This window comes from Dendropsophus ebraccatus, chromosome 5 (assembly GCF_027789765.1).
Source record: "Dendropsophus ebraccatus isolate aDenEbr1 chromosome 5, aDenEbr1.pat, whole genome shotgun sequence".
NCBI classification, from domain to species: Eukaryota; Metazoa; Chordata; class Amphibia; order Anura; family Hylidae; genus Dendropsophus; species Dendropsophus ebraccatus.
In genome coordinates this window covers 50,604,580-51,181,295 of record NC_091458.1, presented here as the reverse complement: position 1 = coordinate 51,181,295, position 576,716 = coordinate 50,604,580, and the positions used below count along the sequence as shown (strand labels likewise).

Here is a 576,716-nt window from a genome sequence, read left to right as displayed (position 1 = left end):
ATAGATGGTCCCCTCTCCCTTATAGATGGTCCCCCTCTCCCCCCTCCCTTATAGATGGTCCCCCTCTCCCCCCTCCCTTATAGATGGTCCCCCTCTTTCCCCTCCCTTATAGATGGTCCCCCTCTTCCCCCCTTATAGATGGTCCCCCTCTTCCCCCCCCTTATAGTTGGTCCCCCTCTTCCCTCTCTCCCCCCCCCCTTATAGATGGTCCCCCTCTCCCCCCCCCTTATAGATGGTCCCCCTCTTCCCCCCCCTACCTTATAGATGGTCCCCCTCTTCCCTCTCCCCCCCTTATAGATGGTCCCCCTCTTTCCCCCCTCCCTTATAGATGGTCCCCTTCCCCCCCTATAGATGGTCCCCCTCTTCCCTCTCTTCCTCCCTTATAGATGGCCCCCCCCTTATAGATCGTCCCCCTCTTTCCCCCCTCCCTTATAGATCGTCCCCTCTTTCCCCCCTCCCTTATAGATCGTCCCCCTCTTTCCCCCCTCCCTTATAGATGGTCCCCCTCTTTCCCCCCTCCCTTATAGATGGTCCCCTTCCCCCCCTACCTTATAGATGGTCCCCCTCTTTCCCCCCTCCCTTATAGATGGTCCCCTTCCCCCCTACCTTATAGATGGTCCCCCTCTTTCCCCCCTCCCTTATAGATGGTCCCCTTCCCCCCCCTATAGATAGTCCCCCTCTTCCCTCTCCCCCTCCCTTATAGATGGTCCCCCCCCTTATAGATGGTCCCCCCTTATAGATCGTCCCCCTCTTTCCCCCTTCCCTTATAGATCGTCCCCCTCTTTCCACCCTACCTTATAGATGGTCCCCCTCTCCCCCCCCCCTGCACAGCAGATAAAACAAAAACAAAAAACAGCACACAACTCACCTACCCTCCGTTCCCCCGTCGAGCCTCTCTGGTCTGATCCCGGCTGATGTGCGGCTGCCCGGGGTGTCCCGTCCTGTCCCCGGCAGCGCGCGCATCACAAAGCTCCCCGTGCGCCTGTGACTTCCGGCGCACAGGGAGCTCTCTGATGCGTGCGCTGCCGGGGACAGGACGGGACACCCCCGGCAGCCGCACATCACCCGGGGGACTAAGGCTGCATTCCCACGTTCCGTGATCCTGACGGATCACGGACGTGGAATGCATGTACTGGAGCCCCCCCCGCGCCCGGGCAGTATCTGTAATGAGATGCTGTGAGCGGGGGGGACTGTATTCATAAGCGCCGCGCTGTAGTATCAGCACGGCGCGGCTGATTTAGTACAGCGCGGCGCTTATGAATACAGTCTCCCCCGCTCACAGCATCTCATTACAGATACTGCCCGGGCGCGGGGGGACTCCAGTACATGGTACAATCAGTGGCGGATTATAATGTGGGCGGCCGCCCGAACCGCTCATATTATAATCTGCCACTGAATGCCGCCAGAGCCGTTTTAATACATTGGTGGGCCCAGTGCACAGCCCTCAAGAGTGGGCCCCCCCTTCCCTTTCGCACATTGTATAATGTACTGAATTTGCCCCCACACTGTATCAAGAGCCCCAATACATACAGTAGTTACCTTATAACACTATTTCCACAATACAGTGATTACATATTACATAAAAACTGCACTAAACAAAACAGAAAGATATCACCAATGATACCATTACATAATACCGCCACATCATGACCCCTAACACTAAAATCCTATAACAGAGTGCAGTTACATCCAGTGACTCACCGGGGGCGTCTTCTCTGATCAGAGTCTGTCACCTTTTCTTTTTCTCTCCATCCAGCCTGGGCCACCTTGAAGTCTTCTCCTGGCTGTGAATCTTCTCTCCAGAATCTGCCAGACAAATATTTTAGGCTCCAACACATACAGTAGTTAGGTCCCTTGTACCCCTATACAGTAGTTACACCCCTCTGTACTCCTACATAGTTACACCCCTCTGTGCCTCCATAGTTTTAAGGTGTCCCTGTAGTATATAGACCCTCATGTGCTCCTCCAGTTATATACAGCCCTCCTGTGCGCTCCCCCATTAGTATATAGCCCCCCTGTGCACTCTCCCCAGTAGTATATAGCCCCCCTGTGCTCTCCCACAATAGTATATAGCCCCCCTGTGCTCTCCCACAATAGTATATAGCCCCCCTGTGCTCTCCCCCAATAGTATATAGTCCCCCTGTGCTCTCCAATAGTATATAGACCCCTATGCTCTCCCACAATAGTATATAGCCCCCCTGTGCTCTCCCCCAATAGTATATAGCCCCCCTGTGCTCTCCCCCAATAGTATATAGCCCCCTGTGCTTCCCAATAGTATATAGCTCCCCTGTGCTCCCCAATAGTATATAGCTCCCCTGTGCTCCCCCATAGTATATAGCTCCCCTGTGCTCCCCCATAGTGTATAGCCCCCTGTGCTTCCCAATAGTATATAGCTCCCCTGTGCTCCCCCATAGTATATAGCCCCCTGTGCTCCCCCATAGTATATAGCTCCCCAGTGCTCCCCCATAGTATATAGCTCCCTGTGCTCCCCCACAGTATATAGCTCCCCTGTGCTCCCCCATAGTATATAGCCCCCTGTGCTCCCCCATAGTATATAGCCCCCTGTCCTCCCCTATAGTATATAGCCCCGTCCTCCCCCATAGTATATAGCCCCCTGTGCCCCCCCATAGTATATAGCCCCCTGTGCCCCCCCCCCCCCCCCGTAGTATATAGCTCCCCCTCCCATATAACATTGAAAAAAACAAACACTGTTACTCACCTGGGTCCACGCGTTCCTCTTCTCTTCCCTCTTGTGGCCACACTTCCTGCGGCCACAAGAGGCTGCACTCCCCTTACCCTCGCGCCGACGCTCCAGTGACGTCGGGCGCTAGAGGGAGAGTGCGGCCTCTTGTGACCGCAGGAAGTGCGGCCACAAGAGTGACTGACAGGGAGGGAGCCAATGGCTCTCTCTCTGTCAGTGTCGCTGCTGCTGCAGCGCTGAAGAGCCGCAGCAGCAGCGGGCGGGGGCAGCGGTGATCGCCGGGGGGGCCCTGCAGGGGGCGCCATGGAGGGGTAAGTAGATTACCCATCCATGGCGCTCCCCCCTGACAGGCTGGTGGCCGGAGCCCTGTGCGACCGCATTGGTCGCACATAGCAACGGCCGGCCTGCTCGGGGGGGCCCCTTTAACCAGTGGGCCCGGTGCACGTGCACCATGTGCCCTCTGGTTAAAGCGGCCCTGAATGCCGCCCACATTAAGATAGCTGGTGGCGCCGCCTGAGGCAGACGACTCAGGTCGCCTCATCATTGCGGCGCCCCTGAGTGCAGGGATACAAGCTTTTGCTGCATTGACCAAGTGGCGAAGTACGCACCGCCAGTATATCAGATAGATGGAGCAGAAAGAAGGCTGGAGTGTTCAGGAGATAATAATTAGTAACTGAGGACATGATTCTCCCGAATTCTTTCCAACAATTGCAGAGCTTTGGGCAACTTTAAAAGGTGTGAAGGAGGATTCCCCCTTGCACCACAGCCCCTCCAACAAGTTTAAGGAATTTCAGGGAAGATCCTGTGGAGTCAGTATGTGACCTGGTACCATCACAATTAAAATTTAAAACTCGCTTTGTGGTAACAGTTGGATATCAAAGCTAGATTCACACGTAAAGTATCTGCAGCGGATTTCTCTCTGCAAATTCACAGAGAAATCCGCTGCGACAACTTGTCCATTCACTTCAATGGGCTCATATAGTCACAGTGGGATTGTTATCCCGCTTTGAGTATTTCAAACTCAGCATCATTAACCCCCGCGGCCCAGGAACATACCATACCGGGTCCCCACCCTGCCGCAGCGTACTGATTGGCTGATTGCCGGGAGCCCCCCGAAACAAGCAGGAGCAGCGACCCAGTACAGTATATTCCCGGGCCGAGAGCCAAGATCCATTGGTGAGAAACAATCTGACTCTTCTGTTGTTTGCCATGTGCCATTTACCAAAGATCTGATCCTATATCCTATATCGGGGGATGGGGGGGGGGGGTGTCATGTGACTTTTAATCAATTAACGACTTGTTTTTAGGATCCCAAACTGTATTCTCTCGCTTTGAAATCTGCTATCAATTCTATGGTGCATAAAAAGAACATTATTACTTGGGCAGCTAGAGCCAGTACCATTTCTGCCTGCTGAGAAGATAGTGCAGTAATCCTCATCTCTATATATCTCCAAATTAGCTAAGAGACAATAAGTTTACAGTCATTGAAGCTTAATTGTCATCAAATCCAATTATAACTGTGTGACAGGAGCTGTATAATCATCATTGGGCTATCCCTGTGAAGAGTGCTTGTGTGGAAAAGTCCATGCAGTTTCGTCATAGAGCTAGTTCTGCTGGCTGGGAAGTTGACCCCATTTAAAGAGCAGGATAACATGTCATTTCCAGGGGGTCACCCTGAGCTGGCGTCGATTTCTGACATACCTTATGCCAATTTAGAAGTGACTTTGGTGGCATAAAACGGCAAAAAGTCACTAGTGCTTGTGTAAACCATGGCTTGTGTATGCCAGCAAACTGGTAAACAGCAATAATGAATTTCTCCTTAGTATTTTATATCCACGGCCTCAGGAAATTATTTGTTGTCACTCTTATTAGAACCCTTATTTTTGTTTCAATAGTTTTTATTGACATTTTTAAGACATTTTTATAATAACAAATACAAAGCACATTAAATCCGAATGCAAAAAAACAACCGAATGTCAGTAATAACAATACCAAAATAAGACAATCACAAATATAGACATAGGATCAAAAGAACAAAATAAGTCAGGTGTCCTAATTGTTTATGTAAGACCTACTAGATATAGATAACCAACCTGCTGTGAAAGAATAGTTCAAATTATTTTGATAATGGATGAATAAGTGGAAGGGCTCATCACTTACGGTAGAGGTTAAGGATCATTATATCCTAGGAGGAAATTAGAAAGATACACAATATGTAGATTTCGCCCATGGTTCCCATATGTTGTTATAGAGGAAATATTTTTGTTTACTTAATGCTATTATTCTTTTATAAATGTAAGTAGTATTAATTGCAGTAATTACTTCTTGTATAGGTGGAATTTTATCAGATTTACAATATCTCGAAAATAAGATTTTAAATGTAATAAACATTTTACATGCCAAAGTATGCATTGAAGAGTGAATTTTGCGTATGACTAAAAACAATAGGGTTCATTGTGGGTTCCATATTCTAATACAGGGGTCCTCAACTGTCAGACCGCAGACCTCAGTATACCTGTATACTGAGCTGCGCTCTGCACAGTAACTATGAGCACTCGTAATAAGCGCTCATAGTTACTGTGCGGCAGCACTGACAGAGAGGGAGACATTGGCTCCCTCCCTGTCAGTCAGTCTAGTGGCCACAGCAGTCACAAGAGGCCGCACTCTGCTTCTAGTTTCAGTGCTCAAGTGACATCACTGGAGTGCCGACGACAGGACAAGGGGAGAGCGGTCTCTTGTGATCACTGCAGTGCAGCCACAAGAGTGAAGAGAAGAGGAGACGCCGGACCGAGGTGAGTATAAATGTTTTGTTATACTATATGGGAGGAAGAGCACACGGGGGGGGGGGGGGCTATATGGCAGGGGGAGCTATATGGGAGGGGGAGCGCACACACAGGTGGGCTATATGGGAGAGGGAGGCCATGGGGGATATATACTACTGGGGGAGCGCTCAGGGGGGCTATATACTAATGGTGGTATATACTACTGGGGGGGAGCGCACAGGGGGTCTTTATACTACTGGGGTTGCATTCTGCCCAGTCGGTTGCATTCTGCCCAGTATGAATTGATACATGAGCATTGCCATAATAAGTGAAGATTGGATCCCACTTGGCCACAACCTCTCCAACAAAGGTTAGAGGTAGTATGGTATATAATGGCCAGATGTTCTGGTGTGTAATACCAACATAATAATGTTTTTAGGCCTGACTCAATATGTGCGCTACAGGACAGTGTTTTGTGGATTGTCTTAAAGGAGTAAGACCAATCCTCTATAGAGAATTGCTGATTGAGATCCCTTTCCCACATTTTTAGCGGGTGCGTTTCAGTGCATATATAAAATGAGCCTAGAGATTCATAAAAAGGTTTAAAGGGAACCAATCACCCAGAAAATCAATGTAAAGACAAGGATATGTGCTGATAGATCGCCCAGCACACTTCCCAAATATGCCCCTGTAACCTCTGTGCCCCCCTCAATTAGACAGTAATCTTACTTTGTTCAGGTCACGCGCTGTATGTAAATTTTTGCTAAGTAGTCCTGGTGGGCGTATGTAGTCCTGGTGGGCGTATGTAGTCACGGTCCGGGGGCGTATCTAGTCACGGTCCGGGGGCGTATGTAGTCACGGTCTGGGGCTGTAATCACGCCCAGAGGGGCGTGATTCGGAGGCTTGCGGTCCAGTGACGTCATCCGGCGGCTTGCGTTCTGCGTCGCGGCCGCGCCGACGTGTTCGGGAACCCGCGCATGCGCAGTACGGCGGGAGACGACGCTGACGTACTGCGCATGCGTGGGTTCCCGAACACGTCGGCGCGGCCGCGACGCGGAAGGCAAGCCGCCGGATGACGTCACTGGACCGCAAGCCTCCGAATCACGCCCCTCTGGGCGTGATTACAGCCCCAGACCGTGACTACATACGCCCCCGGACCGTGACTAGATACGCCCCCGGACCGTGACTACATACGCCCACCAGGACTACATACGCCCACCAGGACTACTTAGCAAAAATTTACATACAGCGCGTGACCTGAACAAAGTAAGATTACTGTCTAATTGAGGGGGGCACAGAGGTTACAGGGGCATATTTGGGAAGTGTGCTGGGCGATCTATCAGCACATATCCTTGTCTTTACATTGATTTTCTGGGTGATTGGTTCCCTTTAAGACCTAATCTTTTGTTACTAAGTATGTGTAACACAGAACGAGACAGACAAACAAACACAAAGGAGAGTGAACAAGCCAAAGTCTGAACCAAACGGGCAACGCAGTACAAAATCAGTAAACAGTCGAATAGTCAAAGGTCAGGCAGCAGGTCAGATAACAGGTAAATCAAGCAGAGGAATTAGGTACGGGGATCGCAGGAATAGACAGGGAGAGCTGGGATCAGTGTATGAACCTTAATAGCCAGCGATGAGAGACTGGCTCAATTTTCTTTTATGTGGATCAAGAGCCCTGTCCGGATCCCCATTGGACCGGCGGTTTGATCCTCAAGGTTCCGGATAGGCAGAGGAAAAAGTCAATCAAAAGCCTTGCTCAGCTGCAGCAATCAAGTCTAGAAGTGCTCTGTGTAACTCCTGCATTGCTGGAAGCTGAGAAGCAAGCAGGTATGTCACACAAAAGCAAAAACCAGGCCTAGTTCACACTGAGAGATGAGTCCAACGCTCATAGAGAATGACGGAGAGTCCAGCGCTCCGTCATTCTCTTGAGCTGGACTCATTTCTCAACGCGTGCGCCGGGCTGCAGCGGCTGATATCTCTGTGACCCGACCGGATCCAGAAGCGGGACCCGGCGGGATCAGGTGAGTATAGGGGGCTGTAGCGGGGGTCGGGAGCCTGTCATCCCGGCACGGGGCGTGACAGGTTCCCTTTAAACAAAGAAAAAATATAAAACGTAGAAAAAACAGAGTATAATTTAATGATATACATATGGCCAATGGGTGATCACTATGCATGTGGACAGCTGCTGTGTATCCACACTCAGTAGCAGAGAATTCTAAGGGTGCTCGCATTGTATGGTCAGCTCTCCTGTCACACAGAACCAACATCTCTGTAACTACACAGTGACATTATAATGACTGGTATGCTTTAAGAGACTCCAACAGGAAATACTTTGTGTCTTTTCAAATAAAAATTACATCATCAATAGACCATTCTCACAGGAGCGGGTCCCTGTTACTAGCCATATGTAAGTTAGCATAACTTGGGGCAAATCCTGGCCCAATAGCAGTGCCTCCTATTTGCAAGTAAAAATCTTCCTCATTATTAAAAGTTATTTGTTAAAATAAACGTAAGAATCAAATGAATTTGTTCCGCAGCATAACTATTCACATACAAATAAAAGGTTAACTGTTCCACAAGTGTTGTTTGCTCAATGAGGGTATGTGCACACTACTTAAAACAGACGGAAACTCTTTCGCGTAATCCGTCAAGTTCATTCTTTGGACGGAGGAAGGAATCTGCCTGTGCATAGAATGAAGTCTATGACACGGGCAGAGACGCGCGGCGGATTACGCAACGGAGTTTGCGTCTGTTTTAAGCAGTGTGCACATACCCTGACAGTGTATAGTGATGTTACATCAAGAGAAACCTAGAGATAATTCTCATACCATTCATTTTTCTGTAACACTTGTAAAATATGAATCGTATGCCAGTATGTAGTAGGTACACCAGTACTTATTTTATGCAACTTTGTGTCCTGCTGTGGGGGCACATCACCCAGTCTCTGACTAGCTGCATTTACTGCTTCTTTGGAACCACAAGAAGTCACTGCTCTGTATGTTTCTCTATGAGAATCCACAGTGGGGACAATGGATTGTTGTGAGTGATCACAGCATCCTGGTGCCATTCACCTAAGAAAGAGTGTTTATTCAACATTCCATTTCCCCCGCCATGCTTGTCTCTAAATTTTTTCCCAAATTGCCCAGTATGGTGTTCCTTCATCCTTCTGTATATGTGTATCACCCAGGAGTCTTGTGGATTTCTCATTTTCTGAGGATTTGACTATTACCCTCCAAAAAAACTTGCAAAGCAAGAGTATATAAAAAGGTCAGTCTCCTGGCAAATGTTTCTTAGATATTCTATATTACACATTTTAGAAATCACATGTAATTTGGGCCTATCAAAAATTTATTTTAAGAAATTAACTTTTATCCCTTTTTTCCCTTTATCCAATGTCTCATTTTCTTTCATCCACTGCAGTATGTGTTGATTTTTATTAATACCATTCATAATCCAGCGTCGTGTCATGTAATAATGGCTTTTATGTCTGCAGAGATCTGACTCAGACAGATTTGAAGTGGTACATGGAGCGTACAGAAATTAATCACACAGGGCAAATAACAATAAACAGTGGACACAATTTAATGTTACTGCGGTAGGAGACTGCCACACATTAACTCATTACTTTTAACTGATTTGTACATGAAATTTCTTGGAATAAAATATTTTAAAGGATTTCTCAGCAGAACTTAACTTTTAAAGAGTACCTGTCATAAAAAATTACTTTTAACATATCATTAGACATGTCAGAAGTTATTGATCACAGCAGGTCTCACTGCTGATACCTGCTGTTATCAGGAGATATGGCCATGATGTCTCATAACATGTCAAAGGTTAGTTTTATGACAAACTCTTTAACTGCAGTCTTTCATTTTGTAACAATCTGACTCTGTAAACTTCCATGCAATATAAACACCTTTACACATACAGATATCAGTCTGATTGGAGAAAAAACTTTCTGTGTAAACCTAGCTCCCATCTTACCCATGGAGACAGAAAACATTAAGTCTATAGTGCGTGCGTCCCCTATTCTGATCTAGTTGAGGTTGCTCGCCTTACTGTCTTGACATTTAAGCTCAACTCAGAAATGCATGCTCAGCCGATCAGTGAGAGAGGACACCTCCATAGTCACTGATTTGCTGATTGGTTAGTTCCTGTGGTGTCATGATGAGATACAGGAAAACAGCAGGTGATAGTGAGTAGAGGTACTAAAGGGGCACCAGGATAAGTAAGTATAACTTGATTGGTATGTTCTCACCACCTCCTGCCCTCCCTCTTTGTCCAGATCAACCTTTACTACTAATCTTTCTCTTACTAGTTTAATAGTTTATTTTATAATAATTCTGCCATTGCTGTAATAGAAATCTCCTCTCCGTGCACTGACTTCTTGATAAGCTTGTTATGTACTTGTGTGTATACAAAGTAACAAATTAGAGGAGGCAGAACTGCAGTGTAAAGCATGGGGGAAAAGGCAAATAGCTACATGAGCCACTAATGAGGCAAGTTGTGTGTTTTAGGATACCTTACATCACTTGTAGGCCCTGAAGCTGTCGTAATCGAATTAGGAGGGGATATATCTCTCAGAAGCACTGACATATACAGTATATTCCATAAAGTCGTGGCAACACTATTAATACTATCAGGAGTTAGTTACAATTTGGTCCATACACCACTTCACAGTTTCTGATTTGCTTAGGTTCCTAACCTAAATGGTGCAGGGCCACATGGCGACCATCACTGCCAGAATAATAGTTCCTGACGATGGAGTGACCCAGTGGTGATCCCGGGGCTTCACTACCCCACAGACACCGTGCTGCAGTAAAAAAGGCCACCACATGGCACCACACCAAAGACAAGCAGATGGAATAGCTCACCATGTGCTCTCAAAAGACTAGAAAGAGAGAGCTAGGTACAGACCCTATATAGATGTTCTCATTAAAAAAATCTAGGTGTAGGAAGAGTGCTCGACCTAGGCAAAAAAAAACAAGGTGGTAAGGGGGTCAGAATATACTACGTAGTTCCATAAAGAGAAAAAACAGACGTTGCCGCACATACTGAGATATACAGTATATACTGGATATGTTTGAGCTCCTGACTGGATACCTGCTTTAAAAATTAAGTGCATTTATGACCATTGCTCAGTGACCTAGTCCTTATATACTCTATGGGGGAGATTTATCAAACATTGTGTAAAGTGAAACTGGCTCAGTTGCCCCTAGTAACCAATCAGATTCCACCTTACATTTGCCAAAGAGTCTATTTGAAATGAAAAGTGGAATCTGATTGGTTGCTAGGGGCAACTAAGCCAGTTTCACTTTACACCATGTTGATAAATCTCCCCCTATGTATCTGCACAAACAGATTACACTCTGAACATAAGGCTGGCACGACGCATCAATGACAATCTCTTCCACCATCGCCACCAGGTGGCACAAGAGCAAACCAAACTTATTAAAAAGTAAAAAAAAGAAAGGACTTTTTGAGGTTAAAAGGGTTGCCGGAGAAATTATTTTTATATGTAAAAGTACTCAGGGTGGGAGAATAAAATAAAAACATCTGATGCCGATTTCCCGCTGTTGTCTTTCCGATGGTGCCCTCCCACTGCGTGGAGGATTAAATCTACATCTTGATTTTGACATTGATCTGTATGCCCTCATGTGTTAAGGATAAGAACATGTATGTACATATCTATTTGTCTGTTTCTTTTTAACCAGACACTCCCACCTTTTCTTATAAAGTACTTAGTCATAAACTTTTAATCATGTGGCACATTACCCATATGTGTAGTAGTTATTTAAAAGCAGGGTTAGCACGGGGGTGGCATACTGGTGTACAAGGCTTCTATAGCTAAAACGCCTTTGTCTGCTGTCCTAGTCATTTGGATTTTGAATGCTGTTACAAAAAAAAAAAAAGCTACAGAAGTTTTACCCATCCATTGTGCTGAATCATCTTTTCTGTTGTTGTTAATAACAGGTAATAAATGTCCGCTCAGTCAGGCGCCGCGGTCGTTCCTGCGTGTCAGGATAGAACAGGAAGCTCTGAGCAGCAGGCTGGCACCATTGCAATGGCAGCAGGTGAGTACGTGTTATAATATAATTGTATTATAATATAATTTTGTCTCCCTAAAACCCAGACAACACCTTTATAATCTTGTAATCTCTGCTGCAAGTTACATCACAATATACTCTATAGTTTAAAAATATCATAATTCCAGGTCTGCAATTGATGGGGAAAATTAACATAAATCAAGTTCAATCACTTTGCTTGTACTAAATGTCATGCTTGGCAACAGAGAGAGAGACCGCGAGAGAGAGAGAGAGAGAGAGAGAGAGAGGTGCTTAACAACAGTCACTTTACAAGAGGCTTTCAATGCTGATGGCGGCTCTTCACCATTATATTTTGAAGTAAGGGCATATGTAATGTAAGGACTTTGATTCTAGGTTATTTATTGTTTATATGTGTGTATTATTATCTGTGAGGGCCCAGAAACAATGAAAAGTATAGGTGAGTATCCATGCTGTACTAGAAGGCCAATTAAACTGCATGGCTACACGTCAAGTGGTTAGGTAGCTGCCTCTCTGTAGAGTCGTGAAGCATAGAAGCTTGTGCGACATCAATTATTAAAAGTGTGTGCCCAACACCTTATTATGGGACTACAAATCATATCACTAACACAGTACGGATGCAGAAAATAAATCAGTGTGATAGGTATACAGAATCGGCCACGACCTTCTTTATTGACCATAACTATTCATAAATTATTAATAAACAGGTGAAACCAAGCTTCATTTCAGCTGAAGTATAAAAATATAAGCTGAGTCACGAGCTCATCCAAATAGCATTAGAGAATTCCCTCAAAGAACTGTTTTGCCCCTAGTCTAAAGGCACTTTATACTAAAGTCGTCCCCACCTCCCCACTTGATGAAGTCTAAAAGAAGATGTCGGTGGAGAAAGGGGTTCGATTTTTATTGTCCAACCCTTTGTTGTCGAAGAGATAAGCAGTCTGACCTTTTACCCCTCCCTTCCGAACGTTCATGTGTGTGGGGAGAGATAGCGATCGAATAGTTACTGAAGGTGTATAGACACCTTAAAGGACAACTCCGGCGAAATTTTTTTTTGGCTTATTTAACACACATTACAAAGTTATATAACTTTGTAATGTGGTTAAATACCCGGTCTGGCCCCCTTCCCCCACTTTCCGACCCCCGACCCCACACCCCGGAAGTTAAAGAATGTATACATTACCTATTACGGTCGTCACGGTCCTCTTCTCTGGTGTCGGGTGACGTCAGAGCTGGGGGGCGGTCCGGGTCTTCTTCCTCTTCGGCGTCTTCATTGAGAGTGAATGGGAGAGAAAAGGCTGCTGGTGCACATGCGCACCAGCAGCCTTTTCATTGGCTGGAGCGCATCACATGGCTTCCAGCTTGCTCAGCCCTGATTGGCTGAGCTTGCTGGAAGCCATGTGATGCGCTCCAGCCAATGAAAAGGCTACCGGTGCGCAAGCGCACTGGTAGCCTTTTCTCTCTCATGGATCCGGAAGCAAGAGACATCGCTGGACGGCAGACGCAGGTGACGGTGAGGCGGACGGCGGGCGAATGGAGTGGCGATCGTCACCGGAGGGATGGTGAGTATGGTGTCTGTGTGTGTCTGTGTTTTTTTTTTTTGGGGGGGGGGTCCCGCTGGAGTTGTCCTTTAAAGAGGACCTTTCAGTCAGCAATGCGTGGAACCCGCCCGACTCCCCGGTGGAGCCCGGCATATTTAACCCTCCCTAGAAGTCCCGCTCCTGGACCTGGTCCCTGGGCGGAGAAATCACGGCCCGAAGCTGAGCGCGCACGTTATGCAAAGCAGTAGAGGTGAGTCCGACGTCCATAGAAAATGACTGCTCCAGCCATTTTCTATGGTCGTCGGATCTCTACTGTTTTGACACCCCGGCTGACAGGTTCCCTTTAAGAGACAGTCAAGACACACAACAATGTTGAAATACAGTACAAGACACATAAATAACAATGCAAAACAAAATAACCTGCAACTATTTTTATAGTGCAGCTAACACTTGTGATGTACTGTGCATTACCTGTAGCTGGTAGAACTGCTTGTAAGGGCACCTTAAAGGGGTACTCCAGCAAAAATCTTTTTCTTTCAAATCAACAGATTTTAGAAAGTGACAGAGATTTGTAATGTACTTCTATTAAAAAAATCTCAAGTCTTCCAGTACTTATCAGCTGCTGTATGTCCTACAGTAAGTGTTTTTTTCTTTCCAGTCTGACACTGCTCTCTGCTGCCACCTCTGTCCATGTCAGGAGCTGTCCTGAGCAGTAGCAAATCCCCATAGAAAACCTCTTCTGCTCTGGACAGTTCCTGACATGGACAGAGGTCGCAGCAGAAAGCACTGTGTCTGACTGGAAAGAAAACACCACTTCCTGCAGGACATACAGCAGCTGATAAATACTGGAATACTTGAGATTTTTAAACAGAAGAAAATTGCAAATTTATAAAACTTTCTGAAACCAATTGATTTAAAAGAAAATAGATTTTGCCAGAGTACCCCTTTTAACCAACAGAATCAGGTCAAATGGGAAAATAATTCCCCAAAATCACCCTCTTATTGGAATTCAGGGAAGGGATATACTTTATACCAGGGATAAAGCATATACTTCACCTGGTCCCCGCTCCGGCTTGCTGAAGACACCGGGAACCGTCGAAGGATCAGGCAAAGTATCAGTTCCGGCGGCCGGGGGGTTAACGGGGCGGGCTGCGGACAAAGTGTGTTCGCAGCAGGAATGTACATCCCTGCTGCGTGTTTGTCTGCCATTGAAAGTATAGGGCCGGGATCTGCAGCAAGACTCGCTGCAAATACGCCGCGAGGGGACTCGCTGCGGATCCGGCAAGTTGGTTTCTACCCTTTTAAAGTGACACTGTCTCCCCCTTTTTGCATTCTGACATCTCTACACAGGTGTAATGGGTAAATTTAGCATTTTTTTTATACCTTATTTTAAATCACAAGGCTATGTTCACACAACGTCTTTTGAGCTCTGTTTGAAATAACGTCTGTTATTTTGAGGCTAAAATAACGGATTTTATTTAGCTGCCTACATTATTCTAGTTTGGGGTTACTAATTGGCCTTTGGGTGTGGCTTAATTGAAAAGCGCATTGAATTTAATAGTAAAAATGGAGAAAGAACAGTGGAAAAAGAAAAACTGTGTGAACAACTAATAAAAAAAGTCCGCTGTTTGCAAAAGACATCCGAAAATAATGATCATGTTCATTATTTTGACGTCCGCGGTAAAAACGTCCATTATTCAATGCATTGTGTGCATTGGACCTCCGTATTCCCATTGACTTTAATGCATTGCCATTGCAGTCAATTAAATCGCGGCAAAAACGGACGTTATTTTAACCCCTTAGCGACCCATGACGTATCTGATACGTCATGGTGCTGCTCGAAGTGTTCAGAGAGGGGTCCCGCCGGGACCCCGCTCTGAACGGCGCTGATCCCGGCTGACACGTGCAGCCGGGAAGTGCCTCTATTAGCCGGCGCGGGTCCCGTTGCCGCGCCGGCTAATTAAGCCTCTAAGTGCAGCTGTCAAACCTGACAGCTGCACTTAGATGCTGTGCTCTCCGTGTCCCTGGTGCCCGTGCCGGGCCTCAGCGTCGGAATGACGCTGATCCTGGCTCGGCAATAGATTGCTATGGCCTGCAGCAGGCCATAGCAATCTATGACCGATCTGATCGATCTTTGCTGTGTATATACACAGCATTGATCTCTATGAGAGATCAATACTGTTTATATACAAGTCCCCCAGGGGGGCTTCTAGTTAAAGTAAAAAAAAAGTAAAAAAGTGTTTTTATTAATAAAAAATCCCCTCCCCTAATAAAAGTCCAAATCACCCCCCTTTTCCCATTTTATAAATATAAATTAATAAATAAATAAACATATTTAGTATCGCCGCGCGCGTAATCGGCCGAACTATTAATTAATCACATTCCTGATCTCGCACGGTAAACGGCGTCAGCGCAAAAAAATTCCAAATTGCAAAATTGCGCATTTTTGGTCGCATCAAATCCAGAAAAAATTTAATAAAAAACGATCAAAAAGTCGTATATGCGCAATCAAGGTACCGATTGAAAGAACGCATCATGGCGCAAAAAATGACACCTCACACAGCCCCATAGACCAAAGGATAAAAGCGCTATAAGCCTGGGAATGGAGCGATTTTAAGGAACGTATATTTGTTAACAACGGTTTGAATTTTTTACAGGCCATCCGATACAATATAAGTTATACATGTTATATATCATAGTAATCGTAACGACTTGAGGAACATGCATAACAAGTCAGTTTTACCATAGGACGAACGGCGTAAATGCAAAACTCCCCGAAATCAAAACAAATTAGTTTTTTTTTCAATTTGACAGCGCAAATGATTTTTTTCCGGTTTCGCAGCATATGTTATGGAAAAATAATGCCTGTCATTGCAAAGTACAATTGGTTTCGCAAAAAATAAGCGCTCATATACGTCTCTAGGTGAAAAAATGCAAGCGCTGTTGACTTTTAAACTTAAAATGGAATAAGCAAAAGCGCAAAAACGAAAATTGGCTTTGACCTTAAGGGGTTAAATATCAAAATCGGCCGCCTTTTCTTTATTTTTGATGTTGTGTGAACATAGCCTATGTCATGGTGCTTGTTCAAGTAAAAAGTGATCTTTTATCAACTGCAGATTGTGCTAAGTGGGCGGGGCTTTACAGCAACAGCACCACTTAGACCCGCCTACATAACCGCCATTGGCCCCACCCCTCCGCAACGTCACTGGCACATAGGCCCCACCCCCTCAAAGCCCATTGGTATAGGCCGACCTAGAGGGGGTGTGGCCTAGACCTTTTGGCCAACCTGTTTCAATGGTCAGCGAGGGGGCGGGGCCAATGATGGTGATGTGGGCGGACTTAAGTGGCATTGTTGCCATGAAGCCCCACCCACTTATCACAATCTGCAGTTGATAAAAGATCAGTTTTTACTTGAACAAGCACCATGACGTATGATATAAAATAAGGTCTGAAAACTGCTAAATTAACCTTTTACACCTGTGTAGAGAAGTCATAATGCAAAAAAAGGGGTGACAGTGTCACTTTAATAATGTAATGTAATAATGTAATGTTTAAAAAATTACTGTCAGAAAATAGAAACAGAATCGAAAAATATATCTCCACCTGCTTTGTTAAAACAACAGTTTAGACAACTAAATAGGACTTTTAAAAGGAGAATCATGACTAATAATTATTGACAGACTTTTATCCAATGTCTATGACCCAATGTCACCTGTAGAGTTGTGCAATCCTTGAGCACGCTCGCGTTTCTCCAATCCCAAGCATGTGGCATTTGACTATTGGCAGATGCATCAGTTGGATGTAGCCGTAAGGCTGCCTGGAAAATGTGGATACAGCAATAGGCCATAGGCTGTATCCATATTTTCCAGGACTCCCTAGGGCTGCATCCAACTTCTTCAGCAACCAGTATGTCAATGATGATGTTGTCTTATCTCTAGACACCTGAGAAAATAGCACACCAAAGTATACCCGTGCAAGTAAGTGTCAACCACAAATTGTAAGCATGACTCCCCTCTAATAAGGTGATATAATATTACATGATGCACAAAAGAATAATATGCCCTGTCCTCCATTACTATTGGCTTCAGTGATTTAAGCGTTCTCCATGTATAAGTCATGCACCTTAGCTATTTTTTCAGAAGCACTCTATTTTGGCAGGAACAAGGGAAGCTGTAAGATGCTGGAAGATTTAGCTCTCTTGCCTGGAAGTGAGGAACTCAACGGTAGGACTGATCAATGCTGCTGTGAGTCAGCAAATTTATAGAAATGATTTATTATGTGGATCATCATTACTTAGCCTTTGGTAGCGCAGGAGCTATAGTGTTGTGACTGGAAGTATAGTCATGACTAGCGATGTATTTACAGCTCCGGCTGCTTCAGGCCAATCTTAATAAATTGTATTTCAAGACATATTTTTTGACCAATATAATAAATAATATAATAAAAACTTCCAAGCACACAAAGTGACATATGTTTTAAACATCACCTGGATGTCCCATCATGCCGATGATTAGTATTAGAATGAAATAGTAATAAACTGACCTGAATACATGAGAAACTGACCTGGAATACAACCAAAACGTTATATTATTTACCCAGTTATTCACATGACACGGTGTATCATTTTCTCAATGTATCTACTTTAACATATGGGGATCAACTTTACATTGGTTGGTGGCCTTTATGATAAATAGATACCACAAAATCCCAGCAAAAAAGAGCTGCACACCTGCACACCACAGCTCCATTCTTTCTCTATGGAGCTGCCGAAGAGAGCCCAATGCAAGTTTTGGCTCACTTTGGTGGCTCCATAGAGAATTAATGGAGCTGTGGTGTGCACGCACAACCGCAGCTCTATTCTGAAGGATTTTTGGGGTCCCCATTTTCGAAATCAAAGATTCCCTGCGATCCCTATCAGTTGCGCCCTATCCCGTGCATACTGTGGATAGGGTGTAACTTTCACAGGTAGGAGTACCCCCTTAAGCCAATAGCTGACTCATGTTTATCCAGACCTAAAATGTATATTCTGAGAAGTCATGCTGCTGTTACATTTTGTGATTTTTGTGATGCTCATTCTAAAAATAATTGATAATTATATATTCACTATGATACCTTCAAAGTCAATGAAAAAATAAATAAACAGAACAGCATCATATTGCAATCTTTTTTTCTGAACAAGAATTATTAAATCAAGAATACATGTATTAAAAAAAATAGACAAGTCAGCAGAAATGTAACACAGGTCATACGCATTAGGTGAATATTGACCTTGAATATTGAGTCATCAATTTCAGCTGGACATTCAACAATTCAATATGTGTCAGGTTGAAAGAAGAGATGTGTGTTGGAATTCAGCATGCCAGAGCTGTTGTTTGTAATGGATATACACTACCGTTCAAAAGTTTGGGGTCACATTGAAATGTCCTTATTTTTTAAGGAAAAGCTCTGTACTTTTCAATGAAGATAACTTTAAACAAATACACTCTATACATTGCTAATGTGGTAAATGACTATTCTAGCTGCAAATGTCTGGTTTTTGGTGCAATATCTACATAGGTGTATAGAGGCCCATTTCCAGCAACTATCACTCCAGTGTTCTAATGGTACAATGTGTTTCCTCATTGGCTCAGAAGGCTAATTGATGATTAGAAAACCCTTGCCCAATCATGTGCACACATCTGAAAACAGTCTAGCTCGTTAAAGAAGCTACAAAACTGACCTTCCTTTGAGCAGATTGTGTTTCTGGAGCATCACATTTGTGGAGTCAATTAAACGCTCAAAATGGCGAGAAAAAGAGAACTTTCATCTGAAACTCAACAGTCTATTTTTGTTCTTAGAAATGAAGGCTATTCCATGTGAGAAATTGCTAAGAAATTGAAGATTTCCTACAACGGTGTGTACTACTCCCTTCAGAGGACAGCACAAACAGGCTTTAACCAGAGTAGAAAAAGAAGTGAGAGGCCGCGTTACACAACTAAGCAAGAAGATAAGCACATTAGAGTCTCTAGTTTGAGAAACAGACGCCTCACAGGTCCCCAACCGTCATCTTCATTAAATAGTACCCGCAAAACACCAGTGTCAACATCTACAGTGAAGAGGTGGCTGCAGGATTTTGGGCTTCAGGGCAGAGTGACAAAAGAAAAAGCCATATCCGAGACTGGCCAATAAAAGAAAAAGATTAAGATAGGCAAAAGAACACAGACATTGGACAGAGGAAGACTGGAAAAAAGTGTTGTGGACGGATGAATCCAAGTTTGAGGTGTTTGGATCACAAAGAAGAACGTTTGTGAGACGCAGAACAAATGAAAAGATGCTGGAAGAATGCCTGATGCCATCTGTTAAGCATGGTCGAGGTAATGTGATGGTCTGGGGTTGCTTTGGTGCTGGTAAGGTGGGAGATTTGTACAGGGTAATAGGGATTCTGAATAAGGAAGGCTATCACTCAATTTTGCAACGCCATGCCATACCCAGTGGACAGCGCTTGATTGGAGCCAATTTCATCCTACAACAGGACAATGACCCTAAACACACCTCCAAATTGTGCAAGAACTTTTTACAGCAGAAGCAGGCAGCTGGTATTCTATCATAGGTAATGGAGTGGCCAGCGCAGTCACCAGATCTGAACCCCATTGAGCTGTTGTGGGAGCAGCTTGACCGTATGGTACGCCAGAAGTGCTCATCCAACCAATCCAACTTGTGGGAGCTGCTTCTAGAAGCGTGGGGGGCAATTTCTCCAGCTTACCTCAACAGATTAATAGCTAGAATGCCAAAGGTGTGCAATGCTGTAATTGCTGCAAAAGGTGGATTCTTTGACGAAAGCAAAGTTTGATGTAAAAACAATGTTATTTCAAATACAAATCATTATTTCTAACCTTGTCAATGTCTTCATTTCACAACATATGGTGGTGAATAAGTGTGACTTTTCATGGAAAACACAAAAATTATTGGGTGACCCCAAACTTTTGAACGGTAGTGTATGCCACAGCCAGAGGTGCCTGGTAGTGGCTTTTTCTCTTCTCGCCATGGAGAAAATGCATATATCCAGTATGGCCACCTTTAGGACCCTCTCAGATTGGCTGACGGGTTTGCTAACTTATTTAAAAATCCTATTACATGGCGTGATTATTGTGTGAGCTGGGACATGCAAGTGATCATTGGATTGTTCATGTGCATTGTTCATGTTCATAGGCGACTGATCAATGAGGATTTTTTTTTAACATGCTTTAAGTCTGCCATTAGCTGACAAATGAGCACTTGCTTGTTCATTGGCTGATCACCGGGCCTGTTACTTAGGACAGTATCAGCCTGTTTGGCTGATATTCACCTCTTGTAAGAGTTTGTACACATTAAGGAATTCTTGCGGATAATGCCGTGGTTTCAGCTGCTCTTCCCCGCATGCTCCCTCTCCCTCCCCACATTCTATGGTATGGCAGATTCCACAGTTCGCCCAAAGAATGGACAAGTTCATTCTTTGAGCAGACGGCGGAATGTGCCATACCATAGAATAAAGTCTATGGGACAGGCAGACAGTGAAGTGGGAGTGCGCGGGAACGAGCGACAGAATCCTGGGCAAGTTATCGGTGAAAATTAGTCTGCCCTTTCCCCTAATAACGTCATTACTCTCAGGTTTCCCTTTGGCTATGTTCCCACAATGCTTTTTTGAGACATTGTGGAAAGCATAGCCTTTAGATTTGGCCATAGGCCAAAGATTTTTAAACATGTTGAAATACAACAATCAACTGATGATTGCCTCCTTGACTGATCATTTTCTTTATTACACAGAGCAATATTTCCACCTGTAATAGGGCCCATAATCTTTATAAGTTTTTTGCAAATTAAGAGCTAAAGCCCTTCTTTCCTAATGCCCCTATGTCTGCATATAAACACCCTTTTTATGAATGTTGCTGGGCTTTTGAAGCCTAGGACATCACCCTGTGGGGTTTATCTCTCAATTTGCATAAAATATCTCAGTGCTGGAGCAGTGGATTGAAATAAGAGTGAATTTCTTAAATCATGGTTAGAAGCCCCATTGTACACTGCTTTAAGGGCCCTATTACACCAAAAGATGTCTGACAGATTATCTTACAGATTTTTTCAGCCAAAGCCAGGAATGGATTTGAAAAGAGGAGAAGTCTTATCTTTATGACCTGTTCTCTGTTTATAGTCCGTTCCTGACTTTGGGTGGTATTACACGGGCCGATGGGGGCCCAATAATACCTGTAAACGAGCAGCGATCTGCTAGATCGTCGCTCGTTTACTGAACCTATTACACGGCCCGATAATCATCAAACAAGGGCTGCAGGGACATCGTTACCGTTAAAGAAGCAGTTCACCCCAAAAAATTTTTGGCCCCCCCGGGTAGCCACTTGCATGTATACTCATGGAAGATGATTGATGTCCAGCGGCGTAGCTCCGTTCAGGTCCCGCGTTGCTGTTTAAATCCGGCAGACGCTGACTTCCTCTGGCGCTGTGAGTCCTCTTCTCTGAGCTGTCATTATAGGCCGGAAGTCACTCGCTTCCATGCATTCTCTATGGAAGCGTGTGACTTCCGGCGTTCAAATTACAAGGGAGAGAAGAGGAGTCACAGCGCCAGCGGAAGTGAGCGGTCTGTGATTGGCCGGGCGGCCTGTCAGCTGATAGGCCACTCTGAAGTTAGAGCGCGTGGGACCCGTGGAAAAGGAGACCGCAGCAGCAGCCCTGGAATGTGAATAGGTAATGTATATCGTCAGTTGCCGGCCGCGCACCGCTATTACACGTAGCGATGCGCGGTCGGCGCCCGACGAAAATAGGTCCAAACCTATATCAATGATCAGCTGATGATCGTTGTCATCGGCTGATTGTTGTATTTATTACATGGAGCAATAATTGGCCGATTCGGCCAATTATAGCTCCAAGTAATAGTACCCTTTGGGTGAAAAAAATCTGTCAGATAACCTGTCAGACCTCTTTTGGTGTAATAGGACCCTTACTTAAGTCAGCAAAAAGCTGCTCACAGGTCTGATGTAATAAATAACCATCTTCTTAGAATTCTTTTAACCTATTAAATTTGTTCCTATTCTGTCAATAGATATAACAAGCAACTAATGTATGTCTCTAAATGGGACCAAATCATATCTACACTAATATTGCGCTATATCCAAGGGCAATACAAGTAAAAAAAAGTCACCCTAACAATAGATAAAAGTAAACTTGCACTTTCATTTTTGCCATATTAGACTCCTCTTCGTGTACTGTGTTATTTCAGAATGTACAAAATAGCACATCCGATGGCCCAGATCTTTTCTGTAAGCTAAAGCTCCATTAGAATAAAGTAATTATCTCTCCTTTGTTCGCGAGTCACCAGCTGCTTCTCAGAGGTAATAGAATTTATGCAAATCTGCTTGTTAAGGTAGCAGGAGGATCTATCCAATTCTATATTCCAAGCAGGGAGCTTTGTGTGTGTGAGGGGAGGTCATTGATAGACCTAGAGGAGCAGTGCTGAGTGCAGGACCCGTCCTCTGCATGCCATCCAATATTGCTATCTATTTGCAGAAACATGACTTTAATAACATGAAATAAAAAAATGCATTCTTACAAAGAGTCACACCAGGCTCTTGATACATACTCAAATACTTCACCACCCTCCCAGCTCCCCGTATATCACTAAACAGTCAGGAGGTAAAAGAGACAAGTGGTTTTTCCAATATCTCTAAATGGCCCTGACAGGAATTGAACCCACAAGATTACATACTAAAAACCAACATATTGACCTCCATAAGCACATCTCTTCATATCATGCAATTACGGTCTGTTACTTCTGTCTACCACCAGCTGCAAAGCTCTAGTGTTTTCTGCATGACAGCAGTGAAATGAATAAGCTCTGTGCATCTCTATGTAATATACACAGCATGATGTGCACTGCCGACAGGCTGATTCTCACCTTATTACAGGTGCAGGGTAGACTGATAGCCATGTGAAGTGGGGGGCATTAGTATGTTAGACTCTCACCAGAGGGGGGCGCTAATACTCTTCAGCTAGACCTTCTGTACTATACCCGGATTATTGCACCAAAGCTTTACTAACGTGTCACTTTCATGTTTGGGCTGTCCACTTCTCTAAATCTACTATCAGATGATGCCACCTCCATTCAAAATGCATTGAAAATTGGTTTAAACTGTGATACAACTTATTATACTGACAGCTTAGAATGAGTGTGGTGTGCAATAGAGCACTGCACCCGTGATAAGCCAATTCAGGAGAAAAGATGGCGAATTTTTGCAGTATTTTACTCACTGTATTCCTGCAAAATGACAAATTTAGTATTATCCTACGGCTCAATATGAAAAAAAATGTTGTTCCACGGTATGTTTGGAATTATATTTCATGCCCGTAGCTATAGCTCTTAAGAGGTAGGGATACAGTAAAATAGACTCATCTGTTTCTGCCCTGATTTTGTGACTATACGAGAAAATGCTGAGAGACTTTGAAATGTCAAAGTGCTAAAAAAACACAAGGTTTAATCTCGCTGTGATGCACATAATGTTCTTTATTCATGCACTTTCACGCACATTAAATGGTAACACTCAAAGCGATTTCTTAAGATGGATTTTAGCCGTGCTGTACGTTCATTGCTCAGTGCTGAAATCTGTTATCGGAGAAGCCCTGAACTTGCAGATGGCTGCTTATTTCAAGATTGTTTTGCCCCCTTTTCATGGTCTGAGTAATCCTGAATTTAGTACAGATGAGGCCAATGATTGGATGTGACACAGATCTGATAGGCTCTGCTAGAAGGCAGAATGAGCGGGTGCTAGTGAGGAAATGAGGGCGAGCGAGATGTGAGGTCATAGATAAGAAAATTGAAGCCAAATGACAGGGCTGTTGACTTGTAGGGCAAGATAAGAACCATGTCTTGAGTGGCACATACCAAGGGTTGCCTACATAAAGAGGCATCATATAGCAGAACACAGCAAACATGCTGCTCCATAGTGCTGAGCCAGTAGAACTCCATGAATCTCTGTACAGATTAAGGCCCATTTACACGGGGCAATAACCAGTTCAATGAACGTCCTCCAGAATGCTCATTTCCTATAATCGGCTGTGTAAAAGGCAATCGATCAGCCGATTAAAGAGCAAACGCTCATCCGTTGGCTGATTCGATCTTTGGTTTGGCCAATAAATTCATTGTTTTCATTGCCCTGTGTAAAGCGTTGATGTTAGACTGATAATGAATTTAAAGGACCATGTCAACGATCTAGCGATTGGTGCTTGTTCTAAGTCGTAAAAGGTTCAGGAGTCTTTGCACTCTAGATACAGAATAAGGGTAGCTTCACACGTACCGGATCCGCAGCAGATTTCACGCTGCGAGTTTGCAGCGAAATCCGCTGCGGATCCTGTAGTGTGAAGCTGCATGGGTCCCATACGGACCCACTGCATGTATGGGACCCGGACCCTTTAACCCCCCCACCGCCGGCCACCGGCGCAGGCACTGATTGGCTGATGGGGAGCGAGGGGAGCCGGGAGCGTTGCACACAGACGCGGCGCTGAGCAAGTAACGTATGCTCGGGGCTGCGGGCGGGCAGGCAGCAGTGGAGGGGTAAAAGGGGCCGGGTCCCATACACGCTGAGTGTATGGGACCCATTCAGCTTTACACTACAGGATCCGCAGCGGAATTCGCTGCAAACTCAAAGCGTGAAATCCGATGCGGATCTGGTACGTGTGAAGCTACCCTAAAAATGTTTACATAGTATATTGCAAAGGGCCATGTTCACACATTGTGGTTTCATTGCATTTCTGCCAGATTTTAAAGTGTCTCTGTACCCACAATCTGCCTCTCCAAACAACTTGTACCCAGGGCCGCTTCTGCCATGAGGCAGAATGAGCTTTCTGCCTCAGGCGGCAGATTCTCTGCTCCACTGGGGGGCGGCATAATCCCTTACTTTCACTTTTCCTGCATGGTGAACGCCGTAAAAACAATATATCTGTGCAATATATTGACTGTTGGTATATATGTGCTGTATATTACTGCTAGTAAATATCTATGTATGTAGATATCTGTTTATGCAGTGGGCTACATAGATTTCTTAACTGCTAATTTTTAATTGGCGGGGGGCGCCATTTCAATTCTCGCCTCAGGCAGCAGAAAACCTAGAATCAGCCCTGCTTGTACCGTCAGATAGCTGCTTTTAATCCAAGATCTGTCCTTGGGTCCTTTCAGCAAGTGATGCAGTTATTTTCCCAAAGAAACAACTTTTAAAATTGCAGCGCTGTGTCATATTGGCGTCGCCTGGAGTGTCTATGCCCTAGGCCTGCGCTGCCCCTCTGTCCCTCTTCCCCGCCCTCTTCATCATTAGGGATGGCCCTGTGCAGGATTTCTCCTATTCATTACTTCTCTGAACACTGTGGGAGAAATCCTACTCAGGGGCATTCCTAATAATGAGGTGGATGGTGAGGAGGAACAGAGAAGCGGTGCAAGTCTAGGGCACAGATACTCTAGGCCACGCCAATTTGACACAGGGTTGCAAGTTTAAAAGTTGTTTTTTAGGACAATAACTGCATCACCTACCGAACGGACCCCAGGACAGAGCTTGAATTAAAAGCAGCTATCCGAAGGTACAAGCGGTTTGGGGGGGACAGATTGTGGGTGCAGAGTCGCTTTATTTGCTTTGAAACTGCATTCTACCGCGGATGTGGAACCCACAGTACTACAGCAGTGTTTTTGCTATGATCTCAGCAAATTACTGCAAAACCGAGATATGACAGAGCTACAACAAAATCGCGATGTGTGAACAGCCTGAAGGCCTTTTTTCTATGAAAAGGGAATTTCTGCTGATTTCATATTTCATAAATATAACCCCCCGCAGCCATTAGGTTTTACCAGACAGAGCTTTTAATGGAAAGAGAGCGTGTTATGAAGGAAATGGGATCACTCACGTAATAACAGAACATTATATCAGATAAATAATACCCAAACCAAATAATGATAGATGATCTATCACATAGGACATTGCTTTTATGGTTGATTTGTTCTGTTTTCAGTTCTAGGTCTTGAACAAAGACATGATATGGGTGAAGGAAAGGATGATGGTTTTATAGCATCATATACGTGATGAGTCACCCTAATAAGTGATAACACTTGGATTTAGACATCATGAAAAAAAACTTAGGAGCTAGCATATCTTCATTTGGTAAAGCTCAGTACAATCTAGATGTGTTATAGCATCACATCTCCGTTAGGCTAGGTTCACACTGCGTTTTCAGCATCCGTTTAACGCATCCGTTTTTTGCAAAAAACGCATGAAAAACGGATTGCAAAAAACGGATTCATTTGTGTGCATCCGTTTTTCCATTGACTTCCATTATAAAAAAAAACGGATCCGTTTTTTTTGGCGGACCAAAACGGACCAAAAAACGTTGCTGACCCTATTTTTCTGGACGTTAAAAAAAACGGATCCGTTAAACGGATGCTAAAAACGCAGTGTGAACCTAGCCTTAGCTTTGTATAAATCAATGAAGTGTTAGTGCTTATGTAGCATGCACAATGTTATCATCAATGCTGTTGATCTCGGGGCTAGGCATAGGGCTCTGAATCCAGTTCTTACTATTAATATGTACTAGCAATGTAATATGAATATTGTGCAGGAGAAATAAAACTCAATATGGTAGTACTGGAGCACATCCCAGAAGAGCCACAGGCCTCTCTTGCCTCAGCTAAGGTCATTGCTCATGGCTTTACAATGAGAAAGTAAAAGCACAAAAAAGCAAATGTAGAATATTACAAATCACTTATAATGGCAAGCAGGGCTGGAATATAGGGTGCAATTGAGCCAAGATCTCCACCAAATATACACCATAGTGCTTGTTTTACTAATATATCTGAGCTGAATAATGTTTGGCATCCTCATAACACTCTTATTGCCACTTTGCAGCAGTTTTACGTGTTTATTGTATGGTACAGTTGCTTGTTAGCTATTGTATATGACACAGTAAAACTAGCAGAGAACCCCCATGTATTTGTCCAAGGTCCTCAACAGATTTGTATGTCACCCAGACATTAAGAAACTTATATTACAACAGAAGCACCTGGATGACTCTATGGTGCTTTGGATAATGCTCAATGGACAGATTGTTCAACATTACACAGATCCCATTCTGTATGGCATAAATAAGCATTTCCCAGTGTGAACATTATACCAAGCATGGTGGTAGTGTCTATAATGATAAGGGGGTCTGAGAATAGGGGAGTAAAAGTAATTAGAAACGTTATTATTTTTCACGTAAAAAGCAAGGGCTGCATGGTCATCGCTAGTGATATTTATACAGCCCTTGCTGTGCGATAATCGAGCCATGTATGGGCAGATCGGTGCTCGCTTATAGTGCGGGTTCGGGACGTGTAATACGGCCCCAAGGCTGCCCCTGTGACTTGGCTGCCAGGGATTCAGGCTTTGTCTGCAGAGCACTGGGATGGAGCATTGACACTAGTTAACAGGTTGCAAACTATTACAGAGAATACAGAAGAGGTTAAGAAAGTTGTGTAACCAAGTCAGTACCAAAAGGGTTGTATAACTTGTATTATTAAAGAATTATTAACATAGTCATATATCCTTCTAGAGATATCTGAGTCAGCAGTGTAAGGTACCCTATTCAGTATCATCTCTTGGCCAGTGTGTCTCCCTCTGTTTCTGACTTTAATCCTGTTCCACTTGCAACTATTTAAACGCTGACCGGGTAATTTAGGGGGAAAAAAAGGGATGTACCTGATGGTACATTAGCGCCTCTTTTTTCCTCTTTTACTGAGCATTGTTGGATTCTAGTGTTCCTAACAAAGTGTGTTCTTCTATTTGCAATTCCTCTGATATTCCATGTATCCTGATCCTGAATCCTTGAATTACACCTTGCTGTCTCAGATTGTCTGATCCGCCTTTGGAAGCTGCCTGCCCTGATCCTACACCTGATTGACTACACTCGGTCTGTTCTCTGGTACCTCACACTAGGACTCTCACTATTCTCTCTCACACTATTGTCTCTGGACAATCTGTGCTGTCCTGCATTACACAGAAAACCACATGATATGACTGTGTACCATGTGTTTCTTTATCTCCCCTGTGGAGGCGCTGTAGGGATATTGAGCATCCATTACCCAGTTTTCCCACTAATTGCAGCCATTTTCCAGGGGATACAGCAGAGCGACACTTGTCCAGCTTATTGTCAAGAGACCTTTCTAATAAAAGTGTATTTTTCAAACTGGAGACCACTTTTAGAGCCTATAATAAGGTGGTTTTAAAGGGGTTAAACAAAATGGGCAACTCCTATAAAATGTTGCCTCAAATGGTGCTGAATTTTTTATGTTACTTTACCAAGAAAAACGGGAACTGAGTGTTTTGCTTGAACTCTCGCAGCAGCTTCACCTAAAACATTTGATGATGAGAGCCTTTCAGCTATGCAGTTCATCCTTGATTCATCCTTGGACGTGTTTCCATCTGGGAATATCTATCAAATATTGGAAAAACAACAGAAAGAAACATAAAACAAAGAATAGAGCGTTGTTTGAAGTTGTCTAGTGGAAATGAAGTACTGTGTGAGCAATGATGTGGGGAAAGAAAACATACTGGACTGTGGGCGAGCTATGCTAGTGTATGGAAAGTCTTTTCTAGGTTATCATGGCTGGGTACAAAACATAAATATAAATTATAGTTTACTGCTATAATACCTTGTCACCTTGACCTTTGATGTTTGGTAGGCTGCATTTCTAGTTTTTTAGCTGTGTTTTTGAGCCTCAATAAAACAACACAAAAAATAGCTAAAAAATGGGCAAAAAAAGGGATGAAAATGGTTTTATCTGGTGTTTTTTCTTGCTGTTGCTCCATTTTTGAGCTGTAAAATAACTGTTTTAGGGACTTAAAAAATGGCCCAAAATACTGTGTGTTTACAGCCTAAGAAAAAAGGGGCCATATCACTAAATGGTTGGTTTCTTTTTCCCTGGACAGCAACACGTCCTTATTCACACGTCCTGTAAAGTTGTCTGTAATTGGGGATCCATAATCATGCTTCAACTTTAAGCACATTGATTTATATTTGGCTATTCACATGTTTTAATTTTGATCTGTAATTGGGTCACAGAACGGCCCGGTGTTAGTGAAGATCATCCTGGTCAATACTGCAGTACCGGGGCGGAAGATCTCAATTTTTGCTGAATTCAGGTGCGCCCACTTCATAATTCATCGCTGCACTCAATGGGGCATGAGGCCGGAGCCTCACGCTCCATTGTGTGAACCGATATGTCAGTTTTTAGTCCCGACCAGAGCGTATACTATGGGGGACATTTACGAAGCGTCCACCTGAGGCGTATGCCAGGGAGAAGGTGCAGATTTGCGGGCTGGGGGAGCTGGGGGGGGGAGGGCTGGGGCGTAAATCATGATCCAAATCTACACCTGCTGGAAGCAGGAGTAGGTTCGGGCGCCCGGTCGGCTGGATTCACTAAGCGGCGTGCGCCTCTTAGGGAATCCTGCGGGGGAAAGGGGGCGGGGCCTAATATAAGACCCCCCATGTGTATACGCTCCGGCTGGGATTCTATTCATTCACATACTACGTATGTGTTGCATAAATCACGGCTGTTGATGCAATTTGCAACAACGGACGTGATTTATGCAACACATACGTTGTGTGAACATGGCCTTACACTGTATCCTGATTTACAATAGACACTGAATATCACCAACTACAGTGCAATAGAATAAACATGTTCTCCTGTATATCTAGTGCCATTAGGATACTGAAGTGTCATTGTATGAATTCATTTGTAGGAACTCTTCAGAATTAGTGAAATGACTCTTATACCAATCCTAAATTTCCCTGCTGAGTTTTCTCTTGTTATGCATTTGACATTTGGTATTTTATAATACCGCTCATCAGTTTTACAATCTTAATTCTGTCCAGTTGGAGCAGCCATGAGTCTGTTCTGGCCTTTTAAACAAACAATATTCTTGTGAATTCTAAGCTTTTTAATGAGCGAGGAGCAAAGACAATTATTAGAAACTCTGGACTGTTAAAGGATATTTTAGCAGAGAAAAATATCTACATCTAAAATGAGTTTTTATAGAGATCAGACTAAATGCAGGTTCCTATAGGGGATGGCGCAGAGCGACTGTTTTGCTTTCCCTGTTGTCAAAAATGTGTTCCCCTGTCCAATAGATTTAAATGGGGTTTGCAAAATTACACATACATTTTGCAGAAACAATTCTGTTTGTGTGTATTGAACTGAATAATTTCGGCAACACATCTGCGACATATAAACATTGCCTTAAGCCAAACAACTGAATCATTCCAGATTGATTGGATGCTATAGATATACTAAAAGACCAGTTTCAGAAGAGTGTAATACATAACGTGTTTGTGTCTGTATTAAAGGGAACCAATTACCGGTATGGCACTTTAGCATAGCCCAGTAATCTTTCCTCTTATATCTTCCTCCTGCAATCCAGTAATTTTATATTGCAGGAAAGGCATTGGGGCAGAGATCGGTCTGTGACAAGTCTTGGCTCTTTGCCTGTAAACACGCTCTGCAGGGGTAAATGACAAAGAGGCTTCCATATCCATGTCTCTTTGCTTGTCAATCTGCTTACCCCGTGCCAGAATGAAAAAAATCTTTCCTGCATATAAAGTTACCAGATTGCAGGAGGAAGATATAGTAGGAAAGGTCACGACCACATCTGTGTCATGTGTCTTACCTTCCTCCTCAGCACTGTTCCGATGCAGTTAGTATTTTGCTCCATGGTGCGGTAAGACCGCTAGGAGCACTGGGGTGTCTGTTAGGAGCAGTGCCCTCCCCCATAACACTGATCTGGCCTGTTCTATTAATTATAATTAAAGAGGACCAGGCTGGCTAGGGGCAGATAAGTGCTATGGGGGCGGGGAGTGCTCCCATAAGTCATATGTTTCTTGTCATCTAGGATTTCTATTAAAGAATTGGGAAAAAACTCCAATGTGCATATAGACATGGGCCCAGATTTATCATGGCTGCGCCAGTACTTAAAAATAATGACAAATTTCTGCGCAAAGGACTCACCTGGTGCAGCGTCATTCACCTAAAGGGTGGATAGGGGGCGTGACAAGGCGGGAAGGGTGTGGCCTTCCTCGTGCCTGATTTATCATCATATACGCAAACCATGGTGAAAATCTACACCATCTTCAGAGATTTTAGCACCCGTCTCAGGTTAGCCACATTTACTAAGAGCCTTAGTAAATCCATCACAACGTTGGGGGCAAGATTTTATTAATTTTTTATAAGACCGACGTATTTGTATTGTGTTCAAATTGGGGAGGAATGGGGGTGTGGTTTCCACCACGGTCAAAATGCATATGTAAAAACACAGTCTGAGGTTACACTCACATGAACCAAAATTTTTTAGGACCGTATCGATTGTGTCTACAATCCGCCAAAAATACATCCATAATGCTTGTTAGAATGGCTGCCAGGATAAGCTAAACCTGTGACATCAGAAGTAGATATCCTATATTTTGCGTACGTTCCGGACGATACTCCCATAACGTCTGCAAATTACAGATGCTCCCATAGACTATGGGGCAATTGTGCCGTAATTACAATCTGCACTAGGGCTTGTCAGTAGTTTTCTGTGGCACGGATTACGGACTATTTATGGATTTGTGAAATTACAGAAACGTTATTTGCCCAACAGGAATAAATAGGTCCTTACTTTTGTCTGTAATTGTGGATCCACAATTACAGACAGAGTAAGGACCTATTTATTCCGATTGGGAACGTGTGAATGTAGCCTTAGAGAGAACTTTTATATAACCAAAGAAATTCTGATTAATACAAGAAATCACTATGACTGCTGCCCAGATGCTTTTCCGTTGCTGTCAGCACAGCGCTGGTGTATATACTATTCGATCAGCTGAGTCATGTCAGACAGAATGGTTGCTCAAGTTAAAATACCTTAAAATCAAAGTCTTAAGCTGACTATATCCATTAGATTAAAGGGAACCTGTCACATGGAGAAATGCAGTCCAAACTGCAGCCAAAATGTTGCAGAGCACTAGGAGCTGAGTAGTTTGATATGTAGTTTGGTGGGAAAGGTTCCAGGATAGCTTATCCATATAACCTCTGTTCATTCTGGGCTAAGCAGTCATAGACGTGGCCCTGCTCTTTGAATGAGTATACATATAAATAGAACTGTTATTAAATAGCACCGCCCACTTGACTACTTTGCCCAGATTCATCAGAGGTTTACATGAATAAATCCTGGAATTTCTCCCATAAAACTAAATATGAAGCAGATCAGCTCCTCCTGCATAGTCTTGTTATGTTAACCCTTCAGCATGGAGCCCCTGAGAGCCCCTTCATGATGCACAGCTGTCTCTCATTCCTTCCATTTCAAGGGGCAGGAGCAGAGCTGGGCTGTTTGCCAGTAGTACAAACATAGAGCTTCCTTTCCCTTACTTCTCTGGCCAGACCCAGCGCAGCACATACAGTTTGTCAGGGATGTACAAATCTCTGAATTGTAGCAGACAACTTGCTCTATGACTCTTGCTCTGATACTAAAATGCTTTTGAATTACTAGATTATTAAATATTAAATAGTTATGAAAATTTTACAGTATTTTTCTCCAGTCAGTTCCATATATGTAAATGGTCTTGGGTTTTACAATCCTCATTTTACTGCTTAAAACAGTCACACACATTACTACAACAAAGTTTCAGGATTTAAAAGGGTTATCTCTGGTGACCTCTTGCAGTGTTATGGAGGAGGTACGGCCGGTCACTTGCCAGATGGTTAGACGTGATGCCACTCCCGTGGTGGTTGGATGTTGTGTTGTGACGCCAGTGCCGGTTGGGCACATAGATATGGTGGAACACCTGCTTTTATTTTAGAGGGCCAGTTATACCTTGTTCCCCTGTGGTCAGTGACCTGCCATGCTGTTGCGGGTCTCTTGGGTTGTAACCACGGTGGTCCGGAGTGGAGCAATGACCTACCCGGACTATTGGCACTGCCACCCACAGAAAGGGGAGATGACCCAAGGAATGTTCGTATACTGTGTTGGTGCGGGGTGAAAAATTACAGAGTCTCTTTATAATAAACATGATCACCTTGCGCACCCCTGATGACTTGCCGGAATTTCTTCAGGACCTAGACTTGCCCCAAGTGACTCTACCGGAGTGGCCCACCCTCACCCCACTATCGGGGAAACGCCCCAGAACAAACCCCCAACTAGCTCGGACCCGGTCACCAACCGCTGAGACGGGACTGTCCCCCAGATCGTCTCGGAGAGGAACCGCGCGACCGTCGGCACCCTCCCAGCGTACTCCCCTGCACGGGAGGCTCTCTCCCCCTCCCGGGAACTGACGGTCCCGCCTCTGAAGTTGTTGTTTCCACATTGTTTACATCTTATGGCATGATCCAACGGTTAGCCGTTTTTCTTTTTTTTCCCCTTGCCAGAATTTCCCATTTAGGAATTGGACCCTCTTGCTGGCCCTCTTCTACATGACTGTCCGATGTACTCAATTATCAGTTATATGTTTCATTGGGAGCAGATCCCGGAGTATTCATTGTTAAATTACTTCCCTCCTACCACAATCCCCCCAATAGGTGGGAGTTAGTCTGGATTCTCTTGAATATCTAGACACTCTGAGTTCTAGTTTTACCTCTAGATACAGCTGCAGTCGCTCTACTACTGCTTGTTTTGTTTTATTTTTCTTCTCTTTGTGTTGTCTCACGTGTACGTTTTCTTCCCCTCTTTATAGGACTGATCTTTCCTCTCCTTCAGCATCTAGGTCTCTGAGTGCTCTGGTCGTTCCTCTCCTCCCGTCCCCTCCAACATATGGCAGACCTCAACATCGCCTCTTTCAACGCCAAGGGCCTGAACACCCCTGAGAAACGTGCCCAGGTATTACACCATTTACATCGCAAAAAGACACACATAGCTTGTTTCCAAGAAACCCACTTTAAAACCGGTCATGCCCCTCATATCAAACACAAGCACTACACCACATGGGTTTTTGCTAACAACCCTGATTCCAGATCTAAAGGGGTTGCTATCGCAATCCATAAATCCCTACCCCACCAAGTCCTGCATACGATAATTGATCCCTCAGCCCGCTACATCATCCTGGGTCTCTCTGTTGGCGGTCAGGAGTTCACCCTCCTCAACGTTTACGCCCCGAACGTTGGTCAGGCTGAATTCCTCACACGCCTCATAGACATGTCCCTCCCACACCTGAAGGGGACTGTACTGCTGTGCGGGGATTTTAATCTCACCCTCGACCCCACCCTGGACAATTCGTCGAGCACCGCCTATTCCTCAATCAAGAAGGTGAAACGGGGCCTCTCTCAAATACAATTATGCGACTCCTGGAGGCTGCTTCACCCTTCGGATCGCGACTATAGCTTCTATTCCCCCCCGCACGGCACCTACAGTCGTATAGATTATATTCTCTTGCAACATAGCGCGCTCCCCTGGCTGGTTTCCGCACACATCGGCAACATCTTATGGTCGGATCACGCCCCCATATTTTGCTCACTTCGCCTACCCCACCTCACTAGACCAACGTGGTCCTGGAGACTAAATGAATCCCTGTTGCAGGACACGGTCTGCATGGCTGACCTAAAACAATCCATCACGAACTTTGCTCAGGACCATGCCAACGATCCCACTGCCCCCTTCTTGAAATGGGAGGCGTTGAAATGCACTTTACGGGGGGTATTGATTAAACACGGTTCCCGGCTTAAGCAAGCGAAAGCCCATTCCCTTTCTAAGGCCCTCCAAAAAGTAACCAGACTCGAGCTAGCCCACAAGCAAGCTCTCTCGGTTTCAGTACTGAGAGACCTCCAACAGGCCAGATTAGAGGTAAAACGCCTCCTAGAATCATCTTGGGGCCGCATACTCCAGGTCTGTCGGAGCCAATTTTATGAATACGGCAATAAAAGCGGCCGTATGTTAGCCAGGGCTCTTAGAGCTCGCATAGCTCACTCCCATATACCCTGCATTATGACGCGAGGAGGGTCTAAGGCCCACACCACACAGGACATCTCAGCGCAATTCCACTCCTTTTACTCTGCGCTATATAATTTACCCCCCCCCCCCCCCCACGAACTTGACACCCCCGCCCTCCCCCTTCCAGCCCCTACCTGATGACATTCTAACTTCCCTAGAGGAACCATTCTCCTCAGTGGAGTTGGCCTCGGCAATTGGGGACCTCCCGGGGGGGAAAAGTCCAGGGCCCGACGGGTTCACGGCGAAGTTTTACAAAGAGCTCTCAACACTTCTCCTCCCTATTATGCTTGCTGCTTTCAATGACGTCTCCCCTGACTCCCCCTTACCGAGGCACACTACCACCGCCCATGTTGTCGTCATTCCAAAGCCCGGAAAAGACCCCCAGCAATGTGGTAGTTATAGACCCATCTCCCTCCTAAACGTTGATTTAAAATTGTACTCCAAATTATTGGCCAACAGATTGAACACCATTTTACCCTCCCTTATACACCCTGATCAAGTGGGGTTTGTGCCGGGGAGAGAAGCCAGGGACAACACTATTAAGACCTTAGACGACCGGAGCGTCATGATGTAGGACGCATCTGCTCTCCTCCCCCCTCCTCCTCCCACCCCCTTGATGGATCCCTCTCCACGCCGCGGGTCCCGGTTACCCGGGACGCTGAAGTGAAGTAGCCCGATGGCTGTGAGCCGAAAGCTGGGATATGGAGAACTCGCTTGGCAACTATGTACCTGCGGGGACCCTGGCTGCAGGAACAGGGCTGGTGGTTCCCCTCTGGGCGGGATGCGAGGAGTTTGGTGGCTGTCGGCGGCTGACAGGACATTCCGTCCAGGACCTTCGGTCAGGTGATAAGGAGCTCCTCCTCTTCCTTCTACGTCCTTCGTGCTGCGGTACGCTGGCGGGGTCTCGGCCGGACGCAAGGACAACGCTCAGGAGGTAACGGGGAAAATCCCCTTGCCGTACTCGGACTGACTGGGGCTGGAGTGCTTGCCGCCCCCCTTGTGTATGACTGAGGAGATGCGGGTGCGGGGGTCGGGTGCGTGGCAGGGGGTCTGGGGGGGGGTGGTTGGGGGTGTCCTCGGGGTGGCGGTGGGCTGGTTGGCCTGCTCGCCGCTGCTCCCTGGCTCCCTCTCCTTCCCCCTGGCCCCCCCCCCTCCCGCCCGCCCGTGGCCCACTTGATGGATCCTGCAGCGCCGTCTATGGCGCCCCGTGCCATATTATTTGGCTAGGCATGGACTTATTCAGGGGCCTTCTTGTGTTTGCCACTGGGACATCCATAAGAGTGGTGGCAGAACTCTGGGTGACTGCTACTGGCACTGGAGGCCCTCTGCGACGCGTGGATGGACCACTCTTTTTTTTTTTTTTTTTTAGGGTGAAAGGCGAAAAGGATGTATTGGAAATTAATGTGTTTTGCTATCTTCTGATGCAGGAGGACAAGGAGGCTGTGTTCAGGTGTACGCAGAGAGCTTTACTTTGACTGATTCCAGAGGTGTAGTGAGTACCCTGTAAGGGATGGCACACTTTATTGTATTGGCCCAATGCTCTCGGACTCCCAGTGGGGCCCCAACCCCTCATTCTTTTTTTCTTCCCAACAGGGGAGACGCTGTTCAAATGCCTTGTAAAGCTGCTAAAAAGACTCCAGCAGTAGCCTCCCCTAGAGAGAAAGCGGCAAACTTGGAGAAATATCTTAAATCCCCTTCAGCAGGGGTCAACCAGCAGGGAAACCGTCTCTCTGAGGGGGGCTCCAGATTTGCAGCACTACAGGAGGAGGGGGAGGAGCCAGCACTGGGGCCTACGAATTTGGAATCTACAGTTACCTTGGATAGTATTATGCAAGAGATCAAATCATGTAATAAGTTGGTCTCGGACTTGGCTCAGACGGTTGGGGCTCTGTCATCAGACATAAGTTTTGTGAGAGGGGATCTGGACAAGATAAGGGACAAAATAGACACGTATGATAGAGCCATCCCCACAATAGAGAAAGAGGTCGGAGAATTGAAGCGTGTAACTAAGGATCACGCACGACAGCTATCTGCAGCACAAGCAAAAATTACGGACCTGGAGGACCGCTCCAGGAGGTCGAATGTTAGGATCCTTGGTCTGCCAGAGAACGTCGAAGGGGGTGACACTATAAAATTCTGTCAAAATTGGCTGCTGGAGATTTTTGGGCAGGAGGCGTTTTCCAGCATGTTTGGTCTGGAACGTGCTCATAGAGTTCCGATAAAACCAGTGTCTCCGGGCAGCCCCCCACGAACTTTGCTTATCAAAACCATCTGCTCAGGGGACAGAGACACTATTCTTAAACTAGCGAGACAGAAATCCCCCGTGATGTATAATGGGGGCAAGATCTCCTTTTTTCCTGATTTCTCCAGGGCTACACAACTTAAGAGGATGAGTTTTAGGGAAGTTAAGAAGAGACTGCAGCAGGCGGAGATCTCATTCTCTCTTATCTTTCCGTCCAGGCTCAGAGTTATCTATAAAGATGTGACATATTTTTTTGCTAACCCTCAGGATGCCTCGGCCTGGATGGATAGAGAGGGGATGTGACTAATTCTACATGAGAGGGCGGTTGGCTGTTGATATATCTATCCTTTTTGTTCTATTTGTATGATATGTGGGGATTAGGGTTCTAGCTTATAAGTGTAGATTTATGTTGGAGGGGTGGGGGGGGGATTAGGGGGGGGTACAGACGGTTAGATTAGAGGCTGTCCACATGTTGGGGCGGCTATGGTGTGGGGTGGTTGGGGGGGGGGAGGGGGGAGGGAGGGATGGGGGGGGATGGGGGGGGATGGGGGGGGGAAGGGAGGGGGGAGGGGTTGAGAGAGCCGGGGGGGTCTTTTTTTTTTTTTTTTTTTTTTTTTTTTCTCCTTTCTCTGTATAAATGGGAGAAGAACTTAAGGTTTTATTTTGGAATGTGAGGGGAACGGGGGAACGGAATAAAAGATGCGCCATATTTGATCTTATAAACAGGCACCTGCCAGCAGTGATCTGCTTGGCGGAAACTCACTGCTTGGCAGAAACTGTAAGTAGACTGTCGCGGCGCTGGGCCAACTGGACATACCACTCTGTATTTTCTTCATACTCATCAGGAGTCACCATCTTTGTTCATAACAGAATAACATTTTCTTTGCTGGCCAAAAAAATAGATGATAGAGGAAGATATATCTTTTTACATTGTAATATCTTTGGTACCGAGATGGTATTGGCATCTGTTTATATCCCTCCCCCGTTCTCTCCACAGGTGTTATATGATCTGTTTAGGTTTTTAGTGGAGAGGGGTGACCCTCCGTTTATGCTGTGGGGTGATCTAAATTCGGTGGTAGATAACAACTTAGATAGAAGGGGGGGTTTGCAATCTGCATCCCCTCACACTACGCCTTTGGCTAGATTTATCCGGGAGACGGGGTGGAAGGATATCTGGCGCTCTCTTTACGGGGAGCGGCAGGTCTTCTCATGTTTCAGTGCAACTCATATGACTGCCTCACGAATAGATTTGGTCTTATGCAACGACCATTTTTTAAAATGGGTTCACAATGTCTCATATGAAGCAAGAACTGTGTCGGACCATTCCCCATTGGTGGTAAGAATTAGAGGCCCTTGGTACGGGGGTAGAGGTCAACAGGTGTTTAGATTTAACCCATACTGGCTGTCTATTATTAAGGATAAAGAGAAGATTAGGGAAGAGTTGAGGGCTTTTTGGGACAGCAGTAAAGGCTCAACTGACCTCTTGATAGTGTGGGACACAATGAAGGCGTATCTGAGGGGGATCCTCTATCGAGAAGTATGCCGTAAAAAGAGAGAATTTAGGGCTCAGGAAGAGGAGCTTAAAGAAAAGGTCTGTAAGGCAGAAGAGAAATTTGTAGAGATGCCTTCTAGGGACAATGGGGAAGCACTGAGGAGAGCGCAGGCACAGTATTCATCTTTTTTGGTCACTAAAGCCCAACACGCAATTTTCTTTAAGGGACGCAGATACTTTACTGAGGCAGGCAGACCGGGCAAATTTCTGGCAAAAATAATTGAGAGCTATGAACCAAGAACTTCCATTACAGCTTTATATGATAAAAATGATAAATTGATTAACTCCAGGGAGGGGATCGATCGGGTTGTCCATGATTTCTACTCGGAGCTTTATAGCTCAGAAATGGAAGGAAATGACCTAGAGATGGGGGACTGGCTGGGCCAATTGGAGATAACAAGATTGGAGGACAATAAAAGGCAGGTTTTGAATTCCCCAGTTACACTGGGCGATCTTAGCAATGCGTTGGGGAATTGTAAGGGTCAATCGGTCCCAGGTACAGACGGGATACCGTTTGCTGTGTATAGGGAATTTTCTGATATCCTGTTGCCCTGGTTGCTTGAGACCTTCAATGAATCCTGTTCGAGGGGCGTCCTCCCTCCCTCTATGAGGGAAGCAAGCATTATCCTAATAGGGAAAAAACAAAAGGATCCGCTTTATATAGAATCTTACAGACCTATCTCACTTATCAATTGCGACTGTAAAATAATCGCCAAGGTATTGGCAATTAGACTGGGCAAGGTTACCCCGGAGCTGATCGGGGCTGAGCAGACAGGCTTTGTTCCAGGCAGGGTTATTTTTGAAAACATCTCGAGGGCTTTTGCTAATGTGCAGCTGGGGTCGGGGGCCCCCCATTCCATCCTGTCCCTGGATGCCATGAAGGCGTTTGACAGGGTGGAATGGGGGTTCCTGTGGAAGGTATTGGAGGCATTCGGCCTTGGCAATCAGTTTATTGCATGGGTTAGACTTTTGTATGCTTTTCCCATAGCTAAGGTTGTTGATAGCGGTAGGGCCACAAATTGGTTTAGTCTGGGGAGGGGGACAAGACAGGGGTGCCCTCTGTCCCCCTTGTTGTTTATTTTCTTTATAGAGCCCTTGGCTATAAAAATGAAAATGTCCAACGAAGTGAGAGGATTTGGTCTGCAGGGCGGGAATGAGAAACTCCTGTTATATGCGGACGATATCCTTCTTTTCTTGGAGGGAGGGGAGGACGCGGTTCGGAAAGTAATAGATATTGTGTCAGAATATGGTAAGGTCTCTGGACTAAAGGTTAACTGGACAAAGTCCTCCCTATTGCCAATTGGTGAGGAGTTCCATATGTCCAGTCCAGTTGTGAAGGTGGTGGACATGGATGACTCGATCGATTACCTTGGTATAAAGCTATCAGCTAAAGTAGATAGGTATATAACGCTTAACATGCAACCATTATATTTGAAGACCAAAAAGAAAATTGAATTTTGGGGACGGCTTCCACTGTCAATGGCCGACCGCATGGGAATAATCAAGATGGTTATTTTGCCTCAATTTTTATTTATTTTATTTTCTGCGCCAGTATGGATCCCGGATGCCTGGTTCAATAAGATTGAAATTATGCTGAACTCTTTTATCTGGGGGAAAACAAGACCTAGGATAAGATATCACAACTGGACTCAGAGAGGTAGGGACGGGGGTATGGCTTTGCCCGACCTCCGATTGTATTTCCTTGCTATGGGGGCCCAGATATTCAGGAAATGGGAAGTCTCGCCAATTACTCAGTATATATTGGGGAACTCTAGATATGCTTATGAGGATTTTTTTGTAGGTTTAGAGGGGGGGTTTGGAGGAGTTAGAATTATTTCACAGGTGGATCTATATGTTAAGATATGGAACGCACTTAAAAAACTATGTAGGGTCACTGGGAGTTTTCAGTTTTCTCCTTTATGGGGGAATAGTCACTTAAAGGAATTTGACTCACTTCAGGACCCTTTTGGAAGGGAGCTGAGAGAGATCAAATATATATCACAAATAATAGTACAAGGGACTCTAATATCTTTTGAGGAGTTTAAACTTAAATTTACACGGTTTAATATACACTGGTTTAAGTATACACAGTTAGGTCACGCATTTAGGAATACTTCCAATAAAGGGGTATGGGAAATTCAGAGGCATGAATTTTTTGAGTATCTGAGGTCTCCCATGTCCGGGAAAAAATGTCTCACTGAGATATATAGGCGATTGTTGAAAACTAGAGGTAGGGGTCATTTGAGTAGGGCTAGGGAGAAGTGGGAATTAAGAATTGGGATTCTAACGGATGACGTTTGGGGGAATATAGTGGAGGGAATACAGTATGTGTCTGTTAACCCCTCCCATAGGTTAATACAGTTTAAAATCCTTTATGGTCTATATTTATCCCCTAAGGATTTATTTAGGAGAGGGCACAGAGGCAATTCTTGCTGTCCCAAATGCTCTGTGGAAGAAGCGGATCTCTGGCACCTTCTATGGGATTGCCCTAAGATGCGGGACTTTTGGTCTGGAATAAAGAATTATATAGAGGGTGTGATTGGCCCTCGTGTGGGAGCAGAGGTCCCTAAATTTCTGTTGGGCGGATACAGTAATGATGGGGCGATGGGATCGCTGCTGAATAAACTAAGTTCCCTGGTAAAAGTTGTAATTTCAAGGAGGTGGTTTGGGGATAACCCCCCTTCTTTGGAAGAATGGAAATTATTGGTGGGTAGGGTGAGGCAATATGAGTTGTACTGGGCAGGAGGGTGCTCCCTGAAGGCTACACAAAGGTATAATAAGCTTTGGGCTCCCTGGACTGATGGTGGGGGTGCCTAATTTTGCTACACAGAGGTTTTTTTTTTTTTTTTTTTTTTTCTCTTCTCCCCTTGCTCTTGCCTTTCTCTCTCTTTTCATCTTTTGGGGGTGGGGGGTGGGGGTGGGGGGGGATGGGGGGGGGAATTTAGTATGAGTTGTATTTTTGTATGTTGATGGATAGGCGGGGCTCAGATGTGTCCGGCTTCACCTGAGTATGTAATGCTTTTATGAAGAAAATAAAAATTTATAAAAACAAAAAAAAAAAAAAAAAAGACCTTAGACATCATACATTATGCCAAATCCCAGAAGCTACCGCTTATGATCCTTTCACTTGATGCCGAGAAGGCCTTTGACAGGATCTCCTGGCCCTCCCTGGCACAAACCCTACGCCATGTTGGACTTGGCCCCATATTCACATCTAAAATTCTTGCCCTATACTCCTCCCCTACCGCGCACTTAAAGATCAATGGTGCCCTTTCACACCCTTTCCCAATTTTAAACGGTACTAGACAGGGATGCCCCCTGTCCCCACTCTTATATGTCCTCGTTATGGAGCACTTATTAGCGGCGATCCGCAGGGATCCGGACATACAGGGTATCTCTATTAAGGGCAAGGAGTACAAGTGTTCTGCATTCGCAGACGACCTGCTGGTTTACCTAACCAACCCCCAGATATCACTCCCCTCTCTGATGGCTCGCTTATCTGAGTTTGGCTCATGGTCGAACTTCAAAATCAACTTGTCAAAATCCGAGGCGCTTGGCGTCTCTCTGCCCACACGGACTGTCCACACTCTGCAGGCTTCCTTCCCGTTCTCCTGGCCCTCGCAGGGCATCACCTACCTGGGCGTTAAGATCCCCCCCGACCTATCTTCCCTGTTTGCTGCTAACTTTTCCCCTCTATTAACTAGGTTCCAAAAGGATTTGGAGAGCTGGGACCGCGCTGACTTCTCCTGGTTCGGGAGGATCAGCATTGTAAAAATGACCCTTATGCCTCGCCTGCTATATCTCCTACAAACCATTCCCATATCTATCCCCTCCCACTACTTCCGGCAGGTTCAGAGGTGCTTTGGGACCTTCGTGTGGGCATCGAGACGCCCCCGCCTCAACAGACAGACCCTAACTCGTCCTAAGTTGTTGGGGGGCGCAGGGCTACCCGACTGCAGGCTATATTACCTTTCCTGCGCCCATGCCCGGATCCTGGACATGTTCCATAACGAACACAACAAACTATGGGTCCGTATCGCCCAAGACCTATGCTCCAAAGCCCTGACGTCTATGCCCTGGGTCTGGACCCCCTCTCTCTCTGACACCTCTGCCATGTCATTCTCCACGCGACACACAGTGGCTAGCCTCCACCTCATCCGTGCCGGAGACTCGTTGGTCGACCGCGCAGGCCCTTTGCTCCCAGTCACGGACCACCCGGATTTTCCACCAGGAGCCTCCACTTCCCCCTTTTTAGGCTACACTAAATCCCGCCCTCTGCGCTTCCATCACGCCCTGTCTGCCACCGCACTTCGACCTCTTTCCGACATTGTGCCTGCAGACAAACCCATCCCTCGGGCTCCCTTTGCTTACCTCCAGCTTCGTCATTTCTACGCCACGGTCCACAGGGGTAAACATTTACACCGCCCTCTCACAGATTTTGAGCACCTCTGCCTGTCCCCCTCCTGTCCCCCCCACTCTATCTCCACCATCTATGGACTGTTATTGGCCTCCGGGTCCCAGCCTCTTCCTACTTATTGCAATAAGTGGGAACGGGAACTAAACTTGAAATTCACGGCAGAACAATGGGCTAAGTGTTTTTTCTTGACCCATAAGGCTGTCATTGCCACCAGATCCCAGGAGACCTGCTATAAGATCCTGACTAGATGGTATAGGGTCCCTCAGGCCCTTCATAGATGGTATCCAGAGGTTTCAGAAGAGTGCTGGAGATGTGGCACCGATGTAGGTTCTATGACGCACATCTGGTGGTCTTGCCCTAGAGTGCAACCGTTCTGGCAGTTAGTGCTTCAACTCATATCGGAAATAACAGGTGCCTGCGTCCCCAGCACTCCAGAAGCCGTCCTTCTTTTCATGTTCCCCATACCCCAACAAAAATTCAAAAGATCCTTGCTGCGACACCTTCTGCAGGCTGCAAAAACAGTAATCCCGCGACACTGGCGATCTCCAGATCCACCGTCCCTAGAGGAGTGGTTTACAGAGGTTTCCCATATTTATCATATGGAAGAACTGCTGGCTTCCACCCCACAAACATCCACGAAATGTTCTAAATCCTGGTTTCCCTGGCTGGAATTCCTGTCTTCCCCTAGATACCGCTCGATTACTGCCCCGGCCTTGCCGTCGGGACCTGCGACTCCCCCGGGCGCCTCTTCGGGGAATTAATGTACACCAAAACACGACACTCCCCCCCCCCCCCCGAACCCCCAACTTTCACGGAGTCTCCGGAGCACTCGGATTCCTTCCCCCTCTCTTTTTGTTCTCTCTTGTTCTTCTCACTCCCACCCTTCTTACTTTTGTCTCCCTTCGTTTCTTTCTCTTGTTTGGTTAAATGTATTCTCTTTTCTAATATGATTGATCTACGGATTGTTCTCTACACACGCTATTTATACTTGTGTTGAGCCTGTTGGCTTTATCCCTACTGCCTATGCAATTAGGACTATGCTTCTCAGCCGATACGTTAATATTTTTGATTGAAGTTGTCGTTTCCTGTTTAGTTGTGCAGGCCCTTAGTTCACCACGAGCTCCGTTCCCCCTGTAGGAACGGGACCAACCCCTTGGGCATTGTTTATGACATGGATGTACCTCCTGCTTTGATTCTTTGTATTTGTACTCCTTTTGTTAAATTTACAATAAAAATAAAATGTGTATAATAAACATGATCTGCTTTACTGAGGAAACACTTGTGTGCAGAAGGTCATAAAGCTTTGCCTTGAAACAATACTTCACACTTAATAAGACACTTGATAAATTAGGATCCAGATCTGTAGTGAGCTGAGAAGTAGTACAGTCGTGTGGACTGAGTTGCGTGCTGAGAGTATAGAGTCAGAGGTGTAGAGAGGAGGATGTTGTGATAGTACTGTGCTCTGCCAGGATGTTGGAGGATGAGGTAGAAGAATACTTGAAAAGAAGAGAATACTTGTGCCTGTGTATTGACCTTTGGGTCTTCACACCAGCTAGTGCCCTACCAGTGTCGGGGGACCCATCCTAGTAGGTGACACAAGCCCCAGACCTTGTTACCTGGGATAAGCGGAATGCTGAGGATTCCCTGCTGACACCCGCGTTGCGAGATAGAGTTCATAGGCTTCTAGCAATGGCGTTGGTTGACATGATCTCTGACTTGTCCTCTCTAAGGAAGGGTTTAACACTGCATAGTGTTGAGTGGCGTTACTTGAGGAGTAAAGGTTAACTGCATCTGCCTGTGTCTGCTTCTGGACTGCACACTGAGACTGGCGACCTGGCAGAGGGACAGGGCCCACCTAGACTGCTGTAGAGAGCGTTCTGGCTTGTGTCCTTCCTCTACAGAACCCAGTGACAAAAGACCTTTACACTTCCTCTACCCATGTGACTTCCTATCTATAGCCCCCTATATGGTGCACTATGAATGGATGGAGAGTGCATACAGAAGAAGTAAAGAGAGAATTGATAGGACAGAAGAGAACACGCTCATTGGTCTACAGATCCATGTGACATACCAATAAGCAATAACCCTTACAGTTCTACAGCTGTGCATCAACTAAGTATATACACTTACAATAGCGACATCTTGTGGCAAAACTTTATCACTAATTCATCACCACTGACACACAAAAAGTACAGCTTTCACGAAGGGTGTAACTGCAAACAACACCCGTGGTGGGACACCACGTATCCAGTCAATGGTCGTATTTAAAGATGCTGCCAGGTGGGGAACAGATATGTATTCTAACCTGTACTGCTCTGCCAGTGTGTCTACTGGCATCCTCTTGTCCACTGACGTGCTATGTAGACAGGAAGTTACTGCATGGCATAGACAGCATAGACCTTTGTGTTGCCCATGTTTAGTGGTTATTTCCTGTCAGTCTGGTATCATCCACACACATTTCTTTGCAAGCTTGCATACAACTATTAGGGTGACACAATCTGGTTGTGTTGCAGTTGCATTGTAGTTTCCTGTCATGCTGAAGCCAGTACCATTAGTCATAACTATATTAGTAAGTTATATATCTTTGGGTTATAAAACCAGTTATCTGGTACCGGACTATCTTCTTATACATTAGTGTAAGGCCACATAGGATAGAACACAACCTCTACAAATCAGATCCACTTCTACATCTGCACCTGTATGTGTACCCAATGGGTATATATTTTAATAGTGCAGCTAAACAGTTAACAGTGTAATTAAACATGAAAATATGTATCATATAAATGTGCCTGGATGAATGTATAATGAGACTATTAGGCCACATTTAGACAGCAGTAACACTGTTCCATATGGAAGCTGTAAATTTGTTGACAGGAACGGGATCTGATCTGGTGAGGACAAAAAACAAATCCTCTAGGACAGATTTCAGTGTTGTATTGCAATAAATAGACGACTTCTGCTCAGAACTGTATCACTGCCATTAGACTGCAGCTGTAATACACTCTATGGCCATGATCCTGAGCTGTAAGACGGATGATGGTGATGCCAGAAGGTTTTGAAAATGGTACAAACTACTTCTTATGAAAGTGTTGCCGCATGGGGGACCTTCTCATCTGACAAAAAGTAAAAAAATGTCACGATTTTTTTTATATATCGCCATCATATTCTTAGCACGGTACAGACATAGTCACTATCTACATCAAATAATAATACAAATCATAATAATAATGTGCAATGATTAATAATAATTATTAATTGATTATAATTTTTATTATTAAGCCTGTTTCGCACTAACATAATAGGGATACATTTTTGTGACCATATTGGAACTTGAGTCCATAATATAGTTTATAGTGATTGCAATTTTTTTTTTTCACCTAAAATCGGAGATTCTAGCTTCACAAATTCCTCCCATAGAGAACATGCAAAATTTATACAGTATAAAGTTTGTATGTATCCCTATTATGTTAGTGCGAAATAATAAAAATTATATTCAATTAATAATAATTATTATTAATCATTACACGTTGTTATTATTATTTACTTATATTAATTATAAAATAATATAATTAATATTAACCGGATTTATAGGATTGATGTAGATAGTGACTATGTCTGTACCGTGCTAAGAATATGATGGCGCTATTTAAAAAAAATCATGACATTTTTTAACTCCGAATGCCAGGCTTCAAGGAATCCATATAATGTGTCTAACTGGCTATTAATTACATAAGAAGCTAGTAATATAATAGCTAGTAATAAGTCATGTATGCAGTACTATATATATATAATATAATTTAAAAATGCTTTATTTTACAAAATACACATCTGCTTGTCTTCAACAGAAAGTTACAACAAACAAAAAAAAACTGCACGGTGCACAGTGAGTGACATAGAAAATGTGTTTTGGGGGCACTGAAGAAATTAGAATTGAGTTCCTCAAGACCACAGCAATTTAATGCACCAAGTATCTTGCGTCTGCAGAGAGGATCAGTAAAAGCTGTCTGAGCCTCATCTAGTGTGCAGGGAAGCCATGAATACCCTGCAAATTGAGTTCTTAGTTTTGAAGTCCCTGTGGGTATTAGAACATCTCAGCATTACACAAACCTGGCCTGTGGTGCAGGTCCTTACTTTTTCTTTTCCTAAAAGATGGTTAGTCTTGTTAAATGTATAGTTTTGTTATATATATATATATATATATATATATATATATATATATATATATATATACAGTGGTGCCTTGGATTACGAGCATAATTGGTTCCGAGAATGAGCTTGTAATCCAAATCCACTCTTAAACCAAAGCAAAACTTCCCATAAGAAATCACTGAAATGCAGACAATTGGTTCCACACCCCAAAAATAATTATTTTTTTAAATTCTGAATAACATGTAAAGCTAATAAAACAAAGATTTAGAAATAGGTGAATGTCATATTATAAGTAACTGTACAGTAAAGCAATCAGCATGTGGAATATAATGTACAGTAAGAGCATAAGCCTGATAACACAGCAGCAATTTGTAGATACAGGATGGAACTGCAGATCCTCATAATGGCGAGGATGGGAAACACAAGGGCTGACAGAGACTGTAGGAAATATGAAGGAATGAGCAGGGCAGATGTGGGCACACATGCATCTCTCTCTCTCTGTCCGGGGGGAGAGGGGGCTTGGTTAGAGCTATGAAGACATTACCTCCACAGTCCTATCCCCTGATGTAAGCCCCAGCCTGAAGTGAATCTGCTCTGATTTGGAAGGTGAGGGAGACTTCCTGGGTCAGAGTACAGGGCTGTAGATCCCACTATGCAGACCATTCCCCTACCCAGCTCCGCCTCCCACCCAGTACAGGGAGCTCTTAAACCAAAGCAATGCTCTTAAACCAAGTCACAATTTTGAAAAACTGTGAGCTCTTCTTGCAAAACGCTCTTAATCCAAGTTACTCTTAAACCAAGGTACCACTGTGTGTGTGTATATATATATATATATATATATATATATATATATCAGGTGTCTTGCAGGAAGATACAGTAAGCGGCATAGAGAAAGTAACAGAGCACAGAGCTGATACAAATAGAAAATCAAACTTACTGGTTGGGTGCACTAATTCAGCCCCCCCCCCCCATGTGCCAGATCTACCGACATAAGTCCATTATAGCGGAGACTGAAACAGGCTGATAATGTACTCTTCTGCACTGTATCAACAGTAGCCTTCCCAGCATAGTACAGGTCTTCCTTTTGCATGGCCAGTCCCTCTCTAGCCCCAGGATAGTAGAACGAGGCACTTTACCAGTAGAAATGAGCGAACCGGCCGAAGTTCGGGTTCATATGAACCTGAACTCTCGGTGTCTGATTCGCGCTGTCTGGCCGCTCCGTGGAGAGGGTGGATACAGCCTGAGGACCGCCTAGAAAACTGGGATACAGCCTATGGCTATGGCTGTATCCCAGTTTTCCAGGCGGTCCTCAGGCTGTATCTACCCTCTCCATGGAGCAGGCAGACAGCGCAAATCAGACGCAGAGAGTTCAGGTTCATACGAACCCGAACCTCGGCAGGTTCGCTCATCTCTATTTACCAGATCTCCACCTGCTGCTGTTCTTTGTCCTGATCTTGCTTGTCTTCCTACTAAGTATTGCAATTTTATTTTGTCCCTTCAGCCATTTTGCACCCTGTTTGAAATGTCTATGGGCTAAATGTGCCCAAAAGTGTGCCTAAAAACATAATTTATCAACGTCATTTCACTTTATTAAAAACTTGAAAAAAACAAGGTTGCTTTCTACTAGAAACAGCACCTCTCCTGTCCACAGTTTGGGTGTGGTACAGCTGAGTTCCTGTAAAGTGAATAGAGCCGAATTGTAATACCACACACAACCTGGGGACAGGTATAGTGCTGTTTTTTCAAGAAGGTAGCTGTGTTTTAACCCCTTAAGGACAGAGCCAATTTCGATTTTTGAGTTTTAGTTTTTTCCTCCTTGTGCTTAAAAGGCCATAGCAGTTGCATTTTTTCACCTAGAAACCCACATAAGCCCTTATTTTTTGCGTCACTAATTGTACTTTGCAATGACAGGCTGAATTTTTGCATAAAGTACACTGCGAAACCAGAAAAAAATTCAAAGTGTGGTGAAATTGAAAAAAAAAAAGCATTTTGTTTATTTGGGGGAAATGTGTTTTTACGCCATTCGCCCTGGGGTAAAACTGACTTGTTATATATGTTCCTCAAGTCGTTACGATTAAAACGATATGTAACATGTATAACTTATATTGTATCTGATGGCCTGTAAAAAATTTAAACCATTGTCAACAAATATACGTCACTTAAAATCGCTCCATTCCCAGGCTTATAGCGATTATATCCTTTGGTCTATGGGGCTGTATGAGGTGTCATTTTTTGCGCCATGATGTGTTCTTTCTATCGGTACCTTGATTGCGCATGTATGACTTTTTGATCGCTTTTTATTACAATTTTTCTGGATTTGATGCGACCAAAAATGCGCAATTTTGCACTTTGGGATTTTTTTGCGCTGACGCCATTTACCGTGCAAGATCAGGAACGTGATTAATTAATAGTTCGGGCGATTACGCACGCGGCGATAGCAAACATGTTTGTTTATTTATTTATTTATTTACTTTTATTTATAACCTGGGAAAAGGGGGGTGATTCAGACTTTTATTAGGGGAGGGGGCTTTTTACTATTAACAACACTTTTTTTTTACTTTAACACTTATACTAGAAGCCCCCCTGGGGGACTTCTAGTATATACACTCTGATCTCTCATTGAGATCTCTGCAGCATAGATATGCTGAGATATGCAGAGATCCATGAGATAGGCACTCGTTTACTTCCGGCTGCTGCAGCCGGAAGTAAACGAGTGCCGAGTCGGGGACGGCGCCATCTTGGAGTGGTCCCGCGGCCGGCTTCAGAAACGGAGATCGCTCCTCCGGGATAACATCCCGGGGGAGCGATCTCCGCCACTAGACACCAGGGAACAGCTGAATCCGGTTCCCGCTAGATAAAAATGACATCTGTTTTTATGGGACGGCTGTCATTTATTGACAAATAACATCCGTTATTTCACAACGGCTGTGGTTTTGAAGTAGCGGCTGTCCAATAAAAATGGCCATCATTTTGACAGTGTGTGAACATAGCCCTAAGGAGCTTGGCTTTGGTGCTGATCCTGGCTATTGCAGCAGGAGCCTTGTGGTATATTACAACCAGCTCCTACTATGGATAGTATGGGCACAGGATATATATATACAGGGCCATCTACACAGCACTATGGGGGGAATTTATGAAGCGTACGCCAGGGAGAAGGTGCAGATTCGCCCCTTCTCCCTGGCGTACGCCTCCCGCACGCCCTGCTCGCCAAATGGGCAGCCTGGCGGAGCTTGCGGAGGCGTGATAGGGCGGGGAGGAGGCGTGGCCTTATTTATCATGATTTACGCCTGCTGGAAGTGCCTTAGTGTTTCCTGCCGGGGAAAAGGGGGTGGGGCCTAATTTAAGACCGGCTTACTTGTTCACCGGTCTTCGTAAATCTCCCCTATGTGTATAAATTATACACATATATTTTGGGTTAAACCTTTTTTTTTTAGATGAAATACAATTCCCTTTGGTACATATACACTTGAAGCCAGTGGTGGCAAACACAGCTATAGGAAAGAAAATAATAATAAAGTGGAAATATAAAGTTGTGTTGATGCAGTTATATATTTTTTAGTGCTGCCGTCTCATCCTTGGAGTGCTATTGTTCTGGCTTTCATTTTAACATAATTGACTTATGACTTCCTGTCTGGGTAAACCTGTAGTTCTATGCTGACGGCATACTGTATATTCTACACTTATCTATTAAGACTATGGCAACATTAATAATATTTACCACTTTCCACTCATCTTCTGGACGATTTGTTATCTCCTGTGATGTACCCTTGCAGATTGCTTTTCTGACACTAAATTAAATAACATTTATGATAGATAACGGATAACACTCGGCTTTAATACAAAAACACAACAGAGAGCTCCTTGGAGAACGCGGTCTTCATATCCTATAATGCTCGAATGCTAGCACAGTGCGTTCACAGGATGAAACCTATATCAAAAGGAAATGTGGCGGCTGAGGCTTTTCAGCTACAAATTTAGTACAGTTTAATGGGAAATGCATTGGACTTTCAGTAGGCCATATTTATATACTGCAGGCAATATGCATGTATGACAGGAAAGACCACCCAATATCACAGTGATGAAGTACTGTATAACAAGTGTCTCATTTTTTTCTGCATGACTAAAGCATTGCTTCTAGGGCACATAGGAGGAGATAATAAAATTCTGTTTATTTCTTAGACTAGACAGTCCAAAGATCCCCATAGACTTTATACTTCTCTCAGCAATATATGATCTATGGGGCTCTCCCAAGAGTCCACTGATAGATGATGTTTGTGGTGATAGGGGGTCCGGCATAATAGAAAATCCCTACCAGACACTGCCCCCAGTGTGGTTTACCCCTTTCCTCTCCATAGAGAACACAGGAATGCTTGGCCGTGCTAAACATTTCTCTATATGGTAGGACGGGGAGGACAGAAAAAATAAGTGGCGGGCAAATGATTGTTGGGCCGAGTGTTATTGAAGGTGTAATATAAAGATAAACAGCGCTCCATAGTGTAGAAATCAGGCAAAAGGGCATCAGGAAAATAGAAAATGGAGATTCTCACCTGATGGTGTTGTGACACTCCCAAGCAACCAAAACGGGATAGTAACAGCAACAGAATCCTCCACTCCACAACTGGGTGGAAAAATCCACTTGGCATGAGAAATCAGGTGGCTGAGCTGCATGAACAATCCATGCATCGTTTGTGCAACCATTGAAACTGACAGCACAAATATACATTTATCCATGCTGTCAGTTTGCCAAAAACATCGCAGTTGCATACTTACCTAGTGCTCAGCTGCATGTGATCCGGCATCCTCTTCTCTGACTCCTCCCAAATGATTGCCAGTCTGAGGAGGCGGAGCCTAAAGATTGCAGCTGAATGGGAGAGCTGGAGAAGAGGATGCCAGATCACAAGCAGCTGTGCACTAGGTAAGTATGCAACTGCTGTGTTATTTGCAGACTGACAACACAGATATAGATTGCCTTTATCAGCCTTACACAGGAAGATCTCTGGCCGATGATGCGAAATTTTGAAGCCTACTTTAAATCAATCATCAGCCAAGGATCAGCATTTTCCCTATTCTCAGCTGATAGATTTTCCTTTTACATTGGACGCTCATCGCAGGAGTGTTTTTAAGAACATTCTTCTCCGATAATGACCCATGTAAAAGACCCTTAACATAAACACCATTCCTGAGTGTGGGTCAGGGCCAAATTGGTTGAGTGGCACAGCAAGTCCACACCTATTGCCCATTACAAAATGATTATCTATTAATACAATTGACCTAAAATGTGATCCATCTGGGTTCTTCTGAGGTTTTCATTGCCTTTTCTTCTTGACTCTGCCTTACCCCTGTGTACTGTACTAGCTATCCAATACTTGACCGGCATTTTTGCATAGAGCTCCATGGAAAGCATGCACTGAACAGCTATTATTATTTATTTTAGGTGTCCTTGAACTGGTTATCCAGCGTTAGAAAAACATAGCCAATTTCTGCAGAGACAGCAGCACTCTTGTCTCCAGTTTGGGTGCAGGTTTTGCAACTAAAGGTGAGTTTACGCTGAGAGATTTATCTGACAGATATTTGAAGCCAAAGCCAAGAACAGACTATAAACAGAGAAAAGGTCATAAAGGAAAGACTGAGATTTCTCCTCTTTTCATATATGTCAGCTAAATCTCTCTGTGTAAACGCACCCTAACTCAGTTCCATTGAAGTTAATGGAGCTTAAAGGAGAAGTCCGGCCAAAACTACTTTTTAATATGTTATTACTTATGGAAAGTTAGACAAATTTCTAATGTACATTAATTATGGGAAATGCACATATAGGGCTATTTCCCTTAATTTAGTAGATCAGAGAGACTTCAGACTCTCTGAAATACTGTGACGTCACGAATCGGGGGTGTAATTACAATGGAGTGTCCAGCAGGGAGCGCACTATATATAGAAGTCAATGAGTACCATTGACTTCTATATATAGTGCACCCCTGCTGGAAACTCCATTGGAATTACAATGGATGTGTATGTAAATGTAATATACAGTATGTTTTTGATTGAATACATTTATGGAATACTTTGGGGAGCAAGTGTCCTTGCTCCCCAAAGTATTCCATAAATGTAATCAATCAGTACATTTGGAGGGCACTGAGCAGGGAGGGAGAGAAGTGCCATCTACCTCCCCCCTCCCTCAATGCTCGGTGCTGCTGCTATAGATACACACTGTACTACTGACCCATCATTTGCTCATAGTAGGAGCAGATAATGGGGGAGTAGTACCAGGGACGATCTCCATGGTAAGCCTGCCGAACCGCCGCCGCCGCCCGCCTGCCGCCGCACTGGACTACTACTCCCATCAACTGCTCATAGTGTGAGCAGGTGATGGGAGTAGTAGCTGGGTTATCGCTATCACATCGCTGCCGCCGCTGATGACGCCGGGCGCCGGGGGAGCCTCTCATCACACAGAAGCCATCATGCCCCCCTCCGCTCCCCCTCCTCCTTCTTCCAGGATCCGGCAAACTTTCCCCTATCCCGGCTGACTCCCCCCGCCTGGCCGCCGCTCTCCGATCACACATACCGGCTCCTGGTGTCCCCGGCCGGCACGTGTGGGAGAGGGGAAGCACCGGGAGCCGGTATGTGTGATCGGAGAGTGGCGGCCAGGAGGGGGGAGTCAGCCGTGGGATAGGGGGAAGTTTGCCGGATCCCGGAAGAAGGAGGAGGGGGAGCGGAGGGGGCATTGTGGCTCCTGTGTGATGAGCGGTTCCCCCTGCGCCCGGCGGCATCAGCGGCGGCGGTAATGTGATAGCGATAACCCAGATACTACTCTCATGACCAGCTCACACTCTGAGCAGTTGATGGGAGTAGTAGTTCTGTGCAGTCCAGTGCGGAAAACAGTACAGGAAAACAACACGAAGAAAGTAAGTGACACACTGGTACATAGGAAGAAAGGATCCTGCCCGTGAGGGCTTACAATCTACAAGGTGGAGAGAGAGCTATACACATTCACTGGACCAGGTGCAGAGAAACTTAGGGTATGTTTACACAACAAGGGCCCGTTCACACTAAAGGAAATATGGTGCAATTCCAAATCCCGCCACGCTCAGTGTCCTGCTTTGATTGAATGGGAGAGCGTGCACCTGTCTGCTGCCGCTGCTCTCCGCTCAAAGAACTAACATTTTTATCCATTGAGCGGAAAGCGGCCTCAGTGTCTCTATAGGATGGCTTGTGCGGCTTTACTGCCGCCGCTCACCACTCAAAGAATTGACATGTCAATTCTTTGAGCGGAGATCGATGGAAGCGGAGGCGCGCGAACCATCCCATAGAGACACTCTGTGACACTGAGGCAGGTGGGATTCCGCCATGGAAATCCACCTGATTTACTCAGTGTGAACATACAACCCATCAAATCTAAAGTATTTGGCGGCAATGCATGTACTATGCATCACCGCTCACCTCCAGGCCTGTCACAACATTCGCTGTGCCAATATTTTGGTGCACACACTTGTATTTATCTCCGAAATTCCTATTGATGATAATTTTCCTCATTGTAACAAAACATTTGGATTCTCTTTTGCCTCAGCTGTGATTACTGAAGCTTATAATTACTATTAATGAAGACTACGTATCTGAACACTATTATTTGTAGAAATTAATACCAACATACGCAGCAGAACATTGCTAGAGATCATCATGGCGTCTGATCACAGCTCTTGTATTGTTTCAACTGGCATCCACTGACAAGGTGTTTTATACTGTTACACTAGAGAAGGAATGAGTTAATATTTGAGTGTTCTTTACCTTCTTGAGCTGACCATACACTACTGATTTCAGAGAGATGTTTTCTAACGCCATTCATGCATGGTCGACAACCCCATAACTTAAAATGACAAACTGCTGATCGATTTGTGCCTTGATCTGTGACCTGCGCTTGGTTTCTATTGATGGGGTGTACGCTGTCGTTAAGCACATATTTACTAGTATTGCTAGTGATAGTGTACAACCGTGGGCAGCAAAACATAACACAGCGGATCAACTTTTCTACAGATATCTTTTTTAGTTTGCCCCTTCATCCTTGTTCTTGTTTGAAATGGCACCAACAGTGAATGGTCTTACGGTGTCTTTACACAGAGAGATTTATCTGACAGATTTTTGAAGCCAAAGCCAGGGACAGACTATAAACAGAGAACAGGTCATAAAGGAAAGACTGAGATTTCACCTCTTTTCAAATCCATTCCTGGCTTTGGCTTCAATAATCTGTCAGATAACTCTCTCTGTGTAAACACGCTATTAGTCATTTCTTTAAGCCATCCAAAACTCAGGGGTTGATCAAGGTTTGCAGGCTCATTTGTGCAAAAATCTGCAACTTTTGCACAAAAAATTACAAATTTGTATGCCGGGTTTCTGGTGTAAGCGTTAATACATTTCCCCTAGTGTAGCATAGTGGTTCAGTGTTAAGCACTGTTTCTCTGCAGCGCTGGGTTCACATGCCATCACGGACACATCTGCAAGGAGTTTTTATATTCTCCCTGTGTTTCTGTCTACTTCCTGTGGGTTCTCTGTTTCCCCTCTACCTCCAAAACATACAGCTTGAGGAATTTAGATTTTGAGCCCCAATGGGGGCTGAGACAGTTTTGAGTAATGTAAAGAGCTGCAGATTAAGTTAGTTCTGTATAAATAAAGGAATAATTATTAGTGTATCATGAGTTTTGAGTAGACAGTTCTTTGGTGGGGATCACTTTTCCTCTCCTCCAACTTAAAGTGACACTGTCACCCCCTTTTTGCATTATGACTTCTCTACACAGGTGTAAAGGGTAAATTTAGCAGTTTTTATACCTTATTTTTTATCATATGTCATAGTGCTTACTCCAGTAAATAAAAAGTGATCTTTTATCATCTGCGGATTGTGCTACCTGGGAAGGGCTTCACGACCGTGGCGCCTTTTAGCCCGCGCCCACATCCTTGCCGTAGGCTCCGGCCTCTGTGACGTTATCGGGGTCTAGACTTTTAGGCCAGCCCATTCCAATGGCCATAGAGGCAATGGGGCCTAGACGGCTATGACATAACAGAGGGCGGGTCTGTTGTGCCAATGTGGGTGGGACTAAGTGGCACTTTGGACTAGAAGCCCCGCCCAGGTGGCACAATCCACAGATGATAAAAGATCACTTTTAACTGGAACAAGCACCATTATGTATGATATAAAATAAGGTATGAAAACTGCTAAATTTACCCTTTACACCTGGGTAGAGAAGTCAGAATGCAAAAATGGGGGGGCTAGTATCATTTTAATCAGATAGGTGGTGCAGTGGTAATCATGGCCATATCAAAAGAAAGTCACTTTTTTAACATATTATATTGACTTATTTAGTTTTCAATTAGTCCTATATACGTTACAATGTACCGCATGATTTTTGGGGGAATTGTCACATTGGTCAAAAACTGCACTGGCTATGGGCAGCAGGATTAGAAGGCAAAACCACTATGTATGAAGAAGGATGAAATTAACCTTTGACTCTTTCAATGACATGTTATATAGGTGTGCATTTGAATAAAATATAATTTGTACAAGGACACTACATATATGAATGGTACAGTACAGAGCTTTTACTTATATCCAAGCCAGGTTCTGCATTCCAGGAAATGAATGGATTTCCATTTTGTTTGTGCTCGGCAATAAACAGTCATCTTCCGATTCAGATCCAAGGTCAATTATTTTCCTTTCAATGTTCACATAGATTACAAGAGTATACATGTATTTTAGTCAATACAGCACAAAAGGTGTAAATGCATCTCACACAATAGCATGGATGGCAAAGAGAAGAATGACCTGGAATTAGTCTCCGAGACTACGCTAGCTTTCATTTCCCTGCAGAACACCGAGGTATAGGGGAAATGTTTCACAATGATTTTTTCTTTATGTTTGATTTTCTTGGGATCAATATAACTATTAAAACAACAATAGCAGCTAGTAGCTAAAACTCTCAAATCATTTTCATTGTCAGGAAATGGGTGGCTAGAAGTGTCAATGTGTACTGTCAGTGTCAAGACTGCAGCACCTACAGCCCACCAGTGGAATTGATCCTGGGGGCTTCCGATGAAGACCCAATGAGAAATGGCATGCATTGTGTATTTAACTGTATCTGTGATCTCGACTCCAAATTACAACTCTCAGGATACCCAAAACATATGAAGCTCCCCATGAATGCTGGGAGTTTTACTTTCTGAGAGGACAGCCTTTTACTAAATGTCAATAACATAAATAGGTGAACTGATAAGTGTGTAGAGGCTCCTAGTGGCTGCAATCTGTGAATCACAACCATCAGCCCCAAAGGTCCATTAATAAATCTCTTTAGAGCACCAGAGGTTATCAGAGGATTGTCTGTTCATTGTTTGTACCATAAACATCACATACCATAATACCACTACTAAATAAAATCCACTATGCAAAGACCAATATTCCCACCCATACACTCACCAATGGTACACAGGCTCTTCACACCATGTAAGTGATTACAGTGCAGTAACTTCCAGTGACTCACAGGTGACATCTTCTCTCATCAGAGTTGTTCACATTTCCTTTACTAAACAATGAATTCCAGCACTCCATCAGAATTCCAATCCACAATGTCTTTATTTGTTAAAAAAAAAACACTCCATAGTCCACATCTGTGTGGATGTGGACTATGGAGTGCCCTTTTAACAAATAAAAACAAATTTTTCTGGAGTGCTGAACATTCATCTTTTATTGCACCTAGTATGGGCTGCCTTGCCATGCAGTGGTCTCATGCACATGTGGAAAACCCACAGGAGAAGCAATGAGCGGCTATGTCCTCTTTAGCATTTCCTTTCCTAGACCCCTTTAGTAGTTAGGTCCACTATGTGCTGCCTAATAGGCCTCCCACTAGGTAGTATCTGCCATGTAGAGATTCGTCCTATAAGACCATTGCTTCTCAATTCCAGTCCTCATGGCCCACCAACAGGTCATGTTTTGAAGATCTCCCATACAAAGAACACCTGTGATAATACCTGAGCATAATTATATCACCTGTGAAATACTAAGGAAATCCGCAAAACATGACCTGTTGGCGGCCATGAGGACTGGAATTGAGAAGCACTGCTATAGGCAGTATTGCCCATCTATTCATTCTTTTGTAGTTAATTCCCCACCCGCACCCACTGGCCGCCTTTTTTGACTTGTTATATAAGAAATTAATTCTGCACATGTGGGTTTCTTCCCATATTAGGTTTCTTGTATTATTTTAATAAAAAGATTTCTAAAAATACTATAATATTTCTCTAGTGCCATTCACATATGAATGGAATTACACAGTCACAAGGCTGTCTGTAATTTTTCAGGATAAAACTTTGCAGAACTTAATTGGAAGCAGATAACTTTTTTTTAAGAAGCTTATGGGTTTAAACTGACAGAAAACAAATGATTTCCTTCCAAAATAATACGCTTTACTTTTTATCTTCACAAGTAAATTAGCCAAATCTTTATTAAAAGCTCCACTTTTCAGATGAAGACTTCAATAACTGCACATCGCTGTCAAAGCTGCTTGATATTTACTGCATTGACCACATCTGTCCCAGCTAAATGACCTAGTTCTGCGTTTATAGCGGTAGTCGGAGACATTTATGGAACACGGGAGGTCACTTTTATGTTTTACGCTGCAATGTAGAGAAAATCGTTGGGACCAAATAAAACAAGACTTTTTTTTTTCCTTTGCTACAATTTTTATAACTGTCTAAACTTAATCATAGTCAATTGTCCATAGCCGGGCTATCAATAACTTGGACATTTAAGCTGCTATTGTTGATCCAGGACATTCATTGGAAAGTTGCTACTTCATAATTTTTTAGAGAAATAAAAATGACAAAAATGTTAACTACTTCCTAGAAGTGATACTAGTTGTATGTGAAGTCAGGTTCTGTTCCTGCAGGTATTTCTACAAGTGGAAAAAGAGACATGGCCGTACATCCACAATGCTAAACACTGACCACTGCTTCTCAGTACAACTAACATAATTAAGGCCCTATTCCACTGAACTTTTTCGAACGATTATTGTTCATAATTCAAACGACCGCTCGTTAACGATATTCGTTCTGTGGAATAGCTGTAAACGAGCGAACGACAACAGCGAAATCGCCGTTGAGTCGTTCACTATTTTTTTTCAACATGTCGAAAAAAAATCATTGGTCTTTCAACAATAATTCGCTAATCTTTTCGTTGAATAAAAAATCTTTCAGTCGTTCTTGAAATGTCTACCTACATTTCTCCACGTTTTAAATGACCATGTAACGACCGCAAAAAAATCATTACACTACAGATATTGTTCACGTTCCCACACGTATTATGTGTTATCGTTCGCTTAAAAAAATCGTTAAGTGCTCGTTAACGAGCGGTCGTTGGGGCGAGTCTATGAACGATAGCTCTGGGCCACCCCACAGACACTACGTTGCAGCAACAATGGCCACCGCATTGTACCACACCAAGATGAGAGCATAAGGTGAGCTTATCTACCTATTCACACTAGTGTGATGCTGTGTGCAGGGCCGTATTTGCCACTAGGCACCCGTGGTCCGGTGCCTAGGGCGGCGCCCTTCGGGGGGCGGCACCCGCAGGAAACAAAAAAATTTTTTTATAAAAAAAAAAAAAAAAAATCTCCCCTGCTGCCGTAGGCACCGGACCACGGGTGCCTAGTCCGCCGCCCGGGGGGGGGGGGGGGGGGGGAGAGGGGATGTTGCTGTGCAGCTTCCAGTGAGCTTCCGGTGGGCACACACTGCCTCTATCACAGGCCGGAAGCTCACAGCTGCAGCCCCGCAGTCCTTCTCTCCCGCTCGGCAGCGACGCACGTGACGTCATCGCGCCGAACAGGAGAGAAGTTGTCTCCCCTAGCAACCCCCAGCACCCCCACAGCCTCTCCCCCAGCACCCCCCCGCCCTTCCTCCAGCACCCCCCAGCCTGTCCTTCTGCACCCCCTAGCTTCTCCTCCTGCACCCCCCAGCCTCTCCCTCTGCACCCCCATCTCCTCTCCCTGCCCCCCCAGCTTCTCCCCCTGCCCCCATCTGCTCCTCCGCCTGTTCCACTGCTGCTCCCCCTGCTACCCCAGCTTCTCCCTTGCCCCCCAGCTGCTCTCCCTTCCCCCCAGCTTCTTGCCCTGCCTATCACCCCATCTTCTCCTGCCCCCTTCTCCTCCGCCTGTCCCCACTTCTTCTCCCCCTGCCACCCCAGCTGCCCCATCTTCTCCCAGCCACCCTAGCTTCTCCCTCTGCCTCCCTAGACTCTCCCCCTGCCACCCCTAGCTGCTCCCCCTCACCGTCACCCCAGCTGCCCGCCTGCAGACGAGTTTTGGTCGGAGAAGTCTTCATGATGCTGCGCCAGATGGAGAAGAAAGCAAAAAAGTGAGCGACGCCAATCGGAGAAGACGTCACCTGTGAGTCATTAGTAACTGCACTGTAATCACTTCTATCGTGTGCAGAGCCTGTGTACCATTGGGTCAGTGTATTGTTTGCGGTAGTGTACTGACACAGCCCTGCAGTCACTACAGTACACTAGCGCAAACTTTTAAGCTAGGACCCAACTACAACAGCTGCAGGCACTACAACTCCCAGCATATGCTGAGGGCTGCAGACTGTCAGTACATGCTGGGAGTTGTAGTGCCTGCAGCTGTTGTAGTTGGATCCTAGGTGAATTATACACTGGATGCTTTGTGGGAGATCAGAATACATAGATCTGTGGGGGCTCAGTGCAGGGACGTGACCCCAGAACATTCACTAATAGGGGATAGAACAAAAAGTGCTGTTCTGGGGTCACTTCCCTGCACTGAGCCCCCACAGATCTATGTATTCTTATATGCCACAAAGCATCCAGTGTATAGGACCCAACTACAACTACTGCAGACACTACAACTCCCAGCATGTACTGACAGTCTGCAGCCCTCAGGATATGCTGGGAGTTGTAGTACAGTGTAGACAGATGTATTACTGGACCTTCAGGGCTGATGGTTGTCACCCACAGATTGCAGCCACCAGAAGACTCTGCACACAGTGATTTATTACAGGGTTGTCTTCTCAGAGACTAAAACTCCCAGCATACCCTGAGAGCTGTATAAGTGTAGGGGGTTCTGAGAGTTTTAGTTCGACTGAAAAAGGTATATGTCACAGATACAGATGAATCCAGGAAAGGACGGGGTCAGCGTGTCGTGTCTCACTGGTTCTATATTGATGGGCCCCAAGGATTATTTCCTCTGGTGGGCCCCAGGTACCCCAGTCCCAAACTGGACAGAAGCGGTCCACAAACTAAGACGTCCCCAGCCTCCTTCCTTCCTCCATCACGTCTGTTTGATGAGAATAGCGGGCATCAAGCAGAGCGGCAAAGGGTATATATCATGCATGTAACCAGCCAGTGCCGGGGGGGGGGCGCCTCGGCGTGCAAAGTGCCTAGGGCAGCATGAACTCTAAATACAGGCCTGGCTGTGTGGCAACCATTGTTGCTGCACCACAGTGTCTGTGGGGTAGAGATTCGCCTGCCATATCGCCCGCCTGCCCGATGGGCGGGTAGGGGGTATGCGGTAAGGTGGGCTTCACTTATCATGATTTATGCCTACTCGCAGGCATAAATCCTGATCCAAATCAAGATTTGGTATGCCGGATGGAGGTTCAGCTGCCCAGCCAGGTTCACTTAGAGGTGCGCACCTCTTAGTGAATTTGGCCCGGGGTGAAAGGGGGTGGGGCCTAATAAGAGTACGCCAGTTTTGATAAATCCACTGTATGTCACTGTAGCCATTCAGTGACAAGGATGCTATTGGATGTAATGTAATGACGTATGTGTAGGACACCACAGGCTGCTTCACTTTCCTATCCAATAAATAAAATGTATGCTGGCACAAAGCACCTGACACAGTGACACTCTTAGGTAAGTCTATGACTATGTATGCTCCAGCCACATATGTATAGCCCCTCTATTCCTTACCTATTGGGTGAAGAGGAGAACCCCTTTAAATGTTATTTTGATATAAACACAAAATAAGATTTAAAAGCAATGTGAAAATGGCTCATTTGTATGCCAGCCCGTTACTTAAATAAAATCTCATTTGTGTGCTGGATAATTAGGTTCACTAGGTGACAAACTGGGGCTAATGAATTCACCAGTAGAGTCCCAGTGTGCAAGGTTAATATGACATTCCAGAGCATCTTTCCGAATCCAGGCACATATGTATATCACGTGGTATATGCTGACTGTGTATCTGCCAGCTGCACACACTAATCCGTTATAGTCTACAATCTCAGTTTAATTGGGTAAGGCCTATTTTATTTCCACAATTTTCATCACAGACACTGCGTAAATCAATCATACTTGTTTGATGTCTCTTAGGATGTCATCATTTAGAATACACTGATCACTGATTTTATTTATGTGATATCTATTTTAGCAGATAAACATATGTTGACATGGAATGCCATTCAAAAGTAGCTTTCACTGTGTATGAGTTTATAGTAAAGCTGTAAAGCTGTATCCCATAGTTTACACAATACTGAATTTTATTATATTATAGACAGAAGGGGAGCTCATATAATTGTTTATAAGGGTTCCTGGACCAGGGTACCACATATCACTCAAAGTGGGAGATAAAGCAAATATATGCAATTAAGCTACCGTGTTTCCCTGAAAATAAGACAGTGCCTGGTATTAAGTAGAACTGGCTCAGTTGCCCCTAGCAACCAATCAGATTCCACTTTTCATTCCTCACAGAGTCTTTGAAAAATGAAAGGTGGAATCTGATTGGTTGCTAGGGGCAATTTGGACAATTCTACTTTACACCAGTCTGATAAATCTCCCCCTATGTCTTATTTTCGGGGAATGTTTTCTGCCCGCAGCTCTCCCCCTGCCCCCCTCCTCCCGGCTCTCCCCTCCGGCTCACTCACCAACCTAGGAGAGGATCAGGAGCGTACAGTGGGACATGCGGTGGAGCGGGTGGCATGCTGCAGGCCAGCGTTGCTGTTGAGGGTCCATGAGGTAATTAGGTGACTAGCATGGGGGAGGGGGGGGGGGCGCTTTCGGCTCTGCAGCAGGTCGTGGCTAACTTTCAGAGGATGCATTATTTTGAGGGGGTGTGCCTCATTTTCAGGGGTTGTGTTACTTCAGCCTAGTTGGTGGGATAGCGGGGGGTCTTATTTTAGGAGGATGTCGTATTTTAGTGAAAACACAGTATATACCATATTATTTACATCAGGGGCATTGCTAGGATCTTAAAGTATCAGAGCACAAGGCATCCTTCATCACAGAATATATAGTGATATAGGAAATATTACCACCATTCAGTAATGAAATTTACATCGTTACTGCTACTGAACAAAACGCATAATATATTAGCAATGATACCACTACATAATACCTAACTAATACTGCCACACCATGACCGCAGTCATTTACTACTATAGAGTATAAATGAGTGCAGTTACATCCACTGACTCACAGATGGCGTTCTCTGATTGGAGCTGTTCACTTTCCCTTTTCTTCTCTATCCAGCGCAGGCCACCATGATGACTTCTTCCAGCCAAAGATCATTGCATCAGAACTTGCTGGACAGACATCTTATGCTGTCAGTGGAGACTCTTGATTGAGTACTTCATTGGAATTTTTTTCGCTGTTCTCCTTGAGTTCAGTGATTACTGTGTTTTGTTGGCAGACATCTTATGCTACTCACTTTACTAGATACACCTTTACCTGTTCTCTACCTTTACTGCCCCAAATGACACGGTGTCTCGCACAGTAAAGTAAGTGGGTAGGAAGCTTGCCTACCAGGACAGGACCCCTAGTAGTTAGTTGCCCCCATTAGTTAGACTGGTCCCCCTACTAGGTAGTTTTCCACATGAACTATCTTAAACAATCTAAAGAATAATAATTATATATATAAAGTACTACAGACCGCTAGGGATGTAACATATTGACCCATAACAAGAACATACTGTATAATGTTTATAACCTATTTTTATCAGAGACCACCAGAGGTATTAGGTAGAGATGAGTAAAGCAGGCCTTGTTAATTTACATACAAAGCCAAACCATCAGCTTTTGAATCCCACTGTCTGACCATTCCGTAGAGAAGAGGCATACATCGCGAGGACGGCCTGGAAAACATGGATACAGCCTATGGCATTTGGCTGCATCCATCTTCTCAAGGCGGATCTCAGCTCAATGGCTTGGGTTTATACGAACCTAAAGGAAGCCCACTTTGCTTATCTCTAGTAATAGGTATAAGAAAAACATGGCCACTTTCTTACATAAACAACATGACTCTTGTCTCCAGTTCAGGTGCGGTTTGCAATTATGCTCCATTCACTTCAATGAAACTGAGTTCCAAAACCTGCACCCAACCTGGAAACAAGAGTGGTGCTGTCTCTGGAAGAAAGTGGCCATGTTCGTCTAATGCTGGATAACCCCTTTAACCAATCTAGACCACCATAAGAATGTCTGGAATACTGTCACTGACCACAAACTTACTACACATAAAAGTGTAAGGTTTTGTATAATCACTTTGCTGTGTCTGTTCTTGCCACCAGCAGCAAATATTTATGTCTCTAGTTTCATATAGTTTCTTATGTCAGTTTCGATATATATCTGAAATAAAATGAATGATGGGGTATGCTATTGGATTAGATGCCACTTTATAGATGTATTCTCCCCTAGAACCATTGGTTCTCTAGAGGAGAAGACATCTGTATAATATGTCAACCATCTAAGCGCTATACATCTGCACAGAGAGTACTTATGGTTCTTTAGTGTGGAGCTGTAGGGACTCTGGTGTCTTCCTGCAGGCACATGATTCAATATCCTCCTGCTTTACGCTTATTAAATGGCCTTCATGATGGGGCTAATAAGGTCAGTGCGATATTGTGGCTGGTGTAATAAATGGTGGCATATGTACAATAATTCTACTGATTTCCATTATTTCCATTAGATATGAATTCATCAAATGTGTAAATGCAGCTTAACATCCACTCTTCTCTATGATATTAAGTGAGTGGAATTGTGCAGCATTTGTTATTGTCCCTTCTATTGCTGAATATGAGAATATCTTCTTCTAATCTGATTTGGTCAATTTATGTGAGAGGTCAGTGAAAAAGGAAATGAAAGCGAGTGATTTAGCAGAAGCATTGTAATCCCAATGACTGCGCAGTACGCCTGGAAAAAGACGTAAAACACAACAATATGGGTGACAGGATAAATGATAAAACACATATGCCACAAAGACTATGCCGCACAGATTGTTTCCCTCAACTGTCTGCGTTCTCGAAATAAAGACTTCATTATATTAGCTCTTAAAAAGACTAATTAAACTCATATAGCACTGCAGTGCAGCAGAGACCAGTACTGATGGAATAGTGTGCGGTGCAGCAGAGACCAGCGCTGATGGAATAGTGTGCAGTGCAGCAGAGATCGGTACTGATGGAATAGTGTGCGGTGCAGCAGACACCAGCGCTGATGGAATAGTGTGCAGTGCCGAGGAGACCAGCGCTGATGGAATAGTGTGCAGTGCAGCAGAGACCAGCGCTGATGGAATAGTGTGCAGTGCCGAGGAGACCAGTGCTGATGGAATAGTGTGCAGTGCAGCAGAGACCAGCGCTGATGGAATAGTGTGCGGTGCAGCAGACACCAGCGCTGATGGAATAGTGTGCAGTGCCGAGGAGACCAGCGCTGATGGAATAGTGTGCAGTGCAGCAGAGACCAGCGCTGATGGAATAGTGTGCAGTGCAGCAGAGACCAGCGCTGATGGAATAGTGTGCAGTGCAGCAGAGACCAGCGCTGATGGAATAGTGTGCAGTGCCGAGGAGACCAGCGCTGATGGAATAGTGTGCAGTGCAGCAGAGACCAGCGCTGATGGAATAGTGTGCAGTGCCGAGGAGACCAGCGCTGATGGAATAGTGTGCAGTGCAGCAGAGACCAGTACTGATGGAATAGTGTGCAGTGCAGCAGAGACCAGCGCTGATGGAATAGTGTGCAGTGCAGCAGAGACCAGCGCTGATGGAATAGTGTGCAGTGCCGAGGAGACCAGTGCTGATGGAATAGTGTGCAGTGCAGCAGAGACCAGCGCTGATGGAATAGTGTGCAGTACAGCAGAGACCAGCGCTGATGGAATAGTGTGCGGTGCAGCAGAGACCAGCACCGATGGAATAGTGTGCAGTGCAGCAGAGACCAGCGCTGATGGAATAGTGTGCAGTGCAGCAGAGACCAGCGCCTATGGAATAGTGTGCAGTGCAGCAGAGACCAGCGCTGATGGAATAGTGTGCAGTGCAGAAGAGACCAGCGCTGATGGAATAGTGTGCAGTGCAGCAGAGACCAGCGCTGATGGAATAGTGTGCAGTGCAGCAGAGACCAGCGCTGATGGAATAGTGTGCGGTGCCACAAAGACTATGCCGCACAGATTGTTTCCCTCAACTGTCTGCGTTCTCGAAATAAAGACTTCATTATATTAGCTCTTAAAAAGACTAATTAAACTCATATAGCACTGCAGTGCAGCAGAGACCAGCACTGATGGAATAGTATGCAGTGCAGCAGAGACCAGCGCTGATGGAATAGTGTGCGGTGCAGCGGAGACCAGCGCTGATGGAATAGTGTGCGGTGCAGCAGAGACCAGCGCTGATGGAATAGTGTGCAGCAGAGACCAGCACCGATGGAATAGTGTGCAGTGCAGCAGCGCTGATGGAATAGTGTGCAGCGCTGATGGAATAGTGTGCAGTGCAGCAGAGACCAGTGCTGATGGAATAGTGTGCGGTGCAGCAGAGACCAGCACTGATGGAATAGTGTGCAGTGCAGCAGAGACCAGCACCGATGGAATAGTGTGCAGTGCAGCAGAGACCAGTACTGATGGAATAGTGTGCAGTGCAGCAGAGACCAGCACCGATGGAATAGTGTGCGGTGCAGCAGAGACCAGTACTGATGGAATAGTGTGCAGTGCAGCAGAGACCAGTGCTGATGGAATAGTGTGCGGTGCAGCAGAGACCAGCACCGATGGAATAGTGTGCAGTGCAGCAGAGACCAGCACCGATGGAATAGTGTGCAGTACATCATAGACCAGAACCAATGGAATAGTGTGCAGTACAGCAGAGACCAGCACCGATGGAATAGTGTGCAGTACATCAGAGACCAGCACCGATGGAATAGTGTGCAGTGCAGCAGAGACATGGGCCGATTGAATAGTGTGCAGTGCAGCAGAGACATGGGCCGATGGAATAGTGTGCAGTGCAGCAGAGACCAGTACTGATGGAATAGTGTGCAGTGCAGCAGAGACCAGTGCTGATGGAATAGTGTGCAGTGCAGCAGAGACCAGCGCTGATGGAATAGTGTGCGGTGCAGCAGAGACCAGTACTGATGGAATAGTGTGCAGTGCAGCAGAGACCAGTACTGATGGAATAGTGTGCAGTGCAGCAGAGACCAGCGCTGATGGAATAGTGTGCAGTGCAGCAGAGACCAGCGCCTATGGAATAGTGTGCAGTGCAGTAGAGACATGGGCCGATGGAATAGTGTGCAGTGCAGAAGAGGCATGACACTGTTTTTGGGAGAAAGCAACCATGTTTTTCTAATCTCAAACCCCCTTCTTTTCTAACCCATTACTGACAGCTTTGAGATGGATGGTGTAGTCAGTAGCCGATTATAATAGGCCCTTTTCAGGCGGCATCCCAGGGTTCTGAGCTGGCCACCCAAAAAGACATACTTTCAGTGGTGATTTGAAATAAATTGCTGCTTTTTTACCGCAATTTTGCACAAAAATGATCATAGTTACAGTGGGGTGGGGGGGGCCCAGGCTTGGTGAATAGCCCGGGGGCTATGGTAAAGTTAATCCGCCCCTGGGTGTGGTCATTAGTGATGGTGGCATCTAGGCGGTTAAATAAAATAATGGGCTGCCAATCAGTTGTTGCTGTTTGTAAAGAACTTCTGAAGAAATAGTGGAAATGTAAAATCTGAGCAATTGTGTTTTGTCTCCATTTTTACCAAAATGTATAAGTGAGGGTGCATGTATTTATGTTTTGGTTTGTTTTGTTTTTTTTTTTGGGGGGGGGGGCACCAGCGAGTTGCCTTCTTTGCCTAGGGCACCAGAACTCCTTGTCCCAGCCCTGGACACATTTTACTATATATTGTATAGTAAAAGGAAGAGTGGCATCACAAAGTACAAGAAAATAAGCCATCATATATATATAGGGCTTTGTCATTGGAAAATAAAGGAATGTAAAAGCTATTTATAGAAAAAAAGACACCTATAAGACAATTCACCAAAAAGCATAAACATTTCAATTTTGTCAAAGGAGAAATGCTTCTTACCTAACATTAACTCCGGCTCCTCAGTGTTTAGGCCCAGTCTAAGTGTCAGAGATAATTGCAGCTTGCCAGAGTTATGTATATATTCTAATATCTGTCTGAAGAATTACGTTTAAGAATTTAAGGGGAGCAGAGAATTAATTTCCACCATCAATTGTATTGAATCAGATATCCCAATGGCTTTTGCAGACATGCAGCCTTTCCTGTTACATCCTAATAAAATCTATAGCCAATTGTTGTTTAACCTTGATTTACAGATATTTTGTCACATTTTTACTTTTTTATAAATCCTGTATACACTGCTGTTAAAATGTCCTGTTTTTTTTAAAGGACTAAAAGCTTGAGCATAGCCCTGTAAGTAAAAGTTATATCATTATTTATTTTGTCCACAGAACCAACTTAGGATTTACTATTACATTTTACAATCTGGATATTTTTTCCCAAATTTAAAATATGTACCAAGTATGTCTTGTTAGTTTTTTTTCTCAACCATGAGGGAGGCAGTAGGGAGAGTTAAAGGGAATCTGTCAGAGTCAGAGTCGCTTTAAATGAGGGCAGCATAAACTAGTAACAGAAATGCTGAACAGATTGGTGTATTTCTTACATCATTTTGTTCAGCGGTTCTCCTAATATGCAGGAGAATAGGATTCTTGCCGCACCTGTTCCTTGCTCTCCAGCTGCTGACTGACAGCTGACTGCCGGTACACAGCATGGATAGAAAACTGCCAATAAGCAGCTGGTGGGCGGAGTTTTCTGCTTCTCATGAATAATGAGGACTACTGGGCTCACGCACATAATGGAAAGGACTACTTATTGTCCAGGTTATTCAGGAGGATATCTCTGGATCAGCTGCACAGAACAATGTAAGTGATACATCATTCTGTTCAGCTTCTCTCATTCTGTTACTAGCTTATGCTACTTTTAGATAGTACAGCATAAACCTACTGACAGAGTCTTTATAAAGATTTCCCTGGACAGCCTCTTTAATTTTTATTGTGATAGTATCACTAATGTAAAAATGTAATCTGATCAGTGTGTACAGTGTCATCACCGTTTTAGGACACCTGGGGTTTACCATTTACCTTGTCAGTAGCATGTGTCAATTTATTCTTATATTTATTCTTATATTTCTAGGATAATAACAGTGGAACAGCACGACATAGAAGTCTAAGAATATATATATATATATATATATATATATATATATACATATATATATATATTATATATGGAATTAAAGGAAAACTGTGGCACTCAAAAGTAGTGAAAAAAACTAGTGGTTTATTCCCCCAAACCGCAACGTTTCACCCTCGCAGTGAGGTCTTTTTCAAGCAGTGTCAAAGATACATATAGCATAGTGGTGTGTTATATACACAGCAAACGCAATCAACAACAGTGGTTACAAATCATTAATTAGTGTAGCATAGCAACACAAGGTAAACAACACAATTGACATAATAACAAAGCATATATCCTATGTTCATTCTATGTGTATCGTACAAAATATTAACAATGTTTATATAGTCCACCCACACTCGTGTTAAGTGTGCAACAATATAGTAATGTCCATAAAAGTCCATCAAAGTCCTATTTACACAAACAAAAAAAAAAGAATCGCGAGGATCATCAATTACCATGATAACTGCGTAGGCCCGACCCCAAGGATCAGGATGTTAGCGTTCAGAAAGACCTAGGGCGCAAGTTCAAAGGTGAACCAATGCAAAATGGTGTCTGTCAGTGACGAATAAACCACTAGTTTTTTTTCACTACTTTTGAGTGCGACGGTTTCTCTTTGGCTGTATACTCTAACACCTGTGGTCACACTACATACTTATATTGTGTGTGTATATATATATATATATATATATATATATATATATATACATATACATATATATGGAATTAATACAGGTCAGTACTGTGAGATGTTTCTTAGTTCATCTATTAGGGTTCTATTCTGCATTGGCAATGCTTGGCCAAACCGACTGATCCAAAAGGGCATCTCTGACTCTGGAGGGCCTAGCACATGTCTGCATTACAAATACAATCCCACGGTTTCAAAGGGCACTGTGTAATATTAAATTTCTTGAGTAGGGGTGCTATGATCAGATTATTATATTCAGGTTAATATAGACCCGTACTATAGGCCAATAACTGTACAGAGTGGACATCCCATTTAACAATTGTATAGTATAGAACAGAATTGTTGGTAATCCAGGCAATGAGACAACAGAATGCTTTGTAGATCTTAGTGATTTTCTAGATACGTTGCTTGATTCCTTTTATGTAACTGGGCCAGGCCAGACACAAATGGCAAATCCACTATAATTTTGCCTCTTTTCCATTTGGTGATGATGACCCCCACTGTGGTTAAAGGGCATCCTACAGTTTCTGACAATGTAATATTCAGTCTGAAGCCATTCATCCTTATAAGTATGTCAGCCCCTGATAATTGGTGATAAGCTGCCCCCCTCTGTGTTACAATGTGATGAGACTGAAGAGACGTCAAGTCGCTCCTTGGTATTGCTGAACCTTAATCTGTCTGACAGTCTTATAGAAAACACTATAAATGCTTATCTGATATACTGATGTAATTCTACTCAGCATATCTTTATTTGTAATAATGTAAATCTATTACGCAAGCTGGGTAAAATGATGGCGCTCTATGTATAACAGAATATGCCTTTCCTTTAGTAAAATTGTATTACAAACATATTATTATGCTTATATATCACAGGTTAGCAGTCAGGGAATGTGTAAATTGTTTTTAGGCAGCGGAGCTTGTGATATAGTGGGTGAATAGGGGAACTGACATAGAGTTTGTGGCAGAAAAATGGTTTACACAAATACAAACCGATATGTAATTCCTGTTTATATTAAGATCTTTACAGAGTTAACCGTGAATATATTTTTTGTTCATTGCTTGCGCATATTTTTAGCTTGTATGTCTAAAATTATTCTTACAAAAAAAAGATAGGCGGTAATAAGGTATACAGTATTAATAGGGTTTTCACAACAAGAATTTTTTTTAAAAAAACATGGTACTATAACCTTTTTTTAAATAAAGATGGTTCAGCAATCAGTTGATCACTTTAGGTCTGGCTTCTGGACCCACCAGCTGATATCAAGGGAGTGGGAAGTTGCAGCAAGGTCTTTGTTTCTCCAGTAGTAAAGGCCTACCATTAGAGATGAGCGAACCGGGTTCGGATCGACTCGAATGGTCGGCATTTGATTAGCGGTGGCTGCTGAACTTGGATAACGCTCAAAGGTTGTCTGGAAAACATGGATACAGCCAATGACTATATCCATGTTTTCCACATAGCCTTAGGGGTTTATCCAACTTCAGCAGCCACCGCTAATCAAATGCCGAAAGTTCGGGTTCGGATCGACTCGAGCATGCTCCAGGTTCGCTCATCTCTACCTACTATGTAATAAATGACTGGGTTAATCCACTACCAATAGTCCACTGACAATTTTATTGGTTTTCTTTAACCAATGTTACCTTAGCAGAAAGAGCACTGCAATTCATGACACTCATCACAAGCCATGTCCAGTAAACAACAAACATAATGCATAATTGGCCTCAAAATTAAGCCAAAGTATACCATCTAAATTAAATAGCTAATAGTTGTTATTGTTGTTGTTGTTATTATTAATATTAGTAATATTATTATTTAAAGGGGTTATCTAAGTTGTAAATAAAATTTCTAATGAAACAAGATAAAATAACAAACCAACAGTTACTCACTGCTGTGGTTATGTGCTGATGCTCAGTTCAGTTTCTGCTTGGCGCTCAGGTCTCCTTTTTGTGGATCGGACAACACATGACCACCACAGCCAATCAGTGGCCTCAGCAATCATGTACAGTACTCCTGGCATCCTGAAGCCATAAAGTGAGAATTATGGCACTTTTACTCTCGTGTGACTGCTGAGGCCACTGGCTATGGTGGTCACATGTTGTCTAATCCAAAAGGATAATCTCTTCAAAATGTTCGAGTGCATGCTCCAAGGGCATGGGTTCCCAAAACGCATAAAATGTATATGCAGCTTAGACAACACAGTGTTAGGAACGTGACTTTGCGCTCCTCGGTCTGTGCCGGGCGGCCGAGGAAGCGCTGAATTTCTGTCTGTGTTTGCATAATGAATTGTGTCTGAACTGTGTTTTACTTTTCAGCCACACCTGCCTTGCCTGTCAGACTTCTGGCAGTGCAAGGGTTACTGCACTGCTAGGTCTGTTCAGCTGAGCTTGGTGCTGGGATCAGGGCTGCTCCAATCAGCTGCTGGACCTATGCTCTGATCCTGGATTAAAAGCAGTCAGCTCCTCATTTCCCTGCTGGCTATTAGTTGTTACTAGTCCCAGCTCCCTGCACCTTTCCCAGCGTTCCCTGTCCTAATCCCCTTGCTATTGCTGTGCCCGTTGTAGGGATCTTCCCGGGGAATGGTGTGTTTGGACACAGTTCACATCAGGCTTGGACTTATAAAAGATCAACTTGGCGTTTATTTGCAGCATAAACAGTCCAGTAAACAGAAATACAGCAACACCGTGCTTTTTAAGAACAAAACAAAACAAAAAGGTCTTGCCCGTCTAGGCACTTACTAACAAGCAGGTCACCTGTCTGACACTTCAATCAGCGGTATCGCACGGTGTGAATAAGCTTCAGCGGCGGCTGTATTCCCAAGCTCCCACCAAACACAGCATGCAGGCTGTTCACTCCTGGCTGAGAGCCATCACCTGCAGCTGTGTGGAGCTCTTACCTTCTCAGGCTCATCAGAGCACACCTGATGGCAAAACCCAAACTGGATCAGGGGGAGGGAATGGCAAGTCCCACTACCAACCTACCTGCCATTCCAGTAAATCCAGGCCCGGAAACAGTAAATAATAGCTCAGCAGCATAACACTGCTGAACACAGATCTCTCCTGGACTTACCATCTCACGCTATGAAGCAACCTAGGTGAGATGTACATCCCCTCGAAGACTTTACCAGTGACATGTCTACACCGTGTTCTGACCTCTTGCTTGACATTTGACTATCCGCTCTCCTTCTGATTTTGTTCTGCGTTGTCAGTTTGGTTTTGACTCTGTTAGCTGACTATCCTCCATTGTGTTTTGTTTGTCTGTCTACGTTTTGTGTATTCACCTACGCAGTGTAGGGACCGACTCCGTGATTGTCCGCGACCGTTTAGGGTCGACCGAGGCAAGTAGGCAGGTGACAGTGGGTGGGTTCAGATCTAGGGCCCACTGTCTCTTGTCTTGTCTACGCCTGCCAGTCCTGACAGAATAGCCAGCCGGGAAAAAAGGAGCTGACTGCTTTTTATCCAGGATCAGAGCTTAGGTCCAGCAGCTGAATGGAGCAGCCCTGATCCCAGCACCAAGCTCAGCTGAACAGACCTAGCAGTGCAGTAACCCCTGCACTGCCAGAAGTCTGACAGGCAAGGCAGGTGTGGCTGAAAAGTAAAACACAGTTCAGACACAATTCATTATGCAAACACAGACAGAAATTCAGCGCTTCCTCGGCCGCCCAGCACAGACCGAGGAGCGCAAAGTCACGTTCCTAACACACAGCTTTTAGAACTGGACTGAGTGGCTTAAGGGTATATTCACACAAATCTCGCTGCGAGCCCGGCAGGTCCTGGCAGTTCCCATACACTACATACTTGCTGCGGTCTAAACGACTGCAGCGAGTATGTAATTATACCGCCCTTAACCCCTTCTGCTCCCGGACGGCTCCCCCGCTGTAAGCATACTTTACCTGTCCTTGCTGCACGGGTCCGGCGTCCTGCTCTCCCACCCGGCCAATCAGTGACTGCAGCTGGGCAACACACTAATTGGCCGGACAGGAGAGCAGGACGCCGGACCCGTGCAGCAAGGACAGGTAAAGTATGCTTACAGCGGGGGAGCCGGGCGGGAGCAGAAGGGGTTAAGGGCGGTATAATTACATACTCGCTGCGGTCATTTAGACCGCAGCAAGTATGTAGTGTATGGGAACTGCCAGGACCTGCCGGGCTCGCAGCGAGAATCTCGCTGCGAGCCAGTTCGTGTGAATATACCCTAAAAGGGGTTTTTGAACTAGCAAAGGTTCCTCAGAAGTATCTTTTTTCATGATTTTGCCAAGCTCTATATAGCACATTTCTTTTGGTGCTACCAGCGATTGCTGTGGGTGGAATTATCAATGTGAAGAACTACAGTTTTCTGGAGTTTTCTTTTTCTTCACAGAGATTGCCTCTAGATTGCCAAAGTTCAATTCGGCAGGATTCAGTCAGAGCAGCCATTAGATTTGATTAAAATTCTATGGCCAGTTTGTGGTCATATAGCAATGGATGTCAAAAGGCAGAAGTCTGCGCTCCTATAAACTAAGCGGCAAGGTATACAGTATTAAAGGGGTAGTGCGGCGTTTAACATTTATTCACTAAATAACACACATTACAAAGTTAACTTTGTATTGTGTGTTATTTAAGTGAATGGCCCCCTTCCCCCGTGTTCCCCCCCACCCTGGAAGTGTGGTGCATTATACTCACCGACCCCGGCCGCCATCTTGAATTAATTACGTCATCTTCGGGAGGCCGGCCGGACCGCTCCAGCTGTCCCTCATGTCGGCTCCCCTCTGTGGCGTCAGCTGCTCAGCCGCCATTGTCTGAGAATAACTGTGCTCAGCCAATCGCGGCTGAACAGCTGATGACGCGGCAGAGGGGGGCCAGCATGAGGGACGGCTGGAGCGGTTCGGCCGGCCTCCCGAAGATGACGTCATCAACCCAAAATGGCAGCCGGGGTCAACAGCAATTGAGTATAATGCAAGTATAATGCACCACACTTCCGGGATGGGGGGAACATGGCGAAGGGGGCTATTAACTTAAATAACACACATTACAAAGTTGTATAACTTTGTAATGTGTGTTATTTAGTGAATAAATGTTAAACGCCGCACTGTGAATGTACAGCATGCTTAACTCCGGACGGTCAAACACATTCATTGGGCCAGGTGCAGAACACCCAACCCAGCAAATATATTTATTGTTAGCAGCAATACATATAACTCTGGGTGCTGTAGACATTCTCAGGGCCAGACACTCTTTTATGATAGAGGGCACCATGGAAAGTACGCCAAGGAGCAGGGACTTGGGTCAATAGACCAGATTAATCAGTTAGTAGTGAAGCATACAGCATGTGGTTCACTGCTCAGTTATCATACACCAGCAGGGCGCAGGGCAACCGACACAACAAGTGTGAGTAAGCTTTGATGTATACAGCATTGGCAGGGTCGTTTCTAGGTCATTTGGACTACAGGGCGAATTTTGCTAAAAGAAAAAAAAGTAATTCAGTGACTCACAGGTGAGGTGACGTCTTCTTTGATCTAAAGCGTCAATTTCCTTTTCCTCTCCTTCTGGCCCAGGCCTCCATGATGATTTCTTCCAGGTACAATTCATCTCCTCAGAACCTGCCAGACAAACATCTTAGGCTCCGAACTTCCCCTTTTTTGAGTCATGTGCAGTGAAGTCAGTAGGTATGTGGGTTACCCCCTGTGTATAGGATCCCCTGCTGTGCCCCCATATAGTAATAATCCCTCTGTGCTCTGTCCCCATAGTAATATCCCCCCATGTGCTCCCTCCCATAGTAATAATCCCTCCTGTGCTTTGGCCCCATAGTAATAATCCTCCCTGTACAGTCCTCACAGTAATAATCCCCCTGTGCTGTCCCCATAGTAATAATCCCCCTGTGCTCATCCCCACAGTAATAATCCCCCTGTGCTGTCCCCATAGTAATAATCCCCCTGTGCTCATCCCCACAGTAATAAACCCCCTGTGCTCCCTCCCATAGTAATAATCCCCCTGTGCTCTGTCCCCATAGTAATAATCCCCCTGTACTCCACTCTATAGTGATAATCCCCCTATGCTCTGTCCCCATAGTAATTTTCCCCCTGTACTCCACTCTATAGTAATAATCCCCCTGTGCTCCCCCCATATTAATAATCCCCCTGTGCTCCCCCCATAGTAATAATCCCCCTGTGCTTGTCCCCATAGTAATATCCCCCCCGTGCTCCCCCCATAGTAATAATCCCCCTGTACTCCACTCCATAATAACCTCACCTGTGCTCCCTCCCATAGTAATAATCCCCCTGTGATTTGTCCCCATAGTAATAATCCTCCCTGTACAGTCCCCACAGTAATAATCCCCCTGTGCTGTCCCCATAGTAATAATCCCCCTGTGCTCGTCCCCACAGTAATAAACCCCCTGTGCTGTCCCCATAGTAATAATCCCCCTGTGCTGTCTCCATAGTAATAATCCCCCTGTGCTCTGTCCCCATAGTAATAATCCCCCCTGTGCTCTGTCCCCATAGTAATAACCCCCCTGTGCTCTGTCCCCACAGTAATTATCCCTCATTTGCTCCCCCATAGTTATAATCCCTGTTGCAGTCTCAATAGTAATAATCTCCCTGTGCTCCCCCCCTAGTATTAGTCCAGATAGTAATAGCCCCATATAGGATAGCCCTCCCCCCGTGTAACCCCCATAGTATAGACCCCCTGTGTATCCTCCCCATAGTAATTTCCTCCCCCGGTGTAGACCCCCAAAGTATAGCCTAGCCCTCCATAGTGTAGCCCTCCCCATGTAGCCCCCCATAGTATAGACCCCCTGTGTAGCCCCCCATAGTAATGCCCTCCCCTGTGTAGACCCCCAAAGTATAGCCTAGCCCCCCATAGTATAGCCCTCCCCCCATGTAGCCTTCCATAGTATGGTCCCCTTTGTAGCCCCCACATTATGCAGCGATTATGAGGAAAATAAAAAAACTAAACAAAAATACACTCACCTCTCCTGGATCCTGCAGCAGCGTCTCCCTCTAGCAGTTGATCTTGCAAGTACAGTGAGCTTCCGGCACAGGCAGTCAGCCACACACTGGCCCGGAAGCTCACCGCTGTAGCCCTGCGGCGCCCCGGACTTCTCTCCTCACCTCGGCGGCGGTCAAGTGGCGTCCTCAAGTCACATGTCCACCGCCAAGCAGGAGGGAGGAGAAGTCCGTGCACCGCGGGGCTACAGCGGTGAGCTTCCGGGCCGGTGTGTGGCAGACTGCCTGTGCCGGAAGCTCACTGTACTTGTCAGAGATCCGGCGGCCGCTTAACGCCCCTGGAGGGACCGGCCGGGGGCGCACGCCCCCTGGCCCAGCCCGACCCTGCCGGGTGTAGGGGTGGCGATCTGGGCAGGTGATGGGGCAGGCGGCCGGGCGGGGGAGCGCGCCGTTAGGTGAGGTCCAGGGAGCTGGATGTGCCACCAGCGCCCCTTAGCTGTCGGCGCCCCATGCGGTCGCCTGCCCAGCCCGCCACTAGAAACGGCCCTGAGCATTGGCACTTACTTTCAGGTGGCCTAACACAGTTGCTGACTCTAGTCCTCTGCTCCCCACCCAGAATATGTAAATGAGTAGCTCCTGAACTTAATACTTCCAGATCAAAGCCTAACAAATTAAGAAAGAGTGGCTAAAAATTGGGATAGTTTTGGTGTTTGCCTTTATATTGCATATACTTGGGTAATGCTTTTTGCTGTTTTGGGGACTTTTGCTTTGCGCACTGTATATTTATGAAGCCACAATTGCTTTCTTCTTGTTGATTTTGGTATCTAACCTCTTGTCGTTTTGTAGCAGTCAACTACTTGAAAACGACTAGATGAGACTGTTGAAACGTTGCTCTGTCTGTATCCTGTCACTGATGGAATAAATCACTAATTTCTTCCCTTTACTGGAGGAGTGCTATGGCTATCTTTGTTTACTGGAGGAGTGCTATGGCTATCTTTGTGTACTGGAGGAGTGCTATGGCTATCTTTGTGTACTGGAGGAGTGCTATGGCTATCTTTGTGTATTGGAGGAGTGCTATGGCTATCTTTGTGTACTGGAGGAGTGCTATGGCTATCTTTGTTTACTGGAGGAGTGCTATGGCTATCTTTGTTTACTGGAGGAGTGCTATGGCTATCTTTGTTTACTGGAGGAGTGCTATGGCTATCTTTGTTTACTGGAGGAGTGCTATGGCTATCTTTGTTTACTGGAGGAGTGCTATGGCTATCTTTGTTTTAGGGTATGTTTACACTGAGGAATCCAGGCGGATTACCCGCTGTGGATTCCACCATTCACCCCCGCTCACGGCCGCGCACATCTCCCCAAGTGCCATAGACTCCATTCTATGGTAGGGTGAATTCTGCCATCCATCCAAAGAACGAACGGGTTTATTCTTTGGACAGGCGGCAAATCTGCCTGACCATGGATTCTAGAATATAATCTATGGCACAGACAGAGAGTGGAGTGGGAGCGGGTGGGGACGAGCGGCGAAATACGACGCAAGTCCTCCGCGTGTTTTCCTCAGTGTGCACATACCCTTACATAGAGATGGGTTAAAGGTGGCCTGTGTAAAGGTCAGATCATGTTGGGGAAACCAGCATAGAAGGATATATAGGGGCATTGTTAAGCTGTTGTCATACACAGCAGTGTTTTCCCACCACTGCAGTTTTTGAACCAAAACTAAGGGTATGTAAATTAGTCAAAATTCCGCGGCAGAACTTTCTGCTGCGGAATCTCGCCTGTCTCAGTGTGTCATTGCCCGTCTATGGGAGAGTGTGCCGTCTATGGGAGAGCGTGCTCCTCCACTGCGCCTATGGGAGAAGCGAGCGCTCTCCCATAGACAGGCAAAGACATGGCGGAAAGTTCCGCCATGGAATTCTGCCTAATTTACTCAGTGTGAACAAACCCCAAGAGTGGATTCCATATATACAGGAAGGACTTATACTTCTCCTACCTGCTGGATCCACATCTGGCTTTGGCTCAAAAACTGCAGTGTGTGACGGCAGCCTTATTGGGGTTATCTAAGTAGTAAGTCCAGGCTTTTACACTTGTGGAGGTACTAAGATCCCAGCTCTTTATAAGTAAGGGCTCCTTTATACATAAATTTCAAGTATTATAATCATGCTATTTTTCACACTAATATCTCAGTTATTTTCTTGTACTTTGTAGCCTGTATAATAGAGAAGCGTGACAGCTCTGCACATAGTCTGGATGAATGTACCGCTGAACACTTCATAACCAACCAGTCAGCAGGAAGCTTATTCTATACTTTCATTATAGTGAAACTTACAGGGTTATATTGACTTTCAGGTTCACATTTGATGTGTTTTCTTCTCTCTATTCAGGTTTTATCCTGATGTCTTTACTTGGTCTTCCTGACAATGCTTTGCTAATTGCTTTCTTCTTCTCTTTGATTTAGTACAATAAGCGAGTTGCATTGAATTTATGTTTGGTTAATCTGTCCTCTCTTCTTTTATCAGGACGGTGCATGTTTCAGCATTTTATTGTCATTTACTCCTGATCTGCATCCCAGAATTTCTGTATCTTCTTATGTCTATAGTCCCTAATGCCCATGAGTAATGGAGACATTTGTATCAAGATTACATTCTCTATTTATTGCAGTGAGGCACATCCAGCTGTGATGCCACAGATCTGTCCGACAGGTGACTACAGATGCATTATTTGATAGAAATTAGTAAGAATCAAGGCTTTATAGAGATGACCACTGTGAGAATTGATGAAAGGGATGATGCACACAGAGTCCAATGGCTTATACAACTTTCCCTTGTCAAATGTTCATTTCCTCAGATATTAAGTTCTAGTTAGAGTATTGTGGCCCTCTGACATAGTTTTTTTTAAGTTAATATAATGTAAAAAGAATGCTGGGACGCCGGAAGCAAAATTAGGAGGGGCACAAGGGCAGCCATTCCCAGGCCCACACAGGCAGGGGACCCCCGGACTGCAAAGCTCCCTGCTCCTGGGAGACCCATTTAGCCACTGGGTGCCTGCCCATTTAGCTGTATGCACTCCTGAGAAGCACATACAGTTGAATACAGTGCTGTACTGATGTTGGCTGCCCACCCTGCTGATCACTCTTATTGTTGCAAGAAGCATTCTGCTTCCCACCTCTCTCCCCCAGCAGTGACTTCCCTAGTGTGCTTCCAGAGCGAGAGGGAGAAAACATGCTGGAAGACTGCAGTGCTGCAGCAGTGCAGCAGGTAAGTATAGTTGTTTTGTTTTTTTTTGTTTCCAACTACAGAGAGGGATGTCTATATGTGGAAGGGGGGCAAACAACTGATTACCTACAGAGGGTGCCTAATTTGCGGATACAGTCCACTGATTGGGTGGTGCTTACTACCGGAGTGATGCCTACATGGGGAATACTACATACTGGGAGGATTACCTACAGGGGGATGCATAGGGGGGAGGAGCTAACTGCTGGAGAGGAGATGCCTAATGGAAGATGCTGTCTACTGAAGTGGGGGTGCTGGCTAAATGATGGGAGATTGCCTACAAGGTGTTGCTTAATCTGGGGGATACTGTCTACTGGGGGGTTGCACTAATTACCAGGGGGATGCCTACATGGGGAATACTACATATTGGAGTGGGATTACCTACATACTAGGGGGCTACTTGCACAATGAGACCTAAATACTATATAGATTAAATTAAAGAATGTATAAATTGGGGGCCTAACCTCTATATTGGGAAACAGAAGGCCCTAACTACTATATAAAGACAGAAGGACATAACTACTATATTGGGGCACAGAAGTCGTAACTACTGTATAGATATACAGAGCGGGCTTAAAGAGAACCAATCACGGAAGATTTTTTTTTTTTTTTATTCCTTAATTCTATTTAAATTACTTTTTTATTAATATTTGTAAATAGAATTAAGGAATTTTCTGTCCGCGTTTTTAATTTATTCATGTCTCTCTTCACTGTCACGCGCCGGCTCTTTTCAAAAGAGCCGGCGCGTGACAGGAAGCTCCCGGCATGCAGAGCGGCAGGAAGAGCTCCCATGAGCCTTTGCCCGCCGCTCTGTAAATACACAGCGATCTCGCGCTATACAGCGCGAGATCGCTGTGTATATCTGTCCTAATTAAACCTATTAGTTTTCTCATGAAGATACAGACTGCATTTGCAGTCTGTATCTTATACTTTACCTAATCCTATGTAGCAGTGTAGTAAGCCGGGCGCCATCTTGATGACTGGAACGCACCGCTGGAACGCAAATGACGTCATCAAGATGGCGCCCGGCATTACTGCACCGCTACATAGGAGTAGGTAAAGTATAAGATACAGACTGCAAAGGCAGTCTGTATCTCCATAAGGTCTACTTATAAAGATACAGACTGCCTTTGCAGTCTGTATCTTATACTTTACCTACTCCTTTGTAGCGGTGCAGTAATGCCGGGCGCCATCTTGATGACGTCATTTGCGTTCCAGCGGTGCGTTCCAGTCATCAAGATGGCGCCCGGCTCACTACACTGCTACATAGGATTAGGTAAAGTATAAGATACAGACTGCACAGGCAGTCTGTATCTTTATAAGTAGACCTTATGGAGATACAGACTGCCTTTGCAGTCTGTATCTTATACTTTACCTAATCCTGTATAGCGGTGCAGTATTCCCGGGCACCGCCATCTTCATGACGTCAGTTGCGTTCCACTGCTGGAACGCACCGCTGGAACGCAAGTGACGTCATCAAGATGGCGGCGCCCAGCAATACTTTTACTACTATACAGGATTGGGTACAGTATAAGATACAGACTGTAAATGCAGTCTGTATCTTCAGGAATAGACTTAGGGAGAGAGAAACTTTTATTATAGGGACAGTTAATTTTAGGTGATTGGTTCTCTTTAACCACTAAATGAAGACCTAGAGGGAGGCACAGAGAGGATCTACCCCCTCTATGGAGGCATGGGAATGGGTCATTATCTACTATATGAGGGTAAAGATGGGAGCCTTTTTAGTATGTAAGAGCATAGAGGGGGCCTAAAATTCTGCATTGGAGCACTTTTACAGTGTGGAGCAATGGAGAAGTAGACTGTATAGATGTGAGGATGATGCTGGAGCCAAGAGCCTAAATTGTTTGTCTGGCAGATTCTGCAGAGACGAGGCATCACCAGGAGAAGACTTCATGATGGACAGGATTCATGTAGAAGAAAAGGAAAAGTGAACGAATTCAGAGAAGACTCTCCCTGTGAGTCACTGGATGTAACTGCACTGTAATTAGTCATTAGTTTTCTCATCTCAGCGAATTAGCCTGGCATTGTTGGAGTGAAAGTGGGATGCAGTGATTTTTTTTTTTTTTTTTCCGAGAGTCCGAGGAGCGTGCTCTCACCCAAGTGCACAAAAAGGTGCAGACGTGCCACACAAAAAAGTGCAACAAGGATGCGGTCTATCGCAAGCCCACTCTAAAAAGAGATGGGCCCCCAACCAACCACATTCCCTCCCCTTCCGGGCCAGAAGGCACCTGCAAAGGTTCGGGACAAATATCCCCTCACTGCCGAAGCAGAGAGAGGACCAATGCCGCTCACAGCAACCACCCTAGCGTTAGCTAAGGCGTTCGCCGATGAGCAGCCATACCAAACGGTTTGGCTATCTCCCGAAGGAGACCCAGGGGTGCAGGGAGGCAAGGAACCTGATGGCCACACATGCCTCCCCTAGACCTCTAGGGGGACACCCAAAAGGGCGACCGCAACCTAGAAAATCCTTGTGACAAAACACACGTGAAAAGTGAACACACAGTGACAAAAATTAAATTAAATAAATAAAGATGTGTGCTGTGTGATACAGCCCGGACATCCGGCCGGATCTATAAAAATTACCCATAGCTCTCAACAGCCGGAGACCGGAAAGCTAAAGGTGAGTGTGCTCAAGGGGTGATAGTGAAGTACCGTGCTAAGTGCTTTCACTCAGTGGGATCCCATCTCCAGTGAGTTACGGCACCCTGGGGTCACCACTCCCAGGGCACTTCTGGCACCTCGGCTCTCAGCCCCCTCGAGCCCCTGGCACAGATCCGGAGGGTCATGGCATCTTGCACCGGCTGACTTGCCGCGCCAGCCACCTGCTCAACCCTTATTCCCTCCGTGTGTTTCCCTGCTCTCTCACGAGCGGTACTACACTTGATCTTAGCCAAAAGGCAGAGAAGTGGGATGCAGTGATGCTGCACTGAATCGGCTCTGCATCTGTCTCCCACTGAGATCACAGACATCTCCAGGAACAATCCACTAACCCTAGAGCCATCTGTGATCTCAGAGAGAGACACATAAGCTATAGATTATATTCATCAACTCCTGAGGACCGACCACCAAGGATGTCAGCAGCCCAGTCAGAGCTCACATAGTAGAGTGAGGTGGTTGGTAACCTAGGGAATGAGGTCAACAATAGAGGAGAGGGCCAAAATGCAAAAATAAGCAATTTTGCTAATGAATGGCATTTGCAAAATTTCTCACTTTTACCTTATCTAACAAATAAAAACATTTTTTAGATGGGAATATCCCTTTAACCCCTTTCCTCTGCAGCCTGTTTTGGCCTTAAAGGGGTAGTGCAACGTTTAAAAATAATTCACTAAATAACACACATTACAAAGTTACACAACAACCATACATGTAAGTGAATGGCCCCCTTCCCCGTGTCCCCCCACCCCCGGAAGTGTGGTGCAGTATACTCACCAGGTTACTGCCGCATCATCAGCTGCTCAGCTGCGATTGGCTGAGCACAGTTATGCTTAGCAAATCGCGGCTGAGCAGCTGATGGTGTGGCAGAGGGGGGCCTGCATGAGGGACGGCTGGATTGGTCCGGTCAGCCTCCCGAAGATGACGTTGTCGGGGTCGACAGTAATCTGGTGAGTGCTGCACCACACTTCCGGGGGGGTGGGGGGGTGGACACAGGGAAGGGGGCTATTCATTTACATAGCACACATTACAAAGTTGTATAACTTTGTAATGTGTATTATTTAGTGAATCATTTTTAAATGCCGCACTACCCCTTTAATGCCCGGGCTCATTTTTAAAATCTGACCTGTCTCTCTTTATGTAGTGATAACTCTGCGATGCTTTTAATTATCACTGAGATAGTTTTTTCGTGACATATTCCTATTTATGTTTGTGGTTTACTTTGGTTCATACACTCAGTTTTTTGTAAAAAAAAACACATTTGCGCAAAAACGTGAAAAATTTATGTTTCTTTATATTCAAAATTTGCTTGTTCTAAGAAAGATAGTCCTGTCACATAAACTAATTATTACTGCAACATCTACAAATGTCTACTTTATGGTGACATCATTTGGTGAATGTCCTTTTACTTGTTAGAATGTTAGAGGGCTTCGAAATTTTGCAGCAATTTTTCAAATTTTCAGGAAAATGTAAAATTCGGATTTTATTAGGGACCAGTTCAGTTCTGAAGTGGATTTGTGGGGCCTGTATGTTAGTTTCTTTTTTTCTGTACGCCGTTTACTAGACGTTACAAATGTTATCGTTATTCGTCAGGTCAGTACGATTACAGTGATATCCATTTTGTATAGCATTTGTTATAGTTTATGGCATTTATACTATTTGCAATACCAAATATTTGTATCTCATTTATAGGGGATCATTTATAACAGGGGATGGGGAATGTGTATATTTATTTAATTAATTAATTTATTTGTGTGTGTTTGAACTTTTACTTTTGCAGGTGTCCACAAATATATAATACATTACAGCACATGATGTGTGCTATAAAGTATTATATAGTGAATGAGCTGTCAGCATCACACTTGCAGCTCATTCAAACGATCAGATCCCTGCCTCAGTGCAGGGGCCTGATCGAATCCATAGCAGCCCAGACGCACTGGGCACAGATGCACAGAATTTTAACAAAATTAATGGCTAGTTGCCAATTTATGTATACGTTTTCTTGAATGACTAAAGGCCCTATTACACTAAACGATTATTAGTCATACTTAGCCAATTTGTTTGGTGTAATAGCTCCTGTTAAAATAACTACGATCAGCTGACATATTTTGGTCTTTAAACAAGTTGAAAAATCCTGATCACAATAGCGACGGTTTGGAGTGGAGGCAGCATACCGCTGCTCTCTTTAATGGGCTACCCAAACAATCTATGAATTGTTCGTGCAGCCCCTTCCACAGCTCCCTGTGCTCCCCCTCCCCTGCTCCCCCCTATCCCTGTCTGTGCATTTAATAGTACAGACAGCAATCAAGGAATCAAGAGGAAGCGAACGCTGATCTGACAAATCAGCGCTCGCTTCCTCCTCTAGATTGCGCCATGTAATACGTCCTTAAGGCACTATGTTTTGAATCGCTGCTTTTCAGATCCTTTAAAGTAAGTTACAAGAATTCTTAACACTGTTGTTTTTAAACCGTTTGACTCACAGATAAAATGAGTGAGATAAGGGGATCACAGACAAAAGGAAAAAGGAATACAGACAAGAGGAAAGCACAGCCAAAAACAAATTTAGACACTGATGTTTATCCTTGTTACTGACATTCCTGACACTCCTTACTAGATGACAAGTGAGAGAGTGTTAAATGAAATTCTCCTTTTGCAATGCTATGAAGCTAAATTAAATTTCCTTCACATTTGTAACAATAAAATATGAATCCTTATATAAGCTTTTTACTATTATGTAAAAATATGATAGCTATAAAAGGCACCCTAACTCGAATATCTTCTGTTTGTGAAGATTATGTAATTATTGTGTAAATATGCCCATTGACACTATTTTATTTCATATGAGACCTAATGGAGATGGCCTAGTACAGCAAAAGGCAAATAATAATGGCTATAAAAGTGAGCGTATACTTTAGATTTCTAATGGCTCCCAGCAGAATTTCTAAATCTAACATAGTTTTTAAATTGCAATTGTCATCAAAATATTGGCTGGATCTGCCAACAAATGCTATTTGCTAAGTGTTGGCCTAAAGTTGACCTGTTAGCCTAAACCAAAGACGCTGTGCAATGACCTGAATTCATAGATGCCACTCTTGCTTCCAGTGCTTCAAACCAAGATATAAGCATTATAAATAATATGCAAAATAGAGGATAAAGCCCACAGGGCCTTCCCCTGGGCTGCAAAAGCCTAGCAATGTTCAGCCCGTTCACTCTAAACTAATGCCCCAGGCCCACCAGTATATGCCCACAGACTTCAGAGTGACAGGTAGAAGCCAGGACTTTCAGCCTGGCCCAACTTAGAGAAAAGGATCTAAACTGTGCTGGGCTTTTGCAGCCCATAGCAACGCCCTGTTGGTGTTATCTTCTAATAAGCATTGGAGCATTGGATTACAATAAGAGTGATATCTATGCATTCAGGATAAGAAACCCTATTCTACGCTGCCTTTAGTTAGGGCATTGGTGGTTCAAGGGATAATGGCAGTGGTTAAAATCTAACAGTCCTCTTTCCTGCTGAGAGTTCCTCGCATCCAGTAATCATAGATACAATTTGAGTGGATTTGGTGATAGCTGAAAACTCACCCTAAAGTTTTAGGGCCCCATTACACGTAGCAATAATCAGCCGAATCAGGTCGATTAAGCTGATCACCGCTCCATGTAATAGAGATAATAATCAGCCGATGACAGCGATCATCAGCTGATTGTGTTTTTTTGTCTTGATTCAAAATCATCTGCCGCCGACCGTCCATCACTACATGTAATAGCGAGGCACGGCTGATGATTGTGTAAAAGAAAATATCTGTATACATATCTCTTCACCCCCCCCCCCCCGGTGTTCTTCTACCCACTGCTTGCTTTCCAGAGCTGCTGCTGTAGCTTCAGAGTGGGTCTCTGAACTGACAGGCCGCCCAGCCCATTACTGGCCGCAGGACGGGGGTACGGGGCGCCGCGATCCGGGACCCGGCGCTGGAACCGGGGAGGTAAGTGACCTCCGCCATCCATAACCGCCCCCTCCCCGGCCATATCTGAAAAATATGGCCAGGACGGAGTCCCCCTTTAAAGTAATATACCATTCAAAATTGAGGAGGTGTCCACTTGCACTAGGCATAAGACTATAACTAACTAGTTTTTGTGTTGGGTGTCCCTTTCAAGCATAAAGCATACAAAAATAAACTACAATGCATAAAAAGAAGAAGAGTATTCTAATATAATGGAGTATACATTTAATCCTCAAGCACTGTTCACAATGGAAATCATTTCAGATGTTCCCGGCGGTTGCACCAATAGAGTAACCAAGGTGATATTTGGATCTAACAGTTTCAAATGTATTGCACTTAGTGTTACTGGAGACAGTACAGAGATCCATATAAATCTTGCTGCTGCTTAAAAGGTCAAAATTGATCATGGCTCCCACAGTCTGATTTCATAAACTTAGGACTCTGCGCCTATTTACTCTGAAGGCTACAGGTAAATCCTGGAAATCCTCAAAAAAGTTTACCAGCTACTTTGAACTGTATGAAAGAAGTGACTCACATATTGTATAATCTCTATATTGTATTGTTACCATATGTGAGTTCCATATGGCAACAGCGTGGAATCATATAATAGTGTGGAAAATACTTACACCGGGGTTGGTTGTGTTGAGATATAAAACGCCTAATTGTTTGTTTCATAATATGATTTCTTGGCTGGACAGTCTCATTCCTGCTGAATAATTGATTGCTAAACCGTGGCAAGCACGGATGGAGCACAGTGAGTTTTCTTCTACTTGTTCATCTAGAGTTTTTAACCCCTTAAGGATGCAGCCTATTTTTGTTCCTTATAAAGGTACTCTGGGATTTATTTATTTTTTTGCTTATATAGTGCAGCATAAGCTTTTATTACATAATATAGTAGATGCATTAGTTGTCCTATCTCTTCCCTGGCATGGTTCTTATAGCCTATATTTCCCACAATGCTTCAGGCTTTCCAGAGGCGGCAGGGTGGAGACTAATCACAGCACATGGTATGAGCCAATCTAAGTGCAACAAATGATAGATCAGTGACATAGATCATAGAGATATTTCCTATTAATCTTAAACTATGTAAAACAGCCTGGCTGTTTTCGGGTCCCCAACTTGTTTGCAGGGGACCAGGGGTCTGTAATGTGCAGATGGAGATGGGAACCACATCTATCAGACAAGCTTTCTATGGGGATCCCCATAGAAAACCTCTCCTGCTCTAGACAGTTCCTGTGTCGGCCAGAGATGGCAGCAGAGAGCACTGTGTCAGACTGAAAACCAAACAACATTTCCTGTATGATATACAGCAGCTAATAAGTATAGGAAAACTTAAGATTTTTTGATAGAAGTAAATTACAAATTTGTATAACTTTCTGACACCAGTTGATTTGAAAGACATTTTTTTTTGCTGGACAACCCCTTTAACACCCACTCTGTGTATATGCGATCTCTTGTCAGTATGGGAATGTCCCTGAAACTCAACAATCCTTTGATCACTTATACACTGCAGAACTTGTGGATCCGTTGCACAGAAGATTGCCATCAATCGGTGAGCTGATACTTCTTTCCTTTACTGGAGTACTTCTGTATTACATTGTACAGTACTCTGCCTGTCAGTGCTCACTTATGGTGCGTTTACACAGAGAGAGATTTATCTGACAGATTTTTTTAAGCCAAAGCCAGGAATGGATTTGAAAAGAGAATAGATCTGAGTCTTTCCTTTATTACCTGTTCTCTGTTTATAGCCTGTTCCTGGCTTTGGCTTCAAAGATCATACCAAAGATAGACCATAAGGTTTCATTTACACAGAAAGATTATCTGACAGATTATGTGCCAAAGATTCAAAGCCAAAGCCAAAAACAGACTAAAAACAGAGATCAGGTCATAAAGGAAAGCCTGAGATTTCTCCTCTTTTCAAATCCATTCCTGGCTTTGGCTTCAAATAATTGGCAGACAATCTGTCAGATAATCTTTCTGTGTAAATGGACCCTAACCCTATACACACATACATATTTGGGTGTTGATATACAGGTTCAATTTTCCTCAATATTCTGCTTACTGGGTCTGTTTTTTCACGCAAGCAGAAACCTGTATATGAACCAGAAATTGATAAGATAACCACTAAATTACATTAAAGTTCACTAATACTCTGCCATCACAAACTCTCCAATTTCACTTGCGTTTCCAGATTAAATAAGATTTTTTTTCTTCCTTGTTTATCAGTATTTGGTAGAACATTGGTTTCTATTCTAATTCCGAGCTACAGATGCTTATGAAAAAGAGGAATTACGTGCTTTCCACTACACCCAAAGGGTGCCCAGCACTCCTACAAGCACAATAATCTCGTTCTCGAGAAAATAAGATAAAGTGGAATGTCATCGAGTTTCCAGTGTTGTTAGAGTACACACCAAAAAAAAAGACATTTTCCCATGGTGAATCTTCCAAGGAAGGAGTCAAGCTATTAAGATTGAAGACTTTAGATTACAGGAGAGCAGCGCCTATTGCATGAAAAAAATACATGATTCATGCATTAGGGTGAGCGCGAGGAAATTAATTAACGGGAAGCAGAAAGTTACAAGGCTTATCTTACAGTGCACATTACTATAAAGTAACTATTATATTTATAACTATTATATAGGGTTTATTTCAAAATTAATTCCTATTCACATTGAGCTGCACCTCATTATGTCCCTTGTCATGGAATTGATGGAAGAACAAAATTGCTATTTGACTGCTTTGTCATCTTACATTACTTGCTCCTGTAGCAATAAACTGTAGGAGTCTCCTAAATTGTGGGAGACTATTTTAAGCTCTGTGATATCCATTCAGTTTTACATGACGAATATGACAGGTCTCTTTGACTGATACATAGCAGATGTCACTATTCTGCTAGATTCTGTAAGGCTTGTGGCCCAATCCAAGCCCCTCCTGATCAGTCAATGTCTCCCATATTCCTTGCCAGGGGCCACTATTCAACCATTTTAACCAGAAGATCTCATTTCTTTACCAAATTAATACTAAGTATTTCTTAAAAGGGTTTTTCCCGCAACCAATGCCTGGTTTTAAAGGCTGGGGTGGTGGGGGAGATTATTTTATCCAATTACTCCCAGTGCAGTTAACAAAAAAAAGAATCTATGCTCTCCTGCCCTGATCCCCCTGCCATGGCTGCTCTCTTGCCAACAGGTCCCTGCTGCTTTCTTATCATTTCTGTTTTTCATGTCATTTCATATCAAGAATTGCCTGCTCAGCCAATCACAATTAATCCCATGATATAATGAAGAAGACTACCTAGACTTCTGAGTTTGCAGGATTACAGTGGGGGAACGCAAAAGAATAGGAATTAAAAAAATACATTGCATTACATTTTTTAGAGGTGTCAGAATCTCAATTTCAACGTTGCTATTTTCCTTCTCTCTCTCTCTTTCTCTCTCTCTCCCTCACTCTCTCTCTCTCTTTGGGTCCTATTCCACGGGCCGAGCAGGGCCCAATCAACTATGTAAACGAGCGTCGATCTGTTAGATCGCTGCTTGTTTACTGGGCCTATTCCACGGCCCGATGATCGTTGAGCGAGGGCTGCAAGGACATCGCTACCGATGTCCTTGCAGCCCTTGCAGCATCATACATTACCTGTCAGGTCTTCTCCGCGCTGTCTTCATCACCGGGTCCCGCGCGCTCTATCTTCAGAATGGCCGGTCAGCTAACCAGCCAAACTCAGCCAATCAGATGCCGCGGCGGTCCCGGCCTGTGATTGGCTGAGCGCTCCGTCAGCTGACCGGCCATTCTGAAGATAGAGCGCGCAGGAGCCGGGGATGAAGACAGCGCGGAGAAGACCTGATAGGTAATGTATGCTGCTGCTGCTGCTTGTAATCGTCGGTCGCCCGCCGCGCACCGCTATTCAATCGTAGCGATGCGTGCGGGGGGGGGGGGGAGCGATGATTTTAGGTCTAGCCCTTATGAACAATCAGCCGATGAAACGATCATCGGCTGATCGTTCTCTCTATTTCACTGAACGATAATCGGCGGAATCGGGCCAAATGAGGCCGATCCGGCCGATTAGCGTTACTGTGGAATAGGGCCCTTTCTCTCTCTCTCTCTTTCTCTCTCTCTCTCTCTCTCTCTCTCTCTTTCTTTCTCCCTCTCTCTTTCTCTCTCTCTTTCTCTCTCATTTCTTGTATTTCGAATATCAGTACTTTCCTTATGAGTCTGGTCACCAAACTGCTGTGTGTGAGCTCATAATCTTAGATTTCCACTTTCAGCAAAACTATCAGCACTCATCAGACATTGGTTAATATTTATTATAATGAGATTGTGTGTTCCTTGGTGCGTCTTGCAACACAATTTTGGTGCACGTCTCTGTTTCAACACCTTTATTACTTGTTGAGATAAAAGGGCAGAATGAGTCCGACTTGTTACATTGAAAACCTGACAATTGGGCGGGTTTGATGGAAATGTATGTATATTGCCTAATTTATCATTCTGAGAGGTATAAATCTGACTCCCATATTTGGTGCACATAACACCAAAACTAAAGGGTGGAAACTCGTATTCTGCACATCCTTCTAGTGAAAATACAGATTTCTTTCATGCTTAGATCCTCTTGTAACTTTCTGCTATTTTTCGTTTTTTTAAACGTTCTATTAACATTCTAAAATCTTATATATGTGTATAGTAACCAGCATCCTATATATATATATATATATATATATATATATATATATATATATATATAGCTTTTACCATATTTCAACTGAGACAATTGCTATAATTCTACTTTGTCCCTATAATACAGTCTGTGCTAAGTGGCTTGGTTAAACCACATATATATATACAGTATGACATTAAAAAGATCCTAATATGTAGATGAAAGGAAAGTGAACATCAGAGAGCTCCGTTTAAGTCGTCCTGAGGAGCTCCTTTAAGATAAATGAAAGAATAAGAATAAAAAATTCATAAGGAGGTTAGCATCTCTTTAAATAGTGATGTTGTGGATTTCAATGGTTTGTGTATGTCCTTGAATAAATGATCACTGCAGCATAGTGGGCAGATGGGGGAGAATTACTATAGATCACAATTAAAATGTAAGAAGATACCGGCTCATTAAGGGGAAATGGCACTAACAATAGTCAGATATTTTTTTCTAATGTTCATAAATGAAAATAGTTTGGAACCCCTATACAAGTGACATCAATACAGGTGATAATCACCACATATATAGCAGCTATAAACTGTAGAGCATGTATTTGCATTTGCTTATATTAAAAACATTTTTTTTTTAAATAAAACATTTTGATTTTATAAAATCTTAGAAACATTCAGCAGAACCGTGCAATTACAAGATTCATTGCATTACTGCTTTAAACAAAGCCCTAAGTTATTGGTTTTATATTGTCAGAATACCAATTCTTGTGTTGCTTATCATGTAAATGCTGTTCCGCTTGCTAGGTTCATTACTATTCGTTGTAGTAAAATATATAAAACTCAGCGGCAGTGTAAAAATGAAAAGCAGCCTGAAGTGGAACATTAATTGATTTTTCCATATTGTTTAAATAATGTTTAAACAACTTTCTGGCATCTTTCCTCAAACAGGAAAGGAGTGTTTTAGCAAGAAGGCACAATTACCCAGGTAATAGCATTGAAAAGGTCATAAATCCTTAAAGGGAATTTGCCTCTATCTCAGAGCAGCAAGAAGCAGTGGCAGACACGCTGATATCAACAGTGTGTCTCATATGTGAATATGCTGGAGTATTGCTCAACTCTCAATTTAATAGCTGCAACATATATGAGATGCAGAATTATCTCACAGTGACTGGCTGCTTTCTCCCTAGGCATAGTAATAGAGAGAAAGTGTCAATCAACAGCATATACGTCTTGGGCTTTCCATTGGGTTCTACCACTGCAGAATCGCTGCGAGTTATACATGCACTTCAGACATACCTACATAGCATTTCGTGCCACTGCACTGGCCCTTTGCTCTGGGCTTGACCTACTTGACTTTTCTGGTGTAATACACCCCCCATCTTGACATTTTCGGTTACTGCACCCCAGTAATATTGGCATCTCTATTCTAATATCGCCATCTCTCTTTTGAGCATTTACATATGACTGACTATAATATCACTCTATGCTGAAGGTGCGGATTGATTGGTTCTTTCTTCTCCCCTAATGACAACATGCTTCTGTGGCAGAAACACGTTGGGAGTATTCCCATAGAGTGTCAGGTCACTCCTGATACCCTTTTGACTATCATTTAACTATTGGCAGTAACGACAGCGCAGACACATTATTTGTGTCGTGATGTATTTTAGGTTAGTTTGTTTTATAACTATAGCCTAACCAGGTGATGGATTCAGATATTGGGTGGATTTTATCTTAATAAGGGTTATGTTTTAAGTCATCACCCTCTTTTGATATTGTTAGCCTTCCATACAGAAAGCAGTGGTGAAATGTAGGTCAGTGAAGGCAAGGGATTGTTGAAGGACCAAGTAGATTGCCCATGGAAGGAAAGGTGGTGGGTAGGAGGGTTATTAGTAAAGGACATGCCATAAATGTTAGATAGATGGAACAAAGATGGGGAGAGAGCATGGCGGCTGTGCAATTCACTGCTCATCTGTATCTTCTTATCAGAAAATTTTGACAATGTAAAGGCCCTATTACACAAACTATTATTGGCTGCATTTGGTGTAATAGAAGACAACAATCAGCCGACATGAACGATGTTGGCTGATTGTTGTCTGTCGTTGTCTTTCAACATGTTGAAAGACAAACGACTAAGGGCCCTATTCCACAGTAGCGATAATCGGCCGGATCGGCCCCATTTGGCCCGATTCGGACGATTATCGTTCGGTGAAATAGAGAGAACGATCAGCTGTTGATCGTGTCATCGGCTGATCGTTCATTTAGGGCCAGACCAAAAATCATCGTTCCCCCACCGCACATTGCTACGGTTGAATAGCGGTGCACGGCGGGCGACCGACGATTTGACAGCAGCAGCATCATCATACATTACCTGCAGGTCTTCTCTGCGCTGTCTTCATCCCAGGGTCCCGCGCTCTTTATCTTCTGAATGGCCAGTCAGAAGATAGAGCGCGCGGGACCCTGGGATGAAGACAGCGCGGAGAAGAAGCCTGGACAGGTAATGTAATACTGTTGCTGCAAGGGCTGCAAGGACATCGGTAACGATGTCCTTGCAGCCCTCGCTCAACGATCATCGGGCCGTGAAATAGGCCCAGTAAACGAGCGGCGATCTAGCAGATTGCCGCTCGTTTACATTGTTGATCGGGCCCTCCTCGGCCCGTGGAATAGGACCCTAAGATAGTAATGATCTGCTGCCGTTACTCCAAGGAGCCAAAGGAGGTGAGCATATTAACCTCAATAACGGGTCTGGATACATTTCTGGGGTGTAATAAAATTTCAGGTTATAGTTACTAAATGATAGACAAGGGTCACTGATTATGGATTTATTCTGAATTCCAGATTTGAAGTCTGGAGGTGTTTCTCACTAAAATGATGAAAATTGGCTTCTACCTCATGGAGTTTTTCCCTTCCTCTGGATCAACACTATAGGGTAAAAGGCTGAACTAGACTGGTAACTGTGTAACTATCATAATGATGTTTACCCTGATACACAGAAATATATCGCTTCTTATTACCTTCTGACTGTAGGATAGAAGGTAAAAGGAAGAATAGGAGAATTACTGTATATGATGTCAGCATCTATGGCAGGAAAACACAAAATACATGAGACAATCTGAGGAGAGTTTATGGTAAAGAGAAGAAAGATATAAAGAATGTAAATTGAACTGTGAGGAGATTTCTATAGATCGGAGAGTGGAGAATATCACTATGAGCTCGGGTTTCTTAGCTTTTTATAGGGGATGAATTTTTATTCATTTCTAAAGAATTTTAAATAAAGGCAGCTCCAGACGATTCCTGACTAAATGAAACAACTCTAAAAGGGGAATGAAGTAATAGAGATGTCTGGCGAATACGTACTATATTACACTATGAGGAGAAAAGAAGATGCTAGACATCTTTGAACTGAATTTTGTATGACACGCACAAGGTAATGTACCGATCACCCTAGAGAAGGAAATACTATAGTAGATAACCATATTATTTGAAAGGCATACACATGTTGTCTGATATCAGTCTTGTATGGTCAGTGGTCAATAGACATGAGCCCAACTTGTTCGGCATTTGAATACCAGTGGCTGAAGAAGTCATATGCAGCCCTAGGGATCCGGGAAAACATTAGATGATCGGACCTAGTGGTTAACATGGAGTCAATAATCCAATATTTCCCATGGGTGATTACAGGAAGGCTGATCATAGCCATATATAAGCAGGTTCACACAGGGCAGTTTGTAGGTGTAGGTATAGGCAGTTTGTAGCACATTATGGCATGTGCATGCTATTCCATGATATATGTTACATCCTAACATCACCATATTGTTAATGCACTAATAACTTAGAATTGACCTCAAGCAAATGTGAACTGTAGGAAGAGGCGGGATATTACTGGCACTTGTTTGTCATAAAACCACATATAGTTATTTTATTGCATCTTAAGATTCCAGACAGGTTTTATCATAAAATCAGCAAACAACAAGTACTTCACTAAGGCATTGCTGACATGACTGGGACTGTAATATAAATATGAATTTATGGAACTGCTGGTCATTTCACGCTTTTGTACAGCTGAAGTGTTCTGGCCGCTAGGCAGTTACTGTATGTTCATACTCCGAAAAATAAAATAAAAATATGTACATAATTTTAAGATTAAAATACAGACATATTTTTAAAATAATAATGCACTCCATTGGATTCAAGGGGAAGTTGGCCGACACCGTATAGAATAACGTCCGTAATTGACTACAACCGTCCAAAGAATGAACATGCTCATTATTTACCACCTGCTTTTGCAAAATTCTGCCACTTTCCCCACCTTTTTACACATTGTTTTATGTTCACTCAAAATCAGTTCCATAGTTATATGTTTTTACTGTGTGAACATAACCTTGAGGGATGAGATGATCACATATCTTGCTTCTGTCTTTGTTTTCCTTATAAATATTGTAATACTATGGTCAGTATAAGCTTCTAATTGTATGGAGAAAACATAGAATGCACATAGACTTCTATGGGGCCCTGTAGTTAGTGAACAGAAAATAATTTTTGCATCTTCTATTGGATGCTGTATATACTGCGCTTTTTTGGTCCCTATAAGTGTTCATTATAGAAAGTACCTGAGGCACCTGGTATCACAGCACACAGTGTCCACTATGGTTCAGTGTCTACCAGTTAGACCACAGGTGGCAAACTGTGTCCCTCCAGCTGTTGCAAAACTACAATTCCCATCATACCTGGACAGTCATAGCCAAAGCTTTGGCTGTCCGAGATGATGGGAGTTGTAGTTTTGCAACACCTAGAGAATCACGAGTTTGACATCCCTGATTTAGACTGAATATGGAGCTGACAGATTCCCTTTAAGGACAACATTATCCTGAATGTATAATATTCTTTATATATTGAAAAGTAGACAACGGCAGACATGTCATCTATATAGCTGCGTAGGTACAAATGTTTAAAGGGGACCTGTTATTGTCAATCACTATGACTGAAACACAATAAATATTGGACTATTATAGACGCTTCAGACTGTAGAAGTAACTGGGAAGTGATCTGCTTACTGCATAGTCTAAAACACTGTCCTTGCACAGGGTCTTCATGTTTGTCTCTTAAGCACACAATGAAACAGTAAGCACAATTTGGTGTCCATTAAACAGCGGAAAACATTGATTCAGAGTTTTGAAAAACTATTTTCTGTAATGTGCGTCACCGATGCCAGTGACTGTGTGCAAAAGGGTTTTTGTTGTTGCAGAAAAGGTCATTGTTGCCTTGAATGTGTCGCCTAGATGTTATTCTACTGAGTAGATACAGGTACTGAAACATGCTCTTGTATCTCATCTGTTTCTGTACTCTGTATTTGTATTTAGTATTTCTTATGATACTATGGGAGTGGGGGAGGCAGACAAACACATATATACATATTGTATGTTTCTGTAAATCTATTACCTTTTTATTGTTATAAAATGCTACTTTTGCATTTCTATTAAATATATAAAATATTAAGTAAAGGGGTTGTCCGTAATACGTAGCTGTCAAACTGTGTTTTTGTGTGTGTTTTGATGTTAAGCAGAGAATACCTGCTTAGCCAATCCGTGGCAGCAGGGGTGAGCCAGTGAATGTCTGGTTCTAAGCGCTGTAAAGAGGTAGTTTGATCTGGGCTCTATAAATGGGCCAGGGTCAGTCTGTGATCTATAAATGGGGGGGATAGAGGTCTGTAAATGGGGGTGACCATTGTGAGGTCTCTAAACAAGAACTTTTTTCTATATTCACATTATACTTGATGTCCTTTCTCAAAAATTGGCAACTTTGCAAGTACAGTATGTCATCCTAAAATTAAATAAATGTATGAGCAGAATGCTGAGAGATCAAAACTAAAAATAATCTTTTGGTCCACAAATGGCCTGGTGTTAAAGGGTTACACCTGTGCTATAGTAAATAAATGGCTGAATACGTTTCCTTTTTTATATATTGTTACTACTCGTCACTAATTAAGTGTGGTACACTGTATATAGTATATTGGTGTCTGTGGTTGCCAGGACATTGATTTAACCCCTTCCCACACGAGGACAGAACTGTATGTCTTCGCACGGGTGGGGGAGTTCAGAGCAGGGCCGCGTGGCGACCCCGCTCTAAACTGCCGTGGTCCCAGGTACAGCATGTAGCCCGGGACCGCGGCTATTAGCGGGCACAGTCCGAACGCCGTGCCCACTAATTAACTCTTCAGATGCAGCTGTCAAAGCTTACGCTGTTCCCTGGTGGTCTAGTGGGGAGATGCCCCCCCCCCCCCCCCCGTGACCTTCTCATGGAGGAGCGATCTCCGCGTCTGGTGCCGGACGGGGTCTGCGCTGTAATGGCGCTGATCCCGGCTCGGCATTCTATTGCTTTTGGTTGCAGCAGCCAAAAGCAATAGAACACTGATCTCATCGATCTATGCTGTATATCCTCCCCCAGTGGGGCTTCTAGTATATGTATATAAAAAAAAAGTGTTATTATTAAGAAAAAGCCCCCCCCCCCCCTTTCCCATGTTATAAATAAAAATAAATAAATAAACATGTTTGGTATCGCAGCGTGCGTAATCACCTGAACTATTAATTTATCACATTCCTGATCTCGCACTGTAAACGGCATAAGCGTAAAAAAAATCCCAAAGTGCAAAATTGCGCATTTTTGGTTGCATCAAATCCAGAAAAATTGTAATAAAAAGCGATCAAAAAGTCACATGTGCGCAATCAAGGTATTGATAGAAAGAACACATCATGGCACAAAAAATGACACCTAACACAGCCCCATAGATCAAAGGATAAAAGCGCTATTAGCCTGGGAATGGAGCGATTTTAAGGAACATATACAGTATTTGTTAACAATGGTTTGAATTTTTTTACAAGCCATCAAATAAAATAAAAGTTATACACGTTATATATTGTTTTAATTGTACTGACTTGAGGAACGTCAGTTTTTCCATAGGAAACACAGCGAAAAAAACGAATCCCCTCCTAAGAAAAAGAACTGAATTTTTTTTTCAATTTCACAGCGCATATCATTTTTTTCTAGTTTTGCAGCATATTTAATGCAGAAATTCAACCTGTCATTGCAAAGTACAATTAGTGACGCAAAAAATAAGGGCTCATGTGGGTCTGTAGGTGTAAAAATGCAAGTGCTATGGCCTTTTAAGCACAAGGAGGAAAAAACGAAAACGCAAACGAAAATTGGCCTGATCCAGAAAGGGTTAAGTGGGAAGTTACTGATTAGACTTAGCCTACTCCCCAACAGCGAGAATCCAGGGGTACGGGGGGCGGCATGACCCCATACAGTATTGACTAACAATTAATGATGGGTTGCTAGAGAGACATAAAGGAGTGCCTCAATGATTACTGACAAACAAGGAGCCCAGTCAATGTTCTTACGATCCCAGTATCAAGTTAAGTTCAGCCATTTATTTCATGTTTATTTGCTTCATATTAACAAAGATTCCTGGACAAATAGTGTTCATGATTCCTTTTTGTTGTACTGGAGTGAACAAGGGAATTGCATAAAGAAGGGAATCTGGAGGGCATGGATTTTTAAGTAGTAGTAGTAGTAGTAGTTTTGTTTATATTCAATTTTTAAGAATTGATCACATGGGAGTGAAATCTTTTTGTTCCAGCATGGAATATATATGAGGTATAGGCATTGATATTTATGGCAATGTACCTTTATGGCTTTAAGGTAAAATATATATGTTTATCGTTATTCACAGAATTGCTCTGCCAGAGGATCATTGATTGTCTCATCTGCAGGGGGGGGGAATTATTGTTAACCCCTTCATGACCGAGGTTATTGGTACAAGGATGTCCGGGTAAAATTGAAGCAATGTTCCCCCCTGCCTTCTAAGAGCCATAGCACTTTTATTTTTCCACCTACAGGGCTGGTTGGGTTGTCATTTTTTGCACCATGATCTTTTTATTAGTATTACCGTGCGGGAATAATATTGTTATATTTTATTAGGTCTGACAATTCTGCATGCTACAATATATTATATGTAATATGTCCTGGCTACCTAATTCCGATAATGTATGAGGCTGCATTAACGGAATTATAGAGTAGCTGGTGAGTAGATGGCAAAGCCGCGGTGCACTCTCCCTGGCTATAACTCCTGATCACAGAAGGTATCAGTAGTGAGACCCGCTGCAATCAATGACTTTTAATATACCAGATGATGTGTCAAAAGTTATTTTTAATGACAGGTGGATTTTTAACCCTTTAAGGACATGGCCCATTTTCGTTTTTACGTTTTCGGTTTTTCCTCCTTGTGTTTAAAAGGTCATAGCACTTGCATTTTTCCACCTAGAAACCCACATGACCCCTTATTTCTTGCGTCACTAATTGTACTTTGCAATTACAGGCTGAATTTTTGCATAAAGTACACTGCGAAACCAGAAAAAAATTCAAAGTGTGGTGAAATTGAAAAAAAAAAAACGCATTTCTTTTATTTGGGGGAAATGTGTTTTTACGCCATTCGCCCTGGGGTAAAACTGACTTGTTATGCATGTTCCTCAAGTCGTTACGATTAAAACGATATATGACATGTATAACTTATATTGTATCTGATGGCCTGTAAAAAATTCAAACCGTTGTTAACCAATATACATTCCTTAAAATCGCTCCATTCCCAGGCTTATAGCGCTTTTATCCTTTGGTCTATGGGGCTGTGCGAGGTGTCATTTTTTGCGCCATGATGTGATCTTTCTATCGGTACCTTGATTGCGCATATACGACTTTTTGATCGCTTTTTATTACATTTTTTCTGGATTTGATGTGACCAAAAATGCGCAATTTTGCACTTTGGGATTTTTTTGCGCTGACGCCGTTTACCGTACGAGATCAGGAATGTGATTAATTAATAGTTCGGGCGATTACGCACGCGGCGATACCAAACATGTTTATTTATTTATTTATTTGTTTACTTTTATTTAAAACCTGGGAAAAGGGGGGTGATTCAGACTTTTATTAGGGGAGGGGGATTTTTACTATTAACAACACGTTTTTTTTTTTTTTTACACATATACTAGAAGCCCCCCTGGGGGACTTCTAGTATATACACTTTGATCTCTCATAGAGATCTCTGCAGCATAGATATGCTGCAGAGATCCATGAGATCGGCACTCGTTTGCTTTCGGCTGCTGCAGCCGGAAACAAACGAGTGCCGAGCCGAGGACGGCGCCATCTTGGATGCGTCCCCGGCCGGCATCAGTAACGGAGATCGCTCCTCCGGGACAAGGTCCCGGAGGAGCGATCTCCCCCACTAGACACCAGGGAAACGTTGCCTCCGGTAATCGGAGGCAGCTGTCAACTTTGACAGCTGCCTCCGATTAGCTAATTAGCGGGCACGGCGATCGGACCGTGCCCGCTAATAGCGGCGGTCCCGGGCTACACGCGGCACCCGGGATCGCGGCACTTCAAAGCGGGGCCGCCGCGCGGCCCCGCTTTGAAGTGCTAATGAGGACATAGGACGTACCGGTACGTCCTATGTCCTTAAGAGGTTAATAAATATATAAAATATTAAGTAAAGGGGTTGTCGCCCTCTTATGTCCCCCCCGTGTTATCCCCCTTATAGATGGCCCCCCTGTTATCCCCCTTATAGATTCCCCTCTAATACCACTCTTATAGATGCCCCCCTAATATCCCCCTTATAGATGCCCCCCTGTTATCCCCCTTTTAGGTGGTCCCCCTAATAATCCCCCTTATACATGCCCCCCCCGTTATCCCCTTTATACATGCCCCCCCTGTTATCGTTTTTATAGATGGTCCCCTGTCATCCTCCTTAAACATGCCCCTTGTTATACGCCTTATAGATGCCCCCCTCCTGTTATCCCCCTTATAGATGGTCCCCCTAATAATCCCCCTTACACATGTCCCCCCTGAGCATTTCATCTTGGGCTATTGAGCTATGCATACGCGGTGGGAGGGCCTCATGGACATTATCCAGCTACTGGTTTTTGGCACGGATTTCTAGAACTCGCGCTGGACTTGGTGCTCGTGCTATTGTAAAAGGCTCTCCGTTGAACTTTTGGGCCCTTAATGTCATTGTACACTTTCAGCACTATGATAATGTTTCTGTTGATATGTTTGTAACCCCAATTTAAAAATTCTTTAATAAAATAAGAGTTAAAATAAAATACATGTCCCCCTGTTATCCCCCTTATAGATGGTCCCCCTAATAATCCCCCGTATAGATGGTCCCCCTAATAATCCCCCTTATACATGTCCTTCCTGTTATACCCCTTATCGATGCCCCCCTCCTGTTATACCCCTTATAGATGGTCCTCCTTATAATCCCCCTTATACATGCCCCCTGTATCCCCCTTATAGATGGCCCCCGTGCAGATAAAAAAAAAAAAAACCTCACCTAACAAATCATTCCCCCGTCGCTGCTCTCTTCTCCTCTTCTCCCCCGGCTGCTGCTCCTCTCCCTGGGGGTGTCCCGGGGTTTCCCAGGCGGCACACACATCAGGAAGCTCAGTGTGCGTCGTGGCCGGTACTTCCGGTACAGAGAGCGTCTCTAACACGTGCTCCCTGTACCGGAAGTCCCAGCCGACGCACACTGAGCTTTCTGATGTGTGCGGCGGCTGGTACACTCCCGGGGAGAGGAGCAGCAGCTGGGGGCCAGATCGCCTCTTGTGACCGCAAGCAGAAAGCGGGCGGCCGGCAGCAGTGAGCGGGGCCTCACAGCTTACAGGGAATGTTGGTCCTCTGGGCATTGTCCTCTATCCCTATGTTCTGTACTTTAACCCTTATGGATTGTATAGCTGTCAGGAATTAAGGGCACTTTAAATATAAATTACTAGAAGATGTCTGGACTATACAGTTTACAGTTTGTCCTAGAACATGGTCATGTAAGCAATACGTGTATTTTTCTTGTTTACACTGTACCTTTTTAGCCAAACTGCTTTGATATTTAATAGAGGGAAATTCAGCATTAAAAAGTTCCAGCTCTGCCCTATGATATTTGTATTTTATATCTGCCATCCTCCGAAATCCTGACTATGTTTCCAGTTACTGAACTAGTCTCCAGTGCGGAATTGGTTACAGAATAAGGTTAAAGATGTTTTATCAGACTGACATTTATTAGAAGAAGCTTCACATTCTGTCCTCTGATTCCTACATTAATAATGTTGAAAGGACAACTAAAAGCCTTAATCGGGTTTCATACACTTAAGGTTTGACATTAAAATATTTTGTTCATTTAAACATTTCTACACTTAGTAACCCCCCCCCCCTCCTAATATTGTATCCAGTAATTTAACCAATGCCTCATTTGTTTTACTGCTGCTAGCAATTCCTTTTTTTTTTGGCCTATGCCCAAGGCTGCAGCGACGTTAATCTACAGTGCAGCGACGGGAGGGGTTAAGCGATAATCTTTCCATGTGTTTGCAAGCAAAGATCAAATGACTAACGAAAATTCGTTCACATGTCATTGAGCGCATTTTTTGACCTGACCATAAAATCATTGTTAATCATTTTTTAATCATTTGCAAATTTAAGTGTATTTTTACATTGTTCATTTGTAATTACAATCATTTGCATTTTAGAGTGTATGAACAATCGGAATTATGATCAGAATTGCTATCATAACTAGTGACCATTGTTCCTTGTATTATAGTGAATGATTTCAGGTCATTCCCAAAAAGACTTGTTGGCAATCGCTTATCGTTAATCGATAAAAATGAAAAGTAAGGGAATGTTCTCTCTTATTCACAGCCAATACACAACAGTGTAAAACATATTAACATCATAAAACATTACAGCGCAACATCATTAATGTACATCAGAATAACAGGTAAATGTCTGGCAACCAATTGACACATTCAACAAGGACACTATAATAAAGAATCTATACTTACCCATCCCGGTGCTCCTGCAGTGCCACAACACCTCTCACAGACTGCCGTCTGCCTCATGGATCTCCTGCTCCTGCTCCTCCAACGCCACGATCCAGCTCAGAAATTTCCGCTCAGCCAGTCAGTGCTCAGAGAGCTTGTGATGCACTGAGAAGCACGGAGACAGGTAAGTATAGATATTTTATTATATTCCCGCACAGCCCCTACCTGCAGACATTTTTCATTTTGGCTGGACTTCTCATTTAACTTAGAAATTAAGCTTCATTGTTGATGTAGGTTCAAGAAACTCCTACCTTATTTCAAGAAAAGGCCCTTATGTCCATGTATATAGACCCTCTCTTTTTTATGGGTAGTACCTATGATGAAACCCTGTGGTAATGGTGAAACATAGCTTGCCTGAGCCTCTATGAGATGTATACCCATATTTTCATTACATTAAAATATCTGTTTAGTTGCTTAAGTAATAATTTAGTTAGGAAAGCTATAGTCCTTGTTGAGAACTTTGGAGTCTTGCTGAGAAAAGAGTCACAATGGGGGACATTTACTAAGGAGTCTAATTTGTGCGACTATTCTAATGCTGTTTAATTAGTGCCAAAATGTGTGTTATTTATTATAAAATCACATTTTCTTTGTAAATAAGTCTAAGTGCAAAGTATCAAAAAAATGACCAGATGACCAGACTTCGGCCTGCACCATTTTGTGCAATTTTTTGAAAAGTTGCAAATTCCGGATTATGCTAATTCTTGGGTAGAACTAGATACTGAAAAAGGCAGATTTTTTTTTTAAGTTCCATCTAAAAAATATCTGCCCATCATATACTGATTCATACATGGAACTTAGGCCAAAAATGGTCAAAGTATCCAATTATTCACCTAAAAATAGGTGCAAATCCTTTGATAAATTTCCTTCAATGATTTTAGTGGTAACATTTGCATCTAAGCCCTAAGTAACCCTGGATTTGTTGACCCTGGATGATAACTACCACAATACATGCAACAGAAGCATGCAGAGAGAAGCAGCTCAGGCCTTGGAAAAGTCATGGGGGACACCCAATATTAGTGGATACAGGGGTGACCAGCAGTAGGTTTTAACTTATGTTTGTATTGGTGTGTTGACTGTTATAAGGTTGTGGGACCAATCCGAATACCGTGGTGTCAAGCAGAAAATGCTAGGCACATAGGGTATACGTCTCATAGAACAGACTGAGTTGCGCTACGGTCTGTTCATTTTACTGATCAGTAGGGGTCTCAGCACCTAGATCCCTGCCAACCAAAACTTCTGATATGCTGCTATGACATGTCAAAAGTTAGGAAACCTTTAATAATGAATTTTATCATTGTATTGTACAAGTTTCCAGACTCCCCCCCCCCCCCCCAAAAAAAAAAAAAATAACTGGACTTTCCAGACTTGCCATGTGAATCTATGCTCTGCACAGCTACAAATACCATTTGCAATAATCTCTTTGTATTCTGCTCAGCACAGAAGAGTTGTGGGAGTTGACTACAATAAAATGCCAAAGCCTCCAATGGCTGCTGATGAAATTCTGTGATCATTGTAAACAGCATATTGTAGGTACATCCCAAACCCCCAATAACATCATGATAAAAACTATTGTCTGCCAAAGTAAAGGAGCTGGAGAATGTGTTCACAAATATACTGCAGGTGGGTGCACTGTAATAGCAGGCAGGCAGTATGTTATATATGTGTATAGGGACATCTTAAAGGGGTTATCCAGCGTGGGGGCACTTTTGGGGGGGGGGGGGGGGGACCGGGAGGAGGTGGCTGAAATAAAAGACGTCCACTCACCTCCCCGGTTCCAGCGGCGGGTCGCTCATCGCGGCGCTCCGGTCCCTGGTTCCCAGCCGCTCCCTGGTGTCTGATGCCGCCCGAGACGCTACGTTTCAGGGCCGCTCAGCCACTCAGTAAAGGAGGTGGGATCTGAGCAGACTTCAAACGGATCCCGCCTCCTTCACTGAGTGGCTGAGCGGCCCTGAGACGTAGCGTCTCGGGCGGCGTCAGACACCAGGAAGCGGCCGGGAACCGGGGACCGAAGCGCCGTGATGAGTGACCCGCCGCTGGAACCGGGGAGGGGAGTGGACGTCTTTTATTTCAGCCTCCTCCTCCCCGGTCCCCCCCAAAAAGTGCCCCCACGCTGGATAACCCCTTTAATTATTCCGCAGCAATTGTACTTGACAGAAAAAGTTATGTTAACTTTTGAATGTCTCAGTCCTACGGCCTGCTGCAGAATCTGTCTGTCTGCTGCCGTGCACAAGTAGCATTTCCATGGAGTATTATGGCACATACTGTAATTTTATGCACAAAGAGTACAGGACATGGTTGAGCGCATTTTCGTGTACACTAAAAAAAAAAGATGCGTCTTCATCCGTTTTTTAAATTATTTTTTTTTTTTATAATGGAAGTCAATGGAAAAACAAAACAGAACGGATGCACACAAATACATGTTGTTGTTTTTTTGGCAAAAAACAGGTCTGCATCCATCTCCTCTCTCCTGCAGAATTCAAATGCTGTGGGCTTGGGTTCACATAAACTTAAACTTACTGTGAATTCATTTATCTCTAATGCCCAGGTCCACTTTGATGACTTTAAAGCCCCAGTCCTAAGTTTTCCCTGGGACTGGTACGCCTCTTAGTAAATCCAGCCAGGGAAAAGGGGTCAGGCTTTATTTGACGTGTTACTGTCATTTCACAAAACTTTTGGCATGTCATAGCGACATGTCAAAAGTTTTGATTAGTCAGGGTCTGAAGATGGCGCTAAAGCTGGGTTCACACTACGTTTTTGCAATCTGTTTTTTTCATGTGCTTTTCAAAAAAGCGGATAAAAAACGGATGGAAAAAAACAGAGTGTGGACCCAGCCTAAGCGCGGTCCTCTCCGGGCTCTGTGTCACTTGATCAGTCGGACTTATAATGGAGCTCTATGGAGCCCAACTGATAAGTCTGACTGTTCACGTGACACAGAGCCGGGAGAGGACCACGCTTAGCGCAGTCTTCTCCCGGCTCTATCTCCCGATCGGTAGGACTCTGAACACTCAGACCCGGACAGATACAAACTTTTGACATGTCTCCAGCACCATACAGAGCTTGTCATCACTCAAATCAGTCCCTGTCCTCCTTAAAATCTAAATTCACCTATTGGTATGTTTTGTGTATGGGACTAAACTGGAGGAAACCCACGCAAACACAGAGAACATACAAACTCCTTGCAGACATCCTTGGTCGGATTTGAACCCAAGACCCCAGACGACAGTACCAACATTCAGTTCAGACAGTAGATACCATTGATACTACAAAATTCTGATAAACTTTAAAAACAAGGTTACATACAAAGCACAGGGACATTTTATTAAGAATAAAAGTTTTTTACATTGTGAGTAAACATTGTTTATTAACTTTTTTCTTATCTCTTCCAATCTCAATAAATCAGATTACTTCAGAAGTATTGTTTTATTTCAAGCGCCATAATATGCATAAAATCCAGATTGTTTCTTATGTTGTAGTCTTTCATCAGGATATGGTTATGTTTTGTCATTCAGACACTGCTGATCACACCATTTTCAAGCAAACGTTCTTAATAAACATGAATAATTTATTGAATTGCAAACTGGGCCTTGTCAAACAGACGGAGTGTTCTGAAAATGGAGCGAGACGGAGGCTCGGCACTGAAAAGTGAGCTGGAAATTGAAGCTTTTGTCTGTGCAGTTTATGAGAATGTCAGGTATATTGTGTCATTTTCAGGAAATCACAAATTCTTTCATAATAAAAAAAAAAACCTTCATTTCTTTTTACTGTAAGTGTGTTATTTGCTATACCGTACATTGCACTACGGAGACAGTCCTGTTCACGGGATGATTCCTGTGATTCCTGACACAAAGTGTATTCTTCTAGTAGAAATAAAGGGGTATTCTACCCGATGGCTAAAAAAAATAAATGCTTCCAAACCTAGCTGGTCTTACTCAACAAGTCCTCTTGAGTATTTTTAGCCGTCTCCCATATTTCTAGCTGCTCATGCTCCTAAGTTCCAAGTTTTTCTAAAAGCCAGTCTAAATCCAAGATGGCGCTGGATGGGAAACTACATCTCCCAGCATCCATTGCATCTCAGAGACAACTGGCTAGTATCCACCCCACCTTGTAGTATCAGTTTTCCTGACAACAGAAGGGAAAGATCATGTGACTTTGGTCAGAAGGGAGGGGGAGGACAGAGTATTGGAGACTAGGAAGTAAACCAGTTGAATCAGAAAGTGAGGATCTTTTGCAGCTTCAGGCTATGTTCACACAACGTATGTCTTCGTAAAAGTATGGCCATTGTTGCAATTGGCAATAACGGCTGTACTTTGTATGAAAACATACGTTGCCTTGCCTTCTATGGGATCCCGGCCGGAGCATATATACATTGTGTACACTCCGGCTGGGATCCCTCGCGGGGTCACAAAGAACTGACATGTGAATAGCGGCCGTAGAAAACCATGTGCTGTGGGGAGTTCTGATGCGGGCGCTCACGGATGCGCCCACATCAGATCCCTGCGACCAAAAAGATCATCTGGCCGGTACTGCAGTACCGGCCAGGATGATCTTTTCAGAGACCGGCTGCTCCATGACGGCCGGTCTCTTGCAACATGTGAATATGGCCTTAGTGGACCCCCCCCCCCCCCCCCGCATGGCATCATCTTCAATATGATGCTGTAAGCGGGGAAAGTGAAATGACACTTTAATAACGCAGCTGTGTCATTACAGTGCCATGCATATTCATAAAGTTTCCCCGCTCCCAGCATCATATTGGGGATGCTGCTGTGCAGGAGCGTGTGTGTGTGTGTGTGTGGGGGGGGGGCGTTGGGTGTAATTCACTTCAGGTCATCCACGTCCGTGCCATCTGTGAAAAACGGGCTAGAAACAGAATAATACCGAGGACCTTCCCTCTATGCAAAACATGTTTAACAACATTGTATCATTTTTGCATTAAAAAAATAAATTGACCTGTATCGGAATATCTCATTTTGTGGTCAGAAAGGGAAATTAAATTACTTCAAATTATGTAATTGAAATAACCCTTTAAGCCAAAGCTATTAAGCTTTCAGTAGCTAACAGCCCATGTCAGTAGCCAGCATGGAGAGATCTCTGTTGCCGGTTATATAACTGTTCAAATGCCACTGTCAATGCCAACAGCTGCATTTAAACAGTGTTTAGCACCTCATTGGTAGGTTGGTTTTTAAAGTTTGAAATATTTTAAACACTGTAAAGCATAAAAAATACAAATGGCGTAGCGTTGTAATTGTACAAATATGTAGAGTACAGATAACATGTCAGATGTACCACATCTCACACTTCCTCTGCTCCAGCACTGGTGGCCGCATACCTCCACTCAGGTCCCCAGTCGCTTCCTGGTCTGAGCGGGAACCCAGGTCGTGAAATTTGAGGTCCACTCAGCTAGTCAGTGGCCATAGCGGACCTCACACATCATGACCCGAGTCCCCACTCAGACAAGGAAGCGGCGGGGACCGGAGCCGGGGTATATGGCCACCAGTGCTGGAGCCTGGGAGGTAAGAGCACTTTGTTTCTTTTATCCTCATCCTCCCCAGCGATGAGTCTGGCCGGACTCCTCCCTTAATTCGGAAGTTTGGGTGTCCATGACAATGAACCACGCTTTGACAGAAATGCAAGCAATCTCTAATCTGATCCAATGGAGGTAGTGTGCATTTCCTCCACCGCGTGAAGGTAAAAACTTTCAGCTGATCTGGCAGTAGCTGTAGTGACAGGTACTGTACTTACTGTAGATTTGCCCTGCCCCATTTTCCCTGAAGTTTATTCCAAGCATCTCCTACTCTTTCAGTAAAGTAAGACCATTAGAAATGAGCGAGCATGCTCGTCCGAGCTTGGTACTCGTTCGAGTATTAGGGTACTTGATGCTACTTGTTACTCGGTCGAGCATCTCGCGATACTTGAGAGAATCTCATCATCCGTTTCCTGTAAGTTTGGGCACTATTTCTCAGCCAATGAACATGCAGGAGACTCTTTGGTACATCCTGTGATCACATGGGACCCATACATGTCGATAGCAGCGATTGGTTGGCCAAATCATATGACCCTGCCATATAAAAAGGGCGTCCGGCAAGGCTCGGCTCACATGCATGCTGGAAGAGATCAGGGACAGAGCTGCTGCTGGTCAGGGAGAGCGTTAGGGAGGGATTTAGCGTTCCAGTAGGCAGGGAATACAACCACGGAACAACGGAACAACCAAACAGCACTTGTAAGGGCTTCAAATCGTTTTTGAAACTGTATTACTACAGACTGCTGGCTGGGACTTGCAGTGCAGCTACTGCGATTTCAGCAGCACACTGTGATGATCGGCTGCTGGCAGAAAGGGGACATTAGGCGTTGCATATAGACCCCTAAGAAGTGCTCAGTACTATTTTATTGGGCCCTCTACTATATTTTCTGATTTCTGTATTTCTTACACAAGGCATATCTAAGTTCACTACTGCTTGCACAGAGTAAAGGGGGTGTCACAGAGTGTATATAGGTGTAGCCATCAACAGATTGTATCCCACAGCCCCCTACAAACTAGTGGGCCCTGTGCTATATTACCTGATTTCTGTATTTCTTACACAAGGCATATCTAAGTTCACTACTGCTTGCACAGTGTAAAGGGGGTGTCACAGAGTGTATATAGGTGCAGCCACCAACAGATTGTATCCCACAGCTGTTGCCCAGAATTTGGCATAATGGTGCGATAAGGCAGCCTCAAAAGCATCCATACATGCCGCCCCTGCTCTTTCCTGTCCATTTTCGGGGTGTTTCCATCATTTTCTGACAGGTTTTACAGGTTTCCATCATTTTTTGACAGGTTTTCACACGACCTTCCCTCTACCGAACTTGGGTCCCCTGCAAAAATGCTCAAGTTTCCCATTGACTTCAATGGGGTTCGTTACTTGAAACAAGCACCGGTATCGGGAAATATTTGTCTCGAGTAACAAGCACTCGAGCATTTTAGTCCTCATCACTAAAGACCATCTTTTTCATATTACTTATTTAGTTACATAAATTTGATTTAAAGAAAGTAATTATGGTAAAATGAAGGATGTCATGGCAAATTACAGTTGGTCCAGTCAAATATAAGCCCCCAGATGGCAGTGTAGATGAAAGCCAGAGGTATGGCTTTTAGGATGTGAAGAAAACAAAAATCCCAAAATGAAAATGAGCTGTAACCTTAATGGGTTAAATTAAAAATATATATGACTTTGCATGCTTCGCAACCTTTAAATTGGATCTGGGAGAATCTTAGGCCTGCACACTCAGTATTTTTTTCAAGTTTTTCCCGCTATACACCCGCACAATCCGCTACAAATTACGGATTGGGCATATGCAATGCATCATTATTTCTGTAAATCCTTTTTTTTTTTTTTAACATGTCACTTATAACTCATCTGTATTTTTTTTTACGGAAATATGGATGCCAAACAGGATACAATCCGTAAAAAATAGTTGATCCCATTGATTTCTATGAGATAATCCGTAAAAAAATCTAGGTCCGCACTAGGACATATCCTTTTTTTTCACCATTGGTTTGCGTCCTTGTAATCTACTGATGTGAATAGCCCAATAGACAACAATGTGCACTAACTCAAATACGGAAATACGAATCCATAGATTACAGGACGTTTAGCTGTAGACCCTGCACGTGTGACTGTAAAGTTCCTGTGTACAGCACTGTCTTACTCTGATATGAAGAACTGTTTCTAGGAGACAATACCCCCATGGAATGACATCTGCATATCATATTTTTTTCATTCTGTCAGAATAACACAGAATCTGAGAGTAAAAACATTGTTAAATTGGTATTGGGAGTTGCGTTCAAACCCCAGTGGTAGTATCATTAAATCAACAGATGGGTGTAATGCAATGTTAAAGGAATCCTGTGAAAATTAATAATTGATACCGTATTGCTAAGAAGCAACATACCATAAAAACAATCTGTGTAGCTGCACAGGGGCCTACTGACTTTTAGATTTCATGTAGGGGAATAAGCTCTAGCTTAGCAGCATGCACTCTGCCCCTTCATCTCTGCTGTACCTGCTAAATAGGAGCAGTCTACGAATTTATAATGGGGGCCTATGGAACTTACGGCAATTCCTTATACAGGAAGTTCCATTGGCTTCCATGTTGCTATTACATATCAGAAGTTTTTTTTAATAATTGATAGTTACACTTTAAGGCTAGGTTCACACTATGTATCTGTGCGGCTGTATTGCGGGTGGTAAATCATCGTCCGGATTTTTCCGGTTCATGCGTACGCTGGAAAGTATACGATATACGGCTGCACAGTGCACACTATGTATGAATCTACGGCCCTATCGTAAACGGACCCGTAAAAAATGAACAAGACCATTGTTTGCGGCTAGAAATGTGCAAATTCACGGCCGTGGATTGACAGGCGGTCAGTACGGAGTACTTCAAAAATAGCCGGCAATGATGCCGAATGCCGATGCCTCTAATAGTTAATATATTAAATTATTAAAACACATTTTCTTTGTAATAAAGTCCCTTTCGTTGTTCAATAATTTAATTCTAACGAATCCATCATTGTGCAATTAAATATACTGTTAAAATAAATATATATAAATAAATGTATATTTATATATATATATATATATATATATATATATTTATTTTTTGACAGTATATTTAATTGCACAATGATGGATTCGTTTGAATTAAATTATTAAACAACAAAACTGATTTAAATTATTAAACAACAAAACTGATTTTATTACAACGAAAATGTGTTTTATTAATTAAATATTAATTACTACAGGAAGCTCCAGAAAGCCGTTAATTCATATTGCCGGCAATAGAGCATTCTGTACTAATCATCACTTTACTTTAATTAAAACATCAAATGTTTCTTCTAATTATGTTATCACAATAGCATTATTAGAAGAAACATTTAGAATTATATGTGCGCTCAGCTGATTGGCTGATCGTCTCAGCGCACATATAAAGAGCTGGTCCGCAGCACAGTGACTTCATTGTGCTGCGGCCAGCGAAGAGGACACATCGGGGTGAGTATAAAGCTCTCCCCACCCCCTCCCCAGCACTGCACCCCTCCCAGTAAGGAAGGGTGCTCACTTAACCCCTTCCTTGCTGGGATGGGTGCAGTCTGACATCAGTCTGGCCCCCAAGGGGTTAAGGGGGATGCAATACATCCTCCCTTAACCCCTTGGGGGTCAGACTGTAAGCAGCGATCTGTAAAGATGCTGCATACTGTAAGGTGCACAACACCGCTCACAATGATGGGTGTTGTGCTCCTGTTTGTGTGTTTTTTGTGTGTTTCTCCCTTTTTGTTTTTCAGATATCGGTATCCTGTGGATTCCGTCGGATTCGGTGGACTACGTCGATGACCAGCGGTTGTTTGGTGTTTTTTTTTTATAAAATGGTCAATGAGGGGTGTAGGGGTGTTTTTATTTGAATAAAAAAAAATTTCACTTGTGTGTTGTCTTTATTTCTTTACTTTATAGACTTAGTAGTGGAAGCCGTCTAATAGACGTAATCCATTACTAAGTCGGGGCCTAGTGTTAGCCGGTATAACACTAACCCCCCATTATTACCCCAGTACTCAATGACACCAGGGGTACTGTAGAAAAAACAAAGGGCGACAGCGCTCCATGGCGAGGATCAGAAGGGCAAGGTGAAAAAGGGATAGGGGTGCACGGCAACCCTCACCTGATGTGGTTGTGCAAAGGGAGGCACAACACTCTGCAGCGTATATATCAAGGACCGCAGCCACTCCCGATATCCAACAGGAAACAATGATGCAAACAACCTCCAACTCCAGACTACACGGATTATGGGGCGCAGGTCCAACTTGAGATCGAGGCACAGTGAGTAATAAAAATATATATTTTATTGTGGAGACTCAACGCGTTTCGGAACCGCACCGGTTCCTTTCTCAAGAGTCATGATACTGATAAAACAGAACAGCACTATATATCACAAACCAAGATGACATTAAAAGGGGAGGAGGACTCAGACCCTCCCACTTCAATCAACACAGACACCTGTAACACCAATAAAGAAAGGCATATGGCTATATACTACATTGCATTAAAATACAATAATATATAAGAAGAGTATATAAAACGAATATGTATATAAATAAAAATAATAATATGTGTAGAAAATGTATAAAAAAAAAAAAAAAAAAACTTTAAAAAAAAAAAAACTTAAAAAAAAAAAAAAAAAAATTTTTTTATATATTTATATATATATATTTAAAAATAAATATATAAAGTTAAAAAATTATACCTTCGTATTTTCTAGTGTCTCATTTAAGCCATCTGGTGACAAAGAGCAAAGTTTAAAAATCCAGTATGATTCCCTATTAGTGAGCTGCTTGTATCTATTGGGAACATTCTCTCCTATACGTTCCAAAATAGTGAGTCTCAAACTACTAGGGTCAGAATTATGCTTAAGAAAAAAGTGTCGAGAGACACTATGCAATAAAAATGAATTTTTAATATTAGCTCGATGCTTGTTCATGCGGCACCGCACCGTCTGAATGGTGCGTCCCACATACTGCAGGTGACATGGGCATTCTAGGAGATAAATAACATACTGTGATGAACAAGAATACATTTCACGGACAAAAAATATCTCATTGGTGACTATAGAGGTAAATGTTGATGCTGGGGTCTCTGTTATCCAATTGCAGCATAAGCACCTCGCTACATTGCAGCGTACGGTGCCCACAGATCTAGTTTTCGTATTAGTACGCTGCAATGTAGCGCGCTGCAATGTAGCGAGGTGCTTATGCTGCAATTGGATAACAGAGACCCCAGCATCAACATTTACCTCTATAGTCACCAATGAGATATTTTTTGTCCGTGAAATGTATTCTTGTTCATCACAGTATGTTATTTATCTCCTAGAATGCCCATGTCACCTGCAGTATGTGGGACGCACCATTCAGACGGTGCGGTGCCGCATGAACAAGCATCGAGCTAATATTAAAAATTCATTTTTATTGCATAGTGTCTCTCGACACTTTTTTCTTAAGCATAATTCTGACCCTAGTAGTTTGAGACTCACTATTTTGGAACGTATAGGAGAGAATGTTCCCAATAGATACAAGCAGCTCACTAATAGGGAATCATACTGGATTTTTAAACTTTGCTCTTTGTCACCAGATGGCTTAAATGAGACACTAGAAAATACGAAGGTATAATTTTTTAACTTTATATATTTATTTTTAAATATATATATATAAATATATAAAAAAAAAATTTTTTTTAAAGTTTTTTTATTTTTTATTTTTTTAAAAAAGGGTTTTTTTTTGTTTTTTTTATACATTTTCTACACATATTATTATTTTTATTTATATACATATTCGTTTTATATACTCTTCTTATATATTATTGTATTTTAATGCAATGTAGTATATAGCCATATGCCTTTCTTTATTGGTGTTACAGGTGTCTGTGTTGATTGAAGTGGGAGGGTCTGAGTCCTCCTCCCCTTTTAATGTCATCTTGGTTTGTGATATATAGTGCTGTTCTGTTTTATCAGTATCATGACTCTTGAGAAAGGAACCGGTGCGGTTCCGAAACGCGTTGAGTCTCCACAATAAAATATATATTTTTATTACTCACTGTGCCTCGATCTCAAGTTGGACCTGCGCCCCATAATCCGTGTAGTCTGGAGTTGGAGGTTGTTTGCACCAGGGGTACTGGGAAGAGCCGGGTGCCAGTGGTCCCGGAGCATCAAAATTGGCGCTCCTGGACCAGGCGGCAGCAGGCTGGTAATATTTAGGCTGGGGAGGGCCTAAAACAATGGCTCTTCCCACCCTGGTGTTACCAGGCTGCTGTCGCTTGGTTTTTAACCCGGCTGGTTATAAAAATAGGGGGGATCCTATGCGTTTTTTTTTAATTATTTATTTTAAAAAAAATGCATAGGGTCCCCCCTATTTTTATAACCAGCCGGGTTAAAAACCAAACGACAGCAGCCTGGTAACAACAGGGTGGAAAGAGCCATTGGTTTAGGCCCTCCCCAGCCTAAATATTACCAGCCTGCTGCCGCCCGGTCAAGGAGCGCCAATTTTGACGCTCCGGGACCACTGGCACCCGGCTCTTCCAAGTACCCCTGGTGGCATTGAGTACTGGGGTAATAATGGGGGGGTAAGTGTTAGCCATTTTATACCGGCTAACACTAGGCCCCGACTTAGTAATGGATTACGTCTATTAGACGGCTTCCACTACTAAGTCTATAAAGTAAAGAAATAAAGACAACACACAAGTGAAAAAAAATTTTTTTTCAAATAAAAACACCCCTACACCCCTCATTCACCATTTTATAAAAAAAAACACCAAACAACCGATGGTCTTCGACATAGTCCACGGAATCCGACGTAATCCACAGGATACCGATATCTGAAAAACAAAAAGGGAGAAACACACAAAAAACACACAAACAGGAGCACAACACCCATCATTGTGAGCAGTGTTGTGCTCCTTACAGTATGCAGCATCTTTACAGATCGCTGCTTACAGTCTGGCCCCCAAGGGGTTAAGGGAGGATGTATTGCATCCCCCTTAACCCCTTGGGGGCCAGACTGATGTCAGACTGCACCCATCCCAGCAAGGAAGGGGTTAAGTGACCCCCCTTCCTTGCTGGGAGGGGTGCAGTGCAGGGGAGGGGGTGGGGAGAGCTTTATACTCACCCCGATGTGTTCTCTTCGCTGGTCCGCAGCACAATGAAGTCACTGTACTGCGGACTTTATATGTGCGTTCAGCCGATCAGCCAATCAGCTGAGCGCACATATAATTCTAAATGTTTCTTCTAATAATGTTATTGTGATAACATAATTAGAAGAAACATTTAATCTTTTAATTAAAGTAAAGTGATGATTAGTACAGAATGCTCTATTGCCGGCAATATGAATTACCGGCTTATAGAGCTTCCTGTACTAATTAAAATTTAATTAATAAAACACATTTTCGTTGTAATAAAATCAGTTTCGTTGTTCAATAATTTAATTTAAACAAATCCATTATTGTGCAATTAAATATACTGTCAAAAAATAAATATATATATAAATATACATTTATTTATATATATTTATTTTAACAGTATATTTAATTGCAAAATGATGGATTCGTTTAAATTTAATTATTGAACAATGAAAGGGACTTTATTAGACAGAAAATGTGTTTTATTAATTAAATATATTAACCATGAGAGGCATCGGCATTACTGCAGAGGATCGCAAACCCCGGTAATAGCGATTCCTGTAAACTGTTTCCCTGCTTTCCCACATGCATTCCAGAGGTGTTTGCATCACTTTATAAAGATTTTATTTGTTATTTTTAGTTGAACCAGATTTCCAAGTAAATGACCGTATGTTTTCAGCCGCATGTCTATTTTTTCCCACAGCCGTAGTTTCAGCCGCACATTTCCAGCCGCATAAAAAATACAGCCACACACATACATAGTGTGAACATAGCCTAAGGCTAAGTTTACACAACGTAAAACTTCTATGATTAATAGAAATTTCACGTTGCACTCCAGTCAGAGGGAATCCCGTCTGGAGTGTATACACGTAGTTTACACTCCGGCCAAGATCCCCAGCTACCACAGTGAAAACTGACATGTCAGTATTGTGCGGCCACTATTCATTGAATAGCAGCAACACACCACTGGCTGTTCACACAATGGAAAGTGCGGCTCCAGATGCACTTTCCATTGTGTGCTATGGTGAATTGAGATGCAGGCGCACATGGATGCGCCCACTTCCCAATTCAATAGAACTTAAGTTTATCTGGCCGGTACTGCAGTACCCGCTGGGATGATCTTGACAGACACGGGCCATTCTGTGACAAGGCCCGGTCACAGAGAGGCCGGTGTCTTACAGTGTGTGAACCTGGCCTAAAGAGACAGATGAGTGATCTATCTAGGATACTATTCTTGCATAGAGGTCCATTACTATTTGTGTCCATCCTTGATACAGGTAGGATGTGCTTTCGATATATATGATTGGTGGCCAACTTCAAGTATCCCCAGTGACCATAATATAGTGTTTTACCCCTTTTGGCTTCTATACATAATTGCAATACAGAAGAATTACTACTGACCAGTAGACAGCATTGCATTAACATATCATTATGCCATTTGGCAATGGATTGTTGGCCTGTGGCCATGTTGTTCACTATTCCCGATCTGTTTCAATCAGTGATATGACAGTAATATGTATATTTCATTAAAACAATATATAGCAGGTGTTAGATATCTGCATAAGCTCTAGTTTCTTTGCTCACAGGTAGAGATTTATTGACTGGATTTATCTATGCAGAATAGGACACCAGTCCTCTGAGGACAGGCTTTCTTCTATTTTTGCTATTAGATTTTTTTTCATGGCACCCACAGGGCAATACATACTCAGTCTAATTAAAATGGCCATAAACTAGTCCGGTGTGTATGCAATGTTTGACTAGTTATATTTCTACACTTCCCTATTAATGAAGATCAGGACATTCATTGTGTTTCATTGTCAAATGAATAATGAGCCACAGGTTAAACATTTCACAAGTATTTATTTGCTGTGAAAGGAAGAATTGAATGTGTTATTATGTCCAGAAGAAAAGAAAATCCTAAATCAAGTTATATTCTCATGTCATCTGCAAGAATAAACTCTTTATTCTTCCGCCTTGTTCATTTATTATTGAACTATACAAAATTATTGTACTCCTATAATCAAGTGTCATCATGTCTCCCTCTTCTGTCTTCAGAGTGTGTCTGTAAGCCTTGCGGAAACTGTATCCTTTGTAGATTTTAGCCTGTCGCTTTAAATAGAGAGTTTACATCCAAGAGACTGCTCATTGATATTTTTATTTTGTTTTTTTGTTTGCATTGATGTTTTTATGAATTTATTTGGGGAACCCACTATGTACAGTATATTCTACATATGTCATTGTAGGAAGTTAAAGTGTCCCTGTCGTTACAACTTTCAAAATCTAAATCAACAGTAGATGTGATATAAAGCAAATTTGCAATATACATTCACTATTTTTTTTTTTTATCATGCTGTAAAACAAAGCTGAACTTACAAGAAATTTAGGTCCAGTTTCCTGTAGGCAGATTTTCTGACTTGGGCTGATTGAAAAAAACTGTCTAAACACAGGAATTCTGCCGAGTACAGAGAGTCACGTCTCAATGTGTCCATCAGTCACATGACTGCCTTCTCTCTGTGAGCGCTCAGATGGCCTGGCAAACACTGGACTTCCTGTTTTCTAACTGTTTCCTGTTTTTTGAGAAAAAAAAGAGTCAGAAAACAGGAAGTGCTGTGTTTTCCATAATAACTAAAAAAATAAATAATGAATGTATATTGTAAACTTGCTTTATATCACATCTACTGTTGATTTATATTTTTAAAGGTCTAACGACAGTGACACTTTATGGACAGTGGACAGCACCATCACTGGTTGCTCTGGAGAGGTGCAAAAATTGGCACAGGCCCAGGAAGAGCCTAGCACTGGTGGGAGGATGTGCACAGCATTGTGATGCGTTACACTACCATATTGACATCTATAGAGAGGAGTTATGGTGTCTACATGTCTCCTGGTACTGAGCGATGGGTCTTCTCCATTCAACTTCTGGGTTGGACACCTGGCCAGATCTTGCCCTTTATGCCTTGGAGGTGCTGGCCAGCCCTGCAGCAAGTTTGCTTTCTGAACAGGTGTTTAGCACCACAGGGGGTGTCATTACTGACAAGCAGATCCGCCTGTCCGAAGCCAACGTGGACAAGCTCATGTTCATAAAAATGAACCGGGTGTGGTCCCACAGGACTTGTCAGCCCTGGTGCCTTATTAAGGAGACAGCATACAAATCTCAAATCTACAGTGTTGGCTACCTTCTCCTCTACCTCTTCCACCTCCATTGCCACCCCAATCTAAGTCTCCTTTCAAATTATTATTTAATTTATTTTTATTTTATTTCATTTTTATCTTTATGTTTTTTTTAAGTACCTTCCCTACCCCTTTTATTGCAGGGGCAACTGTCCTGTTTTTATCTTAATTTTTCTTTTTCAGCCCTCTACCCCTTCCTATACCCATTTTACAGAAATTTCGGGCCCATAAATTCAGGTCCACATTGATTTCAATGGGATTCTGATTCGGGTCCCCTCATTCCTACCGACTGCCAATTTGGAACACTCCTAAGAACAGGTGCATGGTAGATAGATGGTGCTGCCAGATAGATGGCTAGAAGTGTGGAACTATTGGAGACGTGTGAAGAGAACAGGAGCCTGAAACAAATCCCATACTGTTAAATATTATTGTACTCCTGCCAATGTTTTATTTCCTATAATCTTCAAGCAGTAGTCTTGATAGACCACTTTATGACACAAATACAGATTTTTCTGAAGCTAGTTTCTCAATGTGTTGCCATGGGCAGGGATTTGTCCACTTTTTTTGTGCATTTACTTGCATTCCCCAGACATGACAGGATTGACCTTTGTTATAACAAACCAAGTTCATATCTTCCTACATAAAATCTGTTCAGATGTGCAATGTGATAAAGGAGGTGGAGGTTAACTTCATTAAATTCTGGAGCCATAAATATAATAATAATACTTAGTATAATTTATGTAATTTAAATAAATGTTTTATAGTTGATTACATTTGGAAAAGGCACAAAAAACACTAAACTGTTGCTGAGTAAAGTAACAAATAAAGTAAAAATACATGTAAAAGCTAAAGGTTCTTGAGTAGTGATGATCGAGTACTAAAATGCTCGTGTGCTCGTTACTCGAGACGAATATTTCCCGATACTTGAGTGCTCGTTTCGAGTAATGAACCCCATTGAAGTCAATGGGAAACGCGAGCATTTTTGCAGGGGACCCAAGCTCTGCCCAGGGAAGGTTGGGTAAAAACCTGTCAACCTCAGAAAATGATGGAAACTCCACAGAAATGGACAGGAAACAGCAGGGGCAACAGGCATGGAGGCCTCTGAAGCTGCCTAATCACACCATTACGCCAAGTTCTGAGCAACAGCATGCAGTGATCACACAGTGAAGGATTAAAACAGAGGTAGCATATGAACCACACCAAAATTCAGCCTGACAGCATGGCAGTGAGAACACAGGGAACCATTAAAACAGAGGTAGCATATGAACCAGCCCAAAATTTAGCTTGACACAGTGAGAACACAGGGAACTGACTGGCTGCAGATGACAAAAGATACTGGTCACACTAGTTTTTGGAGGTTGTCGTATAGAATCTGTGGGGAAGTGCTGCTATATGGTGTATGCCACCCTCTTACACAGGACAATCAGCAGTGAGCTTGAATATGGCTGCACTAAGAAATATAGCAACCCTGCTGACTGGTTGCAGATGAGAAAAGATACTGGTCACACTAGTTTTTGGAGGTTGTCGTATAGAATCTGTATGTAAGTGCTGCTGTATGGTGTATACCAACCTCTTACACAGGACAATCAGCAGTGAGCTTGGATATGGCTGCACTAAGAAATAAAGCAACCCTTTATACTGGCTGCAGATGAGAAAATATACTGGTTACACTAGTTTTTGGAGGTTCTCGTATAGTCTGTGTGAAAGTGGTGGTATATGGTGTATGCCACCTGTTAAACAGGACAATGAGCAGTGAAGTTCTGTGCAGCTGTACTACAAATCACAGCAATACAATTTACAGCAGCAGCAGCAGCACCAGCCACAAAAATATAATAGTACTGAGGACTTCTTTGGGGTCTGTATGCAACACCTGCTGTCCATTTTCTGCCAGCAGCCGATCACCACAGTGTGCAGCTAAAATCGTGGTAGCTGCACTGCAAGTCACAGCCAGCAGTCTGGAGTAATAAAAAAAATTTATAAAGATTTTAAGCCCTACAAGGGCTGTTGGGTTCTTTTTCTAGTATCCCTGCCTACAGGAACACTAATTCCCTCCCTAACACAGATACTTATAGGCCCAGGTCATCTGATCTGGCCAGCCAATCTCTGCTATCGACATGTAGGGTTCCCACGTGATGCTACGAGCTTTAAAAGACTCTCCTCTGGCTGAGAAAAAGCCGCCAAACATGCAGGAAGAGGAAGATGCCATTGTCTCGAGTATTGCGAGATGCTCGTCCGAGTAACGAGCACCATTGAGTACCCTAATACTCGAACGAGTACCAAGCTTGGACGAGCATGCGCGTTCATCACTATTTTTGACCTAAGGATGAGAACAAAACTTTCATTAATTTCGGGGGTATGCACTATTTATTTTATTTATATAGCACTGACATATTCCACAGCACTGTACAGAGATTCTCGTCACTCACCTTATCCTCAGGGCTTCCAATCTAAATTCCAAATAAGTTGTGGGAGTGTGGAAAGAAACCAGAGTACCACAAAGAAACCTATACAATCTAGGAGAGAACCTACAAACCCAATGCAAATAATGCCCTTTGTTTCAAAAAGGACTTGAGTCAAAACCAAATGTTAGAATTAGGCTATGCTTAGACATTGTATAAGTTTTATGCACTGATCTTCTACAGCATATCCACTGTACTTCTTTGGACTAAGTTGGAGGGGGAGGGGGAGTTATTTTTATTCACTTTATTTGGAACAGACAGGAACTTTGACTCCAGATGTGGGACAAAAGGAGGTTGGATACTAGGGATGGTACAACATGAACTCCAGGGTAGGCTCAGGCTGAACAACGGAGATGGCCTAGCAGGAACACAGAATACCTTGGATAAGATAAAAGGAACACATAATGCGGCTGGATGCAGTAGGGACTCTGAATGTGGCACAGGAGGAAAAGATAGGAGTTTGACCTCAAATGTGGCACAACATGAGCTTGGATACCAGCGATGGCCCAACAGGAAAACCAGGGGAGGTTCAGCCATAACAGAGAAAACCATGGATGATCCAGTAGGAGCACAAAAAAACAGGGTGGCGTAACAGGAACATAAAACACGTAGGAATGCAGAGCAGGAAGCACCTGGCTACACACAGCGGGACACATCGGACTTGGTACAGCATTACTGGAAACAGATATGAGACTTGGTACAGCAGGAGACACTGGACTTGGCACAGCATATACATGGGATCCAGAGGGAAAGGCAGAATCTGAATCATGAAATAGTTCAGTCCAGGAGGAGTCAAGTGGCCAAGATGGATTACTATTGCCGTACTCGAACATGTTAAAAATCAGGACAGGTACTACTACTTAGTGATGAGCGAACATGTTCGTATGTTTGTATGAACATGACGCTAATTGTTCATGTTCCCCGACCACTAACAATTTGTTTGATGTTCAGAATGGTTGTAACGATCATTTTCGAACATATTCGAACTTGCGAACATACTGTACGCCACTATGTAATTCATGCTTTGCGCTTGATAATCTGTACACGTGTATAATTGTAGACCAAAATGTACGCAAGCTCTATGTAAATTAATACATTACTGTGTAGATCAAAACGTACGCTTCTACTGTATGTTCAGTCTTTGTAAATGTTCGGTGAACACGAACCGATCACAATCTTTCTTTTTTATGTTCGTGTTCGGGATCCGAACCGAATATCGGGATGTTCGCTCATCACTACTACTACTTACTTGGCATAGGGAGGGCATCTGCTTTAGGCGCAAGACTGGGGACGAAATATAACAGCCACTATATAGCGGCTTGTTACTTTAATTGATTTGAGTGTGGAGATCACAGGGCATTCACATGGCCAATGTCTTAAATTGGCTCACTAAGAGCATTGTTTGGTAAGTTTTATAACCAATTCTATTAAAGGGGTTGTCCGGCGATAAAAAATTATTCACAGAATAACACACATTACAAAGTTATACAACTTTGTAATGTATGTTATGTCTGTGAATGGCCCCCTTCCCCGTGTCCCACCACCCCCACCCGTGTACCCGGAAGTGTGGTGCGCTATACATTACCTGTCACGTGCCGACCACGGTCTCCGATCCTCAGCAGTGACGTCTTCTTCGGGAGGCCGGCGGATCTTCCCGAGTGCCGGCCGCCCTCTGCAGCTTCATCCGAAGCTCAGCCGCGATTGGCTGAGCATAACTGTGCTCAGCCAATCGCGGCTGAGCGGCTGATGACGCTCCCGAAGAAGACGTCACTGCTGAGGATCGGAGACCGTGGACGACACGAGATGCGGTGAGTATAATGCACCACACTTCCGGGTCTAGCGTGGGTGGGGGGAAACACGGGGAAGGGGGCCATTCACAGACATAACATACATTACAAAGTTGTATAACTTTGTAATGTGTGTTATTCTGTGAATAATTTTTTATCGCCGGACAACCCCTTTAATAAGTGCTAAAATATTAAGTAAAAAGGGAAGGGCTAGTTTTATGAAGTAAATCAGGTCGGTACAGAGCCATACCATCGGCTATCAGCTGCAATCTGAATGGCACTGCGATGAGACAATATCCATTTTAATTGAATTCTCTATCTTTGTTCCTGCTTTATTCATATGTGTTATATGCTGTAAGAACATATTAATCATATGATATTATGAAAATGAGATGTAGGAGAGGGTCGTTGAATGAGACTGTCTGGACCCAGTCCTTTGTAATGATCTGTCCCATCTGTCCTTGTTTAACAACAAAAAGAATATTTTATAGTTAGTTTAATAAAATATCAAACATAGATGCTCCTCATACTCCCAACTATCCTCCAGATGTTGTTAGCTTTTCTAAATCATCTCTCATCATATTAATGTCACCTTTACAATGGTTTAAAAAGCTCTTTCACCATTTTGTAATATTTTTTACTTCATGATCAGCACCAAACGTTAGTATAATTCATGCAGTCTAAGGTTCACACTACGTGAACACCCGGCCATTCTGTGACCGCGGCCGGGTCACGGAACGGCTGGTCTCAGCCCGGATCATACCGCACGCCCGCATCAGTTAGTGGGGGCGACCGGGAACCACACACCAGTGCAGAGGAATGGGACTGGAAGGCACACCTGAAAGCCCTACCAACTAAGTCAGCCTTGGACACCTTGTTCATTAAGCTGGAGTCCTCCCATTAGCAGGACATTGCTGCCCTCCATAAAGATCTGCAGACTGTAGGGCAGAGGATAGTGGAGGTGGATCTGCATAGACAAGCTATACAGGCAAAGTCACACCAGATCTCTGAGCTACTTGCCCATGTAGACGACTTAGAAAATCATCACCGCCACAATAACCTGTGTATAAGGGGCCTCACTGAGGAGATTAGCCCTAATCAACTGGAGGCTTGGGCCATGGACTTTTTCCTAGATCTCCTGCAAAGACCTCCAGATCAGACCATTGAAATTGACCATATACACATATAATGTCCTATGCGTGATGCCAAGAAAAATTATCATGTCCCTTTGGTGGTATTATGGTAATATGCTGTGGGTATTGTGTTGCTGGGTTGTAGTGCAACCTTAGAGCTCACCTTCTGAAACCTTCCTGTCACGGTGGGGTCCGAGGGTGCTGGGGCCCTTGTCTTCTTCAGCATACACGCAGGGACATATAATTTTTAATAAAAGTCTTAACACAATAGCGGTGAAAGTATATCAAGACTTTACTTGAAGGATAACTATATACAATCCAATACAGGGGCATCTGATGATAGGAAACTGTTGGCTTGATCAGAGTCCTTTGCTTCAGGGGGAGGGTTACCTTGGTTACTATAGCTTAGACTTGGTGGATAAATAGGATTTTAAAGAGACAGACCTATTCCAGAGACTTTATAGCTTCTGGGTAAAAGGTGGGTGGAGCTAACTTTCCCCTGGCCAATCACTAGAGTGTGATAGGTTGCAGGGGAGGAGCACTAATCAAGCTCAACACTTGTATTATTAGAGCTTAATACATATCAACATATTAAATAAATACATAGCAGAAAACAATACCACTACAAGAGAGCTAAGGAAGAGCAGCAAATACATAGGCCCTAATACAGACTGTCTAAGGTTTCCAATATCAACAATACATTTCCAGATGCCTGACAATAAATACCATTCTGGGCCATTACACAGAGATCTCTGGGCCCGAAGCCGACTGATCCCGCACGCCCCAGAGACATAGTGTGCCGAATCCATTTCTTTAAAGATAAAGAGGCCATACTAAAGAAAGCGAGGGAGTCTAAAGACTTATCATTCCAGGGCAACAAGCTGTTGGTGCTCCCGGACTTAGCCCGCCACACTGTACAACTGCGCAAAGCGCTGAGGCCTGTTCTGGATGCCTTGCGGGAACGTGATATCCCTTACCGCTGTGGGTACCCTTTCCAACTATTCGCCAAGAAGGATGGTAAATCATCTACATTCAGATCCCTGGGCGACCTTCCGAAATTCTTAGGAACTTTCGAGATGCCATTATTGTCTCTACCGGACTGACCGGCGGTTTTCAGTCTCCCGATACCGCCACCAGGGGAAAGATGGCAGCAAGTTACACCCAAGCCGCAGAGGAAGACTAGCATGAGAAAGGATCCCCCAACCTGAAGTGAATGGTTACTAGTATTGCCGGGTCTCTTCTTGATAGACTCATTACTGCATAATCCTGTTTTGTTTTTTTCCACATATGTTTTATGCTGAGGTTCATTTCAGTGTTCCCGTTATGGGTTAGTCATTAAGGCTGGGGTAGGCCTAATTGCTACCCGTCTGGTCTCCTACTCTCCCACCTAGGGACGACAGCTTTTAGCTGTTACTGTCAGTTGACGATTAGTGATGTCCTTAGAGGTTGGTTTTGCCTCTATTTCTATGTTTGTCTATGTCTTATGTGTCTTGATTGTCTGTGTTCCCCTCCCCTGTTCTTCCGCCCCTATCTTTCTTTCCCCCTCTTACCTTCTCCTCTTAGTGGGCGCCCATCCTCGCATAGCCTGGCTTCATCCTCTTGGCCTCCGCATCCTGTTAAATGGGTATTATGGCAGACTTGACGTTTTGCTCGTACAATGTACGAGGCCTGAATAATCCTTTAAAGCGGAGTCAGATTTTATATCACTTACACAAAAATAGCAATGATACAGGAGACCCACAGTCTTCTCAGTACGCCTAAAAGCACTTCTAGATATTAGCCCTCATGGTATTACAGCTGCCACCCTGAAAAGAAAAAATGTGGTGTCTCTAAAGCCATACACAGGTCGCTTCAACATGAGTTGGTCGGGACTCTGCATGATAATGAAGGGCGTTATATGTTTGTGAAAATTAAACTTGCAAATACTGTACTTACCTTAGATAACCTATATCTTCCCAACCAGGGCCAAATAGAATTCGGAATCTGGGATCTTCAGGAATTATCCTCATTCGCAGAAGGCTCCTTTATTTTGCTATATGGTGATTTCAATCTTTGCATGGACCCAGGTATGGACTCCTCAACAGGTAGGTCATTGGTCCCTCTCAGAGCCATTCGCAAGCTGAAAAAGAGTCTGTCAGCTCTGAGGTTGGTCGATTTGTGGCGGGTACTCCACCCTGGCATCAGGGACTATAGTCACTACTCTCAGGCCCACAATAGCTATGGTAGGCTAGATCATCTGTTTTTCTCGCATGCGCTGTTAGACTTACACCCGAAGGCCTCCATTGATGTCTTTCTCTGGTCGGATCATGCGCCTGTACTGGGCTCCCTCAAGATAGCTCCTCATTTAAACAAAAGTTTTAACTGGTGCCTCAATGACAATTTGTTAAATGACGAGCTATGCCTTGCGGACATCAAAAAGACCATAATGGACTTTAAGTCCACTCATGCAGAGGACCCATCCAGTCACCCAATAAAATGGTAGGCCTTAAAGTGCGTCCTCCACGGAGTTTTCGTCTCCCACAGGGCTAAGATCAAAAAGGCAATTGCCACCAAACTGAAGAAATTGTTAGTGGATTTGGGCCAGAGAGAGGCATCTAATAAGGCATCCCCAACACCTGCTTTGGAGGCGGAACTCTTGACTCTCAGGCAGAGTATCCTAAATATCCTAGATAAGAGGTGGCTATGCATGCGGGACAAAATGAAATACAATTACTTTGAATACGGGGACAAATGTGGCAAACTGTTGGCCAGAACAATCCACCCCAGACTACAGCAGTCATACTTGTTCTCCATGAACTCCCCTACCAAGGGTGTCGTGTTCTTCACGGCAAATATCCTGGAGGAATTTAGATCTTATTACTCCGAACTCTACAACAAAAACACAAGTGTGCCTGCTGACTCTGTGGTAGAGGAGGATACGAAGTCCTACCTGTCAGAGTTTGCACCCACGAGGGTTCCTGCGGATAAAGTGGAGGAACTTGATGCAGACTTTAGTCCTGATGAGGTGTTAGGGGTCATCAAGAACCTGAAAACGGGTAAGATCCCGGGCCCTGGCGGGTTCACTCCCCGTTTTTACAAGGTTTTGGGAGACTTGATCACCCCCTTTTTGGTACGATCTTTCAATGCCATCTCCGCGGGCAGCTCATTCCCACCACAGGCTCTAAGAGCCCATATAACAGTCATTCCGAAGCCTGGGAAGGACACAAAAGTATGTGGAAATTTCCGCTAAATTTCAATATCTCTGATCAACATTGATTTCAAGATTTACTCCAAGATCTTGGCTCTCCGCCTCCAGCCCTGGATTCCCAGTATGATTCACCTAGAGCAGGTTGGTTTTGTCCCTGGTCGAGAGGACAGGGACAACACAATTAAAGCTGTGTCCTTGATTTCGAGGGCTCGTCGTTCTGGGAACACCCTGTGCCTCCTGACAGTTGATGCTGAGAAAGCTTTTGATAGGGTGCACTGGGGGTTCCTGGAGAAGACCCTCCGAGCGGTGGGGCTGGCCCATAAAATGGTGGAAAGGATCCTCGCCCTGTACTCGTGCCCTACAGCCCAGGTGCACATAAATGGCACCCTATCTAGTTCCTTTAGGGTTTCTAACGGCACCCTTCAGGGAAAATGCCGGGAAAATGCTCTTAGAAGTAATGCGGCCATTAAGGGTGTGTGCATGGGGCAAAGGGAACATAAATTTTCGTTATTTGCGGATGACCTTATGATATACATGTCCTCCCCCAGGGTGGGCCTCCCCAATATTATGTCTGAGTTCAGAAGATTTGGTTCTCTCAGCAATTTCAAAGTAAACTTGCAGAAATCAGAGATCCTGAACATTACCATACCGACCGACCCTATGGCAGCAACGGCCGTACTTTTGGCGCGGTGAAACAATGCCTTACTTTCAATGGGATCCCGGCCGAAGCGTATACACATCGTATATGGTTCGGCTGGGATCCCATACGGGGCTGCAATTCACTGAATTCCGGACGCAGAAAGCCCTGTCAGTTCACACAGTGAAGCGAGCGGCTCTGGCACCTTGCTTTACTGTGTGCTATGGGAAGCTCTGCAGCCGGACCGATCATCTGGCCGGGGTCACGGAACGGCCGGTCTCTTATGTAGTGTGAACATAGCCTAACTTTGTACAGTTTATGGGTGAGCAACAATGTGCCAGCTGTGCAAAAGTCACAATAGAATGCACCATCGTGGAGCATACTGTCCCCTTATTGTAAAGCAGATTTGTCATGGTGAACACTTTGGTCTACTTGCAGACAGCAGAAACGGAAGATTGAGGAATAGTTTGTCTGGCCTACTGGGGTTTTGTCTTGTACAGCCGATGTTTAATCTATCCCTGCTCGTAGACCTAGACATCATTACTATAAAGGAGTAGTATGGAGCAGTATTACTTTGTGGGAAACTCAAAGCGGGGGGAGGGGGGGTATGCGAGGATTGTTACTGTGTGGGTTGCAAAGCAAGTCATATTATTGGGCATCTTGCACTACAATGGGTAATTTTATCTGTAAAAGGGTTAGTGTTCATATGACCTTCAGTCAGATAGGCTTCTTGAAGCCACTAGATGGTTCGGTGGAAGGATTCCCCAAGTCCAAATTTCTCTCCCCTAAGGGCTGGGTCAAACCAGTTCAGTCATCTCTGGCCTATATAGACAAGTATGAGGTTGTATATGAGTAGGCTTTAGTTAGTCCTGTCCCGACCAAAGAAGGAGAAGGAGGTCTAGGCTAGTCAGTGTATTACAGTAAGCTTAGTTTAACTCCAAGAGGGAAAATTGTCTTGACTCCCCCCTGCATCTAATGGAATCCTAGTGGGCCTGAGCTACATCTATGTGTCTTACAAGTCATGACCTTTACCGCCTTACACCCTGTGATAGGGTATTGTAACACAACTAACCCTGCAAAATGTATTCCCTCTCTCAATAAATAGCTGTTCACTATATTTTATGAACTGCTATCTCCTACAGAGGGGCTAATTTTTGGGGCTAATATGCACTTATAGGTAGCTGTCATATTACTAATATATTGTATGGCCTCCATCTGATATAGGTGTCAGGCATTGTAAATAAGTGGGAAGATAACTCAAGCTTTTACTAAACATTTTACTGGTAACAGCTGCTTGGTGGCAAGAGATTAAAAGACTGTATCCATCATGCTATTACAATATGTATACATTTACAACGTAACACATCTAAAGTGCTCCAACAGCTCAGGCGTGCTAACTCCCATGGCACTTCCATTTCCCAGATAGATACGTCATGTGACATACGATACCTCTGCATTAAAGAACTATAAGTAAGGAAATCAGAAGAGATCTGCACCATAGGGACACATAATGCAATCTTAACTAAATAGTGTTGCTCAAAGGAGAACATGGATGACAGGATGCAACACTTTCCTGCTGACATTCTGAAATCCTCCATGCTTCTCTGCCTGAAGAATTTATAAGGATTTGTAATTTTTCTCATTAGACTGATTCACCTGGTTACACAGGAGATGTCACCTGCAGCCTGGAAGCGATGGCTAAGAAATTCATAATTGGAGAAAAGAGGAACGCTTATAAGTAGAGGGGATTTAAAGAGAGGTGTCCAGAATCCATAATTTCCCACAGAACTTGGTAGAAATGCTATTTTAGCCGTGAGAGTAGCACTTTTTCATCACTGGGTGTCTAGGTCTGAAAGTTTTTTAAAATTTTCCGTCAATATTGCTGCAGTAGGGCTTGGGTTTTTTTGTTAAACCACACAATTTTGGGGTATAGATAATGTATAGAAAGATTTCAATACTTTTTTCTAGGGGAGAAAATGTTTTTTAAAAATCCAATTTTTTTCTGCATTTAGGATATTGTATATAATGCAAACTGGCTTTAAAATAAATGCATTTAAAATTGTTGTGGCCATATTCTATTCTATTCTATTCTATTTCTATTCTATTTTATTTCTTTTCTATTCTATTCTATTTTATTTCTATTCTATTGAAATGAGTGGAGCTGAATTGTAATGCCACACACAACCTGATGACAGGGTTGGTGCTGTTTTTGTAAGTAGCTGTCTTTTTTTCTGATCCTGGATAATCCCTTTAAGCTATAATAGGGCTGATATTTTCATTGGACCGGAGGGTGACAGTGAGCTGAAGGCGCTGCAGCTGTGGGGGCACTGGTACAGGTATCATTTCATTATTATGATGTTCCCACCACCCACTGCCCTCCCTAGTTTTTTTACTTTAGCTTGGAGTAGCTGACTAGTAGATGCATTTTCTATTACAGTCACCCCCCAGGTGATCACCTAGCATGTTAACATATATGATAATTTGTGATTGCAAACAACTAAAAATGGGTAAAGGCAGCAGGGCACTAGATCTTATGAGAGTTGTCATATTTTGTAAGACCGGACAAAAATTGTAAGGTGGCCATACTCTTTCAATAGCTGTCTTGACTGACGACTAATGTTTGGCACAGGTGGACATTCATGTATTCTCAGTGTGCCAGACTGCTGTGGCAGAAGCCTATCTCTTTGAGAGCAAAAGAGTCAGACACGAAATACAACATGCCCAACCGTTCTCAAATGATGTCAGAGATGAGTCAGGAGAACCCTAGAAGTCAGTGGGTTTGGTTGATTTTTATCTAAAGCTTATGGGGACCTTTATAGTCACAAATGACGAGGTGTGGCTAACTGGTGACCCCAAACTTTTGAAGGGTAGTGTATATATGGTAAAACCTTGGATTATGAGCAAAATACATTCCTGCAACGTGTTTATAATCCAAATCACTAATGAAAGCAAAATTTCCCATAACTGGGAAATAACCGTAACGCAGACAATTAGTTCCACAATCCACATAAAGTAGGTGAGGTGTCTTGTATCAATAAAGGACGCTGTATCAGTAAAGAAGGGGTTAATCAGTTAACTCTCCTTCCACAACTTCCCAGGTACTGGGGCCTAATGTTACTAGTGCTGGCTGCCTGGAGCAACTATTGGTGAAGGGGCTAATTCAGGGATCAGTCGTAAGTGGTAGTGATGCGGACAGGCACCTGAGGAGAGCCGGAAGGCAGAGCTGATTAGGTAGCAGTGGGTTAAAACGAATTGTGGGTTTAAAAAAAATTGTTAGCTTGTTATGCAAAACGCTATATATATATATATATATATATATATATATATATATATATATATGTATATATATACTGTATATATATATATATCTATATATATCTATTACTAATTTACTATATATATTTATATTTATATATATATTGCTATTTACTATTTAAATAAAGGGGAATAAAGCATTAAACACTCACACACAGGAGGCTTATTTCTTTGCCAGTGAAAGTCGAGAAATGACTTGTCACAGATGCTGGCTGATGGCATTTTGAGCCTGTTTCTCCTCGGGCATCAGTGCGCTTTATTAATCCGTTTGTAATCTATGCTCCCACCTGTGCTTCAGTGACCACTGGTGACCTATTTGCCTAGCTGCCTACACACTCTCACTTTGCTGATCTTATTTCACACGCACAAATTATAGCTGCGAGCACTTGCACGAGGCTAAACTAGCAGAGTATAATGTCTTATCTCTAGTGGCTGACCTGCTGGCACCAATCTTTACTGGATACACAAGGTTCTAACATAAATGCTGTAGACGATAACTCTTGTTTCCAGTGTATAAATAAGAATCAGTTCATTAGCCAGGCACCATTTATAGGCTATATTTATGCTGCCGAATGGTTTGTTTCTTAAGAATATATGACACGGTAGTATGAGTTCTGTAACCTTTTGTCAGAAAATAAATGTATCTCATTCTTTATTTATTCTCCCTAAGGAGAAGTGCCTCCCCATTTACCAATTACTTAAAGATGAATTTTAAATGTACCCGCATGTTATCTGCACATTGTTTTATATCCAGTTTTTTTTTAGTTTGTTATTAAACCCATTCAACCCTTTGAAGTTTTTTTTCCAATTAATATAAGGGGAATTTAGAAGCTTAGATAAAAGGGTCCACTTCTTTCCTTAACAAATTCTCTGATACTAAAGCTTAGCACGATAAGTCTGAATGATGGTAAAATGCAATAGCAGTATTGGACTCTGGACAAGAGAAGCACTGTTTTTGGGAAAGAAAAAAACAGTTTTCTTGAAAAAGAAAAAAAAAAAACTGCTTTTTCCTAACCCCAGATAGATGGAGGCAGCTAATCTCTCAGAGAACAAAGGGGTTGGGCACTGAAACTCCATCATGCCCAACCTCTATCTCCACCGCCATGATCTGTTGGTAGAGAGTCGGCAAGTTCCAATTCACTTTATATTGACAGCTAAACCTGCCACCAGCAGCAGGCTCAGCTGACATTAGTGTAATGTGTATGGGATCTTTACTCTTGTATCACCAGTGCACTGCCATTCATTGCACTTTGATAATATAGCTGTATTTAACACACAAATTGTTAAAGGGGTTATCCAGTGCTACAAAAACATGGCCACTTTCTTTCAGAGACAGCATCACTCTTGTCTCCAGTTCAGGTGCGGTTTGCAATTAAGCTCCATTTACTTCAATGGAACTGAGCAGCAAAACCCCGCCCAAGCTGGAGACAAGAGTGGTGCTGTCTCTGGAAGAAAGTGGCCATGTTATTGTAGCGCTGGATAACCCCTTTAAAAAACTCAGATTACTTATGGTTGTACCAAACTAAATCCTGCTGTGCCTCTAGCCTGCAACATCATGACTGGCCATACCGGCTGTGGAGCAGGAAGGGAGGTGAGTATATGTTTTTGTTTTTAATCACACCTCCCTGGGATTATAACTGAAAACTCCCCTGCCTGGACAACCCCTTTAAATAAGATAAGTAAGGCAATCAACAGCTATAAAAAAAAGCCATTTTGAACATTAAAGGGGTTGTCTTGGGAACAGAAAACTTTTCCTTTCATAATTTGCTCTGTATAGTAGCTCAGTCCAATTCGCTTAAACTAGGAAGAGCTGCAATACCAGATACAGCCTATAGACAAGATTAGCACTGTTTCGGGTGGAAAAAATACTGACAAACCCTTTTAAAAGCTTGTAGACCCCCCCATAGCTCACAACCACACATCCTATATTATTGAATCTATTAGTACATATTATATAATGTATTATATTAGTAACTGAACTATTCAATTCATTTCTGTTTAATAGGAATGAAAACAATTAGCTAAATAGAAAATGGAAATGATCCCTAATACTTCTCTATCATATGGATAGGTCTATAATTGCATTCATGTCTATACCGGGATGCACTGACAGGCTTTGCATTGAATGATATAGTGTATAAAGTAGACAAACACAATTACGGCAATGTATACACTCACACGCATACTCCCTCCTCTCTCCCCCCCCCTGCCATGCAAATCTTCACAAATTAATCTTCGAGACTCCTCTGATATTTGGTCTGAATTACAAGCTGTGAAGGGAGATAAAGAGAGAGAGTGAGACAGCAGAGCTCGCAGCTCCCCGAGCGCTGTGCACTGTCAGACACCCATCGCAGCTGCATGAATAATACATCAGCTTCTCTTTATCCTCACAAAATGTTGTCTTTTTCTGTGCTGGGAGAAGAGCCTGTCCTGATTCACTCCCCTCTCCCCTGCGATTTCTAGTCCTTGTATTCCTTATTGGCTCCATGTTACTTTGTTCTTAGTGGTACTATAGCTATTAGCCTGCAACTGGATAATATTATAGGGATTATTCTCCATCTATAAAGATGCGCCCGACTTTTTAACAATGTTCTAAATTCCCTTTCTATGTGTTTATTGTGTTTTCTTACCAGATTTGTCACAATAATAAGAGAAAAAACACCTTTTTTCTCAGTTTTTCTATCTTTTTGGGCCTGGCTACTGTTCCCTCTCAAAGTTCTTCATTGTTTTATGCTGGGAAGGACTTTGGTCTCTGATGCAGATGGATGATGTTTGGCTTATAAGCAAGAAAATGTTATTGGAAGTATACAGAATGGCTCTATTGCCAGTAGGCACTGTGATGTTGGCAAGCTGTGTTGCCCCAGGACATCAGAGACTGGACAACCAAAGCAATGGCAGCAGGGTTCCTGCATTTGTTTTTAATGCCAGTTCTCGATTTGGGCAAATGTGCTTGGTTGGTAGATGTATGGGTTTATGTTATACAATTATGGATGGGTGTATCTATAATGTATTGTGAAACTAGGACAAACATTTCACCATAAAATAACATGTTAACTCTATTCTGGGGGTCAGTACAATTATAATATTGCCAATTTTATATACCCTGTGCTTTGTTTTAATACCAAAAAGAAAAAAAAACTGTTTGGCTTTGCCTCACCATATTCTGACCCCTATAACTTTTATTTTTGTATTTACAGAGTTGTGTGAGGGCTTTTTTGTCTGTAGTAAGTTGAAATTTTTATTGGTACATATTTAGGCTATGTTGACACTACGTATATTTTCGTAAAACTACAGACGTTGTTGCCAACTGCAACAACAGCCGTGATTAATACGAAAATATATGTGCCGTTCCAGCCTATGGAATCCCGGCCGGAGTGTATACACATAGGGGGAGATTTATCAAAAGGTGTAATATTTAGACTGGTGCAAACTTCCCACAGCAACCAATCACAGCTCAGCTTCCGGCTCTGGTGAAAGGAAAGAGGAGCTGGGATTGGTTGCTGGGGGAAGTTTGCACTAGTCTAAATTTTACACCTTTTGATAAATCTCCCCCACAGTATACACTCCGGCCGGGATCCCTAGCGGCGCTGCGAGGAACTGGCATGTCCAGTGCACACTGTGGAGTGAGCGGCTCTGGACGCACACTCCATAGTGTGCAGTGGAGAGTTCTGATGCGGGCGCGCACGGATGCGCCCGCATTAGAACTAAGCGCTGCTAATGATCATCCGGGATGATCTTTTCTGAGGCCGCCTGTTCCGGAACGGACGGTCTCATAAAGAATGTGAACATAGCCTTAGGGTACATGCCACTTTACGATCATGTTTTCTGTGCTTTGTGACAAGACAGAAAAAATTATTCTTGGACTGGGGTTTTTTTTTTTTTTTTTTTACAGTGTTCACCAAGCAAGACAAGTAGTGACATAGCTGCACATGGTGATACCAAACATGTTCACTTAGTAGTTTACATTAAAGTAGTTAAAAAAAAAAATAGGGAAATTGAGTTTTTTTTATATTTTAAAAACTTTTTTCACCTTTACACTTTTTCAGTCTTATGGGGAAATGTACAAGCGATCGTTTGGCTGCATATACAGTAAACTACGCTGCAATATTATTGTACAAAAGTGTACTGTTTAAGAAGAGGCCTGGCTGCAGTAAGGGTAAGACTGAGATTTCTCCTCTTTTTAGATCCATTCCTGGCTTTGGCTTCAAAAATCTGTCAGATCAATCTGTCTGTGTAAAGGAACCCTAACAACAGATCGAAACAAAGACAGGACAGACAATGTCAAATATCTCCCTAGATGCTATGACTGCTGTTGACCACGGCATCTGATCTCCAGTGCTGGTCTCAGACAGTTGCAGATAGCACTTTCCGGGGATGGAGCTGGCTCATTATCTAAGCCCGCTCAGTATCCAAGCCCACATCATACCCCCTTTAAATAGTATACAGAATGGAGTAATTCAGCTTTCTTTGTAGCAATAAGTTGTGACACAGCGATCATTCATAGAAGGGGGCTCGGGCATCCAGTTTGTGCAAAAATAAGCAAGGAATCTGGCACTTCGAGACCTGGATTTCTTCTAAACCATAATTTTTATTTGTCCATATTAAAACTCATCATCAACGCATTTAAAACCCATCCATGGATTCCATTAAAGTAAATGTGGCACCCATGAGTGACGATGAGAGCTATTCTGTGCGCTAACTGGGGCTTGTGTTGTGTCCTGTGGCACCTAAACCCCGGTGTCTTGTAAGTCCAACAATGTTTTGGTCAATGTAGTTACTTCAGTGATGCAAAATGCAGAAAAAAACCCTTATGGAAAGTATGATTCTGGAGAACAAAAATGATTCCGGCACAAACTGATTTGGAGTCCCAATACTTAGTGTAGACAATAAAGATTCAGTCACAGTTCCCTTTAGCAGTTGCTCTTTAAAGAGAATGTACCATCAGGTACACTCTCTTTAAAATTGCACATGAGTCGAACAGTGCCGGCACGGGCAAGCCGTTGCCGCTGTCCTTTTTTTGAACTGCGGCCCAATTCCCCCCATACAGCACCGTTCAATTCATGGTTACCGGGACGGGGGTGAAGCACAGGAGGCGGGCTGGCCCACACCCAGTGGGAGGAAACCCCCCCCTCCATGACGTGGCACGATCCGCCTCCTGTGCTTCACCCCCATCCTAGTAACCATGGATTGAACAGTGCCGTGCGGGGGAACCAGGCCGTGGTTCAAAAAAAGGACAGCGGCACTGGCTTCCCCGTGTCGGCGCCGTTCGACTCATGTGCGATTTTAAAGAGAGTGTACCTGATGGTACATTCACTTTAAGCAGTTTTACTCTAATGAAGTATCTGAAAACTTCTGAGCACTTTAAGCACTTAAGGGTTGCTAACTCTAGTGTGTTTGCAGATTAGTGTTGCTGACAGAAATGTTAATATATAGTTCTATTAGTTTACACTTTACTGCAGAGTATTCCCACAAATGTGGCAAATTACAGTGTATTGTACTGAAGAAGACTTAAATCAAGTTGCTGTACAACACACCAGCAGAAAGAAACTTTTGTGTTGTGTGAGGAATGCTGTACTTACCCCGGCATAAGCTTTTATGGTTAAGTGTCCTTATTGGTAGGTAACTTTGTAGCATACAAGTGTTAGTGTCTTACTTTTAGCAGGTTACTTTTACAGGGCACTGGAAACTGCCCTCCTGTTTTACAGTACACTTCAGGTTGAAGCTGTCTTTGAGAAGGTCATGTAGCCAAACTTTTTACTTCTTAAACTTTTGACCACAAGGTGTGGCAAATGTAAAGCAGGTTTAACCCTTGCACTTCTATACTACTATAGTATATGCCATTTTTTTTGTGGCAAAAATTTGTGTGCGTTTATTAGCGCCACAATCAAAATGACAAGTGCCAAATGGAAGTCTATACAATAAACTTATGATACCAGATTGTTTAAAGTGTCACTGTTGTTATAACTTTCAAACTCTAAATTAACAGTAGATGTGATATAAAGCAAGTTTGCAATTTACATTCATTCTTTTTTTTTTTTAGTTATCATGAAAAACACAGCACTTCCTGTTTTTTTCCCTCAGAAAACAGGAAACAGTCAGAAAACAGGAAGTCCTGCGTATCCCAGGCAATCTGAGCGCTCACAGAGAGAAGGCAGTCATGTGATTGACAGACATATTGAGCTGTTACTCTCTGTACTGGCCGGAATTCAGCTTCAAATTTCAGCTTTATTTTACATGATAACAACAACAAAAATAATGAATGTAAATTGCAAACTTGCTTTGTTTCACACCTACTGTCAGTTTAGATTTTGAAAGTTATAACGGCAGTGACTCTTTAAGATTTATTGAAAAAGCAAGATATTTTTCAGCTACTCAACATGCTTGAATTCAGGTACCAGGACACTGCAGAAAAAAACAATTGGGCTTCCTGGTGACTTTTCAAGATGCAGGAAATACCTGCTCAGCCAATCACTGATCTCTATTTTTTGTGCATCAAAACGTGACCAGGAAGCAGAGAGCAGCAGCTACTCCGGCAGCATATGACCGGCACCATGCGATCCGGGAGGTAATTATCCTGACCTGTTAAAAAAATCTTTAAGCCAGTTCCCTGCCTTTAAATATTCTTTCATGTGGCTTTCTTGCTCATCCAACCTGGCGCTCTGTTATCTTACTAATTTCCCCTCTTAATCTTTGATCCTCTCTCTATGCCTTTATCATTGCACTTTCCTGTGTCTGGCTTAGTAGCTTTCATTCCCCACCACAATGATAAGCATGTAACTCATGACAATCTTGTTTATCTCCTATCTGAAATTAGATCTGGTGTTTTAAATAAAAAGCTCAGCAAATCAAAGATAATTGCTTCGGAACATGGAACTTCCCACTCCATCAAAAACCTTTCAAACCTCATCCCATTATACACCTTGCCTCCCAAATCTTCCTCACTTTCTGTGTCACCCACTGGCACCTTCCTCCACTATCACTATTCATCACTTATTATGCATCTGAATACTCTCCAGAATAGATAGTACTGAGGCAGATGAAAGTCAATAACATACACATAAAATATCAGTATTTATAGAAAGTGATTACCATATGCTGGTTTTGAAGATGAAAAGGTGTCTGCTGGAGGGATAGACATCAAAGTTTTTATAGTTGTGTGGAATGTGAATTCGTTTTACCTGTTAGGGAATCGATCCTAATAGGTTTTGCTGGTAGCTAAATGATATCATAGAGAGTGTCTACACATTTAAAGAGGTATTCCTATTCCATTACGCGTTGGCATATCTCTGAGGTATGGCATTGTTTTATGATTGGTGGGGTTCTCCCCGCTGATAAAGTCAATGGAGCTGGCTGCAGTTCTCTGTACCGCCTATTGGAGTGCTGCTGTATAAGGTAAAGCAGAATCAGCACTGCAGACCCCTCTTTCTCTGGATCATGTATAAAGTAATTGTGTGTCCTAGTGATATACCATCGCTTTATAATATGGGAATCCTTCAAATTGACTCTCCAACTTTTATTAGTCTATACCGATTTATTTATTAAAGGGGTTGGCCACCTAATAACAACTTTGAAATAAATTATAGTAATGACAATATGGATTAATACTTAGTTAATACTTATACACCGAGGCTTTACTGCGAGCCTTTCTCTGTAAGCATTCAGCTGCACTCCCCCTGCTCCCCTACCCTACAGGGGCCGGACAGGGGTTGGACAGCTCATCCGTCTATAACATGGCTGTCTAATAAGGAGCTGGTAAAAACACACATGACTGTCTTCTCCTTGTTTGAACGTAGTGTATTGTTATTAAGGAAGCTCAGTGACTTGTATATCACATGCTTCCCTATTAGCAGCCATAATATGGATAGATGGGCATTGGTGTATGAGTAATTTAAAGTGAATGTATCTCCAGAAAATGATATATAGTTTAAACTAAGTTTTGTGTTAAATATATTTTTTTAAGAATTTGTGGTAAGACTCCCTCTAAGTTTTCAGGAGTAAGCTGCTGGAAAGTGATCTGTACAGGATTACAGTATAGGTTTACACCAGTTGATAGAAAGACAATGTTGGGAATGTACCCAAGCTGCTGCTCCTTACTACATCGGGCTGCCGGCTTCTCCTCTTTCCCCCCTGCCTTCTCCAGGTCCTTTTTGGGCAGGTGTGCGCATCTCCGTCTCCTAGGGAGTGCACGTGCCAGCTCTGCTTAAATTTAAAGGGCCAGTGTGCCCCTAGATGGCTACTGCACAGCAGCTTTGCATTATAAATTGCATTTCTGCCCTGGCTCTCATTTTGGAGCCACTTCATGCTTTCTAGCATGTGGTCCCAGCTCGCCCGTGGTTCCTGCAGTCAGTGTTCCTGCACTGTGATTGCTGCTCGTGGTACCAGCCCTGCTGCCAGCCATGAGTCCTGCTCCGGTCCTGCCTGCTGCCTGACCTGGGGTCATCTGAAGAAGCAAGTCTAACCCGCCTTGTAGTGGGCACTGATGAAAACCAGTGGCCCCTTAGACACCGTTTCCTGGTGCAGCTTACGCCATCGCTAGTGGTGGTTCAGTCCTGCCATAAAAAAAACAATAGTTTGGCCGGAGTGTATACACAGGGTATACACTTGGGCTGGGATCCCTAGCAGCACCGTGGAAAACTGACCCTGTCAGTGCACACTATGAAGCCAGCGGCTCTGACCGCATGCTCCATAGTGTGTAGTGGGGAGTTCTGACACGGGCGCACATGTATGCGCCTACATTAGAACTCAGTGGTACTAGAGATCATCCGTCCGTTACTGCAGTACCGGCCGGGATGATCTTTTCTGAGACTTTGAGTCTCTTACAGCTTATGAACATAGCCTAATGGTTCAAGTCCTGTCCATTGTTATCTATGTCCCCAGTGCTTGCTGTAAAGCATATCTCTAAATGCTGTAAAAATTTTGCATTGCGTTTTTGGGTCTGACAAAACACCACCAACAATGTCAAAAAACTACCATTTGGCACTTTTTATGTTATTTTCTCATTTTTATCTCTGTTTTATCCCCTGCATTTTTTCATTTAAAGTCAATGATTCTTTTATCATGTGATTCCAAGATTTCTATCAAGGAACTGGGGAAAAAATGGCAGAAAAATGCTGATAATACCCACCCTTCCCCCGCCACAGAGGTATATAAGGGAAAGTGCCAACTTTTTTTGGAATAAATGCCCTTACTCATTCTGCTGCAATTTAACAAAACTGCAAATGACCTGGATAACGCTAAAATGAAAAACCAATAAAAGCGATGTGGGTATTGTGCTTCTTTCTGCCCATTGAATTTCAGCTAACATCTGGCTGCAGTGTACTTGAGATAAAGAACGTCATGCACCAATTTTACGTTGTTTTTTTAAAGTCTAGTCCAGCCGTCATCTGCAGCAGAGTTAACAGCATTAAATCTGCAGGGTGAAATCTGCAGCACATTAAGTACCTGTGAACATATTTTTATATCTCCCTTTCTGATCTCCCTTATAGTGATTTCAATACATGTAATAAAATAGATTTTTAGGAAGGCCGAGGGAACCTTCATATAAATGGAGAGGATGTCACAGCCTCAACCTTGTTACATTGAAGAACAGATTAGAGCCATGATCTGTGATGGTATGTGGGTCATTCAGTGATAATCCTACCTGAAATGTTGCTTACCATTTCCTGAGATACAATTGAATGGATATCAGGGATATATTTTTTTTAGTACATTCCCAACATTTTCTATGAATTTGAGTAGAGAAAGCCTTACCACTAAGGAATGATGCTACATTTTTAATACTTTGTTGACAGTTTTCCTAAGCACCTGAATTCGCGCCTAAGGTGTGTTGTTAAATGACTGAACTGATCAGTTATCATTTTATGAATGCTGTATTGTACAAAAGGTCTCCCAATATTAGCATTCTTTGATCTGTATGCAGAAGTAAATGGCTATTCAGGACTTAAAGTGATACTGTCACCCCCCATACTCTATGTGCAGTTCTCTGCACCATCCACAAGCTTAGATGCTGCACATTGAAGCGTATACCTGTATAACCTGCACTTGGGCCCTCTCCCCAGCCAGGAGATGGGGCTTAAGTGCCATGAAGCCCCGCCTAGGTGACACTGTCCACCCATAAAATTAGAGAAAAGGGGGGGGGGTGACAGTATCTAACATGTAACTGTCATTTCAAACAAATTTTGAAAGCCGATAGTACAAGCCGATAGTACAAGCGAATATAAGAAACCCTGTCATAGATTTTGCTAGGGAAACAAGCTTTCTTCTGTAGTCACATGGCTGTTTTGTTTCCCCTCCTTCCCCCTCACTTCTTATATGATTATTATCAAGGGACAACAGTCTACACCAGATGAAAGTAGAGTGAAGATGAGTTTACACTGCCCATTATAGTCTATGGATGGGGGGGTGCAGGGAGAGCTGAGAAACAGCCTGTGCAGTTTGCAGACTTTCTGGCCAGGGAAAACACTGGATGTTAGACTGTGGTGTGCTGGTCTTTGAACTGCTGAAGGTTTGCAATAGTGAGGTAGGATTGAAGGATCTTGTTTTAGGCTGGGTTCACACTATATATATTTCAGTCAGTATTGTGGTCCTCATATTGCAACCAAAACCAGGAGTGGATTAAAAACACAGAAAGGCTCTGTTCACACAATGTTGTAATTGAGTGGATGGCCGCCATTTAATGGCAAATATTTGCTGTTATTTTAAAACAATGGCTGTTATATTGAAATAATGGCAGTTAATTACTGTTATATGGCGGCCATCCACTCAATTTCAACATTGTGTGGACAGAGCCTTTCTGTGTTTTTAATCCACTCCTGGTTTTGGTTGCAATATGAGGACCATAATACTGACTGAAATATACGTAGTGTGAACCCAGCCCTAATGTGTATATAGTGTATAGGAGACTAGTCTGCTAGAAGCTAGTCTGCATCCCCACTGCAGCTGAGCATAGGAAGAGCATGCACAGGGATGAAGTTTGCAGGGTGGTAACTAAGGATATTAGTGATTGAACAGGTTGATAAAGTCCTACTCCTTTTATACATACACAGAACAGTGCATCCTGAAAAGTCACCTGAAATGACAGTTATGCTCCGAAGGTTATTCTGGGATCAAACATTTTATAAGGTAAGTTCCTAAGTTAATAAAAGTTTATAAGTTAAGGGGCTGGTTCCCTGCAGCTCCCGTTCCAGTGACTGCTGGTCTCCCTGCTTCTGAGATGTCAAATTAGGACCCATTTATTTAGCCAATCATTGGCCACAGCAGGGTCCTGTCTTGTCTACTGATTGGCTGAGCAGGCAGGTCCTGGTACTGAGTCGTGGAAGCAGGAGGAAGAGGTGAGAAGCAAGGGACTGAAAAATGCCAGAACAGAGCTGTGGGGAACCAACGGAGGTAAGTATCCTTTATGTTTTATTTTCCCCTGTGCCTATATATTCAGTACAGTATTTTTATTTACAATGCCCCTTTAAGACATACAGCAGGTGCAGTATTAAATTACATCATTTTTATGTGGCATTTTAAAATTCAAGAGTCAATGGCCATTCATTTATGTCATTCTTTATGTGAAAATATGATTTGAGGCAATAAATAGGTTCTCACAGACATTTTAATAGGCTCTAGCTCTGCTGAGACACAAAACTATTTTTCTCCCCCAAAGAGTTTCAGGCACATCCCACATATTCATTTACTTTTATGAGTATTGATTGTTTTCTGGAGGTTTTGTGTGCCAGAGTCTACATTACAGTATCTAATTTTGTTGCTATGCAAACTGAAATTTATAGAAAAAAATAAATCTATTTCTTTACTAAAAATAAACCGTGAACAGGCAGAGACTGTGTCTGGGATACAGTGAGGAATAGCAAGCATTCATGCCAGCCTAACTAATCACTCCTAATGTTCACATTCTGATCTGAAATAAATGACAAAGCTGAGACCTGTTTTATAGTCACTTTATATGACCAGATTGCCCACAATGGAGCAAATGTCTGAACACATTTAAACATGTCCAGATGCTACTCCTGGACTAAAACACTAAACCTACAATAGTGACCGTCCATATGAAACTGGCCAAGAGCTGTCAGAGCAGACAGATCATTGTACTCTCCATTGCTCCATCCTCTATCCTCTCCTTTCGGAACACCAGATGCTAGCTATTCCAGTAATCTCCTATAATAGTTCCTTTGGAGGATATAAGAGATAAATGATTCGTGAAGTGCAATAGCCATTTGTTAGGTCTAAAATAGACTTCATCTTTCTAAAAATACTATTAGAATTAGAGGCCTTTTCACACTTGTCCATCACACGCAGAGGTGCCCAACGGGGTTCTCCAACATATACCTTCAATGTGTGCCTTTTATAGATGCCCCTGTATAGGCAAAGGGTCATGGTAGTTGGAGTGGGACAGCTGGATCACCTTCCTTGTGCCTATAACTCACAGGCACCCCAATGGGTGTAGTTGATAGGGTACCCATGGTTTTAGTGCAGACAATGATATCCAGACATGAACTTGTAAAATCTTCCTGAGAGAAAAAGAGAATTTTTGAACCATTGGATAACAGTCTTATAGTCTTTCTTAAAGGGGTTGGCCACTTTGCTATGAAAGCTATATAATGCTTGTAAATGGGTAGCTAATGTTATCTATCCTTTATGGATAAAAGGAAACGTATTCCAGCAGTCCAATAAAATCCGGTATTTATTGTGTTAATTCCATAAAATCGTTACATACAAAAAACGTAGAAAAATGCTATCCTTAATCCTTTACTTGCTTCCTGATGAGTCCAGCGCTGAATTATCACCCCTTGCTCCCCCCATCCTTTCAGTGCAGCTCAGATGGTAATTCTATCCATAAGATGGCTGCACACTAAGGAAAACGGGCCATAAACGTCACTATTAAAGATGAGCGAATCTAAACAAAGCAAAGTGCTTTTTTTGATCTGCACTCCACTCATGAAGCCACTGGCCTTTCAGCGCTGCTCCGCTGCCCTCACTTCTCTCAGGATGCCAGGAAAAGCTGGATCCAATCCTGGGAAACTTCTGTCAGTTTGCCAGGGTTGGATCCAGCTTTTCCCCCGCACCCGGGTGGAGCGGCAGGGAGCAGAGCAGTGCTAAAAGGCCGACGGCCTCATGGGTGGAGCGCTTTGTTTAGATGAGTGATTTGCTCATCTCTAGTCACTATGCATACTCCACAGGAATACACTGAGCACCAATGCGCAGGCACAGTAAAAGTGGCTACATTTCAAGGGACTGTGCCCATTCTGAAGCCTGAATTGAGAGACTCTTATTATACAAACTATCCACAGTGCATTAAGAGGTTCTTATTTTGCATGAATTATTCCCTTTAATTCTGATTATAGAGCATTTGGGATAGATGGAACAGCAGCAGGCTACTTCATCCCGGTGGGAGACTTTGGACTCCGCTCTTAAAGGAAACCTGTCACCCCCTGCCGGGTCCCGCTTCCTGAGCCGGTCGGGTGACTAAGATTTCAGCGCCCGAAGCCCGGCGCGCGCGCTCACAGGAGAGTCCGATGCCCATAGAGAATGACGGAGCATCGGACTCCCCGTTCATTCTCTATGAGCATCTGACTCTGCCGTGAGCCCGTGTGCTGGGCGCTGAAATCTCAGTCACCCGACCGGCTCAGGAAGTGGGACCCGGCGCGATGAGGGGATATGTGTAGGGGATCTAACGGGGGTTGGGAGCCTGTCACCCCGGCACGGGTGGTGAGAGGTCCTCTTTAAGGTTGCCAGCAGTTGGAACCCTAACCATCATAAGTGTTAAGGGGATAAGTGTTAAAGGGGTTATCCAGCGCTACAAAAACATGGCCACTTTTGCACCACTCTTGTCTCCAGATTGAGTGGGGTTTTGAAACTCAGTTCCATTGAAGTTAATGGAGCTTAATTGCAAACCACACCTTAACGGAGACAAGAGAGGGGGGAAAGTGGCCATGTTTTTGTAGTGCTGGATAACCCCTTTAAGGGAAAACTAACAGCAGCTTTATGACCAGAATATCCCTTTCATGAAAAGGAAATCAGTGGATTTGGAGTTTTGCTACAGAAAATTGAAATGCCCCAGTGACTGCTATACCATTCATAACACAAGGCTCGCTAATGCATTTTAGCTATTGTGCCTTGTTCTGTTCTCAGTGCACTTCAGTTTTCTTACACACTTTTAGACATGTTTATATCTCAAGCACATTTATTCAAGCTTGTAATATAGCCATAAATAATACATGTTAACCAATAGACATATCTTACAAGCCCTGCAAAGGAGTGTTAACTGTATAATAGCTACCGCAAACAAAATGTATCATTAACATCATTTCATCATGCACAACATGAAACATACATGGTCTGATGGCTCCCATGGTATTCTGGTAAGCTCTTTGTTGCAGCTTCTGGACGATCATGTGTCTGTCTTCATATTCATTGACGTTCACTTAAATAGGACATTTAAAAGTTTTTAGCCTCTGACATGTCAGTTATATGAATATATTGTTGACATATGTACAGTTAGAGCTCTATGGCCTCGAAGCAGATCAGCTCTGGAGGACTAAACCCTATATGAGAAATACATCCACTAATGGGTTCTTTTCTTGGTGCTCTTGTCTTTCTGTCTCTCTCCATTCTGTCCAGGCCAAACTTACCCTCCTTTTAAAACATCCATAATATTATATATACAACCTCAAGGTTTTACAGAACCATAGTATGGAACCCATTGTAGCTAATGGGGCTATACCAAACTTCTAAATGCCTCTGATTTTAGACTGTGACTCATTGAGGGTTCAATCTGTGTGGAGCACCACCGGACAGATAATTGAACATATTAAATGGAGGGAATATCTTCAAGTAAGATTTTCTTTGTTGCTCATGGAAACCCAATCACAGCTCAGCTTTCATTTCTCATATTGTTTTGGTTAAATAAAAGCCGAGTTCTGATTGGCGGCTATGTCCAACAACGATTAGATCCAGCACCTTCAGCTCTGTGTTCAGCACCATGGACAGCTTTTATGGGCAAGAGGGGAATGAGAGGTCGGCGCTTGCTTCCCACTGGCAAATTGTGCCTTTTAATATACCTTTTAGACTTTTATAAGCTAAAGGTGTATAATAATAATTTTGTTGGATTACATTTGGTCACCTTAAATCAATCACAAACCAGAACCCTATGTGAACAGATCCTGAAAATTTTTTCAGCATAAACATTTTAACAGCTAAACCACACAGAAACCAATACGGTGTTTAATGTCCATTACTCAATATTTCATTTGACCCCGATCGAAAAACAATTCACAATTAATGTTAGCCTTTTGAAATGTTATTTCCAGAAGTTGAGCATACATACTATGAATTAACAAATAAATAATAATCAAATTGAAGAGTGCATAATATGATGGAGATTGCCAGACAAAGAATAATTGGCAGCTTCAATAGCTGAGAGAAGAATACATACTAGAAAACATACTAGATTCAAAACTTAATTACCTAAAAATCTCAGGGTCAGATGATGAAGCTGTGCTCTAGACCATTTGGAATCACTGGAAATGCAGCTAATTTATAAAAAGTAACATGAGATGCATGCCAATGGGTGATAATTACTCTCCATTACCCAGACATTAATTAGTATCCAGCTGTAATGCTGGCTATGAGATCCTAATACCGCCACTAGCAGGCTATCAAACCTGACCAACAACCTACATTTCTCTATTGTCTTTAAAGTCAAAACATTTATTTATTCTTTTGGCAAATTATAATTAAAGGGGTTGGCCACTTTATAGTAAAATTTCTCAGTGTACAGTAATAGTAAGTGTACTCACTGTATATAGTGACAGCAGCTCCCTGTGTACCTCATACAGCTAAAATCAGGCTCCCTGCTCCAGACTGTGCTGCCCTGCTCTGTGGTGTTTCTTTCCATGAGATCGTTGACATGGAGGAGCATGTGACCATGCCCCACCCCCCAGTGTCCACCACTGAGCCTGTATATGCCTATGGTGGACACTGGAGGGCGGGGCATAGTCACATGCTCCTACATGTCGGCCATTTTATGGACAGAGACAAAGCAGAGCAGGGCAGCCCAGCCTGGATGAGGGGAGTCTGAGTTTAGCTCTATGAGGTACACAGGGAGCTGCTGTCACTACATACAGTGAGTACACTTACTAATACTGTACACTGAGCAATTTTACTACAAAGTTGCCAATCTCTTTAAAGGTACCAGATTCACTGAAAAAAGTTCTTTCCATTATTTTTAATGAATTATTGTGATATGGAAATTGTATATGTATACACTACTCACAGAGAAGGGGTTTTGCTATGTTTTTAAAAACTTTTTTGTTTGCATTTTATAAGCCCCTTATATATGCTTATAGATTGCATATAACGATCAATACTATGTCATTGCAGAGCATTGATCACTAAGGGCAAACTCTATGAGAAGATCGCCGATCTGATAGGACAGAGATTAGTAATATACCCCCGCTTGTCAGAGCAAATGATTAGGGTTACCATCAGTCATTTACAGGTACTTCTCCTGTCACTCACTCCCTAAAGGGGTTATCCAGTGCTACAAAAACATGGCCACTTTCTTCCAGAGACAGCACCACTCCTGTTTCCAGTTCAGGTGTGGTTTGCAATTAAGCTCCATTGACTTTAATGGAACCAAGTTACAAAACCTACACCCAAACTGGAGACAGGATTGGTGCTGTCTCTGGAATCAAGTGAATATGTTTTTGTAGTGCTGGATAACCCCTTTAAATGCAGCAATTGCTATAGATTGGGTTAATGACAGGCAGCTGAACGAACACTGCTTCCTGTCATAATGCACAGCTCCTGGCACACTAATGGTGTGTTTACACAGACAGATTATTGAAGCCAAAGCCAGGAATGGATTTGAAAAGAGGAGAGATCCCAGTCTTTTCCTTTATGACTTGTTCTCTGTTTATAGTCTGTACCTGTCTTTGGCTTCAAAAATCACCCTTATGCCCTGCACACATTACAACCCATTGGCAGTAGGAATATATATATATATGAATATATAAATATATATATATATATATATATATATATATATATTGGACAGGAATGAGGTAGCTCTCTGCATTAAAGCACTCATCTGTTAATTTTCCTAATTTTCCGTCCTTGTGAGTGAGGTGTATCTGTGCACACTATGCCACTTTCCAACCATGTCACACTGTGAAGGAATTGACAGAGGAAATGGTAACACCCAATTGTCAATTCATTTACGCATTTCCAGAAGGAATAACAGAGGAACAACACACGGCAGAGTTCTAAGAAAAAAAATGTCTGGAGGGCTGACAGTCCCCCTTTAAGTGGCTTTCTTCTTGCAGCTAAGTAATATTAATGCATCTGAAATGGTATGATAATTCTGAGAAAACATCGTTGCAGCCTGCAGGCAACACATTTTATAGGGTTTTGTTTAATAAGCGTTCTTTTGATCCTTCTTACAGAGAGTTATGTAGCATAACTATTTCACTATGCTTCAATTTTCCAGAGTCCCTTATTTTACACTCCTTTATGCTTAATGCCTTTTACACTTCCTATGATTGCAGAACCCTATTATGTTTGCTCAATATTAAGCAGAACTTGTTAACGCTCCTTCTCGTACACTCACAAAGGAGGACCCAGGTGAGGCTTCATGTCTTCAGTCCACAGATCAGTGCACAGCTAAGAAAGGAAATCAGACTTACGTCTTATTGTCTGGACGTTATAAATTGAGGTTGGCAGAAAGTTGGCCTCTTGGAAAATAATTGAGTGTCCTTGCTCCAGGTTCTTCTTACTTGCGATGCAGGTTGTTAAACCTGTTTATGCCAAGTCACAGTTGGCTGGTTTTCTTCTGCTGCGTGGAAAATTGAAAAAAAAAAAAAGTACAGTGTAAGAATGCAGATCCCGATACATGCTTTTGCCGGGACTGTCTACTTTCCTATAATGTCTTCTGCTATAATCCTGGAGTCCTTGACATTATACCACATTATGAAAGGGTATTCTCAGCACATTTTATTTATTGCAGATATTTCCTATCGCCCTCTGGTGAAGGAATGGTCAGCTACAATAACTTCATCCAAAGGAAAATTGATGTCCGGGACATTTCCTGTAAATAAAAAAAGGAAAGGTGATCTTTGTTCTTTGTCCTGGTCGGACAAATAATGTAGAAGATAGAATAAATGGACATGAGGACAATGGGGATTTGCCTATATTTAGGTGAACAATTAGATTTTTCACTCATTTTTGGTGTAAGTTCTATTTATGAACCAGTATTTGATGGGCAAATATTTTTTACATGCAACTCTTTTTAATCTGCCTTATATTTATATGGTGGGGCACTCCAACTTGGGAGCAAGTGGGATTGTAAGCACTATTGTTGCACTTTACTCCAGTGCACGTTATGGTTATGCATTTGTAGGTGATATATTTATTCATTTATTTGTGGTATCTTTTTTAATTCTTGATTACACTTTAGCAAATCCTGTATATTTTCCAATACACGCAGACTGTAAATATATTTATTGTGCTATGTATTGGTTTTTTATGCACGGATCATGGTCTCAATATTTCTTGTATGCAGCCCCCTGTAGGTTTTATACCCATTAATGTTTCTTTGGTTAACCGTTGATTTTTTGTCCCTTATTGGGAATGTTTTAAGTGATTTTAACTTTGTCCCTCAGTGTTTTTTGCTTTTTTTGTCTATTGTAATTATGTAATTAAATAAAATTATTATGTCTTGGTAATTTATAATTGTTTGTGGAGTGCACTCTATTTTTTTGTCTTGTCTTTCTTTTTTGTTCTCATTTGTAGTTACTATTAGACATAGAGTGGCACCTCTTGTTAGTTTGTTTGATTATTGAGGTAGAGCCCCTTTAAACTATCATAGCTCAGTTTATCATTTGCGACTTTTTATAAAGTCACACAAATTGGTGCAGGCTTATGTCTGGTCAGTACCAGGTTTGCACAATTTTTAACTTTTTGCAAAAAATTTTGCTACTTTTTTACTTAGATACATTCACTACGGCAGTTCTACATTTTAATAAATCAATCATAAGATATTGGAGCAAAATATTCCATTAGAATAGTCGCACACATTAGACTCCCCCATTGTTCCTTCTCACATTTCTAATCTAATTTAATACAGAACTTATTAGTATGCCATTGCTGTATAAGTTTTAAGATTTTTCCTCCATATACAGTTAATACCCCATTGTAGGTGCTGGGTGGATTAAGGTTTGTCAAATTCTTACATTGTTTTTGAATATGTTTATACAGACTAATAGATTCACCTCTAAGTCTAGCTACATGTCGACTTTGGCCATGACTCAGGTCACACAGCCAAAGACCATCGTCATCTCACTACATCACAGCTAATAAAGGTCAAAGGGGTTGTATTGTAACCAGCAAGACGCTGCAACTAGAAATCCATTTTAAATGCATTTCTGGCAACTGCTGGGTCACATCAGTTTACATGCCACAAGGCAACCACATTCACTTACATTAGCTGTGATGCAGAGCAATGAAGACAGTGTGACATGGCACAACTAAAGTCACCAAGGAGCTCCAGCTTGAAGTATAATGAGCCATACTGAACAAGCTTAATATTTATTGAATAATCTAAAATTCTGGTATCAGAATGTTATATAGATTTGTAATTTACTTCTATTTAAACATCTCAAGTCTTCCAGTAGCCTAGAAGCTAGAAGTGATTTATTGCATTGTGCATCCAAACTAACATACTGCAACGTTTCAATCCCCTTACAGGATCTTTTTTAACCTGGGTTGGTTGTATTCTTAGTGTGAATGCATGGTAAGAACCACTAAAGAATTTACATATCCATAGGCCCTATAACTCTAGTAAATAATGGCATGGGGAATTAACCCAGGGTTAGTAGAAATGACCTTGTGGGCAGACAAGCGACTCGTCTATCAGGTGGTTAAATTGTAGAATCAATTGTTTACTCTCCAACATTGTACAGTACATTTCTCTTTGTGAATGTATAACCATCAGTACAATAATCTGTTTCTAGCTTCCATGTAGGTTGGAAAATACATCATTATAACAACGAGACTGTTGCCATGTCTGTGTCATCAGCTGCAAAGTGTTATATGATATATATGTCAATTGCTGTCTCCAAATAGCATGAAATCTGAGAGATGTCTGGCGGGATTACATTGGCTGTCCACTGATGACAAAGAAATCAGAGAAATCAATGCAGTTCATAGTTCATCCATTAATACCAACCGGAAACCAGAATTCTCCATTAACCTGTCACTGTTTGCGTAGTATTATCCTATTAACTGTTTCCATGACTGATACTATCAGATTATGCACAAATTGCAATAATAACCATCTACAAGAAACTATGTAATGGTAAATAGGTATAGCATGATTCTCTAGTGGGGATACGTTGACGTTTTCTTTTATGGCAGAGAAAAACAAGTAAAAACTGCAATAAAGGTAACAAAAGCACAACTGAATGAGCTAAGGTGATTTCAGGTCTGCATGGGAAAAAATGGAATAATTCTTACATGTCATCAATTCTGTGCACTCTAAGCACAAATTCGGGCATCTGGAACTTATCTAGACGAATGTGTTTCTCTAGCATTTCCAACAATTAATCTCAGAGCTGTATATTGACTTGTTTATTTTTAGCCTTCGCTGCTATATAATACACTAAAAGCTTTTTTGTGTACAAAAGAATACAATACAACATCAAGTCTCATGTGGCTTAAAGCACAGAGATTCCTGGCTGGATACCCTGAAGAAGGCGCAGTAAGCCACTAGAGTGATGAAGGATCCAGATCAGCACTTTATAAAGACTTCCACAAGATGGAAGAGTTTGCTCTGTTGGAATTGGCAGCCTGTACATGAAACTCAATTGTTTGATAGGGCAGAGAGAGGGGACAGGAAGTGTTTGTCTTCTCTCTATTAAAGGGGTTATCTGATGAGGGAAAACTATACAGTAGATTATTGCAAGTATACAGAAAATAATAAAGAAGCCATGCTCACTTCTCCACACTACCCTGGTGCCCTCTTACAGGTCTCTGAGTCCCCTACTGAATAATACCACCACTTCCAAGATGGACATATCTCGGTGGTGACAGCCCACCGACGGGACAGTGTCACAGCCAGAGATTGTTTGAGTGGGCCGTCACTGCCGAGACAAGTCCATCTAAGAAGTGGAGGCAGGATCAATCGGCAAAGCAACCGGAGACCAGTAGAAGGAGACCTAGAGATTGCAGAGAGATGAGCATAGCTTTTTTTTTTAATTTCTATAGGCCCATTTTATCAATGTTTACTGCAAATAATAATAATAATAACAATAATAAATATTTACTTGAATAGCACCAATAGATTCTGCAGAATAGCAGGAAAATCAAAGTGAAAAACACATTAAATATACTACAAAAATGTCATGTGTGAACATAAAAGCCCCAAACTAGAGATGAGCGAAGCTCGAGCATGCTCAAGTCCATCCGAACCCGATTGTTCGGCATTTGATTAGTGGTGGCTGCTGAAGTTGGATAAAGCCCTAAGGCTATGGGGAAAACATGGATATAGTCATTGGCTGTATCCATGTATTTCAGACAACCTTAGAGCTTTATCCAACTTCAGCAGCCCCAGCTAATCAAATGCCAAACGATTGGGTTCAGATGGACTCGAGCATGCTCGAGGTTCGCTCAACTCTAGCCCAACAAAGATACATACAGTAGGTATCTGTGTCTATGACAGGGAGATGGCGATGTAGGCTGGAGGGGCTCGTCAGAGATGGCGACATCACTTTGGGGGCATAGACAGAGCTCAGAGATCCAGCCAAGCCTCCTGTGATATCAGAGAATGATGTGTTGTTTATGGAAAGGGGTGGAGCTGGGGAGCTAGAGACAATACACATTTTGTAGTTCAGCTGTTTTCCATTTTCTGTTGTGAATCATACAAAAGCTGAAGCCAGTATTACATAGTTACATAGTTACATAGTTACATAGTTAATACGGTTGAAAAAAGACACATGTCCATCAAGTTCAACCAAGGAGGGGATGGATACAGGGAAGGGGGAGGGGTGATAGGTTCTATACATATGCATTTATATTATTTTGCTCTAAGAACTTGTCTAGGCCGGTTTTGAAGCCCTCTACTGTTTCTGCTGCGACCAGATCCTGTGGTAGACTGTTCCACAGATTCACAGTTCTCATGGTAAAGAAGGCTTGTCGCCTCCGGAGATTGAACCTTTTTTTCTCCAGGCGGAGGCAGTGCCCTCTTGTCCTTTGAGGGGGTTTTACCTGGAACATCTTTTCCCCATATCTCTTGTAGGGGCCATTTATATATTTAAATAAATTAATCATATCTCCCCTTAAACGTCTCTTCTCCAGACTAAACAAATGTAATTCTTTTAATCTCTCCTCATAACTAAGATGCTCCATTCTGTAACGCCTGGAGTAGTGGATCCACTGGACCGTCACCAGCGATGGCACTAACCTCACCAGGGAGCGGAGTCTAAGGGGCCGCTGGTTTTCACCAGAGCCCGCCGCAAGGCGGGATGGACTTGCTGCGGCAGGCGACCCCCAGGTTGCTACCCCTGGCTTGGTTGCTGGTGATGGCAGGCGAGGCGTGGCAGGAGCAGTAGGCAGGAGATGGTAGTGGCAGAGGTCTGTAGTCGTGACCGCAGGAGACAGGCTGAAGACAGGAGCAATAGAGTAACGGGGAGCAGGAACCAGGGACAAGGACTAGGGACCAGGTAGCGGGCAGGAATCAGGAACAAGGACTGGGGACCAGGTAGCGGACAGGAATCAGGAACAACAGGGAGCTGGGCCAAACGCTATGGGAAGCATGTAGAGGCTCCAACACAGGGGACAGGGCATGCTGGGATTTATAGGGGAGTGATTGGGTGCAACTACCAATTAGGAGCGCACTGCCCCTTTAAATCTGAGACAGCCGGCGCGCGCGCGCCCTAGGAGGCGGGGACGCGCGCGCCGGCCGGCACAGCGAGAGACAGGAGCGTGGAGAGGTGAGGCGCCCCCCGGGGCCGAACGTGTAGCAGCGCCGGGTCCCTGCACAGGGACCCCGGCAGCTGCATGAGATGGAGGGAGGTCGCGGCGGCGGCCCGGAGCACGGGACGCCGCCGCGGCCGTGACAGTACCCCCCCCCTTTGGCCTCCCCCTCTTTCTAACCTGCAGGAACCTCTTGATGAGATCTTGGTCCAGGATGTTAGCCTCGGGTTCCCAGGACCTCTCCTCAGGACCAAATCCTTTCCAATCCACCAGGAAGAACCTTCTCCCTCTGACAGTCTTCATGGCCAGAATGTCTTTAACAGCGTAGACGTCGTCAGAGACGGCTTGAGGAGCAGAGAACGAAGACTTATCTGAGAACCGGTTCAGAACCACTGGTTTTAAGAGGGAAACATGGAAGGAGTTCGGAATCCGCATAGTGGGGGGTAGGCGGAGCTTGTAGGTGACAGGGTTGATGCGTCTTAGCACCGAGAAAGGACCGAGGAATCGAGGACCCAACTTGTAGCTGGGAATCTTGAGTCGGACATATTTGGCCGAGAGCCAGACTTTGTCACCTGGGAGAAAATTTGTGGCAGGTCTCCTCCTCTTATCAGCCTGATCCTTCATGCGTTTAGAGGCTTTGAGTAATGACTGTCGAGTTTGTTCCCAGATCGATTGCAGGTCAGATAACAACTCCTCCACGGCTGGGACTTCGGAGGATGAAGAGAGAGGCAGAGGAGGACGAGGATGATGCCCGTAGACCACATAGAAAGGAGACTTGCCTGTGGAAGTCGAGTCCAGATGGTTATATGAGAATTCTGCCCATGGGAGTAGATCGGCCCAGTTGTCTTGGCGGCTGGAAACAAAATGGCGTAGGTAGTTACCCAGAATCTGATTGACTCTCTCCACTTGCCCGTTAGTCTGAGGATGATAGGCCGATGAGAAGTCCAGCTTCACTTGGAGTTGCGAGCAGAGGGCACGCCAAAACTTAGAGACAAATTGAGAGCCTCGGTCGGACACAATGTGAAGAGGAAGTCCATGCAGGCGGAAGATGTGTCGGAAGAACAACTGAGCCAGACGAGGAGCAGAGGGCAGACCAGGAAGGGCCACGAAGTGAGCCATTTTGGAGAAGCGGTCCGTCACCACCCAAATGACTGTATTGCCCGCAGATGGAGGTAGGTCTGTGATAAAATCCATCCCAATGTGGTGCCAGGGATGGTCCGGGACTGGCAAGGGCAAAAGTAGGCCGGCAGGTCTTTGACGGGGAGACTTATTCCTGGCACAAACTGCACAGGAAGCCACAAAATCCTTGACATCCTGGAGGAGATTGGGCCACCAGTAGTGACGGGAGATCAATTGCCCGGTCTTTTGGGTTCCTGGATGCCCGGCTACCAAGGAGGAATGCCCCCACCTCAAGATGCGTTTACGGAGTGCGGGGCGCACATAAGTCTTCCCGGGAGGCAGTCTCTGCAGAGCAGAAGTGGCAACTGGTACTAGGCGGTCGGGAGGTATTATGTGACGAGGAGATTCCTCTTGCCCCATGACATCGGATGCTCGGGATAATGCATCGGCCTTTAGGTTCTTCTCGGCTGGACGGAAGTGGATGGTATAGTTGAACCGAGAAAAGAAGAGGGACCACCGAGCCTGCCTGGGATTGAGGCGTTGAGCCGATTGGAGGTAGAGGAGGTTCTTGTGGTCCGTGTAAATGTTAACAGGGTGTTTAGCCCCCTCTAGTAGATGACGCCACTCCTCCAGTGCCAACTTAATGGCCAGGAGTTCGCGGTCCCCAATGGTATAGTTCCTCTCGGCAGGGGAGAAAGTCTTGGAAAAGAACCCGCAGGTTCTGGTCTTGCCTGATGTGTCCCTTTGCGAGAGAATGGCTCCTGCGCCCACAGAAGAAGCATCGACCTCGAGAGAAAACGGCCTGGAGACATCCGGGCGGACTAGAGCAGGAGCAGAGGCAAAGGCAGACTTGAGGCTATTGAAGGCTTGTTCGGCCTCTGGAGGCCAACGTCTGGGGTCCGCCTTCTTTTTAGTGAGAGCCACAATGGGTGCGACCAGGGTAGAGAAGTGAGGGATGAATTGCCGGTAATAGTTGGCGAAGCCCAGGAAACGTTGGATAGCTCTAAGTCCCACAGGGCGTGGCCATTGAAGGACAGCTGCGAGCTTGGCTGGATCCATTTGTAGGCCCTGATCGGAGACGATATAGCCAAGAAATGGAAGACTGCGCTGATGGAAAACACACTTCTCAAGCTTGGCGTATAGATGATTGGCCCGTAGTCTTCGTAGAACCTGACGCACTTGTGCCACATGAGTCTGCTGGTCCGGGGAGAAGACCAAAATGTCATCCAAATAGACAATGACGCAGACATAGAGGAGGTCTCGGAAGATATCGTTCACGAATTGCTGGAAGACCACTGGGGCATTGCATAGGCCGAATGGCATGACCAGATATTCGTAGTGCCCATCCCTGGTGTTGAAAGCGGTCTTCCATTCGTCTCCTTTACGAATTCGGACCAAGTTATACGCTCCCCTGAGATCCAGCTTGGAGAAGATCTTAGCTCCACGAAGACGGTCGAATAGTTCCGGAATAAGCGGAAGGGGATAGCGGTTCTTAACAGTCACCTTATTTAAGCCCCGATAGTCTATGCATGGGCGGAGGGAACCGTCCTTCTTCTGAACAAAGAAAAATCCGGCGCCAGCTGGAGACGTGGATTTACGGATGAAGCCCTTTTGTAAGTTCTCCTGGATGTAGGAGGACATGGCTTCAGTCTCGGGCACAGAGAGAGGGTATACTCGACCACGTGGAGGAGAAGCCCCTGGAAGGAGGTCTATAGGGCAATCATAGGCCCGATGGGGTGGTAGTGAGTCCGCCTCCTTGGCCGAGAAAACATCGACAAAGTCTTGGTAGTCCTCCGGTAGCCCGGATAGAGGCTTGACATAAGCAGGTGACCTTGTAGAGCACTTGGGTTGAGGAGATCTCAGACACCGGTTATGACAGTCCTGACCCCAGCTGAGAACCTCCCCAGTTCTCCAGTCCAGCTTAGGGGTATGGAATTGCAGCCAAGGAAGACCCAGCAGGAGGTTGGAAGAGGAATGGCGCAAGACATAGAAGGAGATCTTCTCCTGATGTAAGGCGCCCACCTGGAGGACTAGGGGTGCCGTCTGGCTGTACACAGCTTCGGAAAGAATCTCCCCCGTAACCGAAGAGATAGACCGGGGTTGGGCAAGCTGGATAACGGGTAGCCGCCATCTTTGGACCAACGAAGCAGAGATGAAACTGCCAGCAGAGCCAGAGTCGATGAGGGCAGTAGACTGAAAAACTTGCCCTGAGGGTGTCTGGATGGAGACGGGCATAGTCAACCTTGGAGAGGTGGCATTCACACCTAGGGAGGCCTCTCCCACCGGACCTAGGTGCGAGCGTTTCCCGGACGCTGAGGGCGTTGGGGACATCTCTGCCGATAGTGATCCGCGCCACCGCAATAGAGGCAGAGATGTTGGGCCAGTCGACGGTTCCTCTCATCAGTCGTCAGGCGAGCACGTTCCACCTGCATAGGAACCTCTGGAGGCGACTGGGACATGGGAGCCACGGGATTCTGGAACACCGGTGCCAGCCGAGGATGGCGACGGGGCAGAGTCAGACGCTGTCCCTGCCGGACCTCCTCCTCTCTCTCGGCGAACCTGGTGTAGACTCTGGTAGCCAGTAGGATAAGTTCGTTCAGGGAGGTAGGCAGGTCCCGGGCAGCGAGCACATCCTTCACTTGACTGGACAGGCCCTTTTTAAAGGTGGCAATCAGAGCGGCCTCATTCCAGTCTAGCTCCGCAGCCAGGGTGCGGAACTGGATGGCGTAGTCACCAACGGAGGAAGTACCTTGGGATAGATTGAGAAGAGCAGTCTCAGCTGAAGACGCACGGGCAGGTTCCTCAAAGACAGAGCGGAACTCGTCCAAGAAGATTCGGAAATTGGCAGCAACCGGATCATTACGGTCCCATAGTGGTGTGGCCCAGGCCAGAGCTCGACCTTCCAATAGGCTGATAATGAAAGCCACTTTAGAGCGCTCGGTGGCAAACTGACTGCTTAAAAGTTCGATATACATAGTGCACTGGGTCAGGAATCCTCTGCACAACTTGGGGTCACCTCCATATTTACTTGGGAGAGCCAGTCGTAGTTTTGAAGAGGTTGCCGGGGGTGATGACTGCTGAGCTGTGGTATGCTGCTGTACGGCTGCAGTCAGTTGTTGGATCAGCTGTGACTGTTGCTGGATCTGTTGAGCCTGTAGGGCGACCACTCGGGCTACCTCACGGATATCAGGCACCTCGCCGGGATCCATGGTTGGAGCCTACTGTAACGCCTGGAGTAGTGGATCCACTGGACCGTCACCAGCGATGGCACTAACCTCACCAGGGAGCGGAGTCTAAGGGGCCGCTGGTTTTCACCAGAGCCCGCCGCAAGGCGGGATGGACTTGCTGCGGCAGGCGACCCCCAGGTCGCTACCCCTGGCTTGGTTGCTGGTGATGGCAGGCGAGGCGTGGCAGGAGCAGTAGGCAGGAGATGGTAGTGGCAGAGGTCTGTAGTCGTGACCGCAGGAGACAGGCTGAAGACAGGAGCAATAGAGTAACGGGGAGCAGGAACCAGGGACAAGGACTAGGGACCAGGTAGCGGGCAGGAATCAGGAACAAGGACTGGGGACCAGGTAGCGGACAGGAATCAGGAACAACAGGGAGCTGGGCCAAACGCTATGGGAAGCATGTAGAGGCTCCAACACAGGGGACAGGGCATGCTGGGATTTATAGGGGAGTGATTGGGTGCAACTACCAATTAGGAGCGCACTGCCCCTTTAAATCTGAGACAGCCAGCGCGCGCGCGCCCTAGGAGGCGGGGACGCGCGCGCCGGCCGGCACAGCGAGACACAGGAGCGTGGAGAGGTGAGGCGCCCCCCGGGGCCGAACGTGTAGCAGCGCCGGGTCCCTGCACAGGGACCCCGGCAGCTGCATGAGATGGAGGGAGGTCGCGGCGGCGGCCCGGAGCACGGGACGCCGCCGCGGCCGTGACACATTCCCCTTATTAGTTTAGTTGCCCGTCTTTGAACCCTCTCCAGCTCTAGAACATTCTTTTTATGAATCGGGTTTCAAAACTGGACGGCATACTCCAGATGAGGCGGCACCAAAGCTTTATAAAGCGGTAATATTATATCCCTGTCCCGAGAGTCCATGCCTGTTTAAATGCATGAAAATATCCTGCTGGCTTTAGAAGCCGCTGACTGACATTGTGTACTGTTCTGTAGTCTATTATCTACAAGTACACCCAGATCCTTCTCCATCAGCGACTTTCCCAGAGTAACTCCCCCCAGGACATATGATGCATGTGGGTTATTAGTACCCAGGTGCATAACTTTACATTTATCCACATTGAACCTCATTTGCCAAGTGGATGCCCAAACACTCAGTGTGTCTAAGTCATCCTGTAACATCTGCACATCCTCCATAGACTGTACTGTACTACAAAGCTTGGTGTCATCTGCAAAGATAGAAACATTGCTGTTAATTCCATTCTCAATATCATTAATAAACAAGTTAAACAGAAGAGGGCCCAGTACTGACCCTTGGGGTAAACCACTTATTACCGGGGACCATTCGGAGTAGGAATCATTGACCACCACTCTCTGGGTATGATTATTAGGCCAGTTTTCAATCCAGTGACACATTAAACTTTCACAACCGATAGACTTTAACTTACCCATCAGACGTCCATGAGGAACTGTGTCAAACGCTTTTGCAAAATCCAGGTACACGATATCCACAGCCGCGCCGCCGTCCAGGCTTCTACTTACCTCTTCATAGAAACATATTAGGTTGGTTTGACAGCTTCTGTCCTTAGTAAAACCATTCTGGTTATCACTTATAATACTATTAGCCACTACATATTCCTGGATGTAGTCCCTTATAAGCCCCTCAAATAGTTTCCCCACAATGGACGTTAAGCTTACAGGTCTGTAGTTACCTGGGATGTTCGAGAGCCCTTTTTGAAGATCGGCACTACATTTGCCTAACGCCAGTCCTTCGGCACCATACCAGTAAGCAAAGAATCACTGAATATTTCATACAAGGGTAGAAAAATTACAGAACTGAGCTCCCTAAGAACTCTGGGGTGTAATCCATCAGGCCCTGGAGCTTTGGTTTCATTGAGTTTATTTAATTTATCTTGGACCATATCTATAGTAAACCAGTTCAGTACATTACATGTGTTAGCAGCACTTGCCCCACCCACCTCAGTACTGGCCCCACTCACAACAGCTCCATCCTCTTCTTTTGTATATACAGAACTGAAGAAGCCATTAAGTAACTCAGCTTTCTCCTGATCCCCAGTTATTAACTCCCCGTCGCCATTATTTAGGGGTCCTATATGCTCTGACCTTGTTTTTTTTTGCATTAATATATTTGAAGAATTGTTTTGGGTTTCTTTTGCTTTCTATAGCTACCTGCCTTTCATTGTGAATTTTTGCAGCTTTTATTACATTTTTACAGGTTTTGTTGACTTCTTTGTAATGTTTAAAGGCTACAGCTGACCCCTCTGATTTGTATTTTTTGAATGCCCCTTTTTTCTCATTTATAGCCCTTCTAACCTCGGTTGTAAGCCATGTGGGATTTGATTTTAACCGTTTATATTTGTTACCCATAGGAATATATTTGGCAGTACAGTTATTTAATGTGGATTTGAAGATTTCCCATTTATTAGCGGTATCAGTATGTGACAGCAGCCACTCCCAGTCTATGCCCTGAAGTTCAGCCCTTAACCCAGGAAAATTGGCCCTTTTAAAATTGAGTTTTTGCCCTACAAACATTTTTCTTTTCTACACTTTAAGCTAAAAGTCACTATATTGTGGTCACTATTACCCAGGTGTTCATGGACAGTGACATCCCCAACCAGCTCAGCGTTGTTAGAAATAACCAGATCCAACAAGGCATCACTTCTAGTTGGCTCCTCCACAAACTGGCCCAGAAAATTATCCTGCAGGAGGTTAAGAAATTCCCTCCCCTTTGTGGTTTTAGCTGAACCGTGACCCCAATCTATATCTGGGTAGTTGAGGTCCCCCATTACCACTACTGTCCCCTCCCGGGCAGCCCGCTCTATTTGTCTATTCAACTGACCATCTACCTCCTCAGTAATGTTGGGGGGTCTATAGATTACACCAAGAATAATTTTTTCACTCTTTACCTCCTTCTGTAGTTCTACACACAATGCTTCCACATCATCACAGTCATCTCCCACTATTGCATCTTTTACACTCACTTTAATATCACTTCTGACATACAGACATACTCCTCCTCCCCTTCTGCCCACCCGGTCCCTTCTGAACAACGTAAATCCCTGAATATTGACAGCCCAGTCATGTGAGGAGTCCAGCCATGTCTCAGTCACACCAACCACATCAATGGACTCCTCCAGAACCAAGGCCTCTAGCTCCTCCATCTTGCTGGCTAGACTTCTGGCATTAGTAACCATACACTTTATATTAACATCGAGTATTAGTATTGATAACAATATATTAGAAAGGTATACTGTATGTATTTGGGTGATAGTTTTATTTAACTAAAATCTACATTAGATAACCTATTTAAGACTCAACTGCACTAGAAACCCGCTGCAAGATATCTAAGGTTTGCTTGCACCAAAGGATCCAAGTCCAGTTCTGTAGTCAGTTCTGGGTTGGAAAGTGGGGATCACGGCACTGTTCAGGATGTGTTACCCGAGATGGTCTCCAGTCCACACTGAGAGACTAAACATCTCTAAAATCCTGTTTCTGCTCTAAGAGAGAGAGAATTATTAAGGGAATTTATCAGTGCAAGGCCTTAGCTTATTTGTAGGCTTTAATGTACAGTTAGTCCTATGTGACTTACAAGTCTTTAGCATAAGCCTCATGATAGGGAATTGTGCTACACCTAACCATGTGTAAAATATTCTCAAGTATCTACACCATAGTTAGCCAACCTGTGAAGGCCCTCTACAGTTGAGTATAACCTAAATAGACTGTGTATATACATTACCACTAGTGGCTTAAAGTGTGTAAAGCATATTCAGAGACCTTCCTTCAATTAAAAGCAACTACCAAGGGAACTGTGGCCAAATTCTATTTGTCCGTTCTAAAGTGCTGTAACCTTACCAGCCTGTGGCCAATTTATTGTCTGGATTTGCAGCAACTCTTTGTAGCTAACCCATGTTTGCAAGTTACCATTGTGTCTGGCACACAGTATCACAGCTACTTCCTCAGACACCTTACTCAAGTGTACCCCACGGTCAATGATCTTTTATATTGCGCATACATTCTTAACAAAAGTATCTTGGGTCCACAGAGGGATGTGCAGGGTTGACCAGCCACAAATCACGACAATCACTGAGCTCAGGGAGATCAGCGAAAAAAATTCAATGGACTTCTCACTGAAGATTCTCCATTCATACATTGCCCCCTATAAGAATTGAATATGCAAAAAGGGATCCATGGATCCTCAGTTTCGAGTCTCAAAACCAGATATCCCTCCAGGAAAGGAAACCTGTTACCCTCATACATAGCTCCTTAAAGTGACACTGTCACCCCCTTTTTGCATTCTGACTTTTTTACACAGTGTATGGCTCCGTTCACACTGAGCAAATTCGGTGGAATTCCGCCGCAGAATCCCGCCGTGCTCAGTGTCCTGCTGTGAGTGAATGAGAGGGCGTGCGCTCCTCCGCTCTTCTAGCAGAGAGCAGCGGCTGCGGAGGAGTTCTCCCATTGAGATGATATGACACAGCGGGGATTCCCGGCAACTGTGCCACTTATCCCCGCCCAAAGCACCACCATAGGCCCCAACCCTCTGTGACATTATCGGCACATATGCCCCGTCCCCTCGACGCCCATTGGTATGGGCCAACCTAGAGGGGGTGGGGCCAAGTCCTTTAGGCCAGCCTGTTCCAATGGTCAGCGAGGGGGCCGGGCCTAGGTTCCAATGATTCAAATCACCATTTTGTGCAGACAATTCGCTGTAAACGAGGAAGCATGTAAAGTCCAAGGCTCAACTAGAGCTCTATCAGTCCAAACGGATCAGATTCTTGATGAAGCGTCCACGTTCACATGCCGTGCGACGTTTCGAGAGAAGACTCTCTTTCTCAAGCATAATTAGTGAAGTCCCACCACCACCTAAGTATCTGGGAAGTCTCGCGAGATTACTTCCCCCACTACAATAAAAACATAGACATATAGGAGTAAATAGTCTTATACAATCACATAGTGATACATCTTATTAACCCTCCTTATTTGCTATGTAACCGTCTGTAGAACATCTTAACAGAAATCATATCACAAAAATACATTAAAATTACATTGTTCGTTTAGTCCAAATGGACTTAATGTTTCCAGTTTTTGTATCCAATAGACCTCTTTTCGCAACAGTCTCAGTTTTACCTCCTCTATGTTGTTCCCCTGGATCTCCTCCAAGATCGTCCATTTAAGTTCGCTAACGCTATGTCTGAATTGGGCAAAGTGTTTAGCTACCCCTGTTTCACCGTATTTACTAGGAGCGGCATCACCCGATGATAGTGCTCTCCTAATCGTGGCACGATGTTCATTAAGCCTGATTTTAATGGCCCTATGTAGTTTGACCTACATATGCCATCCCACATGGGCATTTTAAAAAATACACAACATTTTTACTGTCACAAGAGTGTCTACCATTAAGGGCTACTGGGGTACATTTCGTCGGGTGTAATAGATCATGGCCCCTAATGATCGATCCACATTTCTGGCAGCTACTACAAGGGAATGTTCCTTGTTTTACACTCCGTAGAAACGTCTGTCTAGACATCTTGCGTTTTTTCATATCAGCAGGAACCAGATGATTAGCCAATGTTTTTCCCCTCCTGTATACAAACCTAGGTGGTTTGTCAAATACTTTACTGAATTTGGGGTCATGTTTCATCATTTTCCAATGACGGCGGATGACATTTTCCACCATTTTAGAATGGCTATCATAGGCGGTGATAAACATTGGGCAATGATCTTTTTTATCCTTAGTGTTCCCCTGAAATAAACTTTTTCTCTCGATTCTTCCCACTTCTTCTCCTGTCTGTAAAAGTTCTTCTCTACTGTACCCTCTAGCTGCATATTTCTCAATCAGTTTCTCTTTATGAATTGCAAACTCAGTATCATTATTACATATGCGTCGGGCTCTGATGAATTGGCCACGGGGAATACCATTAAATGTTTGTGGAACATGGGCACTATCACGCAACAACGCATTATTCTTATCCGTGGGCTTAGAATAAAGCGTGGTGACGATCTCATTCTCAGTCCCTTTTCTGACTTCCACATCAAGGTAATGGATACAATCGGGATTAGCCTCTAATGAGAACTCGATAAGAGGATGACATTGGTTAAGGTAAGTAACAAACGATTCAAGGGACTCCTTGTCGCCTGACCAAAGCAGGCAGACGTCATCCACATATCTTGTCCAGAGTCTAATGTGGGAGCTTAGTTCATGTGTCCAAACATATCTCTGCTTAAATTGAGACATAAATATGTTTGCGACACTTGGTGCTACAGGGGACCCCATCGAAGTCCTCTGTAGCTGTAGGTAGTGGATACTTAGGTGGTGGTGGGACTTCACTTAGGTGGTGGTGGGACTTCACTAATTATGCTTGAGAAAGAGAATCTTCTCTCGAAACGTCGCACGACATGTGAACGTGGACGCTCCATCAAGAATCTGATCCGTTTGGACTGATAGAGCTCTAGTTGAGCCTTGGACTTTACATGCTTCCTCGTTTACAGCGAATTGTCTGCACAAAATGGTGATTTGAATTGTAATACTAAATTCTTTATAAAATATCGCAACTGAACCCTGTGTGTGTTGTACATTGGACTGAGACGTTGGGGTGGCAGGCCCCTTAAGTATACACATGGAAAATCTACCGAGGAAGAGGCAGTGATATAGTTTATTATTGCACTAGGTTCCAATGATGTCACAGAGGGACGGACCTATGGTTGGGCTGTGGGAGGGGCTAAGTGACGCTGTTGCTGTGAAGCCCCACCCACTTAGCACAATCTGCAGATGATAAAAGATCACTTTTTACTTGAACAAGCACCATGCTGTATAATAAGGTATGAAAACGGCAAAATTTAACCTTTACAACGTTAAAACAAAGTCTAACTCAGTTGCGAGTATTGCGACATGACAAGGGATTATCAAAATTTGGTTTGGTGATCTCCCCATTGGGAGGCACACCTTGGCAACAGGTTTCCCCTGGCTATTCCCCTGTTTTGAGACTTGCAACCGAGGCTCCACTGACCCCTTTTTTGCATATTAAATTTTTATAGGGGGCAATGTACAATTGGAGACTTTTGAGTGAGTACTCCATTGGATTTTTTTCACTGATCTCCCTGAGCTGTGCTTTGTTGGTCTACTTTTCATTGCCCCCATTAGCCAGAATCCTGCACCACACAAGGTTCTATATAAATTAATTCCACAGAAATTAGCGAACCATCTTGTACCACTGCCTGCTACCAGATACCATATTTCTGAGGTATACTCCTCCAAACTATTGCTTCTATGGGAAAATACCCCATAGATCTAGCTCTATGTGCTACCCTACAAGTTAGGTGCTCAGGGTTTTGCTGTGTGCACAAGGTCTTATTCTGGCATGATTGCATATTATAAACATTATTTTACAGTTTATTAAAATGAATACTTACAAGATGTTTTGCATTCTTGGTATTATTAGGGCTAGTACATTTTCTTCTTTAGCATTCACCTCTGATACTATCTGCAGTTTGTTAGTATTGCGCTCGCTATCTGTATATTCTTGTTTATTTGAAGTACAATTTTTCTGTCTAGCAACAAATGTAAAAAAAAAATTAAAGTTTTCATCCTGCAGTCTTTCAGCAATCTCACAGCTGATAGAATATGCCCTAAGTAGCTGCCCATGGATCTTTTGATGTTTGCTGGCTAGGTTTTTATTATATCCATTTCATTTCTCTTTCATCTGCCTCTTGGCGAATTTTGTCTCCCTTGCAGTAACTCTGTGTCTTTTCTGTCGTTTTCCCCCGGTTCATGATTCCCATATTGCCTGCTAGGCACTAAGTGACCTGCTTGTTTCCCAAGTTTTAGTACAGACTGCTTGCAATGCATAGAGGCCTCTGGTGATAATACGCTAAATAAAGGAACTGGCAAACAGCCACCAGCTTTAATGTTGGATTTCAGTGAATCTTTATTTGATACATTTCTAAATGAATTGAAAAATATTAACTATTTTTCTTTTGAGTTTTATAGTTACAGTCAATGACAATGATGTTAATGTCAAATCTGAGCCTACTGCAATAGTACAATCAACTGTAGGGGAGCAAAGGGTTAATTTGTGAAATTCTTCCATATCATTATATTATAAAGACACAACTATGCTTTTTTGAGTGAATGGCTACTCTATGGGCATACACTTGGTTATAATATGTATCCAACTGAACTGGATTTTTCCAAGTTATGTTGTGTTACAGCATTGTATGACAAGGATTAATTTGAAAGGTTTTATGTGTTATTCATTGTATAATAAAATTTTACAACTTTCTAATATAGATCTGTCATTTCCTATAAGATAAAATCTGTCTATGGTCATGTGCAGCGTCCCAGTACCTGTATCCTATCCTAAAGTTGTCATGTGGCTGAGGAATGACCCAGAGTCTAAAACTGTGTTTGGGTATTGTATGTTTCTTATATGTATTGCTTTTTTTCTTGTCTCACTACCAAACTCAGCTAAACAATATATTGCAGTGTAAGGTTTGGTCACATGCTTCTTTCAACCAATGCAGCCCTAGTTCAGCCCATCATTAACCTGGAAGGGGTGTACCAAAAATAGTGCAGAGCCTTGCTTTGCCTACAGTAGGGGCGTAGCTAGGATTCATGGGGCCCCATAGCAAAAAAAAACTGTACGGGGACTCCCCTCCCCTACGAACAACACAAAGTACAAATGATAACCGCTGACCTATGGCACATTCTCCTTCAAGGGGTTATCAGAGCAGTGAAGCAGACATCTCCTTGTCCTCTGCATATTAACCTTTTTTATGTTGCAGCATGTAAGTGAACACTGAGTCACTTACACACTGCAGTCCATAAGGGGTTAAGCAAGCAGAAGGACACAGGAGACTCTTATCTTCCCTGTGCATCCCCACCCCCACCCCTCCTGCAGGGGCCCGATAGCAACTGTCTACCCTGCCTCTATGGTAGCTACACCACTTGACCAGAGCACATGTCTGCTAGCTGACCGCTTGCTAATCAGTCAGCTGTTTAGCTACATTTTATCAGCATCCTGTGTACAGTATTATTACAGCACAGTCACTGAAAGACAAGCAAAGTTTGCAATAGTTTCAGAATTATGTGTTCATTCTGATTAGTGTTGCCTTTGAGCTCAAACTAACAGTAAAGTTTCTCAACTGGAAAGGTCAAGACAGAGGAGAATATTCTACCTCCCAGGCCCATGGCTGAAATTGCAGACACACAAAAACACAAAAATTCAACAATAATAGCTGTTGAATTCTTGGTGTTTTTGTGTGTCTGCAATTTCAGTCACAGCAATTTGCACCTGCCTAGTGTGATTGGTGTTGTAGAAGAGCTGACCATTTTTTGCCTGTGTTCCAGATAGGTGAGGGGCTGCCTCGACTTGATTTAACGATAATCTGAACGATAATCGTCCGGTGGAATAGGGCCCTTAGTGTAGTGTTCCTCCCGGGCATGAGGCCACCTTACCATGGTGGGATGGTACACACTATTTGCAAATAATATGTCAAGAGGCTCAATATTTTCATTGAGATTTTCTTTAGTAGTTGGGGGGGGGCTGATTTTAGTGATTTTCATATCTGTATTGGGTTTATGTGAACTGTTGCATTATATTTAAGGCATAATACAGATGAACAGTTTTGTTTTGTGATATGAATGTATTGGTGATTTCAGGTTAGTTACTTTTGGTCAAATTTTTTAAATATATTTGGTATCATATTTTTTTATATGATTTTTTTTACATTAAAAAATCCTTCCTGAATTATTACTGTGAAATTTAGTTTTTATGTGGAAACTTACATTGAAGTAGAAGCCATTAACTGTATTCATCAGTCTTTTGAGACTGACATTAAGTGCCTCTAAGAAAAATATAGAGAAAGTAACTTCTGGTCTGTGCTATAAGATTCAGCGAGTCTGACTGGCAGTCATGTGGATAGATGGCTAAATCATGGAGTAAGTTTATCCTCATGCTCCTTTTTACTAAACTACTTACAAATGTGGATGATTCTGGGAGCCCTTTAAAGGGATTATCCAGGCTTAGAAAAACATGGCCGCTTTCCTCCAGAAAGACCAGCACTCTTGTCTCCATTTCGTCTGTGGTTTTGCAACTCAGTTCCAAGTGTATGCAGCTGAATTTCAATACCACGCACAACCTGAGGACATTGGTGGTGCTGTTTTTGCAATAAAGTAGCTGTGCTTTTCTAACCCTGGATAACCCCTTTAATTTTTATAAACCACCAGCAGTGTATAAGGGCCTAGGGCTCTATAGCTCAGGCATTAGATATCCTTACAGTGTTATGGTATCCGAGTTATCCAAGGCTAGATCTGTAGGCTAAACTACATGCACCCTCATCTATTATAATGTTATAAGAAGTCCTTTTTGTAACCTGACATCTGATCCAGATACTAATAATACCTGTTCTTATCTTTAGATTGTGTGAGCCATTGACCCTTGGCTACTTTGCCTCAAGCTTTTAGAAAACATATAATAAAATCCCTGATGTAGAAGACTTTTATACTTACTTGTTCTGTAAGGAGGGCAGTTATGTCTGCCTAGCCCTGCCCTTGCAGTAATGATGTGTACACACCAGTAATCCTTCACATCCTGAAGCTCTCATGAGAATTCTCCCCTTCTCTACCAAGTCAATCAGCTTTTCCGCTTGAGAGCCCTGCATAGTAATGCGGGAAGCGGCACCCACTACAAGACAGGCATCAGCAGATCTACTGGGCATAGTGGAATGGAAGAAAGAAAATGCAGTCATCCATATTCATATAATTACACATTCCTCAGCTTCAGCTTTTTTTTTTCTCTTTCAAGAAGTTCCAATTCCTGAAGTGAGATTTTATCTATTTTAGGTAATGTACAGTAGGTGAAATGTTTTATTACCATAATAGTGGTTGTTTCAGGAGCTGGGACTAATCATTTATTGCGTTGGTCTGGTTATTGGGTCCTGATGTTCAATATTTTATGTATTACCAGTTTTTAACACCACTCAGTAACCTAAAAATCCGGCGTTACTGCAGTAAAGCCCAATATGTCACAGTCATAGGTTTCAGTAATCTCAGATATGAAAAGCTATTTCTTACTGTGGAAAGGGATGGCTAAAGCAGTTTAACAGGGGACTTAGAGTTTCTGGGGTTTACTTATTTCTAGATTTAGAGGGGGAGTGTTTATTGTCCCATCACCTACGGCTTGGTTTCATTCCCCACCTAATTTTACACTACATTTAGCAGTACAATTGACATACACACCCCAACTTATTTGAAATGTATATGACTTCTCCTATCCTTTACTATCCCTTATACCCTGGTGTGTGGTTGTCAAGTATACTTTTATTAAAACTGAATTAGCCTGGGGGCTGTGGGCTACTGTTTCTCAATGAAGATACCTTGTTGATGTATGGAGACTTAGGGTCCTTACACAGCCCAAGCAGGGGCCATGCAAAGGCGCATGCAAGCACTGATCAGCAAGATCAGCGCTTGTTTGTAGTGCCTTCAGAAGGCACCAACAATCCAGCGACCGCACATGATCACCCACTTAAACATAATGGCTATTGGCCGCAAATCTCCCTGTGTAAAGCAATATGTTTAAATAGGCTATATAGTTTACCGGCCACACAAAAGATGCATTCAGCCATGGAGTAGGTGTTTTCCCGTTCTTCGGCTAATCACTGACACTTTCACATGGACAAATTATCGACCAAAGGAGCATTTCTAGCAAAAGGGCCTTTGAAGGGGTTATTCAGGATTAGAAAAACGTCCACTTCCTTTCACAATAGCACCAGTTCAGGAGTCATTTGCAGTTAAGCTTCATTAACTTTAATGGAATTGGGTTGCAAAACCTACACCCAAACTGGAGATAAGAAAAGTGGTTATTCAGGCTTAGAAAAACATGGCCGCTTTCTTCCAGAAACAGGCCATGTTTTTCTAAGCCTGGATAACCTCTTTATTTCAGTCACCTCCATAAGGGCCGTATTACACAGAACGATTATCGTTCAAAAAATCGTTAGATCATTCGGATTTGAACGATAATCGTTTAGTGTAATAGTAGACAATGATTAAACGACCAACTAGAAATCGCTAGTTGTTTGATAGAGTTTGGACCTATTTTTATCGCCGATTGTTCGCATGGAATAAGACGTTGTTTGGTCGTTCGCAGTAGCTGCGAACGCAATAGCGACAACAAGACGACCGCAAGAACGATCATAAGTAATGATCATCGTTCCATCGTTCCATCGTTCAGGTGAATGATTTCAGGTCATTCGCAATAGCGGTCGTTTGAGATCGTTAATAATTGAAAAATCGCTTTGTGTAATAGTACCCCACTATCCCATAGCCAAACTGGAGCCTCCTCTAAGGGGAGTAGACACCCATGTTTAGACAGCATTTTGCGACGTTTTGTCCCTTTCCTTACTGGTATTGGTACAGAGATGCCTTTGATGCAGCTTGGGAGACAGTATTGTTTTTCGTTACCTGAAAATATTTGCTCCTACACCAACTGAATCCCTTTAATGAGAAACAGTGCCTCCCTTTTAACTTGAGACGTATCTACGGCTAACTATCTAAAGGCAGGCCCGGATTGCTAATCTGGCAAACCGGGCAAGTGCCTGCTGGGCTGGCTGGATTACCAGTCCGTGGGCCGCCCGGACTGCAAGAAAAAAAAAAGACATTATAAATAAACAGCACCGCCACGGCCCTCTGCCGCTGTACTGCTTTATCAGCAGCATAGGGCCGCTGCCGGGCTGAAGACTGCGTGGTGGGCCCGGAGGGGAAAAAAACAAACAACAACTCACCTGTCAACCATTCCGGCATATCCTCTCCTGGCAGCAGCGCGCGTCTTCTCGCTCATCTTCCTGCGCAGGCAGCATAGTACAGGAGACTCTGCCTGGGCCGGACGTCAACGCAGCCTCTATCAGATTTTTTTTGACTAAGTTATGGTGAATTTGTTGTTCAGCATGAGGCTAAGACAAAACAGCAAAAAGGTTACGAAATATCACCTAAACTATATGAACCCTAGTATATCAAGTGCTTCACAATTATAGAAATATGCTTGGTTATGTTCACACCCTGTTCAGCCTGTTTCAAACATTTAATGTATATATAGTGATCACCCCAAATTGCCTAGAAAAGTGGACTTTTAGGGGATGGGCTTCTCAAAGAACATGGCCAGTATACATAACATATAGTGAGATAGAAAATGTATCATATGAAATCTGGTCTTGATAAAGGAGTGGGCACCTGATAGATGCTTTATCTATGTCTGAATATATGAAGACAAGGGGTGTGTACCTGTTTATCAGTATTTTCCACCTGTGCAACATCCCACATAAAAAAAATTGTCTGCCTCCTTCTAGGAAACTTTCTTTCGCTTTGCTGTTATACCAGTAAGACTGGGTTAATTTCATGTTTATGGTGTACATTGGCCATATGCATATGTTGTAAATGTATCCATAGACTGCCATCACCCACTGCAGGCTAAAGGCATATGAATTTGGCCTCCATTCAGGAAGTTTCCATTTATTTATGTTGGTAGTAGGTTTTCCCTTCCATAGGCTATGTTCACACAATGTAAGAGACCGGCCGTTCCGTGACCCCGGCCGGGTCACGGAACGGCCAGTCTCTGCCCGGATCATCCCGGCCGGTACTTAACTACAGGCCGGATGATCTTTCCCGCCTCACAGCTCTGATGCGGATGCATCAGCGCGCTCCCGCATCAGAGCTTCCAATAGCACATAATGAAGCGAGTGGCCGGAGACGCTCGCTTCACTGTGTGAACTGACAGGGTTTCCTACGGCCGCAATTCATTGAATTGCGCCCGCAGAAAACTGACATGTCAGTTATTTGCGGTGGCGCACGGGATCCCGGCCGGAGCGTGTACGATGTGTATACTCTCCGGCTGGGATCCCATTGAAAATAAGGCATTGTTCCACCCTGCAAAAAGTACGGCCGTTGTTGCCGATGGCAACAACGGCCATACTTTTACGTAGTGTGAACATAGCCATATACCATTAATATGAGCCTCAAACATGAGGGCAAATTTAATCATTTGATTTGCCCTTGTTGTTTTTTTTTTTTATGTGTTTGTGTACTTACAACTGTGGCTCGTGACCCTTAGCAATTGTTGTGCATGTTGGTTAGGTTGGTCTGCTTTTTGTATTGTCATGCACCACTCTACATACATTTTAAGTACATTTTCCTTTTAAACTAGTTTAACATGCACCAAATGTGGGCATCTAAAACATCACAAAATAGTTAGTAAGTGTGATTTCCAACTTGTCTGAGCCTTAAGGCCCTATTACATGGGCCAATGTTTGGGAGCAGGCAAGCGCTAATCTGCCAGATCAGCGCTTGCTTGCTCCTCATTCCCTGCTCGCTACTGCTCGCAATTAAAGATTCCGACAGCGAGCGGGTAAGAGCGCAGGGAGGGTGCGGGGGGAGCCCACAGAAGATAGCAACGATCTGCTGCCATCGCTCCTATTACACGCCATGGGGAGGTATGGCCGGCAGAATTTTTTTTTTTAACATGCTGAAAGACAAGGTTTAGCGGACATCATGCATGTCGGCTGATTGTTGCTTTTTAACAGAAGCTATTTCACCAAGCAATTATCGTCTGTAATGGCCAATCGGCCAAATACTGTCAATAATCGCTTGGCCTTTAAACACACCGACCTTGGTTGGAAAAATTGATTATTGTGGTGAGCAAGTCTTATATCACTCTTCTTTCATCTATGTATGCTTTGCTAATCTGTTTGCTTTTCTATGTGCCAAACTGTGTCTACGAGATGCACCAAAAATGAGGCATAGAACTACATCATAGTAACGTAGTCTGTGCTATTAAAGTCTGCAGTGACGCACCCATAGCACTTCTCATGTTGTCCTCTCCATGTCTTTTATTTCTATTCCCAGAACTTTCATACACAAGTCTCTTTTAAAACTTTAATCCAAATTAATCGTCTCCCCAGCCCCCTAGAGAATTATTGTGCCGTTCCTTCAGGGGATAAGTTCCCCAGTTGGAATGCATTTCTACTTGCATATATTAATGGCTGCTTTGCATATGCAATACAAATTAGCTTGAATATATTTGAGCAATGAACCTGTACATGCCAATTTGGTAATTTATTCTGCTACGGGTGAAGAAACCGAGCGCCGCAAACCTCTCATGTATCTAGATCTTTCTTTTGCCTGACATTGATGTTGCGTGTTCTATCAGTTCATCAGAGGCGGGAGATGGTGTTGGGTGATAGGAGTAGCTGGTCGAAAAGGAAAAAGAATTGTTTGCACAGTGGAATAAGTAAAATCGAGGCATTTATTCGCTAAAGATCGCAAAACGATTTTTCTGTACGATATATCGTACCGTCTAAACGCTGATCGTTATAAAAAAAAAATCGGTACTTCGAAATTGTTAATCGTGCGATCGGGCCAATTATCGCTCCGTTTAAACTTAGCATAAGGGTCCATTTACACAGAAAGATTATCTAACAGATTTTCTGTCAAAGATTTGAAGCCAAAGCCAGAAGCAGCCTATAAACAGAGATCAGGTCATAAAGGAAAGCCTGAGATTTCTACCCCTTTCAAATCCATTCCTGGCTTTGGCTTCAATCTTTGGCAGATTATCTGTCAGATAATATTTCTGTGTAAATGGACTCTGAGTCTGTTCATCTCTCAATATGCCTATATACTATAAGCCTTTACAAAGAGAAGTTTATCTGACAGATTTTTGAAGCCAAAGCCTGGACTATAAGAAGGGAATAGGTCATTAAGGGTGGATAAGTTCCGTCGCTCATACCGACTCATGGCTGTCCACTGAAAGAATTGATATGTCAGTTCTTTCGGTGTACAGCGGAATCCGCCTGGCCCAGTGGCGAAATTTGGTGGGGGCAAAGGGGGCGGTCGCCCCCGGGCCCACTCAGGCAGGGGCCCACTGAGGTCTCAGACTGCTAATGCTGTCTGCAAAAGCTATTGCTTTTGCAGACAGCCTTAACACATGTCTGTAGTGGCCGGGGCCCCCAAGAAGGCAACAGCACCTGACAATAGCGGGCCCCCTGCTCCTGAGGGGCCCGCTCAGCTGTCGGATGCCGAGCCCGGCCAGGGCTGGATCTTCTCCCTGCATCTTCCTGCTTCTTCCTCACACGCTGCTTCTGGCCCCTCCCCCTCACTGTCCTACAGAGCTGGTATGAGGGGGAGGGGAGGGACCAGCAGCTGGAGGGATCCTCACCGTCTATGGCTGCCAGGGAGAGACTGAAGACGTCCAGCAGCAGCTCTGACAGGGAGTGAGGCTGCCGAGTGCTGGAAGATGTCAGGTACTGAGTGAGGACTGTGAGAGGAGTGACAACACACAGACAGACAGACACAACCCACCCACCCACACCACTGACCAAATGATCAGGAGGAGATATATTATATATACATATACACACACACACACAGTATATGTCTCCTGCTGCTCACTTGGTCACTGCTGTTTATATACGGTATGTGTATATATATATATATATATATATATATATATATATATATATATATATATGACCAAGTGAGCAGCAGGATTTATAATTGATAAGTGACCGGCAGGATATATATATATATATATATATATATATATATATATATACAGCTCTGACTTGCAACAGCTGGAGGGACTGAGTGTGACATCCTTGCTGTAGTCAGTGTGTAATGGAGGTCACCCAGCTTTCCCAGTGTCCTGTAGTCAGCATAATGGAGGTCACCCAGCTTTCCCAGTGTCCTGTAGTCAGCATAATGGAGGTCACCAAGCTTTCCCAGTATCCTGTCGTCAGTGTCATGGAGGCCACCCAGCTTTCCCAGCATCCTGTATGTCAGTGTGTAATGGAGGTCACCCAGCTTTCCAGCATCTTGTACTTAGTATGATGGAGGTCACCCAGCTTTCCCATCATTTTATAATGGAAGTCACACAGCTTTCCCAGTATCCTGTAGTCAGTATGATGGAGGTCACCCAGCTTTTCCAGCAATAGTACTCAGTATGATGGAGACTGCACAAGGGTCTGTACTAGTATGGTCCGAACCCGCCGAGGTTCGGGTTCGGCTGAACCCGAACGCTCGGCATCGGATTCCCGCTGTCTGCCCGCTCCGTGCAGCAGGAGGACCGCCTGGAAAACTGGGATACAGCCTATGGCTATGGCTGTATCCCAGTTTTCCAGGTGTTCCTCCCGCTGGATCCGCCCGCTGCACGGAGCGGGAAGACATCGGTAATCATTGCGGATGGTTCGGGTTCGTACGAACTCTGTTCGGACCATCCGTAGTCTGTACTAAACAGAGGAGGAGAGGAGTGTACTACACACGGGGGCATTACTATAGAGAAGCCTACACCCCAGAGAGGGGGGGCAATACCACAGAGAGGCCTATACTACACAGAGGCTGCATAGAGGGGGCTACACTACAGGGGAGTTTGTATAGAGATGAGGATAATGCTGGAGCGAGGAGCCTAAAATGTCTCTCTAGCAGATCCTGTGGAGACAAGTCATGGTCGGAAAAGTCTTCATGATGGCCGGGGCCAGATGGAGACCAAAGGAAAAGTGAACAACCTTGAATATAAAAAAAAAAAAAAAAAAAAAAAAAAAAATCGCAATCCATGCAGAGAAGCCGCCTTCTGTGAGTGACTGAATGATGTTTTTGTATTTGGTAGAACACCGCTCTATGCCGTAATTAACACACTGCTTCTTCCAAGTAACCCCAATCTTCATGAAAGCCCCCTTCCTTCCCCAGTGCTGAACTGAGTAAGGTCCGGGGGCCAAAGGCCCCCCACATCGACTCTGATCGCTAGCCTTCCTCGTCATGCAGCACCCACACTCTCTCAGAGGCCATGCTAACTTGTGTCCCTTTTTTAGAGCTCTTACCATGGTGAACGCTCTCCCTCCCTCTACTGCTTAGCCCTTACCACATTTTCACAAGCGCCCCCAACACATTTGACCCCCTTGCTATACCTGCTCCATCATGTAGTTGCAAATGCAGGTATCTATACACCTTATGCTAAAGTAAGTTAAAGGGGTACTCCAGCAATTTTTATTTTTTAAAATTAACTGGTTTCAGAAACTTATATAGATTTGTAAATTACTTCTGTTTCAAAATCTCAAGTCTTCCAGTACTTATCAGATAGATAGATAGATAGATAGATAGATAGATAGATAGTGAGATAGATAGATAGGAGATAGATAGGAGATAGATAGATAGATAGATAGATAGATAGATAGATAGATAGATAGGAGATAGATAGATAGATAGATAGTGAGATAGATAGATAGGAGAGATAGATAGATAGATAGATAGATAGATAGATAGATAGATAGATATGAGATAGATAGATAGGAGATAGATAGATAGATAGGAGATAGATAGATAGGAGATAGATAGGAGATGATAGATAGATAGATAGATAGATAGATAGATAGATAGATAGATAGATAGGAGATAGATAGATAGATAGATAGATAGGAGATAGATAGGAGATAGATAGATAGGAGATAGATAGATAGATAGGAGATAGATAGATAGATAGATAGATAGATAGATAGATAGATAGATAGATAGATAGATAGGAGATAGATAGATAGGAGATAGATAGATAGATAGGAGATAGATAGGAGATAGATAGGAGATAGATAGATAGATAGATAGATAGATAGATAGATAGATAGATAGATAGTGAGATAGATAGATAGGAGAGATAGATAGATAGATAGATAGATAGATAGATAGATAGATAGATAGATAGATAGGAGATAGATAGATAGGAGATAGATAGATAGATAGATAGATAGATAGATAGATAGATAGATAGGAGATGATAGATAGATAGATAGATAGATAGATAGATAGATAGATAGATAGATAGATAGTGAGATAGATAGGAGATAGGAGATAGATAGATAGATAGATAGATAGATAGATAGATAGATAGATAGATAGATAGTCCAGAGGAAAGCCGCACATCCGGAGGTAAAGGCGTGGGTGCCAGCGAAGAAAGTCCCTTGGCTAGGGATCCCAAATACAGTCCACAGAAATCCGCAGCACTCCAACATGTGGTAAGAAAAGTTTTATTCCATCAGCATAGGTACAAAAATGGCGACGTTTCGACCCTCTCACAGGGTCATTCTCAGAATGACCTGAGAATGACCCTGTGAGAGGGTCGAAACTTCGCCATTTTTGTACCTATGCTGATGGAATAAAACTTTTCTTACCACATGTTGGAGTGCTGCGGATTTCTGTGGACTAGATAGATAGATAGATAGATAGATAGGAGATAGGAGATAGATAGATAGATAGATAGATAGATAGATAGATAGATAGGAGATAGATAGATAGATAGATAGATAGATAGATAGATAGATAGATAGATAGATAGATAGATAGTGAGATAGATAGATTGGAGATAGATAGATAGTGAGATAGATAGATAGATAGATAGATAGATAGGAGATAGATAGATAGATAGATAGATAGTGAGATAGATAGATAGATAAATAGGAGATAGATAGGATAGAAGTGGATATCTAGCAGCTCATCATATATCTTTGATTGTACATACATGTATAATCACAACCAACTCACCCCTTTTAATGTCTAAAAGCATATTACCTATACCACTATTATTTTTAGGCAAAGATAATCTGGTTAAAAGGGTTCTCTAGAATTAAAAGAAAAACAGCATATTTGTTTTCTTCCAAAAACAGCGCCACCCCTGCTCTTAGGTTGTGTGCGGTATCACAACTTGGCTCCATACACTTTAGTCGAATACCACACACAAACTGAGGACAAGAGTGGTGCTGTCTGTGGAAGAAGGCAGCTATATTTTTCTAATCTTAAGCCCTTTTACTTTTTTTGTGGTTCTATTTTTCAGATGTAGAAACCTCTTACACTGCTCTTTATCCTTATTCACTATAAGAAATGTAGAAGAATATTCCCTTTATTATTCAGAAATCCGTGTCACCTGCTGAGATTTCCTATGGGTAACAATGGTTGGGGGCCCACTTAGACTCACTCGCCCCCCCTAGGCTGAACCCCTAGCTACGCCCCTGGCCTGGCCATAGAATGGTGTCTATGGCACGGGCAGATATGTGCGCTGCCGTGAGTGGGTACGAGCGACGGAATCCGCCTGAACTTATCCAAGCAGACTCCATAGTATGAACCTGCCCTAACTCCCTAAGGAAAAATGAGCAGACCAATAAGTAATTAAGCATTTCTACCCATTTCTTTTAGGGATCGGTGGAGGTCTCAGCACTTGGACTGCCAGTGATAACAACTTGATATGTCACTATGTTCACACAACGTTTTTTCAGCTCTGTTTAAAATAACATTATTCTAGATTAGGTGGATTAATTGGCCTTTGGGCGTGTCTTTAATTGAAAGGTCCATTGAATTTACAACAAAAAAGTAACATCCGTTGTTTGCAATAGACGTCTGAAAATAATTGTCATCATCATTATTTTGACGTCCACGCAGAGAATGTCCGTTATTTTATACATTGTGTGCATTGTGCATCCGTCACCCCATTGACTTCAATGCATTGTATGGAAGTGTATTAAATTATGGCAATAACGGATGTCTTTTTAAATAGAATAGGCGGACGCCTTTTCTCTTTTTTTTAACGTTGCGTGAACATAGCCTTAGTTCAGTTGAAAAGAGGCATACATTCTTCAGATATATAAAAGAGGCATATATCCATCAAGATCCACCAAGGGCTGGAGGAACTTGTGGATGGGGGCTGGAAGGCATGAGTAACATTAGAGCAGCGTTTCCCAACCGGGGTGCCGCAGCACACTGGTGTACCGGGAGAACCCGCCAGGAGTGCCGCGGGATCCCGGTGGGAAATGTATGCTGTCTCTTTAAGCATGCCGAGAAGCTGCGGCCGCGCAGCTTCTCGGGATGCACGGATCACTTTCATGTTACGACCGCACTTTGAGCAGGCGGAACATTAAAGTAAGCAGAATATAGGAGCAGGAAGTGTCAGCGTCCTGCTCCTATATTCGCTCCCATAGACCGCCGGCACTTCATGTCAGCAGCCTATGGGAGGCCGGGACGTGACCTCTCCGGCAGGCGTGATGATGTGAGTCCCATCCCCGCGGCTCGCAAGATGGAGCCCAAAGAGGAGGAGAGCTGCTTCCTGCAGCCACAGCGCGGATTAGGTGAGTAGGATGTTGTTGTTTTTTTAAGGGGCAGAGCAGGGGGGATTATTAGTTCATGGGGGCACCTCTGGGGGCATTATTAGTATATGGGGGCACCTCTGGGGGCATTATTAGTATATGGGGGCACCTCTGGGGGCATTATTAGCTCATGGGGGGCACCTCTGGGGGCATTATTAGTATATGGGGGCACCTCTGGGGGCATTATTAGTATATGGGGGCACCTCTGGGGGCATTATTAGTTCATGTGGGCACCTCTGGGGGCAATATTAGTTCATGGGGGCACCTCTGGGGGCATTATTAGTATATGGGGGCACCTCTGGAGGCATTATTAGTATATGGGGGCACCTCTGGGGGCATTATTAGTTCATGTGGGCACCTCTGGGGGCATTATTAGTTCATGGGGGCACCTCTGGGGGCATTATTAGTATATGGGGGCACCTCTGGAGGCATTATTAGCTCATGGGGGCACCTCTGGGGGCATTATTAGTATATGGGGGCACCTCTGGGGGCATTATTAGCTCATGGGGGCCACCTCTGGGGGCATTATTAGCTCATGGGGGCACCTCTGGGGGCATTATTAGTTCATGGGGGCATTATTAGTTCATGGGGGCACCTCTGGGGGCATTATTAGTTAATGGGGGGCACCTCTAAGGGCATTATTAGTTCATGGGGGCACCTCTGGGGGCAATATTAGCTCATGGGGGCACCTCTGGGGGCATTATTAGTATATGGAGGCCACCCCTGGGGCATTATTAGTATATGGGGCACCTCTGGGGGCATTATTAGTTCATGGGAGCACCTCTGGGGGCATTATTAGTTCATGGGGGCACCTCTGGGGGCATTATTAGCTCATGGGGCACCTCTAAGGCAATATTAGTATATGGAGGCCACCCCTGGGGCATTATTAGTATATGGGGGCACCTCTGGGGGCATTATTAGTTCATGGGAGCACCTCTGGGGGCATTATTAGTTCATGGGGGCACAGCAGGGGATCCTACATACAGCGGGCATCCCACATTCCTACTCGCTTTACTGCACATGACACCAAACAGTGCAGTTACTATGGGAGCCTACAGGGGGGAGAAAGGAAAGGAAGTTGCTAGAAATGTGCGGAGCCTGAATTGTTTGTCTTGCAGGTTCTGAAGAGATGAAAAGTAGCTGGAAGAAATCATCATGGCGAATGGAGAGGAAAAGGGAAAGTGACTCCTCAGATCAAAGAAGATGTCACCTGTGAGTCACTGTATGATGGTTTTCTTATTTTGTAGAACATTATTTAGTAGGGGTGCCCCGAGGAAATTATTTTTTCCAAGGTTAGCCCGAGGGGGAAAAGGTTGGGAAGCACTGCGTTAGAGCTTTGGTTACCCATTGATCCAGAGTAAGGGTATGTGCACTATATGGAATCCCGACAAAACACCTGCCGCGGATTCCGCAGCTAGCACCCGCCTATGGCGGCCGCACGCATTTCCGCTGCTCCCATAGGCTTCATTCTATGGTTTGCCAGATTCCGCCATCCGTCCGAAGAATGAACCCGGCCAATCTTAGGGTGGACAACGGAATCTGGCAAACCATAAAATCTATGGTAGCAGCAGATATGCGCGGCCGCCAGCAGATGCGAGCTGCGGAATTCCGCTACGGGTGTCCCATCGGGATTCCATAGCGTGCACATACCCTAAGGTAAAAGCCATTATGTGTCAAAGGTTCTAATGGATATCCTCTAAGGCAGTGATTTTCAACCAGTGTGCCGTGGCACACATGGTCGGGTGTGCAGTGGGGAAAGTTCCCCAAACTATGGTGCCCCTGCAGATCGCCCCGCTGCTGCTGTCCGCCTCACCTACTGGCCGCCTGTAGCACCCGGACGTGCTCCTCCTATCCAAACAGCGGAGACCAGGAGCGCGGTGTGCTGCGGCGGGCCGTGATGCACGCATCCAATCAACGTGTGCGCTACGGCCCCCCTGTCTCCGCTAATTGGAGGAGCACGTCTGGGCCCTACGGGCGGCCAGTAGGTGAGGCGGACAGCAGCGGCGACCATCTCTGAGGAGGTGAGGAGGAGGGGGGGGGGGGAGAAACCTGTGGATGGGGGAGAGAAACAGGAGAAAACAATGGGGGAGAGAAACCTTGGGATGGGTGAGAGAAACCTGGGGATGGGGGAGAGAAACAGGAGAAAACAATGGGGGAGAGAAACCTGGGGATGGGGGAGAGAAGCATGGGGGAGAAACAGGGAAAGAGAGACAGGGAGAGAAGCATGGGGGAGAGAAACCTGGGGATGGGGGAGAGAAACATGGAGATGGGGGAGAAACAGGGGAGAGAAGCAGGGGGGAGAGAAACATGGGGATGGGGGAGAGAAACAGCGGAGAGAAGCAGGGGGGGAGAGAAGTTTGGTGGAGAGAAGCAGGGGGGAGAGAAGTATGGTGGAGAGAAGCATGGGGGAGAGAAGCACAGGAAAGAAGCATGGGGGAGAGAAGCACAGGAGAGAAGCACAGGAGAGAAGCAGGGGGGAGAAGTATGGTGGAGAGAAGCAAAGGAGAGAAGCACAGGGGGAAGAAGAAAACAGGCCCACGTTTCACACTGAGTGAGTATAAATACATTTAGAATCTATATTATTAACTATATGTATAATATGTACTGTTTTAGTGTCATTTTGTGCCATTTTGGTTGGTGGTGTGCCCCGGGATTTTTTAAGTATAAAAAGTGTGCTGCAGCTCAAAAAAGGTTGAAAATCACTGCTCTAAGGCGGCACATAGTAACCTGAAGTGTTTCTTTTTATATTTTTCGATAATTTCTAACTACAACAAATCTTATAACAAGTGCAAAAAGTGATACATGATAAAATAGTTATGACCTGTGGAACGGTGACTATTCATTTTTTTTATTGTAATGAAGTATCTGCAATAGGAAACTAAGACTTTCTTTGTATTGACCGAAATAGCTGCTGTAATTATTGACCCTGAGTTAAGGATAGACAATGCCGTCTATATGCCGTTCTGTTAAGAGGGCAGATCAATACGTGTTCCCAGAGGGAATAGATTAAGGAAGTAAATGGTCATGAACCAATGGGAGATAATACTATTTGTCCCCAAGCTCAAGATTCATTATCATGTGCTGTTCATGTTAGTTATATGGCTATTATACTTTTACCTCCTTTTTTTCCTTGGATGTCTCATCCAGGTCTTTACCATAAGATTATCAGTACATAACTAACAGCATGCAATTGCAGAATGCTAGTACTGCACAGACAGCAGGGTGGCTGATCACTAGGTGGGGTGAATAACTATACAGATGTTGAAGTCCAGCAGGGGAGTAAAAAATCATTATGGGCAGGGGGTGGGGGAATAAAAAGAACAAGGGGGGAAATTTATCAAGGAATTTGCGCCTAGGTGAATAATTGGGTTTTTCGCCCATTTTTGGTCAAAGTTCTATTTATGAACCAGTATTTGACGGGCGAAGATTTTTTAGATTCGACTTTCTTTTAATCTGCCTGCTTTGACTATTCACCCAAAAGTTCGGATAATCCAGGATTTTTCCTAAATTTTTCATTTGCGACTTTTAAAAAAGTTGCACAAACAGATGCAAGCCTACGTCTAGGCTGTATCAGGTGAATATGCACAATTTTTGCACTTTTTGTGCCTTTTTCTGCACCTTTTTTGCGACTTTTTACTTAGATATATTCACTAAGGCAGTACAACATTTAAATAAATCAATCACAAAATATTGAACCAAAATATACACCAATCCCCATTAGAATAGTCCAACAAATTCGACTCATTAGTAAATGTCCCCCAATATGATTACTGCTCCCAGAGCCTGAGCTGCGCCGCATCACCTAGCTCTTGGACGCCGTCGGCTGTCATCTTCTCCCCCGGTATGTTATGACCTGGGTTCGATGTCACAGACGGGTGGGATTTAGCTCACTCAGCCAATCAGTTACTGCAGTGGTGTCCTGGCTCAGTCAGCAAATTGCTGAGCGGGGCATCTGTCAGCCAGGTCATGACACAGCCGGAGGGGAGCTCAGAAGACAGCTGGTGGGATCCAGGAGCGGGACATGGCCCTGCGCGGGCATCGGTACTGGTGACTATAACTTCTTTTTACATTCCCCCACACACACACACACACACACACACACACACACCAGCAGACTTTCCTTTAAAGGGGTAATCCCATCAGAAAATGAAGGCTTCTCCTCCCTCCGGCCTGCTTGTGGTGCTACACAGTTTACGCCACGCCCAACAATTTCAGGACGCCATCTGCAGTGGGCACGTTGACCCAGGGACCATTAATGCTTTGTGACTTTGTGCAGGTGAATGGAAAAAAACAACATAAACAAAACAGGAATCCCACGATTCTTTTTTTCCGCTTTTAAATTCTGCTTGATGAGGTGCTCATGATTGGCTGATTGTTGTCTTTCAGCATGGTTACAAATCATTGGCTGCTGTCTATGCATTGCTCCGTCCAATAGGAGATGTGAGGTCGGCGGTTGACCTCATACTTCTCATGCTTTTCATGCTTCTTATCATCTTTGAGCTCCTATACCCTATGGCGTGTACTAATCCATCAGATACCTTATTATGGAGCTATTCTAAAAGCATTGTGCCAGCTCAAGGTAATGTGTTTATCGTAAAGGGAGAGTGGTGTCATTTGAAATTCACACAAGCTGGCACTACTATAGAACAGCATCTCTCAAGGAGGCAAATAGGATCATGACATCTTAAACGACAGATTCCCTTTAAGTGCATTGATTAAAGTGAACATGAAAGTAAGCAACGGCTTTATTATGTAATAATCGTTTAGCATTGTATTAGGCTTCATTAAACAGGTGAGTTTCCTGAGTGGTACCATGTCCTATGGGAATGAGTGGCTGGCAAACAACAAAACCAGTGCTAAGGATTGAAGTATTTAGAGAGCTAAGGACACCGCCGCAACACACTGGTTATAGCAGTATACTATGTTTTGTTACCAGAACAAGAACCTACAATGTGGTTCACACTATATTTGAATCATAAAACCAGGAAATAAAATCAGGAAATACTTACCTGGTTATGACATATAAACCCCCCCCCACACACACACAAAAATATATATATATATATATATTAAAAAAAACAGCAAATATACAGTTAATGCTTGCCTTATGTATGCTTTCTATTTTTATTTAAATATTACAGCTCCATTGGCCTCTTTAGTGCCCCATTGTGCTTCTCATGCTTCTGCATTTAACTCTTAGCTGGTGGGCGGCCTATTTTATCATTTAGTTTACTTATCTGCAGCAGAGCACGGCCGCTGGCCAATCAGCATTCGTCTTCACTGGGCCGACAAACATCACTTCCTGCATTTGGTCTTTTTTTTGCTGTTACTAAAGACCAAATGGCCTTAGTAATGGAGCCTCAACTGCAGTTTACCAGTAAGTGAGACACCTAGTGGCTGAATGTATAGCACTGTATTTCATATGGAAAACAGACAAAAAGTTAAATAAATTGCAAAGATGTAGTATATTACCTCCACTGCTGATTTATAATTATTTATTGGTAATGAGAGTGCCCATTTAAGGAAATAAATCTGTATAGTCTGTAGGAAAGAAGACAAAGGGGGGCATGATTAAAGCCTTTAAATATGTTAAAGGACTAAATAGAGTTTAGGGGGGAAGTGTTTTAAAAGGGAAACTATCAGCAGATTAGATTAATCCAACCTGCTGATATGTCCTTGTAGCACATAGGGCGCTGAGGATGAGGTAAGAAACTTACCTTGTGCAATTTGGGGCATATCAGCAGGTTAGATTTGTCTAACAAGTAGACACAATCTTAGGTTAGTTGGGGGAAAAATCTGAATCAATATGTTGAATCAATATGGGAAAATATTCTAGGACTGCATCCAACTTCTTTAGCCGCTGGTATTCAAATGCCAAACAATCGGACTCGCACACGATCACACTTATCTCTAGTAAAAAAAAAAAAACATTTCTGCCTCCTGTAGAGGATATCTCTGACAGCCAAGATGCTTTAAAAAAAAAAAAACACAGGCAAACAGGTGGGAGATTGTAGACAGCTATGTTACATTCTGCTGTATGCTGCTATGTGTCAGGGAAGCAAAGAATTTGTGAATTCTTGCATCTGGCTTTTCTGGAAGCATAAAATATAGGAATTTATACATATAAAAGTAAAATAAAATAATTCTGATTGCATTTTAGTCACCTGCTGTCTTGTGTGTCCCCCACCACTCCTGTGTCACCATGTATGAAGGCCCCGCAGGAGCAGTGGAGGACACATGAGACTGGCAGTGGGGGACTGTAGTGAATTGCAGATATGTTAAATGTATAAACAGGTTGTTATTTTTCCATATGCAGAGATTTTAGAATCCTGTCAAAAAACCCTTTAAGCCATTCCCTGATATACCCATGGAAGCATGCGTTAATGGAAATTGCTTTTAAGTAAATTTGTAAGGAATTAAGACATATTCTGTTATTAATTCTGACAAAGTCATGAAACTGTCACAACAGATTTACAAAATCGTTACGTTTTACGGAATCAAATCAGTCACAAGCAGAAACAAGATGCAGACTTCATTAAAAGGTTAGTTCCACAATTAAATATTCATTTACTCTGCTAGATGACCCAAAACGGAAGATTTTATTTAGATTAATTAAAAATAAAATGCCCTCATATCTAGGTAATACTGTTAGATACATGGTATGGAGACCCATGGTTTTCCCAAATCTTCCAAATGTGTCCAGTGCTGGTGAGAAGAATATGCTTTTAGTGCAATAATTCTTAATGCTGGCCTACACAAATGTAGAAAATCCTCATTCTGATGATTGTGTACAATGGGATCAAGGAGGTGACGCTGGGCTATTGGGCATGTGTGACCACCAGCTCTGATACATTAGATGGACGTTCTGAAGGGGCAGGGGCACCATGACAAGTACTGTATTTAACTGTAAATAAAAAAGCACTGTGTCACCGGGATCCCTGCGCCGGCACCGATAAGGTACTGGAAAAAAAAATTAATCTCATGATTGTACATTTGCTTCACGTAAAAAAAAAAGACATTTGTGTTTCTTACGTGAACAGACTGGCGCCGGTGTGGTGATGCCAGTGCCGCAGTACTTTTTTTTAACCGCTGTCCTGTTCCCGCACACGCCACAGGCATGAAGCACTTGGGAGGACCGTATCAATCATCTCGCCGAGCGCGCTGTCAGGCAGAGAGTGATGACTAGACATGGGCAGACATGGCTACCTCTCTGTCTCTGCCGGTCGCTCAGGTAATAACACTTGTTTTTCTCCGATATAAGGCTTCTGCAGCAGCCACGGCCGATACTTGCCGCTGGCTGCTCAGGAGCTTTGTATAGCGCTCCAGGGAACCATATCAGCCCAATTGGACTGACTGGTTCCCTTTAAGCTAGTTTCACACCATGTAAATATGATGGTCGTCTTTCATAACAACCACCATAATTGCACAAATAACTTCCATTATTATAAATAACGGGTGTTATTTGCACAGTGCGGACCAATTTTATGACGGCTGTCATTTTTATATAGTGGGAACACAGTAAATGGGAATAATAAAAAGCAGGGAATTAAAAGAAAAGCACACTTTATACGTCATTTTCTAAAGCTGTGGGTGTTACATACATATGGAATCACTGGTACATATGTGCTGCATGGCAGCTTTGTAATTCTAAATAGATCCCCTTATTATTTTTGCATTTTTGTTCCCTGTAGTAATGGTGCAGATTCACAATCTGATGTGTAGTCTATCCTTGGATGAACTTCCACAATGCTGTTACTGCAGTTATATAGACAGAAAATATATTTATCATAGGAGGATAATAAGATTGCTATAGTTACCTATAGAAATGTATTGTATTACCTTGTTTCGAAGCTCTAATGCACATCAGCCGCAAACAAGGCTAGCTACCCAGCAGTTTGACTAGGGAGTGATCATTACTTAACTATATATTATTCAGCGGGTTCTTTTAATGCTTTTGAGCATTATTTATTGTGCATTATTTATACACATTATATACTGTCAATAGATAGACAGATAGATAGATAGACAGACAGACAGATAAAATACATACAAATCGCAGCACTCGGTATGATCAGGTGGGTGCCAGCAAAAGTACCAGGATCCCGTGGTGCTTGGCTGAATATATGACAAATAGTAGCGGCACTCCAGTTGCTTCAGTGAAGATAAAGGTTATTTATTTCATGAACAAAACAACACAGCAGCGACGTTTCAGTCCTATCAGTAAGGACTTTTTTCAAGCTAGTGAGCACACGCCCCTCTCGGGGTTATATAACACACAACACAGGTAAAATCAATTAAATACATCACATGATCGGCAAAACTTTTCAAAAAATTGGTTTCAGTGTAATACATATCAAATGTATAGGATATTACAAAAGTAGAAAATGTATATGAATCTTCTTCGTGTAGATACAGTGTCCTTATGGGGACCACTTTGTGTCCCAAATTCGTGCCAAAGTCCATAAGTGCAAAGTACTCATTTGTGCAAAAAAATATCCTGGAATATCCAGAAAATAATTACATAAAGAGATGGGCAACAGTGTTCACTCCATTCGCGCATTTTTCTCTGCCAAAAAGAGAATCAGTTATTATAGTGTCACTCAAAAAAAACGCAACTAGGTGCGTGTCTGTCTGAATGACGTTCTAAATTGCAAAATAGCTGCATGCTGATATTTTTCAGCTCAGACCCATTTGTAGATAAAATGACTCATGACCACTGTGGAGGGCTCACCTATTAACACAGCTGCGTACAGTAAGGATCTCTCCCACCATGCGCAAAACGGAGATCATGTTCCCCACCTCATCCAAGCGTGGAGTCGGTAAATTTCACTCCGAACCTACGCTTGGACTTTTCAATTAAAGACATACCCAAAGGCCACCTAAACTAGAATAATGTTCAAACAGCCATCATTGCACTGACGAGCGACCAAACAGTGAAATGACGGACTTCATTTTTTCTTTCTTTATCAAAAACGGAGAGGAAAAAACGTTGTGTGTAGTACTAGAACACACATACAGTAAAAATTATTTCATAAACTGTGATAGTCAGTACATTGTATGTCATGCACAATAATATATGTGGGTTACACTATTAGGAAACTAAAAACCTGCAGGGAACAATTGGTGGAAGCAACCAAAACGGGATTTGGTAAGTTATCTGGAGCAGCCAAGCATTTTGCTGAAGTCTACAACAGTAGTACAACCTCCTTTCGGTGTTATGGAATGAGAAAATTAAAAAACTAGAACAGGGAGGCAATTGGACTAATAGACTATTACATGCAGAAGCGATAAGTGGATACTCACTTTCCAAAAGGACTTAATTTAAAAAATGACCTGCTGCGTCATAAGTGTGCTCAGCCGCCATTGGCTGAGAGCAGTTATGCTCAGCCAATCGCGGCTGAGCTGCTGATGACGCGGCAGAGGGGGCCAGCATGAGGGACGGATGGAGCTGTTCGGCCGGCCTCCCGAAGACTACGTCATTGTCCCAAGATGGGGGACGGGGGTCGACACGAGATGCGGTGAGTATAATGCACCACACTTCCAGATCTAGCGTGGGTGGGGGTGAACACCGGGAAGGGGGCCATTCACATACATAACACACATTACAAAGTTGTATAACTTTGTTATGTGTGTTATTTTGTGAATAATTGTTTAGCGCCGCACTACCCCTTTAAGTTGAGCCTGCCGGTGGGTTGTGGTGTTTTGGGGGCTACTTGTCATGGTGGCAAGCAGTATTGACACCCCCCCCCCCAGACTTCGGCTTGTCTCCAGCTTCCCTTTGGTTTAGCAACCCAATAAGATTGGCTTACTAGCTGGAGAACAGGTATAGCACATCCAGCCTGGCCTGAAGCCAGGCAGTAACTAACTAGAACTAAAGGAAATCCATACTATAGAGGGAAAGTGGTGTGTGTAACTAAACCTGTGGTAACTGCAGCTGTGTTGTGAAACAGTGTGACACCTAGTGGTTGGCGTTAGGTGCAGCAGTTTACTGTCCTAAGGGTGCGTTCACACGTAACGGATCCCTGCCCTGTATACTTATGGGCAGAATAACTCACAGCGGGATGCAAATCCCGCTGTGAGTATGTTCGCAGCCCGCCCCGTTAACCCCCCCCCCGGCTACCGGAGCGTATACTTCACCTTCTCCCTGCTCCGGCTTGCTTCGGGGCTCCCTGCGTCTTCACATTCTTCTAAGCCAATCAGTGCACTGCAGTGGAGCCAAAGCAAGCCGAAGCGGGACCAGGTGAAGTATATGTTCCGGCGGTGGGGGGTTAAAGGGGCAGACTGCGGACGTACAACAGGATGTGCATCCTGCAGCAAGTTTGTCTACCCATAAGTGTATAGGGCAGGGATCCGCAGCGGATCCATTACGTGTGAACGCACCCTATCTGTGACTGTAGAGAAAGACCTTTGCCTAGGTGTAAGAAAGAAGAAAAGAAACTCATAGTGGGACACTACATGTTTAGAATACAGTTGTATTAGCTGCCCAATGCCATAGGTTCCTGTATGTAATATTTCTGCAGTCTTTATTGCTTTTGATGCATATTGGGACTTAACAGGTTGCAGATTCATTTATAAATAAGGATTAAAAAAAGAGTGTATAAAAAAGGAATGTATGCCTCCCTTTTTTATGGTTACTTCCATTGACACATACTTTAAGCCTACCAACACTAAGAAAATAAAAAAAAGTGTAGTGATTACCTCTGCTGCGACTCAGTCAGGCATGTATCTGTACAGCGAGAGGGACAGCTGATTGGCAGGAAGAGTGTGGAGTTCACAGAATTGACAGCATGCAATTACAACACATACATATTAAGGAACACAGTCAAGTTAGAGGTATTCTTCAAAGTGTATTTGCATAAATACAGTGATAAGAATGCAAGAACTTAACATGCATCCCTGGATAGAAGGGTTGTAGTTTGTAAAGACGCTATTTCTTACACTAGGGGCTTGGCCTGAGACTATAAAAAAAGTTGTCATTCTTCCCAACTTTTTGCTAGTAGGTCATGTGACCTTCAGCCTAGACACAGGTAATTAATAAGAATAAATCAAACACGTTGCAGTCATGTACAATGATTAAGAAATAAGATACAGTATACAGACAATGACTAGAGGCAGGCACATGTTTTCTTTACGTAATACCGAACCTACTCTGGCTAATAGATAGAGTGACGCATATAAAATTCAATAGTGTAGTCATATCGTGCAGCATGATAAACAAGGGACGGTAAGTAGCACCATTTAACCTGTGTTCATTTACCATATGTGAATGTGAGTGCAACTTAAACTCAAATGGAACTTTCTTGAGGCTTTCTGCTGTTGCCTAGGAAATATTTATGAGCTAGATAATAGATAACAGAAGGTACCAATTAAATCCGTGATTGCGCTTGTTGTTACAGGGAATGTGTCATCAGAAAGTGACCTATTTTTTTTAAATAAAGTTTTTATGTTAAACATAATTGTTGAGAAATGTTTGTAATACTTTTTCTAATTTTACTATTTAAAATAATCCTGGAATCTTGCAGTTTCCATTGTGACCACTAGGCCTAAAACTAAGATGAAACTTCCTGTTCGGTAGAGATAATTTCCTAGCAGTGCCCTCCTTATCAACACAGATAGGAGTTTAAGGACAGAAGGGTCACTGAACTTACAACTTAGCCCCCCCCCCCATAAAATGACCTCTATAAAGGTCACTGAGCATGCCTTTCTTCAGAATAAGACAGGTCAGGTCTATTGTTACTTATGAACCATGGGTCTTACTGTAACGCATATCTATAAATACTGTTGAAGTAGATCAGGCAAGGCAGCAGAAAATAGAAAAAAATCAAGAACTAACCAAATCGTTTTTACATCTCCAACAATTTGAAAAGTGTTCCGTACTATAGAAAGACGTAATGTCCAGTGTTTTGTACCATCTTGATAATTCTTTGTATCTATTTTTCTCAATACGCACACATCTGGAGGATACTACAAACTTCTAATGAAAAGAAAGGTATACTGTATATCTTCTACTATCTTTAAAAAGGCACTGCACTTTTACATGAATCAATTAGACAAAAATGCTGTAATATATCTTATTAGAGAAACATGCCTCTTTGTCCCATTCCACTCCCCCTTTACCCCCACACTGATAATTCAATTTTATAATGTCACTGTTGTTTGTAAAAACCATTGACATGTCATAGGGACATGAAAAGCAAAAAGATAGCCAGCACTCCACTAACACTTGTTCACACTGTGTATTTTGCACGCTACCAAGGCTAACCTCATTTCTTCTTAAAAAAAAAAAACACACTCTTTAGAACAGGTTTTTATTGAGTGTATGACAGAGGGAGTATATGCGGTGAGTCTTGACGCTTGAGTTTAGTTGGATCCTGTATGCCCAGTTTTGTAGACTTATATCCGAGCTATATAATGGCCTGAAATAGCGTTACTCTCAATCTGCATGTATAACACATTTAACCCCTTCCCTCCTGGGCATGTTTTTGTGTTTTCGGTTTTTTCCTCCTCGGGTTTAGAAGGCCATAGCACTTGCAATTTTTCACCTACAGACCCACATGAGCCCTTATTTTTTGTGCAACTAATCGTACTTTGCAATTGCAGACTTAATTTATGCATAAAATATATTGCGAAACCAGAAAAAAATTATATGGACAGTGAAATTGAAAATAAAACGCAATATTTTTTATTTGGGGTGGTTTTGTGTTTACGACATGCGCCATATGGTAAAACTGACTTGTTATGCATATTCCTCAAGTTGTTACGGTTACATTGATATGTATTATGTATAACTTTTATATTTGATGGTTTATAAAAAATCAAAACCTTTCATAAAAACTAAATGTTTCTTAAAATCGCTCTATTCCCATGCTTATAGCGCTTTTATCCTTTGGTCTATGGGGCTGCGGGAGAAGTCATTTTTTGCGCCATGATGTGTTCTTTCTATTTGTACCTTACTTGCGTATATGCGACTTTTTGATCGCTTTTTATCACAATTTTTCAGAATTTGATGCAACCAAAAATGCGCAATTTTGCACTTTGGGAATTTTTTGCGCTTACACCGTGTACCGTGCGAGATCGGGAATGTGATAAATTAATAGTTCTGGCGATTACACACACGGCGATGGCAAATATGTTTGTTTATTTATTTATTTTTATTGATAAAATGGGAAAAGGGGGTCGATTTAAACTTTTTTTAGGGGAGGGGATTTTTTATTATTATAAACACTTTTTTTATTTTCACTTACAGTAATTAGAAGCCCCCTGGGGGACTTCTATATACACAGCACTGATCTCCCATTGAGATCAATGCTGTGTATATAATAGAGCAGATCAGTGCTCTATTATAATGGTCTGCAGCAGACCACATACATTGATTGCCGAGCCGGCATCAGCGTCAGTACAGCGGATTTTCCCCCCGCGATCGCATCGCAGGGGGGGAGATCCAACCACTAGACACCAGGGAGAGGGGGGCACAAGACAGTTAGAGGCAGCTGTCATGTTTGACAGCTGCCTCTAACTGTCCTAATTAGCAGGCGCGGCCGATCGGCGGCACCCGCTAATAGCCGTGGTCCCGTGCTGCAGTAGGCAGCCGGGATCGCGGCGGTTTAGAGCGGCCGGTACGTCCTGCGGAGGGAAGGAGTTAAAAAAAATCACTTGAAAGTAGAGGTATGTTTTAAATACCACAAAAATGCGCAAAACATTAAACGTAAATGAAGAAGGAACATATATTTTAGTCAACGCGCATACACACATATATATTTTAATGCATGGATGCAAAACCAGATTTTTCAAATTGTGAGGGCATCAATACTTTTGTTTTATGAATAGTATTGGAGACCTCTAGGGTGATCATGCCAAGAAGACTCAAGGTGGCCCTAATATAATTATCATGCCATCTAGCTAACTTCTATGCAGTAACTTGGGGTTGCTAGGTGTTGTTAGCAGTGGGCTAGGTGTTGGGGGTGCACTGACTAGGCACTTGTCATGGTGGCTAGGAGTGGTATGCACACTCCCGAGTATACTAACACTGGCTTTGTAAAAGTAGAACAAGGTTTGTAGGTGCAGGTGCAAAATGACCACAGAGTCCAGGACTTAAATGGGAATTACTTAGAAAACTTTTCAGGTCAATACAACTTATGCTTTGGAAAATAGGATGCAACATGTAATCACAAAAATAGAACAGTCCTTTCTGTAAATCAGGGGTGTCTCATAGTCTCATATAATAGCCAGCCCACCCCAATAGTCTAATATAGTAGCCAGCCCTCCCCATAGTCTCTTATATAGTAGCCAGCCCTCCCCCATAGTCTCTTATATAGTAGCCAGCCCTCCCCAGTAATCTCATATAGTAGCCAGCCCTCCCCAATAGTCTCATATATAAGCCAGCCCTCGCCTATAGTCTCTTACATAGTAACCATGGCGGGCCAGATGTAATTAAAACTCTGAATTGTCTTGCGGGCCAGAAATAATGACATGACTGCTCTAAGTAGACAACACAGAACAGTTAGCTTGGGTGCTTGAGTTATCTGTAGTAAGTGTTACTTGTGTAGGATAAGACTAAGGGACAGTCTTTGGGCCTTGTCTAATAGTACAGAACTCTGCTGGGGCAACGTGTACTGTAAGTTAGTGACTTGCTTGAAGACTCTCATACTCAAGGTTTAGAACAAAGATATACCACCTTCTTTCAGAAGAGCCCATGGAGTGTCAGGTCTGGTAGTACGAGTACTGGGCTTTAACAACTGGGGGAAGCTAACCTCTTAAGGTTCCCTGAGAAGTTTTAGCAGGAATCAATGGAATTCGTCAGCTTGCTTGCACTTTGCTCCACTGCAGACAAATCCCTACCTTGTATTGTCCTGACTTTGGTTAGAATGATGTTACCCTAGGCATAGACAAGATATACCAGGTGACATTTATCAGCTATGCAGGAGAATAGGAGAGAGTGACACCAAGTGGTGAAAGTGCAAAATAGCAGCTTTCATCCCAGAGTGTGACACCTTACATAAGTACCATGCGACAGGTGACATAGAAACGTAGTTTCTGGGACACTATAACTAGCCTCTACCAGTTTATTTAAAAAAAATGTGTGCGCCCTATCATTTTGAGCAGTTCTTAGTTTCACTGAATATAATATCACATCCTGTGACTGCAAACTCTGCAATCTTTTTTAATAGCAGCATAGCTCTCTTGCTTTTTCCTAGTTTATAATCATTAAAGCAAAGCTTCATCTATCACTTTTTTTCTGCTGGCATTTCTGTCATGGAACAAAAACAGTTTGATTAGAATAGGTCTGAGAGCAGCTCCAGGGGATGCCGGACTAGACGACACCCTGTGAGCTCTTTCTATATTTAACAGGAGAAGAAATTGCATGAAAGCTATGGTCACACACAGTAAAATAATACCAAAATGGGGCTGTAATTTTGAGTGTAAATTAAACCATGTGAGGTGCAAGAAAACATCTGTTTTTGCAAAAATAGGTTGTATAAAATGAAAATGTTCATTATTTATACACCCATTGGCTATGTACACGTGCTGTTTTTTCCTTTCCGTTTATTTTTTTAAAAGACATCTATCATTCTGAGTTCAAAATGGCGTCAGCCATTTCGCGTTTTGGATGCCCGTCATTACAATGACAGCCTCTTGAACAGGATTCTAGTTTGGGTGGACTGATTACCCTTTGGGTGTGTCTTTAATTGAGAAGTCCATTGAATTTTATAGTAAAGATGGTGAAAGGACGGTGAAAAAAAAGGACAGTTATCTGTTAGCTGTTCGTTATTTAATACACTTTTTAAAGAACGAGTGTGAACTTAGCCATATTCAGTTACAGCCATTTTTCTCTACTGTGTTTGCTCTGATGATCGATTCTTCATAGACTTCAATAGACCTTATTTTTACAGGGAAACTGTAAACTGTATCCCCGCCTATTAGTGGTATTAGATGGGCAGAGTGCTTCCTGATTCAAGCATTCAAGCAACTAGATCGTCCTTGGTAAATGAGGCTATTACATGGCTCAGTTATGGTGCGGGTAGAGACACATAAACGATTGCTGGATCGAACATGTGGCCCTTAACTTGTATAATTTGTATAATTTACATAACTTGTATAACATATAAATGTTACCCAGGGCAACGCACCCCACAAGCTAGGATTTTTTTTACCATGTTAAAACAATGGGATCAGTCACTAAACAAGTGCCTTCTTGTTCACTGACTGACCACTGGGTGCTTATCAGCCTGTTCATCCAATTATTGCCCTTTGTAATAGGGTCTTAACTGTAGAATCATAAATTTCATCTAAATAAAGACTTACAGACCTTATCAACTCCTAATGTTTTCCAACAGCCTCCCGTCCCGTCTTGGCCAGTGATTGGCTCAGCGGCCTGTCACTTCAAAGACCATTTCAAAAGTTCCAGTGGCGGCTGCGGGCAGAGGGTATGTATAATGTTTTTTTGTTTTTTATTGCACATTCATCAACCGTTGGCCGCCCATCACTATTACATGTACCTGATTTTTAGACAGGATTAAGTGACACGATCAGCCAATGATTGTTTTTATTAGATGATTGTTGTCGCTATCTCTCAGATAGCCCTCAGAGAAGAGCAAAGCTAAACAATTCATTCCTCGCCCCCTGCAGGAAATGGGCTCCTTTGTGAGTCTATGGAGACTGTCTTCTGTAGTGAGATCACAATGAACCAGAGAGTTAATTGCTTACCTAAATGCTTCTCTTGGTTCTTTCTAATGATTGGTGGGGTTCTAAACACTCAGACCAACCAATCCAAAGTTCTTTTCAAAGTGACAGGGACCCTTTAATTTTAAAGTAAAGTAAAAGAATATCTACTAGCCAAATGATATACGTAATGTACTTTTTTCAAATTAGATCCCACTTGGCAGACTGGGAAGGTGGCCAGAGAGGCCATGTTTATTTTGAGTACTCTGAGACAATGAGGTAAATAAAAGAACAAAGTACAAAGCTGAACTGAAAGCAACATCACCACAGCCGCATTATGACTCTGGTTTTTAAGCTATAAACGATTTCAGAAAATCTATAAAATCTTATGACCTAACCATATAAAAATAATTCCATTAGCCAAATAATGTATATAGTAGGGCTCAGTATTGCAGTTATAATTAATTTAGGATCTGTGTAAATTCCCTAGCAGGAACAAAGAGGTGGTGTATCCCTCGCCTGTTTCTATTTCCCATAATGTAGATGCTACTGGGAATTGAATGTGAGCTGACGGTGAAGAGTACAATCCTGTCCTGCAGACAAAGCATTCTCACATGTACACTAATTGCCCATTAAAGCATCAACACTGCTTCAATAATGACAACAGCTTTAACAGTGTTAAATGAAGGATGAGAAAGTGATAAAAATGTTAAGGAATTAAGTAATGCAAGACTGACTCACGTGGGCTCCTTAGGACATAAAATGCATTTCCATCTTGCAGGTCCAGATGGCTACAGGGACCCATGTCAATTAATTGAGTTATCTTCAACTTTCTATATATATCTCCAGTATTATCATGGATATAAGTTATGGATCTAAATCTATATAGGATACTGTAATTGGAAAATTACCATGGAGGACTAGAGGAGAATGTGTTCACAAGGATTAACTCGAAATACTAGTTAACTTCTTTGGATATCACCGCTCTGAATGCCCGACAACTGGTGTAATCTCGACCCAGTTGGGGAAAAGATTTAGTATAATCGGTAATTTTTTTCTTTTAAACCTTTACTCATTTTGGGCTAAGGAGTCCAGTGGGCAGTCCGACTCCATTAGTAAATGTTCATACAGAGATGTCAGATGGCTGTCAATTCTGTTGACTTATTTCCCACAAAACTTTACATAAATTGGCTTAGCATCTTCTGCTGTATGACTTTCAGGTGTTTATAACAGTTAATATTAAAGGGGAACTACGGGAAGGAGTTTAAATATATGCCCAGGATAGGTCATTTAAATAAAGTGCACTTACCTCCTCGGCTCCCACAGCGCCAGCGGTATCTTACCGATCTGTCCCTCTGTTCGGATGCTTCCGGGACCTTGTATTGTGATGTTGCATTGTGTTATGATGTTGTAGGCCTGCTCAGCCAATCAGCATCTGCACTGCAGCAGGTTCCCACTCCAGTTGCTGAACGGCTGGGTGCACCTGAAACATCACGGCCCCAAGAAGCAGCCAAACTGTTGGAGGAATCTGTAAGATACCCATTTAATGTCCATGCTTAAAGAAGCAGTTCACTTTTTTTTTTTTTCGGCCCCCCCGGGTAGCCGCTGACATGTATACTTACAGAAGATGATCGGTGTCCCGTTCCCGTCGGTCAGTTCCCGTCCCGCGATGCCGTTCAAATTGGGCGCTCTCACTTCCGCCGGCGCTGTGACTCCTCTTCTCGGCCTTGTAATTTGAATGCCGGAAGTCACGCGCTTCCATAGCGAATACATGGAAGCGAGTGACTTCCGGCGTATAATCACTGGTCAGAGAAGAGGACTCGTAGCAGCCGGCGGACGTGGGCGCGCCCGATTTGAACGGCACCGCAGGACGGGAACTGACCGACGGGAACGGGACACCGATCATCTTCTGTAAGTATATATGACAGCGGCTACCCGGGGGGGCGAAAAAAAAAAAAAGTGAACTGCTTCTTTAAGATAGGTTATCATTGTGTGATCAGAAGACCACTGCTGCTTCCACCCATGAGCAGAGCAAAAGAGATGCTCACTGCAGGATCCAACATAGTGTCTGTGCTGCAGCCATGTAGGAAAGGGGCATGTTATTGAAGGGGAGGGCTATGGGCAACTTTGCAATTTTGTTTTCTATCTAATGATTAACAGTCAGATAAAGAACACATAAAGCATAAATCTGTCTGGCCTAAATAGCTACATTTTCCTTTTGATCTTGAGCGGCTATGAGAATAGATCAGCATTTGCCAGATAGGAAAAAAGGAAAAGTGCATTGCCATCATTTGTAGGGACTGCAGAGCCTGTCCAGCACTGGTATCTACCAATATATGGATACTATATAGGAGCCTATTGGTCTTAGTATAGTATAGTATATGATTTTATTCAGTAACAATATGATGATAATTGCAGTGGTAATGGTGTAATAATATTATTTGTCCACTGTATACTAGTATTACATTCATTGTCTGTAGCTTGAACTCCACCAATTCACAGTCAGGCGGATTGTGAAGACCATTATTACCCCTCCCAGGGGTGGTTGACTAATAATGATCGTGCCAAGAGCAAGGCATATAGTAGTGCACTAAGTAGCAAAGAAACCCAAGATAGCCTCTAAGCAAACGAGTCTCTCACGAGCTAATGTGAATGTTCATGAGTCCATCTTCAGGAGAACACTGGACAACATTGCTTTGTATAACAGGATTGCAAGGGGAAAATCGCTGCTTACCCCCCAAAAAAAACAGTGCTACCATCTGCACTTTGCTAAAGATCACCTGAACAAGCCAAAATATTGAAGCTATGGAACCAAAATAGATCTTTTTAGGTTGAAATAAGTTGTGTTATGTTTATAAGAAATGAAAACTCTGCATTCTAGCATAAATATCATCTGTGAAGCATGCTGCATCTGGACCAGGACGGCCTGTTATCATTGATGGATGGATGAACTTTCATACCAGCAAATTCTAAAGGAAAATGTTAGGACATCTGTCCGTGAGCTGAATCTCAAGAGAACATGGGTCATGCAGCAAGACAACTACCTTACAGGGGTATTCTGGGAAAAATTAACTTTTCCCCTATCCACAGGATAGGGAAAATGTAGGAGATCACGAGGGGTCTGACCACTGAACCCCCTGGCGATCTCCATATCGGAATGAATAGAGCCGCAGGTCACGTGCCGACCCAGGGCTCTGTTCATAACAGAGGCGGCAGGATCTGATACTGAGATTCCCGGGGGGTGGGGGGGATTCAGGGGTTGGACCCCCCGTGGTCTCCTACTTTTCCCCCATACTGTGGATAGGAGAAAAATTAATTTTTCCTTGAATACCCCTTTAAGCACACAAGTCATTCTAAGTTTGGTTAAAGAAGCATGAAATTAAAGTTTTGGAATGGCCAAGTAAAAGACCTGCCCTTAATGAAATCGAGGAGTTGTAGAAGGGCCTGAAGTAAGCAGTTCATGGGGGTAAACCAATCTACATAAAGTTGAAGCTGTTTTACATGAGGGAATGGGGTAAAATCCCTCCAAGTTGACAGTTACTAAAAATGTTTAGGTGTAGTGATTCTGTGAAGGGTTGTCATACCAGATACTGAAAGCAAAGGTTAAATACTTTTGCCATTTGAAGACATGGGGTAAGATTTTTATTTTTTTCCCCTTTCAATAAATAAATGATCAAGTCCACTATTTTCTATTCATTTGATTGATTTGTTTCCCTTTCTGCACTTTTATGACTTCTGGAGAAAATCTAGTTTCAGGTCATATTCATGCAGAAATATAGAAATAGAGGTCACAAACTTTCAAGCACCATGGTAACTCCATTTACTGGACTAGTCATCATACAGACTACCATATGAATTGGTTGCTAAGCAGCCCTGGAGAACATGGGGATGTGAGCCGTTAGAATAGAAAGATTCTGTAAGGACTTATTAATTCATTACTTATGGATTGGTTCTTGGGATATATGGGATATTGTACACACTACTGTAAGAGGGCATTCACACTTTCCATAATTATAGTCTGTGCGTGGACCTGACTTTGGAACGCATTGCATCCTTCATCATCAATGATGACAATGCCGTGACACAGCTGTGTAAATGCCACCTAAATCAGAGTGACTATTAGACTCCTACATACCTCCATTGCTAGGAGGAAGAACTCAACATTTTAATATTCATCAAGTCCTTTATATTATAGTTCTAAAGCCCAGCTGGAAATTAACTCTCAAAATGATACCCTGATAAATACAGCAGTATGGAACTTTGATAAAGTATCTCCCTTAGTTGTCAATGTATAAATTCTTGACGCTAAAGTTTTCAATGTTGCTAAGCAGCCAAATCAGTTTCTCAAATGCACTTCATCAAGAAGCTCTGACTCCTAACAATAAGCTCTGAGTCACTTCTCTATGAAATTAATTGATGAAAGCATTTTACTGTGAGTCAGGCAAAGTGCTGAATTCCTCAAGCACACCAACATTTCCAAATTCATATTTCTCATAGTGCTGTGGAAGCTGACCCAGTGTATGCTATGGCGGAATATGAAAAACCAGTGGGGGAGATGGATTTCAAAGATTTTATGGTGTAAAATGTTTGGTAATCTAGTTCCTGGTAGGCGTAGTAGTCAGGACAGTTGACTATCATAGTCCCTTTGGTAGAGTTATGGCCCTATTACATGGGCCGATTATCGTGCGAAAAATCGTTATATCGTTCGAATTTAAACAATAACCGTTCTGTGTAATTGCAGGCAACGATCGAAAAATCGTTCGTGTGCCGTTGATCGTTCATTTAGATCTGAACCTTAAATTATTGTTTATCGTTCGCTAATCGTTCACTGTAATTCCACATTCGTTCGCTCAAGTTCCGCATTTGGTCACTAATCGTTCAGTGAAATTGCACATTGTCCATTGTTTGGCTGGGATCAGAAGGAATAACGATCACAATAACGATCGTAGTAACGACTATTGTTCTGTGTAATATGGTGAACAATTTCAGTTTAACAATAAACAATCTTGTTTGCGATCGTTTATCGTTAGTAATTAATCATTAAAAATCGCTCCATGTAATAGGACCCTTAATTAGGATGTCACTTGTGACTCTATAGGTGACTGGCCGTGTATGCCCCTTGTGAAACCACAGAGCGTTTGTCAAATAAGTTGTCCCCATAGTGTGACATGCAGGAATTAGACATCTGGACTACTTTACATAAAACAACTTGAACCTTTGCAGACAGTTTCTATTGTTAAAATCCAGGGAATTACTTCTATTTTCTATTACAGAACAGGGTTTTGAATTTACAATTATTGAAACAAATGATAGGAGCTTCCCTTTATTGGTCAAACTATAAAGGGAACCCTGACTCCTTGATGGAGTGTGACTTGGCCCTAGTGCCATACAGCTGCTTGGCACAGCTCTTCAACACTGTGCCTGGCAGACTCAGGTGGGGCGGCAAGTTAAAAATATTGTTAATCGTACATCCTGACACTTGGTAACTAGGCATGGGGGCAAAGCTGTAGGGGCATGTAGTCATGCTTTATTGGCAACTTAAGGGCTGGGAACTTAATGCAAAGCCCAGTGCTCAGGCTGCCAATCAAGAGTGAGTGGCTGGGAAAAGGGTGGAGGCTGTGTGACTACATGCCCCTACGGCTTTGCCCCCATGCTTAACTACCAAGCGCTGAACGGACACTGGTGAAATTAATTGGATAGCCGCCATTTAATGGCAAATAATTGCTGTTATTTTAAAACAGCCACTATTGTTTCAAAATAACAGCCATTATTTACCGTTAAATGGCATCCATCCACTCAATTTCACCAGTGTGTGAACATAGCCTTTCTGTGTTTTCAGTACACTCCTGTTTTGGTTGCAAAATACTGACCAAAAATATTGTGTGGGAACATAGCCTTAACTTGCTTTTGTAGATTGCACAGTGAAGTGGAAATGTTCCTAGGAAATGATATACAGTGTCTGACTTTATTGCATAGACCACAATCATCCAAAATTTACCTTTGGCCCTGTCCCTAGTGCACATAAATTTCTCCAGATTTTCTGAATCATTCAATGATATTATGTGCTGCAGATTAATGGATAGTCAAAGTCTTCACAGTTTTATGCTGAGGAACATTTTTCTGAAATTGTCCCACAATTTAGATGCATTTTTTGCATTCACCCATCTTTTCTTCTAAGAGACTATACCTCTCTAGCATGATTTGTCATATCCAGTCATGTGACTTAGTTACAAATTACTCCTACTTTACTTACTTTTCTAGCCTTTGGTTGCTTCTGCCCCATTTTTTTGAGATGCATTGCTTTCAAGTTCATTTCATTTCATTTTTTATGACATGGTAAATTTTCATACTTTCAACATCTGATATCCGTTCTATGTTCTGTTGTTAATACAATATGGGTCTATGAGATTTCCCAACTTCAGTGTCCCAACTTTTTTGGAATTGGGGTTGTAGAAACCCTCTATGACACAGCAATCCCAAAGATGTGCTCGTCATGGATGTCTATTAGTCCTTTTGCTTTACCATAAAATGCACAACAATGTTTAATGGGAATCTGTTATGTTCAAGAAGCAGTCTTACCTGCCTGCATTTTACAGAGTGGAAGTAGCTGAGTAGATTAATACAGTATATAGCATTACGAGAAACAATTCTGCATAATTTGTATTTCATTCATTGAAATCTTTGTTGTTGCCAGGCTTAGAAGTCCAATGGGCAGTCTTATCAGTGATGGACAGCTATCGTTGTATGCATATACTTATACAGGGGAAGAACTTGGTAATAAATCATGATGACAACAGAAGGTATTTATACAGACAGCATAGCAATACCAATTAATCCCAAGGAGTGAAATTACTATTGATTTCAGAAAAGCAGCACGTAAACCAATAAGAGATTACAAAATCTGGACTTTTGCCCTGTGTGGACTTTTACCAGCCCAGGCACCTTCACTTTGGAATAAATACCAAATACTAGATATAACTATCCTGAAAGCTACTTTGAAGAGAAGTCCCCAGCAGAAAATCTACCCCTAGAAATGGACCAATGTCATTGTACCCTGAAGCCTCTGGAACACACGGAACCATGAAAGTGCATGTGAGGTTAGCAGCACATACTGTATGATGGCAATTATACAGGTATATTGAATGCAATTGATGACACAGGTACTCATCTGTTATCAGTGGCCCCAAAACCATTATTCCACATTTGTTTTAGATATACTTTTGGTGTAAGGGGTATAAACACCTTTGCACTTTTCATTGTTGGTTTGCAACTTTCAAAACTGTCTTCAATACAAATGTCATATTACTTAGCTGCTACTCAAAAAAAAAAACAAGATAAAATGTAAAGGCTAAATTCCTGAATTTATAATGTTAGACATAGTAAAAAGGATAGTTACACTTTAGCTCATAAAGTAGACAGGGGGAGAGAAACCTTGGAGGACAGCTCACACAGGCTAGAGAAAGGAGGAGGGCACACATAAGGTAGTTTGCCATGGAGAATCATATAGGCTATGTCTAAGTATAGAAAACAGACCTCACACAGCAGCCCCAAACACAAGAAGTTCTGTGCAACGGGACTGGCTCTTTTTATATGTTTTCTGCCAGGCTGAGCACATTAAAAATGCCCCTTTAAGTGAGATTACCACTCTCAGGACTCCTTAGCGCAGAATGAGCCAGGATTTCCATTAAGTTACACAAATTTTGTACAAAACACTCAAAACATGTTAATTTGCATGATGATGGTAGCTCGGTCAGGATTGTAATTGTGACTGTTCCCCTTGAAGCCCATATAGATGTCCTTCTTTAGGCTAATTGGTATGTTAAGAAGTTATTTATGAAGCCTTATTAGCTCTGTATTGAGTCATCTTGTGTATCAGTTTGTAGTGATTTGTTTTTACTTTGACACTTTTTTTTAGTTTTCTGTTGATCAGTGTCGAAAATCCTAATTAACTCCACTCCACAGTTGTTACACAGTAAAACATGAAAGCATCCACTTATGCTTAGTTTACAAATACTGCAGTGTTGTGTTCAGAAATTTGGAGCTATATAGTAACCACTGTGTCTTCTTTTATCCCTGTCTTCTTTTATCCTAACATGTCTTTTTTTTAATCCTAATTTTAATTTTGCTTTAATTCCTCCAAAGTCAGCAAGACACACCATGACTGGGCTCTCGGGAGCAATTTCACAAATCTTGGCATATGGTGAAAGCATTTTATGGCCTCTCATTTCTCGGCATGTCCGTCCACTTACCCATTTTCTTGAGCACTGCTTGAACTTTTTTGATGACAAGGATATGCTTGAATTTCAATTTTGTTTGAAGTTGGTCATGGAGATGAACACACAGTTATTGTGCGGCTTTAACAGTCAATGTGCCCTATGGAAGAAACCTAAATTATAAAATGAGTTAATTGGCTCATTATTTAGACTTTTGTTGGTATTGATTAGGTGCAGGGTTTTACTACAAATGGAATAAGTTTACAATATGGTTGCCTTGTATTATTTGTTTTTACTGCATTTTCAATGGAAAATTAAAAGTGTTGAAAAGAGTTGTATCATGAAGAAAATAAGTGTTCTGGTTAAAAGACAAAAAGGTATCAGTGTACAATACAAATTATACGGGTACCCCAACAGGCTCATCTCTGGGATGCTCATGACTAGAGTTGATCGATCCTCGGGAAATCCTAGGTTCGATCAAACTTGAACATTCACGAACCTGTCGCATTTGATTGCTGATGGTTTCCGGGTCCATGGGGAAGGAGGAGACTGCCCGGGTACCGCCTGGAATTCCAAGATTCAGCCTATTACCTAGGCTCAATCCCAAAATTCCAGGCGGTACCCGGGCAGTCTCCTCCTTCCCCACGGACCGGTAAGGCATCAGCAATCAAATGCAACAGGTTCATGAATGTTCAAGTTCGATCGAACCTTGGATTTCCCAAGGTTCGATCAACTCTACTCATGACCACCACAGATTTCATTACTAACCACTTAAAGAAGAACTATGGTCAACATAAAATATCTAGTTTTCTTATAACCTTGTAACCCTGATTCCAATGTTGTTTTTAATTTACCATACCCCTCCATTCCTGATATATAGGGATTTGACTATTTGGTTGACTGTATGCCCTTTTCTATGAGTTACTGGGAACTTTCAAACATACTAGACACATAGGGCCACATGTATCATCCTGCGAACGGATGATTTTCCGCGGAAAGTGCCGATTTGCGTATTTTTTTATACGCAAATGGCCGATTTGCGAATAAAATATTCGCAAATCGCCACTTTCCGCCGAGTACGCAAGGGGGGCGGAAAGGGGGCGTGTAGTGGGCAGAACGGAGGGTGCGGACTCAGAGTCTGCGCGATTTACCATCCGTTCTGCCCAAATATACGCCGAAAACCTACTCCAGTCCTCAGCTGGCGTAGGTTTTCGGCGGTGCGCACCGGCGCGCACGGGATTTATGTAGAGGCAGTCCGCCTCTACATAATTCTCCGTAGAGCCGGAGCTGCGGGGGCATTTTTAAGTCCGGCGTAAAAAACGACGGACTTAATAAATGCCCCCCATAGGGTGTGAATATGATACTGAGGGGAAGTTATTCAATTTAGGACTGTAATTATAAGGCTAAAGGGTTATGAATCAGGGTCACACTCCCATAGGCTTAGAATTCACCCCCTTTTTGGAATAAAGTTCCCAACAATCTGGAAATTCAATGAATAGTACAGATAGTCAATCAAAAAGTAAAATCCAAATATCTCTGTAAGGCTATGTTCACACTACGTAATTTTTATGTAAAGAACAGACGCCAATTCAATTGCAGTCAGCGTCCATTCTTTACTGCAGGGTAGCATAGCATTGCATTGCTGCCCTCTGTGTTCACACAGCGTTATGTTAATACAGTGTGCTGTGTGGTGTTACAGGTAGAGAATGCAGTGCGCTGTGTGGTGTTACAGGTAGAGAATACAGCGCGCTGTGTGGTGTTACAGGTAGAGAATACAGCGCTGTGTGGTGTTACAGGTAGAGAATACAGCGCGCTGTGTGGGGTTACAGGTAGAGAATACAGCGTGCTGTGTGGTGTTACAGGTAGAGAATGCAGTGCGCTGTGTGGTGTTACAGGTAGAGAATACAGTGTGCTGTGTGGTGTTACAGGTAGAGAATACAGCTAGCTGTGTGGTGTTACTGGTAGTAACTGTGTGCTGTGTGATGTTACAGGTAGAGAATACAGTGTGCTGTGTGGTGTTACAGGTAGAGAATACAGCGCTGTGTGGTGTTACAGGTAGAGAATACAGTGTGCTGTGTGATGTTACAGGTAGAGAATACAGCGTGCTGTGTGATGTTACAGGTAGAGAATACAGCGCGCGGTGTGGTGTTAAAGGTAGAGAATACACTATGCTGTGTGGTGTTACAGGTAGAGAATACAGCGTGCTCTGCAGTGTTACGGGTAGAGAATACAGTGTGCTGTGTGGTCATTGTGTGTGTCATTGCAGTACTGCAGCGTATTCACAAAAATGATGCAGTAACACAAGTAAATGATGCTAAATGGCAGAGAGGATCAGAGCCTTATTGTGGGGCTCAACTTCAAAGATAAAAGATGCTTGATCATAATATGTGGTTGGAAATGAAAAGAAAAAAATAATCAAAAAGTTCTTTACTGTATTCCAAAATCAGTGTTACAGATAGAGAATACAGTGTGCTGTGTGGTGTTACAGGTAGAGAATACAGCGTGCTGTGTTGTATTACAGGTAGAGAATACAGTGTGCTGTGTGGTGTTACAGGTAGAGAATACAGTGCGCTGTCTGGTGTTACAGGTAGAGAATACAGTGTGCTGTGTGGTGTTACAGGTAGAGAATACAGTGTGCTGTGTGGTGTTACAGGTAGAGAATACAGTGTGCTGTGTGGTATTACAGGTAGAGAATACAGTGCGCTGTGTGGTGTTACAGGTAGAGAATGCAGTGTACTGTGTGGTGTTACAGGTAGAGAATACAGCGCTGTGTGGTGTTACAGGTAGAGAATACAGTATGCTGTGTGGTGTTACAGGTAGAGAATACAGCGTGCTGTGTGGTGTTACAGGTAGAGAATACAGCGTGCTGTCTGGTGTTACAGGTAGAGAATACAGCGTGCTGTGTGGTGTTACAGGTAGAGAATACAGTGTGCTGTGTGGTTTTACAGGTAGAGAATACAGCGTGCTATGTGGTGTTACAGGTAGAGAATACAGTGTGCTGTGTGGTTTTACAGGTAGAGAATACAGCGTGCTGTGTGGTGTTATGGGTAGAGAATACAGCGCGCTGTGTGGTGTTACAGGTAGAGAATACAGTGTGCTGTGTGGTGTTACAGGTAGAGAATACAGTGTGCTGTGTGGTGTTACAGGTAGAGAATACAGCGTGCTGTGTGGTGTTACAGGTAGAGAATACAGCATGCTGTGTGGTGTTACAGGTAGAGAATACAGTGTGCTGTGTGGTGTTACAGGTAGAGAATACAGCGTGCTGTGTGGTGTTACAGGTAGAGAATACAGTGTGCTGTGTGGTGTTACAGGTAGAGAATACAGTGCTGTGTGGTGTTACAGGTAAAGAATACAGTGCTGTGTGGTGTTACAGGTAGAGAATACAGCGTGCTGTGTGGTGTTACAGGTAGAGAATACAGCGCGCGGTGTGGTGTTACAGGTAGAGAATACAGTGTGCTGTGTGGTGTTACAGGTAGAGAATACAGCGTGCTCTGTAGTGTTACGGGTAGAGAATACAGTGTGCTGTGTGGTCATTGTGTGTGTCATTGCAGTACTGCAGCGTATTCACAAAAATGATGCAGTAACACAAGTAAATGATGCTAAAAGGCAGAGAGGATCAGAGCCTTATTGTGGGGCTCAACTTCAAAGATAAAAGATGCTTGATCATAATATGTGGTTGGAAATGAAAAGAAAAAAAAATCTAAAAGTTCTTTACTTTATTCCAAAATCAGTGTTACAGATAGATAATACAGTATGCTGTGTGGTGTTGCAGGTAGAGAATACAGTGTGCTGTGTGGTGTTACAGGTAGAGAATACAGCGTGCTGTGTGGTGTTACAGGTAGAGAATACAGTGTGCTGTGTGGTGTTACAGGTAGAGAATACAGTGTGCTGTGTGGTGTTACAGGTATAGAATACAGCGTGCTGTGTGGTGTTACAGGTAGTAACTGTGTGCTGTGTGGTGTTACAGGTAGAGAATACAGCGTGCTGTGTGGTGTTACAGGTAGAGAATACAGTGTGCTGTGTGGTGTTAAAGGTAGAGAATACAGTGTGCTGTGTGGTGTTACAGGTAGAGAATACAGTGCTGTGTGGTGTTACAGGTAGAGAATACAGTGTGCTGTGTGGTGTTACAGGTAGAGAATACAGTGTGCTGTGTGGTGTCATCATTATACAGTACTACCCACTCTTAATGTACTGTCCAGACCCTGGTGAACAGTATACAAAGAGAGGGAGGGGGAATCCTGTATGATACAGTACCCCCCCCCCCCCATACACTCCATGTACTGTTCAGGGCTTGGTGCCCATATATGCAGATGGGTGGGGGTTCTTTATGGGCACCAGGCTCTGAACAGTACATGAAGAAGGGGGTACTGTATCATACAGGATCCCCTCTCCCCTCTCTGTATACTGTTCACTAGGGCCTCAAGGTTACATTGGGGAAGGGTTTGGCGATCACCCAGCTTTCCCAGCATCTTGCAGGCAGTATAATAGGGTCATCCAGCTTGCCCAGCATCTTGTAGGCAGTATAATGGGGTCCAGCTTACCCAGCCCATACTTAGTATGATTTTGTTCACCCAGCTTTCCCAGGATCCTGTACTCAGTATGATGGAGGTCACCCAGCTTTCCCAGGATCCTGTACTCAGTATGATGGAGGTCACCCAGCTTTCCAAGGATCGTGTATGGGTTGGGGAGCTGAAAAGCAGGTACAGTTAGGAACCTGGGAAAGCTGGATAACACTTTCTGATGCAAGGGTAATATGCTGGGGGCCAAATACTGGGTCTATAATATGCGAGGACCCTGATACTGGGGTCTGTAGTGCTCACTCTGTATTGTCCCAATTTTAAAGTCTGTAAAATGAGAACAATATAAAAAAAATTTTGCCCCTCCCCCCCAAAAAGCCACAAACCACACCCCTAATAGGCCACACCCACAAACCACACCTGGAAAAAGTGTGTGTGTGTGTGTGTGTGTGTGGGGAGGGGGGGGGGGTCCAACATTCAATGTGCCTAGGGCAGCATAAACTACAAATACAGGCCTGTGTGCTGTGTGGTGTTACAGGTAGAGAATACAGTGCTGTGTGGTGTTACAGGTAGAGAATACAGTGTGCTGTGGTGTTACAGGTAGAGAATACAGTGCTGTGTGGTGTTACAGGTAGAGAATACAGCGTGCTGTGTGGTGTTACAGGTAGAGAATACAGTGTGCTGTTTGGTGTTACAGGTAGAGAATACAGCGTGCTCTGTAGTGTTACGGGTAGAAAATACAGTATGCTGTATGGTGTTACAGGTAGAGAATACAGCGTGCTGTGCGGTGTTACAGGTAGAGAATACAGCGTGCTGTGTGGTGTTACAGGTAAAGAATACAGTGTGCTGTGCGGTGTTACAGGTAGAGAATACAGCATGCTGTGTTGTGTTACAGGTAGAGAATACAGTATGCTGTGTGGTGTTACAGGTAGAGAATACAGTGCTGTGTGGTGTTACAGGTAGAGAATACAGCCTGCTGTGTGGTGTTACAGGTAGAGAATACAGCCTGCTGTGTGGTTTTACAGGTAGAGAATACAGTGTGCTATGTGGTGTTACAGGTAGAGAATACAGCTTGCTGTGTGGTGTTACAGGTAGAGAATACAGTGTGCTGTGTGGTGTTACAGGTAGAGAATACAGTGTGCTGTGTGGTGTTACAGGTAGAGAATACAGTGTGCTGTGTGGTGTTACAGGTAGAGAATACAGTGTGCTGTGTGGTGTTACAGGTAGAGAATACAGTGCTGTGTGGTGTTACAGGTAGAGAATACAGTGTGCTGTGTGGTGTTACAGGTAGAGAATACAGTGCTGTGTGGTGTTACAGGTAGAGAATACAGCGTGCTGTGTGGTGTTACAGGTAGAGAATACAGTGTGCTGTTTGGTGTTACAGGTAGAGAATACAGCGTGCTCTGTAGTGTTACGGGTAGAAAATACAGTATGCTGTATGGTGTTACAGGTAGAGAATACAGCGTGCTGTGCGGTGTTACAGGTAGAGAATACAGCGTGCTGTGTGGTGTTACAGGTAAAGAATACAGTGTGCTGTGCGGTGTAACAGGTAGAGAATACAGTGTGCTGTGTGGTGTTACAGGTAGAGAATACAGTGTGCTGTGTGGTGTTACAGGTAGAGAATACAGTGTGCTGTGTGGTGTTACAGGTAGAGAATACAGTGCTGTGTGGTGTTACAGGTAGAGAATACAGTGTGCTGTGTGGTGTTACAGGTAGAGAATACAGTGCTGTGTGGTGTTACAGATAGAGAATACAGTGTGCTGTGTGGTGTTACAGGTAGAGAATACAGTGTGCTGTGTGGTGTTACAGGTAGAGAATACAGTATGCTGTGTGGTGTTACAGGTAGAGAATACAGCGTGCTGTGTGGTGTTACAGGTAGAGAATACAGTGCTCTGTGTGGTGTTACAGGTAGAGAATAAAGCGTGCTGTGTGGTGTTACAGGTGGAGAATACAGCGTGCTGTGCGGTGTTACAGGTAGAGAATACAAAGCTGTGTGGGGTTACAGGTAGTAACAGTGTGCTGTGTGGGTGGAACAATATTGAAATGATAAAGTACTGCAAGTAATTCAGTAACACAATGAATGTAATGTGTGAACACAGCCTACATGTTCTGCAATAGATTTGGGTGGGGAATGTGCAGGGTGGGGGACTGTGATGAACAGGTGAGGGAAAGCATTGCATTCTGGAACCTGTACTGCATTCTGGAAACTGATCAACCAGGAAGTACAGAAACACAAAACAGAACAAAAAACCCCAATACAAATTTTTGGAAGTTTCAAATGCTATATACTTCTGCAGAAGTTTCATTTTTTTAACCTCTACCTGGAGTTCCCCTTTAATGGCAAATAATTGCTGTTATTTTAAAACAATGGCCGTTGTTTTGAAATAACAGCCGGTATTTGCCATTAAATGGCGGCCATCCACTCAATTTAACAGTGTGTGAACATAGCCTTTCTGATCAAAATACGGAGCAAAAATACTGTGTGGGAACATAGCCTATTACTGGATAGGCCTTTTAATACTTTTTTCACATTTCCCTCCGTTATATTTTGATATAATACTTTTATATATTATTTTTTTTAAAGTGTGAAAAATGCACATTTATCTCTTCCTTTGTCCCTTCATTTTATCCAGCTACATGGAATTATCTCATACAGTACATTAACAGAATGGGATTATAAGAAATTAGAAAGATACATCTTTAGGTCATGTTCACACATGTCAAGAACATTGGCTGTTGTTTGACACAGCCGTCTCAAACAATGGCCAATGTCTGAGATGTGCACCCAGCTCATACTGCAGTATCAGCCGCATGAACATCACTTTATTTGAATTGGAATGGGGGCACATTCGGTTGTGTCCACCCTCCAATTTGCCTTAGCCCACAATGTAAAGTAAGTCCGGGAGCCATACTTTACACTGTGAGTACAGGTTATCTTGTAGAGCCACTGTTTAATGAATAGTGGCCGCACAAAATAGACCAGTTATTTTATGCGGCTGCTGAGAACACTGGCCATAGTGCATACACTACGGTCGTTGTTCAATACACTCTTATGTAATGGCACACCGTCAATAAACAGCGGCCGTTGTTGCAACTTGCAATAAAAGCCGTTGTTTATTGTAAAAATACAATGTGTTAACATGGCCTTAGTTTTTTTTTTTTTAAAAAGGTGCCAATCTTGATTAGTTTGTTTGCGAGCCTGTTCCACTTTATTCAGACAAAACACAAGGGAGTAGAATTTGGAATTTGAGGAAGAAAAAGGAGATAATAACCTTGAGTTCGTTCACAGCTACAGGACTACATCCCCCATAATGCCATCTGTCTCGCTATCATGACTGGCGCTGAAACTTGCAATTCAGGATAGTCTATGCAATGATCTTATTACAGACACTCCAGAAGAAATGTGTGCACATGTATACTAGTAATAATAAAAGCACATAGCTTACAATGGCTAAGGGAGTTTTAGATAGCAGCTTAGTATCATTGCCCTGCAGTTATAATGCACAGTTGTACAATATGATTGCTCCTTTTTCTTCATCAAATTCCGAATTGAGACATTTATACTTCCTTGTGTTTTGTGTGAATAAAATGGAAAATCAGTGGAACATGGTTGTAAACAAGCTAATCTGGCTCCAATTGTTATTGAAAGATTATGAATAAAAAATCCTCAATAAAATGCCGACTAGAAAAAATATCTATGTACCAGTAAGTGACCTTGCTATCTTTCTATGGCATCCCCAGAGGATAGGAACAGTGCATCAAAGAAGTGATTGTATTTCATGGCCTTTCTGTCATAAAGCTTCATTTGTGTTATGGAGTTAGAGAGGCAAAGCTTTACTCCATCCAATAAACACCCTTCCTTTACATGTTTCATGCCATCTGTTATGCCCATGATATAGTGTATTTAGCCTATAAAGGACCTAGAACAAATGGAAGAAACCAACAACCTCTACACCTTTTATAGCAAACCTTATAGTGTATATTAATACTGCTGTTCTCTTTATAGTGCTAATAGATTTATTAGGAGTGTGCAGATATATAGGGACATAATGATAACATTGGTGACCACCAGCTGACCAGAAGTAATGGCTTCACTTACAATGTGATTGTTTGTTCTTCCAATGTTAATGCTATAAGGGTGCCCTTATATTGGTCATTCATGCCAAGAACAGTCCAGGGCACCTTAAGTTATCATAACAATATGAACAGTTTCAGTGGAGGTTTGGTTAGCTGTTGGGGACAGTTCACATGGAGTAAAACTGGCAGAATTCCGCAACGAAACTCTCCGCCACAGAATCCCGCCAGCCTCCGTGTCAAATTGGCAGTCTAAGGGAGGGCTCGTGCCTCCTCTCTACGTATGGAAGAATTGACATGTCAATTCTTTTGAGCACAGAGGCACGGAGAGAGGAGCCGCGCAAGCCCTCCCATAGACTGCCAGTATGACACAGAGGCTGGCGGGATTCTGCGACGGAGAGTTTCGGTGCGCAATTCCTGCAGTGTGAATTAGCCCTTATAAAGAAAAGCCCAGCCTTTAAATCCCATTGCTTGGGTCCTTGTTCTGTGAGCCGGAGCTGGGAGTCATAAAATAAGAGCAATGTCTTTTCTGTTGGACCCAGCAGAGTTTGCATTTCTAATGTGTATGGCCAATGTAAGTAAACTGTATGAATACTAAATTGTAGTTTTATCATTTCACCATTATATTAAGTGTTTACACCCATGGCGGTGTATTTAGCACTGCCAAAGGATTAGCATAATCCTCCGTACATGTATGGTGCTGTGATGCCGCAGGCTTTGGAACTGAGCCTGAACATGCAGCAATGGATGTCAACTGTATATCACAGCCAGAAGTGGATCCAGGATTAAAACCTGGAGGTGGCGGAAAACATCATTGTACGATGTGAGCTGAATCCATGTCCAATGTCGGGATCCAGGACCTACAGCATTGCACAATGCATACTGAACAATGTCGGGATCCAGGACTTACAGCATTGCACAATGCACACTGAACAGTGTCGGGATTCAGGACCTACAGCTAAAGAGAAGCCATGTAGTGAGGAAGTATAAAATTTACCTCTGAAATTTGTATTTCCTGGAGTCCGTAGGCAGCACACGAATGGGTTAATGGATTCCTGTTGACCCAGACACAGAAGGGTTAATCTAGCAATAAACACATCAATAGATTAATAAGCTGGACCTGGTGATCCCCCTATAAGAGCGTGAAAGAACACACCAACACTTGTATTGTATGCAGCAATAATATTTTAATGGGGCGGGGGGTATATTGTGCTGCCTACGGACTCCAGGAAATACAAATTTCAGAGGTAAATTTTATACTTCCTGGTCGTCCTCGGCAGCACACGAATGGGACATTCAAAGCAATATAGAAAAGAAGGGTTGGGAATTACGAATTAATTGCTCTTTGGAAAACGCTCCTGCCAAAGGCTGACCCTTCTGATGCTGAGAAGTCTAAGTGGTAGTGCTTGAAAAACGTGGAAGCAGATGTCCAGGTCGCAGCTTTACAGATTTGTTCCAAGGGAACATGGCATTTTTCGGCCCAGGAAGTTGCAGTCGATCTTGTGGAGTGCACTCTGATGGTAAGTGGTGACTGTAGGCCTTCTGAAGAGTAACAAAATTTAATCAGGTCTTTAATCCACCGAGCTAGAGATGGCTTGCTAACTTTACTGCCTTTGTGTTCCCCTTGGAATAGAATGAATAAGGCTTCATATTTCCTGAAAGAAGCGGTTCTTTCCAGGTAAGTAGAAAGCGATCTCTTGATGTCCAATAGACTGAGGGATGCATCTTGACCTTCTTCTACCACTGGTAGGATTATTTCCTGGTTGATATTTGTAGTAGATGGAACCTTCGGGAGAAATCCTGGCATTGTTCTTAAGACTACTCTGTCCGGAAGCAATCTCAGGTAAGGTTCTTTGCAGGACAGTGCATGCAGTTCGCTTATTCTTTTAGCGGACGTGATAGCGATCAAGAATGACGTTTTCAGAGACAGCCACTTTAGATCACAAGTATCAAGGGGTTCAAAAGGTTCTTTCACCAGACTCTTTAAGACTATTGAGAGATCCCAGGATGAAACTGGATTATGGAAGTTATGAAATCCCTCCTGCAGAAACTGTAGAACCGATGGAACATCTCTGATGTTCTTACGATTGTCTTCACACCAAGTTGTATATAGGCGCCACACCCTAGAATACACTTTAAGAGTACTTGGTTTGCGAGATGCCATTAGAGTTTGGATGACCTCCTTAGAAAGACCTTTATTTTCTAGAGATAGTCTGTCAAATTCCAGGGTGTGCCAGGGGAACAGCAATATGGGTAAGACATGACAACTTATGTTATCTGTTTATGATACATGACTTTATGGGGCTGGCGGCAATCTTATGTGTGATGTTTACAGGTTCCATTGGTGTCCAGTGACTTGTTAGTATATGCACTTATGCACTTATAACATATAGACTTACTGGGACCTCTGTTTTCTGAATTTGTAGTTATCCGATGCCCTTTTAGTGTCACAATACATTTATGTTTGCAATACATTTTTCAAATAGTCTTATGACCCATATTTATTCTGATCCCCTGGACCTATGTACTGTTATCATTTTTTCCCCTCATTTTTTATGTATGATATTTCTGCTTTACATGATTTTATTAATAAAGTAATTTTTTGGAATTAAGGAAAGTAAGCTCAAGTGGCGTTTTTTGGTAAATTATGGTAGTTTTGAGTTTTTCCAGTTACATTTGGGATAATTGATATGTGGGATAGATTGTTTGGCACATGCAATTTATATGGTATTTTACCGCAATCTGGAACTATATTTGTATTAACAAATTCCATGCTGTCAGATGGAGGCTGGAAAGATTGGGATGGTACGACCCTCCTTGTTGCAAGAGATCTGGTTGTTGAGGCAGTTTCCAACACTCTCCTCTCGATAAACTCCACACGAGTGGAAACCAAGCCCTTCGAGACCAGTAGCGGATGATCACTATTGCTCTCACTTTCTCGTCCCGTATTTTCCTTAGGACTCTTGGAATTAATGGGATTGGGGGAAAGGCATACACAAACATCCCCTTCCAAGGGATCGAGAGTCCGTCCACCGCAAAGGGCTGATATGTTCTGGAGAGGGAGCAGAACTTTTGCAGCTTCGTGTTGTCTCGGTTGGCCATCACATCCAGATCCGGTTGTCCCCATCTGACTACTAACTGATGGAAGATTGAGGGCTTCAACTCCCACTTCACTGGGAGAATTGACTTCCTGCTGAGCCAGTCTGCCTGTGTGTTCAGGGCTCCTTTGATATGTACGGCTGATAATGAGAGGAGATTGTCCTCGGCCCACCTCATCAGGCGACTGCATTCCTTCTGCAAGGTGATGGATCTTGTTCCTTCCTGTTTGTTAGGTAAAAAACACAAGTTAGATTGTCCGTTTGAACCTGCACTGCTTTGTGGCGGAGAACTTGGGCGAAGTGCATGAGAGCCAGCCTGATAGCCCTCAGTTCTTTTATGTTGGAGGAGAAATGAAGCTCTGTCTTGGACCATTTCTTCTGAACCCATTGGTTTCCTACATGGGCACCCCAACCTGAGCCAGAGGCATCCGTGGTGAGTAGTGTTAGAGGTGGTAGTTTCAGATTCTTCCCCTGATGAAGTCGAGATGGAATAAGCCACCATCTTAGATCTTGCTTGACCCGTGGTGTGACTGGCATCTTGGAATCCAGGTGACTTGATGACTTCCAAGATTTGAGAATTTGTGCCTGGAGAATGCGAATATGAGCTTTCACTCATTGGACTGCCGAATAGAGCACTGATGTTTGGAGATGAGGGTGAGAATTGCTTTCCTGATCCTGGAGACTCTGTCTTCTTTTAGGAACAGTTTAATTTTTTGAGAATCTATGACAAACCCTAAGTATGTTATGGTCGTGGTAGGTTGGAGGTTGGATTTTTTAAAATTTATTAGAAAGCCATGTTCCTGTATTGTTGTCATTGTGATGTTGAGATGATGGCGCAGGAGACCTTCTGAGGGTGCAGACACCAGCCAGTCGTCCAAGTATGGGGTGACACAAATTCTCTAAAGTCTTAGATGAGCTGTTAGGACAACAGCAATTTTTGTGAACACCCGAGGGGCGGAGGTTATGCCAAAAGGTAGACATGTGAACTGTAGATGAGTCACTGTGTGGTGATGAAGATAGGCGACTCTGAGAAATTTGTGATGTTTCTTCAGAATTGGGACGTGCAGGTAGGCGTCCTGTAGATCAATAGTAGTCATGTAATCCCCCTCCTGGATATTCAAAGCCGCTGACTGGATAGTTTACATTTTGAATTTTTTTTTCAGAAAAAACTTGTTGAGGAAAGTTAAATCTATGACAAGTTTCCAACCTCCTCCGGCTTTTGACACTGGAAAAATCGAAGAATATACTCCTGAGCCTCTTTCTTTTTCTGGAACGACTTCTAATGCTTTCTTATGGATGAATTCTTGAAGCAGTTGATGAACCACTTGATTTTTCGCTCTGTTCAGAATAAATCTGTCTGGGGGTTGATTCCTTAGTTCCAGAGAATATCCTCTTGCAATCGTGGATGTGACCCAGGCGTCTGAAGATGTTCTTGACCAGACCCTCTCGAAATTTAGCAGTCTTGCACCAACCGGAGGAGGAGGAGGCCTGACGTCATGCATGGTCATCCTTGGTGGAGTCTGACTTCTTTTTGGGGGCATGTCTTGACTGCTTGATGTTTCCTCTGTATTGTCCCTTTCCACTTGAAGGACGAAAATTATGGCGACCCGGAAAAACAGTTTTTAAAAGACCTATAAGGCTTCTTCTTTTGTGGGAAGTCTGGTCCTTTATTTTCTGTTAGTTTGTTCAAAATTCCTTCCAGCTGAGGACCAAACAGAGAGGATGGATGAAATGGTAAGGACACAAAATGGTTTTTGGATGAGATATCCCCGGAACATTGCTTCATCCAGAGCGCCCGTCTAGTGGCATTGGATAAGGCTAGTGCTTTGGAGTTGTATTTTAGACTATCCAATGGACTATCGCATAAAAATTCTACTGCAGACTTCATGACTGATAGGCTATTAACCAATTCTTCTCTGGGTATGCCATCTTCAATATCGCTATGCAGTTGGCTTAAAGGACAACTCCGGCGGGACCCCCCCCCCCCCAAAAAAAAAAAACACAGACACACACAGACACCATACTCACCATCCCTCCGGTGACGATTGCCACTCCATTCGCCCGCCGTCCGCCTCACCATCACCGCCGTCCGCCGTCCAGCGATGTCTCTGACTTCCGGGTCCTGGGGATGGAAAAGGCTGCCAGTGCGTTTGCGCACCGGCAGCCTTTTCATTGGCTGGAGCGCATCACATGGCTTCCAGCAACCTCAGCCAATCAGGGCTGAGCAAGCTGGAAGCCATGTGATGCGCTCCAGCCAATGAAAAGGCATCTGGTGCGCATGTGCACCAGCAGCCTTTTCCGTCCCATTCACTCTCTATGAAGAAGCCGAGGAGGAAGAAGACCCGGACCGCCCCCCGGCTCTGACATCGTCGTCACCAGATGCCGCCCGGGAGAGGAGGACCGTGACGATCGTAATAGGTAATGTATACATTCTTTAACTTCCGGGCGGGGGGGTCGGGGGTCCGAAAGTGGGGGAAGGGGGCCAGACCAGGTATTTAACCACATTACAAAGTTATATAACTTTGTAATGTGTGTTAAATAAGCTAAAAAAAAAATTTGGCGGAGTTGTCCTTAAACCAAAGACGCAGAGCTCTGGCCATTGGTATGGAGGTCATAGCCACTCTTGATGATGATGCTATAGCCCCGTAATTTTTCTTAGATAACGCGTCTGCTTTCCTCTCCATCGGATCGGTCAGCAAGGATGACTCTTCCATTGGAAAAACCGATTTCTTTGACAACCGTGCGGCAGGTAAACCCACTTTAGGTGGGAACACCCATTCCTCCGTCACCTCTTACTCTAGTCTATAGGTGGACTTGAATTTAGAACCTGATTCACACTGCTTTTGGCCAGTTTTTCTGGAACCAGTCTTTTACTATGGGATGGAAAGGAAAAACTTTATTCTTTGTAGAAGGAAAATAATATAACTGGTCTTTCAGAGGTTTTTGAGAAACATCTCTGTCACACCCAAGCGTTTTCTTAACCGCATGCAATAATTTTGGAACAGAGTCCTTGCGCAGCAAAAATATGTTTTTATCGGCTCAAGATCTGACTCCCTAGATGAGGTAGTAGATTCCGAGTCCTCAGCAGATTCAGGTGAGGATGCTGGATCGTGTCTGGTTTTGTGACGTTTACTTTTTGCCCCCTGTGATACAAATGCTGATTTCACCTCTTGGAAGGTGTCTGATAATTGAGTTTTGAACCAGTGCAGGAACTCATTGGGGCGCATCAGAGCGCACTCCACAAGATCGACTGCAACTTCCTGGGCCGAAAGATGCCATGTTCCCTTGGAACAAATCTGTATAGCTGCGACCTGGACATCTGCTTCCACGTTTGTCAAGCACTACCGCTTAGACTTCTCAGCATCAGAAGGGTCAGCCTTTGGCAGGAGCGTTCTCCAAGGAGCAATTAATTCGTAATTCCCAACCCTTCTTTTCTATTTTGCTTTGAATGTCCCATTCGTGTGCTGCCGAGGACGACCAGGAAGTATAAAATTTACCTCTGAAATTTGTATTTCCTGGAGTCCGTAGGCAGCACAATATACCCCCCCCCCCCATTAAAATATTGCTGCATACAATACAAGTGTTGGTGTGTTCTTTCACGCTCTTATAGGGGGATCACCAGGTCCAGCTTATTAATCTATTTATGTGTTTATTGCTAGATTAACCCTTCTGTGTCCGGGTCAACGGGAATCCATTAACCCATTCGTGTGCTGCCGAGGACGACCAGGAAGATAAGCACTATTAGGCTATGTTCACACAAAGTAAATTTTCAATTAATCATGTTCACTGTTTCAAATTGCAATTAATTGCGATTAATTCAAAATTTACATTGCATTGAAGTCAATGGAATTCTGGCTGGATTGTGTACACATAGGGGGACATGTATCAAGCAGTGTACCTTGTGCTCCTTAGTATTTTTTGGCGTAAGTGTGATGTGCACAGCCCTTCGTCAGATTTACTAAACAGTGTAGCTCGGTGTATATGTGAATATGACAGCTTACTCCAGTTTTTTGCCTTCTTGACATTTGTGGGCGTGGTTATCCGTAAGAATATTCTCAGCCGGGATTTATCATGTGAGAATTTTGAAATTTTCGCATTTTCGTTCGCATCTGTACTCCAGTCCCAGGGTAGCGGAACTTTTTTAACCAGGGTCAATTCATGAATACCTGCAGTAAAATGCACAGCGCCAGGGAAGCTATAGCAGGTGATTTATGAACCAACATGTGAATGTTCATAAATACCTTACTAGGCTGCAAACATATAAGCCAGTGCACAGTGCTAAAAATATTCGCAAAAAAAGGTGCAAATGATAAATGTCACCCATAGTATACACTCTGGCCGGGATTCCAAGTGGTTGCAGCAAAAACTGACATGTCAGTTGTGTGCGGCCGCTATTCATTAAATAGCGGCCGCACAACGCTTACAGTTCACACAATGTAGAGTGCGGCTCCAGCCACACTTTACATTATGGGCAATGGGTAATTGGGATGCAGGCGCACCCGAATGTGCCCACATCCCAGTTCTTAAATAATGAAGTTCATCCAGCCAGTACTTCACTGACATCACTCGTTCTGTGACACTATATATATATATATATATATATATATATATATATATATATATATATATGAAAAAAGTGATCAAGAAGTTGTCCCCCAAAATGTTACCAATGTAAAGGATAACCGTAAAAACAGGCCCCCATACAGGACAGTCAGCAGAAGAATTAAATAGCTATGGCTCAGAGTATAAGGGGAATAAAACAAATAAATATTTTTTATAATATTGCTGGGATACACAAGGTAGCCAAAATGCGTCTGGCAAACTGGCAAGTACGCCCTATGTATGTATTTGTTTTTTTAATGTAAAGAATTCCCATAGAATAAAGATGAAGGGGGAGATTTATCAAACTGGTGTAAAGTAGAATTGTCTTAGTTGCCCCAGCAATCAGATTCCACATTTCCTTCCTCCCAGACTCTTTGGAAAATGAAAGGTGGAATCTGATTGGTTGCTAGGGGCAACTAAGACAATTCTACTTTACACCAGTTTGATAAATCTCCCCCATAGTTTTTTTGAAAAGTGCTGGATAAGTGCTGGATAAACCTTTTCTTCTTGAAGTCCATTTTCCTGGTTGTCCTAAAGTAAAGTTGCTTGTACATCCAATCGAACTACATAAAGTTAAGGTACAGAGACCACAACATGAATTTCAAAATGGTTGCTGTGGTTACATATATTTTTTTAATATTTTTTTATACAAATGTAGTAGAACCCAAGAGCTACGGTACTGTATATAAATTTGGTATTACTGTGATCATACTGACCCACAGAATAACGCTACCATGTCATGCATACTACATGCTAAACATTGTAAAAACTAATTGCAGAGTCACTGTTTTTTTCGAGTCCCCCCATCCCCAAGGCTTCATATGTCCCCATGTGTTACATTGGTGTAAAATTAACAAGCATATGTTTCTCAAAAGGAGAAGATGAAAAACTGACATGTTTATTTTTACACGTCATGAACAATCTTTTTGCTCATTTACAGGAGCAAAATTTTATTAACAAAATCAACGGCCCAAATTTATTATACATTTTATACTAGGTTTTGGCATAAGCTTTGCACTGCACTGAGTGGATGGCCACCATTTAATGACAGGATTTATTCTCTTCATATTTCATACAGACATATATTTTTTTAATCCTCTATGAATAATAATTTTTAATATTATAGTGCCAACATATCCTATTGTACTTTACAATACAGAGGAAGGGATTTATCCATAGTGTAGTGGTGGGTTTTTGTGTCATAAAAATGCAAATTTTTGCTCAATTACTTTATTGTTTGAAGTTAATGACATTGATGAAGGCTGCTTGGCCGAAGCGTATCCTTGTTTGCTGTTGATGACGTTCTTCCCTGAATAAATAGCAATTTTCCTATTTGGTGAGTGCCGGGATTCTTTACTGCATATCTCTGCTCTGGATTTTACTGCTAAGAGCCTCACTGACAGCAGAGTGCCATCACTTTACTATACTAGGATGCTACAAAGTGGCATGTGTCATAGCTATATAGAAAAGGTATACAGTGTATACCTCTGCTGGAAACCATAAAAACTTGGTGTGAAAAGAATCATAGACTACACAACACAGAGCCTGATTAGGGTGGTTGATGAGTCTAGCATGACCTAAAGATTGGTATATGCTACCTAGGAGTTACGGTGGAACCACACAATTAAGGGGGGTATTTCAGCAAGGAAGTTTTTCTTTCAAATTAACTGGTGCCAGAAAGTGCCAGAGATTTGTAATTTACTCCTATTAAAAAATCTAAAGTCTTCCAGTACTTATAAGCTGCTGTATGTCCTGCAGGAAGTGATGTATTCTTGCCAGTCTGACACAGTGCTCTTTGCTGCCATCTCTGTCCATGACAGGAACTGTCCAGAACAGCAGCAAATCCCTATAGAAAACCTTTTCTGCAAAACTAGCATTTGCAAATATATGTACGTGCATTGGGCCCATCTGCGCCATAAAAAGACATTTTAGCCTTATAATAAATGTCCCCCCAAGGGGACGTTTACTAGCCGGGTTGGAAGTACACAGTACCAAATGGATCCAGAGATGTTTTTCAACAGTGGGAATAAGGCAGATGCAGAAGAAAGAAAGGTTAAAATTTTCACGTTAGGTACAGTAAGTTAGTTGAGGAGAGAGACTGGATGAAAAGTGTGAAAAATGTGAAAAATAATCATTTCTATAAGGCTAGGTTCACACTGCGTTTTTGCAATCCATTTTTTTCATCCGCTTTTTGCAAAAAAAAAACAGATGAAAAACGGATGAAAAAAACGGATGCATTTCTGTGCATCCGTTTTGATCCGTTTTTCCATTGACTTCCATTGTAAAAAAAAAAACAACAGATCAAAACGGATTCGTTTTTTTTAGCGGACACAAAAGTAGTTTCAGCTACGTTTTTGTCCGTCAAAAAAACTGATCCGTTTTGATCCGTTTTTTTTTTTCAATGGGAGTCAATGGAAAAACAGATCAAAACGGATGCACACAAATGCATCCGTTTTTTTTCAAAAACGGATTGGGAACCCAGCCTAACTGGAAAACATGGGAAACACAAATAATAATATCTATGCAATGTTATGCGCTAATTCAGAAGCTAAATGTGCTCAAAACATCAAAAAGAAAATCACCACAAAAAAGCATAAGAACAGCTGAAAATACATAAATAACAGAAATGCATTCAAATCACTGGAAATCAATTGCAACAAACCTCATGATGAAGCTGATGGTAGGAAACATGGTAATCAGACCATTTGTCACCATAAAGTAAAAGTACACACAGGAGAGCAATGCATAGTATACCTATTGTCTATTCCCATGTATTATACATGAAGACATAGATGAAGTCTAAAGTGTAGTCCTGGAATGTACAACTAATGCTGAAAAATATCATAGGGTAAAGAAAATATTAGTCTTTTTTCCAGCAAAATGAGACATTAATATTGTAAAACTGTGAGACTAGACCACTATTCCACTCTGCAGCAGCATAGGAGGCCCCATGAGTATTGCCGCTCTACAGTGTGGTTTCCTCAGGGGTCACCTTACTGTAATACATTGGCTGGTTCCTATACCGCCAGCCTTATCATGGGCTTTGCTGCAGATTATTTTTATTCATCTAATTTAGTGGAACATATTTATGTTATTTATAGGGTTTTAAATGTTTTTTTCATCTTTTTAAATGGTGCTTAATACCATTATCATAGTTTGTGGGTGTATGTGCTTTCTTGGTAAAAATAAACCTTTAGACTTCCATTATGTTGTGTAGCCACAGGAAAACACCTTATATACCAATCAGACAGGGGTTTTATAAGATTAGAGATATATATATATTTATATATAATTTTTCCAAACAGAGTGCCAAGCTTTTTTATGCACGGTACGTAGTACTGTAGCTTAGCCATGTTCTTTTTTATCTCATACAACCCTATTCAGTAACACTGAAATGCACGCCACATTAGTTTGCTTACAAGGCTGTTCTAATGATTTTCCCATTTCATTCATACACAGAAAACACAAGGGAGGACAGATGTCTAAATTTGGAATTTGATGAAGAAAGGGGGCAGACAATGATAACCTTGAGTTTGTTTGCAGCTAAAGGACTACATCCCCCATGATGCCATCTGTCTAAGCATCATGACTGGCGCTGAAGGTTGACCACTAAGTATGTAGGGCATATGGTCTATGCAATGTTCTTAATACAGAGGCTCTTGAGGAGATTTGGGCACATGTATAATAGTGTAACGCCTGGAGTCGTAGATCCACTGAACTGTCACTAGCGATGGTGGTAACCGCACCAGGGAGCGGAGTCTAAGGGGCCACTGGTTTTCACCAGAGCCCGCCGCAAGGCGGGATGGGCTTGCTGCGGCAGGCGACCCCCAGGTCGCTACCCCTGGCTTGGTTGCTAGTGACAGCAGGCGAGGCGTGGCAGGAGCAGTAGGCAGATGGTAACGCAGGCAGAGGTCTGTAGGCTTAACCGTAGGTGGCAGGCAGAGCACAGGAACAATGGTTAAGCAGCGGACAGGGACCGGGACAGAGGACAGGGACTGGGAACAAGGACTGAGGTCAGAAACAACAGGGAGCTGGGCCAAACGCTATGGGAAGCATGTAGAGGCTCCAACACCTGGGAGGGGCAGGGCTGGAACTTATAGGGGAGTGATAGACACTAAACCAATTAGGAGTGCACTGCCCCTTTAAATCTGAGACAGCCGGGATGCGCGCGCCATAGGAGGCGGGGACGCGCGCGCCGGCCGGCACAGTGACGGGAAGAACGAGGCAAGGTGAGGCGCCCCCCTGGGCTGAAGTAGCCGCAGCGCCGGGTCCCTGCCTGTGGACCCCGGCTGCGGAACTGGGTGAGGAGTCACGGCGATGGTCCGGAGCGCGGGATGCCGCCGTGGCCCTAACAGTACCCCCCCCTTTGGCCTCCCCCTCTTTCTAGTCTGCAAGAATGCCTTGATGAGATCCCGATCCAAGATATTAGATTCGGGTTCCCAGGATCTCTCTTCAGGACCAAAACCTCTCCAGTCCACTAGGAAGAAACGTCTTCCTCTGACAGTTTTCATCGCTAAGATGTCTTCAACAATGTATACGTCGTCAGAGACAGCTTGTGGAGTGGAGGACTAAGCTTTACTGGAGAATCGGTTGAGGAACACCGGCTTCAAGAGGGAGACATGGAAGGAGTTCGGGATACGCATAGTAGGGGGTAGACGGAGTTTGTAGGTGACTGGGTTAATGCGTTTTAGCACTGAGAAAGGACCAAGAAATCGAGGACCCAACTTGTAGCTGGGAATCTTGAGACGGACATACTTGGCCGAGAGCCAGACTTTGTTCAAAGAAAATAGATATTCTCAGCTCCATAAAAAGTGATACTTTATTTCAAATGCATCTTAAAAATGGTGAACATTAAAAACACAGCTGCGCCGACGCATTGCGAGGCATAGCCTCTTAATCATGGCAAATTGTGTTAGATACTAGTACATTTTTATATTGGTAAGATGCCGGTATCCACATACACACCTCCCATAAGGGCGTAACTAGACTGACGTGGAGGTCACATGACTCACTAACATACTCAGGTGCACAGAAAAAGGCAGGTGACAAAGTATAAATACAGATACAAAAACAAAAATATACAAAAAGTGAATATATGCTAGTAAATGTAATATAGATCGTTTTTTAGGTTCATACCTTTAGGATAACGAGTGTCTAAGACCAGGATCCAGAAAGCTTCTCGCTTTCTCAAAAGGTGAACCCAGTCTCCTCCCCGTGTGGGTTTATTAACTCTTTCCAGAGCACATACTGAGAGGCTACTGGTGTCTCCTCCGTGGCAATCAATAAAGTGTCTTGAGAAACCAGAGACAGCTTTTCTACAAAACGCATCATGTGAACGGATATCTAACAAGTGTTCACTAATACGTAATTTTAACATGCGTTTTGTAGAACCTACGTATTGCAAATTGCAAGAATTGCAGTTTGCTACGTAAATAATATATGTGGATTTGCAATTAATGAAGGATTTAATGGGAAAGGTCCGTCCAGTATTGCAGGATGTAATGGATGTCTGTTTGGTGGCATATCTGCACAAAATACATCTAGACATTCCACATTTAAAAAAACCTGTGGTTTTGAGCCAATTGGCGCTGTTTTTGTTTTTGTGGACACGGGTGTTGATGTTACTAGGGGAAAGAATATTACCTAAAGTTTGGCCCCTTCTCGCTACACACCGTATACCAGATGTTAAAATTTTTTCGCATTTAGAGTCTTGTAGTAGTATAGGAACATATTTTTTAATGATGTTAGTAATTTCTGTATATTGAGGGCTATAAACAGTAGAAAAGGTAAGTTGGTTATCTTTTTTGTTTTTATTAGATTTTAAAGGCTCCACGCTACAGGACCCACCATCAGGGGGCCGCCTATCCAATAGATGGTAAGTTCTATCATGAGATTCTGCTTTTATACGTGCTCTCTCTATCAATGTAGCACTATAGCCTCTTAATTTCAATCTCCCTGTGAGTTCCTCGGCCTCTGTTAAATAAGAGGAATCTTTGGAGCAATTTCTGCGAGTGCGAATGAACTCACCCACAGGGAGGTTTCTGGTGACATGATTTGGGTGACTACTACTAGCCTGTAAGACGCCATTACCGGCGGTAGGTTTTCTATACAGGCTAGTAGTAATATAACCATCTTCCAAAGAGAGTTTTAGGTCCAAAAATGGAATAGATTCTGTCTCAAAATGATAAGTAAATTTTAGATTTAGTGTGTTTCCATTTATATACTTTACAAAATTTTCTGCATCAGACCTGTTACCTCTCCATACCAGGAGGAGGTCGTCAATATACCTCCCATACCAGAGAATAAATTCCCTGTATGGGTTATGAATATTAAATAAGACGACCTCCTCCCAGTAAGCCATAAATAAATTGGCTAATGAGGGGGAGAAACAAGCGCCCATCGGGCATCCATTAGTCTGGAGAAAGAATTGGTCCCCAAAAGAAAAAAAATTGTTAGTAAGTAAAAAGTCTACTACCAAGCACAAATAATCACAGAGAACATTGTCATAATTACTGTACTTATGGAGATGGTATCTCAAAGCAACTAAAGCTGTTTCATGAGGTATACTCGGGTATAGAGCAGCAACGTCGCATGAGAGCCATGCCCCACCTTCAAAACAAGGAAGGTGTTGCATGGCCGCCAGGAGACTCTTGCTGTCTCTAATATAGCCAACAGTGCGTTTGGCTAAAGGCTGCAGATATCTGTCTACCCATTTACACAATCTTTCTGAAAGGGAGCCTATTCCTGCTACAATAGGACGGAAAGGCGGAGGAAAAACATCTTTATGCGTTTTAGGTAGCGCATGGAAAATTGCCATCACCGGAAAATCAGGGATGAGATATAGTGCTACATTGATAGAGAGAGCACGTATAAAAGCAGAATCTCATGATAGAACTTACCATCTATTGGATAGGCGGCCCCCTGATGGTGGGTCCTGTAGCGTGGAGCCTTTAAAATGTAATAAAAACAAAAAAGATAACCAACTTACCTTTTCTACTGTTTATAGCCCTCAATATACAGAAATTACTAACATCATTAAAAAATATGTTCCTATACTACTACAAGACTCTAAATGCGAAAAAATTTTAACATCTGGTATACGGTGTGTAGCGAGAAGGGGCCAAACTTTAGGTAATATTCTTTCCCCTAGTAACATCAACACCCGTGTCCACAAAAACAAAAACAGCGCCAATTGGCTCAAAACCACAGGTTTTTTTAAATGTGGAATGTCTAGATGTATTTTGTGCAGATATGCCACCAAACAGACATCCATTACATCCTGCAATACTGGACGGACCTTTCCCATTAAATCCTTCATTAATTGCAAATCCACATATATTATTTACGTAGCAAACTGCAATTCTTGCAATTTGCAATACGTAGGTTCTACAAAACGCATGTTAAAATTACGTATTAGTGAACACTTGTTAGATATCCGTTCACATGATGCGTTTTGTAGAAAAGCTGTCTCTGGTTTCTCAAGGCACTTTATTGATTGCCACGGAGGAGACACCAGTAGCCTCTCAGTATGTGCTCTGGAAAGAGTTAATAAACCCACACGGGGAGGAGACTGGGTTCACCTTTTGAGAAAGCGAGAAGCTTTCTGGATCCTGGTCTTAGACACTCGTTATCCTAAAGGTATGAACCTAAAAAACGATCTATATTACATTTACTAGCATATATTCACTTTTTGTATATTTTTGTTTTTGTATCTGTATTTATACTTTGTCACCTGCCTTTTTCTGTGCACCTGAGTATGTTAGTGAGTCATGTGACCTCCACGTCAGTCTAGTTACGCCCTTATGGGAGGTGTGTATGTGGATACCGGCATCTTACCAATATAAAAATGTACTAGTATCTAACACAATTTGCCATGATTAAGAGGCTATGCCTCGCAACGCGTCGGCGCAGCTGTGTTTTTAATGTTCACCATTTTTAAGATGCATTTGAAATAAAGTATCACTTTTTATGGAGCTGAGAATATCTATTTTCTTTGGAATTTGAAACGGGTGACGACCCGCTATACTACTCATCGCGCTCCACACCTGGAGGAAGTTTTGGCACAAGCATCAAGCCGAGAGGGTGAGCTGAATCCTTTGGTTTTTTCTAGCCAGACTTTGTCACCTGGGAGAAAGTTTGTGGCAGGTCTCCTCTTCTTATCTGCCTGATCCTTCATGCGGTCAGAGGCTTTGAGTAAGGACTGTCGAGTCTGTTCCCAGATCGACTGAAGGTCAGAGATCAATTCTTCCACGGCAGGAACCTCAGATGATGGAGAGAGAGGCAGAGGAGGACGAGGGTGATGCCCGTAGACCACATAGAAAGGAGACTTGCCCGTGGAACTCGAGTCCAGATGGTTATAAGAGAACTTTGCCCATGGAAGTAGATTGGACCAGTTGTCTTGGCGGCTGGAAACAAAATGACGTAGGTAGTTGCCCAGGATCTGATTGACTCTCTCCACTTGCCCGTTGGTCTGGGGATGATAGGCAGATGAGAAGTCCAGCTTCACTTGGAGCTGCGAGCAGAGGGCACGCCAAAACTTGGAGACAAATTGAGAGCCTCGGTCAGACACAATGTGAAGAGGAAGTCCATGTAGGCGGAAGATATGTTGGAAGAACAACTGGCCCAGACGGGGAGCAGAGGGTAGTCAAGGAAGAGCCACGAAGTGAGACATTTTAGAGAAGCGGTCAGTCACCACCCAAATGACTGTATTGCCCGCGGATGGAGGTAGGTCTGTGATGAAGTCCATCCCTATGTGGTGCCAGGGACGGTCCGGGACTGGCAAGGGCAAAAGTAGGCCGGCAGGTCTTTGACGGGGTGACTTGTTCTTGGCACAGACTGCGCAGGAAGCCACAAAGTCCTTGACATCCTGAAGGAGATTGGGCCACCAATAGTGACGGGAGATCAATTGCCCGGTCTTTTGAGCTCCCGGATGCCCGGCCACCAAAGAGGAATGACCCCACTTCAAGATGCGTTTTCGGAGTGCGGGGCGCACATAAGTCTTACCGGGAGGCAGTCTCTGCAGAGTAGAAGTGGCAACTGGTACTAGGCGATCGGGAGGTATTATGTGACGGGGGGATTCCTCTTGCCCCATGACATCGGATGCTCGGGATAATGCATCGGCTTTTACATTCTTCTCGGCTGGACGGAAATGAATAGTAAAGTTGAAACGTGAGAAGAAGAGAGACCACCTGGCCTGCTGGGGATTGAGGCATTGAGCCGATTGGAGGTAGAGGAGGTTCTTGTGGTCCGTGTAGATGTTAACAGGATGTCTAGCCCCCTCTAGGAGATGACGCCACTCCTCTAGTGCCAACTTAATTGCCAGGAGTTCACGGTCTCCAATCGTATAGTTCCTCTCAGCCGGGGAGAAAGTCTTAGAAAAGAACCCGCAGGTTCTGGTCTTGCCTGATGTGTCCCTTTGCGAGAGGATGGCTCCTGCGCCCACAGAAGATGCATCGACTTCAAGAGAAAACGGCTTGGTGACATCTGGACGGACTAGAGCAGGAGCAGAGGCAAAGGCAGACTTTAGGCTATTGAAGGCTTGTTCGGCCTCTGGAGGCCAACATCTGGGATCCGCCTTCTTCTTGGTGAGAGCCACTATGGGTGCGACCAGGGTAGAGAAGTGAGGGATGAATTGCCGATAGTAGTTGGCAAATCCAAGGAAACGTTGGATAGCTCTAAGTCCCACAGGACGTGGCCACTGGAGAACAGCTGAGAGCTTGGCTTGATCCATCTGTAGGCCCTGGTCGGAGACAATGTATCCAAGAAACGGCAGGCTGCGCTGATGGAAAACGCACTTCTCCAGCTTGGCATACAAATGGTTGGCCCGTAGTCTTCGTAGAACCTGCCATACATGGGACACGTGGGTCTGCTGGTCGTGGGAGAAGACCAGGATGTCGTCAAGATAGACCATGACGCAGACATAGAGGAGGTCGCGGAATATATCATTCACGAATTCCTGGAAGACCGCTGGGGCGTTGCATAGGCCGAATGGCATGACCAGATATTCGTAGTGCCCATCTCTGGTGTTGAAAGCGGTCTTCCATTCGTCTCCTTCACGAATACGGATCAAATTATACGCTCCCCTGAGATCCAGCTTGAATAGTTCGGGGATTAGCGGAAGAGGATAGCGGTTCTTGACAGTCACCTTATTTAAGCCCCGGTAGTCTATGCATGGGCGGAGGGAACCGTCCTTCTTCTGCACAAAGAAAAATCCTGCGCCAGCGGAAGACGTGGATTTACGGATGAAGCCCTTCTGTAAATTCTCCCGGATGTAGGAGGACATGGCTTCAGTCTCGGGCACAGAGAGAGGGTATACTCGACCACATGGAGGAGAAGTTCCTGGAAGAAGGTCTATAGGGCAATCATAGGGCCGATGAGGTAGTAGAGAGTCTGCCTCCCTGGCCGAGAAGACATCAACGAAGTCTTGGTATTCCGCCGGTAGGCCGAATAGAGGCTTGGCGCAAGCAGGTGACCTCGTAGAGCGCTTGGGTTGAGGAGACTTCAGACACCGATTTGGACAGTCCGAACCCCAACTGAGAACCTCCCCAGTTCTCCAGTCTAGCCTAGGGGTATGTAATTGCAGCCAAGGTAGACCCAGCAAGATGTCGGAAGAAGAATGGCGCAAGACATAGAAAGAGATCTTCTCCTGATGCAAGGTGCCTACCTGGAGGACTAGTGGTGCCGTCTGGTAGTGTACAGCTTCAGTAAGAGTCTCGCCCGTGACCGAGGAGATGGTCAGGGGTTGGGCTAGCTGGATTACGGGTAGCCGCCATCTTTGGACCAATGTGGCTGCAATGAAACTGCCTGCAAACCCAGAGTCGATGAAGGCAGTAGTCTGGTGTGTTTGTCCTGAGGGTGTCGGGATGGAGACTGGCAGAGACAACCTTGGAGAGGTAGCATTCACACCTAGGGAGGCCTCTCTTACCGCACCTAGGTGCGAGCGTTTCCCGGACGCTGAGGACGTTGGGGACATCTTTGCCGGAAGTGATCAGAGCCACCGCAATAGAGACAGAGATTAAGCTCTAGTCGGCGAGCTCTCTCATCAGAGGTCAGGCGAGCTCGTTCTACCTGCATCGGAACTTCAGGAGTTAACTGGGGTACTGGCGTGACTGGATTCTGGAAAACAGGTGCCAGCCGGTGATGGCGATGAGGCAGGCTTAGTCGCCGTTCTTGCCGGACCTCCTCCTCTCTCTCGGTAAACCGGTTGTCGACTCTGGTAGCCAGTAGGATAAGATCGTTCAAGGAGGTAGGAAGATCTCGGGCGGAGAGCACGTCTTTTACCCGACTGGACAGGCCCTTCTTGAAGGTGGCTATTAGAGCAGCCTCATTCCAGTCCAATTCTGCTGCCAGGGTGCGGAACTGGATGGCGTAGTCGCCAAAAGTGGAACTCCCCTGAGAGAGATTGAGGAGAGCTGTCTCAGCCGAAGACGCACGGGCAGGTTCCTCAAAGACGGAGCGGAACTCGGCCAGAAAGATTCGGAGATTAGCAGCAGCAGGGTCATCTCGGTCCCAGAGAGGCGTGGCCCAAGCCAGAGCTCTACCTTCCAGAAGGCTGATGATGAAAGCCACTTTAGAGCGCTCGGTGGAAAACTGACTACTTAAAAGTTCAATGTGCATGGTGCATTGAGTCAGGAATCCTCTGCACAACTTGGGATCACCTCCGTATTTACTCGGGAGAGCCAGTCGAAGTCTCGAAGGAGCTGCAGGAGGTGGAGAGCTCTGGGCTGTAGTATGCTGCTGTAAGGCGGCGGTCAGTTGCTGAATCTGCTGCGACTGTTGCTGGGTCTGTTGCGCCTGTTGGGCGACCACTTGGGCTACGTCACGGATATGGTTGGAGCCTACTGTAACGCCTGGAGCCGTGGATCCACTGAACTGTCACTAGCGATGGTGGTAACCGCACCAGGGAGCGGAGTCTAAGGGGCCGCTGGTTTTCACCAGAGCCCGCCGCAAGGCGGGATGGGCTTGCTGCGGCAGGCGACCCCCAGGTCGCTACCCCTGGCTTGGTTGCTAGTGACAGCAGGCGAGGCGAGGCGTGGCAGGAGCAGTAGGCAGATGGTAACGCAGGCACAGGTCTGTAGGCTTAACCGCAGGTGGCAGGCAGAGCACAGGAACAATGGTTAAGCAGCGGACAGGGACCAGGGACCGGGACAGAGGACAGGGACTGGGAACAAGGACTGAGGTCAGGAACAACAGGGAGCTGGGCCAAACGCTTTGGGAAGCATGTAGAGGCTCAAACACCTGGGAGGGGGCAGGGCTGGAACTTATAGGGGAGTGATAGACACTAAACCAATTAGGAGCGCACTGCCCCTTTAAATCTGAGACAGCCGGTGCGCGCGCCCTAGGAGGCGGGGACGCGTGCGCCGGCCGGCACAGTGACAGGCAGGAACGAGGCAAGGTGAGGCGCCCCCCTGGGCTGAAGTAGACGCAGCGCCGGGTCCCTGCCTGTGGACCCCGGCTGCTGCGGAACTGGGTAAGAAGTCACGGCGCGGGACAGCGCGGGACGGGACGGGCCGCAGCGCGGGACGCCGCCGTGGCCCTAACAAATAGTAGAAGAAAGCACATTGTTAAATTAGCCTAATACTACCCAACGGTGGAAATTTGTATAAAGTGTAGCTAGTTGTAGTTCTTGCTAGTAATAGTTTCTGTCAGTGATAGCTAATGGCTGGGGGGGTTCAGGAATACTACTGCTATTTTTTCAAGAAAGTGTTGTCAACCCCTTTAAAACTGGCCAAGCACAAGAGATGTACCAAGATCAAAAGACTATATCTTGTGTATGGGTGTAACCTATGTGAGTGTGCATGGCTACAGGGAAGCTAGGACAGCTATATTAAGTGGATTACCAATTTACACAGAATGGTAAATGAAAAATGAAAAATTAGAGATACCAGAATTTTTCATGGCCTAGACTACATCTAGTCATTCTGTAGGAATATTGACCCATGCAGACAGAACAGCTTCTCACAGTTGTAGCAAATTAAATGGAAGTATTGACAGGCTCTGAACATCACGTCTAGAGATGCTTTATAGGGTTAAAATCTGGGAACTGTAAAAGTAAAGAGAAATGGCTGTTCCTGAAGCCATGCATAACTATATGATCTTAGTGGCGTGGTGAATTGTCCTTCTGCCATAGGGTAACCAGCTGCCATGAAGGGATGAACTTGCTTGGCCATAATGTTTAGGTAAACCCTACTGTCCAAACGTCGATACATAGATACTATACTCATTATTCCGTACACCATAATGACTCCAAAACAGATAAAACAAAACAAGGTGCTGTAGGGATGACAGATAAGTGGGCTAGGTGTGATAGAAAAAAAAATGTCCTGAACGTCAAAATAATCCATATCTTTAAACATTATTAAACGCTAACTGATTAGATAACAATAAGGAATATTTTTGTATGTCGTGTCTTTCCACCTCATTCACAGTAGACAGCTATGATTATGACGTTTGGATAAGAGAAACAGATCGCTGATCTCAGGGAGACCAGCCAAACGACAACACTGTTGGCAGCTAGTGAAAGCACTCAATGCAGTGAAGTCCTAGGTGCATTGCCCCCTGGGAAACATGAATATGCAAAAGAAGAGCCCATGGAGCCTCATCAAAGAGTCTCAAAGCACAGGACTAGCCAGATATCCCTCTGGGAAGGACCCAGCCAAGGGGTGGCTCCTATAAGGAAACCACCAAAACCACCATATTAAGTGGCCCTATAAGTCAATGTAATGACAAGGGAAAAACCAAGGCCAGGTATTTATCCACATACAGCTGTTTTGGGGTGTTGCCCCTCATCAGTGTGGAGCAGGATTCTGGCTAGGTGGGAGCAATGCCTAGTAGAGCCATAAGAGAAACAGATTGCTGATCTCAGGGAGACCAGCCAAACGACAACACTCCCGGCTGCTAGTGAAAGTGCTCAATGCAATGAATTCCTAGGTGCATTGTCCCCTGGGAAACATAAGTATGCAAAAGAAGAGCCCATGAAGCCTCATCAAAGAGTCTCAAAACACAGGACTAGCCAGATATCCCTCTGGGAAGGACCCAACCAAGGGGTGGTTTTTCCCTTGTCATTACATTGACTTATAGGGCCAGTTAATATGGTGGTTTTGGTGGTTTCCTTACAGGAGCCACCCCTTGGCTGGGTCCTTCCTGGGGGCTAGTCCTGTGTTTTGAGACTCTTTGATGATGTTCCACAAGCTCTTCTTTTGCATATGACGTCTGGATAACAGTCATATGGAATGGTTATTATTATTTACTCTCTTTGTGATTTTTCTGAACAAACCCAATGTCCCGCATTTATTTATGCTAACAAAGAGTGAGAATGGTCAGCAGTATACCTAGTACATCCCAGATACCTTATGTGGAATTGGAGGAAATGATGTAAATTTAGTCTGGTAACTATGTCTATTAATAGTAGGTGTTTATCTCATTTCCCTACGGTCAGACAGCTCAAACCATGGATAAGAAAAAGCATATTACAAAAGGGGAGGGGGGATCAACTTGTATTATTGTTGAAATAAGTGTGTATTAAAAATAATCTGCTGCCTTAAAGGGAACCAAATAGCACAATTGGGATGATAAAGTTTCCAGCAGTGCCTAATAGTCTGGGGTTTCTTCTTCGATATCTCCAAATCCCAGCAAAACATCTTTTAATGCGACGTACGGAACGGGGACAGAGGTGGGAGCTAGTCATCTGGATGGTGTCCGTCCCGTAACTAGTCACAGCTCTCTGCCTCTCTGTCAATCACTATCGCAGAGCATGTTGTCAAGCAGAGAGCCATGACTAGTTAAAGGCTGGGCTTGTACACCATGTTAAAATATGTTTTGCTTGGATTTGAAATTACCGATCGACAGTTGACTGCCTATATACAGCATAGATAAATAACTACTATTCAGCAGCTGGTGGGTTTGCTGGAGCTCATGAATATCCTGGACTATTGCCCTCACACACATAATGGAAAGGACTACTTATTGTCCATGTTATTCAGGAGGATATCTCCATATCGGCTACACAGAACAATGTAAGGGATTTCTCATTCTTTTCAGCTTCTCTGTCACTAGTTTATGTTACCCTGAGATAGGACAGCCTAAACCTACAGAGTCTCTTTCTATTTGCACATAGAATAATAACACTGCAAGTTGTTTCACTCATCTAATTTTGCATAACAAATCACATGAAGAATCTATTAAATTATTCTCGAAGCTGCAGCACAGCAATATGATACAGAGTCTCTACTTATTAGACTGCTCAGAAGTCACAATCTTTCTACTGGTTATACCTCTAGCTATACAGCCCAGCATACAATTTTCTTCTCCTACTGCCTGGTTGCACTTGTGACTCATTTTAAGACGGTAAGACATCGCTACCCCTAAATCCTTCATTTCTGAAGTCTTTGCCAACACAGAACTGCCGATATGATAAAGGATTACTTCTCCCCAAAGCTAAATCATTTTCCCTAGTACTGACAACTCCAGGAATATCACCCTTATTGCACACTTTTCTGTCATCAGCAAACAAATCTTACCTACCAACCCTTCTCCTTTGTCACTTACAAACATAATAAAAATAACAGGACCTGGAACAGACCCTTGTGGCACACCACTTGTAACCAGTCTCTGCTTGGAATATTCACCATTAACAACAACCCTCTGATATCTATCCTTAGTCTATCTTCTCTATCTAATGTTACTTTCTCAGCAACTTATTCACTGATGTTTTGATTGTTTTTTTTACTTATTTTGCTCATACAATGATATTTATTATTTTCACGCTCTGTGAATCACTGAAAAATTTACCAGTCAATCCTTAAACACAGCCAAGGGCGCCTAATGAAATGTCTTACCCTTGACTCATTACATTCTGTTCTCTTCAATAGGTATTATGAAATCAGACTAGATAATTCTACATTCATAAGCTATCCTGGCCCATCACATAGCTGAACATTACAGACCAGGAGATATCTACTTGTGTTATATCAGGCAGAAAAAAAATGGCAGAAAAGTGAAAGACACTAAAATAATTGACACGATTTACTAATGTCTTTACATCTTGACTATTATTGGGACATGGCAACTTGCATGTCACAACATTGACAAGATTCCCTTATTTCTAATTTTATTGCAATGATGCAGAAAGTGCAACCCTGCAGTCTATGACTATGCAGTATGAGTTTCCATGCAGTCCTAGCCCAATGTCATGGCTTCTATATTTCCATTTGCTAACATCAAGCTAACACAAACCTCCTTGATAAATTCAGCCACAATATATTAAGTAGGGATGCAACTGAACATTCTCATTTTACAGCCTTTTTTATTATTTTTAAGAATCTGTAAAAAGTAGATTTGAAAATGATTCTGGTGCAGAAAGAGCTCTGTAGCTTCTTGTAACATTTCCCTTTCTATGATTCTACTTAGCAGGACTGAGAACAATATTCATTACATTTTCCTCCTACGTGTGTCAGTGGCTTTACAATAGGATTCTAGGTCTGTAGAAAGCCCATTGTGCAATTAAAGCTTCCATGAAGCATGCACCGCTGTACGTCAAGTGTTCAGGGTGGTCTGTTATCACACGTGCAAGGAATTTATAAATAGACAATAATGGAAGAGGCAGTGCCACTATAGGTATGTGTCAGGTAAAAAAAAAACCTTTATATTTTCTTTAAATAAACTAATCTTGTACAAGTAAACCTCTTTTTCTTTTCTTCCAGTGTTCAGCTTCTACTATTTAAATGTTGTTGTTTTATTTGACCAAAAACCATTGGACAGCAGTGTTGGGTAGTTTGTAAATGATTAGTTTAAAATGAACTAATCCTCAAAGTGAACTCTCCTATCCAAAGTTATCCTATTAGCCCAGAGCTCCAGTCTTGTTGCCAGCACTGGCTCTTGTACTCTCACTCTGTGCTAAATATGGTACTTGCAGCTTTACTGCTTTTCAGCTTCTTCATACATTGGCCATAAGTCAGTACCTGTAACTACGATAGCTGTCCCTGATGACATGTGCATGTAATTGAACTAAACAGTCCTGATTCGTTCTCCTTGTACATTTAGTTCAATCGCTCATTTAGTTCACAAATCACAAGATGATCCATCACCAATGAGCCTCCTCAGGACATAGAGCAAAAAAATGGCAAAAATAAAAATACCATTTGGATAGGACATCTCATATTACTCTGCTGACTCTGAACTATATTATAGCTGCAGTGTTTTTAAACAAAACATGCCATAAAAGTTTAAAAGCAGAAAAAATGTTGCAATCTCATACTAGTACAAGTGAATACAAGTATTTTAAAATTGAAAAATCCCTTTAAGACAGTTTGAGACAAGGGTATTAAGCTTATAAATCCAATAGACTTCTCTAGTTTTCAGCATTTCAATTTGAATATAATGCACCTCAGGGATATAAACTATTAGCATGATAGACATACCTCGCAAGTAGTGTACAGCGGCTGTGTACAGTTTTGGGATGCACCTTGCTAACATCCTCTCTATGTTACTACAATGAATATTTAACAGACAATGCACGCCCATATACTGTAATTTACAACTGTATTCAGCTAGATAGATTGTCAGTCAAGATGGTACTGGTACTCTCTGCTTCTGTCTCTCTCCTATTCCTTCTACTGCCTCTTGCCTCTCCATCCACTTCTATGGGAAGCATATCATATTAATCCTCAGGGAGCATAGAATTCATCTCTTCTCTCAAGACAAACTTGATTTGTTTAGAGTAGGGCAGTCTGATGTGTGGGGAAAAAGGGTAATTTTTATCTGATAAGATAAATTACAGTTTCTTATTTTCTCTTGTACTGTTGGTATATGAAATGATATTGGCTATTTAAGTTTGATACACCCTTATTTTTTTCAATTGAGGACTTTGAATTTCCACTCCAAATCTGCCACATTCCAGGACAAATTCTGCACCGATTAAGCACCAATTCTCCTTCGTCTCTATCGCTTATTTTTAGCACTGAGCAGAAATGGGATATTTAAACAGAACTTTGAAGAGGAAATTTTCTTCCTCATTTTCCTGTGTGCATGCAGCCATAGGCTATATTTAAACTACATATTTTTTCTTTCCTATTTTGCTTTCTCAAAATGATGTCCGTCATTTTGAGTTTCAAATGATGTCAGTCATTTCGCGTTTTGGACACCTGTCATTACAATGACGGCTGTTCGAACATTATTCTAAGGCCCTATTACATGTGCCGATGAGGAGGAGCCAGCGAGTGCTGACCTTGCTCCTTGTTGCCTGCTCGCTGACGGCGCTATTACAAGCGCTGACAGCGAGCAGGTAAGAGCAGGGGAAAAGTGGCCACGGAGAACTGCGGGAGGGGCCTAATGGCAGCAGACCGCTGTTATTGCTGAAGTTTTTTCCAACATCTTGAAAGACAAGGATCAGCTGACATTGTGCTTGTCTGCTGATTGCTGCCTTTTAACACTAGGTATTACGCGAAATATGGGCAATAATTGCTAGGTGTAATAGGACCTTTAGTTTAGGTGGACTGATGTGTCTTTAATTGAAAACTCCATTAAATTTAAGAGTAAAAAATGTGAAAGGACGGTGAAAAAAGAAAAACTGTGTGTAAACAAAAAATTAATGTCCACTTTTTGCAAAAGATGTCCAAAAATAATTGACATGAACCTCATTTTTGCATCCACGCAGATAACGTCCGTCATTTTATAAACTGTGTGCATTGGACGTCCGTCATCCCATTGACTTCAGAGCATCGTATTTAAGTCAATTAAATCACAGCAATTACGGACGTCTTTTTAAAAAGAAAAAGCGGGCGCCTTTTCTATTTTTTTTTACATTGTGTGAACATAGCCTAAGAATGACATTTTAGCATTGGGGCCCAAGAACTTCGAGTTACACCTCTGGGATGCAGATTTTCACAACTATTTTTACATAATGAAAGTCAAAAGTAACAATTCTTTATTTTATTTTATTTTTTTCATTTTTTTTCTCTTTCTTTCTATTCATTTCTCTATTTGAGAATATTTTCAACTTTTAGAACAAAGACAATTAGGTACATTGTTAATACTACCTGAATGAAGTCCTCAAAATAAAGGCTCTATCTCAGCCCCCAATTTTCCCATATATTCCTTATTCCTCACATTAAAAAGCTTTAGATGTCTTTGTGTACTCAGCTTATCCGTCAGTCAAACTGTAGTACAGTTAGCAAAAAAGAAAAAGAGTAAATCAGGACATGACACAGCAAACAGGAAAGGAAAAAGACAAAAACCCATGCGATCAATAAAATGACATATAACAAATAACCAACAAACAAGCATACAAAACAAAACATACAAACAAAACAACAACAGAACAAAACAACAAAACAAAGGCACTCACTTTTAATTAAGTAACCTAAATACAAGGGAAGAAATAATACGAAAGATCCATAAGAGTCCACCTTGTAGCAGTGACTCAGTATATTGTGACTTAACTGATTATATAATAAATATAAAGCTGTTATTGAACTGCAAATTGCGAAGAGTTTCGATAATCTTTCCACTTTTCCCAATATTTGGAAACCTTATTTAGCTTACCCAGTTACCCAAGTAACAATACTTTAAATCAATTCTTCCCTTTGTCATCTTCCTTGTTCATTCCTCACTTCACTGACAATACTCAGGGCTGACAAGAAACCTGAATTAGACCCTGGCTTAGCGCTGTTGAATGGGTTTTACTGTTATACTATTATCACCCCTCCTTTCCTTTTCACTTTTACACATCTCTTTTGTGTGAGCTTTACCGTCAGTCTACTTTGATACTGGCTTCATTACATCCTATTCTCCCTGCCCTTTGTTGTCAAAGCGTCTGTCATACCCTGCAAACATGTTATAAATATGTAGATAAAGATGTTCCTTTGGGCCATGCCTCACTGCTTGATAAATGCTGTGTGCTAGATTACTCTGCAAGACCTTAACTTTCCTCTCCCTGTCTTTAGGTCAAGGATATGTGAACACATCAATGATTTCATTGTATTTCATCTGAAAAACAGCAATGCAGGTTGATTTTCTTATACTGCAATTGCTTTCCTCTGTATTTTTTACACTTTCCTAAGGGAGCGCTGCACTATTTTAGCCAGCTGTCTCATGCAGTAACGGTCCAGGTCATAGGGATTCCTGCTCCATGCCATTTGATTCATCACTATTTAAGTATAACTATCATTAAACATTCAGTGGGTTCAGATAAGTGGTAATTGTACCATTTTCATTATATTCTTACTGGAAAAATGCAATTGGATTTTCCAGCATATGCCTCAACATATTGTAATTCTGTGATGGCAATAGTTCAGCATTGACATAGACAGTTAGACATAACTGTGCATAACATTGAAATTCACAATGGTCTATAAACCCCTTCTCATACGTCTGGCTGCAAATCCAATGATATATCCTGATATGCTCTCTTCCAGTCTTGCGGTTTACATTTTACCTTGTGCTTCCAGTAGAGTTTGGCAACTGTTACAGTCATTTGTATCATTACAGTTATTGCTGACCAATGGCATTGAGACAAAACAAAAGACTCCACTATTATCTGACATACAGTAAAGTCTATGCAGCTCTTGGCCAAGAGTTAGGTGCAGTAAATGAATGGGGCAGGTGCCAGCTATTTAAATGGTTATTGTTGTTTACTACAACTCCTCCCCATCTTATAGCCAATGTGTTTCCTAACATATTTGTAACTAATTTAATTTACTGAAAATGACCGCTTACCCTAGAAACATGGCTCTAAAGTCGTGACCACAAGAGATTATAAAATACTTAAAGTGTCACTGTCGTTATACCTTTCAAAATCGAAATCGACAGTAGATGTGATATAAAGTACGTTTGCAATTTAAATTCATAATTTTTTTTTAGTTATCATGGAAAACACAGAACTTCCTGTTTTCTGACTTTTTTTGTTATCAAGAAACAGAAAACAGGAAGTTCGGTGTATCCCAGGCCATCTGAGCGCTCACAGAGAGAAGGCAGTCATGTGATTGATGAACACATTGAGCCGTGACTCTCTGTACTGGCCGGAATTCCTGTGTTTAGTTTTTTTTTTTCAACCAGCACAAGTCAGAAAATTTGCCTTCAGGATATTGGACCTGGATTTCTGGTAAGTTCAGCTTTGTTTTACAGCATGATAACAAACAAAAAAATAATGAATGTAAATTATACACTTGCTTTATTTCACATCTACTGTTGATTTAGATTTTAAAAGTTATAATGACAGTGACACTTTAAATTTGAAGTACCAGCAATAGCACAGCATGTGCGGACTGCAGTCATATCACACAATATCAAGGACCCCTGGATATAATCTAATCATAATCACATTAATTTATGTGGAATGATCAACAGTAAGTCATGTCTGGATACTCTCAATCAATATTTCCACTGGTTCGGATGTCTCATAATACATGTATATATACAGCCACCGTTGTCACTACAACTATAGGACATCAACAGTCATCAACCACAATGCTAAATTAGCAATTCACTATGGAGGACTTACCCATAGCAACCAGATAGCGTGTTTCCCATGTCCCATCTAATACAATTATCATATCTATCCATGCAGTACGTTTGGCTGTGTCTAGTTGTTTAGAGTAGGATATCTAAATCATTTTCTGGATATTTATAGACATAGCCCTGTTGTGTTTAATTATGAATGCAGTCCTTCTTGGGTTAATTTTTGAAGTATTATGTTATAAAAGACAATTTTATGTAATATGCTTAACCCCTTCGCGTCAGCAATCCGTATATATACGTTCCTACTGCACATACCCCGTGCAGTAGGAATGTTTATATATAGATGGATAGAAATATGGATAGAAAAGATGAGGGCATCAAACCACTGGTCACTGAAGTGACAGGTGTAACAAGCCTCCAGATACCAGAAGATGGGGGACCAAAAACATGACTCCACAGGAAACCATGCACCTACCCAAGACATAAGACACTGAGACATCAAAGACAGACAATAGTAGAGGTACTGCAATGTTCATTGTTTATTTCATACATCTTGGCAAGATTTCGGCTGCGTTATCCAGCGAAAATCTTTTTCTTTCAAATTAACTGGTACCACAAAGTTATATAGATTTGTAATTTACTTCTATTTAAAAATCTCATATATCCCTATACTTATCAGCTGCCATATGTCCTGCAGGAAGTGGTGTATTCTTTCCAGTCTGACACAGTGCTCTCTGCTGCCACCTCTGTCCATGTCAGGAACTATCCATATATCCAAATTTCCATAGAAAACCTTTCCTCCTCTGGACAGTCCCTGACATGAACAGAGGTGGCAGCAGAGAACACTGTGTCAGAAAACACCACTTCCTGCAGGACATAAAGCAACTGACAAGTAACGGAAGACTGGAAGATTTTTTAAAAGAAGTAAATTACAATTCTACATAACATTTTGAAACCAGTTGATTTGAAAGAAAAAAGAATTTTGCTAGTACCCCTTTAAGATATATTTCCAATTTTACTTTCAGTAGCTTTATTTCTGGTTAGTAGCCTAACCTCAGTCAAATATTTCCAATGATCAGTACCTAGGATATAGCAAGTTTTATATAGTCAGTTATAATATAGTTCTGAAAGTGTTAATGTGGCAACAATAGAAAGAATCCTCCCTGTGCATCAGTATGTGTCAGGAGCCATGAAGGGGTTAAAGAACCATGGCAGTGTCATTTACATACCATTTTCAGTGATGACATTTAATTATAATGCTGATTAGTCTCACTGCTGTTTTTTCCACAGGACTATCTGCTGCATTGCTGATAACTTAGCAGTACTTGAAGTGAATGTTTTGTTCCTCCTTTTTTCTCCTCTTTGTTTAATTGTAGGAGCCATATGAGCAATGAAACGCAAAATTTTGCATTATCCAATTATTCCTTTGTGCGCAATTATCCAAGATTATTGCATTTTATGGAAAAAACAGTATCATAAAAATCATTTGAGCAAAATTGGTTCTCAATATACTGTATCCACTGACCTCTACAATGCTGCTAGAAATGACGCCAAGTCTCAGAGCACTTTATACTTGTGCCTGATAAATCTAGCTCGGCCCTACCATTCTGTAAGTTATTTGCAAAGCTGACTGTGATTAAGTCGATCGTGCAGATCATCCTTCACAATGTGTTGCCAAAAAACAGCTAGCACAGCATGTTGGGGAAAAAAACACTTGGAACTTGTCATTTCTAAGGTAAAGGGATTGTCCAAGGATAATTTTTTATGAGGGGTGTAAAAAAAAATCTAATACTCACCAACCCTAATCCCCCACATTTGCCTTTTAGATGGCTCCTTGTCACTGCTCATCACTTCCTGGTTCCAGTGACATGTCATCCCTGCAAGAAATACCTCCTTAGCCCATCAGTTACTGGGGGCACCACTCAGGTGCAATTCCCACAGAGACAGTGTATCACAGGAATCAGGAAAAAGATCTGTCCTACTTACAGTTGAGTGAACTTTGAGCACTCTTGAAGTTCACTCAACTCAAGTCCTACCTAATCAGGCCACAGAGAAAAAAATCCAGATACTGTTAACTTTTCCGTAGCCACAGTGTGGGGTCATCCATTGGGGATACACCTGGGTGTATCAGTATTTCCACCATCACCTTTCGCATTCCTACCTCCACTTAGCCAAATATTAACCCGTTCCCTACAGGGGCACTTTTCATTTTTGTACTTTTACTTTTTTTCCTCCTTGTGTTTAAAAGGTTATGGCATTTGCATTTTCTCACCTACAGACCCACAGGAGCCCTTATTGTTTGCGACACCAACTGTACTTTGTAATGACTGACTTTATTTTTCTATAAAATATGCTGTGTAACCAGAAAAAAATGATTTGCACAGTTAAATTGAAAAGGAAAAAGCAATTTGTCATGATCGTGCCTGAAAAGGCATCAGTGCCACCCTCTGCGGCAAAGATTCGACCTCTGCGCCAAAGACTGTGCTTTTAAACTCAAGTCCATTTCTGGTTTTATTATGTTCTTTGCTGTTGTCTTCTGTGATCCGTTCCATGTTTCTTAGGTCTCCCTGCTCTTTCCTTTGCTGTGGTCTTCTCACTGATTGTCTCTGCTGTGTTCTGATGGACAGGTCTCTTTACCTCTGGCTTTCTGTGTTTGGGTGGTTTCACACTACAGAATGCAACGCTCGTACCCGCTCATAGCCATACGCGTCTTCACCCATGCCATAGACACCATTCTATGGCCGGGCGGATTTCACATTCCGCTGAAAGAAGTGACGTGCACAGCCGTGAGCGGGTATGATCAGCGGAATCTGCCGGAATTTATCGATGCGGATTCCGTAGTGTGAACCCACCCTTTCTCTTTTTTGTTTCTCTTGCTTAACCTATTAGCTTTGTGTCCAGGACTTGGTCTCCCTTATAGGCATCTCTCTCCTCTCTGGGCTCTTGATAGTCTTGTGCAGCTTGTCTGTTCAGCTAGATTCCGCTCTTTTGCCTTACAGTCTGTATTCCTGGTTTCCTGACCCCTGTGCTTGTTTCTTACCATTCTTTGTTCTTTGGTTCTGTGCCTCGCTTAGTCCACAGTGTGCCTTGCTTAGTCCTCAGTTCATCTTGCTACTTTCCCTTGCTTTTGGTTCACCGTTTACCTTGTTGCATCTCTGGCTTTCGTCCTCCATTTGTTTGGTCCTCCGTTCCTTCTTGGTTCTTACCTTTGCTTCTTTTGTTACTTTGCCTTGTCTACTGTCATTGTACCTTGTTCGCCCTCTCTGTTACTATCTCTGGCCTTCGTACTTTGCTTGTCTGGTACTTTGCTTGTGCTATCTTTTTTGTGTCCTGTATTTTGTCTGTCTATGTTTTGCACTTGTTTGAGAGCAGGGATTGCCACCCAGTTGCGCACAGTCAGTTAGGAACTGCTCGGCAAGTAGGTAGTGACAGCGTGGGGGGTGCTAGCCATAGGGCCCACTTGTCTTGTCGTCTATTATCAATGCTCCCAGAGAGGCTGGAATACAGCCAACTCAAGTGTGAATAGTTCGGCGCTGAGGAACACCGACATGACTAGTTGGGGGTAATTTGCATACAGCGCATACAACATTTACAAACTTTATTTTTGGGGGGGAATGTGCAAAGCTCATAGGTGTCACCAAAGGCCCTATTACACGGGATGATAACTGTGCGAATTATCATTATATCCTTCAAATTTAAACAATAATTGTTTCATGTAAATACAGGCAATGATCAAAGGCCAACGAGAAATCATTCATCATTTTTTTGGTGCTGGCACCGAAATCATTGTTAACCATTTGCTTATCTTTCGCTGTAATTCCACATACATTCACTGCAGACACGGCAAGCAGAGGCAATGGCCACCAGGCAAAACCTAGTTGAACAGATCTAAAAGCCCACTCCATGTGCTCCCAGCTAGACTGAGAAAGAGGAGGTATTTACCATGCACATCACTTCCCGCTAATTGGTCACATATGGGTCTTACTGGGAGAAATGCAAAACCACTTTAAGTCTTAAAGAACGACTTACTCATCTGTACCCAAAGGAGCAAGCACTATGCATGATAGTCATTATTCTAATATACATCAGTTTGGAATTTGGTGCTGGAGATTGTTTCAGAGCATCCATTCATTAGGAGACAGGAGCCATGAAGATTTCCTTTTTGCACCATAAAGTGTCTGCAGAAGTTACAAAAGATTTTAAAGAATCCAGAAGTCCTTTAACTGCATGAATTGTTTTAATCATTCATTGTTTGAACAGATGCAGTGGCCTCTATCAGTGATAATAGGTGCACTTAAATAATATTGAATAGTTACATTTTATTCAGATCAGCATTTTATTAATTCAGGAAGAGACAAACCGCAAGGCTTTGATTGTAGCTATCTGCAATTGCTCCATCCTTATTAGGGTGCAAAGCAAGATTTAAATTTCAATTGTGATTCAAAGCACTTGGAAGAACATTTGTAGGTCCAACAGTTTGCCCAGTTTTTAAAAAAAGTCACTTTTTGTCGCAGTTTTGCCTCAAAAGTGCAAGCAGAAACGATCCGAAGAGCCACTTCTTCCATTGAAATTAATGGTACAAAAAAGAAAAACATGCATTTTTACATTGGCTTTTGCAGCAAAAGAGGCTGTATAGTCCCACTATAGTAGCTGCAACCATTTAGCTGTTTTAGTGTGGTTTGTGTATCCCTTGCTATCAGCAGCCGGGTCATCACCATTAATGCTGGCCTGCAGCAATCTCACTGCCACCAGCCATTAACCACTTAAACGCTGCGCTCCCGCCACTGTCTGATCGGGACCCCCATAGCGTCTGTCTGCTGGAGGTCTAATACTTACTTTGTGTAGGCAGTTCGATGATCTTCTCATAGGGTCTGCCTCAGTCATACTCTATGGGAAGATCGGATTATACTGATCAATGCTATGCAATGGCAGGCAGGCACAGAGTAGAAAGCTCCGGCAGGACTCAAGGGCAGGAATCACGGTCAGGAATCATGGTCAGGAGAACTGGGACTGCAATGCACAGACTCTAATAGGAGAGCAAGGTGAGGCCAGGATTGAAATAATGGAAGGCTGCAGGCTGCAGCCAATTGAGGGCGCACTGACCCTTTAAATCTAGAGAAGCTGGCGCGCACACACCCTATGAGGCGGGGACACTTGCGCCAGGCAGGAGAGCTGGAGACAAAAACGGGGAGAGGTGAGGCTCCCCAAAGGGGCCAAAGAAATATTGACGTTGGGCCTTGGCACATGGGCTCCGGCATCTGGCAAGAGAGCAGAGAAGAAGGAGCGGATGCATCAGCAAGATGTAAAAGAGCTCAGCATTATTTTATTATCAAAAACTGTGGAATCTTCAATACAGATGTTACAAAACCTTAATCTTATAGGGCTCACATTTTAGAACTGTATCACCCACCTGCCACTGTCACCTATACAAGGTCAACTATCCTCAAACTTTGGCTGTCCAGGCATCATGGGAATTGTGGTATCACAACAGCTGGAAGGCTGAAGGTTCCCCAGAGGGACTAGCTTACTATCTCTGTTTTGCAGCCCAGCCACAGGAGTCCAACACCTTCCGTGGCTTACCACGCTGTGTCTAACTGGAGCCAGACCTCCACCTTATCTAGTCATTTATTGCCCATACCTCACAGTGCGGAGGCATAGTGTTAGTGTATCTATATCACCTTGAGCCTAGCTTCACCACCAGGGCACTGCAGCCCACTGCCCGTCAGCCTGTAAAAAAGCACAACCAATAAACATTAGCAATGTTCCATCCATATCTATTTCAAGAACATGGCAGCAATAACAGGATACAGGTGCAGACTATAAGTTTCAAGAGGCAATGTCCATATTTTACCCTTTTACATGCCTGGTTGAGGTTTCAGTTTTTTAACATTCTATGTTACACTTCTTCTGGTATCGTAGCACAATTTTACATAAGGCATTGCAGGTAACACAAGTGGACATCCTGAACACTCAGCTCCGTAGCAGTATTTTGGCGGAGAAGATCTTAAGAAGAGAGTTAAACTTAAACTTCAGCTAATCTCCCGGATGACTGCACTCTGGTAAATTACCTGTGTCCTACAGGCAGAGAGCTTGGGAAGGTTTATCCTGGATGGCTTCCAGTACTGCTGTCACACAGCAATATTCAGTGGGCGTTGGAAAGCACAGGGCAAGTGTATAATGACAGTTTCTTATGCTGTGTGACTGGAAGAAAATCTGCACAGATGTAGAATCCTGAAGGCTTCAGAGGGTATTGTACCAAGCTTGCTTGAAGATTCCATATAGGAGCTATATTCTATAAGTAATTTACAAGTGCCTAAAAGAATCGGCTGCAGACCATAAATTGATGAAGAAATCTATGGAACATTTCTTAAGTGTATCTGCTATTGTTACTACACCTACAAAACGTTACTAGCCCATAAGAATTCACCAATATTTTGGCAAAATTCATATACATTATTTGGCAATGCCGGTATTAAAAACATATAAAAACAACTAAGCGTCGAGGATAGAGGCAACAGAGTAGTGTACACACATATAAATTATAAACAGTAATACATGTAATATGATACAGCTTACAAGGAAATGTATACTTGTATATCCACATCACCCCAATGCACATTTCGTCCTCCTGAATTATTCCCTGAAGAAGGAGGGTGAGGTGGAGGCACAGGTGGTGTGGCCAGACGGGTGAGACCAGAACCAAGGCACTTTACAGAAGTGGTGATTATTGTGTATAAACCTGTGTATATGGCACAACTGAGGCAACAACCCATACCATGGGCCACCGCCGTGTCTGTGCCTCAAGCTTGCCGGACACTACGTCCCCAATGTTGGGACTCCAGGTCCCTTACCCATCCTTGCTCCTGGCTCCATCTCCCTTCTATGAAGACAGAAGATAGTCGGCACTCAAACCGAAGGTCCCTTCGCATGAAGTGCGGTGTTCTCCCTAGGCTGTATACCTCTCTAGGAGCACGTGAGATTGATCCCCAGACCACAGAGTGTCCAAATGAAGAGGAAACAGCACAGTTCTCTCCAGCTCACTTAAAATGCAATCTTTATTTCTTATGCAATTAAAAGGCTGACGCGTTTCGGGCTGGCTTGCCCTTAATCATGGCTCTGTATGCTAGGGTCAGAAGACGACTCGCAAATACGGAGGCCGCCACCCAGGATAAGTAATCAAAGGGGACTATCATAGTCCATTCCCCATAGTGTTAAATCTAAAGCGGCGTGTATACATGCTCTGCGTGATTTAAAGGGCCACTGCACCCATAATAGCAGCTCTCATATATAAAATTGTTCTTGCCCTGTCTTCTCTGTTGGAGCAACTGACTCCTTACCCTAATAAAGTGGTCCCACTTTATTATTATCCTTGTTCCTCCCGTTCCTAGCTTGTGTTTTTGTTCACTGTCTCCGTTCCCTGCTGCCAATCCTGGTTGCATCCTGTCTACATTGCCACACCTTGCCCACTACCATACGCTAGCCAAACATGGGGTAGAAATCTTGGGTTCCCATGCCGCAGCAAGCCCTACCTGCCTTGTAGCATGCTCTGGTGAAGACCAGCGACTCCTTAGACTCCGCTCCTTGGTGCAGCTTAGTCCAACGTTTGCCATGGTCCAGCAGATCCATACCTTTAACCCATCAGCTAACAGGTCCCTATAGCGTTCAACATTCAAGGCCCTGGCCTTGCTAGTCTTTTACTATTGATCCCCAGTTATACTGCTGAGGTATTTGGTCCACGGTGGCATGTAGTTGCCCACATACCAAACATGTCACCTCACATCTGCCTCTTAGATCTGCCACACGTGGCCGATCATTGTATAATCTGCTATCCATGGTTCATCTTGCCTTGGTACACTGATGCGGCCACCATGACATTATTGATCACATTGATCACAACGTAAAGTGCCAGCTGTTCCTAATGCAGTGATCATTCAGTGTAGAAGCTATGAGGGAAATTTATCAAACCTTGTGCAAAGGAACCTGAGTTAACAACTTATTGGGGTGTTTACACAACAACACCCATGGTTGGACACAACACTGTCTATCCAACATATCAGTAGAAGCTATTTTCTCTTGTTGCTTACAATTACTTAATATACAAGTTTACTGTGATTTTTAATCTTCCCTCAGTTTGCCACTGTTGTTTAATGATATCTTGCACCTAGCCAGAGCACTTAAGCCTGCCATAAACACAGATAATTCAGCTAATAATGAGTGTCTGTGCCAATAATCAGGCCGGCTAATAGAGGGAAGTAGTCATTTCCGGGCCAAGGAGATCTCTGCCACTAGTGGGAAAACTTATCAGACAAGTCAGAAAGTTTTCCCTCTAGGTGGATAAAAGCTAATGTCTAGCAAGCAGTAATGTGTCTAACAACATCTTATGATAGGCAATTATAAAGCATTTACATAATATAGGATAAATGATTGGAGGAGCCCAGGGGAGGTACAATAGTGACCGAGGCCATGTGGGACATGTAGGTTATAAATAATTTGCACCTCCTAAGCTTATATATAAAATATAGGTACAGGTATATGTGCAGGTATAGCAATAAGAGATCTGTACTCCTCTAACAGGGCACATAATATTGGATTATCAACTTCCATAAAGCAGTAGTCACAAGAATAAAAAAAATGAATGTTAACTGTACAGAGTTATCCAACTATGCAATTTATCTTACAAAGTCAATTTTTTAAGTTTTCTGGTAGCTGTGTGCTACTCTGCTATCTCTGTTGCAGAAAGTCCCAACACAGTTATTACTGCCCTCTCTGGACCTACAGTAACCCACTGCTAGAGAATTGCTTAAAACAAGCTGCTATTATTCAGCATTGCCATGTGCTGATTTCCCTGCTACACAGATCTTCTCTGAGGAGGATTGCAGTGTATAGAAGGGAATTGTATGTAGCTGTATTAAAGCAGGGAATAGCCTTCAGCTCTGCTCCACACTAATCCACTGCTTTAAAGGGGTTATCCAGCACTAGAAAAACATGGCCACTTTCTTCCAGAGACAGCACCATTCTTGTCTCCAGTTTGGGTGTAGGTTTTGTAACTCATTTCCATTATAGTGAACAGAGCTTAATTTCTGCCATGTTTTTGTAGGACTGGATAACCCCTTTAACACTGCTGCATGCCAATCTTCCATTATACTCAGCTATCCCCAGCACACAAACTCACTATGTGTAGCATGGGAATTGGCATATAGCAAAGTTAAAGGGGTTATCCAGCGATACAAAACCATGGCCACTTTCTTCCAGAGACAGCAGCACTCTTGTGTTAAGTTTGGGTGCAGGCAGTGGCGCCGCAATGATGAGGCGACCTGAGTCGTCTGCCTCAGGCGGCGCCACCAGTGTCATATCATGGGGGCGGCATTCAGTGGAAGATTATAATATGGGCGGTTCGGGCGGCCGCACATTATAATCTGCCACTGATTGTACCATATACCGGAGCCCCCCCGCGCCAGGACAGCATCTGTAATTAGATGCTGGGAGCGGGGGAGACTGTATTCATAAGCGCCGCGCTGTACTGAATCAGCCGCGCGGTGCTGTTACTACAGCGCGGCGCTTATGAATACAGTCTCCCCTGCTCCCAGTATCTAATTACAGATGCTGTACGGGCGCAGGGGGTCTCCGGTACATGCATTCCACGTCCGTGATCCGTCAGGATCACCAAACGTGGGAATGCAGCCTTAGTCCCCCGGGTGATGCGCGGCTGCTGGGGGTGTCCCCTCCTATCCCCGGCAGCGCGCGCATCAGAGAGCTCCCCGTGCGCTGGAAGTCACAGACACAGGTACACGGGGAGCTCTCTGATGCGCGCGCTGCCGGGGACAGGATGGGACACCCCCAGCAGCCGCGCATCAGCCGGGGACCAGACCAGAGAGGCTCGACGGGGGAACGAATGGTAGGTGAGTTATGTGCTGTTTTTGTTTTGTCTGCTGTGCAGGGGGGGGGGGACCATCTATAAGGGAGAGGGGAGAGGGGGACCATCTATAAGGGGGGGGGGGGGGAGGAAAGAGGGGGACCATCTATAAGGGGGGCCATCTATAAGGGAGGGGGGAAAGAGGGGGACCATCTATAAGGGGGGGGAAGAGGGGGACCATCTATAAGGTAGGGGGGGGGAGGGGGACCATCTATAAGGGGGGGAGAGGGGGACCATCTATAAGGGAGGGGGGAAAGAGGGGTACCATCTATAAGGGAGAGGGGAGAGGGGGACCATCTATAAGGGGGGGGGAAAGAAGGGCCTTCTATAAGGGGGGGGGGAAGAGGGGGTCCATCTATAAGGGGGGGGGAGAGGGGCACCATCTATAAGGGAGGGGGGAAAGAGGGGGACCATCTATAAGGGAGGGGGAGAGGGGGACCATCTATAAGGGAGGGGGGAAAGAGGGGGACCATCTATAAGGGAGGGGGGAGAGGGGGACCATCTATAAGGGAGGGGGGAAAGAGGGGGACCATCTATAAGGGAGGGGGGGAGAGGGGGACCATCTATAAGGGAGGGGGGAGAGGGGGACCATCTATAAGGGAGGGGGGAAAGAGGGGGACCATCTATAAGGGGGGAAGAGGGGGACCATCTATAAGGGGGGGAGAGGGGGACCATCTATAAGGGGGTGGGAGAGGGAAGAGGGGGACCATCTATAAGGGGGGGGGGGAGGGGGACCATCTATAAGGGGGGGAGAGGGGAGAGGGGGACCATCTATAAGGGGGGGGAAGAGGGGGACCATCTATAAGGGAGAGGGGACCATCTATAAGGGGGGAGAGGGGGACCATCTATAAGGGAGAGGGGACCATCTATAAGGGGGGGAGGGGGACCATCTATAAGGGGGTGGGAGAGGGAAGAGGGGGACCATCTATAAGGGTGTGGGAGAGGGAAGAGGGGGACCATCTATAAGGGGGGGGGGAAGGGGGACCATCTATAAGGGGGTGGGAGAGGGAAGAGGGGGACCATCTATAAGGGGGTGGGAGAGGGAAGAGGGCGACCATCTATAAGGGGGGGGAGAGGGAAGAGAGGACCATCTATAAGGGAGGGGGAGAGGGGGGCCATCTATAAGGAAGGGGGGAGAGGGGGACCATCTATACGGGGGGGAGGGGACCATCTATAAGGGGGGGAAGAGGGGGACCATCTCTTTTAGGATCACCCTCCTCTCCTGACATCCTCTGTGCTGCTGGGACTTCTCCTATAGGATTAGCACCCTCCTCTCCTGACATCCTCTGTGCTGCTGGGACCTCTCCTATAGGATTAGCACCCTCCTCTCCTGACATCCTCTGTGCTGCTGGGACCTCTCCTATAGGATTAGCACCCTCCTCTCCTGACCTCCTCTGTGCTGCTGTGACCTCCCCTATAAGATCAGCCCCCTCCTCTCCTGACATCCTCTGTGCAGCAAGGGACCAAACATTATGTTTATTGGGGACATCAGTGTGTGTGTGTGTGTGTGGGGGGGGCAGTAGTGGATTATAATGTGGGCGGATTGACGGGGGGGGGGGGGGGGGCGTCATCCTATAGTTTGCCTCGGGCAGCAGAGAGGCTAGAATCACCCCTGGGTGCAGGTTCTGCAACTCAGTTCCATTGAAGTGAATGGAGCTTAAAGGGAACCAATCACTTAAAAAACGCATGTAAAGCTATGGGAATGTGCTGTAGCAGCACCCAGCACACTTCCCAAACATGCTTTTATACCCCCCGTCCCTGCAATGTACAAGCCAAAAACGTACTTTATAAACTCGGTGCTCTGTATGTAAATTACCCCCAAGTAGTCCTCTGGGCGGGGAGCTGCGGGCAAGTAGTCACGGTCCCTGGGCGTTCTGCAGTGCTAATCACGCCCCTCTGGGGGTGATTAGCCTGCATAATTGTGGCGGCGTCATCAGAGGCGCGCTGTCTCTAAAGTTAGCACGCCTACGTTCTTGCTGTGCCGCTCATGCGCAGTACAACGGGTCCGGTCTGCGCCGTACTGCGCAGGTGCAAAATAGCCTCAAACTCATTGCCGGATCTCCAGCAATGAGTTTGAGGCTTTCTGCACGTGCGCAGTACGGCGCAGACCGGACCCGCTGTACTGCGCATGAGCGGCACAGCAAGAACGTAGGCGTGCTAACGTTAGAGACTCGGTGGGATGATCCCAGCCCGGTCCAAGAAGTACGGTTAACACTTAATTACTGAGAGACAAAGTCCCATTGTACCTGGATTTCCTTGGCGGCTTTAAAACATAACTTTTAATTGTGTTAAACTAAAACTGTAATTAGATGTACTAATAAATTCCCAAAATAACACCCACAAAAAAGGACAAACAGTGCATAAGTGATTTAAAAATGTAGTGGGGTTTAGCTTGCTTTTGCAAAACGGACACAGCGATCCTATTGGGATCGGTATTCGGTCACTAGAGGTGCCCTGGCCATGGACACCACACAAATGAACTTGAAAGTTCTATCGACTTTTCAATACTAGCAATGGAGGTGATAACCTCAAGACACTCCTCCAAGCTTAACTATACCGAAACCAATTTAGGGCGCTGTGTAGCACCGTGACTACTGTCTAACAAGTGCTATACGAGCCGCATTGTACGCAGGCTCTTTATGCGATTTTGTATACGCAAATGTCCCATGCTACTACTGGACTATAGATTCCCCACTACATGTCTAAAACATCTACTGCCTTAACAACATGTTTCGTCAGCAACACACTGACTTCTTCAAAGCAATTGGCAAAACTGTTGCAAGTCCGCTCGCCACTTACATTTAAGGGAGAACGCGGACCAAAACGAGGGTGTTTGGGGAGGTGAATAGAGGGTAACAACCAATCACCATGCATTACGTAGCTTAGATGGAATAATAATTAGAGTCGCCCCTTTGACCTCACTTCCGTGGGGACTTAGAAACTAACATCAGTGGAGATCATGCTATTCCCGCGCATGCGCTAGGACTTAGTCCCGAAAATCTTTGTACACTGCGCATGCGTTAGGACTTAGTCCAAAGAACCTCTTTGTTCACTGCGCATGTCTTTGTACTTAATGTTTTCACACTCGAACGGCAAGCTTCTCGCGCGTGCGCTACAAAATAGTCTCAATCCAACAGGGTCCACGCGCCTGCGCCAGATGATAGTCTCATTTCTTCAAACAGGGGGCAGATCAGTGCGCCTGCGTTGGATGATCGTTCCATCTTAGGATTCTTGACGCTCGGGATAGTGCCGCGGACTTGAAGGATGATCTTACAGAACACTCACGACCTCCAATACTGTGTGTCAGATAGTAAATCAGGTATGTATAATTTATATATGTATATGCAATTATAATCGAGGTCTATTCTATTCTAGTCATCTACGTATTTGCACTAAGCATTCTAGCTCTTAATTCTTCTTCATATTATGGTGATCATAGTTATTACACATAATGAACACGGGGGGGAAAAGCGGGTCCGGGTTCTAAGTTGGTCCACCCTGGGTACCTTGGTCCTAAGACTTTGGATCCCTTCCTAAAGTTCATAACATGATTTAGACATTCCGAGTTACTATTAATTACTTAGACGTTCCGAGTTAACTAATGAAAATTACAAAAAAGGAGCATATGTAAAGCCTTCATTAAGACCATGGGGAGATAAGGTATGTAACCTGTATATCCATTGTGCTTCGATTTGAAGCATCTTCGTTTCAAGGTTCCCTCTTCTGGGTCCCAATCTGACAGTTTGGATGCCCCACACCTTCAAACATTTAGGGTCACCTCCGTGTTTATCATTGACATGTTTTGCCACACTCGTTTCCACTTTGTGGTGAATATTGCTGATGTGGGACCCCAAACGACGACGTAATTGCTGTGAGGTCTTACCAACATATATGAGTTCGCAAGGACATTTAATGGCATAGATGACATTGGCCGTTTGACAATTAATGAAATCACGGATTATATATTTTTTCCCATCATTAAAAAAATCTTTACTTTAGGGATATACTGACAAAAGGAGCACATCCCGCAGGGATGCGATCCCGAAATACTGCTCCTTAACCATGATGTACCGGACTGTTCCTTAGTTTGAAAGTGGCTGTGCACCAAAAGGTCGCGGAGGTTCTTACCCCTCCTGTATGTGACTGCAGGGGTGTTGGAAATCACCTCTTTTAGATCGGGGTCTGACGTTAGAATTGGCCAGTATTTGGAGAGAATTTGTTTGATTTTCCAGTGAGCTGCGTCGTAGGTTCCTATACATCGTATGACCTTTGATGTGGTTTGGCATTGATTATTATTCAATAAACTGTCCCTAGATAGCATTTTGGCTCTATGATATGCTTTATGTAGCACCTTTTTGGGGTAACCCCTCTCTAGGAATCTACGGAGCAGCTCCTGGCTTTCTCTCTCAAAACTGGCTTCATCTGAACAATTCCTCCGTGCTCTTAGGTACTGACCTATGGTTATCCCTTTCCTCAGGGGGGCTGGATGATGACTGTCCCACATTAAAAAACCATCCATCCGTATTTATCGTGATCTTAAGGTCCAAAAAATTTATTTCTTTTTCATGTATTTCACTAGTAAATTTTAAACCAAGGTTATTAGCATTTAATGTGTCGACGAACTGGTGAAATGTGTTCGTGTCCCCTTCCCATAGGATTAGCACGTCGTCTATATATCTAGCCCACAGTGAAATATGTGATGTGAAATGACTTAAATCCTCGTTAAAAACATGTTCTGATTCCCACCACCCTAAAAATAAATTTGCTTAATTTGGTGCACATGCAGTGCCCATCGCAGTGCCGGTGGTCTGTAAATAAAATTTTTTATTAAATGTGAAGAAATTGTGAGTGAGGGTGAACAGAAGTAATTGTAAAATGAACTGATTGTGTGAGTTAAAGGATGTGCCCTTTGTCTTGAGGAAGTGTTCAATTGCCTCCATGCCTAGATTATGCTGTATACTAGTATAAAGTGCCTCTACATCCAAGCTGGCAATCTTAGTTCTTCCTGATACAGTAATCTCTTGTAGTTTTTTGACAGTTTCTTTCGTATCCTTTAAAAAGGACGGTAAAGTATTGACGAATGGTGCCAGCACTTGATCAATGTACTTGCTTGCACCCTCCGTTAGACTATTGTTGCCAGACACTATAGGTCGTCCGGGGATGGGTGTGCGTTCTTTATGCAATTTGGGCAGGGAATAAAAGGTAGCCACAGTTGGTGTGGGATTAGGAACGTTAGAGACAGCGCGCCTCCGATGACGCCGCCACAATTATGCAGTCTAATCACGCCCAGAGGGGCGTGATTAGCACTGCAGAACGCCCAGGGACCGTGACTACTTGCCCGCAGCTCCCCGCCCAGAGGACTACTTGGGGGTAATTTACATACAGGGCGCCGAGTTTATAAAGTACGTTTTTGGCTTGTACATTGCAGGGACGGGGGGTATAAAAGCATGTTTGGGAAGTGTGCTGGGTGCTGCTACAGCACATTCCCATAGCTTTACATGCGTTTTTTAAGTGATTGGTTCCCTTTAAGGAGGTATTCCATTAAAAATTCCCCCATTTTCCCCCATCCACTTTTTCCCTATCTGTTATGAATAGAACTGCGGGTACGGCACATGACCCGTGGCTCTATTCATTACTATTGAGGCGACGGAAAGAGGACAGCGCTATTCCACTGTCCTTGGCTCTTTCTGTCACTTCATAGAAATAAATAACAGAGCTAGTGGGGCCCGATACGGAGATCGGCTGGGGGAACAGAGGTCAGACACAGTGGGACCTCTTACTTTTCCCTTATCCTGTGAATAGGGGAAAAGTGAATTTTTCGTGGAATACCCATTTGGCTATGCTCACACAGGGTAAGAGACCGGCCTTTCCGTGACCACGGCCGGGTCACGGAACAGCCGGTCTCTGCCCGGATCATCCCGGTACTGCAGTACTGGCTGGATGATCTTTTGGCCACAGGGTTCTAATGCGGGCGCCTGCATCAGAACCTCCCACAGCACACAATGAAGCAGACGGCCGGAGCCATTCGCTTCATTGTGTGAACTGGCAGGGTTTCCTATGGCCGAATTTCATTGAATTGTGGCTGCAGAAAACTGACATGTCAGTTATTCGCGGCGCCGCACGGGATCCCGGCCGGAGCGTATACGATGTGTATACGCTCCGGCCAGGATCCCAAAGAGGAACAGGCAATGTTCAACACTACATAAAGTATGGCCGTTGTTGCCGATGGCAACGACCGTACTTTTACTTAGTGTGAACATAGCCTTTAACTGCAAACCACACCTGAACTGGAGACAAGAGTCGTGTAGTCTCTAAAGGGCCGCCGTGGGTTAAGGGGCACAGCATTAACATACTCGCAGCGGAATGAAAATTAGTATGTAATCCTATTCAGAATGACAGTAAGGGATTCGTACTTCGCATTTGGCTGCAAAGTTGCAGCACAAAATCTGCTGCGGATCCGTTACATGTAAATCTAGCCTAAGACCAGGTTCACACAACGTGAAAATAAGGGCAAAATACATCCGTATTTGTATTCATACGGCCTGAAATAATTCATATGTTCTTTATTTCAGGCCATATTTTGCCCTTATTTTTACATTGTGTGAACATAGCCTAAGGCTATGTTCACACATCGTAAGAGACCGGTCGTTGAAAAGATCATACAGCGCCGTGAGAGATCCCGGCCGGAGCGTATACTATGTGTATACGCTCCGGCCGGGGTTCCATAGAGGACTAGGCAAGGGATCTCTTCATAATAAGTATGGCCGTTCTTGCCTATTGCAACTACGGACGTACTTTTACGAAAAGATATGTCGTGTGAACATAGCCTAAAGCTGCATAGCTCCTTTAATCTAGTGCTTCTCAATTTCAGTCCTCAGGCCTCACCAACAGGTCATGATTTGAGGCTATCCCATACAAAGGACACCTGTGGTAATACCTGATGAGTATAATTATATCACCTGTGAAATACTAAGGAAATCCTCAAAACATGAGCTGTTGGTGAGGCCTGAGGACTGGAATTGAGAAGCACTGCTTTAATCAATAGCAGCAACCTGGTTTAGGAGAGTCTATAGTAGTAAGTTCTGACACAGCCAGAGGGGGCAGCAGAGAGACTGTGTCGGGGATCAATGCACTAGTGATAGTAAGGTAGCCCAGAGCTCCCAAAAAAAACTTGAAAACCTTTAATAAGGATAAATAACAAAGTTGAATGATTTTGTAAAAACAGTTTAATAACAGTAATTTTCCCCTCCTGAGCACAGTAGGCCCCTGGTAGCAAAACTGTGTTAGGAAAAGTGTAAGCGTTCAGCGTTGGATTTTGTGCACTGAAGAAGATAAAACAGGAGCTGGTTAGTATGGATGATGTGTTCAATGAGATCCATGAGGGAGTAGACTTATATGAAATCCAGACTCCTCATTCTCAGAATTAGGGGTTCTCCCAGCAGACAGTACACTTTGTGGCACTTCCAATTGACATAATATGTAAGTGATTGATGGGAATTACTCAATGATAATATGTATGCATTGTATTGCAATTTTATTAGGCCTCTAACTCTTATGACTCTATATGACATAAAGCAGCACCCCCAAACCCGTTTGGCCCCTCATAGTCTGTGCGTCATTTCTTCGTTGACGCTACTTGCTGTAAGGGGCTAAACAGTGACTACTCTGTACAAATAAGCAGCCTTTAAAAAAGGGTTATAACTTCTGCTTCCCAATATAGCATTGAGAATATAGAATCTTTCATTAGTTTACGGTGAGAAACACAAGGATTGGGAACACACACACGGAGAGCATGATAATGAGAAAAAGGTTTACATGAAGCTTTTCTTATCGTCATGGAAACAGCTTACATGATGTACGTAAGATAAGATTTCATCAGAGAGGATATCATTATGTAATGCTCAAGTGTACCTATAACCTACATGCACACATACAAAGCTAGTATGGACCTGGCTGGACCTTGGGACACATTATCAAAGCAAACACACATGATGCAGCTACCGTATTTATCACTTTATAAGATGCACCTGACTATAAGATGCACCTCTTTAGTGCATCTAGGCAACTTGAAACAGTAAAAAAAAAATTAAGCTAATTAAACTTCTCTAGTGGTCTAAGGCAGTGAAGGGGTCAAAGTTTATTGAAATGACAGTTTAACTTTAACACTCTTCATGACAGTACATTATACCCATGCATACACAGCTCTACTGTATGCACAGTATACTTCCAGCTCTGCTGCATAATACACACTCAGCTCTTATACATTAAAATACACACGCAAAGCTCTGCCGCATAAACATACCCACAGACACACATAGTGCTACTACATAAATATAGAGATACAGATCTCTGCTACATCACTATACACAGCTATGCTACATACAGGGACACACACAGCTTTGCTACATAGAGACACAAACACCTTTGTAACATAATCATAATAACAGACACACACACCCCTCTGCCACATCACCATATCACCTCTACTACATCACCATACCATACAGAGGGACACACAGAAACACACAGATTTTAATACAGATTGTCCCTACCTTGTATCTGAAATATAGATTCCTTGCAGCAGGGGCGTAACTAGAAATGGCTGGGCCCCATAGCAAACTTTTGATTGGGGCCCCCCCCCGCCCCACCCCCTCTCGATCGACCACTATGCCATCAACACACTCAGCTCTACACAGGTTCTGTACACCATATAAATTACAGTACAGTTACATCAGGTGACTTACAGGAGACGTCTTCTCTGATCGGAGTTCTTCCCTTTTCATTTTCTTTTCCATCTGCCCTGGGCCGTTATGAGAACTTCTCCGGGCCACGAATCCACAGAATCTGCCAGACAGACATATTAGGCTCCTTATACTGTCACCATCCTCATCTCTACCAACTGCACATCTGTATTGGCCCCTTTACACCCACATTTAGTGGGTAGGCTGACTCTATGTGATCCCATTTTAGTATATGGCCCTCCTCTCTGTCGCCCCTCCTTATAGATAGCTTCCTTATGTTGCCCCCCCGCTGTCCCCCTTATAGATGCCCCCCCATGTTGTCCCCTTATAGATGGTCCCCTATGTTGCCCCCCCTATAGATGGCCCCCTCTTCCCCTATATTGTCCCCTTATAGATGGCCCCCTTTCCCCCTTTATTGTCCCCTTATAGATGTTCCCCTCTCCCCCAATGTTGTACGTTTATATCCCCCTCTCCCCCTATGTTGTCCCCCTCTCCCCCTATGTTCTCCCCTTATAAATGGCCTGCTCTCCCCCTATGGTGTCCCCCCCTTATAGATGGCCCTCTCCCCCCCCCCCCCTTATAGATGCCCCCCTCCCCCCCCCTCCTTATAGATGTCCCCCCCCCTTCCTTATAGATGGTCCCTCTCTCCCCCCTCCCTTATAGATGCCCCCCTCTCCCACCCTTCCTTATAGATGCCCCCCTCTCCCCCCTTCCTTATAGATGTCCCCCTCCCCCCCTTCCTTATAGATGCCCCCCTCTCTTCTCCCCCCATTCCTTATAGATGCCCCCTTCTCTTCTCCTCCCCTTCCTTATAGATGCCCCCTTCTCTTCCCACCCTTCCTTATAGATGCCCCTTTCTCTTCCCCCCCTTCCTTATAGATGCCCCCTTCTCTTCCCCCCTTCCTTATAGATGCCCCTTTCTCTTCCCCCCCTTCCTTATAGATGCCCCCTTCCTTATAGATGCCCCCTTCTCCCCCCCCCTTCCTTATAGATGCCCCCTTCTCCCCCCCCCTTCCTTATAGATGCCCCCTTCTCCCCCCCCCCTTCCTTATAGATGCCCCTTTCTCCCCCCCCCCCCCCCGTCCGAGGAAAGCAAGTTTAAAAAAAAAAGAAAAAAACTCACCTAACACGCTCCCCCGTCGAGCCTTTTTCCTGTCACCCCGTCTGATGCGCGGCTGCCGTCTGATGCCGCGTCCTAGCCCCGGCAGCGCGCGTATCATAGAGTTCTGTGTGGGCCTGTGGCCGCGACTTCCGGCACACGTCTCTGTGCCGGAAGTCGCGGCCGCAGCACAAGCCTACACAGAACTCTATGATACGCGCGCTGCCGGGGCTAGGACGCGGCATCAGACGGCAGCCGCGCATCAGACAGGGGGTGACAGGAGCGCTGTCGGTCGGTCCCATGCTCCTCCTGGCCCAGTGACTCCTTTTCCCTATGCTTGGGGAAAGGAGTCTCCGGGTCGAGAGGAGCACGGGACCGGCCCCCGGCTACAGCACCCGGGAGGCATGCTCAGCCGCCGGGTGCTGCAGGATATGTAAGCTTCAGGGGCCCGCGTCACGGGCCCCCTGATGCGGCGGGGCCCCGTAGCAGCCGCTACGGCGGTAGTTCCGCCAGTGCCTTGCAGTCATGTGACTAATCAATTACTGAAGGTCCTGCAGGTCCTTCAGCTCCTATTCTGAGGGAGCTTCTACATGTGGGAATCTGACTGTGATGTACCCAGCAGTTGGGCACAGCGCTGAATCAGTGCTTTGCCAAAACATTACGGAGGCAGTCAGGGTGGTCTGCCCAATATAAGACACAGTCGCATTTTATAGAGATACTTTCTTGCTAAAAAAGAACATCTCATAAAGTGAAAAATGTGGTATATTGTTTATGAACACATCCCTATTTGGAAGCTATCAGCTCTTCTCAGTGCCAGAAACGGAATTACATTGAGAATAAACCCACTGCTAGAAGGTGACAACCCTTGGGGCTTTTGAATGGGGCTCCATCATTTACAACTGTACAACCATATACCTAATGAAGATACACTATACATTAGCAAGGCCACCTAAAAATGTGAAAGAGTAGTAAATACTTTCTCAATTCTTTGGGCTGATGGTGGAATCCACCTGAGCATAGTATGGAGTCCATGGAGAGTCAGACTGGAGAGCCTAGTGATGAGCGTCGGAATCTACCGGAAGTTATCCGCGAGAATTCCTCAGTGTTCACACATGCTTAATCTATTGTGGATTTCATGTTGTGGATTTGATACTGCCGATTTCCTTAATGTAAACAGATGCCTAAAATCAGCAACATCAAATCCAGAGTGTGCCCCAAAGCAAAAATTTGCCAGCCATGCTCTTTGTGCCCTTAAACAGTAACTAGTCCATTTTGTGCTTCCATGCTGTAGTTAGGCCATTTGTGCCCCCACGTATTAATAATCCTTCCTTTGAGCCTCCACACTGTAATTATGCCCCTACTCTGTCCCTACACTATAAATATGCCCTCTTATATGACTGTCACTATAATTATTCCCCATTCTGTACCACACATAATTATGCAAATTCTGTGCCACCATATTATGGTACCCTCTATGTGCCCTCACACACTTTAGTTATGCCACCAATTTTAACCCTCCAAAGATACAGATGCAGTTGGAAGTAGTGCTCACCAAGTACACAATCCTAATGTCTACCTATTGGCACACATGCAAACAAATCTGTCTAATTTCCCCGACCTACCTATAAACCACTATATCATTTGTCTTTTTTTATCGTTTTGCTATTCACACTAATATTTAAATATTGTTCATAACTAAGATAGACTGAATGGGGAACCTACAGTGAGTGGATAAAATGTCCCCTTGATACAAGAAGACAGCTCTTTAACAAATGTAACTTTCCTTTTCAATTTCACGGTCGTCATCCCAACCAGATATATTCCTTCATAATTACATCCTGGTATTGATATGCAGAATTATGATCGTACCATTACAATACAAATAAATTACAGAGACTTCTCGGAATCGTCTCAATGAGCAGCTCTCACTCTTTACCGCTGAATCATTACATTGTTCTACCTAATTGTAGTCTTTCAATGTTTTCAGGTTTTGTGACAGTTTTGTGTGTTTAACAGTTGTTCTATCAAGAAGTTTGTAGGTCATCTGCTCACAGAAAACAGACTAGAAACCCTCAAAATCGAGAGCTCTTGACACTGGTACAATGGTACTTTGAAAGACTATTTTACCCACTTGTAAAATACCTGACCAGGCTCCCGCTGTATTCCTCTTTTCTACCACTCATTGCACTTAGTATCAGCAGTATCACAGGGTTTCTTTGGCCACCAAACTCACTGTGAGAAGTTCTGCTCATCCAATCAGCACATTAGTGTCCAATGCTGGTGTTCAGCGGAACTGGGTAGATGCCTGTGGTTTTCACTCCTGGCTTGTGAATACCACACTCAAACTAAACCTTAGTGATCAGTGCCAGGCAGCAGCTGCCAAGGCTAATAGAATATTGGGATGTGTCAAAAGAGGTATAGATGCTAAAGATGAGAACATAGTTTTGCCTCTTTATAAATCACTGGTCAGACCACACATTGAATACTGTGTAGTTTTGGGCACTGGTATATAATAAGGACACAACTGAACTGGAGCGAGTGTAGAGGAGGCCGATCCAAGGTCATTAAGGGAATGCGTGGGTTACAGAACCAAGGCAGGTTATCAGTCACGCTTGTGGTTATCTACGCTAGAAAAAAAGAGATCTTAGGGGCGATCTGATCACAATGTACAAATATGTGAATGGACAGTACAGAGATCTTTGTAGTGGTCTTTTTACTCCTAGGTCTGTAACCATGACAAGGGGGCATCCTCTACGTCTAGAGGAAGGAAGATTTCATCATCAGCATCGACGCGGGTTCATTAAATAAGTTCAAGGGAGGCCTGGATGCTTTTCTTGAAAGATATAATATTACAAGTTATGGGCATTAGATTTCTGGTGATATGGTAATCCAGTAGTGATGAGCGAATAGTGAGATATTCGAATATTCGATATTCGTACGAATATCCCGCGGATATTCGATCAAATATTCGATCCCATTAAAGTCTATGGGAACAAGTATTCGATTAGTGAAAAACACCTATTTGACCATTTGGAGGGTAAAACCGGAAGCTGGGGGATTTGAACGCATATCGAATATTTATTGAATATTCGCGGGATATTCGTACGAATATCGAATATTCAAATATCTCACTATTCGATCGAATATCTATTCGATCGAACAGTTTTCGCTCATCACTATAATCCAGTGATTATTCTGATTGCTATTGGAGTCGGGAAGGAATTTTTTTCCCTGTGATGGGGCAATTGTCATCTGCCTCATAGGAGTTTTTGCCTTCATCTGGATCTACAAAGTAGGGTTTCTTTAGGTTGAACCTGATGGACTCTTGTCTTCTTTAAAGCGACTCTGTACCCACAATCTTTCCCACCCAAGCCTCTTGTACCTTCGGACAGCTGCTTTTAATCCAAGATCTGTCCTGCGGTCCGTTCGGCAGGTGATGCAGTTATTGTCCTAAAAAAACTTTTAAACTTGCAGCCCTGTGCCCAACAGGCGTGGCTTAGAATATCTGTGCCCTAACTTTGCACCACCCCTCCTTCCCTCCTCCCCACCCTCTTCATCATTAGGAATGCCACTGGAACATTTTCTCCATGCTGAACATTGCACAGGTGCCTTAACCATCCAGCCCATGTGCTGTGCTGACACAGGTGGGAAATAGGAGACAATCTGCCTGGAGCATTCATAATGATGAAGAGGGTGGGAAGGAGGGATGGAGAGGGTGTGCCAACCTAATGCATACACAATCTAGGCCACGGCCATTGGGCACAGGGCTGCAAGTTTAAAAGTTGTTTTTTAGGACAATAACTGCATCACCTCCCGAACGGACCCCAGGACAGATCTTGGAGTAAAAGCTGCTATCCGAAGGTACAAGCAGTTTGGGGGGGGGGGGGGTCAGATTGTGGGTACAGAGTCATTTTAAACCTTATAAACTATTTTACTGCTGCATTTTTATGTCCTGGATCCTGGTCTTTGAACTACTATATATATCCCGTAACCCTTTATCTTTGAATGTAAACCTGCCTTGAATTAACATATCTATCGTAAGATAACAAAGAAAATAATATAAGTGCAAACTACATGGACCAGGTGATCTTTTGGCGCCAACAGTCTAGTATGTTTGGAAGTCCTTTAATCTTTTGAAAGGCTCCAGAGATAGCCTTAAGGCTATATTACACAGCCCGGTGACCAATCACCTCAGAGACGGCTCTGAAACTCCAATGGTGGCTGTGGGGACCGGACAGAAACAAGAACACTGGGAGTGTGGACAGGTATGTATAAACTTTTTTATATATATGGTTTTTTTTTAACTCAGTCTATTACACTTAGTGATGCATGGTTAACGGCCGATGATTTTTCAACAGGTTGAAAAACAACCATCGGCTGAAGATTGTTTCGTCGGCTGATCCTTGTATTTACTACATGGCCTGATAATCTGCTAAATCAGCCTGATTATCGCTATGTGTAATAGGGCCCTTAGACAATGGCAACCAGAGTGAAGTGGAATAGTGGCTGCTTTATTTTGGTCTGTGACTTGTCATTCAGGATCAGACCCCTAGTGCCATTACACAGTGAGAGAGAGTGGCCTTTGAAACTAACAAGAAAACTGAAGAACAACATTAATTATCATTGACAACCATTAGATGTATTATTTTATTTTTATACTATGACGATTTACCTGTAGGTTTCCACTTACTTGCTTATGGCAAAAACATCAAAATGTCAATTACTTACCACTAATGTCTGAACCTTGTAGAATGATTCACAGATAACTTATTAGACCTTATTGATGATTTTTTTGTTGATGTTGCAGAGATTGGTCAGAACTTTTGACATGATGACAGGGACACTTTAAAGGGATTATGTCAACAGAAAATGACCTATTGCTATTGTATGTTTTTTTTTTTTTTCTAATTTTTCATTTTACTATTTTTATGTAAAAATAGTCCTGAAATTTTGCATTTTTCATTCTTACCACCAGGCTTTAAACTAAGCTAAGACTTCCTGCTCAGTACAGATCATTTCCCATTTATACTGTTATTTTTTTGTTTTGTTTTATTTGTTTTATGCAAAAAAAAAAAAAGCGAATGAAAAAATGGATGCATTTGTGTACATTTGTTTTGATCCTTTTTTCCATTGACTTCCATTATTAAAAAAAAAAAAAAACTGAATAAAAAAGAAAGGGATTAACGCATTTTTCATGTATGCTAAAAAAAAGGGGGGGGGGGGTTACCATAGCAACCCACACGCTGCATAATGCGTCTGGGCTGCTATGGATTATAACGATCAGGCCCCGGCACTGAGGCAGGGGTCTGATCGTCAGGGCCGTATTTGCCACTAGGCACACCTGTGGTCCGGTGCCTAGGGCGACGCCCTCTGCCCCTCCCCAGCTGCTCTTCCTGCCCCCCCAGCTTCTCCCCCTGCCCCCATCTGCTCCCCCTGCCCCCCCAGCTGCTCTCCCTGCCCCCCAGCTTCTCCCCCTGCCCCCATCTGCTCCCTCCAGCTTCTCCCCCTGCCCCCAGCTTCTCCCCTGCCCCTCCAGCTTCTCCCCTGCCCCCCAGCTGCCCCGCCTGCCCCCTCAGCTTCTCCCACTGCCATCTCCTTCCCTGCCCCCCCAGCTTCCCCCCTGCCCCCTCATGTGCTCCCCCTGCCCTCTCAGCTTCTCCCCCTGCCCTCATAGCTTTTCCCCCTGCCCCCCATCTTCTCCCTCTGCCACCCGAGCTGCTCCCCCTGCCCCCATCTTCTCCCTCTGCCACCCCAGCTGATTCCCCTTCCCCCATCATCTCCCTCTGCCACCCCAGCTGCTCCCCCTGCCCCCATCTTCTCCCTCTGCCCCCCATCATCTCCCTCTGCCACCCCAGCTGATGCCCTGCCCCCATCTTCTCCCCTGCCCCTTTCACCCCAGCTGCTCCTCCGGCCCCCCCATCTACTCCCCCTGCCACCTCAGCTGCTCCCTCTGCCCCACAGCTGTTACCCCTGCCTCCTTAGATTCTCCCTCTGCCCCCCCCAGCTGCTCCCCCTCCCCATCACCCTAGCTGCTTCAGTCACCTGCCCCAGTCAACCCCAGCTGCCCTCCTGCCCCTGCCACCCCTAGCTGCTCACCGTCACCCCAGCTGCCCGCCCGAGTTTTGGTCAGAGAAGTCTTCATGATGCTGCGCCAGACGGAGAAGAAAGCAAAAAGTGAGCGACGGCAATCGGTGAAGACGTCACCTGTGAGTCATTAGTAACTGCACTGTAATCACTTCTCACTTCTATAGTGTGCAGAGCCTGTGTACCATTGGTGTCTAAATGGGTCAGTGTATGGTTTGCGGTAGGGTACAGCCCTGCGGTCACTACAGTACACTAGCGCAAACTTTTAAACTAGGACCCAACTACTGCAGCTGCAGGCTCCCAACAACTACAACTCCCAGCATATCCTGAGGGCTGCAGACTGTCAGTACATGCTTGTAATGCCTGCAGCTGTTGTAGTTTGGTCCTAGGTGCATTATACACTGGACGCTTTGTGGCATATAAGAATACTTAGATCTGTGGGGGCTCAGTGTAGGGAAGTGACCCCAGAACATCACTAATAGGGAATAGGGGGAGATGTTTTTGTTCTATCCCCTATTAGTGATGTTCTGGGGTCACACAAAACACAGAAAGGATCTGTTCACACAATGTTGAAATTGAGTGGATGGCCGCCATTTAATGGCAAATATTTGCTGTTATTTTAGAACAACGGCTGTTATTTTGAAATAATGGCCGTTATTTACTGTTATATGGCGCCATCCACTTAATTTCAACATTGTGTGAACAGATCCTTTCTGTGTTTTTAATCCACTCCTGGTTTTGGTTGCAATATTGACTGAAATATACTGACTGGAATATACGTAGTGTGAAGGCAGCCAAAAGGTGTACCACAAAAAACGTCAACTTATGCCGCAAAAAAAGCCCTCATATAACTACACTGGCAAAAAAATAAAAATATTACTGCTCTTACAATATGCAAGACACGATAATAATAATAATAATAATAAATGTATTTGTATAGCGCCAACAGATTCCGCATTTATAGTATAAATGCCATAAACTATAACAAAAGCTATATAAAATGGATATCACTGTAATCTTCCCAACCGACAAATAACAATAACATGTCATATGTGACGTATAGTGAACAGCGTACAAAAAAATGATAAAAAAACAGCTGCTTAATTGTGTTTTTTATTCGTACCAGCTCATACAAAAAAAATTATCAGGGTGTCACATGTCGTCCCAAATGGTACAGATGGAAATGTCAACTTGTCTTACACAAATATTTTGGCACTGTAAGGCCTCTGTGACATGGTATAATGGCTTAAAAAAACTGAAATAAAAAAGGCCTCAAAATTCACCAGGTCTCTGTCATGTCTGCGGCCTGTGGTTGAGTCAGGTGACGCACTGCGGCCACATATGGGGGATTTCTAGAAACATTGGAATACGGGGAATAAATATTGAGTTCCCGTCTTTACATATAACAATTTTAATTAATAAAGATAAAGATACCGTAGGGTAGTAAAATATACTATATAGTAGGCTATAAATGCAATAATAAATAAAAATAATTGATAAAAGATAGTTGATTTCAAAATTTGTGCAACAAATACATATATAAAAATACAAGATTGTCAGTGTAATACCGCTGGGTATTGGCCAAATGCTGTATTTAGCATTAGTTCAAATATGTCAGTTGTGGCCACAGATGGAAAACGTTGTAAGTAAGTCACAGTTATAGGACCTGTAGTCCCACTGTTGGATGTGTATCTCACCGCTCCCGATACCCGGTGTAGCGAGACACCCGATATCAAGCAGATCAGTTCACGTAGATCAGTTCACGCTTAATGTGGCGATACAAAATACACTCTATGTATGCGAAATGGCGTCTGTGACGCCGCTCACCCATCCGAGTTGTTAGCTGCTGTCGTGGCTCTCTCCCTCCTGCGGAGGCTCTTAGTTGCGGTCGCTTGTTCTGACCTGGAGAGGCTCTTGCAGTATGACCTCGTGGTATTGGCGTCCGCGCGCTGTTCTGTATCACGGCTTCACTCTGTATCTCGGCCTCGTTCTCGCTCTCACCTCGGATGTCTCCATCTAGGGTGAGATGCTGATAGGGATAATAGATGATTGCCGTAAGTTGGTCGGGTGAAAAGGAGTAATGGGGGGCCCCCCGTAGCGGTATAACTTGTAGTCATTACTACAAGTTATACCGGATCGGGTGTCTCGCTACACCGGGTATCGGGAGCGGTGAGATACACATCCAACAGTGGGACTACAGGTCCTATAACTGTGACTTACTTACAACGTTTTCCATCTGTGGCCTCAACTGACATATTTGAACTAATGCTAAATACAGCATTTGGCCAATACCCAGCGGTATTACACTGACAATCTTGTATTTTTATATGTATTTGTTGCACAAATTTTAAAATCAACTATCTTTTATCAATTATCTTTATTTATTATTGCATTTATAGCCTACTATATAGTATATTTTACTACCCTATGGTATCTTTATCTTTATTAATTAAAATTGTTATATGTAAAGGTTGGGACTTTTTGTGGTCTGGAGGACTAAATACTATACGTTTTCTCAATTTTATTCTTCTTGCCCATTTCTAGGTAAGGGCATTTTAGTTTCACCTCAACCCAATTAGCTACTGAAACTGTGAGCTGTACCTATATATATTTTCTCTTTCAAATATTGAGTTCTGTTTATCAGTTAGTATTTAAAATAAAATATCTGCCAAAAAAATGAAAATTTAAAATTTTCCTCCAACAAGCTTAAATTTCTACTAAACACCTAAAGGGGTTAATTAACTTATGAAATGTTACTTTGAATACTTTGAGGGATGCAGTTTTTACAGTGGAAGGATTTATGGGGGTAACTAACATATGGTCCCTAAAAACATCAGAATGTTAAAAATCGCTGCAAAATTTCAAAGCCCTCTAACATCTTAAAAGGTTGCTCACTAGAGATGAGCGAACCGGGTTCGGGTTCGAGTCGATCCGAACCCGAACGTTCGGTATTTGATTAGCAGGGGCTGCTGAAGTTGGATAAAGCTCTAAGGTTGTCTGGAAAACATGGATACAGCCAATGACTATATCCATGATTTCCACATAGCCTTAGGGCTTTATCCAACTTCAGCAGCCACCGCTAATCAAATGCCGAAAGTTCGGGTTCAGATCGACTCGAGCATGCTCCAGGTTCGCTCATCTCTATTGTTCACCAAATGACGTCACCATAAAGCAGACATATTGTAGATATTGCAGTAATAAGTAGTTCATGTGGCATGACTATTTTTCATAGAACAAGAGAATTTTTAATATAAAGAAACGTAAAATTTTCAAGTTTTTGCGCAAAGTGTTATTTACAAAAAACTATTGAATGTATCAACCAAAGTATACCACTAACATAAAGAGGAATATGTCATGAAAAAAGAATCTCAGAATAACTGCAATAATTAAAAGCACAGCAGAGTTATCACTAGATAAAGAGACACAGGTCAGATTTGAAAAATAGGCCTTGGGCATTAAGGCCAAAACAGGCTGAAGAGGCAAGGGGTTAAAGCGGCTCTGTACCAACAATCTGACCCCTCAAACTACTTGTACCTTCGGATAGCTGCTTTTAAGCCAAGTTCTGTTCTGGTGTCCGTTCGGCAGGTGATGCAGTTATTGTGCTAAAAAAAAACAACTTTTAAACTTGCAGCCCTGTGTCAAATTGGCGTGGCCTAAAGCACCCATGTCCTAGGATTGCAACACCCCTCCATCTCTCCGCCCTGACGTCTTCATCATTAGGAACGCCCCTAGAACAACTTCTCCAATTCATCACCTGTGTGAACACTGCACATGTGCCCTGTCCAGGGGCATTCCTAGTGTTGTGAAGGGTGGGGAGGAGGGACAGAGGGGTGTTGCAATCCTAGGGCATGGGTACTCTAGGCCACGCCAATTTGAAACAGGGCTGCAAGTTTAAAAGTTGTTCTTTAAGACAGTAACTGCATGACCTGCCAAAGGGACCTAGGACAGTTCTTGAATTAAAAGCAGCTATTCAAAGGTACAAGTGGTTTTGGGGGGGGTCAATTGTGGTTACAGAGTGGCTTTAAAATGGATTTTAAAAAACGGATTGCAAAACCTCAGTGTGAACCAAGCCTAACACATGTACTCACAATAGCTATTGCTCATAACTCAGCTTTCCCCTCCCTGTAGAATGATTTTCATAAAGGTCACAGAGCATGCCCAGAATTATTTTGCATTCATCTGAATGGAACAGATCACTAAATGCTGTTAAAAAAAAACTCAGGCAACATGGCAGCCCTCATGATAATGAAAAAAAAAAAAAAAAATTACACACAGAAAATAGAAACAGGTTCGAACAGTATACGGCTGAAATATGAACCTTCACATGTTTTGTACAGATAGGAAATCCTTAGAATCTAGGGTGTGCCCAAGGCTAAATGTATGACCATATTCTGCCATTTGTTGGTACAAGTACTACTTAAAGGTGGCAAAAGATGAAACACTGGTAGGACGTAACCAACAGTGATCATTCATTTTGAACACTCGTATACCATCAAATTAAATCCTTGAAATCTGTAGGAAGCAGCATTATAATTTATCATAATCCTGTAATTGTGACAGATACTTGAAGATCTGACAATACTGGAACAATCATTCGCTGTCAGGCACATTGCACATACTAGTCATGGGATGTCAGTGATGATAAAGCATGAAATTGATACAATGAATCACCTCTTTTATGGGACAAGGAATAATGGAATGTTCATCTTTTTACAGAGTGTGATGTCTATGGTCAGCGTTAGTACTGGATCATCTTTTACTCTCTAGGTAAATGTCATAGATCATTTGGATTAACTTCTAACTACAAGTGGCACTGAGCTCTCCAGGAACACTTATGAAATTACCCAAGAAAATCAATGCAAGGTATAAGGCTTTTAACTGAAAACAATCAGTATTAGAGTAGGTGGTTCTAGAAAATTCTATGTTGGTGGTATCTGACCCCTTTCCTTTCTTTTCTGCTCATATTGCTCTCAAAAAATACATTTCTTCCATAAAATAAGGACTGATAGTATTATTTTCAGCAAAATAGATTGGGATGTTAAATGAATATTAGCTAGGAAGTCACTGGGATAATAATGCAACTAATGCAACTGTGGACAGTGCAATCTCCTAGTACATTTCAGAGTAGTGGCTGCACAACAACTGGAGAGCCATAGGTTGGAGATTAGAACATGAAGGTACATAAGTGTAGAATAGTAACGGTGTATTATTTGGGGGGGGGGACCCCTCCTTCCAAGTCAGGGGCGTAACTAGAAATGGTTGGACCCCATAGCAAATTTTGATTGGGCCTCCCTCCCCTTCCAATGACCACTAACCGGTGAAGTGTAGTCATAACTGCATAACTGCAAGCGCTGGTCGGGGCCCTTGCAGTTAAAGGGACATTTGCAGAACCCAGGAGACCTGGGTGCTGCAAATCAGGAGCTTAGGGAGCTTAATGTATTGCAAAAGCAGGTCACGGGGCCCCTCTGATGGCTTTGGCTACTACAGTGGTAGTTATGCCTGTAAGGAGACAAGGCTCTGTCTGGACTGTGCTGCGTTGGCCCTAAGGTAACTGTCGCGTTATGACCCAGAAGTGGCTGCAATACAACAGCTGCAACAAATCCATCCATTGTGGGACACAAAGTCACTACAGTAACCTTTTCCTTAACAGAGCCCAATCCCTGCAGAGCGACACAGCAATTTATAGTCTCATGTCTCCAATCATAGACAAAATCTCTATGCAACCCAAGGGTGCAGAGGCTTAAGGTCCTATTACACAAAACGATTCTTGACCCTACATAGCTGATTACCAATTGTTCAGGCTGATAATCATTTGGTGTAATAGGTCATGTTGAAAGGTCACAATCAGCCAACATGCACAATGTCGACTGATTGTTGTCTTTGAACATGTTGAAAGATTACGATCTTTTCTCGTTCAATAAAAGCGGTAGCAGACAGCCGCTGACTTCAATAGGCAGCCCAAATCGCTAAGGGCCCTTTTACACAGAAAGATTATCTGACAGATTCTCTGCCAAAGATTTGAAGCCAAAACCAGGAACAGACTATAAACAGAGACCAGGTCATAAAGGAAAGCCTGAGATTTCTCCTCTTTTCAAATCCAGTCCTGGCTTTGGCTTCAAATCTTTGGCAGATAATCTGTCAGATAATCTTTCTGTGTAAAAGGGCCCTAAGGATCTAAGGATCTAAGGATCATCCGGACAGCCCCTCCCGCAGCTCCCTGCTCCCTGTCTATGTGTAATAGCACTTGATTTTCATGCAGTGTTATACGGCCATTAGGGTAGATAGGAGACTGAACACTTTTTGGGGGAGAAGCGCAGAGGAGGATGGACACATTGTGAGTGTGGGGCACAGGAGGAAACATTTGCTTTATGTTTAGGGGAGAGAAAAAATATATTGCTGCTGCTCTTATACAACAAATACAATTATTATAACAGAATGTCACGGCCGCCGCAACCTCCTCCTGCCCCATGCAGCCGCCGGGGTCCTTGTGCAGGGACCCGGCGCTGCTGCTAGTTCGGCCCCTGGGGGCGCCTCACCTCTCCGCCGCTCCTGTCTCTCACTGTGCCGGCCGGCGCGCGCGTCCCCGCCTCCTAGGGCGCGCGCGCGCCGGCTGTCTCAGATTTAAAGGGGCAGTGCGCTCCTAATTGGTCCACATGTCAATCACTCCCCTATAAGTTCCAGCTCTGCCCCTTTCCAGGTGTTGGAGCCTCTACATGCTTCCCATAGCGTTTGGCCCAGCTCCCTGTTGTTCCTGATTCCTATCCGCTACCTGGTCCCTAGTCCTTGTTCCTGGTTCCTGCTCCCCTGTCATACCATTGCTCCTGTGTTCAGCCTGACTCCTGCGGTTACGCCTACAGACCTCTGCCAGTACCATCTCCTGCCTACTGCTCCTGCCACGCCTCGCCCGCCGTCACTAGCAACCAAGCCAGGGGTAGCGACCTGGGGGTCGCCTGCCGCAGCAAGTCCATCCCGCCTTGCGGCGGGCTCTGGTGAAAACCAGCGGCCCCTTAGACTCCGCTCCCTGGTGAGGTTAGTGCCATCGCTGGTGACGGTCCAGTGGATCCACTACTCCAGGCGTTACAGTAGGCTCCAACCATGGATCCCGGCGAAGTGCCTGACATCCGTGACGTAGCCAGAGTGGTCGCTCAACAGGCCCTACAGATCCAGCAACAGTCGCAGCAGATCCAGCAACTCACTGCCGCCTTACAGCAGCATACTACTGCTCAGCGTTCACCACCTACTGCTGTCTCTTCGAAACTACAACTGGCTCTCCCGAGCAAATACGGTGGTGACCCCAAGTTGTGCAGGGGATTCCTGACTCAGTGCACCATGCATATTGAACTTTTAAGTAGTCAGTTCCCCACCGAGCGCTCTAAAGTGGCTTTCATCATCAGCCTATTGGAGGGTAGAGCTCTGGCTTGTGCCACGCCTCTCTGGGATTGAGATGACCCTACTGCTGCCAATCTCCGAACCTTTCTGGCCGAGTTTCGCTCCGTCTTTGAGGAACCTGCCCGTGCGTCTTCGGCTGAGACTGCTCTACTTAATCTCTCACAAGGGAATTCCTCCGTTGGGGACTATGCCATCCAATTTCGCACCCTGGCAGCAGAGCTAGACTGGAATGAGGCCGCTCTAATTGCAATTGCCACCTTTAAAAAGGGCCTGTCCAGTCGGGTGAGAGACGTGCTTTCCGCCCGAGACCTACCTACCTCCCTGAACGAACTCATCCTACTGGCCACCAGAGTTGATACTCGTTTTTCGGAGAGGGAGGAGGAGGTTCGGCATGAACAACGACTAAGTCTGTCCCGTCGCCATCACCAGCCGGCGCCGGTCTTCCAGAATCCTGACATTCCGGTGTCCCAGCCCTCTCCTGAGGTTCCTATGCAGGTGGAACGAGCTCGCCTGACGCCTGATGAGGGAAATCGTCGTCTGGAGCTGAATCTCTGCCTCTACTGCGGTGGCCCTGATCACTTTCGGCAGAGATGTCCCCAACGTCCTCAAGCGTCCGGGAAATGCTCGCACCTAGGTCCGGTGGGACAGGTGTCCCTAGGTGTGAATGCCACCTCTCCAAGTTTGTCTATACCGGTTTCCATCCAGACACTCTCAGGAAAAAATCACCAGACTACTGCTTTCTCGATTCTGGGTCAGCAGGCAGTTTTATTGCAGCAACATTGGTCCAAAGATGGCGGCTACCCGTGACCCAACTAGCCAGGCCCCTGACTATCTCCTCGGTCACGGGCGAGATTCTTACCGACCATGTGTACTACCAGACCGCACCTCTAGTCCTCCAGGTGGGTCCTTTACATCAGGAAAAGATATCCTTCTACGTCCTGCCCCATTCTTCTCCCGCCATCCTCCTGGGACTCCCTTGGCTGCAATTACATGCCCCTAAGCTGGACTGGAGAACCGGGGAGATTCTCAGTTGGGGTCAGGACTGTTCCAACCAGTGTCTCAAGTCACCTCAGACCAAGTACTCTATGTCGTCACCTGACCCCGCCAAGCCTCTATCCAGCCTACCGGCGGAAGACCAAGCCTTGGGGGATGCCTTCTCTGCCGAGGAGGCGGACTCTCTACCATCTCACCGGGCGTACGATTGTCCCATAGACCTCCTTCCTGGTACTCCTTCTCCACGAGGTCGGGTGTACCCTCTCTCCGTACCCGAGACTGAGGCCACGTCCTCCTACATCCGGGAGAACTTACAGAAGGATTTCATCCACAAATCCACATCCCCTCGCCACATTATACCTCCCGATCGCCTAGTGCCAGTCGCCACCTCTACTCTTCAGAGAATACCCCCCGGAAAGACCCATGTTCACCCTGCGCTTCGAAGAAGGATTTTGAAGTGGGGACATTCCTCATTGGAGGCCGGGCACCCTGGAGTCCAAAAGACCGGGCAACGGATCTCCCGCCACTACTGTTGGTCCAGTCTATTCCAAGATGTCAAGGACTTTGTGGCTTCCTGTACCACCTGTGCCAAAAACAAGTCCTCCCGACTAAGGCCTGCCGGCCTATTACAGCCCTTGCCAGTTCAAGACCTTCCCTGGCACCACATAGGGATGGACTTCATCACTGATTTGCCTCCATCTGCAGGCAAGAAAGAGGGGGAGGCCAAAGGGGGGGGTACCGTCACGGCCGCGACGGCGTCCCGTGTTCCGGGCCGCGCCCGCAACCTCCTCCTGCCCCATGCAGCCGCCGGGGTCCTTGTGCAGGGACCCGGCGCTGCTGCTAGTTCGGCCCCTGGGGGCGCCTTACCTCTCCGCCGCTCCTGTCTCTCACTGTGCCGGCCGGCGCGCGCGTCCCCGCCTCCTAGGGCGCGCGCGCGCCGGCTGTCTCAGATTTAAAGGGGCAGTGCGCTCCTAATTGGTCCACATGTCAATCACTCCCCTATAAGTTCCAGCTCTGCCCCCTTCCAGGTGTTGGAGCCTCTACATGCTTCCCATAGCGTTTGGCCCAGCTCCCTGTTGTTCCTGATTCCTATCCGCTACCTGGTCCCTAGTCCTTGTTCCTGGTTCCTGCTCCCCTGTCATACCATTGCTCCTGTGTTCAGCCTGACTCCTGCGGTTACGCCTGCAGACCTCTGCCAGTACCATCTCCTGCCTACTGCTCCTGCCACGCCTCGCCCGCCGTCACTAGCAACCAAGCCAGGGGTAGCGACCTGGGGGTCGCCTGCCACAGCAAGTCCATCCCGCCTTGCGGCGGGCTCTGGTGAAAACCAGCGGCCCCTTAGACTCCGCTCCCTGGTGAGGTTAGTGCCATCGCTGGTGACGGTCCAGTGGATCCACTACTCCAGGCGTTACACAGAACCCACTGCCTGTACAGAGAGAGCCTACAGCTTCATGAAGGGTATTTCTGTTCTGAGTATTACAATCATTTCCTTGAAGAAAAGTATGCATTTGGCTGACAATTTCCAGTTACAAGTGGAAAGTGTTGGCAAAAGATGATGGCTTTCTGCCTTTCTTCAGGTATTTTGTGACACAAATGTGAATCAAAGTTTTTCATGGTCAACCTATCGATGCCGCGGTCATTTGTTAAACAAGCACATTTCTATCCACCCCCACAACCAAAAAATGTTCAATGTACTGTGTGGCTACAATATATGACTGTCATCTGTATTGTCTCTGTAGAGAATTATCCAACAGATGATCAGATAAGCTAGAAGCATGTATAAGCATCTATAATCAGATGTAAAGGGGGTACTCTGGAGAAAAAAAATGTTTTCAAATCAATTGATGCCAGAAAGTTTTATAGATTTGTCACTGACTATTTTAAAAATATAAGTGTGCCAGAACTTATCAGCTGCTGCATGCCCTGCAGGAAGTCTGGCACAGTGCTCTCTCCTGCCACCTCTGTCTGTAACAGGAACTGTCCAGAACAGGAGAGGTTTTCTATGAGGATTTGCTGCTGCTCTGGACAGTTTCTTGACAGTTTAAACTTAAGTCATTTAGAAATCTATATAATTTTCTGGTACCACTTGATTAAAAAAAGTAACAACTTTTTCTGGAGAACCTCTTTAAAGTCAGAAGTATAAAATGTATACTATACTGAATGGCCAAGAGACTAACAAACATGTTAAAGGGGTTATCCAGCGCTACAAAAACATCACCACTTTTCCACCTACTTTTGTCTTCAGTTCAGGTGCGGTTTGCAATTAAGCTCCATTTACTTCAATGGAACTGAGTTTCAAAACCTTACCCAAACTGGAGACAACAGTAGGGGGAAAGTGGCCATGTTTTTGTAGCGCTGGATAACCCCTTTAAAGCCTTCCTTGTTGACCTACCTGCCCTGGTCAAGATATTTAAATTTGGTTAAGCAACTTTCTAATCCAAGAAATACTACAACTGTATATAGGACATACAGATCAAAGTATTTCTCATCTATGGAAATGTTTCATGTGAACAAATACAATATTAGAGGCCCCTGGGCAAAACATGGTATGGTGACCCCCTCCTGTTTTTTTGGCAGAAAAGAATCAGCTCAGTAGCTCAGAAAAATAAAACTAAAGGTAAAGGCGGGGATGTATGGAGCTAAATAATACCGCCATATGGTGCCTAAATAATACTGCCATTTTCGATGCACCAAGCAGATAATTAAGTCTACTAGCTGTAGGGAAAAGGCTGTCAGTGGTGTAGAACTGATTTCATTCTTCATTATCATCTTCTTCTTCTGCCAAACCTTAAGGGCACCCTGACATGGGCTGCGGAGGTCCCTAGGAGGTAATAACCCTTGGGGCAGTTACAATTTTTCTGAATTAGAATGCCGAACACTGAGTGTTATCTGCAGAATATTTTCAGACAATGACCAAACCAACTGATGTAATAGATGTAATAAACATTTAATCATTTTCAACTTCATAATAGCTGTCCTTTAAAAAATATGATCGCTAAAGCATTGTCAGATTCCGGCACAAATTATCCCATTTTATAATTAGTACTGAACTACCTGCCCTTTAATTCTTATAGATATAAGATTCAACAAAAGCAAATGATTTACAGTATATTAAACCTATTTCAGGCAGCTCCTCAGAGAACACATTAGCGTATACATGCCACAAATATACTTAGACTCTTGGCTTCCTCTAATGAACTCAAGGGGCAAAGTTAACCAGTCATTTACCAGCGGCCTGGTTATTTATGCCATGAGCATGGCTGTGACTTTGTCATTGTCAGTATGAGATATGCTCATTTCAATACTCTAATGAGCACCAGCCTTCATGAAGAGGAAAGAGGCCTGGGGGCCGCCTCATGGGATTTAAGGCTTTTAGTTTCTAATCTGGTCACTGAGATGGTGGAATAAGCTTCCAGTCCTTCTTCTTAAGAAGTCAATGTCTTTGTAGTTTGAGACTTCCACTCCAACCTATTCTAATTACCATGACACAGACAGCAGGCGGGAAGACCATTCATTTTGAAATGTTACCGTCATACTAAATAAACTGAGATTGCTCATGTATGGTAACCTTGATAAGGAAATCCGCTCTTCACTAAGACTTAAGAAGCTATAAGAAAAAAAAAATACCTGCAACTGCTTGATGATGGTATTTGAATGTTTAACATATGACATTTTCTGCTGTAAAAGGACATAAGCATGCTATACCTGGAATTTGTAATTTCTCATGAAGCTAGGTACAAAATGGCCACAATTTTCAATATAATAATGTGCTCTATTGAAGTTAAAGGACAACTCCGGCGGGACCCCCCCCCCCCCCCCAAAAAAAAAACACAGACACCATACTCACCATCCCTCCGGTAAAGATCGCTACTCGATTCGTCCGCCGTCCGCCTCACCGTCACTTGCTTCCGCCGTCCAGCGATGTCTCTTACTTCCGGGTCCAGGGGAGAGAAAAGGCAGCCTTTTCACTGGCTGGAGTGCATCACATGGATTCCAGCAAGCTCAGCCAATCTGGGACCGCCCCCTGGCTCTGACGTCGTCGTCACCAGATGCCGCCCGGGAGAAGAGGACCGTGACGATCGTAATAGGTAATGTAAACATTCTTTAACTTCCGGGGGGGGGGGGGGGTCTGGGGTCGGAAAGTGGAGGAAGGGGGCCAGACCGGGTATTTAACCACATTACAAAGCTATATAACTTTGTAATGTGTGTTAAATAAGCCAAGAAAATTTTTCGTGGGAGTTGTCCTTTAATTAGAAATTGGCAGGCAGTTCACACACAGTATAGAATAACACACACACTCTCTCTGTCCCTGGCTTTCATACTCCTATTTGTTTTTCTTTAAAGGGGTTGGCCACTTTATGGTAAAATAGTTCAGTGCATAGTTTTATTAAGTGTAGTCACAGCACTTACTGATGTACCTAAAATGAGACTCCCCTCCTCTAGGCTGTCCTGCCCTGCTATGTGGTGATGGCCAACATGGCGGAGCATGTGACCATGCCCTAATGCCCTCCATAGGCATATACAGGCTCAGTGGTGGACACTGGGGGCGGGGCATGGCCACATGCTCCTCCATGTCGGCCATCTTATGGACAGACTCACCACAGAGCAGGACAGCCCAGCCTGGAGGAGGGAAGTCTGATATTAGCTCTATGAGGTACACAGGGAGCTGCTGTCAGTAAAAAAAAACACCTGTCCACACATTCAATTAATCACACTTCAAACTCTCCACCATGGTCAAGACCAAAGAGCTGTCCAAGGACACCAGGGACAACATTTTATGCCTGCACAAGGCTGGGATTGACTACAGAACAATAGGCAAGCGGCTTGGTGAGAAGGTAACAACTGTTGGCGCAACTATTAGAAAATAGAGAAACACAAGATGACTGTCAATCTTCCTCGGTCTGGGGCACCACGCAAGATCTTGGGAAGCCTGGAGGTGGAAACATTATACTTTCATGGTGCTTTTCTGCAAAGAGGATAGGACAGCAAATTGCAACAACGGCCGTGATTAATTCAAAATATACATTGCATTAAAAGTCAATGAAATTCCGGCCAGAGTGTATAGACATTGTATACACTCTGTCCGGGATTCCTTGCGGCCGCACAAAAAATTGACATGATATTGAATAGCAGCCGCACAACACTGACAGCTCACACAATGGAAAGTGCGGCTCCAGCCACACTTTACATTGTGTGCTATGGTGAATTGGGATGGAGGCGCACACGAGTGTGCCCGCATGTCAATTCAACAGAAATTATGTTAATCTGGCTAGTATTGCAGTACCGGCCCGGATGAACTTCATACACACCGGCCGTCCTGTGACAATTACTGTCTAAGGCCATGTTCCCACTCTGTAAGAGGCCAGCCGTTCCGTGACCTGGCCGAGTCACGGAACAGCTGGTGTCAGAGAACTTTACTGCCGCTCAATTCGAATGCGGGCGCATCCGCGCAAGCCCGCATCCGAATTCCCCGCTGCTTACAATTCCCCACTGCTCACGTAGTGTGAACTGACACTTTTTTTGCGGCCGCTATTCATTGAATAGCGGCCGCAGAAAACTGACGTCAGTATCTTGCAGCGCCGCTAGGGATCCCGGCCGGAGTGTACACTATGTACCAGGTACTATGTATGTACTATGTTCCAGGTACCACTACGTAAGTTCCATAGTGATCACGGCCATTGTTACAACGGCTGTGATTATTACGAAGTTTACACAGTGGGAACATGGCCTTACTGTGTGTGAACCCGGCCTGAAGGTGGATAAGCGTTTATATCTACAGACTGGAGGGTACCATGTGAAGACAGTCATGTAATTGGTGGATGCATTGAGCTGTGACACTCTGCACTGGCCTGAACTTCCTATGTTTTGTCTCTTTTTTTCAACCAGCACAAGTCTAAAAATCTGCCTTTAGGAGACTGGGCCTGGATTTCTGCTAAGTTCAGCTTTGTGTTACAGCATGATAACAACAAAAATAATAATGAACGTATATTGCAAACCTGCTTTATTTCACATATAGGGGGACATTTATCAACGGAAAAAAGTGTTTGTTTTTTTTTGCCTAAAATGGCCAGATGCGAATAAATTTATTCACAAATGGCCGTTTTGCGAAAAAATATTAGCATCTGACCATTTTACACCAGCTTCGCCAGGGGGACAGGGGGCGGAATGGGGGCGTGGACTCTGGGTCCGCTTAATCTATGATTTTTACCGCCGAAAAATAAACAGGAAACCTACGCCAGCTCTAAGCTGGCGTAGGTTTCCTCGCTGCACACACCAATGCCCACGGGATTTATGTAGAGGCAGTGCTCCTCTACATAAATCTCCGTAGTGTCGGCCCTGTGGGGACATTTTTCAGCCTGGCACAGAAAACGCCTGACTTAATAAATGTCCCCCATAGTGTTGATTTAGATTTTTAAAGTTATAACGACAGTAACACTTTAAGAGTATGTTTACATGTAGCATAAACACTGCGGATTTCATGCAAGAAAATCAACAGGAAAAATCTGCATCGTGTAATAAGCAATTCTAATAGTCACTTTCAGTCAGAACTCATAGCAAAACATATACAACATAAATACATTACAACATTACTGTCAGTAAATCCACAGCGTTGGGTGCAGAGTTTAGATAGAGAAACCTGCTGATTATACACTATGGATTTTACCGGCAAATTTTCTTGCATAAACTCTGCATACAATATACTTGTGTTTCTTCAGACTCTGCCTTATGGTGTTCCTCCGTTACTCCTCCTAGAAATCTATGAATACACTGACAGGCTATGTTCACACAACTTATATTTTCGTAAAACCATTGCGCACTGGCCAGGATCCGTAGCGGCGCCACAAACAACTGACATGTTAGTTATTTACTTAATAGCGGCCGCAGAAAACCATGTCAGTGTACACTATGGAGCGAGCAGCTCCGGCCGCACACTCCATAGTGTGCTGTGGGGAGTTCTGATGCGGGCGCACGGATGCGCCCGCATCAGAACTCTGCGGCGCCAAAGATCATATGGAATGATCTTTTCAGAGACCGGTGTCTTATGTTGTGTGAACATAGCCACAACTTGTAACAGGAAGGTGTGAGGTTTCCATTTTAAAGAGACTGTTGTAGACCATGGTGGCTAAAGCAGAACATGTTTTACTTTTTGTTTTTTCAAACTACAGTACAAAACACTTAATAGTCACAAATCATATAAGGCACAGATGGTGGGTATAGTTCATCAAAACATAACTTAAAACATGGAAATATAATGGCTATAGCTCTGTGATTTCACAGTGTTGATTTCATAACACCTCGGGCCAGTGTTAGCTTCACACAGACCTCCGGACAGCGTTAACATCACATAGCTTTCCAGTACTTGTCACAGTTAATCAATAACTCACAGTTCTACTTTCTGTAGGCAAGAGGAGGGTTATTGCTTCTCCTATCGCTATTCCTGAGAGCCCTTGCTAAACTGACCCCTTCTACCACGCTTCCATTCAGTCTACTGCAGCAAGGCCACATCCGGTCAGACAACTTTCCTCACATAGTGTGCTGGGCTTCAAATCGTATGCTGGGGTGTATATCTAGAGGTATAACCAGTAGGAAGAGGGAGATTGTGATCCCGCTGTATAGAGCTCTAGTGACATCACATCTGGAATACTGTGTCCAGTTCTGGAGACCTCATCTACAAAAAGATATTGCAAAAATAAAACAGATCCAAAGACGGGCTACAAAAATAGTGGAGGATGTCAGGCATTAAACTTATCGAGAAAGACTTAAGGATTTGAATCTGTAAAGTCTGGAGGAAAAAATTGAACTCAAGAACAAGAGGACACAGTGAGAGGTTAGTTGGGGGACAGATCAGAAGCAACGTGAGAAAATATTACTTTACTGAAAGAGTAGTAGATGCTTGGAACTAACTTCTAGCAGATGTGGTTGGTAAATCTACAATAACTGAATGTAACCCTGCCTGAAATAAACATATATTTATCCTAAGATAATAAGAAGGAAATATAAGGGAAGACTAGATGGACCTGGTGGTCTTTTTCTGCAAACAATCTTCTTTTTCTATGTAATACAGTGATGACCAGTCTATCAGATTATTCTAAATAGCCCCTTATTGGCTCAGTTCTTAACTTCAATGCATTTGTAAAGTCTTTAGACCCTTTCCATTTTTTCCCCAAATTTTGTTATGTACTAGAATAACATAGATATCAAGTTTTAGAATTTTAGAAATTTGTGATAATTTATCGAATAGGAAAAAGTAAAACTTATATTATATGTATTCAGACCATTTACTCTGTACTTAGCTAAGGCACCATTGACAGCGATTACAGTCTCCAGTCTTTTTGGGTATGATGCCACAAGGTTTGTAAACTAGGGCTTGGGGATTTTTTTTCCCGTTCTTCTCTGCAGACATCTCAAGCTCTGTCAAGTTGGATAAAGACCGTTGGTGAAGCCATTTTTTAGGTTCAGAGATCTTTAATTAGGTTCAAGTCAAGGCTCTGAATGGACCCCTTAAGGACATTCTCAGAGTTGTCCCTAAGCCACTCCTGTGTTGCCTTGACCGTCTGCTTAGAGATATTACCTTGTTGGAAGGTAAACCTTTGGCCCATTCTGACATCCAGAGTACTCTGGATCACATTTTCATTAAAATTTTCCCTGTACTTTGCTCCAATAGGCTTTCCCTCCACCCTCACCAGTCCTACTTTGCTCTATTAAGTTTTCTCTCCACCCTCACCAGTCTTTCTATGCCAACCACTGAAAAACGCCCCAGCAGAATTATGCTGCTGCCACCACCGCCATGCTACACTGTGGATATGGTATCGAGCAGCTGATGAGCAGTGCCTGGTTTCCTCCAGGCCAAAAAGTATAATCTTGGTTTCCTCAGACCAGAGAACCTTGTTTCATACAGTCATTTTGGTGATTTTTTTTTTCAAACTTCAGAAAGGTTTTCATGTGTCTTTTACTGAGGAGAAGCTTCATTCTGGCCACTCCGCCATAAAGCCTAGATTGGTGGAGTGCTGCAGTGATGGTTGACCATCTAGAAGCTTCTCGCATGGGCAGGGACAATCTTTGGAGCTCAGCCAGAGTGACCATTAGCTTCTTTGCACCTCTCTTACTAAGGTGCTTCTCCTCCAATTACTAGAGTACACTCTAGGAAAAGTCCTAGTTGTTCCTAACTACTTTAATTTAAAACTATGGAGGATACTTTGCTCGTAGGAACTTTGAGAGCAGCAGACTTTTTAGGACCCTTCTCCAGATCTGTGCTTCAACACAATCCTGTATCTGAGCTCTACAGGCAGTTCTTTCCTCCTCATGGATTGGGTTCTGCTCTGATATACATTGTTAGCTGTGAGACCTTATATTGACAGGGCTGTGTCCTTCTAAATAATGTCAAATCAACTGAATTTACCACCAGTGGCTCTAATCAAGGTGTATAGGCATGTTGGAGATGATCAAGAGAAACAAGAGAGCCCAAAGCTAAATTTAAAGGGAACCTATCACATTGAAAATGCCGTCCAATCTATAGGCATCTTGTTATAGAGCAGGAGAAGCTGAGCAGATTGATATATAGTTTTGTGGGGAAGTTCCAGGATAACTTGTCCTTTATTCATGGAAACATCTGCTTACTTTGGGATAAGCAGTCACGTTGGCGGTCCATTCAGTAATTGATAGTTACACTTATGTACTGTACCCACTGATTAGCACCCCCCACATGACCTCTTAGCCCAGGGTGATCAAAGATTTCCCCACAAAAATATATATTACTCTGCTTCTCCTGCCCTATAACAAGGTGTTTGGAGATTGGACTATATTTTCAATTTGGCAGGTTCCCTTTAAAGTGTCCTTGCAAAGGATCTATACAAAACTTAGGGAAAACTGTTTTGTTATTATAGCACAAGGCCACAACAAAGGAAAATGTGAAAAAGGTGGAAGGATTTGAAGACTTTACAAATGCACCACCTAACCTACCTTGGCTCCCTCCTGGGCTAATGTTTCATACACCTGAAAGGCTCCTTAGAAGTGAACCCACCACAGGCTGACAGCATGCTGAGCCCTGGAAGCTGCATTGACACCAAAAGAGTTTTGGAAAACATCTTTTTTAAGAAACTAGAATTATTCTCAGATAACTACTTCCTAAACAACTACTCCTCAAATCTGTTAGGTCATTGTCTTCTCCAGCCTTTGCTGGGTGATATGCACATGGTAACTCTCACCTAATATGTCTCACCAGATATGAGAGTACATCAGGTGATGCACTAGGTATCATCTCTATGGCCTCATGCCCCACATTCTGGACTCTAACCCACTGCCCCCCAGCTCCAGCCTGCAGCCCACCAAAGCTCCCTGATGAACAAGCCCACTCTGGCCTCCAGTTCATTAATACACCTCTAGTTTAGATGTACACAGGTAGGTCTGCTTGACGATACACATGGGGGGAGATTTATCAAACATGGTGTAAAGTGAAACTGGCTCAGTTGCCCCTAGCAACCAATCAGATCCCACCTTTCATTCCTCACAGACTCTTTGAAAAATGAAAGGTGGAATCTGATTGGTTGCTAGGGGCAACTGAGCCAGTTTCACTTTACACCATGTTTGACTCTCCCCTAAGGATTATTTGCACACTCATTGCCTTGGTTCCAAAACACACATTTTTATCTTCAAAACTCTAACCCTTTTTTTAGAATTTTGGTTCGGAGCTCTCTGTTGTATACTTAATACCAGCGCTTCTCAAGTTCAGTCCTCAAGGCCCACCAACAGGTCATGATTTCCTTAGTATTTCACAGGTGATATAATTATACTCAGTGCATCAGGTATTATCACAGGTGATATAATTATACTCAGTGCATCAGTTATTATCACAGGTGATATAATTATACTCAGTGCATCCGGTATTATCACAGGTGATATCATTTTACTCATTGCATCAGGTATTATCACAGGTGATATAATTATACTCAGTGCATCAGTTATTATCACAGGTGATATAATTTTACTCATTGCATCAGGTATTATCACAGGAGATATATTTATACTCAGTGCATCAGGTATTATCACAGGAGATATAATTATACTCAGTGCATCAGGTATTATCACAGGAGATATAATTATACTCAGTGCATCAGGTATTATCACAGGTGATATATTTATACTCAGTGCATCAGGTATTATCACAGGAGATATAATTATACTTAGTGCATCAGGTATTATCATGCTGCGTTTACACGAGACGATAATTGGCCCGATCGTACGATTAACAATGTAGGAGTAACGTTTTTTTTCATAACGATCAGCGTTTAGACGGAACAATACACTGTACGGAAAATTAGTTTTGCGATCGTTTTGCGATCGCTTAAGCCTATCTCACACATAGGTTAAATCGGCAACGGACTGTTTACACGGAACGATCTGCAAATTTTTTGCAAATGACGAACGATGATTTGAAAACATTTTGTAAGATCAAAGTGAACGATTTCTCGTTCGTCGTTTTATCGTTCGCTGTGTTTACACGTATGATTATCGTTCGAAATTCGATCGTTATCACGCAAATTCGCACGATAATCGTTACGTGTAAACGCAGCATCATCAGTGTTCATTATATGGGATATCCGCAAAACATGACCTGTTGGTGGGCCATGAGGACTGGAATTGAGACACACTGGTTTACGGTGTGTCTAAAACTAGACAGTTTTGGTTTTCAGACAGGTTGATCTATCTGGGCCAGTGTATGGGTATTTCCATTGGACTACAAATAGACATGCAGATGTTATGGTGGGTGTATTGATGGGAGACACAGTGTGCAGGTTGTAAAATAGATATATGATAAAAAATAATTTGAAGGTCTTCCTAAGGGTATGTTCACACCATTTTTTTCACATGAATTTTCAAATCCCACATAAAATCTGATGGCAATCTGCATCTCATGCATTCAAATGGGTTTCCTGCGCATCTTGTGTACGTGCAATAAAAAAAAATCAGGACAGATTTTGCTGCTGCTGTGGAAAAGCTCCTACCATTGAAATAAGTGGCATGTTACTTATGTCAAGTGGAAATGAGGAGTTTTAGCACTATTGAATGACAATGAGGCAAATCCCTGTGCAAATCTGAAGATCTGCTTGGATTTGGATTCGTGCCGTGGGAAATACGCCATATGAACATAGTCTAAAGTGCTATAGATGACAGAAGGGGGGCAGAGATGGTTTTAGGGATTGGGAATACCTGTAGTAATGTGAAGGTCTTTCCATGGGATTGAGGATAAATGACTGAAGTGATGTGCGAGGTGTGAAAGACAGAATCAGTGCGCAGGTCACCCTAAGATATTATAAATTGGGTGCAGTTGTTTCCGTCCTAGTGACGGACATGATGTGCAGGTCTATTCATACAACTATGAAAAGCACAGGTGATATGCAAATCTCTCTGTTGCCATATGTTTCTGGTTCCTTGCTTTTATCCTAATAATGAGAAATAAGATCCTTCCCCTCTAAGCATGAATGATAACATTCTACTGGTTGTCATAGCAGTAGTCACAAGGCTATGGAGAGAAAAGAAAACGTATGTATTAAAATAGTACTGATATTGTCTATCTAACTATAGCAGTAATAATGAAGCATGCGACCCATGTATTACAGCTGTGTCCCCCAACCTGTGGCTCTCCAGCAGTTGGAAAACTACAACTCCCATCATGCCTTGACCGCCTTCAGGCATTTATTACATCAGTGTCCCCCAATTTATGGCCCTCCAACAATTGGAAAACTAAAACTCCCATCATGCCTTGAGAACCTTCAGGAATGGGACTCATGTACTGCATCAGTGTCCCCCCAACCTGTCACCCTCCAACAGTCGGAAAAATACAATTCTATTTATGTCCGACGGTTGTAAAACCAGGTTTAAAGGAAATTGTGCTTGGAGGGAAATCTGAATTGTCCAGAAAGGCAGAGGAAAACTTGTAGGTAAAAATATAGTGTATTTAATTCTTCACAAAGGAGGTACAAAAAAATACATGAGCAGGATATCAATCATAAGAAAAATAAGGCAATAGTCTTACAAATGGCTTAGGGCCCCGTTCCCACTGAGCAAAACTAGCGGAATGCCGTTAGCCTCCCTCTCATAATGGGAGTCTATGGGAGGCGCGCGCGCCTTCCCTGTCCGCGCTGAAGAATGAACATGTTCATTCTTCAGCGCGGACAAAGCAGGAGTGCGCGCCTCCCATAGACTCCCATTATGAGAGGGAGGCTAATGGCATTCCGCTAGTTTTGCTCAGTGGGAACGGGGCCTAAGAGTGTCTCTGTGGTTGTAAGTCTCAGAGTCCCAAAAATGATGGGGATGTAGTCCATTTCAATGGCGACTGAAGATTTTGCTTGAGAACAAAGAACTTTCTTAGGTGAATTACTGAGGTGGGGGTAGATGGATCCCAGATGTGTGGAGGAAGCTTCATTTGCAGTGATGGTATACAAACGCCCCCAACCAAGTTTATATATCCTCATGGACGGAAATATATATATACTAATGACCAAATATGGTTACACTCAGTACAACTTATATCCCAAACATGGTATACTGGCAAAGCTCCATGTGGATTGGTCAAGCTGGACACGTAGCTATATCTCACTATGATCCATACATTGCCCATGTGACCATCTAGACACGACCATATTAGGACTTCCAGTCATCCACCATTTTATAGGTCAGAAAAGCACTAGGTGAGAGTTCAGCCCTACACTCAATATGAGAGTGGGGAAGAGAATGAGACTGGAATACAGTGTTTGTATAATCTGGGATGATAATAATTTGATTCCACTAATGCCAAAGATAATATGATCCAATCAGCCATTAATAAGGTTAGATGTTATAGATGGGGTTACAGATTATTCGTTTTTTTACACGACAACCTTCAGGATTGTGACTCGTGTTACATCCGTGTCCCCCAACCTGTGGTTCACCAGCAGTTGGAAACTACAATTCCCATCATGTCCTGACAGACTCCAGGAATGTGACCGATGTATAACATGCCCAATCTGTGGCTCTCCAGCAGTTGGAAAACTAAATCTCCCACCATATCAGGACATGCTGGGAGTTGTAGTTTTCCAGGGGCTGGAGAGCCACAGGTTGGGGGACATTGTATGACATGTGAGTCCAGCACAGCCTCTGATTATCCTCCTGATCCTCCATTATGGGGAGACCTGCCTAATTGATGGAGTTTCCCATTGATCCCTATTAGAATGCCACCAAGCCACCACCAGCTGCAATCACTATGGAAACATTGTTATTTATTGCTGTGATGATGTTGCTATTTTGCAGCCATCATCGCCCCCATGACCGGTCCTCTTCTATGGGTGACCCCCGGCCCCAGTAACCGCATGCTTCCATGGAGGTGTGAATGGCAGCAGCCCTGGGAGGATGAATGAGTGAAGTGTTGCTGGGCAGGTCTCTGTGTGCAGGGGCATGGATGACGGAGCTGCTGCTGCTGGTTGTATCAGGGGAGACGGATGATGGAACGGGGGGCTGTGAGGGGTTAATCTCTCCTGGATTGGTCCTAAGCACTAGCGGCTTGTTGCTGCTATGGGGAAGCAGCTGGTTTTGGGGGAAGGGAGCTGGTCACACATCCCAGTAATGAGATAGACGCATGCAACACACACTGAGGGGACAGACAGCTATCCACACAGGCAGAGCGGAGGAGACGGAGCGTTTCTGCTGCTCCCAGCTCTCTCACACACACACACTGACTGACACACACACTGACTGACACACTGTTACTGGGAGCCGGGGACATCACTGCCTCTTCTCCCTCCTTGTGCCTTGGAGCCGGTGTGTGTGACCGCCTGCAGCAGGGGGCTGTGTGTGTGACCGCCTGCAGCAGGGGGCTGTGTGTGTGACCGCCTGCAGCAGGGGGGCTGTGTGTGTGACCGCCTGCAGCAGGGGGCTGTGTGTGTGACCGCCTGCAGCAGGGGGCTGTGTGTGTGACCGCCTGCAGCAGGGGGCTGTGTGACAGCCTGCAGCAGGGGGCTGTGTGTCAGTCTGCAGCAGGGGGCTGTGTGTCAGTCTGCAGCAGGGGGCTGTGTGTCAGTCTGCAGTAAGGTGTGGGGGTCCTGTGCTGTCTCTGCGGTGCGGGGGGAGTGCTGCTATATGCGATCCGTCTCATCAGTGCAGAGTCTGATCAGACTGGCCCTGCCTGCAGGTGAGTGCTGTGCCCAATGCATGCATGTGCTGTATGTTCAGCATTGATCTCCTTCTCCCAGCCTCCTCTATAGCATCCATAATGTCCCCCCATCCAGCATCTGCATGTGTACATGATGTAGATGGGAGTGAGCCATAGGTGACCAGCAGCCAGGAGACGTCCCCATCTATATGGTCCAGGCAGCTGTGTTCCTAGTTCTCTCACTCTATAGATGAGTCTGCATACTAGGCACTAAGCTGATTGGCATTCATTTAGCTTCTAAGTGGGGAGCTTGCATCTCTTTTCTTCCAGTGGGCTATTACAGGTATCACATGTAGTTTGCTGTCACTGTGGTTGTATATCTATTGCTGGTATAGTCCTGGCATTTCTTCTTTCATCTATGCAGATTGGGGGGATTCTAATTCAGATATGAGGTTATGGGGAGATGTGTCTGTGCATAAGTCCTAGTGATCTGAAGGGAAGAGGTCCCATCCATATTAGTGCTGCTTTCCTCCTTGGCTTATGTGGAAGGTTCAGGGTCTCTGTGCCTGGAAGCTGGAGCAGTCACTCCTGGTGACCAGGGTAGGGGTCTGCATCTATCTGTAGATTCTTCCTGTATTTTCAGGCACTTATAGGTATGAATATACAATTATGTGTGCATGTTCTTCATTGTATGTCTGTTCTTCTTTCCTGGATATGACTTGTAGCTAGTACATTTGTCTATATGTTCCAATGTGTTGTGCTAGTTTATATTTTGAGCTATACGAACAACTAATGTATACATGTTATGAACTATATTGTGAATATTACACAAGTTTACTTAAATATAATATTATTAGTAGTAGTATTATGATGATGATGACTTATTACAATTTAAAGTAATTTATGAATCAATATATATATATATATAGAATCTAAAAGGATTTGTCAGCCTGTTCCTTTATATACAGGTGTAGCAAAGTTTAGTTTGTCATTTTGCACACGCCATCATGGTATTACAAGGTGTTATCTGTGGATTTCAATAAGGCTGCAACCAGACAGACCTATAAGGTCAACTCTTCTATAACACATATAGGAAATCATTTCAATAACTGTGCTGCCTATGTATATTATTACCAGTAGAGTCACCAAGGCGTCCTTTATTCTAGCTCTTAAATTGCAGTGTTACATTGCTGCCAGATCCAGTCGGAGTCACATATTGCACTAAGCTTTTATCCTGGACTATTCATTGTATCACAATCTTTCATCCCTCGCTGTGAGAGTCTTTAGCCACTTCCATGTGATATTGTGTGGGCAGTCTGGGTTAGTATTTGCTGGCATGTGCCTCTAACTGGTGGGGATCAATTTGCCCAGTTATGAATGGCAGGGTTTTAGAAGTGATAAAAAAATAGCTCTTCTGAAATCATACTTATAAGTACTGGAATTTTGTGGTGTGGCACAGGATCAGCATATCATATCAAATGAAAATTCAAGGAGCCCTATGCCTAAAGTTGGCAAACTTGTAAAAGAGTTACTACATGAGTATGAAGATATTTGTGGAGCATAGCAGAGATCTGGGGGCAGGCAGACATGTTTGGCTTATACTGAAGAACCAGACCATTCTTTTACATACCTGAATGGCTGAATATATATATATATATATATATATATATATATATATATATATATATATATATATATATATATATATTAAAAAGAACATTTATACTTAAAGGTAAGTTACTTATGGCACAATACCATAGACCATTAAATGACACAAAAACACAATGGTCACTACATATAGTGCATTTTAAAGGGGAACTTGTCATGACTTTCCTGCTACCCAAAGTCAGTGGGGTGGTCCTTGACAGCTTTTCCCCAGCCCACCAGCCTTGATTGATAAATCTCTTCCAGTCTGGGTGAATATCAGTCAAGGATGGTGTGGCAGGCAGAAGTCACAGAGGACTGCCCCAATGACTCCTAGTTCAGGCAGCATAAGCATGATGACAGGTTCCCTTTAATACTAAAGGGGTTATTATAAGATTAAAAGTTATCAACAGGATAGGGGATAACTGATTGGTGGGGGTCCAACCATTGGCATTATGTGAAAGGAGGGCTATTGTGTACCCCAAGTGAATGGACCAGTAGTGGGCATGCTTGGCTACCTCTCAATGTATTTTGAACAGTGGGAAGCCCCATAGAGGATGGCTGGAGCACGCACGCTGCCACTCTATTCAGGGGACCATTGACTTCCATTTGCGTTATCAAGGGGGCTCCCAATCAGTTATCCCTTATCCTTTGAGTAGGGCATAACCCCCTAGTTATAGCTACTATTTGCACACAGTATGTGTTCTAGTACAGACTTATCACTTCACATGGATTATCCAGGATTGGGAAAACAGCAACTTTTTTTTTTTTTTTTTGCAAAAACAGCACCATCCCTATCCTCAGGTTGTATGTGGTATTACAGTTCAGCTCCATTCTATTCAATGGACCTGATAACTACTTTAAGATAAAATGTGGAATATTTTTTAAACCATAAAAAAACCTGCTCTTGTTGACCAAGACAACCAATCTCAGTGCAGCTTTCATTTCTTATTGTGCTTTTGAATAAAGAAAGCCGTACTTTGATGTGTTACTATGGGCAACAAAGACAGTTTTTCTTTTTGGCACTTTTCATCAATGTCCCCCATTGACTTCTTAAATGTGTAGGTAGCGACCAGGTCTGTTCTTACAATACTGACAATGTGAGCGCTCGCGTATGGGAGTGGGCAGAGAACAAAATCTGAGGATTTTAAATAGACTTTTTTCCTTTTCTTTTTTCCCCCACTCCTATATTACTAACCACTCTTAGTGAGGACAAAGTATGGAAGAGGGAGATGTAAGCAGCAAGAGGAATATAATTTCTAATAACGTTTGCCTGTCTCAGAGCTGCCAACAATAAAACTGAAGTAGAAAAGAGCCTGCTCATAAAGAGTGTGCAATCTAGAAGAGATGATGGGAGAGATACAATAGATATATGGTGCTACATGAGAACACTGGACCACTTACTTGTCAGGCCCCTTAACATTTGCTTTAGATGTTCTGTTACTGTTAGAAGCCTCTGTTGCAGAACATGCAGCAATCTTGACCGACACTACTATAAGGTTCTTATTTTTATTGGGCACCATCTGTTTCTGTTATTTAACAGCTCCGCCACTGACATCATTTTCATTCTCCTTCTCCTATGACGGAGAAGAACAATGGAAGCCCTTGGCACAGATGTGAACGAGCCCTTACCTTTGTAGCTTGTCAATTGCTCCACGAAATGCTCCTATGATGAGAAAATGTGTCGGTGTTCTTCTATTTTACTGGGTTGCTAAGGCTACAGTTCTGTGCATGTACTTCTCTCCATGTGTAAGCTTGCTGTAGGTATATCTTATGGTTTATGTAGTGTAGATATATCAGTATGGAGGCTGCTAGGGACATATTAGTCTGGCCTATGATTTGTTACCAGCTACATAATAGTATATAGTTAATAAAGAATACTATGTTGTTACGGCCATGAAAAAAATAAAACCTTGTTACAACTAAAGATAGTGCTTTTCATGTGTTCTTATTATGTAGAAACAGACAAAAAACTTAAGTGATTTAAAAACAGCACATAGATGAAAGATAGATAGGTAATAATACATAGACATGAACAAATAAACAAACCTATCTATGTCTATACCTGTCTTGCAATTATGTATTTCTCTACGTAGGTCAATACATACACACATAGATATATATATATATATATATATATATATATATATATATATATATATGTATATGATTAATTAAATAACTACAATGGGAACCCCCATTTACAGCTTAGTTTCCATTTTCTATATACAGCACTAATATTATATAGTATATACTATAGTATATTATAATATTATTGTAAGCCTTTTAGTGTTTGTTTGTTTTTTTTTTGTTAGACATAACTTTGTTCAAACTAAATAGGTTTATGGTGTAGAGTATTACACGTGAAATACCAGATAGATACAGTTTTGCTACTGATGTATAGAGCAGTATAGTCCAATGACCTATCAGCCTCTATCAGCTGATTCATGCTGTCCAATGACCTATTAGCCCCTATCAGCTGATTCATGCTGTCCAATGACCTATCAGCCCCTATCAGCTGATTCATGCTGTCCTAATCACACTTGATCGACAGGTTTCTCGCTTTTTGCCTATAGGGAGAAATTTGTTAAGCCAGTTAACAGAGGACGGAGGCCCAGCAGACATTTCCCCTGTGCCCGTCTCTTTTCAAAACTAGGTTTTCTCTAAATCATATTAGCAAGACCTACTCCAAGTCCTGGTAATGAGGGAGCCTATTGAGGAGCCCCACGTTGACTGGCTCCCTTTAAAAGGGTAGGCGTTGGAGTTTTTTTTGCAGTAAAGTGAGAATTTTGCCTAAAAATATAAGCTCTGCAAGTAATTACATTTATGTCACTTAGGAGAAATAAAATGCTAATATTTGCACAGTTACAGTCCTTCCAATTAGTGGTGGGTCCATACAATACAAATTGTTGGAAGGAAGAATATTTGCTGCTGGATTGTGCAGAACATCAATCTATGTGTTTTAGTTTTGTGGCTTAGACTAAAAGGTTAGGGTGTAGGAGATAAAAAAGCAAGTCTATTACCTGAAAAGTGACTTCCACCAATCTCTCCCTTAATCTTACATTTCATAACATAAAAATATCCCAGCCAGGAAAGGAAAGGTTTTCACAAAAGTTGACAGATATTACTGAGCAATGTCAGGATAGTTTCTAGTATCTATTAGGACAAAATGATCACACTGCTTCTCTTGTCTGATCATCATCAATCTAAGTTGGAGTTAAATTAAAGGGGCATTTTAAGATGGAACATGGCATAGGAGATAACTGTTATATGACTGGAGGTCCAACCGTTGGGACCACCTGGGGTTTCCATTCATTGTCTATGGAGCTGCCAAAACATAGTCGAGCGCAATACTCAGCTACTTTCAGCAGCCCCCATAGAAAATGCTGCACAAAAAGAAACTCATCCACCCTCAACATCTGACACCTCTCCTGTGGATAGGGGATATGTGTTTTATATTGGAATACCCCTTAAAAGTCAGATAATTTAATTGGAAGCCTGGATGCCATCAGAAATGCCTGATGCTCTATGATTTTAAGGAGCTAAGACACATCTAAAGGTGTCTGGCAGTGGCTTTCTTCCATCTTCCTATTCAGAAAACATGCAAACTCAACTGAGTGTTTGTAGTGGTTACAAGGGGTTGCAAGAGATGGTTTAGTTCAGGGCTAGCTGGGTGCAGTAGTGCAATGCTGATGTCATGTGGCGGGGTGGCAATGCTAGCATCATGTCCCCAACATGTATCATACACACTCCTTTGTCAATAAGCTGTTTTAATGATACAAAGGGCAGGTGAACAACTTCTGACTAGGATTCTGTGAAACAACTGTAAACTTTACTAAACAGTTCTTAAAATTCAACAATCATGCAGTCTCATATGGCACGAGGCAGATACAGAGTTTATTTTTGAAAGTAAGAATATTTGGTCACTGTCCCTTTAAGGTTTCTGTAAATAGCAGGTTTACTGAAAAATTTAGCTTAAAGGTACTTTGGTTGTAATTTAGCTTGGTTGCTATGGGTTACTGATGTACTTAAAGTGCACGCCCCTTACTTTCACTTCATTTTTTCAGTGGACAGTGTCACCTAGGCAGGGAGAGATGGTCCAACTGCTTTGAAGCCCCTCCTAGGTGATACTGTCCAGCCATGAAAAGGAGTGATCTTACAGTAGAAAGAAGACACAGATAAGTATTATACAGGTGTATATTGAATGTGCATCATCCAAGCTACTGGATGGTGTGGAGAAGGGGGGTGACAATATCACTTGAAAAGGAACTCAGTCCATTTAGACAAATTTATTCTTACAAGAAACTTCACACCTTGACTGGCTGTGAAGAAACATTTATACTCACAGAAAAACTCTGCTGATCCATCACACAACACCCGTTGGGACGCATGCAGGAGTGCGATCACTGATGTGAAAGCCAACCAGGATGGTCTCCGACAGAAGGCTTATTAAGATATGGGTAGGGGCTATTGGGCAGAAGATTATCCAGCCATGGACTAGGAGATGGTTGTAGATGGCTGAGAGGCAAGATCCTCTGCTTGTAGCTTGTTCTTCTCAGAGACTCTTCTGGAACTCTTGACTAGAAAGCAGGAATCTTGAAAAGAAAGCACATATCATCTCTTAAAAGACAAGTTCAGGCCTTAAAGAGGAAACCCATCTCTTTGTTGTGGAAGAATAATCTTCTCCTTTGGCTTGACCTTTACAGACAATCAGATTAAGCTCAGAGGTAATTTCAGGAGCTGGAACTTGTATTGGAATATTTCCCTATTTTCTTGTCTTTCCCTGTCTATTCTCTTACACAAAATACTGAGAAAACTTACAACTAAATAGCTGACTAACCAGCAGGATATGAAGACATCTGCTTTAACCAAAGACCAGTATCAGGCAGGCTTAGTCTGGCTTTATATCAACCCTCTTTCAGGATAACAGGTGCTAAACTAGGGACTTCTCTCACTGTTTGAGATATATCATGTGACCAAAGCATCTTACTTCCACATATGTAATACTGGGTGTAGCAAAGACACAGCAGTAATGTTAACACTTGAACTGACAATATACTACAGTGTAAGCAGTTAAGTAGTGTAACATGTAAAGTAGCAGTACGTTAAAATAATATACTATACCCAAACACAGTTTAGAGTGCTAAGCAAGGTATTCCTCGGCCACACGACAGCCTTATAAGTAAAGTAGCTGAGAAATGGGCATTGGGACACTGCATGTTTATTTGTATGGTGTTTTGGGAGAGACAACTAATGCCGTTTGCAGATAAAACAGCAGTTTGCCTGCAAAATTGTGTTAACAACCTAGATGAAAGCCACACCTATCACATGCAGGTGTGGTTTTAACCACAGGTAGTTTGCCAATTTTGTGACCTCACCCTAGTGGGAATTCTGCTTTGAAAATGCTTTTAAAACCGACTGGTCAAGAACATTTGCAGGTCCTCTTTAAAGACAAAGGTACAGATTTACCTGCTATAGAGACTTTTAGCCATATGGGTTATAGGCTGAATGCTATATTTGTGAGGCTCCTTTAACTTTTTTTTGTATGACTATTTGAAAAAGTTTGGTAAAGCTTCAGAGATATGTCATGTGTGATTTGTTTTTTAACACTTTCTAACCTGGCATTGTTTTTACCTTGTTAGATTCAATTACAGGGCATGAGCCTTTCTGAAAAGTCTTGTGCATGTCACTTATATAGCGTACCAGTATTCCTAAATTGCTCTGTATGTATTTGGGTAAACTGCATAAAGCAATATGAGGCCCTTTGTATTTTTATTCAGACTCATTGGCAAATAAGTATTCTATAATATATAACTATACCTTAGACATATCTGCAAATACATTCAACTGGTGAAGGGTTTTGATGTTTCCCCAGAGATTACACAGACTTGCATTCATAATCTGACTCACAAGACAGTGAGAGAAGATGCAATCTCCATCTCTTGTCCTCATCTCCTTGTTGATGATGTTGTCTTGTACGCTATTTTGCATTTGCCATTGTCACCGTAAAATGTTCATTTGTCACAGTGTTCACGTTACCCTATATTATTATGGGTTATTTCTTATTATGGATTTTTATTGGAAAAACAATCACTTGCTGCTGTGGCAAAAGAATGTTTTACACATAAGGCAGATGAGGAATAAGAAACGAACAAAAGAAGACTGACGTTTAAGTTGATGGAAAATTTGCTTCAAAAGCTCTTTTTTTGAGGGTGTCCTTCTTGCGGAAGTTACTGTATAAGGAGTAGAGATGAGCGAACCGGGTCCAGGTTCGAGTCGATCCGAACGCAAATGTTCGTCATTTGATTAGCGGTGGCTGCTGAACTTGGATAAAGCTCTAAGGTTGTCTGGAAAACATGGATACAGCCAATGACTATATCCATGTTTTCCACATAGCCTTAGGGCTTTATCCAAGTTCAGCAGCCACCGCTAATCAAATGCCGAAAGTTCGGGTTCGGATCGACTCGAGCATGCTCCAGGTTCACTCATCTCTAATAAGGAGTCTTCAGCTTTGGTGCAACCATTTGTCAAAACATTTGAATGGATTCCATGTACTCTATGTTTCCTCTACACCAGTGATGTAGCATGTGTTGGCAGCACCTCGGGCAAGAGTATTGCACCCCCCAACACACACACGCGCTACCCATGAATGTAAGACAGTTGCAATGCATACGGGGTCACTAGTAGGTAGTAAAGCCCTCTACCCCCAGGAATGCCCCTAGTAGGTAGTTTCCCCCCCCCCCCCCCCCCCCCCCGGAAGGATGATGCCACTAGTAGGCAATTTAATGGTTGCCATTTTGAGGCCAAATAACGCCCCTTTTTTTATAATCACAGTCATGATTTGTACAATAATGGCTGTCATTATGAAATAACGGCCGTGATTTGGCCTCAAAATGACTGCTGTCTTATAATATGTCCGTCAAACGGCCCAAAAAAGACGGCATGTGAACATAGCCGAGGACTAATTTCACAAGTAGTGCAATAACTGCGGTTTTCAATAAAAAATTACATGCAGAAATTCTGCAACATAATACAGTAGCAGTAAAGATACTTACAAATCCAATTCACCCGCTGTGGAAAATGATCTGCACAGCATGTGATTGTCAGTTGTGGATGTTCACCCTTTGCTGGGTTCACACTACGTATATTTCAGTCAGTATTGTGGTCCTCATATTGCAACCAAAACCGGGAGTGGATTAAAAACACAGAAAGGATCTGTTCACACAATGTTGAAATTGAGTGGATGGCCGCCATATAACAGTAAATAACGGCCATTATTTCAATATAACAGCCGTTGTTTTAAAATAACAGCAAATATTTGCCATCCACTCAATTACAACATTGTGTGAACAGAGCCTTTCTGTGTTTTTAATCCACTCCTGGTTTTGGTTGCAACATGAGGACCACAATACTGACTGAAATATACGTAGTGTGAACCCAGCCTTAAAGTGCAATTTGCCACAAACCCATGTGAAAATCTGAATGTAATATACATGCATCAAGTTTTCCTAGCCGATTTAGATGGGCTCCTTACTCCGCCCTTTATAAGGATTACATCAATATGTAAACCATACAAGTATGTTTGATTGAGGTGTTTTGCTGGTAGTGGAGACCAATGTGAATAACTGGATTCATTGTAACATAGTGCAAGACAAGTCACAACTATCTATATGGTTGTAATGTCTATTATTAAATTATAAATGATTTTAGAAAAGGTGAGTGGAAAGTAAAATTAAACAGTATTAAAAGTAGAGATTATAAAATAATATTTTACTATTTTAACAAGCCTAGTTTATCCATTCAGTAAATTTCATCTTATACGGCTGTTTTTGTCCTTCCAGTGCCCGCATGGATGTGAAAGAAGCAGAGGAGCTGGGTAGCCCCCAGCCAGTGACTATTCAGGCCTTTGCCAGTGGCTCAACACTTCATGGCATTGCTCACATCTTTTCCTATGAGCGTTTCTCATGTCGGCGCATGATCTGGATACTATGTTTCCTTGGCTCCTTGTCCCTTTTGCTGTTTGTGTGTACTGAGAGGATCATCTATTACTTTGATTATCCACATGTCACCAAACTAGATGAGATTGCAGCTGCCAGGATGACCTTTCCAGCTGTGACCTTCTGTAACCTCAATGAGTTCCGCTTCAGTCGAGTAACAAAGAATGACCTTTACCATGCGGGGGAGCTACTGAGTCTGCTCAACAACCGGTAAGTGGGGATTCTTACACACTGCACAAGCTTACCTGCCAGCCACTTATTCTTTTGTAATAATTTACAACCATTCCCCATCAGACTGTGGTAAGTTTAAGAGAATACTAATGCTTAAAGTGTCACTGTCGTTATAACTTTCAAAATCTAAATCAACAGTAGATGTGATATAAAGCAAGTTTGCAATTTACATTCATTATTTTTTTTTAAGTTATCATGGAAAACAAAGAACTTCCTGTTTTCTGATTTTCTCAAGAAACAGGAAACAGTCATAGAACAGGAAGTCCTGTGTATCCCAGGCCATCTGAGAGCTCACAGAGAGAAGGCAGTCATGTGATTGATGAACACATTGAGCCGTGACTCTCTGTACTGGCTGGAATTCCTGTGTTTAGTCTGTTTTTTTCAACCAGCACAAGTCAGAAAATGTGTCTTCAGGAGACTGGACCGGTATTTCTGGTAAGTTCAGCATAATGTTACAGCAGGATAACAACAACAAAAATAATGAATGTAAATTGCAAAGTTTCTTTATTTCACATCTACTGTTGATTTAGATTTTGAAAGTTATAACGACAGTGACACTTTAAGTCCTTAGCTTATGAAATTTGGTCTTAAAAATTGAGCAGCTAGTACCACTCGGACAGAGTTTCAGAATAGAAGATAGGTAAGTAGTGATCATGAAAGCACTAGCAGTGAGACAGTTTCTTTGCCTGAAATAACTGATAGCATTCACTGGATTGCATTTAGCTGTTTAGCAAGGGTTGACAGGGCTGAACTGGGCCTACCAGATTAACAGATTGACCTTTAGTTGGCCCAGGATCTAACACAGTAGTTGACCCAGCATTTGAAGTTGTCTAATAGATGCATCTTTATTATTCGCAAATAACTAGAGATGAGCACAACCTAAACATACCTGAGTCCGATCATTCGGCATTTGAATACCGGTGGCTGGAGAAGTTAGATGCAGCCCTAGGGAGTCATGTTTAACCGATTAGAGAGTGTTCATGATGTGTTCTGTATGTGCAATAACAACAAAAAGAATGATGGAATTATAAGTAGATATTAACACAGAGGGAGATTTAGTAAGGTTGCGCCTATAGTGTACGCCAGGGAGACACAGATTCTTGCGTTCTCCTTTGCTTACACCAGCCATAACTTACACCGCTTGCCTGAAGGGTGGGGGGGGGGGGGCAAGGGAGAGTGGAGGCGTGTATATTTTTGTGCAATGCCTACACCAGACTGTTCTTAGAGAAGTGCACCTCTTAGTAAATCCGTCCAGGGAAAATGGGACAGGGCTTTATACGCCAGGGTACTCAAGCGCCAGTCTTGATAAATGCCCCCCATAGTTTAAATAGCTTAAGTATAGACACTAAGAATTATTTTCTGTGGTGCACCCAAATAACCTCAGTCTAATTGTCAAAACATTAGCTTTAGAGGCACCGTTGTATTGATGGCATGGAGTGCAAAACATAATAACACATCTTTAAAACTGTGCCGTTTAACATTTACATGTAGATGGCAATTATAATGGATATGTATTTTAATATTTAATCTTAATTTTAATGGATATATACTTTAATATTTAATTTTAAAAAGCATGTGACTTTTTTTTTTATTTTTCTTTTAAAATCATATATTTATCACTTATTTTCAGTCTTGAAGCTAAGCCAGTTCTGACTTTTTTTTCTTTGTATATTTATTTAAATAAAATTACTGGCCACTAAATATTTTATATGCCATTTGGGTAATCATTCCCTATGGTCAGCATTGTTATAATACATCTAAAGCTGCTTAAAGGGATTCTCTTTAAACAGTCCTACTCCTTAACAATAAGTCATAGTGTTGCTGTTCTGGAACCCCCTGAAATGAGTTGTTCTCTGTGGTGTAATAGCACTACAGGAGAACTATAGAGCTATGAAGCGAGCTCAGGAGCTTCATGGCGGTGAGGACCAGATGCTATCAGCAGCCGGGTCCTCACCTTTAATGACCGGCCACAGTGATTGTGCTGCAGCCTTTCAATAACCCCTTAAACACAGCAATTGCGACTTTTAAGTGGGAGTGGTTGGAGCCGCTCCTCCCACTTACCGATCAGGGGTCCGACCATCAGTGTGATTGTGGGGGTCCTTATCACTTTCCTGGACTTCCAGATCATTTCTACTTACCTCTGTGCAGTCTGATCAGTAATCATGCCATAGAGTCTGCCTCAGGCATATTATTAAAGGGAACCAATCATGCTAAAATTGGCCATAAAGCTAAGGAAACGTGCTGGTACATCAGCCAGCACGCTTCCCAAACATCCCCCTGTAGCCTCCGTCCCCTGTACATACAGACCGCAAAGTTAGTTTAATAGTCTCCCGCGCTCTATGTAAATTACCAGCCAAGTAGTCACGGTGGGCGGGTGGATGGTTATCTAGTCACGGTCCTGGGCAGGTTCCGGCGCTGTAATCACGCCCCTCTGGGCTTGTTGGAAAGCGCCGCATGCTGACGTCACTGGGGGGGGGGGCAGCATTTTGTGTCGCCACGCTGACGTCTATACTATACTGCGTATGCGCAGTACAGTGGGTGAAGCCGCTGCTGTACTACACTGCACAGGCGCGGTACAGCAGCGTTTTCTCCGGCTGCACTGCGCATGTGATCTGTATGTACAGGGAACGGAGGCTACAGGGGGATGTTTGGGAAGCGTGCTGGGTGATGTACCAGCACGTTTCCTTAGCTTTATGACCAATTTTTGCGTGATTGGTTCCCTTTAAACAGTATATGCCTTCCAATGACTACAGATAATAGTCCCCCAGGAGGGCTTGAAAATGTGAAACTTAAAAATGTTTTTAAAAATATGCAAAAGCCCCTCCCCAATAAAAGGTAAAATCACTCCCTTTCCCATTATACACACAAAAAGTAAACATATTTTATATTTTATCATGCAGTATTGTTCGATTTATAAAAATTTTACAATATTATTCCAACACTGTGAATCGTGTAAACAAACAGAGGGAAAAAGCACCGGGATTGCTGATTTTTTGTTAAATTATATTATTATTATATTACAAATATGATACTAATAAAAACTAGAGATCATGGTGTAAAAATTACACCCCATACAGCCCTATAGGTTAAAAAAAAGTATTATTGGAGTCATAATAGGACAAATAGAGCAATCATAATTCATTGCAAAAAAAAAGTTTACTGTAAAAAAAAAAACATTAGACAAGCTATGTAAACATGCATATCATTGTATTCCGACTGATGTATAGAATAAAGATATCATGTCAGTTTTACCGTTAAGTGCATTATGTAGACATAGAACCTTCCCCCATTTTTCCAATTTTACCCCATAAATAATATTTTGGGGGTTCGGTAATAGATTGTAGGGTAAATTGAAGGGCACCATTACAAAGTACACTTGTTTCAGAAAGAAAAACAAGCCCTTACATGGCCCTGTAGATGAAAAATAAAATGGCTATGACTCTTAGAAGGCGAGGAGGGAAAAATAAAAAAATGCAAAAATGAAAATTGGCCTGGTCATTAAGACCATTTTGGGCTGGGTCATGAAAGGGTTAAAAAGCTCAAGTCTTCCAGTTCTTAGCTGCTGTATGCCGTACAAAAAATGCTGTATTCGTTCCAGTGTAAAATGAAGTTTTCTTTCCAGTCTGACACAGTGCTCTCTGCTGTCACCTCTGTCCATGTCAGGAACTGCCAAGAGTAGTAGATATTTTCTATGAGTATTTGCTACTACTCTAGACAGTTCCTGTCATGGGCAGAGGTGGCAGCAGAGAGCACTGTGTCAGACTGGAAAGAAAACTTTCCTTCCTGCCAGACATACAGCAACTAATAAGTACTGGAAGACCTGAGTTTTCTAAATAGAAGTAACTTACAAATTTGTTTAACTTTCTGAAACAAGTTAATTTAAAAACATTTCTTTCATCCAGAGTACCTCTTAACAAAGGGTGTTCTGGGCTTCTCAGGTTGCACATCATTGCTGAGGCCAGTAGATGGCTGCATACTGTGCATACTGTAATATGACAACACTTGGACACATCACCTAGAATTTCGGAGCAATGACAATGTTAACCCAGGAGTGACTGGAAGGGTGAGGGTCATGTTTTTTATTTTTCTTCCTAGTCCTTTCCCGCTGGAAATTTGTTGACAAGCCTGGGGTTCCCCTTTAAGGATTACGTCCTACTGAAATCACAGGGACTCTCCAGTATTAACTCTCTAAATGGGTACAATGATCTCTATGTAGTAGTATTAGACAGTGACTGACACTTTTTTTTTCGTAAGATCCTTCCTTTTTTATGAATATATGTAGCCAGACATTATGAATACTGCTGCTATTTCAAGCCTCATTTTCCACAATATTGACAGCAGAATTTCACTCAATACTACTTGGGAAATCCTGGACTATACCTTTTTTATTGCTGAAAAGGGAACAGTATGCATACCTGCAATAAGAATTTAATTGAAAGGAATGTAATTAAATAGACAGAAAAAACCCAACAAGCTGCATTATAACAAATAACTGGCTCATAATAATAACAGTTTTAATGTGCTCAGTGAAGTCAAGGCACAAAATCAATATCTCTCCTGGGGGACAGTATTATAGCACAAAGAAAAACACCTTGAGATAAAGAGTGAAATGTGGTCTCAGAGAGAAGGACAAATGCCCCCTGATCCACAACAAATGAAGGAGCCGACAGGAGGGAAAGGTGATTAATAATCATGTGTTCACACTTACAGCAACTATTAAAGATAAACTATATTTAGTGCATAATGTATATAATATTGGACGGTTTGTATTCTTCGTGCTATAATCTCTTTAGTTCAGTGCACAGGGGTGTACCTAAAAGGAAATTCTAACTGGTCAGAAACCCTTCCTATTGGGCTTAAGATGGTGACCAAAATAGACTGTCAGACCCACGGCCAAATCCCTGGTGGCCCTGCAGGAAATAAAGAGGTAGTCCAAGAAAAACTAACTTGTCCCCTATGCACAGGATAGGGGACAAGTAAGAGATTGGGGGAGGTCTGACCTCCGTACCCCCTGGCAATCTCCAGATAAGCTCACGTCTCCTTCGTTTTTAATAACACTTGACCCGCAGCTCTATTCATTCCTATGGAGCCATCAGAAAGAGCTGAGTACTGTACTTGGCTCTCTCCGGTGGCTCCATTCATTCTCTATGAAGTCACCGGAGAGAGACGAGTACAGCACTCAGCTCTTTCTGACGGCTCCAAAGGAATGAATAGAGCCGTGGGCTGTATGCCGTACCCATGGCTCTATTTAAAATAGAGGAGCGGTGGACCAATATGGAGATTGCCAAGTAGCAAAGAGTTCGGACCTTCCACAATCTCTTACTTGGCAAAATGTCAGCAGAAATGTCGTTCATCATTGATTTAGATCTGAACCTAATCGTTCGCTGTAATTCCACATTAGTTCGCTCAAGTTCCGCATTAGTTTACTAATCGCTCAGTGTAATTGCACATTGTTCATTGTTTTGCTGGGATCAGAAGGAGTAAATGATCTTGGTAACGATAAAGATTGCAAACAATCTCGTTTGCAATCGTTTACATCTAATCATTTTGATCTTTCTAAAAATCATCGTCCATCAGTGGCACATCTCCCCATGTAATAGAGGACATGCTTCCGCCAACTAACTGCAGCAAAGGGCCACACAAATGATACAACAATCATTTGTGCAGCCCCCACTGTATAATTATTGATATATGTAATAGGCTCTGTACACTAGTACAGATCTACAAGGGAGCTGTCTAATAGGGCAGTTAGTTTGGGGGGGGGGGCTGATAACAGCTCCACACTCTAGACACCCCAGTGTCACAGACAAAGGAATACAAAAAAAAAAAATCAGAGATGTATACCCACATAATCCCCAATCATGTAGAAAACTTTGCAAATAATATAAAAAGTTGAAACAGGATTGTATTAACAATAGATATATAATGTATACAAATAATAACTAACAAAGCAAAGTGTCGTATATTAACTGAAACTAGCCCCAAATGTAAAAAGCACAGTTAGGTACACATACAAGTAAACAGGCAGATACAGCATTTATTACGGCATATTATAAAATGCCAGAACAATGCAGATTGCCTTAACATACGCTTTGTCAGAGGGGAATGAGTGTCCTTCATATTTTAAGACCCCGGCAACTCACGACATGTAAATAGCCGTGCACTTTGAGTTAGTCCAGCAGCTCCTCCTCAGTATAGCCCTAGGCACCAGCCCTAGCAGTGTAAGGGCCCTATTCCACAGTAACGATAATCGGCCGGATCGTCCAGTTATCGTTCGATGAAATAGAGAGAACGATCAGTTCAACTAATCGTTCATTTAGGGCCAGACCTAAAATCATTGTTCCCCCACCGCGCATCGCTACGGTTGAATAGCAGTACGCGGCGGGCGACCGACGATTTGACAAGCAGCAGCAGCATACATTACCTGTCCAGGCTTCTTCTCCGCGCTGTCTTCATCCCCGGGTTCTGCACGCTCTCTATCTTCAGAATGGCTGGTCAGCTGACGGAGCGCTCAGCCAATCACAGGCCAGGACCGCCGCGGCCTGTGATTGGCTGAGTGTGGCTGAGTGTGGGAATGTATTGCCTCAATTTTATTTTACTGATTAGACCCAGATACTAAAACATAACTTTTTGTACATTGTTATGGTGGCTGTCATCTTGCCTGAGCTGTTTTTAACAGCATTTAGTAATGTGCTTTACGGCAAGACTCATGGACATAGACAGCAATAGACAGAGTCTGTCCCCTTGAGATGATTGTGAAACATTACTGAATTTACTCTGTGAACTTTGAAGAGGTCATTACATGGGGTGCTGCTATTGTCTCCTCTGTCTACTGGTGTCACCTGTTGCTGCAAAGCTGTACAGATCACTTTACAGCAGCCTCCTCTGACGATTCGGCAGATTATCACTCCATGTAATAAAGACAACGATCAGCTGATGAAATGATCATCGGCTGATTGTTGTCGGTCATTCCAACCTGAAAGGACTAAGCTGTGTTACTGTCACATAAAAAAAACTTGTCCTAGAGGTTTGATTGGTTGGGGTCTGGTTGACCTCATCAATAAAAAAAAAGCCTAGAGAAGAACTCTCACATTTTTTCCTTGCTATGTGCTTGTGGCAGGAGACGGATTTCTATAGTAAATCTATGGGCCCGTCTCCTGTAGGGAGGAGAAAGACGGGAGAGATTTTCTTTAAGTGGCAAGTACACTTTAAATGACCTGTCATCTACTATTTCTTAGTTATGTAAAGGTATAACTATGGTACTCATCTATTCCCCACTTTTTGTTGATCTAAAAAATGTTTGTTAGTAGGGGACAGTTGGATGACAACATGACTACAGGATAAAACCCATGGCTTGTTTGTAGTCTGTTACCATGGAGATACATAGGTTTGCACAAAAGCCACAGACACAAAAGGGAACATTTTGAATCAAGATGCTACTTTCTACATAAATCAGTAAAAATGGTTGGAAAACCTGACATAGACTTGAATCTTAACTTGAATATCTTGACATGTAACAGTGCTTGAGGGACTAGAGGACCAAAACCCTTTTGCCCTTCAGATTAGTGGGAGACCCGGTTCATGTCGCACCGATAAAAATTTCTGATGTAAAGTATATAATTTCATAAACAAAAGCATTGCTAACCAATATGTAATCTTTTGTTTTGAATGTGACATCTGCAATCCACTGACGCCTCACTGTTCTCTCCGCGCACTACCTCTGTGATATCCCCTCATGTATTTGGATTGTGACAGGCAAACTTTCCCCCACCATTACTGCATGCAGTGAGCAGAAATGAAAACAGCTTAAGCATACCTCCCGGGAAATAAAATGATAAATAAAAAATATGCAAAAACATCTTCTCGGAAGATCTTACACTTCCTTCATAAGGAAAAATATTTACTAACAAGCAATTAAAGTACAACCGTCAATTCTTACATAAAACAGCAGCTGAGTCTTGAATACATCAAACCATTAAATTAACTGTTGTGGTGGAAACGGATTCTCCAATTACCATGTTATTCTGGTAAAGGAAAGGTCAATGGCAAGATTGTTCTTTTTCTGCCACAAGAAAGCAGATGCAATCTGTCGCTCTTATTTGCTTTCAAATCATAGAGAAGAGATGAGGCAGGATTCACACCATCACATACAGCAAAGCCGCATCCCTGGTGCTTACCACTACTATTCACTCTTGGGATGAGGATTTAATGTTGATGTACAGTCATTCTTTTCTTTCCAACATAGCAATTAGCATTTTTTGTTGTTAAAAAGTTCCAATTTGGGCTTGCACTGTTTTTTTTTTGACAATCCAGGCTTCCTCTGTGATGTTCTTCCATGAACAAGCTTCTTATTCCGTGTTGTTATAACAATGGACACATGAATAGAGATGTTAACAGTAAGCAAAATTCTATCTAGGTCTTTTGCTATTACTTTTAAGGCCCTATTACACTAAGCGATTATCGGCTGTAATTGGCCGATTATCAACCATTACTGCCGATTATCGCTCGTGTAATAAAAGGCAACGATCAGCTGACATGCGTGATGTTAGCTGATCGTTGCCTTTCAATTTCTGTCTGTTAAAAGACAATGGACAAGGATAGCAACGATCTGATCCTGTGTAATAGAAGCAGCAGCAGCAGACCGCTGCTATCTTCTATGTCCCCCCCCTGCTCCTCGCGAGCCCCCACCCCCCTGCACTTAACCATTCGCTGTCGATTTCAATTGCATCCATGTGGGAACACAGCTTCACATCTTTTTTTTACACCTGTCTCCAGACAACATTTTAGTGTGATTTACATAGGGAATTACCTAGATGAAACAGCAATTTCCTCTATTTTTCAACAGTTTGTCTAGATTGATGTATACCCAAGATTTTAGCAATGCTTTTTTAGCCTTTTGCAGTCCTATGTGCCTCTATACCCCTCTATCTTCTCAGGTCCTCTGAAATTATTTTCACAGTGATAAATTTTTCAATAGGAGAACAGATTTGTCAGTAACAAGGGTTTGTACGTATTTAAATAATGGACAAAGCACATGTTAATTCTATATTGTCTGATCTCCTTAAAGCGAATGTACCATTAGCTTTAGGTTTCTCACATGGATAGAACAGCGCCAGCGTGGGGAAGCCAATGCCTCAGACCGCGGCCCGGTTCCTGTGTACTGCGCACCGGCCTGGGGGTTCCTGGGCACCGACCGGGGGTGAAGCACTAATGGAGTTACATCATAGAGAGGCGGGGGTTTCCTCCCACTGGGGGGTGAGCCAGCCCGCCTCCAGTGCTTAACCCACAGCCAGTGCCCAGAAATAGAACGGTGCTGTATACAGAAACAGGGCCGCAGTTCAAAAAAAGGACCACGGCACCGACTTCTCAACGCTGGCGCTGTTCTATCCATGTGAAAAATTTAAAGCGAATGTACTATGTGCTTTAAATAGAACATCAGTCACTAACGCAGAGTCAGCCATGTCAGTGATGTTTTAGCTTATAGCCCTATTTCACAGAACGATTATCGTTCATAGACTCGCTCCAACGACCGCTCGTTAACGAGCACTTAACGATTTTTTTAAGCGAACGATAACACATAATACGTGTGGGAACGTGAACGATATCTGTAGTGTAACAATTTTTTTGTGGTCGTTACATCGTTACGTGGTCGTTTAAAATGTGGGGAAATGTAGGTAGACATTTCAAAAACTACTGATTTTTTATTCAACGAAAAGATTAGCGAATTATTGTTGAAAGACCAAAGATTTTTTTTCGACATGTTGAAAAAAAATTGTGAACGACTCAACGACGATTTCGCTGTTGTTGTTCGCTCGTTTACAGCTATTCCACAGAACGAATATCGTTAACGAGCGGTCGTTTGAACGATTTTATGAACGATAATCGTTCGAAAAAGTTCAGTGGAATAGGGCCTTTAGGCTAGAGCTTCGGAAAGACCCTTGTATGGGCTGAAAAGTTACAATGATAAATGAAGGATGAGAAGTACTGCCTTGATCTACACTTTGAATTTGTAACTTTCAGAATCCCATATTATCAGGCTGCTGATATGATTTTATACGTTTTATATGTTTCCATCAAAGATCACAATTATATTTCAGTGGAAGAAAATAGTTTATCGATGATTATAAATATATAAATGATATACAACTATATAAAAATATAAAAAGGATTTTCACCATGAATGCTGCAAAAATGCCGTATGTGAACATGTCATTGTATCCTGATATTTATTGCCAGACCAGGAGTAGATTCTAGCAAAGGAAAGAAGGAATGTGATATGTGAACTGAAAATAAAGCCATCTAAACACACCACTGTGACTTTGGGCATGCTACCGTCTTTGGCACCAATATAGTGGCTAAGTTGGGTTATAAGTGTTTCTTTTCCCCTGCTTTCTGTCTAATCGTGCATAAATTGTATTTCTTAAAATCCATCCATGTTAGTAGTTAAAGTCTAAAGTGTAGAAGATTTAGAATGTAAAGTGGTGGGAACTTTAGTGTTCTACATTGCATTGGTTAATGTGGTTCTTTATCTGTTCTTTTTTTAGAAACTGTACTATAAAATAGCACTTGGTGTGCTCCAACTTTATTCTATACCATATGGTACAATTTGGCAGTAGAGTGCTTGTAGGGTGTTTGTTTAGCTACACACACCCACAGAGCAGCAGATATCAATTTGATATACAGTGCATATGATATATACAATTTGATGGATATATAATATATATAGATCTCTATGAACATTATTTGGCTGCTTCATGGATGAATTGAAGTAAGCAACAAGAGCTGTCCACAAATTTGGAGGTCGATTTCTAAAGTGCTCTGTGTGTTGTTTATGAAAATATGCATATATAGCCTTTATGTACTGCCTTTTTTCCTTGCGCAATCATGCCTTTAAATTGGATTTTGAGTTTCATTCACCCCAAAGAATTGCAATGTAGTGAAAGTAAGACAATTGACCAGAGGTCTACAGATATTTTCTAAAATAATACTATAATATAATGTACCTTAATCAAATTTATATATAATTGTTTCGATAAGTAGAATTTTCTGTAACATAATCTGCAGCTAGAATGACACTGCATAGCAACAGCCCCTATGAATGAAAGGTGACCACTATCTCTGTTCTTAGCTTAGAGTACCACATACTAGTTCTTACAAAGTTATGTGTACAAAAATAATTCTGCATCCCTTTGCACTGATGTGCGGTGAGGACACACATGGTACTGCTTCATTCCTATCACTGTAGAAAGGGATACAAATAATATTGCCTTGTACAGCCATAGGACTTGTCACATCATGAACCTATGAATTACTTCACTGACCTGTCTGTTTGACAGATGCTATAGTTATATAAAGGGGACAAGCCTTGTATAGCAGATACAGACTTCTATGTTACTCTGTATGAATTTATAGTATTCTCTATAGGAGTATACAGTTTTCTATGCTGTTCTGGGTGAACAGCAAACAACCATACTCAATGCTAGTAAGTTGCATTGTCATGTTAGGTTGTAATGCAATGTAGTGAGATTTACCTTTAAATGTGTGGATGCTATAAGTTAAATAGCTGTATTGCATTGTATCTGTCATTGTACCCAGAGTCCAGGCGCATATATTGGAAACTGGTAAACCATTTTTTAATTGGTGTCATCATTCCTGATAGTTCATGATACTAGAAATGGTGTTCCTAAACTACCATCCTGCGGGAGAAGTCACCAGTCAGTGAGGGCCTTTATGGATAGCTCCCAACCGTCTCCGATCTGGCGGGACAGTCCCGATTTTGGGGTGCTTTCCCACCGTCCCAGAACGTCACTGATAGTGTCCCGCAATATCTCCGCCCCCTTCCCGTTGATGCTCTGTGTTAATAAACATCACTGCTGGGACATTAATTAATGTTCTCTGGAAGACACAGGCACAGAGAAGCTGTGCCTGTGTCATCTGCGGTTTCTGGCTGTCAGTGATAGCCAGGGCCTACCGCAACTGCCACTGTAACTGACAGTTAACTCTATATATGCAGCGGTCAAAATTCTCCCTCTGTTCACTATTGGGGATCTGCAATGTGATCCCAGTGTCCTGATCTTAGTCATGGATACCAAAAGCCTCAGGCCCCCAGTGTCCTGGCTGGTTACGGAGGGCAACGGGTAGGGCTGGCACAGAGAGGGGGCACAGAGTTAAGGACTGGCACAGAGAGGGGAGGACTGGCAGAGAGAGGGGAAGGCTGGCACAGAGAGAGGAGGGGGCACAAAGAGGAGGGATGGCACAGAGAGGGGGCACAGAGAAAGAAGGGCTGGCAACGAGAGAGAGGGGAGGACTAAATAAGGTTCAGGAGGGAAGTGTTTTTAGTAAAAAACTGAGCTCAAGAACAAGAGGACACAGTGAGAGGTTATCTGGGGAAAAGATCAGAAGCAACATGAGAAAATATTATTTTACTGAAAGAGTAGTAGATACCTGGAACAAACTTCCAGCAGAGTTGGTTGGTAAATCTACAATAACAGAATTTAAACACGCCTGGGATAAACATATATCTATCCTAAGATAATAAGAAAGAAAATACTAAAATGGCAGACTAGATGGACCCAGTGGTCTTTTTCTGCCGACAATATTCTATGTTTCTATGACTGACACAAAGAGGGGAAGGCTGGCACAGTGAGGAGGCACAGAGAAAAAAGGGCTGGCACAGAGAGAGAGAGGGGAGGACTGACACAGAGAGGGGAAGGCTGGCACAGAGAAGGAGCACAGAGAAAGAATGGCTGGCACAGAGAGAGAGAGGGGAGGACTGACACAGAGAGGGGAAGGCTGGCACAGAGAGAGGAGGGCTAGCACCGAGAGGGGGCACAGAAAAAGAAGGGCTGGCACAGAGAGAGAGAGGAGGACTGGCAAAGAGAGGTGAAGGCTGGCACAGAGAGAGAGCACAGAGAGAGTAGGGCTAGCACAGAGAGAGGGCACGGAGAAGTAAAGGCTGGCACGGATAGAGGGGAGGACTGGCACAGAGGGAGGAAAATGCTGTAAGTAAATCAGTGTTGTGCTGCCCTATGGTTGTGGGAGAAGTGTTTGCACGTGGTTAGGGGCGTGCATTACGGCATAGGTGTGGATAGGGGGCGTCTTCTGATGTGGGTGTGGTTAGTGGCCATGTCTATGTCCCTCTTTGCACTAAGCCAAAGTTGGGAGGTATGCCTTTACGTGATGTTTTGTGTTTGACCTATTGGTGGACTTTGCAACACTAGAATGACTGAACCACAGCTTAGGGCATGTGAATGTACTGTGTCACTCTGCCTCCTCCTATACATCTACACTTGTTTCCCCAGTGCAGTGTACTGCTATGGAGGAGGCAGAGTCACATGTAAGTTACCATAGGACACCATTGATGGACAGAAGCTCCGTTCTGCCTCACACAAGGAGAGGGTATCAGCAGGGGTACACAGCTGCACAACATAACGTTACTGTTAGGAACCGGACAGCAGGACAAGACAAGACAGTGAGCCCTAAGCTCAGCCCCGCCCACTGTCCTCTACCTACTTGCCACTATCCGCCCTAAGATGGCGGCGAGCAACTGGGCGGCAGTCCCTGCACTGGCTAGGTGAAACACAAATACAAAACAGACAGACAAACACAATGAAGAATAGTCCACAAGCCGGGTCACAACAGTCGGGCAGCAAAAGTACAAAATCAGGATCCAAAGGCGTAATCAGAAAACAGGCAATATGATCAGGGGCAGGCAGCAAGCAAGGGAGGTCAGAGGTACAAAGCAGTAGTCAGGAGATGCAAAGAAACAGAATTCACAAGCAGGCAGAGACTAAGTCAATAACCAGCAATAAGTGCACAGACTGAGGTTTGTTATATAGGAGGCCAGGGCTCTGGTCCAGAACGTAATTGGACCATCCCCCTGATCTCCAAGCACAGACAGCTGAGAACAAAACAGATCCACTGGCAGGAAGACCTGTCAGTCACAGCAGAACCAGAACACAGATTAACCCTGACATGGCCAGACAGAACTCAGCAGGTGAAGTCGGGTGTGTCTCCCAAAGAGAGCAAATAAACCAGTGTTCAGACACAGCAAAACAAAACACAGAACAGAATAAGAGAATATCAGCGCCTTCTCGGCCGCACAGCACGAGCAGAGGGACGCATAACGCTCCGCAAAGATACCATCCTGACAGTTACTAAGCGGAACAGTAAGTGTATATCATTAACCCCTTAGCGACCCATGACGTATCTGATACGTCATGGTGCCGCGGGGGGTGGTCAGAGCGGGGTCCCGCCGGGACCCCGCTCTGAACGGCGCTGATCCCGGCTGACATGTGCAGCCGGGCAGTGCCTCTGTTAGCCGGCGCGGGTCCCGTTGCCGCGCCGGCTAATTAAGCACTTCAATGCAGCTGTCAAACCTGACAGCTGCATTGAAGTGCTTTATGCACACTATCCCTGGTGTCTAGTGGGTCGGATTTTCCCCCCGCGATGCGATCGCGGGGGGGAGATCCGTTCTTCTGCCCGTGCCGGGCCTCAGCGTCAGAATGACGCTGATCCCGGCTCGGCAATAGATTGCTATGGCCTGCAGCAGGCCATAGCAATCTATGACCGATCTCATGGATCTTTGCTGTGTATATACACAGCATTGATCTCTATGAGAGATCAGTGCTATGTATATACAAGCCCCCCAGGGGGGCTTCTAGTCCATGTAAAAAAAAAAGTAAAAAAGTGTTTTTATTAATAAAAAAATCCCCTCCCCTAATAAAAGTCCAAATCACCCCCCTTTTCCCATTTTATAAATATAAATTAATAAATAAACAAATAAATAAACATATTTAGTATCGCCGCACACGTAATCGCCCGAACTATTAATTAATCACATTCCTGATCTCGCACGGTAAACGGCGTCAGCGCAAAAAAATTCCAAAGTGCAAAATTGCGCATTTTTGGTCGCATCAAATCCAGAAAAAATGTAATAAAAAGTGATCAAAAAGTCATATATGCGCAATCAAGGTACCGATAGAAAGAACGCATCATGGCGCAAAAAATGACACCTCACACAGCCCCATAGACCAAAGGATAAAAGCGCTATAAGCCTGGGAATGGAGCGATTTTAAGGAACGTATATTTGTTAACAACGGTTTGAATTTTTTACAGGTCATCCGATACAATATAAGTTATACATGTTATATATCATAGTAATCGTAACGACTTGAGGAACATGCATAACAAGTCAGTTTTACCATGGGACGAACGGCGTAAATGCAAAACTCCCCGAAATCAAAACAAATTAGTTTTTTTTTCAATTTGACAGCGCAAATGATTTTTTTCCGGTTTCACAGCATATGTTATGGAAAAATAATGCCGGTCATTGCAAAGTACAATTGGTTTCGCAAAAAATAAGCGCTCATATACGTCTCTAGGTGAAAAAATGCAAGCGCTGTTGACTTTTAAACTTAAAATGGAATAAGCAATAGCGCAAAAACGAAAATTGGCTTTGACCTTAAGGGGTTAAATAACTAATACAGCCTTTTTCTAAAAACAACCAAAGGGGATGCCAAGTGTTTTTATTGTGTAAATGCAGTAAAACAGAACATTAAAAATATGTACATTGGGTATCTCTGTAATCATACTGACTTACAAAATAAAACCAACATGCCGGTTATACCATCCAACCAGTCGGAAACTGTAAAGTACCCTAGTTGGTAACTTTAAATAATACAACCCAGCCTGCACAAAAGAAACCCTCAAAAGGCAACAATTACAGAAAAAAATGACAACTTCTAACTCTCAGTAGGCAGGGAAAATATGAAATAAATGACAAGTAGCACTGCATTTTGGAATAAGCCCCAAAATAAGCCCCATTCTTTGAAATATTTTCCTCTAACACCTACATTCAGTACAAGGCCATTACAGTCTCTTAGGTATGCTGCTGATGGTACATACTTCTAGCAAGGCTACCAGAGCAGTACAGACAATGATATAATTTGACCCAAGGATAGAAGCAGCGCTGCTTTATGTCTGCATTCTTTTACGTTCCTTCTTCTAGGCGGCAGTGATTGGAATTACGCAGCTAATGCAGCCATACCAAAGCCACTTTGTCCCTCTCACCTTCCGCACCAGCCTACCATATCAACCCATAATCAGGTAGATAGAAAGATACCCAGATTTCTTATTAGGTGTCCATCCTGCAGATGATGCTTTTTCATGGAGCACTGCTCGGGAAAATAAGCCTTGCAGACAGTTGATACCTAAAAACAAGTTTACTAAAGACCCATAATGTTAAAGGGGTACTCCAGTGGAAAAAAATGTTTGTAAATCAAATAGTATCAGAAAGTTATACAGATTCGTAAATTTCTTCTATTTAAAAATATCCAGTCTTTCAGTACTTACCAGCTGCTGTATGTCCTGCAGGAAGTAGTCTATTCTTTCCAGTATAACACAGTGCTCTCTGCTGCCACCTCTGTCCATGACAGGAACTGTCCAGAGCAGCAGTAAATCCCCATAGAAGTAAATCTCCTGCTCTGGACAGTTCCTGACTTGGACAGAGGTGGCAGGAGAGAGCTCTGTATAGAACGGCAAAGAATACACCAGATGACATTAAAAAAAAATCTGGAGTACCCCTTTAACATGACATCCTCTGAACCATATATTGTGGACACTAGGCACATTTTGGGTGATACATCTGTAACTGAGTTATGACGGTGGTGATATCTCTTAGAGCCAACTTGTTCTTTAAAGGTCTGTCTGCTTACAACTACCCTAAACCATGGGCCTACCTTCTGGACCTCCACATCATTGCTTTCTAGGAGTCTGTACTGTGTATTATAATTTACATACCTCATATGCATTGATATAATTGGTCCATTGGGCCATATAAGCTCTTGTGCCAGGTATGCCACTGCCATCTCTGTTAGGATATAAGCACTAATAAGCTGGGGCCTTATGTCTTCTGTTTCACTGTTTAGCTGTTTTTTATGTATATTGTATTCCTTCACTGTAAGGAGTTGTGGAATGTTTTGGCATTGTATGACTTGTATACCAGCATAGTAAAAGCCTGGCACCTAAAAATGTCTTTAACTGAGTTTTACATGACTGAACCTAATGCTTTTGGATTGAGCCCAGAAGAAAGTCTTTACAAAATCCTCACGTGTCAGATAATACAGCTGAATTGAGACAAGTGACTTTGAGTCATATAATTCCATGACTGGAGTCTAGGCACAACAGAGTGCACGGACAAAGTAGTGTTCATTATTAAGGGCAGTCCATCAATCTGCCGGTCAAGGTCAACACATCCTATATCAGGTCAGATTTAGATGTGTTACTGTATATCCATGAGCCTACCTGAGATTCTGTACCTCAGCAGTAGGAGCAGAATTTGTTTTCTTCTATAGTATTTACAGCCCAACATCTTTGTTATAGGGCAAGACCTTCCACTGCCCCCTCCCACTAAGCCCCACACACTTCTCATAAAGAAAGGCAAAATGTAGAAAAAAAAACTTTGCTCAAAACCCCAGCTTATGCAAAACGGGTGACTTAGGGCCTATTACACCAACAGATGTCTGACAGATTATCTGACAGATTTGTACAGCCAAAGCCAGGGAATGGATTTAAAAGAGGAGAAATCTCAGTCTTTCCTGTATGACCTGATCTCTGTTTATAGTCCGTTCCTGGCTTTGGTTGCAAAAATCTGTTGTCTGTAAGGTATCTGTTGGTGTAATAGGGCCCTTAGTATGCTAGAAAATTGGCGTACAGCCTGGATGAATTCTTGCTATGTTTTACCTGTAAAATAATGCTGATGAGGTTGGACATGCTGAGGCTTTAAACCAGTTCATAGACAGATTTCTTTAAGATCAGTTTAAAGGTGTACTCAAGCAGAAAAAGAAATTCTTTCAAATAAACTAGTGCCCAAGATTTGTCACTTCTATTAAGAAATTCCAAGTCTTTCAGTACTTATTAACTGCTGTATGTCCTGCAGTAAGTGGTATATTCTAACCTGTCGGACACAGTGCTCTCTGTTGCCACCTTTGTTCATGACAGGAACTGTCCAGAGCAGTTGCAAATCTCCATAGAAAACATCTGCTGCTCTCCAGGCTGGAAATAATACACCACTTCCTGCAGGACATTTAGCAGCTGATAAGTAGTGGAAGACTTGGGGTTTCATAATAGAAGTGAATTGCACATCTCTGGAACTTTTTGGCACTAGTTGATTTGAAAGAATTTTTTTTTTTTTTTTTTGCTGGAGTACCCCTTTAATCCTAGAGGTGAAAATGTAAAGAAATGAAAAAAAAATCCTACAAATTTAATGTAGGACCAATTTAAAGAATCTACCCACAACCTCAGTGCCCCCTGCTATAGGGGCATAACAGCAGGTTAGATGCTTCTTTCCTATTAAACCTTGCATGGTATAATAAACAGGATTCTTTTACTAGGGTTCTACCTTCTTCGACTATTTCTTGGACAATTTTGGTTCCACTGCTGCTACAATTGTATATACTCAGTTTAATCCTAAACTCCAATTATATCTTGCATATAGTATATTCTGCCATGCTAATTTCCCTAGTCTGAGGCTAATATACCTGACAGCATTCCCCGTAAAGCTATACAAATAAGGATTAAATACGTTTATTACCATTTTTCCTATCAGATTCAATGTCACATCCATCATGTGCGGGCTCCTTGAGAGCTTTGGATCACTATGGTAACTGCTCCTCCGAGTGTACAGCTAAACGGGCTGCATATATAACATGGAATCAGGGTAGCAGACAACACGAGGTGCATTTTATTTCAATGTGTAGGTATAACGAATAACATAGCTACCTGTGACCTTCAAAAGCAACTTACATGTGAATTTTAAGGACTTACGGCCTATCATAATATACCAAGAAAGTATAAGCCTGAGAGACTGATACCAAAGGAATACATGAAAGAAAGACTAAATGGCAACTGAATTAATGGAAATCTGTTCTGGTTTATAGAGCTTTTCTTTATATGTCCACAGAGGATTTGACTAGATTAATATAATGCGAGGGAAATTGGTATGATAGGACATAGGTGTATTTTCCCCTTGAAAATATTGAGCTGTTACTTTCAGAATGCAATTTTATGTGTTGTGACAAGTTTTAAAGGGGTACTCCAGAGGAAAAAAAAAAGTTCTTAAATCAACTGATGTTAGAAAGTTATACAGATTTATAAATTACTTCTATTTGAAAATCTTAAGTCTTGCAGTACTTATCAGCTGCTGTATGTCCTGCTCTCTGCTGCCATCTCTGTCCATGACGGGAACTGTCCAGAGCAGGAGAGGTTTTCTATGGGATTTGCAACTGCTGTGGATAGTTCCTGTCACGGACAAAGGTGGCGGCAGAGAGCACTATGCCAAACAGGAAAGAATACAGAACGTCCTGCAGAGCACACGGCAGCTAATAAGTACTGGAAGACGAGATTTTTTTACCAGACATCAGCACTGGGGTGCACAGTCTTGGACACCAAGAATCCCAATGAATCGCCAACTTTTTTTGTTGTTTTTCTGGACTGTTTTTTTGTTTGTTTGTTTTTTTAACTTTTTTGGTTGCGGCTAAGCGGGATTCTCCTATTATTTTTTTGAAGTTTTATTGTAAAGATATAAACTAAGATTTTCACTTATTAAAGTAGATTAGCTTGAACACTGAAGTTGCTTTTATGTGTCTTGGTTAATACTCACAGACAGCTGTCACGTTATATTTTTGATTAGGCAGCACCCAGGTATATCTGAGGAGACTAATTTAAGGTCTCACCCTAACAGGGGTGACGTCACACATCTTGATATTCACAGAAAACCAGGATACAAGGGATTATAGGAGTAATAATCCCTTGTATCCTGGTCCATTCTGTGATTTTATTTGTTGCTGTTTTAACTAGATTCGTTAAGAACTTTCTCAAAGTTCGGTTCTTTGACAAACCAAACTTTTTGTAAAGTTCGTAACGAATCTGGTTCGTTACGGTTCGGTTCGCTCATCCCTAATATATATATATATATATATATATATATATATATATATATATATATATATATATATACACAGTGGTTTGCAATAAATTAGAATATCAACAAAAAGTTCTTTTTTTTTCTTTCAGTAATTCAATTCAAAAAGTGACCTCATATATTCTATAGTTAAAGTTAATGATTATGGATTACAGCCAAGAAAAAACGAAAAGTCAGTATTTCAGAAAACTAGAATATTATATAAAACCAACTGAAAAAAAAACCTGTTTTTAACACAGAAATGTCGACCAAATGAAAAGTCTGTACAGTAAATGCCCTCAATACTTGGTCGGGGCACCTTTTGCATGAATGACAGCATCAATGTGGCAATTTGGCATGGAGGCGATCAGCTGATGGCACTGCAGAGGTGTTATTGAAGCCCAGGTTGCTTTGATAGCGGCCTTTAGCTCGTCTGCATTGATGGGTCTGGTGTCTTTTATCTTCCTCCTGACAATACCCCATAAATTCTCTATGGGGTTAAGGTCTGGCGAGTTTGCTGGGCAATCAAGCACAGTGATGCTGTGGTTAGTAAACCAGGTATTGGTACTTTTGGCAGTGTGGACAGGTGCCAAATCTTGCTGGAAGATGAAAATTCCATCTTCAAAAATCTTTTCAGAACAGGGAAGCATGAAGTGCTTTAAAATGTCCTGGTAGACGGCAGCGTTGACTTTGGTGTTGATGAAACACATTGAACCTACACCAGCAGATGACATGGCTCCCCAAACCATCACTGATTGTGGAAACTTCACACTAGACCTCAAGCAGCTTGGATTGTGTACAGCCTCTCCACTCTTCCTCCAGACTCTGGGACCTTGATTTCCAAATGAAATGCAAAATTCACTTTCATCTGAAATCAGCACCTTGGACCACTGATCAACAGTCCAGTTCTTCTTTTCCTTGGCCCAGATAAGATGCTTCTGTTGTTTGTTGGTCAGGAGTGGCTTGACAACACATGTAGCCCACTTGTAGCCCATGTCCTGCAGATGTCTGTATGTGATGGCTTTTGAAGCACTGACTCCAGCAGCAGTCCACTCTTTGTGAATCTCTCCCACATTTCTGAATGGCATTTTCTTTACAATCCTGTTAAGACTGCGCTTCTCCTGTTTGCTCGTGCACCTTTTTCTACCATACTTTTTCCTTCCACTCAACTTTCCATTAATATGCTTTGATACAGCACTCTGAGAACAGCCAGCTTCTTTAGCAATGAACTTTTGTGGCTTACCCTCCTTGTGGAGTGTGTGAATGACTGCCTTCTGGACATCTGTCAAGTCAGCAGTCTTCCCCATGATTGTGTTGAATACTGAACCAGACTTAGGGACCTTTTATAACACTTAGGAAGCCACTGCAGGTGTTTTGGGTCAATTATTCTAATTTTATGAAATACTGACTTTTGGGTTTTTCTTGGCTGTAATCCATAATCATCAACTTTATCAGAAATAAACGCTTGAAAAAGTTCACTATGTATGTAATGACTCTATAGAATATATGAGGTCACTTTTCGAATTAAATTACTGAAAAAAAAAACTTTATGTTGATATTTAATTTATTGCAAACCACTGTACGTAAATAAATGTATAAATATATATATATATATATATATATATATATATATATATATAATGAAGTCGAGAAGAGGCAGCACTCCAGTATTTAGTGAAAATGAAGATGATTTATTCACCCATTGGTGTGCAACGTTTCGATCTCCCAATGAGATCTTTTTCAAGCGACAGGTCGCTTGAAAAAGATCTCATTGGGAGATCGAAACGTTGCACACCAATGGGTGAATAAATCATCTTCATTTTCACTGAATACTGGAGTGCTGCCTGTTCTCGACTTCATTGTACTACTAAGGTGGTCTGACCACTAGAGGTTGGAGCACCCGTTTGAGCCACAGTGCCACATAGTGCCGTCCAGCCCTACATTCTATATATATATATATATATATATATATATATATATATATATATATATATACAGTACAGTACAGTACAGTAGTTATATATATATATATATATATATATATATATATATATATATATATATATATTACGCAGTATATTTACAGACACATATTTACATATACACACCAGGCAGACATGTTTTAGAGCAGAAGTCAGTTACCTAGATAATGAGCCGTCGACCAGGGGAGGAGAAAGGTAAGTCTGGATTGTATTTGTACAAACCTAACTTGATGAGCCCTACAAGTCTACAGGTGCTGGCAAGATATTCAGCATAAGCAGGGAACATTAGTTTATTATTCAATGAGCCTTAACAAAGAATAGATACAACAGGGAAGAAGAGGGTAAAGAAGGTAAAAGATAGGAAGCAACAAATTCATTTGCCCGCAGGAAGCGGCAGACATAATTGATGTGAATAGGACACGCCAATTAGATATATTTTATGGCAATCATTTAACTTTCTGAATGAATATAAAGAAACCTGTTTGATTTTTATCACATCAAATTCAACTCATTTTCCATCTGACTTTGCATCCCCAAACATTCAGGATAATTAATAGGCTGCTCTATCAGTATATGTCCAGGCCTCTTGTGACTCCCATCCCCAATATCATTCTGCATTCACTCTTCCTTTGCTTTATAGAAACAATAGAGAATTCTGACAAAAGAAACCCAATTTCTTCACCTTATTATCCACATACATCAGATTATTACCTCAGTCCATGTTTCTTTTATAACCGGTAATGTAAAAATCAATATTTGGATCCACCATAATCACTATGTTCAATGGTACTATATTCTTTGTTGCTACTTTATAATCCCAGTTTATGCCCCATGATAAACCCAGAAATCTCAGGGTGAAATGCGTTGGGATATTTGTTGTGGACATTCATTAGTTAACTTTGTGGTGTGTCTTTATGCTGGGTATTTGTGGTACAGACTATACTTTGGACTTAATGCTTGGTTATCATAGGAGTCACTTGCTTTCTGTCCAGTCTGATACCTTATATTTTCTTAGTGTCTCTTTAACTTCCTATACCTATTGGGGGGCATTTATTAAGTCCAGCGTTTTTTACACCGGACTTAAAAATGCCCCCGCAGCTCCGGCGCTACTGAGATTTATGTAGAGGCGGACTGCCTCTACATAAATCCCGTGCGCGCCGGTGCGCACCGCCGAAAACCTACGCCAGCTGAGGACTGGAGTAGGTTTTCGACGTATATTTGGGCGGAACGGATGGTAAATCGCGTGGACTCTGAGTCCGCGCCCTCCGTTCTGCCCACTATACGCCCCCTTTCCGCCCCCCTGGCGTACTCAGCGAAAAGTGCCGATTTGCGAATATTTTATTCGCAGATCGGCCATTTGCGTATAAAAAAAATACGCAAATCGGCACTTTCCGCCGAAAATCATCCGTTCGCAGGATGATACATGTGGCCCATTGTGTTTTTTAAAGGGGTTATAGAGCGCTACAAAAACATGGCCACTTTTTCCTCTATCTTGTCTCCAGATTGGATTGGGTTTGGAACTCAGTTCCATTGATGTAAATGGAGCTTAATTGCAAACCACACCTGAACTGGAGACAAGAGAGGGGGAAAAGAGGCCATGTTTTTGTAGCGCTGGATAACCCCTTAAGGATAACTAAGCAAGTGCAGCTCAATCCATTCCTCCATTGGCACTAAGTAATTCATCCATTGGTTGTCATAAGCGCTTCTGAGCTCTCTCTCTCTCTCTCTCTCTCTCTCTCTCTCTCTCACTTTACGTTACTTGTATCTATGGGATAAAACCCGTGCTGCAGTGCTTTATTTCTCATTCACTTTGTCACTACTGTAAATGTTGAGGATTTTTCATGCAGAAAATCTGTCTGATTTACAAGAAATTCTGTGCAGAAAATCCACAACAATTACACCAAGTGTTACCCTATAACAGAGTTTATATTATAAGCAATTCTATATAATATGACTCTTACCATATCATTCTATATGTGGCTCAGTGATTCGTGCATTGCAGGGCCTCTCTTCTGTGAAAGAAGAGGGGAGAGGATGGCACAAACTGCTGACTGGTAATGACATTTTCTGTTCTCGCATTGACAGAAAAATTGCTTCTATAAATGAGGCAGGATTATGATGATGCCACCAAAAAAGTGCCATCATTAGAAGAGTCTTATCCACATGGAAAGGGAAGTTGCAGGCACTTTTAAAGTAACAGGGAAGCACAGAAACCATGTGGATTTATTACTAGCATTAAAGGAGAAGTCCGGCGGAAAATTTTTATTAAAGTATTGTATTGCCCCCCAAAAGTTATACAAATCACCAATATACACTTATTACGGGAAATGCTTATAAAGTGCTTTTTTCCCTGCACTTACTACTGCATCAAGGCTTCACTTCCTGAATAACATGGTGATGTCACGACCCGACTCCCAGAGCTGTGCGGGCTGTGGCTGCTGAAGAGGATGATGGCAGAGGACACTGAGGGACACAGGGCACTGGAGGGACACTGAGCATCCCCCTGCCATCATCCTCTCCAGCAGCCACAGCCCGCACAGCTCTAAGAGACTGGTCGTGACATCACTATTTTATCCAGGAAGTGAAGCCTTGATGCAGTAGTAAGTGCAGGGAAAAAAGCACTTTATAAGCATTTCCCGTATTAAGTGTATATTGGTGATTTGTAACTTTTGGGGGGCAATACAATACTTTAATAAAAATTTTCGCCAGACTTCTCCTTTAAAGGTGCTGTCCCACATAAACATTATATAAGCAGTAATCTACACTGCTGTCGGGGCTGTGGGGGACACAACAATGTGGTATACTTACCTGTCCCACTCCCTGCTCTTCTCCCCTGTCATCAACATACACTAAAGTCCATCCTCCTACTGGCAATGGCCGCTCAGCATAGACAGCACTGTACTGTCTAGTACTGTCTGAGCGGCCATTGCCATTTTAAGGCAATTGCAGGTATGGTGTTTTGGGGTATTTGCCCCTCATCAGTGTGGAGTTGCTCCCACTAGCCAGAATCCTACTCCACAGTGATGGTGTCTCTGCAGTGTTGTTTTGCATATTTGATTTCCCAAGGGGCAATGTTCTAGAATACACTGACGTTGAGACACGTGATCTCTGCAGTGTCTCTGGGTCTGGGTCTCTGCAGTGTTTTGGTTGATCTCCCTGAGGTCAACCAGCGTCCTTTTGCATGCACTTACTAGGCATTGCTCCCACTAGCCAGAATCCTACTCCACACTGATGAGAGGCAAATACCCCAAAACAGCTGTCTGTGGATGGATACCTTGCTTGGGTGGTTTCCTTGATTGGAGATATTCCTTGGCTTGGTTGTTCCTTCCCAGAGGAGAGTCTGGCTAGTTCACTGAGGTCAAGATATGTGATGGTGTCTCTGCAGTGTTCTTTTGCATATAGTATTTGATCAGGAAAACAAGCCAGGAAAAGTCCGCACGCAACATGTGTCACATGTGACATGTGAAAGTCTTTGAGGTGCATCTAGGTTGCAGACACAGAGTAAGAAAAGAAGTGCACGTCAGCAAGGTCCTTTTTTTGCTCATTCAACAGATTGGTTGTAGTCTGTCTCCCTGATATGGCTCTCTTTTTTATGACAGGTACTCTTTAAGATCAACTGGTGCAAGAAAGTGCCAGCAATTTGTAATTTACTTCTGTTAAAAAATCTCAAGTCTTTCAGTACTTATTAACTGCTGTATGTCCTGCAGGAAATGGTATTCTTTCCAGTCTGGAGAGCAGGAGTGGTTTTCTATGGGGATTTGCTGCTGCTATGGACAGTTCCTGACATGGACAGAGGTGGCAGCAGAGAGCACTGTCTCAGACTGTAGAGAATACACCACTTCCTGCAGGACATACAGCAGCTGATAAGTACTGTAAGACTTGAGATTTTGTAATAGAAGTAAATTACAAATCTCTGGCACTTTCTGGCACCAGTTTATTTGAAAGAAAAATTTTTTTTGTGAACAACCCCTTTAAAGATTTCCATTTGCGTCAGTGATAGGAAACATTCTTGTTTTCTTCTAGAAAATGAAATTTGATACAGACCTGTTACTACATCAAAGAGGTGATCAAATTGTATCTAGTGTAGATAATACTCTGGGGTCTAAAATGAGCAACAGAAATCTCTCTTCAGCATGGAGTTTGTTACAGTCAGCCAGGAGTCAAAGATGTTTAGTTCATAATAGATTGCCTAGGCTAGATACAACTGTAGAGAACTGGCATCTGTATTAGTTTGTGTATGATGAGACTCCACTTGCTTTGTCTCTGCAAAACCAAAGGTATCATAGGAAACTCACCTGATCCCGCCGGGTCCCGCTTCCTGATCCGGTCGGGTCACGGAGATATAAGCGCCCGAAGCCCGGCGCGCGCGCTGACAGGAGAGTCCGACGCTCATAGAGAATGAATGGGGAGTCCGATGCTCCGTCATTCTCTATAGGCATCGGACTCTCCTGTGAGCGCGCGCGTCGGGCTTCGGGCGCTTATATCTCCGTGACCCGACCGGATCAGGAAGCGGGACCCGGCGGGATCAGGTGAGTATAGGGGGCTGTAACGGGGGGTCGGGAGCCTGTCACCCTGGCACAGGGGTGACAGGTCCTCTTTAAAGTGTCTCTGACGTTTGAAAAAACTTTTAAATTGTCATAGAAACATATAAAAAGTGTTGATTGGTCTGGGTCTGAGTGTTTACACGTGTAACGATTGGGAGAATGAGTGGGAAGAAGGCACACTGCAGTGCACTCCACTCCCACTCTGTGTTAGAAAAAAAAGTTAAGGTAAGTCTATGGAGCCTGATTCTTTTCGTCTTATACAGAGTGCTGAGAGGACGTGCTGCAGCACGGTCTTCTCCCACTTGTTCTCTCAATTGGTATGGGTCTAAACACTCAGACCCGGATCTATAAAACTTTTCACATGTCTTAATGACATGTCAAAAGTTTTTACAAACTACAGTGAAACTTTAAAAAAACATATCAGAGGGTAAAAAGGAATCACAATGGCAGAAAACCTATACATGCCATAGCAACTAAAATACGTATACACAACTCATGCACGTTATTGTTTTGTAGCCTATGCTGCACTATATAAGCACAAAAATTCTCTTTACAGTGACTCTTTCCAAAAAAAAAAAAAGACAAATTTGGTCAGCTCTGCTAGATCACCATTCACACTAGGCAGGAGCACGTTGTTATGGCTTAAATTGCAAACACGCAAAAACACAGAGGAATGCAACAGCTCACTGCAATGGCAAGATACAGACCCAAATCACTAAAAGCAGCCCCCAACTGCTAAAAAAAAATCTCCATTAAAATAATGAGGCTCTTGGCTCTTTAATAAGAGTTTTAATAACTCAATAATTTCTCTTTAATAAGAGAACATTCTCGGTTTATGTTTGTACAATGACTAAATCTATTCTGCACAATGGACAGTATTTCAGAGTTTTGTGCATTATGCTGGTTTAATCTGATCACACAGTGACCCTTGCTGTGACCTTACGTGATCAATCTGTGGGAAACCGAACACTGAGTGTTCAATATCCCTACAGCGACCACTACTGGGGAAATGAAGCATTACACTGTGTCTATTTCCATCAGTGACCTAGTTTTAAACTACAGTTCACACAGTGTTCTCACATCCTGCTGGAAAGTATTGTTTACTGGGCGAATTCACCATTACAGCAGGGTACCTTAGGACTATAAAAGTATGCAGGTTGTGTATTAGGTAACTTTTTAGAATAAGCTGTCCTGTGTCTGTACATGAGGGGATCCATTTATGGCCATTATCTAACTTGTATATGGCTTCATCTTTAATATACAGTTGTCCCTGAGCTAGTGGTAATAGTATAATGTGTATAATGCCACACACTGCACACACAGAAGAGAGGACTCTGCCCTTTTATGTCTCTGTAGCCACCCTAAAAATCAATGAAGCATTGGAGGCATAATGGGGCAGTACTGAACAGTCTAGACTTAAACAAACCCTGGGACAGGGTCTATTACTAAGGGTCCTATTAGACGGCTGATGACGGCCCAATCAATAATTTAATGAGTTTATTGAGCCTATTAATGGCAAATAACGGCCTTCATTTCAAAATAAAATAACAGTAATTTTCTGCCATTAAATGGCGGCCATCCACTCAATTTCAACAGTGTTTGAACATAGCCTTTCTGTGTTTTTAATACACTCCTGGTTTTGGTTGCAAAATACTGAGCAAAAATACTGTGTGGGAACATAGCCTTGGGGATATTTTCACAAACATAATTTTTTTTTTGAAAAACACCTTTTATGCAACATGATGGCAAAGCATCTAATTATTCCTGTTGTTGTTATGAGAGGTTCCATCTTCCATATTGTGTGACTTTAAGTACCCTAACATTATGGAATCTGTGAGATATGCTACGGAATATAACTTATTAGATTTATTGTCGGTTTCTATCACATTTCTTCCAGTTATGAGCTTCCGGACTCTCACCTTGCCGATGAAAAAGTCATGGAAGTGCTTCAAGAAAAAGCCAACTTCCGGAACTTCAAGCCAAAGCCGTTTAACATGAAGGAATTCTATGACCGGACTGGACATGACATCCGTGAAATGCTGCTCAGCTGCAAGTACCGAGGAGAAGAGTGCGGCCCCGATGACTTTGTTCCAGTAAGATGACGTTTATTTTCACTTATCTGCAGGAATATTTCACCTAGATTATGTATCTGGAAGCCATAACCTCAATGTTCATTTCCTGGAACGCGTTCTTTGTTTCTGTCTTGCTAATCGCTCATGGTCTACTTGTGTGTAACACTGTAAGATCTTTATTGAGTTGTTGACTACTTACTGTTGAGTTACTTATTGTTATAGCTGTGCTGTGCACAGTGTGGGTAATTTTGCGGACTGGCAGATTTCATGGATTTACAGAGCTGACGTCGCTCTTCTGTTCTCGTTGGCATTTTGATTTTATAAACACATTGAAACATTAAGAGGGTTCTTTGGCCTTATGAAACGAAAGCTTACTTATTGTTTAAAGCAGGGGTGTGGAACCTAAGGCCCACAGTTGTTGCAAAACTACAAATCCCATCATAGCTGGGATACCTTTGCTGTGGCTGCCCAGGCATGATGGAAATTGTAGTTTTGCTACAGCTGGAAGGCCGCAGGTTCCCCATGCCTGGTTTAAAGGGAATGGATCACCTTAATGTTTCACTTATTAGAGCCAGAAACTGGAACATGTTCTGCTTTTTAATCTTTTTCTGTCTTCCGATTGTTTACCATGTAGAGATATGCTTTACATCAATTCCGAGGGACATATGAACAATTGACTGGAGGGGACCTTATTAATTTCTATGGGAGAGTTCTCTAGGTGTGGTCTGTGTCCTGGGTAGGGAGAGGAGAGGCTGAGCTCTGACCACAACCTATTGACCTATTGTGAATTGTTATATACGTGTGTGTGGGTGTGTGTGTATATATATATATATATATATATATATATATATATATATATATATATATATATATCTTTCACTGCAATACTCGCTGCAAAGTTAAGAAGTACCAGTCACTGAAAAAAACTTCCACCTAAATAGTTGATGGATGTAGATACACTACATGAGCATAGAAACAATTATCACTGAAAAACATGTAGGTTTAAAACTTCTAACAGATTTTATTGGATATACATTAAAAACGTGGTCCAAAGAAAAAAACAAAAAAAAAAAAACAAAATATATCACCAAACATAGAAAAAACTTAGTGAATGATGCCGCACTAAACAAAATAATATAGAGGTAGTGTGTCTATTTATTCATCTATTCCCACACTACACCCTAATCGCTGCATAAATATACAGTATAGTGGCATCAATCTACCACCCCGGTCTGGTGTGGTAGATTGATGCCACTATACTGTATATTTATGCAGCGATTAGGGTGTAGTGTGGGAATAGATGAATAAATAGACACACTACCTCTATATTATTTTGTTTAGTGCGGCATCATTCACTAAGTTTTTTCTATGTTTGGTGATATATTTTGTTTTTTCTTTGGACCACGTTTTTAATGTATATCCAATAAAATCTGTTAGAAGTTTTAAACCTACATGTTTTTCAGTGATAGTTGAAAGTTAAGAAGTAGACTGCTAAAAATCCACATTGAGTTTCACTTACACCATAAACATGCACGCGTACATCCCTCCATCCCTCCGAGAGTAAATGGAGTGGTGCCCTAGTATATGCAGTACCATTGCTCCATTACCCAAGGGACATATGACCTACATTCTCTTGATCTTTAGGGGTCCAAGCAGACACTAGGGTGTCTGCTAGTTATTCCCCAACTAGGGGGTCAGCTAGTTATTTCCTATTCTGTGGATAGACACTAACTTTTAATCTTGAGATAATCCCGTTAAAGGGGTTGGTCAGCGAAAATCTTTTTCTTTCAAATCAACTGATATCAGAAAGTCATATAGACTTGTAATTTACTTCTATTTGAAAATCTCAAGTCTTCCCATACTTATCAGCTGCTGCATGTCATGCAAGAAATGTTTTATTTTTAGTCTGACACAGTGCCCTCTGCTGACATCTCTGGCCGAGACAGGAACTCTGTCTCTGTTTTCTATGAATCCCCATAACATAAACATTTCTTGCATGACATACAGCAGCTGATAAGTATTGGAAGACTTGAGATTTTTAAATAGAAGTAAATTATAAATCTGTATAACTTTCTGACACCAGTTGATTTGAAAGAAAAAGATTTTCGCTGGACAGCCCCTTTAAAAATAAAAAATAAAGATTTATTATATTACTTGATTCCCTTAGCATGCAGGCATAATTGACATCCAATTTGTTTCTTTTAATTTTAAGGTGCTGATAAACTTTTTTGTAGGTAAGACAGGTGACATTTAATGGAGAGTTTACCTTCCCCTGCATTTCGTTTGACATTTCATTTTCCTCTGTGAATACACTAGAGAAAAAAGAGATGAATAATTTTACTTTCTTCTCATCATTCTCTGTAATATGTAATTTGTTTCTTTATAAAGAGCCCACACTTCAAGTTCCATTATTTATAATATTTATATAACAAATGTTTTATTGGTGGGAGACCAACTGCTGAGACCACTAAGAACACAGTGACGACAGTGTTAACCTAGGACAGGGCATTTAGACTCTTTATAGTGATCTTTGCTCTAGGTGAAGGAAAATCTAGCCATAACTCTGTCCGGGATCTGGACTGGGGCATTGCTAGGAATCATGGGGCCCCATAGCAAAAAAAAACTACGGGGCCCTATAAATCCTTTACAGCTCCTCTCCCCCCTATACTCACCTGGTCTGGCACAGCCCCCCAGCATTCCTTCATTCTCCTAGCTCCCCGGCAGACAAGTAACGTCACTCATTCCCTGGGAGCTGGTAGAACGAACACCGGACAACCGCACCAGGCCAGGTAGGTATGTGTATTTGGGGAGTTCTTGTGGCTGGAGGTGAAATGCTGCCTCCGGACACAAGAGAGACTGGCGGGGCAGGAAAGGAGTGGCTTGCCAGTCAGAGTGCCCCAGCATTCATCCTGAATGCTCACAGTTAAAGAGTCACTGTCGTATTTTTTTTTTTTTTTTTTTGCAGAAATCAATAGTCCAGGCGATTTTAAGAAACTTTGTAATTGGGTAAATGGCCAAATATGCCATTATCTGCATTTAACCTCTTAAGGACATAGGACGTACCGGTACGTCCTATGTCCTCACTTGCACTTCAAAGCGGGGCCGCGCGGTGCCGCGGTGCCGCGATCCCGGGTGCCGCGAGTAGCCCGGGACCGCTGCTATTAGCGGGCACGGCCGGATCGCCGTGCCCGCTAATTAGCTAATCGGAGGCAGCTGTCAAAGTTGACAGCTGCCTCCGATTACCGGAGGCAACGTTTCCCTGGTGTCTAGTGGGGGAGATCGCTCCTCCGGGACCTTGTCCCGGAGGAGCGATCTCCGTTACTGATGCCGGCCGGGGACGCGTCCAAGATGGCGCCGTCCTCGGCTCGGCACTCGTTCGTTTTCGGCTGCAGCAGCCGAAAGCAAACGAGTGCCGATCTCATGGATCTCTGCAGCATATCTATGCTGCAGAGATCTCAATGAGAGATCCAAGTGTATATACTAGAAGTCCCCTAGGGGGGCTTCTAGTATATGTGTAAAAAAAAAAAAAAAAGTGTTGTTTATAGTAAAAAGCCCCCTCCCCTAATAAAAGTCTGAATCACCCCCCTTTTCCCAGGTTTTAAATAAAAGTAAACAAATAAATAAATAAATAAACATGTTTGGTATCGCCGCGTGCGTAATCGCCCGAACTATTAATAAATCACATTCCTGATCTCGTACGGTAAACGGCGTCAGCGCAAAAAAATCCCAAAGTGCAAAATTGCGCATTTTTGGTCGCATCAAATCCAGAAAAAATGTAATAAAAAGCGATCAAAAAGACGTATATGGGCAATCAAGGTACCGATAGAAAGATCACATCATGGCGCAAAAAATGACACCTCGCACAGCCCTATAGACCAAAGGATAAAAGCGCTATAAGCCTGGGAATGGAGCGATTTTAAGGAACGTATATTGGTTAACAACGGTTTGAATTTTTTACAGGCCATCCGATACAATATAAGTTATACATGTTATATATCGTTTTAATCGTAACAACTTGAGGAACATGCATAACAAGTCAGTTTTACCCCAGGGCGAATGGCGTAAAAACACATTTCCCCCAAATAAAAGAAATGCGTTTTTTTTTTCAATTTCACCACACTTTGAATTTTTTTCTGGTTTCGCAGTGTACTTTATGCAAAAATTCAGCCTGTAATTGCAAAGTACAATTAGTGACGCAAAAAATAAGGGGTCATGTGGGTTTCTAGGTGGAAAAATGCAAGTGCTATGACCTTTTATGCACAAGGAGGAAAAACCGAAAACGTAAAAACGAAAATGGGCCATGTCCTTAAAGGGTTAAAGGACCAGGAGCCTGTGGGCCCCCTTAGTGCATTGGCCCCGTTGCAGTGGCATGCTCTGCCTTTATGGGAGCTACACCACTAGATCTAGACTAATACCAAGAACAGACCTAGGGTGTCCACAATATGTAGTCACACATTCATGTTCATCTTCCATTATAGTGAGAAAATGCCTGATCCTTCGCTGAACGCATCTTTTGTTTGGCTTCAAAATTTATTGCCATCATCACACATCTCCTTGTATCCAGGGGATGTGCAGCTGATAGCAATATCTTTAAGTGGCTGCACGAACAATACACTAATTGTTCATGCAGCCCAGCTGTGTGATTAATTGTGTCTTCTTATGCTGCGTTTACACGGAACGATTGTTGTTCGAATTTTCGCAATAACTATCGAATTTGAGCGATAATCGGTATGTGTAAACACAGCGAGTGATCAAGCGACGATCGAGAAATTGTTCATTTTGATCTTTCAGCATGTCCTCAAATCGCTGTTCGCCGTTCGCAAATCTCTTGGTGTAAACAGTCTTTCAAAGATTCACCCTATGTGACAGATTGGGCTTAAGCGATCTTAAAAATGATCACAATAACGATTTTTCTTACAAATTTTCTAACAATTTGTCTAAACGCTGATCATTATAAAAACCAAATTGTTGCTTCAAAATCGTTAAACAATCGATTGGGCAAATTATCACTTCATGTAAACGCAGCATAAAGCACTTTTTACGATAAAGTCAGTGGTAACATTTGTGTTGAAGTTTACCTTACACCGCTTTATCATGTATGGTGTAGAGTGTGTTTATTAGCTTATGATGGTCTTCATTTTTACTCTGTGTAAAAAAATAGTGACATGTCTGATATATATATATATATATATATATATATATACACACACATTACGCCTTTGTATGATTCGTACGTGTCATAGTTCATTCCTTCTACAGCTGACCATACACAGAAGATAATCACATAGACGATCGCAGCTCACCGGAAGCTCAGCTGGATATCCCAAGGAGCAATGGTGCATGGGTGACTGATCTGCAATTATACACATAAGATAGCTGTAGGACGAACTCAGTCGCCTGATGGCTACCTACCCTTATCTCTCTATACACGTGCACGCTTGGCCTAGTCAAAGTGTTTTGAATGGGGAGAGAGAGGGAAGCAGCTGCCAGGCATCTCTATCAGAGTAAGGCCAGAAGGCCCCCACATACATTAGATAGTAAGCTTTATTCTAACATGGTCCTTCAGTAGTTGTAAACTGGGATTTGTAGTGATATTTCTACCATTTCCCAGGCATACAGTTATCAAATCACATATCTTGTCTTTCCAATGGTAAAAATACAGGGTGTGTGCCTTGAAATGGCCTTGATGTGCGGTACTGCTGGCGGTAGGCATAATAATTTTTGTTAAAAGCAATGAATGGTACAACATTCTGTCAGAATATACCATCCATGTCATCGCAAGGTAATCATTTTGCATTTCCAGTCTGTGAATGTCATCTTGCTCAGACGGTGTATTACCAAGTAGGAAATTGGATCATGTTAACCAGTTCTTGTGAATTTGAGCATGTTTTTCATAATTTATTTTATGCCTACAAGCTTTTACACTCTGATCCAGTCGAATATAATGAGCAATCACAAAGTAAATATAAGCAATAGGTTATGTTTACTGCACGGCAGGCATGGTGCTGGGAATTTACAGCAAGCTAAACAGAACAAGCAGAAGGTATTGCAGGATGCACACATCCAGACAGCAGCCCAAAAGACCTTTATCTAGGTCACAACTTTTTTATGTTAGTTTTTTGTAGGCCAGGTTCACATCTGCATTGTATATTGCATTTTTCTGTTTCATCAAGCTGTGACTGATCTGTCACCAGTCATACCCAGCAGTCCTTTGACTTGCCATCTGTCAGATTCATTCGGAACGTTGGGTGCGGACTCAGAGTCCGCGCGATTTATAATTTTTTCAACTAAAAGATACGCCGAAAACCTACTCCACCTTTCAGGTGGCGTAGGTTTTTGGCTGTGCGCACCAACGCGCACTGGATTTATGTAGAGGCAGTCCGCCTCACAAAAATCTCTGTAGCGCCGGAGATGTGGGGACATTTATAAGTCCGGCGTAAAAAACGCCGGACTTAATAAATGTCCCCCTTTGTCTCCATTAAGGGGCCACAATACATTCAGGGAGGGCATGCATGGTCAAGGGGTAGACTCATATGTGCCTTTTTTGTAAAGCTATATTTTTCAGTTTTGAAAACAATTCCAAATCTGTTCCCAAGATATTTTTCTGTGTAACAATGCTGGTTTGTAGATCTACGGTCCAAAGGCAGAGGCAATGACACAGTTCACAATTACTGTCAGATGAATTGCAGGGTTTCAGCACAGCACAAGGAGAAAGGATGATCAGCTGACCTTACCTGCATGTATATCCCCTCCTGCTGGTACACGGAGGTGTGAGCTATCACCAAATAACAAGCAGTCCAAATCCAATTCATTTACTGAGCATAGCAAAAAAAATAAAATAAATAAAATCCTGACAATCGCCGACATGTTTCGGTCTATTCAGACCTTAGTCATAGATGCTATGACTAAGGTCTGAATAGACCAAAACATGTCAGCGATTGTCAGGATTTTATTGTTTGTTGTTTTTTTTGCTATGCTACAATAAAGGAATTGGATTTGGACGACTGAGTGCTGGAACTATCCTTTCTAATTGCAGGGTTTGGTACACAGGAGAGAGATATAAGCCATGGTCAGTCATATGAAGAGTTCTGTACACAGGAATAGAGTTAAACCTTTGAAAAAACAGAATAATCAGGTACAAAGCTATATGTTAATAGTATAGGAAGTTAAAAGTATAGGAAAAATAATTTTTAAAAATACATTGAAAGTTATTAAGACGTCTCTATATAATGTATTACTGTGTCTGCGCAGTTTTGGTGCACTGGTAGTTAATTGACATCCAGAAAGTGAATAAAACTGCCTCTGTGCATTCCACTATGTCTCCTGCTCTTCTCCTGTCCCTCCCAGGAGAGATCATGTGACCACTGTCTCACATCCAGTCTGTTTGCTGAGCACAGCCTGCGCATGCAGGTGTGACAGAGGATGGAGAGGGGGTAGAAGGGTCAGTGTGTGTGGCATTGAGGGGCAGGAACTTGCACTGCAAACACTACTGGCAAACGTAGTCTGATAGCAGTGCATGGAAAGGGTAACAGCAAGTGAGAGAGAAATTTTTATTAGCGTATCCTATTGTCTCCTAAAAGTTATACAAATCACCAACATACACTTATTACTGGAAATGCTTATAAAGTGCTTTTTTCCCTGCACTTACTACTACTTTAAGGCTTCACTTCCTGGATAACATGGTGATGTCACGACCCGACTCCTAGAGCTGTGCGGGCTGTGGCTGCTGGAGAGGATGATGGCAGGGGGATGCTCAGTGTCTCTCCAGTGTCCTGTGTCCCTCAGTGTCCCCCTGCCATCATCCTCTCCAGCAGCCACAGCCCGCACAGCTCTAGGAGTCGGGTCGTGACATCACCATTTTATCCAGGAAGTGAAGCCTTGATGCAGTAGTAAGTGCAGGGAAAAAAGCACTTTATAAGCATTTCCTGTAATAAGTGTATATTGGTGATTTGTATAACTTTTGGGAGGCAATACAATACTTTTATAAAAATTTTTGCTGGACTTCTCCTTTAACTGCTAATTGCAGGCGTCACCTAGACTTGCCATCCTTTGAACATTCGAGGCCAGGTGCCGCTAAGCAATTATTGACAAATCACAAGTGTGACCTGCAGTCGTAGTACCATATAACAGCACCCAAGAAGAAACCATCGATCCTAGAGTTATGAGATTTATTGGACAGTCATGATTGATAGTTCACCTGAACAGTGCATTGAGCGTGCAGGTTGTAGGTACTCAGTGGAGGGTAAAGTATGTTCAGTATCATTTACATGATTACAATTAATCATTTGCTTTATAGGTCACTCGGTTTACTACACACTGCTCAAAAATGTCTGATCATTTATCATGCCTTGCTTTAAACAGCCTGAGGCTATGTTCACACACTGCCATTTAGTGACAAACAACGGTGGTTATTTTATAACGACTGCCATTATTCCTATACTAACGGCAGTTTTAAAATAAAGGCTGTTATTTGCTGTTAAATGACGGTGTGCAAAAAATCTGTCATTTTGGTGGTGTGTGAACATAGCCTAAAAACCAACTAAATAGACTTTCTTATACATACATATACATTTTCTTATACATTCTTACTGTACACACTGTAAAATAAGGTAAAATGTGGACATAATTTAAAGGCCGTATATTTTTAATTTAATAATACTTTACAATGAAGTCATCTAACTAACATCTAACTAATCTAACCTGCTGATAGCCCCCTATAGCGCTGGTCCCGTGCTGCTAGTCGGGGTAAACTCCACTCTGGTGCACTGTTAGGAGCACTGCCGCCCCCTCCACTCATTATCATTAAAAGGGTCGGGAAGAATGACACAGCAGTGCCCCTAACAGTGCACCGGAGCAGTTTACCCTGACTAGCAATGTTTTACTTGTTTTCTTTCTTTTTTACTCTTACTTTTTGTTTCACTTTCTCACAGAAGTTTTTGAATTTCAGGCTAGACCTATAGACAGGACTTACTCATCACTGCATCCTCAAGATGGCAGATTACTCATTGAGCACTCCATTAGACCTTCATTGTTGAAGATTTTAACCATTAAAATGAGCTGCCCGTCAATTGTAGCTGCCGTATTTCTATGCATGATGGTACATTTACTGTACTTACAGAGATTGTCTACAATTTAAAATAATAGCTCTGCCTTTTCCCTAAAGAGAGTGCCACAGCAGCACCATTTTTAATGCTTAGCAGAGGGGCATAGTGTTATTATGTCATTGCTTAAACAATGTCAGTGATTAGGCTGTGTCCCCACATTGCGGTCTTTGCATAAAGCCAAAACCACACCCCATGTGGTTAACAATAGGTGGCCAATATTACTGATAACTCCAGCAACATCCATCGGCTATTGGTAAAGAAATGGGCAATGGTCCCAGCTGCATTCTGCATCACAAAAGTGGGAACGAGGCCTTAGGAAATCCAAGAGTTGCAGTCTGGTGACTGGTTTCCTCTATTTTTCTGGTTTGCTTCTTGGTTTCCACTGTTCATGTCAAGGTTGTACATATAGCAGCTTGTTTTGTACTTGGTTGGTTAATTTAATGGCCTTTCCATCTAAAACAACAGATTGACTTTAGTTGTAATTTGTAAAAGCATTGCGCTAAATCCATAACTCCCTTATTCAGTAATTCACCATTAATTTCCCTGCTATCTGATGTCTTCTGTAATTAATATGATACAAAAGGCTCAACTGGCCACATTAACCAGTTGTCAACCATTGGCTGGCATGGGACATTCACACCACAATTGATGTGGCCTAGGTTTCTTATGTGAGAAGCTGTAATTCAGTAGCTGATGTATGTGTTCATAGGAGTTTGGTTGCTTGGTTAATGAATGCTTGGAGAAGTATCATCAAATTGGAGAAGCGCTAAGCAGGAAAAGTGTTATGATACATAGGCCCCCATGGTATGTTTCCTAATGCCAGGTAGAGATATTAAGCAAACTGCAAATGAAATCAATCACTTCTTCCAACTCGTAGTACTCTCAGCGGAGCATATAAGACTGTAGCTTGTATACTGATAAAGCAAATGCAAACTAAACTCAGGTAATAGGATTTTATTTTAGTACAGCGCCGCTTTTCTATACGTCATTTAATAACAAGATATGGTATAAAGTTGGAGAACTTGGACTCAGGGGAGCCGTGAAAAGTACTTGTCTCCAAAATGATGGAGAAAAGGACCCTCAAGCTGACTTCACAAAATAATTTAATAATACTTCTGAAGAACACCAGGGAACCCCATAGATTATAGAGAAACCAGTGAAGTATGAAGTATAATGAGCACTGGAGCTGCACAGTATGTGCGCACATAGGCATAGTGATGGTACTTTATCCGCAATTCAATGCTGGACGACCAGCAAGCTAAAAGGAAATTCCCATCTCCGCACATAGTGTATGTTCTGCACAGACGCGGTCAAACACATCAAAGTACAGAACTAGACCCAACATTATATTTTTATGACATCATTTCTGTATATAGTATTACATAGGTTCGTAGAGTATCAGAGATTCCTCCAGTATACCCAGTCTCAGACATATTAATAGGCACCTAATGCAACAGAGCCCTAAGCACTCTATTAGATATCCCAAGCCGCTATGTGAAAGAGCACTAATCTTATAGATAGAGGCCATTACAGGGCCTATTACATGGCTCGGGGATCATGCAGGTAGGGCCACACCAATGATTGCTAGGTCATTTGTGCAGCCCTTTGCAGCAATCATTGGCCACATTCCATGTTATAAATTTTTTTACTGCTGAGACCCACTGTGAAATGTTGATACAGCCAGTGACAGAGTGCCAAGTGCGCTCCACTCCCTCACCTAATCAAGCAACCAGCAAGAAAGTGGCGTGCACTGCCGCACTTTCTTCGCAGCAGGTGTCAGCAGTGATGAGTGTCTGATAACATCTCAAAATACCTTTATAATGACAGATACTCTTTAAGGCTATGGTCACACAACGTTTTTTTTGGCCGTTTGACAGCCGTCATTGTGGATGTCTGTCATTTAGAGGTCTAATAATGTTCGTTATTTTGAAATTATGGACGTTCTTTCAATATAATGGACATTATTTGACCTCAAAATGACGGACGTCCACAAAGATGACCATCGAACAGCCAAAAAAAGACGTTGTGTGAACCCCGCCTAAAGGTGTACTGACCCATTGTTTGCTACTAAATTGAAAAAAAGCCAAAAGAGTGGACAAATCTAAAGTGCTTAGAAACATTATATAGATTCAGCAACCAAGAAGTGTTGGCATCTCTTACTGTATATGCTCCTGTATGTATTGTTTCAGCTATCATATAGTACGGCCAACCTAACAGATGTTATAAGTTACATCCTGGACCAGATAAATCACATATGTGCTGTTGCAGTTGGTAAAGTGTTTTGTCTGCTGCTGTTTTATTAATACTGTCCATTATCATATGTACTTCCTTGGCATACGTACAGCAAGTACATCTGGTATCAATGCACTTATAAGAACCACATTGCGCCAGCCAGGTATTACTGTTCTGTCTATTATTAATGAGACTGGGAGACAGGGTATCAGCAAGTGCTGGAGACCTCTTGGTAGAAGTCACTGGGGGAGATTTACTAAAGTTCTCTACTTTGGTTTGGAAAGTGGACTCAACAAAAACTCCAGATGAAATTACATTTTGTGATACACTGCGCTATTACCATTCACATAGTATTTGCTGATTCCATTCCCTAGAATATATGTCCATCAGCCACAATTTCGCCTACCTGCTCTTGCAAAGGAAACCAATAGCAGTAACCAGATTGGACGGAAGAATGCTGCAGAACAAGCGTCCGATACAGACCCCTCTTTTTATGTCCTCTTTAAAGGGGTAGTGCGGCGCTAAACATTTATTCACAAAATAACACACATTACAAAGTTATACAACTTTGTAATGTGTGTTATGTAAGTGAATGTCCCCCTTCCCCGTGTTCCCCCTACCCTGGAAGTGTGGGGCATTATACTCACCGTATTACTGTCGACCCCCAGCCGCCATCTTGGGACAATGACGACATCTTCGGGAGACCGGCCAAACCGCTCCAGTCGTCCCTCATGCCGGCCCCCTCTGCCGCGTCATCAGCTTCTCAGCCACAATTGGCTGAGCACAGTTATGCTGTTCTCAGCCAATCCGGGTTGGGGGGGAACACGGGGAAGGGGGCATTTCACTTACATAACACATGTTACAAAGTTGTATAACTTTGTAATGTGTGTTTTGTGAATAAATGTTTAGCGCCGCACTACCCCTTTAAGGTCCAGGGATAAAATACACACCACAGAAAACTTTACCATAGCAGTTTTTATTACAACATAAAAGTTGAAGGAATCTCCTATATACGGTAGTTACAAAGTCAGAAACCATGACGCTTACCTACAGTATGGAAAACGGAGCAGATAAGAGGCATGGTTTCTCTTAGTTTTCATTGAAGGTCGTTTTGCCTATGAATGAAAGCTGTGAAAACCATGCCCCATGTGTTCACCAATAGCCAGGTGTTGCTGGGTTTATCATTGCATGGCTATTGGTAAAACAAAATGGGGGCGTAACTTTGGACGTGTGCATTCCTAGGCATATGCTATAGTAACATGGCCTAAATCTATGGGTTATCTATATAATGAATATACATGCCAAGTCCTCCAGAGAAAGACATGCTCTTTGCAGACCCTTCCTACTTTGGTTAACAGATGAGGTTCTGAACAAGACCATTAACACAGTATTCCTCAAAAAAATATTTCAAATCTAAATCTGACATCCCCTTTAATGAATTAGTCCAAGCTGAAACAAGATTATTAGAAGGCATAAGTTGCTTGCAGTCTACAGTGGATCAATACTGCACATACATAAGTAAGAGATAAAACAAAGGTCACAATAGTGCTGGATTACCTTATTAGAAGCAGAAGAGAAGCTAGAGGGACAACATGTCCAGTCTAGACATCTAGACACCATATACAGTAATGGCCAAAAGTTTTGAGAATGACACAAATATTATATTTTCACATGATCTGCTGCCCTCTGGTTTTTATGTGTGTTTGTCAGATGTCACATACAGAAATATAATTGAAATCATATTATGAGTAACAAAAGCTTATACTGACAGAATGGGTTAATGCAACAAGTTAATATTTGCAGTGTTGACCCTTCTTCAGGACCTCTGCAATTCTCCCTGGCATGCTCTCAATCAACTTCTGGACCAAATCCTGACTGATAGCAGTCCATTCTTGTACAATCATTGCTTGCATTTTGTCAGAATTTGTTGGTTTTTGTTTGTCCACCCGTCTCTTGATGATTGACCACAAGTTCTCAATGGGATTAAGATCTGGGGAGTTTCCAGGCCATGGATCCAAAATCTCTATGTTTTGTTCCCTGAGCCATTTAGTCATCACCTTTGCTTTATGGCAAGATGCTCCATCATGATGGAAAAGGCATTGTTGATCGCCAAACTGCTCTTGAACGTTTGGGAGAAGTTGCTCTTGGAGGACATTCTGGTACCATTCTTTATTCATGGCTGTGTTTTTAGGCAAGACTGTGAGAGAGCCGATTCCCTTGGCTGAGAAGCAACCCCGCATATGAATGGTTTCAGGATGCTTTACAGTTGGCATGAGACAAGACTAGTGGTAGCGCTCACCTCGTCTCCTCGAATAAGCTGTTTTCCAGATGTCTCAAACAATCGGAAAGGGGATTCATCAGAGAAAATGACTTTACCCCAGTCCTCAGCAGTCCACTCCCTTTACCTTTTGCAGAAAATCAGTCTTTTTTCTGGAGAGAAGCGGCTTCTTTGCTGCCCTCCTTGAGACCAGGCCTTGCTCCAAGAGTCTCCATCTCACAGTGCGTACAGATGCACTCACACCTGCCTGCTGTCATTCCTGAGCAAGCTCTGCACTGCTGGTAGCCCGATCCCGCAGCTGAAACACTTTTAAGAGACAGTCCTGGCACTTGCTGGTCTTCTTGGACGCCCTGGAGCCTTTTTGCCAAGCACCAGCCTCCTTTTAAAGTGTCCAGTGGTGTCATTCTTACTTAATCATGACAGATTGATCTCCAGCCCTGTCCTCATCAACACCTGTGTTAATGGAGCAATCACTGAAACGATGTTAGCTGGTCCTTTTAAGGCAGGGCTGCAATGATGTTGAAATGTGTTTTGGGGGATAAAGTTCATTTTCTAGGCAAATATTCACTTTGCAAGTAATTGCTGTTAAGCTGTTCACTCTTTATAACATTCTGGAGTTTATGCAAATTGCCATTTTAAAAACTGAAGCAGTAGACTTTGTAAAAATTAATATTTGTATCATTCTCAAAACATTTGGCCATGACTGTATATATGAATTTTCTACATATGTAGCGCTATGTTCATACATCGTTTTTTTAAAGTTAAAAAAGTTTTTTCACAATAACGGCCGCCATATGATAAGGACAGCCGGAAATAATGATTATTATAATTTTTTTACAGCCGTTATTATCAAATAATGCCCATTTTTTCACTTCAAATAACGGTGTGTGACCACTGCCTTGGCTGCACATACCTAACATCTAACCATAATACATTAAGCCTATTCATCGCATAGAAAATAAATGCGATTTTAGTTTAGGAAAGAAAGTATGAGCAAAATCTTTGTTGACCTCTTGGGCTGACAAACTCGTCAAACTCCTTTGTGTATCTAAAAGTACATGAATTATCCCAATAAGAAAAGTGCCCAATGATTTCTTAACAAATATATTTCTTAATTAGTGGATCTGTCACATCAGCCCACAGTGCCTGGATCACTCAGTGAATGCACAACAAGAAAGCCTCCCATCCACAGTCCTCTTATCACAGTAGGAATCCCTATGTCTACTGTGATTTAAATGGAAATTACTTAGAATTTGGATTTTATTAAACAGTGATAATTATACTGGACAACCCAACATTGTTCTATCTTCTATAAAGAAAAATATATTTTATTTGCTTTTACTAGAAGTATTATATTGGTGCAAAGTAGGTACATTCCACGTAAGAAGCTCAGGCACAATACTTGAGGCACAATGAGTGGGGATGTTAGGAATAAATGGAGGCAAGGATGAATCCAGGTATCATCTTTATCTTTTTAAAGGCAGAATACCCTTGTAGGTGCTCTGTGTGTGGTTACAGACGGTAGACAAATCAACCTGTATGGTTAGGAGAATGAACACCCACCCATTATATTCATTATATCGATTGATACACTGGTACCTATTTTAAAGAGAATGTACCATCAGGTACATCACTTTTTTTTTTTTTTTTTTTTTACATTACCCAATTGGCGCCAGCATGGGGATCCCGGGCGGTGTTCTTTTTTAAGCACTGCCCAGTTCCCATGCTTTATGATGTTATTTTCAATGGAGGCGCATCGCAGAGTGGAGGGTATGCCAGGTCCGCCCCATGTGCATAAAGCCAGGATGGTACATGGCAAAAGAACAGTGTCGAGAACTGAAACTGGGCAGTGTTTTACAAAAAGGACCCTTGCCACCGGGATCCCTGTGCTGGTGCTAATCAGGTAATGTAAAAAAAAAAAAAAAGTGACGCATCTGATGGTACATTCGCTTTAAAGGGAACGTGTCACCTAAATTTTCTTTTACTGAATAGAATCTGATACTAAAACTTGTTCTTGTATTCCAATCTGTTTCTATTTTATGACTGTTATTTTTTTTTTCACTCTTTGTACATTGATATGGGGGCTGCCATCTTGCCTGGACTGTTTTCAACAGCACTTAGTGACATGTGTTACAGCATGACTCACGGACATAGACCACAATAGACAGACTCTGTCCCCTTGAGATAAATGTAAAACATTGCTGAGCACGCTCTGTGACCTTTCAAGAGGTCATTCCACTGAGAGCTGCTATTTTCTCCTCCCTCTACTGGTGTCACATGTTGCTGCAATGCTGTACAGATCACTTAACAGTTACCTACACTTATCACTACAGACACAACAGGAAGCTTAGTTTTAGCCCCAGTGGTAAGAATGAAATTTGGAAAAAGGTCACCAAAAATTCTTAAAAAATATGTTCAACATAAAAACATTATTTAAACAATATGTAATTTTCTGATGGTACATTCCCTTTAAGTTTGTTGTTTGACAATATGCATACAAACTGGGCAATACAATGGCAATGTAAATTGCTGATAACTACTTTCTGGTCAATCATTCCCGCAGTGAGAGGATCTGATCAAACAAAAACATTGTTCATTTTGAAGAGAGCAAAAGGGGGTAAATGATTGCTTTGTATAATTACATATACAGTACTTAATAGATTGTTTATGTTCTTAGTAGATTTAAATAGCAGAAATTGTCCATCCACCCAGGAAACTACTAATTAGCTGTTGGTGATTAATTGTTTAATTAGACCTGTGTTATCAAGAGCCATAGAATTCTATCAATGTGGACATTGGGGTGTATTTGTAAATGGCGGATGATTTTTATTGAATTGCAGTAGAATTATTATAGTATAATGAAGAATACAAAGGCAAATGATTTTGTGAATATGCAGTATCAGTGCTCTTAATCATTTATGGCATATCCACAGGATGCTTATGTGCAGGTCCTACATCTAGAACCCTCACCTGTAAGGAGCAGAGGGGTCTGGTCACCCATGTAGGCCTGTAAGGACCTATCTTATGAAGTCAATGGAGCATGCTTTAGCCAGGAATTTGTGAATAGGGGTCTAAGATGTGGGACCCACAATTATTAAGCAATTTTACCTCTTTTAAGACAAGTCATAGTGGTGATATCATGTTATATTCCCAAAAATGTAAAAATTCAAATAAAAAAGGTCCTTTACAAATAAACTAGTAGTTGCCCAATCTGATGTCATAATTACTAGAAACTTAAAGTGACTCTGTACCCACAATCTGTCCCTCCTTAAACCACTTGTACCTTCGGATAGCGGCTTTTAATCCAAGATCTGTCTTGGGGTCCGTTTGGCTGGTGATGCAGTTATTGTCCTAAAAAACAACTTTTAAACTTGCAGCCCTGTGTCAAACGGCAGTGGCTTAAAGTATCTGTGCCATACCTTTGCACCACCCCTCCGTCCCTCCTCCCCACCCTCTTTATCATTAGGAATGCCCCTAGAACATTTTCTCCTGTCTGAACACTGCACAGGTGCCTTAACAATCCAGCCCATGTGCCGTGCTTTCACAGGTGATGAATAGTAGAAAATCTGCCTGGAGCATTACTAATGATAAGGAGGGCGGGGTGGAGGGACAGAGAGGATGTGCCAGCCTAATGCATACACAATCTATGCCATGGCCCTTTGGCACAGGGCTGCCAGTTTAAAAGTTGATTTTTAGGACAATAACTTGATCACCTGCCGAACGGACCCCAGGACAGATCTTGGATTTAAAGCAGCTATCCGAAGGTACAAGCGGTTTGGGGGGGTCAGATTGTGGGTACAGAGTCGCTTTAATTAAATGTATGTCAGGAAGTGGCAGCCACGATCAGACTACACACAGTAGACTATAACAATGCCAACACATGTCTGCTAAGTTGCTGTAGACATATTATGGTAAGACTTTGTTTACAGTGGATTGTTGAACCTTAGGCAGTGTTTGCCTGTTTGTCTGTGTTTGCCTGAGCTGGCATTTTCAGCATAGATGCTATTTGAAAGTTCCTGGAATCATTTCCTTTAGTTGATCATGTGATCTCTTGTTGACCCCCAAGAAATTACATGTGTTGCTCTGCTCTGAGCACTTCCTACATGATAAAGCTACATGGACTGTTCCATACAAACTGTCAATGGGGGAAGACAGAAACTCCCCTTAAAGTTATATGATAAAATATTATGAAAAATATTTTTTAACATTCGCTTTAAGGCTATGTTCACACAACGTATATTTTCGTAAAAGTACGGCCGTTGTTGCAATCGGCAACAACAGCCGTACTTTTTACGAAAACATACGTTGCCTTGTGTTCTATGGAATCCTGGCCGGAGATGATCTTTTCAGAGACTGGCCGTTCCGTGACCCGGCCGGGTCACGCCACGGCCACTCTCTTACGCAGTCTGCACATGGCCTAAAACTGCATGCCTTTTTGACAAAGAACTGTACTGTGTAAGAGCAGCCTAACATGCTCAACAATCACATCTTTCATGTGACACTAAAAATAGGGGATATGCCGCCAACAATGTGAATGGCTACATTAGCCAATCTAGCAATCATTTGTGCATTTACCTTTGGCAAATGGACCATGTAAATGGTCCTTTTAACAAGCACCGATCAACTTATACATAGTCAATAAGCACCTGAATTGGACAGTTATCTAAAAGGGTGTTTATGTATACATAGGATACAAGTTTATTTTATACAAAACGTAGCAATCCGTTATCAGAGTTTATTCTCCCTTTTTGTGTATTTAGTATTTGTATGAATAAACAGAGCTCTATGCAGGATTATTACAGGCCACATACGAACATACTTAAACACAGGCGAATTGTTAGGTCTCTAGAGTAAAGCAGAAAATACTACTTTCCCTTCCTGCTTCAGAGCGATGGAATACAGTGTAATTTCGCCTGATCAGTACACTACTTGAATCACTTTTAACATCTCAGCACCTCCCATGGGAAGCTGATAGCTCTCCTGATGCATTCTAGCTCCACTGAGATCAGCATAACAAAGTATTTAAGTTTTCCTGAGAGCTTAGACACACAGGCATATTTCCTCTATGTGCAATCTGATATAATAGGCTGCGTGTGTTCAGGAGGAAAACCCAGGTGACAATATTGGAATAATTGATTATAGCAGCAATCGAATGTTCTGTTCACATTGCAAGTCTGATATCAGAGCACAGAGCCAAAACTGTTTTTCCTCAGTCCTCAATCTCCAGTAATAAAAGTATGTATATATTGCTTTCCTTGGTAGATATAAGGAAGAAGCAAAATCTTGTCTAAAAGTTACACAGAACAACTGCTTGGACTGGTAACAAGCCACACAATGCCATGTCACATGTTAAGGTTATTGTGAAAGCCAAAGCTACACATTGAAAAACACATCATGTAGTATACTAACTTGAAGTGTACCTGTAGTTTAGTTTTTTTTTTGTTTGTTTGTTTTTTTAAGAAATCAATAGTACAGGCGATATTAAGAAACTTTGTAATTGGGTTTATTAGCCAATAAATGCATTTTTATCATGAGAAAGCAGTTTGAAGCTCCCCCCCTGTCTTTATTGTTCTCTATGGAGAGGGGAGGGGTGGAAGGAGATGAGGCACCAAAACAGGACAACAAAGAGTTAATTTACAACTACATCACTGGGCTATCTCCTCTGACGTCAGCACTGACCTCTCTGACCTCTGAATAGAGGCTTTCACACAGCTCCCTATCCTTTGTTCTCTGCTCTCTGCTGCCGACTATTCTCCCTCCTCCCCCCTTCATAGAACAGACAGGGGCATGTCTGATGCAACAAGACTTGATTTCCTGATAATGAGCAGTGAATGAGAGAGAGAAGGGAGGGGGGAGGACCTGGGGAAAGTCTTTTTGAATGCAGATAATGCCATATTTGCCTAATAAACCAAATTACAAAGTTTCTTAAAATCAACTGTACTATTGATTTATGCAACAACAAAAAAAAGTAAATAAAAATAAGACAGTGACACCTTAAAACAGTACTCTGGTTAGGAGGATTTAACCCAGTTCAATCCTCATCCATAATTTAATCTTGTTTGTAATAGCTTTTTGTTTCATGAATTGGGCTGTTTGTCTTCAACTCCTCCTGTGACACACTGATGGAAGCTGCCAAAACTCCTCACTGCCTTTTCCACTTTGTCTTCACTCCTCTGTCCTGCCCCTCCCTTCTGAGACAGGGGACATGTGATCTCTGTTTCTTTTGCAGGCCAGGCAAGCTGTAACTTATCTTCTGTAACTGACTCACACCTATGATGAATCTGGCCAAAGCAGAAGGAGAACAAGCCAGTGGTGGGTGGGTACCTGCAGTTCTCTCTGAGGTGCAATGCATGTTGGGAGATTCCAGGCGTGGTGCCAGGATGTAAATCTGGGATCATTTGTAAAAGTTTGAATCTGGGACTAGGAGCAACTTAGACAAGCGGGAAAGGTCAGTGAGTGCTACCTTTTTTGTGAATTTTATTTTTTTATGGAATCACCAGAATACCCTTGTTAGACTGTGTTTCCACATTCATGTTGAATATGCATTCCACAATTCGGGAAGCAGCCTGTGTCACTAGCGCTGAATCCGCACCACAGTGTAGCAGTGCAAGTAATGATTGACAGTTCCTCAACTGTAATGTCTATTCTAATGCTAACATACATTAGAATAAATATTAGGGGAGTTTCAGTTTAGCTAATGCTGTGTGTAGCAGCACCAGTGGGCAGCCCTGCAGTTCCCTTTACAGCCATTGGCGGCAGCAGAGGGGCCATGCTTGGGAAAGCCAAACAGGCAAGCTGAAATGTCGCTGAAGTGCTGCCTTCTCTTCTTTTGGATGGAGCAGAGGGGCCGTGTCATTTCTTACTGCTAGCACTCAATGTAAATTTAAAAAAAAAAATTATTTGCTTTAATAAAGTTAAAGGGGGAATACTCCTTTAACCCTGCATTTTAGTTGTGGTAAATGCCATACAGTCTTTAGTTTGTTTTACTTTGCATCAGAGGATTTGGAGCACAAACAGCATAATAAATGCATTACATAAAATGTCATTTAGGGAGCTGCAGTCCTAATAAACCTGGACATTACTGCTCTGACATCTTTAACTACATATCCCTGGGTGCAGCGTTTTCTTGAAACGTACTTCAAAATGTTGCCAAGATTGCTTCCTTTTCAAGTAGGTTTCCCAGATGTGATCAAATGAAAAGCAAAAACAGAAAACATCACCATCTAATGATATAATTCACAAGAGATGAATAGATCAGCTGGTCAAAGTAATGTGCTTGCCAAAGTCAATATTGTAATCTCATCTAACAGATCATACTGACAGCAAGGGGGGCTATGGGGAAACTGCTTAGTTCCTGCAATGTATAACAATCAAGCAGCACTAACTACAATACTTTATCGGTGGGTAGTGATCTTTAATTAAAATTTAGATCAAATGTTAGCCAGCCTAAATATTGTAATTGCCTGTTCATATCTGCCACGAGCCAGTGAAGCAGTCTGGGGCATATTCACATGAAACACCCCTTCCCCACTTCTTACTAACTACTTTTACCTAATCATACAGAAAAACATACAGGAGGAGAAAACTGCACACAAAAAGCCTGGGGGTTCCCCAAGACAGTAAGATTGCTGCCTAAGGCCCTATTACACAAAGTGATTATCAGGCGTATTTGCACGATAATCAGCCTTTATGGACGATAATCACTTTGTGTAATAAAAGGCAACGATCAGCCGACATGCACAATGTTGGCTGATCGGCAGCAGGCCACTGCTATCTTCTATGGGCTACCCAGATGATCTAACAATTGCCCGGGCAGCTTTCCGCACCCTCACTATTACCCGCTGGCTGTCGAGTTGTGTTATAGCACCGGCATCGGGCGGGGAAACGAGGTGCAAGCGAGCGTTGATCTGACAGGTTGGCACTTGCTTGCTGTGACAATCGGGCCGTGTAATAGGGGCTTTAGTTGGGGTAATAAAAGATTATTCCCTACTCTCTACAAAATCTTCCTATCCTAGCGACATGTCAAACTTTTTTATCGGGGGGTATCTGGGTGCTGAGAACACTGCCGATCCCTAAAATGAAGCTGTGCTCCTTCATTTCCACTCTAAACAGCCATGGTTATACTGGAAGTCTATGGGAATTACTGGAAGTCACATAGACTTCCATTATAACCCCCTTTGTTAAAGCTGTTTGGAGATTTGATGAAGGGGCACAGCGCATGTAACCACACACCTCTGCCCTTTCATTCAGTACTTATTGCTTCCATTATTACTGGGGCTGCTGCTGCCCGGACAGTACCTGACATACTATAGTGTCCTAAAATTCTGTGTTTCTGTAATAATGTTGTCATACTGTATCTATAGTTATCCCAGAAATAATAGATGGTGCCCAAGTTGCTTATAGTTCCCCACACAATAATATGTCCTTCTTTGGCTGGTTCCCATACAGTAATAGTGGCCGCGTCACAGTGATACTCCACTGTAATCCTATGCCCTGATCATAGGTTGGCAGCCAGCATCATGCCGAAGAGGGGGGAGGGAGGCCTTAGTGCCCAGACTGGAAATAGAAGTGATATGATGGGGGGAGTCACAGCCCACAAAAGGGATAATCAGAGAAGTCAGAGGCTAATAGGAGCACAGGTGGAGTGGCAGCACACAGTACAGGCAGTCGCTAAGAGCAGTGCTGGTGCTTGTCCATCATTGTCCCTGACAGTCGGCTTTCTGGCTCTGCAGCTTACTGTCACCAGCGCCCTTCTCAGGGATGAGTGATGCGTCCTGTGCAGACACAGAGCTCGAACACCCTAAAGGCCAGCCATGCCAGCCGAACGAGAACACTATTATTTACATTCAGAATCTGCCCAGCCATACAGAAGTAATGCTGTACTCAGCATGGCCTGGACTGGACACTATTGTATTCTGGTAGCTAAGAGCATGACCAGCTTGCTGTGTCGGAAGCACAACCTGAGGTTGGGTATGGAAAGATGCAATGAAGACTATAGGCAGTATGGTTGTCTAGGTAACATATGACATCTTGTGCGTGACTCCAATTAATTAGACAAGGAGACAGTGCTAAGACACTTTGGTTGTCTAGGAGTGGGCCCTTTAACAAGCTATGTACAAGTGTTTGCTGGAAATTATCATGACAAGCTTTTGCCTCTGATTGTAAAGAATAGATATCTAGAAAATGTTGAGAAATTGAAATGTAAAATCTTTTATTAAAGGAGAAGTCCATCTGTTGTGAAAATTTGGCAGCCAGCAATACATACTTACCTCTCCCTGTGCCTGTGGTGAGCAGAAGGACCAGCCTCTGGACCTCCACCAGACTCCGGGATCTCCAGGGTGTACATGTCACGACCCAGCTGATGGACTGGCCACTCAGCCTGTCAATGACTGGAGCAGGACGCCTCTCTAGTCACTGATTGGCTGAGCGGCCAGTCCATCAGCCAGGACATACATTCTGACGTCACAACTCAGGGGGAAATGCCTTCCGGCAGGAGTGCAGAGGTCGGTCCCACCGCTCACCGCTGGTACAGGGAGAGGTAAGTGCATACTCGTTATTAAATTCCCCCTCCCCCTGCAGGCTTTACAGTGTACCTGTCAAAAAATAAAAACGTTATTAAATACTAGGGACAAGTCCAGAGTTTTTATTGTTGGGGTCTGAATGTTCAGACCACAACCAATCACTAGAAGGAGTGGTGAGAGAAGTCCACAGCTATGCTCTTCTCTCCCTGCCCTATGTCTATGGAAGCAAGCCATCTCCATGACATAGCAAAAGTTTTTTGTAATTACAAACATAATGTTTCAATTATATAGCGATGAAACAGTAATTAAATAAACATTGAAAGCCCTTTATTTGTATACAGTTAGAATTTTCATATCTGAACAGTAGCCCATGTTCAGGGTATATGTCAGTGTACCACCAGAATAGAATTGGCACCTGTTCCAGATCCATTGAGTCCAATGGACCAAACCAAACCTACTAGTGACTACTCTTGGTCCATTTTCCAACATATACTATACAACACATACTGTATATAAAAACAAAACAGTATATACTTGGAAATGGACTAACCATAGTCACTGGAAGGTTATGTTTATCCATCAAATGTAGGCTACTTTTAATACATTTAGTATGAAGAAAACAATTAACTGCATACATTTAGGTATGTTTAATACAGCAAGGTAAACTTGTATGAGAATTTAAGATGGCCCTAGATGGGATCCCACTGTTCTTTAGTATTGGGATGTGATCATCACAGGGGTCAATATGTATTTGTGGAGATTGTATACTTTGTAAATACTGGTCAGTATTGCATGAAATGCTGTGCTTTTGTAAAATAATAGAATCCAATGTAAAAAGGTCATTAAAAACCAGTAAATCTAAGAACAATCATTATAATAGCAATTAGTTATGCTGGATGTACACTATATTTTAGCTATAACGATCGCATTTGAGCGATAATCGTTCCGTGTAAACACAGCAAAAGATCAAGCGATGAGCGAAAAATCGTTCATTTTAATCTTTGAACATGTTCTCAAATCGTCGTTCGCTTAATATTCGGAGATCGCTTTGTGTAAACAGTCTTTCAAAGATTCACTCTATGTGAAAGATGGGCTTAAACAATCTTCAAAACGATCACAATAATGATTTTCCTTATGAATCTTCTAAGGATTTTTCTCCGACTACACGCTGATCGTTATAAAAACCAAATCGTTGCTTCAAAATCGTTAATCGTTCGATTGGGCGAACGATAATCATACGTGTTAACGCAGCGAACGATCAAACGACGAGCGAGAAATCGTTCATTTTGATCTTACAACATGTTCTTAAATCGTCGTTGGTCGTTCGCCAAAAATTTGCAGATCGTTCCGTGTAAACAGTCGTTCACCGATTTAACCTATGTGCGAGATAGGCTTTAGCAATCGCAAAACGATTTTTCCATGCTCTAAATCGTTCTGTCTAAACACTGATCGTTATAAAAAAAAAATCGTTACTTCGAAATCGTTCATTGTATGATCGGGCAAATTATCGCACCGTGTAAACGCAGCATTAGATTTTTACATTTGGCCGGATTGCCCCTTTAATAATTGGTGGGGATTGTTCTCTTTTGGACCACAACGATATTCATGGCACTGTAATTTTCCTGCACAATCACATTTCTAGCTACCCAATATTTAGAGAGCTACAAATATTTAGAGAGCTACTATTTGGAGGTGGCAAAGAGGAATGCAAAAGTCCCAAAAGTCAACACCCCACCCCCAGATAGTATAGTAGTTGACTGTATCTACAAAGAAACAGTTCAGAAAAAAACTGATCCATGGTGTTATACCTAGTGCAAAGCCTGAGGGGTGGATTATGACGCAAATGTTCAAAGACCACCAAAAATAGAATCCATGTCTGTCTGGCCATGTTGTCCCTAGAGTTTTTCTTTAGCTTTTATGTTATTTATATGAAGAGTAATCATTAATCATTCGTACTGATTTCTTAGATTAATCTAGGTTTATATAGAATAAAGGTCATAAAGGGGTTATATTTTATCCATGGAAGAGGACGATGGAATAGAAAAAATATGTTGATTGAGAGAATGTAAAAAAAGAAAAAACATATTTTGTGTGAAAAAAACTATTTCCTTAACCCCTTAATGACAGCTTGCAAAGCCAATATTCTCCAGACAGTCACCGGCACTACAAGTCCCAGCATACAGCTTTTGGCTTCCTAATGACACTAACATGCGGTGTAAGCCGTGCTCAGCTGTCAGCAAGTCCATGAAATCCACATCAACTTTGATGTGAAAAGATGATATACTATTCTTAAATGATACAGTGCAGGATACAGGGCGAAAAGGTGAAAAAGGCCAAAAAAAAAAACTTCTAGAGAGCCTTGGAGACTCTCAGGTATGAAGAAAAACTTACAAGGCCACATACACACCCTCCATAGATGACGGATGCTACGGAGCTCCTGGCATCATAAAGATACAGTAACCCGGGAGTTCCTGATGCCGGCCTGCAGCTTCCCTCTCTGTAGCATTCATGATCTATGGAGCATGTACATGCACCCTAAGGCTGGGCCTACAAGTGCTGCTAATGTGCCATGCTACCAGCTATTAAAGGGGTAGTGCACCAAAAAAAAATTTCTTTTAAATCAACTGCTGCCATGAAGTGCCAGAGATTTGTAATTTACTTCTATTAAAAAATCTCAAGCCTTCCAGTACTTATCAGCTGCTGTGTGTCCAGCAGGAAGTGGTGTTTTCTTTCCTGTCTGACACAGTGCTCTCTGTTGCTTCCTCTGTCCATGTCAGGAACTGTCCAGAGAAGGAGCAAATCCCCATAGAAAACCTCTCCTGCTCTCCAGACTGGAAATAATACCACTTCCTGTTGGGTATACAGCAGCTGATAAGTACTGGAAGGCTTGAGATTTTTTAATAGAAGTAAATTACAAGTCTCTGGCACTTCATGGCAGCAGTTGATTTGAAAGAAATTTTTTTTTGGTGCACTACCCCTTTAAGCAACAAAACTACATGTACTTTACCAGGAATTGCTGCTGTTTTGCAGTGCTGTGATATACCACGCAGTGTCTACAGCACAAACATATCATAAATAATGTGTGTCACATTAATTGATCTCTATTAACCCCTTGCCTCCGCAGCCTGTTTTGGCCTTAATGTCCGGAGCCTATTTTTTAAATCTGACCTGTCTCTCTTGTTTTTTCATGACATATTCCTCTTTATGTTAGTGATATACTTTGGTTGATACACCAGTTTTTTGTAAAAAAAAAAAACAACAAAAAAACACATTTGCGCAAAAATTAGAAAAATTTACATTTCTTTATATTCAAAATTCTCTTTTCCTAAGAAAGATAGTCATGCCACATAAACTTATTATTACTGCAACATCTACAACATGTCTGCTTTATGGTGACGTCATTTGGTGAACGTCCTTTTACTTTTTAGGATGTTAGAAGACTTCAAAATATTGCAGCGATTTTTCAAATTTTCATGAAAATTTAAAATTTTGATTTTATTAGGGACCAGTTCAGTTCTGAAGTGAATTTGTGGGACCTGTATGTTGGTTACCCCCATAAATCTCTCCACTGTAAAAACTGCACCCCTCAAAGTATTCAAAGTAACATTTCGTAAGTTTATTAACTCTTTAGATGTTTCGCAGAAATTTAAGCAAGTTGGAGGGGAAATTTAATTTTTTTTTTTTTTTTTTTGCAGATATTCTATTTTAATCAATTTTTTCCCTCTAATACAGCAAATACTAACTAAGAAATACTACTCACTATGTATTCCCCTTATTCCAATGTTTCTAGAAATCCCCCATATGTGGCCGCAGTGCGTCACTTGACTCAACCACAGGCAACAGACATGACAGAGACCTGGTTAATTTTGGGGCCTTTTTTATTTCAGTTTTTTTTTTAGCCATTATACCATGTCACTGAGGCCTTGTGGTGCCATAATATTTGTGTAAGACAAGTTGACATTTCCATCGGTACCATTTTGGGGGACTAGTGACACCCTGATCATTTTTTATTACATTTTTTTTGAGGCGGTATGAATAAAAAACACAATTTAGCAGCTGTTTTTCACCATATTGTTGTACGCCGTTAACTATACGTTACATATGACATGTTATCGTTATTCGTCAGGTTGGCACAATAACAGTGATATCCATTTTATATATCTTTTATTATAATTTGTGGCATTTATACTATAAATACTGTTTGTGTCTTGCATATTGGAAGAGCAGTAATATTTTTATTTTTCGCCAATGGAGTTATGTAAGGGCCTTTTATTTGCTGCAAAAGCTGATGTTTTTAGCGGTACACCTTTCGAGTACATATGACGTTTTGATAGCTTTTTTCTATATTTTTTAGGGGGTGGTATTAACAAAAAAATGTCATTTTGATTAGTTTTTTTTTTTTTTTGCAGCGTTAATCGGGCGGGATAATTAATGTAACAGGTTAAAAGAAGGGTTCATTACGGACACTGTCATACCAAATATATGTATCTCATTTATACGGGATCATTTATAAAGGGGGGTGGGGAATGTGTATATTTATTTATTCATTTATTATTTTATTTATTTATTTGTGTATTTATTTATTTAGTTATGTATTTGTGTCTGTGTTTTAACTTTTGCAGGTAAATATATAATACATTACAGCACATGATGTGTGCTGTAATGTATTATAGAGTGAATGAACTGTCAGAACATTGACATCTCATTCAAACGATCAGATCCCTGCCTCAGTGCAGGGGCCTGATCGTTGTTACCATAGTAGCCCAGACGCATTAAGCAGCGTCTGGGTCAATATGGTAACCCCCCGGGGGGTGAAGGTGGGGTTGGAGGGAGCGGATCTTCTTCCGGATGCCCCATAAACGTGGCGTCTATGGGGTTAACTGTCTGTAGCAGTGGCAGCAGGAGGAGGCTGTGTGAGACAGCCTCCTCCCGCTGCCCGATCGCTGTTAGGGACAGCGGGGGGAGGCAGGGAAAGGATGACCTTTGGGGAACGTCATTTTACAGGAACTACCTGCATTACATGATGTTCCCCAAACATCATATTGTGGCAAGGGGTTATCCCACCAAAATGACTGGCCCAGGTTTATCAATCTGGCAGCAATTAACAGCCAATCACAGCTCATCTTCTATTTCTCACAATGGGCTGTGATTGGCCGCTTTCTATGTATGAAAGCATTTTTGTCTCAGACAGACTGATAAATCTGAGCCATTGTGTGTATGCATGAAAATAACCAATTCATGAATATCAATTGATTACAAATATCTATTACTTTTATGAGATATTTTATACCTTCATATTGAGGTCAGCGTTAGTGCCCCCTGCTTTTCCCTCTTCTGTTTATTACAGTGTCCACCTTCCGCATTCTTCAGCAGTGGACACTCAAGTTCCGTTACTGACCTTCTCACTAGGTGCATTGATACCTCTGTAGAAATTGTTCATAATAATATTTATTATTAAATGAATTGTTGTTGAGTTGTTGTTTTTATTATTATATGAATTGTTGTTATTAGCGCTGCGGAATCTGTACAAATAAATATTATTCTTATTATTATTCTTTATACACTTCTATAGGCCTCTATATGTAAAGAGAGAACAAATACACAAAAATACACAGAAATAGAGAGATAGTATAGATCTATGTGTAGTGTTTTTCTCTCTACTTACATACAGGCTTATAGAAGTGTAGAAAGGATGTATATGAAGCACAAGTAGTTATTATAAAGGATAAAGTAGTGGGGAAAGCATCAGTGGGACCTCTAGAGCTGAGTGTGAGGGATTATTTTCTGCAGTAGCTCCTCGCTGCAGTGAGACAAGGAAATAGACTAAAAGGATGAAAAAGGCATCGCAGAATGACTGTTTTATATGGATAGTGTTGGTGTATGGTTGTTCATATGGTTAGTGTAGTTCATACGATCTGGGATGTGATCAGTCACAAAAGAAAAAGACAGGTCATAGTTAGAGATGAGCGAACCGGGTTCGAGTCGATCCAAACCCAATCGTTCAGCATTTGATTAGCGGTGGCTGCTGAACTTGCATAAAGCTCTAAGGTTGTCTGGAAAACATGGATACAGCCAATGACTATATCCATGTTTTCCACATAGCCTTAGGGCTTTATCCAACTTCAGCAGCCACCGCTAATCAAATGCCGAACATTCGAGTTCGGATCGACTCGAGCATGCTTACGGTTTGCTCATCTCTAGTCATAGTGTAGATCGAAATCACAGGGATCCCCCAATAGAAGGTCTTATTCACACGTCCGGTGATTTTTAAGGACCGTGATTTTAGTTGGCTAGCTAGATACATGATCCATGAAAACCATCCGTGATTGCATCTGTTTTTTCATCTGTGTCCATTTTTTTTCTCTGATGTGCATCACATCACCCCAGTATGTATTCCACTATGAATGATGGTGTATATTGCTCCAGACCTTTTTTTTTTACATTTTGTTAGATAAACCCTTTAGGGAATTGTTTTTTCTATACCTCATAGGGTTTCTCTTTGTGCTATTTTCTCACAATCAACACATTTTTCTATGCCTCTTCCCTGGTTGAACTTGATGAACAAAATGTCTTTTTTCAACTAAAAATAACATGTAACATAAAACATCTCTAAAAGGACAAAGAACTAGTTCTATGACCATTCCATACATTCACCTACAGATCGTGAATACTATGTCACCTCCTTATTGTCTAGTGACCTACACCACACAATCGCCTGTTCCTTTAAATTGTATTCCCATATCCACATATCAACCCTGTACATTGAAAAAACAAAAAAATCATGGTCATATTATAGAAAAGATTGAAATATTGGAACTAAAAGAAAAAAAGTTCCATTCTAGGGGGTTGTTGGTACTTTTGATAAATTCTACATGTTGTTAAAAGATAAGAAATAGTTTTATTACTAGAGTGTGTCACATTGAAGCCAATCTGTGCTGTGCACAATAAGATTTTTGACACTAAAGACATTGTTATAGCACCAATGTCCGTTCAGTAGGCATCTGACCAATGTGACAACCGCTAGTCACTAAACCAAAGTAGGAGTGGTTTTAGGAAAGCATCATATTAGTTCTGTCCAATTTTTCTGAAAAACAGTAAAAGAAGATTAATCCAACTTTGTAAATTCAACTTTAGTGATCAGTGCCAGGCAGCAGCTGCCAAGGCTAATAACATCCTGGGATGCATCAAAAGAGGCATAGATGCTAAAGATGAGAACATCTTTCTTTATGATCTTTTTCCACCTAGGCCTGTAAACATGACAAGGGGGCTACGTCTAGAGGAAAGAAGGTTTCACCATCAGCACAAACAGGAATTCTTTACTGTAAGAGCAGTGAGACTGTGGAACTCTCTGACACATGATGTTGTCATGGCTGATTCATGAAATAAGTTAAGCCTGGGTTCTGTTCTTGAAAAATTACAAGTTACTGGCACTAGATTACATGTGATAGGACGTTGATCCAGTGATTATTCTGATTGCTATAGGAGTTGGGAAGGAGTTTTTTTCCCTGTGCCGATCAGTTGGCATCTGCCTCATAAAATTTTTAACTTCCTCTAGATCACAGCAGTACAGTTTCTGTAGGTTGAACTTGATGGACTCTTGTCTTTTTTTAACCTTATTAACTATGTTACCATGTTACTATCCTATTCTGTACTATTACAGGGCACCAAATCCACTAAAGGATTAGAAAAATTTCATTTCCCCCCTATATAAATCCCCAGAGGGCATTGGGCACTTGATATCCTTGCCATTTCTTAAAATAATTTATATAAAAAGTCACGGATAGGTGGTGCTGAAGCTATGCAAATCATGCTACAAATGTTCAATATGTCCCCCATGGATTTCAGCAATGCTCTCCATTCATAAAACTACTTTTCCAGTGCTAAACGCAGTGATTCGGCATATATATATATATATATATATATATATATATACACTCACCAGCCACTTTATTAGGTACACCATGCTAGTAACGGGTTGGACCCCCTTTTGCCTTCAGAACTGCCTCAATTCTTCGTGGCATAGATACAACAAGGTGCTGGAAGCATTCCTCAGAGATTTTGGTCCATATTGACATGATGGCATCACACAGTTGCCGCAGATTTGTCGGCTGCACATCCATGATGCGAATCTCCCGTTCCACCACATCCCAAAGATGCTCTATTGGATTGAGATCTGGTGACTGTGGAGGCCATTTGAGTACAGTGAACTCATTGTCATGTTCAAGCAGAAATCGAGACTCATCAGACCAGGCAACGTTTTTCCAATCTTCTACTGTCCAATTTCGATGAGCTTGTGCAAATTGTAGCCTCAGTTTCCTGTTCTTAGCTGAAAGGAGTGGCACCCGGTGTGGTCTTCTGCTGCTGTAGCCCATCTGCCTCAAAGTTGGACGTACTGTGCGTTCAGAGATGCTCTTCTGCCTACCTTGGTTGTAACGGTTGGCTATTTGAGTCACTGTTGCCTTTCTATCAGCTCGAACCACCTCTGGCATCAACAAGGCATTTCCGCCCACAGAACTGCTGCTCACTGGATGTTTTTTCTTTTTCGGACCATTCTCTGTAAACCCTAGAGATGGTTGTGCGTGAAAATCCCAGTAGATCAGCAGTTTCTGAAATACTCAGACCAGCCCTTCTGGCACCAACAACCATGCCATGTTCAAAGGCACTCAAATCACCTTTCTTCCCCATACTGATGCTCGGTTTGAACTGCAGGAGATTGTCTTGACCATGTCTACATGCCTAAATGCACTGAGTTGCCGCCATGTGATTGGCTGATTAGAAATTAAGTGGTAACGTGCAGTTGGACAGGTGTACCTAAAAAAGTGGCCGGTGAGTGTATATATATATATATATATATATATATATATATATATACAGTGGTGCCTTGGATTATGAGCATAATTCCTTTTAGGACCGTGCTTGTAATCCAAATCCACTCTTGAACCAAAGAAAATTTTCCCATAAGAAATCATAGAAATGCAGATAACAGGTAGAACAGATGAAACAAACATTCAGAAACAGCAGAATATGTGATATTATAAGTTACTGTACAGTAATGGAGGGGATGGGAAACACCAGGGCTGACAGAGACTGCAGGGAGCATGAAGGAATGAGCAGGACAGATGTGGGCACATACATGCAGCACTCTCTGTCTGGGGAGAGAGGGGTTACAGCTATGAAGAGATTACCTCCACAGTCCTGTCCCCTGATGCAAGCCCCAGTCTGGAGTGGATCTGCTTTGATTTGGACGGTGAGGGAAACTTTCTGGGTCAGAGTACAGGGCTGTAGACCCCGCTATGCAGACCATGCCTCTCCTCCACTCCCCTTCCCACCCAGTACAGGGAGCTCCTAAAGAAAACCAATCATGGAAGAAAATAATTTTTTTATTCCCTAATTAGATGTAAATCATTATTTTATTGACATTTGTAAATATAATAAATTATTTTTATGGCCGTGTTTTTTAATTATTCACTTTTTACTTTGTGGTCTCACGTCGGCTCTTTTCAAAAGAGTTGTCGCGAGACAGAAAACTCACGTCATGCAGAGCAGCGGGAAAGGTTCCCATGATCCTTTGCCCACTTCTCCGTTAATACACAATGATCTCGCGCTATACAGCGCAAGATCGCTGTGTATTATCTAAAGTCCCTCTTCTCTGATCTATTTATGAACATACAGACTACCTCTGGCCGGGCCCCGCCATCTTGATTACGCTACCTGCGTTCCAGCGGTGGAATGCAAATAACATAATCAAGGTGGCGGCGCCCGGCCTTGCTGCACCGAAGAAGAGGATTAGGTAAAGTATAAGATACAGACTGCAAATGCAGTCTGTATCTTCATGAAGTCTATCTATGAAGATACAGACTGCCTTTGCAGTCTGTATCTTATATTTTACCTATTCATTTGTTCCGGTGCAGTAAGGCCGGATGCCGCCATCTTGATGACATCACGCTGGAACGCACCGCTGGAACGCAAGTGACATCATCAAGATGGTGGCGCCCATTATTACTGCACCGGAATAAAGGATTAGGTAAAGTATAAGATAAAGACTGCAAATGCAGTCTGTATCTTCATGAAAAGTCTTAGGGCCCTATTCCACCGGACAATTATCGTTCAGATTATCGTTAAATCGTTCGAATCGAAACGAAAATCGTTCGGTTGAAATGCAGTTAATGATTAACGACTGAACGAGAAATCGTTGATCGCTTTATAAGACCTGGACCTATTTTTATCGTTGCTCGTTCGCAAAACGTTCGCATTGAATAAGACGCTCGCAAATACGATCATAAGTAATGATTATCGTTCCATGGAAATGAGTGAACGTTTTCAGGTCTTTCGCAATAGCGGTCGTTTGAGATCGTTAATCGTTAACGATTATGCGAACAATAATCATCCGGTGGAATAGGGCCCTTAGGGAGAGATGCACTTTTATGACAGGGACAGTTACATTTACAGTAGGTGATAGGTTCTCTTTAAACCAAAGCAATGCTCTGAAACCAAATCACAATTTTAAAAAACTGTGAGCTCTTAAACCAAAATGATCTTAAACCAAGTTACTCTTAAACCAAGGTGCCACTGTGTATATATACATACACATATACTGTATATCAATGTTTTTGCAAGGGACTTGCAGCTCTGTATCAGGAAACCTAACCTCTGACCAGTATAAAGATATATATAATCAGATTAGAAATCGTCAGGAGAGAATAGTCACTTCTACTTTTCTGTAACCTACTGACGGCTTCAATGACCGCTTTGGAGTCTGGACTTACCGCTCAGTCTTCCCAGCCTTGAAAGCAACATAACTAGTTATTTTTCTGTATGTTATTTCAGCAGCACTGCCAGTAGTGTGAACGGGTGCCTGTTGTAGTCCCAACCACGGACTTCCTAATATATCTGAAGTAGATTCAATGGCACTCCCAAATAGATGCAAAAATCAGTGTTTATTCCAGTGTCCAAAAATAAGTTGTCACAGCACAGCAATAGGCAACGTTTCTGTGGCCTCACGCCACCATTTTCAAGCCAGTATAAGTGAGCACATCACACATTTAAATACAGGTGGGGAGCACCCTATTGGTGCAAACCACTGTCAATCAAAGTGATTAAAAAAATGCATTCAGGTGTCCAGAGTGGAGGAATAGTGTTACATACAAAAAAAGGCAAAATACAAAAGTGACTCTATATGCTTCTATAAACATTATTTGATCCCAAAAATAACCGCATAGTGCATTTGTTATTGTATTAGAGTGTAATATATACATATATTGAAATACAGGTGAAAAACAAATACATTTAACTCTATCATTAAAAACTTCTTGTGTTATCCAAATTTTCAAAAGAAAAAGTCCATTTCCAATATGGCACATAGTCCATAAAAATCGCCTGAAAAGAAAAATAGTATGTTGCGTCATTGTAAAGGAGCCACTTCGGAACTGCACTGGCCGCTAGAGCATCCATGGTTACCAAAAAAGCGTCCCGGTCTCCAAAGGTCAGCTGACATCAGAGGTTAACCCCTTTCATCCAGACAGGTATGCAGTTAGCGTCCACAATAATTAGCTACCATAGCAGGTAGCATGATTTACAGGAATAAGTCGCCTCGCAACCGCTCTACAGCGGAATGGAACCCATCCCGCCGGAGCCTGTTGGTCAGCAACAAGGGCCTGACAGGCCGCTTCAAAGACAAAAAAAATTATAATAGCTAATACCGCTGCGTCCGGATTGTAGCTTTCCAGGAGACGGGTGAGAGGCAACCTGCAGCTCATGTCATGCGGTCCAGGCTTCAGTTCCGTCTGTGTTCCAATGAGATCTAAAAGAATACAGAATAAGTATTAATAATGTTGCAAAATAAATATTATGAAAACAAAGTGTGATTGCTCACTATTCACATGGATCACTAATCAGATATAGGGAAGGGAAGTTTATCTTGACATATGTTTGGTTGTTTTATACTCTATATTTAAGCCATGTATCCCAAGAGCATCGGTCTTGAAAATCCACTCCAGTTCCCTGCGTTTCAGAAGTAGCTGTCTGTCTCCACCTCTGTTTGGCATTTCTACTCTGTCAACAACCATATACCTTATGTCCCATTCCGTGTGCCCTTTCTCAGTGAAATGCTTTGATACGGGGAGATCCATTCTCTTTTTTCTAATGGTATACCGATGCTGGTTCAATCTTGTTTTCAGATCCCAAGATGTCTCCCCCACATAAATCAGGCCACACGGACACCAGAGTATATATATGACCCAGTCTGATGAGCATGTGAGATAACACTTGATTTTGTAAGCCTGCTGCGTAATAGGATGTACAAATTCTGGACCTTTTTTCATTAATTTGCAGTTGATACAGTTTAGGCAAGGGAAGGACCCTGTGTTCCTGCGACCCAAATAAGTTTGTCTCTCGCTGCGTTCCTTAATCATTATGTTTTTAACAAGTTGGTCCTTCAGGTTTCTCCCCCTACGATAAGACATCAGGGGAGGAACCTGAAATTCTGTAACCTGTTTATGTGTATTCCTGATGATGTGCCAATGCTTGTTCAGAATCGAAGATATTCTGGGCGACCAATCTGAATACGTCGATACAAATGGAATTCTTTTGAGTTTAGTGTCAGCAACTTTGCTCTCCAATAATGTGCCTCGCTCAATGGCATCAATGTCCCTTCTGCATGTATGAAGGGTGTTGTGAGGGAAACCCCTATCCATAAAATCCTGGGTCATTTTTGAAAGTGTTCTATGGAGATTAGTTTCTTTATCAATGATCCGTTTGGCTCTCAACATCTGGCTCTTGGGGAGGCTCCTTACCATCTGTCTTGGGTGGCAGCTATCATACCTGAGGATATTGTTACAGTCAGTTGGTTTGATGAAAATATCAGTAACTAATTTACATCCCTCTCTGATGATTAATACATCCAAATAATTGATCATGTGATAATCACACTGCATGGTGAATTTAATTGTAGGGTTAATCGTGTTTAGATAGTTGACAAATGCCACCAATTGTGGCATGTCCCCCTGCCACACCATGAAGACGTCATCTATGAATCGCTTCCATAACCCAACATGTTGGAAATGGGGCGACCCATAGATGACCGTCTCCTCAAGGTGCGCAACAACAATGTTGGCATAGGTTGGTGCATAATTGGCACCCATCCCAACTCCACGTGTCTGTAAATACATATTGTTCTCAAACATGAAGTAATTATTATTTAAAGCAATGTCCAAGAGTTGAAGTACAAAATCCCCCTCCTTGGGTTTCAGGCTTAACCCCCTCAATTTAGTAGCCACTGCATCTCTACCCAACTCATTTTCTATCGAGGTGTACAGACTCACTATATCTAGTGTCACTAGTATACACGGGTCAGGTATATTGAGGTCCCTGATTTCACAAAGGAAATGTGTCGTGTCACGTAGATAAGATTTGGTGTTCGTGGATAAGGGTCTCAATACCCTGTCCAAAAATATGGAAATGTGGCTAAGAACCGAGTCTCTACCTGAAACTATCGGTCGCCCCGGGGGGCGCAGTGGATCTTTATGTAGTTTAGGTAAAAAGTATATTACTGGCATTTTGGGGTGTTCAACCACCAAAAAGTCAGCAAGTTTCTCATCAATAATACCTTGTAATAGTCCCTCCTGTACTACCTGCCCAATTTGTTTGTTAATTTTAAATTTAGGATCACTCTGAAGAGGTGTGTAAACTGCTGCATCGTTTAACTGTCTATACGCCTCTTGCAAATATGCTTGCTTGTCCAAAATCACAATAGCTCCGCCCTTGTCGGCCGGTTTGATGATAATATGAGGATTTTGGGTGAGATCTTGTAAAGCAGCCATATCTGAAAGGGAAAGATTGGGGTGTAGGATTTTTTGTGATTCTGCCTGCTGTTGCACTTCTCGTAACTCATTTCTCACTAAATATATAAGTATAGACAGTTAAACGATGCAGCAGTTTACACACCTCTTCAGAGTGATCCTAAATTTAAAATTAACAAACAAATTGGGCAGGTAGTACAGGAGGGACTATTACAAGGTATTATTGATGAGAAACTTGCTGACTTTTTGGTGGTTGAACACCCCAAAATGCCAGTAATATACTTTTTACCTAAACTACATAAAGATCCACTGCGCCCCCCGGGGCGACCGATAGTTTCAGGTAGAGACTCGGTTCTTAGCCACATTTCCATATTTTTGGACAGGGTATTGAGACCCTTATCCACGAACACCAAATCTTATCTACGTGACACAACACATTTCCTTTGTGAAATCAGGGACCTCAATATACCTGACCCGTGTATACTAGTGACACTAGATATAGTGAGTCTGTACACCTCAATAGAAAATGAGTTGGGTAGAGATGCAGTGGCTACTAAATTGAGGGGGTTAAGCCTGAAACTCAAGGAGGGGGATTTTGTACTTCAACTCTTGGACATTGCTTTAAATAATAATTACTTCATGTTTGAGAACAATATGTATTTACAGACACGTGGAGTTGGGATGGGTGCCAATTATGCACCAACCTATGCCAACATTGTTGTTGCGCACCTTGAGGAGACGGTCATCTATGGGTCGCCCCATTTCCAACATGTTGGGTTATGGAAGCGATTCATAGATGACGTCTTCATGGTGTGGCAGGGGGACATGCCACAATTGGTGGCATTTGTCAACTATATAAACACGATTAACCCTACAATTAAATTCACCATGCAGTGTGATTATCACATGATCAATTATTTGGATGTATTAATCATCAGAGAGGGATGTAAATTAGTTACTGATATTTTCATCAAACCAACTGACTGTAACAATATCCTCAGGTATGATAGCTGCCACCCAAGACAGATGGTAAGGAGCCTCCCCAAGAGCCAGATGTTGAGAGCCAAACGGATCATTGATAAAGAAACTAATCTCCATAGAACACTTTCAAAAATGACCCAGGATTTTATGGATAGGGGTTTCCCTCACAACACCCTTCATACATGCAGAAGGGACATTGATGCCATTGAGCGAGGCACATTATTGGAGAGCAAAGTTGCTGACACTAAACTCAAAAAAATTCCATTTGTATCGACGTATTCAGATTGGTCGCCCAGAATATCTTCGATTCTGAACAAGCATTGGCACATCATCAGGAATACACATAAACAGGTTACAGAATTTCAGGTTCCTCCCCTGATGTCTTATCGTAGGGGGAGAAACCTGAAGGACCAACTTGTTAAAAACATAATGATTAAGGAACGCAGCGAGAGACAAACTTATTTGGGTCGCAGGAACACAGGGTCCTTCCCTTGCCTAAACTGTATCAACTGCAAATTAATGAAAAAAGGTCCAGAATTTGTACATCCTATTACGCAGCAGGCTTACAAAATCAAGTGTTATCTCACATGCTCATCAGACTGGGTCATATATATACTCTGGTGTCCGTGTGGCCTGATTTATGTGGGGGAGACATCTTGGGATCTGAAAACAAGATTGAACCAGCATCGGTATACCATTAGAAAAAAGAGAATGGATCTCCCCGTATCAAAGCATTTCACTGAGAAAGGGCACACGGAATGGGACATAAGGTATATGGTTGTTGACAGAGTAGAAATGCCAAACAGAGGTGGAGACAGACAGCTACTTCTGAAACGCAGGGAACTGGAGTGGATTTTCAAGACCGATGCTCTTGGGATACATGGCTTAAATATAGAGTATAAAACAACCAAACATATGTCAAGATAAACTTCCCTTCCCTATATCTGATTAGTGATCCATGTGAATAGTGAGCAATCACACTTTGTTTTCATAATATTTATTTTGCAACATTATTAATACTTATTCTGTATTCTTTTAGATCTCATTGGAACACAGACGGAACTGAAGCCTGGACCGCATGACATGAGCTGCAGGTTGCCTCTCACCCGTCTCCTGGAAAGCTACAATCCGGACGCAGCGGTATTAGCTATTATAATTTTTTTTGTCTTTGAAGCGGCCTGTCAGGCCCTTGTTGCTGACCAACAGGCTCCGGCGGGATGGGTTCCATTCCGCTGTAGAGCGGTTGCGAGGCGACTTATTCCTGTAAATCATGCTACCTGCTATGGTAGCTAATTATTGTGGACGCTAACTGCATACCTGTCTGGATGAAAGGGGTTAACCTCTGATGTCAGCTGACCTTTGGAGACCGGGACGCTTTTTTGGTAACCATGGATGCTCTAGCGGCCAGTGCAGTTCCGAAGTGGCTCCTTTACAATGACGCAACATACTATTTTTCTTTTCAGGCGATTTTTATGGACTATGTGCCATATTGGAAATGGACTTTTTCTTTTGAAAATTTGGATAACACAAGAAGTTTTTAATGATAGAGTTAAATGTATTTGTTTTTCACCTGTATTTCAATATATGTATATATTACACTCTAATACAATAACAAATGCACTATGCGGTTATTTTTGGGATCAAATAATGTTTATAGAAGCATATAGAGTCACTTTTGTATTTTGCCTTTTTTTGTATGTAACACTATTCCTCCACTCTGGACACCTGAATGCATTTTTTTAATCACTTTGATTGACAGTGGTTTGCACCAATAGGGTGCTCCCCACCTGTATTTAAATGTGTGATGTGCTCACTTATACTGGCTTGAAAATGGTGGCGTGAGGCCACAGAAACGTTGCCTATTGCTGTGCTGTGACAACTTATTTTTGGACACTGGAATAAACACTGATTTTTGCATCTATTTGGGAGTGCCATTGAATCTACTTCAGATATAGTTATTTTTCTGTCCGTCACTCTAAATTGTCACTTGGAACTAGTAAATAAATCATCTGGTTACACATCAACTCTAAAATGACTGTAAAGTAATTCTACCAGCCCCGTGTATGACTGCAGGTAGCCCACAAATGAAATAGTTTCTATGATGCCCCAGACAAATGTTATTTGTTCAAGCTGTTTCTGCCTTGAGGATGGACAGAGGCTGAACAGCAAAAATAAATGCCGTTTATTAATATTACATGGAGTGGTGCATTCGATATAGATGAAGCAGACTGTCTATCACATGCTGCAAATAAAGAATAATAACATAATAAGTGAACTATCAACATGAATCTTATTCACAACCAATAAGAGCAGAATGAAAAATTTTATTCTACTAAATATCGATTCTACAAATGTTTAATAAGCTAGCTTGTATCATATAAAATTATATTTCTTTTAAATTAATATTTACATTGTGAAATTGTAGCCTTGAGGTAAAGCAGGAATATTATCCACTGCTGGAATGAGGTAGTCAATCCTTAGGACTTGGCAATTTTAGAGCAAACAACCAAAAGATCATTTTATTACCAGCAGTTATGGCTCAAAACTAGCATAGAGGCCGACATCAATCTATACTTATTGATAAAATTATACATGCTGTAAATACATATTTATTGGGAACTTATAATGGTGGGAAATGGTAAATAATGGATGCAATTATAGATATTTTCCCGGACTACTTGAATTTTTTTTTTTTTACAGAAACCACATTGAAATTTTAAAAAAGCAAGATATCTACAGTACCAACTACTAGTATATCCTGCTGCAGTCAACTTATCACTCAAAGCTATACTTTTTTTTAATAAAGAACTTCTTTAGACTATGTTCACACAACGTTTTTTCAGCTCCATTTAAAATGACGTCCGTCATTTTGAGTCTAAAATAACAGACGTTATTTAGCAGCCTGGCCTTTTCTTGCAATGAAGGCTGTTAACACATTATTCCAGTTTGGGGTTACTAATTGGCCTTTGGGTGTGTCTTCATTGAAAATTCCATTGAATTTAATAATAAAAACGGAGAAAGAACGGTGACAAAAGAAAAACTGTGTGTGAACAACTAATAAAAAACGTCCTCTGTTTAAAAAAGACGTCCGAAAATAATTATTATGTTCATTATTTTGATGTCCGCGGTAAAAACATCCGTTATCCAATGCATTGTGTGCATTGGACGTCCGTCTTCCCATTGAATTTAGTGCATTGCCATTGCAGTCAGTTAAATCGCGGCAAAAACAGCCTTTTTTAAAATATCAAAAAAGGTATTGAAAAGCCCTTATAAACCCCCTCCCAATAAAAGTTGCCCATTATAAAAATAAAAATATTAAAAAATAAATAAATAAACACGTTACATATCGCAGCGTGTGGAATTGTCCGATCTATTAAAATATAACATCACTGTTCCCGCATGGTGAACGGTGTAAACAAAAAAAAAATAAAAACACACCAGGATTGCTGATTTTAACCCCTAGACGACCCAGGGCGTATAGTTACGCCATGGAAGTCTGTCCCCAGACGACCTAGGGCGTAACTGTACGCCCTGGGTGTTTCTCCCGCTATGAAGCGTGCTCCGGAGCGGAGCGGGACCTCACCGGCAATGACACGCTGCAGCGATCGCGCTGCCGCGTGTCATTAACTCCTTAAACGCCGAGATCCGCGGCGGGGATGCGGCGGGACCGCGGCGTTTAAGTGTAAGTGACAGGGGGAGTCCCCTGTCACTTACCGATCGGAACCCCCGCAGTGTGACTGCGGGGGTCCCGATCGGTAAAACGGACTGCCGGAGGTCTCTCACCTGCCTCCGTGCGGTCCGATCGGCGATCTGCTACACTAAGCCTGCACAGGCAGACTCAATGAGCAGATCGCCGATAACACTGATCAATGCTATGCCTATAGCATTCATCAGTGTAGAAATCAAACTAATCTATGTAAAAGTCCCCCAAAGGGACTTCAAATGTGTAAAAAAAAAAAAGTAAAAAACACTATTACACTACCCCAAAACCCCTCCCCCAATAAAAGTTGAAATCACCCCCCTTTCCCATTATATAAATAAAACATATAAAAATAAATAAACAAATAAACATATAATATACCGTAGCGTGCGTAATTGTCCGATCTATTAAAATATAACAAGCGTCATTGCGAACGGTAAACGGCGTACACGAAAAGAGGGAAAAAAGTGCGCGGATTTCCGATTTTATGTTACATTATATATAAAAAAAAATTAATAAAAAGTGATCAAAACGTCCGATCTTCACAAATATGGTATTAATAAAAACTAGAGATCATGGCGGAAAAAATGACAACCCATACAGCCCCGTAGGTGAAAAAATAAAACCGTTAGAAGCGTCACAATAGTCCCATTTAATTTATAATTAATTGCCAAAAAAAAGGATTTCATTTAAAAAAAATATATAACATTAGAGAATCTGTGTAACCTGCATATGGTTGTGTTCGGGCTGACCTATAGAATAATTTTATCATGTCGCTTTTACCATATAGTGCATTACGTAGACACAGGAACCCCCCAAACGTTACCATATTGCATTCTTTTTTGCGATTTCACCAATTTATATCTTCATAAATAATATATTTGGAATTCCATCATACATGGAATGGTAGAATGAATGACGCCATTACACAGTACAACTATTCCTGTAACAAATAAGCCCTTACATGGCTTGTAGATAGAAAACTGAAAGTGCTAGAGCTCTTAGAAGGGGAGGAGGGAAAAACGGAAACACTAAGATCAAAATTTGCGCGGTCCACTGGGTCATTTTGGGCCTGGTCCTCAAAGGGTTAATAAATTATATATCAGAAAAAAAATTAATAAAAAGCGATCAAAATTTTTCTGTTACAGCAATAAGTAAGAACTGGAGATCATGGCGCAAAAATTGACACCCCAACTAGCCCTGTAGGTGGAAAAATAAAAGCACTATGGCTCTTAGAAGGCAGGGAGGAACATTGCATTCATTTGACCCGGACTTTTATGCATCAAAGGGCTCTGTCTTGAATCACAGCCGTTTTTGTAAATCGGCAACAACGGCCGTGATTAATACCGAACCTATGTTGTGTGACCATAGCCTCACTTAGATTGTCAGAATTTAAAGTGCACGCTAACAATAAAACCCAACAACAACAAAAAAAACTAAAATCCCCCCCAAAAAAATGTATTTGAATAAAAAAATGTTAGTACATGAAATTAAATGGTGACATGTGTCCTGTAAAAAAGTCCAATTTGTAGACGAGAAAATAAATGCTTAATTCAGTAGGCTAAAACTTGCAGAATTCTTAAAGGGCTAGGGAAATAGAGAATGTCATTCCCAAATGTTCTCATTACAATACTAGATCTACTGTTCTGATTCACTACAACAGGCCGTTCCTCATGGCTGATAATCCTAGACACAAGCCTATGCTGTCTAGTGATAAATCTGAGCTTGGCTTTGTTTATCCATTTTTATATAAATTCATGCGATTTCATATGAATTTTAATAGCAGACATCTTGCACACATCACGCTGTGTGATCTCTCTGCCTCTCTCATCTGTTGCACAAATTACAGCTGGGCGAAGATCCCCATATGTCTCCCAGTAAATCCTCAACCTGCTCCTGCTTTATTTACTTGTTTTGATAGTTTACCACTCAAGTAACACTGACACTGTACACATCAATTCCGAGAACGGCGTATACAGCGGCACCATGAACACAGAAGATACTAGCTACAAACACGAAAGCCTTGCGTGTGAAGAGCATCCTGATGTCTCGTCGGAGAAGTCTGCCTGGTGGAATGATAAATGCCTGGTTATGCCTGAAAGGAAATGATCACTTAACTGGTTATGTTATATTAAGGATTTCTCTCTTTACCCAGAGAAGCGATTGAAGAATGGGAATATATTTCAATTCAATTAAGCAGGGAAGCACAGAAGCGCTAACAATGTACAATAACAGAATACCAGCGATTACATATTATCCTAACGGAGCACAGAACCGGTGTCTGTAGTTTTCAATTGATATTTTTTGCCATAAAGAAACAAGGCTTTAAAGGGAAGCTCGTTCTCAAGTTCATATTATAGTATATCACTTCTTTTATTGTCAATTCAGCAACAAGGTGTTTTAGAGGTAAAGTTATAGAATTTTACATTGGATTTCCCATAGCACTGAAGGCCAACCTACCATATTGAGGTGACCTCAGATGTGGCCTTCTGATGGGGTTCTGCACATACAGTATGTTCAGTGCCCCTTGTGCACCATTGCAGCAAAGAAAAAACAGAGAGTCACCATAAGGACAGTAGACGTAGTAATGGAGTCAATATCGTGTGCTAAGGGAATATACCAGTTGGCTTTTGCCATCATTCTATATGTTATATATTATTACTGTTAGATATTGCCAAGTACAACATAAGGGCCTGTAAGTTCTTCCTTTCCACCCCCATTTCTATTACTCTTGTTCAATATTGCCAACACATTTTTGAGCCTTCCATCAGAGGTATACCCCAAGAGAACTCCTAATGTCTACCTATGATGGAAGGCCACAGCATATAGGCATGTATATATATAGGCATGGGGCAGAGAAGAAAATCCTAATTATTGAAGCCTCCTCTTCTACCTCATGGGGAGGACAAGCATGGCCTCTTCACTTGTTTTTGCAGCAAATTCCTCTTAACAAGTGAGTTTATATGGACAGGTCACTGGAGCAATCAGACATGCGCCGGTGACGGAAGTGGCATTTGTCACCCATTGGTTGTGCCCAATGACATCTGCATAACATTTCCATATTTTTAATACATACCATGCTATGAAATAGCATGCATAATCAATATACTGTTGTCTCAACTGTATAGAAAAATGCTTTTTTGGTTCTTTTATTTGGGGAGTCAATGACAGACACATGCAGCCACATGCATCTAGGGCAATGATGGGGAAACTTTGACCCTCCAGCTGTTGTAAAACTACAATTCCCATCATGCCCTGACAGCCGAAGCTAAAGCTTCGGCTGTCAAGGCATGATGGGAATTGTAGTTTTGCAACAGCTGAAGGGCCAAAGGTTCCTCATCCCTGGTCTAGGGCATAGTCATGGCGGACGCATACTCTTGGTGGACTGTCTCAATCACACCAAACTTGGCATGAACCTTGCAAATTTAGAAAAGCACTGAGACCCATAAAGTGGCATTCTTTAAAGGGGTACTCCAGCCCCACAAAAAAAAATTAAAGTCAGGGTGCTATGATTTTTTTTTTTTTTTAAAAGCATACTCACCTGCCGTGACCCCCTACTATTGCTGTTCCTGATAGCCAACAAACCTTATATTTTTTAGCTGTGCATATGTCATCATTCTTGGTTAGGTCCCGACCACTCAGCGCTGTTTTCTTGTCCTTGTGATGTCTGCTTAGCTAGTCACTGTCTGAGGCAGCTCACCATTTAATGATAGGCTAAGTGAGAAGTTCCTATGGGCATGACATGTCAGAGAAACCAGGTGGCATCAGTGCCGGATGGGGAACATAACTTGTTGGAATGGCAGCAGTGAGGGATTGCGGCTGGAATTATAGGACCCTGATTTATTCTTACAAATTAATTGTGTAGACTCATATATGAGTGGATATCATATATCACAATGCACTCTTCATAAATCTGATGAGTTCACCTTTGTTCTAAAATTTCTCAGTCGCTGTTAATTATTCAGAACAAAAGTCCCATTTAGTGTTAATGGTGAGCAATTATTCTGTGTCTCCTGTTAAACAAATACTAATGTTGATCCGATCCCTTATTTATACAAGGTAGTCTTAACTGTGACAGTCCATCAACCCAAACTAATAATTCTTCACCCATAACATATGAGCATACAACAATGATTGCTCACCCAGAAATTTGCACACAAAGCAGTTATTTTTCACTCATAAATCATATGGAGACTGCTGTAATTCCTCATGCCGGAGTCCCAGGTTCCTGTATTTTAATGATATTTACTGTATTTTAAATCTGGAGATATTAGTCATGCTTTCATATACCTTCATTTGGTGACTTTGTTAGCATTAGACTTCAGTCAGTCAGAATTCTAGGTGTACCTTAAAGGGGTTATCCAGCGTTTGCTAAAAAAAACTATTCATTCTTAGCTTGCTATGAACTTAACATACCATTGTATCAGACTGATTCATCGCCGTCTATACCACCGTTTTGTCCATACAGTCCTTTCCTCCAGGCTGTAAATCTTGCTTCTTCCTGTCTGGCCATGTCATCACCCATCATCCTCTGCACTTGTTAGTCACGCCCAAGTGCTGGAATTCTTTGCCCACATCGACGGCCCCTCATGCTAATTATTCCGCCCACATTACTGCCTGTCACTTGTACACGCCCCCGCAGCTAGAATGGAGGCGTGTCATGCTAGTGTCATGCCCATCTCCCGGTCCACAATCCACTGTTTGACCGGGGGGAATCGGCGGCAGCAGCACAATCCACGGCAGGAGCTGCGGGCGGGGTAGTCACTACCCCCTCGCAACTGAGGTCCGGCGGCCGCCTGCAGGACAGCAGCCTGCACCGCATTTCCTCTCACCTCAAACAGCCTGCCACATATCCTCCTGGAGCCCAAAGAGAAAGAGGAATTGATGGGCGGAGGGATATTCAAGTGCGCATGGGACGCACAGAAGGAAGTACGCATGCCCAGAGCGTACCATGTGATTGGCTGAACTTCCGTGGCTGACTTCAGCCAATCACTGCAGGGGGGGAGGTGCTGAAGCAAGAAGGAGGCGGTGATGAGGATGTCGCCGTGATTACACATGGATTGGACTACAGAGATGACGCGTTGTCTAGAAATGACGGAATAGTGACGTAGCGGTGGTCGACAGTTATAGGAGAACTATAAAAAGAACTAACTTCCGGCGGTGAGTCAGTCATACAAAAACGGGGCCAGGCAATGCAAATATGTAAACGATGTATATTACAACCTTATATAACTTTTGGTTAGGCAGTGTAAGGTATATAATTTTGTAAAACCGGACTACCCCTTTAAACTTCATGCCTCCACCTAAAACTTAGCAACAGTGTCCCCAACTATCTCATTTACGTCATTTAGAGAACCATTCTCCTCATACTGGGCAGGCTCCAAGGTCCTGGTACAACCATAACCTTTTCAGTCACTATAGTTATATCGGTGGTGATGATGATGATGATTATGATGATGATCATGATGATTAGAGACAAGCATATTGATTTAAATTTTCCAAAATTCCATGATTGGCTTACTATGTCCATTAGGTAAAGGTTAACAAGTGTCACTCATTCATCTTCTGATTGTTAGGTCTTTTGGGGGGGTTTTACATAGAACACCACCACTTCCAAATATATTTAAAGTGTCAAGTCTAGGTCCCACATGCAATTGTTACCTGCAGCCAATAGTGTACGAGCACCCTTAGTAATCAGCCATTCCGCTGGTAATCACCCTGTGTAAAAGGTCCTTAAAGTGTCATTTAAAATATTTTGGCAGAAATCAGTAGTACAAGTGATTTAAGGAAACTCTGTAAAGCCTTTTTCTGTACTGAAAAAGCTGTTTTGCAGCCTCCCCCCTCACTTCTTTCTGTGCATTATCAGGAAAAGTCATATACATTCCAGAGGAGTAAAGTGAAGATGGGTTTGCTGTGTCCATTATAACCTATGGAGAGAGAAGGGGCTGAAGGGAATGAGTGAGCAGGAAGAGTAGACTAGCAGCAGTTCAGCTTGGAGACTGCCTACATAAAACACTGGATTCACAGGTCAGAAAGCTTAGTGCTGGTCTGGGAACTTGGTAAAATAAGATTTCAGGATATTGTGCTGTGCAGGGCTGTCTTTTCTCCTCTCTGTGATCACTTATCCCCCTCGACCCTTCCCCCCTCAATAGACCATAATGGACACAGAAAACCTGCTTCTTCTGAAGTGAGGGGGAGGTAGGACAACAGCTTCTTAGTACAGGAGCAAACTCTTTTGCTTAATAAAACCAATTACAGAGTTTCCTAAAATTGCTTGTACTATTGATATTTAATGATTTCTGCAAAGTGACATTCAAATGACAGTTACCCTTTAAATCAAGCAAAAGAATGTATTTCTTAATCCACAATCTTTTGTTCCCACTGGAGATAAACCCCTATGAGAGGGGTCTTTTCCCTTTGAAATGAGTTCACACAGAGCTATTGCTGTGCATCTCAGCTATACGTCAGCACCCTGTCAAAAAAGGAGCTATTGGTATTATTTTTGATGTATACTGAGGCACACAACAGCAGGCGTTATACGTTTTAATTTACTCTACTCGGTAATGCAGACCATTCTAGTTAGTACAGCAAAACAACCTATACCAGCATGATGTGGCCAGCATACTCTCTGGCTACATTTGGTCTATTATATGGATGTACCTTTTATTTTTAATGGGTTGCTGATATATAGATGGGACGCACATCAATAACATGTGAATGTAGCCTTAACAAGCAAACCCAGTTAGGTCCAGTTAGCTTGATTATAGTGAAGACAAAAGGAAAAGCTGTCAGCTACCGCCAGATCTTATCTTTAACACCTTTTCTTTGTGCCGCTTATCGTCTGTGGTTTCATGGAAGCAGCCTGTTCTGTCAGGGGAAAGTTGACCATATGGTTAAGCCAGATTGTTGATTAAAAGTCCAGGAAATATGTCCGACCTCATGATCACTACCTTATCTCACAATTTTTAAAACTTTCTGAAATGCACAAGCATAAGTCTATTTATATACAGTATATGGCTTTGTTAGGCTATGTACACACAAAGTAAGTTTCCTATTAATTGCGACCGATTTGCAACAACGGCCATGAGTAATAGGAAATTCATATTGTGCTGCCGTCTATGGAATCATGGCCCGGAATGTATACACATAGGGGATATTTATCAAAGGGTGTAAAATTTAGACTGGTGCAAACTGCCCACAGCAACCAATCATAGCTCAGCTTTAGGCAGTGCTGAAAGGAAAGCTGAGCTGTGATTGGTTGCTGTGGGCAGTTTGCACCAGTCTAAATTTTACACCCCTTGATAAATCTCCCCCATAGTATACACTCTGGCCAGGATCGCTAGCGGCCGCACAAAAAACTGACAACTCAGTGTCAGTTTTGTGCGGCCGCTATTCATTGAATATCGGCCACACAAGCACGGCCAGCCGGTGTTTCATATAGTGTGAACCCGGCCTTAAGCTGAAAACTCTCTATAATGTTGGCATATTATAATGGCCTGCTTATAGATTCTTATTCACATAAAACATTTAAGTCTATTTGGTCAGCAGTCTTGGTCAGCACTTGCATGTCTCTTTAATTGGGCGACTGTCTCTTGTTTGATGGATTGCTAGTAATTTCCCCCAATCAGCTCGGAGCTGATACAGTTCCTGCCTGCAGGTGTGACGGAAGAAATTGAGGCCATGCATCAAATCCAGTCCAAATACAAATAACTTTGCTGTGAGGTTACGGAGGCCTGTGAGAGTGTATGTGTGCGTGTGGCACTATGAATGTGATGGTGCATTCTGTGTGTGTCTCAGAGACGAGTTGTGTGATCTAAACCTGGGATTTATCAGCCCTAAACTAATTGCGTCCTCTTTGTGCTTCTCACGTTTGCTCGGACAGGGGTTGTCTGGGTAATCACAATGAGCATACGCCGCAGCAGCTCTCTCTTCTCCATTTCTCCTTTAACCCTATGTGCGCTTTGTATCGTGCTATTTACCACTGTCTCTAATTTCCAGTTTTTAACCAGATCTGTATATATGTTCTATAATTATAGATTTAGCATACTGTATATCGATCAGTTGCACTATGACACAGTCTTCCTGTGAATTATATTGAATATAGTCTATTTGTAATATGAGGAACTAGTAGTACCATATTTCATGTTTTAGGAAATAGACTTTTGTACTTAACTATATGGCTCCTGCTGCTTCTGTGTTCTTTATGTATACACCAGTAGTTCATCCTATTCTTGTGAGTAAATTACAGTATATCAGCCATGGTTAGACTAAACATTTAGGTATGAATATTCTTATGTACAAAGGGGACCCATCCGATAATATGTACTATTGTGGCTATGATGGGTAGTAATAGGGCAATAATGAACACAAAACATTACAAAAGCAAAACACATCATAAGGATAGAGGACCCTGCCCACGAGGGTTTACAACCTAACAGGTAAGGGGAAGGAGACAGTAGGTAAGGGGGTAGCTAGTCAAAGTGTGGCACAGAATTATTGTAGGTTGTAGCCTACAATCTGCTTTTGCAAAATACTGATTTTGTTTTTTAATCTGATCACACATTGTTTTATTTTCACTCAAAATTACAGACATATTTATCTTTTATTATATTGTTAGCGAACCTAGCCTTAAGGAGGAAAGCCCATGAAACAGACAAGGAAAAAGTCCAGCATCAAAGTAGTAAAACTTTCAAATATAATAAATCATAAGTAATCCAGTATATGCCACCAGAGTCACAGCATTTTAGTAAAAACAAATAATTCTAGCATATATATATATATATATATATATGTATATCTCAAGTCTACAACTACTGTCTCATTCCTATAAGTCTGTTCATGTGTTTCCATCAATGGTCTCCACTGCTTATGGGCTTGACAACTTTCGCAGTACCCTAAGGAAGAAGGTTTTGGTATTGCCCGTGTGAAAGTCTCTAAAATAAAAATGACACAATATAAAAATGTATTCTATTATTCTTGATGTCTGAGATATCTAATCTGAACTGGACCCAGGGTTAGCTCCTTATAGTGATTAGTGTATAGTATATCAATTGTCATGCTCCATTTATAATAGAAATCCAAGGCCCAAACTACATTTGTTCTCTATTTATTTCCAAAAACTTTAGATCATAGCAATTTCATCTGTCCTTTTACAGCTTGATAACAGGTTCCTGGATTTTTTTTTTCTATAAAATCATAGAGTACAAAAAAATGTTCTGTAGCATTTTGGACACAAGAGATGAGATGGATCTTCCATGATAAGTGCTCAGAGCGCTTCTATAGGCCTTTCTCTCAGCTCTAAGTGACAGCTCTAGTGTCCAATCAGAACTCCACTAAAGCTGTCACTCAGAGGTGAGAGGAGGAGGTGCATTATGCACAAAGCTCTGGACACTTATCATTAATGGTTTTTTACTTTCATGCAACATACATAACCAGATTTTTTTTACAATGTTCTAATTCCTCTCCCAATTCTTTATATGAAACTGTCAGCAGATTTGAGGGCTAAAGTAAGGGTGTCTGTTAAGACCTCCCAATCTAATCTGTGAGGGCACTGTTACACACTGCAGTTTTGCTCAGAAAGTTATATAGATTTGCAATTTACTTCTATTTAAAAAGCTCAAGTCTTCCCATATTTATTAGCTGCTGTATATCCTGCAGGAAGAGTTGTTTTATTTTCATTCAGACACAGTGCTCTCTGCTGACATCTCTGGCCGAGACAGGAACTGTCCAGAGCAGGGGAGGTTTTCTATTGGGAGTTTTAAAGATTTTTGCTGGACAACCCCTTTAAGGATTATAGAGAATAGATGTTACTGCTCCTCTACACACCAGGAGTAGAATAAAAAAAATAAAAAAAAAGTACAAGTAGTGTCTGTTCTCTATATTATCTAATTCATTATGATCCAAAACTGCAACACAACTGCACTGTGTAAGAGCACCCTAATTCTGGTTATGCTGTGTGTTTTCTTCTGGATTACTCATCGTATTCACATCTTATTCATGATGCATAAACCAATTATTTTATTAAACTAAAAGTCTAAGACTAACATTTTTAAAACTAGCTAGAAGAAAAAGTGAGTATGTGCTTAAGGGTTTTTTCCAGGTAAAACTTATGTTATCAATATCAGGGTGTCTACGTCCAGCACTCCCATCGATCAGCTTTTTGCCAAAACTGTGGCACCAGCTTTCAGAATGGGCACGTAGCAGACTCCTCCATACACTGTGCAGTAGTCATTCTCATTCACTTCAATGGTTGCAAAGCTGCAATAATGGGCCACTACACAATGTATGAAGCCATCTACTTGCTTCTTTGTTTCTGATCTGCAGGGGTGCTGAGTGTCAGCAGACCATCAATCTGATAGTGAGGATAGGCCATCAATAAATTTTATCCGGAAAACCCCTTTAATCAAGTCATGTATAATCAATCTCATATTGATGACCTATTCTGAGGATAGGCTATCCATAAATTTTGCCTAGAAAACCCCTTTAATCAATTTATATATAATTGAAAGTTACATTTAGCTAATTGAAAGCTACTTTAGAAAGAACACTGTTAAAGTATATGTGAAGGGTCAATTCTTAGATTCTGCAACTCTAATAAAGCAATGTGAGAACATAAGAAAGCAACTGTGGTAAAACTTCATGGGTATTGGCTAATCTCCCATAATTACCCCAGTAACAAAAAAGAAGAGAAAAGCAGGTCGTAGCACCTCCTGTGATATCGTAGGAGGACATAGAGGAATATAGGAATAGATCACTCACCTTACAGCCACTTGGGCTTTGTGCATATCACCCCACACAGGGGTAGGTGTAAGTTGTAGACTGACGCAGGTAAATATAGGGACTGCAAGCTGATGGTACCAACCAATGGGATACTCCCAATTAGGGATGGTCCGAACCTGGTTCGGTTCGGGTTCGTACAAACCCGAACTCTCGGCAATGATTCCCGCTGTCTGCCCGCTCCGTGGAGAGGGTGAATACAGCAGGAGGACCGCCTGGAAAACTGGGATACAGCCATAGCCATAGGCTGTATCCCAGTTTTCCAGGCGGTCCTCCCGCTGTATCCACCCGCTGCACGGAGCGGGCAGACAGCGGGAATCTGATGCCGAGCGTTCGGGTTCATACGAACCCGAACCTCAGCAGGTTCGGACCATCCCTACTCCCAATGAAAAGCCAGTTAGACATACATAAACAAAAAATAAATAAAAAGGAGGTACTTGCAGAGATAACTGACCCAGACAGAAACGAGCGAGCAGCAAAAGTAAAATTAATAGATTACTATGTTTATGCATAATTGCCCCAGAGCACATTCACACCTTGTCCAGAACATGTAGGATACTGACAACTCTGTTCTCATTGTATCTGCCATGAAACAAGTAAAGCATTCTATAGGTAACATATAAGCATTTAGACATGATGTTAGCGTGTTGGCAGGTTGATGCTTTCTTCCCTCAGGATGTAGGCAGCAGGCTGTTATTGGAGGAACCATGGATTCTGCACTGTACCGGGGAAAAAGGAAGATGTGCAGTCATCTGTCTTGAAGCTGAGGTTTAATTAGATTAAGCAGCGAGACAATGAGCCAAAACCCAAAAGCAAATCCACTTCTGAATGGCTGATGAGAAATAAAATTATAGCTTTAGATCAGCTTAGAAAAAATTCTGTCTAGAAAGATGTCTTCCAACAGATAGATCTGATCGAATTTATCTATCCATTGCTCTTGTTGGGGTAGTCTGTAATAACCAGTGAGATGGAATAAGCAGTTGGGTGGCTTCCAATAGGTATTTAAAGAGGATAGCTTTATTTACTTATATAAGGAGTAAGAGACAGGATAGACAACTCTTGGGAATCCTGTTGCATTGTTTAAATACAGCCATCCTCTAAAGTCTTAGTTTATGGCAAGTCCACCAAACTTGTAAGAAGAAACTGTTGTCCTCCAAACTTGTAAGAAGAAACTGTTGTCCTCGGTACATCCCCAGTAGAGATGAGCGAACCTGGAGCATTCTCGAGTTCATCCGAACCCGAACTTTCGGCATTTGATTAGCGGTGGCTGCTGAACTTGGATAAAGCCCTAAGGCTATGTGGAAATCATGGATATAGTCATTGGCTGTATCCATGTTTTCCAGACAACCTTAGAGCTTTATCCAAGTTCAGCAGCCCCCGCTAATAAAATGCCGAATGTTCGGGTTCGGATGGACTCGAACCCGAACCCGGTTCGCTCATCTCTAATCCCCAGCAAGTCTTATAATTGTTGGAGCTGTAGAGGGAGGTCACTTCTGAGGCTTAATGGCGTGGGAGGCTGTAGGAAGGATGTGTAACTTTTTTAAGGAAGGTTCTTCCAAGGTCTTTCTCCCAGAGACGTATAAAGAGAGGAGTAGTAGCTCATTTAGCAACCATCCTCAAACCACCCAAGGGATTTTGTTGGGAGTGAAAGCTATAAGAATTAATAATGGAGGAAGGAAATGTGCTACAAAGCTTATCATTAAACAAGTCAAACAGGCTAAGAAACAATGACCTGATATGGTTAGGTATATTAACTTGCAATTCTGTAGGATAAGCATTTAAAATCTCCAACACTTTAAGTGGTGGGGATGGAAATTGTATGTCCGGATAGTTATTCATGAATCAGATTAAGGACTGGTGTGTGGCTTCTCTCATAGAGCTTAAAAAGGAGGGGTTATGTAGGACAAATGCAATAAATGGGATCATAAAGGTGCAGGGGATAATTCCTTCTGTACATGAAATGCCCCCACCTTGACATCCATGTGTCCTAATATGACATATGACCTTGTGAGACAACTTCAAATGTACCGGTCACCAAAAATAACTTCAGACATGGCAAAAGTTATTGATCCCACCAGGTCTCACAACTGAAACCCACTGGGATCGGGAGATGTAGCCAGAGAGAGGATGCGGCACCAGCCCGATCCACTCCACCGCCACCTACTCTAACCATCAAAGTAGTCTCATAGGTTCCCATTAATTCACACATCTTAAAGGGGTTATCCAGCACTACAAAAACATGGCCACTTTCCTCCTACTGTTGTCTCCAGTTTGGGTGGGGTTTTGAAACTCAGTTCCATTGATATAAATGGAGCTTAATTGCAAACCACACCTTAATTGAAGACAACAGTAGGAGGAAAGTGGCAATATTTTTGTAGCGCTGGATAACCCCTTTAAGCTTTATATTTGCCCCCTCCAAACTCCCCACCCAGACCCTGATTTACTCCACCCCCGCACTCAACTAAATGGTAAAATCCTGTGAATGAGTAATACCAGAGGCTACAGAAATACTAAATTTTTCTTTACTGGCCACAGGTCATATTTAAATTCAGCTATATGTTCAGCTATATATTGTAGAAGGTAAAATAAGGGACATAATGCTGCAAACAATCAGAAAAACACATATTCTCACAAACAGCATTGATTCTCTGTTTTCCTATTAGTAGAACTGGTGGTAGCGTCTCCCTGAGATTACCTTACGTCTCGTTGGGTTACTGGAGAGTAATTACCTTTCCAGTGCATTCCTAATTATTCTTACTTACAAACTCATTGGAGCTACAGCATTATTCATTACAGACCCCTGAGAAAAGCGACTTCACAAGCTGTACCTGCAAATAGACATCTTATTGCCTCTGAAGTCCTGAAAAAATCTAAGGAAAAACTCTCGCGCCCAAATTCCATTTGGAAATCTTTTCATTGTGCTAATTACATTTTTGGGTACTGCCTTAAAGGGGTTATTAGCAGTTTTAACATAATTTACAGTGTTCTAGCATAAATATCTTTCTACCACTTTTTCTTCATTGTGACTCCCTTAATGCTGCTGTTAGGGATGGTCTCAGGACAAAATCAGTCTTCTTCCCCCAAGCAGAACGCTACTTCTTTTAGCTGATTTGCAGTGAACAGAGGATTAATGGGCAGAGATCTGGCTGTGGGGAGGTTGAGCATATGTTACCACCTCACTCAGCATATACAGTATAAGTACATATCATAACTATTGTTAAGCAGACGTCGAACTATTCAGTTCCGGCAACATTCTCCAAACCAAATCGCTCAGCATATTAGAAGTTGGATGTTGCCCTAGGGCCACATGAAAAACATGGATACAGCCTTTGGCTATATCCCTGTTTCCCAGGACTTCCTAGGTTCGCATCTAACTTCAGCCCCCGGGAGTCAAATGATGAGCATTCAGGATAATATCTAACAGCATATAAATGGTTAACCCTGTTCATTTTTTCATGATCTATATAATGACTATAATAGTTAAAGGGGTACTTCTGGCTGGGTCCTTTTCTGTGCACGGCCGGGGAGGAGGTGGATATAGATGGTGCCGGTCACTTACCTCCCCAGTTCCAGCGACGGGTCACAACTCAAGACGCAGCTCAGACCAGGAAGCGGCAGCCGGACAGGAGAACGGGGTGGCACGATCCGGGACCCGACGCTGGAACCGGGGAGGTAAGTGACCAGCGCATTCTATCTTTTATAAAAAAAAAAATGGGGGGGGTGTAAACATTTTTTAGTTTTAGTTTTAGTTGGAAGTGACTGACAGGTGAGGGCTGGGGTTATATAGTCCGTGTAAATGCTTTACATTCTAATACACACTTCCTGACTATATAATCAGGCCAATCCCAGTATTCAAAGTAATAAGTGCACACCTATCTGACAATTTCCTAAATTGTTAAACTATAACCCTGAGTATCTCGAGAATAGGGGGGCACATTAAGGACCTATAAAAAGACACCAGGACATTCTTTTATCATAAAAGTAATTATGCAGCAACAAAGGTAGCTGAGATCTACTGCAAAGCAAATAGATTTTACACTTGCTACATAGTCAATACTAGGTGCTATATTTGGTCCTGACAGTAATTCCTATTGGACTAAAGTAAATGTCACCAAACTTTCCAACTTCCCTTTGTAGGATGTAACAGCAATCTGAGTCGTCCTCAAGAGACTACGCTAACACATAGCACTAGATGTCTCCTTTGCTGAGTGGGTAGGTAGGTGGGCGGCATCTACATCTGTCTAGCCACTTGACAATCCACCTCATATCTGGATCTAGGTATTCGAAAGAAACACTCAATTTTTTATTTCGTTTTTTTTTCTGTAGAAATGCAATGATTATATTGCTCTGCAGTCATATATAAAAGCTGTTCTGGGGGTCACTGAACGGCAGCAGGGTTTAGGCAAATTTATGAAAATATCTTACGGTTCATGAAAAAGAAAAATCACAATTGCAATTGCAATGTTAGTTCTATGTAACATTTCCACAGATGAGTTCCCTATGACAGCCAAAGAGGGGTGGGTGATTAATGACAAATTTAGAATGTCGGACAAATAGCTTTCTTTTATACTAGATGCATTGATGTGAAAATAAATAGCTCCTGAAAAAACTGTCAGAAATAATCACTATATTATTATAATTGTCATTCTAGAAGAGCACAACTATTATATTCGCCCCCTATGCATTTTGTATGTCTCCATATACAGTCAACACCAAGAACGGTCCTGGATTACTTCAGTTTTTGTATTTATAAACCTCACCTTTAAACAGATTCTAAAGGAGACCTATGACCAGATTAGATGCCTATAAATCTGTCGCTCTGTACAGTGTTCTCACAATTCTGGGGGTACAACTTTAAAGACTTTACCTAAGGAAAGATTGGGGAGGAGCTAGCTATATGTGTGCTTTGTGCCCCCCCCCCCCCCCACACACACACACACACACACACACTGACCACTCATCAGAAGTGCTTGCAGTTAAAGGGATGTTTGCAGAACCCGGGAGGCCCACTCCACCACTGGGTGCTGCAAATGATGACGGCTCAGGGGGCCCAGTGCACTGCATGAGCGGGCCACCGGGCCCCCTGATGCGCCAGGCCTTGTAGCAGCCGCTATGACTGCTATGATTGTAGCTACGACCCTGGCTTTGTGCCAGGAGGAGCACTGACATGTCACTCTTCTTTGGTCTTTGGTCAAAGTATTTATATACAGGGCTAGGATACAGGGTTTTTGCTCTAGATGAAAAGTTCACCGATTGCAGTCAGATGACATGGCTTTGTAGAAATTGCTGCAAACACCACAACTCACCCTACAGCCTTGAATAACTGCAGAAAAACATTGTCCTGGATACTTCTCCTTCTCAATAAAAGATCACTAAACAAAAGTACAGTGACACCTTGGATTACATGTAACATGGTCTGAGAGCTGTAAGGCTATGTTCCCACAGCGTAAGAGGCCGGTTCACAGAACGGGCAGTCTCTGAAAAGACCATCCAGGCCTACTGCAGTACCCGACAGATGATCTTTCAGGCCGCAGAGTTCTGATGCGAGCGTATCCGTGTGCGTCCGCATCAGAACACTCCACTGCACACTATGGAGCGAGCGACCGGATCCGCTCGCTCCATAGTGTGCACTGACATGCTTTTCTGTGGCCGCTATTCAGTAAATAGCGGCTGCAGAAAACTGACATGTCAGTTGTTTGCGGCGCCGCACGAGATCCCGGCCGGAGCATATACCATGTGTATACGCACCAGCCGGGATCCCATAAAGGAATAGGCAACGTATCTTTTCACAAAACGTACAGCCGTTGTTGACGATTTCTACAACGAACGTACATTTACGAAAACATACGTTGTGTGAACATAGCCTAAATCTGTAAATAAGCAAGATTTGGTAATACAAAGCCCAAATGGCATGCATTCACATCTCTTATTTTCTTAACGGACTACAATATTGGTAATGTTATATAAATATTATTATTATAATAAATAATATTATTATTATTATCATTATTATTATTATTAATAAAATGTCACATATTTATTTGCACTATAATAAATACAAAGCAGTAATTAAATAAAGGCATCTGTAGCCAAGACCCTTTCTGTTTTTGTAGATAGTCACCTGTTAAATACAAGTTCGGAGCTTTTATTGTATGATAGTATAACTGCATTATTAGCACTAATAAGAATAAAGTGGAATGGTAACACTCAGTTTCAATTTATCAAAACATTTCCAGGAGGAATTCTGAAAAACAACAGAAAGCCCGAGATATACAGTATACAGTAAGTATATCCATATTTCAATGCATATAGTGCAGGCTGTTTCCAGGCAAGTCTATTCTGACCTATAGGCAGAATACTAGGCAGGTAATATATTTGGTTAATACAAACAGCAGCCTGTATCAATGCCGGACTGAGATTAAGTGATTTGCTTGTATTAAGTGATTATTACATCTATATTTTATTTTTCCTCCAGGTCCTGCATCTGTCAGCATACTTTGTTGCCCTATATTTTTTGAGAGCTGCTATTAGCCAATTGGCTCAATGTTTTGTATGTTTTGGCTAATAGTGCACCAGAATTGTCTTCATACTATGCCGCTGCTCTTTAACAGATGAGAACAGTATGCTGACAGATCCACTTTAGGGAGTGCTTTAGCTTTTGTCTATCGTACTTATAATTAATACAGTTATAAAGTAGCTCTGAGAGCAGCCAGCCCTTCATTACAATTATAATATTAAGCAGCGCAAAGGTCAACATCTAAGATGCCTCCAGACATTGACTTGCTAATCTTTACATTCACTTGGACTTATTTTAAGATGATAAAACCTTAGCTTTCTACAACATAGAGACATAGTATTCTTAAGGCCCCATAAACATTAGACATGTGTTGGCTGAACACACATATTTCAACAGGTCCGGCTAACGATTTAATGTGTATGAGGACCTCTTAACTCCCCCCTAAGTAATAATGTCAGGTAAAAGAAGAATCGGACGTAATGGATTTAGACTTTGACCCATTTGTTGTCAGGTAGTTAAGCCGCCACTAGAGGAGTCTAAGAGCAGCTTACCCTTCTCCTCCATTTAAAACACATGAACACTTGGTCAAACCAAATTTACTAGTGTACGGAAGGATCAGCATTGGGATGAACACATGTATAGCCAATTTTAGGGTCCATAGAAAGACATTTTTATATAAACCATTTATATAGCTGGAGAGCAGGCCAGAAATCTGGTGCTGGTGAGCAAACACCGCCCCAAACAAATTTTTGCTCTTTTCCTCCTCTTGTTGATAGCTTGTTGATATATAGATGTATATATATTGTAAGCAGCCGCCATGCTGCACCTCTCCGGGACGTAAGCCGACAAAGCCGGGATGATTCTATGTGAACATGGGTTGATTCTGCCTTGGTCTACTGGAATTCGTTCTGTTTAAAGGGGTTATCCAGCGCTACAAAAACATGGCCACTTTCCCCCTACTGTTGTCTCCAGTTTGGGTGGGGTTTTGAAAATCAGTTCCATTGAAGTAAATGGAGCTTAATTGCAAACCACACCTGAACTGGAGACAACAGTAGGGGGAAAAGTGGCCATGTTTTTGTAGCGTTGGATAACCCCTTTATTGCCCTTGCATTTTTGGGAGTGATATATATCCGCACCTAAATGGTTAGCTCCTTGCATTGCTGGTGATTGACAGCCCTATCCTCCTGTCTAAGTCCTTGTCTGTCTGCCCCAATCACCTCTAAGACCAGGACTTTGTTTTCTTTATAACTCAGTCACTCATTCTGCCTGGTGCCTGCTATAGTGTATACCTAGTGTGTCTATACTCGCTTCCTATCCTGTGATTTGCTATATTGATGTTGGTAACCTGACTTTGGCTTGTCTCCCTGACTATGTGTTTGTCTCCTGACTTGGTCTGTATTTTTGTCCTCTAGCTTTTTGACTCTGGTTTGCCTCATTTACTGCCTAGTGACTTTGTACTGGTATCTGCCCCTTCTGATTTAACCATAGCTTGTTGATCAGCCGCCATTGTGAATATTTGTCCTGGTCTTGTAAATTGTATTTGTGTCCTGCTCCACCTATATTAGCGACTTATATTAGGAGATGGATGTGTGGCCTATGAAACGTTAAGGCAGGTAGGCAGGAACAGTCGGTGTGGGACAGTGCAGGGCTGCACTTGTCTCTGCATCACATATATATATATACCAGCCAGATTACTGCTTTTAGACCTGCTTTTAGAGAGTGGTGTAATGCAGCTGGAGCATATCAGGAGAAGGGTGCAAAAGTATAAAATGTATATATTTGCAGAAATATTTAATTTGACTTTGAATTTGAATTTGATGAGCCCTACTATTTGTGGAGCCCCACAACTTTCACAAAGTAATAGCCAAACAAGTGTGGGCCTGAATAACAAGAATTTACAATCTATAAAACAACACAAAGGTAAAAATCACTTGATCTGTACAATGGTCTAGATTATTTTGTACAGGATACAACAGTATACATAAAGCTGGCGAGCCAATCACCAGCTAGCATCTCTGTTTGCACAGATCTAAAGTAGGGAGTGTGGGGTATACTGATAAATAAAGAAATCAGGCTAGGAGGAATAATGTAGTGTAATAATTTCTCATTTTAGCTTTCATCTCCTGTAATTTTACCCTGTGTTTATTGTTACCTATCCCAAGTGCCCTACAATAATCCAGTAGCCAGTGGTTCGGAGCGCCCAACTCTCTGTTTCAGCTGAGAAGCCATGTTTTTAAGTGAAATAACAACCTCAGAATTTTCCATCGGGACATTAAACCTAATTTGTTAATTACCTGTTGATTAGAGAAATCCCGTCCCGATGGCCCAGAAGGTCCAAGCAGCACGTCCCATGGTTGCCGTATCTTTACAAGAGCATTGATGCAGATCTCATGTAGATATGTAATTAACACACAACATGGGGGAAATTATCAAAGTTTCCTGACTGCTTAATAGGTAAAATACAGAACTATTTACAAGCATCACCAGAATGATTCCTCAATGTTCAGGTCTAGCCTCTGTTTGCTTTATAATTATATACTTCAAGAGGATCATAGGAGCATTAATATCTTTAATCTTTAATAATCTTTCCTCCCAGCAGGTCACGTCTATACAGCAGTTTTTCAGTTAGTATTTTTTATTTTTGTTGCGTCCCTCAGCAGCAGAACATATGTGGAAATTCTCCGCTATGTAAGTTTATAGGACAGGTGGAAGTTTTAACAGACATAAGGTGCCCCAAACCTATCGCAATTATGTTTTCTTCTGTCTACCCTATGGTAGGATGGTTCGATTAGCAGATGTAAAGACATGATCTGAATGCAGCCTTATAAATACCAATGCAAAAGTGACCTTACCCTCTAATACTCCTGTTTTATGAATGCTAGACATAGAGTAAAGACTTAAAGAGACTCTGCCAGCAGGTTTATGGTGTCCTATCTCAGGGTAGCATAAACCAGTGACATAGAAGCTAACAGAATGATATATCACTTACATTGTTCTATGCAGCTGATTCAAAGAAATCCTTCTGAATAACATGGACAATAAGTAGTCGTCCTCTCCATTATGTCCATGAGCCAGGTAGTCTTCAATATTCATAAGAATCAGGAAACTCCACCCACTAGCTGCTGATTGGCAGTTATCTATCCATGCTGTGTGTAGGCAGTCAACTGTCAATCAGCAGCTGGAGGGTGGGAGGTGGGGTGTGGCAACAATCCTATTCTCCTACATATTAAGAGAATGGCTGAACAAGATGATGTAATGTCAGGATGGGGCTCAGAGACACTGGACAGGTGAGATCCTGTACTAGCACCAGCCATGCTATCTCTGTCTGCTTACCACAATCTGCCCTAGGCGGCTGCGGGTTACTGGGCAATAGTCCCTGACCTGAGTTGGTATAACACAGAAACACAGACAAGACAAACACAAGTGAACAAGGCGGGTTGGTAACAGTCAGTGCGGTACAAGATCGGTAGACGGGAGAATAATCAAAGGTCAACCTAAAAATTGGGAAAACCAGAGAACAGCAATCAGGAACAAACGCTAGCCTAGCTACACTCTAAAGAGGCTCTATCGCAGGCAAGGGAGACAGGAGAAGGCAGAACTTTAAGAGAGGTAAAGTCCCGGGCCCCAGACCTGATTGAGGTGGCAACTTTAACCTCCCCACTTGACCTAAAGCTGACTGGCAGCTGCACCTGCCAGTCAACAGTGGTAAAATCACCAGGGACCCCATTGGCGTGTCCATGCAACCATCCGGGGACCCGGACACTGCTGCAGCCCTTTTCAGCATTTCTGTGACTAGTTTATGATGCTGTCATTTAAGGCATCATAAACCTAGTGACAGATTCCCTCCAAAGACCACTTAGACAGAGCATCATATCCTTTATACCTACGCCTTGTATGTGATAGCATGCACTACAGGGTTGCATAAGCCAGAAATGATATGAAAAGTGCACAGACTCCAGCTGTCATTGATGTAGCCTTGAATGGTGGTAGCATGCCTGGTTGCTATGGGTATTATATTCTCTCAGGTTTTTTTTTATATAGACAATCCCGATCCTCTGTCTATAACAATCAGACATATTTTGGAGTTTCTGTCTCTCCTTCTCCTCTCTAAGTAATCCTTTTCCATTCTGAATTCTTGTCAGTCGTGATGTCTCTTCTAAAGAAACATCAGTGATAAAGTGATACAGCTGTGTAATGATTAGTGTCCCCACAGGCGAGCCTCCGAAACTGGTACAGAAAGCTGTGCTACAGACTTGCCGCAGGGAGCAATTGCATTGACACTGTGGTATGGGTAAGGGTTAAACTGTTGCAGGTAATGCTCAGACAGGCTTCTGTTTTAGTAATGGTTTAGCTCAGCAGTAAAGAGCGGGCTGCATAAGCTGCCAATCAGAACCCTGAGCCCCCCTCCCAACCTTATTCCTACAGAATACTAATACGGACACAGGAATAGATTTATCTTTTCAGTTCAGTAAAACCTGCTGGACGTATTAACATCACACAGTGTGAGTGATACCGTCCCATGGAACCGAGCCACTGTCTACCTTAATAATACACAAAAATATACTACAATACCTTTTTAGTATTTATTCTTTATACCCATTGTAGAAATAAATGACCACAGAAAGTGCACAGTGCCAATACAAGACAATAAGAACATTAAGGCTGGTGTCACACGTAGCATTCGCCACTGCTGTCACGTTTTCTTCTGGCTTTATTTTACCTGTGTTCTTTTGCCTGCTAGGCGCTGCAGTCAGGTAGCTGAAAGTCAATAAGGAAATATAAAATGTACTATGAACAATACTTTTTTTTGGTGTTTTGTCTTCACTGGGTGCATTTTTGTTTGAGTCAGTGGTGTTTCGCAGCATGCTAGAAGTTGGAGGGTTGTTTTAAGCAGTTTATAGTGTTTTTCTTATAGGCTTCCGTAAATAAATCCATGTTTTGGGGGTTTTTTCACATTGAAAATTATGTGATTCAAATTAAAATAAACAGAATCCCTGTATGTACTGTATGAATCACATGGTTTTCAGAAAAAAAATGATATATGCATTTCTGCTTGCTTCCTCATGTGCTTACATAGTAGATTTATCAATCTGCATCTTTCTCGACTTTGGTTTCTCCTAAATTTTTTTGCATCTTTGCTCATTTTGTCACATTTCGTTTATTTATTATTTACATTTATTATGTTTTAGATACTCTTTGTGCCTCACTTGGCTAGGGTTGTGTCTTATAGGGAGGGGTGTGGCTTTTCAATAAAGTTAAAATAGTACATTTTGGATTTAGGCACAGATTTCTTAGGCCAGCCTTAAGTTGGCATAAACGTTAGACATTTAAAACAGACAGTCTAAGACGTTAATAAATTTATCAAAGGCTATGTTCCCACACAGTATTTTTGCTCAGTATTTTGATCAGTATTTTTCAACCAAAACCAGGAGTGGATTGAAAATACAGAAAGGCTATGTTCACACACTGTTGAAATTTATTGAATAGCCGACATTTAATGGCAAATAACAACCGTTATTTCAAAACAATGGCAGTTGTTTTAAAATAGCAGCAATTATTTTGGGGAAAAAAACACAAAGCATTGAAACCCTGAAAAATATTGGCTTTGTATAGACTTTTTTTTAAAAAAGCTAAAAAAAAAATGTGGTGCGAGGTATGGCAGTATTGTCATCGGAAAAAATTTATATGCATAAAATAGTGCATGTAAAAATGGAGAATGTGTATAAAACCATAACAAAACACTCAGATTAGTGATAGTTAGTACTGAAAAGCTTTAAAGGGGTTTCATGGGGAGAAGAATGTGGCTGATACTCCCCATACAAACCCTCTTAGCATGGCTCTGTCAATGGATGGCACATTTGCCGCAAGTCTGTAAAATTACTGCTTTGGACAACTTTATGTACTATTATTATGAAGCATTTAGGAATTATTACATAACAACTAGTTAATCATTACTGACCACATTAGTCCAGCATTTTCTGCGCCGGGCTTAAAAATGTCCCCACATCACAAAGTTCACCAGATATATGTAGAGGAGCAATGCACCAGTATGCGCACGCAGTGAAACCTACACCAGCTCAGAGCTGGTATAGGTTTTCTTTGCATTTTTCCACTGGAAAAATATTAAATGCGGTGAGCAGAGGTCGCGACCCCTTTTACGCCTTCTCCCTGCTCCTCTGGCACAAGTGGTGCAGAGAGCCTACTTGTGCATAAATTATTCGCAAAACAGGCGTTTGCATATAGATTTATGCCAAATGGGCCCTCTGCTCCAAAAATGGCTAGTGTGCCAGATAATAAATGTCGCCCTACGTGTTGTCTTTTCTATTCTGGTATTACAGGACATGTTCAGGAAGTTGTTTGTCGATACAGGTATTGATAATGGTGTGGTAGTGCCATCAGTAGTCCGATCAATTTAGAGAAACAGCTGCTAATTGACTCTGTTTGTACAGAAACAGCATCTCCCGTTCTACTATACAAAAACATGAAGTATAGCAGCAATGTTCAGGCTGTTTCTCTGTACAGGCTGTGTTAAGGCTGGGTTTACATATATAAGTTGGCATCAGTTGCGTTTTTTGCCTAAAAACTGACCACAACTGATGTTACAACTGATGCCAAAAATGCATCAGTTGTGATCAGTTTTTCTATCCGTCTTTTCATTAAAAACCATCAGTTGCCATCAGTTGTCATCAGTTGTCACAAGTTGCGCTCATCAGTTGACATTTTTTTCCCCAGTATGTTTTCCTGTCATTTTCAATGGGATTTGCGGGGGAGCGCACGGGGGCTATATACTAAATTGGGGGAGCTCACAGGGGGGCTATATACTACAAGGGGAGAGCGCACAGGGGGGCTATATGGGAGGGGGAGAGCGCACAGGGGGGCTATATGGGAGGGGGAGAGCGCACAGGGGGGCTATATGGGAGGGGGAGAGCGCACAATGGGGGGCTATATACTATTGGGGGAGAGCGCACAGGGAGGCTGTATACTAATTGGGGGAGAGCACACAGGGAAGCTAAATATTACTGGGGGGGCAACAGGGGAGCTATATACTACTGGAGGAGAAACAGGGGGGGTGATATACTACTGGGGGACCAAGGGGGGACTATAGGGGAGGGGGAGAGCACACAGGGGGAGAGATGTGTTTATTTTGTGTACTATTTGCCTGAACGCCGGATGCCAGAGCCGAACGGCATGCGTCCTGCCCGGCGAGGCATCCGGCGCTCTATTCGATTGAATTGGTGCGGTGCCGCATCACCGGAGCGGCGGTCCGCCAGGACGCTGCAAGATGCGTCCTAACGCACCTGTGGAGGTAACCTGTGGAGGTACTCGACAGCAGATGTAAACTGGGTTGTCAAGGAACATAACATTTGTTATATATGGCTAGGGAGGTGTAAAAATAAAAATGAGTCATACTCACCTTCCCTTATCCCCTGCAGCTCTGTCTGATGCCATCTTGCCACTACATGTCACCACTTCTTCCTGCAAGCTGTTTTTGCTCTCAGTAGGAGCTGCCCGCTCAGTGGATCACTGGTTGCAGCAATATCCCACCACAGTCAGTGATTGGCTTGTCCTGGAGGCAGGAAGAAGCGGTGACAATTGGGGAGCAGCTAATTTGGGACTAGGAGCTGTGAGTGATCAGGGGAGGTGAGTATGAATTAAAATTTTACACCATCTTCAGCCAGAAATAAAAAATACATCGCTGGACAACCTCCTTAAATTCCCCCACTAAGCTTCCACAGAGGTACTCAATGGCCTAACCATGTAATTTATAGACATGCTTGGCCCTCCTGGAGAGACAGACACTCTTTGTAGCTCCACTCTTATTGATGAAGTTCTTGTTAGATAGTGAAAATTAAAAATGGGTTTTCTAAAGCAAACAACTATAAGTAAGGGAACTATTACACGGAACGATAATCGTCCAAATCCGCCCGATTCGGCCGATTATCGCTCCATGTAATAAATACAACGATCAACCGATGACAACGATCATCGGCTGATCGTTGATATAGGTTCTGACCTATTTTCGGCGGGCACCGACTGCGCACTGCTACATGTAATAGCGGTGCGCGGCCGGCGACTGACGATATACATTACCTATCCACGTTCCAGGGCTACTGCTGCAGTCTTCTTCTCCATGGGTCCGCGCGCTCTAACTTCATAGTGGCCTGTCAGCTGACAAGCTGCTCAGCCAAGCAGAGGTCGGGAACGCCGCGGCCTGCGATTGGCCAGGCGGCCTGTCAGCTGACAGGCCACTCTGAAGCTAGAGCGCGCGGGACCCGGGGAGAAGAAGACTGCAGCAGCAGCCCTGGAGCGTGGATAGGTAATGTATGTAGTTAAGCAAGGGCTACAAGAACATCGGTAACGATGTCCCTGCAGCCCTTGTTTAACGATTATCGGGCCGTGTAATAGGCCCAGTAAACGAGCAGAACTAGCAGATCGCTGCTCGTTTACAGGTATTATCGGGCCCTCATCGGCCCATGTAATACCACCCTAAGACTCCTCTCAGCGAGCTCTTGCAGGAGTTATTTATTTTAGCATAAATTTAGGGAAATGATTTCAACATAAAAGCAGGTAGATAGGGTACCTTGCAGAATTTTTGAGTACAACAGACATACATTGCTGTAGTCAGAGGTGAACTGGCCATTCGAGAAATAGGGCACAAACTAAGGCTAGAAAGGGGCCTAGTCGGTTGCAACACTCCTTAAAGAGTATGGCTATGTTCACACAACGTCTAAAATAGAGAAAAGGCGGACGCTTAGAAAAACGTCCATTATTGCCATGATTTAACTGACTGCAATGCATTAAAGTCAACGGAAAGACGTACATTCAATGCACACAATGTATTGAATAACGGACATTGTCACCGTGGACGTTAAAATAATGTTCATGACAATTTTTTTCGGACATCTTTTGCAAGCAGCGGACGTTTTTTATTAGTTGTTCACACACAGTTTTTCTTTTGACACTGTTCTTTCTCCATTTTTACCAATGAACTTTTCAATTAAGCCGCACCCAAAGACCAATTAGTAACCCTAAACTAGAATAATGTGCCAACAGCCATCATTGCAGTAAGGGAAGGCCAGACAGCTAAATGACGTCCGGTATTTTAGACTCAAAATGACGGACGTAATTTTAAACAGAGCTGAAAAAAATGTTGTGTGAACATAGCCTACCGGTGAAAATGAGTGGATATCGCTGCTTCTGCACTCTTTCTCCTGTTCACAGCAGGTCTCAGCTGAGACCTGCTGTGATCAATAACTATTACAAGTCTGCTGACATGTGAAAAGTTATTTTTAATGACAGATACGCTTTAATGTTTAATAGGATAGCATGCCTAAGTAAAACATGTTCCTCAAAAATAATTTATACCAAGTGTATCACTGCTATAGTGATTAATAAGAAGCCCATACTTTAATGCAAGGGTCTCATATGTCCCATATCCCCTCTCTGTGGTATCTATTCTAGTAAGTTCCACCTAATATACAACATCTTGAATTTTAAGTCTCTTTACCTGTTACATGTTGCCAAAGACCTTTGTTCTGCCAGGTTCAAGGGCCAAATCAAGCAGTCTATCTATAGGAGTTATGGAAAGAGCCAAACTTAAACAGAGATCGCTGTACATATGCGTGTCCATCTATTCACATTGTATGTAGCTAGATGTACACAATGCTGGTAAAGTGGCCTAGCAGATTAACGGGGGCCATTTTCTCCAGATTTTTAAAAATCCCAGAGGTGCCTATCTCTTTAAATAGAAGCAATGTTCACTAGGATTAATTTTCTAAAACGGACAGTTCATTAACATGTTGACTACAGCTGGACAATCCATGTATCCCTATGTCCACAAAATGTGTGCAAATCCATTAGTTATTGTCAGAGCTGTAGATCTATGATGGATCTCTCCTCAGCGGTCCTTCCTTATCAGAGCTCTCCCAAGTAATGTTTGTGTCTACCTTCATGTGGGTATCAGAGATGAATGATGCTGTTTGTAATGCATTGCTCTGTAGGCCTCGTACCATAGTCGCTAGTGTCCTTTATCACGAGGACTAAAGGGGTAGTAGTCTTATACAATGGAAATAAAATGTTATTCTCGGAATCCTTCCAGTTATTTATTTTAGGGATTCTGTAGACATTTAAGGTGACTTATTTTTCAGAAGCGGAATCTCAGCGTTGTGACCTTCTCTGCAGATTCATTTATGTACAAATAGCTGGAGTTAATGATCCGTCTACAGTGAAGGAACTATTGTGTGTGATGTTTAATTCAACATTCTTTCTTCTCATTGTTTCCGAATGAATCTCTTCTTTACTACTAAAGGAGAAATTATAGGGGAGCCAGGGAATGCCTGGTAGGATGGAAGAGTTGGCAAACAGTGGTGGTACGTTCACATGAGAAAGTAAATTTCTACTTCCATCTTACTTGCCTTTGACTCGTGGAAATCTATATCCATGCCTAGGAAACAACTACATTCAGATGTATGGAACTGATTTTTAGCAGCAGAAATATAGTGAGAACATCTGCCATAATGATATCATAAGCGTTCTCCAGGAAAACAACTCCTGCTGCCGAAGCATCAAAGCCATAGAAACCCTGGGTGGATGATTATTTATCCATGATTTATAACATCAAATGCAAGATTATAGACATTAGTATAAACAGTATGCAGTATATAAACCTAAATACCTGGATAGCTAAGTCTGCACAATGACAATAGGGTGATTTTTTTTTTCCATAGAGGACCCTATGCATATTAGCATAGCTCAGCATACAGCTCACTTTTTGTCTTCAGATTGTCACTGTTGTTTGTAAAAACTTTTGACATGTCAGAGAAATGTCTGAAGTTTTTTGATCGGTTCAGATCTTGGTATTCAGACCTGTACTGATCAGGAGAATGAGCGGGAAAGGACATGCTGTTAGAAAACAAATAGGGCTCACAATGTAAGTCTGCGGAGCCGGACTCTTTTTTTTCTTACACAGAGCAGGGAGAGGACGCCCTGCTGCACGGTCCTCTCCCCACTTGTTCTCCTGATCGGTACAGGCCTGGACACAGGACAAGTACACTTTAACAAACCACCCGTAATTATGATCCATGGAATTTATTAGCTCTATATTAAAGCAAATCTACCATAACGACTATAGAAAACCAAATTTTCAGTACCTTATCTACATCAGTGCGGGGAACTCGGTGTCGTGGTCCTTTTTTCACAATGCCGCTTGGTGCCATTGGCTTCTTGAGCACCGGCCAGCCTCTATGCACTGGAGAAGAGCCTGATGCCCCACTCCCAATATCCATTCCCCTCAATGACGTGCCTCCATTAGAATCCAGCAGAGCCATGTCACTGAGGGGAGGGGATATCGTCACCTAGCGCCTCCAGTGCATAGAGCTGGGCAGGTGCACAGGAAGAAAACCGCACCGAACGTGAGCACTACGCTGCATTTTGAAAATAAATTCTATAACTAGGATATGCCATCACTTTATGATATGATCAGTGGGGTCCGACCTATACAACCCCCACTTGATTGGGTCCCTACCCTTGACAGAACAAAAATAATGGGCTATATGCCATCACTAGAGAGGATCTATGTAAAAATTACCACCTCGCTGCGATATCCAGGGGCCAATACTTGATCTTTCTCAAATACTAAGGTCTTAACTTGCATACAGTCACTAACCTTTTATTATTTATATGGCATAAAAGTCTATAACATGATGCCTAATTGGGGCGCTCAGGGCCTGGCAATTTTTGTTAATTTTTTTATGTTCTCGTTTTTTAATTGGTATAGCAGGGCTTGTTTTTTGTGAGTTGAGTGGAGTATTTTGCTATGGTATCTTGTTGAAGCACATATAACTTATTCATTATCTTTCAGTTGTTATTTTAAGGGAAGAACACTGACCCATGGAATAAAAATAACATGTCAGTTGTACTGTAGTGAACTTTGTCTATGGTGAGGGGTAAGAGTGCTCTCACAGTGGCTTATCGCTCTTTAAACTAAGTGGTTGACCCATATCGGCTATGGATGACCCCTATCACCACAGTCATCATCTGTCTGTGGTTGTTCTAGGCGGCCCCATACACCTTATTAGGTTGGCTGACATAAATGTATGGGGACCTTAAGTGCTGCTGTGAACCGCTCAGGCAAAATTAAAATTACAAAATGGAAACAAATTAGAAAAAAAGAACATGTTTCAGTATCTACAACTAATTAGTAAAAGCAAATCGAGGCAATACATGCCCTTTATTTTAGAGTATTTAAAATGAGTTTCTTAAACAAGACAACCACTTCAAAAGAGAACACTATTAGGCTGTCCTTCCACAACAGGTCCGGGCCAGTATTTATCTAGAAAAGGTGGCCTCCTATTAATAATGACGGCCGAAAATAATGATCATTATTTCATAATGCATGATTTCCAACCATTGACAGAGTTGACTGCATCCTCCCGAATACACAGAACGGCTTAAGAGACAGCTACTGTAAGTTTTTTAATGTTATTACAGACAATATATTCTCCCTCATTCATATTGTTCCACATCTTTCATTCCAATTTAAAATATTATCGAATAAGAGGAGTCTGGTTGTAATGTGGAATTGTATTAGGCCTTGATACATTTATTTTTAACAGTACTGAAATAACATTGCTCTATACATATCGCTTATCAGAAACAAGATTCTTTCAGTCTTCTATGCCAGATATGTTAATAGAGGCAAAATTCTGTTTACAAAAATAGATATGGAGCGGTTGATTCATGGCAACTTACCTTGAATGGCTGAAATAATTTCATAACCTAGTTACAAATTACAACTTTCTTGTAGCTATCTCTAAGATGGTCCACAATAATAGAAGAGCTAAAGCACCACAGTTTGCATCTTAGGAGAGTTTGATAGTCAGCCAGCTCTGAAGATAAGGAATGGTTAGATAACACCTGCAGAACTGGAATCCTGGCTTTGAAGCCAACATCAGTATGGAGTGTGTGTTTGTCTTATGCTTGAGCAGCTTGCCTTTGATACACTGAAAGCTATTATTACAGTAAAATGACAAAAACCAGTATCTGCTGGGCTGAGTCTAGTGTCAGACAGTCTCTAAGATGTGAATCCAGTGCTGTATATCAGGGCAGCTACTGCCATGAGGCGAAATGAGTTTATTGCTCAGGGCAGCAGCTTTGAAGAGCCTCTAAAGGGCGGAAGATTTTATGAAGGGGCCATAAATTATATTGTCTGCCACATACCCCATGAACTGCAAATAATAGCTGGATAGAATGCAAGGAAGTCAGCACTGCAAACACTTTGCAGGTATTGTAATATACCTCAGACATCACTACACTACAAGTGCTTACTACCCCTTTATATGGAGCACAAGGTGTAATGGTAGTATCACCATGAATAAGATCACCAGGAGTAGTCACAATGCACTTACTCTTGTAAGGTGCTTTTATTCTTGAAGAAGCAATAGATTGAAGAATTGTACACACTTGAGGAATTAGAAACTTTTTCTGTCTTGTCCTCCCCAAGAATAGAAGGTGCATGGCCAGGGGGATTTATGCTGGAAACAGATTGTGTGTATGCACTTATTATAAGCTCTAGTTTTCCTGCACACATGCCTTAGGGGCCTATTCCACGGGAGCGATAATCGGCCCCATTTGGCCCCATTCGGCCGATTATCGCTCGGTGGAATAGAGAAAACGATCAGCCGATGATCGTGTCATCGGCTGATGGTTTATTTAGGGCCAGACCGAAAATCATCGGTCCCCCACCGCGCATCGCTACCGTGGAATAGGACCCCTATTTAGGATTTTCAGTAGGCTTGGGGGGGTGGGGTGATGAAATGGTGTGAGCACTAGAGAGGGGGCACCATTTCATATTTCCCCTAAGCCAGCAGAAAACCTAGAATGTTGTATATACTGTACATGCAGGGTTGCTAACTATCCATGAATTCACAGGCTGTCTATAAAGATAGGGAAATTTGGGCAATGTCTATGATAAAAAAAAATATTTTGGCTGTAGGAGCTGGTGCTGTTTATCGCTTAAATGTCCCATGGAAGGACAAACCCCTTTTAAGGTTTCGATCATTTCCCTTTTTTCGCATCTTTGCTCCAGACTACCCAGATTTAGGCTTTCCTGATAAGTTTTATGCATAAAGAGAATCTGTGCACTGCTATTTAGGTTCCAGCTGTTCAGTCGATGAAACACTTGTAAACTTTCATATATCTGCCTGGCCACAGGGATATAATAAGGTACCATGTGGATCTTTGGTCTAATGGCCAGTTAAAGGGGTAATCTCATTTCCATAACTATATCTAAAATATTACTTAATAAGGATTTTTACCTTTGTAGCTGTGTCTCTGCTAGGCCCTCTGATGTGTCTGATGTGTTGACAGCTCATTATGTAGGTTCCCGACCACCTCTCTGATGACTTATTCACTGGTCAGATCTCAGAAGTGCCATCAGTTTGTGTACAGGCTCCTCTGCGGCCACCTTATCTCTGCAGAAATCCATAACACTGACATCTCCCAGCACCATGGAGCTGTTGGGAGTTGTGGTAGCTGAGCCAAGCACAGAACAGCAGAGCACAGAACACGCCAGCAGCCATGATGATAGCCCTAGTGCTACTTGTTTTCCCTAGAGGTAATTTTAGTGATGCCCCACTGTATAGAAAAGCACAATCTGATGCTGTTTCCTTAGTGAAAGGCTAGGTGAAACGACACTCAGGTATATTGAAGCCAACCTTGTTCATCCTCCCGATGCAGTTTGGTGGGATTACGGACAGTAATTCTTATGCTCTTCCTTTTTCACATCAGCATTATTTCCCCTGAAGGCTTCAACTACATAATGTGTCATTTAAATTCACAATCATTTTCCGCCGTTTCCATTCAAGATTTTGCTGTACCATAGTGCAGAAATGTGATTATAGGTCAAACGTTACCTATTCACCATAAAGCAATCTATAGCAGATGTGATAAGTGTGTTAAAATTGAGGGACTCAGAATAATGCAGTACTCAAGTCTCGTATTCTTCATCAATTTTTTTTCTGGAATACCAAGCGGAAATCTTTTCCGCTTTGTCCAACATGACCTCCCATAAAGTTTATTCAAGCTTGGATCACATTGGTTTAAGTTAGATGTAAACATTATATGGACTGACGCTACAATATTATTTGCATAGTTTGCATTATTTATTTCTACCATAGGCTTATCATGATAGAAGGGAATCTGTCAGATGAAACAGCTGGCACTGTTAGACACCTGTAAGAGCAAAGAGACATATGGTACCCTTCATTTACTGTCTGTGCCTCCAGAATGTAAAAACTGATTTTGTTTTTAGTGCAAAGAGTCAAAGATACTCACCCAAGCTGCTGAAGTGCAAGCACAGAGGGATGTGACATCTCCTCACTCTCCTCTTATCTCTATCCTTCCTATTCGACAGGAAAATGAGCCCTGGCTGACAATCATGCAGATTCAGGGATAAGAGGGGCAGTAAGGAGGGAGTAGGGATTTACAGCTTGCAGCAGAGCAGGCGCTTAGTCCTCTTTGACTCTTTGCACTAGAGAACATAAGCATTTTTCTATGTTCTGGAAGTGCAGATGGATATTTGAATGGTAACTTATGTCTCCTTGACTTAACAGTTATTGAACAGTTTCAGCAGTTTGGAATGTGAATTGCATCTGACAGATTCCCTTTAGTTTATGTTCACACGCTGTACAAACAACATCCATTCTCCATGATCGGCCTTTGTTTAACGTTCCCTATCGCCGAAACTAATGATCATGGTAGATAGTGGTAAACAAAGGCCCTTCATGGCAAAACAGATGTTGTTTGTGCAGCCTGTAAACATAGCCTTAATGTGAAATACGATTAATAGCAAAAAATACATTTTAATTTTCTCTGAAATAATAGTAAAACTGTGCTGTCAACAGCCCCATCAGAAAAATAAAGCAATCTGTGGGGAAAACACATATGTTTTGCTTGTGATACACTCCCCTTGACTTTCAAAAATGCAAATACTGGTTGTACCATCAATAAGAACCAAAGACTTTAGGACTTTGACCAGCATTACTAACAGATTCTGTGGTTCCTCAAAAATGTTGGGCTTCAGGGCCGAAAAAGCCAGTACCCGCCAGATGAACATTTCTTCTTTTTAATTGGAATGCGAGCACATTCGGGTGTGCCTGTATTCCAATAAATCACAGGAGACAATGTACAGTCCATCCGGAGCCGTAGTTTACATTGTCTGCACTGTCAGTTTTGTGCAGCCGCTATTCAATGAATAGCAGCCGCACAAAACTGACATGTAAGTTTTCTGTGCAGCCGCATGGAATCCCAGACAGAGTGTATATAGAGTGTATTCACTCCGTCTGGGATTCCATAGAAGATAAAGCAATGTATTTTTTTTAATAAACAGCGGCTGGTATTGCAACAGTCGTTATTGATTGAAAAAATATGTTGTGTGAACCCAGCCTAAAAGGGTACTCCAGTGATCTCATAAAAAATAAAATGCACAAAAAGCATATAGGTGCACTTACTGATCCCCCACTGATCATTTGATACCTTTCCCACTTGTCTACGCTGCTTCTAGCCCCCGATTTAAAACTTTTACAAAGTATCCCAGTTTGACATAACCCAGCATGCATTGCTCATCAGAGCCAAGTGCCAGGTACTTGCCCCTGTCTTGCAGTATCCACCCACCACTGGCTCAATGTGCCTGCCTAGCAACAGAAGAGATGGAGGTCACATGGCCTCAGAAGGGAGGGGAAGGAGGAGTAGAGGAGTAAAGACAGAGGGGACCAGGAAGTGAGGATTTTCAGGATGTGCTGCAGACAAACCGACCAATTCATGTAATAGAAGCCTATTATAAACAAGCTTAGATTATGGGTGTGGATTGAACAGGGTTAAATCTTTCCTGGGCGGAGTACCCCTTTAATATTTTAAGCTGATAGATTGGGTCTTGTCGTTTTTGTAAAATAGAGGGTCTAATGTTGCTGCATTAGTTACACAAGCCAATGGTCAGCCACCTCGAGAGGATCTGAAAGTGATTAATACATCGCTATTGATCCGATGTACCATAGAAATAACAAGACACAAAGCCTCTAAAGACCTTTTGCTGCAGAATATTGATGTCTTATTTCTTAAAGTTTTCATCATTGGTCACAATAGACACCTGCATACAAGATTTTTTAAAAGTAATATTTAGTACATTCTAAAATTTCTTCCATGGGGGAGACCACCAATCGCTGGAATTAAAATGCTTGGCCATACTGTAGCTCAGCATATATAAATGCAGCGAATCCTTGGGGAAATGTTTGTGTGTGTATCAGCCTCGTCTCTTTTTTTTCCCCAGTGCTGAGTAAGGCTGTTTTAAAGCATGTAACTGAGAAGGAAAGGAGGGGGCAAGTATATTTAATTCAGCTCTCCAATCTCAGCCTCGGAATTCAGTCTATTAACCCCTTCCCTGCAGAGCTGGCAATTTGCTAGATGGCTCTAGAGAGCAGAAGCCTAGCAGATTTAATTTCAGGAAGACTTAATTAAAAAATATTCAAAGACAGAAAATGTATGGGCTTGAACACTGTGCTATTGAAAATGTCAACCGTCCTCAAGATGACAAGTTACGTGTACAAACTTTGGCTAGGAAATGAATTGCTTGAAATGAAGTGTTATATGGGAAAAAATAGAATAAATTTGATAAAATCTTTATTTTGTATCTTTAGGCTACAACACACTGATCATGACTAGTGTTTTAAGACTCATCGCCCCCAGCATGCCACCTGAAGGGAAGCCGGTGGAATATGTTTTTCCATCGGAGCACGGTGCCCCCTGCCCCCACTCACAGGTTATTATAATGAATAATATGGCTTTTTTATGCAAGGGTGGCATTTCTTGTACTTCCAGTGCTCCCTGGAGGATAAATGAGAACAGGAACTGCTCATATCAAATGGAAGACTTTAGCTAGGATTTCACATCACCCAAATGGCTCATCTCCCAGTCAAAAATAATACCAATTAATCAAGGCACACAATCTATTAAAAGCATTACAGTACATCCTCTGCCTAACAAACAGCCGCTCGCACATCCTGATTTATCGGGATATTAGTCTTTCCAGCTGAAATACACTAACAAGGTTATATATCCATCTCAACATATTATACTGTACTCAGACAGTCAAAGATTTATTAGGATGACTATGGAGGAAAATGTGATATCAAGTGGCTTTCTTACAAGGTATTCTAAAGTACACATAGGCCCCCGGTATAGGGAAATACAGATCGCCTATTGAATTAGCCTCAAAGTTCCTGCATAATGGTCCCAATACACTTGAAGGGAACCTGTCATTAGGAAAATGTCACTAATCCATCAACATCATGTTATGGAGCAGGAAGAACTAAGCAAATTGATATATATCATTGTGGGAAAAGATTTAGTATAACTTGTAAGTTGCTGATTGAAATCCCTGATCATTCTGTGTTAAGGAGTCCAGTGGGAAGTGCCACTCAATGATAGGAACACTCATTGGACTCTTATATAAAAAGATCAGTGATTTCAATGAATAAAATTTTTTTTTTACTCATAAGGTATATATCAGTCAGATCAGCTCCTTCTGCTCTATAACATGATGCCAATAGCTCAGGTAACATTTTCATGGTGATAGAGTTTCATTTGACTTTTGACTTAAAGGGAACCTGACTGCCTAGAGCAGGGATGGGGAACCTTAAAGGGGTAGTGCGGCGGTAAAGAATTATTGACAGAATAACACACATTACAAAGTTATACAACTTTGTAATGTATGTTATGTCTGTGAATGGCCCCCTTCCCCGTGTCCCACCACCCCCACCCGTGTACCCGGAAGTGTGGTGCGCTATACATACCTGTCACGTGCCTACTCGTCTCCGATCTTCAGTCTGCGATGTCGTCTTCGGACGGCCGGGCCGAATTCCTCCGAGCGTCCTGAGTGCCGGCCGCCCTCTTCAGCGTCACCGTCTGCTCAGCCGCGATTGGCTGAGCATAACTGTGCTCAGCCAATCGAGGCTGAGCAGCCGATGACGCGGCCACATCATCAGCTGCTCAGCCACGATTGGCTGAGCCAAACTGTGCTCAGCCAATCGCGGCTGAGCATCTGATGACGCTGAAGAGGGCGGCCGGCACTCAGGACGCTCGGAGGGATTCGGCCAGGCCATCCGAAGACGACATCGCAGACTGAAGATCGGAGACGAGTCAGCACGTGACAGGTATGTATAGCGCACCACACTTCCGGGTACACGGGCGGGGGTGGTGGGACACGGGGAAGGGGGCCATTCACAGACATAACATACATTACAAAGTTGTATAACTTTGTAACGTGTGTTATTCTGTCAATAATTCTTTACCGCCGCAATACCCCATTAAGGCCTCTAGCTGTTGCAAATCTACTATTACCATCATGCCTGGAAAGATTTGGCTGTCCAGGCATGATGGAAATTGTAGTTTTGCAATAGCTAGAGGACTGAAGGTTCCCCATCCCTGGCCTAAATTGTATGGGGGCTTCCCAATCACCCCCCGGCAAATGAGTCAGGGGAGAGATGGTTGGGCCAAAGTGGTCATGCGTACAGGGATATTGTTGCTGTTCTTCTTATGGAAGGTATGGCCACATATGGCCATCCAAATAAGGTGAGCCACAAATGTCTCCAAGCCAGGGTTGGTCCCATAACAGTGTGACACCACAAGTACCCACATAGTAGTTTGACAGACATAGATGGAAATAAATAGAAGTGTAATCAAAGCCAACAAAGCCAAAGCCAACAAGTGCAGATGCCTTCCTTGACCTGGCATGGTGCCCCTCCAAATCCTTTATCTTAGTCTGTCCATTTACAGCAAGTGTTCCGTAGGAACTTGTATGTCACACGAGGATGTTGAGTAGTATGCTTTGGGCTAAATAGTGAATTCATCTCACCTATACACAAAGCGCGGGCCACCTGGGATATACAGACTGCATCTGATTCCCTAGCACTTGCTTTTCTACAGTCCAGTTGAATTAAACAGAATTGGTTAAAGCGGTGATACTGAAGTCAGCAAATAGACTGAACATACAAGGCGGCACTGTACAGCAAACATCACTGCTCTTAGATAGCATTAATGGATGGTTTCTAACTAGTTACCCAAATGTAGACAAGATGAGGTTCAAACTTTTTACTTTTTAATCCTAATTTTATTTATAAACCAAAATGGAGAAACTCGATAAAAGAAAGGTTACCTTCTCTTTTTCATATCTGCTCATATCCACAGTCATTGGTGACATCAGTAATTCTTCAGAGTGGAACATCCTGTTATGATTCTAAAGGAGCTCCCCACCACTTTTTATAGAAAATTTAAAGGTGAAATAGTGCTCAAACATAAATTTTGTCCAAAAGATATTGCAAACCATATCACCCTTACAACTACCCACTTACTGCACCAATATAGGTTTGTCTGGCAGCTTCCAAATGAATGTGCCATAATCTTTTGAATGCTATATCATGAAAATGTTATTCCCTGATGTTAGAATGGAACCAATATGGTGGTGGTGAGTTATATGGTGGAGCACATCAAATAGACTATTAGGCTATGTTCGCACAATGTTTTTTCAGCTCTGTTTAAAATTACGTCCGTCATTTTGAGTCTAAAATGACGGACGTCATTTCACTGTTTGGCCGCCCATCAGTGCAGTGACTGCTGTTGGTACATCATTCTAGCTCAGGTGGGCTAATTGGCCTTTGGTTGTGTCTTTAATTAAAAATCTATTGAATTTAATAGTAAAAAAAGTGAAAGGATGGTCAGAAAAGAAAAACTGTGTGTTAACCACAAAAAAAATAACATCCGCTGTTTGCAATAGACGTCTGAAAATAATTGACAATCATTATTTTGCTGTCTGCGCAGATAACGTCCGTTATTCTATACACTGTGTGCATTGGACGTCCAGCATTCCATTGACTTCAATGCATTGCGCTGCAGTCAGTTAAATTGCGGCAATAACGGACATCTTTTTAAATAGGAAAAAGCGGACGCCATTTCTCTTTTTTGGATGTTGTGTGAACATAACCCTAATATGAAAGTGTAGGAAAAAAAGCATAGAAACATGAATAAAATATAACCCTTGCTGGTACTTCTTCTGCTGTTTTGGTGCATAGAACAATGAACAAGCAAGGCAAATTGCGTGGGTTTCACGCATAGTGGAAATCTATCAAAACATACACATTATACAGCACTCTAATATCAAAATATGGGTGCATCTTGTAGTGTTGCTTATGGCACATGCGAGTTTACATACTATAGACAACATTTAGCCATTATGCACCTCAGTACTTTTTATCTGATCATTTGGTAAACTTTTTGTCTCGATTATACAGAGTATTTTGAGAGTATATAAACCTGCACTTGATTGGATATGGTACCCTCTGGAACCCATATGGTACCCCTAGAACCCATACACAATGGAAATACACATAAAGCTTTAGTGGTCCTGACCCTCACACCAACTGCCTATATATTTTTGTAAAACCAGGAGGAGAAAATAAGTATCTAAAGATTTATTAAGGGGTAGGATGGGTTCTGCCCCTTTCAGAATAACTCCTCTATTTGTCCTCTTAGGGCTGACTCCACCAATCTTCTACATGCACCTCACAAGCTGTGCTCCCCTCAAGCCTTTCTATCCTCACAGCTCCTACAGAACTTTCCCGTCACAATAACTTGGCTCCACCCCCTTTTCAGATTTTTCTACACTATGAGTGCGTTCACACTGAGTAAATTTGTCTGAATTCCGCGGCAGAGCTCTTCGCTACAGAATCCTGCCTGCCTCAGTGTCCCACAGTATCTCTATGGAAGGGGTCACCCGCCACGCTCAGCGCAAAAGAATTGACATGAGCGGCGAAAGCAGAGGAGCGTGAGCCCTCCCATAGAGATACTGTGGGACACTGAGGCTGGCGGGATTCCGCGGCGGAGAACTCTGCTGTGGAATTTAGACGAATTTACTTAGTGTGAAGTTGAACACACCCTAACTGTTATAATTCACTCAGGAGGTGTATAGGTGGCGGTGTGTGGCTGGTATACCTTCTTTGAACCGCCTGAATTCACTGGCATACAAAGAAATACACATCTATTAACATATACTAGACAATAAGACTAGTTCAGAGTACAGAGCCCAGCCTTAGAGATTGTAACTGCAATATACTACAATGTGATTGTCTACGTTTTCATTTTTTTTATGTGGCAAGAGGTGCGTTAGCGGTAATTTTCCACCATGCCAGCCCAGTTTTATACCTCCTACTTTGTTTTTGAAGTGGACACAATTCCTACCCGTACTACACCTGAATGTCACAGCCTGGCCGCCAGTTTAATGACCCAAACTGACAGCATCATAGATCCCTGGCGTGAAACTGGCCATAAACCGTGATTTAACTGAGAAAGGAAAAGGGATGCAATAATACTTATATCCCTATATGTTCAGTTGCTGTATGTATGGGTTCCATTCATCAATCAGATTTGATGAGGTGTGAATAAAAAGGCAGTACTTTGCAGTTTACCAGAAATAACAAGCAGTTTAATTTCCCTTTATTTCCTATGCATATATTCTCAGATATACAGTTATTTCTCATTCTCTGCAAACAGCCTATTTCCCCACATCTTTGGCATACATGCATAATATATCAGCTTTATATTTCTAAAAAATATTTTATCCAAACACAACAACAGAACTGTCCTCCCTTCGAGACGTATTATCATAAGCCATGACAAGAGGTGGCATTAGTAATGTAATGCAACAATTATGAGTTCTACCCATTCCTTGTGGAAGAATATTACATTGCAATATTGCTGAGCTTCTAATATTGGCTGGTAAGTCTGTTGAGAGAAGATAATTTCTTTGCCGCACATCACCACTTTTTCTTCTAATTGTTGTATCCCATCCTCCCAATTTATTCCAAAATGTAAAGCCGTCCACCATAACTGCTTCTGTCTTTATGGGTTTACCCTATCTACCATGTCTTTTTCCAAAGCTCTACTGGTTAGTTTTGTTATTAAATTTAGGTTTGGTTTATTAGTGCTGTTTTTTTTAACCTAATTAATTTTCTTTAATTTGTTTTAGAGCATGATCCAGATAACCAGATGCTTTAACCAGATAACGAGATATCCAGATCCAGATGCTTTTGTAACACAGGCATCAATGGCAAACGGATACAACAGGATAGGCATCTGGTCGCATGCTGCTTCAAACATTTTTTTTCTAACCCGAAAAGATGCAAAAACATGATGTGATGGGGCCTAATGCAGAGATTTTACCTAAGCATTCATGAATTCCCATCCTGCCCTCATAGTGATTTTACTCTTTGGACTAACAGATATTTAATGGTTGTCATAAACCTGGCCTTATGATTAGTAATACTAACATGCAGCCATGCTACCGTAATAGCATACACTTAAATAAAGCATTAGTCTCAGATTAACTTTTGACATGAACAAGACATAAGAAGAGAACAATGTCCAACAGCACCTTGGTGCATAAGTCCAGAATGTGGCTTTATCAATAGAGGAGAATGCACTCTAGAATATCAGCAACCCCAAATAACAAACCAAACCAAATCCAATAGAAATCGAGGTGCGACAGTATCTGGATGCTCTTGGATCTTGATTTCTATTGGATGTCGCACAGACAGGTCAAAAGTTTAGAAAGGCCAGGTTCTCAGTGCTCTACCCAGTTAAAGCGCATGGCAGCACACTTCACTCTCTAGCTTGGCAATCACTTTAACTGATTACAGGAGATAGGCTTCAATATAGTCTAGGAGGCCCATGTCCTGCAATTAGATGGATGGAGCACCAATCAGGGGTGGATTAACTTTACCATAGGCCACGGGCTGTTCACCAGGCCTAACCCCCCCCCCCCCCCCGCCACACACACACACACACACTCTAACTATGGCAGCAATAGCGTGGTGTTCATAGTACAGGATAGATAATGCCATGATGCCCTGATTTGTACAAAATTGCAGTAAAAAAGCAGAAATTTTTTTTCAACTCATGGCAGAACTGTAGCCAGGAATCAGAACACAACTGAAAGTATAAGTCTTTTTGGGTGGCCATGGGCCCCCCAGGAGCTTAGGGCCCCGGGCTACCGCCCGAAAATGACATATTGTAATCCGCTACTGGCACCAATGCAGCTAGTGGGTTCATCTTTAGCAGGCAGACCTGTTTGTCTTGCAGGTACAAAGCTCAGGCTTTCTCAAGCTAATCGCATCTCCTGCACATAGCACATGCTAAGCCCAGCCCTCATTTTATGTTTTGTCCTGATCTAGCTTTTACTAGAGACAATTTTTACTCAACACCAGGCCGCAGACAGCCAATTGCAGAGAAGAGAGACTTTAGAGCAGCTGAGGCTTTAGAGTTGATTTTCTTTGGTAGAGAATCATTTTTAGCTGATTTACTAATATGTTAGGAATCGGATAGGCATTAATATCACATGAATGGAGGGAAGTTGTATGAAATGGCAGGAATCATTTAGGAACTTTGAATATTGCTCTAAAAATATGACCTATGTATGTGTTCTTATATATGTACAGTATGTGTTATATATTTGTTCTTATTCCTTTGTTCTCTACTGATAACGTTTAACCAAACCTCTTAGTACATGATGTATCAGTAAAGAAGACCAGATAAATTATATATAGTTGTGAATTTTCATGTGTATTGGGTATGGTGGGTATTTTCATCTGGGATCCTTATAGTGTGGGACCACATTTATGGAACATACATTGACCAGGTGACAATATCCCTTTAAATATTTTATTTTTGGCAAAATATTTTTTTGCAACTGGATATACTGGTAGACAAGAAAGTACATTTTCACACATTTCATGATACCCCCCACCACTTCTCTTAAACATTAGGCGCAGTGATTATTTAAGCAAGCTGTCTCCTTGGCTCCTGAGATTTGTCCAACCCTGAATCCAACCAGCACAATGGCTGTCAACACTTTATGAAACAGCTTCTTCTATTTTTGAGACGCTGTAACTACACTCTGGAGTTTTTCCTTTGTCTTTTCTACATTTCATTATCTTGGATAATGCTATAGGGGTGTTCGTGCATGCATCTCCACTGCGCAGATAGCAGATTTAGACTTCCTAATGCAGCAATAAAGCTGAGATTTGATCAGTCCCCAGGGCCTGTGTAAAATGACCTAAAGGACCTTCACAACTTATGTTAAGAGCTGCCTGCTAGATGGGAGGGATGAATTCACTTGTCCTTGATGTTGTTTTTCACCAATAATACCAACAAAAATGACATTTCTCAGAGAAGGCAATGACAATTCTAACTGGACACACCAAATAAATGTTCCATCGTTTCAGAATTCTTGTGCCCTTGTTCCGTTTAGTCCTATACAGCACCTCCCTTTCCTCTGGCATCTTGATACATTATTGATGACTGCTCTCTTGGATCAGTTTGCTGCCTCTTGCAGTGGCAGAGCTAGACTGGAACCACACAGACTTGTACGCTACCATCCCACATCTAAGGAATATGAGTAGTGCCATTCACTACAGAATCTCATATCATTTAGGAACACTCGGAATAGAAACTGAAACTTCGCCGTGTCTGATCGAGACTTTCAGAGAATCATATAACTGAATATTACTGTGTGACCGGGGGAGACATCTGTTTCAATGGAGTAGAGTGCCTAGTCCTATTATTCATGGTGACAACCTGGTGAGCCAAGTACATATACTTTCATCTATCTCTAAAGTGAAAACCTCCGATTTTTTTTTTTTATCTTGAAGCTCGGACAAAGAATTCTTACAGATCCAAACTTAAGCAATGCCAGTGCAGATATTCTGCACATTGTCTGTGTCTACAGACAGAAGACCTAAACCCAAGAGAGATCATACAGTGGAATGTGAACAGATAGACTCAGAATGTGAACAGATAGCCGAGGATCATGGAGAGGCTATAGACGCTGTTTCCTTTGCCAGTGGTTGCACTCTCCATGGACTGAACCACATAATCACCGAAGGACCTTGGGGAATCCGACGTTTTATCTGGGCCGGAGCCTTTCTCATTTCCCTCTTTCTCTTCCTATCGCAGGTCTGGGAGCGTGTAGTTTACTATAGATTATATCCACGTCTCACCATAATTGATGAGATGGTGGCGAGCAGAATGGATTTCCCAGCAATAACTTTCTGCAACTGCAATCGCTTCCGATCTTCTCAACTCTCTACGTCTGACTTACTTTACCTATCACCTTTGATAGGCTTCCCAGAGGATGGGGATGCAGAATTGGTTTCTGGACCATTTCAGGACACTGGTGCTAGTATGTCTGACATGTACGAGATCACTGATCGTGCCTCTCACCAGCTTAGTGATATGATGCTGGAATGCAAGTATCAAGGAAGAGATTGTAAAGTTGATGACTTTGTCCCGGTAAGATAATCCACTATAGATTCCAAATAGTAAAAGTTGTCTCTTATCTTATTGACTGTACTCTGGCGTTACCATTTTAGTAGACATATATATATATAATGGAAGTCAAATTTTTGTTTTACAATAGACTTAAGGATGGCAAGAACAAATAGGTTCACAAACAATTGCTAAGTGAATATATATATTTACTTCTATGCAAAATATCAAATCAAAAGATACCTACAATATGTATACAAAAAAATAAACCTACTGTTTTATACAAACTACTATTGTATACAAACTACTGGACATGCTGTAACTAATATCACAAGCCTGCTGCCATGCAATGCAAACCAGTAATGGAGAGTAGCATAGTTTTCTGAACTTGCTGTCAGATGGTTTCAGTGATTATATTCACATTAATGCTATTAGGATTGTGCTCAGGAAATTTTGCTCGCCACAGGTTTTAACAAATTAAGGCATAAGAAAAAAACACATGTACAGTATATGTAATACATACCAATACACCAAGACCAATATTACCAATAATACCAGTATACAAGGGTCAAATAATATGGTCACATCATGACCACTACCATTACCACTGCACAGGGACTGGATGATATCTATCCCTGTTACCTTTATCTGTTACTAAGAATATCTGTAATTGCGTAAAAATAACGAAACAGAAATCAACATTACAAATAATACTAGTATACTACGGCCAAATAATACCGCCACACCAAGAACACACATTACCATGTAGTGTCTAATGCACTTAACTGTTACTGAATAAAATCAAACTGTAATAAGGTGACCCACACAATAAAATTGGATAGGTTAATAGGTCCACCATTAAAGGGAACCAATGAGCACAATTATGCTGATATGGTTCCCAACTGCACAGTATAGAGCTCCCTGAGGCTACCAGCCGCGACTGCAGTGGTACCTTTACTTAGGGGAAACAGGAGTTTTATTCAAGTAGCAACTAGTCATCTGGGGGGAACTGCCCATGACTAGTCAAGGCTCTCTGCCTGTTAACACACTCTGCGGGGATGATTGAGAGGCAGAGATATCTGTTAGTAGCCTATTTGCCTGCCAATCATCCCCACAGAGCGAGCTGACAGGCAGAGAGCTGTGACTAGTCACGGGCACCCCCCCAAGATGGCTAGTTGCCGCCCCTCTCCCTTGTATAGCTAGAGACGCGGCTGGTAGCCTCAGGGATCTGCACAGCAGTAGATCTATACTGTAATCCTGGGAACTATATCTGCACAATTATGCTCATTGCTTTTCTTTAGATAGGTATATTCTCCACAGTAGGAAGGTCATTTCCCCAATAAGTGTATTCACCAAAGTAGTTAGGTAGTTCCCCCATTAGGTATATGTTCCCCAATAGGTTCATAGTTCCACCATTAAGCAGGTATGTCCCCTACAATAGGCAGGTAGTTTGCTTACTATGTATTGTAGAAAACGGTGCAGCAAAAAGGTTCACAGCAGCACTCTAGTAGATTTCAAAATAATTGTGATCTTTTCTTTAGCCAAAACCACGACGTTTCGGCCTACCAGGCTTTTATCAGGCAGTACAGTTTTCCTTACCATGTTGGTACATCAAAATGTCCTCAGGTAGATCCCTTCAGAGAGTAGAGTATGTCCTTAGGTAGGCTATCCCTCTCCCTCCAGGTAGGCAGGTATGTCTTGAGGTACTTTCTCCTCACGTATGCTAGGTAGACAGGTAGACAGTTTCTACCCCCCCCCCCCAAGGCAATCCGGTATGCCGATAGGTATTTCTATTTCTGCCCCTCCACCCCCCACCCCCAGTTGCCACAAAATATTGTTGACAAATCTTTGTGCCCAGTGGCTGTTGCATTTTGGCGACATGCGGATGGCTTTGTTACTTCCTCCAAAATGTTGTTGACTTTTTTATGGTTCCTCAGAAGTGCTTGATCAGCACATCTTAAAACCCCAGTCTGTTTTGGAGTCGTTGCCCAGGAGAGACCTTGTGTTATGAACTCACCTGCCTCCTCTCCAGCGGAGACTTCATCAACTGTGCAGCACTGGCAGGAGCAGCACTTCATCTCCTCACAAACCCATCCTAATATCAGACCAGCAACTTACAGCTGGAGCACTCTTATGCGCATGATTTGTGTCTCCTATCTGTCACTCTTGTTTTACAGTATTGTTTCCTGGACTTCTGACCCCTCTGCTTTACTTGACCACTGCCTTCTGTTCTGGACTGTGTTTTGGATAGATGGGACCAGCTTGACCTCTAGTGTCAATGGACATGGACAATCATGGACCTGATCCTGTTCTGGCTTTACCCTCTGGTTTTGACCCCTGGCGTGACTCTGTTCTTGTATTTTGATTTATGGCCCTATTACAAGGATCGATTATCTGCCAAATGAGACCAAATTGGGCAGGTATAGCGCACTGTATTCAAGACAACAATCAGCTGAGGGACGAGCAATTGTTGGCTTAAAAAGTTTAAAAATCATTGTCCACTGGCCGTGCATTGCTCCGTGTAAAAGTTCATGTGCACCCAACAGCTGATTAATGGGCGGCGGCGGTTTATAGAAAATAATAAAGAAGCTATACTTACCTCTCCCCACTTCCCGGTGTCCTCCTGTCTTGTCTATACGTCCCCTGCTGACTGCAGCCGCACACTTAGAGAGCCTATTAGATGGTGTGGCGAGGGCTGCACGGACATAGCGATTCAGTCTGCCATTGCTGACACCTTCAGATCAGTCTCTACAGTGACAGCCCACCAAGCCATTCACTAACTAAGATGGGACACCGCAGTGGTCAGTGATTGGCTGAGGGGGCTGTCACTGCAAGGACGGGTTCAGAAGTGTCGGTGGTTGCAGATGGCAAGGGAAGACTGCATCACTAACTATGTCCGTGCAGCCCTTGTCAAACAACCATCAAACCGTCTAATAGACTCTGTACGTGTGCACCGATCTAGCAGATCAGCACTCGCTTACCCTGCTCATAGGGCCAAGTAATATGGCCCTTGGACCTAGATGAGACTGATTAGCTATGATGCGGGTGGTCTCTTGCCATTGTGTAGAACCTGTGACATAAAACTGTCTTCCACAGCCTCACAATTGAGTTTTGCTGTTTCTGTTTCTGTTAATGAATGTGTTTCAACCTTCATATAAAATGATGATCATTATCACCTGTCTGGTATAATTGGTTAATCATATGTCTGGCTATAATCCTGCAAAATCCCTGACTTTGTGCAAGCGTAGCTAGAATAATTGTTGCTGTTTTGTAGGGTAAATGGTGGTCACACCAAATATAATTTGCTGTAGTTCTCTTCTGTTCAATCGCTTAGTATTTTGCTAATTGATAAAACTAAACTAGTGACACATCTATTTTCGGAAGTATTTATACTTTGCAGCATTTTTCCACATCTGCCTAAAATGATTGCACAGTACTTTGGCAAATATGGGTATGTTCATACTGAGTAAAACATGTACATTTTTGGAGCGGAGAGCGTCAGAGAGCGAAAGCATTCCATTGACACACTGTGGCAGACGGGATTCCTCAGCGGGGGCTCCACCACGGAATTCCGCCTGATTTACTCAAGTGTGCAGCAGATCTGCAGCAGATTTGATGGTGCAGATTTGATGCTGCATTCAGTTATTTAGATCAAATCTGCTGCGATACGGTGTGTGTGAAGCTACCCTAAAGAACCAAAAAAGGGCTTGACACGTACAGAGGTATTCCCATCTTAGGAAGTTATCTGCTATCCCAGCATTCGGATCCTTACCGAGCATGATAATGGAGGTGTAATGTGCACTCCAGTCTTTATGGGACAGGGGCTAAGCTAGGATTCTTGGGGCCCTATAGCAAAAAAATGTACAGGGCCCCCCTCCCCCACACGTATGATTCCAGACCCCTCTCATATGTATATAATACCTTCATATATACCCCTTTGTTACAGGGGTACATATTAGGGTATTATATAGATATAAGGGTATTACATACACTACCGTTTAAAAGTTTGGGGTCACATTGAAATGTCCTTATTTTTGAAGGAAAAGCACTGTACTTTTCAATGAAGATAACTTTAAACTAGTCCTAACTTTAAACAAATACACTCTATACATTGCTAATGTGGTAAATGACTATTCTAGCTGCAAATGTCTTGTTTTTGGTGCAATATCTACATAGGTGTATAGAGGCCCATTTCCAGCAACTATCACTCCAGTGTTCTAATGGTACAATGTGTTTGCTCATTGGCTCAGAAGGCTAATTGATGATAAAAAAAAACCCTTGTGCAATCATGTTCACACATCTGAAAACAGTCTAGCTCGTTACAGAAGCTACAAAACTGACCTTCCTTTGAGCAGATTGTGTTTCTGGAGCATCACATTTGTAGGGTCAATTAAACGCTCAAAATGGCCAGAAAAAGAGAACTTTCATCTGAAACTCAACAGTCTATTCTTGTTCTTAGAAATGAAGGCTATTCCATGCGAGAAATTGCTAAGAAATTGAATATTTCCTACAACGGTGTGTACTACTCCCTTCAGAGGACAGCACAAACAGGCTCTAACCAGAGTAGAAAAAGAAGTGGGAGGCCGCGTTGCACAACTAAGCAAGAAGATAAGCACATTAGAGTCTCTAGTTTGAGAAACAGACGCCTCACAGGTCCCCAACTGGCATCTTCATTAAATAGTACCCGCAAAACACCAGTGTCAACATCTACAGTGAAGAGGCGGCTGCGGGATTTTGGGCTTCAGGGCAGAGTGGCAAAGAAAAAGCCATATCTGAGACTGGCCAATAAAAGAAAAAGATGGGCAAAAGAACACAGACATTGGACAAAGGAAGACTTGGAAAAAGTGTTGTGGACCGATGAATCCAAGTTTGAGGTGTTTGGATCACAAAGAAGAACGTTTGTGAGACGCAGAACAAATGAAAAGATGCTGGAAGAATGCCTGACGCCATCTGTTAAGCATGGTGGAGGTAATGTGATGGTCTGGGGTTGCTTTGGTGCTGGGAGATTTGTACAGGGTTAAAGGGATTCTGAATAAGGAAAGCTATCACTCAATTTTGCAACGCCATGCCATACCCAGTGGACAGCGCTTGATTGGAGCAAATTTCATCCTACAACAGGACAATGACCCTAAACACACCTCCAAATTGTGCAAGAACTATTTACAGCAGAAGCAGGCAGCTGGTATTCTATCATAGGTAATGGAGTGGCCAGCGCAGTCACCAGATCTGAACCCCATTGAGCTGTTGTGGGAGCAGCTTGACCGTATGGTACGCCAGAAGTGCCCATCCAACCAATCCAACTTGTGGGAGCTGCTTCTAGAAGCGTGGGGTGCAATTTCTCCAGCTTACCTCAACAGATTAACAGCTAGAATGCCAAAGGTGTGCAATGCTGTAATTTCTGCAAAAGGAGGATTCTTTGATGAAAGCAAAGTTTGATGTAAAAACAATGTTATTTCAAATACAAATCATTATTTCTAACCTTGTCAATGTCTTGACTCTGTTTTCTATTCATTTCACAACGTATGGTGGTGAATAAGTGTGACTTTTCATGGAAAACACAAAATTGTTTGGGTGACCCCAAACTTTTGAACGGTAGTGTACATATTTTGGGGGGGGGGGGGGGCTATTGGTAAACTGTCAGAAGGGCTGGCTGTAGCTGCTACCATTACTACCATGGAGGCAGGCCACATTTTTTTCCTAGGGGACCCTGGGCCCCCCTGCCGCATGGGCCCCATAGCAGCTGCATGGTCTGCCTGCAAGGTAGCTAAGCCAGTGCTATGGGGCTTACCAGTATTACCAAGGCCAGCTAAAATTATCTTGGAGGAACAAAGGGAAAGGGAAACTACAAGATTAAAAACAGTCAAGACATAGAATGGAGCACTGCTTTGAACAGTGTTTGGCTGAGCGGGCAAGTAATCATGTCGACAGCAATTACGGAAGTGTTGTGCTGCAGAGGCAGTGAGGAGCTAGAGAGGTAATTTTACTGTTCGGCCTCACCCTTCAACACTACCAATAAGACTCCTAACGTTGCAGGTCTACAATAGGGGAATACAGTTAAGTAGAAATATAAATACAGATGTGGAATCAGCATCCTTTAGATATTTGCTGGTTTCTCTAGATTAGTGCTTCTCAATTCCAGTCCTCAGGCCTCACCAACAGGTCATGTTTTGAGGATATCTCATACTAAGATAAACTGTGATAATACCTGATGCACTGAGTATAATTATATCACCTGTGAAATACTAAGGAAATCCTCAAAACATGACCTGTTGGTGAGGCCTGAGGACTGGAATTGAGAAGCACTGCTCTAGATTAAAGGGGTTGTGCGCTGTAAGACAAATTTATTTTTATTTTTATTAATTTTATATAACGCTGTCCTATTAGAAAATATAATAACCATGTTATGCTTACCTCTCTGCATTCCCCTGGTGTCCTGCTACGGTGTCTCCACTGTCTCCTGCTGACTGCAGCCCCACCACTTGTCTCAGCCAATCACATCACTGAGACGGAACAGCGCAGCAGACAGTGTCTGGCTGAGCAGGCTGTAACTGCAGAAAGGAGTTTGTCGTGACGGGGCTGCAGTAAGCAGGGGACACAGGAGAAGCTGCAGCATAACACCAGGGGATCACAGAGGGGTTAGCATAACATGTTTATTATGTTTTCTAATAGGACAGCAGTATGTAAGAAATGGTCTAATGCTGGATAACCCTTTTAATTGGGTTTTGAGGGTGACAGGGTCTCTTTAAATACTTAAGAATTTCTGAAGAGATGTTTGTAGCGACTTTGCAGGAACCCTAGTGTAAAAAAATATGAGCAAGGGACAAGGACTGATAAAATAAGCAAGATGAAAGTTCTCATTTTAGGATTTATTTCCATGAAACATTTATCTATCCTGTGGTATATTTATGGGAGAATATCATTATTTGAAGCTATGCACTTCTGCTTTTATTAGTCTATGCTAACAGTATGGGGCTTCGCACTTTCAGTACATGGAATGGAAGTAATCTAATTAACTGTTGTATTATAAATGGGGATGTTTCCACATTAGACTCAGTTGTGCACGGAGACGTTATTACACAAATAACATTCCTGAGCTATAATTTCCAAATGTGAAGGATGTCAGTGGAGGATTAATGTTGCCATGTTGCCTGATGGTCGATTTTATTGTTTTAGAGCAGAGTAGTTTTCAAAAAAGGTATTTTTTTTTTTTTGCACAGCTATTTTTCTTTTTTTTATCTACCTATCTATCCATTTCCTACTATTTCCACAGACCTGCCTCCTAAATGGAATGCCAGGCCTTCAGCAGGGTAAGATAATGCACAGGTCACACAGCCCTCTTTTGGTGTGCAAGACAAGTGTTTCATGCACAACTGCACAGGGTACAATCGTAATTTGTCTGCCTTTGTCATTGTGTCTTGTATGTGTTTATTGTGTCTACATGTAAATGCCTCTCTGTTCTGCTGCTTGTTTCTATTAGGCTGTTTGTGAATGATAGATGCTGATTCCTGCTTTCTAAATGAGATTCTGCATTTAGTGCTGGAGAAGTGTTTGCTGATTTTCAGAACTACATGATCAGTATATATACATGTGACACAGCTTATGATATGTGTGAATGTCTGAGTTAAGAAGTACAACTGAATAGAGTGCAGAGGTAGCAGTCCCACCTGGACCCTGATTCCTGAGGGCCCCATCTGCCACATATGAAGACACCATTATTATAAATCGCACATAATAGGCACTAGCCCTGTTACAGCTTTTACATTGAGGCTCAGGAACAACCTTGAACCCTTTCCCCGTTTTTTTTTTTCTCATACTTATCCACTCTGGACGTCTGATATAATTTTCTCTATGTCCACTCTAACAACACTCAGCTACCTCTTCCCCCGTCCCTTTGAAGACAAAGGACATGTGATCTCCTCTCTAGGGGCCAGGTTAGTTGTCTATTGACTTGGAGACGTCATCTGCATCATCTCCATCATCTCCATGCACCTGTGATGCTTCCATAGACGTACATGTGCCCCTGAGCCTAGGTTTTTGTAATATAAAAAGCTAAATTCCTATCTCTGCTTGCTATCAGTGAATGCAGGCATACGTATCTGTCTTTGTGTCTCAGCTCTGTATATTGTAAGCGTTATGGATGTTCTTCAGTCTGGATGGAACTACAATGTATTAATTCACCATCAGCAAGCAGAGATCTAAACCTGCACTACACCCCCAGCAAGAAGATGCCTCTTTACACGTCAGCTCTGCTACATCATCAGCTAGTATGAAATACATATTGGGGTGATGTGATGCAAAATCAGTGAAAAAAACAATCCTGTGTTTACTGTGCAATAGTAATGACAGCAGTGGGCAGGAAAGAAAGCTAAGGGGGCGAGTACGCAAACGTAGTTTCCAGGCCAGCACCATCTTGGATATAGATCGACTTTTAGAAAAATTTGTTACTCAGGAATGGAAGTAGCTAGAAAGACAGGAGACGGCTCAAAGTACTCAGTGGGACTTGGTGAGTAAGACCAGCTAGCATTTCATTTTTTAGCTCTTAGGTGGATAACCCCTTTAATGCCGACACATCATTAAGAGTCATGTACTTTTAAGTACTGCATATCTTGTTATATAGAAGTGTATAGTGAGTCACAGCATCACAGGAAATCAGGTTTAATGTCAGATTGCCAGAAAAAGTACAAATTATGAGATCTCTGATTTAGGCAGATTAAGGGATGGGACCGCCAACGGAGAGAACACCTACCTAAGCTATTTTTCAGCCACTCACTTATAAATCAATATGAAACCATAATTATTTTATAGATGCCAGTAACTATAGCTGAAGCCATTATGGAACACATAAATGCACTGTATTGTCCCAGTTTACTTCCCACAACAAACAATATTTATTCGTCATCTATGGTTGTTATATGTCTATTCACGTGTTATGGGACATTGGCAACCCTTTTATATGTATTCTCTAAGAAAACAAGTTTAATACATAGACCCAGAAGTGCAGGTAGGAGGAAAAGGTTATGAAATGCGTCATGTACAAAATTAAGACCTGTAATATATTCTGGGGGCTATATAAATGTTCTTGAATCTGAAATCTCAGTTACTTGATAAAATTGTACTGTATGTAGTTAGCATGAGGAGAGGAGATTGATGGGAAGGCCGCTGAATTAGAGATTACTTATATCGCTTCCTTGAGAGCACTGCATATGGTTTTCTGTTCCAGAAGAAAATTATTCACATAAAATGGAAGTGAGGGCACATTTTTATGGCACTTCCTTGGCTAGTCTTTATGCGTTTGGTTGGTGTCGTCTAGATTGCTTCTTGCACTGTAGAAGAGGTTGGATTCCTAGGCATGTTCTAATAAGAGTAATTACAAGTCTTATCCAAACAAGGTGCCAAGTGTAATAAAACAGACCTGATATCCCTTCATCCTTCCGATTAATACAGAGTCAAATAAGGATAAGAAAATACATATTTCCTATCTATCTCTCTAGCTTTTCATCTATGTCCTCCAATATCTCTTTTATACCCGTCTTCCTGAAGGGACAACAAAGTAGGAAACATAGCCACACTCCAGCATTCACCTACATCATGGTGATATGACTTTGCATACGTTTTTTAACTAGATAGGAACATGTCAGACTGCTTTTTTATACTTTGTGGTCATTGGAAATCATCATGGCCCTGTAAAGCTATACAGTAGCATATGATGGGGGCTTTCATCGTGGAATATGTTGAGAAATAGTCATGACATATCCCTCCAACATAAAGCTCTGTGTGTCTGTATATATAAATAAATAATATTTTAGAGGCATTATATGGCAATATTCTCAGTGCTGATTGTGTGAGGTAAAGGCATTTGTTTGTAGTGTGTAGTAGTAGCGGTGTGTGTGTGTGTGTGTGTGTGTGTGTGTGTGTGTTTGTGGGTTTTTAGGAGATTTTAAGTCCCATGAAATTGAAAAACAGGTAGGGGGTACGAGAAAATAATAAAGTAAACTTACCCATCCCTGTGCCTTAGTAGCACTGCTCCAGGATCCTCTTTACAGTCACCGGTTGTCATTTTCTGCTGGAATCTGGGTAAGTCACGTACCCGGCTCTTCCAGCTGTAATGTCACTGCCCGGCTGGGCCATTGCCTGCTCAGCCAATTAGTGACTGGGGCAGGACACCGCCTCACTGTCACTGACTGGCTGAGCAGGCAGTCAATCACCCCCTTATGTGGCGTTGCTGCTGGAACAGCTGCAGGTGGCTAGCTGCTGTCAATGAGACCCGGGACCAGTACTATGGGGCACAAAAATAGGTTAGTATACTTTGTTTATTACTTTCCCCGCATCCCCCCTGCCTTCCTCCCATTTTATACCTTCATGGGACTTCTCCTTTAAGTGTACTAATGTATTTTTAAGCAGTGTAAAATATGACTGTCTATAATATAATAATGCCTATAAAGTCTTCAATAGATATTTCCCACGTCCGTTTTACAGTAAGAGCAAGCAAAGAAAAGGGGAACATTTAGGAGTATGATAAAATAGAAACTTTTATTAAGTAGCAATTGCTTTAAAATCATCATAAAAATGACAGAAGAATGTGAAGCCTTGTGACAGCAGAACAGAAAAAACAGGCTTGGATCCTAATATATAATATAAGCAGATTTCTCTTACTATTTAAAGGCAATATATTTCTGAACAGCATCACCAAAGCGCCACCTATTTGATCTTCATAAAAAGAATGAAATCTCTTTTTTTCCCCTCCCTATCCTATAACGTTTGCATTGCACAAGGGCAGCATATGGGAGTAATCTAATTTTACTGTGTAGCAATTTCACAATAATTGTTTTTTTATGGTTTTAATGTCCCTTTAAATGGATAGCTTTGTAAGTAATGCGAGGAGCAATCCATGTCGGGCTGTATTACCCTGTTATCTTGGTACAAATATTGGGGGAATCGTGCATAATCTTCAGTACGAGGGCTCGGAGTCTTCCCACTCGCTAAAAGCTGTTTATACACTCGAATTGGAAGAATATGTTTGATTCTATTTAAAACCCATTAATGACCTCTTCAGTCATAATAAGCCCGGGTAATGAATGCAATGGATTAACCCAGCACAAACAGTAGAGAAGTGTTTTCTATTATTTGCTCTTTAATAATACGGCTGGGCTCTCTTTGTGAACCTGGAACGGTCACTTTATCTTTCAGTGCCTGCAAGGCTAAGCGGTAACTCTGCCGGACAAACTGATTACATGTGGAAATTCTATGAAGGGATCCGTGTCCTCATATAAAATTTAATTGCTCGTCCATTTGGCTTGTAGCTTGTGAATTGTTGTTATTTAGTCGTGTATGACATTTATGATTTTCTAGGCCCCGGTCTTGTTATGTTGTACAAAGCAGCGAGATTTTCCCTTGTCTTGTGAAAGAGTGACATATCTCCTTTCTTGAGTATCCAGCAGACCCTAGATTATTAAACTGGAGAGGACAATAAATACTTGATTTTTGCCGGCAAATATTTCACTGATTTCATTCCTAGACACTGTAAGCAAAGTCCCACGATAGCCATTCTTCAGTCTGCTTTATGAAATCTTTTGTTTTTATTCTTCTTCTAGGTTTTTACAAGATATGGAAAGTGCTACACTTTTAATTCGGGTCAGAATGGACGTCCACCATTAGTAACTACTAAAGGGGGCACCGGAAATGGGCTGGAGTTAATGCTGGATATCCAACAAGATGAATATTTGCCAGTGTGGGGAGAAACAGGTCAGTAGGATTCATGTTTATTTTTTTAAAGAAAAAGGTATATGGATTTGTAATTTACTTCTATTTAAAAACATTGTTGTCCAGTACTTATCAGCTACTGTATGTCCCGCGGGAAGTGGTGTATAGTTTCCGGTCTGACACAGAGCAGGAAAGGCTTTCTATGGGGATTTCTACACTCTGGACAGTTCTTAAAACAGACAGAGGTGGCAGCAGAGAGCACTGTGTAAGACTGGAAAGAATACTCTTCCTGCAGGACATACAGCAGCTGATAAGTACTAAAAAACTGGAGATTTTTAAATAGAAGTAAAGTACAAATCTACATAACTTTCTGACAGTTGATATGAAAGAAATTTTATTTCGACAGAGTACCCTAAATTTTATATAGAAGGTGATCACCTGCTGTATATCTTCTCTGCAGATGAGACTTCATTTGAGGCTGGAATTAAGGTTCAGATTCACAGTCAGGATGAACCTCCTTTCATTGACCAGTTGGGGTTTGGTGTGGCTCCAGGATTTCAAACTTTTGTGTCGTGTCAGGAACAGCGAGTGAGTACATACTTTATATTATATTGTATATGTCATAAAATAGTCCCTAAATAATATATATTATGGATGTATTGTGTAGGAGGAAATAGAATGTGAGTGAGAAGTGGTAGTGTCGCATGGTCAGGCCACTATAATCAAAGGCTGGCTATGTGGCCTTTAGGAAAATCTAAGGACAGGGTCACCACTTTGGTCTAGCTACAGATATATGCTAGGGAGGGCAGAAATCCTTACTGATTTAACTAAAGCTTCCTTCATATGACCCGATATGGTGCTGGGTAGGGACGCAAGCACCTTTACAAGGCACAACGAACTAAGTGGCCAGGTCACATGACAGCTTGCTGTATCTTTCATGCAGCCATTTACATTCATTGTTATCAGACGCACGTCTCCTGCTTATACAGAGAGATGAGGGCAAAAAACAATAGATTTTCTGTTCAAAAAAAGCAGGCGGTTTCCCGACTGATAGAGGACACTTTTACACAGGCCAATTATTAGCCAAATAACCGTACCTGGCGACGCACATTGCCTATAATCAGCCTGTGTAAATGGGCCTTAAGTAACTAGTTTATGGGTTTTTTTTTTTAACTTTTAATAGAAAGATTATTGGCACTGGCGGAAAACTCCTTTAAAAGGGAAGAGAAGATAAGGATTGTGGTATTGTTTAGCTGGATTGCTATAAATCTTCTATCCTCAATCAGTTATGTTGCGTGTTTATGTCATTGTGTAGTTTCTATCAGATTATCTTGGCCGCTTGCCTCTCTTCATCAGTCTTTTTTCTCAGAAATTCTCTAACTCTCTGATACTTGTTATTCTCAGTTAACATACCTGCCCCCACCCTGGGGAGACTGCAGATCCAGCACCATTGATTCAGAGTTCTTTGATACATACAGTATCTCTGCATGTCGGATTGACTGTGAGACCCGGTATCTGGTGGAGAACTGCAATTGCCGCATGGTGCATATGCCTGGTACCGTATAATATCATTTCTTTCATAATGTAACATTATACTGTTTTTAACATACCAAATGAATGCTGCAAAAATGATTATGACAACCTCATACTCTGCACAAGGCAATACAAAGATGATAGTAAAAGGTACTCTAAGGGAGCTGCAACACTAACAGACAAGGGACATATAAAGCTAGTAATACACCTTCAGTAACTGGCCGCTGAGCCATCAGCTATCTCTCCTGACCGCCTCCAGTCCTCCTCACATACAAAGGAACGTTTAAAGAGGTTTAATCTGCAGCGAGAAAGCTCTGGCTGCGGCTTATCTCTCCCAAAACAAAGTGGTTGGGCAGTGATTTTTTAACCCGCCCAACCTCTATCATCATGTGTCAGTGAATGGTCAGGAGAACTGTATATACTCTATATTGGGAATTCTCATAATACCCAACTCCTATCCCCTACTCCATTTGAACACCCATTGCTCAAGGCAAGTGGTTATTAACAACACATTACAATCTGAATATATCATATATGATTAATTTTATCCCCATCAGGAAATTATTTAACTACTTCTGTGATAGTTGCAGAAAAAGCCATACACAAAAAACTTAGCCATACCCAAAATTAAGCCTACACCTCCTGGATGGGACTACATAGAGTTATGACTTCATCCACATTGTATAGATAAGTCTATAGCGCACTTTTCCATTGAAAGTGAATTACGTTTATTTACAGCGTGATTAGGCCAAGCCAGGCATAAGTTATTTACAATGGCACCTATCTAGTGCCATATATTTTATACAATCAGCATAAACATTATCATTATTATTATTATTGGATCATCTCAGTCACTTACATAGACAGTGAGAGACAGGGGCGTAGCTAATGTCTCTTGGGCCCTGGTGCAATAGGTCAACTTAGGCCCCCCACCCCTTCCTCAACTAAGCGATGCTATTGGTATATATACAGTATATATAGATAATAAATCTCAAGACTGATATTACCAATAATACCAGTATATGGGAAATATTATCACCATACATATTACCGCCATACTGTTACTAACCAAATCCTGTATACTGAGACCAATATTACCAATAATACCAGTATAGAGAAAGTAAATATTACCGCCACACCACAACCACCATATTGTTACTGACTAGCTCCTGTATACTAAATCCAATAAAACACAGTACCAGATAACAAGTAACAAATAACACCGCCATATACTAACACTGCCACATACTGACTAACACCACCACTGCTACAGACTAATATCACCACTGCTACTGACTAACACCACCACTACTGTATAATACCACAGCTGCTACTGACTAATACCACCGCTGCTACTGACTAACACCACCGCTGCTACTGACTAACACCATCGCTGCTACTGACTAATACCACCACTGCTACTGACTAACACCACCGCTGCTACTGACTAACACCAACACATAATGACTAACACCGCGGCTGCTACTGAAACACATCCACTGTACACAGATCACTATTACCTCATCCAGTCATATAGAGGTACCCAGCCCTACACAGGTTCTGTACACCATATACATTACAGTGCAGTTACATCAGGTGACTCACAGGGGACGTCTTCTCTGATCAGAGTTCTTCCCTTTTCATCTTCTTCGTCTGTCCTGGGCCATTATAAGAACTTCTCTGAGCCATGAATTCACTGAATCTGCCAGACAGACATGTTAGGCTCCTCACTTTGTCACCATCCTCATCTCTCTACACAATGCACATCTGTATTGGCCCCTTTACACCCTCATTTAGTGGGTAGGCTGACTCTATGTGACCCCCTTATAGTATATGCCCCCCTCTGTGTGGTCCACTATAGTACATGCCCTATTGCATACAGCTCCCCATGTAGTCTCCCTTATAGATGACCCCCCATGTTATCCCCCTTATAATGGCCCCCATGTAATCCCCCTTATAGATGGCCCTTCTTATAATCCCCCTTATAGATGGCCCCCATTGTAATCCCACTTAGAATCCCCCTTATAGATGGCCCCCATTGTAATCCCTTTAATAGATGGCCCCCATTGTAATCCCCTTTATAATCCCCTTATACATGGCCTACATTGTAATTATAATCCCTTTATAGATGCCCCCATTGTAATCTCCTTTATAGATGGCCCCCATTGTAATCCCCTTTATAGATGGCCCCCATTGTAATCCCCTTTAAAGATGGCCCCCATTGTAATCCCCTTTATTGATGGCCTCCATTGTAATCCCCTTATAGATGCCCCCATTGTATTCCCTTTATAGATGGCCCCCATTGTAATCCCCTTATAGATGCCCCCATTGTAATCCCCTTTATAGATGGCCCCCATTGTAATCCCCTTATAGATGCCCCCATTGTAATCCCCTTTATAATCCCCTTATAGATGCCCCCATTGTAATCCCCTTTATAGGTGGCCCCCTATTGTAATCCCCTTTATAGATGGCGCCAATTGTAACCCCCTTTAAAGATGGCCCCCATTGTAACCCCCTTTATAGATGGCCCCCATTGTAATGCCTTTATAATCCCCTTTATAGATGGCCCCCTTTGTAACCCCCTTTATAGATGGCCCCCATTGTAATGCCCTTTATAATCCCTTTATAGATGCCCCCCATCGTAATTCCCTTTATAATCCCCTTTATAGATGGCCCCTATTGTAATGCCCTTTATAATCCCTTTATAGATTGCCCCCATTGTAACCCCCTGTATAATCCCCTTATAATGGCAGCAAGTCTGTGCAAAACAAAACAAACACACAACTTACCTGACAACTCGCTCCCCCGCCGTGTCTCTCTCCTCCTCGGTCTGGCTGTCGGCTGCGGCGCGGCTCCCTGGCTCTGTCCCGTCCCCGGCCGCACATGAACCATAGAGCTCTGTGCGCTCTGGGGATGTTACTTCCGGCACAGAGGTCACTGCGTCGGAAGTACCAACCCCCGGCGCACACAGAGCTCTATGGTTCGTGTGCAGCCGGGGACGGGACAGACAAGGAGCCGGGAGCCGCATGGTAGCCGGGGACCGTCCCAGTCTCCCTCTTGTGACCGCAAGCAAAACCCTGCTTGCTGTCACAAGAGGGAATGGGAGGGGGTAGTGCAGTGACAAGGGGGGGCGCGCGGTAGCTACACCACTGGTGAGAGAGAAGTGCTCAGCTGCATGCTTCTCTCTTGCTCATTCTAGTCATCAGTCAGGGTCTAAACAATCAAACCCTGACTAATTAAAACATTTTTTATGTCTCTACCACGTGAAATATGTATATTTTTAAATAATAGGTATACTTTAAGGCCCTGTTGACACTGCTAAAGGATGCACTGAGCACCGCATCTCAAAATCTGCATGGAATTTCATTTTGTTGTAAAAAGCTTGATGTTTTTTAAGGGTAGCTTCACACGTACCGTATGGCTGCGTTTTCAACGCTGCGTGTTTATCGCTGCGTTTTTGGTGCGATTTTTACATGCCAGTTTTGATTTCCACATGAAAATCATGTGAAAATCAAAACGCGCATGTAAAAAAGGCAGCAAAAACGCAGCGATAAAGACGCACCGTTAAAAACGCAGCGATACGGTACGTGTGAAGCTACCCTAAAGGAGAATCTATGTAATGTAGTCACATGTCCCTAATATTTATTTGTGTGTAATTGAGACTACGATGGATTTCTATTACAAATTCAGCCCGCTCCTCCCTGGGTTCTGGGAGAAGTTTCCCCAGACTGGATCCAGCCTTTCCCAGCACCCGGAGCGGCACAAAGTTAAACGGCAGCAGGCTGATGAGTGGATTGCAGTTATTACTGTAAATTCGCTCATCTCTATCCACAAGTGCACAAACATATTCACGTTCACAACACATGGCATGAACCTGTGTGCTTGCATATGCCTGGGCTGAATGTTAGTCTTAGTCAGGCCCTGGCTTCAGTATAATAGATGAAAGGCTCTCTGGGTGCGGAGCTACCGCATATTTCTCAGCATGTCCTACTCTGCTAGAGAGGTCTATGAATCAGCAGCAGCCGAAGAGCCACAGGTTGCAGAAATCCATCTCGGAACATATGACTTATATTCTTGCATGAAGCAATCAAACATATGTTTTATATCTCCTCACTTCAGCGCTTTAGAGAGTGTTAGCATTTCATTCCCACCGCAATACTATTTTAGTAACAAAAGTATGACTATAGTATGGCACTTAAGTGCTATATGAACTAAATGCACATATATTTATCACCTGTCCGCTTGGTTTTGGAGCAGAAAACCTGGAAATTGCTAACACTGTATAAAGTGGGGCTGTACCCAGCATGCAGTGCTTCAATTGAAAAGAAATCTCATTTTATTATTACATACAGTGTGGAACAATAGCTGGCTGGTTTGTGTGTCTTAGTATGAGAACAAAATGGATTTCTTTTCGACTGAGACATTCAGACCATAAGAAAATCACACGTCTGCTTTGTATTCTATGTATTATTTTATTGTGTTATGTTCCCATAGTTGTGCTACCAAAAAGAGGAACGGCTTGTAATTTAAAGCGGGTACATCGCTTTAAGTTTTTTATATGAATAGACCACCGCCGCGGGGATGCCGGTGTAGTGGTCCTTTTCTTGACCCACAGCCCCGTTCCCACACACAGTGCTGGTCTACTCTTGGGCTCCAGCCTGAAGCACTGGAGGTAGGCCCACCCGCCCCCAGTGTGACAATCCCCCCTCTTACAATCAATGGAACCGCATCACAGAAGGGAGGGGTTCCGTCACACTGGGGGTCCACCGCCCTCCTCCAGTACTTCAGGCTGAGCCAGTGCCTGGGAATAGACTGACCCCGTGCACAGGAACCAGGCTGCAGTTCAAAAATAGGACCTCAGCACCAGCATCACCGCATGTCTATTCATATAAAAAACTTAAAGCGATATACCCACTGGTACATTCGCTTTAAGGCACTATTCACGTTATGTTTGTGTCCTGCTTAAAAGATCTATACTCATAGGATTCTATAAATGGCATACATGTCACAAACTTGTGTCCATTTATCATACATTTTACGGATTTACAAGTTTTATAGTTATAGGTTGGTGAATTGCTTTAAGGCTATGTTCACACTCAGCCGATGGCAACAACGGCCGTAGTTTTTGCAGGGTGGAACAATGCCTTAGTTTCAATGGGATCCCAGCCAAAGCGTATACACATCGTATACGCTCCGGACGGGATCCCGTGCGGCCCCGCAAATAACTGACATGTCAGTTTTCTGCGGCCGCAATTCAATGAATTGCGGCCGTAGGAAACCCTGTCAGTTCACACTATGAAACGAGCCGCTCTATAGTGTGCAGGGGGAAGCTCTGCCTAAATGTACTATCTAGTATTACAACTAGTAAGAAGCCAATCACAATGCAAAATAGAAATAACTTAATAAACCATGCTTTTTGTCAATAATTTCAGCCACCAGAAAAGGATTCTGGGTCACATGGGCCCTATTGTGTCCAGACTCTGTTATCGTAACCTAAACCTAGTGGAGGATGCTTGGGTGATACGATCCGACCTTGTTTATAATACAGTCATTTACAACCAATACTGGTGACTGCTTCAGCCCTTATGAATAGCTAACTGTATGTGAAGTGCAGATAATCAATATAGGAAGAAAATGGTTCTGCTTTTGGTCAATCCATATTCTCACTTGTGATTGTTTATCAGTACCAGTATTTTTTAAGTGTTGTTAATTCCAGAGTGCTGTACTTATGATAAGGGGTTAACATACAGAATGCACACAGAAAGGAAGATTTATCAAACTGCTGTAAAAGTAGAATTGTCTTAGTTGCCCCTAGCAACCAATCAGATTCCATATTTCATTTTCCAAAGGACCTGTGATGAATGAAAAGTGGAATCTAATTGGTTGCTAGAGGCAACTAAGACAATTCTATTTCACACCAGTTTGATAACTCTCCCCCTATAAAGTCTATGTTAAAACAGTCTCAAAATGACAACTGTTTATATTTGCCATTGGACAGCAAATAACAGCTATTTAATCAAAATGGCCGTTGTTATACAAATAATTGTCCAATAAAAACGGCCATCATTTTGTGAACATAGCCAGAGAATGTAACAATATCCAGAAAATTGACATAAATAAAGTAAATGGCTGAGAGAGGACCCTGCTGTGAGGAATTACTATCTACAAGAGATCAGACTGAGATCACTATGAGCTACTACAAGATTATTAGACTGCTACAAAGCCCAAGGGAGTGAAAAATACAAAATGTTAGTTATTTCAGCTGAATTATGGTTTCCTGAGAGGGAAAATGTAGCTCTTCACCTTTATTTTAGGATGATATGGGAGGAACTTGGAGATAATGAAAAGAGCATCTATAAGAAGCCGAAAAATATTCTGAATATGGCAATTTCATGAATTATAAGAATAGAATTTGGAAAGCGCAAAGAATTCTAAATGAATCAATACAAGAAGCAGCGTGAATTTGTCTTGGCAGCTCAGTGATGAGATTAATATTTACTAATCATAGGTTCGAGCTGTTCCAGCTAACATGTAAGAAAAAAGGTTTGATTGAAAAGCATGTAATGTTATAGCGGCGGATTCTAATTCAAGAACAGTTGTCTATCCAGTACATGTAAGGAAAAAAATATTTCATTACTAAGGCCTAGATTTATCAAAGGGTGTAAAATACAAACTGGTGTAAACTACCCATAGCAACCAATCACAGCTCGGCTTTCATTTTACCAGAGCTAAAAGCAGAGCTGTGATTGGTTGACATGGTCAGTTTACATTAGTACTACTGCGGTAGTAGACTATCTTTTGTCCACTGAACTCAAAAGGCCCAGCGTGGGTACACCATTGTATGCATAGCAAGTCTTTCTGCTGATGTAAACGCAGAATCTAGTCAAAAAGAAGATTGAAGAAGGAGATCAGAGTGTTGGTGGAAAAGAAATAATCCAAGTCGTCAGGAAGAGCAGATCACACAGGCTGTACTGTATAAAGAGTGTACATAGAGAGGAAAGCACACATAAGGCAGTCTGCAGGGGAAGAAATTACATAGGTTATGTAGGGGGTAGAGGAAAAGGAGAGAACCCAAGGCAGACTCTGCAGTAGAGAAAATCACACACTTCTTGGCATACGTGTCAAGTATCATTAGAATGAATAAGCGGTCACTCTTTAGCTTGGAAGGAGATTGGGATTTTTATTATTGTACTCAGCAGTAAAGGGTAGCATTATAGGAGAAAGGAGGGTAAACAAATCCGAGTATTAATAGTCTATCAGTTGGTAGACTATACAGGAGGGATAATATAGGTATTGGTTGGCAGTAATGGCTGCCATTTTAGGTAGAAAAGAGGAGTGAAGTGAAGGAACATCTGATATGTTCATGATGAGTTTTATACTGCAGTTCAGAAAAGGAAACGATAATCCAGCACTTGATGCAGAGAGTCTCTTTTTATTTTTCAAAGCCAAACATACAGACAACACCTAAGTGCAGTGACCCCACAGGACGCGTTTCAAGCGCATGCGCGCTCTTGATCACCTAAGTTGCACTTGTGAAACCCTTCCTTAAATCATCACCACTACAGGTGTAACAAACAGGTGCACAAGTTAACTCTTAAGACAAACCATAATATCAATATGCGGTAACCTATTTAATTTATAAAAAATATACATGACTAGGACATGCCTAAAACGTGTGTATATATATATATATGAAGGCAGAAGGATATTAACTGATACAAGCATTATACACCACACTATATATTCTAACAATTACATATAACATAGCACTATGGTTCAACAGTTATATTCCTATAGTTATGCTGCTGAATTTATATAGGTACAAGTGTGGATAAATGCAATGAGAGTTCTCCGAGCATAATGAAATAGTTGGATTGTGCAAACCAAATATTTATTTAATATACTCATTATTTATTTATATGTTGAATATGTTCATTTATTTGTTTGTACTTTATTTTTTTTGTGCTTGGAGCAAATATCATAAATTGTATAAGGTAGCAATGAATACTACGTGATATACTATCTCAATATGATGATACTACCTGAAAGCTGGATAAATCACTAGTAACGGATAAAGTGAGGAGAATAAAGCAATGCTGTTGCAGATTATACTGCGGTACTAGATAATAATAACTACATGTGAACAACCACTAACGGTGAGAATTCATGTATAGTAAGAATAGTGGTAAATGTATGTAGTTTATATTATAAAACGGGACAAAACTTTAAACAATGTTGAAAATGAAATTACACATGTGACAAAATATAATTTATGAATATATATGGCAAGAATTGATATATTGTTAATAATGATACATCAGCTCTCGGCGTATATTCATACCATCCGGAGTCCTTGTACCAAGGATAAATTGCCAGTAGGCTTCCCGATTTTTTAATAATTTTTCTATATCGCCACCTCTGATTTTGGGAATGATTTTTTCTATGCCATAAATTATGAAGTTGTCACATTTTTTATCGTGGTGGTTAATAAAATGTGCCGAAGCGCCTGATTTATGCCGGAATGGATTACCTGTGATGTCATTTAAGTGTTCCAATGCACGTACTTTAATTTTTCTGGTTGTGCAACCTACATATTTAATATTATGCTAATCATCACATTACAAGGGCCAAACACATAGTCTCTAAAAAAAAGTCGAGATAGCCTCATAAAACCCAAACAGAAAAAAATCTCTGATAAATCTAAAATAAAACCAGTATTGTCCATGGTGTATACTCCATTGTTCAATCAGATTAAATATATTATTAAAAAACATGTACACATTCTAATGGAGGATGACAAACTGTCAGAAATTCTGGCACAGGGCGTTGCCATCGTTCCCAAGCGAGCTAAAACATTGGGAGACATACTTTCTCCAAGTTTAGATACTACAGATAAAAGGACTCCCACTTGGCTACAAAAATATGTTTTTTTCAAGTGTGGTGGTTATCCTTGCCGCACATGCAAATTTGTTAGACCTTGCAGCACATTCTCTAATAATTCCAACACAAATTACTATAATATTAAACAAAGAATGGACTGCAATTCCAATAATGTGATATATGTCATTGAATGTTCCCAGTGCAATATTAAATATGTAGGTTGCACAACCAGAAAAATTAAAGCACGTGCATTGGAACACTTAAATGACATCACAGGTAATCCATTCCGGCATAAATCAGGCGCTTCGGCACATTTTATTAACCAACACGATAAAAAATGTGACAACTTCATAATTTATGGCATAGAAAAAATCATTCCCAAAATCAGAGGTGGCGATATAGAAAAATTATTAAAAAATCGGGAAGCCTACTGGCAATTTATCCTTGGTACAAGGACTCCGGATGGTATGAATATACGCCGAGAGCTGATGTATCATTATTAACAATATATCAATTCTTGCCATATATATTCATAAATTATATTTTGTCACGTGTAATTTCATTTTCAACATTGTTTAAAGTTTTGTCCCGTTTTATAATATAAACTACATACATTTACCACTATTCTTACTATACATGAATTCTCACCGTTAGTGGTTGTTCACATGTAGTTATTATTATCTAGTACCGCACTATAATCTGCAACAGCATTGCTTTATTCTCCTCACTTTATCCGTTACTAGTGATTTATCCAGCTTTCAGGTAGTATCATCATATTGAGATAGTATATCACGTAGTATTCATTGCTACCTTATACAATTTATGATATTTGCTCCAAGCACAAAAAAAATAAAGTACAAACAAATAAATGAACATATTCAACATATAAATAAATAATGAGTATATTAAATAAATATTTGGTTTGCACAATCCAACTATTTCATTATGCTCGGAGAACTCTCATTGCATTTATCCACACTTGTACCTATATAAATTCAGCAGCATAACTATAGGAATATAACTGTTGAACCATAGTGCTATGTTATATGTAATTGTTAGAATATATAGTGTGGTGTATAATGCTTGTATCAGTTAATATCCTTCTGCCTTCATATATATATATATATATATATATACACACGTTTTAGGCATGTCCTAGTCATGTATATTTTTTATAAATTAAATAGGTTACCGCATATTGATATTATGGTTTGTCTTAAGAGTTAACTTGTGCACCTGTTTGTTACACCTGTAGTGGTGATGATTTAAGGAAGGGTTTCACAAGTGCAACTTAGGTGATCAAGAGCGCGCATGCGCTTGAAACGCGTCCTGTGGGGTCACTGCACTTAGGTGTTGTCTGTATATTTGGCTTTGAAAAATAAAAAGAGACTCTCTGCATCAAGTGCTGGATTATCGTTTCCTTTTCTGAACTGCAGTACCACGCATTTGCCAGATGTGAATCCGGGGCACCAGAGAGTTCTTGGTCGGTGAGCTGACAACTACATTTTCTGCTCACATGAGTTTTATACTGCCTGAACCCGAGGCTTCTAATATGCTGCAATATTTCAAAGAAATCATAGTTTACTATTAGAAGGGAATGGGGGGAAAAATCCAGTTTCTCTTGCTATTTGGGCAAATGATGGGACAGTCATGCCCAGAAGGTGGGATGATGAGTCTTGCCTGCTTGACTCTTCTTAATATATAATAAAAGCATTTTCTATGTTCTTGAATCATAGACAGTTATAAAAAAGGTACCAGGTGTCTCCCTGGTGTCTGAAAGTTATACAGATTTATAAATTACTGCTATTTGAAGATCTCAAGCCTTCTAGTACTTCCAGCCTTCAGCTGCTGCATATCCTGCAGGAAGTGGAAAAGTCTTTTTTTTTTTTTTTTTCTTTAGTTTGTGCAGAAAAGCGTTCTGTTTATTTAGTTTCTCCTATTAACGTTTAATCTCTTCAAACAATAAAAGAAGTAATTAGTATTTAATACACAAAAATGGAGGCATCATTGACATATTATTGGCCAAAATGTTTTTTGTCTCTTTTTTTATCACTAGAGCCATTATATTCCTACACAAAGGATTCTTCAAAGTTCTTAAATGGACATTTGTGTAAACGAAGAAGTATCGTAATAGCATATAATAGTAAAGCGGCTTTATCACAGATGTCAAAACAGATGTATCTATCAAACAGAGCGTTTCTTTCCAATATAATGCAATGTATATTGTTTAAAAAGTATCAATGAAAAAAGTATCAATTTAAAGCTACAAACTTAAAAAATACATTTAAAGGTGCTCTTTAACTTCCTAAGGGGAACCAGTCAGCACATTTGTGCTGACTGGGCTCCCATAACGGCTGCACGCACCTCACAGCTGACTAGAAAAAGTCTTTCTAGTCTGACTGACTGTGTGTTCTCTGCTGCCACCTCTGTCCATGCCAGGAACTGTCCACAGCTGTAGCAAATCCCCATAAAAAAACCTCTCCTTCCTCTGGAACACTTGAGATTTTTCAATAAAATTAATTTACAAATCTGCGTAACTTTCTGACACCAGTTTATTTGGAAAAAAAAAACATCTGGAGTAACCCTTTAACATGTCCAAGAAGGAAATACTAAACCCTAATTTAAAGGAAAAGTCCAGTGAAAATTTTTATTTAAGTATTGTACTGCCTCCCAAAAGTTATACAAATCACCAATATACTCTTATTACGGTAAATGCTTTTTTCCCTGCACTTACTACTGCATCAAGGCTTCACTTCCTGGATAAAATGGTGATGTCACGACCCGACTCCCAGAGCTGTTTGGGCTGTGGCTGCTGGAGAGGATGATGGCAGAGGGATGCTCAGTGTCCCTCCAGTGCCCTGTGTCCCTCAGTGTCCCCCGCCATCATCCTCTCCAGAAGCCACAGCCCGCACAGCTCTTGGAGTCGGGTCGTGACATCACCATGTTATCCAGGAAGTGACATCACCATTTTATCCAGGAAGTGAAGCTCTGATGCAGTAGTTCGTGCAGGGAAAAAAGCACTTTTATAAGCATTTCCTGTAATAAGTGTATATTGGTGATTTTTTTGATAACTTATGGGAGGCAATACAATACAGTAAAAAATTTTGACGGACTTCTCCTTTAATGTTCCCTACCACTTATATAAACTATGCAGCCCATATTTAAAGGGGTAGTGCGGCGGTAAAGAATTATTCACAGAATAACACACATTACAAAGTTATACAACTTTGTAATGTATGTTATGTCTGTAAATGGCCCCCTTCCCAGTGTCCCACCACCCCCACCCGTGTACCCGGAAGTGTGGTGCGCTATACATAACTGATCAGTGTCGTGCCCGTCCGCCATCTTGTGCCACGACGTCATCTTCGGGCAGCCGGCCGAACATCTCCGACTGTCCCGAGTGCCGGCCGCCCTCTTCAGCGTCATCAGATGCTCAGCCGCGATTGGCTGAGCACAGTTTTGACAATCGCGGCTGAGCAGCCGATGACGCGGCAGAGGTCGGCCGGCACTCAGGACGGTCGGAGGGATTCGGCCCGGCTGTCCGAAGATGACATCACTGACTGAAGATCGGAGACGAGTCGGCACGTGACAGGTATGTATAGCGCACCACACTTCCGGGTACACGGGTGGGGGGGGGGGGACACGGGGAAGGGGGCCATTCACAGACGTAACATACATTACAAAGTTGTATAACTTTGTAATGTGTGTTATTCTGTGAATAATTCTTTACCGCCGCACTACCCCTTTAACAGAAAACAAAAGAGCCTGAGTGTTTCTCATTTTCTGGTAACAGTAAAAAAAAAAATTAAGTAATTCAAATATTTAACAGTAATTCAATGATTTCTTTGAGAAGTTCACATAATGTTGTAAAACGGGAAATTAGATACATCTGTCATATTATATCCTGATATTGTTGCTATAAAGCTTGTGATATTATGTTTATGAATAACATGATTAACATGATTATTACAATACAAAAGAGTGACTGCGTACATTTTGTGTTAATCAGGAGATGCTGCATATTGTACTCCGGAGCTTTACAAGGAATGTGCCGATCCTGCCCTAGGTAAGTCTGTCCATTCTGTTTTCTTAATTGCTGATCATGAGTTAACATTTAGATTTTTTCACTTAAAGGGGTACTCCAGGGAAACACTGACTGAAAGCTATGCAGATTTGTAAATTACTTCTTTTCAAAAAATCTCAAGTCTTCCAGTACTTACCAGCTTCTGTTTGTTCTGCAGGAAATGGTGTATTCTTTAAAGTTTGACACAGTGCTCTTTACTGCCACCTTTGTCCATAAAAGGAACTGAGTTTTCTTATAGGGATTTGCTACTGCTCTAGACCGTTCTTATGACAGACAGAGGTGGCAACAGAGAGCACTGTGTCTGGAAAGAATACACCACTTCCTGCAGGCCATACAGCAGCTGATAAGTACTGGGAGAGTTTAGATTTTTAATAGAAGTCAATTACAATCTTTATAACTTTCTAACACCAGTTGATTTAAAAACTACAGAGTACCCCGTTAAAGTAATATTCCACTTAAGGGCCTGTTCACACGGAGTAAAACTGGTGGAATTCTGTGGCGGAACCCCACCAGCCTCCGTGTCATACTGGCAGTCTATGGGTGGGCTCACGAGCCTCCTCTCTCTGCATCTCTCCTCTCGGACGAATTGACTTGTCAATTCTTCCGCGCAGAGAGAAGACGTGCGTGAAGGCTGGAATTCCGCCAGTTTTACTCCATGTGAACTGCCCCTAAAACATGAAAAGAGTAAACAAAGAAATCTATTATGCACAAATCCAAAACAAGGGACAGTACAACATTAGTAAACAGGGTTTTACAATACTTCACCGACAGGAAGTGAAAAAAATCTGTGCAGATTATGGGGAATGCTGCTAAGGATTGTTCACCCTTTCTATTGTACCACGTGCAAAGTTTGCTCCAGATGTGCCATGAATTCCCATCCAAAACAGCAGTGAAATATTTCTACCACATCTGTATAAGACTTTCTTCAGGTTTATAAGGGAGCCATCAAAAATGCACATCCTAATTTCTTAGTTCCATAAAATGTCAGATGAGCCTGAGCACCAGCTTTATTACAGCAATAGCAAATAAAACCAATGAAAAGCACATATAAAAAAAGTCCTATTTCCCAAAATGTGCAGGATATGAACCTGCAGTACATCCATATATACAGATTATATGGCATCCATATGTCATCGGGACTGTCATACTGTTCCCCTTTGTACTTTTTCTTATGAGCCAATACGCACCTGCTTCTGTGCATGAGACCAAAACAGATAACTTTTTAAGTATAGTAGGATGGAGTATACCACTGATGAAATATGGCTGCATCTGTACATCATCCGTATGCCGAAACTCCATAAACTTCAATGGGCATTTTACAGCCAAATAAATCAATGCACCTCATACCACATAGCTCAGATTGTTTGTGTTCACCACTTATAAGTAGATTTACACACAGTGTACAGGGTCTGCTAATACTTCTCCACCGACCCCTGACCCCCCGCCTTAGGACTGAACTTTAATTTAAATCCATATCATAACCAATTTTACAGTAGTGTACAGTATAGGCAGCTGCAGTCTACCAATACACTAGGCTGGTAGAGGTTCATTTAAAACTCATGATCCTCCCGACATGTTTCGCACAGAATGTTTCAGTATTTTCACACTGCATTAAGTGGTCTCTGTATAACATACGCACCAGGATAGGTCCCAGTATATGCATTAAACTCCCCAATCTAATGACAGGGGCCAAAAGGGCTTCATTTTGCGTTTATTCGGTTGTATCTGCCAGAGTTTGCAGGATGGAATAGCACAGACTTCTACGCTATAACACTGAGCTGAATCCAGTAAAAGCGCAGATTTTTTTTTAAACACTAGACCATAGGAATGTAATAAATAAAGTGATTCTTTGTGGTGCTGCCAAACATTGCTGAGTGCTGAACTTGACAATGATCAGGGCTCCATAGAGAATGAATAGAGTGCAGGCCATGCATGCGCAGTGCACTCCATTCGTTTGGGGGACAACTTTATCCCATATCTTTGGGATAGATGTGGGTTTCAGCAGTCAGATCCCCACCAATCCCCTGTACCATAAAAAGGAGATTACTACCTCAGATGGGAATACCCCTTAAGGCCATGTTCACACATCCTAAAACACCGTCCGTTTCACTATCTATTTCTGTTGAATTCGGATTTAACCTTGCACACAATGGAGAGTGCAGCCGGACCTGCACTCTCCATTGTGTGAACTGATATGTCTGTGCGGCCTTTCAGTGAATAGCGGCCGCACAAAACTATCATGTCAGTTTTTCGGCCCAGCAGGATCACAGAATGGCCGGTGTTACTGAAGATAATCTTGGTCGGTACTGCAGTACCGGCCGGATGATCTTCCTTTCTGGTGAATGCCCGTGTGCGCCCGCATCCCAATTCAATGCTGCACATAATGGAGTGCGCGGCCAGAGCCGCACGCTCCATTGTGTGAACGAAAATGTCTGTGCAGCCGCTATTCAATGCCAATTTTTTTGTGGCCGTAGCTGTGTGTATACGCCCCGGCCAAAATTCCATTCATTCCAATTCAATTCAACATATGTTTTTAGCATAAATCACGGCCGTTGTTGCAAATCCAACAACAGCTGTTATTTATGCCAAACATATGTTGTGTGAACATGGCCTCAGCCCCATTACCATTATGCCTCATAAAAATATCTGCAGTAAGGCTGCAAAAGGTGGACGCACTGATTCCAGGAATATCATTAGTCTTTATCCCTTGTGCTGGGGATGTAAAAGCCATAGACACAGATGTACAACCATCTTCTTAATTCAGGATTACCTTTAGAAACTGAATATTTCACAGTAGATTTCAGTATGGTTTTTGATTTAATTGTGCCATGTATTCTTTCTTTATTGACTCGGTTTTCCCACCAAAGACATGTCAGACATATATACACAAGATATGCTGTAACTGATATAAAGAAAGTAGTAGTCTTATAACCCCCAATCTCCCTGGTGAGGCAGAGGTTAGATGGAAAGATGGCGGCACATGTCCACTGCTCATTCTAATCTACAGAAACAACCAAACTGACAAAAAAAACTGTGGATTTTTTAAATAAAAACCCCTTTTATAATAAGTTTTATCCTTCTTGCTATCTCCTCAGATTTCCTGGTAGAAAAGGATAATGACTACTGTGTATGTGAGACTCCATGCAACATGACGCGGTATGGGAAGGAGCTGTCCATGGTGAAAATTCCAAGCAAAGCTTCAGCACGATATCTGGCTAAGAAGTACAACAAAAGTGAGCAATACATAGCGTAAGTAAAGTACACCGAATTATGTGGTTTTTTTTCTTTTAAGACCAGATTCACGTTCATTCATTATTATTATTATTATTATTATTATATGTCCTATTCTGGAGTAAAAAAAAAAAAAAAAATTCTCAAGGTGCTGTTGTCCCAGTAGGTAAGTAAACCATAGCATGTCGCTTAAGGCTGTACATACGTGACCCTTAGAAAAAACTGGGTTTAGAACAGGTTGGCTGCATTAACCATTTCCATCAGTATTAGGATCTTTATTGGTATAGGAAATTAACCCAAAGAATATAGAAAGGGAATTGAGACAAACAAGCATTAAAGGGGTATTTTGGAGGAAAAAATGTTTGTTTGTTTTTTATCAAATCACATCAACTGGTGTCAAAAAGTTATACAGATTTTGTAAATTACTTAATTACCTCTATTTAAATATCTCGAAGCTTCCAGTACTTATCAGCTGCTGTATGTCCTGCATAAAGTGATGCATTCTTTCCACAGAGACAGTGCTCTTTGCTGCCACCTCTGTCCGTGTCAGGAACTCTTCAGAGCAGCAGCAATTCCCCATAGAAAATCCTGCTTTGGACAGTTCCTGTTATGAACAAAGGTGGCAGCAGAGAGCAGACTATATCACTTCTTGCAGGGCATACAGTAGCTGATATACTTCCATACTGGAAGACCTACATTTTTTAAATAGGAGCAATTTACAAACCTGTCCAACTTTTTGGTACCATAAGCGTTTAACTTGTCCCTGTGGTTAGAGGTATAGTGGTGTTCACCAATTTCCACAACCCCTTTTTCATCATTGCTATGGAATCCCCTCCCCTCTATGTGTCTAATAACATTTAATACATCAGTATGTGTATTCATTGATGCTGGAGTCCTGGGTATAGCTTTTTACACGCTGAGCTTAAGCCTGACAATATTGCTGCCATTTATGCCTCTGCGGACCTGGGAGAGATTCTACATAGAGGAGAATTGAAAGTGACCATTTTGTAATCCCATTTAATGGATCAGCTCACGTCCTGAGCTCACGTCCGGCTCCAGCTCCTCTATCTGGCTCTCAGGACGTAAGCAGAGCCTCACTTAGTTGCTCTAACAAAGTGTTCAGAACAATTTTTGCAGTATAATATTAGCATCTCTAGAAACACAAAGACCATACTAATAGCCGCTTGCTAGCAAAGTCTTTTCTGACGTAAAACAGACAGGAACGTCCATCCATGTCTAGACTTTAGCAGAAGTACTGAACTCCCCCCCCATAGGGATTATTCTCCAAAGTGGGAATCTTTAAAGTTGATTGACGCGTTTTAATTAATATTCTCACAGTACTATGTTGGGATTGACACTCTTCTTGTCCGGCTAGAACAGGATAAACCTCTTTTCTGTTTAATGCAGAAAGCAGCGCAGTACATTATTAACCTGGAAGTATACTTCCAACATATAGGAGAATTCATCCCTCCGCTGACAGTATGCCACTCACTGGGTGCAATTACCGCACGCTTATGCCTGAATATTAATGCCCCATGAATAACAAAATGTGAATTAATAAACCACTGCATACGAGGGGATCAAAGTCTACTCTAAGTGGTGGGAATAGCCGTCAATCAGCTGTTACACACTGTAAGATAGACATTGCATTGTTATTTTATTGTTGGACCATCTGCATTTCTGGTAGAATAACAGAGAAAAGCCACAATTTTGTTAAGTAAATCCATTAATCATTCATCTGTCAGATAAGTAGCATGGGCCCAGATAGATATCCGTACAGGAGATCTCTTTATTGCAAGTTATATTAAACTGTGGAGATAGGAAAAAAAGCCATAAAAGAGTCTGTGTCATTCTTTCTTCTTAAAGAGTACCTTCCATTTCTGTAGAAAACTCAAATCCAGCAGAATTTTACCATTATCTATGTGCCAGTGTGCATTCAAGCTGTGCTCCTCTGATCCTTCAATGCCGAGCACCAATCTTCTGATGCTATAAGGTCAACAAGAGTGTAGAACAATCTACCACCCTCCTGAATACAGATAGTGACTGTCAAAGAGGAAGCAGAGTGATCCGCTGTCATATCCTCAGCAGTCGGCTTCAGAACGTTGGGGCTCTGTATTGATGTGGGGCTCTCCTGGTGTGGTAGCAGATGAGAGGAGAGGGTATCTTTAACTCTGTAAACCAATACTTATACAGATTAGACAATTACCTTAACAGTAATAAGCTGATATACACCTATTATCCGAATGTCCCATTAACCAGGCTTAAAGGAAAGAGTAAGGGAACTGAAGGAATCCAATTTTGTAGCTAGTATTTCACTGAAGATCTTCGAAATGGTCTATTATAGTATGAAGAACTATGTAACTTCCCATTACATATATACATTTATCAAATTTACAGTCTTAGGATACTATTACATGGGTTGACTATAGTCCGATCATTTTAGTGAACAAGCATCAATCTACTGGATTGGCGCTCGTTTACTGGATCTATTGGACAGCCCGAAAATCGGGCAGTAAGGGCTGCATGGACATTCTTAGCACCTGACACCTTACCTCTCCCCGCTCCTGGTCTTCTCTCCTGTGCTCCATAGCCACCTGGCCCCTGCGGCAGCAGTGTCTGAGCAGCCTGTCAGCTGACAGGCCGCTCAGCCAATCACAGGCCAGGACCACTGTGTGTGTCAAGTGTTTGGGGAATCGTCAGCCTTTGGCCATGAATTACTATAACACATCCAAACCTAAAACAATGATCCGCCGATGATTCTTGTCATCAGCTGATCGTTGTCTCTACTACAGGGAGCGATAATTCGGCCGATTCGGCCGATTAACGCTCTGTGTAATAGGGCCCTTAAAGCATACCTGTCATTCAAAAAGAAAAAGAAACGTTTCTACGTCGCAAAGAAATGTTAGAAATGTCTAAATGTTCAGACCTCTACCAGTGAGGAGAATGATCTGGGAGAAGTACCTGCTTAACACGTTCTCTTATAGACATAGAGCAGGGAGAGCAGGGGGTGGTAGCACATGTCTCTCCCAGGTCATTCTGCTGATCAGTCGGGGTATGAACCCCTAGACCCTGACAGATAAAAACTTTTGACATGTACCTGATGCATCACAATTGAAGAAATCCAACACCATCCGGGATGGTGCAAATCTTTAAATTGTTTCGACCCCGCTTGGGTCTTTATTGTGTCCTGCAACCACCCTTGAAAGATTGAAATGTAGCGTACATATGTTTGGATATTCCATAAACAACCTAAAGATTTCATTATCCTCAGTGCAGCTGGATTTCTTCACCTGGGATTGTCGGCCAACTGTTGTCTTTACAATACTCTTCTCATCTCATCTTTGGAACTGAGAAGGGGGGTAGAGTGTCTTCTCAAGGAGATTGCCAGGCTAGTGTATAGAGACTTATGGAGGCCATTCAACCCTCCATAGGCAAAAAGTATGCAATGGTAGCTCACCTTCTAGTGGAAGGCTACTTTGCATATTCATCTCATGTCTGAGAGCAGATAAATCTGTATAGATTTATATATGTTGATCATTGTTATTGAAAAAAAAATGTGGAGCATGATATATAGGACAAGGTAAAATGTCAGACATGGAGCAAGTTGGAACAAATTGGGGACATTCTAGAAATGTGTGTATTAATATAGTAATGGGAGCAAAGAGTTATATTTATATCTATTTAGGAGGTTATAGTTCCAACCTGACCCATAAAGTCAACCCCCTCATAAATAGAAGCTGTCCCATTAATCACCTGGTCTCTGTGGGTCCGTCTATAGCAATCCCTTATGTCAGCCGCTATTACCTGCTGAAGCTGCTACTGCCTCAAAGATAGCCCCAGATTTTAAACATTTTCCTTGAAAACCTATTTTATATCACTAGCAAAATGAGACATTTCATTTCCACATGGTAGACAACCTTTAGATGTCCTTAGCACTCTTTCTGTGATACTGCTATAGCTGCCAATACACTTTAGACGTCTGACTGAAAGCTGTTCTCTCTTATATCTGCATGCTCACTTAGACTGGGTTCACACTACGTTTTTTTCATCCGTGTTTGCAGAAGAAAAAATGGATGGAAAAACATATGCATTTGTGTGCATCTGTTTTGATCCATTTTTTCATTGACTTCCATTATAACTCAAAACGGATCAGTTTTTTTTTTTTTACGGTCAACTATGTTTTTTGTGTACGTTAAAAAAAAAAGAATACATTTTCATCCTTTTTTTTTACAATGGAAATCAATGGAAAAATGGATCAAAATGGATGCAGACAAATACATACGTTAAAAAACGGTTGCAGAAACGTAGTGTGAACCCAGCCTAAGTATGTGTTTTCAATGGGAATAAACTGATGGCAGACTTATTTAGCAGCAGCTATGGTAGCAGATGATCGGCCATGTTAAAGTCTAGCATGTCTTACAGAGGAAAATTACAGTCAGAGACATGGAGAAGGATATGGGAGGTATGGAAAAGGATGTTCCCTTAAATAAAGAAAAGCAAAGAAAACTGTACAGTTTAGTCAAATACATTAAAGGGGTTTACAGGCTTACAAAAACATGGCCGCCCTTGTCCTAAGTTTGCACATACTTTTGCAGCTTAGTTCCGTTGAAGTGAATAGAGCTGAACTGTAATACCACACACAACCTGAGGACAGGGGTGGTGCTGTTTTTGCAAGAAAGTAGCCATGCTTTTTCTAATCCTAGATAACCCCTTTAAAGATTATACAATGCAGAGTATAGCAATGTAGACTCCTCGGAAACAGCTGTGGACTGACTTCAATATACACGCAGCCAATTGTCCATGTATTTATTCTAAAATATAAGCAGTTATGATATTTGACGAAACTGGAATGTCTGCCCTGTATTAATACAAATCTTTCTATGTAGACGGCTGTGTGACATTATTATCGCATTTAAAGTAAAATGTGTCTTTCAGCTATATGGGAAATGGTAGATCAGCATCCCTGGTCAGATGCTGCAAGCATGCACACAGAGGAAAAGGTCAGCTATTTATTTCCCTTTAAAGCATTTTCTTTTTATCAATTCAGCCGCACTACCATTTGAATCAGATATTGAAGTAAGGATTAAATGCAGAGACAATGGAAGTGTATAAATCATGTGCAAAATAATTCAGCACCACATTTGATATATTTTAAAGGGCAAGCTTTTAAGATACCTCCTCTTTATCCCTGCCACACAGTACAGACTTAGGCTATGTTCACACAGCGTAAAAGTACGGCCGTTGTTGTGATCGGCAACAACGGCTGTACTTTGTATGAAAAGACACACTGCATGTTCTTCTATGGGATCACGGCCGGAGCGTATACACAAATTATACGCTCCGGCCGGGATCCCAAGTGGCACAGCAAACAACTGACATGTCAGTTTTCTGCGGCCACTATTTATTCACTGCAATACTGGCTGGGATGATCTTTGCAGAGACCTGCCGCTCCGTGACCCGGCCGGGTCACGGAACGGGCAGTAGAATATGCCGTGTGAACATGGCCTTACATAGGCAAGGCAGAGTGAAGGACACAGTAGTAATAATAGTTACTGGCTTGTGTGTCTCATACTCAAAGCTTAGGGTACAGCAAAGAATCTCACATCCTTAAAGGGGTTTTCCAGGCTTAGAAAATTAAGGTCGCTGTCTTTTAAAAACAGCTCCACTCTTGTCTCCAGTTTGGGTGGGGGTTTTCAACAACTCCATTCTATTGAAGTGAATGAAACTTATTTGCAACTGGAGGCAAGAGCCATGCTGTTTCTGGTGTGTGTGTGTGGGGGGGGGGGGAGGTGCCATTTTATTCTGATCCTGGATAACCTCTTTAACATAACTGCTTTTACAGAAATTGGGGTCATACAAATCAATGACTAATTTAAAGAGGTTTTTCAGAGCTAGAAAAACATGGCCATACCTGTGTATGGGTTGTATAAATCCTCTCACATGTAATAATATAAGAAAGCAGCCCCCATGGGAACAATATGCCCTTCGAATTTTGACATCAATTTTGTGCCTGGCATTTGCTTAACCTGAGCGGGTAAGTGGGTCACCTCCCACCCCCTGCATTTATTTGGTTACCTGTCTGGTTTCACCTTGCAGACGCGTGCCATTTCTGTTTGTATGGGTTGCGTTTGGTTTACACTAACAAGACTGGTGCTGATTAGTGATGAGCTCATAAATGTTTGTATGTTTGTACACACATGACGCTAATTGTTCGTGTTCGCCAATCACAAGCAATTTTTTAGATGATCGGAATGGTTAGAACAATCATTTTAGAACATTTTCGAAGATGTGAATGTACGCAACTGCATAAATTTCCTCCCACAAATTTGAAAAAGCCAATGAATGTGCGGGGAAGGAAGAGCACATCAGGTAATGTAGTAGCCATGTTCACTACTGGTGTTACTGTGATTGGCTGTACGATTAGATTAGCATCATTACGTACATGAGATAAAAACGTGATGCTGAGGCGAATTTTCTCAGTCTTTCCTGATTGTTGTGCCGTTCAGTAGGGAGAACTGCGGCGGGTCCCGCATCGCTGCGCTCCGGTGCCCGATTCCCGGCCTCTTCCGGGTGTCTGACGCGGGCCCGAGACGTGACGTTTCAGGTCCGCTCAGCCACTCAGTGACAGAGGCGGGATCTGAGCGGACTTCAAAATGGATCCTGCCTCCTTCACTGAGTGGCTGAGTGGACCTGAGACGTCACGTCTCGGGCCCTCGTCAGACACCCGGAAGCGGCCGGGAACCAGGCACCTGAGCGCCGCGATGCAGGACCCGCCGCTGAAACCGGGGAGGTGAGTGAACGTCTTTTACCTTGGCCACCTCCTACCCGGTCCCAGAAAAAAAGTGCCCCCTCACTGGAGTACCCCTTTAAGCAGCAATATTCACAGTGGTAGTTAGTCAGTGTAGGGAGGGAGAGCTGACCGAGTAGTGCTTAGAACATTGTGAAATTATCAGTGTAGGGAGGGTGACAGAATCCAACGTTTAGGCACTATAAGGATTAGAGATGAGTGAACCGGGTTCGGCATTTGATTAGCGGGGGCTGCTGAACTTGGATAAAGCTCTAAGGTTGTCTGGAAAACATGGATACAGCCAATGACTATATCCATGTTTTCCACATAGCCTTAGGGCTTTATCCAACTTCAGCAGCCACCGCTAATCAAATGCCGAAAGTTCGGGTTTGGATGGACTCGAACCCGAACCCGGTTCGCTCATCTCTAATAAGGATTCATTTCTTAACCCTGTATTGACCTGATGTCCTCTGTGGAAAAAAAAAACTTAAGAACCCAAAAGTCCTTTTTAGAGCTAATTCATACATATATATATACAGGGGCGTAGCTACAGTGGTCGCAAGGGTCGCAGTTGCGACCTGGCCCACCAGTCAGAGGGGCCCGGCCGCCCCCCTTTGCCACTTCACAATCTAACCAACCTTGTGCAGCTGCTTGCATCCCACAAACCCACGGATTCAGGCTGCTGCCGCTACACAGGAAGCGCTGGAGCCGATAGGGGGCCTGAGGTCCCTCCCCCCCTGTATGTCTGACAGTCTCCAGCGGCAGGCTGCAGAGCTGAGGACCCTCACCAGGAGGAGTCAGAGATCACACATCCCCCTCCTCTCTCCACTGAAGCAGGGGGCTGGTCATGTGCAGCACTCACCTCCTCATAAGCAGCTGTCGGGACTGGAGGGAGGAGGAAACATCACCAGAGTGAGTGGGTCGGGGGCTGGGGTGCTGTGTATCTGCTGTATCAGGCTGTCAGGTTTGTCTGGGCTCCTGCACACTGTCCTTATCAGGCTTCCTCCCCCTTACTGGAGGGGACACACACAGGGGCAGGAGGTCACAGCTCCGGAGCTCTTAAGGGGGATTTATTGTGAGTTTCCTCAGTAGTAGCTACAAGTACTGTACAGCTGCTAGTGAGTTCTCAGAATGAATCCACTTTTTCCCTGTCCCTTCCAGTTCCCTCCCTGCTGCACACAATCTCCATCTAGCCCTAACTTATGATCTCTTATTCTCTATAAACAGCTGCATCGGGGGTTTATTGATCACCACTTGTCCAGCACCAGAAAACTTGGAGTTTCCTCTGTTCAATATTTCACACCACCTATACAAAGCCATACAGGTGGAAGTTAGCCTTTAAAAAGTGTTTTCCTATCATACAAAATATTGCTAGGAAAGCAATCACTTTCTGGTTACTATGACTGGTTACTGGAGAGGACTTCTCACCCTGGCTCCTGAATATAAGGACAGGTCAGCAGTATACACTGACACTGCACACTGTAACTGCCATACACATTACAGTAACAGTTCCCATCATAGTAATTTGTGTCTTTCATTACAATTTTTCCTTCTATGAGGTCTCTTTATTGTGGGAGAAATTATACTTTTTGCCCCCCGCCCTCTCAAAACTGCAGTGTGTGACGGAACTGTGTGTGGCAGCAGCCTGAAACAAAGACACAACTCTTTTTTGAAAGAAGAAATCACCTTACATCACAATTCTCTGAGCCCTGTAAATGTTGTATTCTACTGTGGACTGAGCTGTGTGAGGTGCATTTGTCGTGTGCTCATCTGTACTTATCTGTACTATTTTAGAGTATGTTCACACAGCGTATGAGACCAGCCGTTCCGTGATCCGGCCGGGTCACGGAATGGCCGGTCTCTGCACAGATCATCCTGGCCGGTACTGCAGTACCAGCCGGATGATCTATCCAGCTGCAGTGTTCTGATGCAGGCGCATCAGCGCGTCCGCATCAGAGCACCTCATAGCACACAAAGAAGCAAGCGTCCGGAGCCGGTCACTTCATTGTGTGAACTGACAGGTCTTTCTGCGGCCGCAATTCACTGAATTTTGGCCACAGAAAACTGACATGTCAGTTGTTTGCAGCGTCGTACAGGATCCCGGCCGGAGCGTATACTATGTGTGTACACTCAGGCCGGGATCCCATAGAAAATAGGCAGTGTTCCACCCGTACAAAGTACGACCGTTGTTGCCAATGGCAACAACGGCCATACTTTAACAGTGTGTGAACATAGCCTTAGGGTAAAGGGGACTTTTTTTTAGGGGGGCCCCAAGTTGACCTCTTGCACCTGGGCCCATGAGACATTAGCTACGCCCCTGTATATATATATATATATATATATAATCTTTCTGTCTGGCTCTGATGTGTGCCAGTGATTGCAGAGTATAATTAATATACACTGTAGTATATAAGTCACTGTGTATATACGCACAGGCAAATAAAAGATATGCTAATGCTACATAATTGCTTTGCTATTACAAATTTTACGCTTTGCTCTTCATAATCTGTACGCATTGCATAATGTTTGTGAATGTTCGGTGAACACGATAATTTTTTTTCATGTTAATGTTCAAGATCCAAACTAAATATTGGAATGTTCGCTCATCACTAATGCTGATCCACAGTACCAAGACTGTTGTCAATGGGGGATTTAAGTACAGTGATACCTTGGTTTAAGAGTACCTTGCATTTTGCAAGAAGAGCTCACAGTTTTTGAAAATTGTAACTTGGTTTTAGAGCCTTGCTTTGGTTTAAGAGCTCCCTGTACTGAGTGGAAGGGGGAGCGGGGGATGGGTATGGCCTGCATAGCGTGGTCTACAGCACTGTACTTTGACCCAGGAAGTCTCCCTCACCTTCCAAATCATAGCAGATTCACTTAAGGCTGGGGCTTGCATTAGGGGACAGGACTGTGGAGGTTATTGTAGCCTGTTGTACTACGCTACTACATTATGGGGATCTGCAGTTCCATCCTGTATCTACAAACTGCTGCTGTTTTTCAGGTTTATGCAGTTACTATACATTATACTCCACATGCTGATTGCTATACTGTACAGTAACTTGTAATATGACATATTCAGCTGTCTCTCGTTGTTTGTGTCATCTGTTTTACATGTTTTTCAGAATTAAAAAAAAAACATTATTTTTGGGTGTGGAACCAATTCTCTGCATTTCAGTAATTTCTTATGGGAAACTTTGCTTTGGTTTAAGAGTGGAGTTGGATTACAAGCGCGGTCCCGGGACTAATCGTGCTCATAATCCAAGGCACCACTGTATATCATAACATATATAGGAATGTACATGGATAGTTCAAAGTCATAATATTGCGTAAAATACAATATGATACAGAATGGTACTGGTTGGCATGAGGGTGACTGAAAAGTTCAGGCATCTGTCCCAGTTACCCCTGTTTCTAGATGAAGAAGAAATGGACTAGGTATAGATTACAGTTCCAGTTGATGCAGCCCTTGCTCTTCTTGCGTCAATTAGAATCAGCCCATCTACTCTGTAAATCCATGAAATATGTGATTGATGGAGATTTCACCCCAGAGGTAATGGATGAGTTTGCTTCTACATGTGATGTCAATACTTGCATTTTATTTATCACTCCTGCTAGAGTACAGTAGCCGGCCCATGTAGAATCTACTCTCCCCTTCACTTTTAATCACTTTCATTATAGGATATGTAATATACATTAGGAAGGCAAAATCTAATTTACAGTTAACCACAGTATGTTAGCACATCAGCTCCAAACTTGACAATGTACACACAGTATTGGAACACACAGTGGGGCTGATGTACCAAGCAAAATGCACCAGAATTATCTAAAATACATCAGATATGTAAAATACTAGTTTAAAGAAGTATTCCGGAGGGAAAAACATGTTTTTAAATCAATTTATGTCAGAAAGTTATACGGATTTGTAATTTATTTCTATCTAAAATTTTCAAGTTGTCCAGTACTTATCAGCTGCTGTATGTCCTGCATTCTTTCTAGTGTGACAGTGACAGTGCTCTCTGCTGCCACCTCTGTCCATAACAGGAACTGTCAAGCAGGAGAGGTTTTCTATGGAGATTTGTCCACTTTGGACAGTTCCTGGCACAAACAGAGGTGGCAGCAGAGAGCACTGTGTCAGACTGGAAAGAATACACCACTTCCTGTAGCTGATGAGTACTGGAAGACTTGAGATTTTTTAATAGGAGTCAAATATAGCCAGAGGATTTTAAAGCTACCTTCTTTTTTTATATCTGCAAGGCAAAGAGACACCATCTACAGACCCTTCATACTGGTAAATCCTCACAAGCTTCCTTTACATGTAGCATTTTATAAAAACAAATGGGAAATATATAGTGTCATCCAGACATGAATTACTGTATGATAAGTGATGACTCCCATGACAGCCATGACAGCCCTGACAGCCATGTGTTGACATCTAGCCCTACAGGTCTGCTATGATGTTACTTTGGAATGGATGAATATAAAGGAGACTACCCTTAGAAACCAGGTTAAATTGTGGTTTGTGCCCATGTTTTTATGACAGGCCTTCAGACGCAGAGTTGGAAGGTTTTGACATAGGCCAAAGCTTTTCTGACAAAATCTTAGAGATGGCCCGGAGGGTAATCTAATAGGCAGGGTGTATGAAGATGTTAAGACGTGGATCAATGCTGACAAGGAACCGCCTGTTGTTAAAGAGTTCACTTAAGGAAAACTTCTTCGGAATGTTTTAAATCCTGAAGATATCCAATGTGTTGCCAAACTTGTAGTATTTTGTTCAGTTTACAGAAATCAAGATCTATCCCCTGCAGCAGAAAACATGGCTTCTATGAAACTGCATATAAAGCTGCATCATCTCCAGTTTTGAGGTGGTTTTGTATGTTTGATATCTTTTTCCTGAAATTTAATCAGCCCTCAAGAGGATTGTTGTATTCGGGGTGCCGGTACCATACGGTTAGATGGTGCAGCGCCTCGGGGGAGGTTAGGGTCACTTGGGCACTTGTCAAGGTGGCCTGGAGGGGTGTTAGACCCAACCCAGGCTGTTGATACCGCCATGCACACAGAAAGAGAGAATAGCCCAAGTGTTCTGAGGTGTGTAGGTGCAGATGCTAAAGGAGTAGACCAGAGTCCCATGAGTTTTAGTAAAAAAAATATAATACTTTACTGAAGAGTTACTCAGGGTAAAGAGTACACATGATGAAAACAGTGCAAATCTTTACATAGAACGTAGGTGCTGACAGTTGAGGTAGGACCAGTGCTTGTAGTAGTGGGTGCTTTGTAGAGAGAGAGGGAGGAGAGGAGTTGCCAGAGGAGCCCTGCCCAATGTAGTAAGTGTGCTCTGCCAGGAACAGGTGTAGAAATAGAAGAGATAAAATAATCTCCTTATGCCCCCTAGTTGCAGGATACCCATCCTAGGTGGGTAATACAAGCCCCTGACATCTGTTGGGTGTAGCAGACTTCTGAGGTTTCCCAGTCATCCTGCACTATGTAGTAGGATACGTAGACCTTTCTAGGTAGGTTTTTCCTACTGGGGTCAGTTCCTCTTGCTTTAGGTAACTGCCTTGCAGGTTTTAGAGAGGTTCCTGACGTAAGCAAGGTGTTACCTATGTGGCTTCTCTCCTATTATTAGAGCTTAGCACTGCATAGTAGCCTAGGGTTTAGCAGGAGAACTGAGTATGGCCTCGTGAGTGAGTGAGTGAGTGAGTGAGTGAGTGAGTGAGTGAGTGAGAGAAGAAGAAAGAGGATAGTAGAGAACTAGCACCTGTGACTGGTCAGCACATAACGTGTGGTACAAAACTATTTAACCCTTCCACTCCTTCAGCTGTGCAATAAGTTAAGTAGAGACAGTAGTGACACCTAGTGGGCTTTTATAAGAAGCATAGAATTCTTTGCAAGTAGTTGTCATTGTCGGCATTGTCATATGCTTTGATATTGTATAAAAGTATATTACTGCAGTGTATTTACAAACTATATATTTTGACCATTAAAGTGTCACTGGGGTTTGTAAAAAATTTTGACATGTCATAGAGACATGTCAAAAGTTTTGATCGGTCTGGGTCTGAGTGTTTAGTCCGGTACTGATTGTAATAACAAGCAGGGAGAAGACAACACTGCAGTGCATCCTATCCCCGCTCTGCACAAGAAAACATTATGTCTATGGAGTTGGGCTCCATAGACTTACATTAGGAGCCTGACTCTTTTTTTTTTCACAGAGCAAAAGTGGACTGTGCTGCAGCATGTCACTGCAATGAACCACGAGGGTAGGAGTAGCCAGGTTTAGGTGGCAGCTGGTGTTGAATATGGGGTCAGGCAAAAAAGTATCTAGGTACAGGTTATGGTTTTGTCTGGCAGAGTATATGTATAGCTGATATGCAACTGGTCAGGTTCGGCAGCACAGGTTCTAAGGTCAGGGACAAGCCAAGCTCAGACAGGAGTATATGGCAAGGGTACAGAAAAGCAGGCAGATACAGGGTCAGGAAACAGGCTGGGATCAGACACAGTAACAAAACAGCAAAAAAACAGGCAACTTCATATGATGTGGGCATTGTCAAGTCCTTACCTGAAATAGGCCCCTGCCTAGCCCCCTTAAAGTGACTCTGTGCCCACAATCTGACCCCCAAACCCCTTCGGATAGCTGCTTTTAATCCAAGATCTGTCCTGGGGTCCGTTCGGCAGGTGATGCAGTTATTGTCCTAAAATACAACTTTTAAACTTGCAGCTCCGTGCCCAACATCCGGGGCTTAGAATATCTGTGCCCTAACTTTGCACCACCCTTCCGTCCCTCCTCCCCACCCTCTTCATCATTAGGAATTCCACTGGAACATTTTCTCCTGTCTGAACATTGCACAGGTGCCTTAACGATCCAGCCCATGTTCAGTATTCACACAGCTGAGGAATAGGAGACAATCTGCCTGGAGCATTCCTAATGATGAGGAGGGCGGGGAGGAGGGACAGAGAGGTTGTGCCAGCCTAGTGCTTACACAATCTAAGCCCCGGCCGTTAATCACAGGGCTGCCAGTTTAAAAGTTGTTTTTTAGGACAATAACTGCATCACCTGCCGAACGGACCCCAGGACAGATTTTGGATTAAAAGCAGCTATCCAAAGGTACAAGTTGTTTTGGGGGGGTCAGATTGTGGGTACGAATTTTCCCAACCCCTTTAAAATTTCCATACACAGGATTTGCCTTCAGATAAATTCCCACAGGCTTAAAGGCACCAGCGCTTAAACACCCCTGTACCCCATTTTGATCAACAACCTAAGCCTAAGCCCACCAAACCCAATCAGGTTATTCTCCTCATCTCTCATCTGCCAGCTAACAAACCAAGGGGTCCTAAACTTCCTTGGTTCACCTCCTGTGCCTCAAAACTCCAAAAGATATTTGTTTCAATTTCAAGGGCCTCAACACCCCAGCCAGCTGCCACAACATAAATTCCATGGACAAAAAACACTAAAGTACTATTCAACCAATTTTCACATATCTGTAGAACGCTGCATATATACACATGAATACATACTTACACCCCTAGACATCTACACCCAGCCAGATATGCAACGCAGCCCATGCCACCATCCAACAAGCAATCACTGTGGAAAGACCCAAAGCCAAAAATTAGAAAAACCTAACTAGGGTGGGAGGTTCTTCCTGTCTGGATTTCTCTGTAAAATGGCTTTAAAGCCCCCACACCTAAGTAAGCTCCCTTTTAAAAAATAAATATAAAGCTCCCCCTTTTACCTCCCCTTATCCTTAATAAGGATTGGCTGGGGAAGCATTTAGGTGCATGTCCTGGCCTTTTAAGAGACAAGAAGGGAGTATGCACGCCCCCTACAGCATAGTCTGGCAGCAGGAGGGAAAATGGACCAGACAGGCTGAGCCTGTAGGGATAAGTAGTATACTGTGACAGCAGGCCAGCAGAGTTACAGACAAATTTTTATTTTTTGTCTTGATATCCAATTGATGACTCTATTAAACCTATGTAAAGAAAATGTTGTGCCTTAATAAGATGACGATAAAAGATGTATTAGTAAATAAGGTTATTTTTATGTATTTTTTTCACTTTTTTTCCTCAGTAGTTTCTAGCATCATGTGGAGATATGAACGCAGTATTCATAGTTAAATTATATTTAAAAGGAGGAGTCCTTATGTTACCTCCTGTAAGAAGTTATTTTTTGTTTTTCACAACTCTGTGAAGAGTGGAGTTGGATGGTACGGCTTCCGGCTGGCATGCAGGCAGACGTTCAGATAATGTACAGGCAGCACGCTGTGACCGATTCTCTTTACATTTCAATATAGCTCTGAAATAAATTCTCAAACAAATTACACTGTGTATAGATTTTAGATTTTAATTAAAGCTTATTAACTGATGGACTGGAGACAAACTGATTTGGACGCATCCCAGAATCTAGAATAAGGTCATTGTTTTCACTTAAAAGAATAAATAAAGAGAAAAATAACATAAATATCTTTGGTTGACTTATCTTATCACTCTCCTTAAAGGTGTTATCTAACTTCACAGATTTCACAGTATAGAACTAAATACTTATTGTGCCCTCTAAACCCATTGTTATTGATGTAGATTCCTCATCTCCGTGCTCTCTCCTTTTACCCACTCTATGGCGTCCCTTTTCAAACTACATTTCCCATGTATCTCTTGTCACTCCTCCACCGCAGTCCTACCCACAGTTTTGCAATTCAACCCTCCATCACATTGTACCGGTAGCCTAGCTATCGGTAAACATTACAAGGGCAATCCATTTTAGACTAAACATCAAAAAGGATGCTTCTGCATTTTACTCTGAGCTGGTGGGTGGGCCTTGTTTAGAAATCACATTTGCCTTACATCAGGGGCATGGACAGGTACTGGCCAATCAGCATTCACCTTCACTGGGCCAGCCTGTGCAGAGCAACTGACATCACTTCCTGCATTGGTCTCTTTTTTTTCTGTTGCTAAAGACCAAATAGCCTTAGTGACGGAGCTTCAACTGCAGGTGAGACACCTAGTGGCCGATTTTATAGCACTGTATTTCATATATAAAACAGGCAAAGATAAAATGAAGCAAATTGTAAAGATGTAGTATATCATCTCCCCTGCTAATTTACCATTATTTATTAGTAATGAGAGTGCCCATTTAACCCTTTCCCACAAGTCTTTCACACATTGTCATCTCTATTTACTGTCATTAACAGGGAGAACATTCTGGTACTGGATATTTTCTTTGAAGCATTGAACTATGAAACCATAGAACAGAAGAAGGCATATGAGGTGGCTGGACTACTTGGTGAGATATAACATCAGCCAAATCATAGATTTTATTTTCTAATTTGTGCACATACATTGTGTTTATATCTGCCTAGAAACATGGAGAATAAATATTTCATGCAAAACTTCTGCTGTGACCCCACAGAGCTGCCAGGTTATGGAATATCCCTATGAAATGTTTACTCCAGTAACTCCAGAAGTCCATTTGTGTGTGTGGCACTTTACATTCATGTTATTTATTATTGTTTTACCTTATTGGTAAAATTGTATTATTATTATTATTATTATTTTAATAATGTGTCCACATGAAGAACACGAAAACTTACAATTATTCCAGTACTAAGGCCCATATGTATGAAAGTAGAAACTGGTATAAAGTGCCCATAGCAACCAATCACAGCTAAGCTTTGGCTTCCCAGGCATGATGGGAATTGTAGTTTTGCAACAGCTGGAGGTCCTGAGTTTTATACCACTGCTCTAACCCATAATTTTATAGTTCTAACAGGGAGTCTACATACTGTATTGTAAGCCATTCATTTAGTGATCAGAAAAGCAAGGAAAAACCCCATCTCTAGCTTCTGCATGGATAGTTTCCTCCCTTCCTAAAGCGGCACATTTCCAGTAGAGCCACAAACTCTGCTGCTCCATATGAAATTGCCCTGTAGCGTCATACATGAACTAGCCAGATGTCCAAATAAATTGGACATTTTACGAAAGGTTAAAGGGGTACTCCAGAGGAAAGAAAAATAAACTGGTGTCAAAGTTATATAGATTTGTAAATGAATTCTATTTAGAAAAAACTCAAGTTTTCCAACTTCAAACCTTCAGGCTGCTGTATGTTCTGCAGGAAGTGGTGTCTTCTTTCCAGTCTGACACAGTGCTCTCTGCTGCCACTTCTGTCCATGAAAGGAATTTTTCTGTGCAGTAGGAAAATTTGATAGAAAACCTCTCATGCTTTGGACAGTTCCTGACATGGACATAGGTAGCAGCAGAGAGCACTGTGTCAGATTGGAAAGAATACACCATTTCCTGCAGGGCATACAGCAGCTGATAGGTACTTGAAGGCTTGAGTTTCTTAAATAGAAGTCATTTCCAAACTGTAGAGCTTTATGACACAAATTGATTTAAGATCATTTATGTTTAAATTGAGTATTTCTTTGAGGGGGTAGCAGGTATGATTTCACCATACCTCTGTCATTTAGCAGTGTATTCATGATATCCCTTCTCCAATCTGAGAACTGCATCAAACAGATAAAGCGCTCTAGTGTGACAGGAAAACATGACTTTGAATGCAATGTCTGAGTACTTGAGCTATCAAACACTGTTCAGTTGTTGTTTTATGTTGCAGCGAATTGTAACATCATGAACATATTTTCTTCTTCTGATGGTGACATATTAAGATCTAGCACTTGTGTGGTAGAAATTATTAGCTTAAGTAGTTTAAAGGTGTAATCCGGAGGGAACAAAAATGAAATCAACTCGTGTCAGAAAGTTATATAGATTTGTAAACTACTTCTATAAAAAAAAAAATTCACAAGTCTTCCTATACTTATCAGCTGCTGTATGTCCTACAGGAAGTGGTGTATTTTCAGTCTGACACACTGCTCTCTGCTTCCACCTTAGTTCATGTCAGGAACTGTCCACAGCAGGAGAGGTTTTCTGTGGCAGATTTGCTACTGCTCTGGACAGTTCCTGTCATGGACAGAAGTGGCATCAGAGAGCAATGTGTCAGACTGGAAAGGATACACCACTTCCTGTAGGACATGCAGCAGCTGATAAGTATTGGAAGACACTTGATTTTTTTTTTTTTTTTTAATAGAAGTAATTTATAAATCTGTGTACATTTCTGACACCACTCAACAAGCAGACAGTTTATGAGGATAAACTATATAGGTCCAACTCTGTGATCCACCAGTGTAATTAGAGGAATGTAATGTGTAATACCCATACCTTACAGAGAGGGGGACAGGGGATATAACCATGTGTTCTGAGTATGAGATTGACCCAACACAATCAGAAAATAAAACACCAGGAGCACTAGAGACCCCTTAAGGGACAAAGCTTACATTTAATGGGAACCTATCTGGTGCTTTTCAGGACACTGTATGTCCCCCCTAGTAATACAACATCTGGCCGAGGATGCCACATCTGATTGAATATGTCCTGATTTTTTTTTTCACTGAATTCCAATAGATAAACCTCCATGTGGAATTATACAGTAGGATCTTATAAAAATTATGTACTGTACTGATGGCCTTATAGAAAATCATAGGTCATTTTTTTTTTATATACAGTGGTACCTTGGTTTAAGAGTAACTTGGATTAAGAGCGTTTTGGTGTAAGAGCTCACAGTTTTTCAAAATTGTGACTTGGTTTAAGAGCATTGCTTCGGTTTAAGAGCTCCCTGTGCTGGGTGGGAGTGGAGGAGGGGCATAGCGGCGTCTACAGCCCTGTACTCTGACCCAGGAAGTCTCCCTCACCTTCCAAATCAGAGCAGATCCACTTCAGGCTGGGGCTTACATCAGGGGACAGGACTATGGGGAGTAATCTCTCCATAGCTGTAACCCCTCTCTCCCCAGATAGAGAGTGCTACTATACTGTGCCCACATATGTCCTGCTCCTTTATGTTCCCTGCAGTCTCTGTCCCCCCTTGTGTTACCCATCCTGCAGCTCCATCCTGTATCTACAAACAGCAGCTGTTTTTCAGGTTTGCTACACTGTACAGTAACTTATTATTCTAAATGTTTTTTTTTACTTGTTTTACATGTTATTCAGAATATAAAATCATGTGGAACCAATTGTCTGCATTTCAGTGATTTCTTATGGGAAGTTTTGCTTTGGTGTAAGAGTGGATTTGGATTACAAGCACGGTCCCGGAACCAATTATGCTCGTAATCCAAGGCACCACTGTACACACAAATTGCTCTTCTGACTGGGCTCATAAGTCGAGCAGATTTGGTAGAGTGGCTTGTTGACTAACATCCTTCCATGTATAAGTGCGCATACGGAGATAAATGTCACTTCATAAGTAGGGCTGTCATCTAGGCTTAGGGATCTGCTGGTCCAGGGACAGCAGGGATTTATATGACTAAGAAATTAACTGAAATATTTCCATAAAACTATACATCAATCTGTTGATCCTCTGCTCTAAATTAGTTGCCTGTAAGATACAGTATGACAGTATAGTCACTATGATGCTAATGTTGCTAATAGCACAAACGATCATTCATGCAGCCTGAACGCTTAATTGGTTTTGCCGTAAGAAGACACTACAAGCAAGTGCCAGTCTTGCTGATCGACGCTGGTTTGTGGTCGTAGACAGCCGAGGATCATCCCAGCTAACATGACCCTTAAGGCCCAATCACACCAAGCAATTATCAGCCATTATGGCCAATAATCACTTGGTGTAATAGCTCCTGTTATAAGGCAACAATCAGCCGACATGCACGATGTCAGCTGATCCCTGTCTTTCAACATGTTGAAAGATTTTTGAACGATAACGACGGTGTAGATTCTGCTTGCCATTTCTGCACAGTTTATTTCTGTATATCCTAGCTGTTCCGTCTCCTGAACACTATTATGGTACCGTCATCCTTACATGTCCCCAGGGATCTTTTTTAAGATGTTATCTACTCTTTTCCCTGACATCAGCTCAGTTTGTATTTTTTTTGCCACTCCTATAGGCAATGATTCTTGGCGATGTTTCAGAATTCCACTACTATGTTCCTGAAATATGTTTGTTCTATGATTTTGCTTTCTCCTACAGGGGACATTGGGGGACAGATGGGTCTGTTCATTGGAGCAAGTATACTAACAGTCCTCGAGCTTTTCGACTATGTGTATGAGGTAGGTGGCAGGAACTAAGACTCAAAGCTAAAACTGTACCCTCTATATAGGTTCTATGAAAGGGAAAGTATTAATGGTGATGGTTTCCTTTAGGTTTTAAAATACAAGCTGTGTGGAGGTGCGAAATGTGGGAAAGATTCCAAACGTAACAACAATGACAAAGGAGCAACACTAAGTATGGACGACGTAAAGCGCCATGTAAGTTACAACTTTTCTTCGCTCTTATGGACATCATTCTTGGTGTCATTAGTTTGGTTGCTTCATCAGTTTGTTTGTTTTTTCTAATTTTCATGACTTATTAATTATCTATGTTGACATTTCTACATACCCAGAATTATAGCAGACTTCATCATCGCTACCTCACGCTCCATTTATTGTACATACATACATGAAGGTCATTTTTAAAGAATTATTTAGTTGATGTGCTTACCCTGGTTTCAAAATGCCAGACTTAGAAAAGTGCCAGTCAGGACCTGGCATATAGTTACTTCTGCCATCATTGTGTCTCAGTCTGCGATTAGTTGTATCCAATTTAATAATACAAATAAGTTCTAGTCTTGTTGCTCCTAACACAGGAGAGTTGTCGTTAGATTCAGTTTTAACCTGTCCATTTCTGGATAGCTTAGTTTGAAGAGAAACTAACAGCACATTAGAAGATTCTAACCTGCCACTATGTCTCTATGGGGACAGGGATGCGGAGAATGAAGGTCATTTTCTTACCTTTATCCTCAGAGTCGTCATTAAATCTTTTATTTAAATTAAATGTAAATTCTGCAGTTCAGTACACTGGGGGCGTTACTACATGAGGAGGGGCAAATCGGTGCACCAAGTTCGGTAGTCCCACCCCAAGTGCACCAAACCACCTAATTTACATATTAATTAAACTGAGGATTTCCCAAAATTGATGCTGAGGATGGAGATAAGAAATAGACCTTCATTCTCAGCATCCCGAGTGCTATGAAAACATAACAGCAGGCTAGTGTCTTCCAACCAGCTGAAATTTTTCCTTTAAAAGAAGTATTTCTGATGACTAATAGCAGTCTTGTTCCTTGTAGTCAAACAGTGAAGCAAAGGACACAATGCCACCCTGGAAATAGCCCATAAAGTCAGCACATCTTGCCATATATAAACTTCTCTGTTTTCCTTGTCTTGCTCATTATCTTAGTCTATTGGCACACGGCTAACTGGTACAAAAGTTCAATAAAGGTTGCCGGTTGCTGGGCATGAAGTCTGCACACAGTGTTTCTACAAAGCTAGTTTGACTGTAGCAACCTATATAAAGTACATTTTTCGACTCTTATTTTGGCTATTTTCTCAATCATGCTTTTTTATGATGAATATTCTGTACTCATTACAGGCTCCATGTGAGGGTGTAAGAGGGCACCCAGCGGGTATGAGCTATACAGCTAACATTCTCCCCCACCATGCGGTACGTGGAGCATTTGAAGACTTTACATGCTGAGACTACATCCTGAAACAGTCAAGAGAGCAAAATCATCATCTGAAAGTAACGAGAGAATCAGAGAATAGAGCACATGAGCCTGGAAGAAAATCTACATAACCAAAAAAAAAGAGGCATCACCTTAATTATAAAGAGTGTGAATCTGTCCTGTGTGAGAGAACGTGGTCTTTTGGGCAGTGCGAGAATAAATATGTGACCATCTGAAACTACTCATCCCTGGTAGTACTAATGACAGCAAAGACGAGTGCGCTATATAAGACCCCGATATAACTACGCCTACTTACATGGGATCCAGTGATTGAAAGCCAGACCCAATAAAAGCTTATAAAAACATCAGCAGACCAATTCACACATAATGAAGAATACCAGTGAAAACTCAGCATCAGCCATGAAACAGTCACTCTGTCCTCCAAAGGAAACAACTGAAGATGGCTAAGGGACAGTATACATGAATGGTCATAAACTCCAGGTCATTGCATATGACAGACAGTCCAGGACGCCATATCATAAGCCAACAGACTGGGCAGTACAAGCTCCGGAAAAAAAATAGGCAGAGTATAAAAAAAAGAAATGACGTTGTATTGATAATGTAATACATACAGAAGTTACTACCTTGTTGGGGAAGAACAGAATAATATTTCATAAGTGAATCTTTCAAAGAGCGCTTTATGGTAAATCATGAGCACAGGCCACTTGGGTAGTCCCCATGCTAGTAAACTATGGCAGTTTTCATACTTTCATGATAAAATAGGCACGGATCCCAGTAGAGGGGAGATTAAGCTTTCTTTTGGGAAAGTATTCATTTTTCTCTATTAGATCCATACCTTTTATTAAAAAAAGAATAGAAAACTGTGCTGTAAAGCAACTTATACACATACCCTGAGATCCCTGAGAAGATACCTCCCATGGCTGATTTCTTTCCATCTAATGAGTGTAGGGATTTCCCATCTCCAGCAGTGGCATATGTTGAGAGAGGGTCGGTATGTTGGGTTTCAATACATCCATACCATTGTTCTGCCATGAGGTAAGCTGTTGTGTGAAGTGCCAAGCTTAGTCCCTGATTTCTCATTGAACTAAACATTTAAGCTTGGGGAAAGACCACCATGGGGGTCAGGTATTGGGGGTCTGGTACAGTCAGCTTAAGACTCTAATGAGAATCATTTAACAGGAAAACTGTACCACAATGCATTGCAGATATATTTTACTGTATGTTCACATAGATGATGTCAAAAAGCATAATGTAAATGACATGTACATAAAAGAAATGCATAGAAACATGGCAGACGTGTTGTGTACATTTGACCCACATAAAAACAGTATGTTATAGGTATAGTAGCAATAGAAAACAGATGTCAACACTCACCGCTGATGTGCATTGAACTTCAGTTGAAGTTCAGTAGCATGTTACCTTTCCAGGGTCACACCCACACCCTCACCTCTCTAATCTCCCTTCCTGCTCAAACTGAGGTTGAACGCACACCAGGGGTGAGTGCCGGCGTCTGTTTTCTGTTGCTACTATTTGGATTTGCTATTTACATCAGAGCACCCTGCAGCATTTACTTAGGGAGACATAGTCTGCACGCTACAGCCACTCTTATTACCACTCTGCTACGTCTGCCTCGGTCTGTTGCTGGTCACTCTCTACATTGATGTTTATAGGTATATTGGGGTTACATCTAGAGTCTAAGATATACAAATATTAGCTTTGGCTCTTATCCTCTGACAGAATTAAACTATGTTGCTATTCATTTTAACCCAGAGAATTACCCATATTATTACCAAAGAACCCAACTGGATAAATGTGGCTCATTTTAATAGTTATTTCGAGGCTGAAATGTTATATATATGTATCCTCTTTAAATAAGCAGAGATTTATTCAGTCCAGAAAGATAACCAGAGCTGTTAAATATTAGAATCTCCCTACAGATTTCAATACCCGCTACTTTATTACCATGGATACTATCTTACTTAGTGCATTCGCCTGGCATCCGTGGCTCCTGCTATTTAGATATTCAGGGCTCTTTCTGGTTGTATGAGATTTTCTCTTTCTCTCTTGCCTTGCTCTCATTCTCCTGACTTCTCTGTTTTATGGATGGGATCTTTGAGGTTGAGTCTCGAAAGAATTTGTAGGGTTTTTGTGAATATGAACTTTCCGATTAGGGCGATCTAAGAGCATCGGAAACAACATAAAGATATGAACAAAGTGGAGTGTTATTTTATTTTTAAAAAAGAATCACTTCCAGTTCTCCCAATCCATGGAATGAGCAGAAGATTGTTGTACATGGTGGCCTTCGAGTCTGACCTTCGGGTGCTACAAAAAAATAAAATATATACTTCATTATTTTAAAAGACTCTTAGAGATGGGAGACATCATACCTTACTATGTGTTTACTATCCTCGGTCACATTGATTGTACTGTGAGAAGTCATTGTGTACCTTGCTGGAGACCAGATTGTATGAACTCCCATGAAGCTGAACTAAATATTTGACCTTGGAGGACTGATCACTGTGACCATAATGTGAAGAGGCGCTGAACTCGCTGGGGTATGTGGATATGCGGAGCAGCGTCTTCAGCTTTCAACTGCTGATGCTCAGTGGACTCAAAAATGATCCTTGGGAAGCCTGGAACTTCTCCTGTGACCAGGAATCTTCTATTTGCCTTTATTTATATCATTCTCATCACTGGGACCTCCTCACCCCATATACAAGGAAAATGCAAACATGCAAGTAATCCTGTCACATTGGTATATACATATATATTTAATATCAATGACATCACATATCACAGGATGAAAAATATATGTATGTCAAAACAAGGAAAGCAATTTCTTGAAACATATCACTGTAGGACTATCATACAAACAGGTTGTCTGAGCCTAGTCCCCAAAGAAGAGCTAGTCAAGATGACTGTCAATTACCGCAGCTGAAGCGCTACTCGCACAGAACCATTCCCCCAATGTAATGTCTATTCTAATGCTAACATGCACTAGAACAGACATTGGGGGAGCACAGTTTCGTTAGCACTGTATGCAGTAGTGCTAACAATATGTAGCGATATGTGCTGAAACCAGTAGCGCTGCAATTCCTGACATGGTCATTGGTGGCAGCAGAGGGGCTGTGTCACCCCTTACTGATGGCACTCAGTGTAAAAATAGGGGGCTGGCAGAAAGTCTCTGAGGTCCACCATAAGCTGAGGAGTTGTAGTGCTGCAAGAGTTGGAGGGCCACAGGTTGGGGAACACTGGCCTAGGGTGTCAAGGACCTTTAATCTACAAAACAGCTGGGAAATTTGATTGTGGAAAACCAGATGAAAAAAAACCTTATTGCTATTATATTAAATGACCCTATTACATCCATTTTACTATTCAGATCCAAGTTTCAGTGTAATGAAAACAGCTACATAAAACCTTGGGTCTCCCAGTGAATAATAGAAGAGTCATATGACAGAAAAAGGTGAATACCAAACCATGTGGTCTATATGCCATGGTTGCTTTGTCATCTCAGTTTAGTCCTATATGTTATATCTAGAATAACGGTCGTTCCTTATTCCAACCATTGACTTTAAAGGTAAACTATCAGCAGGGTCGTTCTTGCAAAACTGCTTTTATGTACCTGTGCGGGAAGAGATTCCAGTGATGATCTTCCTCTTCTGTGGCACCATTTTGTGTTATTTTTATCCAAAGAAAATATGTAAATTAGCCCATTTGGAGCATTGGCAGCATTCCATGGCCCCTCAGTGCACCATTTTGTCCACCTATTGGCTCAAACTATGCCACCATCACATGTTTCTCAATATCAGTGAGCTAGCCAGGAAAAAACAACCAAGCCAAGGGGGGTCTTTACTCAAGGGAACTACCTTCTAACAAGCCACATTTTTAGGACTTACCCAAGCCAGGTATCCATCCACTTACAGCTGTTTCGGGGTATTTGCCCCTCATCAGTTTGGAGTATTCTGGTTAGTGGGAGCATAGCCTAGTAAGTGTATTCAAAGGAATGATGGTTGACCTCAGGAAGATCTCCCTGAGGTCAACCATCATTCCTTTGAATCCTACTTATGCATAGTCATATATGCTCAAGTAGAAGCATCTCCCTCCTCGGCTTAGATCCTGCACTTGCACATTAACACAAACCTGATGCCGTGCGGCAAGCCATCTGCGGTAGGGGGACATTACTACTTATGCATATATGAATATGCATAAGTAGGAGGCGTAGTATGAGCCAATGTGGGGGGGAGGCAGGACGGTGCACGGAGGGGCCAGGAAATGCCCACAATGCACCAAATGGGACCATTTATTATATAAAATACCACAATACTGTGCCCCAGAGGAAGGTTAGAAGATCATCGCCGGAAGCTCTTCCCCTCTAGTTATATTACATATACAAGATAGTTTCCCTTTAATCTCCCTTAGGCTAGGTTCACACTGCGTTTTTGCAATCCTTTTTTCTCTTCCGTTTTTTGCATTTGTGTGCATCTGTTTTGATCCGTTTTTCCATTGACTTCCATTGTAAAAAAAAAACTGATCAAAACGGATCCGTTTTTTTTTTTTTGATGGACACAAAAGTAGTGTCAGCTACGTTTTTGTGTCTGTCAAAAAAAAACGGATCCGTTTTGATCCGTTTTTTTCACAATGGAAGTCAATGGAAAAACGGATGAAAAAAAACGATTGCAAAAACGCAGTGTGAACCTAGCCTTACATTTCAAACAAAAATATTAATTCCATTCTGTATGTGGAACTAGAGGCAAGAGTATAAAATGCATCCATAATGCAAAACAATGCACCCCTACCGGAGAGAAGTCAAATAAAATATCAATTACACCAATGCTGGACTTGTGGCCTTAAAGACCAGTTTCTGGCAGGTAGACAACCCAGACACATGGGGCAAGCACTAAGTATTTTATATCAACCTCAGTATTCATTTTTAATGACCTCTACTCTCAAAGGAGGGTTTCAGCATCCTGTGTGTTTTACCAAAGGCTCCAACTACTGCATATAGTTGTCCTAAACATCCATCAAGACTTAGACTACATAAACATATAGAAACCTGTGTCAAAAATGTAAAATGTAGGCAAGTTGTTTTCTCTACCTCTCACTATACTAGAACAAGATTTAGAAAGTGGATAAAGTACCTTCAAAAATCAAACAGTACAGAGGGGATGTGTTAGACAGACCATCTAATATTCCGACATTCTATACCCACACACAGGCACTCATCCTGTTACCACTTACTATAACCATACAGGAATAGCTGTTAAAACTTTAGTTTTTTATTTTCCTCTTTTCCGCGTGGCCTAACATAAACAATTTATGAAATAAAAAAAAAACTAAAAATGTGTAAATGAGAAAAAAAAGTATGTGTTAATGCATGTGAGAGTGCGTCACTTGGGGTAATTTAAAGAGGAGTCTGTTTTTAGTTCATTATTTTATAATTCTTTTTTATATTTTTCCATCATCTATAAATATATGAATAGATCAAAATCAGTGTATATGTATATAAATATATGTATAAAATTCAGTGTATATACTCATGGGATGGGATAGGGAGCGCTGTTCCGTGTTTCCCTGTGCAGAATGTTAACTACACAGGTATATGTATATTACATACAGAGCACAAAATGGCAAAGCAATGTATACTCCTCAGAACTGATATAAAGAATGATTACTATGGAAAATGCGTCCGTGATGATTTTCCCTTGATTCTACGCTGCCAAAAATTCCTTTGTTGTACAAGATGAAATCCTGCACATTAGTATTTAAATGCAGCAGATATACTTTCAGAGTTGCTATTATCTCTCTGCTCATATTAGAGATGCAATTTCCAGTCTATTTGCACAGTTTTAAGAGCCAATTCTCTTTGGGAAACATCAGTTGCAGCATCAAAGAAAATGGAAGATATATGAAAAAGTATATACTCAATGTGCTCAGCACTGAATGTTTAATTCACACATTTCTGAGAATTCTGACATCTCTATATATAGTGTATGTAGAAAAATGTCTCTCCATAATCAAACACTGTATCTATCTTCTTGACTTGCTCTAAAACTATTGGGTTCTAAGCCAAACATAGCAGCTTAATGTGAAGTTGTTTGGCATATTAAAAGGAAACTCTGGAGAGAGACAAAATGTTTTTAAATCAACTAGTGGTAGAAAGTTATAGAGATCTGTAAATTACTTCTACTTAAAAAACTCAAGTATTCCAGTACTTATCAGTTGTTGTATATCCTGGAGGAAGTGGAGTTTTTTACAGTTTCACTCAGTCCTCTCTGCTGCCATCTCTATCTGTGAATGGAACTGTCTAAAGCAGTAGCAAATCCTCATAAAAAACCTCTCCTGCTCTTGGAGGTTCCTGTCACAGACAGAGGTGGCAGCAGAGAGCACTGTGTTAGACTGGAAAGAATGCACCAATTCTTGCAGGGCAAACATCAGCGGATAAGTACTGAAAAGCTTGAGTTTAAACAGAAGTAATTTGCAAATCTCTATAATGTTATAGCACCAGTTGATTTGAAACGATTTGTTTCTCCGGAGTTCCCCCTTTAAGGGTAAGTTCACACCTACCGGATTCGCAGCGAATTTGACGCTGTGAGTTAGCAGCAAAATCCGCTGTGAATTTAAATGGGTCCCATACATGCAGCTGATCCGCTGCGTGTATGGGACCCGGCCCCTTTAACCCCTGCGCCTCCGGCCAAAAGCCTGCCCACCCGCAGCGCCGGCCCCCCGTCCGCCTGCACCGCCAGCCTACACTACCAGCTCGGTGCCGCGGCTTGATTCAGGCTCCCGGCTCCCCTCGCTCCTCTTCAGCCAATCAGGGCTGCCGTGCACTGATTGGCTGAAGAGGAGTGAAGGGAGCCGGGAGCTTCACACAGCCGCGGCACCAAGCTAGAAATGTATGTTCTGGGTGGCCAGCGGGCAGACGGGGGGCCGGGGCTGCGGGCGGGCAGGCTTTCAGCCGGTGGCGCGGGGGTTAAAGGGGCCGGGTCCCATACACGCAGTGGATCCACTGCGTGTATGGGACCCATTCAAATTTACAGTACTGGATCTACAGCGGATTTCTCTGCTAACTTGCAGCGTCAAATCCGCTGCGGATCCGGTAGGTGTGAAAGTACCCTAAAGGAAACTAATCATGGTAAAATTGTGCCTGTAGCTATATAATGGGGGAGATTTATCAAACATGGTGTTAAGTGAAAATGACTCAGTTGCCCCTAGCAACCAATCAGATTCCACCTTTCATTCCTCACAGACTCTTTTAAAAATGAAAGGTGGAATCTGATTGGTTGCTAGGGGCAAGTGAACCAGATTCACTTTACACCATGTTTGATAAATCTCCCCCATAGTGTTTTATAACCCCCAGGACTGATTCCAGCCATATAAGTAATAGCTATCAGCGTACTTTGTAAATAAAACCTATGTAGGCTCCTCATGGTGCTCCTCAGCTGCTAAGTAGTTATGGCTGTCAGGAAACATCTTCAGTAATCACACCTCTTCTTAGCATAGGAGCCAGCAGCATGTCTGAAATATGGTTGCCCTTTTGAAAGCTGATACTTCTTGTCTTCTTTAATAGGCTGCATAAAAAAAACTTGCCCTTGATCCAATATGGCAGCTTTCAAGATGGCGGCCATGTTTAGGCCATAGCATAAATGATAGGCCTTCACACCCATTACTTTCTGAAGTATTTAAAAATGTAAATTTCCCTTTTTCCTGAAACTTTTGGGTCTATCTATAATTAACAAACAAAAAGTAAATTGGTCTATAATACAACTACAACATACTGTATGTTAATATAAGTCCAAAGTGTAGCTATCACCATATTACAAAATACACATTGTACACATTGTGTCCATTGTGTTTCTGGCCTAGCGGCCCTTCATAACAGTGTATGATAAACGTGCTGTGGGGTATGTTTCATGTACTATGGTGATCGCTGTACTTCAACAACACATTATTCAGAGAATCAATTTACTCTTAATAGGTAAAACACCACAGCAAAAAGGCAATCAAAAAATGACTGTACTACAACACGCTGTTTTGGGGAACCATCAAAAAACTGCATGAAGCAAAGAAAAAAAAGCTGACTTTAAAAAAAAAAATCTTTCACACATTGCAGTTTTTGAATCAAAACCAGAAGTGGATTCAAAATAACAGGTAAAATAAAACACCTACAGTACATCTTTCCTAACTGCTGGTTCCATTCCTGGCTTTGGATAAAAAAAATGCAGGGGCAGTTTTACAAATAACTGTTGTGCGCGAAACCAGCAAAAAACCTGCCACATAAACTGCTTTGTGTCTCAAGAAAATTCTTTAAGGCTATGTTCACACACAGTAAAAAAAAAAGTCAAAATACAGTGAAAATTTTAAATGAAAATTAAACAATGTGTGAACATGTAAAAAAAAAAACAGGTTGTAAATAATGAGCATGTCCATTATTTTCATGCCCGTAATCAATTACAGCCATTATACTATACGGTGTGTGCACTGATAGTGAATTCTCCATTGACTTCAATAGAGCACATTATTACATTGAAAATATGGCTGTACTTTGCTTTTAATTTACTGTGTGTGAACTCAGCCGCAATCTAATATGGGAAGATTCTTTGTCAGTCGGTTTACTCTGCCCTATCTCAGGGTAGCATAAAATAGTGACAGAGAAGCTGAACAGAACGATGTGTCACTTACATTGTTCTGTGCAGCTGATGCGAAGATATCCTCCTAAATAACATGGACAATAAGTAGTCCTCTCCTTTATGTGTGTGAGTGCAGTAGTCTTGGATATTCTAGAGCTCCAGCAAACCTACCAGCTGCTGATTAGTAGTTATCTATCCATGCTGGATATAGTCAGCAACTGTCAATAAGCAGCTGGAGGGCGGGAGGAGGGAATCTTATTCTCCTGCATATTAGGAGAACGGCTAAACAGAATGATGTAAGGTATACACCGATTTGTTCAGCATTTCCATCACTATTATTCTGCCCTCATTTAAGACAGCATTACCCTAGTGACAGATTCCGTTTAAGGTGAATGTTGTGGAATTTCTGTTGAGTATTAGATATATAGATTCTTCTGAAAAAGGCAGTGTGCAACACTTATTTTTTCCAGTGTACCACAACACATTGGGCTCAGTAATACAGCTGGCTGGCACTTTCTGGGAAAAAAAAAAAATTACCAGGAGGACTAAGGGACACCAAAGGACTTACCCTTTACCATCAACTTCTCGACCTTTGCCGTCAAGGGGTTAAAATAAAACCTTCTGGTGAGCTGCATAGAAGAACTGATTCAATACTCACTTTGTAGAATTGGTCTCCTGGGGCAGAAAGTCAATGAGTGTTCCATTAGGATGAGGCAGATGTGATAAGAGTCCCAAGGCCTTGCAGATCCAAATGCAGAGCTTGTTTGTCAATTTATTAAGCTTTGTATGATGTTTATTGCCTCTGTTATTTAGAGAAGAAGAAGACGTGCCATTCCTGGCTGTGCAAAGCCTCAAAAAAGGTGGTTTGGAAATGATTTCTTAATATAAAATGATTGATCAAGTGGAAATTGAAGAAGTTTCAATCAATATAAATACCAAGTTTCAAAGGTTTCAAATGACAGAACTGCTGTGAAAGCCCTTTAGTGCTAAAAAGGATGGGGGGAGGGGGTAAGTATAAATTCTTGATCAAATGTATGGAGAGTCACACTTTGAAACATCAAGTAGAATGAAAATCTTATTTACACTGTGTTTGCAGTGCAAGTTTACTGCGTGCTTTGGAATAGGTCCTGGCATACACGGTATCCATACAGCCCTGTGGAAGCCTAATGAGTAAAGATGAGCGAACGCTCTGCATTTCATTATTGGTGGCTGAAGAAGTTGGATGCAGCCTTAAAGAGGATGTACCACCTGGTACATCCTCTTTAACCTAAACCCACTGATCGAACGGCGCCGTCACGGGGAATGGAGCCGCGTCATACAGGGGAGGGAATTCCCTCCCACTGGGGGGCAGCCCGGCCCGCCTCCAGTGCTTGAGCACCGGCCGGTTCCGGTGCATAGAACGTTGCTGTGCACGGGAATCGGGCCTCGGTCCGAAAAATGGACCACGGCACCAGCTTCCCTGTGCCGGCGCCATTCCATCAGTGGGTTTAGGTTAAAGAGGATGTACCAGGTGGTACATCCTCTTTAAGGCTATCTGGAAAACATGGATACAGTCACAGGATATAGGCTGTATCCATCTTTTCCAGAACTCCCTAGGGCAGCATCCAACTTCTTCAGCCACCGCTAATCAAATGCAGAGCGTTTGGGTTCGGACACACCTGAGTGAGCTAGAGGTTCGTTAATCTCTAACAAAGAGTGTAATTTTGGTCTTCATTTGTGTGGTATACATTGGGGTTTGCTAGATGGAATAGCCAAGACAATGGTGATGGCTTATACACCCTATAATGTCATACACAATCTTTCTTCAGGCTAGCAACAGAATTTTAATTCATCTCTCAAAGACTATGTTCATAATGGGAAAGTCTCTTTAAATTCTTAGACCAGGGGCATAACTAGAAATGACTTGGGCCCCATAGTAAACCTTTGATTAGGCCCCCACCCCCCTTCCAGACTGACCACTAAGCCGTGAACTTCATAACTTTAAAGGGAACCAATCACCGGAAAAACGCATATAGAGCTTTTGAAATGTGCTGTTAGAGCACACAGCACACTTGCCACACGTGTTTCCATAGCCTCCGTGCCTTCCCCGTGTAAGCCGCAAAGTAACTTTATAAAACTGGCGCCCTGTATGCTAATTACCTGAGGTAGTCATCTGGGCGGTGTTCGGCTAGCAGGTAGTCACGGTCCCCTGGGCGTTCTACCGCTGTAATCACGCCCCTCTGGGCGTGATTCAAATGGCCGAGTAGCTGTGACATTCTGATGCCGGACGCCGCCGCACATGCGCAGTGCAGCCGCTTCCATTCCGGCGGTACTGCGCCTGTGCAGAATAGCCTCGAATAGCCTGTTAGGCGGAGTTCGAGGCTATTCTGCACAGGCGCAGTGCAACCGGAATGGAAGCGGCTGCACTGCGCATGTGCGGCGGCGGCCGGCATCAGTACGTAAGTGCACCGACGTTGGGCACGGCGCGCTCCCGAGTGACGCCACAGCCACTCTGCCATTTGAATCACGCCCAGAGGGGCGTGATTACAGCGGAAGAACGCCCAGGGGACCGTGACTACCTGCTAGCCGAACACCGCCTAGGTGACTACCTCAGGTAATTAGCATACAGTGCGCCAGTTTTATAAAGTTACTTTGCGGCTTACACGGGGAAGGCACGGAGGCTATGGAAACACGTGTGGCAAGTGTGCTGTGTGCTCTAACAGCACATTTCAAAAGCTCTATATGCTTTTTTCCAGTGATTGGTTCCCTTTAAGCGCTTGTCAGGAGTGTTTGCAGTTAAAGAGACATTTGCAGAACCTGGGAGGCCTGTTCAGCCCCATAGCTGCCGCTATGGCTGCTACAGTGATAGTTACGCCCCTGCTGTCCACCTTGTCAGGAGTTACTTTCTGGGGCTCAGAGGTCTCCAGGATGCTGACCATATCTGATCCATTACACAGAACTGTGCCACACGCAGTATGTTCAGTATTTATGTAAACCAAAAACAGGAAAGGGTTGAAGATACAGAAACTGTGCAAATCTCTACATTATAATTTTCTCTGTTGACTCCACTCCTAGTTTTGGTTACAAATACTGACCAAAATATTTACAGTAATCCTATGTGTGAACAAAGCCTCAGTAGGCAATGTCATTGTAACAAATCAATACTGAGAACACATACTGTATAACAAAGTTTTGTAATATATCTTATAAGACAAAAAATTTTTTTTCCTATTTTGGTCCAGAGTACCCCTTTAAGGCTTTGTATGGTGCAGATTAGCAATAGGGTTAAAAAGACCAAACATTGTTATAGTTGTTAAACAGAATGGCATGGCAGATTATGTCATTCTATCACATAAATAAAACTTTTACCACTGTAAGGTTAGGCTCACACACAGTAAAATAAAAGCTAAATACAACTGTAATTGTGAGCAAAAATAAAACAATGTGTGAACAGATTAAAAAAGGACCATATTTTGCAAAAGCAAAATATATAATTTGTTATTTGAACAGCTGTAATCAATTACAACTATTATTCTATAGGCTATTGGTCCGTTTACATGAAGCGCTAATTCGTCCAATCGACCGCTTAACGATTTTGAAGCAACGATTTTGTTTTTATAACGATCAGCATTTAGACCAATAAATCGTTAGAAAAATCGCTAGAAAATTTGTTAGAAAAATCGTTATTGCGATCGTTTTTAAGATCGCTTAAGCCCATCTCACACATAGGGTGAATCTTTGAAAGACTGTTTACACAAAGCGATCTGCGAATTTTTAGCGAACGACGAACGATGATTTGAGAACATGTTGAAAGATCACAATAAACGATTTTTTCACTCAATGCTTGATCGTTCGCTGTGTTTACACCAGCCGATTATTGCTCAAATGCGTTATTGCGAAAATTCAAACGATAATCGTTTCGTGTAAACGCACCATATGTTCACACGCTGTATAAACATTAACACATGATCATTAATTCCAGTCAACGGCCGTTGTTTATACAACGTGTGAGCATAGCCATACAGTGTGTCCAATTTCCAATTGACTTCAATGGTACACATTATTCTGTGATTATTTTAATGTGTGAACAAAGCCTAAAACAATCAAAAGCTATGTTTCCACTATGCAATTTTATCGGGAAAAGGCAGTCGTCTATTAATAAAGACGGCCTCATATAATGATCATTATTAGACTAAATTGCAGCTCATAAAAGCCAGGTCTCAAAAAAGGTTCTAATAAATGTAAGTGTTGTTACTGTATATATTGCCGCACACACGGGTGTTTCCTTGGTATACTGGCAGTCCACTGCTAATGGTGTCCAGTAGCCCTGATCTCTGCCTTGCCTCCACATTGTTTTATTACAGAGTGCCAATTGGACGAATTCTGATTTAGGAGAAAATGACAAACACCGGGAAGTCATCCAAAGCGGCTTCAATATAAACCACCCAAAACACTATGATAAGGAGATTGACACAGCCATGATTATCTATCAGGAAAAGACGGAACAGTCATTGGACACAGAGATAAAAGGCTCAAGGTTTAACACCAATGTTCCTGTCAGCAATTTTTAGACCATGTAACAAAGTAAACATCATAGTCTGAGAGAACAAAGGCCTCCTCCCTCCATCATAGACTTTGTGTAGATGATTTAATTACACATCCATTGACTGCACTTACAAGTAATGAGTATAATCATTCACACTCATTCTACATATATTCTCATTAAATATTACCTATGCTCCAGAAATCTATATTCACTCTTTGATTATATACGGCCACAAACAGGGACTTGTTTCAGCTGATGAAGTGAAATGTTTACAGTGTGGTCAGGGCGAGCAGAAGCAGAGGCCATGTAGAAACACTTGTACAGTAAAGCCTTTATTACACTATGTACAAATGACGTCCGTCTTTCATAATAACGGCCGTCATTGTGCAAATATTGGGGGAGATTTCTCAAACGTGGTGTAAAGTGAAACTGGCTCAGTTGCCCCTAGCAACCAATCAGATTCCACCTTTCATTTTTCAAAGAGTCTGTGAGGAATGAAAGGTGGAATCTGATTGGTTGCTAGGGGCAACTGAGCCAGTTTCACTTTACACCACGTTTGATAAAACTCCCCTATCGTCCGTTATTGCAAAAATAACAGACATTATTTCAATGGCAGCCATTATTATGAAAGACAGCCGTCATTTGTACATAGTGTGAACCTAGCCATAGAAAGTGATGTACAGTGGAAGCCACAATACTATAAACATTTTGGTTACTACTTGATCAGTTCCATACAACTTCAAGCAAACATGTAGCTATGGCACTTACTGTAAATCTCAACTTTTCATGTTTGTTTGGTTAATTTCTCCCCTTGGCCAACTCGATTGTATAGGAGCTGTCAACCAATGTTAGAGTAATGTCTTTTACAGTATCTGATACATAACCCATTTATCTGATCTCTTTGGTAAACAATGGATAGGTTCACCTGTAAAGCTTACCTAAAATCAGTTACGTTTTATTTCTAAAATGTAATCTCTGTATAAGCATCAGAGATGAGCAAACTTCTAGCACATTCAGGTTCATAATAACATCTGCATCTGATTACTGGTGGTTGAAGAAGTTGGATGCAGCCCTTGGAAGTCCCTGAAAACATGGATACAGCCATAGGCTACAGTATGTTCCCACTTCGGGAACATATGAAAAGAGGCAGCTGTCTCGTAACATAGACGGCAATGAACAATGATCATGATTACTATAAGAAGCTGTCTATTTAAAGGGGTACTCCAGCGGGGGGGGGGGGGGGGGCACTTTTTTGCTGGTACTGGGGAGGAGGTGGCTGAGGGAAAAGAGGTCCACTCACCTCCCCGGTTCCAGCAGCGGGTCCCGCATCGCGGCGCTCCGGTGCCCAGTTCCCAGCCGCTTCCTGGTGTCTGACGCAGGCCCGAGACGTGACGTCTCAGGTCTGCTCAGCCACTCAGTGAAGGAGGCGGGATCCGTTTCAAGTCCCGCCTCTGTCACTGACCAGGAAGCGGCCGGGCACCGGAGCGCCGCGATGCGGGACCCACCGATGGAACCGGGGAGGTGAGTGGACGTCTTTTCCCTCAGCCACCTCCTCTCCGATCCCAGAATAAAAAGTGCCCCCCCCCCCCCCCCGCTGGAGAACCCCTTTAACAAGATCGCCATGTTTGCCTGGCATGTTCCCAAAGTGGGAACATAGCCATAAGCTGTATCCATGTTTTTCAGGCAGTCTTAGGGCTGCATCCAACTTCTTCAGTTACCAGAAATCAAATGCAGAGAGTTTGGGTTTGGGCTAACCTGAACATACTCAAAGTTTGCTCACCCCTAATAAGCAGCAAGCCCCTTTACTTTGTGTCTATTTCCTCCTCTTGTAAATTGTATGCCCTCTCAGACAGGTATCTCTTTTCTTCTGTACCAGTCCATACTCAGTAAGATTTTTATTGTACCTGCATGCTCCTGCTGCAAGAAAATACCATTGCAGTACTGTCATTTTCATTGCATTATCTTATACTGTGATTTTCAATATATTTTGGCATATATGAGAGTGTGCTGGGATCTGTCTACTTTACTGACACCTAGTGTCAGAACTTATAAATGCATGTAAGATGGAATAGCCCTATATCCTTTCCATTGCATTCCATTGAATGGGTGTGGTTCCTAGCCCAGCCTCCCAGTTAGCTAGAGGGCAGTCCACTCAATGGGTCTTTTAGACACTAAAAAAATTACTTTGTAATGTAACTTAATTAAAAAAGAAAAATTATATATTTATTCTATGTGAAGCCACTGCTGTTGAGTGGCAGCAGTAAAGGGCGACACAGGCTCCTGCAGTTCCCAGACCCCTGTCTAAGCCCTGCAGTTCCAGGACCCCTGCTCTGATCATGCCCTGACGCACAGTGCTATATAAAGCATGCTCCCATTTACCCCATAAACTGTATATTCTTATATACAGTACCTGGGGAAAGGCTACACGCTGCTCTAGCACAGCATGGCAGCTTCTCCATACCTCCCAACTTTTGCTGAGAGGAAAGAGGGACAGTCACGGCAATGCACCGCGCCCCCTATAGCCACGCCCTCCCCATAACCACGCCCCCATAGTTACACCCTCATATCCACGTCACCTATTACCATTATATAAAAAAACAAATATCACCACATCATGACTTATACCCCCCATACCATTACTACATAACATCCACTATATAAAGACCAGTATATCCACTACACTGACCCATATGGAGGTAGATACAAATGCTGCACAGGCTCTTTACACCATATACGTGATTACAGTACAGCCACATTCAGTGACTCACAGGGGGCATCTTCTCTGATCGGAATTGCTCACTTTTTCTCTTCTTCTCCATCTGGTACGGTCCATCATGAAAACCACACCTGGCAATGCCTCGTCCCTGAAGAATCTGGCAGACAAATATTTTAGGCTTTTTGCTTTTGCACCATCCTCACCATCTATACTAAGTCCCCATCTATATTGTTCTTCACTGTAACAGTGCTCACTCTATGCCACCCTGTAGTGTTTAGGCCTACTGTGGACCCTCAAATAGTACTTAGGCCCCTCTGTGCCCTCATATAGTAGATACCCCACCTCTGTGCCCTCATATAGTATATACACCACCTCTGTGCCCTCATATAGTAAATACACCACCTCTGTGCCCTCATATAGTATATACACCCCCTCTGTGCCCTCATATAGTATATACACCCCCTCTGTGCCCTCATATAGTAGATACCCCACCTCTGTTCCCTCAAATAGTAGATAAACCACCTCTGTGTCCTCATATAGTAGATACCCCACCTCTGTGCCCTCATATAGTAGATAAACCACCTCTGTGCCCTCATATAGTAGATACCCCACCTCTGTGCCCCCATATAGTAGATAAGCCACCTCTGTGCCCTCATATAGTAGATAAACCACCTCTGTGCCCTCATATAGTAGATACCCCACCTCTGTGCCCTCATATAGTAGATACACCACCTCTGTGCCCTCATATAGTAGATAAACCACATCTGTGTCCTCATATAGTAGAACCCCACCTCTGTGCCCTCATATAGTAGATACCCCGCCTCTGTGCCCCCATATAGTAGATAAGCCACCTCTGTGCCCTCATATAGTAGATACACCACCTCTGTGCCCTCATATAGTAGATACCCCACTTCTGTGCCCTCATATAGTATATACACCACCTCTGTGCCCTCATATAGTAGATACCCCACTTCTGTGCCCTCATATAGTATATACACCACCTCTGTGCCCTCATATAGTAAATACACCACCTCTGTGCCCTCATATAGTATATACACCCCCTCTGTGCCCTCATATAGTATATACACCCCCTCTGTGCCCTCATATAGTAGATACCCCACCTCTGTTCCCTCAAATAGTAGATAAACCACCTCTGTGTCCTCATATAGTAGATACCCCACCTCTGTGCCCTCATATAGTAGATAAACCACCTCTGTGCCCTCATATAGTAGATACCCCACCTCTGTGCCCCCATATAGTAGATAAGCCACCTCTGTGCCCTCATATAGTAGATACCCCACCTCTGTGCCCCCATATAGTAGATAAACCACCTCTGTGCCCTCATATAGTAGATACCCCACCTCTGTGCCCTCATATAGTAGATACACCACCTCTGTGCCCTCATATAGTAGATAAACCACATCTGTGTCCTCATATAGTAGAACCCCACCTCTGTACCCTCATATAGTAGATACCCCACCTCTGTGCCCCCATATAGTAGATACCCCACCTCTGTGCCCCCATATAGTAGATAAGCCACCTCTGTGCCCTCATATAGTAGATACACCACCTCTGTGCCCTCATATAGTAGATAAACCCCCTCTGTGCCCTCATATAGTCGATACCCCACCTCTGTGCCCTCATATAGTAGATAAGCCACCTCTGTGCCCTCATATAGTAGATACCCCACTTCTGTGCCCCCCATAAGGAGATAAGCACAGGGGCACAGAGCTGGTGGAGATAAGCACAGGGGCACAGAGCTGGTGGAGATAAGCACAGGGGCACAGAGCTGGTGGAGATAAGCACAAGGGCACAGAGCTGGTGGAGATAAGCACAGGGGCACAGCTGGTGGAGATAAGCACAGGGGCACAGAGCTGGTGGAGATAAGCACAGGGGGCACAGAGCTGGTGGAGATAAGCACAGGGGCACAGAGCTGGTGGAGATAAGCACAAGGGCACAGAGCTGGTGGAGATAAGCACAGGGGCACTGAGAGCTGGTGGAGATAAGCACAGGGGGCACTGAGAGCTGGTGGAGATAAGCACAGGGGCACAGAGCTGGTGGAGATAAGCACAGGGGCACAGAGCTGGTGGAGATAAGCACAGGGGGCACAGAGCTGGTGGAGATAAGCACAGGGGCACAGAGCTGGTGGAGATAAGCACAGGGGGCACTGAGAGCTGGTGGAGATAAGCACAGGGGCACTGAGAGCTGGTGGAGATAAGCACAGGGGCACAGAGCTGGTGGAGATAAGCACAGGGGCACAGAGCTGGTGGAGATAAGCACAGGTGCACTAAGAGGTGGGGAAGGAGGGGGGATAAGCACCATGCACAGCTGAGGGACACCTGACAGACCCCCTCCCCGGAGCACTCACCACTGCTCTGCTCTCCCTCCCTCCAGGCTGATGCAGGTCATGTGCTCTGGACCCCGGCAGCCTCCTCCTCCGGCCTAAGCTTTCTCTGCCAGGTACTGATGGTGTATAGGGGGCGCACCATAGACCTGTGATAATCCGGCCCTGGGAGCTATGTGGCCGGAGGCAGAATGACGCCTTCGGCCACAAGAGTTTTGGCAGAGCAGGAAGCTGATGTTTCCTGCTCTGCCAGTGTGCGGGGGGGCGGGGGGCGGCGGGACAGCGGGACGTGACCCCAAAATTGGGACTGTCCCGCTGAATCCGGGACAGTTGGGAGGTATGGCTTCTCTACAGTGCTCTGCTAGAACTATTAGCTGGAGAGGATGACACACATAGCAAAAAGGGGTAAAAGAAAAACCACGTGTGCACTCACCTATTTGGATTGCATCGTTTGCAACAAGAGTGATCGCCTTGTCACACAAACCAAAGAAGTCCTGCTGCTGCTGCTGCCACCCCCTAATGTATATTAATCCCATTAATTTAGGGAAAGGATAACATGCAATTAGAATATAGACAGGTATAGGTATTATCCAGTCAATACCTACAGGAGCTGGGTGGAGTGAACGGCTATAAAGGAGGTAACCACACACCCTCACATGTGACACACAAAAAAAGAAATCAAAAGCCAGCACATCACACTAACACTTGTTCACACTATGCAGTTTGCACACAGCCGTGGCTAACAAGGAGACAAAAACAAAAAATTGCTGCAGCAAACTGCAAGTGCCATATAGAATTTTTTTTTTTAATTATAATTTTTTAGAAAAATTGAGGTTTTTAGCATTTGATCAAATAGAATGTACAAACTCATAATAAAGTAAGGACATGACTCTTTAGCATTGTGCTACGCCCAGATGACTCTTCATTGGTAATTTACGTACAGTAAGCTCTGTAAAATCAGGTTCTACTTTATGCAGTTCATTGGCAGATTAAACAGGGCATATTCACAATACTACCACTACCCATGGTAGTAGCTGAAAGGTCTGATACCTTGTGGCAGGTTCCCTTTTTAGGGTACTAACACAATGGGCGGATCCACAGAGGATTTCTCGCTGCGAATTTGCAGCGAAATCCGCTGCGGATCCCTGCTCAGTACACTCATGGCCAGACAAACTCACAGTGGGATGCACATCCCACTGTGAGTATGTCCGCTGCCCGCCCCGTTAACCCCCCGGCCTATACATCACCTGGTCCCCGCTCCGGCTTGCTTCGGGGTTCCCGGTGTCTCCTGGTGGCCAAGCACAACGTGCCGGGAACAGAGAGAGCAAGCCGGAGCGGGTACCAGGTGATGTATAGGCTCCGGCGGCGGAGGGGGGGGTTAACGGGGCGGGCTGCTGACATACCCACAGCGGGATGTGCGAGTATGGGCCCTATTCCACCGGACGATTATCGTTTGCATAATCGTTAAGGATTAACGATCTCAAACGACCGCTATTGCGAAAGACCTGAAAACGTTCACTCATTTCCATGGAACGATAATCGTTACTTATGATCGTAATTGCAATAGTTTTTTCTTCGCTATTTATTCGCTATTGCGTTCGTATCTATTGCGAACGACTGAACGATGTCTTATTCAATGCGAACGTTTTGCGAACGAGCAACGATAAAAATAGGTCCAGGTCTTATAAAGCGATCAACGATTTCTCGTTCGGTCGTTAATCGTTAACTGTATTTCAACCGAACGATTATCGTTTAGATTCGAACGATTTAACGATAATCTGAACGATAATCGTCCGGTGGAATAGGGCCCTTTGTCTGGCCATGAGTGTACTGGGCAGGGATCCGCAGCGGGTCTCGTGGATCCGCCCAGTATGTTAGTACCCTTAATGTTGCAATACCACATAGAGCCATTTGATTCATTTTAGCTGATGTTGTTTTCCTTGTCCACAACTAACTGCACAAGCATAAAGCCCAGATTACCAACAGAAGGAAAGCACAGGACGTTTTATTGTGTGCTTATGTCACTAGAGGACTGCCAGCTATTTCTGTAATTATTTAGCTGTAAAACTTTGAGAATTCGCAAGGATTACTTCTTCTGGCAAAGCAAAATGAAGAGATAGATTTGTAACGTTAGTTCATGAGCATGGGCGCTGTAAACATAAATGGCTACACTAATATATATATATTAGTAATACTCCTAAAATTTGGAGGCTTTTGTTCAGCCGATGCAGGGGAATTGTTTTGATGAGACATCTGTAATGCTAGACCCCCTTGTGTCTATCACAGTGAGTAAGCGCCCTATTACACGTGACGATTATCGTGCGAAAAAACGTCATGTTGTTCAAATTTAAACGATAATCGTTCTGTGTAATTGCAGTCAATGATCGAAAAATCGTTTGTATGTCTTTGATCGTTGATTTAGATCTGACCCTAAAATCATCGCTAATCGTTCACTGTAATTCCACATTTGTTCGCTGTAGTTTCGCATTTTTTCACTAATGGTTCAGTGTAATTTCACATTGTTCTATTGTTGTACTGGGATCAGATGTAATGATGATGATCAGATGATCAGAGTAAACGATCATAGTAACGATCACAATAACGATCGTAGTAACTAATAACTATGGTTCTGTGTAATATGGTGAACAATTTCAGGTTAATGATAAACAATCTTGTTTGAGATCGTTTATCGTTAGTTGTTAATCGTTAAAAATCGCTTTGTGTAATAAGACCTTATGGTTTTTTTACACAAGGAGAATAATTCGCCCAATTGAACGATTTTGAAGTAACAATGTGTTTTTTCTAACGATCCTCATTTAGAAAAAACGAAAAAATCGTTATTGCGATCGTTTTAAGATCGCTAAAGCCTATCTCACACATAGGGTGAATCGGTAAAAGACTGTTTAGACAAACCGATCTGCTTATTTTCAGTGAACGATCAACAACGATTTGAGAACATCTTGAAAGATCATAATAAACGATTTATCACTCGTATCGTGATCGTTCACTTTGTTTACACAAGCTGATTATTGCCGAAATGTCATCGTTATCGTGAAAATTCGAACGATAATCGCTCTGTGTAAAAGGACCATGGTATATAAGTAAAGTAATGAGCTAATGGTGTGTTTGGTCTTTGCTGAACTTTAGTATCCAGTCTCCATTTACAACAGGTACGGCGTTTGGTCAACAGCTATTGTACCTCTTCTGGCTTCTTCGTACACCTACATCGGCCAAGCATGGATGCATCCCGGACCAGACCCACACCCCATACTTGTGAGATCAAGCTGATTGGTGCTTTTTTAAACATTGATGCTAAGCCCCTGCAACCAGGTGTGTGCCCCTGGCTATTTTTCTATGTGTCTGGGCATAGTCCTAGTGAAGTGTACTGTGTATTTTTACTGACTTTTATTTGATACATAAATAAAGATATATTCTTGTATATTGTTGTCCTGTTAATTATTATGTAGGTTATGTAGTTTGATTTTTTTGATTAACCTTTTTTCCATGGGAGAGTTTTTTGCTACTTTTGGGTGTGTACTATCAGGCACAATAACGTGAGGATTGGCTACTATATTGGTGCATTTACACAGAGAGATTTATCTGACAGATTTTTTAAGCCAAAGCCAGGAATGGATTTGAAAAAAGGATAAATCCCAGTCTTTCCTTTATGACCTGTTCTCTGTTTAGAGTCTGTTCCTGGCTTTGGCTTCAGAGATCTGTCAGATAAATCTCTCTGTGTAAACGTACCATATAGGAAACGAATCAATAATGTGAGGGTTGGTATATGAGGCACTAATCACTAATATGGGGACTTGCTACTATATGGAGCATTATTGTGGGGGCTGGCTACTATATGGGACACTAATCACTTATGTGGGGGCTGGCTACTATATGGGGCGCTAATCACTAATATAGGGACTTGCTACTATATGGAGCAATATTGGGCTGGCTACTATATGGGCACTAATCACTAATGTGGGGCTGGCCTCTATATGGGACACTATTGTGGGGGCTGGCAACTGTATGGGGCACTATCAGTTCATATAAGTTCAATACAGTTTCAGGAAAGCCGCATGTGGCTCTGAAAGTGCCAGAAATGCTACTTGCACGTTTCAATAAATATCAAAGTTGGCCCCAAGGTTGTCCAAGTCTTTAATTTTGGCCCACTGTGTATTTGAGTTTGACACCCCTTACTTAGCGTCCTTTTACACAAACAGATTTATCTGACAGATTTTTGAAGCCAAAGCCAGGAACAGGCTATAAACAGGGAACAGGTCATAAAGGATAAAGGAAAGACTGAGATTTCACCTCTTTTTAAATCCATTTCTGGCTTTGGCTTCAAAAATCTGTCAGATAAATCTGTCCGTGTAAAAGGACCCCTACTTCATTGTTGGCTGCATATCCTCAGTTTACACAGGGAGAGGTGTGTGCGACAAACAATGCGCAATCCCACCGATCAGTCAAAAAGATGAGTGGTTGTTCATTCATCAGCTGATCACTGGGTCTTTTACACATTGCAACAATCTCCCTGTGTAAAAGGTCCATAATTTGCTGCCAGATTCCATTTTCAACAATGTGAAAGTGAAGTAAGTTTCCTTCTGCAAGCATTGGCGTTTTGTTGTTCTCTGTTTTTGAGAGCACCGAGATCCCAGCACAGAGATCATTTACCCATTATGTCTTCTACTAAATCAGCTGGAAATTGTTGAATAGTTTTATAATCAATATGAATAATCTTTATAATAATCTTTATTTATATAGCGCAAATATTTTAGGCTGCACTTACAGATGGAGCATGTGCATGTAGCTGGTGCACAGGTGCGAGTGTGTGGAAGCTCGCTGTTCTGATAATGTGGCAGGCTCACAGGTTCTTTGGATGGAGAAGGAGATAGGTAAAAGGCCCAATGGTACCTGGCAGGGAAACGCACATACACAGTCGCTTGCAGGAACTTGAGAATTTTGCTTGGCAACAAATCCAGACGAGAATAACAGTAACAGCTTCCCTAGCAGGGAGGCACAAGACTTGATGCAACAGACTCTGTTTTAAACACAAGTCTTGGCAACTAACATTGTCTCTTGTACAAGGCCTTCATCTTGGAGTGGGCTAGGTCTTAAGGCAAACTGACGTACCTCTACTTCACGGTGAGCAGCATCTTAAAGCCCCATGGCGTACACGTCAGAGTGATTCTGTGGACTCAGAAACGAAAATCACGAAATGGCCAGGGGAGGCAGCTATCAATCACAGCCACACTCCTGTGGAAACTGCCGAGACTGGTGCAGGTGCTGGAGAGTATTCATACGGCGGTTTTAAATAAAGCAGCACACGCCCCCATGCAGACCACCAGATTTACAAAGAGGTGCCCGCACCTGCCACAAGGTGAGCACAGAAATCTAAACCTGCTCCGGAACAGGTGTAGATTTCTGCCATGATTTAGGATTTGGGATGGGAGGAGGCCAAGCCCCCAACCTGCCCTGCCGCGCCTCCTTGCCTGCCCAACAGTTGAGTGGGCCATATGCCACAGAAGATCTGCTCCTTTTCCATGCTGTAGGCCGAGGGACAGTTAAAGTGACTGTACCACCAGGCCCAGGCAGAAGCACTGGAGGCGGGCCGACCCACCCTTAGTGGGAAGAAACCCTAGCCCCTCCATGATGTGACTCCATTAGAATCAATGGAACCCTATCAGAAAGGGGCTAGGGTTTCCTCCCACTAAGGGTGGGTCGGCCTGCCTCCAGGGCTTCTGCCTGGGCCTGGTGGTACAGTCACTTTAAGAAATCTGCCCATAAATGCTCATTACACCTCTGGATGAATTCTTTAAGATGTCTAGCTTCCAAAATGTGGTCACTTCTGAGGGGTTTCCTCTAATAATAATAATAATAATAATTTTTATTTATATAGCGCCAACAGATTCCGCAGCACATTACAATTCTGGGGGTACATACATAGACACAAAATAGACATTACAGAGATATACATATAATTATCCATACATGAGGAGTGAGGTCCCTGCTCGCATGCATGAGCTTACATACTATCAGGAGGGGGTTTGAGTCAAAATGGCAGAGGGGTAAAGTGCATAATTGTTCTTATGGTCCGGCCATCTTTATAAATAAGGCAGTGCAGGTAAGGGTGGGTGAACCTGTCACCAGCCAATGCCTGCATGCACAGGTCTAAGTGCTTAAATGCTTGGCGTGTGTGTGTGTATGTGTCTGTGTGTGTGTGCGCGTGGTGGAGGTGTGTGTGTGTGGGGGGGGGGGGGGGGTGGTTTAGGGTAGCAGTCAAGATTAGGGAATCTGGTAAGCCTGCTTGAACAGATGTGTTTTGAGGGCACGTTTGAAGCTTTGTGTATTGGAGGTGAGTCTGACAGTCTTAGGTAATGCATTCCATAGAACTGGTGCAGCTCGGGTGAAGTCCTGGAGACGGGAGTGAAACGTGCGGATCAAGGTGGATGTTAGTTGTAAGTCATTAGAGGAGGGTAAGCCACAGGTAGGACGGTAGACAGAGATGAGGGAGGAGATATAGGGAGGTGCAGCACTGTGGAGAGCCTTGTGGGTGAGCAGGAGGACTTTGTATTGTATCCTGTGTTTAATAGGGAGCCAGTGTAGTGACTGGCACAGGGGGGAGGCATCGGTATAGCGGCTGGACAGGGAGATGAGCCTGGCCGCTGTATTGAGAATGGACTGGAGAGAGGAGAGTTTAGAGGAAGGAAGGCCGATTAGTAGGGAATTGCAGTAATCTAGACAGGAATGAATCAAAGCGACAATGAGAGTTTTAGCAGATTCGACAGTAAGGGAGGGACGGATTTTAGAGATGTTTTTAAGATGAAGATGTCAGGTGGGGGGCGGTTAGTAGAGGGAGGGAAGACAAGAAGCTCAGTCTTAGCAAGGTTTAGTTTTAGGAATAGGGAGGATATAGCGTTAGAGACGGCAGACAGACAGTTACTGGTGTTCTGTAGAAGAGCGGGGGTGATATCACGGGAGGAGGTGTACAGCTGGGTATCATCGGCATGAAGATGGTACTGAAAACCAAACTTGATGATGATTTGTCCGATGGGTAAAGTGAGAAAAGGAGAGGACCCAGGACTGATCCCTGGGGAACCCCGACTGTAAGGGGAAAAGAAGATGACGTGGAGCCAGAAAGTGATACACTAAAGGAGCGGTCAGAGAGATAGGAGAAAAACCAGGAAAGAGCAGAGTCCTTGAGGCCGATAGAGCGGAGCGTGGAGAGGAGGAGCTGGTGGTCTACAGTGTCAAATGCTGCAGATAGATCCAGGAGAATGAGCAGAAAATGGTTACTTTTACCACTAACCTGCTGTTGTTTTACCTTCAAAGGGAATCCGTCTGGTACATACCATGTACAGAGCAGCAGACACAGACAAATAAGTGATAGGAAGATAAAACAAATGATGCCTTTGTCTTTGCTGATGACCATTTGCAGAGCTTCAAAACAGCCTTTTCCCTTGGAAGCTAAAGTGCCACAGAATTGATGCTGAGCTGCAGCATGCACACCTCTTACCTAACCTACCTCTCCATTCCTTGGTAGTTTATGTACAGGGCAATCATGTACATAATTCAGTAAAGACAGGGAGGGTGTGGGAGGGAGGAGGCCTCAGCATCATTTCTGTGGCACTTCAGCTTGCAATGAAAAATGCTATTTTATAACTCTGCAAATGGCCATGGGCAAAGACAAAGGCATGATTTGTTTTATCTTTCTACCTTGTTTCCCCTGAAAATAAGACATAGTGGAGGATTTACAAGATAGCTTAAAATAAGGAACCTTCCTGAAAATAAAGGCCCTATTCCACTGAACGATTATCGTCCCGTGGAATAGAAGGCAACGATCGTTTGCTCCTCAAGTCAGCCCGTGGAATACGGCCTTAAGGCATCCCCGAAAGTAATACTCCCACTGCCACCCTGCCGCTAAGGTTGTCTGGTTATGCTGGTTTGTGATATATATATATATATATATATATATATATATATATATATATACTGTATATAATGTTATTTTATTTTTTTTCAACAGTAAGTGTGAATTCTTCTTCATGAAAAAATTACACATCCCCTGAAAATAAGACATAGCACATCTTTGGGAGCAAAAATTAATATAAGACACTGTCTTCTTTTCAGGGAAACAGGGTATCACCTATTTGTCTGTGTCTGCAGCTCTGTACATTGTACAGACCTGACAGATTCCCTTTAACCCCTAGACGACCCTGGACGTAGGGTTACGTCATGGAAGTCTGTCCCCAGACGACCCATGACGTAACCTTACGTCCTGGGTGTTTTTCCCGCTATGAAGCGCGCTCCGGAGCGGAGCGCGCTTCATAGCAGGTGGGGGCCGGCTGCAATCAGCAGCCGGGACCTCACCGGTAATGACACGCTGCAGCGATCGCGCTGCCGCGTGTCATTAACCCCTTAAACGCCGCGATCGCGGCGCAACCGCGGCGTTTAAGTGTAAGTGACAGGGGGAGTCCCCTGTCACTTACCGATCGGGACCCCCGCAGTGTGACTGTGGGGGTCCCGATCGTTGAAACGGACTGCCGGAGGTCTCTTACCTGCCTCCGTGCGGTCCGATCGGCGATCTGCTGCACTGAGCCTGCACAGGCAGGCTCAATGAGCAGATCGCCGATAACACTGATCAATGCTATGCCTATGGCTTAGCATTCATCAGTGTAAAAAATCAAAGTACTGTATGTAGAAGTCCCCCAAAGGGACTTCAAAAGTGTAAAAAAAAAAAGTTCAAAACACTAACACACAACCCCAAAACCCCTCCCCCAATAAAAGTCTAAATCACCCCCCTTTCCCATTATATAAATAAAACATATAAAAATGAATAAATAAACATATAATATACCGTAGCGTGCGTAATTGTCTGATCTATTAAAATATAATAAGCGTCATTGCGAACGGTAAACGGCGTACACGAAAAGAGGGGAAAAAGTGCGCGGATTACCGATTTTATGTTACATTATATATTTAAAAAAATCAACAAAAAGTGATCAAAACGTCCGATCTTCACGAATATGGTATTAATAAAAACTAGAGATCATGGCGGAAAAAATGACACCCCATACAGCCCCGTAGGTGAAAAAATAAAAGCGCTATAAGTGTCACAATAGGCCCATTTTATTAATATTTAATTGCCAAAAAAAAGGATTTCCTAAAAAAAATACATATATAACATTAGAGAATCTGTGTAACCTGCATATGGTTGTGTTCCGGCTGACCTATAGAATAATAGTGTCATGTCGCTGTTACCATATACTGCATTACGTAGACACACGAACTCCCCAAACGTTACCATATTGCATTCTGTTTTACGATTTCACCTATTTATATCTTCATAAATAATATATTTGGAATTCCATCATACATGTTATGGTAAAATGAATGACGCCATTACAAAGTACAACTATTCCTGTAACAAATAAGCCCTTACATGGCTTGTAGATAGAAAACTGAGAGTGCTAGAGCTCTTAGAAGGGGAGGAGGGAAAAACGAAAGCACTAAGATCAAAATTTGCGCGGTCCACTGGGTCATTTTGGGCCTGGTCCTCAAAGGGTTAACTAAATCATCATTACCATAAAGTGTAACTATCCTTCTATCTGCCATTACTCATATAAAATGGCAATATACATCACATTACGTACATGAACATAGATACATAACAAAAGCAATGAATATGGAACATGTGAGCAATGCAGATCAACAGGTAAAATGATGAAGCATATATACAAGCTCTAATCAATCATAATAATTAAGACCTTAGGGTCCTCTAACACACACAGATTTATCTGACAGATTTTTGAAGCCAAAGCCAGGAATGGATTAGGAAAGAGGAGAAATCTCAGTTTCCTTTATGACCTGTTCTCTGTTTATAGTTTGTTCCTGGCTTTGGCTTCAAAAATCTGTCAGATGTATCTCTCTGTGTAAATGCACCATTAGGGTCCTCTTACACACACAGATATCTAAGGAAGGTTATGCCAGCTGGAGGCAAAACCGTGCAGGAAGATCCGGGACTTTTGGTGGTGCTGACGGCATCTGATGGACATCACTCCTTCAATGATTGGAGTAGTAGTACTTGATGTAAAATCAAAGCTTGATGTAAAAGTTTTATTACAAGAATTACGTGTTTCAAGGCACAGCCTCTTCCTCAGAATCGCATGGTAATGGGATGAACACTCTGGACATTTATGCAGTAAAAAAATGGGAAAACACTGTTTGAATTGCCCGGGAATCACTCTCATAGGTCATTTGCATAAACACTTAAAACATGAATTCCAATGTAAGAAATAATAAAATATTAAATGACAACATCAATGAGTCTGTGTCGTGATTAAAAAGTGATAAATAGTAATGATATTGTGAGTTTTTAAACAAGAGAAGAGGGGAAGAACAAGGGTTGAAAAGTTTTAGTCCATGATTTTTAGATGTACTTGAATATAGTAATGGTTTATCAGATGATCATCTCAGTTGCTTCATTCAAGCCATTGAGTTGTAGGGTATCTAAACAGTAGATCCAGAACATTTCCTTGCAGACCAAATTGCCAAAGCGGTTCACTGTATTTTCGAGAATGTGATCAACCTTCCTTTGATTCTCCACCAGGATCTGGCTGCGCCCGCGGACTGGCTGCAAGAGGCTCGGTATTTCATTATGCGATCGGCGGTGTCGGGCTTGTAGCACGACCACCCCAGGTGAGCGGCTCCAAAGCCACCATTTCTATTCAAATGTCCAGTTTGCAGGAACACACTATGTGCGCCCCCTGTGTTTTTTAATCTCTCAAGTTTCACACACAGATATCTGACAGATTTTTGAAGCCAAAGCCAGGAACAGACTATAATTAGAGAAGTCATAAAGGAAAGACTGAGATTTCTCCTCTTTTCAAATCTATTCCTGGCTTTGGCTTCAAAAATCTGTCAGATAAAACTGGTCAGATATCTGCGTGTGTAAAAGGACCATTAGTAAGGGCTTATTCTTACACTCTATAATCCATGTTAGTTACAGTGACTGGCAGCTCTCCTGGTGTCATGTATCAATGCTGCGAGAGCTGTAAGCGTTTAAATCTTCACAGGAGTGTACTGATACAGACAGGCACATATGACTATATCCTGTTGTTAGCGCTTTGGGATCAAGGGCGCTCTAATAAATAAAAATAATAATAATAATGTTAAAAAATAGCTTAACATAAAAAGTGTAATGTTTGGCGTTGTTGCAATTGTAAGGACCCATACAAAAAAGTATATACAAGGTTATATATACTGCTCGCAACATATGTGGAAGAAAGCAGACTATACTGAAAAATAAGGGGGGAAACATGCGGACACTGGCTTGAAAGGAGTTCCCAGCATTCCGTGTTTCTCCCTTATCCAAAATGGCGCCCGCTTACTTCCGGATCTGTCTTCCTGCCGGCTCCTCCGTCTATAGCGCCGCTCTGCCAGCAGCCTGGTCCCCCTGAGTGACTCGGTACTTCCGGTTCCGGTCCCATTGTTGCAAAGCGATGGCGGCGCGGGCTGGTTTCCAATCGGTGACTCCGGGGGGATCCGGGCCGGCTGGGGCCGCTATGGGCCCCGGAACTCCTGGCCCGGCTGTGAGGATGGGCCCCGCCCCGGGACAAGGGATGTACCGCTCTCCGATGCCCGGAGCAGCCTACCCGGTAAGAGAGAGAGGGCAGGGGGATTGTGGGCGTCTATGAGCCTCCTCCATGGTGATGTGTATGGATGATGGCGGGGAGGACCCGGAGGCTGAGCGGCATCATCAGGAGGGAGGAGGGTTATACTGCTGCTCACTGTGTATAGCGGGGAGGGGGAGCCGGGGGCCTCCGGCGGGATAATGGTGGGTGTAGCGGTGCAGCCGCCGGAGGGCCCCGGCTCCCCATCCCCGCTGTATGGGACGTGTACAACCAATGGAGGTCACCTCATAGCTGCTGGCTGATCCTAGAGGAGATCCCCATCATGGCGCATCCTGTCCTATACACACTATGCTCTCACTGTACTGTCCGGGTACTGTAGCCTCCCTATAGCACAGGGCACATACAGGGCTCCAGCATCTGCACACTATGGGGGAGATTTATCGAACATGGTGTAGAGTGACACTGGCTCAGTCGCCCCTAGCAACCAATCAGATTCCACCTTTCTTTTTCCAAAGAGTCTGTGAGGAATGAAAGGTGGAATCTGATTGGTTACTAGGGGCAACTGAGCCAGTTTCACTTTACACCATGTTTGATAAATCTCCCCCTTTGCTGCTAGGTGACCAGCATGGCAATGTGGGGTTACACGTCTTATGTCTGTGGTGAGGGGGGGGCACCTGATGGCTGCGACCCTCACTCATCACCAGGATGGGAGGCCATGGCCCTCAGATAATGGAACAGATGAGGACGTGAGCTGCCGCTGTAGCCTGCCTGCCTGATGGAGATCGTAACGGAGAGTGCGCCATTCATAGTCTCTGCTACTGAGGGAGATGAGATGACTGGTACTCCTATGTTCACAATCTATAGGACTGATGGCAATAGCCAAGTACTGGGCACTGTTCATAGTCTCTGTTACTGGTGGAGTTTATAGGGTCCATTATGTGATAGAGATAACTAAGTTTAGTCGTATGTTCACAATCTATAGGACTAATGGCAATAGCCAAGTACTGTGCACTGCTCACAATCTATAGGACTGATGCACATAGCCAAGTACTGTGCACTGACTGCTCACAATCTATAGGACTGATGGAGATGACCAAGTACTGTGCACTGCTCACAATCTATAGGACTGATGGAGATGACCAAGTACTGTGCACTGACTGCTCACAATCTATAGGACTGATGGAGGTGACCAAGTACTGTGCACTGCTCACAATCTATAGGACTGATGGAGGTGACCAAGTACTGTGCACTGCTCACAATCTATAGGACTGATGGAGGTGACCAAGTACTGTGCACTGCTCACAATCTATAAGAATGATGGAGGTGACCAAGTACTGTGCACTGCTCACAATCTATAGGACTGATGGAGGTGACCAAGTACTGTGCACTGCTCACAATCTATAGGACTGATGGAGGTGACCAAGTACTGTGCACTACTCACAATCTATAGGACTGATGGAGGTGACCAAGTACTGTGCACTGCTCACAATCTATAGGACTGATGGAGGTGACCAAGTACTGTGCACTGCTCACAATCTATAGGACTGATGGAGGTGACCAAGTACTGTGCACTACTCACAATCTATAGGACTGATGGAGGTGACCAAATACTGTGCACTACTCACAATCTATAGGACTGATGTGGATAGCCAAGTACTGTGCACTGTCCACAATCTATAGGACTGATGCAGATGGACAAGTACTGTGCACTTCTCACAGTCTATAGGACTGATGCAGATAGACAAGTACTGTGCACTGCTCACAGTCTATAGGACTGCTGAGGAGAGCCAAATACTGTGCACTGCTCACAATCTATAGCACTGATGCTGATGGCTGAGTACTGTGCACTATCCACAAACTATAGGATTGCTGGCTGAGCACTGTACTGTCATTCCTATAGACTGGAGGGACAGTACACATACCCAACCACTGTCCCATTGAATAGGGGGACAGGCCTCTGTGCTCAAAATCAATGAGATTCTTAGTGATTGGCCCCTCACTAAGTTAAATTGTTAAATTATTACCTGTCTATTACATATATTTCCAGGGCAATAAAAAAATAAGCACACTTGCCTCCCCTGCTGCTGTGACATCTTCTGGTCCCTGCAGCAGACCTTCTCATTCTCCGACCAAAGCCATTTTAAGCCCAGTGGCTGGCTTAGTGGACATGACATGAAAAAAAAAGGACAGGGAGATGAAACAGCAGTGGGAAAGGCAAGCGCGGTGGTTGTTTTTTAATGCACATGGAGGCATACACAAGTAATATTTGTGAACTACGAAGCCCCCTAAAAGGAATAGTCCCATCTCAAGTAATATAGTTATACCTGTAGGACTGGGTCAAGTTTAATATTTTTACAAATACATTTGTTTAGCATTTGTTTGTCTAGGTTACTGGCCACTGCATTGCTCTAAAAGCAGTGGTCTGGCTGACATATAAAAATGTGTATACTATTCTTATATATACAACTTACAGTATATATACACTGGGGGACAGAGCCCCAGATCTGCACAGGTGCTGAAGACATGGCTGTAGTATCTTCACCTGACCTTATGGGATCACATATGCTTTACGAAGTCTGGTGGCACGTCTGAGGAAAAGCCTTAATTCTACAATCTACAAATGTGGTTGTACAAAAAGCCACACCAGGTTTAGAAACAAGATCCACAGAATCCTATAAAAACACACCTGTGTGTAGGCCTAGTGGCAGACCCCTGGTAGAATATTAAGAACTTCGAAAAAAGCAGAGATGGTATTTAAAGGGACAATAGCAGCGGGTTAGAAGCACAGAAAGCTGACATTAAAGGTAATGTGAAAAAGAAACAGGGGTAAGCTGCCCATAATAACCAATCACACCTCAGCTTTCATTTGACCAGAACTCAAAACTGAGCTGTGATTGGTTGCTGTGGGCAGCAACGGGAAGTGCTTGTACATAGAAAAATACATGACCGGCACTTGCTTGCTTTCAGAAGTTTCTTCTTTACTGCTTCTTCGCTCAAGGTTTGGTAAATCTTCCCCTATGTCTGCAGGGAGAGAGTGAGACCACACAGAATTTGTGGATGCTATATACTGTCTATGCTAACACTGCTGCCTTGTTTTTCACAGCGGCCCGGAATGCTTCCAGGTAGTCGTATGACTCCTCAGGGACCAGCCATGGGTCCTCCAGGTTATGGAGGAAGTCCAGCTGCCCGCCCAGGGATGGCTCAGTCAGGCATGGACCAGTCCCGGAAGCGACCTGCACCTCAACAGATTCAGCAAGTGCAGCAACAGCAAGCAGCTCAGAATAGGAATCACAGGTAATATACATGTCACTCACCTCTTATAAGACATGGCTTCTGCCTGTTGCCCTATGAATGTTTCAGTACTAAAAATGAATGAACCTTGAGAACTTTGTGCTGCTTTTGATTACTGGTGGCTGAAGAAGTTGCATGCAGCCCTAGGGAGTCCTGGAAAAGATGGATGCAGCCTCTGGATGTATACATGTCCTCAATGCAAGTCCCAGCGCACCCGATGGCCTTACACTGGGTCCTACAATGGGTCCGCTGGGACTGCAGTTCTAATAGTAGTGACATTGCTGTAGATGGCATGGCAGGGTAAAGCAGGTCATACACTGGACTTAGTGTATGACCTGCTTTACCCTGCCGTGCATTACCCTATATACACCTACATGTCCCGCTGTTTCCCATATACCATACAGTATCTCCGTAGGTGGGAGGGCAGTCCCGGAGCTTACTCTGCAGTGCACCGACTCCGGACAGCCCAGCAGCGACCACCCCTCCGCCCAACTCCGTTACCCACCTCCCGGGAGGAGCAGAGAGCATTAGTGGGATGCTCTGAGCTGTGGCGCCGTAATCACGGGGATGCAGTTGCCAGAGGCGCTGACAGCTCCTGAGCCCTGGGAGACGCTGAGCCCGTCTGCCGGTTCTGCTGACTAGTAGACGGCAGACGGGCTCAGATTGTCCAAGGGCTCGGGAGCTGTTACGCTGCTCAACGGCCGCCTCCGGCCATTGCATCCCCATGATTGCGGCGCCACAGCTCAGAGCGTTCTGCCAGTGCTCTCTGCCCCTCCCGGGAGGTGGGTAACGGAGTTGGGCGGAGGGGTGGTCGCTGCTGGGCTGTCCGGAGTCGGTGCACTGCAGAGTAAGCTCCGGGACTGCCCTCCCACCTACGGAGATACCGTATAGTGTATGGGGAACGGCGGGACATGTAGGTGTATATGGGGTAATGCGTGTCCCAGCGGACCCGATGGCCATACACATGCCAGTCCAGTGTATGGCCATTGGGTGCGCTAGGACAGTTCTAATAGCAGTGGCATTACTGTAGATAGAGGCTAACCAATAGCAGAGCTTAAGAGCGTAAGGGAGGCATGCCAAGGCATGGAGGGAGTGCTGTAAGATGTCCTGCCCGAACCCGGAATTAAGCCACTTCCGGTAGCCAGCGGGACCAGGGAAAGTGGGTTAAGGGGCTTGAATTCGCTACCTATGTATATTATGGATCTATATAACTTTTCATGTGGGGAGGGAATGGGGGAAAACCTTTTTTGCCGCACTACTCCTTTAAGGCTGCATCCAACTTCTTAATTCACCATTAATCAAATGCTGCACGGTTTAGTTCATACTAAGCGGGTGAGTATGCTCGAGGTTCACTCATCTCAAATTATTTCTAGTGAGAAGATTTGTGTGGCTATGTTCTCACCTGTCTTATGCAATTTCTCCATCGGTAATTCCCTAATTTAGTGAAACAAGTGCCACCAATTTGGATAAAGAAATTGCGTAGAAGTGATATTCCCAGTTCTATGGTGGCACCCAATAAGTCACACAAAGCAACCCAAGGGTTGCCATCCGAATGCAAAAAAAAACCTACAGAAGGCAGTGACCTCAAAGCCATTGATCAAAAATATTTAGTTTATTAATAGAAATTAGTGAGCAGTGCTTGCATTTTACTCTATCTATCATTGTCTGTATCTATGCAGGTATTTTGTTTACTGTCAATAAACTATTATGTAGTCACTGGTTAACCTTAATACTCTGACTTATAATAGTGCAGCATATATGATACTTTGGCCTCTGTCATACCTAAATAGTTCATTGTCTGTAAGTGGACAGTATGTGTGTGTGTGTGTTTTTGTTTTTTTGTTTTTTGTTTTTTTTATCCAATCATCCATATAAAAGCTGTTTATGTGATTTGTGTTTAAGTGTTTTTGGTGGTTTGTGTCGGTGTCCTTTGTGGATCTTTAGATGTGCAGAATGCTCAGTCTTTTGAGCAAATGATGTGTGTTTTAGGTCAGAATCCACATTCAACACAGATGCAGCTTTTGTTTTTGTTTTTTGTGGATTTATCATGAATTCGCTGCTAATGTGTGTTGGAAATGATCTATGGCTTATTTGAATGCTGCAATTTGTTTGACCTTCACAGGTTTTGTTTCTGTTCTGCAAATAGTGCTATTCTGAATTCTATATAGTAAGAATTGTGTGAGGTTAGAAAAACATTGCTGCCCTCTCCTATACTCTTACCCACAGGCTGTAGCTTGTCACACTCAGCCTAGTTTATTAGCTGCAATGCCAGACATACAATGGGCAGGTCTTGCTGTTTCTGGAAGGAAACAACCATGTTTTCTAATCTCGCATAACCTTAATGGGGTTGTATGGGGAAAATTCATACTTATGCATGCTGCGTGGACATGTTAGTCATTTATACTTGCCTGTGCCAATGCCAGTTTCCGGCCTTCTGCTCTGTGCTGCTGTCAGCGTTTTGAAAACATCCGATGACTTGCTGCTTCCACTGGAAATGGCCGCACAGCATAGAGCCTATACTAACTCTCCTTTATGAAAATACTGACAGCAGTGCAGAAGGCTCAGGAACTGGCAGCAGTGGGGGAGCAGGACAGGTAAGTATGCATTACTGACATGTCCCCTGCTGCATGGTTAAGTATGAATTTTCCCAGACCACCCCTTTAATTCTTTGTTGGTAAGTGTCTTTAAAGCTAGCAATACGCATTAGATAAGTCAGCAATATTAGTTAACAGATATATTAAAAGGGTTATCCAGTGCTACAAAAACATGGCCACTTTTTCCCCTCTCTTGTTTTCAGATTGGGTGGGGTTTCAAACTTCGTTCCATTGAAGTAAATGGAGCTTAATTGCAAACTACACCTGAACTGGAGACAAGATCGAGGGAAAAGTGGCCATGTTTTGTAGGACTGGATAACCCCTTTAAGGATCTTCCAAATCCATAACAGTTCTCTGGTTTGGGGGGAAGGTGACATGTTGGATTGGCAGTAGCTTTATAATATCTTATTCCCTAGTAAAAGAAAAGATAAATACATACTTGGCAGAGTGCATATGTTTGTGGGTTATGTAGAATAGGACCAGTGTAAAGTATCCCTCCACCCTATCTGGTGTAAAATACAAAACTGTACACTAGGTGGCATGATCAGCAAGGTAAGTGTGTGATACCCATGGAATATAGTGCATGGGTCCTGTTCTAGTGTACAGCACCTGTCTGGTGTCATACAGCAGCTGTGTAAGAAAACGCCAAAACCTCTCAGTCCTTACCACAGCATCCAAGTTGTAGATGGCAAGATGGCATTCCCCATAGTCCTGTACAGGAAAGGCCTGCCATTTTTCTTTTGTTTATAGTCTGTAAAGTGAGATTTTTATTTTTTCCTTTAAGTATAATGTAGTTTGTGAATTTGGCCTCTAAAGCATTTTGGAGAGTTTACTCATGGTTTGCAGGGTAGTTGTAAAGCATCACCTCACTTTAATCGGATTCTGCAGCCATGCGCGTCCAGTAGAAATGTTATCTATCTGCGCCTGACAGGTTGTCATTGTAGCCGTACGAGCTGTGAATGACAGCGCAGTCTGCTTCAGGGGAAGTCCTCTTCTTCACTGATCTCATTTCTGTTCTCTTCAATTTTAAAGTGCTAAAAAGAAGAAGATGGCTGACAAGATTCTACCTCAGAGGGTGAGTACTGACTGCACGATGAAGCACTAATAAACATGGACGCCTGGCCCTCACTTATTGCTGACTTACCACTATCCTCCTTTTTCTTAGATTCGGGAGTTGGTTCCTGAATCTCAGGCTTACATGGATTTATTGGCTTTTGAGAGGAAATTGGATCAGACTATTATGAGGAAACGTCTTGATATTCAGGAAGCCTTGAAAAGGCCGATCAAGGTACTGTACACTTTAATAGCTGTGTGACTGAATCTGGCCTGCACTCTTCTGTTATTAATAATATATCTGTCTTTTCTTCTAAGCAAAAACGAAAACTTCGGATCTTTATTTCTAACACATTTAACCCAGCCAAATCTGACGCAGAGGACGGAGAGGGGACTGTGGCATCTTGGGAGCTGCGTGTAGAAGGCCGTCTCCTTGAGGATGTAAGTCTAGCTGCTTGTTTGTTCACCCAAGATGAAAAGATATCCCTAGGATGGCGGTGGCAGCATTGGGGTTTAGGATTTCCTCTTATGCTTTTGAGACTGGAAGAACCAAGCGTAGATGGAGTAGAGTTGTTAAAAGGAACGATGAAAACTGATGTGAGAACATGCTAGTTTATATGCCTGTGATATTACCATAGAGGTGACCTTTTAGCGTTGCTGCCTGGGAAGGGCGATTGGTTTTAGTCACCAGATCTGATGCTCGAACAGTAAAGTCAGTGCTTTATACATAGCAGTGCCATATGTTGAGATATTGCATCACTTTGTATTGCAGGCAGCTCTGTCCAAATATGATGCTACCAAACAGAAGAGGAAGTTTTCGTCCTTTTTTAAATCTCTGGTTATTGAACTTGACAAGGACCTCTATGGACCAGATAATCATCTAGTGGAGGTATGTTCAAAAACCCATCACCTATGAGATGTTTTTCTAACGTGTGTGTGTGTTCTTCTTCTTCTTTTGAGGTCCACATATTACCCCTGTAGTTGCTGCTGTGAGAATTTTCTTCTATACAAATTCTTATTTTGCATTAGTCTAAATATAAGGCCATTATTACTGGCTACATGTGACTGGTCCATTACCGGCTACATGGGTCATCTCTGAGTACAGAAGTCATACTAGAAAGGAGTGTTGTGACTAGCTACAGGGGGTGGTATTAATGGGACATGCAGATCAATAACAGCAGCATCTAGAGCCAGCTCACCACTCCAGTGGTATGACTACACACGATCACATGTCTGCACGTACTTTCACAAAGGCAATCTGGATTTTGGTTTATTGCAAAAGCTGATACTGATTGCCTTTGTGAAAGTACATAGAGATCATGCACTTTGTTATGGGGGGGGGGGGGGGATCTGATCTGGGAAGAACTGCCGACGTAGACTTTTCAAAGAGCCTATAGTCTCAGTGTTGGGTGTACTTAGTTGGGAGGTAGACAAGTAGAGTTGTTTCTCAAATTGATCAAACCAAATATCCCCAAGGAAAGTGATCAGTTATAAATGTAGACAGAATTCCAGTTTGTGAAATGTATGAGCGGTCCAAGGAGTGTTTTCGGTCATGGACATGAGTGCAATAAAAGTCTTTGAGCCCCAAATCTGTGTCGCCGTTGCGGACAGTAATCACGGATGTGTGCAAGGAGCCTAACTAAGGCCAAGCTTACACTGCTGCCATGGGCTTTGTTTCAAGTCTGTCAGCCGTTCTTCCCATATCTTGTCCCCTGTATCAATATGACTGACCTGTATGTCCCAGCAATTTGTCTGCTCTGCTCCTCCGTGCCAAAGACTAGGTCCTGTCGGCAGGATGGATGGTGGCACACTCCAGTCAATGGGGGCATAGGACAGTGTTGCAGCAGAATATAAAAGCATGTTTTACCAGATATAAGGCACAGGTACACTATATTATATGGCAGCACTGCTTTAGATAACACCTATCAAGTGCTACCTCTAGCTTAATATGCTGTGTGTGTGGTTGGGGTGAAAGATTCTCAGCAAGTAGATATATTCTGTATAGTAAACTTTTAACATGTTGCTGCCATATATGAAAACATAACATGTTCTTACCTCTCCACACCCCTGTATCCTGCTGTGGTGTCGCCAGTGTCCCCCGCTGACTGAGACAAGCTTGTCTCAGAAGTAGCGGCAGCTACAGTAAGCGGGGGACAACAGCGACACTGCAGCAGGATACAGAGAAGTGCGTAGATGTAAGCATAACAGGTTATGTTTTCTTATATGGCAGCAACATGTTAAACATTTGCTAGCGCTGGGTAACCCCTTTAAGAAATCTTTATGTAGTCAATGTAAGCATTCTTTTGGCCACTAGAGGGCACCATTTTGCTGATGACCCCTTAGATGTCTGAAGTTTCCTGTGTGTTTCTTTGAAGGATTCTGTTTAGGTTTATGACATAAAAGCAGATGCACAAACCATCAGTGTTACCTGCAGATGCTTGTTAGGATTCTGGTGCAGATCCTGCTCCTAGGTGACCAGCAACTTCATTTTCTCGGGGGAATTTGGGTTTATTTTCCCCCAGCATTATTATTTATTATTATTATTATTTATAAAGCGCCCTTAGTTCCAGAGCGCTATACAATAGATAGGCAACAGGCAGGAACAATACAAGATCAGAAAACATTACATGAAGGCAAAAGACAGACTGGTACATGGGGGAAGAGGACCCTGCCCGCGAGGGCTCACAATCTATGGGGTATAGGGAGAGAAACAGGAGGTAAGGTGCAGCCATTCAAGTGTGATGCAGAGTTATTGTAGGTTGTAGCCTTGTTTGAAGAGATGGGTTTTCAGGTTACTTTTGAAGGACTTGATGGTGGATGAGAGACGGATGTGTCGGGGTAGCGAGTTCCAGAGTATGGGGGAGGCTCGGGCAAAGTCTTGGAGGCGGTTGTGCGAGGTACGAACAAGGGGGGAGCAGAGACGGAGGTCACTGGAGGATCGAAGGTTGCGTGAGGGACGGTAGCGGGATATCAGGTCAGAGATGTACGGAGGGGACAGGTTGTGGATTGCCTTGTATGTCATGGTCAACAATTTAAAGTCAATACGTTGGGCAATGGGGAGCCAGTGGAGGGATTGGCAGAGGGGAGAGGCTGAGGCAAAGCGAGGGGAAAGGTGGATTAGTCGGGCAGCAGAGTTAAGGATAGACTGGAGGGGATCAAGGGAGTTAGCTGGAAGGCCAGAGAGGAGGATGTTACAGTAGTCCAAGCGGGAGATAATGAGAGCATGGACCAGAAGTTTGGTGGAGTCAGGTGTGAGAAAAGAGCGGATTCTGGAAATGTTTTTGAGGTGAAGGCGGCAGGAGGTGGTCAGGGCCTGAATATGTCGTTTAAAGGACAGGGCAGAGTCAAAGGTGACGCCAAGGCAGCGGACTTGGGGGACAGGGGACAGAGTGCAGCCATTGATAGTGATTGACAGATTAGAAGGCGGAGTGGAGCGAGATGGGGGAAAGTTGATAAGTTCTGTTTTGTCCATGTTGAGTTTTAGAAAGCGGGAGGAGAAGAAGGAGGATATGGCCAATAGACACTCTGGAATCCTGGATAGCAGAGAGGTGACATCCGGACCAGAGAGGTAGATCTGAGTGTCATCGGCATAAAGATGGTACCTGAAGCCATGGGATTCTATGATATGTCCCAGGCCAGAGGTGTAGATGGAGAAGAGAAGAGGCCCGAGTACAGAGCCTTGGGGAACACCAACAGTAAGGGGACGAGGAGAGGAGGTGGTGTGGGAGTGGGAGAGACTAAAAGTGCGGTTGGAGAGGTAAGAGGAGATCCAGGAGAGCTAGGCTAGTGACACCAAGGGATGAGAGGATTTGTAAGAGGAGAAAATGGTCAACTGTGTCGAAGGCAGAAGATAGGTCAAGGAGAAGGAGCACAGAGTAGTGGCGCGAGGTTTTGGCAGTCAGCAGGTCGTTAGCCACTTTGGTGAGGGCAGTTTCTGTGGAGTGGTGGGAGCGGAAACCGGATTGCAGGGAGTCAAAAAACGAGTTGAAATACAAACTGTGTTAAAGGGGTCTTCCCATTTCAGGTTGTTATCCCCCATCCTATGAAAGCAAGCTGACATGGCTGATAGTTATTGAAGATGTATGGCCGCCTTTACCTCTGTATTGTGGATTTATCTATGCTTTAAATGCATTATTCACAACAATAATTGTGTAACTGGCTAAATAAATTCTCTCCAAAACATACTGCCCCTTTAAAACTGTGTTGGCTGCGTTGTTTGATATGGTGCTCACGTCCGGAGCCTGCATAGCTTTCCAGTTGTTATGCCTCTTGGCTCAGTCCCAGGCCCTCAGAACAGAAGTTGTGTAATAGTAGCAGCTTTCTGTGGAGTCATCCAGGGTCAAGTCACTGGATCTGGGGTGTTTTATATACGTATCTTGCCCATGTTATCACAGTGGTGTGCTGTTTGAGGTTGGTTTACCTGATGGGGAGACCTACAGTGTAGGTGTGGAGCTGTGTTCACACAGTGGTTATATGATAGTTTGGTGCTGTTTCCTTTTTGGAAGCCACAGCTAAAGCTATGGTGTTACTGCAGCATGAACAAAGCCTTGTTTAAGGAATACAGAATAGGGCTGTTCGTGTTTTTATTCGGGAGGGTGGGGGCAGACTGTGACTTTAGTTTGCTTTTATATCCTAATATGTGAGCTTAAAGGAGGAATGTTAGCCAAATTCCTAATGTGCACTAAATTATGGGAGATGCACACATATAGGGGAGATTTATAAAACATGGTGTAAAGTGAAACTGGCTCAGTTGCCCCTAGCAACCTATCAGATTCCACCTTTCATTTTCCAAAGAGTCTGTGAGGAATGAAAGGTGGAATATGATTGGCTGCTAGGGGCAACTGAGCCAGTTTTACTAGTGCTATTTCCCTCAGTTTAGTAGATCAGACAGGCTTCAATTTCTCTCTCTCTCCCCCCCCCCCCCCCAAAAAAAAAGTGATGTCCTGACCCGGTTGTATGTACCAGAAGGGTACCCCCATGCTGCCCGGTGCCCATGCGCTCATCCCAATCCCTCCCCGTGCAAGGGCATGGGGGACGGGGATTACTCCACTACATATACTTTCTACATAGACTTCTAAACTTCTACTTCTATACGTCTACATATACTTATACATGTACTGCCCCCCCTGCTGGAGCTGGTTTTGACGTTGCGTTTTTGTTTTGTTTTTTTGTTTTTATTACAGAGAACTTGAAGCCTGCTTGACCTATAAAGTTGAGGGAAGTGGCACTATATGTGCATTTCCCATAATTAGTGTACATTAGAAATGTGTCTAACTTTCCTTATGTAATACCATATTAAAAAAAATAGATTTTGCCCGGAGTTCTCCTTTAATACATCCATGTAGCATTATTTGTTAAAATGGTAGTGCTGGGGTTAAAGGGGCATTGCTGAGGTACAGTGGTGCAGAGCTCAGCTCAGCTTTGCTGTGTCTCCCACTGAGGTTACACACATCTCCAGGGACAGTACAAGCCTAGGAGATGTGTAAGCTCAGTGGGAGAGGGAGTAAAAGTATACTTGCCGCTCCCCAAGGTTCCAACCACCCAAGTGCATTGCAACCAAGCCACCTCTCTCACAGCTGAAAGTGGTAGTTGGGAACCTAGGCAACCGCTATTAACACTACAGGGGCACCAAGGGGCCAAACTTCAAAAGCTTTTTTTTTTTTAAGGCAAAGCATTTGCAAATTTGCCTTCTCTTGCTGCATTCCTTATGGCCTAACAAAGTTTAGGTGATGGGAAATACCGCTTTTTAAGAATTTCCAATTTTTAAACTTTCATAGAATTCCTCTAACGTTTAGTAATTCCCAACACAGACTACTGAACAGTTTCCACCTAAAAAAACAATGGTATATGACAAGAAATTTGGACTTTGGACATTTGTGTACATAACTGGGAAGAAGTTCTGGTACTTTTACATGTTTTACATCTTATTCCACTAAACAATTTCTATTGGTTATCGATTGTAGTGGCACAGAACGCCAACCACACAAGAGACTGATGGGTTCCAGGTGAAGCGTCCTGGAGATGTCAATGTGCGCTGCACTGTGTTACTGATGCTAGATTATCAGGTTTGTGTCACTCAGTCATAATTAGTCTGTTTTTATAGTACCACCATTTCTGCATCGCCTCTATATCCTCATTGTTTTCTTCTAGCCACCTCAGTTTAAGCTTGATCCTCGCTTGGCTCGTCTTCTCGGTATCCACACTCAGACTCGTCCAGTCATCATCCAAGCCCTATGGCAGTATATTAAAACCCATAAACTCCAGGACCCTCACGAACGAGAGTTTATAATCTGTGACAAGTACCTCCAGCAGGTGGGAGCATAGTCCCTGTAGAAGGACTTAGCCGTTTGTACTTTTGTAATGTTCTCAGCATTGCCTCATTTTACCACCACAGATCTTCGAGTCTCAGCGGATGAAGTTTTCCGAGCTCCCTCAGAGACTCCATGCCCTCCTGATGCCACCGGAGCCCATCATTATCAACCATGTCATTAGGTAAAGAAGGGTCCAAAGCTCTTATTGTATTTTACTGGATGATTCCAGCTCTCCCGACCTTGTAACCTGTGTTATACTGTGTTCCTAGTGTGGATCCAAATGATCAGAAGAAGACGGCTTGCTATGATATCGATGTTGAGGTAGATGATACTTTGAAAACACAAATGAATTCCTTCCTCCTTTCCACTTCCAGTCAGCAAGAAATTGCAGCTCTAGATAACAAGGTAAAGCAATGTAAGCTTGTTTGTTAGGTGCTGTTTCTCCAAGTGAATGCTAACTACAGTAACTGCAAAAACAAAAAGAGATAGGCGGCATGAGATGTAAGAGATATTCCTGTATATGTAACCACTGGCGAATAACTACCAAATCTAGCCACATAGGGGGTGCTAACTAGTCAAGTCCATGATAAATCCAATAATATAGAAAAAAAAGTAGTTGCACGGACAAAGTGGACAAACACTCACAAAACGGACAAAGTGTGGACATAGATTGGAGCAGACACTACATTCACGTAGCGTCTGCTCCCTATATATGTCCACACTGTTAGTTTTATAAGAACATTTAATAAAAGGTTTTAGAAGACTGCGTGGGTGAGTGCTACTACTTTTTTCTATATTATTGGCTAACTACAGTATCTCCTGGCCAAAGGGGCTAACATAGTCTTGACCACAAGCCTTATGGCCTCTTGGTTAATCTAGAGGTATACGGCGTGCACTTTTGCACAGCACCCCAGACAAGAGCACCATATCTTACAGTTTGATACTTATTATTGGCAGCAGATATTCCATCCCCGAGCAGCACACTGTATACCATCAATAAGGTCTAGATCCTGGAACCACATTATTCCTCTTTCATGCTCTGTAATATTTTGAGGTATTTAACATGTCTCCCCCAGAGACGCTATTAGCGTGTGCTGCAATTTCTTCAACCTCAACTAATTGAATATTTTGTTCGCTTTTTAATATGCATGTGTCTACCTTCTGATCGTCATTATGTATTCTGGAAGCATTGCATATTCCACTGATTCAGTTCATGCTCCGACACCGTTCCCCGGTGTACATTTTTGTGCATTTTAATCTCTCCGTGTGTTACTGCTGCCTTGGTTTTGCTGTCCGTTCCGCTTGTTACATTAAACTATTCCTCATAGACAGTGGGAGCTGTAAATGATTAAAACGTAGTTCAGCTTTGGAACAACATATGGTCAGCGGAGATTTACTTAAATAACAATTCCCTAACACAATGTTATTACCATAAATAATCCCTTTAGCTACAAGAGCAATCCAAATCCACTAAAGTATTGCCCAGGGAGAGGAACACTTCACTGCTGTTTCTATACTTGTCTATCCGTCTGCATTCACTACCATCTATGCCATCTATGGGTAATAGACTACAAGTGATATAGTTCATTGCCATAGGGTGACATATACATTTACTGGTGGTGGGTTATACCAAATTTCTGCAATACACCCTTTCTGCCATTATTGCAGTGGCCATATATCTGGGTAATTTTGTTAGTCACTTTTTTTGCCCCCTTTAATAGCCCACTGCTGTAAAGTGTATTGTTCAGTATATTGTTGCGGTTCAGTGCTTTACCCTACCTAAATGTCAGGGTGTGTCTGAGGTCTTGCATATGGAAACAGCTTCTTTCTTTGGGTAACAATAGGCTGTACCAACCATGCAATGTCTATAGCTCTTTGTTTTCTCGGAGATAGCACATTATGATAGGATATCATGTCTATGACTGCACAGATAGGCCAGCTATAAGTATAATTGTCTACATATTCATCCATTTATGTCTTGTAGTTTCTAAAAAGAAGCCCTGGGCAGTCATTTACTGTACATTGTAAGATGAAGGCATCAGTGCCGGGCCTTGCTCTTTGATTGCAATATGTAAATTGTGATCACCTATTCTTGAGACCTACTGTCAGGTTACTTTTAGAAGTCATAGCATTTATGTCTACTAGTCTACTAGTAACAGGACTACAGGAAAGCAGGTTAAGGATTCTTCCCATCCACATGGAATTAATTCTTGCTCTGTGTGTGTTTGCATATACATCTACAGTGCTGAGGTACATAAACATTCCCCTTGATAGACAGGTTAATAACATGATTGCTTTTTATTTAGATCCATGAAACCATTGAAACAATTAATCAGCTGAAGATCCAACGGGAATTTATGTTAAGTTTTGCCCGTGATCCCCAAGGATTCATCAATGACTGGCTGCAGTCTCAGTGCCGGGACCTCAAGGTTAGTAGTGCGAGGATCATGTGTAATGTTCTCTATCGTCATTCTGAACTGCTCGTTCTCATCATGTTCTCTGCTTCAGACTATGACTGATGTCGTGGGCAATCCAGAAGAGGAACGCAAGGCAGAGTTTTATTTCCAGCCCTGGGCTCAAGAGGCTGTTTGTCGATATTTCTACTCAAAGGTATGTTCTTCTAAACCTTGGAATGAGTTTCTATTTCCTAGGTGTCTGGCTGCTTGAAAGAGATTGTATTTCCTTGATTGTAATCTATTTTATGTTTGTGGATTTATGTTCTGTTTCCTGTCCATGGCTATGGAGTGTCTTGTCTGTGCTCTGGTAAAGAGGTTTTCCACCTTTTTAAAATAATTACTCTGGGTCTGTAGAGAAATTAGGAAAAACTATTTGCCAACTCCCAGTCCCCTGCTTCAGCTATTCTCCACTGCTCTTGTCTTCTGTCTGCTTCTGATATATAAGACCTTGGAGCAAGACCTGTCTGCCCATCCAATTACTGGCAGTGGTGCACTGTTTTGACCTGTCATTGGTTGAGCGAGCAGGTTCAGCTCCAAGCTTTTTTTTTTTCTTCCTTTTTTTCCCTATAATCCCAGCACAATAGTGGTTATATTAATGCTGCAGAATACCCCTTAAAGGGCTTGTCTGGTGTAAACTTCTAATCTCTGATTCTTTCAGAAACATAGCAGTGCTATATACTTACCTGTTCTGCTTCACCGCGAATGCGGTCCGCCTGCTGTCTTCTTCCCAACTTCCACTGACGTGCTGTTTTGACAGGAAATGGGTGCTCAGCATAGACAGCACTATACTGCCTATGCTGCTATTTCCTGTCAGAACGGAAGTTGTGGAGAAGATGACAGCGGGCTGCTCGGGAACCAGCATTTGCAGTGGAGCAAGACAGCGAAGTATATAGCACTTCTATGTCCACAGCTGCATCAGAAGTTAGAAATTTAGGCCAAATACTTTTAATATCTGTTTATAGATACTTTACATTAGTTATATGGACTATAGGTGTCTGGAGCCAACTCGCTATGTGATGACTTTAGAACTGGATGTGTTGTGTTAATATAGTGATGCGCACAGTTAAATGAAATGTCGCCAACAATTCTTAAGAAATGTCTATTATAAAACCTTGATTTGAACAGTATATCGTTTTCAGGTGACACGTTCACTCTAACCATTTTTATTTTTTATGTCTTTTTTTATGCCTATAGGTGCAGCAGAGACGTCAGGAGCTAGAACAAGCTCTGGGAATTAGAAACACATAAAACAAGCTACCTTTGCTTCTATTGAACGGAGAGTACCTCATAGCCAACATCTTGACTTCTTCTTGAGGCTTTAGGAAGCTGCTCTAGATTGTTCTGGATTTGAGGCCTCTATGAAACGACTGACAATTGGAATAAGGACACACTAATAGTTATTTATACTGTCCTCAGTTGTTACAAATATTAAAGGCCAGAGAATACTTTGAGGGCTAGACTTGTGTTATATTCTGAAGGATCAAGTACATTTATTTTTAGACTTCCCTTATGTGTCCTTTTTTTTTTTTTTTTTTATTGTTTTGTGAAATATTTGTTATGTTTAATATAGTATTTCCCTTACCTTCCCGAAGAAAAGAAGACATGACTGATATCTTTTGTAGCTAATGATGTGCTCCTATGCAATCTGTAAAGTAGCGGTTAATATCTATAAGTAAACATATAGCACAGTATATTTATAATGCACACACCATAGACGCAGGAAGCATCCAGGTGTGCAGTAGTTTATACTTGATACCTTGCAGGTTTATCCCTTAACGTGGGTGCCTCAAATATATTTTACATGAAATATTAGGAGCACTATGCGTACTTGCTTTTAGACCTGTTATCTAGGACCTTTCACGGTTGTACAAAAAAAGTAAATGCCCTTCCCCCACCCCCCACCTCGTTCTTTCTTTCTATTTTTTTTTTTTTTTTCCCTTCTTATGCTGAAAAGGTTACAAGTCTTTAGACTGGGAAAGTGGTCAGTAGATTTCAATGATGAAGGACTCTTATGCAGAAGAGTGTACAGTAACATTTTCTACAGCATTTGCAGTCTGAAGAACGGGCTCTTAATATGCTGCTTAGCTTCCGGGGGTGTATTCCTAGAAGCTCTCCAACCTCCCTCACTGAATGTGCCCTGAGCACCTCTATTCTCATAAAATGTAGCCTTTTTATTTTTAAGCGGATTATGGTTTTGATGGACCAAAATATTGTTTTGTATCTTGTAGTCATTGCCAAGTTTTAATAAAAGCAAGTTCTGATTAAGACCAGTATCGGACATCATTGTAGACACTGTTTTTATTATTTGCATGGTACATAAGTCTGCTGTGTTGTAAAATAGTAACGTTTTAGGATTTTTAGTTACAGGCTCTGACTTTCTTAAAAATTAAAGGGGTACTCCGGCGGGGGGCTATTTTGGGATGTGGCTGAGGGAAACAAATGTCCACTCACCTCCCCGGTTCCAGCGGTGGGTCCTGTATCGTGGCGCTCCGGTGCCCCGGCCGCTTCCTGGTGTCTGACGCGGTCTCGAAACGTGACGTCTCAAGTCCGCTCAGCCAGTCAGTGACAGAGGCGGGATCCATTTCAAGTTGCTCAGATCCCGCCTCTGTCACGTCTCGGGCGGCGTCAGACACCAGGAAGCGGCGGGGACCGGAGCGCCGCGATACGGGACCTGCCGCTGGAACCGGGGAGGTGAGTGGACGTTTTTGCCCTCGGCCACCTCCTCCCCGGCCAGATCCCAAAATAGCCCCATCCGCCGGAGTACCCCTTTAGGGTTATACTTACCTGTCTCGATCCCTGTGAAATCCATTCTAGATTAGCCATGCCTCCTGCTTCCATATAGACAAAGGGAAAGACAAGGATAGGGAACCTCTGCCCCTCCAGCTGCTGGAAAACTACAATTCCCATCATGTTTGGGCAGCCAAAGCTATGGTGTTGGCTATCTAGGCATGATGGGAATTGTAGTGTTGCAACAGCTGGGGGTGCGGAGGTTCCCCATCGCTGATTCAATTGAACAGAACATCTCAAGGGTTCAGGTTTATTGGTTATTTTATACAATTTAGATTCAGACATTTTGTAACCTGGCATAATCCAGATGGAACGTTAAAATGTTAGTGTGGAATATATATATATCGGCTGCTCTACAATGTGTTATCTTTGATGATTTGAACATTAGGGATCACTTAAAGGGGACGTTGCCTGATGCTTCTCTCCCTAGATCGGCATGGAGTTGCTGCAGAGACTGGAAGATTGGGTTGTCGTAGATACATCCCACACCCGGCAAGTTATCTACATAAACCTTAATTATTAGAATAGGGCTTGTATACAGAACTTGCCCTGCATGGGACACATTCACAGAAACCTGAGCTTCTGGCATCACCTATGACTGCATGCCTACCTAAGGAGAGAAGGGGATGTATAGCATATGCATTGCTTGTTTAAAGGGGTGTTCCCATCTAGACGAGTTATGGCCAATCCACAGTATCCATAGGATGGTGCACAAATAAGGTATTGCTGGGTGTCCAATCACTGGCTTCCCCTCCGATCTTGAGAACAGTGTCCTGAAAATCCCCACTAAATGGATCTGTGAGCCATGCCTGTGCACTGCTGCTCCATACATTCTCTGAAGCTGCCGGAGATGAGCAAATGCAGCTTTCAAGAGCTCAATAGATAATGGAGCACTAGAACACATGCATGGCCCGCAGCTCTAGTCAGCTGGGATTTTAGGAACTTCTGTCAATAAGTCAGTCCAGGACACAGTCTTAGGCTAATCCCACAAAAATATATTATAATTCTTTTTTTTACTGATCACAGCAATGTACCCGAAACATGTTCTGTTTCTATTTTTCTTATTAGTATTTGTTTTTTTTCCATATGTTAAAGTGGTTATCCAGCGCTACAAAAATATGGCCACTTTTCCCCCTACTGTTCAGGTGTGGTTTACTTCATTTACTTCAATGGAGCCGAGTTTCAAAACCCCACCCAAACTGGAGACAACAGTGGCCATATCATTGTAGCGCTGGATAACCCCTTTAAGACTGCTACCATCTTGCCTGAGCTATTATAACAGCATTTAGAGCATGGGTCCCCAAACTGCGGCCCTCCAGCTGTTGCTAAACTACAATTCCCATCATGCCTGGACAGCTGAAGCTTTGGATTTGGCTGTCCAGGCATGATGGGAAATGTAGTATTTCAACAGCTGGAGGGCCGCAGTTTGGAGACCCATGATTTTAAGAGATGCCTTACAGCAAGTACATAAATATAATAGACGGGATGTCCCTCTCAGACAAATAAGAAAGGCTTCTAGGTATGCTTGGTGACCTTTTTATAGGGGTCATTTTACAGCTGTTGTTTGTACCTCTGTTATTCGTATACTGGTGTCACCTGTTAGTGTACTCCTGTCTGTGTTGAGGAAGAGTACTGCTGGGAAATGATCTGTACAGAAAATGAAGCCTCAGCTTGAGCCCTATTTACACGTCTGTAATATATTGTCTATGTATGGACTGTATAACACAGACTCCTACTCCAGTGCCCAACCGCTCACGTCTCAGACAGGGCTTGAGACATGACCTTCGCTGACCCACTCAGTAATTCAGCGGCTGTATCGGTGTCCGGCCTCTGCTGCCGAATAGCTAAACGGGCCTGCCAATGGAGCATTAGGATGTGAACAACTGGATGCGGGCCCCAGTAGTGGTGCCAGGGAGGTAAGTAGACGTCATTGTATTCATACACCCACTCCCTGGCGATAAGATAAAAGGCTGCCCCGAGGTACTCCTCTGCACTACTGTACTGACACAGCATTTACTTGAATGTAGTTACTGCACTGATCTGACCTTCTCAGATAGTGCTAGGGTATCAGAGCCTTGGGGGTCACAGATTGTGACGTAAACCCAGCCTCAGCCTGTCTACGCGTATACATTCAGCATAGTACCCAAATGTAGCCTCTTCTTGACTGTCTCCAGACCATTAGTCAAAGTTGTCTGTGCACATGTATGCCGGCATCCTATTATGACCGATTTACCGATTATGACCGATTACCTATTATTTACCGATATACACAGGGAAACCTCTATGAACCTTTTATTAGGGTGGGCTTGTCAAGATCTCTATACACCATTCTATTCCATCACTGGTATCATCTCTATACACAATTCTATTACAGCACTGATATCAGGATCTATACACCATTCTATTACATTACATCACTGGCATCAGCTCTATACACCATTGTATAACAGTACATCACTGGTATCAGCTGCCAGTAGCATGAAAAGGGGGGAGGGGCAGAGATTGCAGCAGTGCACCCTGACAGCTCTCACACACACACACACACACACACACACACACACACACACACACACACACACACACACACACACACACCCCTCTCTTCCTGCTGCCTCTGTAAGCAGTCACAGCACCCCCTCCCTCTCTTCCTATCAGACGCCATGGGCAGCCAGGACACCAGAGGTCTCCGGTGTTCATGGCCACCATTGGAACCACTTGGTGAACAGAAGGGGAATTCTACCTCTGTATGAGAATTTCTTCTTTGCAGCCCTATAGATGCTGCCAATGTGCTGACCGCAGCCTTTATAGAATTAACTGTCAGCACCAGAGCATGGTTCTAGTGCTGACAGTTGCGGTGGGCCCTGACTATCACTGACAGCTGGGACCAACCACACATGATACAGGGACAGCTTTTTTATGCCCATGTCACCCTGAGGACACTAATTACCAGGGAAGGAGGAGGGGTCGGTGTGGGGAGGTCCCCACACAGCGCCACAAGGCCACAGTGGGTGCTGTTCCTGGACACTATGGCGCTCCTTCTTCTTCCTCCTCCTCCTTACGCTCTCCACTCTCTCTTTTCTGGCTCCCATGCTCCCTCCTCCTCCATCATGACCAAGTCATGTAAGTCCTGCGTCTTTTAAGGGGGTCATTAACTACAAAATCTGCACCAAAAAAACGGTATTTGGTCGAATCGGGGGGTGGTCTTCTGAGAGAAAGAGAGAGGAAATATTAGTTTAAAAAACATCGGTCTGGAAGGGGGGTGGTCTGCTTGGTAGGTTGCACTGTACTATATGTGACACAGAGGACTGAATGATGATGTGAATGAGCCCTAATTATAAGTGACTGGTTCCAGCCGCAGCAAGCGGAGATCCTGAAAATAATCTCACAGTGGCGGACGTTTATTATTCAGTCTAGTTGTGATTTTTTTTTTCTTTTTGAGTGTTATGTACAAGAACTGTTATTACCTTTGAGCAGGTTTTCTTACCTGCACAATTATGAGTACACTTTACGCCTGTGATGTGGCAAATGTTTGTGCAGCACAGTCTAAGAAGACCTCTTCAGTCACATAATAATAATAATAATAATTAATAAATCACCCAGTTATTACTTTAAACATAGAGCTGTACTTTATAAATACCAGAGAACAGAGTAAGGGTATGGGCACACTATAGAATCGGGACAGAAAACCTGTCACGGATTCTGCAGCTTGCACCCACTCGCGGACTCTGGCAGCCGCACGCATTTGCTGTCCGGCCAAAGTATGAACAGGCTCATTTTTGGGATGGACAGCGGAATCTACCTGTGCATAGAATGGAGTCTATGGCACAGGCGGAGATGCGCGCCGCCGCCAAAGCCCGGGTTTTCCGTTGTGATTCCGTAGTGTGCACATACCCTAGGGTGGGTTCATACTGAGGGATTCTCGCAGATAATGTCCGCAGAATTCCGCTATCTGTCCGCGCGCCTTTCCGCTGGCTCCATAGACACCATTCTATGGGCCGGCGTATTCTGCTATCCGCCGAAATAAGTGTCATGTCACTTCTTTCAGCGGATAGCGGAATACGCCAGCCCATAGAATGGTGTCTATGGAGCTGGCGGAAAGGCGCGCGGACAGATAGCGGAATTCTGCGGACATTATCTGCGAGAATTCCTCAGTATGAACCCACCCTGAAAGTGCAAACTGATAAGTAAACATAAATGCACAAATTGAAGCTTTAGTTGTGCAAAACCTTGAACTGTGGATGTGGTGACTACCCTGTGTCCTTCCATGGCTCAGCCCTCTGTGATAGCTATGGTGACTTCGCTGCCCATGCTGCGCACCGTCCCAGCCCCCTCCTGCCAGGTGCAGCTCCTGGCACTGCCCAGCCTCCGCCAGACACCAAGGAGACACGAGCTGCGCTCTCAGCCAATCAGCGGCGGGGGGCGGGCCCGGGATTGCACAAGACTGACAGCTCAGGTTTAAATGGCAGGAGTTTGGCGCTGGGTGAGAGTGATCGGGTGAGGAGGCGCTGTCTGCAGCCGGGAGACTCTGCACTGCGGTCCGGGAACATCGTCATGGCACTGAGGGTCTGCATCGTAGGCTCCGGCAATTGGTTAGTATGTGCACCTGATCTATACGTATTGCGTCTGTCCTGTGTGTGTACACGCCTGGGGATAAGGGGCATTATAGGCTCAGTGGTCGGAGCTGTTCACACAGCAGCAGCATGTGATCCTGCGGATCTGACTGAAAAGCCTTTGTTTGCTTATGGAGCAGCAGCAGGAGAACATAGTCCACCCACAGTAGTGTACATGCTGAGCTCTGCTGCCCACATTCTCTCTAGTCACAAGACTTGTATATGTCATCTGTTCACTGCTTATCTGACATCATCCACATAATGTATTATCTTGCACTAACATACATACATAGATACACCACATACATACACTATACATATACATACATACATACACTATACATATACATACATACATACACTATACATATACATACATGCACCACATACATGCACCATACATATACATACATACACCACATACATACACTATACATATACATACATACATACACCACATACATACACTATACATATACATACATACACCACATACATATACATACACCACATACATACACTATACATACATGCACCACATACATACACTATACATATACATGCATACATATACATACATACACCACATACATACACTATACATATACATACATACACCACATACATACACTATACATACATACATACATACATACATATATACACCACAGCTGTCCCTGCCCAATAGGGCCTATAGTGTATTACCATATGCCTGGATGACTGAGAACCCCATCAGACATACAGAGAATATAACAGCTCCATGCAGATGCCCCACTACCTCCAGGCAGGTACTGCTAACTACTGCAACACCTATTCAGTGGCCCTAGGGCCCTGATACACCAACAGATATCTGACAGATTTTTGCAGCCAAAGCTGGAAATGGCCTATAAACAGAGATCAGGTCATAAAGGAAAGACAGATTTCTCCTCTTTTCAAATCCATTCTTGGCTTTGGCTGTAAAAATCTCTCCAATAACCTGTCCGGTATCTGTTGGTGTAATAGGGCGCTTAGAGGCAGCATAGTGTGTGCCGTCTGCTGAGCTCTAAGTTCTCCATGAACTTTACACTACAGATACTACAAGAGTGTTTACTGCAAACACCATCTATTCTGCAAGCCGATTGTTATCTGGAGGGTGACCGTGTACAGTGTACTCATGACACAATCTCTGCACTATCGTCTATGTGCTGAAGAGAGCAAATTCCTCCTTGTGACATGCTATCCTCTTACACCACAGTAAGGTGCCCTCCCACATTCTGCAGGAAACTTACCGAAGGTTACAAATGACAGTCTGAAGGCGACATGGAGCAAGGAACAGCCCTATAGAGTAGTTGTGAGCTGACCCTGAGTAGTTGGCTCTATGTACCCGCATACAGGTGTATAGCTTGTTGCACCAGCCTATAAGAAGCCAGTATAGCATGTCATTGCTAGAAACCATTTAGAGACTCATAGATGAATATGTACATACGGCTTATGGTGTACAGATTACTTTATAATATGGGAAACTGGTCACTATAAACTAGTCCTGCTGAGTCCTGTAGGTTGTAGTGTGGTGTGTAAAGAATAGATCCATGGATCTAATAGTTAGATGTCCATCAGTGTTATCTACAGAGGGGAGGGGGAGTAGTATCTTTACCCCCCAACCCCATGGAGGACACATGCCTGGTATCGGATATTGCCTATGTGCCATAGATGTATTCAGCTCTCTTCCATAGGAGATTTCAATTACATGGTATGCCAGAATGTGGGGAGTTGAGAGCGCTCTTCTTACCTACACCATTTCTGTAAGATTTGTAGTGAGTAAAGACAACCCCCAAATTATAAGTTGGAACTGGCTCCTTCCAGTGCTTTCTGCTGTTCAGTGTGTGTGAGGGGAAGAAAAAGTTCTTTTGCCCCCTGTGGGTAACTGAATCTAATAGTTGACCTTCTAGCAGCAGGTGTTAACTCACCAAGTTGCGTGAAGCAGAGGTGTTAAAAGTGGTGAATTGTCAGACACAAATAAATATGATTCAGTAGCTGAACGGTCATCATTCTTGGTTTATTATAGGGATTTTGGTGTGATGTTATAACTACTGTCCTGCATGTCGATGCTCTGGGCCTAAACTGTTCCAAGAATGGTTGTTGCCACTACTCTAGGCATCCAGTTAATATGGACTGTTCAATAGAAAGACTCACATGCAACTTACACATGCATTACTTATACATTTGTGTTTCAGTATCGCCATTCCGGAGATATAGACTAAAAAAAAAATATGCAAATCATCCGGAATCATCTTGTATACTAATGAAGCTGTGTCTTCTGCAGGCATGGAAAGCAGTGCACCAGGGGCACCAGGACCAATCCCCATTGTACTGAACAAACTAATTTGCATATAGAATTTTTGGCAGCAGAACTGATGCCCGGGATACCAGTGTTGCAGCCACATTACATTTCACCTTGTTGTCGAAATATGTGACACAGTGCTTTGGCTATACCAGGATGTGATGTTTTATAAAACCATTTGGTCCCATGTCCAGGTCTGGCCTGCCTACATTTCTAGAACAAATTATTTTGTGTTTTGTAGTTGTACAATCTGTTCTTGTGACTATTAGGTGAAAGGTTTTGGCACTTCGGACAGTTCCTCTTCTATATCGCCTACATTGTACTGGCAATGTACTATGCAATGAGAGAGTGTCACTGTCACTGGATACAGTCAGTAAGAAGAATTGGTAGAAAGTACAGAGTGACACTCCCATAAAGTACCATGCCAGCGGGCAATAACTCTAACACTGATAACATACAGACAGCCTTGAACAGACAAAACAAGGGAAACTTACAAGATGGATGTTTACTTTCTTGGAAATAGTTCTGAACTTTTGAACAGTTTGCACAGGAAGCTAAAATATTCATATCATCTTTTCTGTGCACATTGGAATAAACTCAAGAACTATGCTATATAATATGCATTGCTGATTCTTCATAATAATACCTACATTTTTGCATGTGGTATTGCAGTTTAGTTCCATTGAAGTGAGCAGAGCTGTAATACCACGCACAACCTAAGGACAGGGGTGTCACTGTGTTTGGAAGAAATCCTGGATAAACCCTTTTAATAATCACCCACAAATCTCCTAGTGTTTGGGTCTATGGCTCCTCTGTAGACTTGTGTATCCTTTAAGGTCTTCACACACATATTATTCAAAAGTCAACTGAACCTATGGTTTTAGGCAGAACCGGCCAACCATCTAATGTGTATAGAAGCCTCCCAACTCTTCCCTGGCAGATGTTGGTGGGTGGGGTAAGAGAAGGATCAGACATGCTGGATTCTAACTGCCTGGTCCTTTTGTTTTTGTTTTTCATTTTAGGCAAGTGAAAGAGCAAAAAGAACATAAGATCCATATTCTTTCACACAATTTAGGCATTTGGCCTTATGTATACTATGCAATCTGTGTGTTATAGTACTATGCTTCTTTGGGTGTCACATGTTAAAGCTTTTGTTACATAGCAACAATACTACTTGGGGAGAACTCAACAGAGCATGCCATGATTTATAGTCTGGCAATAAGTCAGAGCCATATAGTATAGCCATATATAGGCCCTGTACAACATGGAGCCATATTACAACTGCATGAATGAGCCTTTAAATGGCGTAGCCTAAAATTAAAAACTATCACCTACACCTAACATCCTCCTTAATCCACCTCTTACTCCCGTCTTCAGGACTTCACCCGTGCTGCACCAGTTCTATGGAATGCATTGCCTAAGACTGTCAGACTCACCTCCAATAGCCTCAAAACTCATATTTTCAAACGGGTCTATCAGGTTCCCTAATTTGACCACTAACTTTTGACCAACTTTTGGCATGTTGAGTAACAAATTGCCACTTTTTGACTCTGGGCTCAGTGGGACGATTACTGTACCTGTTCCGGCCTTCCTTTCTTTCCAGCTGTGTTTAATCATTCCTCCCTCCCCTCCCTCTTCCCTATTGTTTCCCCATGTATTTTTGATGTGATGCTCTGTTGAGTTATACTGTTTGCACAGCGCGGCCCTGACACAGACGTTATACTCATTGTCATTGTGTCATGAACACTCCTTTATTTGTTACTTGTTGATGTTATGTACACATGGCTGTGCCTTCTTACCATGGTTTGTGAGACATTGATGATAGGCTTTATTGTTTGTTTCATGTATATTGTGAAAAACTTAATAAAAACCACAATTATAAAAAAAAATTGACATATCTCTATGATATGTCAGAGGTTTTTAAAAGTAACACTGCCCATTTAAACATTGATTTTATGCCCAGATTTTACTTAGTGTGAATATACCCTAATTGTGTCACCTGGCGGCAGAGTGGGACTCCTGGGGGTCCAAATGGCCTCCCAACTGTCCTGGATCCGGCCCTTTAAAGCTCCTGATTAGTGCTCGCAGTTAAATACAAGGCTCTGATTGTAAGGGTGAGAAGCCATTGGCTCCCTGCCCTGACAACCACCCTTGTGGCAGCATTCTGTATGAACAGATTGCCTATATTACAATCACACACTGATATTCCCCATTTTTAAAGCCAATTTCTGTAGCTACAGTATATAGCAACAAGTTCCATTTCCAAAGCAAACAGTGTAGTCCAGATGTTAATTTATGCATCCGTTTCTAAGAGGAACCACAGAGTGCTGCTGACTTCTATGAATTGTAATTTCTTGGGGAATACAAGTACAGGTCAGGGGAGTATATAGGGCCTCTAACATTTCAGAATCAAGTAGGTGGTGTCGACAGGCGTATTAGTGTATAATACATGTTATATACTTGATATTCATGATAGGACCCATGCAGTACCTGCTGTGTATATCAGCTGATGTCACAATACATTTATACATCTCTTAGCTTGAGCCTAATTGGGTGGCAATAATAGTAAGAGACTAAGTGCCACCTTTGGGTTTAGTCACCTTGGCTGTGAGTCTAGATAAATTGACTGAGTGCAATTACACTTGTCATTTATATCAAAAGCATCACATGGAATATTCTCCTGGTGTAAATGATTCACCCTGACTGCGGGATGCTTGTGATTCCCGTAACAGGGTAGCAGAGGACAGGAGACTTGTGAATGCTTCTAGCTTTGCAGAATGGCCATATGAGAGGAGGGCAGCTGTAGTATGTGGCCATTAACATAGGTAGAATTTCCTCTTACTGCTTTTTGATTGGCCCCGTTATGTAGCATTAGTCCAGTATTTATAGCGCAGGAACAAGTTATTGATTTGTGGCAACATTTTTCCATTTTCTGTATATAGATCATCAGTGCAGAATGGAAACAATGATATTTATGCATATAATTGAGAGTGACCACTGATCTCTTACTTTATACTCTCTGTTGTTTGTAGGACAATGGATATAGTATGTAGCCACTGGAATGACCACAGGGCTGTATATGGTTTATTAAAAATATGGTTGGTTGGTAACCATTTTACTTATATTGGTGACAACCAATATGTGATGGGAACTAGGGGGATTGTGGTGGGGTATTAAATAATAAGCAGCGCCTAGTGAACAGCCACAGGTATTAGTCACTCTGGTTTGGAGGACTGATTTGAATCTATTGCCCCTGCTTTAAAGGAGATATTATAAAATTACAATGACAAAAATGGAGGTCTGTTGTCCACCAGGTGGACAGAGTGACATCATACATGCTTGACCACCACTCCTTTCACTGTCTATAGAACCTTTGAACATAGACATGTTTAGCACTTGTTAGTATTCAGAAGTCCCATAGACAGTTAATAAAGGGGTGTCTGTGCATATGTGCTGCTGCTCCATTCCCTTAGGGGACAACTATCCCCTATTATATTGATATGTGATAGTTTTTAATTATAGGATACACCCTATAAAGGCTCATGCGTGCAGTTGTAATATGGCTCCATGTTGTACAGGGCCTATATATGGCTATACTATATGGCTCTGACTTATTGCCAGACTATAAATCATGGCGTGCTCTGTAGAGTTCCATATAACTGGAGCTGCCCTATGCATATATACAGAGCACCATGAGAGGGAAGTGTCTGGATTAGATGAGCAGATTTTCTTCCATCTCAGCAGGGGCGTTGCTAGGGTCTTAAAACATCTGGGGCACAGGCCCCCTGAGTTGACTTCTCCAGTGACGTTACACACACACACTATATATATATATATATATATATATATATATATATATATATATATATATATATATATATATATATATATATATATATATATATATATATATATATATATATATATATATATATATATATATATATATATATATATATATATATATGTGTGTGCGCGCGCGCGCATGTGTGTGTATAACTTTTTTTTTTAAAACAGATGATCACATAGGCTAGTATTTGAAATTGTGACTCACAGTTGACGTCTTCTCTGATCAGAGTCGCTCACTTTTCTCTTTCTTTTCCATTCGGCCCCAGCCATAACCCTTCTCTCCAGAATCTGCCAGGAAAAACATTTTAGGCTCCTTGCTCCAGCACACACAGTGATTAGGTCTCCTCTGTGCCCTATATGCCCTAGCTGTGCTCACATAGTATAGGCCTTCTCTCTACCCCCATATAGTTGTAGCCCCCGCCCTTCCCTCTGTGTCTGCATACATTATAGGCCTCAACTGTGCCTCGAAATAGTATAGCCCCCCTGCTCAGCATCCTTCCTTATATAAAATAGCCCCCCTGCTGTGCAGCATCCTCATATAAAATACCCCCGCTGTGCATTATTCCCATATAGAGTATCCCCTGCTGTGCACCCAAATAAAGTAATAATGCTCCCTGCTGTGCTCTCCCACATTGTTAAATGCCCCTACTGTGCCTCCATATAGTAATAATGTCCCCTGCTATGCTCCCATATAGTAATAATGTCTCCTGCTGTGCCCACATATAGTAGTAATGTCTCCTGCTGTGCCTCCATATAGTAATAATGACCCATGCTGTGCCCCATATAGTAATAATGTCCCTGCTGTGCACCCAAATATAGTAATAATGCCCCCTGCTTTGTCCCCCATAGTAAAAATGCCCCCACTGCTGTGCCCCATATATAGTAATATAGCACCTACTGTACCCACCATAGTAAGTCCCCCCCTCTGCCTACAGTAAACCTGCCCCCTACACACACTACTACCCCATCTGAGCCCCCCATACACACACTACTACCCCATCTGAGCCCCCCATACACACACTACTACCCCATCTGAGCCCCCCATACACACACTATTACCCCCATCTGAGCCCCCCATACACACACTATTACCCCCATCTGAGCCCCCCATACACACACTATTACCCCCATCTGAGCCCCCCATACACACACTATTACCCCCATCTGAGCCCCCCATACACACACTATTACCCCCATCTGAGCCCCCCATACACACACTACTACTACCCCCATCTGAGCCCCCCATACACACACTACTACTACCCCCATCTGAGCCCCCCATACACACACTACTACTACCCCCATCTGAGCCCCCCATACACACACTACTACTACCCCCATCTGAGCCCCCCATACACACACTACTACTACCCCCATCTGAGCCCCCATACACACACTACTACTACCCCCATCTGAGCCCCCCATACACACACTACTACTACCCCCATCTGAGCCCCCATACACACACTACTACTACCCCCATCTGAGCCCCCCATACACACACACTACTACCCCCATCTGAGCCCCCCATACACACACACTACTACCCCCATCTGAGCCCCCCATACACACACTACTACCCCCATCTGAGCCCCCCATACACACACTACTACCCCCATCTGAGCCCCCCATACACACACTACTACCCCCATCTGAGCCCCCCATACACACACTACTACCCCCATCTGAGCCCCCCATACACACACTACTACCCCCATCTGAGCCCCCCATACACACACACTACTACCCCCATCTGAGCCCCCCATACACACACACTACTACCCCCATCTGAGCCCCCCATACACACACTACTACCCCCATCTGAGCCCCCCATACACACACTACTACTACCCCCATCTGAGCCCCCCATACACACACTACTACCCCCATCTGAGCCCCCCATACACACACTACTACCCCCATCTGAGCCCCCCATACACACTCTACTACCCCCATCTGAGCCCCCCATACACACACTACTACCCCCATCTGAGCCCCCCATACACACTACTACTGCCCCAGCCTAGCCAAACAAAAAAAAAACATTTTACTCACCTGTCTTCTCCAGCCAGTCAGCCTGGCAGTGAGGTCCGAGGGGGTGGCGGGTTTGCGGCGCGGGTCCTGGAGGTGCGCGTCTGTGGCTGCTGGATCCCTCTGTTGGCAAGGATTCAGGAGGGGGAGTCCTTGTAAGTGGGGGAGCTGGGGTCCACTCGGGGTGTGGGGGGGCTGTATCTGCGCCAGGGGTCCGTGCGGGTTCCAGGGGGTGGGCTGTATCTCCCGGCACGGCGCCCCCTGTCAGCGCAGATTCCGGGGGGTGAAGGGGCTGTAGCTGCGGCACCGGGGTCCGCGCGGATTCTGGGGCAGGAGGGGTCTACAGCTAGCGGCGCCCTGTGCTGACGTCCCGGGAGCGCAGGAGAGAGGCAGGCCGGAGCGTGCAGCGTCTGCGGCCCTCTGTCCAATAAGGAGCGGGATGACGTCACAAGGCGTCCGGAAGTGGTGCCGGCTGATCCCACTCCCGCGGCGGTAGAGCCTAGAATGTATCCTCTCCTTTGAGTTTCTCACTGCAGGGGATACATTCTAGCATCTTCAGTAGTGAAAATGCTAGAATGTATCCTCTCCTTTGAGTTTCTCACTGTAGAGGATACATTCTAGCATCTTCAGTAGTGAAAATGCTAGAATGTATCCTCTCCTTTGAGGCTCTCACTGTAGGGGATACATTCTAGCATCTTCAGTACTGAAATGGCTAGAATGTATCCTCTCCTCTGAGTGTATCCTCTCCTCTGAGTGTCTCACTGTAGGGGATACATTCTAGCATCTTCAGTACTGAAATGGCTAGAATGTATCCTCTCCTCTGAGTGTATCCTCTCCTCTGAGTGTCTCACTGTAGGGGATACATTCTAGCATCTTCAGTACTGAAATGGCTAGAATGTATCCTCTCCTCTGAATATATCCTCTCCTTTGAGTTTCTGCAGGGGATACATTCTATCATGTTTAGTATTGAAATGTCTAAAATATATACCCTCTCAGAGGAGAGGATACATTCTAGGCACTATAATGAATCCCCTATAGTGAGACACTCAGAGAAGAGGATACATTCTAGCCATTTCAGTACTGAACATGCTAGAATGTTTCCCCTACAGTGAGAGCCTCAAAGGAGAGGATACATTCTAGCATGTTCAGTAGTGAAAATGCTAGAATGTATCCCCTACAGTGAGAAACTCAGAGGAGAGGATACATTCTAGCCATTTCAGTACTGAAGATGCTAGAATGTATCCCCTGCAGTGAGAAACTCAAAGGAGAGGATATAGTCAGAGGAGAGGATACATTCTAGGCATTTCAGTACTGAACATGCTAAATGTATCCCCTGCAGTGAGAAACTCAGAAAAGAGGATACACTCAGAGGAGAGGATACATTCTAGCATGTTCAGTACTGAAGTGTCTAGAATGTATCCTCTCCTCTGAGTTTCTCACTGCAGGGTATGCATCCTAGCATGTTTAGGGCTATGTTCATACATAGTATTTCGGTCATTCTTTCTTCGACCAAAACCGAGTGTAGTGTTTTATGTGTGAACATAGCCTAGTAATGTAAAGTCCATCGAGTATCCTCTCCTCTGAGAGGGCATACATTCTAGAATGTTTAGTACTGAAATGTCTGGAGTGTATCCTCTCCTCTGAGAGGGCATCTCCACCAGATGTACCCTCTCCTCTGAGAGGGCATCTCCACTAGGTGTATCCTCTCCTCTGAGAGGGCATACATTCTAGCAAGTGCAGTTTTGAAAGGTCTAGACCACAGGTGTCAGACTTCATCCCTCGGCTGTTAAAGACTACATTTCCCATCATGCCTTACTTGTCCAGACATGGTGGGAATTGTAGTTCTGCAACTGCTGGAGGGCCTGAGTTTGACATCTCTGGTCTAGAATGTTCTCTTTTCTAACTGCAGGGTATACAGTCTAGTATGTATCCTCTCCTCTGAGCGTATCCTCTCTTCTGAGCTTCTCCCTGAGCGGGTCATATTACACAGCATGATTAAGAGGTGAAAACGAGCGGCGATGTTTTAGGTCAGTGCTTTCTTCCCCTTTGTTCCCTGCACATTTTCTGTGTTATTACACACACAGACAGTGACTGGGGGAACTGCGGGCAGCTGCGGGAGGGGCAGCCCAAAAAATCCTTAGATTGTTCAAGCTGCCCATTGTAGACAGCAGCACTATCGTGATCTGGATTACTCGACCAGTTTGAAGACCACAATCAGCTGATAACATGGATTATTACACCAAATGATTATCAGACGTAACGGCCAGGAAACCTTTGGTGTAATACACCATTGTCTGTACAAGGAACAGGACTGGTGTGCGGGGTCTGTATACAGGGGAGAGGACTGGTGTGTGTGGGGTCTGTATACAGGGGGAGAGGACTGGTGTGTGTGGTCTGTCTACAGGGGGAGAAGACTGGTGTGTGTGGTCTGTATACAGGGGGAGAGGACTGGTGTGTGGGGTCTGTATACAGGGGGGAGAGGACCAGTGTGTGGGGTCTGTATACAGGACGACAGGACTGGTGTGGGGGGGGGGGCTGTATACAGGGGGAGAGGACTGGTGTGTGTGGTCTGTATACAGGGGGAGAGGACTGGTGTGTGGGGTCTTTATACAGGGGGAGAGGACTGGTGTGTGGGGTCTGTATACAGGGGGAGAGGACTGGTGTGTGGGGGTCTGTATACAGGGGAGAGGACTGGTGTGTGAGGGTCTGTATACAGGGGAGAGGACTGGTGTGTGGGGGATCTATATACAGGGGGAGAGGACTGGTGTGTGTGGGGGGTCTGTATACAGGGGGAGAAGACTAGTGTGGGGGGACTGTATACAGCAGAGAGGACTGGTGTGTGTGGTCTGTATACAGGGGGAGAGGACTGGTGTGTGGGGTCTGTATACAAGGGGAGAGGGCTGGTGTGTGTGGGGTCTGTATACAGGGGAGAGGACTGGTGTGTGTGGGGTCTGTATACAGGGGAGAGGACTGGTGTGTGGGGTCTGTATACAGGGGGAGAGGACTGGTGTGTGTGGGGGGTCTGTATAGAGGGGGAGAGGACTGGTGTGTGTGGGGTCTTTATACAGGGGAGAGGACTGGTGTGTGTGGGGTCTGTATACAGGGGGAGAGGACTGGTGTGTGTGGGGGGGTGTATACAGGGGGAGAGGACTGGAGTGAGGGGTCTATACAGGGGGAGAGGACTGGTGTGTGTGGTCTGTATACAGGGGAGAGGACTGGTGTGTGGAGTCTGTATACAGGGGGAGAGGACTGGTGTGTGTGGGGGGTCTGTATAGAGGGGGAGAGGACTGGTGTGTGTGGGGTCTTTATACAGGGGAGAGGACTGGTGTGTGTGGGGTCTGTATACAGGGGGAGAGGACTGGTGTGTGTGGGGTCTGTATACAGGGGGAGAGGACTGGTGTGTGGGGTCTGTATACAGGGGAGAGGACTGGTGTGGGGGGGTGTATACAGGGTGAGAGGACTGGGGGGGGGGGTCTGTATACAGGGGAGAGGACTGGTGTGTGGGGTCTGTATACAGGGGGGAGGACTGGTGTGTGGGGTCTGTATACAGGGGGAGAGGACTGGTGTGTGTGGGGTCTGTATACAGGGGAGAGGACTGGTGTGTGTGGGGTCTGTATACAGGAAAGAGGACTGGTGTGTGGGGTCTGTATACAGGGGAGAGGACTGGTGTGTGTGTGGGGGGGTCTGTATACGGGGGAGAGGACTGGTGTGAGTCTGTATACAGGGGAAGAGGACTGGTGTGTGTGTGTGGGGGGTCTGTATACAGGGGGAGAGGACTAGTGTGTGGGGTCTGTATACAGGGGGAGAGGGGACCAGTGTGGGGGTGTCTGTGTACAGGGGTTCTCTCCCCCTGTATACAGACCCCACATACCAGTCCTCTCCCCTGTTTACAAACCCCACATACCAGTCCTCTCCCCTGTATACAGACCCCCCCACACACCAGTCCTCTCCCCCTGTATACAGACCCCCCCCCACACCAGTCCTCTCCCCCTGTATACAGACTCACACGAGTCCTCTCCCCTGTATACAGACCACACACACCAGTCCTCTCCCCCTGTATACACCCCCCCACACACACCAGTCCTCTCCCCCTGTATACAGACCCCACACACCAGTCCTCTCCCCTGTATACAGACCCCACACACCAGTCCTCTCCCCCTGTATACAGACCCCACACACCAGTCCTCTCCCCTGTATACAGACCCCCCCCCACACCAGTCCTCTCCCCTGTATACAGACCCCACACACCAGTCCTCTCCCCCTGTATACAGACCCCACACACCAGTCCTCCCCCCTGTATACAGACCCCACACACCAGTCCTCTCCCCTGTATACAGACCACACACACCAGTCCTCTCCCCCTGTATACACCCCCCCACACACACCAGTCCTCTCCCCCTGTATACAGACCCCACACACCAGTCCTCTCCCCTGTATACAGACCCCACACACCAGTCCTCTCCCCCTGTATACAGACCCCACACACCAGTCCTCTCCCCTGTATACAGACCCCCCCCACACACCAGTCCTCTCCCCTGTATACAGACCCCACACACCAGTCCTCTCCCCCTGTATACAGACCCCACACACCAGTCCTCCCCCCTGTATACAGACCTCACACACCAGTCCTCTCCCCTGTATACAGACCACACACACCAGTCCTCTCCCCCTGTATACACCCCCCCACACACACCAGTCCTCTCCCCCTGTATACAGACCCCACACACCAGTCCTCTCCCCTGTATACAGACCCCACACACCAGTCCTCTCCCCCTGTATACAGACCCCACACACCAGTCCTCTCCCCTGTATACAGACCCCCCCCACACCAGTCCTCTGCCCTGTATACAGACCCCACACACCAGTCCTCTCCCCCTGTATACAGACCCCACACACCAGTCCTCCCCCCTGTATACAGACCTCACACACCAGTCCTCTCCCCTGTATACAGACCCCCCCCCACCAATCCTCTCACCCTGTATACACCCCCCCACACCAGTCCTCTCCCCTGTATACAGACCCCACACACACCAGTCCTCTCCCCTGTATACAGACCACACACACCAGTCCTCTCCCCCTGTATAGACCCCTCACTCCAGTCCTCTCCCCTGTATACAGCCCGCCCCCCACTCCAGTCTTTTCCCCCTGTATACAGACCCCACACACCAGTCCTCTCCCCTGTATACACCCCCCCACACCAGTCCTCTCCCCTGTATACAGACCCCACACACACCAGTCCTCTCCCCTGTATACAGACCACACACACCAGTCCTCTCCCCCTGTATAGACCCCTCACTCCAGTCCTCTCCCCTGTATACAGCCCGCCCCCCACTCCAGTCTTTTCCCCCTGTATACAGACCCCACACACCAGTCCTCTCCCCTGTATACAGACCCCCCCCACACCAGTCCTCTCCCCTGTATACAGACCCCACACACCAGTCCTCTCCCCCTGTATACAGACCCCACACACCAGTCCTCCCCCCTGTATACAGACCTCACACACCAGTCCTCTCCCCTGTATACAGACCCCCCCCCCCACCAATCCTCTCACCCTGTATACACCCCCCCACACCAGTCCTCTCCCCTGTATACAGACCCCACACACACAGTCCTCTCCCCTGTATACAGACCCCACACACACCAGTCCTCTCCCCTGTATACAGACCACACACACCAGTCCTCTCCCCCTGTATAGACCCCTCACTCCAGTCCTCTCCCCTGTATACAGCCCGCCCCCCACTCCAGTCTTTTCCCCCTGTATACAGACCCCACACACCAGTCCTCTCCCCTGTATACAGACCACACACTCCAGTCCTCTCCCCTGTATACACCCCCCCACACACACCAGTCCTCTCCCCCTGTATACAGACCCCACACACCAGTCCTCTCCCCTGTATACAGACCACACACACCAGTCCTCTCCCCCTGTATACAGACCCCACACTCCAGTCCTCTCCCCCTGTATACAGACTCCACACACCAGTCCTCTCCCCCTGTATACAGACCCCACACACACCAGTCCTCTCCCCTGTATAAAGACCCCACACACCAGTCCTCTCCCCTGTATACAGACTACACACACCAGTCTTCTCCCCTGTATACAGACCCCACACACCAGTCCTCTCCCCTGTATACAGACCACACACACCAGTCCTCTCCCCCTGTATAGACCCCTCACTCCAGTCCTCTCCCCTGTATACAGCCCGCCCCCCACTCCAGTCCTCTCCCCCTGTATACAGACCCCACACACCAGTCCTCTCCCCTGTATACAGACCCCACACACACCAGTCCTCCCCCTGTATACAGACTCCACACACACCCGTCCTCTCCCCCTGTATACCCCTCCATGCTACTATGGATATTGCAGCTTCCTTCACTCTGTTTCTGCACAGTGAATGGTGCAGCAGCTCACTACTTCCTACTTCCGGTCGAGGCCCCGCCCCTCCTGGTGACATCACACCTCAAAGGAGAGGATACACTCTAGCATCTACCCTCCCGCGGCCCGCCAGCACTGAAGTAACAGCAGCCTGGGGCCTCTGATAGTGATCTATCTCAGACCCGGCTGCTGTTATTTCTGTGCTGGCGGGATCAAAAAGACTTTCGGGGCTAGGCTGAAATCATTCGGGGCTTTGGCCCCGAATGATTAAGCCTAGCGACGCCACTGCATCTCAGTCAGCCCATATGAAGAATTGTTTCCTCAATATCTATTTACAGACTTTTACTTCAATTAACATATTCGTGTCTCTATACAGGGGATCCGCCATTGCAAAGATTGTCGGGGAGAATGCGGCTCGGCTCCCCCAGTTTGATAATGTGGTGAACATGTGGGTATTTGAGGAACTAATATCGGGGAAGAAACTGACTGAGATCATCAACACTGAACACGAGAATGTGAAATACCTCCCTGGGCACAAACTTCCAGCCAACGTGGTAAGTGACCATTACAGGGATTTTATGTTTAATCTAAAATTACTCCTCAGTAGAGATGAAGAAGTTGGATGCCTGGAAAACATGGATACAGCCATAGGCTATATCCATGTTTTCCAGGACTGCCTAGAGCTGCTTCCAACTTCTTCAGCCACCGCTAATCAAATGCTGCACGCTCGGGTTAAGACAAACCCAATTGTGCTCAAGGTTCACTCATCTCTACTCCTCTATGATTTCAGTATGTTCTTAAAGTGTACCTGTTTGTAAAAACTTTTTAACATGTCAAAGAGACCTATCAAAAGTGTCAAGTGTTCAGACCCGTACTGATCAAGAGAACAAGCGGCTTGTCCACTCCTTGCCCTTTGTAAGAAAATAATAGTCGTTCTCTATAGACTTACATTAAGAGTATGACTTTTTTTTTCCGAACAGACGACGCTGCAGCACGTCTTCTCCCGCTCGTTCTCTCAATGGGTACGGGTCTAAACATTCAAACTCAGACTGATCAAAACTTTTGACATGTCATGTCAAAAGTTTTTACAAACAACAGTAAACTTTAAGAACTGGAAAGCCATGTTTAATTCCCTCAATTATTTCCCTCCATCCCTGATGATAATCCCTTCTCTTTTATATAGAGAACATCTATTGCTCAGCACGACTTTGCCTGACGGCTGTTTACGCGTTGCGATGACTGATTAGTAACTTTTATTCGGATTTCTGTTCAGAACTGACAAGTGGAGAATGATAGACTTGTACATGTACATTTAGTTTTTACCTTTTACAGATCTTACAGTTGATCATTTTGTTTATTTGCATTAAACACTTAATGATCTTTGAAATCTAGATGATAAATCACTTTATGCCGAGGGACGGTGGAACTAGAGACGTCTCATAATAACAAAAAGTAATGTAAAGCTAGTTAATGACACAATTTTAAGCGGTTTAAAAAGATCCTGTGGGTGTAGACTGCTCAAATCCGTCTGTCTCTTTATATAATCCCAGACATACAGGATAATGTAGAGATCAGGGCTTTGTTGTGGCCTTATCATCACTTCCAGGACTCCATTTTTTTCTTTAGTCTGAAGATAGCTCTTGATGACAATGGGTGTTGCGGTCTTGACCTGCTGCACAGTAAACATTTAGAGCCGATCAGATGCCTCCATGATAGGCGTCTTACTTTGAAGCATTTTTTCCATACCTGCCTAAAACTTTTGCACTGTCTGAATATAGCCCCAAAGCCTTAATATTTTTGGAATATGGCCATGCTTTGCAATGTCTCAATTTATCAGTTGAGGGAAACCTGCACGACATCCCATATCTGTCCCATTAAGTTAATAGGGTTATCCGAAAAGCAGAAAATGTCCTAACTCTTCTGCTTTCCAGCGCTTCACTTCCTTTCATCTGGCTGTTTCTAGTGGTAACTTCTGAGATGAGAGGGGGGCATTGTGTGCAGGGGAAACCAGTGTCCAATAGCTGCCCTATTTCACCACAACATCAGTCAACTATTGATCATTGCCCCCCTCTCGTCTTAGAAGTTATCACCAGAGATGGACAGAGGGGAGGAAATAGAGCGCCAGAGAGCAGAAGAGGTAGGACTTTTTCTGCTCTCCAGATAACCCCCTTTTTAATGTATTATGATCAATACTGCCAATGTGGTCAACATCTCCTTTTGCATGTTATACTATTACATTTAAGGCTGGGTTCACACTATGTATATTTCAGTCAGTATTGTGGTCCTCATATTGCAACCAAAACCAGGAGTGGATTAAAAACACAGAAAGGCTCTGTTCACACTATGTTGAAATTGAGTGGATGGCCGCCACATAACAGTAAATAACTGCCATTATCTTAATATAACAGCCGTTGTTTTAAAATAACAGCAAATATTTGCCATTAAATGGCGGCCGTCCACTCAATTTCAACATTGTGTGAACAGATCCTTTCTGTGTTTTCAATCCACTCCTGGTTTTGGTTGCAATAGGAGGACCACAATACTGACTGAAAAATACGTAGTGTGAACCCAGCCTAATAGTGCATTGAAAGTCCAAAATACATTTCTGTGATAGGGGAGATTTAGAATGTAATCTTGAAGATTGTGTAACCTTTACCAGTTAGTTTACACACTCCGGTAATGTATAGAACCTGCCATAGTGGTAATGTGGGCTTATTATTGCATATAGGCATATGATGTACAATTCCCACTGCCCCATTAGATATAATGTTATACTGACTATTTATCTTTATCTATTGTTCCTTTCTCTTTATGAACACGAGGGGCAGACCAATGTAATTTACCACTCAGGACTGTCTGACCAGGCTACATAATCTTTTTATTCCCACACAAGAAGGCATGTTAGGAACAGTCTTTACATTTCAAGGGAGTCTAGGAGATTATCAAAACCAACAAGACCATTTTATTGCTCAATAATGCAACGCGGCCTTTGCCCCAGATACATAAAACCTACTTATCAATCAGAATGCAATGTTCTGCTTGGTTTGCTCTGATGTTGTACTACAGACAAAAGGAATGAATGCATGAATGATTGATAGATTCACACATGTTCAGCCATTTGTCGCCACTGACCTCTGATGAGTAAGTGGTAAATGAAACTGTTGTTGTTTATTGCGGCTGAAAATGTTTGTTTTGACCGACTGCCATAGCAAATCTGACTCCTGTAGAAGTAAAAAGACTGACTAGCATGCCTGGCCTGTTAGTAGGTGAGACCATTATTGTGTATTTGTTGGGGGGGGGGGGGCTGTCAATGTAAACAATTATGGGACCACTGTTGTATGGGAGGCTTCTGTGGTTTAGTGTCCTTTTTGAGAACTAAGCTGAGTAAAAGAAGGAGTGGGACAACTCGATGGTTGTCACTTCTGATGCTTAATGAACCTGTTTTTAACCCCTTAGTGACCAGCCTATTTAAAGCCGTAATGACCAAGGATTTTTTTTTCTTTTTTTTTTTAAGAGTTGTTCCTTTTTATTTTCTCATTAACATAGCCATATGAGATAAGATGTCTTATTGCTTTTGTGTATTGCAATGACTATACACCTGTGAGTAGATGCTTGTATCTTTTGGACGACGGTGTAACCATGGTTGTGTCATTTTGCATACTTTTGCACAATGTTCTATGTTGCCTTTAAGGGCTGTTTGTGTGTGTTTTGTAAAACATATTTTTTTCAAAAATTTAATAAAAATATATAGAAAAAAAAAAAACATGAGGGCTTTTACAGTAACCAGTTAAAGTTACATGTAGTTTATTCATTAACTTTTGTTTTACTGTTTATGATTGAAATGCAAAAAATTTAGATTTCATTAAAAAAATTTGCACTAGTATTGATTAAACACAAAAGCTGTGTATTTTACTTGTCAGTGTAATGCTGAAGCTGTGTTTACACAGTTTTTCGGCTGTTATTTGAGACTTAGAACCCAAAAAGGTAATTTTACATCTATACTTTAGGTAACTTTTTTTACAACTTTACAAGGCTATGTTCACCCAATGTCTTTGTTTGGGGGCATTTTACTGCCATCTTTTTGGATGGCCATTAGAGATGAGCGAACCTCGAGCATGCTCGAGTCGATCCGAACCCGAACTTTCGGCATTTGATTAGCGGTGGCTGGATAAAGCCCTAAGGCTATGTGGAAAACATGGATATAGTCATTGGCTGTATCCATGTTTTCCAGACAACCTTAGAGCTTTATCCAAGTTCAGCAGCCCCAGCTAATCAAATACCGAACGTTCGGGTTCGGATGGACTCGAACCCGAACCCGGTTCGCTCATCTCTAATGGCCATCAATTTAAGAAAATATGGCTTTAATTTGCATAATAGAGCCTTATGTCGCTTCAAAATAATGTCCATCCAGAAATACATCCAAAAGAGATGTTGTGTGAGCATAGCCTAAAAATAACCTCCAAAATTTTATTTGACTTTGAAAATCTGTTGCAGCTCCCACACATGTGTTTTTTTTTTTTTTTTTTTTTTTTTTTTACATTTCTAATTGTATTTTAAGACACATACTGCTATGTGAGCAACCCAAAAAGGGTAGTATCTGTGGCTGTGTCCCAAGAGTGACAGTGAAATCTTCAAAAAAAAAAAAGCTTTAAAACATAATTTAATGGTACAAATACAACAAAAGGCTAAAAGAGCATGACAGTTTTTCAGGCATCTTATTGAGGCTCAGAATGAGCCTATTTGGAGCATCCTATTTGGCTCTGTGTCTAGCATCTGGTGTCTTCTGATCACTAGCTGCCAAGAAAGACCAATACCACTCTGTCATGGGGTGCAAAGGAATATCCCCTCCCTCGGAAACCTCTTGGCTGCCTCCAAGTCTGTCTATCGGTTAGAACAGGGCCCAGCTTTAATGAGACATAAATAGCTTCTAGGTAACAATTAATAAGGCCCAATGAAAGACATATTGGTGGTTAGGCTGGGTTCACACTGCATTTTTAGCATACGTTTAATGGATCCGTTTTTTTAACAGACAAAAAAATAGTGTCAGCAATGTTTTGTGTGTCCGTCAAAAAAAACTGATCCGTTTTTTTTTTATAATGGAAGTCCATGTAAAAACTGATCAAAACGGATGCACACAAATGCATCCGTTTTTGCAATCTGTTTTTCATCCATTTTTTTTCTTCAAAAAATGGATGGAAAAAAACGGATTGCAAAAACGCAGTGTGAACCCAGCCTTACTAAGAGGATAAAGTAATATAATAAATCAGTGCTGTACCAGTACTTACTACTGCAGTAATGTATTATAATGAATGTATCTAATACTTTCCTGGACCTATGATTATTACTCTCCATAACTAGACTCTAAAAACTTTGGACGTTTCTTGACTGTTTTAACTCAGAATATTTTTCAGACTTGCACTGGCAAACGCTTAAATCAACACTTTAGGGATATGTGGAGACGAGCTGATTAGAAAACAGGATAGGATAGCATAGGATTCTTTATTTTGCACTCTTACACCCCATGCATCAATTTACTATTGAGATTTTTGAAGGTACTAAAAGGTCAGACTGAAAGAGTTCATGCGAGCATTGGCAAGGGCAGAGAAAGCCTAGTTACCCTTGGCATTCCATAAGGACACCCGGACAGTAGTAGCTCAGATTTCATGCATTGCTTTGCATAGAAAGTCGAAAGAATTAAACTATTGTGTTGGACAAGAAAAAAAATGCATTTTCATGCCTTCATAAATGAAGCCAATGTGCTTTTTAAGATGCATTTGTCATGGAATTCTGTCATGGATCACAAATGTTCTTACCATCATTTATAAATTCTAACTCTCATTTTTGTTTTACACTGATTGGTTATCCACATTGGGACATGCAATTTTGTAAGGGGAAACACTTTTTGTAGGCTCTATATATACATATGATATATATAAATATTTTTATAAATCTTTTCTTTTATATATTCAGCACAAAGAGAATGGCTGAATCACCAGGCATGATGAAGCACTAAACCGCAGTATGATGTGAATTTCGAAAGATTTAGCATTTTTAAGCTGATAAATTTTGGAGTTTACTTTTTTTTTTTTTTTTTTTTTTTTTTTTTTTACGGTCTGATAATCCAGAATGCTTGACAGTCTGTCACCGTTCAGGTCCCATTGATGCTGAATAAAAAGAATTTTCCTGTTTCTGCATTCTCCATTAATCTAATTGCATGGCACGCTTCCAGCCCTGTGTATGGACTTGTCAGGGTGGCATGCTATTTTTACACACACAGCCCTGCCTTGACTCTGCCAAAATTATAGCCCGTTCTCTGTGATTTGCTGACAGCCTGAATCAGTGAAACACGCAGGAGCGAGCCCACTGATGCATTTGTGTTGGTAAAGCAGAATGGAAAACAGCAAGTTGCACAAAACCTGAATGTCAGAACATTACACAATTATTGTATTGACTATACACAAAGGAAGCGCATGGTTTGTCTTAGGTGGAGAGGATTCACATTTTGCTGGTTACATGAACCCATGATATTTTACTCCTGAGTTACTGAACAAACTGAATAGCTCGATCCCCTCCGTTTTTTGTAGGTGTTCTTGCATTACTGGATCTCTTTATCATATCTTCTGGACTTGTCCGAGGATACTGGTCGCAGGTTAGCAAGCTTATTAGAGCAGTTTTAGATACGCAGACTGGTTTACACCCTTTTGGTTTACCTGGTTAATTTGAAACCTAAAACACCGGGTAAAAAGCTCCTGATAGCGGCTAAAACATTGATAGCTCACGGCTGGAAGAAGATCACACCACCTCGTATATGGAGATGAGGCTGCTAGAACCCTTCAGAGCATCTCTTGCTCTCTTTGACGCAGTGTGGGCTCCATGAGACACTTAATGTACCCAAATTGGCTATGTTTGTTTAATTGACTTGTTTGTTGCTCCAGCATTACCCCTCCCCTACCCCTTTTGTCGCCTCTGTCTCTTTCCCTTGTCTATGTTATGTTGTTCAGTTGCCTTGCCATACTAAAAGGCACACGACTTTCTTCTAACCTGTGGCCGTTGTTGCTAGGCGGCTGTATTGCTTTACTATACACAGCTAGGTTTTGTGTTTGTAGGTTATTCTGGCCTCAGGTGCTTATTTTTGTTGGAAGATTTTTATATCATGCACTTGTATTTTCCTGTAAACTTTTATTTCAAAATAAATAAACATTACAATTAAAAATTAAAAAAACACACACATATGTCCCTTCAATTCCCTTAGCATTTTTATGATGAGTGTCTATTCACAGACTACACCGATAGTAGACTATAGTCTGCTGAAAGATTTGAAGGGTGTGCTTTGCTATTATGCAGATTAAAGGTAAACTATCAGCAGGTTAGACAAACATAACCTGCTGGTAGCCCCCTAGTGAGCACAGAGGGCTGTATTAGTGGCCTTAGCAGGGTCCTGCCTTGGTTGCTGACTAGCTGAGCAGGCCTGACATGTCACATGACTCCCCGCTCAGGCCAGGAAGTGGCCAGGGGATCGGGAACTGGAGAAGGGGACAGCGGACCCCCAAGCTGGAGCCAGGGTGGTAGGTGCATGTTATGTTCAGACACCTCCTTCACGGCTCTTTTGGGGGAAAACTGTCAGACATCGGACTTCTTTAAGTTTTAAAAGTTAGAATCCGCCTCTGTTATAAAACGTTGAAACATACCCTTGTAAACAGCCTTTTAGATCCTGGACTGGCCTCCATTATTTGCAGAAGCTAAGTATATATTGTGAATGACCATAAATCATTTGGTGTAGAACACCGTCTATACATTGTTCGTCCTGGTTGATATATACATTGCAAATTGCTAAGGTTTTTTATGTTTGGAGCCCCTAAGCCACAGGACAATTTATTTCAGGACAAACAGGTTAATTAACATTTCCTGAAGCTTCTTGTTTGGTCCTGAATTTCTAGTTCTCAACTACATTGTACCAAATGTAACCGAGTTCTAGGACATCCATTTGCCATCATCTACATCCTGTCAGACAGCTTGTTTACCTGATGCGACGTAGATAAATTGCTTACACCTGCTGTATATAGAAATACATTGCCATTGTATTACATTTGTATACTTTGTACTTCATTTCTGGCAGCATGCTTATTCCACCACCGCCACATACAAACTTCTTTGGACTGCAGACCCATTTGGGCTTGGCTCCCCTGTCAGTCATTGAACAATCAAACATATATTACCCATCCTGTGGACCGCTAATATCCACCTGTCCTCACTTCTGAAACCTTCAATAGCTGACGGCTGTCAGCTATCTCTCCCGTCCTCCCCATACACAGGAACGCTCATCCCAGCCAAGCTTTCCTGCGATCTCTATAGGGAGGGAAGGGGGAAAGCAACAGTGAGACTGCTCTGGCTACAGCTTATCTCTCCAAGAACAAAGCACTTGGTAAACCCTTCTCTTATTAATTCTAATTTGTCCTGATCTAGCTGTTAGAGACAGATTTCCCCTGACAACAGGCAGTGAACAGCAGATTTCAGATAAGTGAAATTTTAGAGCTGTTTTGCTAGCGTAAGGAACATTTTTTGGTAAATAAAGTAATTTACAAATAAGTAAGGAATCACAGATCAAGTGGACGGAAGTTTCAAAAAAAATGACAATGACCATTCCAATCTGTAGTGATAACTAGAATAAAGTGGCTGTGGTAAATGACCACAGTACCTGCACGATTGTAAGCCATGAGCAGCCATTTGCATCACAACTGATCTCATGATATTAGGAGGTATCTGTATCAATAAGGAATGTAATATGCCATCAACCTAAGCCTGAATAACCCCTCTTAATGCTTTGTGCTTATTTGGACCGTATTTTATGTATTATTTATATTCCATGTTTTTCTTTCATTAGGTGGCAGTGCCGGACCTCCTTGAAGCTGCAAAGGGAGCAGATATACTCATTTTTGTTGTCCCCCATCAGTTCATTGGTAAACTGTGTGAACAGCTGAAATCACAAATGAAGAAAGGAGCATTTGGAGTGTCGCTCATAAAGGTGTGAGTGAATTTCATTGTTCTCGTGTTACTTGCTTAGACTTGATCCAGAGCTAGATGGCATTCTGCTGGCATGGTCACGTGTGCGGCTGCCACTTTTTCTGGGGGGAAAGAACTGTTCTATTTATTTACTATAAATAACATGAGATAATGACCTTGCTGATCCGAATAGCTGGAAGCACAATGGGGAATGGTAGTCATTGTGGAGTGCAGTAGTGTCAGGTGAAAAGACACAAACAACCTGCTGTGAGTATATAGAACATTTAGTAAAATGGACAGATAAGCAATGTAACAGTAATACAAGGTTTTGGTATACCAGCAAGATACAGGGGCAACTACTTATTAGTTTCAGTTCCAGTTTATCTGGGGATATGCAGATGTAGCAGAACTGGAATTATCGTTTATAAAAGCACAGCTTTGGAGTAAATGTATAATGTCTATGTATCCTGATCCCATAGAAATAGCGGGAAGGTCGGGGTCAGGAAGCTGCCAGGAGGTCTTAGATATGATTGTCATTCTGTAGTTCACAGGAAGTCAGCTGACCCTGGACAGATCACTTCCTGAAACACATAGACCCATGTAATTTTCAGGTGGTCTTGGTGCTGGTCACATGACTCAACTACAGTACTGAAATATTTGGAATCATGGCAGCTAGTTTTCATTATATGAAGGCGGGGGGGTTGGGGCTAGAGCGAACAAAACTGGAGTGCTTTAACTCTTTGGCTTCCACTACTTGAACATTGTGATAACGGAGTTTAAATAACAATATGTTTAGCTGTAGCCCAACGTAAAACCTGCTTACAATGCATTGATAAACTGTTTTTTGAATATGGGAATATGAAATGTATTACATATATGCATATGATATACCTTTATTGGCACACCTTGAATTCTCGATTCTTGATTCTTCTGATCCAGGGTGTAGACGAGGGACCACAAGGCCTTCGGTTAATATCTGACATCATTCACGAGAAGCTAGGTATTGACATGAGTGTGCTAATGGGAGCCAACATTGCCAATGAAGTTGCTGATGGAAAATTTTGTGAGACCACAATTGGTAAGATATCTCCCCATTCTAGGAGCCTATACACATATGATAGAGCGCCATAGCAAAACTTAGAAGGAATACTTGCTCTTTTTTATAATTCTGCTTCTTATGAGGATATATGGTTATATAATTAGTATTGAAAACTATGGGAGCTGTAAAAATCTGTATGCAGTGATTTTACTTTAGTAGCATCTGACTGCAAAAAAATGCTTGGACTGTGTAACAAGAAGCAGTTCGGTGCCAAACACTCAACCTCCACAGTTTCAATTGGCTGTCTCTATAGAAAGTTCACCACGGGACCATTCTTGATGCTAGAAAATTGAAAGACTTGATCTTAACACTGACCATGTTGCTATGTCCTTTTTAATTTCTTTCAGGCTGTAAAAATAAGGATCAAGGCAAGATTCTAAAAGAGATTTTCCAGACACCAAATTTTCGTATCACAGTAGTGGAAGAAGCAGATACAGTAGAAATATGTGGAGCACTGAAGGTAAGAAAAATGCTATAAGTTGTAGATAGCTGTATTATTTGCATACCAGAAGTATGTTAATTTATTTTATTTTTTTTTGGAGGGGGGGGGGGGGTAAATTTGTAAGTAAAAAGATGATTAAAAGGCAAACTATGAGCAGGTTAGAAGCATCTAATCTGCTGATATCTCCCTATAGTGCACAGGATGCTGAGGATGAAGGTAAGTTTCTTACCTATGTGCCTATCTCCCAATAACATCAAACATGGTAAATCCAACATGCCAGTCCATTTTCTCAGCTGTGATTATTACAGAACTTGCGTAGCCTTAATATGTATAATAAATTTTAGACAGCAATCTTCATGTGTCCTTTAATCATCATATTTATGTCCCAACAGCGGCCCAGCACAGCTTATAAAATGTGTCAACTGCAGGAACTATCATTGGGGGAAAAGTGGCAAGAATTACCATTGAATTCAATTGCATTGCTTCACTATGTAGCTACAGGTCTATGGTGGATTCCACTCTGCTATTGCTTGATCCATAGAAGAGGTCCCTACAATTAGTAATTGTGCTGCAATGTAATAAGGCACTGTATAGTAGGTAATAAGGCACTGTATATGTATGATACTACAACGGTTTAGTTCCTGTAGTGTAAAGGAAAGTTCTCTATTTTTATCTGGTATCCCATTCTATTTTTCCAAAACTTTCACAAATCCAAACCTAAAAAAAAAAAGCTTCTTAAAGCCAGAGTGCCCATGTTAATGCCTGGCTGTTGGCAGACCTGGCGGCCTTTAAGCGATAATAATTCTGGTCACAAACAAGGATGTTTACTTACTATTATGCAAATGAGAACTATTGACTTTGGCTTGGCGCTTGCCCTGTTACTGCCAGGCGTAGAGTTTCAATAGTTCTTTATTTAGTTAATGTTTAAACAAATAGTTAATAGGAGGTTATATTCACTTCAGGTCTTTATTCTCAGTGAGAATTGCCATTTGTTTCAATCCACTTTCCAGTGTACAACATTCTTTAGGATTGCTGGTTACTTGGCAATAAGGCGGCATAATATAATGCAATATAAGAGGATTAGAAATGGTGTAAAGAATGAAACAATAGCTCATGCAGCACAAGGAGTTATTATGTGCTTGCAAATATACTATATGTTTCTATATAAGAAATATATAGTAGAGTCGTTTCCCATTCCTTTGGAATACTCTGTGCTTATTAACAGATGAATGGAAATTATAGAAGGGTTTTTAATGATATTTATAGCATATACAGATAGAGGACCTGTGGTGTGGATAACATGATGCATCAAAAATGTCAATGTGGGTAGCTACATAAAGTGCACTGTAGAAAATCTGCACAATATCATAGTCATTTTTTTAAATGTCGATGTGCACATGCAAATTGTATTCAAAATCTACAGCGCTCATGTATCAAGCTATTTTTGGCATGTTTTCAAATGTTTGGTCTAGTTTCCCCTTTCACGTGTCAGTATTATTCTGTCCACAGTTACGTATCCCATTGATTTGAATGGACCCTTTTACACATCCATAGTTGATACAATCAATGGGTCCTTACAAATGCGGATGGGGACGGATACACATCTGAATCCTGTCCGTAGTTGCGGGGCCACAATTAGGGACAGGATTACTAATGTGTGAATAGGGCCGTAAATATAAGCAGGGCCGTCTTAACAGCATTATGGGCCCCTGGGCAGAGGTGTGAATTGCATCCCCCCCCCCCCAATCCCCCCGCACGTGGCCGCCGCCATCTAAAAAGCCCCATCTTTGCAACCCCGCCCCTAGCCAATACAATTACTTACAATAAAAAATACTAGTTATTGTTAACATAAACTTTAATTCACAACACAGTCTCTCAGCAGCACAAAAACAAAAAAATAACCGTGCATGCATGCCTCACCAAACCAGACCAGGTTGGCTTCAAAGTATCCAAAAAAAGCAATGGAGACAGCACTTTGCACACTTGCATTTTAAGTATTTTTACTATACAATGCAATGCAACAATGTACATGTATATGTGGGGTATACAGGTGAGGGGAAACAACATGACTATTATATATGAGAACTATGTTGTTTCCCTGTATACTGTATACAGGGAAACAACATGGTTCTTATATAATATAATAGTCATGTTGTTGCCCCTCTGTCTATATGAGACATGTTGTTTTGCCCTTCTCTGTATATAAGCCATGTTGTTTCCCTGTATATTGTATTATACAGTATACAGGGAGACAATAGGGCTTTTATGCAGAGGGACAGTGGGGGAGGGGGGAGTGGCTGACAGCAGCACAGGCACAATACCTACAAGGGAACTTGCTTGGGGACCGGGGACAGGGAATATGTCACAGCGGGCAGGGGCCCCCTAGGACGCGAGGCCCCCGGGCAGCCGCCTACCATGCGCAATGGGTAAGACGGCCCTGGATATAAGTCCTGCCCAACTGAGTGCCTAGCTGAAAGAGAAGCCTTGTGGGACTCAAGCAAGCAGTGTTTCTGTCTACACACTTATAAATACAGTAAGCAATAGAGATGAGCGAACTTGCTGAATGTTTGTGTTCACAAGAACCAAAACGATCAGCATTTGAATCCCACTGCTTGGAGAAGGTGGATGCAGCCCAAGGACTACCTGGAAAACATGGATACAGCACTCCTTGGGCTGCATCCACCTCCTCCATGCACTTTCAGCAAGTTTGCTCATCTCTAGTAAGTAGTGATCTGTTAGCAGGGTTCCCAGCCACAGAGAAGCCTTGTGGGGCTGAAGCGTGTATTGTTTCTCCATATACTTATATATAGTAAGCAGATCTTGTTAGCAGGGTGCCCAGCCACACAAGGAAGTGCAGCATTCAGTGTTCTGGACAGCCGCAGTCAAGCGTCACTGACTTCATTCAGTGTGAAATAAAAGAAAAGATTAGGCGTTGTATAAAATGCTCAATAAGTGCGAACAATTTAATTATTGTTTAATTTGTATTTTATTTAATGTGATTTCATTAGAAGCTCCTTCTCCTCTGGTGGTAGTTTTCCTACCTTGCCATCTGCTGTAATCAGGCTTATTACAATAATGTAAGAACATTCTGCTCCGCTGAGCAATGGATTGGTTAGGACAGTGAACAGCTGTATACGCATCAGGACAGAAATTCATTAAGTGCTATTCTAATAGGCTGCATTCAGTGCACTAAGGCCGAGATAAGTGATTCCAAGCTGCTGATACAGTTCATTCTTTTTCTTTTTTTTTTTCTTTTTTCTTTTCTGCTTTTCTGTTACTGTTATGTTTATCCATTGACAACTGTATTCTTTTCAGCATTTACCCATTTTCTACTTTTATTATACTGTGCCATGTGCAAATAACCATTATTTTTTTATTGTTCTTAAGTTTTAAGGAGTTGTCTCTGCATTATAGACCTATACCATTAGTGGTAATGTTGAGACCTGCAATTTAAAGAGGAAGTTTACATTTCGCAGTGTTAAAAATTTGCTTAATGTTTTAGTATTTCACATAGTAATACATTTAAAGAGATACTCTGACATCAGGTAAAAATAGAAACATGTTGCAGAAGGATATAGCATAGCTTATCCGCCCGCCCCAGTCCTGAAGCCACCAAAATCCTTTTTGTTTTTTGGGGTCTAATTTCTGTATTTAGTGATTTTACATATTTGTTGAACAGTTGCTCAGTACTACAATTCCCAGAATTCATTGTTTTCCCTTTAGTTGTTCATCACAGCCTTTTCACCCTGCCTGCTCCCCTCCCCCCCCCCCCCCCCCCCCCCCAAGTTTTTTCAGAACATCTCATTTCACTGCAGACCATTGCACATCAGTGATGTTGCATTCACACTTCATGTAGTTTTCGGATACCGGATTACCCCTTAAAATTTTTTCCCCTAGACGAGATTTCACAGACTGTGGCTTTTTACTTCCATTACTACATCCATATCATTTCAGAGACATAGGCAATATTTCACAAGCTTTTACTGCTGTTGCCAGGCTGTGTGTCTGCCAGCATTACACGACAAATAACCAGTCACCCACCCAGCTTTGCCCCTGGATAGCTCATAGGCTCCATCTTAAAGCAGCTCAGTGTATGTACACCTATCACCCCATATCCGGAGACATAGGGGGAGATTTATCAAACTGGTGTAAAGTAGAATTGTCTCAGTTGCCCCTAGCAACCAATCAGATTCCACAGTTCATTCCTCACAGATTCTTTAGAAAATGAAAGGTGGAATCTGATTGGTTGCTAGGGGCAACCAAGGGCCCTATTACACCAAAAGATGTCTGACAGATTATCTGACAGATTTTTTTTCAGCCAAAGTCAGGAACAGACTATAAACAGAGAACAGGTCGTAAAGATAAGACTCAAATTTCTCCTCTTTTCAAATCCATTCCTGGCTTTGGCTGAAAAAATCTGTAAGATAGTCTGTCAGACATCTTTTGGCATAATAGGGCCTTAAGACAAATCTACTTTACACCAGTTTGATAAATCTCCCCCATAGTCCCTTGGAAACTGTGGTTGATGTGTGAATAGATTTTGTATTGGTGACTTGACTGATGAATGTTGTACTCTCTTGACAGAACATTGTCGCTGTTGGAGCCGGCTTCTGTGATGGACTTGGTTTTGGCGATAACACAAAAGCTGCTGTTATCCGTCTAGGGTTAATGGAGATGATCGCCTTCTCCAAACTGTTTTGTGCTGGACCGGTCACATCGGCCACCTTCCTGGAGAGCTGCGGTGTGGCTGATCTCATCACCACATGCTATGGGGGCAGAAATAGAAAAGTTGGTGAAGCATTTGCCCGCACTGGCAAGGTAAGAACTGTGGATTTCTTTATGTAATAAGTAGAGATGTCACTGTATATATGCCATCATTCTTTATAAGTGCATTTTCCTCTTTCGTTCTGAAAAGTTGTATTAGACAAATGCAACTGGGATAATAGCATTCTGCAAAAAAAAAAAAAATGGTGAGATACAGACACTGAAGTAGCTACCATGGTACCACTGAGCATTCACATGTCTTTGTTGCACTGCCCCCCCCCCCACCACCACCACCGCACCTCCAATCCCATTGTACAGCTCTAGCACCCACAGCGATGCCAACACCCGATCCCGCGGGCCCTGTGGCCTCCTCCTCCTCCACAGACCGGTAACCTGTGTGCGAGCGGCCTTGAGGGCAGCATGTGTGCCCAGGCTGAGAGGGGTGGGAGGGAGATGCTGTGCTGATATATATCCTGCCCCAGTCAACCCTTCAGCTGCCCTCCTGCCTTAGTCACCCCCACTTGCCCCAGTCACCCACAGCTGTTTTTCTTCCTCATAATTTTCCCTATCATTTCTTGATTTCTATCATTTATTGATTTTCTGATTTGTAAGGTTTTTTTTGTTTATCTTTACATAAATATGGCCATCTAGCCTGAGGCGTGAATGTAGTGTGTGAATGAGAGTGGCCTTACATTAGCTACATAGACCAAGTCAGAAAACAACTTATTGACTTATTTGGGAAAGTGTTATGGGTATGCTCTGCAACCTTTGCAAAGGTCAATGTTCAGGGAGATGTTGAGCTGTCCCAATCACCTGATGTGAATAGTGTAATTGTGTACATTCTGTCTCCAGCATCATAATATCATTGTAGTCCTATCTGTGATGTAGTCCTATCTGTGATGACAGTGAGATGACTGCTGAGAAGTGATCTCCACACAACAGGAAAAGTCGACTTACTATGAGGTTTGGTGGCCAATGTGAAAATTTAAAGAGTTCAGTAATAGTTAAACTAATCTAATGTTAAAAAGTGTAAAAAAAAAAAAAAAAATTTACACAAATGAAAAGTTAATTTGAAAGAAGTTGTCAGACGGGAAACTTTACTACAGTGCATTAAGGTTCCCTTTAAACAAGAGGCAGTTTGTTATGTTAGATTCCTTTAACAGAGCCCAACGAAGAAGACTTTTTCGGCACTCGTCAAATACCAATACCAATAATAAATTAGAGTGAATAATTTAATCTTTTAAATTATTATAGTTAAATTATTATTCTTTTTTTTGTTAAACATACTTTTAAAAACTTTTTAGTGATGATTTTTTCTTCTAATTATCTGTTTTACTGTCTATACATTTTAAAATAATCATGAAATGTTTTTTACTCTGATCACTAATTCTAATACTAAGATAAGATCTCCCATTCTGTCTGTGATGATAAGGAGTAGACTGCTTGATATTCATCTGTTCAGCAAAAGGTGTCACCAGTGTATAGATAAGGCAATAGCAGCGCAGCCTCCCTTCCTCTGTAGAATAGCCTTTGTACAGGTCATAGAGCATGCTTACAAAACCCCATACAAAGAATTCATTTTGTCTATGTCCAGAGGGCTTGCCAAAAAGCATGTGACTAAAATGCTGTTCAAAACAGCTCATGCAAGATGGCAGCCCCCATAATAATGTATTAAAGAAAAAATATATATATTATAAAAAAGAGCAAGTAGTATCGGGCTCTACTCAGTAGTAACATTATTCAAGTTCACTTTACCAAGAACTACCATCTGTGATTAATGTAGAAGATATTCTGATGAGAAGTGTGACCTTTCATCCTATTAACATCAATAACTATTCCCTGACTTAAAAGTTGTGTCCTTATTGCATTACATTAAACTTCCTCATTTTGTACACGGTTGTGAAATTATATTTCTTGCTAGAAAAGCAGATGAAAGTTCATGTAAACCTTTTGGCCAAGATTTATCAAAGGTTATAAAATATAGACTGGTGTAACCTTACCACAGCAACCAATCAGAGCTGCTCTTTAACTTTACCTGAGCAAAAAGCTGAGCTGTGATTGGTCGCCTTGGGCAGTTTACACCAGTGTATATTTTACATCCCTTGATAAATCTCCCTCCCCCCCTTATGTCTGTCTTTACTTGAAATTAGAGATGAACGAACCTGGAGCATGCTCGAGTCCATCCGAAACCGATCGTTCAGCATTTGATTAACGGTGGCTGCTGAAGTTGGATAAAGCCCTAAGGCTATGTGAAAAACATGGATATAGTCATTGGCTTTAAATCCTTTCTGGATACTCTATCTAGGGGTTATAAACCAGTCAATGGCTTCTATACCTGGGAAAGGGCTGCAGTGAACAGGTCTGGTTGTCAGACCTCCACTTTTCACTTCCACTCAGTAATAAAGCTTTGCACCCTCACTCAGTAATAGTGCCCCCTTTCTGCCCTTACACAGTAAAGCCTCCTGTAGTAACACCTAATGCTAGTAATGGTCGCTCTTTGTGTCCCCACACAGTAGTAATGTCATCCCTTTGTGCCCCCACACAATGATAATGTGACATTAAGTGCTCTGTTTGTACCCCTAAGAGAAAAAAAAAATTACTTATACTCCCCTTTCTCCATTCCGCTGATGAGTTCTTCCTCTGGCTTGTGCTATCTTATTGGCCACAGGCTGGTTTACACCAGCATCATAGTAAGAATCATAGTAGAAAATTTCTTTACAATCTGGTGGATTGTCATAATTTTGGCCAAAGGCCATAAATTGTAAAGCACATGGCCCCATCTATAGAACATAGAGGGTATTACAATCCTGCAAGAGTCCCATTACACATTATGTACCTGCTCTTCATAGTGAACTGATTAAAAAATAAGAAATTACCTCACTAAAGTCAGTAGAGCCATACTCTACATACATTGGTAATATGTAGGTAAATGGTCATATCCAATTGTTCGTTATGACAGGTATACAGGTAATATACAGGTTTAGCGTTTCAACACTGTGATTATATTCTGTGAATGTAAATACTCAGTGAATTCCTGCTTACTCGCTTTTAGTACAACTATATTCCATATGTGGCATCCAGGAAGCATCCATTTAATGAGATGAATCATATGTTCAAATTTGTGGAAATTAGTAAAGTGGACTATGTTAGAAATAAGTGCAGGATCAGAACCCCAGAGACACAGATTGTCTTAACCCTAAAGGCTCTATTACTCGAAACGATTATCGGCCGTATTCAGCCTATATCAGCCGTTATGGCCGATAATTGTCTTGTGTAATAGAAGGCAAAGATCAGCCGTCATGAACGATGTCAGTTTATCGTTGCAGTCATTTGTCTTTAAACAAATGACTGCAACGATGAGCAAGTGGGGAACAAGGAGCGCTGACAGCGCTCGTTTGCTCCTCTCGGTCGCCCCGTGTAATAGGGGTTAAAGGAGAAGTCCGGCGAAAATTTTTATTACAGTATGTATGGGCCCCAAAAAGTTAAACAAATTACTAATATACACTTATTACGGGAAATGCTTATAAAGTGTTTTTTTTCCCTGCACTTACTACTGCATCAAGGTTTCACTTCCTGGATAACATGGTGATGTCACGACCCGACTCCCAGAGCTGTGCGGGCTGTGACTGCTGCAGAGGATAATGGCTGAGGGATGCTCAGTGTACCTCCAGTGCCCTGTGTCCCTCCAGTGTCCCCCTGCCATCATCCTCTAAGCATTTCCCGTAAATAGTGTATATTGGTAATTTGTATAACTTTTGGGGGCCAATACAATACTTTAATAAAAATTTTCGCCGGACTTCTCCTTTAGGACCCACACATCAAACAAGCCATGCCTTATGCGCGACTGTCATATATGGCTTTACTACAAGCCTAACTAGGTTTTCCTAGTTAGGCCTAGTTGTAATTTATCGTGATATGTTAAGGTTGGTGTGTTGCTTAATTTAGACCAAAGAAATCATGTTTTCTATTTCAGTCTATAGAGCAGCTGGAGAACGAAATGCTGAACGGACAAAAACTCCAGGGACCACAGACATCAGCTGAGCTCAACCACATCCTGAAGAGCAAAAACATGGTAGAGAAGTAAGTACAAGATAGATATGGGGGTGTAGATTTTGTTACCTAATGTTTTTACTTTGTCTTTTAGTTGTAACTTGTATGCTTACAATATCATCTACATAGCTGCCAGGCAGACCAACCATTTTCTACTTGTACTATTATAATGTCCCTTTGGTGTTGTGCGGTGATATGTTGAGGGGCTGGGTGGTGTAGTGCAACCTTAGGGCTCACCTTCTGAAACCTTCCTTTCACGGTGGGGTCTGAGGGTGTTGGGGCCCTTGTCTTCTTCAGCATACAGGGACATAACATTTTTAATAAAAGTCTTCACACAATAGCGGTGAAAGTATATTAAGACCTTACTTGAAGGATAACTATGTACAATTCAATACAGGGGGATCTGATGACGGTAAACTGTTGGCTTGATCAGAGTCCTTTGCTTCAGGGGGAGGGTTACCTTGGTTACTATAGCTTAGACTTTTGGTGGATAAATAGGGTTTCAAGTAGACAGACCTGTTCCAGGGACTTTGCGGTTTTCCAGCCTATATAAGGTACGTGTGAATAGGTACTTGAAGTTACTGAAGAGACTTGACGCTGTCAATGCTCGCTATCATGTAGGAGGAAGACGCATGGACACACTGACTTGGAAGCCAGGAAGATGTGGACGGTGAATGGGAGACCCTCTATCACTTCACCAGTCCGACAGCAGGCACTAATAAATACAGAGGATGTCCTGCTGAGACTTAGAAGACACGTATTAATCCTTATGGCTGACTGGAAACAGGTTAGGGGGCTGAGGATGGAGTCTGACAGGATTACTGAGGTGACGTGTGGAGGTTAGATGTGACTCTGGCAATTCCAGACTACCAATGTCACTGACAAGACCGCACAGCCCTTCTGGGTAAAAGGTGGGCGGAGCTAGCTTTCCCCTGGCCAATCACTAGAGTGTGATAGGTTGCAGGGGAGTAGCACTGATCAAGCTCAACACTTGTCTCATTAGAGATTAATACATACCAACATATTAAATAAATATATGACAGAAAACACTATCTCCATAAGAGAGTTAGGAAAAAGAAGCAAATACATAGGTCCGAATACAGACTGTCTAAGGTTGCCAATAGCAACAATACATCTCCAGACGCCTGACAATAAATACCTTTCTGGGCCATTGCACTATGTACTATGATTTACTCTGAAATGCTGTGGTGTTTCACAGAAATCACACCTTGAAAGGTGAGGCAGGAACCAGGAATACATTTAAAGGTATCGGAAAATTTTATTTAACTAAAACATGATACCCCATGATCTATAATGTACTAATATAGTCTTATCACTAATAGTACTGGATTCAGCAGGTTTTTGTATAATTCATCCCTGAAAGAAAATTGAAAATACAAGAACTGCATAATGTGTATTGTCTCCTTTTCCTCTCTCTCTCCCGAGACAACGCATCATCCTCTGATGTCACAGGAGGCTTTGCTGGATCTTGTCTCTGAGCTCCAGCCCCATCCCGAATAAAGTCACTCTGACCAGCCTACATATATCTTTACTGGGACATTTAGGTATAGTTAGGGGTTTCTACAGCATGATGCCTTGTGATGAATTATGCTACAGACTGGAGCAGACAGGCAATAAGCACAGCAGGTGAACCTCACTGATTGTGTAGTAGTCTGCAGTGAAATAAGATGTTCTGCAACAGCTCTGGACGCTAAATAGGCAAGATTGCTGGGGGGAGTAGGCAAGATAGGAGGAATGTGATAAAGAGATGAGAAAAGCAATGTATTCTGGGAATTGTAGTACTTAGCAACTACTCGACCAGCCTACAAGTAATTAAATTAATTACAGAGGTGCTGTATTTTCCTGTGTATAAGACTACTTTTTAACCCAGGCGTCCGGGGTATGGAAAAAATAGATACGGCACAGAGATATGGCAGAGTGGTGCTGTGCCCAGAAAAACACACCTCTTTCACCCATCTGGCCCGCCCTTGTATCCTACCTGTATTACTGTACCTCCTTCTCTGCCACTCAGTTCTCAGTGCTGTCTGATGGGTTTTTTTATTAATTTTTATTTGGTGTGCGTTGAAGGCTAGTCTTATACGGCGAGTATATCTCAAACTCTATATTTTAACTGGAAAAGTTGGGGGGCGTCTTTTACTCCCAGTCATCTTATACGACGGAAAATTAAGTGTCTGTAGCAGTGTTCCGCCTCTGGCGCTGAATGACTGAGCGGGCCTGCTATGTCACGTCTAAAGTTCCATCTCAACACCAGGAATAGTTCCTGATACTTGCCCACACATTTGCATGGCAGGCGACTACCGGATAATTTAATGCCTGATGATCAAGAGATCGTTGGCTACCAGACTAATAAATCTAGGCCAGTGAATTTAAAAACCTAAAATAAAAAAAAAGAAGTAAGATTTAGGGTCTGTTCACACGTACAGACTCGCTGCGTATTTATCGCTGTGAGTTACTCACACATAAATCCTCAGCGATACTGATTGCTATCAAGTCAATGTATGTGTATTCTCGCTGCGTGTTTGGTGCGATTTTTTTTTACATGCGAGTTTTGATTTTCACAGTCAAGTTCAACACCATAAAAAACATAGCTACTTTCATGCGAGTTTGATGCGAGTTCTGTGCGAGTTTTACGCAGCGAGTCTGTACATGTGAACAGACCCTTAATCTATAAGTCTTTGTGTGTCAGGTCTTTTCTTCTTTCTGTGCATTTGTAATCTCTTATGGCTATGTTCACACAACGTCAAAAATAGAGAAAAGGTGGCTGATTTTCATATTTAAAATAACAATCATTTTTGCCATAATTTAACTGACTGCAATGGCAATGCTTTAAAGTCAATGGGAAGACGGACATCCAATGTGCACAATGCATTGAATAACGGACGTTTTTGCCGCAGACATCAAAATAATGAACATGACCATTATTTTCGGACTTCTTTTGCAAACAGCGGACATTTTTTTATTAGTAGTTCACACAGTTTTCCTTTTTCCACCGTTCTTTCTCCATCTTTACTATTAAATTCAATGGACTTTTCAATTAATCCGCACCCAAAGTTCAATTAGCAACCCCGAACTAAAATAATGTGCAAACACCAGTCATTGCACTAAGAGGAGGCTAGGCTGCTAAATGACGTCCATTATTTTAGACTTAAAATAACGGGCTTCATTTTAAACTGAGCTGAAAAAACGTTGTGTGAACATAGCCTTTCTGTTATATTTCAATAAAACAAACTACACATATGTGCTTAAAGGGTTAAAGAAGCAATGATGGTCTCACTGGCCAAACGGTTCTGTGTACTCTTAATTTTTCTCTGGTGACTTTTTGCTGCAATGGACAACCAGGGGACTAGGCTAAATCTTATGTCTGACAAGTCATCTTGCTTACTTCCACAGAAAATAAGAAAACGACTGTCCATAATATAATTAAACGACTCCATCTGCAGTACTTTCCTAGCCTCAGGTTTTTCTTGTAGTCTTCTTTTCTCTACCAGTCTGACCTCTGGAGGTCATCCATTCTGTCATGCCATCCTAAACATGAATCCTGAACCAATGTTCTGCTCAGAATCTTAACCCATTCCCCGGATTATGTAGTTGTAAGCTCCATTTAGAAAACAAGAGCTTCTTGGACGGCCTTTTGCACGTATACCTCTGACTGCATAATGTTATATAGTACCTATTAAAGAGAAAATATGTCTGTTCTGATAGCCTGTCACTCTCCAGTGCCTACCTAGCCGCACACATCTGCATCTAATTTACTGGATGTAATAACAATAATTGTTGTATATGTCTGAATGGTTTTATTGTGGTGCAGCACATTATCAGACATAATAGACCAAATGAAAAGTAAATCAGCCGCTGTCACTCACAAGTTACCACATCAATGGCGGGCACAGCGGGCGCCTGTTTTCTTCTCAGGGACACAGATCTCTGCTGACGGATTCTAAATTTGGTAACAGCAGGGATCATAATTGATATCTTCTATAGTCTATTGTCTGAGCTGTAGTGGGTGTTAATGTGATGCTGTGAATGCATCAGTGTGGCTGCCTGTATATTTATGCTAGCTGTGCCGGCATTGGATCTCATCTACTCTGTGCAGCCTTATTAACAAAACTCTCTAAATGAGCCATCTAGCAGTGTGTCATGCTGAAGGCTGACCGAAAGATTCCTCATTGTGGAATACTCCAGGACTGTGTGACATAGGAGTGTGTGTCTTTCATCAGGGCTTCCAAGCTGTGACTTTTTGTTGAGACTGTGATGACTGCAAAAAAAAAACAAAAAAACTATAAAGACAGGGGGAGATTTTTCAAACATAGTGTAAAGTGAAACTGGCTCAGTTGCCCCTAGCAACCAATCAGATTCCACCATTCATTCCTCACAGACTCTTTGGAAAATGAAAGGTGGAATCTGATTGGTTGCTAGGGGCGACTGAGCCAGTGTCACTCTACACCATGTTTGATAAATCTCCTCCTGTATTTATAATAAATATACAGTGGTGCCTTGTATTACGAGCATAATTCGTTCCGGGACCGTGCTTGTAATCCAAATCCACTCTTAAACCAAAGCAAATTTTCCCATAAGAAATCATAGAAATGCAGACAATTGGTTCCACACCCCAAAAATAATGATTTATTATTCTAAATAACATGTAAAACAAATGAAACAAACATTCAGAAACAGCAGAATATGTGATATTATAAGTTACTGTACAGTAATGGAGAGGATGGGAAACACAAGGGCTGATAAAGACTGCAGGGAGCAGGAAGGAATAAGCAGGGCAGATGTGGGCACAGTATAGCAGCGCTCTCTGTCCGGGGAGAGAGGGGTTACAGCTATGGTGAGATTACATCCACAGTCCTGTCCCCTGATGTAAGCCCCAGCCTTAAGTGGATCTGCTATGATTTGGAAGGTGAGGGAGACTTCCTAGGTCAGAGTACAGTGCTGTAGACCACACTATGCAGACCATGCCCCTCCCCCACTCACGCTCCCACCCAGTACAGGGGGCTCTTAAACCAAAGCAATGCTCTTAAACCAAGTCACAATTTTGAAAAAATGTGAGCTCTTAAACCAAAACGCTCTTAAACCAAGTTACTCTTAAACCAAGGTACCACTGTATGTATATATAGCGAAGAACTGAAAGTGTTTCCCTATTATTATAATAATAATAATAATAATAATATTTTCCTTAAAATTGTATCTATCTATTGGTTATTACTGTAAATCTAGCATTTTTAAAATATGTTTAAATACTCTTTTTTTGTGGTATTCTGTAATTAACTTTTTATACACTGAAGAGTAAAAATCCATCTTCTGTTGCCCATCAGTAATAAGGCTAACTGCAGCTTTTGTATTGTCAAATGTTGTGGCAACATAATTCGGCCATTGGCCATTGCATGCTCCATAGTTTTGCCCACATAAAAAGATCGTGATAGAGTACCTGAACACCCCTATTTCTGAAGGTGTATTACAGTAATCCCTCAATTTACAATGGCCTCAATACACAATATTTTCAACATACAATGGTCCTTTTTGGACAATCCAAACTTGAGACTGATCAGCGGCACATGTGAATAGCTAGATGGTCAACCAGTGAAAGTGGCAATTTTACTGGTATTTAGTGAAGTGCCTGCACTGGTTGGCTGTCTAAGTGTGATAGTACATGTCCTGTGTTGCTTTTTAAGTGGGCCTGTTTTTCATAGAATTTTGGTCTCAACATACAATATTTTCAACATACAATATTTTCAACATGCAATGGTCATTCTGGAACCAATTAATATCGTAAAATAACGTCTATTATTACCGCATTTTAATTGACCTCAGTGGAGTGCATTGAAGTCAATGACGTTTAATGCACACAGTATGACAATATTCCAGGCCAGGCAGGTGTTTAGCATTAGGATTACCCTTCTTCCCAGTGAGGAGAAAGCTAGTCTGTATGACTTTTCCCCTCCACAGAGAGGTGGCCTAGTAAGATCTAAATCAGGATCACTTGGTGCTAAGCTGATTTCTCCAGAGAACTGGATATATCCTGGTGCTTCACACTGGTCCACTCCTGAAAACAAGAGAGGAAAAAAGAAGCTAAGTGATGGCATCCACTAAGTCCAGAATGACCAAAACAGGCTCCTAAAATAAATGCTGGTAAATTTAGACCTTTAGCATTTTGCAAAAATGTTTTATTTGTGGGTTTGTTTTTTGCTCTTATTTCACACATTACATTTTTTTTTTATATTTATTGTGCATTTCAATTAAGGTTCTTATTATATTATATAGTCAGGCTTGGAATAACCAGGATTTTGTAACCAGACCTTTGACACAGTTTTGTTTGCCTTCTAGGTTTCCACTTTTTACTGCTGTATATCAGATCTGCTACGAGGGAAAACCAGTGACAGAATTCATAACCTGCCTCCAGAACCACCCTGAGCACATGTAATCTAACTCCTAAACTCCGACCTTTAAGCCCTCCACTTCAAGGGCCTTTCCATAAAAAAAGGCAAATGATCCCATATTATACACATGTCTGATGTATGTCTGTGAGTGTACACTGTTCATAGGCATATCATGAACTTACTACTCGAATGCATTCACCCCATTGCCTGGATTTTCAGAGATTAGCTATGTTTGCTGCTCATACCCAGAAGCCTTTGTTGATGCAAGCATTGCTGGGTTGGAATCTTTCAGCCCTAGACATGTTTGCTTTGAGAAGTTGAAGGTATGTTCCCAAAGGGAATTTTTTTTATTGTTTTTAGGAAAGAAATATTGCTATATAATTTACATAGATCCCTTTTTTAATACTAGGCCATTTGAGAGATAAGAACAGTTTGTCAGTAGGCAAACCCATAATAGTGATGGCTACTCCAGGTAGCTGAGTGTTCTGAAAACGAGCTGAATGAGAATATTTTTATCTGATGTTTTACAATCATTTAAAGGCATGTTCACACGGCTAAAATCTGTGCTGATTTAAAGGTGAAATCCATATCCACATTGACTTCAGTGGCAATATCTACATAATGCTGAAATTCCATGCATTTAAAAAAAAAACAACAGATTTTTCGCAGGAAAATAAGGAACTTTCTGGCCATTTCATATTGTAAAATCTATATATAAGGCTATGTCCACACAACATTTTTTCCTCTACATCATTGCTGTTTCATTTTTCGCAGGAAAATAAGGAACTTTCTGGGCATTTCATATTGTAAAATCTATATATAATGCTATGTTCACACAACATTTTTTCCTCTACATCATTGCCGTCAGTGCAATAACGGCTGTTGGTACATTATACTAGTTTGGGTGGACTAATTGGCCTGTGAATTTGCCTTTAATTGAAAACTCATTGAATTTTATAGTAAAAACGGTGAAAGGACGGTGAAAAAAGAAAAACTGTGTGTGAACTAAAAAATAACATCCGCTGTCTGAAATAGACGTCCAAAAATAATTGATGTGATCATTATTTTGACATTGGCGCAGACAACGTCTATCATTTTATACACTGTGCGCATTGGGCGTCCGTCATTAAATTGACTTCAATGCATTGCATTGAAGTCAATTACATTGCGGTAATAATGGATGTCTTTTTAAATTGAAAATTTTATCTTTTTTTGACATTGTATGAACATAGCCTAAATCTGCATCAAAATCTGGATGGATTTCAGATAATTGCAATATTTTACTTTTTTTTTTTTTTTAACTCCATTTAGTCTTAAAAAGAGATTGCAGAAAAAACCCCATTTGGATACTTTTCATTACCTAAATTTTTGCAACATATCTGTTGCATGTGAATTAAAGCACATTTTTACTCTTTCTGTTTGTAATTGCAAGTTAACAAATCCTCCTTGTATAGCAGGAGACACTGCGAGATTGAATCCTTTATAGTCCATCCATTGTTTAAATGCCTGAATACTTCTTCCATTGTAATCTGTGCCTAAAAATTGTATTTTGATTAAAATGGACGAATAACACTAATGGTTGTTTGTGAACTTTTCTTCATCTACTGGTGTGTGTATTGACATCTAAGGAAACAAGCCTATTGTGTCATATTAGTACTAAAGCTTAAAGGGCACAGGTAAGATGACAGTATCATACTACCTTAAATGTTACACTCAAACATTAGGATGAGTATCTTGATAAACCGAAGTATAAAACTCTGCTTCCAGGCTTGTGAGTATAACTTGAAAGGATGTAGGAAATTTGTTTTAATAGAATGCTATAGTATCCACCAAAGTATCAACCATCTACTTTATTGTGCAGTAGAAGAATAGTTGGTTCTCCAGTTGGTGCAATAATAATAGTAGACATAATTTTTTATATATTACTCTGTTTTATAAATAGATTTATCAAATACATTTTGATCCCACTAACTGGAGTTCTTCTGTACAGTATCATTTATAGACTGGACTGTATATGGCTGCCTTATACCCTGTTACCATTATCTTTACTAATCTAGATATGTCCACAATTTGATGCTGATTAATGTTTTACTATATGTTTTGTATGGTAATCATAAGTTAGAAAAATAAAATTGTGTTTTACTGTAGCCACCACTAGAGGGAGCTTTGTAGTTTACTGAATACAGTTTATATCTTAAACTGAATAAGGAGTCAGTATGCAGTAAGCTTATAAACTAGTGGTGACCAGAATTTTATTATTATTATCTGTAAAAAAGTGGAAGGGGATTTGGAGCACAGAAAATACAAGCTCTCACCACTATATATTGCAAGAAAAAAATCTGCACAGAAAGTTGGACTTTATTTGAGTGGAAAAATGATTTACCAAATACATTTCAGCTTCTAGGTAAGATCTTTAACAGCGCAGAAAAAGTCAAATGTCACCATGTTTTGTAGCTTTGCAAATAATTGCGTTCTGTCGTTTCAGCCTTTTATATCTATATGTAATTTAGCTGAACTGATGCTTTGGTTTGAACACCAGTACATGTAATGTCACAGTAGACATCACTCTAAATCTTGTCATTCCGTAGTACTGGAACTATATTCATTTTTTCGTCTAAGTTTCTGAATAAATTGCTTTCCATCAGCGGCTCCATACATCATACATGTGTAAAATGAGAGTGCTTTGCTCCAATGAACTAGTGAATTAATGTGCTGTTGCTTATTCTATCACTAAGTTTCAGCAAGCCACATCTAGGGTAATATGTATAATAGACCAGCTGTGCCCTGCAGAACTCTGAACATGGTCCAAATATAAGATAAAAGACCCATTGTCAGTGGGACAGAATGGAAGCATCTACTGGTACGGCTGCAGATACAGTCAATTGTGTTTTTCATGCTGTGGTGGCAAGATCCATATATACAGTGCTCCTGGCCAGGCCAGGCCAGAAACATCCCCTACATGTGTCCCGTCTACTATACAAAAACATTTCAGCTGAAAAGACTCCCATCAATATACAGTAGACTTTCATAAATACTGTAGTCACAACTAGTTTGCTTCCCTCAGTATACATTAATAGATGAACTGGGTCAGGAAGTATAAGCGGCATGGAAGAGCCTCCTATATATAAGATAAAATATTGATCCCATCCAGAGTCGTTAGAAGTTATTGTTTATTGTTCCTCAGTGTCAGGAATGTGCAGTAGCCTGGTGTGAACTGGGCCTGGTTTTCGCTGTTGTGTGTCACACCCGATTGCTTCTCAGCATCTGGCAATGCAGGAGTTACTCAGAGCTCTGCTAGACTTGCTGCAGCTGATCAAGTCTTTTGATTGACTTTTTCCTCTGCCTGTCTGGAACCTGGAGGATCAGAGCGCCGGTCCAATGGGGATCTGGACCGGGCTCTTGATCCTCATAAAAGAAAGCTGAGCCAGTCTCTCAGTGCTGGCTATTAAGGTTCATACCCTGATCCCAGCTCCCCCTGTCTATTCCTGCGATCCCCATTGCTAATCCCTCTGATTGCTTGACCTGTTACCTGACCTTCCGCCTGACCTTTGACTATCCGATTGTTACTTGACTTTGTACTTTGTTGCCCGTTTGGTTTGGACTTTGGCTTGTCAACTCTCCCTTTGTTTGTTTGTCTGTCTCGTTCTGTGTTGCACCTATACCAAAGCAGGGACAGCCTTTGTGGTTGTCCAAGGCTACCTAGGGCCGTTTGAGCCAAGTAGGTAGGGACAGTGGATGGGCTCAGCTGTAGGGCTCACTGTCGTGTCTTGTCCCTACCTCTCCTGTCCTGACACTACGGCTTTTTGCAGACTGCGGATTGAATCCCAAAGCATTTAAAGGAAATATTGTGCAGTATATTCTGGCTTTCTGCAACCACCAATAATAAGCGCTTTCTTTGTACAGTTGTAACATGAGCTCTGGAATTAAAAAACATAGCTATCTTCTTCTAAAAAACATCTTACATGTCCATGGGTTGGGTGTGGGACTGCAACTACTTCAGCTAAAGGTTATGAGCTTCAGTTCCATGTATAATCAATGGGAAGGAGATTTGTTGGTTGCATTGCCGTTGTTTGGAGCAGCATATACATGTCAGAAAAAGCTGAACCGAGTATTAGCAAACCATATACATATATTAGCTTTTGCGAACCCTAAGGCCTTATAGACAAGTCCTGCAAAGTTGCCCATGATCAATGACAATTTTAGGGCTCATTGATTTCTATTAGGCTATTCCCATGATCTGCGTTTTTGTGGATCTGCGATGTCCTAGTGTGGACCCTGTTCACGGCACGGATCCCCCATAGAAATCAATCAAATCTGTGTTTTCACGGATTCCACGGATGTAGCATCTGTGAATCGGTGAAAAACACAGATGTGATGTCAGCAATGTGATAGTAACTTTATTAAAACTAGCACTGGACAATTTTAATGGCTCCAAGAAAAAAAAAAAAAAAAAGACATGCAATTACAGATGCTTTTTCACATATCATGGAGCTAGCAGACCTAAATCCCCGATGTGTGCATGATTCCTAAGACAGGGTTTCCACATAAGCCTTTAAGCTATGTTCACACTACGTAAGTACCGTAGTGATCACGGCCATTGTTGATCACATAGTATACACTCCAGCAGAGATCCCTAGCGGCGCCATAAGAAACTGACATGTCAGTTTTTTCTGCGCCCACTATTCAGTGAATAGCGGCCGCAGACAACCCTGTCAGTGCTCACAATGGAGCGTGCGGCTCCAGCTGGGCACACGGATGCACCCGTATCCAAATTCAGCGGCAGTAAAGATCATCCGGCCGGGATGATCTTCTCAGACACCGGCCGTTCCGTGACCCGGCCGGGTCACGAAACGGCTGGTGTCTTACAAAGTAGGAACATGGCCTAAGGGTGTGTCCACACGTACAGGATCCGCAGCAGATTTGATATCAATGTAACTAAATAAGTTAACACAGCATCAAGTCTGCTGCGGATCCTTTACGTGTGAACGTACCCTTAGAATGTGTTCGGAATGCTATGGGAAAACAAGCCCTATTTCTCCCTCAATGCCTGGCATTATTGGCGACATCTTGCAACTATTGGAGAAAAAAATGAGGACGGGCATAGTTTCCACAACATTCAGAATGCATTCTTAACACATATGTGGGAAATAATGTGGGAGAGTTCCCTGAGGAAGACAACGAAACGTACGTAGGGACGGCTCTTTCTGGTGTTCAGGCAGCATGGGTGAGTGCAATAGAACTAGAGGATAATGGTAGTTGATTTTAGACCCCTTGTAAATTATATGTAAGCATATGGGATATTAGGAGACTTTTTAGCTCCCAGATACATATATACCCCTGTGCAGCATATTGAGGTAGAGTGCTAAAACAAAAGATATTATCATAGCTGTACCTTCCATGATGATTTATATCTGCTGGCACCAGTTTTTTGTGTAATATTTTTTAATCAACTTTGTGTGGTCATTTTTTAATTTTACTTGAATGAGATATAATATGTATTTGGTACCAATGTATACATAATAAAAATTATATATATTTTTTAATGAACTAAGCCCAGTGTTCGTTTGTATAAAACATATGTGGGAAAAGTCTAATATGTTTGACTCATTTGTTTGATTTGGTTCTTGATCTGCTATAAGGTTGGAAAACCTGATGTAGTCCAATTTATGCAGAAAAATAGAGAAAATTTTAAAGGGTTCATGAACTTTTAAGCCCCCACTGTCTGTTATGGTGGATATTCTCACTTTAAAATGATTTGAAGCTTTAATTCCATCATCATATTTGTTGCAGAATGTCTGAAGACTGGAAGGTGCTGAGAGAAATTGTAGCTTTGAAGATTATTACAGTTATTTCTACTGTTAGTAGTACGTGGCTGTGGACTCTCATTAATCCACTAGTATGCATTGTAGTGTGTAGGCGTTTGCTGTAAAGCCTGTGATTGTGTAGTTTATATCATTGTAGAGGACCTGCTGTGATCCTGGGAATTTTTTTTGCATTGTGCATAGCTGTGCTTTAATAAAACTCTGCAGGAGGCCATCCCGATCACATAGTGCCCTTCAGAGAAATCATTTAGAAGGTGAAAATTGACAGATATGTACCTGGGAATTACTGATTTCTAAATGATATAATGCATTATGGGGAGTAAATGAAGTGTGTTCTGGGAGTAGCAGAGAGTTGCAGGCTGAAACCATATAATGTAGCCCAGGGATGAGGAACCTTTTGCCCTCTGGCTATTGCAAAACTACAATTGCCATCTAGCTAGACTGCCAAAGCTTAAGCTTTGGCTGTTCAGGCATGATGGGAATTGTAGTTTTGCAGCAGCTGGAGGGCTGCAGGTTCCCCATCCCTGATGTAGCCTGCAATAGGTCTGCCACATAAGTCTGCAGGCGTATTCTGGTTTTATATACACAGAAATGCTGTCACTGCACATTCTTTGACGTCATGTAAGTATCTAAACCGGACCCGGGAGTGCTGCTACAGAGTCATAGGTGAGTTTACTTTGTTTACTTATTTTAGCCCTGCCCCTGAAGTCGGAGTTAATATTGGAGTTCAGTAGAATATGTAGCAGTAAGGATTACCTGAAATGGATGAGAGCAGGGGCTGATAGCTACCTTGTTGGTAGCTATCAGCCTTATTGTCTTGTCAACAATAAGGCTTACCATTGTGCGACCCACAAGGTAGCTATCAGCCCCTGCTCCAATATTAGCTCTGCCTACAGGGGCAGGGAAAAACTCTGTGGCATTCCAGCCAACCCATAGGAGGGACACCTGCCCCACCCACCTGATGACTCCACCTGTGATCATGTTCTGTGGAAGGAACAGAAAACAAATACTGAATGTGACGTTACAGGAAGTAAAGAAATCACAAGCAGAAGTCTGAGAACACAAGAAGAGTTAGATAAATAAAAAATGAAAGTGGATATAGAACATACAACACCCACAGAAGTTATTGCAATGCTAATGTGGTGTCCCACCACAGGTGTTTCTAGTTTAGGCACCTGTCGTAAAAGCCTTGTACTTTAAAGTAGCGTGGTGATGAAGGTGTATTTAAGTTTCACCACTAGATGTCACTATGTATCACTTTGTATGTATTGCTCAGCTGTAGTCATTAGAGGGTTACTGTCTTATTATGTGATTCTGTGCACCAATGAGAGATGCACTTTTCTTCCTACCTATCTCTATTCTCTTCTCTTTGCACCCTTTTTTCTACCCCACTCACAGGGACTGTTACACACCCTGTAGGAAGTAGTTACTTGGGGAGATGAAGTGTAGCATCACCTAGTTAGTTCTCTGATTCTGTGTGGAGTAGGATGCACACAGATCAGGCATCCCTGCTGAACTTAGCCAGGGTCTGGCTCTGCCATTTTCCCTGTCTGGGACAGACCAGCTGTGATAGTGAACAGACACGTATGGAGAACGCAGAGACTTTCTTTCTAAAAGCTACACTTACAGACACTATGCAGTGCTAAACAGTCAGAGATCACCCCAACCCATGCCATAAACCTCTAGAAAACAGTGCAGGGCCATATCCTAGACAGAGGAACTTACCCAGATAGAGCAAAGCAGCTGTTTTCGGTACATGTGACTTGATAGGTTAAATGATCCCAGTTGTCTGTTTTGTTTGTAGGACATTACTGTGGTTATAGCCGCTGTGTGACAACATGTGAATGTGCCAGCCTAACTAGAATGAGTTGTGTGACAATAGGGCATTGTTGGGCAAGTGTCACTACTGCTTTGATTCATGTGGAGCCCCAAGGGGCTAAATTCCTGCACAGCCATATCAGCTATCTGCTTTGTCTGTTAATTGTCCTATCTAATGAATCTGCAATTAATAAAAATAGAACAGTAAACTGTAAAGGAGGAACATTTTTCCTTTAGTATTTTTTTTGGAACACAGACCGTGTTAGGAGCTCACCCTAAGGTCAGTATGGGGAATGTTAGCATCTGCATCAAAAATTCTGTTGAATTCTGTTAAGTTTTTTCTTTCTTTGTATCTCCCGCTACAGACTGACCCACTGTAACCCAACTTTCCCATTATCCTGAGTGTCAAATCTGCCTAGCTATACTGCAATAGCCCACAATGTTCTCTACAACGTCTTTTTTTGGGCCATTTGAGGCCAAATAACAGCTGTTATTGTATAAAAGAGGGCCTTCACTAGGGCTTGTTATTTGGACTCAGATGGCAAAAATGATGTGCGAATATAGCCATATAGAGGCATGTTAGTTTCTCTTCATGTTTGTGCTATAGCTTTATTGTAAGATTGAAACAATTCTATTAGGAGTCCTAAAATTGGCATTTACAGTTTTGCTGACCCAATCTTTCTTTTCACTGTCTTCTCTACCATTTTCCATCTTCTTTTCTCATTGTTTCCAGTTCTTTATAGTGTCAAACATTGAACTTAAATCTCCTCACTCCTTGTATGAGCGATGAACTACTTATTCATTTGTCTGAATCCATTGTGTTAGCTTTCTTCCTACTTTGACCCCATCAAGAAGTGCACTTCTCCAAAATGGAAAGTGACATGACACTGGTCACAGTGTCAGTGTGGAGGTCTGGTGGTGTCACTCCAAGCAGTAACCCCAATATATTCAAAGAAATACAAAAGTACAAGGGTTAGCCATTAAAGTGTATCTGTCATGACATATTTAAAAAAAACAAAAAACAAAACCCTGCAGCTATATAGTTAATGGTTGCCTTATAAATGCTGTCGGTTTTGATTTTATGATACCGTAGCAGCTCTGACAGTCCATTTAGTGCCCCATTGTGCTGCTAATGTTTCTGCATGTCACTCTGAGCTGGTGGGCGGGTCCTTAGATCAGTTAGGTTACTCAGCTGCAGCAGTGCATAGAGGCATGTACAGGGGCGTGCACAGGGGCTTGTATGGCTGCTGGCCAATCAGCATCCATCTTCACTTGGCCAGTCTGTGCAGAGCAGATAGACAACTGACATCACTTCCTGCATCTGGTCTCTTTTTTTTTTTTGCTGTTGCTAAAGACCAAATGACATTAGTGATGGAGCCTTGATTGGAGTTTCCCAGTAAGTGAGACACCTAGTGGCCAATTTTATAGCATTGTATTTCATATAGAAAACAGACAAAATATAAATTGAAGTAAATTGCAAAGATGTAGTATATTCTCACACACATACACCACCCCCTATTGGTTATGACAGTGCTCATTTAATATTAAAATAGGAAAACATTAAAACAGCAATGAAGAAAAAAAAAATTCAGCATGTAGTCTCCGAACAAGTGACACTAATAAGCTAAGAAAAACTTGCACCAAATGCTTTGTGTGACTGTGCTCTACTAGAATTGGGTATGTGTATTTGAATAGAAATCATATTACAAGTCGAAATGACCCATTGGCAACAAAAGATAATCCCAGTGCCTACAGTTTACAGGAGAAGGTGTGAACAGTTGAAGAAATGTGGGATAGGTCACTTCTGCCAGGATGGATTTATGGCATCCCAAAACAGTGAGAGGAGTAAAAGGTCAACCAAAATTACACGTAGGTTAAAAAGACACATCCATCAAGTTCATCCTTTATCCAGTCAGTTATACATAATCAGTGATGAATTATTTATAACTTACAATGTCATGAGGTAGGCCTCAAGGCCCAATGTATCTGCCGTTGCTACATCTTCTGGTTGGAAACTCCAAAGGATTATGTTGTATTGCTAGGATATATCATCACTTTGTCATTGGTGGCATCCAACCTCTGAAACTCTAACACCAATTCTATAAATAAAGGGGCCATCACTCTGCATCCCCTCTGAAGATTTCCTTTTACCAAGGCCCATCTGGCAGCCAATGGCTCCATTCATATTCAGCGCATGGGGATGCACTGTAGCTCCCTGCACAAAGGGGGCCGCAGTATTCCTTGAGAAAGGAAAAAAAACAATGTTCATAGCTTCATGCACAAAGCTTGGAGGTAATGTACGATAAGGACTTCTGTATAATACTTTATTACATTTTAACCTATGTACAGACATTACACATTACAGATTGCTGTGGTACACATGACCTTGGCTCTTTGTAATATTACTCAGGATTTTTATAGTACTGATTAGGTTTTCTTTACCATTTCTTTACCAAGTTCTCCCCCCTGCCCATTAGCCCTTGGGTCAGGGTTCCTCCACACAAACTCTCACCAGGTACAATGTTTCATAAAGCCCCTATCTTTTGTCTAGTTAGGTAATCTACTGTGCAGACCTTTATAGCGGATGCCAGCTCCTAGGCCCTTGTGCAAAATCTACGAGCCACCTGCTAAGTACAGAAATGGTGTATTCTTATGTGGTAGACTGGCCTTTGGGTTCCCTCAGGTAGGCTTGGACTAACCCAGTCACGTATGGTATGTAAATGATCATGCTGCATCAACCACTATAGTCATATGCACTAAAAAGAAGTGACACCAGATTTGGACTGCTAAATGACTCCTAAATTTATACATGTGACCAAAGCACAGCGCACTCTACATATTCAGTGATTTGTTCATGTAGTGTGCTCTCAGTGGTGTCCCTAGCACTGGGCATGACTTGCTCCCTGGAATTTTCGGCCCTGTGCCTCTGGATGACTGTCCACCTCAACTGCATTTACAAGACAACAATGGTGGACAGGGAACTATCCCTATCAACTATTCACATTTATTGACTGCAGGCATTTCAGCTCGGCACCCTTTAGGCAGCAGGGACTGGTTTCTGCATTGGGCATCCGCTCATACTCTGGAGGCCTGAAAGGTAAAGGGTTTGCATTGTGGGAACAGAGCAGGATGAATATTAGTGTTTTTTTTAATATATTTATTTGGCCACAGTACATGAATAGGTTACACAGAAGGAGAATCAGTACAGTAGTAAAGGGGGCAATAAGGGGGGCATCATACCTAAGTGAGGGCACAAATAAAGATATCTATATCATAAAAATCAAAGTCTGTCTGTCTGTCCTTCTGTCTGTCTGTCTGTCTGTCCTCTATAGACTTCCAAACGCCTGAACTGTTTGACCCCAAATTTGGCACACAGATACATTGGGTGCCCGGGAAGGTTATTGCGAAGGTCTCGTCCCCGCCAGATGTACAGGAGGGGAGGGGGAGGGGGAAGAGCGGCGCCCCATAGAGATGAATGGGAAAATCTCACTGCAAACACAGGTGATATAATCAGCTGCAGCAGACACGGCAGTTGGAGCCTTAGCAACCAATAGGATTACTGCTTTCATTTTCACAGGGAGCAATGGTTGCTAGGGCAGCTGCCTCACAACATCCACAGTAATAACTGGTAGACCCCCTACTCCATCTATACAGTACATGTATATACAGGACCCCCTACTCCATCCATACAGTACATGTATATACAGGGCCCCCTACTCCATCTATACAGTACATGTATATACAGGACCCCCTACTCCATCTATACAGTACATGTATATACAGGACCCCCTACTCCATCTATACAGTACATGTATATACAGGACCCCCTACTCCATCTATACAGTACATGTATATACAGGGCCCCCTACTCCATCTATACAGTACATGTGTATACAGGGCACTACAGGTATAGCAAACTGTGAATGGGTAACACTGCCACACCAGACCTGACCAATACCGCCATACTGTGCTGGATAACACTTTCATACCAGACCTGATTAATACTGCCATATACTGTGACTGGATAACACTGCCATACCACACCTGACCAATACCGCTATACTGTGACTGGATAACACTGCCATACCAGACCTGACCAATACCACCAAACTGTGACTTGGTAACACCACCACACCAGACCTGACCAATACCGCCACACTGTGACTGGATAACACCGCTATACCAGACCTGACCAATACCACCATACTGTGACGGGATAACACTGTCATAACACACCTGACCAATACCACCATACTATGACTGGAAAAAACTGCTATATCAGACCTGACCAATACCGCCATACTGTAACTGGATAACACTGTCATACCACACCTGACCAATACCACCATACTGTGACTGGATAACACTGCCATACCAGACCTGACCAATACCACCATACTGTGACTGGATAACACTGCCATACCACACCTGACCAATACCGCCATGCTGTGACTGGATAACACCACTATACCAGACCTGACCAATACCACCACACTGTGACTGGAGAACACCATCACACCAGACCTGACCAATACCGCCATACTGTGACTGGATAACACTGCCATACCAGACATGACCAATACCGACACACTGTGACTGAATAACACTGCCATACCAGACCTGACCAATACCGCCATACTGTGACTGGATAACACCGCCATACCAGACATGACCAATACCGACACACTGTGACTGAATAACACTGCCATACCAGACCTGACCAATACTGCCATACTGTGACTGGATAACACCGCTATACAAGACCTGACCAAAGATTTTCTGGCAAGTCTGAATGGGAAGGTACTGCCCCTCTGCAAGGTGCTACCCTACGCACCAGACCATGGGTGCCTAATGGTAAATACGACCCTGCAGGTATACAGGACACTACAGGTATACAGGACCCCAAAACTATACACTACAAGAGCACTGGACCTCCACCAACTATATACTACAGGTATACAGGACCCCAAACTTTACACTACAGGTATACAGGACCTCAAAACTATAAACTACAGGTATACAGGACCTCAAAACTATACACTACAGGTATACAGGACCCCAAAACTATACACTACAGGTATACAGGACCCCAAAACTATACACTACAGGTATACAGGACCTCCACCAACTATATACTACAGGTATACAGGACCCCAAACTATACACTACAGGTATACAGGACCCCAAAACTATACACTACAGGTATACAGGAACTCCACCAACTATATACTACAGGTATATAGGACCCCAAACTATACACTACAGGTATACAGGACCTCAAAACTATACACTACAGGTATACAGGACCTACACCAACTCTATACTACAGGTATACAGCACCTTCACCAACTCTTTACTACAGGTATACAGGACCCCAAAGCTATATGCTACAGGTATACAGGAACTCCACCAACTATATACTACAGGTATATAGGACCCCAAACTATACACTACAGGTATACAGGACCTCCACCAACTCTATACTACAGTTATACAGGACCCTCAAACTATGCACTACAGGTATACAGGACCCCCAAACTATATACTACAGGTATACAAGACCTCCACCAATTATACACTACAGGTATCCAGGACCCTTAAACTATAAACTACAGGTATACAAGACCTCCACCAACTATACATTATAGGTATACAGCACCAACTATATACTACAGGTATACAGGACCCCCGAACTATACAGTACAGGTATACAGGACCTTCACCAACTGTACACTGCAGGTATACAGGACCTCCCTCAACTATACACTACAGGTATACAGCCCCCCCAACTACACACTACAGGTATACAGGACCCCCCCAACTATACACTATAGGTATACAGCCCCCCCAACTATGCACTACAGATATGCGAGACCCCTAAAAACTATACATTGTGGGTATACAGAACCCCTCCAACTATGCACTACAGGTATACACTAATTCCACTGATTAACTTAGATGAAACAATACCTTTAGCTTTGCCTCCTGGGCACCTTAGAACAAATCTAATTAACACATTGACACTTTATACCCGGGCAGCGCCGGGTACATTTTCTAGTAATTACTAAGAGTAGAAATGGAGGCATCGTTACTAAGTGGGGCAATAAAGGGGACATGACTAGTGCAGTTTTGAAAAATAAGTCTGTGTCCGGACTTTTCCTTTAAATTAGTTGATTAAGAATATTAAGTATAGACAAGACTTCTACACCACTGGAACTGTGAATCTGCGGAGCAGGCCCCTTAGGAGCCATCACAGCAAACAGTTCAAGCAAGAACTCTCTTAGAGTAAAATAACATTAATTTGTATGTAGAAATATAGAATGTATCCATCATCCATGCCCTTCCTTGGTTGAACTGGATTACTTTTTTGTTAATATTGTTTGGTTTAGATTGTCTATATCTTCTCTGCCTCTTGTTATATGTACCAATATGTTCTCTATGACATGTCTAATAGTACATTTTCTACCTTCTCTTTGACATGTATGATATTCCATTTTTTACCTTCTCTATTACATGCATGCTACTATATGTTCTATGCTTTCTTTGAAATGCCTATTATTACATCTTCTCTATGACATAAACTCTTCTGCCTCCTCTATGTCATGCCTATTACTACATCCTGTCTTCTTATTGAAATTCCTTAGTATTACACTCTTCTGTCGTCTCTATGACAGGCCTATTATTACATCTTCAGTCTCCTATATGACAGGCCTAATACGTCTTCTTTTTTTTCTATGGTATGTCGATTATTACACCTCCTGTCTTCTCTATGACATGACTATCATTACCTCTTCTGTCTTCTCTATAACATGCCTATTATTACCTCTTCAGTCTTCTCTATGACATGCCTATTACTACATATAGTGTCTTCTCTATCATGTACCTGTTAACACATCTGTCTTTTTTATGACAGGCTTATTATTATATCTTCTGCCTCCTGTATGACAGGCCTAATACGTCTGCTCTATGGTATGTCAATTATTACACCTTATGCCTTCTCTATGATGTGCCTATTATTATATCTTCTACCTTCTCTATATGACATGCCTATTATTACCTCTTCTGTCTACTTTATGATGTGCCTATAATTATATCTTCTATCTTCTCTATGACTTATTGCATATTCTACCTTCTCTATGACATGTCTATTATTACTTTGTCTGCCTTCTCTATGACTTGCCCATTTTTACCTCTTCTGTCTTGTCTATGACATGTCTATTATTACATACGAAACAGAAGATTGGTGTGGACCCACTGTGTCACCTAACTGGTTTGGCTTTAGGTTACTCCCACTGGTGTTATCTAGGCAGCCCCCTGGTATTCACTTTTTCACCCTATTCTATAAGTATATCTTTGCTGCAGGAGGATAATATTTTGCGATCTCTAGGAGTGACCTCAGTATAATTGGCAGCTGGCCAGCGGGCAAAGAGATGCCAATATGAAGACTAGAGGAGGGAGCCAGGTATAAATCTGGGTACAGACTCTTGGGCAGGCAGGGTGCATTTATAGTCAGAACAAGCAAACAGATGAGGTGAAAGACAAGAGGGGGCTATATACAGAAATAGAATCACACAAGAGAAACACATCTGCTGGAACCCACAGGAACCTTATTGCTCATGCATTCTGGTGTGGGTGAAGCTGTCTGATATAGGTGGTGCTGAGCAGGGATTAGATGGGGACCATATCTTGAGGGTGTGTGCTGTCCTTCTAAGAGACAAAGACAGCGAGTACCCTAAAGGCATTACACAAGATGACATGACATCTCTATTACTACACCCTTTAGACTTTGGAATGACACATCTATTATAAAGTGTATGAGAAAAAAGGCCCAGGAACCCTATGTATTACCTCAGGTATAACAGAAGGAAGACAGATGCAATACTGCTCCCCTCTTTGCCCCTTGGGCTTTGTGCCTATCCCCCCTGACCAGATATGGGGTACATTGAGGTGCAGGAGCCGGATAAGTAGTCCCCTCATTGTCCAGGTTCACTGGCGTGGTTCAAGGACTGTACCAATAGACAGGATACTCCCAGAATAGGGGCCCATATAATGCAGTAAACAATAAAATTGTTTTGTTCACCCACCTAACCTATTAACCTTGTATTGTTTACATCTATTATTACACTCTTTCCACGATAAGCTACCATGTGTACATTAGCACCCCAGTGATCCCTCAATTAGCTGTTATTCTGTCTTGAAAAGACAAGCCGGAATATTGCTGTTTTTCAGAGTGAATGAAATCCTAGAGTCAACACATTTTTCTCTGATAAGATATATTGTACTATTCATTTGTGTAAAGTCTGTTGAAATGGCAATGTCTAACTTCTCTATTATTATTCTCTTCTACCTTCTCTATGACATGTCTCTTACTACATCTTCGAACTTCTTAAAGACGTGCCTGTCATTAGACTCTTGTGTATGACATGCTTATTATTGCATCCTACTACCTTCTGTATGACATTCCTGGTATTACCTCCCTTCTTACAACACATCACCTCCTCTATACTCACACATCTACCTTCTATGTAACATGCCTATTACAACACTCCTACCTTCTTTATGGCATACATATTACTACA

General features: G+C 42.7%; 4 protein-coding genes across 8 annotated transcripts; all 4 read left to right on the top strand.

Annotated features, from left to right (window-relative positions):
* Positions 1–57,199: 57,199 nt before the first annotated feature.
* Positions 57,200–67,473, top strand: LOC138794149 (sialidase-like). Its single transcript, XM_069972917.1, has 3 exons — positions 57,200–57,277; positions 65,749–66,792; positions 66,907–67,473. Exons 1-3 carry the CDS (start codon positions 57,200–57,202, stop codon positions 67,471–67,473), a joined length of 1,689 nt encoding a protein of 562 aa, XP_069829018.1.
* Positions 67,474–204,426: 136,953 nt separating this feature from the next.
* ASIC1 (acid sensing ion channel subunit 1) lies at positions 204,427–470,793 on the top strand. 5 transcript variants are annotated; one of them, XM_069970157.1, is made up of 12 exons: positions 204,427–204,555; positions 302,244–302,609; positions 331,014–331,209; positions 428,052–428,202; positions 428,621–428,748; positions 429,565–429,715; positions 442,583–442,639; positions 445,753–445,906; positions 461,855–461,946; positions 465,694–465,773; positions 465,867–465,971; positions 467,131–470,793. In XM_069970157.1, the coding sequence occupies exons 1-12, from the start codon at positions 204,500–204,502 to the stop codon at positions 467,233–467,235; spliced, it is 1,641 nt and encodes a 546-aa protein (XP_069826258.1). In that variant the 5' UTR covers positions 204,427–204,499; the 3' UTR covers positions 467,236–470,793. The 5 variants fall into 5 exon arrangements, with proteins under 5 accessions (XP_069826258.1, XP_069826260.1, XP_069826261.1 ...); XM_069970159.1 differs by lacking the exon at positions 204,427–204,555 and adding an exon at positions 287,952–288,032; XM_069970160.1 differs by lacking the exon at positions 204,427–204,555 and adding an exon at positions 288,388–288,409.
* Positions 470,794–496,869: 26,076 nt separating this feature from the next.
* SMARCD1 (SWI/SNF related BAF chromatin remodeling complex subunit D1) lies at positions 496,870–515,038 on the top strand. Its single transcript, XM_069972159.1, has 13 exons — positions 496,870–497,087; positions 500,167–500,357; positions 503,981–504,023; positions 504,114–504,236; positions 504,320–504,442; positions 504,774–504,890; positions 509,965–510,066; positions 510,152–510,313; positions 510,396–510,493; positions 510,582–510,717; positions 512,619–512,741; positions 512,821–512,922; positions 513,963–515,038. Exons 1-13 carry the CDS (start codon positions 496,932–496,934, stop codon positions 514,014–514,016), a joined length of 1,530 nt encoding a protein of 509 aa, XP_069828260.1. The 5' UTR covers positions 496,870–496,931; the 3' UTR covers positions 514,017–515,038.
* A 4,971-nt stretch (positions 515,039–520,009) lies between these two features.
* Positions 520,010–562,073, top strand: GPD1 (glycerol-3-phosphate dehydrogenase 1). Its single transcript, XM_069970156.1, has 8 exons — positions 520,010–520,144; positions 535,118–535,295; positions 543,623–543,763; positions 544,681–544,819; positions 545,188–545,300; positions 549,867–550,100; positions 554,020–554,126; positions 560,445–562,073. The coding sequence occupies exons 1-8, from the start codon at positions 520,107–520,109 to the stop codon at positions 560,539–560,541; spliced, it is 1,047 nt and encodes a 348-aa protein (XP_069826257.1). The 5' UTR covers positions 520,010–520,106; the 3' UTR covers positions 560,542–562,073.
* Positions 562,074–576,716: the final 14,643 nt, after the last annotated feature.

Coding starts and splice junctions, on each gene's coding strand:
- LOC138794149 (XM_069972917.1), top strand. CDS start 57,200: ATGGATGGCAAAGAGAAGAATGACCTGGAATTAGTCTCCGAGACTACG. Junction 57,278..65,748: donor TTTCCCTGCAGAACACCGAG/GTATAGGGGAAA, acceptor AAACTCATATAG/CACTGCAGTGCAGCAGAGAC. Junction 66,793..66,906: donor AGACCAGCGCTGATGGAATA/GTGTGCGGTGCC, acceptor AAACTCATATAG/CACTGCAGTGCAGCAGAGAC.
- ASIC1 (XM_069970157.1), top strand. CDS start 204,500: ATGTCATTGTACCCTGAAGCCTCTGGAACACACGGAACCATGAAAGTG. Junction 302,610..331,013: donor CTGAGTCTGCTCAACAACCG/GTAAGTGGGGAT, acceptor CATTTCTTCCAG/TTATGAGCTTCCGGACTCTC. Junction 429,716..442,582: donor CCGCATGGTGCATATGCCTG/GTACCGTATAAT, acceptor TGTGTTAATCAG/GAGATGCTGCATATTGTACT.
- SMARCD1 (XM_069972159.1), top strand. CDS start 496,932: ATGGCGGCGCGGGCTGGTTTCCAATCGGTGACTCCGGGGGGATCCGGG. Junction 497,088..500,166: donor TGCCCGGAGCAGCCTACCCG/GTAAGAGAGAGA, acceptor TGTTTTTCACAG/CGGCCCGGAATGCTTCCAGG. Junction 504,443..504,773: donor AAGGCCGTCTCCTTGAGGAT/GTAAGTCTAGCT, acceptor TTTGTATTGCAG/GCAGCTCTGTCCAAATATGA.
- GPD1 (XM_069970156.1), top strand. CDS start 520,107: ATGGCACTGAGGGTCTGCATCGTAGGCTCCGGCAATTG. Junction 544,820..545,187: donor ATTTTGTGAGACCACAATTG/GTAAGATATCTC, acceptor AATTTCTTTCAG/GCTGTAAAAATAAGGATCAA. Junction 554,127..560,444: donor AGCAAAAACATGGTAGAGAA/GTAAGTACAAGA, acceptor TTTGCCTTCTAG/GTTTCCACTTTTTACTGCTG.